The following is a 576,716-nucleotide window of genomic DNA, read 5'->3' on the forward strand; positions in this document are numbered from 1 at the left end:
CGTCATAGTAGTTGCCGGGTCACACTGTAGAATTCATATAACCGTTGGGATTTTGTGTCATTTATCAAAACAAAATGCAGTTATTTAGGTTAAAATACTCACTTCCATAACTTTACTATAAGTTTAGGGCGAACTGGCGATATATCAACTATAAATAATCTCTTCAAATTTGATGAATTCACTATTAAAACAATAGTAACTTTAAAAACAATATCAATAAGACGAAATTTGAAAGAGCATTCCGGACAGCCGAAAAATATGAAAGTGGGCGTGATTGTTTTAGAGCTGGACAGCGTGAATGTGGGAGCGAGATGCACGGCGTCAGCGCGGTTTGATTGACATTCGGGAAAACAACACGAAGTAATTGTAACTTAACATGGCGTATTCGGGTTTTTCAAAAAAATATCTCTGTTCCTAGATAAAAATATATTGTTTTTATAAACGATTTCGGTAGAGTTCGATAAAAGAAATTGAGCTGCATTAAAATGTAGATTTCGACAAAAATGGATATTCGGGAAACAAATCCTATAGCGACGGTATGTCTCACGAAATCCGAACGATACCCTTGCACTGTTCCACAATGCCTTCAGTCGACAGTGGGACTTCAAACTAGCCTGGATATTCCCGCTACCGAATCTAATTCCACAAGTATCGGCACACCTGAACACGGCAAGAGGAAAATATTTACTAGTGGCCCCATGGTGGAAGAAGTGTTTTTGAAGCGCAGACCAACAGCAGAGATCACTGAAACCCCCCCTACCCGATCCCGCACTTAGAGTCATTTATAGTGGACATGGTGTCAAACCGTCCACCTCCATAAGTTCGGGACCTATCACTCCAGTTATGGATAATTTCGGGTGGGCAGAGTTAGTTTCTAGCTGGTCGGTAGAGGACAGATCACTTCTCACTTCCGGCTGGCCAAAATCCACTTTGAAGACCTATAAATCTGCATGGGATAAATGTAAGACATGGTGCATGGCCAACACGATAAGCTATAATACCCCCGAGCCGATTGAAGTGGCTAGATACCTGGGTCACTTATACAATAAGGAAGGTCTTTCATACAACACTATTCTTGTACATAAGTCAGCCATAGCTACGGTTTGCAAACCTATGATCAGTAAAGACATCAGCAGTAACATAGTAGTGCGCCACATGTTAAAAGCCATATCCACCCGCAAGACTAAACCTACAAAACCACCGATTTGGGATCCAAGAATAATCGTAGACTACCTCAAGAAAACAACACCACTAGTATACAACCTATATGAAGTTTCACGCAGAACAGCTATATTATTATTACTCGCATCGGAACGACGGGTTCATGACCTTACCCTACTCAGTGTAGCGGATAATGGCCTAGTCGATAATGGCGACCATATAATTCTATGGCCAGTGCTTGGTTCCAAGACAGACACATCGAGGCACCGCCAATCTGGATGGAAATTAAACGCTTCCAGTTGCCAAAACATCGATCCAGTATTTTGGCTACGAAAACTTATCTGCGTTTCTGCGTTTCCAATGAGAGAAGAGAAGAGGATGGTAAAAGAAGAGAAGAAAGAGATTGGATTCAATCTCTTTGGGTAGCACATAAGAACACAAGGCAAAAAATACGATCAACATCTCAAGGGACTTCAGAGTCAACAAGAATAATAAGAGTTTTAATAGTAGGTAAAACTCCTTTCATTATTCAAGTTTGGTACATCTCTTACGTCTCACTATTGGTGAAATATGTAGGTATGAGGAAATATCTGATAAAACATTTATTTTTATTCTACATACCTACTGTAATTAAAGTTTTAAAATAATTTTAAATTTTTATGTAGATTGGTGTTGCCATTTTCCAAAATAATTTTGCAATTAATAAGTCAGACTGTTTAGAACACGCCTTTAATAGCCATAAAGAAATCAACAGTTTCACCAATATAAGTAATATTTATTATTTGTATCTGTCTCTAATTTCATCTTCATGCGAGTGGTATTACTGGGCTGTGACTCGCATTCCATTTTCGATTGATTTTTTAAATTCAAAACAAATTAAATCACAAGTGAAGTTGGAGGTGTGGTCGAAGAAGATGAGTTCCTCATGTGTAGTGCATTGCTTAGCTTCACACTTTAGTCTTGTTTTTCTCTTATTGACAGCTTAGAAGACCGCCCTTCCGTACTATCACCTTATAGCCCTTTATAGTCCATTGTCTTCATTCCATCTTGAATAACATTACATTACTAGGTTATGCCTGGATGATTCGCTGTGTAGTGACTAGTGAGTGGTGATTGACAGTGTTTTTTTTCAAAATGAGTAGCTGGGCTAGAAGAATGCATCGCAGGGCAGCAACTCTCAGTAATGTGGTCACATCCTGTGGACATCCGAGCACAATTCCTTACCCAAGAAGGCTCGAAAAAGTCAAATTTGGAGTACCATTGCATGAAGTTTGCAAAAACGATATCCCTGGTCCGTTACTCGTAAGTTGTTTTTCTAAGCTTGTAATTTCTCTTTTATATCTGAAATTATCTGCTCAACATTCTCAATATTCAATTTTTATATATTTACCAACTATACAACCAAGTCCATATTGTCTGCTTACTGTTGATCACTCACACAATGCTGCTAATTTATGAATTGAGAGAGCATTAACCTTTTCAACTATATATTTCTAAAACAGACCTTCACTTTAAAAGTTATTATAATTCTTATTTAATTTAGATTTCACTTTGGTACCAATCCTATACTTACCAACAATAATTCATTATAAGTGATAGTACCTACATACTAATGAAGTATTTTCTTATACAATAATTTTGGCAAGTAAATCTTTGTAATAATTATAGTGGGCCTATCCTAATCATACAAATTTTCTTTTTACTTTTGACTTTTTACAGGGAATGGTTGTTAGACATTCCCCAACCCATTAGATGTTTGCTTTGAATCAGACACACATTTATGCCGACACTCACATCTAAACTTGCCTCAACTACCGCACAGCCATAAATCAAACCTTCCAAGAACGTCGATCCGGTGTCGCATATGAAGACCGCATACAACTACCTAGTGACAGTCGCATGTATCCTTCGAAACGTATAGATATTTGGATGCGGCGATCGGCAAGCCGGTATAGGAATGACCAATTCGTAGGTGTTTGTATGTGTCCTGGCGTCTTCGACTTGCAGCCTGACAAGCGTACTACTCGTCGATTGCAATAGTATATGTTTTTTCAAACTAAAAAGTCACATTCGACCAATTTGCGGAGCTCCATTTGGCAACGTGTGTTTTGTGAATAACGATGATGTCACATCGACGTATTCGATACGTTGCAGGCGAGACAAGTTTTGATGTGAGAGCCGGCTAAAAAGAACAAGTGATTTCGCCAGACCCAGTTCGAAACCGCACCTACTGCTTCAGAATCAATCGAGGCTAATACTCTTGAAAAAAATCTTCCGTGACAAAGAACAAGCTCAACACTAAGGAGTCAAATTATTAATGAATGTAATTTCTTCCTACAAAATAACCATTAACTGTTTTTTAAGGTACTGATTTTGAAGTTGAACAAGGAAGCACCGCTAAGAAGAGACGTGTTTCGAGCTCCCGGTCACCAGGGGGCCATGAAGAAGCTCATTCACTTTCTGCAAACTGGCCGCTTAGTCAACGTGGATAACTATTCGGTTTACACCATCGCCAGTGTCTTGAAGAAATTTCTGAGGTTTGAAACTTTTTTGTGGAAATTATTTTGATTTAAAATTATTTTGAACCTTACATTAGGGAGATTTGATTTGATCGTGACACGGCTAAATATCTGCTTTTTGTAATAATTTAATATGGGGATGAAACTTTTATAAACTTACCCTTAGGGTATAACTTTTCGTTTTACAGTTGTTTTTGTTTGTAAAACTTTTATTAACTCAGAAGAGGATGCTGGCTTGGGTCCTGAGTCATAGCATACCTAATTATTTTATCGAAGTTTGGTGCAGCCGATCATGGGATGAATGTGACTGAAAAATGTACACAATCTACATTGCGATAAAAGTGATTATCGCAAATCCGCTTCCATGTCTTTACAGCATTGTCCTCTTCTGTTAATGTGTTTCCAGGTTACAGTATATTGCATGTAGTTGAAATCTGAACTCCACCTGCATATCAATAAGGGGTTGCAAATATTATGTTTTTGATCTATTCTGCTGTGTACTATAATAAGATGGCTGGTTTAAGTTAGTGGCTAATATAATATCTCAATGAGTGGACGTCTGATATGTTAATTAAACGTTTCGGGGCTAAGAAATATGTGCATATTTTTCAGAAAACTTCCTGGTGGCGTATTTGGCCGAGAGGGAGAAATGCAACTCTTCAATGCTGTGGAATTGCCGGAGGAGCAGCAGATTCAGGAAATTCGGCGGTAAATATATTTTACTATTTCGATGGTGGCAAAACATTATTTTCTAATATCGTTGTTGGTCTATCTTGTAAATTTTTTTTATTGAATATCTACAGTAGTATTATCGAATATCTATGCCTTGAACACATAACATGTCTAATTATTTAAAAAATCAATCCACAAAAACCTCCTAAATCATGTCCATACAGCGGAAAAATTTCAAGAGTCATTGCTATTGTATGGAAAGTTTGTGTTTTGAATTTCGAAACCCCATTTAAAACGAAAATTAGACAGTATTCTCAGGATTCTCAATTTTTGCTTCATGTGGTTTACAAGATGAATGTTGATAAATCATTCCTTTCATCGATGATAGGCCTTTGAACCATATAATGTTTACATACATATTCTTAATTATTATTGTCTTGAATTTTTCTTGTGTCAAATTTGTCTAAAAATATCACCTAAATAACATTTTTTTTATACTTGGATTAGTTCCAATAGTGAGAAAATACAGATGGTGTATTTCCATTGTTATTCTTTCTTGTTGATACTGTCAAAAATAATAAATTAGTATTCCATCAGCTTTTACTTTTCTCCATGGTGACAGTCGGTTGTATTGAACAAATGTTTTCGTTAATGAGCATTATGAAAGTTTATTCCGGATACCAAACATCACTATCCATGTTTGTAGTAATATATTATGTAAATATGAAGAAAACCTTTTCAAGAAGACAAAACATAAATATATGAAAGTGAAACTGAGCGAAGACTACCTATTATGACTAATGATAGCTCATTTCAAGTCACTTCACATTACAGTAATTGTATTTGTAATTTCAACATAATTTTAGATTGAGTCAGTTGAATGTCATGTTTTATTAAATATAAAAATATTGCCAAGACAAACCCTGAAACTTGTTTTTGTTATGAATGGAGGGTATTGCTTTGTTAATTACTAAATTACAAAACATGTTTGAGTTGTACCGGAACTAAAACATTCTAATTATAATGCAAATGTTGTCTGTGTAAGGACAACCATATCAATTATTGTATTAAATAGGTTGCCAAATATACATAAATATTCAGATGAACAATTTATGTCATTTGTGTAATATGATTTTGAAACGTCAAAGATGGCAGTTGTAAACATGATTTTAAAGCTGCTATTTTGCAACCAACATACATAATATTAGTTTTGCTATGGCTACCAATTCAACCACACTAAAAATATGTTGAGGAATCGCTATAAGTGTTGCAATAGAAAATGTTCACTTTACCTCTAGTTGTAGTCAAAACTATTTGTTAATAACATATTATTTAAAACGAGTCTCAATCTCATATTCTTCAATTTTTTTTCTTGATATATTGTCAGCAAAATTCACTGAAATAATATTGATTCTACTTAAAATATAATTACCTTAACTATTTAATTGCATCGGCTGGAATAGGTCATTGATGCATTCGAAAAATTTATATACCTATTGAATAAGTCGTGATGAATCAATACGCTTATGACAAACATGCCAAGTTGTATAATATTATATTTTTCAACAAATTGATACATTTTCAAACATTGATATAGCAAGGCTAATTTTCTAGGAGCAAAATGTGATTACAACACGTATTTATAATTTTTTGATCACCTTTGGATAGTAGGTATAATAATTACACAAGCGGTTTAAGTAAATCTGTCACCCTAATTTTTGAGTTGTGTCTGATTGAAGTAGGAATTGTTCTATTGGGCCCGCGACTCGAGGAAACGATTCAAAATGACAATTCACGATGTTAGCATTCCTCATTGAGTTTGCTCGTGTAACTTTCACTCTAGTGAATGGTTTGGCTTGTATATATTTTACGATATATATTAATTGAGTGCATTTGTGAATTGCAGACTTGTGCTGTCTCTTCCCGGCCACACCCAAAGACTGTTGGTACTTCTTTTTGGAACATTCCGTGTGATGGCGTCGAGTGCGGAGCGGGCCGGCACTGGGATGACTGCCGAAGCTCTCGGAGTCTCAGTCGCCCCCTCCTTCTTCCATTCGTGCGTGTCGGATGGCAGGGCGGCCACCATGCAGGACGTACAGCGATTCAAGGTTATTATCATTCATCGCAATACTATGTAGTGTAATCAATCTTATGGTGAAACTTAAATTATCAAATAGCAATGGTTTTAATCAGGGATGAGTTGATTTCTCAGATAATAAAAACAATCTTAGGTACTGAGCTATAGAGATAGTGCTAATGTATATTTTTGAATGAAACGTCTACCTGTCTGGATATCGAAGATGGTACGATTCATTCACATGGCAAATTAGTTATTCAATAAGTTAGCATAAACTTAGTAGAATTCCATTTTACAAAATGATAATATAATTAATTACCTACGTATATTCAATTTAATATATATATATATATATATTTTGCGACTGTTACTGTTATATTAAAAAAATATTTTTTTGGGAAATTTCCTACACAAATGGCCGTTTATATTGGTAACAATTCTATATTTCATGGTGCATACATAGTTTTCTAATAATTATTTAATGAATATAAAAATCTACGATACCAAACAAAATTATCAGTGATAGCATTTTTTTTGTGAAACAATAAAAAAAAGTATGTATCTAGTTTTGGTTGTAGAGTATGCCACCATAACATTTGTGCCTAGGGGACCCGAAGAGACTTATTAGTCGGTTCTTACACCATTATCAAGTTGCGCACAGATCTCAGTATATTGATTGCTTTGATTGACGACAACTGAATGCAAATGACGAAAAAATAAATTACAAACACACTTTATGTTCATTTTGCAACAACATATAAATGTTGTATAGCCAGCCTCTATGAGTCCAGCTCGGCATTTTAGGCTATGTTGAATGATGTGGTGGGAAAAGACAGTTATGTATTGCAAGAGAGAATGTCTCACGTCCGAATTGGTGTAAAGTAAAGCATTCTTACGTCTATTGAAAGAATGTGTTTTGTGATCAGTTTTTTTTTACTAGGGTTCAAAAGAAATAACAATTAAGTTTTGATTATCTTTGGATTAGTTTGGTTTGATTTTATAATAATTAATAATAGATTATGTCGAGTTTATTTTTGTATTCATTTATTTGTTGTTGATTACTGTAACTATTTATGTTATCTGTATTAATTAATAGCCGCTTTACATACAATAATATTATTTAACCTTGTATTGTCGAAAATATTAAATTGTTTCTAGTTCTTTTTCAATCTCCAGATTAGATTGAAAGATTTCTGATAAATAAGCCTTTATCGTGACTTGTATACTATTGTATTGGTAAAGCAGATAATCATTAGCTAGCTGAATAGTTTATCATGCAATGTGTAGTAATTTTGATTCACTGTCAGAGTAATGTCAATTACCTCATTGTAAAGGGGTTCACAAATTATTTTTTATTACCGTCTAATATTGATTTAATCAGTAATTTGTTATCTTTTTTCAAATTTAATATTGCGTTCTTTGTCAATTACCCATTTGCAAGATAACGTATCTAATTATATTATTTTATTTCTATATTTATTCGGAGATAAGAGACTTAGCTGTAAATGTAGTAAAGTCAATAGAACTATTATAATAATCTAGATTCACAAATGCGACACACGTTGAAAATAGCTATGCAGGATTTACAATCAGATATTTAATTTTAAATTTGACATAATCAACTTGGTTACCTGTATCGTTTTAATTCTCAGCTCCTCAACTGTAAAAAGTAGTGTAGCTGCGAATTTCTTTTAATAACCTAAATAAGATAATGTCATTATTTAATATCTTAATTGAAAATACGTACCCCAAGACAAAGTGTATAGACCTACAAAGATGTTTGGGTACTTCAACGGATTTTATTGCAGATGTTCATTAGCCATTTTTCCAATACTTATGGTTCCATCAGATATGAACTCACTGGTCCAAGAGGTAACCGATTTTACCTCTTATCCACGGAGGCTCTGTCGAAGATCATTGAATCAAATTTATAGGCAACGTTATGTTTATAGTTATATTTTCATTCAGGAAAATCAAGAAGCAATGCCGCCTGTCTTCCAAAATATTATTTAAATTAGAGATTCAATCTTTGGTGGTAAATAAGGATGTGAGTGTCATTATTTTAATCTTGAAATGGACGCTATGATAAATATGCAACAACCTAAATATGATGCAAAACAATTACATCAGTTAAATTATTAAAGTATGTAATAGACATATCTGTGTGTTTAAAAAAAATTTCAACAATGACATGATTGTAGCATTTTTTTACACTACATACTAAAGATCTACCATCGTAAGTTGGCAGCCGGTCGAATTTGAAACTAAAATTGTCTATCGAGGATAAATTTGGTACAAATGCCATTTAATTTTACAACATGTTTCTCGAATCATGGATTGCATAATATTTGTACAGAAATCTACTACTAATAAAAAATTATAAATTACCATTTTTTTGTTAGTTATGGTAATATTCTCAATGTCATACTAGCGCCCTCGCTGAAATGCCAATTTATGATGGTAGATCTATACTAAGCCATAACTTTTCATTACTATATGTACCTATGTTCCGCGAATCAGGGATGTAAATCTGTTTATACCTGTATATTGACACAACATTTGGTGTATATATATGTATCAAAATTGTAGAAAAGCAATTGTAATTAATTACTCCACAAGTTTCATTGAAAAGTACTGGGAATTACAACCATAAATTAGCGTAATATAATGTCTTCATCAATACATAATATGCGATATTGTCTACAGAATGCCACTTTGGTATTCAAAATACATTGAATAAACGATACATTTACCATTGCTTCTCAATCTGTATCCTATAAACGTCTTTGTAATAATATCAATAGTTTATTAACTTCGACATTAGGTCATGCAGGAATATTAGATTTTCGGAATAATATAATATTCAAGAGCGAATATTGTCGTTTATATATAAATAACAAAACTACGACAAATATCACCTTATTCTTGTTAGTCCAAGGACACCAGTGGCGAAGGCTTGAGGTAGGCTGTTAAGATCCGCCATAAATAGTGCACATTAAAATTTGTTAGTCATATGTATTTGATATATTGAACTAATACTACAATTTACAGATGGTGTTGGTTAGTTTTTAAAAATGATGCTGGGCATAAGATTATTTCTAGTAGCCATTGTAAATGATGTGAGGGAATTATGCATCCATCTGAAATGTGTCACAAACGCTCAAGCCCTTTTTTGTAATCAGAGTATCATTTGGGGTTATAAAGTAATGAAGTAAAATGAGAGTGATTGTTTTGTATGTTATTAGGACACAAATATATTTTACACTATCCAACTACATGCAGCTATGCTGTGGTTGTTCTTTTTCAATTCTTTTATTAATAATTGATTAGTAAAGTTTGGAAAGCACACTGTGGATGTTTTCCAAATTGAATTACAATGGAGAATACATAAATGAATCGTTAACACGTTAAACCTCTCGATATCAAAACATGATTAAGCGCATTGCAATGAGAGTTAATTTCCCAGAATGGTGGTCACCGACTTGTTATTGGAATATCATTATTGTTGAGCGCTGTACATTCAGCTTTGTGTTTTCTTTTTCAAATAAACAATGGCAGGCGGAAGTCAGTGTAAGTAAACCGACAGATATAATTTTCTTTTTATTAATTTATCTACTACATACCCTCCATTGCCATTGAATCTTAGCCATGCACCACCGTTGATAGTATTCTTACATATTAGTATTTAGCATTATTTGTGTTGTTTTAATTATATATTTTGTGCATATTCCTCCGCTGCCATAGGTATTTCGTAAATCTATACCCTACAATATTTACTTGCACTCTCTAGGCTTATTGTATTATTATATTATGTATAATATTTGAAATCATATACATACGTATGAGCTTTATTTTGTTATGTATTTATCCCTAATTGAAATAAACAAAACAGTAATTTAATTAATATTATCCAATATTCGAAATATACTAATTCTATTATTATAAATAACAAACACTTCATAATGATTAATTATGTATTTTTTAAATTTATCATACTTATTCTACATTTATTGAGGCTGTTGGTTTCAAAGTCAGTAACCTCCATATTCCACCATTTTGAGATAATCGCAAAAAAATGTCAAACACATTAGGAGTGAAAATATAATGTTTTTTTTACGAGCATATTAATAAACAATTAGAACAGCAAAATAAAATTTCCTCAATGCCATTAAAATTAATAATAAATCATGCTTAAAGTTGGTTGTATGCTATAAAAAATTCTGGCTAAACGTCTTTGCAATCAACCTGCGATTTTATTCTATTTAATTATGGAAATATTAGTCAAAACGTATTACAATTTTGGCATTATTGTTATGGCTTGTCATAAAATCAGCTGCGGTGAAATATTGCTTATCTGGCAATGGTAAAATTTTACAAAAAGGTTACGAGGATAACCTATTAAAGTCGGATAGAGATAGTGCCCGAGTACAGGGACACACCAATAATCATAGCAAACAATAAAATGCATATTTTTAATTCAATTGCCTTGTCAAGACATTGCTGTTTTTTTTTTAAATATGTGTACCAAATTCCTAAAGTGAATGCAAAAAAGAACAGAATCTGAATCGAGAAAAATATCAAATAAATTAAAAATGGAGGTTACCAACTTTAAAACTAATGGCCTCAATTATTATATTAAACACGAGACTTGTTTCATCCTTTCTTGTAATATAATGATTATTGTGGAATAAGTATAATGATAAACTAGATTTAAAAAATATATAATTAAAGTGTTTATTTCAATAAAATGTCATTCTATCAGTGAATAAAATTAGTAATACTTATTCTACTATTTGCATTTCTTCTAATAATTATTTTCAACGTGATACTGTGTTATTTGTTTCATTTGGAATGAATTTTCACCAAGTATATTATACCCTAGATTCGTAGACACTTGTTACATAGTGGTGACTTTTATATAAAACAAATGTTTCGTTTATAAATGTTATCCATTATGGTATCTTAGGTTAAATTTATGCATTATGTCTTCCAGATAGTGAGAAATCTTATTATAGTCATTATTTACTGAATGATTAATTGATTTACAATATTATGAAATCATTTTTATTGGCATTTCAAGAAAAGTAATAATGAGTCTTTATTATTATATTAGATTTTTTCTGTCATGAGAATGGCTTACAAATTTGGAAATGGTTCAAAAAAAATTTCTTTCTCTTATTCTTTACAACGGATTTTTATATTATTTCATTAAGCCATTTTAATGGCGTTGTGTTTCATATACCAGGATACTGGAACTGAACCAGGAAAATGGCACATACTGTTGAAAAACTATTAAAATGTGATGTATGCTCATATCAGCGTAAGGTTTAACCATTATAAAACATTTAAAAGATGTACTGGCGAAAATCTATTTTATTGCAATGTATGTCCTACACAAGTAAAAACATATAAAATGATTCATTGAAAGTGAAAATCAGTAACAATTGGAATTAATTTCTGAATATCAAAATTGATTTTCTATATTGAAACAAGCAAAGAGCGAAGTAAAGGGCAAGGTGAGTTTTGGGAAAAAAAATAAATATAGTACAACATCCTAAGATGAAGAACTGTCCTCTGTAGTAATGGACATGTGATCACCATAACTATAAATGATACCATCAAAATAAATTTTAATATATCAATGTACAATACCTAATCATTTATTTACTCTCCTCAAATTAATATTCTTAGTCAATAATATAATAATAGCTAAGATTTAATTTTTTTTGCAATTTCAGTAATATTCAATGTACCTATTGCTTTTATTTTTTGCCAATATCTTTTTTTGCTTTTGTTTCCAATGATTTGCACTGCAAATATGTAACATATTGGTTGTCATTTTTTTGTTTTGTTATTATGAATGCCTGGAGAGTTGTAATACATAATTATGTAGTTACAACGGGATCACGGTAATACCTTTTGTTATAATATTTAGATAATTATTTTATTTAATTAGCCTGCAATACTTAAATCACTTGTGTACTCAAAATATTTGCATGTTGCAGACGTTTGACAATAACATTTTACAGATTCTAGTTTTAAATCTGTAACAGTAGAATACATAGTCTTTAGAAGTACATAATTATATATTAGAATTTTTGGACACACTGCAAGAGTTTAAATTGTATGAGTTTTGTATTTACCCGTAATTTTATATCAGAAGTGAAAATATTTAACAATTTTAATTGTGTGTATTTAGTACTCATGTATCAGTATTCCTACACATCCTTACCATTAGGTGGAGTAAACTAGTTGAAGAATTGGCATCATGTTTTCGACTTATATAAGATATTATATTTAATATAATGAAAACAATTTGAACATCTCAGGTTCGGGGAAAATCTGATGACCATTCTCCCAACGGCATTACTCCACGAACATATTAAATATCATTTAAACAAGTGACTATTTATAAATCTCAGTACCTATTGCCAGCAATACACCGATATACCTAACTTCTCTGACTTCTGTCGGTGTCAGTGAACAAACTACATCTATGCAAAAATAATCAATAGTGCAATTGGCCGTTTAATACATGGCACCTTGCAACTAATTTTTATCATACGTGATGATATGATGAGTCTTATCATATATTGTGCATGGAAAAAAATACAATAGAACGAAAGTAGGTAGGTATGTCAAATGAGAAGTGAAATTCACAATACTGTGTAAAAATTGAGAAACTATACATTGTTATTAAGCAGAGAAAATAATATGTAAATTATATAAATAAAACACGCAAAAGCTTCTTATAAATCCCATTCAAGATCAGGTACCTCGTATTTTTTTTTCTTTTTTTCCGACCATGTCCTATCCTAATAGGATTATATGGGCACAGAGTAGAGGTTTGTATTAACAGATTTTGTTTTTTACGAAATGGATTTTGAGTAATGGATGTCAGCCACTTGCTCAACCTATTAGGTCCGTACCCTGACTCGCACACAAATTGAAAAACAATATATGTACTTGCCAGACCCAGGATTTGAACCTGGGGCCCACGGCGTGATTATGGAATATATAAAACGAATTGATGTGAATGGAAGTGGAGGGGAGTATCGCATGTCAGTGACAGCTTCAAAAAGCTTCCAATTATATGCGAGAAATATCACGCTACAACCAGCAGATTCCAGTAAGATTTTGTATTGCTACTGTGACATGTAGCAATCTCAAATTTTTCATAGTTTTATGGCTAATTCGTCACTCCTGGCAATAGAATATACCAAATTATTTACTTCGCTCTGTTATGTTGCAACATCGGAGCATAGGGCAAGCACAAGGCCATGCACCTTGGTCCATCGTAGCATCACAAATAAATATACTGACATGTTGTGTTTCTTAAGTTTTGCTGTGTGCCAATAATAAACCTTCTCTGCTCATATTTTCAATTGCAATGAGTCAATTTTTAATTATACATTCCTGTTTATTTTTTATCGTTGAAGTCGACTTTATAAATATTGTATAAAAATACAATGACCATGAGTCGGTTGCTGAACTGATACTGAGATGTGTAAATAGATTCAGTTCCCTGTGTGGTTGTCACGTGACAAAACCGTTATCGGTTGTTAATTTTCTGTCTGAACAGGTGGCGACGCGAGTCATGAGGCAGCTGATTGAGCGGTTTGCCCGCGGCGACGTGTTTGGGCGGGACAATTACGAGTACTACGCACGTGTCACTGGCCGCGTCCTGCGAGTGGCCGACGAGTGGATCTGCTCCTTCCGATACCCACCGCCTCCGCGACATCCCAACGATCAGCAGCTCTATGCCAGTAAGATTTCATTGCTATTGCAACATGCTTTATTATTTCTTCCAATGGCCAATCATTATTGTGCTGTTTACCATATTAATTAGAGATGTAGAAGAACACCTATAGAGATGGACTCCAAATATATGAAAGTGTAGCAGAAAAAAGGACCCCAGGTCTAAAATGGCACTTTTGACAAACCTTAAATTGTTTCAGCGATTTTGATAAGGAAACCACAGAAGGTTCCTTCCGGCAGAAGAAGGGTTTCTTCAACATCATTGGTATTAATTCATTTATGTTGGTAAATGTAATGAATAAAGTGAACAATGAAATCAAACACAGTAATCATCACTGATTGATGTTTGTATGAACTGTTGAAACAAATTAAATCAGAGTGATTTTCTCGAAAAACAAAGATACAGTGTAGAAAACTCTCATACCCTGTGCTCTACTGATTGTCAGAAACTGATGGTGGTTATACGTATGAATTTTGGAGAGATCTTCAGAACCGATAGCAGCATAAGCTTAATTACGAAACTGTACAGTGTATGCGATGAGCTGGATATCGTGAAATTTATAGGGTTTCAAAAATACGTGGACACATAAAGGATGGACAATACTTCACCATTGAAGAGGCAAAGCTGGAGAGACTGACGATGCACTGGGAGGGCACGAATCTGGTAACTGGACAGAGTAGAAAAATACAGAGTACAGATTAGATGAAAATCAATTTTGGTGACAACCATTGATTATTGTATGTATGTATATGAGATATGTCGAAAGTTTCTGCATTCTTACTAAATTGTCATTTCACCAAAAATATATATGTACAATGTGTAGACTACAACAGTGAAACCTTGAAATATCAGTATCAAAGTATTGTGGCATCCTTTGGAATGACTTTTTTGGGATATTTAGATTTACGGATTATTAGAGTTGTTCTCGTATATACATTCTCTAACTTTGCGAACAATGTAATTTTCAGGACAGCTATCACTAGAAGCGGAGAAGACTTGGTTGCAGTGCGAATGCAATCGTTGGGGCAAGAAGTTCAAATTAGATGGTGAGTGGTTTTAATTTGCTGATTTAATAGAGTAAGATAGAAGACATGAATAAACTGTACGTAAATAAATAAAATCGACGTGAAACCAGTAAATATTGGTTTGACTGATATACTTAGGGCAAAACCGGGAGTATATGTTGCTGAAATATGTATTTTTTTTGTGCAAAATATAAAGTGTACTGGTTAATATTTTTGGGTAATTTAGTAGAAAAGATGGTTAACTGTGTTTTGTTTAAATGGTGGTAGCCATACTGAGAAGCAAGATGATGGTATAACATTTCATAAGTAAGTTAATAATAGTAAAATTGAGTTTCTACTGTGCGTTATACACAAACGTCTTCATATACCGGACAATACCTTCTGTTTTTAGTGTTACTGCTCTCAGATGTCAAATATCTTCATATTGTGAATCATTTTAGTTACAAGTTGTTTGTATCAAATAGTTTATATTCGTTATCTTAACAAATTATATGTTGCTTCAAGGCTATTTCTGATTTCATTATTTGGTAAGTAAATTCCGTTTGTATATTATGTAAAATTAATGTTTCTGTATGATTTTTTTTCAGTATTAGCAAAAAGCGAAGAGTGTCAATCGATGCCTGCTCTCGTCGAGGGAGCTCTTCCCACCCTGGGGAATCTTGGCTGCATTCCCGAACATACCCTCCTGGACTCCTGCACACGACTGTCTGTTTCCTTGGAGGAAAGCGTTTTTAAGGTTATTTTTATTCTTTATTCGTGCTGCACCGAATTACCCCAACCTGATTTTAGCAATCACTTATTACAATCTAAGACTTTCCATTTAATTACAGATTGACAATTAATTTCATCGGCTAATTTGTAATGAAATCTGTTGTGCAGGTTTCCGTAAGCTCGTCCAGTCAATCATCCCGAGCGGGTTCCAGTCCGCACATGACGTTAGAGGAACTTCGAGCTGTGAACCGTTACGCCGAGAGCACGCGCAGTCTCTCTTATCTGCCACAGGTATATTTGCTTCACTACAAAACTATCTCATTGACGGTTGGTTCTTGACTCTCCGTGGTTGACTTTATGCGATAATCAAATATATTTAGCTAACGTAACCTTTTAAACTGAAGTTTTTGAGAAATACAACTTAACAATAGAATTTAAATGACGTTATATCGAATGTCTATATAAGTTATTTAGAATATTGTTATTTGAAAATGTTTGTTTGTGTGAATCAGGTATTTCTAGCTATGAATTGGGGATGTTTTACTTGGATTTGTATTTGTAGTGAAAACTCAAAAAAATCAGGTTTCAATCTACTTTTTGTAGTCCAGATTCGAACTTGTAGACAATTAATCATTTTGATTAAGTTTTATTGATTCACACAATAATTTTTCTTACCTAGTAGCCATACAATCTTTCTTGAATGTGTTGTATTCTATTCTGCCAATTTTTCCATTAAATATTTATTATAAAACCAGAAGTATAACTAATAATACTTAAGAAAGAATGATTTAGGATAAGAATTAATCATGCATTATGTTTTTAATATCTTCCAATGTAACTAATCAATATTTTGTTCCTAACGTGCATATTTTAGATAGATTAATAAATAACCCTCAGAGACATTTAGTTAGTTAATTTTAAACTTTAATTAAGTACCTACTTAGATTAAATAAATGTTAGATTTTTATACTATCTAGTGAAAATATTATAGTTTTTATACCTATCAAAATAATTTGTGTTTTTTTGCTGACAGGAGGAAATAAATATATCGGAAGCACCTCCGAACAACTGATATCGATCGGTAGATATTTTTTCATTAAATAAAATATAATAGTAAATGTATCCATTCAATCATTGTCGGAGGTTTAATATCTGTAACAGATTGGTCCAATCATAAGGGAAACCCCTCCATTAAATGTTGTGATTCTCCTCCCCCCCATTATTGTTATATTTATTTTTCGTTTTATTTGTACTCTGACTTGACTGTTACATAATATTATAAATATGATAATTTCTGTGACCACAGGGTAACAATGTCGTTAGGTAAAAAACTATTGGTACTTACATATACATACACAGAGAGATCACACATGCATCAAAATTGATTAAGAAATATTTTAATTATTATTAGGGTACCCATACGTTGTCAATATTTTTTAATAGGTTAATTAATTGACCTTAGTTTAAATTAAGTCTCCATCATTTGTTAAAAAACGTGTTTTGAAACACAAAAAGGTTTCTGTTGTCCCAAAACAAAATGACAGATCTTCAGAAAAACATTACATGTTGTTTCATTTTTGACTGGGCGTGTTCGACAATGGTGCTTTAAAATCCAGGATTAAACGTGCAAGAAATAGCTGACATACTCAGTCGATAGTGTAAAGATAACTTCATGAAATTGCGAAGGTATCGAAGTAAGCCAGCAGAAAACGCGTCATACTGCTAATGCTAGATTCTTGCAGCGAAAACAACTCTGGAAAAAATAAAGCGGCTTGACTCCACCATATTCACACGATATTGCTCCGTCAGATTATCAGTATTTGTTTAGTCTATGTAACATTCCCTCTACATTAGGGATGGCAAAAGGTCGTGATTATTGATCGGAAATATGCAATTGATTTGAAAATTATAAAAAAATTGGACTGTGTGTTTTACTTTGAAATGATTGATTACTTATGGGTATTCCTATTATTTAGAAACATCACGACGTCGTGCTTGAATACATATACGTAGTACAAATTAAAATGTTCAAGAATATATTTTGTTAGGGCGCATGATTCTACGGCTAGATGCTATTATGTTATTGTTTCTTTTATTAAACAAAATGCAATCAGTGTATACGTTGCATAAAATATACTTATTACAAAATATATCAAACGTATTGCCTATGTTTAGATAAATTAATTTGTATATCGAATTCTACGAAAAATCCCTGTGACCACAGTTTTCTTAAGTTACAACAATACACCCTGGAAGGTCACAGGTTTTTAAGTGTTATTGTCCTCCCCCTGTTAACGTGGTGCACTTATATAGTATGATTGTTTTATTCTGTTGGCCCACGCCAAAGGTGAGACGCGTGCGTCTGTCTTCACTATCGCCTGCCTTTCGTTGTAACGCACGTGTAATGTCCCTCTCACCGCAATAAATGCAAACGCAAATATATATATTATATAATATTATAATATGGCAGTTATACTTATATATTATCGATTATAGATATAGATGAGTGTGGCTTTACAACATGGCTTTTGTAGGCTGAAATCAAGCACTCTTTGAGCTGAATGAAAAACACCATTTCCTTAACATAACGGAACTACGTAATGTATTCATTTAGCAACAATATTATTAACATTCAATTGAGATACATTCAAATCGTATTGAAAGTTATGATCGAGCCAATTTTTATTACAATCAAAAAATATACATATTTATTATATACACGATTTTTTTTGGAATGGCTTCATTATTTTTACTTTCATTAAGTAGTATAATATTCGGTTTGATGAATGACAAGCAAAAAGTGACTAAATTCACAGCTTGTATTTTACCCTACACTGCATATTTTATATTGTGAATTAATGTATTGAATAAATGAGACAGATGATAATTTACAAATCGGATAAGTGTTAAACATTATTTTTTTGATCATCTGATTACGGTTTTGCCTGCCTAATAAATCGTAACAGTGTTAACAAGAGATAATTGAAATAGTATTTTAAATACTGTGCAAAAATTATTAACATGGGAACGCTTAACAATGAATTGCTGTATGTACACGCATAGTTTTTCATTCTAACATGATACCATTAGATTATCCATTACTTATCGGGCTCATTAAAATTATGGGAAGGTATCATTAATATAAGTACACTATAATGGGCGTAATGAAAAGGAAATATTTGATTTAACGAGCCCAAAAGGAAACCTGCAATTTAAGTAGGTGTGTGCTGGAAGTAAACATACGCTCGTTGAAGCGAATGCAGTCGGTTTGAGGGACAAGTGAGTGAAGTGAAGTGGTTGTTCCGTTTAGGTGCACGAGAGACAGCGGGCTCGAATGAGGACCCGCTCCGAGTGGTTTCTGCAGCCGGCCGCCTCCATGGAGCTGCGACCCGCTTCCGGTACTGCACTACACTCCACCCCCCTCCACGCCCACCCGTCCCATTCCTCAATCCTGTTCCACGACCTGTGCGACGAGGCCGACGCCCGCCCGACCCGACTGAGCCCTATCTCCGTGCCCCCCCTTGTAGCCCCCTCCCCTCCGCCATCGGAGAGCATGCCGCTGTATTTGCTTCTCGCCTGCCTCGAGTTTCTCTTTTGAAACTGAGCACCGGTCCACCCGTCACTACGCATCGCAAAGTATTTTGTTTTAGATGAGACGCGGCCGTGGGTGTGTGCTTGTTTTTTTAAATAATCAAATTCCTCTCCCTATAAGTCATTCTTACCTTGATGTCGTCACTTGTAGGTGGACATTGGTGCAGGATAAAATGGAACAGAGAGGATACATGACATTTTTCAATTGCATTAGTGAATACAGAATTTTAAATTCTCATCTCATTTTTGTAAAATGATATCTGATAAAATGTATATGTGTTAAAATAACTAAAAAAAACATATTTAATAATGAGTGTCATGCCGACAGCTAATATTGGGTAAAAAGTATTAATAGTGTATGAAAAAAAATAAAAATAGATTGTTAGTATCCATCACACTGCCTGGACATAAAATTGATTTCATATAGGTACAGTTATTGTTTCACGTGTAAGCAGAATTTTTGTACGTGCCACAGCTAGCACATGTGTTATAGGTTTGCCACTGCTGTATTACACAGTCTTGCGAGTTCTTTTTTAATTCACATTGTATTTCAATATTAATTCAATTTTATATTTTTAGACCTGACACCTCGTCCGATAATATTTAAAATTATTAAATCTTGTCTTTCAAAAATGATCCTCTCTGTGACAATAATACCTTTTTGAAAATTTAGTGTATTTTATGAAATTTTAAATTGTTGGTAAAAATGAGCACATATTCCATTTTGCCGTCGCATCTCATGTCTAAGAAGCACCCTGGGAGAAGGAAGGCGGCGCCGGTACAGAACGGGAGCCGTTGGCGTGTGTGCCGCAGCGCTGCCGTTGCCACTTAGTGCGTGCGTTTTTATTTTGTTTTGTTTTCTGAAGCAGGCAATGGTGTCGTCGCTTGCCGGGCTGTTAACAAAGTGGTGGTCGGTGGTCTAGCGGAACTCCCTCATCCTCGATCCCTCCATATTGTATTTTTTTAGCGCATCCGTTTATTTGTAGAGCTACTTCTTTTGCCAGCCGCTGAGGTGTTGTTGATCGTTTGTTATATTTTTTGTTTTTGTGTTCTGTTTGCTATCGACAATCTGCACGGCACTTACTATCGTTATTCATCTCATATTGTGCTGCCAAGCAAATAATTCAATTCTATTTCACAGCCTTTGTTCTATTTACTGACTTTATTTCAAGTTCACATTAAAATTACTCAAAATTATAGTAAGCCTATTCTATCATTCATAAAAAAGATGTTTTTAAATTTGTTAAAGATAAGTTCTAACTTCGATATTTATGTAAAAATGAAATATTAAAAAAATTGAATTTTCTCTCTATTGGCATTGTTTTAATGATTTCATTGCCAATTTTCTATCATTTTTGATAGTAAAGAATCATTTCATATCCTAGAATAACGTTTCCCAAATGACTTCCTAAGTGTCTAAGCTTTCCACAAGGGTTGGTAGTTTTTGTAAACATGATTTTAACAAAGGGATTGAAGAAGGTTTGCTAATATATTTTAATCACACTTACAACTGCACTAGACGAAGTGGCCCAGATTATTAATTATATTAGTGTCGACCATTAAATTTACGATAATTTATATATTTTGTATATTTTTTGAATCATATAGCTCGCTTAACAAACATTTCATGGTTATTCAAAATTGCACACCTTACCAACAAAATTAAATGAAGTATGTTTATCACTCCCTGGGAAAAATATAAACATTTTTAATGCAAAAGATGAAATTAATATTTTCATTGTCTTGCTAGATTCAATTTTTTTATCTTAGTTCTGTAGAAAAATAAGGCTCTTTTTCAACACTTGCGGATTTTCTTGAAGACTACGAACATGAACCATCGACTGTGCCGCATTTCATTTGCGTGCTACGCTATAATATTTGAGGTTCTATTATTTTAAAAATCTAAACAATATAAAATAAATTGGGAAACACTATCCTAGAGAATCTTATGGTATTTCAAGTGTCAGTGATTAGTAAATTCAGTTCAATTGATAACACTCATTAAGACTTGTAGGTAATTTACCAAAATCTCAACAATTACGATTTTAAACTCTCTAGAAATGAGTTCAGTGTAGGCATACGTAGAATAGATGTCGTTCTAGCACAGCAAAGCAATCGTATCACAACTTGCACACACACAGTGGCACAAATTTAATGTAGCATGGCATGATGGAGTAATTACGCCTTATTTATTATCACATGGAATACAATATATTGTGGAGGGAACCTGGCTAGATTACAAATCCTATAATAATTATTATGTCATTTATATATTATTATGATGTAACATGAGGTAGTATAAAATATTTTCACAATACTAACGATTAGGTATGTTGATATTCAATATATTAAAACCATCCCGTAGTTTTCTCTCGGATAATAATTTAGCATCTTGCTTCTAACAATACAATACGTTTATATAGTATTATAACAGTTTCAGTCAGTGACATATATATACTATATACCTACACATATTATATCATGTTTTAAAAAAATAAAGAACATCAATTTGACGCCACTTGTTCTTGGTAAAAAATATTTTTTAATTTTCAGATATTTCTTATATCCTTACAAATTATCGTTCACATTTGAAAACATAATTATAAATAAAAAATATTTCAATAACTAAAAAATTCAAAAATATTGAAGCAGTTTTAGTAAACTCTTGTCATATCTATTACAAAATTATATCTGGCGGTTCGTCCATTTTAATTTGTTTTTAATCTGTCTTAATGGGATAATCATACAACAATAATTATATACAAGCCTTGAAATTAGTAAGCGAGTTGAGAATGCTGATAATTGTGCATTTGCATTTTGCTCTAACATTGAATGACATATTATTTCATATTTCAAATATCTTTCAATTTCTTCTGTTCAGCTAAATCGTTTAATGTCTGTTTTGCATAACAATAAAAAAGCTTTTCAAGTCTTCCATTTAATTCATTCAGCCATAAGTTATATTCTCATTTTCTACACAATACTAATGAGAGCTTTTAAAAAAAATATTTATTGTTTTTATAACAAATACTTTATTTAAAAAATATATTTATAGTCGCGACTGCTTTCAGGGTTTTTCTAATAGTCACATTAAACATAATGGTCACAGCTGATTCTCAGTCTGTATTAAAGTGGCCATAAGAATTAGCCTGCTGGTTCAATCTCATTGTGTTTTGTTCAAACATTAGTATTAACTAAAAATTAAATATTCACTAAATTATGTAAAGGATGTCAGGAAACATTTATATTTATTTGTTTGCCTATATTATTTTTATACGATATCCATGTCACTCCAATTTGCATGTTATTGTACATTTAGAGATATGCATCATTCACATAATAGCATTACATACCGTGTATTATAATAACTTATAAGTACATAATCTAACCCTTCGAAAGAACTTTTAAATATATTAATAATTATAGATTTGTTTTTTTTTTTGTATTACTTCAATCATAATTTATTTATGTTATTTTCATAACTTCTGAAAGTAATAATATTCATACTTGTTTACTTACCTAAAATGGATAATGACTACATAAATAAGAGCACTTCTAAAGAACTATTTAATATCATTTTCAAAAATGTCTGCCCCATTTTTGACAGTTAAGTCACTTCGAGACGATCAATAGAAATGGATTCCTTTCACAACATTTAATAAATTAATTGCGCGATTTCATCAGGTGGCGAACGGCGTACGTCACGCCGAAGATCTCATCGCTGTGGCGGTCGCAACGCTTCAGGAGAGGGAGGAGGAGGATCTCGTAGGCTGCGTGCCGCCGCGCCTGGCCCCGCCCTGTCCGCCATCTCGGCCGAGGTGTGGGGAATTCCCCGCGGAGACTCCGAGGAGATGTCGCTCGCTATGCAGCCTCGCTGCGCTGCGCTCGCCGCTTCGCAGTGACCCGACCGGCCTCACGCCCCCGCGTGCGCACTGTCTCACTCGCTGATCCGCGCCCTCTCCCTCTCCGACATATTCCAGCGGGCGGCCCTCACCGTTCCCTTGCTCATCGACAAGTGAAACGGGTAAAACATACTGTCGGTTTCAATCATTATAAACTATAGCGATGTGTATCCGCGACCTATTGAAAGTGCACATTGATAAATGCGGTATGAGGTCATTGACGAAGAGAAAATTTGAGATGCAATATGAATGCATATTGTCGTTTGCAAATCTCGGATCGATATTTTGGAATGATCGATTCGGAGCGGTCACTCCTTATTGTGACCGACGAGTACCCGATCTGTTCCCGGATAAGGGCAGATTTGTCGCAGTCTAAATTGTACGACATGATGAGAAGCGATGCCTAAAACGTTTTAAGAATTTACTTAACGTATATTGTCACAGATTCACAATTTATTGGAATCCAGGTATGTCTTAAATCGATAAAATTGACGTGGAAATTAATCAAGATGTCAGATTTGATGAATGTCTTTTAAATTGGTATAAAAGAGATCATTTCGGCTCTTTGTAAAGACGGATTACTAAAACAAAACCGTTACAAGCTTCGGAAAATATTTTTCTTCCACAAATTCAGTCTGTAAAATTTTCACAATGCATTGGCATTCTATTCTTTTACAATGGATAATAATGACAGTTATTTTTGGTAGCTTTTTTATTATACAGAGCTGGTTGACATTCCTTAGAAAAATTTACCACTCCCATTGTTTGTTATTGTGAAGCATCTATAATATTATGATACTGTGCAACTATTTTTCGAATTTATATTTTCGTATTCATTATAGGAATGTTTGTATCAATGTTAATCGTGTATCACAGTCGCCAATATCACAAGACAGCTAATTCATAATATATATACATTCGCAGCAAATATTATTAAAGTTAATTAAAATATATAATAACAAAAATTAAGATACGTTAAATTACAATACGGAAGAAAGAAGGTTCTGTATTCTTCCTTTGTTGTTATTGAACAATATATGTGTCGCTTTGTCAAAATTCATTCTTTTGCAGATATTTTCCGTTAACTTTTAATTATCCCATCGGTATGACGTTGAACAGATGATAATAATATTATATTCCTTTTTCAAATATTTAATTAAGTTGTTACAAGCAGGGATTAGATTGTATAGAAATTAATACGGAAGGAGTGTAGCAATTAAAAGATATCGTTTGAAAATGTGTAAGACTAGAAATGTATCAGCTATTGAAATCTTTCTTCTACCACAATATCTTCAGCGACTGATGTATTTTATAATTTGTGAACATTTAACTGATAATTATTGCACAATGAATGTTTTAAAAAACACAGTTAAAATAATCAGAAATAACTGATGACGTGGTAAGTTTGAATGAAAATAAATTGTATGTTTTATAAATATGGAAAGTATGCACCTTCCTTTTTTCGGAATGTGTTTTTTTTAATTTTTAAAATTAACGTCGTTTGTCTGTTTGTGTAATTCGATTTTGGCTAGAATATATATATTATTATTATATTGTAACTTGTGATTTTTTCAAATTTATCAAAATGTATGGTACATACATATTACAATATCTTTATAAAATAAAGAGATTTGTCATTTTATTAAAAAAAAAATTACAAATATTTAGAATGCTAGTTGTCTAAGATATTCAGCTTTCTTGCTCATCTTTGATTTTTCATTCCTCACTGCTGTGAGTATAAAATATATTTTATCATCAAAATAAATGATTATACTATAGTTTCGACTGATTATAAATTTAAACTATACATTTTATGAATATTTTCTAATAATTTTTCCTAACAATACATATAAAACGAATCGTTATAAATTTTGAATTAATAATAATTCATTACGTCTAGTTGTGCGGTATTTCTATTGATCTGTCTAGGTATAAATTAATTAGTAAATTTGATTAACCCCAACCCCAATTTAAATTTACTGTGACAAAGTCTCACCTGTAATTTATTATTTATTACAAATTACGCTGTCCTCAATTTTCCCACCAATAAAACAACGATTATTCAATTGAACAAATTATTTTTAGGTATAACTTTTTTTTTTTTTTTTTTTTTTTCGACCATGTCCGATCCTGATAGGATCATATGGGCCTCCACAGAGTGGAGGTTTGTATTGACAGATTTTGTTTTTTTTTTTACGAGAAATGGATGTCAGCCACTTGCTCAACCTATTAGGTCCATACCCTGACACACACAAATTGAAAAACAATTTTTGTACTTGCCAGACCCAGGATTCGAACCTGGGACCCACGGCTTTGTAGTCCAACGCTTATGCCGCGCGGCCACCATAACTTTAACGAATAAATACTATGGTTTCAAAATACAAAAATGTACCCATGTAGCTAGTTTATTAATTTATCATTGACTACGAATATCATACAATATAATGTGTATTGATACACCTAGAGAAATTTGCACTCGGCGTAAGTCGTACACGGAGAATTGTATGCGTGGACAGATTATATTACTGAATTAAAAAATCTATTACCTAAGAAAATTAACATGGATAATGTCGCGAGCAGTTAACATGCAACATCACTGTCAGCGACGTCATGTATGTTTTTTGTCTGTTCCGTGTATGTTTTCAAAACAATATTTTTCAAATTAGTGTCAAAAAAAGTTTCATATTACTTTCAAAGTGATTTATTTTATTCCAAAAATAGCTGGCCTATAATTAAAGTACCTATTTATGTAGTAAAATTTGCCTGGTAGTGAAAAGGTTAATTAAACCCGTTAGTTTCAAAGTCGGTAACCTCCATATTCTGCCATTTTGAGATAATCGCATATAACCATCAAGCATATTATTTAGGAGTAGGAAATAGTGAAATTAAAATAGATGTCCTTAAGGTGACGCATCAGTGAAACGCCAAATAATGTTCAACTGTACGCGCGACGAAAATTTGTACTTGCTTTGCATTCATTGAGAGAACGTGGAGTCGGACGCACGTCACTTTGCTGCGTGATGGCGACGGGCCAATTAATTCTAAAATCGTGTAAAGATGACTAAAAACTTTACCCATTTACTTTAAAAAGCAAACATGTCAATGAATATATTATTATTGATACTAATAGAATAATAAACAGAACATAAAATGGACGTATGTTGGATTTATATGAGAAATAATATTTCGTTTGACAGGCGTCATTTTCACCCGCGACCCGCAATCCGCACATCGCCTAGCAACGATCTTTTTAGACCGTGCCTCAACTAATGCATGGCCTTAACAAAAAATCACATTTAAAATTAGTCGTAAAATAAAAAGAATGGCGGCAAATGAATATAAGCAACTTTGGTATCTGCTTCCGGTTTAATTCTATTTAAATTCTAATGGATTTAAGTTTTGTACTAATGGAATAGTACAAAACTTAAATCCATTAGAATTTAAATTCAAATTCCATCAAGTACCTTCAGTCGGTAGTATTAATAATAATTCTATTTAACTAACCCCACAGAGGTGGATTTGAGTATATTTTACAGAATCATAAATAATCATGAATATAAAAAAAGTAAAAATGGACAATACCGACTTTGAAACTAATAGCCTCAGTTAACCTAGTGAAGGTTAATTACGTTAGTTTCTTTTTATATTTCTTAAATAATGCAACCCTAAAATAAACAAAGAAATGGTAAAAAATATCCTTGGTTTAAAATGTAATTTACCTTTTTTTTCTACGCTCAATTTTCTGATATAAATAAAGTACGCTGTTCTATCTGTAAGTTCTTTGATTTCTAATGTTACTTATCGTGATTAATTTGTAGACGTGCGGAAATGTATGGATCGAGACAATTCATACGACTAATTAAAAAATATTAACAAATTGTTTTGCATCTCAGTGACAAAAATGTAAATCATCTTTCTGATCAATGTAACGAACAAATCTTGTATATTCACCGCTCTTTTATTGAGAAAATATACATACAAATTATTATATAATATTTATTCAATGCACACTTTAATTTTCAACAGTTAAGTTTATCTTTGGAACCGGAACCGAACCCTGATTTTTTACTAAATACATTCATTCGATTTTTCCACTGGGACCCATCCGAACTCGGAGCTGAACCTTAATTAATTTGGAGGTTCTAACAGTTCTGGTCAAAACATCTGGCATTGTATGTATATTTTGTAACATAAATAATGCGTAAAGTGGATGATTTTTAAAACGTTATTTAAATTTAAATTTCTCTATTGTAACAGTGTCCAAATAAATTATAGACTGGTTTGAGTTTAAACCTAGAAAATAAAATAGCTTAATAATTGTAATATATTGTTTAAATTTATTCTTTTATCTAGTGTCATATTAATTTTATTACTAATAGTAATTTTATTGTAATATTAACCAAAGTATTTTTAAAAAGCACAAAATGATAACAAATTTAAATTTAAATGTCTTCTTGCACAATACTGTATGGACATATTATATTTAAACATTCCACAATGGCAGTTGAACACATTGAAATAATTTTATTGTTTTTGTACATCGTAGTTATTAAATAATTTCTAACTGACAATGAAATGATGTCTTTTATTTTTGTGTTCAATTTAATTATTAATTAAGTCTCATCGTAATTATTATATAATGGCCTAATGCAATCATTAGGGGATGACTCCGGAGTTTTGATAGCTTACAAAAATTATAACGCCACTTTTGAGAGAATTTAGCGGAAAAAAAAATTTCATAAAACAAATTACTCATTGAATTAAGTGGATGTTATAATACTCAATAATGTTTTGCACCCGGGGAATAATATTGGCACAACTCGAAAAACTTGTTTTTGCAGGAGAATGAATATTTTATTTGGGTGTTAAATCAGTTTTTTTTTTAAATTCACTTTATAATAGTGTGAAGTCGGCACACTTGAGTCATCTTAATTTGAATGTTATCCACAATAACAATGGCACAATGATCGTTGTGCCACTATTTCTGCTTGAATTCAAGTAAAATGTTATAATATGATAATGACAAAAATGCTTTTAAGGCCACCATTATATTTTTAAGAATCGTGCCGCTATTTGTTTTTTGATAGAAATGATATCTTGGAACATTTCTGCATACTTAACTAAAAAATGACAAATTTGGACTTGTGCCACTATTATTCCCCGAGTGATTAATTGAGATATTTCTGAATGAAAGTTTTATTTAAAAATATATATATTATATATCTAAAAGTTCATAGCTTTTGATAGTTTTGCGCTAAAGTATATTTCAATAATTCTGCCACCCTAAAGTAGAGGACTGTGTCTGTGCCAATTTTATGAATTAAAAAATATAACTAACGGACTTGTTTCATTCAATTCTTTCAAATATTAAAGCAGGTATTTTCTACTAAATTTCTGTAATAGTCCATTTAAAAATAATTAATAAAGGTAATTGAATATAAAGTAATAATATGAATGATGTTACTCTAGATTGAGTGTGAATGGATGCAGTCTACTTTAGCGTGGTGGTAACTTAAAGTAATTGAAAATGAAACAGTTTTGAATAATTAGAGTAATGTATAAGATAATAGCATGTGATTGTTTAAAGCAGGGCAGTAATTAAACTGAACTATTTAAAGGAATAAACCATTCCGAGACCAGTGAAACTTATTTTACTTAGAGAGTTATTATCAATTTTATTAATTGCATGGGAAAAATAAGGTCAGAATTTTGTTTTGACAAACTTGTGCATGAAAAGAAGATTTGAAAATTGTATATTTATTAAAAAGTATGATATTGAATTTATTATGATTATTATTATATATATAAGTTGTGAGGGAAGTAATGACAGTTTTTTTTAAAAATCATTTTATCTGAATCTAGCATAGAATCCATCTGATTATACTCATCTCTACATATTAAATTGTTAAGAGTTTCTAACCAAAAGTTCAAATATATAATAACAAATTATAATAAATACCACAGCATAACAGAAAAATGAATTTGTGAACATCATAATGGATTTAAGTTTTGTACTATTCCATTTGAGTCGTTTTTTGCTGCCCGGATTTCACCTTTCGGCATCTTTATACACCGATGGTACATGCACGCTGACAGTGAATACAGTTAATTCTCGCTTATAAACAAATTTTGAATATTTTTAAATGTTTGTAAAAACCCATTTCTAATAGATAATTAGTTACCTACTTAATATTAATACATTCAGTAAGTGTATTAATTGTGATTACCTGGTTATTCACTTTATTTAGTGGGTAGTAAAGTTTTTATTTAATTTTATTCTATATGCTAGAATTAACTGTATACGTTCAGTGTGAATTTACCATTGGTGAGTGCGCGTAGTGCCTGAAGACGCCAAAAGTCGAAACCCGGATTGCAAAAAGACGATTTCGTAATGCAAATTTTTTAAAATTGCAATTATTTGTTTTTTGGTTCGGATTTTTGATATATCTAATTAACATGAGATGTTTTTGGAACCAATTTGTCAGTAAAGTACGGACAGAATAAAGAGTGTCATTACTCCGTTCATACCCCCAATATTATTATTATGCATTAGTAATATTTTGAATAGCTGGGTTTGGGGCCATTATTTTTACTTTGGTATCGATGCCACATATTGATATTAATAACCTGCCCTCATTGTTAAGACTGTTTTAAAGTTTTTTTTTTCTTTAATTCTATGACGTTGGCTGCTGCTTTAAATTTTTTAATTGTTCAGTATTTGTGAAAAAAATTAAGCATTCCATCTCGAGAGCTATCGGGACGATAGCGAGACAATTGTTTTACTTTTTATGTACTATTTATATAAAATATGTGCAGTTTATTGTTTTAAAGTATGTATGGAATATAAATTATTATTGTGTAATAATTTGAAATCATGTCCGATTCATAACATTTAGTATTTTGTAGTGTTGGTCCTTTGTCGGAAAATTAGGCTTAATAATTATCATACGAGTCGAATTACTGTAAGTATTCTTGTACTGCCATTTCTCATGTGTATTATTGTTTGATTGTATTTTATTTGTACCTTATAGAAAAAGTACTGCATTTAATGCTCCGGCTTGAATTAAACTTTTACGCTTTTTACTAAAGTAATCCCGAAAAAGATAAATTGAGAAAGCCCTAAAAATAAAACAGCAGTTGTCGATTTAGAAAGTAATTTTTTAATATGCCAAGTCGTTCCGCTTTCTTTTTCCCAATTTCTGTAGACTTGGTTTCGTTTTTAATGTAAAATTGAATATTCTTTTGAGATTCAACGGGATTGTGATATTTTGGCGTTAGTTCATGTTTTGATTTAATTGAAAATATATTTTTGTAATACTTTCGTTAAAACTTAGATTATTACGTAATATATTATTAGTTATATATTAGTCGACATCACAAATTATTTAGTATTATCATTACATGATTCTTTGACTCTAAAAATAATTTTGAATAAATGTTAAAATTATTGTATGTATGTATCGTCTGACCAGAGATTTGATGCGAAACGATGCACTTAATTATAATTTAAAATTTACAATTCGAAACTTCTGTTTCTCTTGTAAAATCTTATATAAATTATATGACGTAATAATCATATTAACGCATCTAAGAACGTATTTTAAGCTTTGATGACATGTGACGTAAAATTTTTTTATATTACGATTTATTGTATTGTAATTATTATGACTGGAATGTTTACATTATACGAATAGCTTTTACCAAATTATGGTGCCTGACCATTTGTGTTTAAGGATTTTTTTCACAAACAAATTGATCGTATACATTCAGACCTGCTGTGATATTTCTGGGAGCCACAGACATTGTTAGATATTCCAAGTTCTATAAAATATACTCCACGATTTAAAATATTAAATTTGCTAATTACAAATATTACAAAAATTTTATTTCTCCTGTGTTATATCTAAAATGTCTTGCCTCCCAGTTATTGTTTAGCGGCAGTGTTTTATCCTATTCATGAAGCCTCCTCATACGATGGGATAAATTTCTGATATCTGTCAATGTATTGTGAGAAAAAATGTAATTTAGTCAATAAGGTATTTATCATGTCAAACTAAATCTGTTATTAATTGTCATTTGGAAAAAATGTTATTTTTTGGACACCTACTACACTATGTAATATTTGCAACTGACATCAGTAATTGGCGAATATACTATAATTTATTTTTGAAACATATCTAAATTTTTTAAAAATATATTTGACTTGATTTTAATGTATTTAATCTTCATATCTATACCTACTATATTATTATAGTTACCGATCAAATTTATCCTAATTATATTCATCTGTAGATTTTTTTTTTATACATAATTTTATGTGTAGTATAATTATTAATTATTGTCATTTTAATAACTGACTGATTTTGTCCAGAATGAGCTCATTAGTTATTTTGAATGCTCACAGGGTCTGACTTCTGCCAAGTATAATTTTTATAATTCGCTCTTTGGATATTAGTGTTGGGAGACTGACAAAAAATATAACCAGATTGTCAATAGCAGAATGCCGTGTTGTTTTTTGTCTTTATGGAGCCTAATTTAATTTAATTTAACCTTGTAATCGTGTATCCCAAAGATTTACTTATGAAAATTAAGGAGAGCAAAAATTGCAGGGTAGTCTCACAATTTATTAACTAACAATTTTGTATGTAAAATTATTGTAAATTTACGATCAATATATAAGCTCATTTTTATGGTCGTTTTTATTTTATATTCAATTTAATACAATATGAAGTTTTGTATGTCCGAGAAAATAAAAATACTCTAGTGGTTTACGTAATTCTTCTTATTCTTCTTTTTGGTTCTTTTATTTCTTCAAATTATAAATACATAATAAAATTATAAAACATAGATAGACTTACATGTTAAATTTACATCACAATTTTCGATCCTAGGAAGATCATTAACAGATTTTTGTTTTTACGAGAAATGGGTGTAATTCACTTGCTCAACCTGTTAGGTCCAAACACAAAACATGTGAATTTGCTGGACCCTGGACCCGTGACATTCTAAGCAGACATATTACCGCTTGTTACTGTTTGGCCATAGTGGGCATTAAATACAGACAGACAGTGGGTTATTATATTTTTCGACAGTACAATAATTGATTAAGCTGGAAACATTATATAATGTTTCCTATAATAACATAACAATACACAAATTTTATAATGATCTATAAATTGAAAGAATAAACTAAATTTGTTTCCAAGTGAAACATATTATGGGCCTTCACAAAGTCAACCTTTTAACAATTTTTTTTAGGAGGAATGGTTATTTGAAATTACCCAGTTTCCATTGGGTCCTTGTTTTGGATCAAACGCACATTGATAAACATGTGATTTTTACCAGACTGGCACCCGTGGTACGGCTTCAGAGACCCCACCATGCGCATTGATAAATTTTTGCTTATTGTATTTGATAATAAAATATTAAACACCTAATAATCAGCAACATATTAAATGAAGTATATACCTACATATTATTATGTAAAAGTGTTGATTTTTGGCAAAATAAAAGTTAACATTTAGAGCCTCGCGCACGCATAGTCACTAGAAAATATTATAAATATAAATATTTAATCACTATTTTAGATGAGTTAGCTAGTAGCACCTGATCAATATTATGTTATACATAAATATTATCTATATTTGTTCCTGTAGTCCTATTCTAACAGCTGTGTTTACTGTTTACACTAAATTTAGCACTTGTGTACGCTATTATTTATTCTGTGGTAATATTGTGGTCGTGCGGGTACTAAATTTTATGTTAACAAAAAAACTAGAATCTACTGGTCTTTTTTGTTGTAAATTTTCAATCTCTTACAGTGACAACTCCCGTCCTTTGACAAAAACCTTCATAATGTTAGCATCATTTCCTAAGTAAATGAACTTTTGTAGCATCGTAGAGATTCTGTCTTCTTCTGTCAAGTCGGGATGCAATGAGCTGCCGGCGGGCAATTGGTAATGGTCTATTGGTGAATTCGGACTGTACAGGTCAATTAAGAGGGCGTCGAAGTCTTTGCCTACTTCAAAGTTGCCGATTCTGTCACCCAATGAGAGAGCTGAAAATATAGACAGTATTTTTGATGACGATAATATGTAGACTGCAGAAAATATCCAAATTCAAATCTATTTTACTTATAATGAACATGACAAATTATATATTCAAAGCGTTCATGACATGACATCAAGTAAGTGTTAACAATTTTTCAAATAAAAATATGTTTAGGGTAAAGTGAGTAAATAATCTAATATATAAAAATTAATATTTGTGTGTTTGTTTGTTCGTATTGAATGCGCAGCCACACCGTTCATCCGATTGCAATAAAACTTTGTCAACTTATTGCTTGCACTTGCGGGAAGAGTATAGGCTATACTAATATATAAAAATGAATGTCTGTCTGTCTGTATGTCTGTCTGTCTGTGTGTCTGTCCCGTATGCGTTCCTATACCATTCATCCGATTGCGATGAAATTTTGGTAAGTGGTTATATGCACACCCATGAAGGTTTCTGAATTAAAAAAATCATCATCATCTTCTTCTTCTTCATTCTATTTTCTTTTATTCGTATGGTTCCTATACCATTCATCCGATTGCAATAATATTTTGGTAAATGGTTGTATGCACACCCATTAAGGTTTCTGAATTAGAAAAATTATCATCTTCTTCTTCTTCTTCATTCTATCTTCTTTTATTCGTATGGTTCCTATACCATTCATCCGATTGCGATGAAACCTTCGTCAGTTGTTGTGTTAACACCCGCAAAGGTTTCTGAAATAGTACAACCATCTTCTTCTTCTTCTTTTTCTTCATTCTATCTTCTTTTATTCGTATGGTCCCTATACCATTCATCCGATTGCAATGAAACTTCGTCAGTTGTTGTGGTAACACCCGCAATGGTTTTTGAATTAGTACAACCATCTTCTTCTTCTTCTTCTATTCGTATGCGTTCTAAATCCATTCATCCGATTGCAATAAAATTTTCGTCAGTAATTGTGCCAACACCCGCGAGGTTTCTGAATTAGTACAACCATCTTCTTCTTCTTCTTCATTCTATTTTCTTTTATTCGTATGGTCCTTATACCATTCATCCAATTGCAATGAAATTTTCGTCAGTAATTGTGCCAACACCCGCGAAGGTTTCTGAATTAGTACAACCATCTTCTTCTTCTATTCTATCTTCTTCTATTCGTATGCGTTCCTATACCATTCATCCGATTGCAATGAAAATTTGATCAAGTGTTGTGTTCACGCCCGCAATCTGAATTGATACAACCATTTTCTTTTTCTTCTATTCTATCTTCTTCTATTCGTTCTTATACCATTCATCCAACTGCGATGAAATTTTGACCAGTTGTTGTGCGCAAGCCCGCGAAGGTTTCTGAATTAGTACAACCATCTTCTTCTTCTTCTATTCGTATGCGTTCCTATACCATTCATCCGATTGCAATGAAACTTTGGTGAGTTGTCGTGCGCACGCCTGCAAAGGTTTCTGAATTAGTACAACCATCATCTTATTCTTCTATTCGAATGCGTACTTACACCATTCATCCGATTGCAATGAAACTTTGGTGAGTTGTCGTGCGCATGCTGAATTAGAAAATCATCTTCTACTTCTATTCGTATGCGTTCCTATACCATTCATCCGATTGCAATGACATTTCTATCAAGTGTTGTGCCCTTGGCCGCAAAGGTTTCTGAATTAGTACGATCATCTTTTTCTTCTTCTATTTGTATGCGTTCTTATGCCATTCATCCGATTGTGATAAAATTTTGACCAGTTGTTGTGCGCACGCCCGCGAAGGTTTTTGAATTAGTACAACCATCTTCTTCTATTCGTATGTGTTCCTATTCCATTAATCCGACTGCAATGAAACTTTGGTGAGTTGTCATGTGCATGCCCACGAAGATATCTGAATTAGAAAATCATCTTCTTCTACTATTCGTATGCGTTCCTATACCAATCATCCGATTGCGATGAAACTTTTGTCAGTTGGTGTGCGCACACCTGCGAAGGTTTCTAAATTATTATTATATAAAATACAAAGTTTGTTGTTTGTTTGTTCCATCCAATTTTGATTTTTTTTTTTACTACATATTAATAACATTAATAACGTTTTAATATTTTGGATTCGATTTTAATTTAGTGTTCTTATGTTTGACCTTTACTCCTATTAGAATTATTTTCATATTGCCATATTGTATTACACAGATATTTTAATAATTGCCTCTTATTATTTTTCAAATATCTATGATAAATATAACCACGAAGCGACCCTGTGCGAAGCCGGGTACTTCAGCTAGTATAATAATAAAAGTAAGAAAAATAGAAGTACATGGAAGCACACAGAGTGAACTAGGTTGATAGACCCTATCTTAAAAACTCATAAAACAACGTCCACCTAAATTCACTTCACGTAAATGGAATATATCAATATCCGAAACGATTTCATTAGACATAGTTCTTACCCTCCCAATTGGCATTACTAATGGCAGGTCAGCTCTGCATCTTGCCATTACTACCAAGAATGGCAGAGTTTCCATTTACGCCGTGTATAAGTAATATACCCATCATTATCCAAGAGACTTGTACCCTTGTATTGTGCGCGAACATTTAAACAATAGGTAATTTGGCCCTATTATTATAAAAAGATTGAAAGTATATTACTGGTATCAACCGAGCCTAAATATTTTTAAATAGTGAAAAATGGTTACTAAGACCAATGATTATTTTGTAGCAAACTTCACTGTTATCGCAAGCATTAAAATTAAATTACGTTTACTCAATCAGTCGATTCCATAAATTATATAATATACCTACAGCTAAACCATGAAACTTGAATTTGTAAGAGTGGATGTAACGTTTTATTAATTAGTGCAGGGGGGGGCAAACTGCGGGCCGCATGTGGCCCGCCGGGTATTTTTTTGCGGCCCGCCATCATTAATTGTACTTCTGATTACGAATAACTTTTTTATATTTTTAAAAAAAAATATTGACAATAGATTAAAATTTGAAGAATTTGTTGTTTCGTAAATGTATTATCTCAGTACGTCTTCCTTGCGTCTCGTCTCACACTATGTAACTACTATTTTCTACGTTGAACATCGATTTCAATAGATATTGATAGTGTGCCGACAGAGCTACAACTTGAGATTATTGATCTGCAGTGTAACACTGATTTAAGAGAATTGCATCGTCGTGAAGAGATCTCCAAATTTTACCATGCCCTTAATTCAGACAAATTCGACCAACTTAAAGATTATGCAAGAAAAATGTTCGTTATTTTTGGATCAACCTATATATGGTGTAATATATTATTATTATTATATAACATTTTCGATCATGAACCTCAATAAAAATTCTTTACGATCAAATATCTCCGATGCCCATTTACAAGCAGTTTTGAGAATATCAACTACAAAATTAACACCTGAATTTTAAAAAAATGTTCAAAAATATACAACAGTTTCATTCTTCTCATTATTTTTTTTGTAACGTTTATTTTTCGTGATAATAAATGGTGTATTATCTAAAAATGGTATTTTACATGCGGCCCGCCGCTCATTTTGAATTCTTGAATTTGGCCCTCCATCCAAAAAGTTTGCCCACCCCTGAATTAGTGCATATATTGACCATTTAAAAAATGAAACATTTTACATTAACTTGTACCGGAATAAAATCAACACAGCTATACCTGTGAAAGGATAGACCACATAGGTTATTCTATTTTACATCGATAGGCAGCCAAATAATTGATGTAGTTGACCATAACCATGGTGTGCACCATAATTATTTAGAATATTTGATGAACAATCACAAAAAATTGCATACTTTTATATTTATATATACGCCCACGGTGGCCGCGCGGCATAAGCGTTGGACTATAAAGCCGTAGGTCCCAGGTTCGAATCCTGGGTCTGGCAAGTACACATATTGTTTTTCAATTTGTGTGTGTCAGGGTATGGACCTAATAGGTTGAGCAAGTGGCTGACATCCATTTCTCGTAAAAAACAAAATCTGTCAATACAAACCTCCACTCTGTGGAGGCCCATATGATCCTATCAGGATCGGACATGGTCAAAAAAAAAAAAAAAATTATTTACATAATAACGGTCGCTATCTTGCAATGTGCCAAAGTACAGAATATAATTTTTTCTATGGCTACCAATTCAACCACATTGCTATGCTGTCCGCTTTTAGTTATAGTCAAAAATCTATAGGCCGGACCATTGATTTATCGCTTTTAGCTAAATTGTTTGAAACAATAGTTATTGACATTTTTTGGTAATTGACCATTGGTTAGCCTATTGTTAGTAAGCGGTGACTGACCTATGGAGCTGTTTACAGCCAATGAAGTTTTATAATTACAGGTAAGTCAAAACTGAAAGTGGGTTCTGTTCTTTTTTTGCACAGTAAAAAGTTTCAAATCTTGAGGTGGACATAATTTGAAAATCTCAAAACATAATTATATACACATAATATTAATTATTACCTTCAGCTCCTCCGAGTGTTGCAAGATATAAAGCTTCCTTCCACAAAATGACGAGAGAATCATTCTGGGGTTCGTTCATGATGGCTAGTTGAATTGATACATCCATACATCTTCTCATTGCATCTATTATTGAGGGACAGTCTCCACCAGATACGTCTGTAAAAAAACATCAGATTTCAAAATACGCTAGTGAGATATACACTAATGACAACGACACTAATTCGATGAAATTTCAATAGCTCACTGACAATATAAAATTGAATTGAGTGATAAGCTTAAATTATGTATTTTCCTAAACATTTATACACATCAAAAATCATTAGAGATAAATTTTTTTGGACAAAGCTTCAGTCATAGACAATATTATGAGCAAAGGTTTTAGGCTTCTCCTTTAGAGCCTACCGTATTGCATACGTTGTGAGACAGGTCGAGGTCACTTGAGGAGCCCATACAAAAAATCAGCATTTGCTAAATAATCCTATACAATATATAAAGACAGATGGCTGTATATTATATAAGTATATAAATATATTATATTTACAATACATTCTTACATATACGATGGATGTCGTTGGGAAATAAAATTATTTTTATAGAATAAACAAGTTATTATTTTAAAAATATGTCAATATACAATTAAAAATTATTTTTCTTAAGAAGGTAGGCTTTAAATAATCGCCTAGTATGGAGTCTTCTCCACTGAAATATGCAATATGCTGCGTGACAATTTGACAGATAATATACAAATGTTTTTGTTATCTATATACGATAAATGGTTGTTGCTTTCGCATTTGAAAGAATTATTTCATGATGAAGGTTGCATGCATGGTCAACGACTATTTTTTATAAAAATGTTTTTTAATATAACCTCCATCTTGTGGAGGCTGATGTGGTCCGCTTAGGAGTTAAAATGACAATTTACTTTTCATTTGTTACAAGAAAGAACCGTGCCCGTGCCATTAAAACGATTTATTGAATCATAAATGTCATCAAACCTGTGCCAAGTCCAACAGTGAGGCCTTTATCGATGAGTTCTCTAACGGGACAGATTCCTGAAATGAGCCGCGTGTTGGAGGCGGGACAGTGCGCCACCGACACCCCTCTCTCTTTCAACAATTTCTTTTCAGACTCTTCCAGATGTACTGCATGTGCAACGTAGGACTAGAAAATGTCGTAATAATTTTAATATGTAATACAAATTGAACACTATTGTAACTTATATAAATTAACTAGGAGAAGTGTGTTTCGGTGCTTGACTATTTGCAGATGGATAATATACTGAACTTTGAGAACAGATGCTTATAGTGGATATTGGGTGGGTATAAGAGTAACGAGGAGATAAGATAGTGGACCATGCAGCCTCTTGTTAAATTGAAGGTGAATCAGTGACATTGGACCTGACTAGGCCACATGCTACGGATGCCTCAAGAGTGCGTGAACGGGAGCCTGTCTTTTCTTTAAGCCAACAGGATTCTGGTGTTCTATAAGGCAACTAAATACCATTGAGTGGGTGCTATGTGCTAAGGATATAACCTGAAAAGACAAAAGAAAACTGACGAGCGTCATAGATTGATTCTTGGAGGCGCCGTGTGGTGTCCATACGTTCCAACTAAGGATCGGACATAGACTAAATAAAGTAATATTACCTTGTTTGTGAGCAGGCCTGCTTTATCGTAAACGTCACAGTAAGTCTTCTGCTCAGGATATGTTACGTGGACTGCAGCCACTTCATCTTTATTCTCTGACACATGAGTCTGTAAAGAACCAAACATATAAGAAATGCATAAGGCCATGAAAACAAAATCAAACTTTCAGTTGGTGGTCAAAATTCCAATTATGTATACATTGCCAACAATTTGAATTAAAATTACGAAAGAGTCTCCAACGGTTGCACATTGTTAAGAAATTTCATCATTAATGCTCGAAATTCGAAGATTATGGGTTCAAATCACAACAGATAATACATAGAATTCCGGTATGCTATATTCAATACTCTACATTTTGATGCAGGGTTTTGAATGTGTGAGTGTCCTACGAAAATGAAACACGCATTATGCACGTGCAATAGTGTGTGTAATACACCAATATTAGAAGAGCGTCAATGCATAATCCGAGAGCAGTTGTCAGTATTCGACATATGTCGTATTCTTGACACGTGTTAAAATTTTATCCCGGATTTTTCCTTACTCGGGATCGATTACCTGCTACTCCTTACCCGTTAGGTATTTCAGTTCCCATTATTTCTGAGTTCCCTGGATCAAGTCCCTTTCAGTGAGATTTTTTTTTGTCTACTAGGAATGAAAAATTATTAATCCTTACAGCGCGAACGCCACAGCTGTTGTGTCCTGATTAAGGGGCCATTAGATATAATTAGCATGTTATTTAAATGTGGTAATTAAATGCTCCGCAGTGAATCAGTTAATAATCATTGTTTCGGTTCCCATGTTGGTATCTATCTGGTAGAGTGGCCGTTTCTGTATAAATACGAAATCGTGATTGGTTAAAAAAAAATCAATATCCAGCTATTCCTCGTAAAATTGTCTGGTTATATAACCTCCTGTGGCCCATATACTCTGATTAGGGGCGTAAATGGTAATTTAACTGTTTTATGGGTATGGCAATTTTTTGATGATATGACAATTATTTGAAGAGTATATTATAATATTTAGAGTTATTTACTTGGATTCTGCAATCATACTTCTTAGCCAGGTCAGCCAATAGTTTCATGGTGGTAGCATCACAACTGAGTGCAAAGCGTGGAGTGACAACAGGGACCACTAAATCGTTCTAAAAAAGATAGAATTAATTATTCATTGCAATTTGGATTAGTTTCAGAATGCTTGTCCGCAAATGTATGGGCTTCCAAATGCAACTTTGTCGTAAAACTCATGCTTCATGTAGCTGTCAATCGACAGCTGAATAAAGGAATCACCTAACTTTTCTGTTTAGGTGGCTGTTTTGTGTTATAGCTAAACTTATTTATTTCGTCAATCAGATCTATGTTATAAATAAAAAAAAATCATTTTTATTATTTCAATAAATTTACATTTATATTTATATAAGGAACTAATAGAGAAACTAATAATAATAAAAGATCTAAGTATGTTAAAAAATAATTATGTTATAATAATTTATCTGTTTGGAATAGGTACATATTATTGATCAGTGGCGAAGGGTGGAGGTAGGCTGTTAAGATTCGCTATAAATAGTGCACACTAAACTTTTTTAGTCATATGTATTTGTCTTTATTGAACTAAGACTACAATTTACAGATGGTGTTAGTTAGTTTTTAAAAATCAATTAAACCCTGCCTAAACGAAACCATAATAGTTTTGGTCTAATTTGGGCAATGCGACAAAATTGTGCACACTTTTTTATTCATAAATATTTGTTTTCGTTGGATTAAAAATACATATTGCACATATTGTTGGTTATTTTTTTAAATTCATTAAGCCCTGCCTAAACGAAACTATAATAAATTAAAAATATTCGTCTATTTATATAATATTCAAAGTTATGTATGATTTAATTGCATAATTTTAGATATTTTATAGATATACATGCATTTTTTGACTATTATCTATTATGGCTTGGTTTCTCAGGGTTTAATTGAATTTTAAAAACTAACCAACACTATCTGTAAATTGTAGTCTTATTTCAACGAAAACAAATATCTATGTCTGAAAAAGTTTAATGTGCACTGTTTATGGCGGATCTTAACAGCCTACCTCCACCCTTCGCCACTGTTATTGATAATGAAATGTATTTCAAAGAGATAATATTTAAAGATAAAATAAAACTATGGGCGGTCATTTAAATCAGAGATTGGCAACATTTTTAGACTTATTAGCTAAATTCTACTTTTAGTTTTAAATAATCACTGTTTGTCTCTCTATTAAGGTAACCTTTGTGACTATTTTCCCTCAGCCATGTTAAAAGTTGTAAATTAAATTATTTCTAAAATCATGACTGAAAATGATTGTCCGCAAATGTATGGGAATCTAAGTGAAACTTTGTCGTGAAATTGAAAAATCCGTCAAATTTATTATAGAAATAATTCAGCATAATTAGCATATTTTGTTAGTGGACAGCCGGTTACTGACCCCTGATTTAAATTGTGAGTGATTCATATCTATATGAGGTCAAAATATTATTGAGATAATTCTGCCATAATGACATAACATTTTTATAAGAGAATCGACTTCTTAACTAGACCAAGGCTAAAATTAATGCAGTGTGTGTAAATATAATAATATATACTAACTAATATTATTATTTAAAGGCTAAAAAAAGGTCTAGCATTAAAAGCAATCAGTTCAAAAGAAAAGAAACATTCTCGAAAAACAGTAAAAGAACACATTGACATAATATGCTCCAAACCAATTTGTATAATTTAAGTTATATTGTCAGTACCTACGTAAAATTGGGGTTTCTCTCTCACCTCGGACCAAAATTTTAGTAGCACTTGATGAGAGAGGTTAGACTTGAACCTCACAATGGTAAAGTGAATGTGTGTTTAATGCAGAACAAAAATGCACCATAAAAAAGTCTGTCACTATAACTTTCATTTTGTGGGGGTGTCATTGGGACACCCATATAGTCTACCTCGGAACCACAATGGTAATTTTACCAAACGGCCAAGATCTAAATGATGTTTAAACATTTTTAAAAAAGGAATTAATTTTGTTGGTCAACTCTGGATTTTACATAAACAAGATTATGTTGGATTATGTGTACCAGAAATACACTTATAATGTGACAAATGCAGTCGTTCAAGAAACATGATAGGATTTTTTTTAAATGTGTTTCCATGGTAGCGAGTTGATATGATTTCCTAGAGATTTAAATGATCAAATCATATCTCTTGTTGATATAAAAGCTGTGAAATTTCTAAGGAGAATTTGAAAAAACGTAAGAAGTTATGATTTATGAACATTTATGCATGATAAAAGTATTTACATATATATATTATCTATATGAGAGTAATGACTTTTATAAATAGAAAGGTTGAAACCTCAGAGTAATGATATATAGAGAGCGCCTATTTTTCGGCAAAATGAAGCCGTGTTTCTTGCGTTTAACGCACAGTAGAATCTTGATTTTATTATTATCAACTTAACTATGAAATGTTATACCATCGTGTTGCTTCTCAGTACGGTTACCAAATTTAAACACAACATAGTTAACAATAATATGTTCTACTAAAATAACTAAAAATAATTACCACTAACTTTATATTTAAAAAAAAAAGAATAAATTTCAGCAACACATGCTCGCAGTTTTAAAATGAATTTAATCAGTCTAATCTATTTTTGTTTTCGGTCAGTTTTGAAAAATATTTAATTCAGCCGAATGCTTACTCAATCGCTCTTATGGTTCGTATTTGTTCAGGCCGTGGTTGAAACCTATTTTTTCATATTAGTATTTAAAGCAGTGGTTTTCAAAATGTGCGCCAGGGACTCATTAATACATTGGACGCTAAAGACGCGCCCAGTGCATAACGTTTTTTTTTTTTTAGAATTATTAATAACCATATCCTTGCTTTTTCGTACAAGGTGGTTGTTAGTAATTTTGAACAATCACAAACACCCAGGCTTTGAGAAAAACACAAAAATATTGTGTGTCCTGACCGGGAATCGAACCCAGGAACTCTCGGGTGGAAGGCAAGCGCCTTACGCACTGCACCACGAGAGCCGCCTAGTGCGTAACGATTAAGTGGCCATTCGATATAATTAGCATTTAAATTTAAGCATTAGCTATTTAAATGTGGTAATTAAAAAGTAATTATCTTGTCAGCAGTCAGTTTATTGCGATGCTTGCATGAATCGCACAAGTAAAATCGGTCCGGCTGATATAATAATTTCGGAGTTTTGGAGGTAGGCTGTGGAGATCTGAGAAAAATAATACATGCACTTATTTGTTTTCATTGAACTAAGAATACAAATTGCAGATGGTTATTAAAACCAGATGGAACCCTGCCGAAACCAAACCATAATAGATAAAAAATATTTTTCTATCTATAAAATATAGCATAATTTTAGATATTTAATAGATATAACTATTGTGGTTTGCTTTAGGCTGGGTTTAATTGGATTTTAAAAACTAATCAATACGGTCTGTAATTTGTACACTTAATTCAATGAAAACAAATAAGCATTACTGTCAAAGTTTAGTGTGCACTATTTATGTCGGATCTCCACAGACTATGTCCACTCTTCGCCATTACTAAATACTTATATGAAAGAGAAACTGAAAAAATGTGACTGAGACTAATAACTGAGAGGAACTTCACATTGATATCGCCCACATTTGTCAAAAACTGCAACTATTTCAAAATAATTCTAGATTTTCCTTATGTAATACATATACCGGAACCAAAACATTCAAATAATAATACAAATGCAGCTCTATAACTGCGAAGGAACAGACCACATCAATAACTGTTGTACATAGCATATGCAGCCAAATACAGTGAACTATCACTATTTAGAATAATCGGTGAAGTTAATTGCTCTACCAAACCCGTCCTGCACTATACCCGGTCTTAACCGCACGTATCACGGGTCACTATGTTTACATGTGAAGCATGATAAATTGAGTTTATTTAATATAATTTTATATTATTTAGAATAATCAGATTAACAATCAGTACGCGAACACAGTAACAAAACATCAAAGCAGACGAACTTCTTTCAATGTGCCATTCATTTTTCCTACACTAAAAATAAATAATTACGACATATCTTTTTGTAAAATAATAATTATATTGAATGGCCTAAATTATTCAGTAGTTGATGTAAATTTAATAAAGTAAGGCTTGTCAAAAGTGTGTCAAAAGATATTTTTTCAAAATGTGAAATGATAATGAGATCGCATTAAACTGAAAAAAGGTTTAAATGTACTTACCTATTTTAATATTTTTGCTATAAAATATTAATATTTTAAATATATTTTTATTGGTAGATACTTCTGTTTTTCCATAATATATTTCACGAATATCGGTTCGGTACATTGGGTATTGCAATCCCTAGTGCCAATGGCTAATATTGGGGGTAAATTATATGAAATGCTAAATTATATGAACAACTAACATGTCATGGCTATGAAATCATGTTAGTGGTAGAATTAACATATTTTAAGATGGTTAGCGTCATTTTTTTAACAACAGAATGATTTAGTGATATTAAAAACGGCATAAAACTAACCTTTGGGTAAAACATAGCTATATTGTAAAGGGAGGATTGTATAGTTTTAAATGAAACAATGTCACTCAATTATTAATATGATGAAATTAGTGATGTTTTAATATATGTACCTCTAATTTATTTATCTTCAAGATGAATGTTTCGGTTTCTTTCAGTTCTTTATCCATGTCATTGTAGTAACCGTGTTCGTTGGGGATGTTCATGCTGACTTTTCCTATGAGTGCCCTCTGTCCTAATTCAGCTACGATTCTGCCGAGTATCAAACTGCTTTCCAGATGTAACGAGCCATAGTAACTGGCTGTAGTCGTTCCATTCTTAAGCGTTCTCCTCTGAAATTGTAAAAAATGATAATTAAGACCTGTACAATTCATTGATTTCTAAAGTGGGCACTGCCGCTGGAAGACAAGGAGGCTATAGGCTATTCAAAAGTGGCATAGGATACAAATCAAAGAATTTGAACTATAAATGGAAGGAGCCTAATATGTTATTTCTGTTATGACATTTTAAATTATTTAGCAATCGCATGAAGCATGGTTAAGTTGGTAAACTCCACAAATATTATTAAATATTAACATCGCCCAATTGGCACTCCAATAATTTCCTTACTCATACAATGGCGGCTGTTTTTTATATTCATTGTGATTACTAAAACAAATTTTACAGGTCTTTTCAACTAAATAATAATGCCTAAGTATATTATTATAGGCTGTTTTCTATTCATTGTAATGTATTGTCTTTTTATACGCCCTGCAAATTAGCAAATATAGAAAAGTCCTGATTATTTGTGTGCGGATTATACATGCACGCAACGGTGTATATATAATATAATATACGATATAATAGCTCTTAGGAAAATTCGAACTGATATTAGAAGATCGTTAAAAGATTCCTGCAAACAAACCAAAATCACAGATTTTCTTAATAAATAATGAGTACCTATGAAACATAAGTCAATACCACCTGACCGAGGCATACCTGTTACCCCCACGGTGAAGCTATGCGACCTGGAATACGCCGATGATGCTGTCCTATTCGACAACTCAATCAAGGGCATTCAAGAGACAATCGACAGGTTGCATAACAACTCCTCTCGCGTTGGTTTGAAAATCAACGCGAAGAAAACCAACGTCTTGTGCAATAGCACCTGTCCTGATCCAGATTTCCCTCTGATTAGCGATGGACAAAGCATCGAGAGCGTCGACAGCTTCAAGTATCTGACGGTGCTGCTTTACGGTAGCGAATCATGGCACCTTACGAAGGCTCAGAGCAACCGTATACTGAGCTTCGAAAACAGATGTTTGCGACGAATACCGGGTGTGCGGTGGTATGACTTTAGGAGCAACGAGGAGATAAGAGAACGTACCAAGCAGCCTCTCATCACACTGAAAGTGAAGAGGCGACGTTGGACCTGGCTCGGCCACGTGCTGCGGATGCCAGAAGAGAACTTCAACCTGGCTTGCCTGTTCTTCAAGCCGACCGGATTCCGGCGTCCTGGAAGGCCGCTAAATACAATCTACAGAGTGTATACGGCGGAGCTACGGGATGCTGGTTTGACCTGGAACGAAGCAAGAAGACTGGCGAGCGACAGGGATTCTTGGAGGCGCCGCGTGGTGTCCATATGCTCCAGCTAAGGGGCGGATATGGGCAAAGAAGAAGAAGATGAAACATATTTAAATAATTGTCTGCTTTAAAAATATATATGTAGTATTTTAAAAAGAAAAAAAATCATAGTTCGGATTGTCTGTGTTTTTTGTTTATTCGTGCCGCTTCTCCCCACCATTAGACCGGATAATCGGGAGTCTACTGTAAATATCATTGCAGTAGTGTTACAGTCAGTGGACCAGAGGCTCCATCTCTATAGAAGAAGGGTTTGTTGAATATCCTTGATACAAATAGTATCCAACTGTATGAATCGTTTTATATTTTGAAGTCATGCAGCATAATGAAAGCAAAAGAAAAAACGTCGCATATAGTTAGATGTTTTTCACTAGTACCTATGTGTCATGTTATGTGTTTTTAAGTGGTGATACATTCTGCTTATTTAAGAAAAAATGTTGTATTTTAAATATTTTAGTATTATTAAAATATAATATGACTGTAAATGAACTTAACAATATTTTCAATAATCAAATAAAGTTATTTTATACAACAGTTTGCTAAGAGGTTTATTTTTTATTCTTTACGTTAACTTCAAGTCAGCAACAAAACTTTCCACTGCTTGGTTGTATTACCTAGGTAGGTACTTACTTATTTTAGTGTAAATCTAAATTCTAAATGGTCAACTTTTTTTATAGATAAGAAAGTTATATCTTTTTTTGAAGATAAGAAAAATTATCAGTTCATTTGGACTTTACTTTTAACACATCACGACATTCCCATAAAAAAAGGCAAACATATAAAAAGATTAATTTACAATATTATCTGAGTATGCTTGATGTCATGGAATAAAACAAGTTAATGGTTTCACTAAAACAATATATACGTATCTATCACGTCCAGAAATTTGTACATGCCATATAGTATCGAGATCAAATTCATGTCTAAATAATATACTTAAAAAATATGTAAGAAAAACCACCGGAATACAAGGGAAAGACGGAGGAAAATAAGTAGGTAAGTAAATTAGAAATGCAATCATATAAATATATTTATATAAAATACGGAATGATTCAAAAGCAGGGCTCGAAATGGAACGGAACGCACCGGAGTGTCGTTCCGGTTCGTGAAATTTGTAAAATTATCGCTCCGTCTCGTGGAAAAAATATGTTGACCGTCTGAGCTAGATAGGCCATGGAATAGAAAATCTGACACTTATTTTTATAAAATACACATACGATTTGATAACTATGTAAATATCTTCAGAAAATTTGTCGAGCGCTTCGGTTCGTAAACTTTTCCATTTCGAGCGCTGTTCAAAAGTATATTAGCATGCTCGTAAGTATCAAGTTGTAACTGTCAAATATCTGATAATAGCGTTATTATCACGTATCTGATACAAATTGATATTAAATTACTGTTCATATTGAATCTAATAAAATTGCAACATTACTGTCTGCAATGCTCCACGAAAAACATGTAATTTTTTGATCTTAATGCTATACAGCCATTTCCTTTTGGTAAAAAATCTCACAGAGAACTGTGATACGGCGAAATGTAATATAAGTCCTTTAGTCGCTAAACCCGCTCTGGAGGTTTTTTGAGTTTCGACACGAAAAACTGTTTTGTGCATTTACGATGATGTTAATGCTAGTAGTGATGACGAATGACGATTATATAGCGATTTAAACGTATGCTAAAAATCATGGTTTGAATTGCGACGTCTGATTGGTCGACTATGTAGAGTGGAATTTGTAACCTGTTATTAATCCTAGCTAGAGCGGGTTTGGCGATTCAAGTCAATATTCATTTTGATTTTTTGACAAAACAGGGCGAAATTTAAAACTTGCACCTCGATAGTCTGGTAGACCTATCGATATAGCACATAGGTACGTGCATTCAAAACTAATTTTATTGAAAAATCGCCCAGAGAAGGTTTGGCGACTAAGCGACTCATATTATGTACACTTTACCCGTAACCCGTATATTGCTATGAACATAGGTAAGAAAATAAACTATATATGAATTGAATTTGGAAGTACAGTGGAACCGGAGCGCACTAGGTTGGTGATCCAGGCCTTTTTTTCAGGACAGAATGCGCTCTGTGCTTCTCCAGACAGTTCTCATCAATATTACGTTATATACAATAATCTTGAATCAAGTGAAGGTTAATATGCCGCAAATGCCCGCATGAGATTTTATAACTTTCTTTTTAGACCAAACCAAACCTAACCTAACCTACCCCAACCTAATATAATTTTAGTTTGTGATAATGATGCATCAAAATGTATGAAAATTTCAAATTTTAAATTAACAATTATTGGATCGAAAAGCATCTGCGCCGACAGAAAAAGGTATTTAATATAATTGTCTACATGGAATCAACTGTTTTCGTTAAAAAGCTCATGCGGGCATCTGCGGCACCAGTGAATATAGAAAAATATATTGTTGCTTAGAACATAAAAAGCTATATTCATACCCAGCAGACTGTGCTTAAAAGTGCATAAGCAGTGATTAGGTAGCCCAATTATGGGATTATGGAAAAATGTATTGGCCGTTTTATAGTGTGAAGTTCTCGGTATATATTATCCATTACAATATTAGAAAATGTGCTATAGAAAAAATGGAATGGTAAGTAGTATTTTTAATAACAGTGACCCATTTCATGTCTACTACCACAGAAAAGATTAATAAATAGAATTCAGATAGCCTTATACACCAATACACTACTTTTTGAAGCAGGGTTTTGAATGTGTGAGTGTCCTACGAAAATGAAACACATTATAGACGTGCAACAGTGTGTTGCAAACTTCAAATACACCAATATTGAATGACCGTCAGCGCATAAACCGAGAGCAAATGTCGGAACGAAGGACAAGCTTAGAATGACGTATTCTTGACCCAAGAAGTTTATCCCATATTCTTCGACACTCAAGATCAATTGCCTGTTACTCCACACCCGTTAGGTATTTCAGTTCTCATTAATTCTGTGTCCCCTGGCTACAACACTGGTTGATTGGTTGAGTGAGCATACTGAGTATAAACATTGTGCCATTAAATTATACTTGGAGATCATGAGTATCGGTCACTTCCAAGTTTAGAAAAATGTTTTATGTATGTATGGGCAGTTTTTAATGAGACAATGTAAATAATTGATTTAGCAATTAGTGTTCTTACCACAACTGTTTCATACACTTTGGTGGCGAACTCCGTGTCCACGTAGAGTTTTTCAAGAGGAAACGTATAGGTTGTTAGCCATTCGGGTAGAGGTTTATCGAGTCCCAATCCAAGATTCGGGAATTGCGGCGCATGCAAATGACAGTCGACCAATCCGGGAATAATAATTTGCGAAGATGATATATTTTGCACAACATAATCTGCCAGGTTAAGGGTCTTAGTTATTTCTTGAAGATTCTTCGATCTCCCAACAGATGTTATCTACAAATATAAATATAAATTTATAATGCAATATGACACTATAAAAGAAGTTTATTGTAAAAAATACTTTTACAACGCGACTACCTTTCCAGATTGTACCACTAGATGACCGCTGAAAAGTTCCAACTTTTTATTTGAATTGCAGTGAGCAACATTGCCAACATAAATAACAGCATTTTTGTTCATTTTTCCCGCGCGAAATGAACACCGATTAAATTACATAAAATTCGAAATTATTTAAGAGAATTTGACGCGATAAACGTTATAGGTGTTTAAGACGCGGAATCCAAATAATATGTAAATTTATCTCTGCGATACGACAGCGGACAGAGCAATCGACAGTGAGCCACTTAACTGAATCAGCTGTTTCTGTATGGTATACATTAGCTATGCGTTATATTATTCGTACGATTTATCGCGAAAAACAGCTCACATCGTCACTGACGTCACTGACCAGTTACCATTGACTCGTGTTGCCATCATTTTCTATGTTGAATATAGTACAAAGGCGTAAAAATTATAGTTTTTCTGAAAAAAATATAGTGCAGTAACATTTTTGTCTTGAATCCTTTAAAATGACAGTATTTTGGCATATTTCGATTAAAATTATAGTATTTTACATTTTTCGCGAAATCAAAATTATAGTATTGTACTATAATTATAGTACGGTTGGCAACACTGCATTGACTATAATATGAGGGATATGCGATAAGTCACTATGTACACTAACAATATAATAATATTATGTCGACGTCGATCTGACAATAGTATCTATCTGCAGTTTTGGCGAATTCTGTATAATTGGTGTATTTTGTATAAAATTTGGTGACGGATCGAATGGAAATATTATTGTTCTACGAAAAAATCCTAAAGTGCTCAAATTTGACGCGGATGATAGTGTCCATCTGCATCGACTCATTTATGAGGTATGAGGTGGAATGGTGTCTAGAAACTAAAAAGAAATACTATCTGCATGATTTTTTTAATTATATGACATTAGAATTTCCATAGATCTTCTTTAAATCACTGTTTTAGTACTTACTAATATTAAATCATTTCATTTGAAAAACGGTTTTTTGTAGGTACCCCCTGAAAAATTGACTACCTATATGTCAGATAGATACTATTATCAGATCACCGTCGATGTATTATTTATAATTGGTATTTTTTAAACGAATTCAATTGATTAACATATTGAAAATACTACATTTTTAATTTGATAACGGACCTACCTAACTTTCCGAAACACTAGTACCTAGTACACAATTGTTTTTCAATAATTATATAAAGAAAAATTATTTAATCCAAATAAGTAATGTTTATTCAAAATGCAAATAAGTACATACCTCCCTACAGTCGTATTAAAATATGTCGACGTTCCTGGATCCGAACGATAACCATGATAATAATATACACGGAGGCGCGAAAAGTTTCACACAATTAATGTACCCACAGGTTTGCAGTTTGCAATTTATAAAACGGCCGCTAGATATAAACTAAATAAAACAGTCCTATAAAAGGCTGTTTGCAAACCTGTCTGAAAATATCGAGACTAATTTTATAATAAGTACCTCACTTCTATATTATATTGTGAAGCGCGCTGGCTATCTCGTGAAAAAATGAAATAAAAGGGTCAAATCATAATGTTGAAATTTGAGGAAAATTTGTTTAGGAACGATAATTTTGTTGTTAAACTTGTCTATTTTTTTATTAACTAAATAACTTTAAAAAAAAATGAGTGAATAAATCAATGCAAGGACCACTAATGCATTCACTGATATAAAAAGACGAAGTGAAGGCATTCATGAAATATCAGAGCTTTGGAAATCAAAATTACAAAAAAAAAATAAGTTCCTTCGCCATGTTTCCACTTTTAAATGATTTGTGCGCCAGATACATTGAAGCAAACAAAAATCTATTTACTGAGTTCTTGATTAGTTTGCTAATGCATTTTAGGCGTAGTAACATAAAGTTTGCAAACCACTGATATACACCAATAATTGAATTATTCGATAGGTTGGTAGGTAGGCGCTTTGTCTTTGCATGGCCATTGTTGAATTCTTGGAGATACGTTTCTTATTAATTAAACAATGACTGGGCGTCTTACGTGGGCGACGTCAGAGAAGCGTTGAGCGGCGCGCGCAACTCAAACGTATAACCGTATGTGAAAATGTTCGTAAACAGTCTTTTTGTTTGTTATCCGTTTATATGGTTATACGTTTGATTTGCGCGCGCGAACGCGCGTATCTAAGACGAGCCTTGATATTAATAAATTATTTCGCAATATTATGATATAATAATAGGTACCTATCTGGGTTTCAGAAAATACTTTCATTGTATTATGTGTTGTGCTGCTGTCTTTTTAAATGTTGTTCACTGCAAAATTTAACATTGTGAAACTGGCATATAAAGCCATAAATACATCATCTTCCATGCTCCATGGCCCATAAATATGTTTTTTTTTAAATTATTATTATATTATGTTACTACCTAACAATTAGACTTCAAGCCAAATTTTGATCAAATTATTGTTATGAATGAAAGAGGTATCAAGAAAAATTAATATTTTACGTGGTGTCTTTCAATAAATTAGTAGCAGTGATGTGTTATTTTTAAAAGCTTGCGAAATAGAGAACAACAATTTATGAACAATTGATAGGTACTTCATATTATTATTTTTCAATACGATTATTTATGATTATTCTGACCTTACACTTTATTACACACCGTGAGCGAAATTGATAATTTTTAATAAATTCACCGTGCTATTTGACACGTTCACAACATTTTCACAATTCTTCCTTAATTAAACTAATAATGAATTGTTTAAAGTGTGAAGCGCCTAGTTTCAAAAGCCTCTAAAACGATTTTAGGTAGTTTTGAGAAAAATGAGAAAAAATCATATCTATTATCTGTGAACTTTATGTTTTTATTTTTTAATTCGTTACATTCTAAAGAGTATTTTGGCTTTCCATTTTAGCGTTATTTGAAAAGCACACCCAACTATTTTAGCCGTTTTAGGGGCTTTTGAAACTAGGCGCTTCATATGTGTAGTTACATATTATTTTTCAGACAGAGGCCTCAGACATTTTAGATACCTACCTATGAGCATACAATAAATTTTTATAAATGAATGTTTGATTCATTTTGATTAAATTTTTGGTTTTGTTTCACACTCCACGTCTATGGTTCACATATCGCAAATAAACGGGCATTTTGAGGAAATACATTTTTATAGTCTGGCAGCCCTGTCCCCAAATGTCAAACACATATTTTGACGTAAATGGTCGTAAACGTTTGAATCGTTTAAATTCCGATTAAATCGAATTTATTGTACACGGTACATATTAAACCGACCGAGTGAATTAAATAAGATATCGCGGTCATGTCTGAAGAGGAACTAGAAAGTTTTGAAGTCACGGACTTTGACCTGAACAATGAATTCAATATTAATAGGCCAAGCAGACGTCCCACGAAAGAACAACAAATATACGGTATAACACAAATATTACGTTTCTTTCAATTTAGAAGCATACTTATGAAACTTTATTTATTTTCAACATTGTAGCCTTCACTTTATTCATGAATTTTTATTGGAGAACACAATCTGTACGATAATTAACCGAATAAACATAACCTCACTTTCTATTGGATACAACACACATTTTGAGTCACCAAAATTAATTATATTAACTAGGTATTCATTTTAGGCTTCGTTTGATTTAATGTGATGAATATGTAGTAATAATATATGTAGTGGCCGAATAATAACTATCAAATTCATCTATTGTTTATAAAAATATCAAGTTACTTTGCAGCGATACATTCCCACTGAATGTATTTTCTAGTAAACAACATACAGATCGTCAGCGAAATTAGAGACGGTGTAGTATTACATATAACAATACTTAATTAGTATTACGGCGTATTGAGCTAAGTAAACGTTTCCCATAGTATTTGCTTACAACTATAATAACATAATATCATAGCGCATTATAACATTACTATATTAGTTGAATAATCAGTTTTCTCGTAGTGTCATATTTTATAACAAATAATATTTCATTTCACTATTCGATTTAAAACGCTGATGCTTATACTTAGTCTAATGTAATTGTATACCTATTATATTTTATATTGTGTAAATTTTGTGTTGACGTGTTACTTTGGTATTGTATAAATAAGGGAAAACAATTCAACACAATGTCACTCAAATCAAGTCACTCGACTCAGAGTAATTAGCAAGTAACTATCATTGTATAAATACGCTGCTAAATAAATCTCACCATACGACATCGAAGACTTCGTCATTACTATCATCCTCTACCTACGCATCGAACACCACACACGAGTGACCTCAACAGTGGCGACCAACAGCCGACAGTGGTGAACCCAACGTTCCACGCAACCGCAAATTCAACATTCAAGACAATGCCGAGAGGATATGATGACACCTACAGCCCCGCCGCAACCAGTAACAGCAAACTTATGGAAGAACTGATCGAAACCAGGATGCGGAAACTCACATTATCATTGCACGAGCAAATGACAAGCATCCGGAACGAGATTGCCAGCATCCACAGCCGTGACTCACGCCCACGAGCAAAAAAAAACTACGACCGTCGATTCAATAACCGCTCACGAAGCCGTACACGTTCATCTAGTCGCAACAGAGAAGATACCCAAGGCAAATGCTGGTACCATCATAGGTTCGGAGCAGCTGCACAGAAGTGCAGACAACCCTGCAGCCATCAAGAGGGAAACGCCCCGGGCAATCACTGATAGCGGCCAGCGAATACAGCCCGATGTCAAGCCGCTTATTTGTCACCGACCGCAACATGAAAACGCAATTTCTAGTAGACACAGGTGCCGATCTCTGTGTGTACCCACGTTCTAAGGTTCCAGGACGTCTAACAAAAACGACATACGAACTGTCAGCGGCAAACGGAACAGTAATCGCTACATACGGAAACCTTCCGCTGACATTAAACTTGGGCCTAAGACGAGACTTCACATGGAGGTTCGTCATTGCCGATGTTAGTAAGCCCATCATTGGAATTGACTTTTTAATCCATTTTGGATTGTTAGTCGATGCCAAGAATAGACGTCTGTTGGACCAAACCACTCATCTCACCACTTCCGGAAACCGCAGTACGAGAGAGGTTCTTTCGATCAAAACCGTTTCAGGCAGGTCTGCGTATCACGACCTGTTGCAACAGTTTCCAGACCTCACACGTCCTGATGGCACAGTCAAAACGCCGCATCACACAACGAAACACCATATCGAAACAACACCGGGACCACCAGTGGCTGCTCGCCCAAGACGACTCGCCCCAGATAAATTACAGATTGCGAAGAGGGAGTTTCAGAATATGATGAGACTTGGAATCGCTCGACCATCAAGTAGCAGTTGGGCATCACCGTTACACCTGGTCGCCAAATCGAACGAACAATGGCGTCCATGTGGTGACTACCGAAGTCTGAACGCCAGAACCATACCAGATCGGTATCCGGTACGTCACATCCAAGATTTTGCCCAAGCTCTCCGCGGGAGGAAAGTATTTTCCACCATCGACCTAGTCCGAGCATACAATCAAATCCCAGTCGCTGAAGAAGACATACCGAAGACTGCCATTACGACACCTTTTGGCCTCTTCGAGTTCCCATATATGTCGTTTGGCCTCCAAAACGCAGCGTAAACTTTTCAAAGATTCATCGACGAAGTACTACAAGGCATGGACTTTTGCTATGCCTACATTGACGACATCTTGATCGCTTCAAGCTCAGAAGAGGAACACCTCCAACACCTGAAAACGCTCTTTACACGTTTGCAGGAGTACGGAGTTGTGGTAAACTCAAGGAAATGTGACTTTGGTAACTCCACGGTCAAGTTCCTCGGATATCTCGTATCTGCGGATGGCATCTGTCCACTACCCGACAAGGTGGAAGCCATTCGGGAGTACAGCCGCCCAGAGAATGCCAAGAGCCTACGCCGATTTTTGGGTATTTTGAACTTCTATAGAAGGTTCATACCCAATGCTGCAGGTACTCAAGCACCTCTGCACACACTTCTCCAGGGTAAGGTAAAAGGCAAGCAGCCTATTCCATGGACTCCCGAGACTAACAAAGCATTTGAAGCATGCAAGAACAGTTTGGCTGATGCAACACTGCTAGCTCATCCGAAAAATGACGCACCTCTAGCTATCATCAGTGACGCCTCAGACACAAGTGTTGGCGCAGCACTCCACCAATTGATCGATGATCAATGGGAACCACTCGCGTTTTTCTCCAAGAAACTCAGCCCAGCCGAGCAGAAGTATGGAGCTTACGACCGTGAACTTCTAGCGATCTACATGGCAGTCAAGTATTTCCGACACATGGTAGAAGCCCGATCATTCGTCATATACACGGACCACAAGCCCATCACTTTTGCTTTCAAGCAGAAAGCCGAGAAATGTACTCCACGACAGTTTCGGCATTTAGACTTCATCGGACAATTTTCAACCGACATCCGTCACATCTCTGGCAAGGACAATGTCGTTGCCGACGCTCTTTCCAGAGTAGAAGCGATTTCCGAAAATCCACTCGATTACGCAAGCCTGGCAGCTGATCAACAAACAGATGAAGAGCTAAAGATATTCCTACGCGACGGATCTGCCTTACAACTCAAACAGGTGCAGATTCCGGAAGCTAATGTAGCTATCTTTTGCGACGTGTCTACTGCATATGCAAGACCTTTCATCACCAAGCCGTTCCGAGAAGCTGCATTCAATACAATACACCGACTTTCACATCCTGGCATTACCGCAACCACGAAACTCGCAACACAGCGTTTCGTGTGGCCTTCTATCGAAAAGGACTGCAAGCAATGGGCTCGCAGTTGCATTCAATGCCAGAAAAATAAAGTCACACGCCATGTCTCAGCACCATTAGGCACGTTTGTGCCACCGTCAACTAGATTTGAGCACGTCCACATCGACATCGTCATCCTACCACCGTCGGAGGGATATCGATACTGTTTAACATGTGTAGACCGCTTCACTAGATGGCCAGAAGCCTTCCCGTTGAAAGACCAAGAAGCAGAGACAGTAGCACGAGCATTTTACTCCGGATGGATCACGCGATTTGGAACTCCAGTACGAATTACTACGGACCAAGGAAGACAGTTTGAGTCACAGCTGTTCAGACAACTAAATCGTCTGGCAGGTACAACTCACATTCACACCACCGCATACCATCCCGCAGCAAATGGCATGGTCGAGAGATTACATCGACAAATGAAAGCAGCCATCAAATGCCATCAAAACACGCGTTGGACAGAGACACTGCCCACAGTCTTGATGGGAATCAGGGCAGCTTGGCGAGAAGATCTCAAAACTACCTCAGCCGAGCTGGTCTATGGCAAACCTCTACGGTTACCTGGCGAATTCTTAGGTTCAAAGCAACCCAACGACTGTGAACCAGCTAATTTTGTCAGATATCTCCGACAACATTTTTATGAATTGCAACCCGCCAAAACAACGCACCACGGCAGGAAACAATCATTTATATTCAAAGATTTGGATAAAACCACGCATGTGCTACTCCGAGATGATACTGTCAAAAGACCTTTACAGTCGCCATACACTGGCCCACACGAAGTAATTAGCAGGAATACTCGAACTTACGTCATTCGCGTTCGAGGCAAGGACATTACAGTCACTGTAGACCGCCTTAAACCTGCATACATCATGGCAGAAGAGGACGACAACTCATCAAAAGAGAAACCGACATTGAACGATCCAGTACCAGAAGACATCAGACAGCATGATAACGTTACACGTGCAGGCAGACGTGTACACTTCCCTGATCGTCTAGGCTACTGAAAAACATCCCAAAAGTGCATATTCCATAGTGCTACGGAACATATATCGTTATATCGTTTATACATGAGCGAATCATTTAGGTTAACACGTAATTAAATTCCATTGTTATATCCATTTTTTTTTCAACAACAAAAAACCCACTCAATTATATCATATAGTATCGAAATTAGTAAATTTCTGGAAAGGGGGTATGTAGTGGCCGAATAATAACTATCAAATTCATCTATTGTTTATAAAAATATCAAGTTACTTTGCAGCGATACATTCCCACTGAATGTATTTTCTAGTAAACAACATACAGATCGTCAGCGAAATTAGAGACGGTGTAGTATTACATATAACAATACTTAATTAGTATTACGGCGTATTGAGCTAAGTAAACGTTTCCCATAGTATTTGCTTACAACTATAATAACATAATATCATAGCGCATTATAACATTACTATATTAGTTGAATAATCAGTTTTCTCGTAGTGTCATATTTTATAACAAATAATATTTCATTTCACTATTCGATTTAAAACGCTGATGCTTATACTTAGTCTAATGTAATTGTATACCTATTATATTTTATATTGTGTAAATTTTGTGTTGACGTGTTACTTTGGTATTGTATAAATAAGGGAAAACAATTCAACACAATGTCACTCAAATCAAGTCACTCGACTCAGAGTAATTAGCAAGTAACTATCATTGTATAAATACGCTGCTAAATAAATCTCACCATACGACATCGAAGACTTCGTCATTACTATCATCCTCTACCTACGCATCGAACACCACACACGAGTGACCTCAACAGAGGCGACCAACAGCCAACATATATTTTTATTTCTATTAAATTGAATTAATTTTTCTATATGTGTGGGGGATACTAAAGATTTTGTGGTAATTGTGCCGCAGAGGTGGACACGAGCTTTTATAATTTTATTTTTATGAAAACAGTTTATTCCATCTGGACAATTATAATAAATACCTTTTTCTGTCGGCGCATCGGCTTTTCGATCCAGTAATCGTTAAGTAATTGAAAATTTGAAATTTTCATAAATTTTGATACACCATTATCGCAAACTAAGATTATATGAGGTAATATTAGGTTGGAGTAGGTTAGATTAGGTTAGGTTATTGTCATCTCCCGTCAAAATGCGTTGGTGTGAGATGCATTTTTCTTGCTTGTTTTTCATTTTTTTTTTATCGTCTAGCAAATTTTGGGGACTTAGGAGTGATCAAATGACACACCGGAATTTTTGTCAGAAACGGCGAGGTTTATTACATTAATATTACTATGAGACTACATATTTGTAAAATTATTTTAGAGCCGCGGTATGAACATGTTTACTGTTCGATGATAAAATCGATTCTCTTGTTTTCAAAATGGCTGCTTCGGTGCATGCGCGCCAAGATCGTTGGTCTTTCGATCATGCCGCTGCAATCATTTGGCGCTACGAGTGGTCTCGCATCGCTTTTAAGCGATGATTTTTACGGTAAAAGCATTCAATAAGAATGCGGCGTTGCTGTTATTAAATTTTGGTGCCAAACAAGTACAGCGTTGCCAGTTTATTATTATTTATTTTCGTAATCAACTCCAGATTCACAGAGACATCCCCAAATGGGGACCATTTGGGAGTGTAACATTATGTTAGGTTAGGTTAGGTTTGGTCTAAAACAAAAGTTGTAAAATCTCATGTCCACCTCTGTGGCACATTTACCGATTTTGTTTTTAGTTTTAAAATCTTTTAAGCCTTGCACTCTTTAAACAAACACATTGTACCTACTCCTTAATTAATTTAAACTTTTTAATAATAATTATTCGTACGTTATTGAATTAAAGGCAATAATTAAGAACATAATTTATAATTTATTTCATGATTGCTAAGTTGTAAATCAAATAAAAAAATGTGTACTATTTAAAACATTTCAAAGTGTGATATTGATTGGTTCACATCATACATGGTAATATCATCATACGAAATAATTATTCATGGTAGTTTATCAGTTTTATCATTAGTAGATGTTTATGGGAACACAGACGGGTTCAACTACAGGCTGGGTATTATTGACCAGGTAAAGGATAATGGGAACCACTGCACACGTAAGAATTATTTTATTACGGCTGGCTTAATTTCTGCACGCTTAGACAGAGCCGTGTTTGTTTTATTTATTACTACTAGCTGAGCCAGCTGGCGGTCGCCAGTCTGTCTCGCTAGGTCTTGCAGACGATTTTAATATAATTGTGAAGTATGCATAGATGGCGCCATAGTTTTCTCTTCGGGATGGGTTTTTTATACACATGAGACAGTTTGACGTTTCGCTGATTTGTCATTTTCACGATTTGCAAATCGTACTGCGAATATAAATTTGGACTCATATGCGTAGTCTATTCAGGAGTCTAGCCTTTTTAGGCTGCTATGCCTAGCAGAACAGCTGGCAATCGCCGATTGCTACCACTGACATTTTAATTTGAATACAATATATCGACCCTTAATCGGCAGAACAACGTAAGCGACAATTCATAAATTTTAGAGAAGGTTTTTTTTAAATTATTTCCGTAATTAGTTCCAAAAATGAATTCTGTTAATGTGGTTAATAATAATTGGTTACTGCCTATACGGAAATTATAAAACAATTGCATTAGTGCTTTTAGTTTTCGAGATAGTGGCGGTAACGCTGTTTTGCTTATGTCTACGACACAATATTTTTTCCAGGCATGTCGCTTACGCTATTTGGCGTAGTTGTTTTTATTTATATATTTCATGCCAATTATCATGACAGGACATTAATAATTAAGTATTAAAATAAATAACATAAGTACCCATTTATTTTACGAAAGGGGGCGTTGTTAAATAAATTAAAAATACTTTGACTTTTTAAATTAATATTTTTGCTTGTAGATACTTAACCACATATAGGTAAAATAAAATTAAATGATTGGTATTTTTAAGGTTTCGCTTATATTATTAATATTATTAGGTATTGTTATTTTTCAAAATGAAATAGGTAGATATATACTCGTACATAATTAAATATGGGGACCTACTAATTATGACAAAATAAAATTGTAATCAACTATTCAGTTTTACAAAAAAATTATTGTCCCACATTAATAAAGTAATCGCTGTATTATCCTCATTCACATCTTCCTGATCGGATTCCGGTAAAGTATCTTCCACTGATAATCCATGTGGCAGTTTCATAAACTCATCCGTCATCTCTGAGGGATATTACATTTAACACGGAGACTTTTAAGATCGTTATACTCAATCTCCGATATTGGTGATTTAGCACTATACAGCAAGGGTGGCTGCGCTTAAAGCACCACAGCACTTGATCGGGATGTGATGACATTTTCTAGGTCTAACAGTTTAGTCCTACTGTCACCAGAGTAGGTACAATATTTGGTAAGTTTTTTAAATTATGCCTTTCGTAATTCACCAAATTTAATTTTGAACTTTGAAGGAATGCAAGTAGCAGCGAAATTTTTCCAGTCACGGAATTCTGAATATGACATGATGACCTAGCGTTGGAAATGATGGTGGGTCATTCGGATAGTGCCCAAACTACTCTGAATATAAATGACTCAATTGTCGCATGAATGGAATCGACCGGCATCGTAGTACGACCAGTAAGTCTATTCTATACTTATCGACCGCTAAAGTGATAGATATTATCAAACTTAGGGTAGGTTTGTAAAAAAGTATTAGTACTTATTGCAGCAATTACAACCAACGTATTGTAATTGTTGTGATAAGTGCTGTATTTTAACAGCAGCAAGAGAGGTGCTGTAAAATGTAGCGCTTATTGCAACAATTACAATCAACGTATTGTAATTGTTACAATAAGTGCTAATTCTATGATACAAACCTACCCTAAGTTTGATAATATTTATCACTTTATCACTTTAGCGGTCGATAAATACAGAATAGACCCACTGGTAATAGAAAATATATTTCTATCAATTCAATGAAAGTTGAATTTTTCATAAAATAAGATAGCATCGCCAGTGTTGCCCGGTTCTTATTCTGACCAATCACAGTATAATAAATCCTTGATTTTTTCCGCTTTGTCAGTCCTATCCAAAGATTTGTACATGATTGCGGAGATCTCACTACTGCCATGTTTACCGTCAGTTTCACCCCATAAAAAGCAGTATCCATTATTTGTTCCACTTTCGTAGATACTTTCATTATAGTATGCGTATTTTCGACTATAATATAAATTTATGCTTTCATCGTGGGAGTGTTTAGCACCTTCTCGAGGTCAAAACTTGCGCACAAAAACGTCATTGTGATTTTTACTTTGGGCAGATCATTAAAGAACATCTCCTTGCATTTACCCTTTACGGTAAGGGGACATTTATAAGTATCCGTTTCAATTAGCCGAAGTCTCTCATCACCAGACATACTTGTTACTTTCTCGCAAAAAGAACACTATTATCTTTTTTGGTAGATGAAAACCCAAGTTGAACTTACTTACGTTTCTGAAAACATTCCGAATCACGACATTAGTGGATTCATTCAAAGAATCCAAATTTTCAGTATAAATTTTATATACATTTTTAACATTTCAAAAATCTACAGGAAGATACTATTCTTCGTAGATTATTCCGACAGTAGTGAGATGGAAAGGCGGGTAATTATTGTTTAATAAACTCTATTACCAGGTTTATTTTATCTCAGCCAGTTTTACTGGACGGCGCGAGCTTTGCTCCCAAATCGGTTTTCGCATAACTCACCACCAAATAAACCGTACCGTAGCTTACACTATCAAATAACGTCGGTTACGTTGTTTTGCTCTACTTTATAATGCGATACAAGTTAAAACGCTAAAAGGCACAGACCCTAAAAAAATGTCACGCGAATGAAATCGGGCTCTAATATTTTTGTCACTTACGCGCTAGTTAATATTGAACAGTTCTCAGTTTAAAACGCAATTTACCAAAAAGTGTCGCTTACGTTGTTCTGCCGATTAAGGGTCGATATGTGTAGGTATGTGCAGTTAAATATGATAAATAATTATACATCTCAATCATTCATATAAAGCAATATATTATGTGATTATCATAAATAGCGATCCAATATAACGTGATATTAATCTCCTTCGGGTCCCATTGAGATAACAGAAGAAGGTTAGTAGTGTAAAAAATAAATTTAAACATTGTTTTGTTTCATTGTCTATAAAAAATAAATGTTTGCAGCCATAGAATAATATTTAAAAAATCAAAATTTGAATTAAAAATTAACCTTAAACAATATAGTTTCCCGGTGCGGGACATTCATATTGAGACAAATGTTGATAAAGAATGAAGCAATACATATAATATCTGAGTGGAATAGAACAATTCTGATAAGAATAGGAATTTATAAGACCTAAAGATGTGGAATCAGCTTAAAGAGGCCTTCATCCAGCAGTGGATTGATACAGGTTGATGACGATAAGTAATGATGATATAAATGGGCAGGTATATAAAATCACAAATTAAAAAATATATCAATTTATATAACCAAGTAGAGTAGAATTAGGTTGGGATAACCTTTATCCAGCAGTGGATTGATCTTGGTTGATGATGATAATGACGATATTATGAATGGGTAAATATAATATCAACAATTTTGATAAATATAGCAATCGTTTAACCGCTAGTAGTAGAATCAGGTTGTGGAACCCTTCATCCAGCAGTGGATTGATCCTGGTTGATGATGACGATATGAATATGTAGTTAATAAATATAGAAATTCAATACTGTCAAGAATACAATCAACGTAGAGAGGCCTTCATATCCAGCAGTGGATATTGAGGCTCGTGATAATAATGGCATTATATATAGATAGGTAGATAATAATATTACTGATAAATATAGCAATTCAAATGACAGAAAGGAATAGAATCAGGCTAGGGAGGCCTTTATCCAGCAGTGGATTGGTTCAGGTCGATGTTGATAAGGATGATAGAAATAGGTATAATATCACAAATTCGTTTAACCGCTAGTAGTAGAATCAGGTTGTGGAATCCTTCATCCAGCAGTGGATTGATCCTAGTTGATGATGATGATGATGACGATATGAATATGTAGATAAATATAATATCACCGATTTTGATAAATACAGCAATTCAAATGACAGAAAGGAATAGAATCAGGCTAAGGAGGCCTTTATCCAGCAGTGGATTGGTTAACGTCGATGTTGATAAGGATGATAGAAATAGGTATAATATCACAAATTCGTTTAACCGCTAGTAGTATGTAGAATCAGGTGGCGGAACCCTTCATCCAGCAGTGGATTGATCCTGGTTAATGATGATGATGATAACGATATGAATATGTAGATAAATATAATATCACCGATTTTGATAAATAGAGCAATTCAAATGACAGAAAGGAGTAGAATCAGGCTAGGGAGGCCTTTATCCAGCAGTGGATTGGTTCAGGTCGATGATGATGATGACAATATGAACATGTAGATAAATATAATATCACCGATTTTGATAAATAGAGCAATTCAAATGACAGGAAGGAGTAGAATCAGGCTAGGGAGGCCTTTATCCAGCAGCGGATTGGTTCAGGTCGATGTTGATAAGGATGATAGAAATAGGTATAATATCAGAAATTCGTTTAACCGCTAGTAGTAGAATCAGGTTGCGGAACCCTTCATCCAGCAGTGGATTGATCCTAGTTGATGATGATTTAAATAATATGTATATTATAACACCAATTATTGTTGAATACCTTTTAAATATTTTTGGGTTATAATGAGCTAATTGAATGTATATAAGTTTCATTGGTTCAAAAAAAATTTCATTCAACAGCCGTACAAAAAAAAAAAAAGTGACACCAAATTTTGAAATATTATTTCTTGGTATCGTTAAAACGCCGATATGTCGTGCCCCCACGTTTTAATGAAATGATCTGTTTTAATCGGAATTCGTATAAATGTTATTGTTTATTTGAATAATTATAGTTATGTATGGGTACTTGTTATAAATGTGAGTTATTATATAGTGCTGTGCATTTTTAAATCATTATGAGACGTAAATAATATCACCTGTCGTTTTTTACATAAATAACAAAAAATGACGGATGGTAGTTTTTAAAAGTGATTTTTTTGTGACTGTGTTAAGTTTTATAAAATTGTGCTCGCTTCGAATTATAGTCACTCGAATGCATCCGATAAGTAAATATGTGGTAAGTCAATTGAAATAATGTAGTTTAGTATACATAGCGTGATAAATACGTAGTGTCAAAAGACTTGATTTCCGTCAGAGGTGTAGAAACTTAACTTAAAACAAAGAACTTAATTCATAAAAATTTAAATAAATCAGTTCTAATATGTTTATCGGTTAATCTTATTATGATTAGTTTGTGAAAATTGATTGTATATATCGGTTAAAACGCATTTTAAATTTAAAGCGGCCATCTTTGGTGAGTTGGTTTGAGTGTTGCAAACATTGTGAAAAAATAAATTCCCGATATAATCAGTTGTCAATAAAGTGGCGTGTCGCTGGAAAATGTATCGGGAAATGAACAAAAATCACCGACTTCGGTGGAATTTAACCAAGCGGCTGTCAACTATGGAAAACCGATTTTAAACGATCCGAGAACCGTTTTTTTTTTTGAACCCATCGGACATGACGAATAAGGCACACAATCTATAACTAATCTATCACAAATATGTAGAATATGTTTATTTGGAGGATCTACAAAGAAAAATCGTGATAATATATTGGTATATGCACATATATAATAATACCATCATTATCATCATCAGCTTGGATCAATCCACTGCTAGATAAACACCTCCCCATCCTGATTCCACTCTTTTCAGTCATATTATGACGTATGGTTATATTTATCAGAATTAGTGATATTACATTTTTTCAACATCTTTATATAAATGAAATATTTTTTTTGATACAGTTGCGATGCTGTGGTTTGTTACCATACTTACGTAACAATAATTTCCGTCTTGGATCTGGGTATTTTACTATTCGAGCAGGGCGAGATTTTACTATATTTTGTACTATTTCGGATACTAACCAAAATACGTGTATTATTATACTACCTATTTTATTATACATAATATATATTTTTTTAAATTTGAATGTCATAGGTACCAAATATTGTGAATATAAATCAATGTTTGCCTCATTTTATTTTTAAAAACAAACATACTCTATGCATGATGTATTCATGAAAATTGTATTTTTTACCAGTTTACTTATCTCTTTATAATATTTTGAATGCGGTGTTATGATTTATAGGTGTTTGGGCAGACAGTGATGAGGAAGATGATAGAAAGAGCAATAATAGAAGAAAGGCACGGGTGCGCAAAGAGAAGGACTACACCGTCCCGATTGGTTTTATCTCCGGAGGAATACAACAGTCTGCCAAAGAAAAAGAAGAAACAGGTATAAAATGTCAACTTTATTTAGATTTTTAATCCACAAAGTTTAAAGTTTTACCATATTTGAATTTTTTAATTGATGTGAGTTGTGTGTCCTTTCGTCACTGTTTCACCATAATATTATATTTATGTATACCATACCCTGATGATATAAATCTCGCATAATTAGAATTAAAATCATATTCCATCGAGTATCCTCAGTCAATAATTATACATTTATAATTAAAAAATGACATAACCTAGTTGAGTAAGTACAATTTTGGTTTTATAATTACAGGAGAAAATGAAGACTCAAATCGAGAGGACCCAATACAAGTCGGAAGTTCATCAGAAGAAGAAACTGTAGAAGTGCCCGATGAGAATCTCACAGCAGGATTACGAAGGCGAGGGATGTCCGGGCCGCAAGCCATGCCGACTACAGGCGGAGTTGGTAACTGGGAGAGACACACCAAAGGGATCGGGGCCAAGCTTTTGCTGCAGGTACGAAAAATCATTTTATTGAGTAGTTCTATATACATAATATATATTATCTCTCAGTATAGATGGGATGCCGAGCAGGGCGAACTGTAACATTTACTATCTCTCTGATCCAGTGACCGATTTAGTTGGTACATTTATACCTCTTGGGTACCACTAGACGATTAGATTTTTCCAGTGATTGTTTCTACACCGAGATGCTTTCTGTCCTTTTCATTTATGGTTTTTAGTAAACTTTGCATTCCTGTTTGGCCTTACTTATTATGCCCAGCATGCACCATTTCATACCACACTGGTATTCTAAGTTTCTCTTGTACTGGGGGTCAAGTGGTAAAGTATCTGCTTAGTAAGTCATGGGTCTCGGGTTCAAATCCCAAGTCTGGGAAAATTCACATATTGTTTTTCAATACGTGTTTGAATCCAGAGCATGGACCTAATAAGTTGAGCAAGTGACTAACATCCATTTTTTGTAAAAAAAATGTTTTATGAAACCTCTTCGTGAGGTGGATAAGATCCACACTGGATTGTAGAGCCAATTTAAAAAATATATATGATAGGGGTAGTCGGCTCAGCTTATTAATATTGTGATAATACTAAATTATGTTATTTCAGATGGGTTACCAACCTGGCAAAGGTCTGGGAAAAGCGCTGCAGGGAATATCGGCTCCCGTTACCGCTACTCTAAGAAAAGGACGAGGTGCGATCGGAGCTTATGGTCCGGAGGTAACATATTATTCTTTATTATTTTATTAGAAACATTCTTTTAAATATGTATTCAGAAACACCTTTTTTGCACCTTATGTGACTTGAACCCACAACCACCGCAATCCGAGAGCTGTGGTTTAACAAAATTAAGCTATTAAAGCGATTACTACTCATGACAAAATATCGTAACAATATGTAACTGAGGTATTGTATTCAAATTCTGTTAATATTGACGACCATCTTATGTTATTTTGAATCAATGATCTTATTAATTCATAGATCACATCAGTATATATGTGTCGCTCGATTTCAAAATCAGCCAAGTCCATAATGGATGAATAGGAGAAAAACAGCTTTTTGTTTTCTCAAATACACAGTCACAAGGGTGAAGTTTATATTATTTTGAGTATAGAATATTTAAAATTAATAAGTTCCACATTTTGATAATGCAGAAATGTTAGAAAGCAGTAGTTATTCAGCAATTCACAAAAAAGTCAAAAATACCTAAAGGTGGACATATATGTCTGAATTTTGGTTTTAATTTTCTTATACTAATATTTTTTTAATTAATCTATATTCAACATAAGATTTAACCCTTTCTATGCCTCACGATATTACTATGGCAGTAACTGACAGGCCGCAGATTTTTCAACGACACTCATTGAATTTAGAGCAAAGCTCTTACTAAAATCGCTGTAATACCGTTAATTTGTGGCTTCGTATTTCCTAATTATTCAAATAGATGTCAATGTGTGTTTAATTTTTTAGGTCATGCAAATCGCCAGTGGCTAGTAATTTGAGTTTAAAGTCAGACGAGATAACTCGCGAAATTTGTTGTTTACCTTGCTACCGGTTGTAGCGTGTTGTTCATATTTGTTCCCTAGGCTAGCGATGGCACAACTATTTCTAGGAATATGACAAACTATATATTCAATTTAAAAAATCATTGCTGGTAGATAAATAATATGAAAATTACATATTTATGCAAAAACTATCAAAATTATTTTGAACCATATTGAGATTAAAAAGATAACGTTTAGGTAGTGATTGTGTAAAATGTAATTTCTATGTCATATTTATTTCTGGAGGATCAAGCATCTGGTTGAAAACAGTTTCATTGTTAGTCGGCTCTCCCATCTAAACTCGCCTCGTGTGCCGCACAGCCATAAATCAAACCTTCCAAGAACGGTGATCCAGTGTTGCTTGTGAAGACCACGCACATCTACCTAGCGACAGTCGCGCGTAGCCTTCGGCACGCATTGATATTGTAATGCCGCGATTGGTGAGCCTGTATAGGAATGACCAATTCTTAGGCCTTTGTCTGTGACCTGGCGTCTTTGACTGGGACCCCGAGAAGCATGCAACTTGCCGATTGCAACAGCAGTCAAACAAAACAGCCGCATTCGACCAATCTGCGGAGCTCCATTTGGCAACGTGTGTTTTGTGAATAACGATGACGTCACATCGATGTATTCGACACGTAGGCGAGACGAGTTTTGATGTGAGAGTCGGCTTATGCTTGTAGTTTATTTCTGATGTCAAGTAATTATGTGATTTATTACAGGTGAAGATAAAAAAAGACATGGAGGGGATTATTGGGGTGAAAGGTAATCAAGCTAAGGAGGAAGAGGAGAAGTCTTACCAGTGGAAAAAAAAACAGCAGAAACAGAGATACTTCTACCGAGACGCGGAGGATGTTATCCAAGAGGGAAAACCGATTACATCAGCACATACACAACAAACGTATGTGTTTTATCATTAAGCTCACTACCCTTACAATTAATTACTTATTGCATGAGAAATCACACGATATGGATGTTTAATTTGTTTCGATTTGGCTTTATGGTGGAATAGTTGGTGGCTGTGGGTGTAGGTTCGATTTCTGCGTTTTGTAAAAATCGCATGTAATTTCAATGTGTATTTTATCCAGAGCAAGGACCCAATAGATTGGAGGGGGGGTATGGTTAACAAGCTTTCTTTAATTTTTATTCAAACCGCTGCAAAATTGGGAGGAAATCATACCTTGGACTCCTCGCCCACTTGATTTCTTCTTCAATGAGGGAAGTCAATCTCATAACTTGCATTACAAAATAACAATGTGTTATCATTTTTCTTGTATTCTTCTAGTGGTCTTCTTTCCAAAAATGATTAACGGTAGGTGTTTAGCATTATTTTGATTGATTCATCTGTTTGTAGAGCTGCCTTGGCCAGAGTTCCTGTGATCGATTTACGGGGCCCCGAAAAGCGAGTGCTGAGTGGATATCATGCTTTGAGAGCTGCAGCACCACGCTATGAAGATGTCCCGCGAAGAGAGTGTCCACATCTTGCACTTCCAGAACTGCTCCATAACCTCAATTTATTGGTCGACATGTGCGAACAAGTATGTTATTTTTACAGATTGAGTAATAGGTATTTCACTTGTAATGAATCTACACAAATAACGATTATTTTATTCTTCGTCAAATAGCTTATACAGTAAAACCTCGTTAATACGAATTCCATGGGACCGAAAATCGAAAAAAAATTAGAATTACAGAATATGAAATGTATGGGGGACAAATATAAAAATTTTGAAAAAAAAATTTTTGGATTTTCATTAATTTCGTTTCCGATCATAGATATGCCTACCAAATTTCCCACACAATTATTTCAAATTAAAATCTGTGCAAATACCATGCACCATCGAAGTCACCAAGTATCTAGAATATAGAAAAATGCAAAATATTTTTTATTTTTCCAATTTGTCAACACAATTGTTTGGCATTGGTTCTCTAGTAAAACTATGTACATATATTTTTATATTGTTTTTAACTCATTGAAAGCAATATTCTATAATTCATACAGTACTCTCTCAGTAATCCGCCATCCCAAAAACCAGACAAGTGTCCAATTAAAAGCGGCGGATTATAGTGCATATATACAAAATATGGTAAAAATTAAAACAGGTATTTGGTTTTTTGAGAAATTTGTACTAGCAAATTACGGTTTTATTTATAATCAAAATCAAGTATTTACGAAATTAGAAAGGATTAAGTAATTCCTCCAATGCATAGTTATTAAAAAATTTCCGCATGATTCGTAATTGTATCAGCACAGTCATTTTCTAGGATTTTTTCTAATTGGTAAATCTTCTGTATTATTCATTGAATAATAAAAATTGTAGAAATAACAAAAACTGTTTCGAAACGTTTATAATAATTTATTCCAGGATATAATAGAATGCTCCCGAGATGGCCAGATGGCAGAAGACCGCCAAGTTGCTCTTGATCGGGATAAAAAGGCGCTCGAAGAAACTATTTGTAATGACGAGAACCAGATATTAGCGATGCAAAATATTCTCATTCAAGTGGAAAAACTCAACGCATCCAATTTGACTCTGAGTGATGCTTACACTATCTACAACAATTTGCAGGTATGTGTCATTATATTTGGTCTCTACCGCTTACAAGCTAATGCATGAATACCTACTTTAAATTTTCCCATGACATTTTTTTTCATGGAAAATTTAACGCCGCAAACAATTAAGGGGAAACGCAAACTAAGTTATATTTTAATTCCCTGATTTATTTTACCGTTTATTTGTTTACTTGGCTGCTACATTCTTTAGGAATGGATAAAAAACCATTGGTGTACTCCATTCAATTGGCAGTAAAGTTGAACTTTAAAATAACTAACGGATATTTGTTATTTTACAAATTCGATTTATGTTTTTTTTAAATACGAAAATTAGGTTGACAAGATAACAGTTGAAGCACTCATACATTTCGATATAAAGACAACCTTTTGTTAGTGTTAAAGAGTAAGAGCCGTTTCACACGAGACCCTGATGTCTGGACACTGTATATACATATAAATGAACACGACACACGTGTGTCTCCGTCTGAACGCGCCCACATTTATGTGTAAATGCAGTTTCTGATACACTGGTGTCTTGTGTGAAACGGCTCTTAGAGACATTCAAAATTCGAAAGAAGACACTTCAATCTGTGTTATAAACAGCCTGATCAATAAATAATTATTGTTTCGTAATAATTATAAATTTTCATTAGTTTTTTTGAACAAGCATGTAATTTGTACGCTTGTGTAATGGATATTTCTATGACTTATTAATTAAATTGAGGATTTACTGGCTTATGTACCAATGTGAATTCTTTAGAATGGCGGTTGGTGAGAGATTTGTGTCATGATAATAAGATTGAATTAAACATAATCATTGTCTTGTAGGTATCTTATCCGATAGAATATAGCTGCTTAGGTCTTGGAGCATTTGCAGCATCGAGTAGTGTGCTGAGTTTTCCCATGTTGGCTTCATTCGCCGTGTGGAAACCTTTGTCTGATCCTCAACATCCGTTGCCCATTCTGAACCAGTGGACAACTCTTCTAACTGCGCAGACTTTGCAGGAACTGTTCTGGCAACCGTGGCTTGAGTGCGTCAAGTCAGCTGCAGTGTAAGTTGATTTTAATGTTTGGTTTTTACTGTACTACATATTCCTAATCCTAATAGGTTGAGCAAGTGGCTGACATCCATTTCTCGTAAAAATAAAATCTGTTAATACAAACCTCCACCCTGTGGAGGCCCATATGATCCTATTAGGATCGGACATGGTCAAAAGACAAAAAAGACATATTAAGGAAACGGTAAATGATCCAGGGTTTCTCTTTTCATATTAAGTCATCAATATTGTGTGTTTTACATTTTTATAGTGTTTGGGAAGTGCGCGATCCCGCGCCGATGCGAGAATTGATTCAAGTGTGGTCGGGGATAGCGCCGGCCTGTGAGAGTCGAGCCGTACTGCGCGAAGCTATAGTGCCAAGATTGGCAGCCGCTGCCTCTTGCTGGGACCCCACCGTCGACACCATGCCTCTGCATCACTGGATTCTGCCGTGGCATGAATACGCAGGTTAGCATATTTACATAATATGTACTGTCAAAATTTATTAAAATAGGCACTAATGAAAGTTTGTCAAAAATTATTGTGTTAAATGTGTTTAATGAGTTAAAAATATGATTCAGCTACAGCAATACAAATATGTCGAAATTTGTTGTATATCTAAATTTTCACTAAAATACAGTTCCACGAATGTAATTTCCATATAAAACAGTAATCTTTTACTCGAAATTTAACTTCCACCAATGTTCTAAAAATATTCCATAAATTTAAATAAATAAACACATATAATTTAGAAACACCTCAGAAACAGACTGATTAGAAAAATCTTAAAAAATAATATGATGGCAGACGGGACTCGAACATCCATTGGATTCCGGTCAATGTGCTTTACCAATTAAGCCACCTGCACCCTACCTAATTATGACAAAATTAACTAACAGTTATGCAAAGCACATTGGAATCCGATGGATGTAGGTTTGAGTCCTGTTCCATATTATATTTTTTAATAAGTATGTTTCTAAAGGTGTATTTTGAACAAGAACATAGAGCAAGAGCTAGAGCATTCTGTTCCTGCTCGCCTGGTGTAAACGCCTAGTGAAAAAAATCCATAAAACAAGTTTAAACTAAAAGAGCTAAAATAGTGATTGCTCTGGCTCTCTTCCTGTGTTTTTGTTTGTTTGGTTTAAACTATCATATTTGTTTGTTCGCGAGTGCACAACTTATTCGCGTTTTTGGTTAGAGTGCAACAATACGCAAAAGTGATGCAATATTTAGTAATCGTATAGGTATGTTCAGCCGCGAGCGAAGAACACTTTGGACAGGAAAGAATGCTTGACGCAATTGTGCTCTCGCTCTAGTATGCGTTTAGATCAAACGAACGAGCATCTTAGAGATGCAGCGAATCTCCGTAGAATTCGAAAAAATGCTTGCTTGCTCGACAAAAAGCGTTAACGTCAAGAGAAGTTTGCTGGATTGGGGGAAGAACAAACATTAGCTCGTTTGGTCTAACTAAATGGTGCCTAAGGTGTTTCCAAATTATATATTATGTCCAGTAATATTATTACTTGACAGTTTAGTGCTACAAGAATTTACATACGCGCCTGTCATAGAATTGTTGCTCTATTGATATAGTCTCAAAGAAAACATACATACTTTAAATTTGAATTGATTTTAGTTTTGTACTATTTGAATCATTTTTAGTGACCCGAGTTTTACCTTCGGTATCTTTCCCATTTGTACCCTCAATCGTAAATAAATGGATATCTTTCACAGCTGATCTCCTGGAAGAATCTGTTTATCCTGAGTTGCGATCTCGACTAGTGGCTGCATTATCCGCGTGGCACCCGGCTGATGGATCTGCTCTAGCACTTTTGAGGCCGTGGTCGAGTGCTTGGGCTCTGGCGTTGCCATCTATGGCCCGCTCTCACATTCTTCCCCGCCTCGAGAACTGCATGAGGGCTATGCCGGTCGAGCCTGACTGCGATCCTAGCGGTAAGTGATCCTAATGATTTATCAATATCCGATTCTTATAAATTCCCTGCTAAATTATTTACATTTAGAGTATCTGTTGGTCTTTACAATTGACATTCGAAAATGAATCATGAAATTTGTATGGTTCTTAAGTTTTTCCTACTATGTTTGTATTTATGCCGAGTTTAGGGGAGTCATGTTGCTGTCTATTACTTTTTAGGACCACTGTCCACATGTGAAACCCTATGTTTTAAATGTTATTTCTTTGTAACCCCAGTACGATATAATGCAAACATTTACAAAAGTATTGCATAATGATATACCTACCTACAGTTGCACAAATCTTGAAAACGTTCTATGGAACCCCAGAGTTCCATGGAATACAGTTTGAATATCACAGATCTAGTCAATTATCGTTTTAATAGTCCATCACATGATACAACATGATCAATGACGAGGCAATAAGTTTGGATATTTTGGAAATATATATTCTTTCTTGTTACAGAAACATGGAGCTGGTGTTCATGTTGGCAGGAGTTAGTGGGGGCACGTGCTCTGGCCGGATCGGCGGGAAGAGCCCTCCTTCCTCGGTGGCTTGCTGCTCTCGCCGCATGGCTTAATCGGAGGCCTCCCCATGCTCTGCTTATCGCTCATTACAGCAAATGGAAGGTGAGAATAAATATTTTGGACTTTGGACTAATAAGATTCTTCTCTAGCATTCTTTATCATAAATGTATAACTTGGAGATTAAAACACCCTCAAATCAAATCTATTGGATACCATCTATAGATAAGGGACATGCCTGGAAAGCGAAAGATGTGTTTTTATAGGATTTTTCTGATACGTTCTAGACTTTTTCATGTTGTGTATTTGCAATAAAGAATGCTACATACTTAAAATTTATGCATCTTAGATAAAAGATAACTAGAATTATTAATTATTCACAGTTACAAGGATATTGATGGCCGCGTGGCTTAAGCGTTAGCTTATAGCGTCGTGGGTCCCAGGTTCGAATCCTGGGTCTGACAAGAACACATATTGTTTTTCAATTTGTGTATGAGTCAGAGTATGGATCTAATAGGTTGAGCAAATGGCTGACCCCCTGTGGAGGCCCATATGATCGTATTAGGATCGAACATGGTCAGAAAAAAAAGGATATCATAACACAAAATTACAGTTATTTTAATGTCATGTCATATAAATCAAATTTATCATGACCCTAAAGATGACATCCATCTGTTGCCGGAAATTCGAAACATATTTAATAGTACAGAATCCGTACAGGTTCGTGGATAGAGCAAATCAAAGACATGTAGTCAAAGTCCTCAATCTAAGATTTTGTATGGGATTTTTTCAAACTATTGAATTTCTCATTTCATTAATTTGATTTCTTATCTTCATTTCAGAGCCTGTTCTCGGAAGAACTCCTCAAGGAACCAGAGTACGCAGATACATTCCGTAAAGCGCTTGACATGATGAACAGGTCGATGGACTCTCCCATCGCTCCTCCGCCCCCACCTCCCAGACCTGTCCCGCCTGCCATCACCATGCAAGCCATCTCACAAATCAACTCCAACCAGCAGAAGAGTTTTACGGAGCTTGTGCAGAGTCGCTGCAATGAACATGGAATTGGACTGGTCCCAATTATCGGCCGTAGCAAAGACGGTCGACCGGTCTATAAGATTGGATCCATTTTTCAGTGCTATATTATTAGGAATGTAGTGATGTATTCGTCAGATTTGGGAAGAAATTTTCAACCGATTTCGCTGGACATGCTATTAAAAATCGCAAGCCCATAGATTTAATGGTTTTTTGTTGTGATATATCTATTTTTGTAAATAAATCGTATTTTAATTTTATGATTGTTTTATTTTTTTTTGTTGTCATTATTGACTTCCACCCCACTGCTAAATGTACTCTTTCACTGCCTAATTTTTGTTTGGAGTGGTTGAATTAGCATGACATACGCACAGGTAACTGATCGCGGGGGATACATTTTTTGGACACTGTCCTGATAAAACGAAATTACATAATCAATGTGGGATTTGAAAAAAATAAATGTTATACATAAAATAAAAGTAATGTAACTGAAATAAACTGAAAAAAATAACATTTATTTAGTTCTGCATTGCAAAAACATTGCATTGTGACATATCGGTGTACTTTCGTTTTTTTTGCGCTTGTTACTTTGTAATATGTGAGCGAGCGAGAAAAATGATACGCGCCTGATTCCACCTATTATGACAATTCCTAGCTTGTGGCATATGTCAAAACAAGTGCATGACAAAAAAATATTGTAAATTAACCGCGATATAATGAATTTGCACTCGCCAGGGTCGCAATGAATTTGTATTTTCAATCTCAGCTTTTAATTTAATTTATTTATTGAACAAAAAAAATATTAAAAACTACGTATGCTACGGTGACCATTCAACCTTTATTTTAGAGGACGCTCTGTTGTTTCAGCAGATTTATTTTCCATATTTTTATTCTACTCTTCTCCTAAATTTGTCCTTTATAAATCTCACAGATATTGAAAAAAACATAATAAGATTGAGTCTAAATATATGAAAATGAGGTAAAAAGGGATGTATGGGACCTCTAATTTATACAAATACCCACTTAATTTTTCTTCCATATAACAATGGCACTTAGTCAAATGTGAACTTGCTTCAGCAATTTTTATAGGTAACCATAAAAGTAGAGAAAACAATGCTATATGTTTGCTGATTTCCAGAGAAAAATCTCCCAATATCTGATTCCCAATGTGATTCTATCAATTGTATGCAAATTTTTGGCAAATAAATAAAAAAAAGCATCAAAGTTTGCAAAAAAAACATTGCTAAAACACAGAAAAAAATTCAATAATGCCGATAATCTGGTTACCATAACCATTCTTTCTGTGTTGTTATATCCACTATTAGATGTCAGCAATGGTTTTAGCCATCTTTCCCCCGTCTGTCATTGCTCTGAACAGAGATGGAGTGCTGATCTCAAACCAGTCTCTGAAATTCTTGTGTTATACTGTTTCTTCTGCTTGGACTTACCGAAAATGTTTCCTTGAATGATAACGTAGAGAAGATGATAGGCACCTCTCAGGATGGGGTGGTCGAAGTATGGGAACTCTCCAGTTTTTACTTTTTTGATTATTTCTCCAAGGAAATTCAAATAACCCCTAGATGAGTAAAAACGCTTGTTGTTCAAAACTGATAATGGTAAGTCTATAATATTCATTATTATTAATTAAGTTAATATTTTAAGCACGCTTTGTAGATGTGATTAAGTAACGACTCAGGTAATCACATTATTTATTCTGAAAATTTACTGATTTGCTCATTAATACAATCATATTATTATAAGTAGCTTGGTATAATAATGTATAATATTATGAGAAAGTTGGTAGGTATGTATATTTAATAATTAATGGCTAAACCCCACCACCTAGAAAGTCGTCGAGCCGCCACTGAAGCTAAGTATAAAATGTAATGTGCTTTCCAAGGTTACTCAATTTAGCTTTAAGACTTGTTTATTATTTACATTGTTTTGCTGGATGACACTGCCTACTTCTCCAGAAAGTGCTATCTCATATTCGATATATTTGTTGTTGAATTAGTCTCTTGCAGTCTATAAATTAATAGAATAGTAATAATATTTCCAAATTACGAAGGTTTCCAAAAAAAATATAATATAGTATTCAGATAGAGACGGAATTGGAGATAGTTCATAACTCTTAATTAATATAAACCATTTATGTAAGCAGAAGAGCGATATAACAAAATTATTATTATTTCCATGTTCAGAGGAAGAACACTTATTTGCAGTTTTAAAGCTCACATCTGTATTCAGGGAAATAATATCATGAATCCGAATCAAATCCGAGCCAAAATCTTGATCCCGGGATTTCGGGATTACGATTTGACGATCCCGGGATTGGCATTTTTTTCAATAATTAATATAAAATTTCTAAAAAAAAATGACAAATGCGTTAAAAAACATGGTGGAATCACTTTGTCAAAAGTGCGAAGCATTGTTTTTTCCAATCTTTCTCATTTTTATTAATTTATGTGAAAAAATAAAATGAATTGGCAACACATGGGTAATAAATCAAACTTCATTCAAACTCAGTTTATTTCTAATGTATTTCTATGTAATTAAAAGTATTTTTTCTGTTATACTTTCGTTTTTATTTTATTTTCCATAAAAATTGATAAAAAAGCTCAATCCCGAAAGTTTCGGGATTATGTTTACCAATCCCGGGATTCATAGGTATCGAAAATAGTTTGGGATCCCGGGATTGGAATCCGTAATGAGGACCTCTTAATTATTGTGCTGGCACCAAAACGCTTCGTTCCAATCTTTGAGAACATTCAGTGGAAACAGAAATTTTAAAATTGTCACGGTTCCATCATTTTAAAAATATTTTTATTATTTACATTTTGGCTGTCGTTTTTCTTTAACTGTAACACTACAATCACAGTATCACCCAGATTTGATTTGCGAAAATCAAATGGATGTATTTTGATCTCACGGAAATCGAACCCATAGCCACAAGATGAGAAGTCAGTGCCTTACAATCGGACTACGAGGGCATTTCACCCATGTAGCTATTCCCCGGAACCGAATCCCACTGTTTTTTTTACCCAATATTTCTAATAGCTCTTATTTAAAAAACTACCATTTCATTAAAAAATGCAAATCGTCGTATTCAATCCGAACCCACTTGTAGGTGCCTGAACCCGGTTTTTTGTTACGAACCCTGATATTTACATGATTTTTGGTCTTAACGCAGATCTGTTTATTGCTTTAGCAGTGTCGTGGTTTGCTTAGCTCCGTTCCGGGGATGCCCACACTCGAACCCACGTTCTTATGCTCCACAATCGAGCCAGATACTTGTTTGCAGAGCCACATTACGCAGTCATCAACAATCAGTTGCATTTTGACAATTTCGTCGTTTGTGTGATCTCAAAATTATGCAAAATGTCTAAAATTACGAGCCAAGTGCAAACTTAAATGTTTCCTAAATATATCCATGGCGGCCGGCGGCTTACGCGCCGGCTTATAGTGTCGTGGGTCCCATGTTGGAATCCTGGGTCTGGCAAATATGCATATTGTTTTTCAATTTGTGTTTGGAGTCAGATAATGGATTTAATAGGTTGAGGAAGTGGCTAACACTCATTTCTCGTAAAAAAATCTGTTAATACAAATCGTCGCGATGTGGAGGCCTGTGATCCTATTATGATCGGACATAGCCAAAAGAAAGAAATAATGTAATGTTAAATAACTATTAAATTTAATGTATAATGAACGTATATACCAAAGAATTATTTGAAAAATTGATATAACCACGGAGATCACACATACTTACCTAATATGTCTGATTAAGTACGTGGGATCTCTCTTATTAATTCAAACAATTATGTCTAATAATATAAACGACGACGCTTATTATAGTACCCAATACACTTTTATGGTATTAATGTAGGTATTTCATGTGATTAGCGCGTCATAATGACATACAACTTTTCCTATAAAGTTTACAGGCTTGCTCTCAAGGAAACATACGCCACATTCTCAATTTAGGTGTGTTTTCTCTTCAAAAAAGGTGTAAAATGGCGATGCCATTTCGCTTATAGTGACACTATCTATCATACATACCTATATTTTGTAAAACATTTCGGAAGAATACGGTTGAAAAAGAACAGTTAGTATCCTAACACCCATCATCAAGTTATAAAAATCGACGGTTCTTGTCGGTTTACACGAAGACAGAGGCAAACAAATTTTGAAAATAGCCGATAATATACTGGGTTATTAAATATTATGTTAGGTTTGGTTTTCATTCTTGAATTCATAAATTTTGCCAAAATCGGGTATAAAAATTTGTACGGTTTCCGCTTGGCTTCCAGTAAATCAACCTAACCTGTTAATTTTAAATCATTTCATAGGTACGTACATATATTAATAATACATACATAATTATTGTGCTACCACCTATACGTTGATCTCTATAATAATATTATTATGTCTGCTTTGAAACAAACGAATACCTACAATCAGTAGGTACTAGGTATGAAAACCAAGCACCTATATCGGATGGTTGGCCAATTATTACGTATCACTGCATAGAAAATATATATGGGCTGATATAAGCGAACTAAAACACAGAGCACTTTGCTCGCACCAAATATGACATCAAAAATGTACCTGCTTTTTGTAAAAATCTGCCTACAACGTGATATTGTGATACTTACGGGAAGTCAGAGATGGCCAACGGCGTGATTGAAATATAAAAGTATAGTTTCGCTAATGTCCCCCATGATTCACTCGTAGCTCTACGGTCTTCAAGATACTCGTACCTCGTCGCAGGACAGTTGTTATGTTTCATGATGCTGTATATCGTGCAATTAACTTATTTGATGGCACCATAAAGGTTGATTTATTTTTTATTAACTATATAATGTTTGTGGACGTGTTAAATAGATTAAATTTATAATTGCATATATTATTATCATGTTTCTTGAATATTTAAGTACATATACACATGCTGTCTTTTCTACTCTCTTGTTATATTAGTTGTTATTTGTAATTAAGATATTTTTATAATTTTGTATTTATTATGTATTATGGCGCATTGGCCAATCGCTGTAATGCCGTAATACTCTTTTTCTAAATAAATAAATAAAATAAAATAATATGTGCATCCTCATTCGACGTGTTTTATTACTCAATATCAGACTATGGTTCCATGAATAAACATAACATGAAGAAACAGAACAGTGACAAAACAGAACAGCGGTAAATGGAACTAAGACCTTTCAGGAAAAATATAACAATTTAATATTGAAATTGTCGTATCTTTATATTATTATAGATTTTTAATAACACAGGTTTTCAAGACGCCGTAAAAAAACAAATTACTTATATAATTTCTGCATTCCTAATCGCTGGAAAGCCTCAATTAAACGGGACTCAGCTCGGTGTTGCCGGTAAGCTAGGTATACATCGTCTTAAGTAATATGTTCAAAATACTTGGATGACTAGTTACAACGAAATAATGAGTTTAATAATTCGGTGGAGGTGGAGTTGTGCATGGTTACCAAAATCAAGCAGATAAACTGAGATTTTTATGCTGAATGGCCAACATGCAGTGATTATAATATATATTATAAATTTATATATTATATTTCGTTTATAAACATAACATGGCGATTGACTGAGGGAAATGAAGCGACAATGCGGTTGATCTCTGCTTCGATGCAGGAGCGTGATAAGGTGAAGCAAGGCAGTAAATAAGAATATTATCTATACAATATATTGTAGGGATCACAATTATCTAAGCATTTATGTAATTTTGTATAAGAATCAAATGCGGTCGTATTTTGAATGGGACTTCGTATGCGTGCATTAGCGAAAACTGATTCATATCAATCGTTGCTTACCTACGGTTGCCTTTACGCGTGCATAATATAATATTATGATGACAATATAATTGTGATGTCGTCTTTTACTGGAGGATATCCTGGGCCAGTCGTATCAGAACACCAGTGTATTTGAAAAAGATCCACTTACAAAGGGTTCGTACTGTCATGACTCATGCCCTATGCCCTTCCTTAAATTGTGAATTAGACCATTGAGTTAGACTTACTCATATTATAAATGGCTGAAGTATGCAGCAATTTTACGTTTGATGGTAACTATAAGTTTTCTTGGCTTATTGACTCATCATTGGTAAGGTGATTAGTCCAGAAAAGCGCCCAGAGTCTTCTGATGGTCAGTTTTTAACGTCCAGGATTCAACTCCGCACACTAATACATACATGCATATTAATATGGAATGTGACGACGTACCATCGGTTGGCCAGACTTGTTCAATTTACTATTTTCAGTTCTTGCATCTCAATTCTGATTTTATTTAATCATGGTTTTGGTTCCTATTTTGGGTACCGAATACTTTTTTGATACTTTTCAAATTATCTTATATTTTTTAACATACTTTTCAACTGCTACGTTATGGATACAACGTAGTATAACACTTATTTACACATATTATTATAGAAATGTGTTAGATATATAAATACTCTATTCAAACATATTGTAATAATTTCTGTTATTTTTCGAACTGAAATATTCGTGCATTACGATCTGAAATAGAATAAAATAAAATCATGCAGTGTTTCTGAACAAGATTTCATTAGCCGTTCCTCAATACACGCTATTTCAAACCTGTTGAATTTTATCAGATATGTTAAACATGGCTTGCAGACTTGAACACTGAATGCACTCCGCGAATCGCGACATCCCACGGGATGACGTTGTGATCAACAATTATTATTTCACATAGCACGCAGTTTTTGAAATCAAGATTCATACGTTCTTGATTCAGAGAAGGGTTAACAATATTAAATTTTATGTTAGACGATAATATTATAAAGCTATAATCTTTTGGAATTCTGGATATGACGAGCCGATGAAAAGAAGTTGCTCGACATATTCGAGATGTGGTCCTGACGACGGTTACTGAGGGTGCCCTGGACGAAGTACAGAACCGATAAACCGATACTGCAGAGAGACGGTTGTCTGCGTGTCTGTTGTTATGCTTTCAGTGTTCTTAGAAAGAGAGCAATCCATGGTAACAATTTTAAATAAAAGGCGCGAAAAATAAAAAAAAAAATCGATAGAAAAGCCCTGATAGAAAGGATCTTTTCTATTATTTAAGAAAAAACACAGTGCAAGTCGTAGTTCTTAAAGCAATGTTAATTACCAAAGTAAATTTAAGAAATCCTGCCGAGAATTTCATTCTTATTTTAAATCAAAACCAAATAAGTACATATTCATGCAAATTTGATCTTCAGAAAAATATAAGACCACATAATTTATTTCACGAGTTTATTCCTGTTCTTTTCATTAATCAATATAAACTTTGAAGAAAAATATGCGTTTTAGGCATACTATGTACCTCATGGCCCCCACATTTTGAAGTGGGTCCCCAGGCCAGGATCTTGGGCGGCCCCCCTACCTATCGCTATGGTTAAAGGCTGTCTGACGCTCTCCAGTATTGTTTTTCAAATGGTGTTCGAAGTCAAATAAAATTCAGTGTAAGTTAGCGATTTTTAACACATCGAATTATGGAGTTCTTGAGTATTATTCAATAACGTCCCAACAACCATATTTTTTAAAATGATAATAACTCAAACTAATAACCTTTTTTTGCTATTAGAGCAAATTTAAGATGTGTATTTATCTCATTTATCTGGTTGAGCCGTCACGCCGGGCCCCCCTGAGCCCGAGACCCTAGGCTAGAGCCCTGTCAGCCCCCCCCCCCCCTTGTGGAGGCCATGCTGAGGTTCAGACATTCCCTAATTAATTGGTGAAAAGGGTAGAGAGTGAACGCCGATGAGTGACAAGCTGAAGAGATTAATTAGAAACGCTATAGTAACCGTCACATCACAAGGCTTGTAATGACATTTATTGTTAGATCTAGACTTCCACAGTACCTATTATAGAGTGATAAGGACCCTCAATCATGAGGGTGACGTTGAGGAAGAGAGAATAATTGCGTCGGTTTAACCAGACTTCTTTCCAGAATTCCATGATTCACACGCTAATGCATTCGTAATTCGAGGCTTGGACATATTATATAATTTGAAAACACTTTAGTGTACGGCCTGAGTGGTCAGCGTTTGGCGGGGCGTGAGTGGCGTGCGCAACTCAAATGTATAACAGACAGTGGGGTTAAAAAATTGACTAGAATTTATTTAGATTTAAGCACTTCAAATATAATATATAATATATTATATTATATTATATTATATTATATTATATTACATCTCAAAGGTATGAAATTTTACATCTAATCATCCAAAGAAGATTTACGGTAAGCGAAGCTTTGATGAGAGATAGTCTTGGGTCAAGGATCCAGGAGACTGGTTTGAACTCTGTTCAGTGGATTCAGAGCAGCGGCAGACCGGAGTCCGATAACGGATACGACACACAAGAACAATTATTAATTATTCATTCATTTTTTTGTCTTCAAATATAGTTAGTACAGCTATCTAGTGAGTAATAAGAATATGCCGTAGGTATATTATATATAATTTTCATTGGCATTCTTCGTGTAAATAAGTATCTGGTAAAATATCTGTGTAAGTTGGTAATAAATAAGGTGGCCCTGCATGGAACCGAACTCGAATGCAAATACTTGAAGCGAGTCAGCTACGCCCACTGTGTCAATTCTTTCCCATTTTTGGAGACGAGTTTTAAAGTCGATCGAAGAATATCGAGAGTTATAATGGCCATCGTTATCGGAAGCAATAAATAAAATCGTCGTATAATGCAAGAATATGTTTTGTCAGTGATGGTATCGAGAAAATAAATAATAATATAATAGTTATCTATGCTACAAAATAGGAATATAATAAACCTATCAAAAAATAGCCCCATTTTAATAAATCATATCAATATACTCGTAATATCTTTAATTTAAAAAAATGGAATTATGTTTTATATTTCGAAATATCTAAACGAATTTATCTTCAAACTCTGGAGTTTCTCATGGACACTATTAGGTATATTCAATATAATATACACAATTAAAGACTAGAACCTGTAACCATGGCCCCACAAGGAGGGGGCTGACAGGGCTCTAGCTAGGCTTAGAGGGGGCACGGCGTGGCAAGGTGTCCAGTCAAATGGCAAAAACACATACCAAAATTTTAGGCTAATAATAAATAAAGTCGCCTGCGGCGCTATTTTCTTTAATGATTATTAACATTTAAAAATATGTGTCTATGCGATGTAATTTGATATGATATGATGATTTATATAATTAAATCATAATTCACGCGTAGAATTTTGTTTTATAATTATTTTATGTGTGTTTCCTGATTTAGACGTACAAAATGGCTTTTTATCAAATATAGAGAAGAGTTCCATGTTCTTTGGGTACCACAAAACGAGGTCGCGATCAGTGCTTCATAATATGCTGAGTGACGACAACTAAATTCATAATTATTTAAAAATCGCTAAAAATACATGGAATACCCTTAACCCTGGGGTTCCGTGTAAACCACTTGGGGAACACTACTGTAAAAAATCACACTGTCATTAATCTTAGCGATAGATAGGGGGGGCCGCCATAGATTCAGGCCTGGAGGCCTGCTTCAGGATGTGGGGGCCATGCCTGTAATAATCGGATTCCGGCCAATGTAATTAGTTTATTAATTACGACGGATTTTATGTAGTAGTTATATAACTGAAGCTCTTCTCATTGAATTGATATTGGCGATCGGATTTTGTGGTTTGAATAAATGGTTTGAATTCGAAAACACCCCAGACAACATATATATATATATATATATATATATATACAACAAATCGAATAGGATTCGAGAAGGTTTACTACCCAATTTATAGGTGGGCAGCTTAAATGGTAAAGCTCTCTCCCCGGTATGAATTCGTACTCCATTCGGTCAAATATTTTTTCAAAGGATCATTTTAAAACGTAGGTATTCTGAGGCAGTAACAAATTATGTATAAATATTAATAATTTATTCTTGAAACGGTCTGTGATGATCGCAGAGATAACTAGATAGTTTTTTAGGGTGGAAAACTGAAAAGTTGCTGTGTTGATGGTAGGCGGACGACGATTCTTTGCTGCGAACCGGTTCTTAACTGGAAGTATCCAAATGTAGCTGGGAAGGAACTGGAAGTTACAGGGGGCGATTGGATTATATCGCCCACCAGGACTGCTTTATACTGCAGAGCCACATTGTAAAATAATATCTACTACTTATATAATTGATTATTTAAAAACATATTGAGACCAATCAGTGCATTCATTGTCATGTGAAAACATCGTGCGTGTGTATCTGTGTTTTTATTAAGTAGGTAATATTTTTTTACGATTAATTTAACAACATAAGGTAAAATTTGGTCTACATTATACACCGACAAGCGACAGCGTGAAAATATGCTTTTACTCGAACAAATGTATGACATTGACCATTCGGGATTTTATCGCATTTTTCACGTGATTATGGAAAAGTATAATATATAGAGTAATTAAAAATTAGATATCTACTGTGCATCACGTATTTCTGTTCGGGTTTTAGTTACAGTGAATTTTTTTTAGCGATTTTTTGTATTTTTTAATACATCCACTTGACTTATGGAGTTGCAAAATAATCAAAAATTGCATCGCATAACCGCATACCCATTTATTAAAATGTACGTACAGGACTTTTTCTATTTAGAGTCACAATTCTTTGCTGCAAAATAGAGTTGTCTCTAAAAAGATACGGCGTAAAACTAATCCAGTCCTGAATTTTGATTCTCGCGTCAAGTTTGTCTGCAGGACTGATCTTCAGCTATTACTTACTTTGTTGTGGATTTACATGTTTATAAGGCAAACCGTATTAACGCCTTGTCGTAATCATTCCTACACACCCAATTCATCAGGTGACCACAGGTTATGTGGGACAGAATGCATTTTAAATTAGATTTGTGCTATGAAACCACTCGACAAACCATATTAATACTTGTATTATTTTATTATATAAGTACGTACTAAATAGTACAGTGCCTAGTAAAAAAGCTCGCATAGCTTTCCACTATTGGAGATTAAAACATTATACAAATCCTTGGGAGGATTCGTTTTCAAACGTGTTCATTTTGTTTCTTTCTTTTGACCATGTCCGATCCTAATAATATCATATGGGTCTCCACAGGGTGGAGGTTTGCATTAACAGTTTTTTTTCATTTTTACGAGAAATGGATGTTAGCCACTTGCTCAACCTCTTAGGTCTATACTCTGACTCCAAACAAAAATTGAAAAACAATATGTTTATTTGCCAGACCTGGGACTCACGACATTATATGCCGGCGTGCTAGCCGCTCGGCCAGCGTTTTACGATGCCCTTATTTTATAAATGTTCTATCACGTCACCCAAAAATTGTAAACTTTGAGGAGCCAACATTTCCCCCATCAGAATTAGATGCGAGGCCGTTTTTCTGATTAACGTTATGAGTTACAATAATTATTATATTCATAGCTCTTTACAAGACATTTCTAAATACTGTTGATTGTGAATGGTCGTTCAGAAATGAAGTAGTATCAGTTTAAATTTTGTTGTTATGTTAACAGCCACTGAAACATAATATGAATATATTATTGTGACCATGCATTAGTGCATACAATTAAAATTGTCTGATATTGGAATCAACTGAAAGTCTGCGAAATTATCAAGCTATGTAATGTTAATATTCGATAAACATTTAAATTGATTTAAATGCCATTAAATAATGAAAGCTTTTGTAGAACTAGGTTAGAAATAAACTTTTATTTTCTATTCAGATTTTTAGATTAAAAAAATGATAACTACAAATTAATGGTACATACGTCAGCTATGATTACTGTTATGTTAACGACTGAATTTAGCGATTCTCAACAAAGGCTTCACGTTACATGGAACGATGAGGTTCCACATGTTCATATTGTAGACCTGTGAGAATGCTTAAACTTATCAAAATATATCTACAACATTCCACCGTTCATATTTAGGGCATTGTAGATGTAGCAGTGCAATGGCCTAAATTTGAACGACACAGAGTACAACTGCGTGTTTCGGATATCTTTGAGAATGTCGACGAATTGAAAGGTGGGTAAGACGGAAGAGCTTGGCAAAATTGTAAAGTTCTTTAACAGAATCGGAGTGAGGACCTGATTGGCGGACCCTGTTCTAGATGAGAAGAGGCGATATGACAGCAAGTCACAGTCAAAGACTCGGTAAAATCATAAAAAAATATTCCACCTTTTCATAATTGACTGTAAGAACAATAATTCATATTTTTGTGTGACTGGTTATTAAAAATTACCATTTTCAATATTCACCTTGGTTAGATATTCATTTGATAGTTATTATTGAACAATTGTATTTATACAAAAAAGCATTTTTATCGAAATAAGGTATACTTATAAAATATGAGACATCTGCCTCTGTCGAACCTAATATGACGTATCAACCCGGTAGGTGTTCCCCAAAATTTTCCAAAAAAATAAATAATAATGGTTCCTTGAATCAAATAAGGTTATGAATCACTTTGTCAGATTCTCGCTACTATAGATCTACCATCATAAATTGGCATTTCAGCGAGGGCGCTAGTATGACATTGAGAATATTACCATAACTAACAAAAAAATGGTAATTTATAATTTTTTATTGGTAGTAGATTTCTGTACAAATATTATGCAATCCATAATTCGAGAAACATGTTGTAAAATTAAATGGCATTTGTAACAAATTTACCCTCGACAGACAATTTTAGTTTCAAATTCGACCGGCTGCCAACTTACGATGGTAGATCTTTAGAATACTTATTCACAGGCACTTGTATCCGTATTATAAATCTTGGCCACCCTACGAATGTGTACAGTTTCCTATTAAACCATTAGGAATGAGAATTCGTTTTAGGAGTGGACATGTAATTTATTGTGGCTAGTTCTCATTTTGACAAACAGATACCTTATTATGAACTAGTTCGCTAAAAGTTGGGTGTCCATAAAAATAATAATATTATACATATAATATAATATGCACCATTTTTACAATATCCGTATACAGAAAGATACTGCTGTATGAAAGTTGAAGTTTCGTCGCACTAACAATCTGATATAAGTGCGAAAGCTTTTTGGATTAAATCCAGCTAAGATGTAACAATTTTTTTATTGCTCCAAAGTAACACAAATATCACCCGGAACGATTCCATAAACAAGGCGGTTATCAACAATAATTGTTAACATACGGCACCGCGTCTTACCAGGTTTTAAATGTATCCGATTAGAATCAAGTAAGACGTGTTAACTGTGTTACTCAATATTTGACAGTTCGTGGTTTACCATGGGTCACGTTGATGGCCGTATTAAAAAATATCGCGTCTCACAGCTTAATCCCGGGATAATTTATCTGCCTGAATACGATATCTCATATTTATCACTTTTTTTGAGTAATATAAATGTACCAAATAATCACCCACTGGAGTGTGGAGACGACCTTTTGGATATTAAATCGTACATTATCTTCGGTGGTGTATTGGCAAACCTGGTCGCTGTTTAAAAAAATCAACTCAATCAAATAACGATTATCGATAGACAGAAATTCGATCCAAAGGGATACTAGACATCATCGCGTTTAGTAAAACAGGCAATAAATTTTCAACTCGGAATTGTACTGACTAATCGTCTTTATAAATTTTTACGTTTACTGGGTATGAATATTTCAGCAGGACGTTAAAAATAAGAACGGCATAATTTTCTACATTTACTCAATGTAAATCAGTTCAAAATAATTGTAGAGTGTAAAATAACATAATACTTTTTGAAATTGTTATTATAAATGGCTGCGGTGTTGAATATTCTTTACTTGAAAATGTATCTCTGAGGCGGACGAAACCGGTCCAGATATAAAATAAAAGTGGAATAAGTACGATAAAAACATTTGCGATTTATTAATTTTTTTTTTTGACCATGTCCGATCCTAATAGGATCATATGGGCCTCCACAGAGTAGAGGTTTGTATTAACAGATTTTTTTTACGAGAAATGGATGTCAGCCACTTGCTCAACCTATTAGGTCCATACCCTGACTCACACACAAACTGAAAAACAATATGTATACTTACCAGACCCAGGATTCGAACCTGGGACCCACGGCGTTATAGTCCAAAGCTTAAGCAGCGCGGCCACAGTGGCCGTATTATTAAATTATTAAATTGATAATATAATGCATTTCCACCACGAATTGACAACACCATAAAAGAAAAAAATGCGAGTGATAATAGGTCAGAAGGAGTGCTGGAAAAAAAGTTTTGGCCCCATTGATTGTTTAAAGCTTGAAGGATTTTTTTATAACACTTGATGTAACAAACCTTGAGTTTGACTTTCAAAATATAGTACAGTTTATTAATTACGATATTTTACGCCTTAAATAGATTGTAAGATCATATCAGTGTGTACATTATTGGTTGCGATTTTATTGATTCTGCGTCTGTCGGTTGCGCTTACTTTTCAGCGGGGGCAGACAAGTTCGCGACTCGCACACCTGGGACCAAGAACTTTATTAAATGAGTGATTTGCATTTAGGTATCTTTTTAAAATATTGAAAAATTTCGAATTCGATTTAGCATTCGCAAGTCGCTATTTGCAAGTTTTTGTGTACCTAGTACATTTAATGTAACCGTCGTCGAAAATATCTTCTTCTCGGTCGTTGCTTCATTACTGAATCTTCATGAGTAGGGATTCCAATCTCGGGATCCCGAGCTATTTTCGATACTTATGAATCCCGGGATTGGTAAACATAGTCCCGAAACTTTTGGGATTGATTTTTTTATCAATTTTTATAGAAAATAAAATAAAAACGAAAATATAACAGAAAAAATACTTTTAATAACATATAACTATATAAGAAATAAACTGAGTTTGAATGAAGTTTGATTTAATAAAAATGAGAAAGATTGGAAAAAATAATGCTTCACACTTTTAATTTAATCCTTACAGCGCGAACGACACAGCTGTTGTGTTCTAATTAGGGGGCCATTAGATATAATTATCATGTTATTTAAATGTGGTAATTAAGAAGTAATTAAATGCTCCGCAGTGAATCGGTTTTAATAAAGTGATTCTACCATGATATCATACGTTTTACGACAGTTTCATATTTGGCTGACTAATTAGATTTATGAAGCGGAAAGGCCATACTATAAATTATACTAGATTTATTTTTGACCGATTTTATCAACGTTATTTGTATATTTATAAAAAAAATAATGTTAACTATTGAAAAAAATGCCGAATTGTAATCCCGAAATCCCGGGATCAAGATATTGGCTCGGGATTGGATTCCCTATTCGTGAGCAGTTTCTATTATGCACACAGCTCTTTGTTGATCAGTTCAGTGATCGTGTGTTATTCCTCTTCTACCGTTTACACCGTCATTAATGACCAGTCTCTTCAAACCGTCACCCCCTTCCTACTCCCTCTGAGTAACGTGGTCGAAGAAATAAGAGTTTATCTCGAGCAAATGTTTGACAGTCTGTCTTTAGCCAGGTCTTAAAAGCATAGATTATTTTGTATTCACGGTATTTTTAGTAAAATTTTCCCATGCATAAAGATAATATTATATGGAAAAAACGAGATGAATTTTAACCAACGTTGAAATGTCCTCAATTTTAATTGTCATAAATAATATAACTTACTTATGTAATTACGACGAGAAATCTACTTTAGTTTTATTGTATACAGTCTTTATTATCATCGTCAACTGTGTAGACTTTAGTGGGGCCGGGGCACTTAAGGAAACCTAACCTTCACCTAACCGATTTTTTTTTTTTTTAAAAACGGTACATGTTCAAACACGCGCGTTATCATGATCATACTCCCTACTTCATTTATCGTTTATCAATTTATGGCTACGGCTGTATGTTGTAGTTAAACCACTGGGAAATGCCAATAGAAATGGCGTATTTCAAAAAAATACTACCTTATTCTTAGGCCAATAATTATTATAAAGCAAACATTATTCGTAGGATGTTTATCACATTTGAATGGTAAAAGACATAGCTTATAATCAATATCTTTAGAATTATCTTCAAATGTGTTAATCGTGCTCATTTTTTGCATAATGTAATGCCTAATTTTTGTCAAATTTGGGATCACAAAGATTATAAAATATAATTTTTTATCGTAAATATGTCACTATATAATGTTAAAATTAATTTTAGTAATGGTTTTGTAAATGCGTTTAAAAATTAATATATCTAAAAAATCTTAACACCGCTGCACATGGATGTACTGAAATATGACTATATTCTGAAACATTAGAGCGAGAGGTTTAAAAGAATATTATTTTATGTAATAAAAGTTCTTTATACAGTCATAAAATATTTAAAATAAATATAAAAGATAATAGGGCTTCAAGATTATATAAATAGATTATCTATAACGTTTAAGGAATGTCAATGGTTATGCTCTGAAAATACCAAAAAAGCTCAATTTTGACCTACTCTGAGCATGTAGGCCGTTAACGCGGAGAATTTGCATATGCATAGTGTTATTGCCCAGTAATAACATAAGTACCAAAAATGCATGCATATAAAAATTTACTTTTGAATAATGGAATAACTAGATATATTATATCATTACCTACGTCTATATTATGATATATTGCAATTGATGGAAAGTTGACTATAGAGTCAACTTTTTATGGTAAATTATTTTTTATTCAATGAGTAATATACAAGAATTATATAAATATAGTACTCGTTATTGAATATGGCATATTTATGAAATTTAATTTGAAATTGCCTAATAGGTAAGGAACACATTGTCCAAAATGCGATGGATACTCGTTGAAGTCCCGCTTGGAACAAATATTTAAAAAAAATCAAATTATTTTCGGGTAGGTACTTATTTCAAATAATGTATTTTTATAATTATTTATTAGCTTCAACAATTGTGATGGTGTTGACAGTTTCGACAATCTTCTGCCATTCGTATATTATACTGATATTATAATAGTATATTACATTTTAATTATAACATATCATGATTCATTAAAAACAAAAATATTAAATAATAAAATGACTCACTAATAAAGTCTTTGACTTCCCACGTGGATTGGTATTCTGTTTCTCAATAACACAAATAAGAATATATCTATGGTTACAAATTCGCTGTTGTATCTCAGGTAAGTATTTACATATTAATGCGGTACGTTTAACGTGATTCTTAAATTAATAATTCAATATATTATTAGTAAATGAATTTCATACGTTCCAGGGTACACATTTTCATCGCATAGTCGGAAAAGTGTATAATAGGGTGATGATCAGATTATAATATAATACAAAATTTTAAACCTGAAATGCTAACTGGTCTTTTGCGTGATTCTAATTTGAAATACCAATGACCATAGTATATATCAATTAAATTATACGTGCATACGACCTTGTTTAGGAAAAAGGGCGTAACCCTCACAGAAAAATTTTTACAGGAGGGGCAAAAAACGTTTTTTGAATGATTTTAGTTAAATATTTTTTTAAAAATAGGCACAGACATTGGGTGCATGATGATTGATGATTTTGTGTAATATATAATTAAAGAAGTTATTACAGAAAAATCAATAAATTGAGGGTAAATGCTTTTTTCCTTAAATTAAAACTTAATTAATCTCAAGTAAAACCTGAATTTAGATAATAATTCGGCATTTGCGGCTTACTTCTTTTTTATAGAACGTGTATCTAGTTGTATACATCGTCAATATCTAATAAAAGCGCTTTTCGAAAAATCGAAGGTTACGCCTTTTTTCATAAACACAGTCGAATAATATTAAAAATAATATTATAATATAGTGGTGGTTCCGTTAAATAATGGGAAACATTTTATAAAGCTCAAACAAAATATATTTGAAGGTGTTAAAAGGTATTCTCGCCATTTTGATAACTTCTTTGAATATTATGATGATGGGATTAGGTAAGAACCAGCTTTATAGAAGGAATTTAGACAATCCTAACTGTTGTTTAACCTAAGGTATACTCCTAAATTATTATAAGTGAGAATAAAGTTCATAATAATAAACCAGTCTAGATATTTTTTCGTACATCTTTGGATGGGTTTTCCACCTTGTTATACATAATATTAATGTCAGTTGAATATAAATTTAACATTTCGATGACATTTTTATAATGCAAATTAATTAGAAGATTTATTATTTTAATATAAGTATATTACTTATTCACATAAGATGTGTTATAAAAGAAAGATTGGAAAATTGCAAGAAGATAATTCAGTTATTATTTAAAAATTAAATACTATTTTCCTTTCAAGGTCATGTGATTTCACGTAGTTCACGTAGTAGTTTAAGAGTGATTTTTTTCTTACAAATAATAGTTTTAATCCTTTTGAATTATCAATTCACTCCAAATACCTACCTGCGAATTTGATCCACTCTCTAGATTTGAGGTTACAACCAGTAACACAGAATTAATGGGAACTAGCTTACCCTACTGTGTGTGGTATAACAAGCAACGGATCTAGAGTGTGAAAAAATGTGAGATAAACTTAAACACGTGTTAGAATACGTTATAATCATTAGTTACGCCAGTATGATAATAATACGCATTAAGGTTAATTACGTAAATGTAACGTACAACCAATATTGAGTGCCGTTGGTACGCTTTGTTATATTTGGGTTTTATGTCCTGACGTCATAAAATACCCTGCTTCAAAATATTGGTCCACAGCGATGGCTTTTACGTTTCTATCTATTAATCTATTCTGTGGCCGCGATACATGGATTCAGTGGCAGGTGATAAATTCACTATTAAACTGCGGATGGTTATATGTATTTGTTACATAATTGTAATTATTTTCTTTCTCAGCACTTCATTTCAGGACAAGATTGTTCACGATTGTTAAGTTTCCTTCACTTGTTCATGTCCCTTGCCAATCTTATTCAGTTTATACTGCCGTTCCAAGGAAGAAGGCAGTAACTGACTCTCACACACTTTCGAGATACTTACCTAAATGACATACTTAATGTGTTTTTTCTTCTTCAAAAAAACGGTGATATTTTTTATTAGTAGGATGTTAAAATACAAACAATGTAATAATAAACAAGCAGTAACTGCAATAAATAGGTGCAATGACTGCCTTTTTGCTAAGAAGGGGGGGGGGTATCATTTTAGCAGATGTCCATTTTTTCACTAATGGTTTTAACGGTATTTTAGTAATACTGATTTTAAAGTGAACAGAATATAACTTTCAAAATTACCTAACGGATGGCATTCATAACTCAATTTAGCGAGTTACTGCCTTCTTACTTGGAAAGGCAGTGTAATCCTCCTCTTCCATACAGTCAATCCACCACATTCTTGATCTATCTTTAGATTGTTTCTGTCAGGACAGTAATTTTTAATATCTTTGTCGCTTTTGTCACCCTCAATGACACAGGATCTTGATTTATTTCGAATGTCTTAATTATGTTACTCCAGCTATAACTGGATTTTGCCGTCCATAGAACTGAAGGTATTCAGATACCTTTGAGGCGTCCACAAGTCAGAATACATAATACTTTAAACTTAGTTTTGGTCTATGATTTAATGACAGTCAAGTCACTAAATGAAAATTGAATATACTCAAATATTACCAATATTTAATGCGCGTTTCATTTCCGTGAAAAACTTTAATGCATATAGTACCTATGATACAGATGTAAATTTTCCCAAATATATAGAACTTCCCTTATTTTTGTGTTCCCTGGTAGCTTCATTCACTTGGCCGGACCTTCGTGTAGGTGACCTCCCTCTTCCGCGTCGTCACTTGATATTTCCAATGACGATTAACGTTTCGAAATTATTGTTTTCAATTCTGGCTATGTGGGCAAAGAACTGCAAAAATCTTCGAAGACATATTTTAGACAGCCGATTTATCATGTTTATTTCTATTAGAACCGCAAATGGAGAAGTATTAATATAGATTAATTGTAATTGTTAATTTTATCTCAACTGGTAAATTTGTATTGTAGTAATAATAAGCTGATTTTGTTTAATTCACCAAAGTTGAGCGTTATTTTTATTGTTTGTTGAAAAGTCTCTTATTTTGTTTTGTGGGTGCAATGGTATTATTAAAATAATTATTTTATTGAGTATAAACGGATCTAAAATGGCAAATCCTTATAAGCGTTCTCACTTGCAAAACCGTTTGATCCGGTTAATTTAATTTTAGAAACTTATGGTCAGACATGACTGCTCGATAAAACTTTGTACACAGCTTTATTTAATCAGAGAAATTTGAATAATTTAAAACGATTGGTCTTTGGGCAGTGGTGTATATAATCATACTTCAAGTAATATGGCGGGTATTAGGTACAATAGAGAATGAAAACATAATACAGAAAAATGCAGTGAGATTAAAAATATATTATTTATATTTTATAGCATGACTTTTAGGAAAAGAGATATTATAAATTATAAATATTAGTTGCGTTTCTTTGGTGACTTACTGAAATCACATGCACCCATTTTTTGGAAACATTGACCCAAACAAATACTATAAACCAGAGCTCCAAATTTTTTTCAGGCCCATTGCCTCCTTGTAATGATAAAATTATACAAAATGATAATATAAACTATATTAAACTATAAAAACATCAAATGGAAATGGGTTAGAAATATAGCTCGAAGAAGGTACAATCATTGGACAAATTTAGTCATCCAGTGGTATCCAAGAGGTACAAAACGTCCGCAAGGTAGACCTAGAGGCCGTTGGATCGATGAAATGATAAAGTTCTGCGGAAGTACGTGGCAACGAAACGCATAGGACCGAGATAAGTGGAATCAGCTTGGAGAGGCCTTCATCCAGCAGTTGATAGATCCAGACTGATGATGATGATGATGATGATATTTAATTCCACAACTCTGATTACTAGTCAATAGTTATTTTGGTTGTCACCCTATTTTTATGACTAGGGATTCCAATCACGGGATCCCGGGATCCCGAGCTATTTTCGATACCTATGAATCCCGGGATTGGCAAACATAATCCCGAAGATTTCGGGATTGATTTTTTAATCATTTTTTATGGAAAAACAAAATTGAAACGAAAATATAACAGAAAAAATACTTTTAAAAACAAATAACTAAATTAGAAATAAGCTGAGTTTGAATGAAGTTTGATTTATACCCATATATGTAAGTTGCCGATTCATTTTATTTTTTCACATAAATTAATAAAAATGAGAAAGATTGGAAAAAACAATGCTTCGCACTTTTAACAAAGTAATTCCACCATGATCTCATACGTTTTACGGCAGATTCATATTAGGCTGACTAATTAGATTTATGAAGCGGAAAGGCCATACACCACCATTTGCTTTACTATTTTAAATCTCGCTAACCCATTCATTAAGTCTTTACTGTCAGAAACAGCAATCTCATATTAAATTTACATTATTATTTATATTACAATATTATTTACTCCATTAAACTTATGTATTTTAAGATTGAACGTACACAATATTAACAATAAAAATGTCTTAAATAGTTTAAATTATAATGGATTTATTTTTGACCGATTTTATTAATGTTATTTGTAAATATAAAAAAAATATATTAACTATAGAAAAAATCCCAATCCCGGGACCAGTCCCGGGATCCCGGGATTGTCAAATTGTAATCCCGAAATCCCGGGATCAGAATTTTGGCTCGGGATTGGATTCCCTAATCATGACTAGTGTTGATGATGCAGTGACAACAAAAATAGCTATCGACAGTATATATTATAATATATAGCTATTGAAAATAATTTTGATTGAAAAACATATTTAAACTGCGATGTTTATTCTTATCTTATAAGTAAAACGTAGCACTACTTGACAACACACGAAATGACAAAATATATCAGTGAAAACTTATTGAAATACGATTCTGTTAATATACAGGTAGAAGCTTTGACTATTTCAAGACACATTAATGTCACATATCAATCAGAGAAAAACCGTTTAAATCCGATGTTACTTCATCAAATTAAAGATAATTCCGATGACTCCAAAATACTTGGTTTATATTTTTTGGCTCCTTTGAAAATTCTGGCGTCTTTTAACGTATTCTAACTACGTATTCGTATCTCTACTGTGACTACAGTTTCCATCACACCACTTGCGTCTTCTAGCCCCCAAGGATATAATTGCCTGGGAATCAAATATGAACCCAAAATACGATGACTAAACAGAAATTTAATTTTATTAATTTTATTAGAATTTCCATGTCACGCCACTGCATCGATTTGACTTTTTATTAATCCAGATATGTAGATACGTTCGCCTCATTCAGTTGATTTTATATTATGAGTGGTATTAAAAATAATAATATTAGGTAGGTATTGAGCGTGGGAGGCACCTCGCAACTTGCTTACTGAGAACTGCTGGACAAGTTTGCAACTAAATTTACTTTACCAGTTCTGTACAACAGCCCATGAAATCATAACAGTGCATCTCAATTATTCAATTATGAAATATTTGAAAATAATCATTTAATACCTACCTACTATAACGATGGATGGTGGACATGGTATACGAATGGTAATATGAAAAATTTGTTAAATCTCTGTGAGATGGCGCCACAATTTACAAAATCACTGCTGGTAAATATCATTTTTCAAACGACTTCTGTAAAATTTTCAGTCCGTTTGAAAGCTATCTGAATCATAATATACTTTCGCATTTGCCGGAGCAAAAGAAAAATAACAAATTTCGTAATGTCATAATATAAAAAAACATTTGAAGATGTTAACGGTAGCGCAAAATCGAAGCTTATGTTGAATGTGTTTATCACTTTGTATTCACTACAAATTAAAATTGTTTTACGACAGGCCTTGCGCTCATATGGTAAACTTTATACATATATATGATTTTACAATTATTATTGTCAATACGTTATGATGTACATATAAATTGAGCTGTGGGAAAGGTAGAGTTTATAAAATTCAAAGTTAGAAACGTATTATACGGCGGGGGTGATACATTTTTATGTAAATCCTCAGGAATGCAGTACATAGTAAAAAATTGTAAAAGAATTGATGTCCTGCTTAACAAGGAGCAATATTTTATGTTTAATACCATTCACAAGAAAATAAATCCCGCGGAAATCTGAAAAAAATGCAAAGAAAGCTTAAAAACGATCTGGAAATTTATTTTGGATAGAACAAAATAATACCAAAGTCAAAAGGTTCTTGATTTAGATATTATACGGTTTTTTAGAAATATTCAGACATATATAATTTGGGTGCCATTATATAATGCGCCATAACGGGAAGCGATTACATTTTAAGAAATCGTTAAAAAATATGTTATTACTTTTTTTCGATAAAAATTTTGTAAATCAGAATATTAGGCATCCTGTTTTTTTGTTGGCATTTAAAAATAATGTGTTTATTAACAATTGAAAGCTCGCCGAGTCTTTCCGATATAGAGTCAATCACAGTAATTACATATTATTTTATAAATGCCGCTCATTACTAAAACAAAAAATTTTGTCATTGGTATTTAAAAGTTCTTTAGGTTTAAGGTGTAAATGTCATCATGTAAGCATTTAAAAATGTTTGTGTATGTGTTATTTGGAAACAATTTTTATATTATGTGGTGAATATCAAACATAATTAATAAATTAAAGTCAATAAAACTAAGTTTTTAAAATTGTTACTGCTTAGAGATTAAGCTTTCGTAGCTTTAGAAACACTGATACCAATAAATTGTTATTGACTTACTTTTTTGATGAACTTTTGATTGCTCTGTAGAATTTAAAATTGCTTTATTTTGTAGAATAATAAATTATAAGAGTCGATCGAAGCTGTGAGCGAATCGAATATATTCGGAATACATAGTGGGATGATTGGGACCAAATGTTGACGAGTAAAAAACGATCTCCACGTACGGTAGATTATAAATTATTCTTTAAACTCAACTGAAAAAATAAAATCATTGATGTGCTGCAAACAAAATCCAACAAGTGATATTTTTTTACCACGATGTAACAAAAGCACAGTAAATACGAAAATATTATAATATGACAGTAAAGAAGAATGTGAAATACATTTTTATCAAAGATATTGAAGAAATCTTTCTTCTATAAAGATAACCAATATTTGTTGCATACAAAACGTGTCCCGACGTTAAACTGGACTTTGGTTCTGTGCTTTTCCTATATTTTTTTTCTAGGAAGAATACTCACCATATTTGATTTTTATCTATTTTCATTGCAACGTAATATGTATAAGTTTGTCATTCAGAAAATATTCTATCTATTTGCAGTATATCATTGATTTTTATGATATACTGTAGGTATATGGACAGCAGCGTTTAAAGATCGGGTTCCAGGAGGTAAATTTAAGGGTTCCGCAAAAGATATTAAAAAATATACATTGACGAAAAGTTTTGTTCTATCATGGATATCTAGTGACATAATACAAAGCATGCAATTTAAACCGGTTTAAAAATAATTAATATTAATTTTAAGTGTTTTCATTAATCAATGCATGTCGAAAAATATTACGATGAAATATACATATTATTTTTAAACTCAAAGATAAATTTACAATTAAAAAAAAATTAATAAAGAAGGCTTTACCATAGTTTATATAGTTAATATTATTCAAATGTAGTTATTGTTATTTTCATTCGATATCAAATATACACCAGATTTAAGAATGTTAGATTATTGTTACTGAAGATACAAACATTTTGATAAAACCTTGGAAAATATACATACACACCTACTAGAAAAAGAGACCCACTTGATCGGCCTCATGAATGACCACAAACTGGTAATATATAATATAATATTAATTTACCATAATATAGGATAGATTTTTAACTAAATTAAGATTTTGACGCGTGTATGGTTTTTGACATTTATTAAGGTAATCGGGGTAGCTTATTGGTCAGTTTATCAGTATTAGGCGGTATGTGGTTAGTGAGGTATCGGTCCAATTGTTGAGGTGCAGATAAGTCTAAAATGAATGTGAACAGTACAATTTACGCGCAAAGCTGTAAACATCAGCGCAGCAGTAATATTCATATTATCTCCTTGCAAACAATGCTCTAGATATTTTTGGAGAGTAAAACAAGAGCGGGTATTAATACTGAATCTACCCTATTTTAGAACGTTTTTCTTAGCTCGTATTCTTATTTGTCGGGTGGTTGTTTGTCCGGTACAAATCTTGCAATCGATTTTTAACTAACTTCCCAACTAGCTAGACATTTGAAACTTTTAGAATATATCAGAACACCATGTCAATGCATATTTTAAAATACTTTTATTCTCTTTCTTCTTCCACCCTGTCACGTCCCAACATTGGGGCGTATGGCAAGCACAAGTTGGCGCCACTTCCTTCGGTCCATCGCCAACTCTTTCGCCTCCCGCCATGTCAGACCTGCAGCACGTAGGTCACTCTTGTAGCACCGCTGCAGGGTGAATACCGAGTGAATACAGAGGGAATAGTTTTAGCCATCTTTAAGTAGAATTGATTTCATTTTCAGTTAATTCTGTTTTGTAAGAAAAGTTATTTAGGATGAAATCCGTAAAAAGAAAAAAACTATTATTGGTTGCTAAGTGGCTCCTAGCAACTAAACTATTAATATTAATATATACGTGCGTTACTATGGAAATCAATATGACATTTCAGTATTATTTCTATCAAGTAAAATTTTTTTTGATCGTTTAAGCTAGTCAAGTCAAGTTTATATGATTCAACAGAAAATTTAAAAACGTTGTATATAAAAAGTTCTTTTTATCTTGTAATTATTATAATTAATGCACATAAACCATAAAAATAATTAGAATCAACGTCAAAACGATTATAATACAAATCGGTAAATTATTCCGACTTCAAGAAATGACAATGTTTATTTCCGCGTCCCTCACGCTCTGAAAAATTCAAAGTTCCCCCCAAATTATCATTAGAGTTTAGTTCGTTTCGAAACTTAAAATATTCCTACTTAATAAATAATAATCAAACAAAAATCTATAATACTCGTAATAATTGTAATATTATGTCTCATCGATTTCAGTGATCTGTCAGTTAAGAAATCAAACCACCTCTACGAATAGACAACCTTACTAAATTTTTACCATAATTAATTATTAGCCCTTTATTAATGTACCCACGAGTGAGTACCTACAATGAATCACGGTTACCAAAAAAAATCCTCTAAGGAAACCCAGGGAGGAAAAGGCCAATGGGAAAGCCACGCACACGATGGGGTGATAACATTACAAAAGATGCCAACCAGCTGCTAAAAATCAGGAACTGGAAAAGACGTGCGGAGGACCGTTCTGGCTGGAGGACGGCGGTGGAGGAGGCCAGGGCTCGACTTGAGTTGTAGCGCCATCCAAGAAGAAGATTAATGTACCCACAATGTATTAATAATAATAAATCTAACTCTGCGCAAAGGCATCGAATTTTCCAAAAAATGCCGTGGTTTCTTCACTTTTACTGCTAAAGAATTATGTGATCTAAGCTAAACGCCGCCCCTCTACTGAAATCTCGAAAATGAAACGGTTTAGCATCCCAATACTGGATCTAGCTTGTTTCTACATATCGCACCCCCAGTAAAATACTGTAGTAATCCAGAAAATGGCATTTTGCAGGAGAGCCATTTGAAGTTTCAAATATTCTTTGTAAATACAGGAAAAGTCTGAATGTAAAAATTATTCCTCATTTTTATGGAAAAACATGATCTATTTTCAACTGTTTTCATCATTTTTCTCTAAAACATATACAAATAAAGATATTTGAATATTTCTGAGTTACGACAGTATTTTATTAGGATATTTGAAAATTTCATGGTAAAATTTGAATCAACCCAATATTTTCTATGTAAATTTCTCTACCATCACTCTAATAATTTCAACTAATTTGTTGGGCACTGTAAAGGAAGGTTTTCAAAATATTAAGTTATGGTACAATCTTTAAAGATTTATTGAAAAAAAACAAGAAAAATACAATTATTAGTTCAAAACAACAAAAAAATACTTAATTATTTTATTTAATGGGCAAATAAAATTTCTAGATACGATTTTTAAACATCACTTGGAAGAGAAGCAACAAAATCATGATAAAATTCACGATGTTTAGCATTTCAGAGAGAAAGCAAATCCTTCTTTTTAATTGTCGTTATTTTTGGCCGCTCTTGATATGCTTTGGATGAATCGAGACCATCCATCGGTAACAGTTTACCTATTTTCCATTGACGAACATTCAATTTACTACATTCTTCATGATAACTTGTTTTAAAAAAATAATGTATGGATAGTCTCTGTCTACTTTTATAACTTTAATCTTCTGCCACAAAATTTTTTCTCCATTTTCATCCGTGTTGTAATTTTTACCGATTTCATCTGCTAGTTTTTTCTTGTTGTGAAAATTATTTGTTGTCATGGGTTTAACAATGTATGGTTGTCCTGTTTTATAACTTGTTTGTACAATGGTAATCATTTGGCCGGGCACAAATATTGGTCCACTTTTTAGAGCCCTAGTCTTCTGCTGCTCAATTGTAGAATGGACAATATCGCCTTCATTTTGGGTATGCCCGATGACCAAAAACTTATGAGAGATCGTTTTATTTTTTTGTGAATTCCTGATGGCATATAAATACATTGCAGCAATGTATTTATTTTTATTCTACCCGGCACAATTGTCTCTGTAAAAAATAAAATGCTCAATGTGATGATATTTTTCACATGCAATGTAATCGAGTACACAGCTACCAATTTCATTGGATCTTCATGCAGCTTGACTCTCATCCCACATGTATCAGTTTGCAATATTTTCAGTGATATTATAGACTGTAAGATTGTACATTGCCGACTTTCGTTTATAATAGAAAGTTGACACATTTCCGCAAGGAAGCGGTAAAACAGCCTGCAAATCATATACAGCTACATTAATGACGCTGTTTTGGCCATTAGTTAGGGACTCTGCTACGTCTTTGGTCTTTTCATCCCTTGCCTCTTTTTTCCAGGTTGATGTGTCTCATACTTTTCTTGAAGTTGTTCTTTTTCTTCTGGTGAACAATTATTGTATGGGTCGCATTCAACCCACAAATCTTTTTTAGGCTTAAAGAAGCCAATATTAAATTCGCCATTAAATATGGATGTGTATAATAGTGTTCTTTTCCAAATGGCATATTGCTGTCAGCTTGTTGTTTTTTTTATAACCGATACATTTCAGCAATTGTTAATTTACCATCTAAATACAATCCAGATGTCTGTGCACGCAAATAATGTTACTCGATCACTGGAAAGACTTAATGTGAGTTCTTATATCATTTTTTAAATCATCTTCAATTTTTTTGTGATTGCCATGGTGACCTCTTTGTTCTGGAATTGGCGTTCCGAAAAGAAGATCCCTTGTTTTCCACACAGTGGAGCAGTACCTTTCACTCACCCCAAATGTGTTGATAAAGTATTTTTTGCATACTTCTTGTATTTTACTTCCATTTAATTGAAGTTGATAACAAACATTGTTGCCTCTGCTGCTTCCAGTTTTTTTGTTTGAATACTTTGGAACAATAATATCCATGCAACTAGTGAGAAAATTACGATGTATCTCAAGATCTTACTGTAGTAACAGAGTTACAACAGTATTTTTTTGAAAAATATTGTTTTAGTTTTTTAGAAAGCTTCTTGTAGAATACTGTTGTAACTTAGTTACAACACTATTTTATTATCGATTTAACAGTTTTCGGAAAGTAATGTACTGTATTAAATGCTTTCTCTCTGACAATATTTGAGTTTGAGATATGACAATATATTATTAAAATAGCAAAAAAAATACGAATCCAACCACATCCATAACTCGAAAACGCCGATTTCAGACTTACGACAGTATCTTACTGGGGGTGCGATATATTTTACATTATTAATACGTGTTGAAGAAAGTATTTTATTTGATAATTATAGTATAAGTAATATTTATTTATAATTTAATATTAAATAATCTTAAATAATGCAGTCATTAGTTTTTTTGTATCAAAAAAATAAAATAAAGACAATATATAAAATATGAATGTATTGGTGTTACAAAATTGTAAAACTATCCGAAAGAATTTAAATAATGACTATTTCGTATTCACTATAATAAACATTGCAAGGCTGATCCCATACACAAAGTGCAAATGACAGGTTGATCAAAAAGTAGTTTTATATAATATATAATCAGGGCTTTTTTGTCATGTAACGCGGCGGAACGGCGTTCCGGCACCTTTTTTCATGGTATTTTTAATGTTTCAAACGCAATTAGACGAAAAAATGTTCGCGCTTACATAGTACAAGTTGATTTTCCTGAATCATCTCATATGAAAAGACATATCCTGAAAAACTATCACGTTTGATAATATATGCATTGAATTCCATTATCATTAATCTTCAAGTGAATGTGAACGCCAATTTTCGAAAATGAATCTAATTATTACCCCAATAAGAGCTTCGTTGAAGACCAAAACAGTTTCTGCACTTTTGTTCATCAAACTCGTCGGACCACCTTTGACACTAAGTCAAAGGATCGAAAAGTCTTTTCGATCCTTCAAAATACGTTGATCGGTGGTTACTCAGTGGAAATTACTTAATGTTTGTTGATACACGGAATACCCTTAATTTTACCTCGAACTCCATTTGAAAAACATTATAGAGCGTCACACTGCCTTTAACCTTTGTCATAGGTATGGGGCCCGCTTCAGGATGTAGGAGCTATGGAAACCACTATATTATTCTTTTACGCTAATATAATAATATGATGTTTTTACAACTTTAGTTGTTTGTTTGTTTATTTTTTTATGCGCTTCGTGGTATAGAAAAAGTTGTATTAAATGATATTTGAATATAATTTTCTTTAGTAGGTAAGAAGTTTGGCAAGAAGTGAGTTCCGGCACCTTTTTTTTTAAAATCCCTGTATATAATTATACAGAAGCTTTGACTGTGACCCGCTGTCATAATGCCTTTTCTCCTCTGAGTGAGTGTCCGTTGTTCAGACCATTTTTTCGATTCTCTTAAAATACTTTACAATCTTACCGAGCTCTAAATCTTTCCCGATGCTGGTGCGTTTGAATTCCTCGACGTTCTCAAGCACATCTGCCAGTCGCAGCTCTTATTTGTGTAGTTCAAATTTATGGCATTGTACCACTTTTTGTACATGATATTGTTGCGAACCGTTTCTAGAAAAATTGATATTTTGATTACCTTTAACACTTATTTGTCGAAAGCATTAGTTACACATGTCACGAGAAGTTCACATAGTTAATAATTAATTGAAGAATTTGTGATTTTCCATCATTATTGGTCTGGACCAATCTACTGGTAGATGAATACCATTCCAAGCCTGATTTCTCTCGGTCGTGTACATTGTGTTTCCACATACTTTTGTAGAGATGAACTATTTCGGCGAATCAGTGACCTTCTATCTCTTAGGTACCACTGGATAATTTGTTCAGTTATATGATTATCTAATCTCTTTTGCTACGCTACGTGCTCTCTCGATTTCCATGTTTAGAAAACTCTGTTATACGCCATTGTTTTGTTTGATATCGTATATGATTATACGCACGTAAAAAAGACTTTTATTAGCTCAAACAATAACAAAATTTGGACATTGGATATGTCTACATTAGAGAGTTTTTCAGTTTTTCTACAGATCAGCTTTTTCATCGTAAATAAATAATTCGTGTCAATTATGCACTTTTCCGGGAACTATACTTATAGACGAAACCTGGGTCGAAAAAACAACTCAAATGGAATAGTACAAATATTAAATCCATTAGAATTCAAATTCAATCAAGTACCTTCGGTCGATAGTATTAATATTAACTATACTTATATTTAAATTTCTATAACGTTTTGTATTATCCCGTTTGAGGTTCTGCAATTTTGTTTGCATGCTATAGCTTGTCTGCAATAAAAAAATCATTTCCGGTAAAATATCTCTTACATATTTTTGCCTCAACAACTCAATTATAATCAAACTTTGCTAAAAGATATATTCAGATATAACGTAAGTCTATATGCTCCGCCTGGACTACATGTAATTGAAACTATTAACATGGACTGTCTCTAGTATTCAAGCACGGTAAAAATAGTGCGAACGTTTCGGAAGATAAAATGTAGCACATAACTATTTAGGAGACACGGATCACCCAGTGTCACGCCTTCGCTTAGCAAATATGAGTGGGATTTGGTACCATAATAAGGTAAAGCTGGAACTGACTTTTAATACATAACCATAAATTAGTTTGGCACAGGACTTGGAGTCAAAGACAACGGAATACAAAAGCTCTGTAAACAAAAGTTAATTAATTATGTCAGACGGTGCATATCGAATATCAAAAGCAAACGTAACGATTTGACATTGATGAATCTAAACAAAATCAATTACTGTGAATTTATTGTGATTGTGAATATCTTTTGAATAAATGAAAAATAACTTAGTAAAAATAAGTGTTATAACTAAATAGTATAAAGTGAACTGACATTTGAATGAGAAGACATTCTTTAGATACTTGAAAAATCAGAATATTGTTTTAATTAAAACATGGTTTTAAAATAATTATTATCTATAAGATTTAATGTTAATACTATTGAATATTTATAATCTAAATTCAAAGTGTATAATCGGGTATTAAATGCAATGTAATATTAATTATAGTACTGCTAAAATGTACGTCACAGAATTTCCCGGAAACAGCTAACGGAAACCGGATGTTATTTGAATAATGAAAACATTGATTCGTGTATTATTTGGTGGCTCTTTTTGATTTAATAAATAATAATTTAATGTTGTTGTTATTTTCTTTAAAAAAAATGTTTATTTAAAATACGTAAAATTAGTATTTAAATTGATGATTGTGTAGAATGTGTACTGATGTATTCAAATGTATGAATGAAACAAACACGAAGTTTTGACATATTTGACTGACGATGAGAGTGCCGTTTTAGTCTAATTGGTTGTCAAATGAAATATACAAAGTTAATTTGAAATAGGAAGGTGTTTGCTGTGAGTTTTTTGGACATGTGTCTAGAAATGACACAAAACTGCAGACAATTAGATTCATAAATGATAATAAACGATATGGAACCGTTTTATTGTACGGCTTGAGGTTGAGTGAAAAAAGTGCCTAAAAATGACGAGTCAGTTGACAATAATCTCATACAGGAAATGAGCAAGAGAATCAATTAGGTGGTTTTGGTCTAAAATGATTACTTGAAGTGGTTGACGCACGCGCAGATGAGTGTTGATAAATAATTGTTATTTATTGTGAATGCGCGACATCTGGATCCGATGCATGGAGACATGGAAAATATTCTCTGGGTAAACACGATATTATTTTTACTTATTTATATGACACGTGTATGATATTTATTGTTTTTTTATTGCGGCTAGCGACATTATTCAATGCATTTCATTTCTGGTTAAGTGTGGAAGATTAATAATTATATTATTATGTAGATGTAGGGAGATGACTTGGTGTGATAATTTTATTAGTTTATCATATATCAGGTCAATAATTAAACCTTAAACATATTAAAACATTCGATGAGACGGGTGACAGCCAAAAACACAGTCCAAATGTGACTTCAGTGTTGTTAATCTAGTTAAAATACTCAATCGCTTTTGGACTAAATCTCGGTATGTTGGACTTCCGCACTTTTGAAAGTAATCCTTTTGCTATACCTTCACACAAAAATGACTTAATTGGACATTCATTCTTTCAGCTCTAAAGTATAATTGGACTACCGTCGTTTTAAAAGTAAATAATTTGAAAACAATGTGACATTGGACTCCTAAATCAGCATTGCATTCTTAACTCAAAAACGATAAAAATGTGACTTCCGCACTTTTAGCTCTAAGGTACAGATATTGAAAATCTGGATTCCTATTTGATCTAATGAAATATTATATTGCATGAAATAAAATAGTTTTAATAATGCATAACATTATATTATCATCTAATCTAAGCAGATTGAGAGGCTGAGGTATTAAATTAAAATTAAAAAGTATGTATTTACATATACGTGTACTTACGAAATTACAAATTCGAGACGTTCACAACATGAAATGGAAAAAATAAATAAAAGAAATAGAAACAGTATTAAAAAAATAGTTCAAAAATATAAAGCACCTACATGGAAGTACGCTAAATGTGCTAAGTACACCATATTTTAAGAATTTATAAAACAACGTCCATCTAAACTCATCATCGCGTCAATATCCGATGCGATTTGGTTGAACATAGTTATCGCCCGCCCAATTGGTATTAGCAGGTTAGTTCCGTAGGGAGAACAACTAATGTTACAGATTTCTAAGATAGTCGTCATGGACGCACAGGTTAACACTGCCATGAATCGGAGAGTTAGTTTTTATACGGTGATTAAGTCAGAAAAGTAGGTAACCAAATATTGAATTTTAAGGACTTCAGTAAGTAGGAAAGCATACTTAAGAGAAAATCAGTCTGATAAAGTCATGGATGATATCCATACAGTCTCAAATTTTTTTTCCACAATAAGGAGTACAAATGACATAGGTAAAATTAGGAGTAATTGGCAGTTTTCATATTATCATCATGTACCCATCTATGCGTAAAAAAGGATTACTTTGAAGGCAAAGATATAAACTTTTTCCTAACATAGGATTATAATATTCTATGTGCATAAGGTGTAAATTTTATTGTTATAGCAACGACCCATTTTTCTCTGGCCTGTACTTAGTCATAATATGATAATAAACATATAGGGAATATTGTGGGTAACGTTAGAAGGGCAGAACTTATTTATAGAATTAAAACCAGTTACGTACGTATAATTCGTAACTGCAGATGAGTAATTAAAATCGTTGGAAAATAAATTAGAAACCTGCAATATAATAAAGTGTTAAGAATAAGTGTAATTAATATAATTGCATAAAACTATAAAGGTTTCACACGATGGGAACAGTAAAGTTCATTCAGTCTTAATTCAATTATTTGACATATTACGCGATTGTTTTATATGTATTATCAAACGAAGCGCTGTCTACTTAGTATCCTGGTTTTTAATAATAATAAAAAAATGATATCAGGTCCCAAAATTACACTTTACTAACGAGTTCAGTAATTATACAGGTGGTCAAATGAAAATTTAGGAAGAAACAAATTTGTTGACATTTCAAAGCAAATGCTTTCCCCAACGAAGCTGGGTATAATTATTATTAGCGGATGATACGTGCCTAAATGTACGTACATAATGTTGATGTTATCATTAAGTATTGCCTATTCTTAAGTTCATATTATCATTAACATCGGGCATTGTTTTCACATTCATTATCGGGGTATACCTATACGGTAGTAGAACGTAAATCATCATACGAAGTTGTGCCAGGATCGACCCAGGAGTAATTTCTCACGACCTGTGTTGGCGTGTGCTAGAATAAGCGCGACTCCTATTCTAATTTAATATATTATTATAGGTTAACTTGTAATGACAACATAACTACTCTAATTATCCGGCGAAAGAGGCTGTAAAATTTTAACGCGTGAGAACGCTGATCTAAGTAAACTTTGTCGCCAGTCTCGACAATTAATATACTTGCATGCACAGTGGCAACGTGTAAGATAGTCTATTTGCAATGATCCTATACTTGAGTATCTATGAATAGTGAATAACATTAGAATAGCAGTCGAGTAGTTAAAGCGCGATACTTGAAATGCGTGGGTGCAGATTAGTGCCTTCTCTTACCTCTTGCCGGCCGACTCAGCAAAACACGACCAAAATTAAATACCTACACATTCCTTTCCTTGCATATACCCACTAAAACAAGTTTCATCATAATATTATTTATTTAGTTAGTAAAGACACCTGCAATGTTTCGTTTCTGCGAAGGTTCTTAGCTTAGTAATATGCTTCGACGTTATCATCCATAGTGGAACATGAATACCTTGTCAGACTTTTATCAATATGAATATATTATGTAAAATGTATCAATCAAAGATATTGAAAAATATATTTTTATATAGATCCAGAGATCAGAATTTTTTTGATTTTACAACAATGGTATTTTGATAAAAATGAATCTATAACTGCCCGCAAAATGACAGAACATCGTCAATAGGTAGCCAAATATACAGAAAAATCAATTAGAATATTTATAAATGAACAATCATATAACAGGACAAAAACAGTGGGTATATCATATGCACAACAGCTGTACACAGGGAATACAAAAATAATGGGAAGGGGGTTTCCTTCTGGGTGAGGCTGTAACTAGGTTTAATGCTCGAGTGTGGAGAAATGTGGCATAATATTTGATTGTTCAATAGTTATGTCTGTATCATAAAAGGTCGTCACGTAAACGAAACGCGCATTAAATATTAGTAATATTTGAGGCCTGGCCGTCATTAAGTCATAAACCAACTCTCTCTTCAAATTATTGGTATATGGCGACTGGCTTCACATTTATTTATTATTAATCTATTCTGTTGCTGTACGCATTATATTTTACAGTCCATCAAATTGGAAATGCTTAGATAGATGGGCCATGTACATAGGATCGAAGTGGCATGCATAATAAAAAATTGATACTCGGGAAGCCGGAAAGCAAACTAACATTAGCTCGGTCTTGTATAACATGTAAGAATATCGTCGAGTTAGATTTAAAGACAAGTGTCGCCATGGGTGAAGAAGAAGATATGTTTTTTCTATTTTCTTTCTAATTATTTATATACTTTTGCTAGCATGTCAGTGCAGTTAGAGTACTTATATTATAATATAGACTCTGTGGAAACTTCACTGGTTACAACATTTTTAGTTTATTGTATTTTAATAAGTTTGTATTTATAACAATAAGACCTAAAACCTATCTAAAATAATAAAACATTATAACAATAAAACCTATCTAAAACCTCAACATAACAAAATGAAATAAAAAATAAAACAAAATCATTTCAATAATAAGGCATATAGGTACCTATTTGTATTAAGCACAAAAAATCATCGTATTATTTTGTGTCGATCGGTGATTAAAATAAATATGTAAGTAGGTATAATAAAACACATCGTGGGGGATATTGCTAATTTCTCAATGAGGAATAATATGAAGATAACATATTGTACGCTGTACGACATTATTTTTTTTAAACTCGGAAGTGTGTATAGGTACAATATAATATTGTCAATGTTGAATTTCATTATAATAATATCTACACAAACGAAGACTTTCTGAAAAAAAAAACAATACTAATGAGGAATACTAAAATTACGTTCATGGTTTCAATATACTATAATACTGGGTCCAAAAGAAATTTTTAAGACTCCTTTACTTTCGGCTGTATGGATATTATCCGTGGCTCTATCCGAATGATTTTCTCTCAGGGATGCTTACATACTGTAGCTTAAAATTTAGAAGGGATCTTTATTTAGCTACATATTTTTTCAGACTTATACGCGGCGTAAATGTGAACTCTGCCAATCTTGGTGGTGTTGGCTTGTGTGTCTCTGATAATTACCTTAGGAATCGAGGGCATCCGTTGTTTGTTCTCCCACGGTGCAGAACTAACATGCCATTAGTAATGCCAATTGGGAGGGTAGTAACCATGTTTAATGAAATCGCTTCGGATATTGATATATTCCACTTACGTGAGGGTGAATTTAGGTGGACGTTGTTTTCTAAGTTTTTAAGATAGGGTCTATCAAAGTTCACTCTGTGTGCTTCAATCTACTTTTAATTTGTTACTTATTTTATTACTTATTCTCTGTATTTTTATTTTTAAAAATTATTAACACTTATTTTATGTCATGTCATTAACGCTTTGAATTTATAATTTGTTATGTTCATTATATGTAAAATAAATTTGATTTGATATTTATTAATTATATCAATATTAAGCGGATTCTAAAAATAAGGAAATGGAAACGTTTTAAAATTATCACTAGGTATCATATAAATATAAAATATATATTGGATCATATAAAAATGTTACCAGTGGATTAAAAAAATACACAGATTGATTTTACAATCTAAACTTATGAGTTAAGACAAAAAAATCAATATTAAATAAATTATTCTTTATTCAATGAATAATTCACAAGATATAAGAATGTAACATTTTTTTAACATCATTTGAACTTCTGAGAAATATATAAATATGGAGTTTTATATATTTATCAGAAGTGGTTCAAATTATGTATGTTGTGAATTATTCGTCTAAAAAATAGTTTATTCAATGATCCTGGCACCGGTTAGTAATTAAGGTAATTTAATACCTACTTTGATTTAAAAACAAAAGCCGATTGCCAATAAGCAGTGCACTTTAGAAAGCGCTCCAGAGGGTATTGTAAAAACATTAGTTGACGTCGTCGCAATTAGATATGTCACGTATAGCTTAGTGGTCAGAGTACATTAACGCGAATCTCGGGGGGCGTAGCTTTGAATCTAGCTCGGTGTCAAAAGATTTTTAAAGTATTTATAAATTTCTCAAAAGTATTTTTAAAGTCAATGTTTGTCAAATAAAATTGTATTTTCAAAATATAAATTGGATAAGAATACGATTGTCAGTGAAAATGTTTCCGTGGTCAGAATTATATAAATAATTGTATAATAAATACACAAATTATTCAGGAATTCAGTAAATTTGGCATAGAAGCAAAAACTCAAATTAAAAAAAATTGTTTATAGGGAATAGCAACAAGCTTCTTCTTGGAATTATAATGCAATATTTGTATATTGTGTACACCGGACCAGTAAATAGATTGAGTTTCCTGATCAATGGATCGCGAAGAGAAAGAAGTTGATATTTTCATTAAGCGCATTCGGGCCCAACATGCTTACCCAGCGCCATCTTCAGATATAAAGCCTGAGTATATCTTTTTGCAGAAGCATATTATTTTTCAAACGAGTAGTCCTGCCAATTGGAAGGACATCGACCGCGAATTTGAGAGAAAACTGGACAGGCTTGTTTCCCGTTCACCCCAGAACTTGCACGAGGCAGCAAGCGTTCTAATAAGAAGGATTGAGGAAACTGCAGAACTGACACTCGGCAGAACCACCCGCAAGGCTACCAAATTTGGTTCTGTGGTGGAAACCGAAGTTGGCAAAGTTGCGTAATTTAATGGGGAGGGCTAGAAGGGCACTCCAAATCGCGTACGTAATAGAGTCGGCCGTGGCTTACCACAATTAATGTTTGAAAAACTCTCTAAGGCGGAGACAGCGCAAATGATGATTTACAGTTTTTTTTAAACTAGCATTGAATTTTAGAATTTTGTTTGTACATGTAATGTAAAATAAAACTACAATACTGTATGACTATTACAAGAGTTCGTATTTTTAATATAATATTTTCATAATAAATTCTAAATTTTGTACTATTCCATTTGAGTCATTTCTTGCGGCCCGGGTTGCGCTCTTTCGGCATCTATAGGCACTATGCGCACTCATCAATGGCAAATACACACTGAAAATGAATACAGTTGTTTATATAATATTTTAAAAAGAAGATAAACATCTTATTACATACTAAGTGAAAGTAGGTATAAAAACAAATTTTGAATATTTAAAGTGCTTGTAAAAATCCGTAGTAAATACGAGTACCTTAGATACTATTAATACATTCAGTAGGTAGTAGGATCATTACTCGTAGATAATGGAAGTAGGTGCCGTGTTGGGATTTAATGAAATTAGCTAATGTGAAATGTCACCTGATAAATAAACCTACCTCTAAATAAATAAAGTATAATCTATACTTGGCTAGCTGAAAGCATTAATCACGTCACCATAATATCAGGTTTTAAATTAAAATTTAAAAAATCAGTTTTCGTAACAATTCTGCAGTTTCGGGATGAGAAAGCTATGGCTATATATAATCACTGGCGGCTGCTCTGATACCATGCAAAAAATAGCTCTATATTGTGTATAAATATATTTGTTATTCATTAAATCAGTTTTTCAAAACACCGTGAATCAATAAAGTGCAAATTGATTATTTGTGGTGATTATTAAAAAAACATACTTAATAACTAATTACATTCATTTCCAGTGTTCAAAACGTGAGTTATAGACATTATTTCAACCAAAAAATACTGAATACGTGTTATTTTTTTAAAATGTAAGCATTTTTCAGTGCTCTACCACAGAAAAAAAGAAACCATTGGCCGCCACTGGGTATATATATCCAGATAGATAATACACACCAGAAATTTATTCACAAATTATAGCCAAAATAATGCTTCTACGTGTCTATTGTGTTTATGATTTGATCATGAAACATTGCAAATTTATGAGATGTTGAAATATTGATGCAAGTAGGTATATATTGCATTTTATGAAGAAACTGGAATATTAGGTAAGGTATGATATCTTATAAATGAGTATGTAGCTATATTATACACGTGGGAAGTTCTTGTTTGACGAGATACTTGTATAGGTATCGAAAGAATAATTAATTATACATATCGGTACATGTGAAATTGCTTCGATCAAGAAAGTTGTCTTTGACTATATTATGTGAACGAAAAATCTGCTGTCGAGATATCATTGTTGTTATGATAGTGAAAAGTCGCTCCATTTGACAGATTGAAAAACCCCACGCGCATTTTAAAAATGGAATAATATTACGACGACCGTATTCGCGGCCAGTGCCTTATCTGACAGTTAAAAATTAAATCGTCGTTTTTCTTTCCGTGTGTATTAAATTTGCTACATGTCCTGTGTGTTTTTAGGATGCTATTATTATCAAAAACGATTTATTATACTTAAATCTTTTAACTTAACTTGCCCACAAAGGATATAAAATTCTAGCCTGATAAATCGTAATTGTACAATAAATTAAGTAGGTACATGCGGCCTACATAATAATATTATGTATGTGGCAGCACACTTATTTGATAATTATTATTGTCTTACTACAGTGCGTTTCAATCTTTCAAGTTTTACAGCGCGCTTAATTTACCTAACTATACTATATACTATAATAAACTTATCTAACCGATTTTTTTAACGGTACATGTTCAAACACGCGCGTTAACATTATTTTACTCCCTACTTCAATTATAGTTTGTCAATTTATGGCTACGGCCGTATGTTGTAGCTGAACCACTGGGGAATGCCAAAAGAAATGGCGTATTTCAAAAAAACACTACCTTATTCTTTGGTCAATAACTATTATAAAGCAATCATTATTCGTGGGATTTTTATCACACTTGAATGGTCAAAAACATAGCTTATAACGAGTATCTTTAGAATTATCTTCAAATGTCTTAATCTTATATATATTTTTGAATAATACAATGCCCAATTCTTGTCAAATTTGGGATCACAGAGATTATCAATATAATTTTTTATCGTAAATATTTCACTATAATAATGTCGATATAAATTATACTGATGGTTTTATAAATGCGTTTAAAAATTAATAAATGTAAAAAATCTTAACACCACTGCAGATTTATGTACTGAAATATGACTATATTCTAAAACATTAGAGCAAGAGGTTTAAAAGAATACTATTTTATGTAATAAAAACACTTTATGGAGTCATCAAATGTTTAAAATAAATATAAAGGATGATAAGGCTTCAAAATTATATAAATAGATTATCTACAACGTTTAAGGTATGTTCAGGATCATGCTTTTAAAATAGAACAAAAGTTCCATTTTGACCCACGCTGAGCAAGTCCGCCCTTGTGAAAGTTACTTTATAGACTCACATAATATATGCACAGATTTAAAAAAAAATTACACCATGGAGTTTTTTTCTCTTGAATAATTTTTAAAAATTCGACTGGTGTAAGATAATGCAACTACAAAGTCTTCCATAGAGAAATCACCACATGGACTTTGCATTTTGAAGGACGTTACAGCGTGTAACCAGAACCAAGAAAAATAAGATGGCGTATTGATACTTCATGATGCAAAAATAAATGAATATGGTGCTTAAGAAACCGAGAAATATGTGTATGTCTGCGGCAGTGGCGAAAACTTCATACTAGGCGATTATTTACAGCCTATTTACTTAATACAAATATTTTTTAATTACCTTTTAACGTAGGTATTAAAATATTGACTAAATAAAATTGGCAACAACATCCGTCTATACTCTATTTATAGACATGTATTATAAATTGATTATCAACTTGGTCAACCAGACGGCACATATCAATTCTACTAATACGTAACGAGCTATATTACAAACACAATCTAACAAAGACTTCAACTTATGAGCACCAGAGGCTATAGGTTTAAAAGCCTAACATATTTATAGTGATATGTTTTTGTATATATTCATTATTTATTTCGCATGGGATTTAATGCAAAATGGTCCCTTCGACAAACCGCCGAATTAACAAGATAATAGAATTGTATAACCCGAGTTCAAATCGTAGTTGGGCATTAGATTTACATAATTTTCATGCCTGCTGTTTTTTCAGTAAAATACTGAAGATTAACAAATTGCTGTGGATGTGGCTGGCCTATGACTTTCTATCAGTTACCTATCACAGTCTACATACCTTCAACAGGCACCCTTGGCCACTACTATTTAGCGTATATATAATATTATGTACTGTTGACCAGATGTTGAAAGTAAATAAAATGGTAATTCAGAAGCAAAGTAATTCGGAAGCCAAATTAAACAAGTTTTTTGTTTGATTTTTCCAAACATATACGTTCCTGAAGTTTTCCAAGGTAATATATTTCAATGCAAACGAATTTAAAAAATCTAATATATTCAGACTTATATAAAAATAATAAAATCAAGATTATCTTACTACAAACATCCGTCCATAAAATGATTAAATACGTAGGCATTAAAATTTAAATCATTTTGGTTAAAAAAACATATGAAATATTGGTGAATAAAAATAATTATCGTGACTGAAGATAAATGTTTGATAATAATGTTATAGGTGTGAATTGACTAATTATGTCTATATTGGGAAGAAATGCCTCGTATTATTCATCGGGCGTGGGTGAGATTTACCAAATTCTCATCACAATACTATTCTTTCAGCGGATGTTGAGTTTCCAGAACAGGTAGAGAATTAGAAGTAGGCATAATAAAAAGTGCATACGATTAGTAATAAAATTTTATCATTTGTCGACATTGATTTATTGTTCAATGCATGGCAATATAACTTAAGTTTTAATTGTTTTTGTTTAAGATGTAGGAATGTAGCAATCTTTAATTAATATAATGGTGTTAACTGTCATTTTTTGGTGGAAAAACAAATAAAATAAAATACATTGATTTATTATTCAATGTATGTCAATATAACTTAAATTTGAATTGTTTTTTAAGACTTACGTATGTCCGACCATGTCCGATCCTAATGGGATCATATGGACCTCCACAGAGTAGAGGTTTGTATTAACAGATTTTGTTTTTTACGAGAAATGGATGTCAGCCTCTTGCTCAACCTAATAGGTCCGTACCCTGACTCAGACACAAATTGAAAAACAATATGTGTACTTGCCAGACCCAGGATTCGAACCTGAGACCCACGGCATGATAGTCCAACGCTTAAGCCACGCGGCCACCGTGGGTGTACGTATGTAGCAATCTTTAATTAATATAATGGTGTTAACTGTAATTTTTTGGTGGAAAAACAAATAAAATAAAATACATTGATTTATTATTCAATGTATGACAATATAACTTAAATTTGAATTGTTTTTTAAGACTTACGTATGTCCGACCATGTCCGATCCTAATAGGATCATATGGACCACCACAGAGTAGAGGTTTGTATTAACAGATTTCGTTTTTTACGAGAAATGGATGTCAGCCACTTGCTCAACCTAATAGGTCCATACCCTGACTCAGACACAAATTGAAAAACAATATGTGTACTTGCCAGACCCAGGATTCGAACCTGAGACCCACGGCATGTTAGTCCAACGCTTAAGCCACGCGGCCACCGTGGGTGTACGTATGTAGCAATCTTTAATTAATTTAATGGTGTTAACTGTCATTTTTTGGTGGAGAAACAATTAAAATAAAATACAATATTTGGTAAATTTAATATTATATCAGTGGCGATGGGTGGAAGTAAGCTGTTGACATCCGACATAAATAATCCACACTAAACTTTGTCAGTTATACTAATTTATTTTAATTGAACTAATAATACAAATTGCACATGGAATTGGTTAGTTTTTTTAAAATTCAATTAAACCATGCCTAGATCAAACCAGAATACTACAAATAATTGTAGGTGGTATCTCAACCAAATAAATAAAAAATATTATTATATCTATAAAATATTTATAAATTAATATCTATTATGCTTTGCTCACGGCAGGGTATAATAATTCAATTATTGAATTTTAAAAGCAAAAAAATACCATCTGCAATATCTAAACTTAATTCATTGAAAAGAAATAAATATGACTGACAGTAATATGTGGTGAAATTTAATAGCACTCGTAATAACTATTGTATTGTAAGTATTTATGGGAAAACATTGTAGGTATTAATTTAAATAAAAAAACAACAATACGTAGTGTTCATTCCACATCATATAATAAAAACCAGGATCGGTATAGTTTAGTTGGTGTTTATGCGTGTTCTACAACAAATAATTATAATAATCTGTAAATTTATTAGTATATAAATAATAACGCAATCTCAATGTTATCTGTAAAACGGTTCACGGTGAGTTGTGATACGACGAACTGCTTACGTAAAATTTACATGTAATCATAGTTCGTAATTATGTTGAAGTAAAGATAAGATATTGCTAAATTCCTCATAATTTCGTGCACTGCAATAACTTAAAAAAAACTGATTCGTTAGTCATTTTATGTCGTTCAGGCTATTTTAGAAGCGAACAAGTTAAATCGGTTTTATCACATATGAGAGCAAACAGATTTAGATTTTTTAGTCTAGCTCATGCGCTCTCCCGTAATCTCCGTACTAAACAGAACAACTATTTTGGGCACTAAATATTATTATATCTCCGTGGCTCGTCATCCCACACCGATTTGCTATATTAGGAGATATATCTCGCGGGTTTGGTTACGCATTTCGTAAAAAGGCATGGCATGATTTCATTATGCACGTTGGAAATTAATTTAAATAATTTATTTGATACATCGAATGTATTTTGAACACCATGTCTCCGCTCTATGTCTCACCATTTCAATCAGTAATTATGTGGATTTCGCATAAAATTAGGTAAAAACCGATCTTAGTAAAAAAAATGCGGTTTTATAACCATATAGCTGTTTTCAACTCTAGAGTGTTATTTGAAGAATAACTCAAATATAGTTCCAGATCTGCGTTATCCCCATTTTATTACAACGTTTTTTTTTATTACAACGTTTTTCTTAGCTCGTATTCTTATTTGTCCAGTGGTTGTTTGTCCGGTACAAATCTTGCAATAGATTTTTAACTAACTTTCTGACTAGCTGGACATTTGAAACTTTTAGAATATAATATCAGAACACGATGCTAATGCATTTTTTAGCCATCTTTAAGTAGAATTGATTTCATTTTCAGTTAATTCTGTTTTGTATGAAAAGTTATTTCGGAAGAAATCCGTAAAAAGTAAAACTAATATTGATTGCTAAGTGGGTCCTAGCAACTAAATTATTAATATTAATATTATATACGTGCGTTACTATGGAAATCAATATGACATTTCAATATTATTTCTATCAAGTACAAATTTGTTTGATCGTTTAAGCTAGTCAAGTTTATATGATTCAACAGAAAATTTAAAAACGTTGTATATAAAAAGTTTTTTTTACCTTGGAATTTTTTTTAAAAGGAATAAACTTTGTTTCTTAAAATTATAAAATTAACTGAATATACGAAATTTGAAAACATCTCATGCATATACACACTAGAAAAAATTACGACACCCGATGGGACTTGAACCTGTATCTGCTGAATTCGCGCCAGTATGCTTTACCATCTTATTGAACTCCCACGATTTTAACTTGTAGTTGTTACATGAAATGCTTATCGAATTGCATTATAATCGTCAGGTGTCGTATTTTTCTACATTTTTTTCTGGTGTGTATATGCATGAGATATTTTCAAATTGTGTATATTCAGTATATAGAATGTTACATTTTCAAATACTGTGTCTTATTCATTGAATAAAATAAATATTTTGTTATGAAATTAGCGTTACGGTAATTGTAGCGATTTGAGTTAAATTACGTTATTCTTGGCCTTCCCTACATATTGATTAATAAATAATTACACTAGTATAATAGTTATATGATTTGTGTTTGTATGCAAGTGATTAGGTACATTATGAAGGATAGCAAATTGAGGACATTACAAATGTTGCTAGTAATTTCGTGGAGATGACATTTTTTTTACCTGCGGCGCTGACAACGCGCTCAATATTATAGTAAGTTTTGTATACGTTTACCATGAGTAAGTTTACTGTTGTTCATTTGAATAGTCAACGCCAGAAAGTTGATCCCATTATGACGTAAATCGAATGTTGGCTAAATTGGTAAAAAATATTGGCCGAAATCCGATGCGTGTAGGTTCAATTACAGTACGGCTCCATATTTGTTCAAGATTTTTTCTAATACTCATGTTTCTAAGGTATCTTCAAATTATTTATGCTGAATTGAACTAAGAAGAGATCAATTTGTAAGAATCGAATATCCCTATTAATTTTCCTACAATTAGATGACGAATGAGAATCCGTTTTAAATTTGATTGACTCATAAACCCTTTAATGAACAGCATAGGTTTCTTTGATGAAATTTTGTAGCAGCGCATTGGTACTTACTATATTAAATTTGTTTTCATATTATGTACTCCATTAAATGTGGTGCGAATGAAAAAAAATAGAACTCGTGTACGATAATCGTGCCAAAAAATTATCAGTGCATTATTTTCACTCGTGTGTGTAAAAAATAGTTTTCCTTGACGGAGGCCAAAAGAAAACTGAAAACAGAATATCCGTGGCATATTTTCCGAGTTACGAAGCTTTCTTTTGCATTCAAAAATACGCTCGACTATTATTATAGTCTGGTTACGTGATTTGACTCTATTTTCAATGAAAATTCTAAAAACAACAATTTAATCATCATTCTATAAAAATATCTGTCTGCATAAGCAGTGTCATTTTCCTGTTTTTTAATTAAACATGAAATACTGTCCATAATAAAGTTATCATATACGTTATTGAAGTTATTTGAAGTTATTGCAGTAATTAACGTATATCAAAGAAAACTAAAAAGTGTCACACGGTTGATTTCAAAGAGGGTAAGATTATAAGGAAATTTATTACAACATATTAATAAATGTCACAAAGAAATCTAGCAACACGCAATAATCCAGAGGGTTGAGCGGACCCTTTTTTGAGTTGTCTGCTCCTGGACCTAATACTTGCACCAGCTCCACTCCAGGGCTGCTCCGCTCCGGATACAAATTATGTATACAAATGTTAAAAAAATATAAATGAAGTAGTTTTGAGATATTATTATTCGTCCTTATTGCCGACAGCAAATCGTCTTTCATTATCTGCCTTTTCTGTTTAATGGAGGAGTTAAGGAGGATTAAGTGAGGTTATTTATCACTCGACAGTGTTGCCGTATTTCAAATAATTCCAGTGTTGCAAAGTGTCAAAGTGTCAAAGTGCAAAAATATAATATTTTCATTAGATTTTAGAACGAAAATTTAATAATAAAAAAAACATCTTGAGCAATGGAGCACTACACATTTTCGGTGCTCCGGCTCCGCTTCTACTCCGGGTAAAACCCCATTGTTCCACTGCTCTGTGCTCATGCTCCGAGATCCGCTCCAACGCTCTGCAATAATCTACCGAACTTAAGCTTCATGGTTTTTTTAGTGATATATTTTTTAATGTTGCTACTATGCTATGGATTTCTATATAAGTAGTGCATTTTCTTATTTAAAACATTTTTTATATAATCCGGGTAGTTATACCATACGTTCGAAATCAAAATATTTTTTCACTCCCAACTGTTTCTTTACGTCGTGCTTATTTTGTAAGCTGTACGCTGGGAATATTCAGTATGTATTAAATTTATTGTGGTAAAATCAAAGTTTTTTAGGGAGGACTTTTATAAATTTTAAGCTCTTGGGTATCATTGTATAATTGAATTTTCCCAGCGATTATCTCGTATCATTGTAAAATTGACAATATAATCATATATAAAGAATATACGGTACTGTTCGGTTATCAGGAATACAGCGGAAAACACATTTTGAAAATAGCCGATAAACTGGATTATTTGTTAGGTTAACCTAACCAAACCTAACCTAACCTAACCTAACATAACCCAACCTAACCTAACCCAAACTAATAAACAATCCAGTATATCGGATATTTTCAAAATGTGTTTTCCGCTGTATTCCTGGTAACCGAACAGTACCGAATATACGAATGACTTTTTGTATTTAAATAAAATAGAACAATTATTGAATTGCGTTTCGCTTTGATCTTTGACACAGAGAACAAAAACGCCTCCAAAAACCACCCTACTCATCATTAAAGATTATAATATGTGGGTCCCAGGTTCGAATCCTGGGTCTGGCAAGTAGACATAATGTTTTTCAATTTGTGTGTGTCAGGGTATGGACCTAATAGGTTGCGCTAGTGGCTGACATCCATTTCTCGTAAAAAACAAAATCTGTCAATACAAACCCCTACTCTATGGAGGCCCATATGATCCTATTAGGATCGGACATGGTCGAAAGAAGAAAGAGTATACCTGTTCTCATACGAATTCCATCATTTCATAATACGTAGATGAAAAATTAACCCCTTTTCTTTTATATACAAACAGTGATGTCCCTAGACAAAATGCCGCCACTGGGCACCGTCAAAATGCCGCCCTAGTGTACATTATTTTACAGTATTTTTATCATCCATGCAGTGTCGTTTCTGGTCAGCATGTATGTCGAAGGGTAACGGAAGTAAACTAGACATCGCGAACCCGACAATGGTCCTGGTAAACCTTTTATGTTAATTAATACATTTTGTTTCAAACCAGTGAGAAGGATATTTCCGTTATTACTAAATTTAGGTAAATAGCTATTTCTATATTATATAGTACCAAATGATTTTCCTCGATTTGACGCCCTTCGAGTAACTGCCGCCCCCAAGCGACGCTCAATATGCCTACCCCCACGGGACGTCGCTGTATACAAATGCATATGCTGTTACATGAGAGAACGATGGATAATCATCATAATACTTACTGCAAAATGAGTTCGCAAACTACAATTTGGAATGGTTTTATTAATAGATAGAGAACAGGTTTTTTGCAACCCATTTTTAAACAATGAATCAGTTTACAATTATAACATAATTAAACATCGCGTACCTAGCGAGCATTTTATATAGAACTAGCTGCTTTCGTAGCTACAAGTAATAAAGCAATATAATATATTGAGAAAACAATTTTGTCGCTAATAACCGTTGCCGCCTACTAAATATGTACTGTTCATTTTTTTTTTCTGTCAACGCACTAACAATGTGCGTGCGATTTACATAATAGATTAACAAGATATAAATCTGAAAGCTAGTTACTATGAACTAAGGTTTTGTAGCGGGGTTCGTTTATTGATTTTGGCCATAAAATCCAACGGATACAATGCATGCTGAATGTTATCAAATATTGAATGTGCGTTTCTTGTTACAAACAGTGGTGGCTCGTCGATATGCACTGCGGAACTGCAGCACCCCCAAGCAAATTGAGAAAAAGTTAATATTATAATATATATAAATTGATGTAAATTATATGAAAATATCAATATTATTTAAGCATGTAATAAGCTCACCCGCACACCGATATATCCAATGTCCAATAATATTATCATAGTACGCGGTAAGTATTTGATTTTGCACAGTACCGTTTCCGATAGAATTTGCTCGAGTTGACGAAGAGGGGCGCGAGGAGCGGGGCTCGCCACTGGAAGCTTAATCAGTGCTGCGGGTCAGACAGTCCGATTTCAGTATTTCGCCCATATACGAATATACTTTGCGAGGAATAGCGAGGAAAGAAATATAGCTATAATGATTTATTAACATTGTTAAAAATTATTTCGGCAAGCAATTTATGCAAAGTTCTTTATTTTAATTATTAATATAATTAATATTTAACAATTTATATTTAATTTTGATGTTAATAGTAGAATATAATCCAATTTATTTTTATTTTTAATCAACCGCAGCACCCCCAAATATCTTATCCACGAGGCGCCACTGGTTACAAATGTAACTATTAAAAAAAAATAATATTCTTGAATACGTGTTTAAGTTTATCTCATATTTTTCCTCAGTCGAGATCCGTACCCTGTTATATCACACCCGATAGGGTAAGTCAGTTTCCATAAATTTGGTGTTTCTTGATACGAATGCTGAGTTACAGCGTACTATTACTATAATATTTATCGTTAGGTTTATTTTATTGGCCTATCCATCACCAGTAAACTAAAGAAAGTATACGAATAATACAATGCTTTGAGAGTAGATTCGGTAGAGATGATGAAGCGCCAATTAAAAAAGGTTTGGAATCACTGTCGTAAAAGTACCTAGTATGTAGTTTTTTAATAATCACATTTATTGAAATTAAGGTGCAGCTTATTTTCAACCACATTCATCGTAGTGTATCTATCTGTTTGTACGAGCAAACCCAGATGTTTATCTGGGTTATCTCTAATGATCAAAGTCATTTTTCTTGGGGCCTTTTATTCTTCAGATCCACTTCCATGAGTAAGTCAATGTTTTCGCGATGATAATAAGATGCATATAGATTGCGAAAAATGCTATGATATGTTGTCATACCACTAGATGGAAAGATGGAATTTCAATTGCCATGAAAATGATGCTTGTGTAAATATTAATGTTTTCCATATTTTTATACTGTGTAGAGTCATGTACCCTAAGTTTAATGGAGCGGAAGGCAATTGATGTCTTCGAAATGTGTTACTGGCGCCGAATGATTTGTATGTATTGGACTGATCACAGAATAATTCAGTCAATTATCCAGAGACTCCAGATAAAGAAACGGTTCAAGACAATATGTCTAAGATGCATTCTGCAGTTTTTTTGGACATATTATTCGGTGCGGACTTGATAACCTGGCGAGATTTATCGTTTTGAGTAGCTTCCGAAGAAAGTGAAGCAGATAAAGAGTGTGAAGTGAAGGAGTTCACAGGGGTTAGCCTTTACACTGTCCTGTGAGAAGTAGAGAAAGTATTGGTCGCCCATAAGACGATTGAATTTCAAAGTGGTCACGATCCTAAGTCAAGAAAGAATGACCAAGAAAAGAGTATCTGCAAGCTAGAGGCAATTTAAAATTGGGTATACATTTTTAAACATAGCCGAACGGGCAGTAGTTTAATGCCTCGATTTTAGTAAGGACAATAGGTACTTAAAGCGATTGAGTTAGTATGTTATAAATGTTTACGCCTCGTTTCATCATATTATTTAAAGCGTCGCGACGGCGATTTTTTCAGGGACGCCGAACATTCACTCGCATCAAACTATCGGTCTATTTCACTATTCTACTATCCCACCGTATCTCATGCAACGCAACGTTCAGCCTCTCCTCGTATTGTATTCACATATAGCCCGCCCGTTGGCCGCCGGAGTAAATATAACGCACCGACGGGCCGACATGCCAAATATGGCTGAATCTCGAGTTTCCCGGTCCGTGCCAAAATTTAAATATCCACATAACAACATAATAATAAATGTCGCCGGCGCAATCTTATTGAATCGACGTTGTCGAAAGTAGACAATATTGTTTCGACGTACTTTGCCAAGATTTCAAGAATTTTAGCAGTGGCCATCCATGGTATAATTAAAGAATAAATGATAGTATAAGTCAGGCATATCCAACGTGTCGATCACTGTATGATTTTTTGTCGATAGCATAAGAATTAAAACGTGTAGAGTAGATACATATAATTTCATTGAAATTTTGAAGAGGAAGCGCTAACCATTCCTATTTTATTCCCTTACCAGCTTATAGTGGAAGTGGTCCGCGTGATGTTATCATATCACTTAATTTGTATTGGATAATGGAAAAAAAATGTATTTATTGTTTTTTCTCATGCTTTCGAGAGAAAGAACACTAAATATTTAACAACTATTCCTCGTAAAATTATGTCAACATAATCTCCACTTTGAGATTGCCTACGTTCCCCTTATTAGTAAAAAAATGAATTTACTTATTTATATTTTTTATTCTCAAAATATAATTCGAAGAGTCTATTATTTTTTGTATTAATTTAGTGTTAAATTTATGTACACAATCTCAACAATGCGTACGCACTGTGTTCGATTAACTGCGACTGATTTTTGTCATGTATCATAAATTTCTCAAACAAATCAAGAATATTAATTTCACACTTGCAAATAGCAAAAAATAATGAATTAAATATTTATTTATCTATTCACTAATTAAAAAAAAAATATATATATATACCTATTTTCGATCCAACGTAACCTGTATATTATTTTTCCTGACCAATACTGGGTTGCGACCCACCAAATGGGTAACGCTGTTGTATAATGTAATAAGGTCGTTCACAAAAAACAATTTTTTCAATTTGGAAACGGACTCGTTTATATTCTTTATTTATCTGAATGAACGTAATATAATGCGACTTCTATATTGTGACCGACACCTCAAATGGCTGTATATCGTAAATTAATATTTTACTACTTCTACAAGTAAGTACTACTTCAAGCTACATGGTTGGAAGCACAAGGCGCGCTATTTTCTTTTTCAAGTTTTACGTCCCTTTCCGCAATAACAACTACGTAGTACATAGGTATATAGATTTTATTGCATTATTTAGGTTTTTAGGACATAACCAGGGCTCAAAATGGACCGAAGCGCACCGGAGCACCGTTCCAGTTCGTGGAATCTGTAAAGTTATCGCTGGTTCATCTCGTGGTGAAACTATGTTGACCGTCTGAGCTAGATATGCCATATAACAAAAAATCTAGCACACTTGTGTTTAATAAATACCCATAAAATTTGATAACCATGTTAATATCCCCAGAAAATTTTCGTGCGCTCCGGTTCGTAAACTTTTTCATTTCGAGCGCTGGACATAACCAAACATTGAAAACGGTTGAATGTCGATAACTTTTTCTGTTCGTTCTTCAACAATTTTTCATTGAAATATATTGTTAAGTTTTAAACTTTTATTGGTTATGTGTAAATCCAATACAAATTACATAAATGGCAATGGGAAGCCCTACGGATGGATTGAGTTTTAACATGCTATATAGGAGGCGCGTACACAAGTGGGAAGGTTTCGGATCCAGAACCCCCTCAGAAACGGAAAAATACAAAATATTTAGATACATTAAATATTAATTCTTCTTATTCTTCATCACGGCTTCATGACTGAGGATCATGACCCATATGATTTGGCTGTCGAGCAGGCTATGCATGGGTTGACCCCACTCCTCTGGGCGTTCATGACACACACGTAACACCTATGGATACTGGAAGACCTGTGGTACTCATAAATTGGTGCAACTATCTTAGGCATCCAATGTTTGATTTAATATTCCAATACGACATATCTAAAGAACAAGACAGTGCAAACAACATAAACGAACACTAACGGTCCTCATAATTATTATGACTGCTAAGCCATGCGCATTCGACGACCACCTGTGAATGTGACAGCTCGCAATTACTATTAGGTGTACACAGTGACGTCCCGTAGGGTTAGGAAGATTGAGCGTCGCTTGGATGCGGTAGTTACTCGAAGGACGGCAAATCGAGGAGAGATAGATAACTAAACTTATGAAACGAAAATATCTTTCCATTAAAAATTCAGCTCAATGGTTGGAAACATAATGTATTAATTAACATAAAAGTTTAACAAGACTGTAATTTTTTTGTTGGGTTCGCGATGTCTAGTTTATTTCCGTTGCCCTTCGGCATCCTTGTTGACCAGAAATGATACGAGAAGATTTGCGAATAATTACAGTCTATATTTTGTTAGTAATGTATCCATACAACACATTTCTTAGATATTGGACTCATGGAAGGATGATACAAAATACTGTATAAAGAATGAGACGGCATTTTGGCGCTGCCTAGGGACGGCCTTCTTTCTAGTGACGTCACTGGGTGTACACCTTCAGTTATAGCTGTAGGCCAGGTTTTTGTGTCTGTGCTAATCATGTCCTCTAGTAGTGTGCTTATAATATAAGAAATAGCGCATAAACGCTACTCGCATTCACTCACTTCAATACATACATTATCTCTTGAAAATGATCTCTGCAAGGCCTAAATTCAAGGAAAGAAGAAGGAAAAATACCTGGTGAGAACCCAACAATCTATTAGGATAACTAACAATGCATGTCAACGGATATTGTATTAAGAGAGAGTTAAAAGATATATATATTAATTATTTCTTTACTGGGGTTAACTTTAATGATATTTTTCTGTGAAATATTGATAAGAGATAATTAACATTTTTGCTCATTAACGATGAATATGGGTCTCCACGAAGTTTTTTTAACGACGAACGGGCGCTATTCATCGAACCCATTGGCGTAGTATTTATTTTAAGATCTTTTTTTTTTAATATAAAATGAGTGGATATCAAAATAAATCGTTTTGAATTTGGAGTGGAATAAAGACACATCATATATCGGAAAATACTGCTTACACGTTTAATATAATACAGTTGAACTTGGTTATTACGAGAAAGATAGGACCGACTGAATTTGCTCTTTATGGGAGTTAATTGTTATATCAGAGAATAGGTATTTTGAAATGAGCGGTCACATAACACAAAAAGTCGCAATTCAAACAAAAATACACCATTAGAATTTTTCCCCGAAACAAGCATAGCATTTATAAACTACAAAACAAGTTGTTTATTGTAATGAACGCTGGTAGGTACCTACTGACTTCACAGACCTTGGATTTTTTACATGGAATTTCAACAATATGCTTGGATACTTTTTCAATATTGTCGGCGAAACAACGAATTAGGTAGGTACTTAGACACTTAAATAGTGTCATAAACGTAATCCGATCCCGGCGGCGTCCTATCCAGTCGGATTTCATTGCTTAGGGTCGAAATATTTTTAAACAATCGACACATTAACAGTTTTATGAAAATTTTTGACGATACTTTAGCTCGGTATATCCGATAAGGAGCACGTTATAAGAGCAAATAAATGTATGGAGAAAATCATAAACTAAAATGTGAACGAATGTTTCCTCGTTACATCCGAGATCTCGCTATATCCGTGATCGTTATAACCGAGCTCGACTGTATATGATGGACAAACTAAAAAGTGAAGGCATTTACAATTATTTTATAGGATAATTATTTGGTACATAGTAAACGCGTGATAGCTTATTTTGCAGTTTTTGAAAAGGTAGTGGCGATTCGAAAGATGAGCAACTTATATTGGTCCATCTATAATAAGTAAATGGTGTGAGTAGACTAATCAGAAACACAAATCGAAAAGATTTAGCAGGGAATATTTTGACATCTTAGTAGGATGGTAGATCACCATTTGAAGTGAATCGATAAAACTTATTTTTGTTCAGTATAAAAATAAACAAAATGTTTGGACGACGTGTTGAAAATTGCAAAAGACAATTTCGTTTGTTATGTGATTTGTAAGTATTTACTGAAATCTAAAATCATCTTACAAATTACGCTCGTAGATGATTGATGCCTGCCAAGTTTGAAGGCCAAATAAATATTATTGATAGAAAGACGACACCCAACAAATGAGTTGCTATATAAATATTCGCAGGTAACTAAGTATAATAAAAACGTACCTACCTACCAAATTGATATGTATAGATTGTATTAAATGGTTTACATTACACACATTTTAGTGTATCGCTAAATAATGTGTTGAGTTTATATTCAGAAGTTTTATCAAAAAGCTCGCGGTGATATGGAAAGCTCCCAAATGGTATAATTGTGACAAAATATTGTAAGTTTAGTTGTTTTTGTATAAAATCAATGCACATACAGTCAATCAGAATATTAAAAAAATATATTGATGTATTTTTAAAGCTCAATCGCAATATTTCAGCAAAGAGGTGGCTCTCATGGCGCAGTGCATAAGGCGCTGGACTTCCTATCGGGAGCTCTGGGTTTAATTCCCGGTGAGGACTTAATATATTTATGTGATTTTCTCAAAACCTGGGTGTTTGTGATTGTTCAAAATTACTAAAATTACCGAGTACGAAAAAGCAATGACATGGTTATTAATAATTAAAAAAATCAGCGAGGAGGCCTCCATACATATCAAACATTAGGAATTATTTTATATATTATGTAAGTATCTTTACTGTTAGAAATATATCGTCACTATCGAACAATTAATATATCAATATAATATGTATGATATACTGAACCAATTGTGTACATACATAATTGATATAATTATAATATATATGTACTTATATGTATTTATTTATTACCATATAAAAGAAATTAAATCTTGAACCTTATACTCGTACCATTATTATAAATATCATCGGCTCTAACCAAAGTGGATCTTGGCCACCTCACGTAGATGTATTTCATCAGATTATTTTTACGAAAACTCGGTTGTTACCCACTTACTCAACCGATTAGTTCCATACTCTGGATCCAAAAACACACCGAAAAAATAACACGTGAATTTGCCGGACGCGGGATTTGAATTCGCGACCTATGGTTTCAGAAGCGTATATAGATATAGAAGCTATATCGCCCGTTTATCACGGGTACTTCTATTAATCGCCCACCATGGTATCATATGCACGATAATAATTTTAATAAAATAATAAAAATAATTACAAGAACTTATATGTACGTTTTATAGGAATGTAAACATTTTAGTGTTTAGCTATAAATAATTAGAAAAAATTGCTTAATACAGTCCATAAATTTAAGGTTTGTAAGCAGTGTAAGCACACATAATAGTTGTGGGATTGTTTGTAGATATTCAAGATAAGTACGTCATTTGGGAGTGGAAGTTGTTTTCTGTTTATTGCTTTTTAGCAAAAAATATGTTTGTAGTCTGGTTAAATGGGTGGATGCGACGCCTGATCCATGGCAAGAAGAATAAATATAGTCTTCAGAGTTGAGCGCCGCGACGCCGAATATGGCTGAATCTCGGGTTTCCCGCGCCGTGCCAAATTAAGAATAAGAACTCTCCGGCGGCTGCAAGATGGCGTCCCAATGGCGCCCAACCGCGGGAGAGGTTTAGGTCCACAGTCGAAACGACGCCCTCGCCGTCGAATGTTGCCGGAAGCCGGGGTAAACATACCTGCAATAGACGTTTCCTCGCCGCGGGGAAGTACGACTGACACGCCACGTCATTTCGCGGACTTATACGGAAACTATTCACAGTCATATAAAAGCAAAAAAAACATCAGTGAATAATTAATTGACAGTAATAAATTGATCCTAAATTATTAATAATAACATCAAAACTATATGAATGTAAATGTCACTTTAAAGTCCAGTAAAAACTTATATGAATTTTAAATTTCGTTCCAAATGTAGTGTTGTTTTCAAGCGTCCAGGAATAAGTCAGTCTATATATGGTATTCTGTTTGTCTCTTCGCGCGGATTTTATTTATAACTTCGAAATTGAAACCATTTATCAGTGTCGAGCAACAGTAGTGCAACAAAATAACAAACAGTACTATTAACTTTAAGTGTGTGACAGTTGATTATGCTAAAAGGGGGCGTAAAATAACTGAAAATTAAACAATTTCGTTCTAAATAATATAATAAATAATCATTCGGGAACTTCACTACGGTCAAAAAAGGTCAGTTTTCGAAATTTAAAATCTTTAACAGATTTATATTCTGTGAAAACGCACATATATAAAAAATATCGTGCTGTGCTAAAATAATAAAATTTAATCAGTGTTACGTGGTACGAAATAGGTAATCAGTACAATTTCAAGTGATATAACTTTAAGAAATAAAAATTAACACTTGCTAAGAGGACTTCCTTCCTGCAATACGATCGGCATGTTAGTGGAATTTGGCAAGTTTTCAGATTTTTATAATCTGGTAACATTATACCAATAATTTAATTTTCAAAATTGGAACGCATTTCTAGTTTTGTAAGATAATAAAAACAATAATGTAACATTTTGCGGTGAAGTGAATATTAATTTCATAAATCAACTTACTAATAAGTGTCATGGTGTGTTATTGGTGATGTAAATTGATTTAAAAGTATTTTTGAAGAAGTGAATTGTGTACAGAGCAATTCCAATCATAGCTGGAGCTGTACCAAGAATTTGCGGAAAGCTACATTCGCCGGATGTTGCCAGAATCCGGAGGTAAATTTTACCACATAAATAATAGGGCCATATAAATAATATTGTCTGTCACTTTCTCGTCCCTTTTTATAACTACATATCATTAAAACACAATCACAATCACAATACATCCCTTCTTGATTATGAAAATCAATCAATGTAGTTTGAAATAATATTTATATTTATTTTAAATTTATATTTTATTTATGTTATTTGCTGCTACACATTTATACCAAGCTTGATGAGTTCAATAATTCTGCGGGTTCTGATCTGTCATCTGATTAATGGCGATTTAACTAAATTAAACAGTTAGTTTTTATAAAATATATTCGTAATTGGCAACATGATGCTTAATTTTAGTAAAATATCAATTAAATTAATAACGGCCAATATTTATGCCAATATATTTTTACTAAAGTTTTTTTTAATAGCAGATGTTAACCCATTTATCGGATTTGTCATTTGGTTTTTTTAATACTTAATATGGTTTCAATTCCATCATAGAAATTAATAATGACGTGTGTTTAACAGTCATACCCCGAAATATTATTCCTAGCATGAAACCATAATTATTGATATACCTAAGTCTTTCTGATATTCTATCATGTACCCATATATCAGAGTATCAATTCAATGGATGAATGCAGTTGCTATTAATTCAGATACTTTAACTATAGATAGTCGTAATTCATTATAAATCAAACCAATATTTAAATGATAGATAAAATGACATACATATTATATTCGTGGATATAACACTGAATTAGTCCAAACACACATGTGAATCACCCATGGTGCCACGGTAGAGTGATTAACCTATACCTTGTTAAACAACGGTTGAGCAATTGCTATATAGCCCAATATGTGGAGATACATATTTAGATAGAAAATGTCAGTATTAGAGGAAACATGTTATCAAAACAGGTGAGATATATGAATGCGAATGTTTGCACATTGCACATATATTACCATCTGCAATCCTGCACAAGCAATAAATAAAAGAAAACGGTTTTCATCTAGTACATGGGTCAGCAACATTTTCAGACTTACGGGCCACATTGAACTTTTAGTTTTAGTAACTAAAATAAGATAGGGACTGTAAATAAATTTTCATTATTCCAATCTTTAAAAATATAGAACTAATTAAGTCTATACTTCAGCTGAGGCACGGTCTAAAACGATCGTGACTACGCGACGCGCAAATTGTGCAAACGACGCGAAACTAACAAGACATAACTTTTTATAAAAATTCAACATGCGTCCATTTAATGTTATGTTTATTGTTACTTAAGTAATAATAATAATAATATATTCATTGACATTTTTTGTTTTTAGAGTAAATACGTAACATGTTTTAGTAACAGATTTAAGAATTAATTCCTCCGACGCCATCATCACAAAACAAATTGACGTGCTAACAGGTCGACTATCGCTCTCCGACTGGCAACGCAGCCGAAATTACGTCCCACTACTCCCACCTATTGCTGAAAATTATTTACCGTTTCACTGAAGTATGAGATAGATGAGAATAGTAGATGAAAAAAAAATACAGTTTACATAACCATGTTCAATGATAAGAGGATCATATGAGTCTCCACAAGATGGAGGTTGTGGTACAAGATTTTTTTTACGAGAAATGGATGTTAGCCACTTTACTCTGCATAGAAACACATTAAAAACAACATGTGATTTTGTCAGATCCGGGGTTCGATACCGGCACCAACGATGGTACGAGTACTATGATTTAAGTCAATTATTAGAATTTAAAATGTTCTTCAGTCAACCGAGAATAAAATGTAAATTCATTTTAAAACACATAACTGAAAATGCTTGTTTGCAAATGAATGTAATGTGCCGATAAATTTGTAGTATATTTTCTGACGAATTTTTTCATTATGTATATTGTAATTCCAAAATTGATGTGGAAAAGTGGAAAATCTTGATGTAAATAAAATTATACATTACTTTGATTAATAATATAAAAATATTATTGAAATAATTAGAAATATTATGCATAAAATAGCATGTTATGTTAATATGGTCAACCATTTATGAGCCGCAAAAATGAACGTGTATGTCACATGCGGTCCGTTGGGCGACGGTTGTCGATCACTGGTCGTTGTAAAATAACAAAGAATACTTAGGAATATTGTTGTTTCTGTTGTTGTATTTTCTTGTAATTACGATTCCGTAGTTGAATAATAATTGAAATCCTGTCTACATAATATTTATACGATATTTTTCAATTGCTAAGTGTAAATATTATTAAAAAAGTTAAATTCAGTCAAAGCACACTTGAGTGCGTGGGGACCTCATCTTTAAGTAACTGCTCGTTACCTAATATTTTAATTCATAAAAAACTGCTGATGCTTCACATATAAACGTGTGATCTTGTGATACGCTCGATTATGACCCGAGTGTGGTGCGGGGCCGTTTGGTTTGGTGGGTCCATGTTAGTGCTGTATAAGTATTTGAAGCAAATAATGTTGAACCTCATATAGGTATTTCCAAACTTTTGTAATTCCCTTCTGCCAATATCAGGCATCAGTTTTGAATTCAATTTTTTTCTTTCAGGGTTTGTATAAAAAAGAATTCTTTTAGTTGTGATTTATTAGCAATCACTTTAGATTTCATCTCTATAGAAGAATATTTTCTTCAACATCTTTAATTTGAAGAGTATTTCAATTCAGGCCATGGGAGTTTATAGAGAATGATGGTTCTCGATAGGCGATTGGTTGTGATTTCAGTAGGCGTGGTTTAATGTAGCTACGATTTACCTATTTGCTATCGGAAAAGTGGTTTTATTACAGTGACTTCCATATAAGAACGAATAAAAATTAATAACAGTGACTTGATATATTATTATTCCAAGATTTATTAGAGAAAAACAATTATTATTACTAGGTAATATATTGTAACATTAAATCTTTTAATACTGGTTGACTGATTGATTTTATATCATAATCACTAAGCTTTAAACCAATATTACTGTGGTTCAAAAACTTTAAATGGAACTGCAGTGGCAGTTTTTCTTGATAGTAGGTAATCGTTTAGTAAAAAAGTTCCAAACACTTAATAAAAAATATGCTTATTTTTCAGAATATCAGGTTTTCAAATCTAAACAATCACTGTTGTTAACTATATTAACAATATGATTTCAAATCTGTCTTATTCTACGAATAATTAATAACGCAAAATCCTACATTGTACCAATATAGACGGGGTTTATTTTTGAAAAATAAAAGGCGCTGGAACTCACTTACGCCAAAAACTTTACCTATAGTAAAAACGTCATATATTTGAATAAAAGTATATAGTGATTTCTATTCCCACATCCTGAAGCGGTCCCCCTTCATACCACTAAGGTTAAAGGTAGTGTGATGCTCTATATACTAGTCTGTACTCTATAGTTGCGTTTTTCAAATGGTGTTAGAGGAAAAATTAAAGGAATTCAGTGTATCAACAAACATTAACCAAAAAAAGCAATTACACAACCACATAATTTAAAATGTTAATACGGCCAAAAGAAATTAGCGGCGCAGGCGATTTTTTTTTTTTACGATTAGAGCAAATTTGTGATGTGCGTTATTTCAATTATCTTGTCGATCCCCCAGGCTAAATCCCTGTCACCCCCCTTCCCTTGGCCATGGTGATTTCCAATCTTCAAGTCCAATTTTCATCTGACAAATTGTCTCGATTCCTTTTTTATAATGAGAGTCTATGGTCCTTCACCGAAGCTCTTATTGGGGTAATAATTAGATTCATTTGCGAAAATTCGCGTTCACATTCACTTGAAGAAATGGTAATACAATTCAATGTACATATCAAACGTGATAGTTTTTCATGTATTTTCATATGAGATGGAATTAACTTGTACTATATAATCGCGAATAATGTTTCATCTAATTGCTTTTGAAACATTAAAAATACCGTGAAAAAAGGTTCCGGAACGCCGTTTCACCGTGTTACATTACAAAAAAAGCCCTGAATATACATAGTAATATATATATACTAGAAACAATTATATTCAACATTCTCAGTCACTCGTATTAAATATTTTTTTTATTTCATGAACGATTCATTTATTTGCGTATCAGTTTATTTTTCAAATTTACAATTTGCGTTTACATACTAGTAAAGTTTTCTCTCGCCTTACGTCTACTCACCCCGTCTCACTTTTATATTTATATATATTTTCTTTCACGCGTTACAGGCCGATGTATAAATTAAAACAAATATACCTTGTAATAAGTAAACAAATGCATACAACTGTTGGTTAAGCATTTAAAATATTTTGATACTTTTCCATCTTTTTTCTATTACGTCGCGGATGGAAAACATGTGCGAACATTTTGACAAACAAGCAAGTCAAGTGTGACAATGTTTATAAAAATGTATAAATATTTTATTTAACGATTCTAAAGCTTACAGTTTAGAATTTTTAGTAATTTTTGGGCTTAACGATTTAGAACATAATATACTAAAAACGAAGTGTTATTGAATTTCTAATGGAAGCATCTAGCGATGGAATTGAAAACGTTGATTCTAACACAATTTATATTACTTAAAAAGTTTTTTTTATTTAAGTTTAACTTACAAATACCATAGCATAATAAGCATTAAAAAGAAAAAAAATATATTTTAAAAATTAAACACAAGTTTACAATAACCATTAAATAAAATAAATATTTTTTTTGAATAACTCATAGTTTTAATGTATGCTAAATTTATAAATTATTTAAATTATCGATTTTTCTAAGGTCCATTCTAAGGTTCGATTAAAGTCCATCGAAGATGAATTAACAAGATTAGTTTAATTCTAAAAATGGAAAATGGATTTTAATATAATATATATGTATATATATTATGATTACATTACATATACATTTCTATTCAGTAGGCGAAAATGAAATAAGCAAGACAAATTATAAAAACCCAATTGAAATATAACTATAAAGAATAACATATTCCGAAATAACTATATGAATGAAAAAAAAACGTGCCAATAGCTCTATATATTACCGATCTAGATGTGAATATAATTATTAATGTATCTTCTGAATGTGTCAATGTGAGAAAACCTGAATGTGTCAAATAGATTTATGTAATCAAAAATTAACCGAATATCAAATCATTGTAATAATATTTATAACATTTTTTGTTTCTTATTAATTCCAGTTGGAGGTATGCAGGAGTCATGTTTAGAGAGGCAGGTGTTGGGCACGGGCGCCGTCCTCGAGGGACCAGCTCAGCAGGATCCACCTACTTGGACACCAGAAGACTTCCTGCAGTGAGTATCTCTTTGATCATAGTCAACCGATTCCTCATTAAAGATCTTTGAATTATTAACATCGTAATTAAATTCCCTCGTGAGATTGTGTAAAATTAGTAAATATTAGTTTGTTAATTTATCACCAGTCATATCACTTATTTTATTCCCAATTCTGAAATCGATTAGGGTATGACCTTCTCTACTTATAAATTACAAGACATATCGAATAGATCACAAAATCCGGTATATTAAAAAGAGTGAACCATTTTCCGTATACTCGAATATATATAAGCGCTTATATTTGGTGACTTTTCTCTGGAAAGAATATATAGGTGTATAATATATATTTATACTTATGTAGTAATTTACGTCCACGATGGCCGAGCGGCTTACGTGTCGGTGTATAATATTGCCCCAAGTTCAAATCCTGGGCCTGGCAAATAAATACACATATTGTTTCTTAACATGTGTATGAACCTAATAGATTGAGCAAGTGATAAACATCCAAAACAGTAATTTACGCAAACACACCCTAATACTCCATACAAAATAATGATTCCAAAGAGCGCAGCATTAACAATGTGATTTTAATTTTCAGGTCAACTTTGCACGAAGGCGAAGGCGAAGTGTGTCCTCTGGTCGTCGGACGACAGTCTGGAGCAGACCGATCCCTCATAGATGGTGTCAAGCCTCCCAGAGCAAGACGCCGTCAGCAGTGGAAGTTAAAATTCCACCACCAAGCACTGCCACCAGAATATCTTGACCACTATGAAGCCAGTCTGAGCAAAGCGATGGAGCAGCGAAATCCTTCCCCCGAATGCCCGCCGATGAACCCCCTAGCAGGAGGTCCACCGGCCGAGTCCATTCACACCTGGCTGCAGCGGATAACCAACATTCAGAACGAAATCCAAAGAAACGGAAATGTGACTGAAACACACATACCATCGATACCAGTCCCAGTAAAATCTGCAAGCTCTACTCCTCGACGACGAAGAGCACCAGCGCCGAAGGCTGATGTCAATGATCCACCTACTACTACGAAAATAGTAAATTATAGAGACCTTCCCTATATGGGAGAAATGACATTGAATAATTCTAAGCCTAGAAGAGGCAGAAAGCCAAAGAAGGCGGATATATGCCATTTAATTTACAAGAATTATGGAACTATTTTTCCAGGAACGCCGGGGCATTTAGTAGATGAACGATTAGGAGTTCCTAGTTCAGCTCTACCTGCGACAGAAAAAAGTGTTCAAGTTAAAAAAGAAAAAGTCGAAAAGTTAGATCATAATAATATGGTTGCACCTAATAAACGGCGCACTGATCTTCAGAATAAAATAATTTCCAGTTTATTAGAAAAGCGTTTATCGCAAGAAAATAAAAGAAATAACTGCGATATTAAGCCTGAAAGGAATAAACGTGGAAAAGTTGAAGAAGAAAATGTGGCTGAAGCTGCATCTTTACAAATGAAACCGCCAGCTTGTCCACCTGCATCACCGCAAGAGTTAGAGCCTTTGAATCTCTGTGTGAGAGATTTGAACAATTTAAAAATAAGACTGCTCCGAAAACATGGAAACGTATATACCAAAGCCGACGTTGAAACTAAAATAGAACCAGAAGACGAAGAAGACCGTGAGCCTATCCATAAAATGAATGCTCCAGATTTTATGAGAGCCCTCAGAGATATTCCGTCACCGGCCTGTAGCGAAGCCAGCGTATCAAGCAAACAGGAGCCCGGAGCAGATAGTCCACTACCCGGAGGCTATGTCTATTGGCCAAACGCTGGAGTTTTTGTACATCCGCTCGCCTTGCAATCGCAGTTACTGTATTATCGTGGACTTGCCGCTGGAGATGCCTACACGTTGCCACCACCCGATCGCGAGTCTCCAGAGACTGGATTTCTATCCGCGAGGCAAGAAAGAAGCCCTCCCGTAACTGAAACTGAGTCTCGGTCTAGTCCTGGCGGAAGTTCTTCCAATTCAGTTTCTATTGCCAGCGGCTCTCGAACCAAAAGAGCAGCACCCAAAGTAGCTCCTACTAAACCTCCCGCGAAGAGGAAGCGTTCAGCTATTTTTATCCCACCAGTACCGAGTGAGATAGGCTCAAGCCCTGCAACTGAAGTCAGCATATGCAAGTTTAAGTTCACAGGAGGAGCACGGCCTAGCTTACAAGAAAAGAAAATGTTGTCTGTGGATGCTGGTGGAAATTTTCGTTACTACAGTGGCACAGGTGACAAGGCCAGTAGAGGCTATGAATTCTTTCCTAGAGAAAGTATGCAGCAATCAACGAGTGCAGCGGGGGTTGGGGCGGGTAGGGGAGGAGTTCCTCTTCCACCGCCTTCACCCGCCCCAGCTGCATCACCCCCAGCAGACGCGTCACTTCGGAAGCGAAAGTCCCGGAAGTCACTACAGCGAGAGAAACTCGAACAGACATTCAAAGAGAAAGGATTTCTCATTCAAACACAACAGCTGGAATCTGCTGAAGGAGCGACTTACTGTAAATTTCGGCAACTGAGAAAGTTCACGAGGTATTTGTTCAGGAGTTGGAAGGATTATCTTCCCGGAGCCATACGAGAGGGAGAAGCTCCTGACAGAGCTCCTGCGCCCCCTCCACCTCCACCTCTTCCGCCACCACCAGCTCATGCCGATTGGCCATCGTGATTTATTCAGGCCAATTGATAATGGAATTGTTTACAAAATTTATTCAGCACTTGATTTGTGCTGCTATATGTGCCATATCGTTTTACTGTATCATGTGTTTCTGTTTTTGATTATAAGTAATGCAGTAAATAATATGAAACCAATGTCTAGAATTCTGACAAAAGTTATATCTATAACGTCTGTTTAAATGCCGTACTTGCATTTTATGTGTTTACTTATACCACCGTATGTATCTCTAAAAAGATTTTTGGTAAAAAACATACATAATAATGGGGTGATGTAACTAATCAATGAAATATATCTAAGATTTACTTTTGTGATAAAAACTGTCACTGCTCACATCAGAAATATGAATCATTGTTGTGCCTTAATATTGTGCTGGAAACACAATAGAGGTTATTGAAAATAAGATATTTTTAATTTGTCTGTACATAATATGTAATTTGGGATATTTTTGATTATAAGCTGTAAATAATTTGTAAATAAATACGTTAAAAAATTAAATATAATATCAATAAGTTATATCGAAGTAAATTTGACATGTATTTTCCGAATGATCTTGAATGTAAAATAATAATAAAATTAGTACTTGAATGAATGTATCTAAGGGGTGGTATGCACGCTCGACTGCAGGTTGCTGGTTTTTGCGGTCGATTGCGGTTCGTGTACTTCTTAATGTTTATAATTCATTATTATTGAATTTGACAATTTTTATTGATTACATGATTGGATTGTTATGTCATATTTCAGTTTGTTGTACAAGTCACTCATATTTTAACTATCTAGGTAAATGAATTGGTGACTTTAATGAATGAATTTAAATAAAAACTATATTATTAAACTTTCTCTGTTTAAACAATTTAGTTTATATCATTTGGGACCATATTAAAATATATTAAAGAAATGTTATTTTATATTTTTAACGGTTTTAAAGAAAGTCTTATAATGTTACTTAGGCAATCATCATAAATCACTAATACATTTATTTTAAAATGTATAAATATATTATATAAAGTTATTATTTGCCTGGAAAATTATTCTTCAACTTAACTAAACCCCATCTCTTAAATTTTTTAGTAGATTTGTTTGATCATTTAAGGCGCAAAAGAGATGGGGAGCTACGTGAACTTAGAAAGATTAGAAAGCAATATTGACTTCTCTTACGTTCACTTTGTGACTGTTAACTCCAACTACGGTCTTTTCTATGTTTATAACTCAATAGTATATTACCGGTGTTTAAGGGATTCTGGAAGATTTTCAACATTAACAAATAATATTTTGAAATAATAAATAGCATAAAAACATTTTTTTGAAGAAGGAGCTAAAAAAAGTTCTTTACTTTTTTGTTGAATTGCAAAAACAAAACTATTACCATAATCCGTACTGTACTATTGAAAAAGGTTAAGAAACCTTGGTTTGACTAATAATGAAATTCGGTGAAAAACAAAATATTAACAAGAATTTTTGTAAAGATAATCTAATTATTTTAAAATGTCGATTGATTAATAAAAATAATATAATTATAATTAATTACGTACATATATTTAGTATGTAAATCAATACCAAAGACTTAATTGTATAATGATGTTTAGATTTAAGGAGGTTTTACCTATTATGTAAATGATAAAATCGCCAGTGTGAAGACCTAATTAAGTACATTCTATCATAATTTATTATATTTTAATGAAACGTTTTTTTTAAATTTATATTTTAGTAAATTAAAAATATAGATTCTTTAGGCAAATAAATTCATTCGATAGGTACCTATATTAAATTCACAAATAAGTTTTTCGATTGTCACATCATTATATACATAGTTTGGAAAAAACCAGGGCTCGAAATGGAACGGAACGCACCGGAGCGCCGTTCCGGCTCGTGAAAATTGTAAAAATATTGCTCCGTCTCGTGGGAAAAATATGTTGACCGTCTGAGCTAGATAGGCCATAGAATAGAAAATCTGACACACTTATTTTTATAAAATACACATACGATTTGATGGCTATGTAAATATCTTCAGAAAATTTGTCGTGCGCTCCGGTTCGTAAACTTTTCCATTTCGAGCGCTGGAAAAAACACTTCAGGAACATACATACTAGATTTTTTTTTGATATGATATAAAAATCATGTATGTTCAATAAAGAATGTTATATTAGCAAATCTTGTGAATTACTCGTTGAATAAAAAGATTTACATGATTAACTCTTGATAATGGCGTGACAATTTAAATAGTGATCAGATAAAAACATATTAATTTTTGGAGCTTAATATGATTAACAAAATTCAATTTTACGAGCTAAAAGGTATCTAAATTAGTATGAAGTTAGTTTATGCTAGTAAAAATTGTACTTTGTAAGGTCTTTACACTAGCGGTTTGATAGTATGTGAGTCAGGTCGTTTCGGCCGATTGCCAATCTAACAGCTTTAAGTGTTCAATAAAGAGTGCAATATACTATGTTATTATATTATGTGAAATAAAAATGATTATACAAAATATTGAAAGTCTTTATTTAAAACTAAATAAAATTTATACTCTGTCACATAGATGCGTATTCACTAAATTATACGTAAACAGTTAGTTGTACGTTAACATTATGTCCGTGAACATTTATTCAAACAACATAAATTGTAGGGTTGCTGCCAAAAGTCGATAATTTTGGTATTTAGAGTTAACAACAGAATATGTGTCGATATGTATAGATATGTTTTTTTCAATTAAAAAAATATAAATATGTATGCTAGAAAAAGAAAAAGATGCATATAAAACAAAAAGAAATTAGCATTATATCTAATTTTAGAGGGCATATCAAACTTTCAATTACTCCATTACATGATTTCGAGAATTGTCAACTTTTGGTAGTAACTTCACAGACTGAATAAAAATAGCACTGAATCCAGATGTGTCGTTCTTCGAAACTATATAAAAATTTATGATGTTATTGTATTTCATATAGATAAGAACAGATACTTATTTTTATAATACGTGATAATTGCCGTTAGGTGAAATGCTTTGCGAAGATCGTCATTCGTCTCAATGGTAGTATGCTATTTGAATACATGTTCGGAGCCATAAATATACGCGCAACAGTTTACGTACAATTTTCACGTAACCACGTGACATTCCTGCCAATATTTAAAATATTTGATTATATACTTATCTACTTGCAGTGCCGTTGCCAGATCATTAATAAATATTTTATAAGTAGGCAAATATAAATAATAAGTCATGTACGGTGTTGAACACGATTCTATGCAACTTTTTATGTAAAAGTTGTCAAAGGGTGACTATAAAATTTACTTGAGTACTAGAAAATTGCTATATCTATTAGTTAACACTGCTCATATCTCTATCAGTCAGCTCGTGATTCCGGCCTCTTTAGAGTTTTGGAAGAGGCTTCCCTAAATGATGACAATTTTGGAGGTGTCAGCAAATATAAATCATAAGTCATGTATCTTTAATTACTGTTAGATATTTATGTAAATAATTCGGTCAACCTGATCTGGATGACGTCTTACTAAATTCGTAATCAAAATAAGTCGTCTTTGGTTTATCACCGTGTATTATTCCTCTATCTATCAGAGTTTTGGTATCATTGCAGATGACAAATCAAAAGGTAATTCGTTGACGTGTAGTATCAGGTATTATGTATACGAACGCTGCACTAAGTGTACTAAAAAAATTACCGTAAACCTGACTGTGAACATTGCTCATAGTGAAAAGACAGTATGATAGTTTACTGTATTCGTGGCAAACATAGATACAAAATAGGATATTGGATTTTGTTGAAAGAGCCTTTAGTCATATTTCACGAACTCCTTATTAAGAATTAAAGATTTTATGATGTACTTGGGCATTGATCCTTTCTATAATCTATAGCAGTGCTCCGCAACATTTTCTCACCCACAGCACACCGCGGTACACCACACGTAAAAAAATTAATACACTAAAGCATGGACCCCACATCCTGAAGCGGGACCCAAGGCCAGGATCTTTGGCGGACTCCCTAACTATCGCTAAGGTTAAAGACAATATGATAATCTAAAATACCGTTTATCAAAATAATGGTGATCGATGTAACATTAATGGTATTGATTGTATGTTTGACGACTTTTTGTATTTATTAATACATCCACTTGAATTATTGTCATTTGTCGGGTTAAGAATAATTATTTGTCGAATTATTATATACTAATTATTATTAGAGCAAATTTGTAATTTACATACTATAATACACTTATCTGGTGACCTACAACGCCACACCCCCCTCTGACCCTGGCTCCCTAGCCCTGTCAGCTCCCCCTTGTGGGGACCATGCACCAAAATTACATTAATTTATGTTTTTTTATTTGATAGATAATTAAATATACAAACAACATAACAGGACGAAGAACAAAATGTACATATTTCCATTTATTTTTATTATCAATATAATAACTAATTAATGTTATAACTGAGCTTGTTTCAATGAACGTAACAGTTTTATATATTTTGACTTGATATTTGAAAGAGCCACCCGTTTTCGAAGTTCTCGGTCAAGACCCTTCAAGCAAGTCTGCTTATTATTTCACCTAGATATGTCGTAGAAAATTGGGAGCTGAACTACGATAGCCTTGTCGGAAATCTGAGGATATTCTTTATTAACCGAAATCCAGAAAATAGCCAAATAGCGTCCCGTCGTTTCTCAATTCAACCAATTCCCCTCTAATTTATAGGGAAAGCGCTTCTATAGAATTTTCAGCATTGGTCGCAAAAGGGTTTCGAATCCAGTCGTATTGATTGTATGAAAGTAATAATGAAATTTCTTTTGCAGCAAAGTTACATGATTTTAAGACGGATCCTGGGTCAGACCTAGTAGATCCTTTAGTAAATTTGTAGAAATCCTTGTCTTAACTCCTAATTTGTCAAAGCACGTCAATATATTTTCATTATGACCTTGCATTGTTTTATTAAGTTCATACAGGTGCTCAAATATATTACTAGCCATGTACGCAAATTTGGCTATAATATAAGTATTGTATTAAACAATATTATTTGTGTTTTTTTTTTTTTTGAGCAGTGCACCGCGGCACATCTACCATCGTCTCACGGCACACCGGTTGTGGAGCACTGATATATAGAACCGTCTCATAATATAAGGAAAGTCATATTTCACGAACTCGTTATAAAGAATTAAAGATTTTATGATGTACTTGGGCATTGATCCTTTCTATAATCTATAGGACCGTCTCATAATATAAGGAAAATGGCAGCTCTTCTTTCAATTCAAATATTATGTCAAGTCTGTCCAAACATCAGTTGAGCCAATCGAATATTGAGACTTGGTTTCCACGAGTGTGGAGTGAGGGGAAGAGAAAAAAGAATGTATGTATTCTCTACGTGCTTCATAGTATTTTAGTAATAATAATACACGTACACAGATGGCGCTACTCACAGCCAATAATTATTAATTTAAAAACAATCATTCAACATACCGATATCGCACCCAATGAGGTTGGATAATTTCGTTGTGCTCGTGGAGACGTCCTTACAGGTGAAATCGTAAATTGTCCACATCTAATTTGGGTAAACCTGCATCATAATCTCATTAGCGAAAATCACTCCATACTAATTAGTCGTTATTTAATTGGCTGTATACCATATAATATTATAACTAATACGCCAACCAATGAATGGTTTTTGAACGGTCAGGAATCGTGTATAAAATGATGGATTCTGAATGAGTTGGTAACATGTGATTTGTACGATTATATCATGTCCAAAAGTACGCAATACAATTGGCAGAAGTATATATCGAACACCAATTTCACCGGGCGTTTCTTTATTATTATTATTATTATTATTGTCTTGAAATAAAAATTATAATTATGTCAAATAAATGGCGCCGAAATTCGTACAAATTACCGTTCGGAAAAATACTGGTCTATATAATAAAATATTATGTCATTCGTTCTCAATGTGCTTCAGCTTTTTGTAATGGGTATATATGCTTTCGGCCATAATATTGTCATAACTCACTCATAAGGGTGTTGTGAACAATAATTTACAGTAGATGCGTCAAATTATCAAGTTGTCCCTTAATTTATGTCACTACTGAGTACTGATGAGTAATTATTCCACGGATTGATTTATAAATGAAAAGACATTTTTTGACATGTTATCATGCATTTATTTTGAAACTTCAACTTAAATATAATTTGCATAATTGGAATGAAAATTCGAGGTGATTTTTATAAACATTTTTTTAAATGAATAGCAAGGATTAAGGATACATATTGACAATTTTCAAATGTTAATATTTACAAAAAGATAATAGTATATTTTAATAAAATCACTTTGAGATCATTTTCTAGTGACATTCCTTATGATAATAATCTGTGTAGCATTCTTTATAGTATTATTATAACAGTGATAGAAATATCATTTAGCAACGTTCGCACACCTTTTGGTCCAAAATAATTAAATTATTAATAGGATATCTTAATATCCTATTCTTATTATAAAATAGAAAGAAGGCTATTATTTTAATATACAAGTATAACTTTCAAATAATTTATTTTGCTTTCATTCAATAGAAAATAAAATTATATTTTACTTTGATTTGAAAGGGAGGGATTTAGTAAAGAGGATACATTTCATAACCACCGTAAGAACATATAATTATTCAAAAAAAAAAAATTAATAAAAACAGAAAAATTGTTTATAATATTATACACCAACATAAGATCGAAATAAATATAATTTAGATATAGTGGTTCAAGAACAAATTATGAAATCGATCAGTCAACCAAGCATAACTAAATATTTTTAAAACCACCTCTTCTGAGTAATTTATTATAACAAAAAAAGTTACCTAATTTAGAGCCTTTGAAGAAATTCAAACAAAGTATTTACAGTAAAACCTCGTTATTACAAATACCCATAATTCGAAATTATACGCGGGTAATTCGAATTATTCATTCCATAAAACAATTTTATTATTTGTAACATTCAATTATTAAATTTATACAATCTATAAAATGTTTTCAATATTCTTTTGTTTGTATATTTATTTTAGAATTCTTTTTAATTTAAAATAAGTACACTAACAATTTTTTTATTGTTAAAAAACTGTCAAAAAGACTTTTAGTTTTTAATATATTTTAATGCATTTTTTTTACAAAATTTTGGTCCTTTCGATTTCAAATTAACGAGGTTTTACTATGTCATATACTCAATCAATCAAAGATTCTAAAAATCAGGAAAGAACAGTACCTAATGCTATAATTCAGTTGGGGCTTAGAAGATTTTTAATACCCTTTATACATATTGCAATAATATGCCATTGCGAATCGCTGGTCAAAACTTCGTCATTTTTAAATCGAATTATCTTAAACCTCAATATTAAAATAGTTACCGCATAACATGGCGGCAGATTTATAGGATACAATTTAATATTTTACTGAAATAAAAATCAATATTATATAAAAATATTGCCAACTACAATAATTTTATTATGTGTCGAATATTATATATTATAATCCATGCAAAAACTGTTCAAGTTTGACGAAAACTTAAAAAATGATATTAGTGACATCACTGGCACACAGAGTTTCTATATATTTAACTAATATAAGTATATATATGTTTATAATATCACTGAATGATTTACACATTTTGATTTCAATTTCCCGATCCTCAAGATTACTGCCATTAAATTAGATCACAAACAATAATCAAATTAACTTTAATAGAATGGATATTTAATTTTCTAATTTGTGTGCATATTTTTTATGTATTTAAAAAATTGTGGACTAATTTTTTCTTTGAAAAATGTTTTAATATTAAAGATTATTATCATGCTTAATAGCGATAATTACAATATAATATGATGCCAACACTTTAAGTTGACAGTTAAATCTAGTTATTCAAAAATCGAACCCGTAGTCAAAAACGAGGCTAGAATTCAGTTATTTATTTTACAAGATAATATTCACAAGACAATATGTCGCAGACAGAGTATATTTTTAGTCGACAATTTAATTTTAAGCTATGTTATATATATATGTAATATAATTATATGATCACAGTAGCGTAAATAATGAAGTGAGGCACGAAGGAATAATTTTACAGGGCATCGCTAAGCAATCATTATTGCATTGAATTTTAATACCTACGATAGGTACTTATAAAAATAACATTTTCATAATATAGTAAAGATTATCAAATCAAAAAGTTTATGGCCAATAAATAAATAAATACATTGGGATGTTTCCAATTTGAGTTGCCTAGAGTCATAAGTCACATCATATTCCAAAAATCGAGTTTTGATATAATCGCAAAAAACCACCAGAGCACTGTTTTTTGTAATTAGAAGGAAGGTATAGAATTCCCTTGAATATTAATGATGAGTAAGTCGATTTATATTATTTAAAAAAATATATATATATATATAATACTCATAAGGCTGCAGACACACAGAACACTATGAGAAATAGAGCTCCCTGATTGGTTAGAAAAGCTTTGGCGACAAAACTCATATTATTCAATAAAAAATGTGAGTTATGAGACCAAAAGTCAACGATTTTCAAATGGTTTAAATGTTTAAAATGACCTTTGATAACCAACTATTTTTGTTTATATATATTAATGCATTTATAATCACTTCTCAAAAATGATAAAAATATGAGTTATGACTCTAGGCGACTCATTTTTCCACTGACTATATAATATATAGGTAATAAAAAAATATTATCACACATATCTTACAAAAAAATATATAATGGACAGTAAAAAAGATTATTTCAACTAATTAAAGTAATACAAATAATATTTATTTTCCGTTTGTTAACGAAATATCAATTATATAATTATATGACGTACATGAATAATATTATTTCAAAATATCTACTCGGAAAAATTCTTGAAAAAGATTGGACAAAGAAGCAACTAACTTATATCTTTCACTGTTAGGGTGAGTGCTATATATGCAAATATTATCATAAAATACAGATGGATTGATAGCTAAATTAGCACTAACCTGGGTAGTGAGAAATGTGAGTATGATCTCTTTTGTTGAATTTTCTCCTGGGATTTGTTTTTAATGTATTTTCTGAGATTTTTCAAAATTGTGCATTTTCAATAAAAATCTTACATGGCATTAAACTAATTTAATAATAAATATTATTTAAATTTAATGTATCGCCAATCCGTTAAATTTAAAAAAATAATTATAAGAAAATTACAATCATAAAAAATAAAGAAATTTTACAATCGTCCATAATCAATTTCAATATTATATATTATATTCTATCAATTTTGATATTATTTATATAGGTATATGATAAATTTAATTTTTCACTCGAGTACTGTCATATATATATATATAACAATATACATAACTTCATTACCAAAATTTACAAACAAGTATTTGCCAAATTTGGGAAAAATACTTTTATTAATTAATGTTTTTTCCATGCCAAAAATCTAATACAAAGTGGAAGACTTGTATTAAAAAAAAAGAGTTGATAGGTACATTCCTAGAAATATACATGGGTAGGTACCATACCTGGTAAAAAATAAGCATACCTTGTGTCTCCTAATAGGGTAAGTTTATCAAATACGCCGCTTGTAAATTTTTCGTAACAATAAGTTATAATACCTTTGGATATTAAACATATAATAAATAATATCAACTATAATTATAATAATTTTGTTTTTTACTAGGCCTAATGTTCAGATTTCAGATAGTCATTTTTAAACATCCTTATGAAAAATCAACTTAATAGATAGTATTTTTTAATACAATATCACTTATTGTGCTTTCATGGTGATACAAAATATGATTATGTCATGTAACATTATTTATTTTACAAATACTAAATTTATTATTTTTCATAATATTAACAACACTGTCTACATTATAAAATAACTTAAAAAATAAATTAAAACACATGCCATTTGCGATCAATTTTTTATATTGTTATACAAAAAAAATAATAATAAAATGTATTCTTATAACCAAAATAATTAGTGACGTACAGATAATACTATAGTATAATTTAAAAACAGAATAGTTTCATATTATATGTGATTGATATGTAACTTTTCTATTGTGTTCCAAATTAGTAATGCCCCTGATCTACTGACAAATTAATTAATCTGAGGGTTTTGAGATCTTCGGTAATTTTGGCAGGTAGATTCCACTGAACTGGCTGGAGTTCATTGGTTTGATAATTATTTTATTAGCCGAACAGCCAAAGGTCGAACCTACCGTTAATAAGCTGTTATTAAAACATGCGTAATGCCATTAAACTATTTATTTTATTTAATAATTTGGTAGTCTTTACTCCGCTATTATATTAACCATGAAATAGCACAAATGATAAATAAAATATACCTTATTATATTTTTTTTACTATACACAATTGTCAAATTTAGAGTCTTTTACGTGTTTCGTGATATTCTATTTGTCAGAAGCAGAGCATAAGCAAAACCGACAATCTTTTGGGTTGTCCGTAGATCGTGAGCATAACAATAATTGAAATGATTGACAATGATTGAAAAATAAAATCATTGTTATAATGATTTTATTTTTCGCTGCGAGATAGAAAATAGGTATTAATATTTTTCCTATTTTATAAGACATTTGAGAAGTAAATTCATTTGTAGGTAATAAAATATGCATTCAAGGCCTTATTAAAATTATATATTATTTTAAATAATTAGGAGACAATTGATCCATAAATAGATATTACATGTCATAGACTATTTTGTGTCAAAATACCTTAATTAATACAAACTAGATTATTTATGTCCAAAATATATTTTTACGAAAATTTATAATAGTTTATGAGAAACGCATTAAGAGTTAAATGTTATTATTATTTACATAACTTGATTAGTAATTGTCAACAGTATTAAAGCAATTAATTCATTTTAAATTCATTCATAAAAGAGTAGGTGTCTTATAGATTTTATGACTAATATAATTTTATGAGTAGATTAGCCATCTTCATTGAAATTTCGAACTTAACAATATTTTTTTTTATTATACTTACTAAAATAATACGAGATACATTCTACTAATAATGGGTAATGAATATATCTACTATTGACGCATTTCTATTGCGTATTTTTCTCCGTTTACTTAAACAACACTGTACAACCTTTTTAATGATTTTTATGTACGGCGAAGTTAATTACTACGTACGATTTACAATTAATTGGAACCTATTTAATTGTTCTGTCCGTGTGGTTTATTTAAAGATTTTATAAATATGCTCATATCGAATTAAGAAATAATATACTCTACAAAGTGTCTTATATTATTAGGTAAGTACCTATGGGATTAATTCTTTATTGTATTTACATTTATGACATAATATATTATATTATTTAAATGTCGACAAAACGTTAATGATTCAGATCCATGGTGATTTTTGAGTTGTGAATCTACTGAAAAGTTACACACAGGAAGTAAAATATTATTGATATTAAAATGATATTTGAAAGGTATTAAAAGAAATTAATGATATTAAAAATATTATGATTAAAATATCTATATTTAAAGGATGGTCTGGATGGGAAAAGTATTAGTGCAGTGATTCCCAATCGTTTTTATTTGGCGTCTTGTGTGGATGACAAAAATTATTACGATAAAGGTTAAATTAAAAAAACATATTCTGTAAGGTAGTCAAGAGTAACATACATAGTCAAAAATTAAGCAGACTCAAAATGTCATACCTTATTATTCATAATCTAGTATTTTATGTGAATTTATTGGCTGCTATTAAAAACTTTTAAACGAATATACGCAAAACAATTTTTATAATTCTGATATAAATAACCACAAACTAAGACAATCTGCTGAATCTACTTCCAAAAGTTGTAAATTTTCCCTTAATTTCCTCTCTTACAATATGCCACTTCTTGTCTCACTTCTTCTTTCTCTTATCAACACATGATTCGCCTTCACACACACCGTCACCGATAATAAGTTTAGTAAATAAACGTAAATCAGTGGAGTAGGTTATTTTCGAAAATAAAAAGAGTACCTATTATTAATTATTATATAAACTTCAGATACATGTCTTCCTTTAAAGATGTTTCGTTGAATTTTTTTTGCAGGCTTTTTAGAATTCTCCTGGAACTGGTTGGGAATCACTGTCCTAGATAATACGTGTAAACCTAGTAAGGGAGTTAGTAATGCGAGTGGGATATTATATATAAACAAATGCAAAGGGAATGTTCCTGTACTAAGTTTTATTTAAAAAATCAAGTTTATTTAAATTGTTTAATAAATTGTCAGTAGTTTATTTACCTAAGAGATCGAACAAAGTGTAATAGGCTTTAGAGACATCTAATGAATAACGAGTTAAGTATGCATTTATATAAAATTGTTAATGATTTTTAAAATATTGTTTGGGATAGTTGTATAAATATATTAATGTAGTTTATAATTTAAATAAAGATCTGAATTAAAATTTCCTACAATTAATATCTTATAGGCTCATATATATTGAAAATTCTTATACAAACTACATTACATACCTACTTGTATAACATTTGTGTTAAAATGCAATTTATATTATTTTTAAATGATTTATCAAGTGAATTTTTCAGTAAATTATAATTAATTGCATCTTTTGTAACTCCGTCACTGGATGTCTTAAATACTTGTCACATTTTTTCTTAAATCTTTCATTTTTTGACAATGTCCGATCCTAATATGATCATTTATGTGCCTTCACAGAGTGGAGGTTTGAATTAGCATATTTTGGTTTTTACACTTGCTCAACCTATTAGGTCCATACAACTCCATACACAAATTGAAAAAACAATATGCATATTTTCCAGACCCAGGATTGTAACCTGGGACCCTCGGCATTATAAGCCGACGCGTAAGTCTCTCAGCCATCGTAGGCGTGAATTAAATCATTTTTAATTATATTTTTTGGTAATTATTAAAAAAATACAATATTACTATAATATTGCTTATCCCTAATTGTAATTATAATGGTGATAGAGTTAAAAAATTACTACATTTTTTATATCTTAAGTTTTATTGTAATACACAGTGGGTAATATTCAAGATGTAATGTTTATATATGAAAACGATAGCGTTAACATTACCTTTTATTTTTGTTCCATTTGTATTTTACCGAATTCGTGTATTCAAGAACAAATGCTGAAAATCAGGATTTAGGGATTATAAGTGCTATATCTTCTACTTATAGTCTCTCTACTATTATGACTACCAGTATATCTCAAGTAAAAAAAAAACACTTTTTATGACGAAAAATGAAATTTTGCTTGCCGTGGATTCAAATTTGCTTACGGTTTAGGTTTATGTTATGAATACACCACATAAAGAATTGTAGATACTGTAAACCTGTGATTCATAATGAATGAAGGACTTAATTCATTTTCAGTACAATCGAATTTGAGACAGACTGGTTCTAAGGTACATATTAATTGATAATTGTGTTTGTAAGTTAAGGGGGAGTATGGTGCTACTAGAGTTATCTATTGACAAAATTAGAAAACAAGAAATATAATAAATTTACATTAATACTTTGGACGCGGAAGACGCACACGGCGCGTAATGACCAGGCGGCCGATCGATGTAATTAACGTGCATTTTAAAGGGGGCAATTAAAATCTCATTATCTATTTAGCAGCGAATGATTTTAATTTCAACTTTCAGATTTTTAAAATAAATTTGATGTTTTGTATTTTCATCAATAGATCTCGCTAGTAATCTCTTAGTAATGCATTGATTGATGTCTACTGTTGTATATATGGTGGCTTTTCTAGGAAAAGTTTTATGACAATAGTTTCATAGTGACATTCAGAAAAGGAATGTTTTTAATAACACGTATTTTAAAAATAGTTTATTATTTACATCGCAAGAAGAACACTTGTACATTAGATTCAGCATAATTCTATTTTGTAGTTGGTCTCAAGACTAAGGCAGGTCAACATCAAGCCTATTCTAGAATGTTTTCTAAATTAGAAGCATTACCGGTGATGCCGTCAAATATTGGAGATCAATAGTGATGATCCACCTCATAATAACACTTGCATTCCTGTAAACATATGGCCCCATTAAGAGTATTTTATTGTATTCAACTGCTTAGCATGAGAACAATCCAAAACAAGAATTAATAACTATTAAATTAATCATATTATCTCTAAATTTAATATTGTAATTTTTATATTCATTTGGAAACCGTTCATTTCTACATGCATGCCATCTATGAAATAGTAATTAAAGTTCTGGCTTATACGAAAAAAAACAAAACTAAAAAATAAATCATCTGTGCAGAAATATTATGTATTCAGAATATTTAAAATTGTAGTGTTTTACGATATTATTTTTGATGTATTTTTTAATAATAGTAAAGACCACATTACTTCATATAAATATATTTTGTAGAATATTAGCCATACGTATGATAAAGCGGTAGAGTTGAAAATTCAATTGACAAGGAATTAAAATTTAGACATTATTCTTATTTCGAAATGTAAGTACCATAGCTTATTGAGAGTACATACTTATTTACTGTAGTATTGATAAATTACTATATTTTTTAATAAAGAACACAGAATTTTTTAAAGTCCAAATGATATTTTTCCAAAGCCCATGGTACATAATATATAAATATGAAAATTAATAGAGTAATTACAATTTATTATAATATGTATATTTTATAAAACATTTTGTTTTCTTCTCGATATAGGATAATTTAAGATAATTATGTATCGAGTTTACCTATAAAAAATAATATTTAATAGTGCTTATGTAACTGGTTATCGTTCGGGCTAACCCAAGTACCTAGGTACTCTCCGAGATCTAGAAACAGTGGACAAGTTTGTATAATATCTAGAATCGGTCATTAATGGAAAAAGCGGATGTGAAGCAGACATAAGAAGATGCACACATATTGTGATGAATGCCATGACACGTCTTATCACTGTATGGAAGTACCGATGAATTTCAATTGGCACGGAAATGATGCTTACGCAAATATACGTGTCTCTGTATTTTTGTACAGTGTCGAGTCGTGGACCCTGAGGGAAAGGGAGACACTCTCTGCAGTTTTTTGGACATATTATTCAGCGCGGACCAGATAACCTGAAAAGATTGGTGGTTTTAGGTGGCCTTCAAGGAAAGCGAAGCACTAGAGTGACCAAGGGCAGCGTTCACTCATGCTTTGAGAAAAGCACGGTCCGTGATGGGTGGAAAATCTTAGTAGCTTAACATTTGACTGCATTACCCATCGCTAGGGTTTAAGGCAGTGTGACACTTGACGGTAGCGTTTCTCAAATGCTATTTTAATACACCCACTCGATTAATTATGAAGTATCGATACACAGTTATCAAAAATTGCATTGCATAACTACAAATTTGAAAATGTATTAGAGCAAATTTGTGATGTGTGTTTATCTCACTTATCTGATTCACATGGGGGAGCGGCATAATTAGAACCATAAAATAAAAATAATCCGCAGTCATTACCGAAAGACAAAAGTATAGCGTTCCCTATGTCATTTCCAAGAAAAGATAAACCGCATACGTGGCAGGGAAAGACGCTGCATTTCGTAATTGATACGATGTCGTTTCAAAGAATATTTCGGGTAACAGAAGAAAAAGTGCATCGGTATGATAGTGGCTAGTTGCTGATAGTGGATGACAAAGGAATAAGAAGAACAATAATTATTAACAAGCAATTATTACTATCGAAATGGTGTTTTTCATTTGACCTATTTTGATATGGAATTTATGAAATGGGATTCGATCACAAGATGTAAATAACAGTGGCAAAGGATGGAGGTAGGCTGTTAAGACCTTTCATAAATAGTGCACATTAAACTTTGGTAGTCATGCGAATTTGTTTTTAATGAACTAATACTATAATTTACTGACGATTTTGGTTAGTTTTTAAAAATCAATCAAACCCTGCCTAAACCAAACCATAATAGTGTGGGTATATTTTGGACGAGGCAACAAAATTGTGCACACTTTTTAATTCATACTTATTGGTTTTCGTTGAATTAGACATACATAATACACATGTTGTAGGTTATTTTTTAAAATTCATTAAGCCCTGCCTAAACCATACTATAATAGATAAAAAATATTCTTCTATCTATAAAATATCCAAATTTATGTATGATTTAATAGCATAATTTTAGATATTTTATAGATATACGAGTATTTTTTGACTATTATCTATTATGGGATGACTGTCCCTGAGTTTAATTGAATTTTAAAAACTAACCAAAACCATCTGTAAATTGTATTATTAGTTCAATGAAAACAAATACGTATGACTGACAAAGTTTAGTGTGTACTAATTATGGCGGATCTTAACAGCCTGCCTCCACTCATCGCGACTGGTAAATAATTTAAGTTAAACTGTAACCGTTAAGAGTATGATTGTGAAAATCATCAAGCAAACGTATTCTATTAAAAATTACCTTATAATCTCAATAATAAATATTTTTTTTATAAATATTGTTTCAATGTTCAACAATTACAACAGCAATAGGAACCGAAATTCTTAATTAATTCATCGAGTATCACATTTTAAAAGATTGCAAAATGTTTAAATAGAGTAAAGTATTTAACCTATTATACGCCGCTCATCTAAATAAAACTATCGAAACCTACCAATAAAACGTTCGTATTAGGGATTGCAACACCGAATGAAAATGTCAATAACGGTTTATCGGTATTTATTATTAAATACCGGTATTAATACTGGTATTTTGTACACATTAAAAAAAACAGAAGTAGGTGCTTATGAATAAATATAGCTAATAAAATCTTTTAAAAATATTATTTTATGGCAAAAACCTACATACCTACATTTATTATGTTGACATTTAAAAATATGTATTGATCATATTTGTAGAACTAGTGATTTTTTTACAAATAATTTGAATATATTGATAATTTTAACTAAAGCCCTCAAAAGTTCATCAAGTACAAATAAGTCCCGGCTGCAAGAAAAGCTTCTTAAATTCGACGCTTGTACAGTCACCAATAATTATAGAATAATTGTACATTTTTGTCACGGGTGTTTTCTATTTCGAAATAATATTATGATAATTCATCGCGACAATTATAAAATAAAAATATATTTGATGAAATTTGTTTTATTATTGTTTCACCTCTGTTGGATTCACTCAATATATTTGCATTTTAGCAGCAAATAACTTATAATTCACTTTCAAAAACATAAACTAGTGTGCTTTCTTAATACCGAAAATTCCGGTATTTTGGATTTTTATAACCAGTATTTCGGTATTGATAAATACTGAAATACCGGTTTTGAAATATCAGGATTGCAATCCCTAGTTTAAATAGAGTAAAGTATTTAACCTATTATAAGTCGCTCATCTAAATAAAACTATCGAAACCTACCAACAAAACGTTCGTATAAACTAATTTCTGTTAGTAAAGCCAATCTACGTAAATATAATTTTAATAATAGTAATTATAGAATACTAACTATATTTTCTATTTACAATATTACCCTCTCTTGTTATTAACAACATTGTAATATTATGTTGTATAACAAGAAGAAAGCATTCAATACAATTCTGTCTCGTGCATTACTTGTGATGTTTACAATTTTTATAAAATACCTTACAATTCTGTACGATGCATTATTTACAAATTAAAACAACATAAAGAATCATACAAATTAACTAGGTAATGTTACCCTACAAGAAATTAATTTATTGTTAGTTTATTTATTATATAATACAATATAATTATAATTTAAATAGAAATACGCATAGTGCTATTTTAGAAATTTGTTATAATAATTTTATTATTATAATTTTTACAATCGGTTTCAATAAAATAATTCTTATTATATTAAATTTACAGTGGCAATTCACAATCGCTCAACATGTTCACACGAAGCGTTGTCACTTCACATCGAGTGCTACAATGCTAAACATATTATATTATCAAATCGACTCAAACCAACCCCACCATGGACATCATCAAATCTGAGACATCACAATATTATGATTTGGAAAGTGACAGTACGTAATAAAACTGATGGATCTGCCAATAGTAATAAATATTTAAATAAATACAATATTTAAAAAATGATACGATGTTAGTGACCGGTAGCAGATTAGGACGCTTAGAGGCCTAAGTAGAGGAGCACACTGAAGAAAGTCGTGTGATGCGCGCGCTTGGTTTTTACGCCACGTGCGCATCTCACGGCCACTCGCAGTGTGCTCTGGCCCTTAGGCGCAAACTAATTTTGAGGGATTTTGTCGCTTTTAGGCTTCATATTTCCACGAGTTAATATTGATGAATACTTAATTCTAAACATAGATAAATACAAACCCTTGATGTTTTTGGAGTTTTTGAGGCTCTGGTCTGCCAATTTTTAAAGCGAGCGCCTCCTACGCCTGCGTGATACATTGGCACTATTAGTGACTAAAAACAAGCGTGATAAAGTTCGATCGATGATGTAGTGTGGAATCTATATTCTGCCCAACGAGTCATAACGACTCATATTCATACGAGTCATACGACGACCATCTAGTGAACTAAAAATCTGCCCACCTTTTCACGTATAACATGCTTATTCCCTCGTCTACTGCTTACTACAAATCTTGCATCGATTTTTACCCTTGCGGTACCGTCGTTTCAAACTACATAAAGCACTCAGGCGTGTCAGCCAAAATAAAAGTCGCATTAATTTAAAACAGTAAACGTCAATGAACTGATAACGTATTTCAGCGATAGCAAACTTTTTTATGCGTACACACATTAAAATATGATACAAACTGGTAAAAATCAAATTAAATGCAATATTTGTTGATTTACATGCAGAAGATTTATCCACTTATTTAATGATGCAAATACATTTTAATGCAATATTAATATACAAACAGATTTATAAACTAGAAAAACGCATGCTGGGAAAAACCACAAAAATGTAATGTTTATACAAGTAGAAAGTATGTTGACTCAAAAACTGGTGAAAACCATTTAAATCAGATGATTGTATGTTTAAGACTAAACCACATTCTTTTTTTAAAAAAATAAAATATTTTATAATATTGATTTCTTAATATACAGTTCTTTCGCGTGCCCAAGGTTTGCCACCGCTGACGTATTGGGTTTCATAATGGCAGAATGTGTTCTAGGAAACGATATTCCACCATGTAAGTCCTAGTGTCAAAAAATCTTAGTAGGTATATTATAGTGTTTATCTTCATTTAAAGCAATTATGTAATGCATATTGTTGGGAGATAAACAATATTCTTGATTAATATTTTCAAGTTTTACAGGCAAGAAGGGGTCCCTCTGATTATTCATAACTCTCTTTTTAATTTTACAAAGTATACACTTATTAATATACAATGAAACATGTTATATAAGCATTCAATGCGTTTTATACAAATATATATTTTTATTATGTACTTATGTATGATATTTTTTTTTGAAATTTCTTCTTGTTAATATTTCAATAAATTTTCTTTAAAGTGAATTTTATAAAATAATGAAAAATGTCCCGAATACTGTGGGCTTGTCTAAAGTACGTTTCGACACACGCTATAAAATTATTTACGTAATACAAAAATTAATTCAATGCAGGGCAATACATACGTCGGTGAGTGTTATTATTAAACATATAGTATTTTTGCTTTTGCATAGTAAAATAAATTACTTTATTGACATTTTTGTTGAGTTAAATATGTTTATTTTTCCATCTTATATGTCAAGCATCTCGTGTTCTCCCGTGTGTGTTCTCCTACCAGCAGAAAAAAATTTGTTTAGTTACTTTTAATAATAGATATTTCGAAGTAATTATTCGATTGATAAATATGATATGTTAGTATATAAGATAGAATAGAATAGACTATCAGATTAAATGTAAATATATTTAAAATAATTATATTCAACAAAAAACATAATAAAAACACTAAATTCTTAACTCGGGTCCAAATTTACATTAAATGAATACGTCAGGTTATTGCCAATATTGTTGATTGTGTGGTTGGTCCTGATTTATGTTATACGTATTATCTAAATAATGATTGTTTATACCTGTCTGTTTTATTTTGATTTTATTTCAAAATATTACACAATACAATATTAGACAAAAAGGATATGAATATTAAATTTACAAGTCAAAAATACCTGTACTTTTTGTAAGGTCAAAATCTTGGTCAGATGGTTATTTCATAGCGGAAACACTTGAAATTAATGTGAAACTGTGAATTTGATAACCCTGGGTTGGCTATAATATAATATATATAATGTAATAACCTATCGGGTAATATTCATTTACTATATTGGGCTTTTTGGTTATATTATATTAAGAATCTGAGGATTACACGAGTAAAAGTGACATACAATTAAATAAATAGTAACACAGGATTCAAATATGTACCTACCTAACTACTTTGTTTAAAAAGTTAAAAGCATAAAATTGAATGACGTTCCTTATAGCATTTTTTATAGGTATACATAATATTGTTATTATTTTTCAAAGTAACGTTTGTAATTGAAATGTTTTGGCCTGGTTATAGTAATAATGAATCATTGCAGAAGAAGACCCATTTTAACTTTTAATGTGTTTTATTCAATTTTGATTAAGGATACTTATATTCGTTTAATCCTCATAATTCCCATTTCACAGTATTATCATAAGACTTATATCTGAGAACATGTTTGATAGTTCTGAAACTTAATTGTTATTGGTATCCAACTCATTGTGGAAAATTAGTAATTTCCAGAACAAGTAGAAACCAACTAACATTTTTAGTTAACATTAGAAGAAGATTTAAATATATTTGTTTATCCAAGAAGTCTCTATTATTAAATGTAGTGCTGTTGAAGTAAAACGAATAATGTTCGTATGTCTTTATATAATTTAAATTATTTAAAACTAGTTTAGGTTTTTTTTAATATACTATAAGATGGTAAATTAGGCCATAAATATAATAATAGAAATAGTTTGCACCAAGAAAGGCCAGTGACAGTGAGATTTGAATCCAATTTACACTACTAGATTGAAATATAAAGATATTGGTATTAGATTCATAATGCCACTTGTCAAAATATATACTATATGGAAGTCGGCCATCTTAGAACATAGACAAATATAATATTATAATAATATCATAATGTACAATAATAGTAATATAATCACGTAAAGGTAGTCATATCAACATCTCAGCCTTTGGAGAAGCATCCACGTCGTCGGCTGAGGTTGATTGATCCCGTTGTCATGAAACATGGTTGGCCTTTTGTCAGTCTCCGGGTGAAAATGGAGACGAAAAGCGGCGCTATGGCCCAGGCGGTTCGGTGTCAGCGATAAATGGAAGCGGCTGCTTTAATGACAGTGTGTTCAGGACATATACCAGCTGGTCTAGCTTTTTGTCCATCATGCCAAGCTGGAAATGAAAAAAAAACTGATATATAATAGCTACGTATGTGCAATGATGTTTTTAAAATGTGGGTGTACTGGTTTTTGTAGCAAAGATATATTTATTATATCACTATTTTTTGGCTTCTAATAACCTTCATGAACAATAATGTCTTACTTAGTCAATAAGAAAATTTAATATTGGGCTCCGTCGTCACCAAGAAAAAAAACACTGACTATGTGAAATAAATTCTGTGTGCCAAAGGTAAAGAGAAATTGTGTATCTTCAAAGTTGAAAAATTAGTTAAATGTGTGAAGGAGAAAAATCGGATTGACACCGCTGAATTGGTCAATTTCACACAGAAACACAGAATAAAGAAACAAATACAAACTTGTCCAAAAATCCACATTCTTTTAGCTATTCTAAAATCTATTTTACAACGTTTTTCTTAGCTCGTATTCTTATTTGTCCGGTGGTTCTTTGTCCGGTACAAATCTTGCAATCGTTGTTTAACTAACTTCCCGACTAGCTAGACATTTAAAACTTTTAGAACATATCAGAACACGATGCCAATGCATTTTTTTATTACTTTTAGCCATCTTTACGTATAATTGAATTCATTTTCAGTTAATTATGATTTGTATGAAATGTTATTTCGACATCATTATTGATTGCTAGGGGTCTTGGGGTCCTAGCAACTAAATTACAAATATATACGTGCGTTACTATGGAAATCAATATGCCATGTCAAGTACAATTTTTTTGATCGTTTAAGCTAGTCAAGTCAAGTTTATATGGTACAACAGAATTTAAAAACGTTGTGTATAAAAAGTTCTTTTTATCTTGTAATTATTTGATTTATTTTCCCTTTGATTTTACACACAGAAATATATATATATATATTAGATTCGACTATTCACTATGATCATCGTTAGTTTAAGCAGAAAATAACTAACTCATAGATTTACAAATGATAATATATTTGCAGTCTGCAAATTTGCAAGCTTTGTCAAGCAGATTACATTTAATTGTTTTAATGGACACAGTTAACTCTCTATTTATCGGGAACATATTAACCAGGCGGTGGACTAACTAGGTATTTTTTTGAAAAGCAATTGTCCGAGGAATTAATTTCCTCATCTATCTACCTTATTAAATTGACAGTTAATAAACCTAGCCACAGTAATTAGTATATTTTAATTTTACTATTTTTAAAATATAATAATAATTTTACTTGATATTTGGACCAGTTCCTTTCTCAATTTTTATCAAAAAACTTTGTATTAGTTACCTGCTGCTCAACTCTGTAAAGTCGTGCACCAACTGTCATTGGTTTGGAATTTCCTACTCGGTCGATGCCTGTGAAATAGCTTCCAGGCTTTCCTAGCGTCTGGTCGAGCCTTCGTTGTAGTTCCTGTATCATATAATATATTAATAAACAAAAGAATATCACGGCGTTAACTTCATAATTTTACAGAATTTCCAGTACTTTGTATGATTCAAAACTTTCAACAACTAGAAATCTGTATATACTCTCCCCAAATTATAAATATTCTTTTTGTGATTTTACCGAGGCTTTGACTGCGACTCGCTGTCATATCGCCTCTTCTCTTCTAGAAGGGGATCCGTCGATCTGGTCCTCACTCCTATTCTGTTAAATGACTTTACAATTTTGCCTAGCTCTCCCGTCTTACCCACCGCCAGGACACCTTTCAATTCGTCGACATTCTCATAGATATCCGCAATTCGCAACTGTACTCTGTGAAGTTCATATTATTTAGGGCATTGTAGTGCTATATGTACAATGTCCTCTAAAACATGACATTCATCGCAGAGTTGCGATTCGCTTCTTCCCATGAGGACATCAAATCTTTTGCCCATTGTGTGCCCTGTTCTTAGCCTCAGTATTAACTTAAGCTCATTCCTCGTCAAAGGAGACTCTACAAACCAGGGCACCTCTCGTGGTGATGGTAGAATAGACTTACTCCATTTCCCCTTTTATAATGATGCCCTATGGTGAAAATCTATCCACATACTTTGGCCCATTTTCTTTATAGCCTCATTCCAGTCCAGGTTTTCTGGTATCCATTGATATGGTACCCCGGAATGGCCAGCTTCCTTTGCCAGATCATCCGCCCTTTAATATTACCCTTAAATATTCTTATTCAGTGTTATTCACACTTCCGAATTACCTTTTGGTATCATATTATATTAGCAATGCATAACCCATAGTCTTCCATGCCACAAACTTAATGAAATATGCGAAAAAAATCTTGCATTTGTTAATAATTACTTGATGAATCGTGGTCAAATGAGTTAATTATATCTTGTGTAATGATTGAATGTATTATAATAATATATCTCGTTGAAAAATAATTTTCAAATATTTTCACTTTGAGAATAATCATTAATTAGCCCGCATAGTCAGTGATATTCCGTAGGGGTATGCAGACCATGCGTTGCATGGGGATGGCACATTATTAATGGTGGCGAATACAAATGTTATAACTTTTAAGAGCAGTGGCGGTTTCAGTTTCGTTAGAAAGAATTGATATCTTTGTTTTTAGAATAAACGAAGCATTAAAATCCTGACAGCATAACTATTGTTGTATTTTAATACCCATTTCCATTGTAATACATATTTTAATGGCCATTTATTGCACAGGCAAGATTTTCACAGGGGTAGTACCCAACACCATTAACTGTTTGAGAGTAGATTTTGTGCAAATCTTAGATTATAGAAAAATATAGATAGAGCTATTGCAAGTGTTTGTCCTTCAAAACATGACGAACTTTTTCACGCACATGCCTCGCCCCCTTCACGCTTCCTCCGCGACCCTTTCCTGGGTTATTCGAAAATATGTGTGACAGTGTGCGTGTCGTAGTGTTGCCAGATATCGAATATTTATTCCAATGTTATAATTTTACAAGCGATGTTTTTATAAATTATATTATGGCAACACTGGCGTGTTGGCTATGCACTTGGTAAAACATTACTCACTAAAATTGGCTCATGCGGAGGGCTTGGTGCAAATGCTCGAATTCTCAAAAAATCGTATGTATGTAAATTTAAAGATTATTTGTGTATTTATCTGTCCAAGATAGCCCAAAATAAATAATAAAATAACTAAGTAGGTACATAACCAATTTTAATAACATTTATTATAAAAAATGAACGGGAATGGCATTGTTAGCCTGCTTACGGGCGGCACTTTACCTACGGACGTCATTGCGCCTACTAATTCAAAAGAGGATAATAATATTCTACTACTCTATCACAGGCGCTTCGATATCAATAACGATTTAATGCCAATATAATTTAAATGAAGATAACATGACCACTGTACCTTTATCCTGACCATCATGTTGAGGTGTCCCTGGCTGTACTGTTCGATGACATCTCTGACGTCGTAAGGTTTCCGCGCTTGCTGGAACTTACGTCTCGCCACAAAATATTTGATCTTGCGGATCGCTCGAATGGCGTTGCGATGCGCGTCAGTCAGTCTGAAAATACAAATGAGACATACAGTCTAATCTTAATGACTTAAAATATACTATATTATAAGAATGCCTAGTAATTTCAAATTATGAACTTTTATTAAATATAATATGGTGTAGTTCGCTGTAGCAAGACGGGAAGAATTATTCCTTAACAGTCAATCTGAAAATACAAATGAGACATACAGTCTAATCTTAATGACTTAAAGATACTTTATTATAAGAATGCCTAGTAATTTCAAGTTATTAACTTTTATTATATATAATATTATGGTGTAGTTCACTGTAGCAAGACGGGAAGAATTATTCCTTAAGCAGACGTCTACTATGGTATCTTGCCAAAATATTGTTTAATTTGTTAGGTTTGTCGGTAAAGAAAATAATCACCGAGAGCTTTAAGATATACCGTCCAGAATCAAAGTCCATAGCTTGTTTTAGCTTTTTCGGCCAAAATAAAAATCACAGAGAAATTACGTTCTTTTCTAATTTTTTTTTAAAAAAAAACTCGAATTTTTAAATTCAGTCGGTCGAAAGCTTAGTCTAATAACAATTTATCGAAAATCTCATTGATGATTTCTCGGAAAATTTATTTCTCGACATTCAAGAATGGCCTTTTTTGATTATTTTTCGAGAATTCTCGAGACGATATATCACGATTAGGGATTCCAATCCCGGGATCCCGAACTATTTTCGATACCTATGAATCCCGGGATTGATAATCATAATAACTTTCGGGATTGAGTTTTTTTATCAATTTTTATGGAAAATAAAATAAAAACGAAAATATAACAGAAAAAATACTTTTAATAACATATAAATACATTACAAATAAACTGAGTTTGAATCAAGTTTGATTTATTACCCATGTGTTGCCAATTCATTTTATTTTTTCACATAAATTAATAAAAATGAGAAAGATTGGAAAAAACAGTGCTTTTAACAAAGTGATTCCACCATGTTTTTTTAATGTATTTGTCATTTATTTTAATTTTAATTAAACTTGTATTTGTTATCTTTTCATAAATAAATTAAACTGTTTTACTTTCACATTGTTATTAATTATACATATTACAATATTATTTACTCCAGTAAACATATGTATTTCCAAGATTGAACGTACACAATATTAACAATAAATGTCTTAAATACTCGTAGTATACATTATACTAAATTTATTTTTGACCGATTTTATCAACGTTATTTGTATATATAGAAATTTTATATTAACTATTGAAAAAATTCCAATCCCGGGATCAAGATTTTGGCTCGGGATTGGATTCACTAATCACGATCACAACCTCTAGTCATATATATATTTTCACGCGTTTGTCATTATTAAAAATATTGAATTTGGAATAGGTATACATACTGTAATAGAACAGGGAGAATAAACTGTTGTAAAAAGAAAGCTGCGTGTTGAACACAATAATTTTCCTCATACAACTTTATCTGGTAACTCAAGGGCTCTCGTAATTTTTATTTTTTGCCTTGTAAGATTATAATTGTATTGTTAGTATTGTTAAACAGTATCATGGTGAAGTATTTCTTATTTGTAAAGTCATTTTATTAATTAATAATTGAACTCTATAAATATTAGTAGGTACCTAGTTATATTGTGTATTTGGTGAACATACTTTGTAACTCTTGGTAATTCTTGGTCCATATCACAGTCAATTTCGTCACTCGCCGCTTCGGTAACGGAGGAAGCTTGGCTGACTAATGTCCTCGCAGGTCCTACGCCATCGCCGCGCCGGATGCGATTCGGAGTACCTGTATAAATATATTTAATTTATTAATCAATTCATACACTGTTTTTCTCCTTTTTCTTTGTCGGGAACTTCGACTTGTCCAAACCGCGTGTACCGGTAAAACTGTATTACTTAAGACAAAATAACTTGTTTTAATTTTTTTATTGTAGTATCATCATCACAGTGGCCACTCTTCTCATTTTTAGGCAGAGTGGAATTGCAAAAAAGTACAAAGTTATAAAACGTATACTCCAACAATTAGTTATGGAACTACTTGATATGAGTAGTTTCTTAAAAAAAATAAAAACTTAAATATGTATTCTATGAAGTATCAAAAGTCTCTGTCTTTCTCTTGCCTCACATTGCTTCTGATTGCATGCTTCACCAGCCAAGTTTTGGAGGCACATGTATAAACTGTTTTAGAATAATTATATTAATTTCAATAAATCATTTTTGTTCTCTATGCAAGAAGATTTATTTTTACAAAATTTGTCCCAATATAAGATTGTAAACCAATAATGAAACGATTACTTACCGGACTTTGGTTCTTCCACGTAAAACACAACGTCTCCCTCGGACTCTCTTCTGCCGTCATTAGAATTGGGCTGCTTGTCGTTGCTTGTGGCAGCGCTGGTTCCTCCCGGAGGCTCCATCTTGTTTCTCGACTTCCGTCTCTTGAGGACCGAGGCTTTCTTGGCTACCTGCAATATCAGGGACTGACCCAACAAGCGCCGTTACCACACTCAACACTTAACACAACAACTATTTGCATGGAGGAAAACAGGGTACTAACAGTTAATCTATTGTTAGATGTTCTCATAATTTTTTAACTGAAATTACATTCACTTGAATTGCGGTCAGTATTCTATCTAAACCGACGATTAAAAATTAGCTTCTGTAATGGTTTTTGTAAGATATTATTTCGATAAAAGAATTGAAGAAGACTAGCTGAGAATATTTCAATCTCATTTAAAACTATGCTAGTAGCTAGTAGCTATGAAGTAGTAATTTTAACTATAGGTAATAACTACCCAGCTATGTTATTGCATTCAGAAGTTCGGTGGCATCACTAGGAAAGTTATCATTAGAATGCTTGAACTCTAGAAAGAGTTATTAGTATTTTTTTGGATCACAGATTTTCATTAACAAAAATTTAGTGGTTATCTAAAAATATATATACAATATTAATCGGACTGATATTTATGCGATAGAACTCCATCATAGTAGTTTTTGTTTCAATACCGTTGTATAAAATACATTGCCGACATATTCACAAAATTAAATTTATAATTTTTAACAATCCAAACACAGTAAAAATGCTAAACATAACATAATATTATATTTACTGTCACGTTGCAAAATTATTTCAGATTTTAGCTGTGAAGAAAAATGTGACTCTTTTCCAATACAAGATGAATAAATTAAATCAGATACTTACCTAGAAAAAGAATGCTACGAGTACGCTACAATATTTAAAAGATTTCGCTATGTTGTAAAAATCTAATATAGTTTGCTGACTAATATTAATTGGGAAACCCTGCTTTCAATGCACATACAATGTTTTAATAGTAATTATTGTTCATGATATTTTTCGATATAAAACCATATTCGTAAAATTAAATGAAGGAATGAGTAATTCTAAAATTGAGTGTTACTAAAACTATTTATCAATTCTATACCATAGTTAACTCTAGTTTTTGCATTTTTGACTATTTTATCATAATATAATAATATTTTCCAGTGAAGTAACAAAAAATATAGAAAATATTGATTAGAATCACTTTTAAACCCATTTTAAACGTAACAAGAGACTTGAAATTCGCTTAACAAGTTCTAGTTTGACAATAACATATGAGAACACCTATTTTAGACTTGATAGTTAAAACAATTTTGCTAAACGTATACCAACAACTTTTTAAATAACGAGTATTACAAAATGGAACATGCTCGTACATAATTTTAAAATGAAATGGATCTATAATTTATCTATTCATCCACCAATCAAATCTTAAACATTGGATCTAGCAACAATCTAGCAAAAATGATTTAACACACATGGAATGATTAAATAGGGTTGTCAGATCTCGTTTTGTATGTACATAGTATATACATATATATTATATTTTTTTATCCGTAGTATTTTTTTTTTGAATTGCTTTATAGGAAAAACCTCTATATTGCAAAAGAAAATCTGACAAACCCGCGCGAATTAATGACACCACTATGAATAATTATTAATTTACAGTACATCTAGTTTGCTACAATCAACTTTACAATAATATATGTGATATTTATAAATCAATATTTGCAAAAATAATGCAATTGGGTTCAATATTAATTATTTATTACATTTCATAGAGTTTAATCAAAATAGTTAACATTGATGGGATTATTATTTTTTTGAAAAACCATAGAAAAATAAAACGACTGCATTGAATGCAGGGTTTTATAAAAAAATAAGATTAAAAAAGCTTGATATCTTTGCAAAGGAGATATATTGAGAATTGTATTCGGAGTCGTATGTGAAGATTACACGTAGCGAGGAATGATCGAACACGAATTTATTGAATCATGTAAACGTGGGACGATTTCATTGGATAAGTCATATAATATCAAGGATAGAAGACACCCAACTACCCCAGATGCTCCTCTCCAATACAGGTATCGGAAGACAGGAAAAAAGAAGATCTAAACTGAGGTAGTTAGACTATATAGTAAGATACAGCACTTCTGTAACTAAGGCAGTGCAAACAGTAGTCTGCAGTAGATAGGAAAAAATCAATACATTTCCCGTAGGAAATGGTGACTAAATGGATGAATAGAATGGTTTCCCGCGCATTTTATTTATGATGGATGAATCTAGTATTGCCAACAAAGTAGTAGGATATGGAATCATTCCTGTTCTAATTGATGTACTGTAATATTTCATTCTTATGTACAGCCTTTCGAAGTCAAGATTTATGTATACCACACTCGGTTGTAACGAAAGATTTCATAACCACACCCGAAAACTATTTTGTTGTTATTGATTTAATTAATACTAAAAATTAATGGAAAATCGAGTATAGCAAACATGTTTTTACAAGACAGGCCTAATGACAAAAAACACTATATATAGTCTAACCAAAACTTCATGTACGGTGAGCTGTTGTATACCTATGTGGGATGTAGATATAGCTACTACCAGAACACCTCTTATATTATGTGCAACCACATTTCGTTCAGAAGAGCTGCACTGGACTAGATATTTTGATTATACTATTAATTTATAATACTATGAAACGGCTACATTGGCATCATTTTTTGTGTTAATGATATACATATTTTGTGTCGTTTATGTTTTAAGTAGATAATTGTTTTCATTTGAAATCAAAGTCAACTCATTTTTATCAGTGGAAATATTAGAATATTCCACGGCGTAAACTTTGGTAACTCCTGGTAGAAAATATTGTGTAATATGAAGACTAGTTATTATGTATGGCAGAGTTCACGAAATAATGAAGGGCAAACAATTGGCCGATTTTAATGCTAGGATACGTTTTCTTGTTTTTTTTTTTTTTTTGTTTACATTACGGTTTGCAATATTATTTGAGAATAAATGAAAGAAAAATAATTACTTGCATTTAATTGACTGTAAAATAGAATTATTCAAAATAATGAAACACACCAAAACGTAATAATTAAATGTTATTAAACACAGTGGTCAATATATCTATCGACTGTAGAAAGGAAAAGGGACGTTTTCATTTTTTTCAAAATAGGTTTTATTGGATAATAACGATGTATACGAATAAAATACACGTTGTGTCCAAAGGATTTATGTTGCAAACGCCGATTTATTATCTAAATTTAGCTGGCAATTAAAAAAAAAGGAAGCGAAGTGGGAAAAATGACCTAAACATCATTTTTGATGGTTTTTCTTTAATTAACTGAATAATTAATATCAGATTAGGAATATGAAAACCAAATTATTAATTAAGGTTATGTCTATTTTGTATTTTAACGTTGACCGCAAAACATAAGATAATAATATACATTTTTGTTCCATCTGTAAAATTTGTTTTTTGTGGATTACGCCCTATTTCCTTTCTAGAGTCGCTATTATAATAAAATTATTGGTTTGTGATTTAACGTGACAAAATGTGAAAGATTACAATTCATATACACCTACATCTTATATATTTTGTATTAATTACCACCAAGTGAATACGGAAATTATTGAAATTTATATGACATTTTTACAATCAAATAACATTTTTAATAATACGGATTAGGCTGTCTCTTTTAGAATTTTGAATAAACTAACTTTACAGCCAATTTATGAGTAATATTGCTAGATTTAGCTTGTTATACATTTGTTCAATAATACAGAAACCATAAAATTAACAAAGAAATAGTAAAAAAAAAATCTGGAATTAAAAATATAACATAGTTTTTCGTTTGTGCTCAAATAGTTTATTGTTTGTGGCGGCCATCTTTTTATTACGCATTTTCGAAACATTAATGATTTTCATATTATCAACGCATTCACGCCCCATATACGGCAATGTGTAACTTTTGACAAATTATTTGTTTATGGTTGACTATTTTGTTGTGTTATCACATTTTTAGACAGCAAAAGCACCATATAAACGACACAAAAAAGCTAAACATATCATGCTGAGGTAGGTGGTTTATTGAAAACTTCATTAATTAATGATCATTGCTTTCATATAAACATATTATTTGGGTCTAGGACAATTTGGCGACGGGACAACTGGACGCCACGCAATTCAAAAATAAATAGACGTTAGGTACTTTTTTTTTTTTGACTATGTCCGATCCTGATAGGATCATATGGGCCTCCACAAAGTGGAGGTTTGTATTGACAGATTTTGTTTTTTACGAGAAATGGATGTCAGCTACTCGCTCAACCTATTAGGCCCATACCCTGACATACACAAATTGAAAAACAATATGTGTACTTGCCAGACCCAGGATTCGAACCTGGGACCCACGGCTTTATAGTCCAACGCTTAAGCCACGCGGCCACCGTGGGTGATAAATAGATGATAGTGATGATATGTACTTATGCGAACTTATTTAAACGAATTTAAATATGCACTCGTACAAATGATTTAATCGTACATACATTTGAGTTCCAACGAAAAAAGAGTTTTTTTTATATTATATAAAACCTTAGGCATAGTACTCAACCGCAATAAAAAAACATTATGTTCAGGATAAAATGAATTAAAACTACAAAGTAGTAGATAAAAACTGATTAAAATTCATCGTCTACGCTCTGTTTACGTATCTACGATAGTGCGGCGTCCAATTATCCTGGCGTCCAGTTGTCCCATTCCCTATTATTTTATATAATCGAAAGAGGATTTCTCATTGCGCAAGTATATTAGCAAGCGGCAGGAATTCTTGTAGGCGCCTCGTGACATCTATTTACTCCATGTAATGAGTGGACATGGGTAAACAAAAATAATTAATACTATAATACTACGTACTCTCTCGTATCTGCAAATTTTAATTATACTCAAAAATATTGTTAACTATATTGCAAATAGATCATTAATGTTTTGAAGATTTCAGTAATTATTATATTGTAACATAGTCCATTATTGCATTGAAACTTTCATTTTGAAATACAATCAGTTTATATCAGTGGTCGGCAAATTATTGAGAAAGAAGACTCAAATATGAGTAGCATATATAACTATTTTGATTTCGAGTATATATTTTAAGATAATTTGGCATCATGCAAAAGGATAAAAATCAGAATCGTTGATTAAGGTACTTAACAAAAAAGGGCACATATTATACGATGTAAATTTTTTTGTTAAAAGCTTTAAATGGAAATTGACTGAGCGCAAAGCTCCAAGACAGTGCAATCGCTGAACGATTCGAGAAATGATTCTAGTTACAAAAAAATAATAATTATTCCACAATATTAGTGTAAATTACGGTATTGTTCGTCAACAACGTTTCTTTTTCCTGTCGTATTTTATTTTCAAATTAGAGAAATATGCCGATTTATATTAGCTGAAAACCTCTTTTTATAATTGTATTAATATGTATATCAAAAATAAAACTTGATGATTCAACATTTATTTATATTACTATAAATAATCAGTTTTTGAAGTGGTAAGTTTTTAACAGACTTTTTCGTATAATTTTGGCGGGTTTAAGATGTTATAGAGTATGGTGAAATTAATCTAAATAGTTCAATTATTATTATTAGTGTAAAGCAAGGTTACTGAAATAATCAAATGTATTTTTTGAACAGGGACTGTTAAGTTCCTGCGCGAAAAAAAATCGTTTTCTTGACATTAATTCAAATTGACCATCAATAGTCTGAAAGTTTCAATGAATACTACGTTACAAATACATTAATGGTCTTGTTTCAATTGTTTTCATAGTCTGAAGGATGCCTTGGACATCTTCATACCCTGGAGAGAGGCGTGGTAGCCACGGGAGTTTGGGTGGGCTGCGAAGTGTCTTTGACGTATATCGTCCAAGTAGCCGTGCTGCGGAAGCTCTTGTCAGCCGCATAGCATCTCCACAGACATTGGATCAACATGGCCGCTGCTGGGATCTGGAAATTACGTTCATATCGACATTATTTTTATGCTTGCCAGAATAACAATTATTTCTATATTAGGCGGCCATAGGCGGACAGTTCTCGTAACAGGTTGAACATGCCAGTTAATACGTAATGGCGGCCATACGGTTATCTTTGGTAGATAATCTGCTGCGCCCATAGACGGACACTTTTTGACCTGCCAGATGTGTGCCAGGTTCAAACTGCCAGCGACCCCCTACTCCCGTGTTTTTGTAAAACTGTTGGAATTTTAACTAGCCAAAAGTTTTCGGGTGACGTTAGCTAGCTGTGTCGTAAAGTAGGAGTAACTGGCGCGATTTGGCGGCAAATTTTAACAGTTCTGTCATAATCTTCTAAGTTCGTTCGATAAGAAGTATGTTATTTTTGTTGCGTATTAGTTCTTTTGCTACTCATATTATATAATTACGAATATTGTAAAGTGTCAACTAGGTACCGCACATAATATTTTCCACTACTTAAATACAAACATATGTCTAGGTATCATGGAAACAAACGCCAACAACAATTAGTATACTATGAATAATTTATTCAAAATAAAAGAATCTGGACATATATTTACACAAACAATAAATTGTAATCATAATTAATCTAACAAAATCAATATCGTTCAATATACCCTACTTAAAACTAATTTAACACTAGGTAGGTACCCCTGTGTATGATCTCCGTGAACATAACCTCCACAGTTTTTGACACTTGATCTGCCACAGACAATAACTGTACGTATATGGGCACGTCTGTTGACAGTTCGACAGATTTAAATGGGGTAGTTAAACTGATCGGTGGTGTGGCCACTAACGTACAGTTATTGAACAGTTATTGTCTGTGCCATGTTCAACCTGTTACGAGAACTGTCCGTCTATGGCCGCCTATTGTAGTGATGTACCTATTCAAATGTTCTTATTTACATGCATTATAATATACTATATTATGGCCTATTAACGGAGTCCTTTAAATATTTCAAAAATATTCAAGTCAAGTATTCAAGATATTTGTGTCATTATGATGCCGTATATTTTCTCATCATATTCTTTTTTCTTTTGACCATGTACGATCCTAATAGGATCGTTTGGGGCACCACAGAGTGGAGGTTTTATTAACAGATTTTTTACGAGAAATGGATGTTAGCCACTTGCTCAATCTATTAGGTCCATACTCTGATTTCAAACAGAAATTGAAAAATAATATGTTAATTTTCCAGACGCAGGATTCAAACTTGGGACCCAGGACATTATAGGTCGACACGCTGCAACTCGGCTGTCGTCGGCTTCGCTAAATAGTAATTAGAAAAAATTGTTTGGTAAAACTTTCAAAAGTATTTTGCTATTTGTCATAATATGACGTAATATATTATTTTACAATAATTTATGATATTATTAACTGAAGGTATATTTGTGGGTCAGAAGGTTGTGTGGAACGTCGGGTTCACCACTGTGGGAGTCATGGTATGGTGGATGAAGAAGTCGAGATTTGGTGGTTGCTCCAATGGACGAAGTAGCGAGATTTATTTGCATGGTAAACAGTCGGTACAAGAGTATGTTACAGTAGTTATATTACAATACTTATGATACTGTTCCGAGGTCCGAATCTCTGTAGAATGAGTTGTGAGTAGAATGTTGTACGAGGCGATAAAAAGACTGAGATACTAACAGACCGGGAACTTATATTCGAGTGACATGTCCGATGAATTATGATCCGCTATTTATTGATATCAAAATAATATCTTGAAAATAATATTTTGGAAATAATTATTATAATTGAATCAGTTACTCTATATTGAGTTAACGTCATTGGATATGGCTGACTATGTGGAAAAACGGATATTGTAGAAATTATAATTGTAGTAAGCTATTTACTGAGTTTGCCATAATTGGACACTACAGGAAATATATATTAAGGAATTTGTAATTGCGGTCAGTTATTTAATATCGCCGATCAATATGCTGACATGGATTGAGTTATTTATCCCTATATATTCTTTACTTGTAAACAAATGAAATGTGCATCAATTAGCAAACAAAAAATTACCTGTCTGTTGAAGTGTTTCTGTCTTTGCTTCTGTTGAACTTTCAGAGCAAAACCGGATCCAAGAATACCCTGAAAAAAGTAAATATTTGTTTAACAGTTAGTTCTTATTAAAAAGTCATTTATCTGTCTAGATCTTTTTTAATGTGTGTGTTAGTGAGGTGTTTCCGAATTATATATGTTCGGTAAAGAATGTTATATTTTTGAATATAGTGAATCGTTTAATAAAAAACTAATTAAATTAAAAGCAAGTTCAATTATGTTAATGGGTACTAAAATTTACGGATATCCTGGCACTGGATATTATGAAGGTAAGTACCAATTATTGGTACCTTGATTTAAACCACAAAAATCGTCGAAATTTAGTTAGCCGCATAGTTATTAGTTAATTAGACATGGTACACGTGGCCATAAAAAAATATCCTGATTTAGTGGCGAAGGGTGGAGATAGGCTTAGATTACAAATTACAGATGATGTTACACCCCGCGTAAACCTAGCCATAATAGATAATAGTAAAAAAATATTCATCTATCTGTCATTTAGGAAGGGTTTCATGAATTAAAAATCAAGACTATCTGTATATATGTATTCTTAATTCAACGAAAAGAAATAAGGATGACTGAAAAAGTCTAAACTATTTTTGTCAGATCGCCCATAGCATACATAAATAATTATGGTTTGGTTAGGCAGGGTTTAATTTAATTTTAACAAATAATCGACACCATCTGCAATTAGTGTTCTTAGTTCAATGAAAACAAATAAGACGTATGATTGAAATAGTTTAGTGTGTACTATTTATGTCGAATATTAATAGCTTATCTCCACTCTTCGCCACCTTCCTGAGTTCGAGTTTCGTTCAAGATTTTTTATAGTTTTCTAAAGTGCTTCTGCATTATGTATATTCAATAAAGAATGTTAAATTCTTAAATGTTATGCTTGAATTATTCATATTAGAAAATGATTTATGTTGTTATTTATCGAATATGTATGACAATTTAAAAACCCGAATTTAAAAACGTTTTATTTTAATTTCAACCTCGCCACAAAAAAAGCCTTGTCATTTCTGGCAGAACTCATTTTGAAAACTGACAGCATTGGGGGCCAACAATGTCCCATGCGACCCGATGTTGATATTGCTGACTTTGTTGCTGCACTCCTCATTTGTTATTCATAATTATTATCGCAAACACGAAACATTTGTATGGGATATTAAGAGAATAGAAAACTTAATACGAATATAAACGAAAGCATTAGTTTTGACGGTGGCCCGGAATAGTTTATTGAATAATAGATCGCGTTTAGAATTTTGTGGGACAACACACAACCATAAAAAATGCTCGTGTAGTAGGTACACATCTATCTCTCACCTAGATATTCGGAATCCAGTGGCACAGAAAAATAAATATACCATGAACAATGTATTAAAAAATAAAAATTGAATATACAATACAGTAGAACCAGAGGTTGTTTTATGGGATTGTATATGACGTAATGCCCATATAAGGGAATCTGAAGTAATGTGATAATTTTGACGAATGAAATAATGATGGAGGAGGATGAGGGTTGTAGAAAATATGACAAGCAATAGCGACAGGCGACACTTATGATCTATAGAGATTTTCGATCACGCTCAAACGAACGGAAACATCATGGTCCCGTGTCCGGATTTTTTTACGTGTTGGTACCATTCCCGGGTGATGGGCATGTAGAAATAATTCTTAAAATTTTATTTTTAAAAAAACATTGAAAGGGAAAAACTATTGAAGATACTATAGGCATGGAAAGTTACGACTTTGGTTAGTGACAGGTGAAGAGAACTGATAAATGAAGTCACCCGTTTGTCGCGCTTCTGATAATGAGTATACTGGCCTTCCAAGGTAGAAGGCAGTAACTCGGAAAAAATGTGAAATTGAGTTATGAATGCCATCCGTCGTGAGGTAATTTTGAAAGCTTTATTTTTCTGTATACCGTTCAAATCCTTAGTGAAAAAAATGACATCTGCTAAAATAATACACATTTCTTAGCAAAAATGCAGTCATTGCACCTATTTATTGCAGTTATTGTTTATTTATTATTACTTTGTGTCTATTTTAACATCCTACTAATAAAAATATCACCATACTAAAATTTGTGAAAAAAAAAACATTATGTCATTTATCTCGAAAGTGTGTGAGTCAGTTACTGCCTTCTTCCTTGAAAAAAGTACCCAAGTACCGACGTACAATTATACCATGGCTACAGACGCTTAGAGAAAATATACGAAACTTTAAATAGGTTTTATTTTTCCACCCGATTCCCACTCCCGTCTTTTATACTTCATACATACCTATGAAATAAACTTAATTTTTTACCCTTTATAACAATTTTCGAATATCTACGAGCAATCGTGGAACTTTAAATTCTGCCTTCCCGCAAAAAAACCAGACCTCCCTTTCACAAACATAATAAATGATTGTCACTTCAAGATTGAAGGCCGTTTTTAAATTCGTTATTTAGTGATAAGCTTATCTCGTAATCATGGCCCTCTGGGCCCCCTACCTATCGCTAAGTTTAATGGCATGTGTGACATACACTATAAGCGTTTTCCAAATTGTGTTATAGGTAAAAGTGGCCTTCAGTTTATTTTTAGCGATTTTTTGTAGTTTTAATACATCCAATTGAATTATGGAGTAAAGTTGTCGAGTATCAAAACAAGAAAATCAAAAATTGCATCTTACAACCTCATTTTTTAAATGTTAATACACCCATATAGCGCCGCAGCCACTTTTTTTTTACTATACTAGAGCAAATTTGTGATGCGTGTTTATCTCGTATATCTGATTTACCCGCGACGCTGGGCCCTTAGGCTAGAGCCCTGTCAGCCCTCCCTTGTGGGGGCCATGCTCGTAATATTAGTATAATATATATATATAAGCCAAATAGAATAATATTATATCAACACAATTATTTTAACTTCTATACTTTGCATAAATGAAATCAACAATGTATGGATCGTAAAAAGCGGTCAAAATTCGAAGGCAACAACGAAAAGTTAACAACCCGTCACTGCATTCGAGGGACATTAATTCCGACTGATGTTTGTCTGTTGTGTGTAAATATGGCGATTTAAAAATAGAAACGGGGTGAATTATGAATGTGAAATGGGTAGTCCCCTTTAAGTTTTAGCTGGTGAAGTGACTACCCGTTGAATTTCTAATCTATTGTCTGTATCGCTTTTGGAAATAATGTCAATGTATTTTATTTCAAATACACGATAACACTCGACTTATGACTGAATATATTTCATACACAATAGACAATCTTACATTGAGCTTTTATCAATAGATCTATAATGGCAGAGATACATAATATTAATTTAATTTGTTTCAGTTTCAGTTTTATGCAATGTAGTTGCAATACTTTTAGTTGTCATAATCGATCCGTATATTTTCAAATACTGATAATAAGTCTAAAATTTAATATATTTTTGGCAAACAATTTTCTAATTTAAATATAACTAATTGTCTGCTAACATGAATTTATTTTTCCATAGTATTGTAATTACTATGTTAAACATTACATTAATTACAAAAAAATAATTAACATATATATATAACTTGAAAACACCTAGGTACTAGAAAAAAATCACATTTGAAAAAAATACGATGCCAAACGGGATTTGAACCTGTATATCCACTGGTATCGCGCCAATATGCTTTAACTAATTAAGCTTATGTCTCCTACTTAGTTACGATAATTTAAACTAGTAGGCCCTACAATGTCTTGCAGGTGTGCTAACACTCATATGTGCAAATAGGTACCTACCGGTCGACAGTCCTCACCTATATATACTGAGTGCTGAAGGTGGGGGATTTAACTATATATACAGTATCACACCGCGGTTTTAACACCTATCGTAATATTGTCACAGTAATAATAAGGGTTTGAATAAATTAATATATATTATTAAAATAAAGCTTTTATAACTTACAGCTGGTAATGCAAAGAAAGATATTGCGAAAACGGAGAAACAGGACGCGACAATCTTGCCCATCCACGTCTGAGGAACGGTGTCTCCGTAGCCGATCGTCGTGACTGTGATGACGCCCCACCATAGAGCGTCCGCGTACGAGCCAAAGTCTGTCTTGCCGTTTGGACCTACTGCATCCTTTTCCGCCAGGTAGACGAAGTACGACGAGAAGATCAGGCCCAAGAAGCCGATGTAGAGAGTCGTAATCAGCTCCTTCAAATCGGAAAGCAATTTAATATCGTATTAAATAACATTATGTTGGTACTGTAACACTAGCGCTTATTATACTTTACGGTTAATGGCAGAAAAATCAACATGCTTTCGATTCGAAGGGGGTAAATGTGGTAGCAAATTAGTAATATGTACTTCATTTACAGTTAGATCCAACAAAAAATATTAAGTTTGATACTAATTTACACATTTGACAAAGCATTATACACAGTTTTATGGAATTGATTTTTAAATTATTAAAGGGACTCGAGATTACAACCGAAAAAAATGAAATCTGGGGAAGTTACAATTTGAATCGGATGCTTGTTCTTGTTAGCATGTTTGAAGAAAAGCTGAACCTTCTCCAGGATAACGATGCAAAAGCGCTTTTGTTAGTCACGTTCGTTGGAGCAGAGTGCGTCTTGATCGAAGGGCACGAATTTCAAACAAAAATAAAACCGGCTCTGCTTTGGTGATTCAATCTAGGTTTTAAAATATGACTGATGTTATATTAAGATTGTGACGATGTTTATTATTTTTACATATTGTATATTTATCAAATAACTAAATTTTTACCAACCTGTCTATGTATAAATACAACAGATCCAAGCAGACGCCATGTGCCTCCTTGTCTGTCAACATGAAGCATCCGCAGAATCTGCAGGAAGCGGATTCCTCTGATGGCGCTCGTCGCGAAGACCTGCCCATTCGATCCAACTGACAGGACCACCATTGATGCTACTACTACTATTAAATCTGAAAATAATTTGAAAATTTTAATTGACTTATGTTTTTTATTAAAAAAAAAACATTTGGATACATATAGTTAAATTGATATTTTCTCTACCCACCAGATTTATACATCTGTTATATGAGCATATACTAGGAAGTAACGATCGAAGACATTGTTTAATGTTTAATTAATGTAATATGGTTAAGCCTAGAATGTGAAGAGACGATTTCAGTCGCTGTAAGCGTATCCGGAAATTTGTACCTAAACAGTTCACCGCAGGACACTTATTTGTGCGCCGCAGTACGTGAAACATGAGTTCGTGTTACATTTAATCAAATGACGAGTTCTTCGTTGAACATTTCACCTTGGAGTATATTTGTATGTATGCTACAACATTTGGTGAATTTTATGAGATGTCTTTACTAGGTTAGGTTCGGGTTAATCTAATTGGAACAGTACTATTTGCAAACTATCGCTGCATTTTGTAAGATACGTACAAATGTATTCAACGGTGAAATGTTTAACGAAGAACTCGTCATTTGATAACATGTTATACGAACTCATGTTTCACGTACTGCGGCGCACGAATAAGTGTCCCACGATGAACTGTATACGTACAACTTACATGTAACCCGCCGTAAGACACCGAAATTTTTTAAAAGCTTTTCCCTCGTAGAAACCAAGTCTCAATGGCCGACCGATACAACTGAGAGTCGGACTGTCTTATCGGAGGGAAGAAATCAGGGCACGTAAGTGTCATTAACTATATTATATAGCGTAACTTTAAAAGTAAAAAGTTCGGGGTGATCTATGTTTAGCTACGAATGTTTCCGATTTGGTCTGTGTTTCCCTGATAATTATGTAAGAAGTCGATAGCATCAATTATTGTTTGTTCTTCAAAGGTACGAGTATATAACTAACATACTATTATCAACAATTGTGAGAGCATAGGTATTGCAGTACCGTATATAGTATTTATCGATACCGAAATACTGATTTTCAATATCCAAAATATCGGTATTTTCGAGACGTTTAGTTTTTCAAAAATGAATTTTATGTTATTTCTTCAATACTTTTTAGTTTATTGTCTATTAAATCGGGAGTAAAAACTTTGTGCTGACAAGACGCAATTATTAGACTAAACTGGGCAGGCCATGTCCAGCGCATGCCTGAGTCACGGATACCGAAGAAGATCCTCGAAGGAAACCCAGGAGGGAAAAGGCCAGTGGGAAAGCCACGCACACGATGGGGTGATAATGTTACAAAAGATGCCAACCAGATACTAAAAATCAGGAACTGGAAAAGACGTGCGGAGGACCGTTCCGGCTGGAGGACAGCGGTGGAGGAGGCCAGGGCTCGACTTGAGCTGTAGCGCCATCGAAGAAGAAGAAGACGCAATTATTTCTAGTGCCGAAACTACTCTGTACTTTTAAAGAAAATGATCTGTCAAAATACACCATTAAACAATTAATTAAAAGTAGTGTAGGTACAAAAAAGGCGGACTGACATTTAAAGTGAGTTGCAATATTGCACTGTTCTTTATATTTTAACAACAACCGGCATTGCTACAGATGTTCAATAAGAAATAGCAAAATACCGGTATTAATATTTTCATTCGGTATTGCAATCTCTGGGAGAGCAATATATTTGTTCAATCAAATCGCTTCAGGAACTAATTATATTCAGCTTTAAAGGGATGTTTTATAAATTCTGAGCTGTTTTGCTGTATTAATTATAGTAGAGATCGGCAACATGATACCTTCTACGGTGGTAAAATTCAATAAACATGTGCCAAATGTGGTAAAAAAGAGGCCATTGATATGAAAATAAAATGTAATATTAGCTTATATAATATTTGACCGACGTACAGAAAAAAGTAGTATTTGCATATTTTAAAATTTGTCACGTTTTTAAGCGTTTAATCGGTCAAAAAAATAAATATATGTCTTTGGCGTTATTAAAATGAATTATGTATTTTATAAGGAAAAGGCTACCGACTTCTACATTATATTTAATAACTGTTATAAATACCATATTATATTCTTGCAAAATCATTAGTATGGAAGCAGTAAATGCATCTTACGAGTACAATTTATTAATATTTTATAAACAATATGTGTTATAATATCACAAAGTTAGTTTTAATACTTGCGGATATTCAGTTTAAATAAGCAGCAGTTAATTATTATTACCGTCCATAATGAATAACACTTCTTAATTGCTTTTGAATAATCGTTCTATTATTTTATCAACTGAAAATTAGGTGTTAATTAATATTAATAATTCTGAATATCAAAGGTCAAACGCTGTAGTGGGTAGCGTGTCCATAAATTTTATAATATGAAAATTGGTTATACTCGTACCCCTACATCTGTCAAGAATTTTATTTTATAATGTGAATCAATATTACTAAAAAAAAAACAGACATTGATAAAACTTTTTAGAATTAATTTACTGGGCGCTGTAAGTAAAACCAGTGGATCATATTGTTTAAATAGATAGATATATACAAAAAGCAGTGAGATTAGAAACCCGTTTTCTATAAGGATACTGTATCGTGAATTTGCTAAATCTAATGTAAATTTATTTTTTATTCACTACAAAAGTGATGCATGAAAATAATTGTGCGTCGTAAACTGTTTTGTTGTTAATTCTGGAATATTTTGAGTTATTTATGTCAGCTGTCTCGAAATACAAACCCATCCTCGGAATACTCTACACCTACACTACTATATAGTAAACCAATGCTAAATATTTCGTTCCGCGTCAAAATTCTGATAAATTCAATTAACATTTATTTTACATTATACCTATTTATCATTTTGTGTTAAGGCTATACTTCAGCTGAGGCATGGTCTAAAAAGATCGTGACTAGGCGATGCGCGGATTGTGTAAATGACGCGAGCCGAACGAAATATAATTTGTCATAAAAATTCAACATGCGTCCTTTTTATGTTATGTTTATTATTATATTCGTAATAATAATAATAGTATATTCATTGACATGTTTTCTTTTTCAAGTATATGCGAAACGTTTTTTAGTCATCTTTACACGATTTACGAATATATTCCCCCGACGCCATCACAAAACAAATTGACGTGGAAACAGGTCGACTATCGCTCTCCGAATGGTAACACGGCCGAAATTTCGTTCCACATACAGTTAAAAATTATTTGCCGTTTCACTTATGTACGCTCTTAAGTATTCTCGAATGTCCAGACAATGAACTTGATTTCTCTAATTAAAGGCCTTATGATAATGATGATAAAAAGAATTTTCCGACTCGTTTTCTTCTGGGTATGCTATCAATGCGATCTTTGTCCACTCGAAGAATGATTGCTCTTTTAAAGCATTTTTTTTACTTCTTCGTGGGTTCATTTACAATCCGTATATACTGGCAAATATTAATTTTTATGTTCCCACCAATATTACTCGTAACTCTGCGGTCTTCATGATATCCCATCGCAGGACGGATGTGATATTTCATGATGCTGTGTATCGTGCAATTAACCTATTTGATAGCACTTTAAAGGTTGATTTTTTTAAAACTTTATACTTTTTTCTATTTTATTGTTATATTTGTTGTTACTTGTAATTAAATCATTCTTATATTTTGTTATTATGCATTATGGCGTATTGGTCAATCTCTGTAATACCATTATACTATTATTTCTAAATAAATAAATACATTTATTTACATATAACGATCTTTACAAATTCTAAATTCACTAAATTTACAACATGACACGAAAAACAAAGAAATATAAGCACTATTAGAAAAACAGTGTAAAAAGTGTATAAGGAGTACCTAAATATAAAAAATATGAAGTATGTACGTGAAAGTACGCCAAACGACTGAAGTAGGTACCTAGATGATATTTTAAGAATTTCACCTACATAAAATCATACTCACGTAGGTGAACTTTATCAATATCCGAAGCGATGTGGTTAAACATAGTTTTTTTGTCCGCCGAGGGAAAAACTTTATTCATTGTCAATGTGTATTTATGATTGCGATACAATTGCACAAGTAAGCATAGTACCTGAAGATGCCAAAAGGCGAAACCCGGATTGCAAAAAATGACTTAAGTGGAATATAAAACTCAAAAATACTCTGCATATTTTAAATTCCATTCTTTTTGAATGGGGTTACAAATAATGTATGGCTTATGATCATGTACCTGTTTGGGTGAGATCCTCACTTGGTTTGAATAATCCTCTTGGGATGATAAGCCTCTTAGTCACAATTCGTTAAGCAGAATATTCAAGGAGAACAGGCGGAAGTAACATTTCAGTGGAATATTGCTACTCGTGTAGGCAATAATATTGTATTTGTAGTAGTATTGTAATAAAATTATTGTCATTTTTTTTTTCTGAGGTGGTTATTATGTCAGTATGAGACAAATCAGCTGCAGAACGCAGTCGTCACCGATCATGGAGGTATTAAATAAAAAGAGGGGTAAGGAATCGGTTTTCTCATACAACTGAATGAACCAGGCCAACAATAGCCGAAAACTTCCGAGAAATAGCGACGCGATAAAAAAATTCAGAGCATCACGGAGGATTTACTTTGGTGATTATAACGTACCCATATAATATAATGTTAACGTGGAAAGTTTGCCGTAATTTGATTACCAGCCAGCCCCACCATACTTTTTTACCATACCAGCCTGCTTCACCATACTTTCATATAACATGCCACCCCTAGTTACCGATCATCAACAAACAATAGTGTATTTTAAAACATAGAATTGTAGGGAAATGATGGCATGCCATAAGCAACAAGCATGGACATCATCATTCAAATTCATCTGTATTTGAGTTTGCCAGCGGCGAAGGGTAGAGGTAGGCTGTTAAAATCCGACGTATACAGTGTACGTGTACACTGAACTTTGTCAGAAATACGTATTTGTTTTCAGTGAACTAAGACTACAATGTGTAGATAGTGTTCGTTTATTTATAAAATATTTAAAATAATGCCATTTAGCCATACATCATTTTAGATATTTTATAGATAGAATAATATTTCTTATCGATTATGTTTTGGTGTAGGCAGGGCTTAATGAATTAAAAAAAAATAACCAGCTACATCTGTGACAATGCATTCTTAATTCAACAAAAACAAATAACTATGACTGAAAAGGTGTGCACTATTTTTGTCGGTTCGTCCGTAGCATACCTAAATTATTATGATTTGGTTTAGGCAGGGTTTTATTGAATTTTAAAAACTAACTAGCGCAATCTGTAAATTGTATTTTTATTTCAATGAAAACGTGTAAATATGACTGACATAGTATAGTGTGAACTATTTATGTCGGATCTTAACATCCTATCTTCACCCTTACCCACTGGAGTTTGGACAATAACCAGAGAGAATCTTGATTTTATGGCAATTTTCGACGATATTATGACTCTTATTGCGGTCAAAAGAACGGATTTTATTTATTCAAAATAATTATTTTAGCGTAGTACAAAACATATGTTATAAATTATGATTTTGGATTATTGAGAGTTAAAATCAAACGACCCACCCCGGTAAAGACTAGATCCGACTGTCAATCATTCACCGGTCTTGACGCGCACGTATGGCAGCACAGCTCGTATCTGAGCCTGACTTCTCAGATTTTGGGACCAGGTAAGATTTACATTTCCGATTTTTTATAATTGCTCATTAAAATATTCTAAATAGTGATTGTAAATTGTGAAAAAATAGCTTAGAGTAAAAGATAAATCTCAGAGCACACATGGTGATGTTTGTCACAAAAAAAATGAAATTACGAGTTTCTATAGTCTTTTTGGTCGCATATTATCCTTGTGACATCAGAGATTTTTATGACTGTTTGTGTAAATATTGTAAATTAAATAATTATATTTTGTCGTATTCAATTTAATATGTTAATGTTGCATTCTTGGTTACCATGAGTACATATTTATATACACTTCAGAAACATATATACCACAAAAAAATCTGAAGTGTTCCAAATTATGTATGTTCTTAAAGTTTGTGTATTTTTCATTTATTGGAAAATAGTATAATTTTATTAACCAAATATTAACAAGTGAAAGCACGTTAAAACCGGAATATCTAAATTTTGAGATGTCCTGATGCCGGATATGTATCAAGGCTAGTACCAATAATTGATATTAATAATCTTGGTTAAAAATTACAAAACATGGTAGCCAATATTACCAGATTTTGAAATTATTATACCTCAGTTGCACATTGTTAGGACACATCACCGGATCACGATAATTGTGGGTCCAAACCCAGTTCGGTTAAAATATTTGTTATTTTTTCCTTCTAGTTAGTACGTATATTTCTGAAGCATTCCAAAAGACTTTTTATTTACTCACCTATAATACAAATCGGTTTCCTGATGAAACGAAACCTTCCGCAGCATCCCATGTATTTGGATCTGCATCCCGCAGACCACAGCCGCACCAGGTACTCCACGCCAAAGAACACAACGAGGCATATTTCCTGAAAGAACAATAGATATTTATAGGTATCCAGTAATGAAAATTAACTAATTTTCTAACAGTTATTTTGTTTTCTATCTCGGTTAATACAAAGATGATATAGCGAAAAAAATAATTTAGGGAAATGAACACTAGGTATAATCTAAATTCGGATTCCTAGTATATCTCTCATGCAAAATAGATCAGTGACTTTCAAACCTTTCCGTCTTACGACACCCTTTTTGTCTAAATACTCGTATTTTTCAAGGCACTCTTACTAAATACCAATTAGTGGGGTAGGTGGGTTTGCTGTTTCAGCGTAGTTTCTAAAATATTGTTATCCGTTCGCCTTACCGCCTAAACTATCGTCCGATATTATTTTTACAACATTTTTCTAAGCTCGTATTCTTATTGGCCGGTGGTTTTTTGTCCGGTACAAATCTTGCAATCGATTTTTAACTAACTCCCCGACTAGCTTTAAAACTTTTAGAATACATCAGAATACGATGCCAATGCATTTTTTAATACTTTTAGCCATCTTTAAGTAGAATTGAATTAATTTTCAGTTAGTTCTGTTTTGCATAAAAAGTTATTTCGACACCATTATTGGTTGCTAAGCGGATGGTCCTAGCAACTAAATTATTAATATATACGTGCATTACTATGGATATCAATATAAATGTCAAAATAACATTTCATTATTATTTCTATCAAATACATTTTTTTTGATTGTTTAAGCTAGTCAAGTCAAGTTTATATGATTCAACAGAAAATTTAAAAACGTTGTATATAAAAAGTTCTTTTTATCTTGTAATTATTTAGTCTCAAATTGTACCTAAAGTCATTACATACTTCTAGTAAATTATTTCACTATGATAGATACAAGTAAAGATTTTTTTTAAATTTTGATGTAAGTACATACCTATATAAAAATATTAATCATTAGCACCACAAGTGAATTTTTTTTTGACTGACTGACTGACAGAATCTACCTTAATATATATATTTGCATTCCCCAAACAATCCATTACTTCCTACGCATGCGATATGGCATTGCACCTAGGTACCTTATTAGATTTTGTATACACAATATGACGTGTTTATATAGGCGGCCCTCGTATTGCAGTCAAGTGCATAGCACTGGATTCGATTCCCGATGAGTTTACAATAGATTTATGTAATTTTTTCAAATCCTGGACGTTTGTGATTGTTACACTTATACATTATACTGATTACACTGCTGTTTTACTACACTACTGTCATTGGCACTCATGGCCTGTTGTAGTCTAAAAAAGAATATAATAATATGTATGTATCTACTTATATATATTTTTTAAAATTAAGAAAATATGAATTTCATCTTGAAATTATTTTTGATTTTTGTTATAGTGAGTGAAAGCACTGGAAGTCATAAACCGATGCAATAACTATCATTGTGGTTGTGCATCAGCGCGTTGTATGCTCAGCGAACAGTTTGAATACCACTGCGATATTAGTTTTCGAAACCGCCAAGGTTTTTAAAAGTTTACTTCTTATTATTATGTGAGTTTTTTTATATTGCACTCCATTACCATCGTTATTTCGTTATGTTTGCACGATTGTTTGTGTTATATAGTTATACTGAAATGTGACCAAGTTTTTGGTTTTATGCATTGATATTTATTTATTTGAAAAAGACACGTTGAGTACATAACACATTATTAATTCAGGACGTTCACAACATGACATTTAGAATAAAAATTACAAGTAATCAGTTAGAGAAAAAACAAGGTAGAGAAAAAAAAACAAAGCAAAAATAGTTTTTTACAAAAGAAATAAAATTAAAAAAACAACAATAATTAAAAAAAAAATACAACTTAAACAATAAAATAGAATTAAAAAAACATATAATGGATCGCCAAAAATATCTACATCTCTATAGTACTTAGATTTATATAGATATAGTATTTAGGAAATAAAAGGACCTCATAAACGGTTATGTACATACAAACTGAGTCTACTCAAGTTCAAAGTTAAAGTTTTAAATAGTGTAAGTGGTTGGTAAATGAAAATAATATTGACATATTATTTATTATGTACGATTTAATCGTTTGGTTACTAATGTTACCGATTAATTAAAGAATATAAGGTATTTCAATAAAAAATAAGAAATTTATGTTCGATTCCATTTCAGTATTTTCTCTTGTGTTATGTTAAAATATAGTAAAATAATAACTGTCCAACCGTACACTTTTTCTGAGGGAATATCAGGATCTAATAGGCATTCTTCGCCACTGGAGTATATACGTATTGATGTGTAATATATTTGATTGTATGAAACGAGAAGTCACTCTAAAAATGGTATTATAAATAATTCAGGAAAAGCCAAGGTCAACACAATGATATTATGATTGCAATGTCAGGCTTCATCTCGCAGATAGGGGATGAAACATTCAAGGAAGAGCATTCGAGAAGCGGAGGCGCTTTGGGAAAAGTTTGCTAGCAAAATAGAGAAAGTCACTTGCTATTGTATTTGTACTGTTGAGGAAAATAATATTCTCACAAGGCCTTCTTGTATACAGTCAAGTGGAAATATTGAGATTTATAATACGACAACAGTTTCATTATTTAAATAAGAAACATTCAAATGACAGCTATTCTGGAGCAACGTATCCTAAATGTGTTCCACGAAAAATAAAATAAAAATAGGTATATTAAAAGTTTATAATATTCTAAATATTATAATATTTCGACCGGGTTGCCATAACTGCATAATGAGAATACTAAACTGAGTTTATACTAATTGTAATTCAGTTACAATAAATATGCTAAATAGGATGGACAATAATTCTGTCAGATTGTAATAATAATGGATTGTCAAGCTAATTTATAACTGAATCAATATTCAAAATAGTTATGTGCATAGGTTGATTATGTTGTAGTGGATCATAAATGGAGACGTCGTGGAGGTAATATAAACAGACTTTAAAAATATGGGCTCAACCCATTGCATTCTTGGTCTGGATTTAACATAATTTGAAAACATGTAATGAACTTTTTGCAAGGAATTTGATTAATTATTCTACACACATACAGATATATGAACTGGTTGCTGCACTCTACCGTGTGATACCGATAATTTAAGTAGGTATATAAGGAAGGGCGTATGATTACTGCTTTAATTTCTTCAGTAATTAGGATTGAAACTTTTATAATTATTTGACACGATTTTCAGAATACTTACATCTATTTCTGAAAAGAATAACAATACGTTTTATTTATGAGAATTTGGTTTAATATTTTTTTGGATTTTTTGTTTTATATAAAATAACTGTCTGTAAGGGTAATTATAGAATGCACTATTAATACATTTCAGGTCAGAAAAATGTCTGTTTCCGTTTGTTGGATTATAACTCAAAAACTGCGAGACCAATATTGATGAAATTAGCACAACTTGTAGACTGGAATGCTGGTAAAAATTTCGTGCTCCAAATTTAAAAATACAAATTTCTTCAAAAAAACTTTTTTGTTCATGGTGCTAGCAATCTGAGACTTTTACATACTCATAGTTGGTTTCCTGATGAAGGTGGAAAACCTCGACAACGTCAATTTACTTTTCGAAGTAATTAAGTTTGAACAATTAATTCTTGGTCGGATATATTTTTTATTGTTGGTGTAGGTAATATTACTAATTGTTAACTGGGTGTTAAGATTTCGCCCATGAAGGCCAAGCTGCTTCAGAGTCGGCCTATGGTGTCATGGGTTCCGGCTTCGAATCACGCGTCAGACAAATTAAAATGTTGTTTTGAAATGTGTATCTGAACCCAGAGTATGGACCTAATAGGTTGAGCAAGTGGTTAACAGCTATTTCTTGTAAAAAATATCAATCTCATAATAATCCTCCTGCAAAAAAAAACGTGGGCGTCATCGATTTATTTTTTAAGATATTTGATTTTGAACATTTCATTATGAGATATCTGAAAATTAAATTAAAGAAATAAAATATGAGAAAAATAAACAAAAGCGCTCGCCTGTCAAATATAACATACCAACTATAAATCAGACTCGAACAAAAGCAGGGTACTTCAGCTCGTTAAAAATAAAAATAAACCTCCCCACCAAGTTTAAATTGATACACAGGAAAATAATGAAAAGGATTAAAAATCTATTAAATTAATAATTACTATGTAGTCCACCATTCTGTTTACATACGTTCATGTTTACACATTTTGATATTGAGTAAACAGAATATTAATGAGTAGATTACCTGTGCATGCGTTGGATTATGATACGATGAGTATTAATACTACTCAAATATTGTGCATTATTAACTGTAGATTAACAGGTGATCGTCATCGGAATAAAATAATTGAGAGGCCATGGATTAAACTGTCTGTTTTTAAAAATAAGTTAGTGCAGTTTTCAGATATTATAAAAAGGGGTTCGAACGTGTTATATTAAGCATATTAGTTCCAACATTGGGTTGCATTCCTGTTAATATTTTCAAAGTAAAGTTTGTAATGAGTCATTAAAAAAAAATCTCATTTGCAGAGCATTAAAAACGGTTATGTCGAATTAACGATTTTAAGTTGATTTAGTCCAGGATTGAACCGAAAAGCGGAAAACGGTTATTTTTGTCGGAACGTACATCGATATCGAACCAAAAAAAAAATGGTTCGCTACATGTTCAAACACGCGAGTTAACATGATCTTACTCCCCACTTCAGTTGTCGTAGGTAGGTCCCAAAGAAATCATTTACGATCGTGTGACGCTTTTTGACATAATTCTCATAATTTATAATATATTATTTAAAAAAATTATGGCTACGGCCGTGTGGTGCAGCACAAGCATTGGTTTGGACGGGCTATCATACAAGTACCATACAATGATTTAAATTATGGTAGAAAATATATAAAAATTTATCACTCGGAGCCGAACCAAAACCGGAAAAACCATTTTTTTCGGGTACGAAAACCGCAACTGAACCGATATGTATTTTTTACTTGAACTGGAACGAAAACTGAAACGATAAATAACGGTTTGAAGCCCCGATTTAGCCAACTTGGTTACCACTAATTGTATTCGTTCATTCCTCAGCGTACTACAATTATTGTAATAATCATTACCATTTTAGAGATAAGCGTAATCGTAATTGATAAGATAGTTGATTTTTTTCAAGACTGAACATACTTATACAATATTTAAGAAAGCAGTCTCAAAAGCATACATCGGTACTTAATATAAGAAAAAAACCAACAGATCGTTCGCCTATCGAGACGTAACTATCCTTCTGTGCATCAAATTTGGTAATTATAATTGTAATTCATTACAGTCCCATAAATAAACCATACGTACAAAAGCTTACTTACTTCCGTCACCATGTTCGATCCAAATAGGATGTATTAACAGATTCAGTATACAATAAAAATATTTGATTACGAATAAATGGGTGACATTAACGTCGGTATTGAAATCATTATGTAGATTATTTTTAATTTTCTTTTCATAACATATAATTGAGTTTTGAAAATAAATCTATCAAATGAAATGGTACCGTTTGATGTATCTATAGAGTATAAGGTTCTATAATATACAAATGTTGAAAATGGTATATTATAATATGAATTTTTAAATTTCTAGCAAGTCGTTTTTTAATCATATCATGCAGTTTATATGCATACATTTCATATTTGATGCGCAACCTCGTAAACGAGCGGTGCAAGACTAGTTAATGCGCTCCCCTAAGACATAGATATTTTCAGCGATACACTGTGTATTTTGTTTTTGAAATTTTATTTTATTGTATAATATTATTCATGATTTTTATTTTTATTTTTTCTCATCTCTTGTGAAGGTAATATTTGCTATACATGTACGTATTTTTATTTAGCTTTGTTTGGTTAGAACCAGTCGTTTTTTAAATTTAAATCTCATGTTGTGAACGTTCTAAATTTTTGTCCACAATATTTTTTTAATAAATAAATAAACACATAAGTAGTAGCTAGAGAACTCGCCTATTGTATAAAATGACGCGTTAAAATAAAACGGCTCAGTTTGTTTTTAAATTTGTGTATTTTCACCATTTAGCTGTTTAGCTGATGCGCATTTAGCACATCGATGCTGAAAAAAAATGTCAATAACTAACCATATTAAAAAGTATGTGAAGATATCGTCACACTGTGTATACACGCATTGTTTTGAATGGAAATGGTGCAGTACTTATCTATATTATAAATTCATGGACGCAGTATTAAATTCAGAATCCCTAACTAGATTATATAGTAGATATTATCATATTAAAATAAAACATTTCAAGAACTATCCATATAAAATGTTATACGTAGAGTTTTTTTATATATTCAAAATAATGTTGACATAATAATAATTGCCCGTCTACTTGTTAAGATTCATACAGTCCTAAAAAGGCTTCCAATCATACCAACGTATCAGAAATAATGACTGAAACCCTCATTTGAATTCTATTTACGAGTGGAAATGTCTTACGGTTCAATTGGTCAAATAATGACAAATCCACTTCTCTTAAATATCCTGTCAGGGTGCTTCTATTTTTGGATGTATGACTTAAGTACTATGAAAAAATACAGCACCATGAAGGGAAAGCGATAACTTATTATATTTTTTTTAATAGAATAAAAGATAGGTACTTATTAAATTTTGTAAAAATAAAAAAAACGTAATTTATCACACTCGCACGTGTAACGTACGGGCCTACAAAAAGTGTAGGTTATATTAAAATATATTTTTTTACGAGGAGAGGTTTTTGGTAATTCGCTTAATCAATTGTGTTCTTAATCTGGATAAGAAACACATTGAAAAATAACATGTTTTATTTAAAAAAAATGTTTCAACTCACTATTTGATATTTTACAGAATAATTTTACGAGTAGGTATTACGCTACTAAAACTTTGAAAAATTTAAAATTGCTTTAAAGTTTCTTAAGAAACAAAAAAGGGTTAAGTTATAATTAGGGTTAAAGAGTATAGTTGATTATAACATAATATGTAGAATGTTAATATATGAGTTTTGAAACAAAGTTTTTGTTATTAAGGCCATGCATTAGTTGAGGCACGGTCTAAAAAGATCGTTGCTAGGCGATGTGCAGATTGCGGGTCGCGGGTGCAAAAGACGCCTGTCAAACGAAATATTATTTCTCATATAAATCCAACATACGTCCATTTTATGTTCTGTTTATTATTCTATTAGTAACAATAATAATATATTCATTGACATGTTTTCTTTTTAAAGTAAATGGGTAACGTTTTTAGTCATCTTTACACGATTTTAGAATTAATTGGCCCGTCGCCATCACGCAGAAAAGTGACGTATGTCTGACTCGACGTTCTCTCAATGAATGCGAAGCGAGTACAAAATTTCGTCGCGCGTACAGTTGAAAATTATTTGGCGTTTCACTGATGCGTCACCTTAATTCTACGATACATGCAGCTCTCGTGGTGCAGTGCGTAAGGCGCTTGCCTTCCACCCGGGAGTTCCTGGATTCGATTCCCGGTCAGGACACACAATATTTATGTGTTTTTCTCAAAGCTTGGGTGTTTGTGATTGTTCAAAATTACTAACAACCACCTTGTACGAAAAAGCAAAGACATGGTTATTACTAATTCAAAAAAAAAAAAAAATCTACGATACAATATGTTTCCGATTATGTATTGTTCTGGATTGTTTATAACTTGAAACAACAACAACATACATAATAATTTAAATATATATACAAAAAAACTTTCGATTCAAACTCATATATTTTAAACTTTGACAATCTACTTTAATACAGGTGAATGCATATTTTGTTTATCAGAAGTATTAAATTATTCATATTACTTAGTAACCTAGTACTTGTGAAAGACAACATAATATTACTAAATATTCTGATATCGCTCATGTCTCGCAAATAGAAATATAACGATTTGTCAATTTCCTTTCATCTGTGGTGACAGATTATTAAGTCTTTAGATTTTCTTTAAAAAAAATCAAATGAACCACTGAGATATTATTAGTCCCAGCAGATACAGGTTCAAGTCCCGTCGGATGTCGTATTTTTTTTCTACAAAATGATTTTTTATAGTGTGTATATGCATCCAATATTTTCATATTATGTATATTCAGTATGTTATAATGTTAAATTCTCAAATCTTGCATCTCCTTGAATAAAAGAAATAAAATAAATAAAAAGAAATAAAATTATTAAATTATTAACAAGTCTAAGTACGTTACAAAAACTAAACAATGGAAAAAATGTGACGTCGGTTAGTAATTACGGAATTGACACCTACCTTAATTTAATATACTAAAACCGATAACCAACATTATAACTCATTTTGATAAGAATTTCTTGTAACAATTGCTAGTTAAAATAATCGTAATTCAATAAGATGTCCGTAGCTTAATCGGAAAAGCATACTGGCGCGAACCCAGCAGATACAGGTTTAAGTTCCGTCGCATGTCATGTTTTTTCTACAAAATATTTTTTTCTACAGTGTATATGCATGAGATGTTTTCAAATTATGTATATTCAGAATATAGAATGTTATATTCGTTGAATAAAAGAAATAGTTTATTATCTCAAAATACCCCTCGTAACTTCAATACAATAAGCAAATGCTTGTAGATATCGATTTCAATTGAACTGTGTAGAATTTTAATTCAAATACATTATTTGAGAGTAATTACTCGTCAATATGAATTCTGAAAAAAGTTGATGAATACATAGGAATACACGTAAATACGTGTTAGAGTATATTATGTACATAATAAAGACAAACTTACCATCCAAAATAAGGTTTCGTTGGCAAAGTTGCTGTACTGGTCGATGGTTGATAACACGCTGAATATCAGGCATACCAACACCACCATAAATCTGAGAACAAAAGAAAAATATTTATCAGAACGATATACCTATAGATAAGGTAGACAAAACAAAAATATTATACAATTATAATTTCAGAGCGTTAAATATTCACAATGATTATAATTTCTACTGGTGAAGACTTCGGATTGATTCAGTCTGTCGATTTTTCGACGATTTGTCAACTATGAGGCCATTATGTTGTTTGTCATCTTCATATCTCCGTTCTAGCATATATTGTCTACCACCTTTGTGATAGAGTCAGTGCGTTTTGGGCCAACCCTGTTTGTGACATCAAGAATATTTGATTGCGTATTCTTAAAAATCGTAATTATAGTCATCATCTTTTGTTGCATACTGAAGAAGGTCCCGTTATGACTTTTCGCTGACCTACATCACAGTTTAAATTTAAAACTTTTGCAGCGTGCCTGTTGAAAAATGCCTATACTCATGATAGTTATATTACTCATCGACCATTTTAGCATTTTAATTAACATATTTGCACATTTCCCCTGAAAAAAAAAGGTGAAATTATTTATAATAAGTGTTTGTACGGTGCGGAGTCATGGACCATGCAGGCAAGGGAGCGAAAGGCAATCGACTCTTTCGAGATGTGGTGTTGATGCCAAACGCTACGTATTTCCTGGAAACACCACAAAACCAACCAGTTAATCAAGTTAGATACTCCATATTAAGGAATGCCTTTTGAGACGCATTCTGTAGTTATCTGGATATATTGCTCAGCGCATACCAGATGATCTGGAGATACTGGTGGATTTGGGTAGCATCCAGAGAAGAAAAAGCATAGGAAGAACATCTAGTAAGGATCACTCTGCCCTTGAGAGAAGCAGATAAGCGTGAGAGGTGGAGAGTCTTATGTGGTGAACACATTATCACCAAGTCACGTGAGCGCACGTGCACCCACGGAAAGTTTGCGTTGCGTGAAAAAAGTGTGCAATGTCTTCTTCTTGGTATTTCAAATGTTTGATTGTTGCTCCCATTTAGTAGCACATTTGAACCATAAACGAATATTTTCAGTTAGAAAAGTTCGCCAAAATGCTCCAGAACTACACCAACGTCATCTTAAGCGTATCACGCCACGTCACCAACCTTACGCGTGATTGAATTTTTTCTTCTTCTTCCAGCTCAGAAGATTACTTACTACATTTCAGGGTTTTCATGATCTTCAGCCATGAAGGAATGACCGAGAAGAGATAATGCATAATGAATGTATATGGTATCTATAATAATCATAGCATAGTATAAAATTAAATATCGATATGTACCTATGTTTCATTACAATTAATAGTTATATAAATAATTCAAAAATATAATATATATTATAAAATAAATATGGTGGTAAAGCTCATTGACTTATATCTGATCGAATATACTACGTATAATTTCGAAAAAGTAGTACCAAACAATGCACTTTTATACCCTCGATATCGATGAGTTATTTTGATATATTCACTTACTTTGTCACTTGTGATTTATGATATGAAACTAGACAAAATTTTCAAAAGTAAACAGCGCACGAGCATGAAAACCTCAGGTGTCATAATTACATATTAGTGAAGCGGTCAAGTGAGGACAGGTAACACAATTCTTAAAAGCGAATTTCAGCGGAGCGTAAAGAGATTGTGATTATGAGTGAAAGCGCCAAACGGAATATACAATCTTTGTATGCAGTACCTCCGCAGTGAAATGTTTTTCAGAGAGGATTTGTAAAACGTGGTGGACATTAATTGTGCACGTGCTTTGGATTACTGCCAGAAAATACAACTGTATAAAGATTACGAAATTACTGTTTTCGTAAACGGGATTTTCTTAAAATAAATTCTAAATGATTCTAGCTCTAGAAATTTATTAATAATATGTTTTTCAGGCACCAATTACATAGCTCTCACGACAATCGTCCTTCGAGTCGTGACCGACATTAACTAATCATTCATATTTTAGTGCCTGATGCAATTGCCGATCGATGGTTGGAGATGACAGAATACTGAATACATAATGAAAGAATAATTACTCGCGAGCTTTCAACGTGGGCCGCACGTGGCGTGTCCTGTTTTGATTGTGATATAAAGAAAATTTGACTTTATATTATAATGATTTCAATGTTGCTTGACTTTCTTCATAATTTATTTAAAAACAATAGTAATACAAAATAATAAGCTAAAAATACAATCAGCAGCAGTAAAATTTCATAATATCTAGATATAATTGCTAATATTTTCTATTGGCATTTAAAGTAACAACATTTATAAGGGTATAAGCGGGTATAAGAGAAGACTGTTTAGTGTTGCCACTACGCTGATCAACATATCTTTTTTGGTATATGTACTTATTATTTGTAGCAAGTGAGCGTAAATAACGAACCAATCAAATCAAGCGCGAACATGATCGGGTCGGTAGCTGAGTCATTCCGTGCAATTGTTAATTAAAGTTGAAAATCGTGTATCGTCAGATTTAATTGGGTCTACGAATCTGTTGGTGTAATCAGGCATTTATAATAGTGAAACAATTTTCACCAGACACTTCCGGTGTAAAAAATCGGTACCTACATTACGCTAACTCATTTAGTGCTAACACCGCGACTGGGGCGGTTTGGAGTAATTAGCCATTCGATATAATTAACGTGATATTTAAATGCTTAATTAAAATGTAATTAAAACTTCAGCAGTGATTGTGTTAAACTACGAGAGCCACCACAAATTATCAGATTTTAAAAACCGAGATCAGGTAAATATGAATGGAAGCCTGGAAACATTGAGAAGGGTCTTCGGCCGTATGCGAGAAGGATGATACGTGACAAGGAAGGTGCAACCACGAATTATGTCGTTTTACGCGTGAAAGTATGGTCAGTCTATACTCTATTGGGAAGGCATCTAACTACTTAGAAGGCTTTTCTTCAATATACTAAATATAAATAAAACTGGAGGATAGGGAAATCTAGATTGCGGTGGTCGGACTATATAGAAAAATACACAGTATTTATCGCATAAGGTTGAGGCAGTAGAAAGAGCGTAAGGAAGATATTGGGAGGTAAAAATGTTTCTTGGAACTGGTTGTCAAAACTCACACTGAGTTATAGTATCGATGATGAATAATTTTAGTTATGAGATCAAAATAATTTGAACTATACTTAACTTTACCTAATTACGACGAAATTGACCAGTAATCATGCAACTGAAGTGTTTTTTTTTAAATTTCGTTAATATTGGCTACCGGCATTTATGGTTTGAATCAAGCTACTAATAATAGGTACCCACTGACTTTGATTCGTAATAAGCGCTCAAATCTCTCCAATAAAGATGCAACATTCTTATGAATTGAATAACATAAAACTTATGAATTGTTTGTTGAAATAGTTTTTTTGTTTTTGTTGTTGTTGTTTTTTGACGCAGCAAATGGCACGCATTTAAATCAATAGATCGCAGTCCCACAGTTTCAGAAGCGGTCATTCAGCAACTCGACCACAGCCTAGTTCAATCTGCTTTTAAATATGAAGATTTTCACTAGTTTCCTTTTAGTTCACAATCAGAATTACAGTGTAAAGCGGACTTTCCTTACATAATGCTTTGTTTACAATAAGAGCAACCCCGTAAAGTGACCTGTTTGCGATAGAGCGTAAAATTTTAATGCTTTTCGTGCACACAAACACTGACGATAATAGAAATTTTGATGGGGCTTTCTTTACAAAAGCAAAACAAAACAAATCTTCATGTTCTATACTAGAGCTTTTATTTAGAATTAGTGATTTCTTCAGCTGGTTAGCGGCTGTCTTTGCAAACCGGTTTTTAACTACACGGTAAAGTGAATTATATTACCAACTTAATTGTAATAGACGTCTATGCACCAGTCAAGTTCATTATTGATATTATTCATTGATTATAAAACCGATCGCTTTTTGATTGGCTGCGTTTTAAGTATCTAAAATAAAACATAGTTATTAGAAACAATTGGCACGAATCGTAGACGGATAACAAAATTTCTCACAGAAGCATGCGGCGCATTTGGGTGTCTGAATAGTAATATTCTTCACAAGTGACGTACCACCGTATCTTAAGAGTAAAGTATTCAAACAGTGTGTACTACACCTCCTACTACCAGTGCTAAAGTATGCGAGTGGAACCAGCGCATCTATTCTATACACAAAACTGCTTTCGGCCGCTATCTAGGGTAGGGAAAATATAAATATAAATTAGTTGTAATTATTACAATAAGTGCTATGTTTTAACAGCACCTCTTTTGACAAAGTGAGATAGATAGTTTTGACAGTTCAAATGTCTAACTTGTTGTAATTGTTACAATAAGTGCTAATACTTCGATACAAACCTACCCTAGATAGCTTCCGTAAATGCTGAAAGCAGTCTTGTGTATATAATAGATGCACTGATGAACTAATGTAAGAGAAATCGCAACGTGATATGTTGGGCATAATGCGGAAAGACTACTAAAGAATTCAATGAATAAGGAAGAAGAGTTCGAGATATGATAGAGGTCACCGAGAAGATGACATGTTAAAGGGCAGGACATATCACTATACGAGTAGATAACCGCTAGACAAATGAATGTGATCTAGTAGTATCCAATGGGCACTAAATGATCGCAATGATACCCTTAAATCTGCTGCATAGATGAACTCATAATGTTCGTGGATGTGCGTAGCAGCAAATAACTAGGGACTGAGAAGAGTGAGGCTAACAATGGATCAACCTCGGCTGATGATGATAAACGGATCGCTAGCTAAAACACTAGAGCACTCACTCAGAAAGAGAAGGGTGTGACATATGTATGTTTTGAAGTTTTTCAAAATAATATAAAGAATCTAGCAATATGTAGTCTCAAATTTTATGGGTAAAATTGAATTTTTAAGAAATTTAACAATATTACTGTCACCTCAGGTTAACTATCAATTTCTATGATACGGTGTATTTCATATTACATTTAATATCATTTGGCGGTTAAAAATAAATGTTACAATATTGGTCGCGATGACCTGTTATAAATTATATTTCAAATATAGAAGGGAAAACGCAATTTCCTCGACGGAAATTTAAAATACGACTCAGTCAATGAAAGTTTGCTTTTCTTGGAAAGAGTTTTTTTTGTTCGGTTGAAGTGGATAGAGACAAGTTCTAATATTGGAGAGTTGATTGGTTTTTATGGTATGGTATGAAACATAAAATTAGTATGTACATACTACATACATAAGAGGTACATACTACATTTCACTTAAAAGTTATAGTAACATGTCAACATAAATTATAACTAACGATCTCAGACAATAATTAAATACTCGTCACTTGAACATTATATTAGTCAGTCGATATTAAACCTTTAATCAAGCAGTTCAAAAATGAATCTTTTAATTAATTAGTCGTTCTTTGCATATTCTAATTGTCCGAGAATGACGTAAAACTATTAATTACTAAATTCACATAGATAACTAAATTAATATCATCTAAATATATACGAGTAGGTACATCCTCAAAGTGTAATACAGTGTACAAGTGTATAAAATAAAATAACCATATAAGCAAATCCATCTATTGATCAAATTATGTATCCATAATATGAATATATATATTATAAAAAAATAAACTTAGTAGGTGGTAAACGTTATTCTGTACTCGAAAAAGAAAACATGTCAATGAATATTTATTATTATTATTACTAATATAACAGTAAACATAACACTAGACACCCACGGTGGCCGCGCGGCTTAAGCGTTGGACTATAACGCCGTGGGTCCCAGGTTCGAATCCTGGGTCTGGAAAGTACACATATTGTTTTTCAATTTGTGGGTGTCAGGGTATGGACCTAATAGGTTAAGCAAGTGGCTGACATCCATTTCTAGTAAAAAACAAAATCTGTCAATACAAACCTCTACTCTGTGAAGGTCCATATGATCCTATTAGGATCGGACATGGTCGAAAAAAAGAAAAGGTAATTGAATAACTAAAGATGGTAACCCTTAAATGAATAAACAACTAACAATAAATAATGTTAAATTCCATAAAAAATACTGTGACATGACAAATTCGTGCACGTAAAATACAGATAAAAACGTATAAAGGAATATACAATGAAGACATAGAGTGTATCGGCGCTAATTATTAGCATGCCGTAAATAGATATTGATCTACACTCATTGTTGTCATCCAGGCACTATAATCAATTAACGAGTGACTGTTCAACCGTGTTTGCAAAACGGTTACCTGTACAATACGCTGATCAGTGAGTTACACAAGTATGGCACATCACCTTAGATACGGTCAGCGAATTCTGAAAAAATGACATATTTTGATGAGGGTCAAACAAAAAAACCTGGTTAGCAAAACGCCACGAAGTTACAACTGTGCGTCGGTCAGCATATTGCCAATAGTGATCTACATCAATAATGGCCAGCTTAATTTATCGAATATTCATTTATATAAATAACGAATCATAAATTGATGGAATATCAGATTCAGTTTCAGTATCTCAGTAGCAGTACACTCTATCATCGTGCCTCGGAATGAGCTAATCTCACCGACCTATACTCGATCGTAACATCTCTGAATAAATATATCTCATCGCGAGTAACATGCACTTTTAACTTTGCTCTTGTCATTGTATTTATCAACCAGTCAATAAAGTCGCATCCTTCTGCTCATCTACTATCACAAAGTGGTTCTCGTCACTTTACAATGTAAACCCAAATATATTATAAGTAGATGAAAGTACAATAATTGGTTGTGACCGTGAGTAAAATTAAATTGTGTGCTTTTAATATTTATTCTAAAATGCCGTTTTGTTATGGGCGGCCGACCAACATAATGGTATAAATCTCTTTTTATTCTCGTAAAATTAACAAAAGATCCTTTGTCAAAGACAATTTTTAAAGCCATTTTTTTACTGAGTTAGAATTTAATTTCATTACCAATATTCTTTATTTCGCTCTGTCCGACAATCAAAATTAAATAAGTAATGTATATTATATTTTGATTTTAGTTTTTTATACATAAGTCTTTACTTATGTATACCATTAAGCTGTATAGACACTCTCAACGTACTAGTACAGCTAAAAGCGACAACAATTTAATTATTATATATTTATTTTATGATAAAAAAAGCTTTAAAACATAATATATTTAACATTGAAAAACATATTATAAAAATATTATTTTATAGATTAGAAAAAATCTTTTTGAAAAAAGTAAACCACCCGGCTGGAATCGAACCGGCATCTTTTGGGTCCGCGCATTATCCTCTCTGCTACAAGGCGACGTACTAATTGCGACAAATTTTAACGCGACATAATTTTGAAGCCTTATTATCTTTTATATTTATTTTAAACATTTGATGACTGCATAAAGTATTTTTATTACATAAAATAGTATTCTTTTAAACCTCTCGCTCTAATGTTTTAGAATATAGTCATATTTCAGTACGTCCATGTGAAGTGGTGTTAAGATTTTTTTATATTTATTAATTTTTAAAAGCATTTATAAAACCATTAGTAAAATTTATGTTGACATTATTATAGTGAAATATTTACAATAAAAAATTATATTGATAATCTCTGTGATCCCAAATTTGACAAGAATTAGGCATTTTATTATTCAAATAATGGGCAAGATTTACACATTTAGAGATAATTTTAAAGATACTGATTATAAGCTATGTCTTTGACCATTCAAATGTGATAAACATTCTACGAATAATGTTTGCTTTATAATAATTATTGACCTAAGAATAAGGTAGTATTTTTTTGAAATACACCATTTCTATTGGCATTTCCCAGTGGCTAAGCTACAACATACGGCCGTAACCATACATTAACAAACGATAAATGAAGTTAGGGAGTATGATTATGGTAACGCGTGTGTTTGAACATGTACCGTTAAAAAATAAAATTGGTTAGGTTAGGTTAGGTTAAAAGAATACTATTTTATGTAATAAAAATACTTTATGCAGTCATCAAATGTTTAAAATAAATATAAAAGATAATAAGGCTTCAAAATTATGTAAATAGATTATCTACAACGTTTAAGGAATGTTCAGGATCATGCTTTGAAAATAGCATAAAAGCTCCATTTTGACGTACGCTGAGCATGTGGGCCGTTAATAAAGTTTACCAGCATAAACCAGTGACTTAGCCTAACCCCACAGGAAATAATCCAGATATGTAAAGTCGCACAACCATTGACAGGTTCATTTCTCGATATGAACTTATCGCCAAATTTTGATTTCAATACGTCGATGGATGCAGTCGAAATAATATGCCACGTAGCGTCATCTATCTCGTCTATACCAATGTCATCTATATTAAAAAAATATTTATTGTAGTCCGGTAAAGATCTCCATTGATTGTAGCGCGAGCTTTGGCCTCATTTTTGAAGAAAATAGGGTGTGATGATGCCACCGATTAGACACATGGACGATTGGACGACTATATGCGCCATAAAAATCACGAATTCGTCTATAAGTTGAATCGACAATAGTGTTGTTCAAACTTCTTCAGATTATACTGATCATATCAGTGGCAAAGGGTGGAAGTAGGCTATTAAGATTCGACATAAATAGTGCACACTAAACTTTCTCAGTACTACTTATTTTGTTTTCATTGAACTAAGACTACAATGTGCAGATAGTGTTGGTTAATTCTTAAAATTCAATTGTATCCTGCCTAAATCATACCATAATATCTTTGGTATACTATGGGCGATCCAACAAACATAGTACACACTTTTTCAGTCATACTCATTTGTTTTTGTTGAGTTAACAATACATCTTACAGGTTTTGTTGGTTAGTTTTTAAATTCATTAATCCATGGATAAACCAAACCATATGCTTTATAAATTATCCAAAATTGTGGATGATTTAATGGCATTAATTTAGATATTTTATTTATAGATGTGCGAATACTTTTGACTATTATCTATTATAGCTTAGTTTACGCAGAGTTTAATTGAATTTTAAAAACTATCAAACACTATCTAAACATTGTAGTCTTAGTTCAATGAAACCAAATACATATCAATGACAAAGTTTAGTATACACTATTTATGTCGTATCTTAAGGGGGGACATGCTCGTCGAAGGTCAAAATTGAGTTTTTATTGTATATTCAAACCATGATCCTGGACACTCCTTAAACGTTGTAGATGATCTATTTATATACTTTTGAAGCCTTATTATCCTTTATAGTTATTTTAAACATTTGACGACTGCATGAAGTATTTTTGTTACATAAAATAGTATTCTTTTAAACCTCTCGCTCTAATGTTTTAGAATATAGTCATATTTCGGTACATAACTGTGCAGTGGTGTTAAGATTTTTTACATTTATTAATTTTTAAACGCATTTATAAAACCATTAGCATAATTTATTATGAGATAATTTTTGTAAAATATTCACGATAAAAAATTATATTGATAATCTCTGTGATCCCAAATTTGACAAGAATTAGGCATTTTATTATTCAAAAAATCGGCAAGATTAACACATTTCAAGATGATTCTAAAGATATTTATTATAAGCTATGTCTTTGACCATTCAAGTGTGATAAACATCTTATGAATAATGATTGCTTTATAATAATTATTGACCTAAGAATAAGGTAGTGTTTTTTTGAAATACGCCATTTCTTTTGTCATTCCCCAGTGGTTAAGCTACAACATACGGCCGTAGCTATAAATTGACAAACTATAATTGAAGTAAAGAGTAAAATGATATTGACGCGCGTGTTTGAACATGTACCGTTTAAAAAAAAATAAAAAAAAAATCGGTTAGGTACATGTTCAAACACGCGCGTTAACATAATTTTACTCCCTACTTTAATTATAGTTTGTCATGTTATGGCTACGGCCATATTTTGTAGCTTAACTACTAGGGAATGACAAAAGAAATGGCGTATTTCAAAAAAACACTACCTTATTCTTAGGTCAATAATTATTATAAAGCAATCATTATTCATAAGATTTTTATCACACTTGAATGGTCAAAGACATAGCTTATAATAAATATCTTTAGAATTATCTTCAAATTTGTTAATCTTGCCGATTTTTTGAATAATAAAATGCCTAATTCTTGTCAAATTTGGGATCACAGAGATTATCAAAATAATTTTTTATCGTGAATATTTTACAAAAATTATCTCGTAATAAATTATACTAATGGTTTTATAAATGCGTTTAAAAATTAATAAATGTAAAAAATCTTAACACCACTGCACAGTTATGTACCGAAATATGACTATATTCTAAAACATTAGAGCGAGAGGTTTAAAAGAATACTATTTTATGTAACAAAAATACTTCATGCAGTCATCAAATGTTTAAAATAACTATAAAGGATAATAAAGCTTCAAAATTATATAAATAGATTATCTACATCGTTTAAGGAGTGTCCAGGATCATGGTTTGAAAATACAATAAAAACTCAATTTTGACCTTCGACGAGCATGTCCCCCCTTAATAGTTTACCTCCACTCTTCGCCACTGGATCATACATGTTAAAAAGTTGACAATTAACCATTTCGTAAGTTCAAACTAAGCAAAAAAAAAACACCGATTAGTAATTTTGATTGTTTTAGTCTTATTTCGTGTAATTATTATTATATAATATCTAGCTAAAAAAAATAATTCATATACCTTATAATAATATTGCCACTGTAAAGTAGTAAACCTGATAATTAACTTTGACAAGTTAAATAAATTATCCTCTCTGAAAAATCCTGCAAGCTTTTAAAAAAAACGGGCTTACGTAATATACTCAGATACGTTTTTGAATTTTTTCTTATTCTCTCATGAAATTATGATGAACCGTGAGATTCTTTGAATCAAAAAGAATAGTATACCAAAAAAGGTGAAGCATTTTTATTTTAAATCTTAAGATGCAGAATAGGATTTAGGTATTATTGTACGAAAATAATATTTGATCCTTTTGTTTTCACAAAATCTTAACATGAGGTAACAAAATAGGATTATTATTATATTTTTTGCCGCCAACGATGGTTTTTTTTTCTTAGATTCTATGTTTTCTTTTTCGAATAAAAAATACTTGTTTATTTAAAACAAACATTGTAATAAACTATTTCTTTTTTCAACGAATAAGATAAAAGATTTGAGAATTTACATTCTATATACTGAATATAGATAATTTGTACATAACATAATATCATGAATATACCTACACACTAGAAAAAAATATTATGCAGAAAAAATACGACATCCGACGGCCACGTTAGTCCCGTCGGGTGTCGAATTTTTTTTTCTACAATATGATTTTTTCTAGTGTAAAAACATTGCAAATATAACAAATCAGGTCGTTTCAAACAAGTTAAATAAAAATACATAGTTATCTAATATATAGCAAATACTACTCTCATAAGAGAGAGGAAAAATAAAATAAAAAACAAATGCTATAAAATAAAATAAAATTCAACAAAAACAAAATACACACTGAATCAATGAAAATGTATATTTCTTTGGGTAGCGCATTGACTAGTCTTGCACATATCGTCAATGGTGCCTGATAAGCTTGGCAGAAGGAAACGATTCTGACCTAGAATATGTCATGGCTACGACCACGTAAGTAATTAACGGGTTCATATTAAATAATTTTTTTTAGGACGTCAAGATTGGAAACTATTCTTTTTGATAGCAAAAAAAAATGTCTCAAGTGACCCACAAGATTCAAGAGAGTGAAAAGCAAACATGCATTGAAGAAAAGCAGTTAATATACTTACTGATTAACCTTTAAAATGAAATCAGTAACTGTAAGTTGTAAAATATTACTATTTTTCAGTATATAGCCTAGAATATAAAGAATATAGTAAATAAACATATTGAATTATATTAACATATTATGTTAACCGTAGAAACAACATTTTAACATGTCAAATTATCGAAATATCTTATAGGTTAGGTCATGTTAATTTGTCAGGATATTGATTTTAGGGACGATAAATTAGACACAGGTTAAGTCTATCTGTGGTAGGATACACACTAGCAACTAATGCCCATGACGTCATAAAGGTTAAATGTCACGTCCCAATATAATATATTGTTATTAATAAGATAGGGTTTTTACTAATTAGGTTTTTACTGACAATTCAACTATTCATAATTTGTTTGTTGTATTTTGTCTCTTTTTTTTGTAACCTCTGACTAGATAGGTAGGTAATGGAGTTTTTACCTACTATATTGTATTGATTTACTATACCTATAAGGTAGAGTTAAGAGTTTTCGTTGTCAGTGTGTGTTTGCCTTTGGTGAGTGTACACGACGCCTGAAGATGCCGAAAGGCGAAACCCAGGTCGCGAGAAACGACTTAAATGGAATAGTACAGAGCTTGAATCCATTAGAATTTAAATTCAAATTCCATCATGTACCTTCGGTCGAAAGTATTAATATTAATATTATAATATGAATCATTGCACATAACTGTTAGAATAATTATTAAACTGTCAAAAAGTTGTCCTACACGTCGTCACTATAATAGGTATGCAACTAGGATGGTATGTTATCTATTCGTATAAACTTAATTCAAAATGGTAAGAAGAGAGAAATGTAATCAATTATAAAAAAAACTACAGATATTATCTGTAAAGATATATAATAAAGACTTAAATTTTTAATCGATCAATATGTTTGGTGCAAAAAAAATTAGATTATAAGTGTAAAGCATTACCAATCAATACAAATACAATATTATGCTATAAATACTGTATTCAAAAAGTTTAAATTGAACATTTGAATGTATGTGTTACGATCATAATCTACGAAGGTGCGCCAGGGCAATTCAAGTGGTAAACAGTGGTAAAAACATATATTCTACCCGATATCTGAATAGGATTTAATATTATTATTTGCTACTTTAAATAGAATTTGATTGGAGTTCGGATCTGTCGACGATCGGTAAAGTGGATGCCTGCATAAGCGTTGTATTTTGTTTGTGAAAGCAAAATCGCTGACGCCAAAACGGGTCTTTGAAAAATGGAAACGGAAATTCAGTAAAGGCGGCTATGCCGGAAGTTTTCAATTTTTAAACACCCCACCGATAGCTTTTGTTTTGATTTCATATGTAGAACAGATTGACAAAGGTTTGGTACGATAAAAATAGACAACAATCCAAAATGCGACATTTTTTCCAGTGGAAATAAAATAACGTTAGTACGTGACCAATTCAAGGATCGATGGCCCGATTGTGACTATATAATAATTATTGTAGGAAGCGTTATCGTTTATAGAAAATTAATATACGTCTATCTAAAACCAGTCGTTTTGTGGTAAATAATGTTAAATAAGATAATAAACATTCTGTCCTATGACCATGGCCCCCACATCCTAAAGTGGGCCCCCCGGCCAAGATATTTGGCGGGCCCCCCTACCTATCGCCATTTTTAATGGCATGCGTGACACACAACAAAAGCGTTTTCAAAATGGTGTAAAAAAGTGTAAAAGTAAATAAATTGGGTAAAAGTAAGGGACCTTTACTTTATTTTTAGCGATTTTTTGTAATTTTAATACATCTAAGTAGGAACTTGAATTATGAAGTTGTCGAGTATTAACACATAACAATCAAAAATTGCATCTTATAAACTCATTTTTAAAATGTTACTAACTTCTTTGCGAAAAAGCGCTATTAGAGCAAATTTGTGATATGTGTTTATCTCACATATCTGATCGACCCGTCACGCCGGGCCCCCCTTGAGCCCGGGCCCCTAGGCTAGAGCCCTGTCAGCCCCCCTCCTTGTGGGAGCCATGCCTATGACGTTCATACATAATTTGAAATAGCTTCAGACACCTACAACTTAGAACATCATTGAAGGAGTGGTATAAAAGCGGGTTTAACCTGAATTTGGTTTAAGATTTTTTCAATTATTTTCAATATGAAATGTGTATATTTCTGAGACTGTTCCAAACTATAGATATTCAAAGTGTCATGTTACGTTTTTAAATCAATCTTGAATACTTATGTTAGATTTTTTGAAAAATCTTGTGTTTTAACGGATTGTTTTATATTTGTATAATACATGTTTATTTATTTTGAGATTATGTTGAATTTTGATATTATATAAATACCGATACATACCGTGTTTTGGATGCTTAATTCTGTTTTGCTAAGTTTATACAAAAAGAATATACAAAAAACTATGACGATAAAAAACTGTTATAATTGATGAAGTCATACAGATAGCCAGAATATCTTCTATATACAACCTTCCACTAAATCTTTCACACGTTTTGCAAAAGGTTCTACATATTTTATGGAACCACAACACAATTTAATGTTTAATTGATAACTATTTCGTTCAGCGTATAATTTGAATGGCAGAATAATATTTTCATTTGTTTCGTTCATCTGTCATGTCATTATTTGACTTCAATTTTTTTTTGAAATTAGAACTGCGCAGAAAACCCTTACACATTTCATGCTACACTTTTTTATATATACATCTAAAATTATATATCGCGTTGTTGATGGCAATAGTTAGTATGTCGATTATTTAGGTATTTAGAGTTAACAACGGATTATGTGTAAATATATATAAAAAAAATATGACATAAAACAAACCAAAAATGTCGTTAGAAATAAAAACAGTAATCGATTCTAAAATAAATCCTTTTTTATTAATATATGCGTTGAAGAAAGTGGGGTAAGCATAATCGCAGCGCTCGGAATGGACAGGAACGCACCGAAGCGCCGTTGTGGTTCGTGGAATTCCAAAATATACCGTTCCGGCTCGTGGATTCATTTAAAATTGCGTTGCGGTTCGTTACATTGAGATAATTATATATGAATGTATCTTTTAAAGTTTTTCTCAAAATTAAAAATTAACGAAGTTATGTTATGCCGGGCGTGCAAGGGTTAAAAATAAAAATTATGACATCCCTAAATTTCTTTCAACCTTCTTATTTTGTGTCGATATGTCCATGCCTAAATGCATTGTCTAAATAACAAGAAACAACCAGCTGCAAGCGTAAATTACTTTATTACCCAAAAAAATGTGCCTTGCTGACACTATTTGAAAACTCTTAAAAAATAAAGTATACATTGTTTAATAATTTCTAAAGGATGAAACATTTCAAATCTCAATACAATCTTGCCTTTGACTATTACGCATTGTTAATTTACTTGCCTACTAATTTATTATATTATTTTATTCGGAGTGACAAAAAATATTACTTCGCCATTTATTTTCGGGTGAATGAATTGTGTTTTCGGTGGATAAATTAATACAAAAAAGTTTGATAATTTGACTCGTGCAATTACGCTATAATATTCCTATTAGTTGTCTTTTAAAATATTTTGTATTATTTAAGATATAAATACGTTTCTAAACAAAATTGTTTATATTATTAGTTTGGTGTTTTTTTTGCTACATTCTAGTAAGTTTTGTGTTTTAATTTTAACTGTGTGTTTAACTTGATTTTTTAATAAAAAATTGTTCTCCTAAAAGTTGGTCAAAAATGTCATCAGGCGAAACGTGTTAACCGAAACTATTGAAAAATATTTTGTCGCAGGTAACGTAACGCTGGCCACATACCTACACAATTTGATCATTTAAAAAATGATATTGAGTGGTTATTTATAACAATAATGAAGGTATAATAAAGTAGTAGGTAATTCGTGTAAATCTGCTAAAACCACATTACATTAGGAATTCACTCTAATAACCATTGACGTGGCTACAGATGGTATTCATCTCAACAATTGACTTTTGTTAAAAAAAGTTTATGACGTGTCGTAAACACCTATTTTTACGATGTTTAAAACATTTGTTTTGTTAATTTGTGAATTGCGACTATAGTACAATAAATCTTGTGATATAACTACTACATTCATTCATTTATTTGCCATAGGTCATGATGAGTATACTTTTTTGTAAGTGAATTTTGTTGCTTCTGGTAAGTTTTGTGTTTTAATTTTAACTTTGTGTTGAACATATTTTTTAACAACAATTTGTTCTCTTAAAAGTTGGTTAAAATTCTCAGCAGGCGATAGGAATACCTTTATATCGTCGGTGTATTGTAAAATGGGCGAATTAACCAAAATACTATTTTACAGGAGGAGGATTTTTAACCTTTGACATTTATTTATTAATTACCTGTGGATGAATACTGTCCTTATAATAGGCTTTATAATATAATATTTTAAAAAGTCTATAATGTTAAATTCGCTTTTTATTCGTAACACTAAGTGGACAATCACCCTTACAATTATCGTTTTTAATAAGTACTTTCCTGTGGGATACAAATTCACTATTTTTACATAATTATATTATTACATATTATATACCTACTTATATACTTTTGTCGCTGGTATCCAAACTGATTTAAGATAATTCTGGCCACACGCACAATTTGATAATTTTGTGGATATTTATAAAAATAATGAAGGCTTAATTACGTAGTAGGTACTTCGTGTAAATCTGCTAAAACATTAGGAATTCTTTCCGGTGGACAATACAGTGGCAACATCTGTTCTGTGATTCAATAATTATTATCATCTCAACAACTTGACTCGTGTTAAAAAAATATTTATGATAAGTCGTAAACCCAATTTTCATGCGTGAGAACGAGTTTATGTGAACGTTGTTTTATAAATTATTGGTATAGGTAGGCACTTACTGTTTTTTCTAAAACTATTTCTTTATTTTTTAAACACTAAATACTATTTCTTGATGTTTGATATTCTGTGCTCGTATTTAAATGGAATTTGTAAAATTTTCTATAAGTACGTAAATAAATTTTTAATTTGAATCTATAAGGTACTTATGTGGATATGTTGTTTGTTATGACTAATTAATTACAAACTTATCTATCCCAAATGAGACAGTAATATAAGTTATAATCAGTGACGAGTGGTGGTAGAGGTATCATGCACTGGTTATAGTGGTAGATAAAGTAAGAATAAAGAATAATACAATTTTTGACGGTATACTTTGTTAAAACAAGATTATTTCGCCTGCGGCGCTGACAATCCTTACCAACCTGTCCAATATAGATCCACGTAAGAAGTTTAAAGTTTATTGTTGCATTTTTATATCAAAAGTACGTACGTACGTAAAGAAAGGATTAGCATAAGTACTTAGTTTAGGAAAATTATACAGCGTTCCTGTTCGTGAAATTTTCCATTTCGAGCACTGCATAATCGTGGGTGAAGAATATTCCAGGAACCATTATAATATTTATCTTTATATTACGAAAGGTTAAAGAGTGCCATTTTTAATCCTTTGAAGTGCCATCGACAGTTAAAAGTAATGGTGCTGTCGTTTTAATCGAATTGCAATCGATATAACTGGCTTTAACAGTAAAACGTAAATACCGACAGTAAATGTGACTAAGAATAGTAGAGTTGATAACAGTAGCTCTTACAGCTAGGCATTCTACTGATTAGTTTTGATACCGCATTACTGAGAAAATTATTCTCTTATAAAATCAATATATTCTCAATCCTTATGGAAGATTCAATCATTTGACTAGGCGTAAATACTTTTGAATATAGAATATTAGCTGCCTATTTTCAAACGACGATATTTTGTAAAATGGGGAATAATTTCAAAATGATAAAAAAATATTTAGAGGTAGAGGAGACATGACGTCATTAACAATTAATTATTGTGGATACTTATATACATCCAAGATATTTTATTTCGTAGTAGTAAAAAAATGAAGACAGGGTTTGGTACCAACTTTATAAAGAGACTTTAACTTAAGGGGGGACATGCTCAATGTAGGTCAAAATGGAACTTTTATTGCATTTTCAAACCATGATCCTGGACATTCCTTAAACGTTGTAGATAATCTATTTATACAATTTTGAAGCCTTGTTATCCTTTATATTTATTTTAAACATTTAATGACTGCAAAAAGTATTTTTATTACATAAAATAGTGTTCTTTTAAACCTCTCGCTCTAATGTTTTAGAATATAGTCATATTATTTCAGTACATGAATGTGCAGCGGTGTTAAGATTTTTTAGATTTATTAACTTTTAAACGCATTTATAAAACCATTAGTATAATTTATGACGAGATTATTTTTGCAAAATATTTACGATAAAAAATTATATTGATAATCTCTGTGATCCCAAATTTGACAAGAATTAGGCATTTTATTATTCAAAAAATGGGCAAAATTAACACATTTGAAGATAATTCTAAAGATACTAATTATAAGCTATGTCTTTGACCATTCAAGTGTGATAAACATACTACGAATAATGATTGCTTTATAATAATTATTGACCTAAGAATAAGGAAGTGTTTTTTTGAAATACACCATTTCTTTTGTCATTCCTCAATGGTTAAGCTACAACATACGGCCGTAGCCATAAATTGACAAACTAAAATTGAAGTAGGGAGTAAGATCATGTTAACGCGCGTGTTTAGATTAGATAGCAAATTAGATAGTAGCGCTACGGTGGTGTTTTTCGCAACTAAACCAAATGTGTCAAATTCTCATGCATTGGTCAAAATAGAAGGTCGCGCTCCGGTGGCGTTTACTAACTAAATATGTCAAATGTCATTGATTATATAAAAATATACCAATCAATAACTACAATGATGTTCATATCCATTTACTATGCCCAAAAAAAATCTAGAACTATAATATGATAACGGAAGAATTTTATTAAAAGGTATTTTCGCGATTTGATTCGTGCTTGGGTATCAATCGTGCAATGGTCGATTGTTTGTTTGTGATAGTATGATTTGATAGTTTGTTGAGACTTGTTAGCTAACCTCAAAATGGACATTCAGTTGAATTCAGAATTACAAAACCTAACCTAACCTAATAATAATAATATTATATTATGTCCAATTATAACTAATAAAACCATCCGTATCAGACAGTTTAAGAATTCTATACCCTAGCGAATTCACGCACTCGGTAGATAATTTACCTAATTCATGAATAAGGCAACGGGCTGGACTATTACATGAATTAGGCGAAATTTTTCCCATTTCATGTAATAGTCAATTTCGTACGTTCGGCGTAACATATATAAAGACAATTTAAACAAAGAACAGAGTTGGTCCATTTAAGATATTGGAAATTTTGGCTGTTTTGTTTGAATTACGATAACGCATTTATTTTAAGTTTAGGAGTTTGAAATTTTGTGTAAGCAAAGAAAACATATTTAATAACATAATGCCATCAAAATCTCATGTTTAGTTAAAAGTGAAGTGTCGACATGTTGAAAGCATTTAATGCTGGCTTACACAATCTGACATTTTATTACGATATGTTTGAGTAGCCGTATACTGAGGTTGCACGGAAACATAAACAAAGTAATGACACATTTTTAAATACGGATCAAATATAATGCACTGCCTATGACTGTCTATGCAACCTCGGTGCCTGTGAATATTTTTTCAGCGTGTAATGCTGGCTAATAACATTCGTTGCTAGAACCGACACATACATAATAATTACTAATTATAAAGTACCAATAATTAACATCACGCATTTCAATAATAAAGTGACAATATAATACGTTAGATAAACAATATAAATGCGTATTTATTAAAGAGTCAATAATTATTATCTTGAAAAGAAAACAATATTTTAAAATTTTCACAATTCGATTTTGTATGAAATGGATATAATATTTGAAATAAATAATTAGGTATGGATGATGACCAAATCAAGGGACCATTAGGTGAAGTAGCCTAACAACGGCGGATCCTAGCCTCATCCAGGACTTTCACAACTTAATAGATACACTCTAAGGTCCGTTTCAGACGGGACACCGGTATCGCGCTCGTATATAATATAAGAGGCATTTGTATTCGAATAAAGGGGCCTTTGTATTACGTTTATGAACGCCTCAGAGCTAACGAGTCAATCGTCTGTCAGTCGGTGATTCAGAGATCTGGGGGAATAGTTAATTGGTTGATTAGAATGAGAATATACAAGAAATAAATAATTAACCCATTTTCCGGCCCTGTACGCCGCGTATATCACACATAAAGATGTGTCATCCCTGACGATTTAAATTTATGTATGTGGGTTGTTGATTTAGAGCAAAAGTACTCTGTCGACATAATGAAACGATTTTTTGTTGTTGACATCTTTTGACCTTAGAAACTATGAAAGTACTTGTCACCTCCAGCGCTACTGACATCTTGTATCATTCGCCTTTCAACTTTGTTCATTACGTATGTAAAATTATTCCAAAACACACTTTTGTATGTAAATAGTCTCGTCTCACCTGCTCGAAACACACAAACTTTATGATGTGACAATGCGGTGTTATATTTACATTGTATTTTTGAATACTTACAAATATGTGGCCACATTAGTGACTTTCAGTATAAAATTCAAGAATTGTAGGCGTTTGGTATTAATATGTTATCAAGGTTACTACTGAACGAAATACCTACTAATAGAAAAATAAACGCAGACATGACCTGCTATATTGTCGTATAGATTCTAAATGACCTCAGCTGAGTACTAGTGTTGCCATCTTTTGGTCATCGAATTATAATACGTGGTCCAAAAAAAAAATTATAGTATTTCGGCAAAAAATATAGTACGCGTTGTTATCTATTGAAAATGTATGTTTTTGGTTCTCACACAAAAATAATGGAGAATTTATGAAATTCCGAAACCCTTTTTTATTCCGACCAAAATAATTATGATCGGTTAAATCTAGAAATTTCATTTTAAATCAGAGTCAACGGCCTTTTTTAGCTTTTTCGAGTAACTTTTTTTATCAGTTGGCAAAATTTTCTTCTATTATAAAATTATAGTATTTTGCACAAATTTATATTACGGAAATATCGGCATTTTAGTACTTTTTGCGTGTTTTCTAATGTCGAAATTAAATCTTTAAGATAAAAATATATTTTTCTCTAATATTCAAAATTATAGTATTTTGGATGTACTATATCTTTATAATATCGTACATAGTACGCGGACCAAAATATAGTAGAAATATTATAATAATTATAGTTCGGTTGGCAGCACTGATGGGTACATACATATTGTAAATGCAACATTAAATAGTATTATGTCGTACTGTCAAAAAGACACATCAGCATGGGCGCTATAGTACGTATCTATTAAAGTACATTGGCGCGATACCAGTGGATATACGGGCTCAAATCCCATCGAGCATCGTATTTTTTTCAAATATGATTTTTTCTAGTAGGTATATCCGAGGTGTTTTCAAGTTGTGTATGTTCAATATATTATGGAATGTTACATTTTCAAATCATGTGAATTATTCGTTGAATAAAAGAAATGGATTATTAAATACATTTTGCTATTGAAACTTATTGATATCTACTGAGAGGTAACATATTATATTTGTGACATAATAAGATTAAACCAGAAAGATTTTATATATAATATAAGTGTAATTATTTAAATTTCTTATTTTAACAGTCTGTTATATTTAAAAAAATCTACGTTACGTTTATACTTTATCATAAACTGATCAAAATGTTAAAACAATACGCACGATTAACGGAAATAAAGAAAATATTTAAAAAAACTAACGACCGAACGAATATTTTTTACGAATTCCTTAGAGAAAAATATTTGGCTGACACGAACGACAATAGTATTATAAAAAAACAAAAATCTCGTCAAATAACTTGAGTGACATGACTTTATAAATATGTAAATATACAGTATATATTATGCACAGTAATGATGCTTTTCTCTAATAAAAAAATGGGGCAAGATGTTTAAAGTGGGGTGCAATTCGAAAATAACATACGTGTTATATTATTCATGGTAAACTTTAATAGGTATCAACAGAGAAAACTAAATTAACATTTTAACGAGAATATTTAAATAAAATTATTAGACTGTAAAGTAGAAAATACAGTGTGTTTCAACTTTGAAAGTGAGGTTAAATATGCAGGAAAAGATATTTAGCTTAGGGATTGACTGTGAGCTTAAAAATACTATAATATAATGACTTTAATCACATCTACATATTATATAGAAGTCGCTTTCGAAGTATAAACAAATCAAAAGGTGTAAATTAATGTTATACATACTTTTGAAAATACTGTCTTTGTAAGTGGGTCAGATATGAATATAATATACGTGATAGTACAAATAAAAATATATCATCATGGCCACCGTGAGCGACAAAAGCCGCTCTGGGCTAGATTATATAATATTTCTTTTCTTTTGACGATGTCCGATCCTAATATGATCATATGGGACTCCACAGACTGGGGGTTTGCATACATTTTTTTTTTTACAAGAAATGGATATTAGTAACTTGCTCAGCCTACTAGGTCCATACTCTGACTTCAAACACAAATTAAAAAACAATATGTGTATTTTCCAGACCCAGAATTCGAACCAGGTACCCACGATGTTATAGGCCGATAAATAAGGAGACGAGAGTATGCGTTGTGTTACTCAGCAGATGAAATGGCATAGTTTTGTTAAAACATGTTTTTCAGTGAGTGAACAACTGATGAATTAATGCCGATATGTAGTGGCACCCAAGGGGAACTAAACGATTACAGGGACGCCCTAAAACCTGCTGGATATATGCGGTGTAAAAATCTAGGAAAGGTGGAGGGAACTGAGGAAAGGTCTGCATTCAGCAGTGGATCGACCCTGGCTGATAATGACGATGGTCGAAAGTCAAGTATCATTTTCACATAATGAACGGCTCTAATTGCAATGTACTATTAATAACTAAATAAGGCGCGTTAATTGTATGTTTTCTATAAACTTCGGTAAAGCAAGTTTCAGTTTGATTTAGTGCAATTTAGTAAGCAACAAACAATAACGAACATAGTGCTTACGCATAAAAGAGTTTGTATAAAAATAAGGTTCCACAATCATTTTTACGTGAAGTTAAGCTCTATTTTAAAGCTATTTAAAAAAATCAATAATACATATCGTAAAGGAGTGCATGGTGAATATATCGCAAAAGCTTTATTAGTTCAGATGTGAAAGTACATTGAATAAAATAACAAATAAGCATGGTTTGCATGTGACCTATTAATAAAACAATGAAATTTTTTGAATGGTTTGCTTGCTTAGATATTTGCGTGACAGTTAGACTTTATTTTTATAAAAAAAATACTGACATTCAAACAAAATAATACACAATGTTTGTTTATAATCAGTAAATCAGACGTAGTATAAAAATGTATGTCATTATTTTATCTCTGTAGTATGTATCTACCATAAATAAATAGGGATTCCCAAATTTATAAAAAATATTTCAGAGGTTCGTCCAACTATAAGAAGCTCCAATGTAACCAGTATATATTTGATGTATATGAAAATGCGTAACGTTGGCTACCCAAATAATGACAAAAAAAAGCACACGACTTAAAGTTTTAAATGTTGATAGGTACGAATGCTGAAAAAGATAAGAAATAATAATTACTTTAAAAATGATTTCCTTAATATTTGCGTGCAGATATGTCTCTTACGATAACCTTTGTGAATTAATGTCCACTCTTTAAAATATTCACTTTTAAAGGTTTCAGATTTCAGATATAGAAAAAAAACCGCACGGAACAAGGTCACTTGATTTGATAAGCGAGAATAGATGGGTCAAATGGTAGTAATATCGCTTAACAATCTGTTGTGAATCTTAGCCACCTGTCAAAAGACGATTCTTAACTTAGACTATAGAAACGTAATACCATATTCTTGCTTATCAGTACGGCTACCATATTTAATACAACACACAGAACCATCCTTTCTACCTAAATAACTAAGAATATTTACCACTGACTTTATGTAACACAAAAATAGCAATTTTAGCAACTCGCGCTCGCAAGTTATCGACGCTTAGTTAAGCAACAAACTAAAATTTGGCGGCGACATTATAGCAAATCATCTCACACATTTGTAAACCTTTTATCTTACTCTAGCGCGTGTCGTAGAGATTATAAGGGTGCCGAATACTTTCTCACTCGCACTTAATGCGTCGTTTTTGTTCAGGCCTTGATTCCTAACATATTTTGTTACGATCAACGGATGTTATTAATTTGATCAACCTGTTAGATCCAATGGACTAGTTATGTTCAGGGAATGGACCCGGCCAGATCAGTTTGGAAAGTTTTTGATTCAAAGCCATCTGGGCGAAAGTATGTTGGGAGATCCAAATTGCGGCGGTTACGCCCAAGATGCACAAACAATTGGAATGGATTGAAGGAAGATAGACTGGACTGACAGACTATGACTTGAAGAGATCACGGAATGGTAATTACCTTCATGGTCTTGGTATAAACGTACGGTGAATGTCACATTTTCAGACGCGGGATTTAAAAATTGCGACCCACGGTTCCAGAAGCAAAAAACTCGACTACTAGTCCATTATGGGATGTTTTAATAATAATTATACGATAATTGAGTAATTTTATATTGACAGCCATTTTAGGCTATATAATCATCTTCATAATAATTGTAAGATAAAATGATCATTGTGAAGATGGTTTTATACCCCAAAATAACTGTCAATATAAATAGGTGAAACATAGTAGCAATAACAAACAGATTTGTTTTTTAAAATCATTGTTATGAAGTTAAACCAGGTGAACGGGAAACAAATAATTTATATAGTCGATTCTTTTAAAAAACCTAATAGAAAAAAACATCCATACTTTTTTTTTCGGTAAGTTTCGGAGTTTCGGAGTGTGTTTTTGTCTCTAAGCTATCGATCCGTCTACTTTTCATTGTAAAAAAATCTATATCGGTACATAGGTTTCTAAGGTCTTCCAAAATTATGTTTTTCTATAATAAATAATCTAACACTGAGCCCTACAGAAATAGTCGTAAAAAACATGGATCTTTGCGAAGTCGGTATATTTATTATGTATCTACTTGGTTAATTAAAGTTAAACAAAATTGCGCGTAGAATTTATAAGTTAAGCAAAATTCAAATATTGACTGGTTTTAAAAATCACAGGATAGTTACTGTTACCATTTAATCAGCTATAATTCAAAATTAAATTCATTCAATTGGCAGCTACAATTTTCATGGCTACCCGTTAGAATGGTATAATATGATGAAGGTACGTTTGGATAATATATTAAACTTTGAAATATACGATATTATATTCGTAGCTAGTTTAAATTATTATTATTTTCCAAAGGTAAAAAACGAAAAGACAAACCACAACGGAAGTATAGAGAAATCGTGACTAGCGCATACGATTTATGGACGACCTCTATATATCTTCGTCAAGAAAACCCTTTTACTCTGTTTCACTGGCGGAACCAATGATGTTATCAGTTCTTTGTTTGCGGTTTCAAATGAAAACATTTGTTTCATAATAGCTTCTACAAAATAATAGTATTCTACATATTTACACATAACTACTTTAGTTTAAAATGTTGATCGATAGTGGTTAGTTTTAGATAAATAAATGCAAAGCTGAGGGGGTGAAATGTTTGGAGGCATCCATTCTATAATTTTGCCTCAGAAAAAACCGCTTAAATTTTGAGCAAAGCTAGTGTCAATTTTTAACTTTATAGTAGGGGAACTGTACCGAATACTGGATACTTTTTGTTGAAAAATAATTAAAAATAGTAGTAGACATTATTAAGCATTGAATTTTTGCATACATGTTAGGAATTTAACCTATAATCACATGTTACATTAATCAAAGTGTTAATAAGAGGCGTAGATTTATTATTATTTATTTAAGGCATTTGTAGAATAAAATTGTCAGAAAAAAATGTGTCCCAATATTGGATATCCAGTATTAGGGACATGTGTTCCCTAATACTGGATATCAGTGGCGAAGACTCCATACTAGGCGATTATTTAAAGCCTACCTTCTTAAGAAAAATATTTTTTAATTGCATATTGACATATTTATATACTTAATCACTTCATTATTTTATGTTATATAAAAATAATTTATTTTGCCAACGAGATCGCATATGTAGGAATGTATTACAGTATTACACAGTTTACAAAACAACTGCAAAGGTATTAAAAAAACCACAGCGCGCCGCGCCGTAAATTAAATAATAAATGCCGCGACTTCTCGACGTAAATAAATTTCCGATTATGTTTGGAATAATTCTGATTTTTTTTTGTATGGACTTTACGTCTCGTAACCTCAGCAAGTCTGCTGATTTGTACGAAATGAGGCAAGCTCCTTTCGCAGAGCCTAAAACATTCGCGCATAATATTGTTGTCACGACTGCGCACTTTGTCCAAAATCATTAATAATTAGATAATTAAAAAAATAATTTCAACGGCGTTTAATCGAATATTAATAAATAAGTAAGTATAGATTGTTTTTTAAAATAAAAATAAATTTTATCTAATGATTTTTGATGGGTATACATGTTTTGAAAAATACGTAATTTAAAAACATCGCTCATTTTTATGTCGTCAATGAGTTTTTGAAGTATCATTGAATTAGTGTGTCGTTATCATTTATTAATGTGTGCCTATTCATTAGTAGTAAATATCGTACTATTCTCGTAAGTATACCTGACAAGTGTGCTCTTTTTATCATATCTCCACAGCCTACCTCTTTCCAAAAGTCACCCTTCGCCACTGCTGGATATCCAATATTAGGAAACAACTTTTTCGCAAAAATAAGAAAACATGTTACTATATTTATTTATTTATTTATCGGAGAGAATGTTACGTATACATAATAATGAATAATATGTTGTCTTATAAGAATGATTTGGTGACAAAACAATGAAAATGCTTACTGGATCAGGCATATTTCACAAATGAAGTCAATCACAATCTACCCCAGCACATAACTCGTGAAGCCATTTAAAACAAGCAATGCAGTGTATCCATTTCTCTCTGTCAACGTCATTTGAGTACGAACTGTTACAAAAAATACATTTAACGTCTTCATCATTAGTGTCTTTGTCGCCACTTTCGAGAAAAATCAGTTCTTCGTCTGCACGTTTTCGTTTAGGTTTTTTTTTAATAGTTTTCCCTTTTAGAGGCTTTCTTGTCTATCTTCACCGGAGCTTGTTTTTTTTGTTTATATTTCAAGTTCGTATTTGTATGGTGAACCGGTGATCAAGGTTGATGGTCTCGGTCTGGATCTGCCTGCTGCAGTATGGGATTTGAGTTGAGGCGCTGGACTGATATTTGCAGGGGTAATAAATGAAAGCCGAAAAAGGTCCTGATGGTAATAATTTAGGTGGTGCTACTATTGCTCCTTCGATTTGTTTTTCTCCCAAGCCAACATCAATTGCATCGACCACATCAAGATTGCTCGTGCTCAAATTATATTGGTTTTGAAACTCTTGCACGGCGAAGTCAGAATCCCGAAATAAATATCGGTTCCACGTGCAAAGCCTCTAGCTCTGCGTTGAACGTTGGTTTATGTCCCAACTTTGGGTTTATCAATTGATTAACAGTAATTGTTTTCTTTATAACATATTTTTTTAATGTCGAGCGAGGTACAGCGAACATCTTCGATGCTTTTAGATTGCCCATTTACTTTTTTTTAATGACATTATCATCGTTTTCCATTGCCTCAGCACTCCACTTTTTTCTTTGATTTGGAGACATGCTTAAACTGAAACAAACAGCAACAAAAAAATAAACTTTGTAGACCAAATTAAATCCCCATAATGCTGTATCCCAATACTGGATATCCAATATTAGGACGCACCTAGTATCCAATATTGAGAACCAAGTACGTCTAAATGTAACTGTCATTGTTTTTTTTTTTTGAATACGTTTCCATGCTTATAACATACCCTAAATCGATGCAACATATGTATACTATAGCAACAAAATCATAATAGTACTAATTTAAGACCTTACCTGTGTCAAATCGTATCTAAAAGGCCACTATTTTAAAAACTCTGCTGACGACAAAAATCTGTAAATCACCTCGTGTCACCATTTCTCACAAATACTTCGATATATCTCAGCAAGTCGTGTTATTTACCAAGTAGCAAACGTTATGTAAACTTTTCGCTAGATGAAACTGCTTACTTCTCCAGGAAGTCTGGTATCCAGTATTAGGAACGTATCCCATATTCGGTACAGTTCCCCTATAGAATTTTACAGAAATAGAACGTAGAATACTACAGTCTGGTTCCATGAATGAGACATAATTTTGTATATAATATATTTGTCGCACTGATTTTTATATTGATTTATTTATATTACTTATTTTTCTTTATAATTGTTTCATTTCACTTCTTGAACTTTAACATTGTAATGATCACTCATATTAAGATAATTATACTGAAATCATTGGGTTAAATAAATGCTACTAGACATACTAAACATATTATATATAATGGTGTTCAACGTTAACTAGATGGCTAAAATAAAATTAGGTACCGTGTTTACTTCAAAACGGAATATAATGATGTTTATGACGAATGATTAATCAACGCAATTTTTTCCTAAGTTGCGGTATCGAACCTGCGGCTACATGGTTATATAAGCCGCTACATCGATGTACTCATCAAATACGTGACAGCCAAAAACTTGGACAGGGAGGATTTGAAGTAGATTTGGATCCCCTCATCCAGCAGTGGATCTATTCCGTTTGATGGTGATGAAAAATATTCCCTGAATAATACTACCAACAAACAATTTAATATCTAGATATTTTATAAGTAGGCACCCAAGGTAATGTAAACAGTTACAATACAAAACACAAAAACGCTATTAGTGTTGGCAGTTTGTTGGCGGGCGTATCGTGAATGGAAAAGTTGGGAATACATTTTTGACAAACTGATATGCGGTAGGCAGCGCTACGGAGCTACGAAGATACTACTAAAATTGAATTGTCGGTTGGGTGCTACGGCGCGGCGTAGAGGCCGCCAAAATTTTACAAATAGACATTCAATAATTATATTTTTAGTAATAATTTTAATATCTACCTAACATTTGATGATTTCTGTTAATTATATTTTTTTGTATCTTATATTATTATTAGTTCTATGAATAGTCATATTGATTGATTTCAAAAATCTTTACAGAAACTTTAGAAATTCATTGTAATGTCAAGATAATCCAATTGGCAGTCTATTATGATTATATTCTTATATGTTATGTCAAGTTTTTCAAGGCTCATTTAATTTACAAAAAAATGTCCTTATAAGGATATCTCATAACTTCGTATGCAGTCGATAAAGGTATGAATACATTATCATCACGTTATGTCGTGTCACAATAAGCTGCTGCTATGGAAAAAATGTGTAATGTTGTTTTTATTGGTATATCAGACTATTGCTCTAATCCCGTAGCATATTTTGAACCTTTAAACGAACATTGTCAGTTAGCAAAATCTGCCGAAATGGCCAGAACAACAATGAGGTCACCTCACGCGTATCGCGCTACACCGCTAACTGCATGCATCAATGAACGTTTTTTTATTATGTTCTGCACGCATACACATTTTCGACTCACGCTAAAACGCGTGCTCTTGTTTTTTTGCTCTATGGATTTTCTATTAAATTGTTATCTAAGTCTGGTGTTTACGTCTATTATCTATGGTCTACTGGTTGGATTCTATTCAGAATATTATCTATGTATGCAATATTGCAAGGAATTTTAACGTACGCACACATTGAAACTGTTCAAACCAATTGAAATTACCATGCATAATGAATAATAATTCAAAATACTAATAAATTAGAGTCGACACTTTCCATAATTGAAATTATAGAGATAGTGAGCATTCAAAATATTCTGCAGAATGACGAAATCATAGACTAAATTTGTCGCCGTGCCAGCAAGTGATGTGATCATAACGTAATCGCAGCTTAAGATAAAACAACACTAACAACTCAATCATCCTGTTTACTATACTCTACTCACGGTGTGTGTAAAGGCTCGATGATATTGAGCTACTTTACAAGCTGCTTGTTGGCAAATTTAAAAGCGGGCGAGTCAGCTAGTGCGATTGTGATGATGACACACAAAACTTTACACTCGCTCAGAAGCCACAAGCTAGCGACTATTTTGACAGGACGTAGTTTGTTTTTTTTTACCGGGAGGTCGCCACTATCGCTCTACTGCGCAGACGCAGACCGGCCTACACGCCAGCGAGTAACGTGTAAAAGTAAACCGGCTTTCAACTTTTCTCGGTAAATTGTTTACAATCTGCTTGTTAGCTTGTTCGATGATGACTCTGGGCGAGTTTACGAGCATATTGTAAATTCGCCGACAAGAAGTTTGTAAAGTAGTTTAATGTTATCGAGCCATTATGGAATTAAAGAGATACGAATTTCGGAAAACGGAAAATTAAATTTGTACATTAAAATATGGTCTGTAGGAGTCTTACAAAAATTAACGATAGTTTGCCACTCAATTAAACGGATAAATATACAATTATTATAATCGAAATATTCAGTTAGAAAATAGTTGACAAGCACCAGTTGATATTGGTGAATTGAGGTATCAAAAGTAAATGAAGGTATCTTCCGCTCAACGTGAACTCAACTGTCGAACGGGGTGGCGTCTTTACAGTGGTATGACGTACTTAACTTTAAGCGGGCCACGGTAATAGAAATCTATAAAGAATTTAGTACCTTTCAACGCTTATGATCCAGAAAAATCGAATAATAAAAGTGTTTATATATAGAAAGTTATTTATAAATACAATTTATTATTATGTCTTTTGCATTGTGGACGCTCATCATTGCGCAAGAAGAGCGACAAAACTGTAAGAGGTGGTAGGGTGTATTGGAAGACGATAATGAGATATTGAAAAGAACAAACACACATATTATATATATATATATCTCTCACTTTCACTAATATGTATAGGTAGGGGTAACCAGGAGTCGTGTGGTGTCTGTCATCTGCGCACGATTTACAAAGTTTAAATTTAAATATTGTTAGGTACCTACCATTATTATTTTTGACTGCTTACATAAAGTCTTTTGCATCGTTTTCTCCAATTTGGTGTCGCTTTAACTACGACATATTATTTTCTCTAAAAATGCATGGACACCAATAGTGTATAAATTCAAATATTGCGACAATAACTATTGTAACGTTATAGCACCTGCACACGTGCATGCATTTACTGGCAGAAATAGTGTGTATTTTAAACTCTTCTTCTTCCAAGGCGCTACATCCTGGGGTGGGATTTGGCCTACTCCACAGGCGCTCTCCACTCACTCCGGTCTCTTGCCACACTTATCCAGTTGCCGGGTCTTCCTATATGAAGCCGGTCCACTTCTACGGCGTCAGCCCATCTCCTTCTTGGTCGGCCTCTGGGTCTCTTCCGTTGGGGTAATCACTTCGTCATGATCCTTGGCGCTCTAGCTTCAGGCATTCTCTCCACATGTTCCGCCCATCGTAGTCTTTGGAACTCACAGTATCTTATGATAGTTTGCTGTTCAATCAGTTCTTCCAACTCGTGGTTCATTTTTATTCTGTAGTTCCCATTTTCCAACGTGGGTCCAAAGATTTTTCGGAGTATTTTGCTCTCGAAGACAGCTACTTTATTTTCCTCGTTTTGAGTCAAGCACAAGTCTCACAGCCATAAGTGACCACTGGCCTTATATTTGTTTTATTGTGTATTTTAAACTATCGTGACAATAACTGTTAACATGTAAAAGTCCTGACTGTCTCTCCAATCTCATTCTTCAAGAGTGAGTGAGACGCGATGTTGTCATTTTATGGTACTATTTCGTGCTATTTGACAGGTAGTGAAAATCGGTCAATCTGAAAATTCGTTCGTAGTTCGTTTTTTTGCCAGCACGTTCGCCACTATCATTCTACTGCGCAGGCGCAGATCGAAATAATCCTAGTGTCGCATGAACATTCAGTAGATTCCATTTTTTTTTGATTCATGCATGCAATTTACCCATATATTTTCTTGTTATGGCCGCGATAATACTTATTGTCAACAGTAAATTATTCATGCACGTGTAAACGGTGTATACAAGTGCTGACTGTCTCGCCAATATCATTCTTCAAGAGTACGCGAGACGCGTTGTTGTCATTTTATAGTGATATTTGACTGGTTGTGAAAAAATATGAACTGAAAACAATTTGTGTATTTCGTATTTTTCTGGCAAGTTCGCCACTATCGTTCTACTGTGTAGCTGCAGATAACGTATACATTCTAACTTCTGAACTTTTTTGATCCATGCATGAAATCTTGCAACTTGCATGATAATACGTGTTTACACGTGCATTTTCTTGTTATGGATAATCGATAATACGTACTGGCAGCAATGAATCCAGGCATGTGCAAACGGGGTATTGACAATCGTTATTTTTATTGACTTCATTAGTATTCCTCATTTGATTTATATTATCGTATTTATTCAGTCGCAGTTTATAAAAAAGAGTAACGCCCCGTCTTGCGTAAGCGCGTTCGGCGGTGCGTTGAGCGGCGCGCGCAACTCAAACGTATAACAGTATAAACAAAAAAAGACTTTATCTACGAACATTTTCACACGTAGGTTTGAGTTGCACGCGCCGCTCAACGCTTCGTCGACTTCGAACACGTAAGACGCCCAGTTAAGTTTAGTAATCTATGGTGTATTATCATAAAGTGATTTAATGGTTTTGACTTATGGAATGGTACTATTCGGATAAAATTATCGCTGAAATTCATGGCATTTATTTCCGAACTCAATCAAACGGGTTCGTGTGTTGAATCAATTAGAGAATGTTAATACTAAATTATTTTGTCAATAATAATTATGTATTATTTATTCCAGAGATATTCCTAATCATATTATTTATAGGAGTAATAAAGCTTAAAAAATATTTTCAAAGGAATGAAATCGCACCGAGCACGCACATTTTACAAATGATTGATGACATTTTGATTGTGCTGAAAAAATATAATCGTTCTATTGCTTTATTATATTAAACAAAATGTATTCTCAGAAAAATATGTATATCTGACAGCCAGTATATTATATGTTCATTAAAAAGACTTCCGGGAAAACGCAATATAAGATATTATGTCAGCACTTTGTGTTTTGATTTTAATAATTTCAGATTTCCATTATCAATAGACTCAAAAACTGAATTGACTCTAGTATATATATACTTATATATGTAGCGATCATGCTACTCTGCAATAATTAGTGACACTTTAATATGTAGATTTTGTTATTAAAACAAAACATTAGCAATAATAATTGTCAGCGTTTCTTCAATCATAACTAGACCAGCGGGTCTATTCTATACGCAAAGCTGCTTTCGGCCGCTACAACGGTTAACTAAAGTAAGTTTGTATCCAAGTAGTAGCATATATTGTAACAATTACAATAAGTTGGTGGTAATGGTTGCAATAAGTGATATATTTTAACAACACCTCTCTTGGCTGTGATAAAATTTAGAGCGAGATAGATAGTTTTGACTGTTTAGACGGCTAACTTATTATAACAATTAAAAAACCTCAATATCTATATAATAATATGTAATAAATAGTATCACTTTACCACTTTAGTGGTCGATAGTCGCCTTGTGTATAGAATATACCCGCAGTAGTGTTTGTTTTGATTGAGAATTAAGACAATATAATATGGACAGCATTTAATATAAATAAGAAGAACAATCTATAAACTAACACTCCACTCATCGAGTCCGTCACGAGACGCAGGTACTGATATTATCACGAGTTCTTCACTCGACATAGTACATCCGTTTTTCCACTCGTACTAAATCTCTCAGTGCATTCTTATAGTTAATCTCTTGATCATATCGATCTCATCAATACATCATTACCTTGCGATTATAATCTCACGTCATCATCCTTATTATTGTATTCAGTCTATTTTGTATCAACCAATAAACCCACATCTCAACAACCAAGCAAGAACGACTCTTCATCTACCACCACCTCATCCTACCGCCAAATATACAAAATCTGTACTTTACTACAAAATCTGGACCAGAGTTACAGATATTGTATTTTTACCTGAATATCATTACCAATTATTAGTATTAAATAAGCTACATTAGTTAGAAGATATACAAGCAGCTTGAAGTGGAGGATAATCATTGAGGTCGTCGAGGAAAGATATGACAAAGCCGTGCGTCTTCCATATTATGGAGTTATTGGTACTAACAAGAAGTAAAAATGGCTTAAGCAATCAGACCAAAGCAGTATTACTCCAGATGAGAGGAGATTGTTTGCAAAGCTTGTAATTTCATAAGGTAAATGTAATGAGTGGATAAAGTTATATAACAAGGGAAGCGAACCTTTTTAAAAACTAAGTTCGATCCTATGAAGATCATAATATGGGCCTCCATAGAAGTTGTATTAGCAGATTTTTGTTTTTACGAGAAATGAATATCAGTTAGTTGTTCAACCTAATAGTGTAATATTATTGAAAAACAACATGTGTATTTTCCAGACCCAGGATAGAAACCCGGGACCCATGACATCGTAAGTCGATGGCAAAGTTTAAAAAAATGTAACTTTGAATCGTATCTCAAGGTTTTTGTAGGTTCGATTGGGCGCGTTTCCAAAAATAATTGTGAAGAGAAGTGTTTTCATGTTGAAAAACGACACATTTTTAAAATTTAAAAAAATAAAAAAAACCCCAAAACCAAGTCTATTGTTTTACGTATTCTCCCTCTAAAAGAACTTTAATAGAATACGATCGGTTTCGGTATGAATATAACTTCCATCCTAAATTAAGGCCTACTTAGCATGATTATGTTTGCCTACAATCTTCAGAAGTTCTGCATGGAACTGATGCATATACCAAAAGCTGAATTCAATACAAATAGTACATTTTTTAAAACAAATAATTATTCACACTGAATTATTAAAAGTAATTATAAAATGAAATCATTATAACACGTATACCTATATCGAACAGTTATTTAATATTGTAAGCCGTATATGTCAACTCTAGATAAGGAAGTTTTCTATTTTATCATTATTCGACGCCTCTCTTTTTATTTTCCGCTAACCAATGAGGTCAGTGATCCCCTAATAGTGGCAAACAGTCATAACTGGCCAGTCGTGGTCGTAAGGGATCCATTTAGGAATACAACAGCAGCTTCCGCGAACTAATAACTCTACAAGTATGTGTGTTCGCAATAATATTATTACTGTACCACCCAAATTAGGAAAACATGTTTAGTGTTTATGGGAATAATAATACATTTAGCATTAGTTCAATAGCGGATCCAGAAAGATATGGCCAAGGGGGTAACTATTGTAAACACGTGATTCACACGAAATACATACAGAATAATTACAAGATAAAAAGAACTTTTTATATACAACGTTTCTAAATTTTCTGTTTAAATTATATGAAATGTCATTTTGACATTTCATATTGATTTCCATAGTAACGCACGTATATATTAATAATTTAGTTGCTAGGACCCCAGACCCCTAGCAACCAATAGTAGTGGATTGGATTACGGATTTCTTCCGAAATAACTTTTCATACAAAACAGAATTAACTTAAAATTAATTCAATTCTACTTAAAGATGGCAAACATAGAAATTTCAATCAAGATGAGTTTTGTACATTTGAGTGATCTGTTTGAATACTCAATGAATGTTGAATCACCATATTCATAAGCATCGCGTTATCTATTTGTTAGGTAGGAGTACCTGTCAAGTTGACTGCTGGTTAAATACTAATTATTATTACACTGCATTTTCGCGTGCACTTACTAACATACAATTTCAAAATACTGTCCCTATCGTTATACTAATTTAATATAAATATTGTAATTTATTTTGTAACACCTTTATTTTTTAAATGTTCTTTGAAATCAGTATATTGTATGGTGCATAATTTTCATTAAATATAATTACAAGATAAAAAGAACTTTTTATATACAACGTTTGTAAATTTTCTGTTGAATCATATAAACTTGACTTGACTAGCTTAAACGACCAAAAAAAATGTATTTCATGGAAATAACACTGAAATGTGACACTCATATTGATTTCCATAGTAACGCACGTATATATTAATAATTTCCTAGCAACCAATAATAGTGGATTGGATTACGGATTTCTTCCGAAATAACTTTTCATACAAAACAGAATTAACTTAAAATTGATTCAATTCTACTTAAAGATGGCTAAAAGTATTAAAGAATGCATTGGCACCGTGTTCTGATATATTCTAAAAGTTTCAAATGTCTAGCTAGTCGGGAAGTTAGTTAAAAATCGATTGCAAGATTTGTACTGGATAAACAACCACTGGACAAATAAGAATACGACCTAATAAAAAGGGTCTAGGACGATTTGGCACCGGACAACTGGACGCCACGGAATTTGAAAATAAATAGACGTTAGGTACTTATAGGTACTTTAAAAAAAATATTCAATATTATTATTTATACTTCAATGATTATATTATGATTTAATAGTTGGTAAGAATGTGAATATGCAGACGTAAACAATGATTTAATCGTGCATATATTTAAGTTCTATCGAAAAAAGAGTTTTTTATTTAATATAAAGCCTTAGGCATGGTAATTATCAATCCGCGATAAAGAATACATTATGTTAAGAGTAAAATGAATTCAAACTACTAAGTAGTAGATAGAAACTGATTAAAATACCTCGTCTACACGTGTCTACAACAGTGCGGCGTCCAATTGTCCGGAGGCCAGTCGTCCCATTCCCAATAAAAACGTTGTAAAAAGAGCTTATTTGATCCTTCCTTCATTCGAAATAATCTAAATCATTAAAATATGAAATAATTGTATAATTATATTTATGGTATGTATATTACATTTAAGGTCCCGAAATAGCAGACTTGTCACTTAGACCACCAAGATTCCTTGGCTAAAATTTGGATCAACGCAACTATTTTCAAGTATTTTTTTTTATTTAATTCACGCAAATTCATTCAAATGTTCATATATATTTTTTCCCATAAATTATAAAATACCTAATTCAATTTATGGATATTATTATCTTTAATAATCGGTAACCATGGTAACGGAATAACAAAATTGTCTGAAGATATAACAAAAACATGACTAGTAGAAGTATAAGCTAATTAATATTCTTTCAATTTTATGTGTCGTTATTGGAATAGGTTCAGAGTTTTTTTTTTAAAGTTTTTGTCAAACAAAATATAAAAACATACATATTTTTGAAACATTTCTGAGGAAATATATTATAACCAGATATCGAACCTGCATCTCTCGGGATTTGCGCCCATGGACTATGGCATGTTCAAACATGCACGTTAACATCATTTTACTCCCTACTTAAATTATAGTTTGTCAATTTATGGCTACGGCCGTATGTTGTAGTTTAACTACTGGGGACTAGCCAAAAGAAATGGCGTATTTCAAAAAACACTACCTTATTCTTAGGTCAATAATTATTATAAAGCAATCATTATTCGTAGGATGTTTATCACACTTGATTGGTCAAAGACATAGCTTATGATTAGTATCTTTAGAATTATCTTCAAATGTGTTAATCTTGCCCATTTTTTGAATAATGAAATACATAATTCTTGTCAAATTTGGGATCACAGAGATTGTCAATATAATTTTTTATCGTAAATATGTCACTATAATAATGTCGACATAAATTATACTGATGGTTTTATAAATGCGTTTAAAAATTAATAAATGTAAAAAATCTTAACACCACTGCACATTTATGTACTGAAATATTACTATATTCTAAAACATTAGAGCGAAAGGTTTAAAAGAATACTATTTTATGTAATAAAAATACTTTATGCAGTCATCAAATGTTTAAAATAAATATAAAAGATAATAAGGCTTCAAAATTATATAAATAGATTATCTACGACGTTTAAGGAATGTCCAGGATCATGCTTTGAAAATAGAAAAAAGTTCCATTTTGACCCACGCTGAGCACGTCTGCCCTTAATTGCGACAAATTTTAACTAATGACTCATAATAGTCTCTGAAGCGCTTTACTTTTTTATGTAAGTTCAATAAAATAATTAGAATGGTACATTCTTAAATCTTGTAAAAAATTCGTTGAACAAAAAATAAGTTAATTAAAAATATAAAAACAATGAAGAAATAAAAGCGGTAATCGTATATTTTTACTACCTACCTTTATCGTGATAATATTTAATTATTTCTATAGGTATTTTTTTAATCATTTCTAAATTTAATCGCTGATGTGTTATTAATTTAATTGAAATTATTAAAGAGTTTATAATCAATTATATATTGTATATATCAATAAATCAATAAATCAATCAAAATAAATCAATTATTTATTATAATATTTATTCCAAAACAAATTAATGCTAATTAGATTTAGTACACCAAAAAAATATTATTTGAAATATAAAAATGTTAATTTACGCCGGACAATTATTGGACAAGCTTAAGGCTATACCTCAGTTAAGGCATGGTCTAAAAAGAGCGTGGTTAGGCGATGCGCGGATTGTGCAAATGACGCGTGCCGAATGAAATATAATTTGTTATATAAATCCAACATGCGTCCATTTAATGTTCTGTTTATTGTTATATTTGTAACAATAATAATATATTCATTGACAGATTTTCTTTTTCAAGTAAATGGGTAACGTTTTTTAGTCATCTTTACACAATTTAAGAATTAATACCCCCGTCGCCATCACGAAACAAATTTACGTGTTCACAGCTCGACGTTCGCTCTCCAATTGCCAGCGAGTCCAAAATTTTGTCGCACCTATAGTTGAAAATTATTTGCCGTTTCACTGAAGTACCGTCTTGTATTTCGTAGTTTGATGTGGCTTTTAATATAGTTTTTTCAAAAATAAAGTTGGCCAAGTGAAATTGTCTTTAGGATTATTTTACGGAAACAGGTGTATTTGATCGCTCCAGTGTTGGGCAGACATATAAAATGTGTACTATATTGTATTTTTAATATTAAAGCAAGTATGCTACATACATGAAATTACACGCGTTTCTCTCATAGATGGACGGTTATTATATGTATTAACACTGAAAATAAAAGCTTTAGCATGTAGGCTATTTTTTACAAGGAATATAAGTCTTTTATTATACTTGTAATATATGTAGTGCGTGTTTTATAGCAAATAGTTACAAGCTAATCTCATTTAAAGATATGTAGAAAATTAAAAAGAAAATAATCGTTAGTATGTACTTTTTTACTTCACTTTGAATTGAAAAATAACTGTGGAAGAAATAATAGACAAAATTAACATTATTTTCGCAGAAAATTAATTTTGTAATTATTTTCATTTTATATTAATAAATTCTTCGTGGGAAACTATATTATATAGATAACTTTGAATCACCTCAAAGAAATATATAACTACCTACTAGAAAAAATCTTTTAAAAAATAGACACAAACCCGCTTTTATTAAATTTAACACTGCAACATTCCATGATGCCCAATGACAGTTGTGTATTCAGTAATAGAAACGAAACAATCACAAACACCCAAGTTTTGAGTCACATAAATATATTGTGACCTCACCGAGAAGCTTACGCATCTTACGCATTGGACTACAAGGGAAATTTAATTGCGACTAAGTTAATTATTAGTTTTTACAGTTTTCAAGTGTTTCACAAATTGGTAGTTCAAGTCCCGCTAGGGTCGTATTTTTGTCATTTTTTTTTCTAGCAGTTAAATATTTTTCTGAGGTGTTTTCAAATTATGCATGTCCAATAAAAGATTGTTGCATTCCCAAATATTGTGAATTGTTCGTTGAATGATAAAAAAATGTTTATTATCTTGGCAAAGGCAGTGTGACGCGCTGGAGTAGCGTTTTCCAAATGGTGTACGCTTATATTTTAATATGTACATCCATTTGAATTATGGAGTTGTTGAGTATCGGCACACAGTTAAAAATTACATCGTACAACTAAATATTTTAAATTAATATTATCATTGTAGTAAAATAGCGCCGGCGCAGACGACTTTTTTTTAAAACTATTAGAGCAAATTTGTGATCTATGTTTATTACACGGCTCGCCACGCCAGACCCTTCCTGTGCCCGGGCCCCCAGGCTAGAGCCCTGTCAGCCCCCCCCCTGTGTAGGCCATGACCTCCAGTAACCAAAAGACTTATGACTTTAAAATCGACGGGGGAAAGTTCAGAAGACCTCATCACAAGATTGGTGACCGGTAAAAATCATGACATAGTTTATATACATACGGTCGGGTCTGAAAATAGAATATATTATTTACTTTTATTATTAAAGATTGACGAGGAAGGGATGAAAATATCTCTCCTGCCTTGAAAGCAGAGGGTTGGCGCAGTCCATTTTTTGAGTTGCTTTGCTCCAACTCCGCTCCAGGGTCTGCTCCGCTCCGGGTAAAAAGTTTTAATATGTATTAATTATGTATACACATCTTAAAAATTAAAAAATAAGTAGTTTTGAAATAAAGGTTATTATTCGTCCTTTTAATTATTAATTCTATTTATCGATAGCAAATCGTATTTCATTATCTACCTCATCTGTCAAAAAAGTGAGGTTATTTAATATTTATCACTCGGCAGTGTTGCCGTCCTTCAAATAATTCCAGTGTTGCATTTTAGGACGAAAATGTAATAATAAAAAAGACATCCGGAGCAGTGGAGCACGATAAATTTTCGGTGCTCCGACTCCGCTTATGCTCCGGGTAAAACCCCATTGCTCCACTGCTCCTTGCTTCTGCTTCGAGCTCCGCTCCAATGCTCTACTTATAAATTAATACTATTGGCAGAATAACAATTTGCATTCATTGTAAACCCATTACTCGGTACTGTACTTATATTTAATAAACACCGTTCTCCACCAGACCTCCTACTAATCAAATAGGAGCTAAAGAACTTCTTCCAGGTCTCAACAGTAAATATCAAAATTGAAATTATTAACTTGGAGCTCATATAAATATAATATATTCATTAAACTATGTACTGGTCAGTACCGAAAATAAAATTTCCTAATAATTCTTCAATTACTTTGTGTAGGCATACGAGTCTAAAAATAGATTCCCACTATTTTAGTTTCCATTAATATTTCTCATATGCGTATGTTCATAAAATAAAAAGCTTTCTGCCGCAGTAAATGCTTGAAATTTGTACCAATTATTGAAAATATATGAACGTGCTTGCATGAGCGAATATATCGAGATATCAACGTATGGCGCAGTAGTGGTAATATTTTATTACTAACATTAATGCAACACATAAAAAACTTAACTTTTCCGGTATATAGTTAGAAAGCATTAATGCTAAATAAAGGCGAAGAGTTTTGCTCCAAATAGTAAATTACAGAAACAGGACTATAATAAAATAATATTCTACCTATAAACATATATTAAGAATGCTAGCTTCCTGGCACTACTCCTTATGTGAAAACATTGTGTTATAGTGTAAGCACAGAACAGCTTAATAAATATAATTCTGATATGCTATACCCCTTACACTAAATTTTGAATGTGTGAGTGTCCTACAAAAATGAACCACATATTGAATAAGCGTCAGTGCATAAGCCGAGAGCAGTTGTCAGAACGAAGGATGAGCGTATTCTTGACACGTGTTTCAGTTTATCTCATATTCTTCCACACTCGAGATTGGTCGCCTGTTACTCCATACCCGTTGGGTATTTTAGTTCCTTTGACACCAGTTCATTTGACACCCATGATGACCGCGCGGATTAAGAGTCCACCTATAACGTCGTGGGTCCCAGGTGCAAATCCTGGGTCTGGCAAGTACACATATGTTTTTCAATTTGTGTATGAGTCAGAGTATGAACATAGATTAATCCATTCGCTGCGGATCTTTTAATTAATATGTAATTACCACATTTAAATAACATGCTAATTATATCTAATAACCGTCTGATGGGCAACGCATCCATGACATCTATTTCCCGTAAAAATATTTATTTTTTAATACAAATCTCCACTCTGTGGAGGCCCATATGGTCTTATTAGGATTGGGCATGGTCGGATTTGACAGTATTACTAAACCACACTACATATGATAAGAAATAAATATCTACAATGGATTTGCGTCTATGAAGAAACAAGGATGGGTCATTATGTTAAAACGAAGAAGCACGTTGAAACCTCAGCATTAGTTCTTACGTTACTAAATATTGCTGTTAAAAATAAAACTGGAATATTGTCAGTGGTAGTCTGTCAGTCTGTTGACATTATAATATAAACACATATCTGAAAATATCCCACACAGTTTCAATATATTATATAATAATTATTATTTACTGATGTATTATTAAAATACGTAAAAGTTTGTCAAATTATCCGTATAGCAATGAAAAGGAAAATTGGCCTTTTTAACGATGCATTATGGTGTCATGCATTTCCAGTGAAAATATCAGTTAGTCGCTTGTATTATTGCAAGTTATTTCTTTGTGCAGATGAATTTTATATTAAACAAAGGAAGTAGATAGCGCTGCATGTAAAGTAGGCCTCTAATTAATTACCTTGTTCTTTTTACTACACTACAGGAAAAAAATATGAGAAAAATGTCCCCAAGTATACCATTTTTAGTTACATACCTACATATTATTATAATACATACCTACATATATATTCATAATGATATAATGTATAGTGCAAGAATATAGTTTTTAGCTTTGTTAGAAAACTAATTTCAAAGATGTATTCCCACGAACATAATAATATGAACATTCTCAATGACGTGGAGATTCTATTAACATACCCTTTTCTTCTTCTTTTTTACGAAGAATGATTGTTAGCCATTTGTTTAACCTATACCATTATTCATTACTGAATTAATGGCATAAGCCACCACCATCTTAGATTAATAAAGCCTGAGCATAACTTTTTGCACAAGCAACGAGTGGTCCACTTTTCAGCTGTCAAAATCAGATCCCAGATTGCTTGACATTGATTCGCCCTTTCTCGTTTCAAATTGAATTATAAAAAATTTTCAAATCAAATACCTATATTAACTACCAGTGTTATTAATAAATAACAGTGGTGAAGGGTGACTTTTTGAAAGAGGTAGGCTGTGAGAGTAACCATGCTTGTCAGATATATTTGCGGGAAATAAGAAGATAACCCAATATTACTACTGATGAATAGGTACGCTAAAACGAAGAAATTTCAAAAGCTTAATTGGTTTGTTATAATTAGTTCATAAAAATAAGCAATTAATTTGAATTATTTATGTATTTTCCTAAACATTTATAAACGTAACATACGCTCAAAATATATTACCTATCATCTATGAAAATATCCGTTGTTGTATATATATTATGTTCCATAAAAATTTATAATTTAACCCTTAAAACTAGACATTTAAAAATACTTCTATATTTAAAACACAGACTTAGGTAGGTACACTATCAGATATCTAAATTGTCTAATGAGTGAACTAATCAATAAATAAAAATCACGAAATAAATTATTTTATATTTTTAACAACAATCAATAAAAATTTATAGGATTGAATCCCATAGAAATTATTGTTTAAATTATCTTCTTATTAATTATTTTGAATAAATGTGCTCTTGCAACGTAAGCGCTAACGAAACAACTAGTACATTTGTATGCGGGACGCCAGAAATTTTGAAATAATGAGAAAAAAACTTCATATTGAAAAACCCGTCGATTCACGCGAAAATAATCCTATACAATATGTGAAGCGAAACGCGGTGTGTTCTATTTTTTTTTAAACTTTCGAGAGATGCCATAGATGGTGCTTATTGAAATATGGGAAAAGATCGTAAAATTATGTCAATTATACGATAGATGTCTTTGGGAATATTGAATATATTATTATTTGTGACTATATAAATACGTCAACATGAAAATAAAAATTATTTTTCTTAAGAAGGTAGGATTTAAATAATCGCCTAGTATGGAGTCTTCGCCACTGTTAAATAATATTCATTCCTGTTATTCATCAGCACTGTCAAAGTCAGACTAGTCATTCACACAAAAACCGGTGGTAATATCGATTTCCAAAAAATATGTAGCATTGATCTATGCATTACATTTGTAGAAGGTATGTTAATGCTTATGTATTATTTATCATGTAACTTATCTATTCAAATCAAACCATTCCCTGTGTGAACACAACATACGCGTTAGCATGAGCACTCTATAGAACAATGACAGGCAATGACAGTTCATACATATACAACAACGGGAGGGGCGGAAAAAATAGGACCAGTCGTTGTGAATGTATCGGTTTTCTACTTGCTATGGCATGCGGCATATTTCTTAATTAATAATGCATTGATTTAAAATACAAAAGCTAATTACCTACTATAATGCAATTTAGAAAGGTTTTCAGAGAGAATTGTAAATACACTAGTTAATTTCATAGTAATTAGATAAGATATACATAGGTTAGTTATTGGCAGTGGCAAAGGGTGACTTTTGGAAAGAGGTAAGCTGTGGTGATCTGAGAAAAAGAGCACACTTGTCAGGTATAGTTACGAGAAATAAGAAGATAATACGATATTACTACGCATGAATACACTAATGACAACGACACACTAACTCAATGAAACTTTAAAAACTCACTGACGACAGAAAAGTGGGCGATAAGTTTAAGTTAAATATTTTTTAAACATCAAAAATCATTAAATAAAATTTCTTTTTATTTTTAAAAATAATCTGTATTTATTAATACTTTGGACGCTGAAGACGCGCATGCGCGTAATTGCCAGGCGGCCGATCGATGTAATTAACGTGCATTTTAAAGGGGGCAATTAAAATCTCATTATATAGTTAGCAGCGAATGCGTTAATATACGATTAAACGCCATATAAATATTTTTTTCAAATTATCTAATAATTATTAATTATTTTGGAAAAAGTGCAGACATGGCAACAATTTTATGCACGAAGGTTTTAGGCTCTGCGATAGGAGCCTGCTATGGAATATGTTTCATACAATTCGATAGACAGACTGAGGTTACGTGACGTAAAGTCCATATGAAAAAATATCACCATTCCTTCACACATAATCCAACCTTTATTTACGGCAAGCTGTGGTATATTTTTTTAAACCTTTGCAGTTGTTTTGTAATCTGTATAATACATTCCTACATATACGACTAGGGATTCCAATCCCGGATCCCGAGCTATTTTTGATACCTATGAATCCCGGGATTGGTAAAAATAATCCCGAAGATTTCGGGATTCATTTTTTTTACCAATTTTTATGGAAAATAAAATAAAAACGAAAATATAACAGAAAAAATACTTTTAATAACAAATAACTAAATTAGAAATAAACTGAGTTTGAATGAAGTTTGATTTATACCCATATTATGTAAGTTGCCGATTCATTTTATTTTTTCACATAAATTAATAAAAATGAGAAACATTGGAAAAAAACAATGCTTCGCACTTTTAACAAAGTAATTCCACCATGATCTCATACGTTTTACGGCAGTTTCATATTTTGCTGACTAATTAGATTTATGAAGCGGGAAGGCCTTACAACACGATTTGCTTTACTATTTTAAATCTCGCTAACCCATTCATTAAGTCTTTACTATCAGAAACAGCAATCTCATATTAAATTCACATTATTATTTATATTAAAATACTATTTACTCCATTAAACTTATGTATTTTCAAGATTGAACGTACACAATATTAACAATTAAAATGTCTTAAATAGTATAAATTATACTAGATTTATTTTTGATCGATTTTATTTGTAAATATAAAAAAAATATATTAACTATGGAAAAATGCCAATCCCGGGATTGTCAAATTGTAATCTCGAAATCCCGGGATCAGAATTTTGGCTCGGGATTGGATTCCCTATATACGACATCTATCGTTGGAAAATTACATTATTTTTATAGAACATGATAGATTGTATTATAAATATGTCAATATGCAATTAAAAAATAAAATAAATAATCGCTTTGTATGGAGTCTTCGCCACTGGTTCGTGGGGCATGTGGGCGCGAATAGCAGGGGCGAGAGTTTGAATTCCGCTGGATGTCGCATTTTATACAAAAAGATTTTTTGTAGCGATTATATTAAATTTCTCTGAGGTGTCAAATTATGTAAGTTCTTCACTATTTTAAAACGTTGTCGACGTATAATTTCATAAGAAGCTAATGATAGAACCACTACATAATAATATATTGTGTTGAAAATCTGTCATCGAGTATTTAGTTTAAATAATGTCTATCGAAATTGCGACGAATTATATGGCGTAACGAAAAAGGTTATATTTAGATAACTCAAAATAGACTTGTAATTTCAATATTGGCGTATTGTTTTTGAAGAGCAAGCCTGATTACAAAAGACACTGCACGTACAAGAAAATACATAAAGATTAGATATTTGTGGTGTATTTACAACATTTATCAACATTTAATCGATAACAATGTGGCTGTCATCCGATTCCCAGATCTCAATTACAATATTATTTATTATGGCTATCTTCAATTGAGGCATGGTCTAAAAAGATCGTGGCTAGGAGACGCGCGGATTGTGCAAATGACGCGTGCCGAACGAAATACAATTTGTCATAAAAATGCAACATGCGTCCATTTAATGTTATGTTTTTGTTATATTACTAATAATAAGAGTATATTCAATGAAATGTTTTCTTTTTCAAGTACATAGTAGAGTTTTTTAGTCATCTTTACACGATTTAAGAATATATTCATCCGACACCATGATAAAATAAATCGACGTGCGCATACCTCGACAGTCGGTCTCCGATTGGCGACGATTGCGAAATTTCGTCGCACCTACTGTTGAAAATTATTTGTCGTTTCACTGAAGTACGCTCTTAAGTAAATATTTATTTTTCACGTACAATCAGTTAGTACCTGTATTATATAACATGATATCGTCATGTTATGAGATTGCGGATCTGCAATTTCATAACATTACTAATTAATATTATTTCATTATAATTTCAAAATATTATTTCATTGTGTAAATATGTATAAATAGCGGGTCGGAATCGATTGGACATCTCACTCGATTACAAGTTTCCGTCAAAGACACATCGCACCGAATTACCGTTATATTTGTTATATTGCATCGATTGTACCATTGTAGTTATTTGAAACAGTAAATAAAATCTCGCCTCCTCTCATCACGAATCATCACGAACAACTACTACCGTATCACATCTGAAATACCTATCCTCCGCCGAACCAAAGAATACGACAACTATATAAAGGTTCAACATCTTAAGTGACTTGCAAACTTTTGATTTTATTTTTCAAAGCGGAATTGTGACTACATATTGTGACTACATATGACTTATACAAATTATTGGTAAAAGGGTCGTAATTATATAGCCACCAATTAATAAAAAAATAAGCTAAACAAATTCCACCAATTTTATTTCAAGCAATTAAAACTTATGCATAGATTAGTAAAATTGTATAACTACCTAGTTGGTCCCTATATAATTATATGTAATATTTGAAGATTGCGTGATTCGGTTCTATTGCACAAAATTTATGGACGGGTAATGGAGAAACTTCATTGTTTTTGTTTTATTTTTAATTTCAATGGAAATTAATTGCCAGGATCACGAATGTATTATTTTAATTCGATTCATTATTCACAAGTCATTAGCTTTTCACAGCATGTTTTTTAATTATCATTAACCCTGTTCTGTTTTATACATAACAAGAAGCTAATGAAATCAAACGATCACCTTTGTTATTTAATAGTAAAATAATTGACCTTACCTAACGTCGACTCCATTGGTGTTATAAACGTGATTTTGTAATGTATTTGATTTATTACAACGTTTTTATTAGGCCGTATTCTCATTTGTCCGGTACAAACCTTGCAATCGATTTTTAATTAACTTCCCGACTAGCTAGACATAATATCAAACTTTTAGAATATATCAGAACACGATGCTAATGCATTTTTTTAATACTTTTAGCCATCTTTAAGTAGAATTAAATTCATTTTCAGTTAATTCTGTTTTGTATGAAAAGTTATTTCGGAAGAAATCCGTAATCCAATCCACTATTATTGGTTGCTAGGAAATTAATAATATATACTTGCGTTACTATGGAAAACAATATGAGTGTCACATTTCAGTGTTATTTCCATCAAATACATTTTTTTTGGTCGTTTAAGCTAGTCAAGTCAAGTTTATATGATTCAACAGAAAATTTACAATCGTTGTATATAAAAAGTTCTTTTTATCTTGTAATTATATTTAATGAAAATTATGCACCATATAATATGCTGATATCAAAGAACATTTAAAAAATAAAGGTGTTACTAAATAAATTACAATATTTATATTAAATTAGTATAAAGATAGGGACAGTATTTTTTAAATTGTATGTTAGTAAGTGCACGCGAAAATGCAGTGTAATAATAATTAGTATTTAACCAGCAGTCAACTTGCCAGGTACTCCTACCTAACAAATAGATAACGCGATGCTTATGAATATGGTGATTCAACATTCATTGAGTATTCAAACAGATCACTCAAATGTACAAAACTCATCTTGATTGAATTTTCTATGTTTGTTAGTCGTTTCTTGGCAAAATTTGTGACACCTTGAAAAGCGTAGTTATAAGCAGTTATTTGCAAGGTGAATAGTTGCATTAGTAGCTTATTAAAACAAGAAAGAATATGAGTTAGAATACCACTCAGTGCAATGATTTTATAATTTTACAATTTTTTTTGATGTACTTACTCGTATGGTAGGTATGTTTCAGAAATTTAAAAAAAATATAGTTTTTTGATTTAAATGTTTTATATTCCAGTAAATATATTGAAATTACCTCAGCGATCACGGTTATTATAGGTAAATCATTCTACAGTGGCACCATAGGCGATTCGCGCGTGTATTGAATTGCTTGCGGCAATGCCTATTTCAATGCTAGCAAGCAATACCACTACAACTGCAAGCCACATTTGACGTACCCATGGTGCCACTGTAAAACGATTTACCTATACCCATGCAGTGCTCCGCGCCTACTTTGACTAAAACAGTGAACGATACATCGTTTGAAAGGTACTTGCAAAAAGAAACATTAAAACTGCCAAAATGGCAACCATGGCAAAATCGTAGAAAATTTTGACAACATTTTTTATGATTTTTACACCATCTTCAATAGATTTAATATCTCGAAAACTGCTTCACCACAGCAAATACTCAACTTGTCGGCTTGAAGTTTTACGTATCTACAATAATTGGCGGTGGCTTGAACACTGGTGTGTTTATACAATATTTTAAAATTCTCTCGATTTATGATTATATACCTAGCCAAGATTACGATAACCGATATTAAACGAGGCAAATTTTTTTATGATTTTTACATCACCCTTAAAAGATTTAATATCTCGTAAACTGCCGCACAAAAGCAAATACTCAACTTGTCGGCTTGTTGTTTTATATAAAATTAGCGATGGCTCGAATACTGGTGTAGTTGTTTTTTTAATACTATTTATAAAATTCTCTCGATTTAGGATAATATACCTAGCCAAAATTATGATAACCAGTATTATTGAACAGCGTAAAATTGTACCATTTAAAAAAATATATAATATATTTTCCCAACATCTAGAACGAAATATTACGTTTGAGATTTACGTGCATTAATATTCTTATACATAAAAGTAAAATGTATTATCTTCGACACAAAATATAACGTTTACATGAAAAGCTAATAGCAAAATTTTCCGCCGCAAAGTTCCCGCTATAAGATCAAGTTGGTTCGCTATCCCGCCGACAGAGGCGCCGAGCGTTTCCGGTGCCGCGATTTTCTTCTCAGATGATATCAAAACGCTCAAGTTGACTAGCTTTGAGCGCGTACCTACTTCACGGCAGTCGACACATTAACACATCCGGTTGCCACGGTATTTATTATATTATAAATTACAATCTTAAGAATAATAATCGCGTATATTATTATATAAGCCTAGGTTTTTTTTTCATTGGCACTATAATCCGATGTAGATATTGATCGCCTCACGAAGAGGTAACATTTTTTATTTTTAACACTTTGTGTTAGTTGTTTCTGGCATAAGATAATTATTTACCAATCGTCCATCGTGGATACTGCTAAATATGGTAAAGAATCCTTCTGTGTTTTTCTTATGAAAATCAAAATCAGAGTGCCATTTTTATACAACAAATAATAAGTAAGCTCACTGCCTTTCAGAGTATTAAAAAATCCCTTTAATGCTTTACGTTTGCGTTTAAGCTAATATAGAATATTTTCTTTAACAACTTTGGTTTCATATTTCACGAAAAGATTTAATTTTGAATGTAAAAGATAGTCAACCAGATAACAACAGTTAAACTACTGATAAGCAATAACCTAAAACTTGTTTATTTTATTTATTAAATTGATGAAATACCTACATAATATATAAGAAGTTTTATAATTGTATCAAATGTTATAAGTTTCACATAGTTTTCCTGGAATTTTAATATTTTTTGTTTATTTATTACAAAAATAAACACTTATTTGCTTGACAAAATATGTACGCTTTATTTCTGAAAAGCAACCATTTAAAAACTTATCATACGATTTCAACATTTACAACCTTCAGATTTTGGAATCAAAATGTCAAGTATGGTCCCAGGAATTAAAATTCTAGCAACTAGTCATTGCAACTTACTAAGACTTGAAGCAACCATATGATGAGCTTAGAGATATGATACTGGATTTACTGAGGTAAGACTCTATCTGAAATGAAGATATGAGAGAGCGGATCATGCAATGTCTCGCTACATTTAAAGTCAACAATATATATGGAATAAATCGGCCACATGCCAAGGATGCATCAAGATGCTGTCATCCATTACGGGAAGCTGGCATAATTTGGGAACTAAAATTATAATGGTGAACCGTAGTGCTATGTAGTCATAGATTAATAAATTGTGATGTTTATTTATTTCATTTGGAGAACAATTAATATGGATGAAGAAGATTAAAGGTATTATTGTGGGACAAAATATTAATTATTTATATTAGTAGAATTCGAAATGACAATTAGTATACTTTTACAATTATTAGTTCTATATCAAACAATGCGTATTCGGTGAGAGCTTTTGAAAGCTTGTTTTATTTTATAAAGTAGCCAACAGCCTTTTGAGTTGTTGCAAACTTGCTGCACTTTGTTTCCATTGAATGCCTTTACCAACGAAAGCATCTGTTTCAAAGCAGATTTTCAATTTAAGTTTTCAACTGTAAAGTGAAACAGTTTTCAGATGCATAAATACATTAAATTAAAGATGCTATTTATTCGGAATGAAACGAACAGTAAAATTATATTTCTCAGGAAATATAAAACCATATTCAATTATAAGATAAAAGTATATTTCAATTAGGTAAATTATAAAATTAAACTAAGTATATAATATATTTTAGTCTTTATGTAATAATTAGGGACACCTCAGAAATACACGTGAAAAACTACATTCTTTTCTACATATAGTATTTGATTTTACCGGTTCCTCTCGGGTGCGGATAATTCTATGTTTTCATTGTAATACTTGTAAGTCGTAAAAAACTGAAAACGACTTCCACTGATTTTCCAGGTTATCTATTTTGGATATCAGGTTTCTACTCAAAATCTATTTGATATTAACTGTCTTTCTTCAGAATTTCAAGTAAACAAAAAATACGGCAATCGTCTCTCGTGGTTATCATACAACGCCATAAATATTTTGATATTAGAAATGCCAACTGCCAGTAATTATTCTATTTAATTTGATTTTTTATTGTCAGAGTAATTCGGGTGCTGTTTTCGAGGTCCAAAATATTTGTCGGTTGTTGCAAAACGATATAATCTGTCATTTCCACAAGCAGTTTTAACAGGAACACAAATATTTACTATTTTTAATATTCACTTATATATTACAGCTTTCGTTGTTCACGCTGACCCCATTTAGAATTACACACACTGGAATAATAATATTAAATATTGTACCTACAATTTTATTCTGGTCAAAAGTCTTGGCTCACTGACCTGACTGACCTAGTAACAAATTGACGAGTTTCAAAGAAAACTTTATTACGATGGTTTTGGAATACCGTCTTTGCAAGAAACAGGCAACTTCGTGGTAGACAAAGTATTGCAAAGTTGCCCACACTGCTTTAAACCGTCAAAACGATCGCGGTCAAAGTATTAGGTGTAAATATAAAGTTCTGATGTTTAAATTAGTCAAAAAAGTTGTAATGTTCTACAAGTAAATCATGTACAGTCTATAGTAACACACCGTGGTAACAAAAGGTGCATCCTGGGCATAACAAATTGAATAGTTGGATATGGAAACATAAAATTTATGTAAACAAACAATTTTTTTATTCTTTTTTAACAGTACAGTAGTAGAGGTGAAATGATCATATAAATATATTGTAACATCACTGGGTTGAACCCGGAGTCCCCGACAAATATTATAAAGTACGTGTCATTAATAAAAGTCACTTTTAGTTACGCAATATGATTCTAGGAAAGATATACATTTATATTTTTACTAGGAACAATAATAATTGATAGTTGTACCTAGTAATTGTTACTTTATTTTTCATCATAGGGGGTTTCAAAATCAGTCAGTTTATCGGGCCTCCAAGTAGTTAACCAGCACTTACATTATCAAATTTAAACGATGTTAAATGACGAGCCACAATTCGGAAGTATTTGGTTAGATTTTGATTGGATTCATAGCTTCCCATTCGTATAGCCTTGATTATGGAAGATTCTGTACAATAAAATGAGTCAATTTTATTAGTTTTGAGCTCGATATCTATATTATTTTCCGAATCGTCAAAAAAATAATCAACTTGTTAATACCTATCTGTTTTAATTGCCACAAATTATTATACTACAAAATAAAGAGGAAGAAAAAAACAGTAATCTGGCTAATTTACATTTCTCCGCGTGCCACCACTGCCGTAGCAAGATTCCAGTGGCGCAAAGTGAAGGATAAATTAAACTTTAATTTAATTTACGGAACCGGACAAGTGGATGGATACGCAGGGGTATAAAATGTGAAAGTAAATATTTGTCGACAGCAGAGTGGACAAAAATATTTCATGGCCTCTTTCAGAATACTAAAAGCTCGATCCAAAAACAATTATTTTGAAAATGTTTGAATAAAACAATACCGAAAACAGAATTGGAGTAAACACTTCTGCAAAAGCTTTCAGAGAGGATTATAATACATATGTTAAAACATCTGCTTTCCATGGTTACATGTTATATTATATATTATGGTTTTGATATATGTATATTATTTATTATTATATGGAAAATAAAATTAGCGACCGTATACAACTTCGTTTGCGCGAAATACGGAAATAAGTAGACAGATATACACAATGAAGAAAATTACTGATTGGAATTAGTAACTTCTCGATTTCGATTCACCTGTTCATCAGTTTGAACTGTCTGGGAAAAGTTTCCATTGAGATATCTAAAACCAAGAAGAAAGTCCACTAATTTAGTAATAACAATCTATTATTTAAGCCGTACACGTTTAATCAATGTTTGTCCAGTAGTCTTTGAGATAGAACTGAATGAACAAACAGACATATACTCCAATATTATAGAGGATAATAAAATTTTAAGTGAATATATTTATATAATATTCATAGTAAATTATCATCACCTGTACTTACAACGAACGGTCTCGGATAAGTCGAGTAATTTAGTCGAGTGGCGAGTAATTTAGTAACTAAACAACATGTGTCAACAACAAATTTAGTCGAGTAATTTAGTAAAATCATTTAGTCGACTCAATCCATTTTGTTCTAATTTTTCGTTCGGGTAGCGACCCCCACGACCTCTCACTAAAAATACTAAACTAGCCACGAGACAAGTTTGAACAATGATCTATTCATTTTGACACGTCACCTACTAATGTACTGTATTCGGACACTTTTCAGTTACTAAGTGATTTAGTGGTAACTAAATCACTCGCCACTCGACTAAACTATTCGACTAATCCGAATCGGCCTTTAAACAGAGGGACTCACTTGCTTGCCTCCTATTTAACGTGATACTCGAAAAGGTTACCTACCTGTGACGCAAAATTAGAAACCAATGTTAATAAGTCACTTCAATTATTAGCATAATATACTGATGATATTGATGTCATTACCTGTTCCCCAGAAGCTCTCAAACAGGCATTTATTTTCGTAAAATCATCTACTGCAAACACGAGACTCCGGATAGACGAAAGTAAAATAAAATTCTCCACAGTGCAACAAATGACAGTAACAGCCTTATAATTGGCGGCGATGATTTTGGACCGGTGGATTCATTCTTTCCCTTGTCATAAATACTAATAACACAAGTGATGAAATAAATTGCCGGATCAACCTTGCCAACGGGTACTATCTAAAACCAAAATAAGCTTTAGGAATTTAATATATAACCAGTATTAACGTATAAATCAGAATGCTCGGTACTCAGTAAACAGGTTGAGAGAAATATCGATATCTTTGAAAGGAGAGTATTGAGAAGAATCTTCGGTTAAGGTATAATGAGGAACTGTATATAATACTTTATGGAAGCAAAAAGATCACGAGAGATATGAAAATGCATGAAAACGATAAATAAAAAATAGTTTCGTTATTTCAACCTTATATTTGTAACCTTTTATAAAACATATCTAATAGAAATAGAAGATGAAAATAGTTACTTCTACTTAAACACTGCCTTTTGGGGGGACATGCTCGTCGAAGGTCAAAATTGAGTTTTTATTGTATATTCAAACCATGATCCTGGACACTCCTTAAACGTTGTAGATGATCTATTTATATACTTTTGAAGCCTTATTATCCTTTATAGTTATTTTAAACATTTGATGACTGCATGAAGTATTTTTGTTACATAAAATAGTATTCTTTTAAACCTCTCGCTCTAATGTTTTAGAATATAGTCATATTTCGGTACATAACTGTGCAGTGGTGTTAAAATTTTTTACATTTATTAATTTTTAAACGCATTTATAAAACCATTAGCATAATTTATTACGAGATAATTTTTGTAAAATATTCACGATAAAAAATTATATTGATAATCTCTGTGATCCCAAATTTGACAAGAATTAGGCATTTTATTATTCAAAAAATCGGCAAGATTAACACATTTCAAGACGATTCTAAAGATATGTATTATAAGCTATGTCTTTGACCATTCAAGTGTGATAAACATCTTATGAATAATGATTGCTTTATAATAATTATTGACCTAAGAATAAGGTAGTGTTTTTTTGAAATACGCCATTTCTTTTGTCATTCCCCAGTGGTTAAGCTACAACATACGGCCGTAGCCATAAATTGACAAACTATAATTGAAGTAAAGAGTAAAATGATATTGACGCGCGTGTTTGAACATGTACCGTTTAAAAAAAAATAAAAAAAAATTCGGTTAGGTACATGTTCAAACACGCGCGTTAACATAATTTTACTCCCTACTTTAATTATAGTTTGTCATTTTATGGCTACGGCCGTATGTTGTAGCTTAACTACTAGGGAATGACAAAAGAAATGGCGTATTTCAAAAAAACACTACCTTATTCTTAGGTCAATAATTATTATAAAGCAATCATTCTTCATAAGATGTTTATCACACTTGAATGGTCAAAGACATAGCTTATAATAAATATCTTTAGAATCTTCTTCAAATGTGTTAATCTTGCCGATTTTTTGAATAATAAAATGCCTAATTCTTGTCAAATTTGGGATCACAGAGATTATCAAAATAATTTTTTATCGTGAATATTTTACAAAAATTATCTCGTAATAAATTATACTAATGGTTTTATAAATGCGTTTAAAAATTAATAAATGTAAAAAATCTTAACACCACTGCACAGTTCTGTACCGAAATATGACTATATTCTAAAACATTAGAGCGAGAGGTTTAAAAGAATACTATTTTATGTAACAAAAATACTTCATGCAGTCATCAAATGTTTAAAATAACTATAAAGGATAATAAGGCTTCAAAAGTATATAAATAGATTATCTACAACGTTTAAGGAGTGTCCAGGATCATGGTTTGAAAATACAATAAAAACTCAATTTTGACCTTCGACGAGCATGTCCCCCCTTGCGCTGAAGTCATAGTGCTGTTTATGTGATCTTAATCTTCCAATATAGATTCAAATTATCTCGTATAGTGGCAAAGTTTGATGTGATAATTGTGCTATAGAAAACCACAAGTTCCTACCATCACACGACACATATTAATAATACATACGAAGTAGTCTATAGTCTTGCTTCACTTCAATCCATACCAAGGGATTTTCACCAGCTTAGTCAGTGGTAAGAAGTCTCCTGGATATGACAGCATAAGTCTCAAATTTAATGTTCAATGATCTGAATTTCTCAAGACTAACATACAGAAGACAAATTCTAATAACAAAAACAAATTTTAATATGTTTTTCATTATGGTGAAATCGGCGTTGATAGTTATGAGTGCTCTTAGTGATTTAAAGTACGGTAATCGGTAAAATAAAACTAAAATCGTGTTACATTTATAAAAATGTAAACACCTGCATTGGCGTAGGTATCTACACAGCAGGAAGTAGAATCTCCGTTTAATGTTTTGCTAATTAGCAGATGCGCAACTGAACTAATTTAAAAACGAATCGGACTAACAGAAGTAGATTAATGGATTAAAAAAAAACTAATCCTGGGAAAGAGTGAATAGATAAAAAAATAGCCTTTACGATTTACTTCCCGAGAAATAAACGATTGTAAATTTAATTAAGTATAACGAAAAAAGGAAATTTGATTGGTTATTAGTGGTGTGGGTTCAATTTAATTTAATTAAATATAATTACAAGATTAAAAGAACTTTTTATATACAACGTTTTTAAATTTTCTGTTGAACCATATAAACTTGACTTGACTAGCTTAAACGATAAAAAAAATGTACTTGACATGTCATATTGATTTCCATAGTAACGCACGTATATATTAATAATTTAGTTGCTAGGACCCCAGAAGCAACCAATAATGGTGTCGAAATAACTTTTCATACAAAACAGAATTAACTGAAAATGAATTCAATTCTACTTACAGATGGCTAAAAGAAATAAAAAAAATGCATTGGCATCGTGTTCTGATAATATATTCTAAAAGTTTCAAATGTCTAGCTAGTTGGGAAGTTAGTTAAAAATCGATTGCAAGATTTGTGCCGGACAAAGAACCACCGGACAAATAAGAATACGAGAAAAACGTTGTAAAAAAGGCTGCAATTTATTTTATATTTATACACAAAAATAGTTTCATCTTCATTATCCATTCTTTCATCGGAGATTAGGTATCTATTATCTTACTAGTGTCATTATTCTATTCAATAGCACACAACAGATTTTATATAATTAGTAGCATGGAATCATTCTGTTCCTTAGCCGGAAGATGTACCGTCTTTCTTCACTGAACCTTCGACATATCCAATAATAATCAATAATATCAGAATACTAATTATTACGTGCATCATACGTACCATTTGTGTTAAGTATTCTTGAATATACGAGCATTATTTGAAATTCTCACAGGTCCGTCCATATAATGAAATTGGATTGAGTCCAGAATAGATTTCTTTAAGGACATAATAATATGAATCCATTTATTTTTACTTCTTCGTGGGTTCATTTATTGGGTAGTATTATTTTCATGCTCCCACCAATATCATTCGTAGCTCTGCGGTATGAATTCTATCCCATAATAGAACGGACATGATATCTCATGATGCTGTGTATTAATCTATTTGATGGCACCTTAAATATTGATATATTTTTCTTGAAGTATTAAATTTTTATGAATGTATTATACAAGTAAATTAATTTTATTTATTTAATTTCTTATTAGCTAACAACTTGCTTTCTATGTAGTTATAATATTGTTTTATATTGTGTGCTCATTGGCAGTTTTTTCTATTTCATGTTTCCTTTTCATAATAATTGTATAATCTGTATTTATGTATTCTGACGTATCGACTAACAACTGTAGTGAAATAAGATTGTTTCTAAATAAATAAATATACATGTATTATTGTTTAATGATATAATGAAGGCTAGTAAGTATTTGTTATATTTATTTATGGAGGTTTAGGATAGTATTGCCTAAAATATAACCAAAAATAACCTGTTCACCCATAGATAAAGTAATATACGAATATTTAAAAAAAAAACACAAGTTACTACATTCATTAAAAACATCTGTACAGTATTATAAGTTATAAATAATAATATCGAAGTTGTATCTTCTATAAAATATGCGAAAGATATAACCAAAAAAAATGTTTGATGAAGTGAAATATCATACGATATTCTGAAAGTATCAATTTTTGTATCTCGTTATTCAGAAAAATTTCTGAGATTCAAAGTCTTAGTGGAAAAAGGAAGTCTTGGGCCTAAAATCTAAGAGATTGGGTTAAACGCCATCTACCAATGAAGAAGATATCAGAGAATGAAGAACGGGTTACGAAATATGAATTTATAATTATATTTATATAATAAATTTGTATAGTTATTCTGAGATTGGGTAAAGGGATGTGATATTGGCAAATAAAAAGTGGTTATTAAAAACGAGCTGATCACTGACTGTCCCATATTATAAATTATAATATTATATTATGAGGTGTGTAGCGGGAAAAAACCTCGGGCCTTGTCAGTGTTATTACGACAACGTAATGGTCGAGTCATTCAACTATCGCACAATCGCCGCATCTACAATCAGCATATTCTGCAGATGTGACATACTTTGGTAAGGGTCGACTACCTTGGGCTTGGTTATCGAAATGCCTCGAAGTTGCAACGATGCGGTGGTCAGCAGATTTCCCAATTGCGAACTACATCAACAATGACTCGCAATTTATCGAATATGCATGTATATAAATAGCGAGTCATAGTAAGTTAATGGGTTATCTCAGTCAGATCTCAGATTCAGTTTTAGTATTACACCGCATGGTACTCACTTTCACCGAGCCTCGGACCAGCGCACTCTTTCGACACGCCTCGTCCGAAAGTATTCTCTCACCGTGTCTGGGACTCAACAATCACTTCCATCGAGACTCGGTCCGATAACATCTCTTCTGGATCATTTACTCTTGTATCAACTGTATACCGTCACGCAGCAATAAACTCTCGCCCTTCCATTCATCTAAGCATCCTCCAACCAGTCTCTTTTTATCTTCATACCTGTCATCCCTAAGTGCTTCTCGTCCCTTTACATTTAACAACGAGACCCCCTAAAGTTTATTTATTTATTTAAGAATACAAAACATTGTGGACATAACAAATCTAAATTCAAGACGTACACAACATGAGATTTACATTATAACAAATATTACCCTCACAAGAGAGAAGAAGAGAATATAGAATATAATAATAATAATAACAGAAAAAAAATAATCAAAACATACTTATTAAGTACTTAAAATAATTTAATACAGAAAAATAAAATTTTGAAAACAAAAAACATACAATTTTATACAGTTAAATAAAGTTTTAAAAACAAAATGCAAAGTACATCATTGAAAATGTTTATGTCTTTAGGGAGCGCATTTACTAATCTAGTAGCCTCGTTAATAGTGCCTGATAGGCTTGACACGAGGAAATGTTTCTGATCCAGAATAAATCATAGCTGCGACCACGTAGGTAATTGACGGGCGCATGTAAATTCAAATTCATTAGGACACCAGTGGGTCTATTCTATACTTATCGAACACTAAATTGATAAATAGTATCAAACTTAGGGTAGGTTTGTATCAAAATATTAGCACTTATTGTAACAATTACACGAAGCCGGTTTTTATTGTTGCAATAAGTGCGATATTTTAACAGCAGCAAGATAGGTGCTGTTAAAATATAGCACTTATTGCAACAATAAAAACCGGCTTCGTGTAATTGTTACAATAAGTGCTAATATTTTGATACAAACCTACCCTAAGTTTGATAATATTTTTCACTTTATCACTTTAGCGGTCGATAAGCATAGAATAGACCCACTGGATTGAAAACCATCCCTCGCGCTAACAAGCAAAAGTTGTTTTGTATTGCTAAATTATTTACGCCAATAATATGAACTTATGTTTAAATACAAATACATACGTTATATTATTACACAGTATTAACTTACATAAATATTATAATCCAAATGCCAATGTCGTGTACAAAATATGTATCAAAATTCACCAGGAATATAAATCACGCCACCCACGTTTGCAACAATTTAGCTATTGTACCTATGTGAAAGTGGTTTGATTTTCACACTTCCAAAGTGAAAAATCATTAGTTTTTTTTATAACCCCGCATGCTACTTACAAGTGAAATATTTTCGCGATATTTTCCAAAAGCCAGCCATTATTTTCACGCCAACGCGGGATAAGAAACGTCACGAATAACTTGCCATATAAATAAAATTGTAGGTAATTTTTACTTACTACCTGTTTCCTATTGACATGTTTGAGTGACATCATAGCACATGCGTTTGAAGTATCAGATTGATTAGACCAATTCAATTGAACGATACTAATATGTTACTAGGTTATATATAATATACGAGGCTTGGAAAAATATGAAAAAGCAGTGCCATATTAAAATAGACCAAAATTTTCCTGGTCACACCTCGAATTTTCTCCGCTCTTAATGGCAATGGACCACAAAATAATTACAAGATAAAAAGAACTTTTTATAAACAACGTTTTTAAATTTTCTGTTGAATTATTATGCTCAATATGCTCAAACTTGTACTTGATATGAAGTAAATAAAAACAAACAAACAAACAAAAATATAGAATACTGAAATGTCATTTTGACATTTTATTTTGATTTCCATAGTAACGCACGTATATATTAATAATTTAGTTGCTAGGACCACCCCCTTAGCAACCAATAATAGTCTTTTACTTTTTACGGATTTTTCTGAAATAACTTCTCATACAAAACAGAATTAACCGAAAATGAATTCAATTCTGCTTAAAGATGGCTAAAAGTATTAAAAGAATGCATTGGCATCGTGTTCTGATATATTCTAAAAGTTTCAAATGTTTAGCTAGTCGGGAAGTTAGTTAACAATCGATTGCAAGATTTGTACTGGACACAGTAACCCCCGGACACACAAGAATACGAGCTAATAAAAACGTTGTAATAATAAAATAGTGTATAATGTGGTAAGTACACGCGATAGAAATGAAATCTTTTGATCTTTTTTTCGAACAGTTTTAAGAGTTTTAGTATGTACATAGCATTCACCTGTTTTATACGCGATTTGAATTGTGTCACACTAGAATCTATGGAACATTACGGAAAAAAACATAAAACTCGTTATGATTTCGTTTTGTATATTGGTGGGCAATTGACAATATGTACTTCATTTATAGTCGGATCTGACCAAACACATTTATTTTGATACTGATTTACACATTCGATAAAGCAATATATATACAGTTAAAAATGGGCTTGAGATAACAATCGATTATCCATTGCCCCATAAATAAATCTGGGGAGGTTACATTTTGAATCAAATGCTTTTTAGTACAGTGTAAGGATAATTTTACTGATCCCCTATCGTATATAGAAATGAGAAAGCGCTTATGGTAACCGCTTTATCTGAAGTACAACGCGCCTTGCTACAATGTGCGAATTTTAAACAAAACATAAAATTGACAGTGATTTCGTCAATTAATCACATTTATAACAATACATCGGTTCACATGTCCAATAATACGATGGTAACAGTTAAAACTACCATTATTGATAGTATTTGACGGCGTCTCTGATAACTATCTAAGAAACTGGGAGCATCCGTTGTTTATTATTCTACCAAGGTGCAAAACTAACCTAGCGTTAGTAATAAAAATCGAAAGAGCAATAACTGTGTTAAATCAAGTCGCTCCAGACATTAATATATTCCATTTACGTGAGGGCGAGTTTGTGTGGACATTGTTTTATAAGTAGTTTTTTTTACTCAATGTTTAAAAAATATTAACACTAATTTTATTAATGTTTTATATTATATTGTAAACGCTTTGAAATTTGCAATTTATCATGATCATTATAAATTATGAGAAATAAACAAATTTAAATTTATTTTGGGATACTATTTCGATCATTGTGCGGCTGATTTTGCCATAATGAAGTCGGAAAAACGATAGTTCCGAACATGAAGAAGAATATAATAACTTTTATATTGGTGAGAGGTGTACTTGTATTATTTTATGAGAATAGTGAGATAAGGAATCAAGTAAAAAAAATAAGAAAAACAATAGCGAATTGTAAAAGTCATTGTCATTTGAAAAGATAGCTTCACGACGAAAACTTGACAAAAGTTATTATAAATTAGTTTATCGCAATGATCAGTAACGTCAGAGCCAGTGAGCAGAATTAAAATACCGCCGACTAATAAAAAAATGACGTCACATTCCATTTCCAAATTTATTAAAAATCTTTATTAACTACTAAATTATATTATTTGTTTTCTGATATGTTAATCGAATAAATATAATAAGGACAAGTTTTGAAAAGCTTGACAGCATTATAATATTCAAACAAACCACAGTCACAGTCACAAACCCAAAATCACATTGTCAACAAAAAAACTAGAGTAGCAACAGTAGAGCCCAAATCCATGTCACCGCATTTTAATCAGTTTGTTGTATGGGGGAATATATGCTCAACAGAGCTCATTAGCCCATTCAAAGTCATCGGTTCTTTGAACGAAATTCTCGAACGCTATCCAAACAGTTTTTTTACCTGTCATATGGATAAAAATATCATAATAATGTGACATGATTATGAGCGACGTCAGAATTAGGGATTCCAATCCCGGGATCTCGAGCTATTTTCGATGCCTATGAATCCCGGAATTGGTAAACATAATCCCGAAGATTTCGGGATTGATTTTTTTATCATTTTTTTATGGAAAATAAAATAAAAACGAAAATATAACAGAAAAAATACTTTTAATAACAAATAACTAAATTAGAAATAAGCTGAGTTTGAATGAAGTTTGATTTATACCCATATGCAAGTTGCCGATTCGATTTATTTTTTCACATAAATTAATAAAAATGAGAAAGATTGAAAAAAACAATGCTTTGCACTTTTAACAAAGTAATTCCACCATGATCTCATATGTTTTACGGCAGTTTCATATTTGGCTGACTAATTAGATTTATGAAGCAAAAAGGCCATACACCACGATTTGCTTTACTATTTTAAATCTCGCTAACCCATTCATTAAGTCTTTATTATCAGAAACAGCAATCTAATATAAAATTCACATATTTATTTATATTACAATATTATTTACTCCATTAAACTTATGTATTTTCAAGATTGAACGTATACAATATTAACAATAAAAATGTCTTAATAGTATAAATTATACTAGATTTATTTTTGGCCGATTTTATCAATGTTATTTGTAAATATAAAAAAATTATATTAACTATGGAAAAAATGACAATCCCGGGACCAGTCCCGGGATTGTCTAATTGTAATCCCGAAATCCCGGGATCAGAATTTTGGCTCGGGATTGGATTCCCTAATTGAGACTAATGATCGAATTCATAATATATATATGCAATGTTGGTATATAGCCCCAATGTAGTATGATGTACTCTAATTCACAATACAGGGGAAGGTAAATGGTGTTAGACGTGTATGTAGAAATAGATTCTATTGGATGTAAGTAGTTCAATGTCCAAAGCATTGCGGATCTTTTTAAGATTGGATCAGCATAGGCAGGTTACTGCAAGTTGAATGCCAACCTACTATAGAAGATGACACCGAAAGAAAATAATATAATATATTTGCGGCAGAGTAAAATTTAGGGGTCTAGGACGATTCGGCACCGGGACAATTGGGCGCCACGCAATCGAATCAAATTCGAAAATAAATAGACATTTGTGATTTATAAGTAATTAAAAAAATATATTTAATATTTAAATTGTGATATTTTTATTTAATACTTGGTGAGACTTTAAATATGTATGCGTAAATATTGCCTTAATTGTGCATATTAGTATGTTTAAGTTACAACGAGAAAAGAGTTCTTTTATGTTTATATAAAGTTTCAAGCATTATAATCCTCAATCCACAATAAAAAAACATTATGTTAAGAGTAAAATGAATTAAATCAACTAAGTAGTAGATTTATAAACTAATTAAAACTCGTCTACTATCTGTATAAAATCGTAACGAACGTCTATTTATTTTATTCGACAGTGCGGCGCCCAATTGTTCTGACGTCCAGTTGTACCAGTCCCAAATTTAGAATAAGAAAACTTAAGACGATAAACTATTAGTAATATAGTAATATCTACTGATACCAATTAATGCAATAAATGGCTAAAGCTCCCTTTCTAAAAATCCTGTTATCGGCATAGGAATAAATGTTTAACCCGTAATAATAATATATTAAACTTTTAAACGAAACGATCGAGGAATGCTGACAATGACAAAAAAACAAATTATAATCTAACCTTGTCATCTTTATCATCTTTATTTATTGTATTCTTGAAACGAACAATAAACTCTATCTTTTCTCCGAATATCATCCAAGCAACAACAACTTTATCTCCTCCACCTCATCAACCTCCCCAAAGTGATGACCCCGACGTAATATTAAATTGTATCGAATCAGTGGTTTTAATTAAAATAAAAATTAGTCCTTTGACATAAACAGCTCCATATCACTATTAAAGAAAGTTAAGTATGTAGGTATCGTCCAGGGATGGCGAACCTTTTTAGGTACGCGTGCCAAAATTTTCTTAATAATATTTTTCGACTGTACAACGTGCCAAGTAGTTTTTTATGGCGATTTTTTTAAAGTTTTATAACAAAATAATTAATAATTCTATTAAAAAGGTTTAAAAATTACAATTGAGTTATTGCTATTCTATCTTTCACCGTATTTCTAGCCAAATGCATATCTTTTATTAATTGAATATTTTTTCCTTGTTTCAAATTACTCAAAGTGATCATGGAAGCATTTAAACCACTCTTCTTTATATTATACCTATTCTCCATCACTGAGCGGTTTTCCATTTTTAGAGATTATGTTTGAGGTAAAATAACAAGCAGTTATTATATTTGAATGACTGCCGATAATTAATTTAGTAAGGTTTGTTGATTGTATATTTTTATGTTTAATAGCCCAATCCTACGGACCAACCTATGCAATTGTATGATTACATTAAACGTAATGATTTGCCTGTATTTTTTATACAATGCGATTTGTAATTATTTATGCATGAATTTAATCGTTTCCGTTTTCGGATCGATTGATACCTAAACATATTAGGAAAAATCGAAGAAAATACGCATGACTATGTCATCATTATTTTTTAATATTATAAGTAAGTACTTATTTAAGTACTTATATATTTATTTGTAAAACTTTTTTATAAAAAAGATATTTTTTAAATAGATTTATATAAAATAGTAATATTTTTCTCTTCAAAATGAAACATTCGCATGCCATGCAAAATCATCTCGCGTGCTACTGGTGGCACGGGTGCCATAGGTTCGCCATCCCTGGTATAGTCTATACACGTTTGTAGTATTGGTAAATGAAAGAAATAAAAAGTAATTTTTCTCTTAGTGCAAGAACGTAGTGGTCGCGCGGGGACGGCGCGGCGGCGACTTGCGAAACTCAAACTTATAACCGTGTGTAAAATGTGCGTAGACAGTGTATTTTTTGAAGCATAATACACACAGTTATACGTTTGAGTTTCGCAAGACGCCACCGCGCCGCGCCCGCCAAATAACTACGGCCGAGCACTTACACCAAGTTACAAACGGGCGGCTATAATAATATAGCTATATTATTATATATATATAGGTATAATGGTAACTGTAGAGGGTGTAGTATAAAATTAAACGAAAACTTCTGCAAATAATAATCAGATAGAGATCTAATGTTAAATAATTAATTTTAATGCCCAGACGTTTAATGAGTTAACTTCTCAGACGTTCGATGCACTGTGAATTTGCAAGATATTTTACACCAAGAAGGTACTGCGTAATTATTCTGTGAAATATGTAGACGTACCTATTTACATACTTAGTGCTATTTGGCTTGTCCGTCAAAGAGGTACATTGTTGAGTGGTTGTTATGCTAGTGATAAAAAACGGACACACAGTTCAGTACAGGAGAAAGATCAATTCATTATTATTAATATTAAACATCTTAAATTTCGTTTTTCAATATATTTTTAGATGTGAAAGACCTTACATGGAATTTTACCAGTTTTCTTCCATCCTTTTTTCCCATTACAGCTACGAAATATAAGTTTTAAATATTTTATAAGAAAACAATTCATATATGTGAGTGTACCGATGATTATACATTTGTTTAGTTATTTTCTAAAATGAAAGCTAACGTAATATTTTAAAATAAACTAATTAATAATATTAGCTGTCAGACAATATGTAGGTACATGGTGAATTGTACCAAGATTATGGTTTTCTCACCGGAATAAAAATATGTGCACCAATGCGTACATAAATGATATTTGAATTAAAATAATCGATTTTATCTGTCAATTAAGGATTAGAAGGTCTTAAGTGACGAAAATGTATTTTTGTTAAACATGAAAAGTAAATATAGCGAACGTATACGGCATGTAAGGAAATATCGGATATAAACTTCATCGGGATTCTCAAATGTGTTCATATCAATCGGTAGACAATTCGGTAGCCCACAAATCGAAGTGAATAATATGTAAAAATATCAACAATGTGTCGTTTAAATGAGAAATTAGTGCGTTTTCCAAAATAATATAAGAGATAATTAATCTATAAATAGTTTTATTCCGAAAAATAAAAATAAGTGTTTTCACCCCGTTTGACTCAAGGCCTATTATAGCCAGGCCATGGCACAAAACTGTAAACCTAGATTGTAATGCTAGATTTATTGCTTCTACTTCGAATACAATATGGTAAATTGTTTGAAAAAAATATTGATTGTTGTATACTGAATTAAACTGTAATTATTTGAACGAAATATTAAATCGAAAATCTTCATTTATTGCGAAGAGAATATGTAAGATAACCAACAACTAGCAATACCATAGTAATTTGTAATTCAGTTCCACAGCCTGCATATAGTCGGCATTAATTTGGCCAATCTATTGCTCTGGATAAAATAGACATTGCAGAATATTATGGCATCATAATTTAGCAAGTCTTTAGTTATTGCGTTCTCATGTCATTGACATTTCCAGCTATCTGGAGAAGTCTAGTAATAACTAAACTAACTCATCAGTTAGGTAGTAAAAAATTGTTATAATCAGAATTCTGTCATATAGTTATGCACATATTGTAATATATAAATGCTTACAACGGTCAATCTGTCAACAGTCCTGTAGCCGTAGCATAACCCTTCAATATGAAAACGTACTAAAACTCATGAATTCCTCAGCGCCAGTAAACAGAGTTTGACAGAAAAGCTTTAGTATAACGATATACTACATCAATGGCGATACTTTAGAAGTTGCTTCAGAGCCTCGGGAGAGCCAAACCGATGTAGGTATCAAGAAGCATTCCTTTGTTGGGAGGGCTGAATCAAATAAGGGAATTAAATTAGTTTGGTCTGCTCAAATATAACTTGAATAATTGGATCGGGCCTACATTTTAGAGCGGCGCAATGGGGAAGGGAGGTGGTATTTGAAAAATGTAGACAGAGTTAAAAAATTCGCTCACAAAAATGAACAAAAAAATCTACATCTGGATTTCCATTTTAAAATTAACTCTACAGAATATTTTATTCTCAGAATACAATCGAAATACGACAGGTGATATTTTATACCAATAGTTTTATATACCAGTGGCGAAGAGTAGAGGTAGGCTATTAAGATTCGACATAAATAGTGCACACTAAACTTTGTCAGTCATTCGTATTTGTTTTTATTGAACTAGGACTACAATAATATACAGATGATGTTAGTTAGTTTTAAAAAATAAATTAAGCCCTACCTAAGCCAATGCATAGTTGTTTTGGTATATTTTGGGCGATCCTTCATATTTATTTGTTTTTGTTTAATTAGAAATACATATTACACAATATGTTGTTGGATAATTATTTAAAGTTCATTAAGCCCTGCCTAAGCCAAACTATAATATATATATAAATATTATTCAATCTATGAAATATCCAAAATTAAATATGATTTAATTGAAAAATGTAGATATTTTATAGATATACGAGTATTTTTTGACTATTATCTATTATGGCTTGGTTTTGGCAAGGTTTAAATGAATTTTAAAAACTATCTAACACCATCTGTAAATTGTTGTATTAGTCCAATAAAAACAAATACTACGGATAACAAATACGGATCTACAGCCTATCTCCACCCTTCGCCACTGTTATATACAATATAAGATAGTACCTACGCATAATACAGAATAAGTAATATTTATGTATGTATGTATGTGAAACCTGGTCTGTTGGAATTAGAAATTTAGAGTTGTATGTGACATGGACATGTATATATGTCAGTCATCAAGCATAAATACAGAAAGATGATCAAATGAATAAAGGAAAAACCTTGTAATCGACATAATTAAGTATGTAAAAACCCTTAAAAACACATCGCACAGACTGAGTGGCCATTGGACGTATGTGATAATTTAATGGTATTCTAGGGACATAATACAATGGAGAGGCAGGCGGTATTACGTGTCAGCAAGAAACAAAGTACCAAGAAAAGTTGAGAGAACTTGGAAAGGCCTTCATCCAGCTGTAGATTGAAACAGGCTGACGATACAGTATAACTATACAGTTTTTGGTGAACTTATATTTTACACTTTTCATGTACCTATTTAACTAAAATAAATAATAAAAAATGTTTGCAATGTGTTGCGTTGAATTTTAAATTAATACGAATAAGAAATATTAACGAAATCGACATTAGGTCATTAGGTACCTATAAAAAATGGAATTTCCAATATAATAATGTGAAGTTATGATAAAGTTGCTATGATGAATTATATACGTTTATATGAAACGTCAAAAATATTATAAAATAGTGATGGGACCACTTAGAGCTGTTATGTATTGTAATATTGGTGAAAACGCAATGCGCAAGCGCGATATTGTATCGTCACTGTTCTGGCAGAAGACACTAATTCGAAAACATGACATATTGAGTTAGTTATAAGTACCAAAATGTTCCTTATTTCAAACTTTACCGTCTGGAAACCTTCTTAATAAATAATCAGTCTTTATTTTAAAGTCATCCTTTTTACGATTACTTAATAAATGATAGACCATTTCAAACATTTTAACAACTTAAAAATCAAATTACTCAAAACTAGTATTCTCCAGTTAGTGTGTTCTGCCAGAACAGAGACGGCATGATCTCGCCCGAAGTATGCACGAGCCACGGGTACCAAATTAAAAATTGTTCTTTTAGATTTAGATAGTCGTAGATAACTGTTTTACACACAGAATACACCCGTATTACATTAAGGTTATTTCGGATCTATAAAATATAACAACACGGCGTTATTAGGTGTTACGGAGTTACTTTGTCGGAATAGATCTGCTAAGACCGTTTTAATTGTCCTACTTTATGACATAACTACGTAGTATATAGTTGATGATAATAATAATATCGTTAGTATTATTATATCGATTGTTTCAAATAACGGTTGAACAGGCTCTGGCACTCCTAACGATAATTATTACAATCACTTGTTTCGTGGTTAACCGGGCATCTGATTGTAATCCAATTAATTGCACGAAATCCTTTTATTCCAGTTGCATAACACATGCTGTTGTAGTGGAATATTAATTATTTCGTTTGTGGAATTAAATCATAAATTTATGATAAGAATGCATATAACTGTTTTATGGGCCAACATGACTATTTGTGTATTAAATTCAATTGTGTGATAGCGTTTGTATTGTTTCGAGATAATTGGATGTACACATGTATTTACTTTGATATAAGTACTTGTATATATATTTTGGGGTTATAAATACGATAAGTCCACATATTCTAGACCGGGGGTTGGTCATCTTTATAAATTTATGAGCCACATTCAACTGTTACTTTTATTAATGAACCTTAAAAATAATGCTTAAGGTTGTCGCTGTCTCGCGCTGAGAGTGAAGAAGCGACGTTGGACCTGGTTTGGTCATGATTGTGCTGCGGATGCCAGAAGAGAACTTCAAGGTGGCTTGAATGCGACCAAATACTATATATGGAGTGTATACGGTGCAGCTACAGGATGGATGACCTAGAACTACGCAAGCAGATTGGCAAGCGACAGGGGACATATGAAACAGATTGAAAAAATGTTATTGTAAAAAAATATTATGCAACATACATTGTATATATTCACTTGAAAATCACAGGTGCAAAATTGAGGCATATCAATCAGTCGGGAAGATACTTTATTCTTTCTTAACGCAATTTTAAGTACATACAATATGTATTTATAACTATTTTCTTAAAAATATTACTTAACAATTTTTATTTCCTTTTATTTTAAATTAAAGTAACAATAAAATTGACATATTAAAATTACTGGAGTTTGTAAATTGAACCTTATTACAACGCGGGAAACGTACATTTTCCATCACTTACATCACATCTATATTTTTCTGTTTATTAAGAAGGAATGGAAAAATTATGGAATGATTTTGGCAGACTAAACTTCCGGATAGACTAAACTTTTGCAGTTATTTTATTATTCTCGCACTTTATCCATACGTCAATGTATGAATATTATTAATTAATCATATTGTCAAAATTTAAATACGATGATAAATATGCAATAAAGACAGCATAACACATTTATATTATAGGTAGCATGTTTGGAAAATATACAGAAATATGTGTTGTTCACAATTTTCAATAAAGATTTATTTAACAAAAAATGTATTTAGATACATTGTCTTGTGGCAAAATTTTAACTAATATCCTGCTGGACCAATAATTAGCTTCTGGTGTTAATACCAGACGGTATTGCTGTACGGTAATGGGTCATGGCACCTTACAAAGGTTTGGAGATATACTGAGCTTTGAAAACAGACGTTTACGTCGAATACTCAATAGAAGTGACGGTGAGATAAATGAGCTGACCATACAGCCTCTCGTCACATAGAAAATGAAGAAACGACATTGGATCTACGTGAAAGTACCTCAATACAAAAGACGTATAAAAGAAAATTAAAAGGATAGATTTGTGTTCCATTATAAGCTAGGTTAAATTCAATGTATTTTTAAAAGGATGTTACATGGGAATAGCTATTATATTAAAAGCATACTTACGTATGTTCCAATTTCAAAATTTTAAATAATTTATGCTAAATAAACTGTAGCATTGCCAACTGAACAAAAAGTATAAATTTTCTTGCGAGTTCTTAAGAAAAGAAATATAGTATTATATAGTGAATGACTTGACAGGTTTTCTCACCAATACGTGGGTACACCAGTTACACTATCGATCTCTCAGTCCTGCCTTGGTTAGGTTAGGTTTCACCTTTCATCTTCCATGCGGGTTTAGAAATGTGCTCTCGGATAGACGAGCGTGTCTAAACCTTTTTATATAACGGGTAACATTTGTCGAACTCACCGAAGCTAGAGATAAAACTTTAATTTAATGGAACGAATGAAATTTAAAAATAAAATGTAATACTTGGCGACGACTATTAAACTGATAACTTTAAAACGTAATAAATTTAATGTTAAATGTAGACTTACGAATTATATTAATTTTATGATAGTTGGATAAGCTTAAAACAGTACCTATTTTAATTTCAAAAATCCAACACTTGTCCAATGCTTGGTCGAATTACTTTTATTAATTTATTTAAAAATATGAATTAAATATATAAACAATAAGTAGTAATATAATATTTGTCAAAGGCAACTGTGCATAATACGCGAAGATGCCGAAAGCCAAAACCCATTCTGATATAAATAATTTAAATGAATTGGTACGTCCACAGTTTAATTAGAATTTAAATTTAAATTATAACAAATACTCTCAGTCGATAGTAATAATTTTCTAAATGCAGAGTTGCGATATTACAACGCTCAATGGCAATTCTTAGTGTGGTTTAGTGGTAGCTATATAAAAATTGTACTTTAGTGCATTACAAGTTGACGGCCTGTTTTTGACGTTTTGTTACTATGTATGGCTGTTTTTTGTAAATAACGATGGTTCGGAGTATTAAGATTCCTGTGTATGTATGTATACGTCCCGTATGTCCTTTCTGATTTATTGTTTACTATCTCTGATATTTTTCAATTACTATTTTTTTCAATAAACTATTTATTTTATTCAATGAATAGAACACAAGATTTGAGAAGGTAGCATTCTATATATTGAATACACATAATTTGAAAACATCGCATGCATATATACACTAGAAAAAATAATTTCATAGAAAAAACATGACATGCGACGGGACCTGTATAAGCTAGATTTGCGCCAGTATGCTTTTCCAATTAAGCAACGGGCGTCTTACTAAATAACGACGATTTAAAATAGTAGTTTTAATCTAACATGAAATGCCTATCGATTATTGCGTTATAATGTTTATTATCTGTTTTAGTTTATTAATTTTTTTTCTACAAAATGATTTTGTTCTAATGTCTATATGCATGAGATGTTTTCAAATTATGTATATCTACTATTTTTTTTAATTAATAAGCGATGATATAACTATGAATAAATTATGTCAGCATTAATTTAATGCTGATTAAAAGCTGCAATTAACTAAACTTATAAATCTATACGGTGGGGAAGTTTTTGGTGTGCCCATTTCTAAAATCATGGGTGCTTGCTAAAATTACACATATGGTAAAGATTATATTATACCTATTGTTTTTTTTTTATATATGTTTGATTCATAGCAAGGTCTTAATGGCAGTTTGTCAATGGATAACAGCCATTCCTAGTAAAACGTCTGATTTTTTTGTGTTGATAACTTGGATGCGACTTGAAATTGAAATAAATTACGGATGGATTTCTCAAATTCAATTTATATTTAGATATTTATGGTTGAGAAGCGCCGCTCTACACTGCTCCTTTAAAATGGCTATCGATGAAAAGAAATTGAATAGTTGGAGTTTAGCAGGTGACATTACAAGTGACTCAGCTTTTCTTCAAAGGTAAAATAATCATATTCACATGTATCTATACGAACTAGTATTCGCCGTCTTTCCAAAAAATCAAAGTAAAAAGATTGTAAGCTACGTGGTCAAAAATTTATTTTATATTAGTAAGGTATTTAATCATCATCGAGGTGTTGAAAATATTTTCTGTCCATTTATAGGTATTAGACCTTCAATATTTCATAATCTATATACCAACAAAATTATTCAGTATTGAATAAAGATAAAATATATTAAGAGGGGACATGCTCAGCGTAGGTCAAACTGGAGCTTTTGTTCTATCTTCAAATCATGATCCTGGACATACCGTTAAAAAAAATTAGGTTAGGTACATGTTCAAACACGCGCGTTAACCTCATTTTACTCCCTACTTCAATTATAGTTTGTCAATTTATGGCTACGGCCGTATGTCGTAGCTTAACCACTGAGGAATGCCAAAAGAAATGGCGTATTTCAAAAAAACACTACCTTATTCTTAAGACAATAATTATTATAAAGCAATCATTATTCGTAAGATGTTTATTACACTTGAATGGTCAAAAACATAGCTTATAATAAGTATCTTTAGAATTATCTTCAAATGTGTTAATCTTGCCCATTTTTTGAATAATAAAATGCCTAATTCTTGTCAAATTTGGCATCACAGAGATTATCAATATAATTTTTTATCGTAAATATTTCACTATAGTAATGTCGATATAAATTATACTGATGGTTTTATAAATGCATTTAAAAAATAATAAATGTAAAAAATTTTAACACCACTGCACATTTATGTACTGAAATATGACTATATTCTAAAACATTAGAGCGAGAGGTTTAAAAGAATACTATTGTATGAAATAAAAATACTTTATGCAGTCATCAAATGTTTAAAATAAATATAGAAGATAATAAGGCTTCAAAATTATATAAATAGATTATCTACAACGTTTAAGGTATGTCCAGGATCATGCTTTGAAAATAGAAAAAAAGTTCCATTTTGACCCACGCTGAGCACGTCCGCCCTTAAGATAAGTACAAAAATTCAATAATAAAATTTGGCTGACACCGGACGTCTGTTGCGATTAAGTTAGTAATGTCATTTAACTTAATTACTCCTAAAACAGATTTCCTACTGATTGGGTGAAATTTGAAATACCTCAGTTAAAACGTAGTTACAAGAAATAATTTAATAGAATGATCGACATTAAAAGAGAGAGCACAAGAATAAAACTACTGCTACCGTAAAACTTTATGAGCTGTCTTACAAGTATTCTATTAGAAAAAGTGTGCGGCAAGGCAACACGATGTCACCCAAATTCTTTACCGTTACTCTGGAAGATCTATTCAGGTGACTTGACTGTGATAACAGTAGAATCACCATTAATGGCAAATAAAACTTTGTTGTATTCGCAAAGAACCCAAAAGATCTCTATATAAAAGAAAATTATAAATTACGCGTAGAGTACTGTAGGATGGGAAGGTTATGTTGGGTATAACGCGGAAAGATCTGAAAAAACCCAATTGATAAGGAGGTAGATAAAAATTACGCAATGTGATAGAGATCGCTAATCAGATTAAATGGCAATTATTGCCGGGACATATCACTTGGCGAGTTGACAACCGTTGGAGAAATGCTGTCATACAGTGGTACACAAGGAGTACTAAATGACCCTAAGGATATCTTAAAATTCGTTAGATCATTGAACTCATAAAGTTCGGTGGATGCACGTAGCAGCACACAACCGGAGACCGAGAAGAGTGGAGGAAGCTAGGGAAGGCCTTGATCTAGTAGCAGATCGAATCCGGGTGATGGTGATACTACTGCATAGCTGTCAGCATAAAAATATCAAAATACTTTATTTTATGTCCATTATAATATTGCAGTTCTGTAAGATAAATGCCACTTCATTGCCTCAATGAATTTTATGACTAATTATTTTTTATAGCAGATGATAATATATTATTTAAAAACTGTAATAAGTTTCTACATTCTAGGCAGATACGTATCATTATTAAATATAAATGCTCCCAGCATATTAAACCAACTTGTGAAAGCCAAAAAGTTTGAAAGAAATCCTAAATAGTAGCTAGCTCAGCTTTCATATACGGCAAAGGAATATGTTTAAATATACATATTACTTGAAACGCTATTTTTTAGTTTGCTCACTTTGTGTATTAGTTAGCTAGAGCTTCGTGCAAAAATCCTTACGATGTGTTAGTTGGCGTTATTATGTTTCATTCACGTGTTTTAGTAATGTAAATTATTCCTAAGTATCGACTAAGCTTTATAGTTTACTTATACCGACAGCATTATCCATGCGATACAAAAGAACTGCACTTAGAATTATGAGCTTTTAGAAATTATTGTATAATTTGTTATTTGGATTACGAGAAATGGAAAATCATATTATTAGAATGGTATCTGTTATTACAGTAATAATAAAAATAAGTCCAATTGTCGATGGGGCATAATGGCCTGTTATGTATTTTTGCAGGGTCGTACATTGTTTAAAGGAGATTTTGTTGGCAGAAAATTGTTTATGTTTAAACAGGTACATGGTCTTCATTATAATTGAACATGCTACGGAGCATAGGCTACGATGTATCGAATGACGTAGACATATTTTGCGATGACGTCACGCACTGCTACGTATAACCAATTCAGCTACGGGCTATTTTTCCATATTAATAATGTTTCGAATAATTAACGTGAGTGAATTCAACGAATGCAAATCAATTGGGTGAATTATAAAATAGTATATGAGCAGGAAAAATTAATAGAAAGTTAAAATTTTCAATAATAAAAAATATGATATATTTTGAGTAAGTAATAAGAATCAAATAAAATAACTTCAGACGGCGTTAATAGGTCTATTTAATTATAAAATTTCGAGGAACAATAGCCCAAAGTGGGCACTTTCTTCGTAAAATCATCTTTTCTAGTCTGGTATACCCTTTTTAATCCTCTTCCAATCCATCATTAACTCCACCTTACGGAGCAAGTCATAAACATCGAAAGAAAATAAATTTTTTGTAGTACTTATTCCACTTTTAATCAATAAATTAGGACCGGTTTCGTCCGCCTTAGAGGGACAGTTGAAAATGTCCCAGTGGATAGACCCCGGCTGATGATGATGATGATGATATGTGTCTACATATATATATATATATGTGTGTATTTGTGAATGTGTATATAATTATGTATAATAAAAAAGATTACAACTGAAAAAAATTTCAATAAGATATAGGAAACTACATCACTGTCGTGTATGAGAAGAGAGAAGAAGTAGATATTAATATACTGAAATATAACATATTATATCCTTTCGTTCTATCACAACCGCCCCTGATTGGGGACAAGTTAGTCGTATATTCGACTTACTTTAGTTATAGTCGACCCTTCCGATGATGGATTTATAGATCGAAACAGCTGTCAACGTTAATTACACAAAGTAGAATTAACAAAAATATCTTTAATAAATCATTTCTATTATTCGACGAATATTTAACAAGATTTGAGAATGTAACATTCTTTATTATTGAAAATACATAACTTGAGACATACCTACTAGAAAAAGTATTTTTTTTGATAACATATGACATTCAGTGGGTACAAGTTCAAGTCCCGTAAGGCGTCGTATTTTTCTCAAAAAAGATCTTTTCTAGTAGGTATATATAGATATATAAGAAGTGTTTTAAAATTATGTATAATAAAAATAATATCTTTGTTGTCACATTGTCTGGTATAATATTGAGTAGGGTAACGGAGATAAAAGATTTAGGTGTATTGTATGATGCAAAGTTCACTTTCAATCAGCATATTCTTGACATCAGTACTAGATCTAGCAAAATGCTTGGTTTTGTAATGAGGGTTTCAAAATCATTCGAAAACGTCCGAGTGCTACGTACATTATATGTATCATTTGTGTTGAGTATTCATGAATATGCCAGCATTATTTGGAGTCCTAATAGGTCCATCCACACAATTAAGTTGGATCGAGTCCACAATAGATTTCTTAGATTTCTCTACTTAAGAACATACGGGTTCTTTCCTTATGATAATGACAATAAAATGAATTTCCCGACTCGTTTTCTTCTGGGTATGCTATCAATGCAATCCCTGTCTACCCGAAGAGTGATTGTTCTTTTAAAGCATTTCTTTTTACTTCTTCGTGGGTTCATTTACAATCCGTATATACTGGCAAATATTAATTTTCATGTTCCCACCAATATCACTCGTAGCTCCACGGTCTTCAAGATACCTCGTCGCAGGACAGATGTTATGTTTCATGATGCTGTGTATCGTGCAATTAGCTTATTTGATGGCACCATAAAGGTTGATTTGTTTTTTATTAACTATATAATGTTTGTGGACGTATTAAATAGGCTAAATTTATAATTGTATAAATTATCATATTTCATTAATATTTACACATGCTGTCTTTTTATTGTTATTTGTAATTAAGATATTTTTATACATTTGTATTTATTATATATTATGGCGCATTGGCCAATAGCTGTAATGCCGTAATACTCTTTTTATAAATAAATAAATAAATAAATAAAATTATTATAATGAAGTTCTACCACGTCACAGCCATATAATTTAATACCTACTCGTACTAGTAGTGCATATTTTTTTTTATATATTATTATTCATTATTTCTTGTGTCTTGTTAGTTGTCTTAATAGTCGCGTATCAGTTAACATGTGTTTTTTTTAGTTCTTTTTTTTTTTTTTTTTTAATATATATATTATATTTAATATAATGGTTAATAGTCGTCACCATGTTAGTCACACAAATCATTGAATCGTTATGCTGGATCAAACATACATTAAAAACAACATATTTTTTCCCACACTATAATCCTTATAAAAGCTTGATAGGAATGTAACCCACCTTCATTTTTATTGCAAGTGTAAGTTTCTGAGTGTCCATAATTTCGTAACGTAGAATAGTGCCTGTCGTAGCACGTCATAGCTATTATTGCTAGAAACTTTTCTCAAAATGAAATACCGGAGAATTTTTAGTAGGGCAGACTACCGCATTGCGCCTAAGGAACAACTTAACACTATAAAAGTCAACTGAACTATTGTGAATTATGATCCATTACAACCGGGCATAATTCAAGAATTTTTAAGCCAGACGTGGCAGTAAGAATGCCATCTTACATGAGACGCCTGAGTTATATTTCACGAGATATAAATAAGACTGGACTCGTAAAATGAAAATATCAGTAACGAAAAAGAAAACGTGATGATTGTGAATTAATGTATTATTATACTTATCATTATTTTTATAAGATCTTGTAAGAAATGATTTTTTAGATATATATGCCCGAGGTTACAGGATACAGTTTGGCTAAAGTAAAAGGGGGTCGCAACTCAAAAAAATGTTATCAAATAACGATTCCTGGTATTTAGGTGGTAGGTATACAAATTTTTTTGTTGTATGGATACGATTTAGATGGTTTTTATGGGTTAATTAGAGAAGTGGTTAGACGTGTTATGGATGAAAACATAGAGGATATAAGATAATGCTACTTAGATCTTAATTGAATTCAACAAAAAAATATGATGACTAAAATTGAATATTTATTAATTAATATTATAATAAATTCAATTATCTGGCAGAAAAAATCATTTCACTCTTTTTCAGGTTCATTTATATTGGAATCAAAAACACATTTACACATCATGCTCACCTGATACTGTAAAATATTTCGTGACGAATTCTGGTCTCATATTATTTTCCATCACACAATTTTAGACTACTGCCGACATAGACTGCAAAAAAATCTGTGAAGATACCATTTTCATATGATTGAATAATTGAGACGACTGTTTTCAAATATCGAACGACAAGTACTCGGTCGATAGTTTTTATTTTCTAATCACCTAACGATAAGTACACAGTTCAATATTTTGTAGTAAATGACAATTATTTTGTGTTTCAAGTATAAGTATTTGGTTTTAACGTCAGTTAATTTTTTCCATTGTGTTTTATCAAACAAGAATGTGATGAATAATTAACTATTTCTTTTATTCAAGATTTAAGAATGTACCATTCTGATTATTGAACATACATAATTTTAAAAAACACTTTTGTGTTTGCATCGAACCCTTCATCTCCTGGGTTTACGCTTCGTCGTTAAACCCATGAGATGCAGGGTTCGATTCCCTGCCGGGGTGGGGTGGCTTACTTTTTGCAAAAAGATTTTTTCTATTGGTTATAATATACTCTCTCAGAAAGAGATTTTCAAAATTATGTATGTTCAAGAATGTGATGACTTTAAACATTTTTATTTAGTTATACATTTTTTGTTATTAAGATTTAAATTTTTTTGGAGGGTTTTAGAAATTATTTTAGATATTAGGTCTATGCTTTCAATGGATCTCTTCGCACATAGGTATTAAGGGCAATGGACGGGCGGATGATCTGACAAAGGACGCTGGCTATTCAGGGATGCCATATCAGTGGATACCAGAAAACCTGGACTGGAATGAGGCCATAAAGAAAATGTGCCAAAGCATGTGGATATATTTATACCATAGGACAAGGGGAAATGGAGTAAGCCTATTCTACCATCCCCACGGTTGGTGCCCTGGTTTGTTGAGTCTCCTTTGAAGAGGAACAAATTTAAGCTAATACTGAGGCTAAGAACAGGGCACACAATGGGTAAAAGATATGATGTCCTCATGGGAAGAAGCGATTAAAAAATCTGCGATGAATGTGATGTTTTAGAGAAGACATTGTATATTATAGCAGTAAAATACCCTAAATATGAACGACACAGAGTACAGCTGCCAATTGCAAATATAAATATGTATATGTCGACGAATTGGAAGGCCCTGGTGGTGGGTAAGACGGAAGAGCTTGGCAAAATTGTAAATTTCTTTAACAGAACTAGAGTGTGTGGAGTGATGATAAGAGGCGATATGACAGCGAGTCTCAGTCAAAGCCTCAGTTAAATCATAAAAAAAAAAATAGATAAAATTACATAATTATAGAATATTTAGATAGTTTTTAACAACATAATAATAATATGCGATGTCGACTTATCGGTTTTTGGAAATATGCTGCATAACATACTTGTCGGTTAGGCGAATATAGTGTAAAAAACTACATACACGATTAATTTATAATGCTATGTTATTTATTTATAGTGGTGCCGTATGAAGAAGAAGCCGACACGCGTGACTGGTACGTTATTTAATTAATTTCTCGAGTCATTTTCAGAACATTATTTAAATCATTTTCAGAGCATTATTTAAGTCATTTTCAGAACATGTGTGTTCTTTTCAATTCTCGAGTCATAAATAAGCTTCACTTTGTTCCCCCGGCACGGCACTGCATTATACGCACGATGTTATTCGGAACTAGAATGTACAAATACAGATAAGATATTATTGCCATATTATCAAAACATTAAAGTTATTTTCTAATTCATATACAGAAAATTGTTTGTGTTACAACACTATTTATATTATATTTGCGAATGTCTATATATCTCAAGTGAATAGTTTTATTTCACTAATTTATTGAATAAACTTTTACTACATATATAGACTCATAAATATAATTTTTGCTTAGTAATTCAAATTTTCAACAAAACTGATATTATGTTAACAATACCCTAGACTTCAGATTAAAAAGCGGACTCTTATCTCTTCGAGAGAGAGAGAAATAGAGCTCGGGATATAGCTTTTTGAACGACGGTTGTAGAGTCTTCGATGATCTGTAGCGCAGGCTTAAGTAAGTAAAAATTTCATTCAAGACTCGATGTACACAAGAATTTTGAATTGCAAAGCATTTTTGCTGAAAATAATATAGGATAATAAGTAGGAAAAGAATAAGTAGGAAAATTATCAGAACGAGAAAATCTTAGAAAAAATAGGACTGAGTGGCATTCTAAAACACGTATTTTGCTCTCTAGACAATTATTGCTCTGACCATCAAGCTATCGACTATTCATTTATTACGTGTTTTTATGTTACTTATAACTACTGAGAATGTTTTCAATCCGCATTTTATCTATTTTTAGTCAAGATGTTTACTGAACTGTACTTTGACTTTTATTCAACGAATAATTCACGCATCCGATAAGCATTTATTGTAATTACAACTAACTAATTTCGTCGTAATTAGATAAGATGTCCGTAGCTTAATTGGTATAGCATATTGGCGTGAATCCAGTGGTTACAGGTTGGGCGTCGTAATAAGTTTTTTTTCACGGTAGGTGTTTTAATAATTGTTTAATAAGTATATACGTGACGAGTTTCAAAATTATACATTTTTAACGAAAAGTCTTTATTTTTGAGGAAATTAATGATGTTACACAAATTTTAGATACCGTTTGGTAATAGGCTGTTATAAAATGTATCGATTACATTAAACTAACGTGAGATTTAGACACAATTAAACTTCATCGTATATGACGCGTAAAGCAGTCTGTTTTAAACAGATAACCAACTTACTCTTCATTCAATTATAATTACAACGAAATGTAAGAATATTCTAATATCAGCGGTAAATAATATTATTTTCCTTGATTAAGACGCATACATTAGTATATCAGTTGCAAAGGGTGGATTAAGATCTGACATAAATAGTGCACACTAAACTTTGTCAATCAAACGTTTCCATTGAACTAATACTACAATGTGTAAATCGTGTTTGTTAGTTTTAAAATTCAATTACACCCTGCCAAATCCAAGCCATGGTAGATAATAGTCTAAAAATATTCGTTTATCTATCGAATATCTAAAATTATGCCATTAAACCAAACATGATTTTAGATATTTTATAGATATAAGAATATTATTTGTCAATTATGGTTTAGTTAAGTTAGGTTAGAATTTTAAAAACCTAACCAACATCATCTCTAATATATATTCTTAATTCAAAGAAAACAAATAAGTTTGACTGAAAAAGTGTGCACTGTTTTTTTCGGATCGCCCATAGCATACCTAAGCTATTGTGGTTAGGTTTAGGCAAAGGTTAATTGATATTTAAAAACTAACCAACATTATCTGCACATTGCAAGCTTAGTTTAATGAAAACAAATACTTATGATTGAAGTTTAGAGGGTACTATTTATGTCGGATCTTAAGAGCCTACCTCCACCCTTCGCCGCTGCTGTATATACTACCCTAATTGGGCTTAGTTTCCTTTTGTAATGTTAAAATATAAAATATATAAAAAAAACAGAACCCTAGATTACAGCAATAACATAAAACCTTTTTTTCAAGACATTTTTACAATATATTTTGATTTTAACAGTAAATATGCCTCTTTTGTAAGGGATGACTCGGTTATCATTCAAATTCTAGATAAAAACGTTTTTTCTTAATTAAAATATTTTAGGAGTAAGATAAACATCTTATGTTTGATCGATATATCTACAATTAATTATTATAATTGCACCCATCTCCGCAAAGCCAGTAAGGATGTAAGTGCTATGAAAAGGTCAGATTAGATTATTGTATAACGGATATACACAAATGATGACGATACCCATACGAATTTGGTTTTAATAAACAGTGAGCACACAATATATTAATCTTTAGATTTCAATGGGTTAAACATACCAAGACATAATGGCCTTCTATTGATTCGAGAAAATGTAATTTGAAATATTATAGGTAATGTAATTCGATTTGTATGCCGCCATGGTAAAATGCAAACGTTGGAAATGGGAGGATTTAGATTAGATTACTGCTGGATCAAAATCTGAAGTTGCTGATTTTTTTATAAAGTAACAAAAAATTGGGTCCAGTGAATTATTTCATAATATCATTTAAATATATAAAACACAAAAAATCGTTGTAAGCATAATATTTATAATAAACATACATAACTTGAAAACACTTTAGCACAACAAATCACATTTGAAAAAAACGACGCCCGACGGGGTTTGATATGGCGTAGGTATATCCATCCACTAGTATCGCCCCAATATGCTTTAACCACCGTCCGGTGTCGTATTTTACAACGTTTTTCTTAGCTCGTATTCTTATTTGTGCGGTGGTTTTTTGTCCGGTACAAATCTTGCAATCGATTTTTAACTAACTTCCCGACTAGCTAGACATTTGAAACTTTTAAAATATATCAGAACACAATGCCGATGCATTATTTTAATACTTTTAGCCATCTTTAAGCAGAATTGAATTCATTTTCGGTTAATTCTGTTTTGTATGGAAAGTTATTTCAGAAAAATCCGTAAAAAGTAAAAGACTATTTATTATTGGTTGCTAAGGGGTGGTCCTAGCAAATAAATTATTAATATATACGTGCGTTACTATGAAAATTAAAATGAAATGTCAAAATGAAATTTCAGTATTCTATATTTGTTTGTTTGCTTGTTTTTTATTTACTTCTTATCAAGTACAAGTTTGATCATATTGAGCATAATAATTCAACAGAAAATTTAAAAACGTTGTATATAAAAAGTTCTTTTTATCTTGTAATTATTTTAATGTAATTTTTTCTATTCGGTATATATCTGAGGTATTTTCAATTTATGTATGTTCAATATATAGAATGTTACATTCTCAAATTTTGTGAATTATTCGTTGAATAAAAGAAATGTTATTAATAATCTATAATATGTTTTATTTGATGAATATAGAAACAGTTAAAAATGGTTACAAAATATTATTATATTAATTAAAGTAAATTTTATTTCCATTAAAAATATGTATGTATGTAATTGAGTCTAGACTAGCCTTCCCAACCTTTTCTATATCCCAAACCACCTACAAAAGTAAAATTAATTTTAAAGATAAATAAATAACAGATTGTAAATATTTTTAACTAAACCTCGACCTCGCATTTTTTTTCGCCAATTTCATTTTATAACAAAAGATTATTTAAACTAAAACTAAACACTTTTTTGACTAAGACTATTTTGACAAAGGTATTTTTAACAAAGAAAAAATATGTACGTCTTCGATCTGAAAATAAAATTAAAGTTTTGTTGTCATAGTAAAAATATACCATAATACATTTTGTTTCAAAAGCAATACAATAAAGTTCCAAGGTGAAGGAATATTGAATTATAAAAAATGAAATAGTCGGTGTTGCCAGTTTTCATAAAATATGAGGTATATTACTGACCAATTTTCTTTTAGAAACGCAGCAAAATTTATTGGAAAAATATGCGGTAGAAATAATTTGGTTGTCAAAAATATTTGCGGAAATATGACTATTTTTTATCAATTTTAGTACCATTCAATACAAAGAGTATTCAGTATGTATTTACAATAGCAATCATATCATCACAAACAAAACAAACATTATCACTGACGAGACAAGTGAATTCAAAGACAATCTTTTATTATTTTTGTGTAGTTATTTTTTCAAATAAAATATAACATTTTATCTCTTCTTTAACATTTTTTTAAATTTATTTTACGAAGATTCTAGTGGAGTTCAATATTAGTAGACTGTGACGTTTGAACGTCAATGAGCCGGCAAGCTAGACAATTATACCGAACTGGATAACGGTATTTAGAGAGAGTTGCTGGTGAAAACTAGCATCCAATTCAAGTTTTCATGTTCCATATGAGACGATAATAATTCCACTTACAAAGACTACTCATTTTACATTATTATGATATTGTGTCGCTTAATAATGTATTTACAGGCTCAGTAGGTAGATCTACTATAATTTGTAAGTGCCTGATATATATAAAAAAGAGAGAAATTCAAAGCATTGAAAATTAAAGTCCAACATTAGATAAATAACTCTCACACAGTGGTTCACAACGGTTCCGCAGAACTCTTGAGTTCCACGGGATGTGCTAGGTGTTTTACAAGAGTTCCTAAAAGCCTACGAAAAAGTTTACATTGAAATCTTTTAGCTTATAAAATAGAAAAAAAGATTTAAAGTAGGTAACCTATTTTTACTAATGAATCATTTTGAAATAATAACTTAATTGTATTATATATATATCGTAACATAGCGATTACTGAAGTATTTGATATTTTACTATTTACGGCTACAAGGAGAGAAAGAGTAATTGAAGAATCGAACATTGAGTTGTCAATACTAAGCGTTTTTTTCTGCTATGCATGGAATCTTTTATTTGCGGAAAGGCACTAAAATATGTGCACGCACACTACAGTCATAGTATAGCATTGATTTATTACTATACGTTTAAGAGATGACAATTTTTAACAGGTTGTCAATGTTTGTGGACGTGTTTAAATTTATCCATTTAAAGCTGTGATTTTCAACCTTTTTTGTTTGAAGGAACCCGTGCAAAACTTGAGAAATCTCTTTGTGACCGACAAATAATATTAAGGTAGGGCAATTATAATTATACATGTATACTATAGGACAATTATAAAATATGTTTAGCTATAACCAGTGATATACCGAGACAATGTGTCGAATAGCAGTCATTTAAGTAGACAACACTGACATTTGGTACTGTTTCTACAAGATTATTAGTCTCAAACTGCAGAAAAATTTATTGGGTTAATTATATTAACAAACCATTATCTAAAACTAAAACTATTGGGTTCGTTAATATACTTAACAATAAATAGTATCTCGCAGAATCCCACGAATCGCTGATTTCCCCCTTGGATCCCTTTGACATATCTGCGGAAGCTTTACTTTTGGACATTCCCCGAGCGACCGACATTTCCGATTGCCCGCCCACGCACACCGAGATAAAATCGGCTGTGAAAAGGCTCAAGAACGGAAAGGCACCGGGGGGAGACGGGATTCATCCTGAATTCCTCAAGTACAGCTTGAGCGCAATCCTGCACCCTATGTTTCATCTGATGACAAAGGTGTGGGAAGAAGAGCGCTGCCCAAGGGACTGGGTGAACGGTGAAATCATCACACTTCTTAAAAAAAGTGACCCTCTAAGCTGCGACAATTACCGAGGCATTACGCTACTCAGTGTTCCGGGAAAGATTTTGGCAAACATCATTTTGATGAGAATAAGGGACCCAATAATGCACGTCCTCAGGAAAAACCAAGCCGGGTTTCTACCTGGTCGAGCGTGTGCAGACCAAATCCACAACCTTCGATGTCTTCTCCAGCAGAGCCATGAGTTGAACAGTCCGATGGCCTGCTGTTTTGTGGATTATGAGAAGGCTTTTGACAGTCCGCACCGCCCCTCCCTCTGGATGATACTGGGAGCATACGGGATCCCTCCCAAGATCATTGCCATAATCAAAAGCCTGCACGAGAATAGCGAATGCTGTGTCAGAATTGGAGACACTGTCACGGAATGGTTCGGGGTCACGACCGGAGTCAGACAGGGTTGTGTCCTTGCACCGTTTCTCTTTATCATTCTCTTTGATTTCATACTACGGAAGTCAATACCACCCGACCGAGGCATACCTGTCACCCCCACGGTGAAGCTATGCGACCTGGAATACGCCGATGATGCTGTCCTATTCGACAACTCAATCGAGGGCATTCAAGAGACAATCGACAGGTTGCATAACAACTCCTCTCGCGTTGGTTTGAAAATCAACGCGAAGAAAACCAACGTCTTGTGCAATAGCACCTGTCCTGATCCAGATTTCCCTCTGATTAGCGATGGACAGAGCATCGAGAGCGTCGACAGCTTCAAGTACCTGGGGGTACACATCACGGGAGATGGCATTTTGCAGAAAGAGCTCGCTATCCGAATGGGAATGGCTGGAGCAACATTCAACTCGATGCGAAATGTCTGGGACTCACGATTGTACTCGGTCAAAACCAAATGCCGCCTATTCGACGCTTGCATTCTGACGGTGCTGCTTTACGGTAGCGAATCATGGCACCTAACGAAGGCTCAGAGCAACCGTATACTGAGCTTCGAAAACAGATGTTTGCGACGAATACTGGGTGTGCGGTGGTATGACTTTAGGAGCAACGAGGAGATAAGAGAACGTACCAAGCAGCCTCTCATCACGCTGAAAGTGAAGAGGCGACGTTGGACCTGGCTCGGCCACGTGCTGCGGATGCCAGAAGAGAACTTTAACCTGGCTTGCCTGTTCTTCAAGCCGACCGGATTCCGGCGTCCTGGAAGGCCGCTAAATACAATCTACAGAGTGTATACGGCGGAGCTACGGGATGCTGGTTTGACCTGGAACGAAGCAAGAAGACTGGCGAGCGACAGGGATTCTTGGAGGCGCCGCGTGGTGTCCATATGCTCCAGTTAAGGGGCGGATATGGGCAAAGAAGAAGAAGAGAAGTAAGTAAATAATGATTTTTCACAAAATATTAGATAAATTGTTAGTAGTATTTCTTTTTAAATTTACCTTTCTGAATCTTAATGTATCATCTAGGTAGGAATTTTTCGAGACTTTATATATGTCAGCTGAATGCAGAACTATTCTAACTTACATTTGAAATTTTTGAGGAGACAGTTTTTTGAAACAACTTACTGAAATTATTTATTATATTTATGGATAAATGTATGCATCATATTTTAGTAGGATTATTAATGAAAAAAATGGTGCATACACATACCCATATAAATAATAAATAACTGAAGTAGGCTGTTTCAAAAAACTCTCTCCTCAAAAATTTCAAATGTGAGTTAGAATAGTTCTGCATTCAGCTGATGTAATGCTTTAAGGTGGAATTCCACAAGACAAAAATATTGTGAATAACTGCTGTAGAAACCGTAGTAAATATTATTGTACAATTTGGATTTTGACTAAAAACTTTGAATTGGAAATGATTTAATAACATTGAATACATAGTTAATTAATATAGTATGCAGAGTTGACGTGTAATAGTAATATAGGTAGGTATGTTGAAAGTTCACTTCTATTTGCATCGTAATATTGCTGTAATAATTCAGCCGGTAATGGTTTAGTTTTAAAGATAATGTACAACTTCTTACTTAGAGAGACCTTAGATAAATCACTTCTAACTGTACTGTATAATATATTCTAAGTAAGAAATCCATTTATGGGATACTATCCATTGTCTTTTAAAACTATCCTAGGGGATAGAGTGAACCATTTAGAAGTCGCAAAGATGCGTCAAAGGATATGCGGGTGTATACATAATATCATCCATGATTAGTCTGCGGGCAGGACATTTGACAGCAACTTCAGAATGATTTTAGAATTCATAGCTAACTATAGAGAAGTTAATCAAATAACCCTCAGAGTTAAAGTATGATGTTTGCTAAAAATGAATTTGTAATATAAAATGACTTACTGATAATTTAATGATTATCATTCAGTGTCACATGCATAATATATTTGTACAACTTTTTGAATAACATGAAATTCCAGCGTAGGTTATAAGAATGAAAGAAAAAATTAAATAAAATTTTTGTTTGAATACCTAATGGATGTCCATTAAAAAAAGTTATAAAAAACCATATAACGTATTGTTTTAAAATTGGCAGAATTTTTGTGATACATATATAGTATTTTTGGTAAGAAATTAAAATTTTGTAAACAAAGATACCTAATATTATTATAATAGTCATATACATACACGTGCATATTATATTTACTGCCAGCAATAACGTGCAGATTAAATTTTCGCGCAAGTAGCTTTGGATACACAAAAATGCTGATTGTCCCGCCTCGTCTCGTCTTCACTTGATAAAGTGAAGACGAGACGTGCGTCGCGAGAATGCGTTTATTGCTGTTGTGGATTGCACTATACCATGACATTGACATGAGCTCTATCGCGCATTGTCACATGTCATGCAAGTTTGCAAATTGAAAATATGAATCCGCCAAATACGTTTCATCCTTGCATGCAGTCTTGAAATTTACACGACAATAAGTGTTTTTATTTGGATTTTGTTTTTATGTTCACAATAATACATACTGCCCTGCCGGCAGTAAATCCGCGAATGTGTAAATCGGCTATACCTAACTGTAAACGGAACTTCTCAGAAACATTGTTAAATAAAAGACACTGCCTGGATTGAGATGGTTGTGCGTTCAAATTCAGATTTTTCTAATATATGGAAATGTTTTTGAGGTTACATTATGTATTTATGTAATATTATATATTTATTTCATAAATCTTGTGTATTAATTTATTGAATAAAATATGGTTGATAAAAAATATATTTTGTAATCATTAAAACCCTGCCAGTCTTAGAAGGAATCAATATCAATGATGTAATTTTATGATATTAAAATAAGAGTTTTGTATACATTTTAAATATATATCACAATATTTACCCATTAAACACCAAAGAGATACACTTATTGGTGAATAGGCATGCCCCTGAAATTTAAATGCGATGGAATAAGTAACTAAGCAAATCGAAAAGCATTTCATGTAATTAGTTTAGATCGTTGTAATTTAGTAAGATGCCCGTAGCTTAATTGGAAAAGCATACTGGCGCGAATCCAGCAGATACAGGTTGTAGTCCCGTCGGGTTTCTTATTTTTTCTAGTGTGTATGCGTTAGATGTTTTCAAATTATGTATATTCAATAATATATTAAATAATGTTACATTCTCAAATCTTGTGTCTTATTCGTTGAATAAAAAAAAATAGTTTATTGAATAAATACGTTTGAATGTAGAAATATTAAACCATCATAATAAAAGAAATAATTGCAAGAGCACGATTAAAAATATTACGCAAAATTCTAAGAAATTGGAATTAACGTTATCTGCTTGTGGTAGGTAGGTATATTTATAAAAGAAAAAATGAGACTTTTTAAGGTTAACGGTCGAAAAAAAACAAAGATGAAAAATTTCATGTTTCAATTCCCATTTTTCTCTTAAAAATGTAAGATTTAAATTCACTTAGCGTTGTTTTAATAATTCACTCATTATTTTCAAAAAGACAACTGAAATTTCTTAATTGTTTGAAAAGTTTTTTAATAATACATGCTAATGAAATTAAATTTGGAGCAATTTGAAGTTTGTCAGATTTTCAAGGCAGAAAGTCAAAATATGTTATAATGTGTGTTTTTTTTAATAATACATAATATGTTAGAGAAAAAGTCGATAATCAGTTAAGATACTAGATACCTATGAAGTGAGAGATACGTCGAGAAATGTCACTAGGTTTCTTCATTTTGTTTTATAATTTGTTATATAATTGGAGAAAACTATTATATTGTGCAATGAATAGTACGTATAATTCATATTATTATAATTATTATAAAATATAAATTTAAGAAGCTAATGGTCAAGCAATATATATAATATCATGAATTATGGTATTAAGCCCCCTTAAATATATTAGAATTTGTGGTAGAAAGCATAACGATATTTGATAATGGGATTTAAATAATATTGAAAACTGTTCTAGAATTTAAAGGTATTTAGACATTTTAAGACAAAAAATTCAAGAACGAATAGGGTTCTAAGAAATATTTGATGTATTCAGAAAAAAGAATTTCCTTAATTATTACCATTGTTAATAAACTATTTTTTTTATTCAACGAATATTTCACAAGATTTAAGATCGTTAAATAGTAGCTCAATTTTGGAAGCGCTTCAGTGAGTATTAAAAGGCCAATAGTTGAAATTTGTCGTAATTAAGTATGACTTCTTTAGCATAGTGTACTATGTGCGTGGACGCGATACCCGAGAGATGCAGGTTCGCTTCCTTACGGTTCGGTGTCTTACTTTTTTCAAAAAGATTTTTTCTATTGGTTATAATGTATCTTCTCAGGAGTGTTTTCAAAATTATGTATATATATATATATATCATTATAATTGTGAAAATTTCTGCTGAGAACGTCTATGTCCCAGGTGGAAATCAGGATTAAGCCACGATAATTATATATTCACACTGTAATGTGTAATTGATTTGATTTCGTGCCCTACACACAAATTAATTTATGACCTGCCAATGCACACGTTAATCATTTGCGTTCTAATCAATGGCCCAATTGTTCAAACAACTATATTTGTCGATCACTAATTTCACAGTGGCGTACGTATGTATTACTTCTAATATATGCATGCCGTATTAAAACAATAAAATAAAAACAACTTAAAACTTTTCAGGTTTCATGGCTGAGATATTATATAATTCCTGGTTGACTTTCCTTTCTTACAAAATTGTATTTTTCTGTGTATAAACGATAAAAAAATAATGTTAGTTTTAATTTGTAAAAAAATATTATAATATTATATTATGAGATGGTATAAGTTGCAAATTACCTGTACTGTTTTCGACATGATTCTAGTTAGGAAATTTGTTCTTAGTGTACTTTCCATAATGTGCTAGTTTAGTTCCTTTCGTTAATAAAATTATTTTAACATAATAAGTTACTTGAAAATTCTGTAATATCCATCTGGTGATATATGTATATTATTGGTGAGCAAAATAAGATTTTAGAATAAATAAAATGTATTTATTTATTAAAATTTTAATAATATGTTAATAAAAGTAAATATTATATTTTTATTGCTTAGTAAGACAGCCGGTATTTTGTAAATATCTGTGAATAAAAGTTGATGGATTCAACTGACATTATAGATCATCATATTCATAATATTGTTTGTATACTAATAATATACTTATTTTTTCTTTCTTTCGACCATGTCCGATTCTAATAGGATCATATGGGTTTCCACAGAGTAGAGGTTTGTATTGACAGATTTTGTTTTTTACGAGAAATGGATGTCAGTCACTTGCTCAACCTATTAGGTCCATACCCTGACAGACACCAATTGAAAAACGATATGTGTACTTGCCAGACCCAGGATTCGAACCTGGGACCCATGACATTATATTCCAACGCTTAAGCCACGCGGCCACCGTGGGTGTTACTTATAATACACTTATAATATGTTTTAATGTTTTTTCAGAAATTATACTTATAAAAGAGATGTATGACATTTTTAATAACTCGCCAACATTTCGCTCCTGTATATTAAATACCTCATAATATGTGGTATAATTCATAATATTATGAGATAAAAAATAGTGGTAAATGATATAAGTAGGATATATTTTTAACGTTTTTTGTAAGTCTTAATCTTAAATTAAAATTCGATAAATATATTTATTATTTAATAAAAAAAAATGGTAGATTTTCCATGTTTTTATCACATGATTAATTCTATATGCAACGTATTGAATACGTTGTTTTGTCATGTCTTGTCAACATATTATGATTACATATTTTAATACTGACCTGTTGCGGCAGACGCTTACAGAGGATGCTCTCACATACAATTAATTTAATATCGATTTTATTTGGTGATTGTATTTTTTTATTTGGTCTCTCCACAAGTGAATATACATGATAGGGAAAAATATGTTGTATCAATAACTCATTTTCGTCAAAATCACCACACGAGAGGTATTTAATATACAGGGACGATATTGCGAAAATGGAAACTGCCGTTTTTGTTTCCAGAGCCTTCAAATATTTGTTAATACAACCTACACTCTGCAGAGACCTGTATAATCCTTTTAGAATTAAACATCGTGATGTGCTGTAATGTAATTTATATTACTACCTACATCTATTAACATTATTTCACCAAATTAAATAGCCTTAAAATTATAACAAAGAGGTGATAATATGACAATGGGTCGCAGAAAGCTTCGGTAAAATTATAAAAGATGATACCTCTGCGTAATATATTACTCTTGGTGCCCAATAAGTAATGTGTCGGTTAATAATACTGTGAGATTCAGTGCCCTAGCATATAAGTCTCATTTGAAGATAAATGAGCTTAAGCTGATACTGAGGCTACGAACAGGACACACAATGGGTAAAAGATTTGATGTCTTCATGGGAAGAAGCAATTCGCAGCTCTGCGATGAATATGCTGTATTGGAAGACATTGTACATATAGCAGTACATTACCTTAAATATGAACGACACGGACAATTGGAGCGAGGGGCTGATTGGTAGATCATCTTCCAGATGAAAAGAGGTGACATGACAGCGAGTCTCGGTAAAATCATAAAAAAATGTCAAATCAAATCAAATCAAATTTATTTTAATAACAAATTATAAATTCAAAGCGTTCACGACATGGCATAAAATAAGTGTTAATAATTTTTAAAAACAAAAATACAGAGAATAAGTAATAAAATAAGAAAATAAATAACATAAGTAACAAAATAAAAGTGGATGGAAGCACACAGAGTGAATTTTGATAGACCCTATCTTAAAAACTTATAAAACAACGTCCACCTAAATTCACCCTCACGTAAGTGGAATATATCAATATCCGAAGCGATTTCATTAAACATGGTTACTGCTCTCCCAATTGGCATTACTAATGGCAGGTTAGTTCTGCACCGTGGGAGAACAAACAACGGATGCCCTCGATTCCTAAGGTAATTATCAGAGACACACAAGCCAACACCACCAAGAATGGCAGAGTTCACATTTACGCCGCGTATAAGTCTGAAAAAATTTGTAGCTAAATAAAGATCCCTTCTAAACTTTAAGCTACAGTATGTAAGCATCCCTAAGAGAAAAACAGTCGGATAGAGCCACGGATAATATCCATACAGCCGAAAGTAATGGAGTCTTAAAAATTTATTTTGGACTCTCTCCACCATAAGGCCGTACTTCAACTCATGCGGGGCCCAAACGATAGACCCACTCTCAAGTCTGCTTCAAACTAAGGAGTTATAGAGAATTTTTAGTACCGTAACATCCGAATAAACCCGGGAGTACGCAAGACAAAGCCCAACATATTTAGCGCCTTTTTACAAATGGTATCTATATGTCGTGGGTTTCGAGTTCGAATCTAGGGTCTGGTCCATATTATGATCATCTTAGGTTCAAAGATGGTGTTGCAATGCGTATATTAGATAAATGCAAATTATCTAAATGGTAGTAATTATCAATGTCTGATAAGAGTTTACTTTACCGTTATGTAAATAAGATCACATTTGAAATTCATGAAAACCGTTGATTCAAATTGCCAGAGAAATAAATTGAACCCACGGTCGCCGTGTGCGCCGTACATATTGCGTATAATATGCGGCGCCCCTGTAGGTCACTATAAGAACAAAGGTATCTATAATATTAATAAACTCATAAAGCAGTGCAGAAAAAATGATAACAGTTTAAATGTTTCAACGATGGTAATCAGTGGCGTCGGGTTTGTCGATAAAAATAGAACCCGCAACGGATAATGTCAAAGCGTGAAAGCGATCATACACAATCGTGTTATATTGTGGTGTACTTCTGTTCTGACACGGTATACCTCTTTGTATACCCGTACAAAAGCTGTCACGCTAGTGTTTGCTAAATAAAAAACGATACATAATAAAATATATTTTAGTAGTCCAGTAATGTCCAACTCTTTAGATTCTACACGAGCATGTAAAACGCCGCCGATTCCCGTCTATCGACCATCTCTAATTTTTGCAAATTACACGTCCTTGCTAACGCCTCCCGGGGTGTTCTGACCGCTGTCCGGTTGACGAAAGCATCTTCCCGCGACCAGTAAAACTTTCGTGTTAATTCATGCTAATTAAAAATCAATAGTTCTGTATTTTGATGCACGGTAAGGAAAGAAGTGAACAAATAATCGAAAATATAACAAAGTTTATTATATTTTTTTAAATTTAATGTTTACTGCATTATTAGGTAATTGATAAAAAATAAAATTCACTGGAGAATCTCATTGCGATTTTTTCAATGTTCTCTTTAGACACTAATCCGTATTGTGATGGGTCAATATTGCTATCCCAAAAGTCTCAAAAAGATTAGCACGATCCACGCCAATGAGGAGTTTTTAATATAAAAATTATCATATTTACATAAATGCATTAACGGGAAGTCAAATATTACGGTCATCTAGTAACAGAATACAAAAGATGCATTTTAATACACTTTCCCGAAAATATATAACGGGGGCTTGATGGAAAGAGTGAACTAACGAAAACAAAAATATATACATATAATGAATTATTTTACTTCGTATGAAAACTTATTATATTAATAATATTGCTATATTTATTTCGTTTGCGGGTTACTTTAACTTATTTCTGTAGCATTTATTGGCCAACTGCGAACTGCTGGTTGGCCGTCACTGAAATATCCGGTATGAACATAGAAATGCTAAAAAATCAATCAACCATAAAAGGGATTAAACGTGTCGAGCAAAATTGTGTATGTATAACTTTGCCACAAATCCATTAGCAGTTGTGATAAATTGACATGCAAAGCCGAATTTTTGCGATATATCATATTATTATCAACCACGTTCGCGGTTGAATTTTTCAAACAATAATTTTAATAGTTGATAAATATTGTTACCAACATAATGTATTATTTGGGAGTAATTTACAGATAAAATGTCATGTTATTTTTTTATAAATTTATATTTCGCGCTGTTTGTATTGCCGATTCAACGCTCCCATAGTTAGTTACCGAATCAGTTAGTTAATTTTGACATTTTACAGATTACGATTAATATGAAAATATCCTACTAGCCCTTCATTTGTAATTATTACGTACATATAAGAATTGTGATATAAAAATAAATACGATCAATGGGATCCCAACCGTGTAGAAATTCTTCGTAAAAGAAATCTTAGCTCTCGTCTATTGAAAGGTAGACAGAGGTCTTAAGGTTAAAGTACTTACTTATTATATTATGTTTTTATTTGGATGCAAAACATAATAGTCATTACTAAATAAGATTTTTCTAAATTATTTGATGTATGTGTAGAAAATCTCTTTAAATATAACGTCAGGTAGCCAATATAATATGTACTTATATTTTTATTTTTTATAAACAAATGCATGATAAGATTGCTAACAGTACTAAATTGGCATATAATTAAAGATATTGAAGAAAATCCGTCTTTTGTCAATACAGCGTTTCTATATTTTTTGATTTCTTTTGATCAATTTAATAATTATATAATATCACGACTAATCTCGAAATCTTGGATTTTCAATTCCTGGTTTTGGGAAACCGGCATTGTAAACCAGTGTGTAAGAAAAAAACACTACGGTAACGCAACTGGTTATAATATTATTTAATTTACTAAAATTGTTATAGCAACACTATGGTGTAACAACAAATGCTGTTAATATTCATAAATTATGAAATAATCCACCACAATTAGTGCTTTAAATTTTAACAAGTTTATGGTTGCTTTCAAAAAAGCTTTCGCTACAGACAGCGGTTTATTTGCGACTTTATGCTAATCTGATTCTGAACAGGGTTACCACAAATAAAAGTTCCATTAAAATTTAGAAAAAAGCCACTTGAAATTATATATTCCTCATGGAAAATTTAAATAACGATAAATAGATATATAATTATGTTTTAAAGAATACTCGCAAAGGCTTTAAAACGTAATTGCAAGGTCACAGAACAAGTTATCGGTGACCAAAATATTACACAGTGACTACTTTGGTCGCAAAGTTAGATATTTCATCCTATGGACTTCCGATGACGTTGTAAAATAGTTTTTAGAATTAAGTGTCCTTAAACATAATACATAAATAAACACGTTTTTAATTTTTTTGTTGGGATAAAAATATATTACAGTACTTAATTAGCATAAATGTTTACATTATAAATAATGCACAAAAAAAATTCTTTTATGGATTATGTGAACAATACTTATTTTTTTTATAATATTAGTATGATTACAGTAGTATCAGAGGGTGAAAACCACAGTTATTACTTCATCCTTTGATGCTCTGAGCAGTGATTCCATGTTGAAAATGAATCATTGTTGAAGATTAATTAGTCAAGGAGTCCTTCGAATTTCTTTAAATATGTCTTTAATAATTAATTGCAGCATTTTCATGGTGAATATAAATACTGTTTTTTTTTACCAAATATGTTTTTTTTTTATTTTGGCGTACCTACCATACAGATATTTTCTTTAGTGCTCTTATGTTTTTAAAAAATTATTGCTTTCCAATGACAATTCTTTACAAGTTATGTTGAAGTTTTTTAATATTTGTTGTAACCCTGTTCATGGTAGAATGTTACCGTGTACTTAATTTGCATGTTTTACGGGATTTTGGCAAAGCGATAAAATAAAGGTGGCAGTAAATTTCGGAAGCCACAGGGCCAAATCGGTCTGAGAAGTTAGCGGTCTGAGAGCCGCCTACATTGGAGATAAATGCTGCTCACGGACGTTTTTAAGTGGGCGGTAAGAAAAATTTCGCACGGAAATGCCCAATATGCATGCAGGCCATGCAATATGGTTGCATAATATTGCAGAATTTTAAAAATAGATATGCTAATGTAAGGATTTCTTGCCCTGGAGACGATCGCCGATTGGATTGGTAGGCGAAATAAAAAATATATCCATGACGAGGTAAGTAAATTTGATGGGGGTAGGACCGAAAAAAAGTGGAAAGGATAATAAATGAACTTTCAAATCAAGCAACTTGTTAAAACTTCTAGTCAACCATTCATTTAAATACATATGTAGAACATACATAACTTGAAAACACCTCAGATATATACCCACTAGAAAAATTATATTTGAAAAAAATACGAAACTCGACGGGACTTGAACCCATATAACCATTGGTGTCGCGCCAATCTGTGCATTGACCAATTATGCTACGAGCCACCTATCTAATTATGACAATTTAAAATAGTAGGTCATACATGAAATACTTATCAAATTGCGTTTTTATTTACTATCGGTTTTGTGTATTAAATCAAGGAATATTAATTACCTTAATTACTAACCGACGCCCGGCTATCACCAAGTATTTTAGTTTTAATGTCTACTTGAACTTGCTAACAATTTTTAATAAACCATTTTGAGAATGTAACATTCCATATATTGAATGTTTTCAAGTTATTTATGTTCAATATAATATGGAATTTTACATTCTAAAAATCTTATAAATTATTCATTGAATAAAAGAAAATGGTTTATTATATAATATATATGTATGTAATTAAAAAAATGTAAAAAAATAAAGATACCTTTTTGTGTTACAATGACTTTGAAAGAAAAATATTAAAGTCACTTATACTTTAGACTAGAGTTTAGGGGATTTCTTGTAAATAATTTTAGTACACAGTCATAATGCTACATCCAATAAAAATACGATAAAAATTATATTATCGTTCAAGACTTGTTCCATAAGGTAAAATGAACGTTTTAATAACTAATGTATACACATTATTTAAATTATTTTCAATAAACATTGTCACAGTTAACGGAATTGATCAAGGTCAAATACTGCTGTAAAAGGTTGATAGTAGTCCTCAAAATTATTGAATTATGTAATCTGTGATGCTCAAAGTGAGCGCTATAGCCTCTTTGGGCTATCATGCCTCATTTTTTTTTTTACATATTACTTATGTTTAATTTTATTTATATTAAAGTCGTCAAACATCTCATTTCAGTAGATTATTTTTATTAAAACTTAATTTTATATATGTGTATTGACAAATTTTATAGATTTTTAAAAGGTTATTCTTAAAAATGATCTTGATAAAATAAAGATATTGAACTATAAACCATTTATTTTATTCAACGAATAATTCACAAGACTTTTGAGAAAGTAACACTCCATAATATTGAACATACATAACTTGAAAACACCTCAGAAAACACCCACTAGCCCGCCGAGCATCGTATATTTTCAAATATGATTTTTTTAGTAGGTATATAATATATCTGAGGTGATTTTAAGTTATGTATGTTCAATATTTAACTATATTTAAAAAAAATGAAACTATACTATTATTCAATATGTGAGTGGAGTATTTTATAAAATTATGTAAGTATAGAGATCAGAGTTAAAATTCTCCAACATGATCAGGGACAGTTGGCCAAATATATGATTAATTGTAATTTCTATTACGCACGTTATTCAAGTTGTTAAAATAATAACTGAAATGCAATACTAGAGTAAATCCATATACATATTATTTGATTCGCCCTTAGTTTGTATGTCTTTTTGATCATGTGATATTTTAACTTAATGAATTTATTTTTATTATTTTATTTATTTCAAAGACTAAGACGACCAACAGTAAAAGTCTCAAACAAAAGATGTCATAATATACTGCCCTGGACTATGCAAGGTATAAACTAAAAGGCATGCCAATACGTAGTGGCATATTATTTGATATCGTTTGGTGGGGTCGAATGACATGACATCAAATTTAATTTAATATTGGATTAAAATATTTGACTTTTATTTTGTTTTTGTTTTGCGCAAATAGATATACACAACTCACAGGCGCTATAAATAGAATTGGAAAATTATTGACTGGGAAAGTAAAGCGTGCATTTAATTTTGTGAACACGCCATTGCAGTCGGCCTCAGCTAGCGCTCAATATCACGAACACGATCACATAATATTATTGAACAGGCTGCATTTGAGATCGCCATTTAAAAAAATGGGTCAAATTAAACATGCATTGACTTCCATGAAAGTCAACAAAATAAATAACCTTTTTGGTTGCTACTGATACTAAATTTAATATCTAAAATTTATGCCTTAATTTCCCAACAAAAACCTAATAACAGCAAAACATTATTGAATATACCTACCAAAAAAATGGTAAATTATGGAAGGGGACTGACAAGGTGCTAGTCTGGGGGCCCAGACTAGGCACAAGATGGTAACTACATGTTCTGCCAGTGAGCCGTTTTCAAGAAGGTCACTACAGTGCTTGACACCGTTAGATGACGTCTATAAATAATTATTGTAAACTGTACACAGTCTGTTTTGATCTTAACAATATTTTTTTCCACCCAAGTTGCTGATTATTAGATACTAATCACAGTACTCATAGTAAGTAGCTCAATGTTGAAAGCCTCGATGATCTGATCACATTAACTGCTGACTAGATAATTACTTTTCAATTACCACATTTAAATAGCATGCTAATTATAACGATTGGCCACCTAATCGTTACGCGCTAGGTGCGTCTTTAGAATATTATGTACTTACAGTAATTTTGTCGCCAACTACGTCAAATGAAGACTAATAGAAGAGGAGTTTATAAAATATTATGTTATAAAAGCTCTATAATATAATCTTGTAACTACGACAGTTTTATGAAATATATCTATATAATATATGTATAGTTAGCAGCACTGCTCTAACAATGATGTTACGTTCTTTTGTTTCTTAATTCAAAACTTATACTCTTTTAATAAACCATGTTTTTATTCAACGAATAATTCACAAGATTTGAGAATGTAACATTCTATATATTGAACATACATAACTTGAAAATATCTCAGATATATACTCACCAGAAAAGATCACATTTGAAAAAAATATTAAATATATCCCGTCTTTTATTTCGTAGTTATATTGATTTTTTGCTCGACAAATACACGTAACGATTAATGTAATCTTAGATGTAATAAACTACACTACTTTATTTTATGTTACAACTATATATAATATATCATAGATTGTCTACAAAGTATAGTCAGTAAACTCGATAGTTCAGGCTCGGTACAGGAGAGAACAGAAGATGTTAGCAGGTATTAATCGCTATTGCTTTGTGGATAGCAAACGATCCATATGCCAGTTTGCACTGTAAACATTCATAACCATTCGATTATAAATTCAATGGTGCTAGTTCTCAAAATAAGATACATTTAACCATGTTTGATTGTTGTATACTTCTAGTTAGATTATAAAAAGGATTCTCAACTAATTCTCATTGCGTTCCCATGTCGTTATCAATTTTAAAATTATAAGTTCGAGATTTATATATTTTTTCAAATAGTGTATTTATTATATTTGCAATACTAATAGTACAGTTATTCGGATCGAATCTTATTTTGATAAGGCCACAATGTCCAAGCGGTTACGCTTTAGGATTATAATATCGTGTGTCTCGGGTTCGAGTCCCGAGTATAGAAAATTGTTTTTCAATGTTTTTGGATTCAGAGTATGAATCTAATAAGTTAAGCAAGTGGCTAACATCCATTTCTCGTAAAAATCTGTTAATACAATCTCCACTCCGTGAAGGTCCATATTTTGATCTTCTTAGGATCGAACAAGGTCAACTATATATACATATGTTAAAGCTCGGTTTGATATAAATAAAAAGGATTTCAAGTTATACGATGTTTTTAGAATATTCGAAGTTTTTAAAAATATGTTGAAACTTTGTAGGTAGGTATGCATTATGCAAAAATATAACCATATGATAATATTATGTACTCGTAGTAATAAGTGGGATATTTTAACGAATTCACATATTTAAACATATAAATTTATCTTTGACTTATAACTTATATATATATATATATTAATGTTTTTAGATATGTATTAATTAATTAAACTATTTTTAGTTGTAAATCGTGTTAAATTGCAAGCTTCGTATTTTTCCGTTATATACCTCTTGTAGGCTGAACATTCACACATTTTCTATTATTACATACGCATTAAATACATTGGTAGGTATGCCGTTGCAAGTGGTTTTCTATCCAACCATCTTTATTTCTTTTTCAGTAAATGACTATTAATAAATCCTCATAAAATAGTTAAGGTATGGCTTTGATATAACATGATACATCTGGAATGGAATAAATAATGGAAATAAAATACACAAAGAAAAGTTAGAGAAGCGCTGTAAAACTGTCAAAATTCAAACCCGCAAACTGCTAACAGGGAACTGCATAATGCATTTGCATTTTAGTCTTCGTATAATGCTGTTCAACGAAGCAGGTAGTATGCGACGAGCCAAGAAGTGTGAGTGATTACATCAAAATAATTATCAGAATTCAGTAGGTACAATTATCTATCATTACTCTATGCAAAAACTGTCACGTGCGTATACGAATATTATTGAATTATTATGTTATATGAGGCGTCTAATTACAAAAGCGACACGTCCACAATTCAATATTTTCGGGAAACAACGTTTTTATATTTCAAGCTTCAATTATTTGTTTTAACGTGAGATTATTTTACCATATATACGTGAGATATAGAACCATATGGCAATTTGTTTCAGCCGATAAACTCTTAAATGTAATAAATATAGGCAAAATAAAAATAGACGTAGCGCTATTTGTAACTCACTTTTTAATTTACTCCGCATAAGGCACATATTTCCGTGGCACTGTCATGAGTTACCAGACTAGATACTACAGCATGGGAGACGCCCTTTTCAATATTGAACGGTCCCTTATTGGTTGACTTAAACACGCGCGAAATCAACCAAGCTTTAAATAAGAGGAAACACGGACTTGGCGCTTTTTATAATAAATCGAGACTTCAAATATTTTTTTTCGTAGAGTTATGTCGCGTTTTGGAATTTATAGATCAATACATATTGTGTAAAATTATACAAAGAATACGTGCGTATTTTTTTTTCGATTTTGACCAAATGTGGACTTATCGCTTTTTGGAATTAGACGCCTCATATTACTGATCTGCATATACATTAATCGCCATATTTGATTCAATGATCCGTTTTGTACTTATTTTATTTGATACGATTCATTATGAATCAAGAAATCTCATTGGTTAGGCAGGACTTATCCACCAAATACCAAATGGGTTCAAAAAATTGTCCAGACCAAAAAAAACATAGGCCGGAAGTAAAAGTTGCAAAGCCCACGACTCCGCTGAAAATTAATTGCTAGATTTGGTAATAACAATGATATTTCGGCATCTACGACAGTGAATACCGAAACGGTTGCAGCTTATACAAGTCGAATCTGTCATCGGAATAATTATTTTTAAAATTCGTCAAAATAATAATTGGCGTTTAGTGGATAATGTCGCGGTAAATGGGACAGTACTAAATTTAATAAATGGCACAGTGTTAATATTACATTTCATTTTATACTAAAATTATCAGTGTAGAAGTATTTTTTAAATCTCTGTTGTTTTTATCGATTTTTTAAACATTGTTTTGTTACAAGTTATTAGTGATATTTTTTGTGTTGCGGATTTTAAAAATCGATGTCATTGATCGGTTTGATTGACAGTTTTATTTATTAGCACCTTTACGTAAGGTTTACCCTCTAAAAATAACTATAATCCGAAATAAAATCGAGTTTTATTAATAAAACCTTTATAATATTATAGACGAAATAATAACATTTGGGTTGTAACACCAATTTGTATGCTTTTTTTAGTTACGATTTAATTCAGATGTAACTTTTTTATGTGAAATAAAAAACGAGATACGACTTAAAAATATTTGAATGTTAAACTAACCATAATGCATGTAAGTGAGAAAATTGACGAGTAGAACCAATGCGTCAGAATAAAATTAATAAATTTTATACATAAATAAAAGTACACTTATAAAGTAGTCGACAACCATTTCTTTTTTTCTCTCTTGAAAAAATTTAATAATGATTTTACTTAATATCTTCTTACATAATTCGTACATGCATTACAGTTAGTAGCACACAGAATTATTATATAGATTATATTCTTATCACGGCAATTTGTCTATACCACAAGAAATATAAATATTATCCGACATTTTCGTATTGTCAGTAACTTGTAACAGTTGAAACAGGGAGATAATAATCTTCTGTCTCATTTTTATCGGCACGTGTGTTGAGTTCACTGGACGATCAAATTAGTTGCCGCCCGTCATATTTATAATAATAAACATTCTTCTAAAGTAACTTTTACAATAATGCTATGATAAAATATTGGAGGCCTCGACGGCCAGCCGTGAACTACTTAGCTGCTAATTATCAATGGATTTAATTTAAATTGAAAAATAGTACAATCAAGATTATGGTAAGATCATTAATATTTAAAAATATTTGAAGAACGCACCAATAATAAAAATATAATTTAATATTTGTATACCTTTTTTTGTTGAAGATTGAAAACCTTGGCAAAAACAACAAATGTCCACTTTTTCAATATTAATAAAGATATGTTTTTTTTAAAATCATAAGTCCCTCAAATCAGCTTTCAAAAATCTGGGATTTTATTTAATAAAAACAGCAAAGAACCGGTAGTTCTACACTTTTATCATCAGGCGGCGTTAGTATACATTCCATATTTATTGTTAGTGTCTGAACTGTCAAATATCTTTGATTCGTTCAATCATTGCTTTTTTATAAAGATCGTTTACAATTGTTTTTTTATATTATATTATGAATATGTGAGCATACAGACATCCGAAACACCTCAAATGAGAAAAATTAACAAAACCAAGCAAACGGTAATAAAAATCGCCATCCACATGTCACATTCATTTTTTTTTAAATTTATCTATGTACCTACCTGACCGAAATAAATTTAATAATTATGTTTATTACATCCTTATAGTGCATATAAGATCTTTCCTTGATTCCTCATTATCAAATTTATAAAAATGTTTTTACAACCACGATATTATATTTTTACCCTCTCCTGAAAAATATGAGTTTTATGACATTTGTTGTTTTTATGCCAAGGACTTTGATTACAACCGTAAGCGCCATAGTTTATACACATTGTCCATTTATAACAGCATATTCCCCGATATAATAATATTATCATTCTCTTCACGTAGATAAAACTACATTACCGTCACTAGGAAAAACAAGCTCGAACGTTGATTTAGCCACAAGGGATGAAACCGTTCATACGCAAAATCAATTAGCAGTTGGACAGTGTTGTTTCATTCTACCTGTGGTGATTCAACACAAATGAATCGTCATTTCACGCTTGTAATAATACCTGTTTATTTAAGTTGATTATCCCTTTCGTAAGCTTAAATTATGCGCTGTGATAATATTATCCTCAGAAGATGAAAAAAAATATTACTTTATTAGAAGTTGAGATATGATACTCGTAACATGCCTTTTTAATTGTTTGGGAAAGAAATCTGAGAAGACAATTTTAGATTCTCATAAAAATATATTTTCTACAGAGTTTACGAATTATTCTAGTTAAAATAATCTTTCAATCAAAAACTTAATTTATGACGTATTTTTACTACACGTTAAAGGATTTTTTTAAAAAGATGTTTAGTATTTTTACATATTTATGTGTATCTATTCTATACACAATGCTGCTACTGTGAGCTATTGGCAGCCATCAAGGGTAGTTTATCATTGTTATGTATTGAGGTATTATATATAAGATAGCCGTCTAAAACTGTCTATCTCGCTCTAAAAGTTAACACAGCTAAGAGAAGTGCTGTTAAAACATAGCAATTTTTGACAGTTCAGACGGTTAACTTATAGTAACAATTAACCTCCTCAATACATAAATATGATAAACTACCCTCGATAGCCGCCGATAACAGCCTTGTGTATAGAATAGATGTGATTAAGTAGGAAAAAATAGAGCATAATATCACGAACCGTCAATCCTGGAGACACAGATAGATGGACGCCATAGATAAGTCTTGTACGTTGTCATATATGTATTGGACAGTATGTGGAGCAACCAATGTAATAAACTGTCTGATATAACTTTACGACTGGTTTAAGATTTATGAGATGATATCACAAACTGCAAGAAGAGAGTCATATCATTTTGATAGTGCAGTTTGCTATAATAGAGTCATGTGAAGTCACGTTGAAGATGGGATTTATTGGTGAAAAAGACGCTATCGCAAATTTTATGGTCAACGTATGACTTATATGACGTGTAGGTACATTGTTAGATCTTTTTAAAAATAACTTTTATAATATTTATAGATATTATAATCAGATTAAAAGTAAATATTGGATGTATTCAGTGAATGCATTAGATTTATATTATAGAACTTAATGGGGGCGAATAGTATGGTATGGTTAATTTCATGTTGACCATGATGTGTTAAAAATGAAATAATTGTATATGGGAATAATAATAGTATGTGATTTAACAGAGTTTGTTAATAGCCTCACATAAGTAGTGTGTATAGCTAGAAGAAGAGACAATCTTTGGAAAAAACTGATCAACTAGTAGTATTCGATATGTATGAATTAATATTTCGAAAAGTAAATTTCACGACTGCTACAACGACAAAATCGTAAAGTTTTATGAAACTACGTGTGAATGAAATTAACTTGAAGAGGCTTTCATTCAACAGTGATTGATTTAGGATAGGGTTGGCAAACCCTTTCACGTGCGCTTGTCAAAATTTCTCAAATATTATTTTTCAATTGTCTGACGTACCACAGTTTTTCATAGATAAAAAATGAAAATAAAACGTTGTTCATAATTCTATTGAAAAAGTTTAAAAATTGCAATTGAAGACCTTGGCATAAAAACAGCAAATGTCACAAAACACCCTGTTTTCAGGAGAGGGTAAAAACATAATATCTTGGTTGTCAAAAGGAATTTTATCAATTTGACAATGAGAAATCATAGAGAAACCTTATATGCACTATATGAACGTACAAAAATATTAAATTTATTTCGGTTAAATAGATATTAAAAAAAGAATGAGTGTGACATTTGCTGTTTTTACACAATTTTTGGATCTTTGTTGTTTTTATTGCAAAATTGAAAAGATGGAAATAGTATGACTAAAACTCTAATTTTATTAAATAAAATAAAGAATATATATTTCTGTTATTTTTTAATCATAATACAATATTTAATAAGGTTTGAACATATTATTTACCTATTAACAAACGACTTCAATGTTTCTAAAAAATCAAGAATAAAATATTTAAAAAAAATGTTTTCAATCATGTGCGGGTTAATACTGATTAGCTTCATATTATTATTGATTTAATTTAGTAAAACACATTTCTTAGTACTAATCCACTTTTATTAAATAAATCGGGACCGGTTTCACGAAAAAAGAAAACCGATTAGCTTCGTCTGACACCTTCACTATCAGCAAATAAAACGATGCATTTATTGGGTTTTGTAAATATTTAGCTAATTTTAAAATATCTTTTTTCTTAGCTCCTTTCAATAGAATTAATCTATCATATGTCGTTTTAAATGCAATCGTGACTGGCATTTGATTTTTCTTCACTACATTGAATCTATCCCACAGCCCATAGAAACTGAAATGTTCGCAAAGCACTTTCCCTTACTAGCCTGGTCTATTTTGTACATTATAACTTGAATACGTTGCAAATTTTTACCAAAAATATCAAAGTTTTAACTTATCCATGATAAAATATAAAAACAATCATAAGAAAACGTTATAAAAAGCGGTAATTAAACGAATCAAAGATAATTTGATAGCTCAGACGCTAAATAGTATGGAATGTATACTACATTACTAACGCCGCCTGGTGATAAAAGTGTAGAGCTACTTAACTGGACCTTTGCTGTTTTCATACAAAAATGCCTAGATTATTGCGGTTTTTAGAAAAGTGGCATATTTTTGAGATTTGAAGGACTTATGATTTTAAAAAATATCTGCACAGTTGTATGTAATAATACACAGGGCATTTAGAAATTCAATAAAATGAAAATAGAAAAAGTGGACATTTGCTATTTTTATGCCAAGATCTTCAATTTAGTTCTTTAGATTTTATCTTTTGCCGTATTTTTAGCTGAAGGCATATTATTTTTATTCATTGTAAGTATATTATTATTTTCCTAGTTTTCAAAATTTTCAGTGGGAGCATTTTAACCTCGCTTCTTTCAAATATTCTCCATCACAGAATGATTTTCCATTTTTAGCGATTATGTTTGAAGCAAAATAAAAATCGGTAAATGTGCCACAGATACCGTCATGAGATTTTACGACTTTTTTTAGACCAAACTAAACCTAACCTAACCTACCCTAATATAACCTTACCTAAAGTAACCCAACCTAATATTACCTAAAATAATCTTAGTTTGTGATAACGATGCATCAAAACGCATGAAAATGTCAAATTTTAAATGAACAATTATTGGATCAAAAAGGCTATGCGTCGACAGAAAAAGGTATTTATTATAATTGTTTCCATGGAATAAACTGTTTTCGTAAAAAAATATTATAAAAGCACGTGATGGTATCTGCGGCACAATTACCTAAAAATCATATGTGCACATAACTATCTCAGAATAAAAAATACATACTGCTTTATTGCATTCGTTAATCCTGCCAAATTATTCAGTACACCAACTTTGAAAGTCTCCGCTGGTTCATTTTAATAATTTTTGCTTTTGTTATTTTCACTGGCTACGTTAAATAGAATTTATAAAATAAAATAAAATGCGTGCATTTGTCTTCACTGACACTCGCTACATCGCTACGGTGAACATCAGCTGGATCTAATACTTATTGTAACCAATAATAAACATAGCCTCCAATGATAACAAATTAGTTGGCTACACTGCCATTGACAGCTTATATAAATGACAGTGTTTCCAGCTTAAAAAAATATAAATGTATGAAAAGATTAAATAATATAAATGAAGAATCCGGAAATACTATACTTAAAGAAACGAATTTGTAAATCATTAAATGTGCCATAGGTTTTCCAACCCTGATCTAGGATAATGATGATGATACCTAATTTTGAATTGATTAAGTAATAACGAAGCAGACTATTCTTACAACTACTTTGTTTTAGAGAAAAAAATACAGTACCTAATCATTTTCAAAGTTTTCAAAGTCTAATAAAAATAATGGAAGAAGAATTATCCCAGACTGACAAAAACGTCACTTGCTCTATTTATAAAGAATAACGCGAGAAAATATCGTCACTGTTCTGGCAGAAGACACTTATTCGATAAAATGACATATTGAGTTAGTACCGAAATGTTCCTTATTTCAAACTTTACCGTCTGGAAACCTTCGTAATAAATAAACAGTCTTTATTTTAAAGTCATCCTTTTTACGATTACTTAATAAACTCACATGATAGACCATTATTTCAAACATTTTAACAACTTCAAAGTCAAATTACTCAAAACTAGTATTCTCCAGTTAGTGTGTTCTGCCAGAACAGAGACGATATATCAGTGGTGCACTATCCGCGGCCCGCTATATTTTATTTTTTGTTTATTAATATTTTACTGTTTGAAAGAGAGCAACCAGACAAAAATATTGCAATTAGATACATTGTACTATAGAAATAACCAAACAAATTTATACAACAAAGATCATGGAGTGCATATCAATACCATGCATAAAATGAGTGCAACTTTTCATGCAAAACAGTTGAGTTCTGTGGCACGAATAAAATATATTAAATTGTGATGTAAAAACTACTCCCAAGATATTTTAAAATTAATCTTTAACACTCTAATATATCGGTCAGTCGACACGTACGACCTACACCACGGTGACAAATTTGTGTATTTTAAAAAAGTTCAAAGTAAACGGGTCTTTTTTGTACAAAGAGAAAGAGAGAAAAAATTAGATCGCAAATCTGCTTCGCAGGTGACCGAGTGGATTTATTTTACCTGTGGCAGGTGTGTTTTGTGCGGACGGTATGTTTAATACAAGACACTGCCACTTCAACCTGACGTAATGTATATAAATGGGTAGAAAAATTGTTTAGCATGCAATGCTTAAGAAATCACTAAACTAGATATAATTATAACGAATAAATTTGTGGAGTTAAGACATAGTATAACGCGGAAAAACCGCAAAAGAAACCCATAGATAATAAGACAGGCATGAGAATGCGATATGAGGTTTCCAAGTTTACTGAAATAGCTATATGCCGGACATGTCACTTGGTCAGTGGACAGCTGCTAGACAAAGATAGTGGTGCCAAGGGGCACAGAACCAGTTCACTGGAATACAGGAAAGAAATTAAGTTGTTTTTCGCAGATTGTGTAAAACAAAACATACTGGGTCCCGACAAAACCGCCCGAACATTGCCGCTTAGACACTGCCGCTAAAATAATTTAAAAATGAGACAATTTTAATTTTTACATAATATTATATTTTAGATATGCAAATAAAAAAAAAAACATAAGAATAAATATATGTATATATATATAATAATATTTCAGGTATTCCATTAAGGAAAAGGTATAAGTTGCTGCGTCGGATTAATCAGTACTAAAAGCTGATGATTTTAAGTTATTACTCTACTAACAGCTACAACGGATTAAATCTCAAATTACACTGATTATCGTAAGTAAATTTATATCGATACGTAATTTGAAAAACCAAAAAATTACTTGTTTTATATATTTTTGTATTTTTGCGGGCGGTTTTGCATGGGACAATTTGTCCGGGCGGTATTGATGAGCACTAGTACCGGAGGATTTGGTTTGGTGGCAAAGTATGGGCGATTTTGTCGGGGTGCCATTTTATAGATATAATTTTTGGAACTGTCCGTTATCTATGGTCTGAACCAGGTTTATCATAATTATATTATTTGTCGCACTTATTCTCACAGTTTATTAAATTTATTATCAGGACCGATTTTCTTCACCTTAATGGGATGATAATTAAATACAGAACTTCTCTGTTTAAAAACAGGGCAATATAAATTTACCCATAAAATCATCATAAAATGAATATATCGAATCGAAAAAAAACTTATTACGGGAGCGCTTTCAATTTACTTATTATTATTTTAATATGGATTATAAATAACATGGAAACTGCAAAGCCAAAAATGAATTTTTGTCAATTTGAAACTTGACAAGAGACCACTTTTCAATAATAATTATATTGGGTTCATCAAACGCTTTTTTATTATCTAACTTACCAAAAAAATAAGTATAACTTTACTACGGAACAACTTAGTATTGCTGACACACGTAAAAGATGAAGAAAATTACATTCTAAACAACTTAATACAATAAATTACTAATTTAAAACAGAATGTCCCTAAGCATATCTGGCAAAGCAAATTACATTTTGTAGTTACTTCACTATTTTGCAGTCAGAAATGCCATGATATAAGTGGTTGTAAACATACTATTATACTTGATATACAAAGCTCTACGCAGCTCGCCGTGACGTAGACTGCCGTAGCAGTCCTATAACTTTTCGGCGTAGCTCGTAGCCAGGCGGCCGATTTAAATTTTCTTATTCGCCATTAGACAGTGATATATCGGTTGGAGAGAAAATAATTTTATTCACGCATTTTTACAATTCTAGTGAAACGTACTATATGAAAATAGAGTGTCCATTTTTTTTTTGTTGATAATTTAACCAAATTACATACCTAATACCTACTCTCGTTTATATCGCATTTACAAATAATGAGAGAATGACAAAATTAAAGTCTTAACTCTCACGGTTTTTTTTCAATGCATATTTGATTCAGTTTAACTATATGGGTTGGGTGGATAGCTAACAACTATTCATTACAAAAAAAAGACTGTTATAATCCGTGGGGTTCCTGCCAAAAGTTGGTTAGTCGATAATTTAGGTATTTAGAGTTAACAATGGATTATGTGTCTATATTATAGGTACATGTGTGCTAGAAAAAAAATCAAAGTCATCCGATATAATATAGAACATGTACATAAAGCACAAAGAAATTAGCATTATGCCTGAATTTAGAGGGCATGTCAAACTTTAAATCACAATTACTTATTACTTAAAATTATAATGGTTAAGAGCGTACATAAGTGAAACGGCAAATAATTTTCAACACTATGTGGAACGAAATTTCGGCCGCGTTGCCATTCGGAGAGGGATAGTCGACCTGTTCGCACGTCAATTTCTTTTGTGATGGAGTCGGATGAATATATTCTTAAATCGTGTAAAGATGACTTAAAACGTTCCGCATGTACTTGAAAAAGAAAACATGTCAATGAATATACTATTATTATTACGAATATAATAATAAACATAAAATAAAAAGGACGCATGTTGAATTTTTATGACAAATTATATTTCGTTCGGTTTGCGTCATTTGCACCCGTGACCCGCAATCCGCGTATCGCCTAGTCACGATCCTTTTAGACCATGCCTCAGCTGAGGTATAGCCTTAATAATGTGGAGGCTCATTCAGGAGCAAAAATGTCTTGTAAAAATGTAAAATAATAGAGAAAAGCGTTATATTTAATTAAATATGCTATAAACTAATATATTATGACGTAAAATACTGAAAATAATTACGTTAAAAAGTAATGGTGACCTTTAAAATGTACGAGTAGATAGTACATCAATCAACAAGTTTTGTCACATTCCCCGCCGGATTCTGAGCGCCAATAAAAGCAGACTCCCTTGGCAAATCACGACGACATTTTGTTTAACGACTCCCTACCCCACATCAACGTCATTTTGGAATACTATACCATCAACCCCCTCTACAAGATAAGGCAACATAGGTGTATTAAATTATGGAGTATTTATGTTGCTTCACGTAGATGATTTAAGAAAACTGAGTCAATCAAATTCGAAGATATTGATCAACATCATCATCAAGCATGCGTAATGCCGAGAGGGTCCTGGCTCCATCCAAAAACTATTTCCATCTCTTTCTATTATAGTACTTAACTACAGTTTGATATAATAATAGTATCTAAAAACAATAATTATATTACTATTCTTTTTAACACCATGATAGGTCATTCGGCCCAATAGTAGTGTAATGAAACAGAGTAATTTAGTAGTATATGTGAAATAATCACATCGCTGCCTCAGTACTATTTGTACACTATTTGACAAATACCTGTTAGGAGAACATTGCTGTCAAAGTTTTTGAATACGAATAATAGGGTGATTAGAAAATTTTATAAAGTATTTATATATTATCATACACAATTCTGAAAACACTCATGAGAAAATATAGCCAAGAGAAAAAAATCTTTTTTCGAAAAAAGTAAGACACCCGGCTGGAATCGAACCAGCATCTCTTGGGTTTCGCGCCCTGTGCATTACCACTATGCTACAACTGCCATGCTTAATTGCGACAAACGTTAACTACTGGATTTTTATTAATACCTGCTTATTAGTGCTTTCCAAATTGAGTTACGGTAGGCGATCGATTTTTGTTTTCTAAATTAACGTATTTATTACCTACTTTAATTACTAATCGACGTCACGGATCTCTCCAATATTTTATGTTGCAACTTACTTGAACTTTCTAATAATTTTAATTAACCATTTCCTTTATTTAACGAATAATTCAAAAGATTTAAGAATGTATCGTGCTAATTATTGAACATACGTATTTCTGAACACACTCATGAGAAAATATAGTCAATAGAAAAAAATCTTTTTTCGAAAAAAGTAAGACACCCGGCTGGAATCGAACCAGCGTCTCTTGGGTTTCTATGGGTTTCGAAAAAATATTTTTTCTATTGGCTATATTTTCTCATGATTGTTTTCAGAATTATAGATTATTACAGAATGTTACATTTTTAAATCTTGTGAATTATTCGTTGACTAAAAGAAATAGGTGGTTAATTAAAATTAATTTATCAATTTTTGTAATAAAGTGTAGTATTGCACTCCTTTGATATTTATGTTAATGTCATACAAATTTATTTGAAATTCCGACCATTTCTGATCTTAATAAGATCATAAAGGCCTCCACGAAGTGAAGGTTTGACTATATTAACAGATATTGTTTTTACGAGAAATGAATATCAGCCACTTGCTAAACCTATTAGGTGCATAATCTGACTGATACACAAATTGAAAAAAAATATGTATACTTGCCAGACCCAGGATTTAGGCCGACGCTTAAGCCGCACGGCCATCGTGGGTGACATATTATTATGGTCAAATAAATTTCTACAAAAATAGTGCAGCCTTGCCCATAAACTTCAATTGATTCTTCATATTTTGTAATTCATAAGTCAAAACTGACATTTTGTCAAATAATAGTGTACTCATGTATTGAGGCAGCGACATAAACACCCAGACTTATCACACAAATTTATTGTGACTTCACCTGGAATCGAACTAGGCCCACCCCAATTATAAAACTCTTCTTAAAACCCAATTGACGGTATAAAACGACGAATTGTGATGTCATTGTAAAAGGATTTGTCTATTAAATTTAATGATAACAATCCTGTTCATCCCGCTTGACGCATCTATTTTTACAATGACTTTAACATTAAACACCAATAAAACATTATACCTACTTAAGTATACTATTATATATTTTTTGAATCTAATGTCAGAAGGGGGTTGTGAGTATTATCGAATATTCCTCCTACCCCTTAAACAATAAAATGCTGGCTATCAATCACACGGGCAAATATTAAACGAGCATAAACCACTACCGACTGGCGAGTAATACTCAGTCAGCCGACAAAGCCAACCCTCTGTGATCGGGAAACGTTTGTTAATTCCCTTTGAGCCTTATAACCGTGAAATCAACGGGATTGTTTTGGCTAAACTACTCCCAAACATGATACTACATCACCTCATATGCTTGATAATTAATTAAAGTGTTTGTAATATTTACTATTAATTATGGCTGCTATCCATTTCGGTACTCTAAGTATATTGGCGGCCATTGATAACTACATTTAACCAGCGAATTTTATGACGACCTCATCTGTGTCCTATTAGATTATTCTAAATTGCTCTTATTGGCAGTTCATTGTTATTCACATGATGAACTATGGTATATTATAGCCAGAGCATTTTCCAATAATAATTAATTGAACTGAGCTGCAATTCTTGTACTAGCAGTGGAGGTTAGCATTGTATAATTCTCCCCGAAATGTTGCCGTCGCTGATTGGCCTAAAGATATTATCGCAGTAAAGTAATTTTATTTTCAAAGTTTTGAGATTTGTTAAGATTGCAGAGTAAATGTTCAGATTTCTGAGGCATATTAATTACTATATTTGATGTTTACACATCGCATCCAGTGTTCCGTAATTTGATTTTTGAAAAATGTGACTAAATCAAAAAAAAAAATATGTAATGTTTAAATTACTCCATGGAGTGATCGCGTGGAAATAGTGACAGATACGGATAATATGAAAATCATCATGACGTGCCATCGTTTGCTTGGATGACAGTAATACATGAAATATTTATAATTTTATTTATTTGAAATATGCAAGGAACGAAAGATTTGTTTTCAATAACACAATTAATATTTTTGTTTTAAATTAATTTGAAGTTTCAACCTATAGATACTATTCTAATTTTAACTAAACGCAGAACGTATTTTAGAATATTATTATTTACGATATTATAATAATTTTATCGTGTATATGAGACCTAAGAATTTTAAGTAGGTACCTACCAATATAATTTTATTGCACTACTTTCACGTGTAGTTTTTTTTGATCGACACGTGTAAATAGTATAAATTTAACAACTGCCTCTTGTAATTTTATGACTAAGATTATAAACATTTTTTAGCATAGACCAGTGGTCGGTAAACTACGGCTCGCGAGCCGCATGTAGCACTTTGGCCCCTTGAGTGTGGCTCTAACACAAATGACCACGTACGGATTAAAATAGTGAAAGATAGAACAGTTAAAATGTCTTCGAATATAACCAACCAGCAAGTCGAAGATCTTAAATTGGTTTCAGCTTTATCAATAGCAGTTGACGATTTTTGTTAACAGCACAAATTTGTACGATTTATTTCGTCTACTGGTCTTAAAGAAGAACTTTTAGGATTATTGCCACTCAAAGGTCAAGCACGTGTAGAGGATATTGCAAATGCTGTAATTGAGTGTATGGAAAAACATCATATTCCACTCGATAAAATTATGTCGATTTCAACAGACAGGGCGAACAGTATGACCGGCATAAAAAAAAGGTTTGTTACTGTTTTGAAAGAAAAAAATAATCACCAGATACTTACTTACCATTGCATCAATCGCCAAGAATCGTTTTGTGTGAAGAAATTTGCAAAGTTATGGAATTTGTGATTAAGATTGTCAACTGCATTATAGCTAAAGCTCTTAATCATCGCCAATTTAAAGATTTTTTTAGTTGAAATGGATAGTGAGTACGCAGATCTTCTGCTGCGAGAGGAAACGTTTTAGAATATTTCGCTTCCTTATTAACAGAAATTAAAGTATTTCTCCTTGAGAAAGGTGTTCACTATCCAGAAATAACGGACGATCAGTTGATCCAAAAATTTTATTTCATGATAGGTAGACGTTACGTCTCATCTAAATCAGCATAATCGTAAACTGCAGGGGGAGGAAACATATTTTTTTCGATGTTAGAAGTAGTTTTTTCATTCGAAAACAAAATATCCCCTTTTCTTAAAGATTTTGAAAGAGAATCTTTGCTAACTAAGCCTGCTGAAACATTGCCAAGAAAATCATTCTGATATTGACATTTCCAATTTCAAAACGAATATTTTTAATTAGATGGAAGCTTTTCTCAACAGGTTTCAGGAATTCAGAAACAGCAAAGCGACGTCAGAAAGTAAAAAAAAACCTCTTAATGCTACGGTAACAGAAATAATTTTTTCTCCCCTTAATGTTGACATTAGCAACTTTGAAATGCAACTGCTGGATTAAAAATAAAGAATTATGGAGCTTTAAATTTGAACGTCTCTGTGCTGATATGGACATATTGGAGAAAAACAAATATGAAAATGTTTCACAGCACAAGTAGTCTGCTTTGAAAGACCTGGAGAAAGAAGACATGATGATTTTTAACACCTGAAATAGTATTCCTAACTCATATGATCAGTTGAAAAAACTAGCGTTTGCTGGACTTTCCCTTTCCGGTTGTACATATTCATGCGAACAATCTTTTTCAAGCATGAATCTTATCAAGAGTAATTTGAGAAGTTGTCTTATTGATGAGAACCTGGAATTGTGCCAAAAATTAAAAACAACAACATACAAACCTGACTTCCCCAAACTTTTGAAGGAAATTGATATTCAGTGTTTAACAGTGTACCTACATATATAGTATATAAGAAATATGGCTCTCAAAAGAAATCTCAACCGTTGTACTGTTGATATTTGGCTCTTTTGACTAATGAGTTTGCCGACCACTGACATAGACCAATAAAAATGATCGCGTGAGATTTCAAACAATGTTTATAAATTTTATTATTATACTGCTCCGTGTTAAGCACGCGGGTTAATTATATCGAAAAAGTTTAGCCAAAACGGTGTATGCTATAATTGAGTGAAAATAAGTTATTTATGGGGTTACATCATGGCCCCTACAGGGAGGAGGGGGCTGAGAGGGCTCTAGCCTAGGGGCCCGGCGTAGCGGGTCGACCAGATAAATGAGATAAACACACATTTTAAATTTGCTCTAATAGTAAAAAAGGAGCATGTGGTGCTATTTTATTTCGAGGTTATTACCATCTAATAAGGTTGTGCGATGCTATTTTTGGTTGTTGTGTGTTGATACTCGACAATTCCATAATTCGATGTGTTAAAAAATCGCTAAAAACAAACTGAATTTTATTTGAACTCGAACACCATTTGGAAAACGTCACTGTAGAGCGTCAGACTGCTTTTAAACTTAGCGATAGGTAGGGGGGACCGCTTCAGGATGTGGGGGCCATGGGTTACATTATTTAGGCTGACATCTTCAGCGTCTCAAAAAATGTAGTTATTTCGTGACCCATATAATACGAGTATTATGATAAAACCGATGCGATTATTATTTAAAATTACTCTAAAAAATAATGTTGTGAATTGTCGCTTACACCCTTTTGTTTATATTATTAGATAGCCATCATGCTTGGCTCCATAAATTTAGTATTATATCATGTTTTTTTTTTATTAGAAAATATTTTTTTTATATAATATTAAAAAGTTTTAATACTTTGGTGTCCATACTAGCAAATATTGACACTATTTACTATATAGGTACACTAAAAACAGTTTTTGTGAGTACAACATAATAAAAATAGAATATTATGGATATTGTGTAATGATTAAACCATATATATATATATATATATCATCGTCATCATCAGCCAGGGTCACTCCACTGCTGGATGAAGGCCTCCCCAAGCTTCTTCCAACTCTCTAGGTCCTGTGTCTTTCGCTGCCACGTATTTCCGCCGAACTTTACCAGTTCGTCAATCCAGCGGCTTTTAGGGTGACCCTTAGGTATCACTGGATGACGGCATTTGTCCAGCGGCCGTCCTTTCGGCGAACAATGTGTCCCGCCCATCTCCATTTCAGCTGTTTGGCAATGTCTATTACATCCCGTACTCCTGTCTGCTTCCTAACCCATTCGTTTCTCTTACGGTCCTTTCGCGTGATGCCCAACATACACCTCTCCATGCCTCGCTGTGCGACTTTTAGCCTTTGGACATCTCTCGTGTTGAGGGTTCAGGTCTCGCAGCCATACGTGAGCACGGGTAGCACACATTGGTTGAACACCCTACGCTTATATATAAATAATTATATACTTATATAGTATTTTATAAGGATTATCTACTAGTTACTACCTATTCATTTATGCCCAAATATGTATTGACATAATTACACATAAAAACTTTATTTAATGTAATATTCTTTCTCACGATGAAACATAACAGGTGTTTCCGCCAATACCCGGGATTATCGTTACGTATGGAAAATTTTCATATATCGAAAAAGCGAAATCCCAAAAAACGACACCCGGAAATAAATGCGATTTTAATAATCCTAAATATGGAGGAAGGTATTGTAGGCTTATGTATCCATCGGTTTTATCAAATATTACAACAAAAAATACTTTTTGCCGGTTAGGTTCTGCAAAAGTGGATAGTGCCTATCGATTTTTATACAAAACATACAGAGTGTATTTTTATTACATATCACTCATATCAGAGATATTATTTATTATTATTATTTACCACTTTAGTGTAATCTTTCAATCAGATAAATTATGAAGATCACTTATAGAAAATCCATCTCGGTTAGGCAGTAGAGTTTGGTGGTATGACTCTGAGAATCGTCTGAATTTAATGATATATTAAGTAATAATGGATTCAAGTTTTGTACTATTCTATTTGAGTGGCTTTTTGCGATCCGGGTTTCGCCTTTCGGCATCTTCAGGCACTGTGTATACTCACCAAAGGTAAACACACAATCCATTAGAATTAAATTAAAATTCCATCAAGTACCTTCGGTCGATAGTATTAATAATATATTATGCATTTGAATATATTTGCTATATAATGTTAGATACAAATTAAATCTATATATATAAAAATCTCGTGTCACGGTGTTTGTGGTCGCACTCCTCCGAAACGGCTCGACCGATTTTTATGATTTCTTTAATGTATATTTGTTAGGTATGAGAATAGGTCGTAAAGTATATTTCATACCGCTAGGTGATTAGGGTGTCCTTATCCAGATTTTTTTTTCTATTTTTTTGACATTTTTTTTGTATTTTTTTTATTTGGCATTAAAAAATACCTATAACCCCAAATTATCACCCTCCTACCCCCACCCTCCCATTTTTAATCGCGATTTTAGTATTTTTGTATGAAGAAATTTAACCGTCGTTCGTATTTCAAACAGAACAAAATTATTTATGTTGTTGAATGACAGATGGCGCTACACCCGAGAAGAATTCACGAGAATCGTCGCGTCATTTTTACATTTCATTCGGCATATCACAACGCAGTGCGTGCAAAATTTTGTACGATTTATTTTAATTTATCTATTTGTGTGCCTGTATTACAGTGAATAATGCCAGCAAGACGCAAGGGGGGCCATTTGGGCCGTCGAATGAACAAAACAACAAACATGTGAAATAGTAGAACGGACGAACAAATCCAACAAGATAACGAAAATGTGCGTGTGAGCATGTCGCAATTGCGTGCATCTCAATCACAAGAGGCACGAGCAGAACGAAATTAACTACGACAATTGGAACGGAGACAAGCGCGCCGGTTCATAGTTAACAAATGCAGAGCAAATGACCGACAACGCCAACAAGTACATCGAGCATTTACATCCGCTTCGTTCCTTTGTCTCGCATTCGAGTACGAGCCAGATATTGAATATTCCGCTCATCCGAAAGTGCTGATTATTGCTATGGACAAAGCATGTCCCCATTGTCATGCGCTCAAATTCAAACATGAGTCAGCCGGGATATGTTGCGCATCAGGAAAAGTGCAACTACCAGAAATTGAGACACCAACAGAACCATTGAACGGCATTGAAAAACAATATCGAAGCCACCATTTTGAATGGCAAATTCCGAGCCGGAAATTTTTTGCTGCCACGAATTCTAATGATTCTCACAGACGTGCCAATTGAATTCAAACGCGTTCAATTTACTATTAGATTGGCATTCACAATAACAATCAATAAGTCGCAAGGCCAAACGATGTCTGTTTGCGGCTTAGATTTGGGCACACCATGTTTTTCACACGGATAATTATACGTGGCATGTTCTCGCGTGGGCTAACCATCGAGCTTATTTGTGTTGGCTAAAGACAGACTGACAAAAAATATTGTACACTCAATTGCTCTTCGAAATTAATATTGATTTTCTTTATTTCATTTTCCTACTTTAGGATAAAAAATATATTACTTTTTTTCACTTTACATTTAACTTTTAAGAGATCAAACAATGAATATGTATGTTACTTTAATGAAATACATTGAACTGAGAAAATGAATGGTTGGTGTTTTTTTGTTTTTATCGGCGGTCATCGTCTACAACGCTCCATTCCTCTTTCTGTCATAGATCCCATCCCCACACACTTACAATACATTCGTTATTTTTTATTTAACAACCAAAATATTCACTAGAAATAATTTATATGTCAGAACAACGTTTGCCGGGTCAGCTAGTAAAATATATAATGCACGTGTTGACAAAAGAATTGTTTGAAAAACTACTATAACCACAGGCATCTCGTTTACCAAAATACGGTTTTATTCTCAATTTTAAAATAACGACGTTTATAATAATAGCCATTTATGGTAGGTATTCACATAATATACCCATTGCTATTTCTAGGATAAGAAAAACTACGACATTATAATGGTAAATACACCTTTCCCATGAAGACCGCAGATTGTTCAGATATAGCACGCAAAATACCCAAAATTGTTCATTAAACCGTTATACAGCAACTGGGTGCTCATGTCTTTCACCGCTAAAGACGCGCTAGACGCGTGGCCATTAGATAGTACTTTCACTGCTGATGAGTTAATTACCACATTTAATTATCATGCTAATTACTTCACGCCAGGCGTGTATTTAGCAGTGACCGTGTTGTGGTAATTAACTAGTCAGCAGTGACTGTGTTATGTTGCCTTGACCACTGCTTTTCAATTTTTTTTGCGAAAAAGCGTTTCAGAACAACGGCATGATTCATAAAGAGATAACGTTGAAATCTTGCGAAACACTTTTGGATGGATGTTGAAAAGCTTCGGTCTAGTATTATACCGATCTCAAATGTTACTTACTTAGGGAATAATATGTCAACTGGATTTCTTGTATTAATAATTAGGTACCAATAATTATTCATTTTGATCAATTATTGAACATGTGGTGCATTGGCTATAATATAATGCAATTATACAACATAACAATATTATAGAAATGTGAATGCCAGTCGACTTTGACGGCAGTTTTTGTTTATGACTTAATGACGGGTCATCAAATTAAAAAAAGAAATACGACGTCCCCTGGATTCCTCAAATATTATCAACATTAAATGTGCGTTGTTTTTGCGTGAAAAAAATTAATGAATATTATAATACAGATGTAAATATTTGAAATAACATATTCTTCAACATATGTTTAAGTTTATCTTATATTTATCGACACTCGAGATTTATACCTTCTTAAAATCACTCATAGAAGATAACGTATTTCTAATTATTTTTGTATTACCAAAATGCTACAGCATTTTGAATGTTTGAATGAATGAATGAATGTGTCTTACATCTTTCTTATATGTATAATTTTTGAAAAAAAAGTATTAAAACATGTTATATATTATTAGTATAGAAACAACATTTCAACATACTTTTTTCAGAAATTATACCTATAAGAAAGACATTTTTAAAAACTTGTCTACATATTGCAAAAATGGAGACGGACGCTTTTGTTTCCAGAGCCCTCAATATTATTATATTGGCTATACTGAAAATGTACACAATATTTTTAAATGTGCTCTAGATAGTGAGATATGGCCGCGTATAATGTAATATTTACACCACTTATGACCACGGATGCCTGCGCAGCATGTCCGCCTCAATCACACACGCAAACAGTGCAAACATAAAGGTAGCTATACACACGGGCCAGTTACGAGTATTTGAGTTTCACTCGACGTGATTTATTAGCCCTGGCACATTGCATGGAATCGACTGTTGAGAATTCTGTGCACCCCGTCTATCGCTTTTAGTACCGCCACTGGAAGTAATTAGTATGGCACTGCTTTATATTGAACACTATACTGCCCTTCCAAGGAATAATAAGGCTGTAACTGACTCTCACACTCTGTCGAGATAAATGACATTATGGTTTTTTCAAACTTTTGTACTGTGCATTATTAAAAAAACGGTGACATTTTTTATTAGTAGGAGCTTCAGCTGAGGCATGGTATAAAAAGATCGTGACTACGCGACGCGCAGTTTGTACAAACGACGCGTGCAGAACAAAACAAAATTTGTCATACATATTCAACATGCGTCCATTTAATGTTATGTTTATTGTTATATTAGTAATAATAAAAATATATTCATTGACATATTTTCTTTTTCGAGTAAATGGGTAACATTTTTTAGTCATCTTTACACGATGAATATATTCCTACGACGCCATCACAAAACAAATTGACGTGCACACTGCTCGACTAGCGCTCTCCAATTGGTAACGAGTGCGAAATGTCGTCCCGCCTATTGTTGAAAATTATTGGCCGTTTCACTGATGTATGCTCTTAAAATACAAACAAAGTAATAATAAACAGTTACTAAAAAGCAGTTACTGCAATAAGTAATGACTGCCTTTTTGCTAAGAAATGAGTATCATTTTGGCAGATGTCCGGTATCATAAATGGCACGAAAAGTGAATATTTTGTACGTAAATATAAAATAGTTTTATGGTAATTTTATAATTTGATCATTAGATATCTACCAATTATTACAAACCTGTTAATGGAGGCGTTTGACTTTCAACTACTATAACTAGGGAAAAGACTTAAAATCTTTCGCTTGATGTTAACTATAGACGATTAACACATTTCTGAATTACATACAAACATTATAAAAAATAAATGAATTTCACAAACAATGTAACACGGAGGTTATTATTTTATTAAGGTAATTTGGTCGAAATCACGAACGGATTAGCATAATAATTAACAATGTATTAATTTAGATTAAGCTCTGTGATTTCAGAAAATTTCATTACACCTCAAGTGTTATTATAATATATTATATTATGATATTCATACTGCCTTGATTTGTGTGTTGGTAATAATTGTTTCAACGAACTTCTTATTTACTCGTTTAGTATAAACATTAAATACTACTTTCTACTTTGACTCAAATGGAATTGTACAAAACTTAAATCAATTAGAATTTTGAATTATAATTCCATTGAGTAGGTAGTTCCATTCCCTCAGTACCTCATTAATAATTTACTATTTGTTTATTAAGTATACTATTCATATTATTATATTAACTGGTAAGTATATTTATAAGATTATTGGCAGAGGAATCATTCATATTGACAATAATATTATTACGAAATTGAGATAAAACATGGCGTAGGCACATAATGTTGAATAGGCTGAAAAATTAATGCATTATAATTAAAATGAAATTGGTCAATAATAAATGAATAAATATAATAGTTGTTAGAAAGAACTCATTAAAATGATGAGCTGATATGGTATAAATAGAAAATTGTGATATTATCCGAAAAATACCAAAAAATATGTATACAAATCTATGCAATAATAAACAATCTCTTTCATTAATTTCAAAATTTTGACAAATTGTATGTATTGAATCTGTATTTAATGATGACATATTATATTATCTAGTAACTAATTATCTGCGTAGGTAGGTACCTACAGGTATATTTAAAAATGAATTTTCTATGGTTCTCTATGAATGCTTTTCCAATCATTATCAGCCATCTATTAAAAAAAACATATTGATGCCTATTGCCTACTGAAGCCGATTAAGACGTGTTCATACTTGAAAAAATTGGATGTCGTAAAAATTGGGTCTTTAAACGTTGATTACAATTAAATTCGATGAGAAAATACTCGTAGTATATTGAAGTATTTTATTTATGATTTTAAATGATTTTTATCATGTTTATTATCACTTCAAAAAGTTTTACCGTACGAAATCTTCACTATTCAGTGATATACTAAAAATTAAACAACTAATCTAAATTAGTACTTGTTATTTATTTTATTTTATCTGATCGCTACAGGTGCAAATTTTATTAATATATTAACCTAGAATTTGTAATAAAATACATTATTATAAAAAAATAGTTAAAAAATAATTCGTCCATGATCGAAGACTTAAATGAAATATTTATTAAATACACTAATTTATCGTGAAAAGAAGCATTTTTTAACATAATATTACTACAAACCATATTTAAAATATTTATTCTGTAGGAAGATAATATTTGAATTAGAAATCAGCTGTCAATTTTGTATACTTAACTATTTTTTAATATACTAGCAATTGAAAAGATTAAAGAGTTAAGATAAAAATGCTTTTATGCCAAAAAGCCTAAACACTCACACGCTAAAATGGTAAACAAAGCAAATCCATCCACCAGGATGCTCCAGGAAGACATACAGCCTCTCTTGAAAGGTTTTACCACGTTTTTGGTGGAAGATGTACTTGGCTTTGAACTCTTGGTCAATGGGCAGGTAGATTGGATAGTAAGGGTCGGGTACACCACGCGGAGCAGGTGTCTCTTCCGCTTCTTCGGCGAGATCTTCTGTTAAAGAAAAAATAGAATAAGTGTGAAATTATGATATATATGAAGACTGATAAAGCAGTAACACAGCTGTAAAATTTAAATTGGATAAGCCCCTCAGCAAAATATAACCGATTTAAGGATTGTTATGTTTTGTATCAATTGATAATGATCCATTGCAGCGGACAAAACCGGTCATGATTATTACTAAATTAGTGGAATAACTAAAGCATAGTTATTATTGTTAAATAATTAATTGTGTTTTACAAAATGATACCTACATAATTACGTTTTATTTTAATTATTTTTCCGTAGTTGTCAATGCAATACTAAAGTAAGTCATTAAAAATAACCATTCTGTAGACTGTAAAGTTAATTTAAGTAAAATTATAGTTTGAATTCTATTCAACATATTATTATGCTATAATTTCTACATGTATTATGTAATTTTACAAATTAAACGTCAATTCAACTACTAGTTATAATTATATTCTATTAGCATTCATAAAAACTAATTTCTCACCGGTATCATTTTCATTGTCATCTCCCGTTGCTCTTGGTGGACTTGTTCGTGTCCCTTTGGTGGGTCCTTTCACCGGTTTTGCCAAGCCCTTCTGTGGTTTGACGGGAGTTGGTACTCTTCGATGGTGCGCCTCTTCGTACTTTTGGGCTCCTTTCAGGCGACGAAAAAATGGGAACCTGCTAAAAATAAAGCAAAATATGATTCGTAAAAGCATTATCGTACAAATTAATAGTAGACTAAGTAAATTACCATATTATCTCATAAGCAGATTGACCTCTACATATTATTATAGGTTATAATATTAATAACACAAAAATAGATCCCGCCGTGTGAATATGAAGCATCATAGTCGTATATGCCTGGAAACGTTTCAGGAGCAGTTACCTAAGTCTCAAGTATGTTTTGACAAAGTCAAACATGACTCTACGTTAAGAGTACTCATGGATAAAAGCAATAATAAAACATAAATCAAATGCTAATAGTATACAGCTGCCAAATGATCTAATTGAAGAGATCTTCATCTTTCCAGTTAAAAAAATAATAGAATTGGTATTTGTGGCGTTGATGTCAATAGCTGGTTGGATCGATCAGCAATTCTTCCCTTTTACAAAGGATGTGGTTTGCATACTGTACTTCTCCGAAACATGAACATGTTGGTCGGGTTACAAATACAAACTAATAAATATTTTTTTACGAGAAATTTTTATTATTTATTTACCCAAATCATTGATCCTAGCATATAATCAAATATCCCCGGCCTCGGCTAGGCCCATGACCTAAAACTTCAGATATGTATACTCTACCAATCAGGCTAATGCGGGTGAATTATATATTAATAAACAAAATTATCAATACATTTAGATTATTCTGACATTTTTGAGATACAGCGAATATTACAGCACAAAAATGACGTATGTTACTTTACGTCATTATATACTACATATATTATAATACATTGGCCACTGTCTACGAGTGTATTGTTATCATGTCCGGTGGTTATAATCTTTTACCTCTATCCAACAGATAGACTTCGCGCATTGGTATCCGCGCATTGCACGAATATCAATATATCGACATGTTCAGGGGCTGATTCGATTGATTTAAAACGGTGTTATTAATAATTAATAATGTTTTCGCCAGCATATGGCATCCTAAACTCGATAAACCTACAGAAAAACTTAGTTGAAATTTTAAGTGGCACCGTCCTTCGTTATTTATAATAATTAAAATGTAGGTATTAACGACTTTATTTTGTTTATTATATTTCAGTGAATTTGCACACCTAATAATATTGGTAGGCATTGTCTATTGTTGAAGCTTTGCGGATAAAAGGCGTACATGTGACGTATGCACAGTTAAAAATAAGTACCAAGTAGTTTTAACATAATCATATTATAATATGTGTTTACACGGTTTATGCATGGAACATAGTACACACACGTAATTACTTTGTATGAAAAATTATAACCATTTATTCCTATTCGGATTATATCCCATGGGCATAATGTTATTATTTTCAAAGCATAGTATGTATTTTACTATGTTTTTATTAGCTCGTATTCTTGTTTGTCCCGTACAGATGTTTTATTGTTTGTCCAAGATTTTTAACTAACTTCCCGACTAGCTAGACATTTAAAACTTTTAGAATATATCAGAACACGACGGGAATGATTTTTTTTAATACTTTTAGCCATCTTTAAGCAGAAATGAATTTATTTTCAGTTAATTCTGTTTTATATGTTTCGGAAAAAATTTGTTTAAAGTAATATTTACTACTCACTATTATTGGTTGCTAAGTGGGTCCTAGCAATTAAATTATTAATATATACGATGGAAATCAATATGAAATATCAAAATGACATTTCAGTATTCTATATTTATTAATACATAGAATTGTCAAGTTTATATGATTCAACAGAAAATTTAAAAACGTGGCAGGTATATAAAAAGCTCTTTTCATCTTGTAATTAATTAATATAAACATTATTTAATATCCATAAATATCATATTTTTTGTATAACAGTACTTAATAGAGAATTATATGAAAACAAGACCACATTGAAGAGTTATGTAGAATTTATAATTGCATATGTAACTTTAAAGTCGATTTACTTAAACTTGGTCACAAATGACTTGTGTTCGTTCAATTGTCTGCACTGCAATTATTGTAAGTAGTAGATTTAATATTTACCTCTTATGCTCGTGATCCGCCTGCGCTGGTGGTGTGTCATCGCAGAGCTCGTCTTCACTTCCTCGCAGGAGATGGTCGGCGAACCCTTCGAGGAAGGCGCTCTCATCAGTCTTGCTCTCAAAGACAGAGTCAGGAGTTTGACCAGAAGGATCCACAGGCGGACTAGCAGGACGCTGCAATAAGGATAAACAAAGCTGTTATCGCTGGCGAATGATTGAAGCCTAAACGAGAAGGCGGCGATCGAACCAGACCAGTCCAATGAATTATATTGGAAAAACTCTCGGTTTTCTCTACAGCCAACCCCAAACGGACACGTAGATTACCACCAAATAAACATTAAATATATTAAAAAAAATATTTTGTCTCGACGTCTTCAATAATAAATAACTACTTAATTATTATTATAATTGGGCATCACGCGAAAGGACCGTAAAAGAAATGAATGGGTTAGGAAGCAGACAGTAGAACACGATGTAATAGACGTTGCCAAACAGCTGAAATAGAGATAGGCGGGGCACATTGCTCACCGAAAAGACGGCCACTGGACAAATGCCGCTATCCAGTGGTACCCAAGGGGCACAAAATGGCCACAGGGTCGCCCTAAAAGCCGCCGGATTGACGAACTGGTAAAGTTCGGCGGAAATACGTGGCAGCGAACGGCACAGGATCGAGAGAGTTGGAAGAAGCTTGGGGAGGCCTTCATCCAGCAGTGGATTGACCCCGGAGGTTGATGATGATGATATAATAGTATATGCAATGTTAACGCATATTAAACTGAACTTTCATTATTGAATATGGCAACGTTGTACCAGCTTGAATATCACATAGTTACTACATACTGTCCAAATGTGATATAAAGTGTAAATATAAATTGCTAAGTATGCTCCCATAAAGGAAAATTAACCATATATGTCTGGACCAAACCTGCTTATTTGGTATAATTTATCTCGCGTACATATTAAATCAAACCAATTTTAAATGCAGGCACGCAGAAATCAGTGGAGTGCATAAAGTAGCTATACATACTCGTAACTATATAAACATTTATATTAATACCGGTAATAATATAATAATTATTTTCTTTAAGTTTTGTCATCGCTTTCATTCCGAAAAACACTATCAAACTGATTATTATTTTAAGAGCAATCAATAATTTTATTGTAACTAGTTGGAAATTGTAAAAAAATGTAATATTAGATGTCTGGTATTAGTACATATGGGAAGAAATGTATTACTCATTATTATTTAAATGGATTTTCAATATTTTCTTAGAGATTATTTAATGGTACCATAATTATCTAGATAACGGCAAAAAAGATATATATATATATTACAAATTACACCATATGCGAAATAACGAAATGCGCATGGATTATTGCTGACAGTATGTATTATTGCGGCCATAACAATAAAATGCACATGTAAAGACGTATTCTCGAGCAAGTTGCAAGATTAGATGCATGAATTAAAAAAAGCTTAGCAGCTTCTGAATCTTCACGCGACAGTTGGAACTTGCGCAGTAAAATGATAGTGGCAAACCTGCCGGAAAAAAACTAACTACACCGTATAGAAAATTTTGACGTTTACCAATTTTCACAACCAGTGAAATAGCACCATATAATGACAATAACGCGTCTGACTTACGCTTGAAGAATGGGATTGGTGAAACAGTCAACACTTTTATGTGTAAACAGTTATTATAGTTATAGTTTAATTTACACACTATTGGTGCCAGTAAATCTATGCACGTCTACAGGCGCAATTATGTTCATCTATACTCTACAAGGAAACACATTTGTATTTTATTGGGGATATTTTCGATTTTAGATATTTCTCCATACCGTTAGAATTGGTTCATTCAATGTATCTCTCATATTTGACACGTTTTTTTTATTAAACTTCCACTTTTCGTTACTGTAGTAGCAATATTATAATAGTAATGTGGGAAAAATGTAATTTTGCGCCGCCAAATGTGGCATACTGCTTAAAATAAAATAGATTAGTGAACATTAGAAATAATATAATGTATCAGAATCTCGTTGATCGCAAGTAATATTATTTAATATAATAGGAATGGCCCCCACAAGGGGGGCTGATAGGGCGTTAGCCTTGTGGCCCTAGATTAGGGGGGCCTGGCATGGTAGCTTGACCAGTATAGTGAGATAAAAATTCACCACAAATTTCCTCCAATGGCAAAAAAATCACCTGCGACGCTATTTCACGGGCAGTATTTTATAATTATTTTTAGTGTGTTTCCTGACTAATAAAAATGACTATCCAACATGGCGAATGGTCGCATATTACTTGGCTATCACAAAAAGGGGTCGCAATCAGTGCTTCAATAATACAAGTGAATTTGTTTAGAAATTAAGTAAGTTTATCTCACGGAATACCATTTAGAGAACACTAATGTAGAATATTACACTATTCTTAACCTTATCGATAGGTTGGGAAGCCTGACAAACATTGTGACCTGGAGGCCCGCTTTAGGATGTGGGGGGCATGATAATAGTGGTGTATACTTTCATAAAATGCCATTATATCTTATATCAACACACAGTAGTAAAAATTACAACACGCCACTGGATGAAAAACGCGTTAAACAACTTTGAAATATTTAATACCTTATAAAGGTTAATTTAATTTGCTCAGGTGCAAAAATGACTTGCTGAATTTCACACACTTAAATAGTTCACGGTAAAGTTTGATCGTAGCCCTTATGAAAATAATATAATTATAAAACTTTACGAATCAGATAACCTTACGGCAAGCTGTAACATTGATAATTATTAAAGAATTTGAAATACGGCTAGAAAAATCAAACAGATTTCGGGTCCAAGATATTCTATTGTGGTTAAATTTTATTGTTAGTCATCGAAATTAAAATATTCTAAATAATGATGAAACATACCTGTTTTTTTTAAACTAATATTGGTAATTAACCATTTCTTTTATTCAACGAATAATTCACAAGATTTAAGAATGTACAATTCTAATTATTGAACATACATAATTTTGAAAAACGCTTTCTGAGAAAATATATTATAACCAATAGAAAAAATCTTTTTGAAAAAAGTAAGCCACCCCGGCAGGGAATCGAACCCTGCATCTCCCGGGTTTACGTCCCATCCGCGCATTACCTCTATGCTACGCAGTGACATACTAATTGCGATAAACTTTAACTATTGGCCACTTTTAATACCCACTAATCAGCGCTCTTCTAAATCAAGCTACTTTGGCAATCGATTTTTGTTTATTAAAACCAAAGTAGATACGTATCACTTCAATTACTAACCGACTTCGTGGATTTCTCCAATATTTTTATGATATAACTTACTTGAACTTGATAATAATTTATAAATAACTATTTCTTTTATTCAAAGAATAATTAACAAGATTTAAGAATGTACCATTCTAATTATTGAACATATATATAATTTTGAAAAGCACTTTCTGAGAAAATATATTATAACCAATAGAAAAAATCTTTTTGAAAAAAAAAAAAAAATAATATTGGTAGTTCGTATGTGGCACAAAAAGGTGTGATGCATATTACTCAGTTTTTCTTTTTTATATTTAGGGTTTGTCGGAATATAACAAAATTTCCTTCGACGTCTTTATTACTTGTATAATCATTTTTTGACGGTCGAATTTGAACTGTCAGCATCCTCGGATAATATATATCTATATTCAAACAATATTAATCATACACGCAGTTAGGCAACGTCATTTTGATAATTTATAAATGCATAACGCAATCTAGATTATATTATAAAATTAACACGCCTTATCTTGACAGTATGAGTGCTGTAATAAGGGCGAAAGTGAAGAATTTGGGGCATCTTTGCGAGATTAGCTTAGCTGATAATCTGTAGACTTTATAAAAAAAATTACACGGCCTTTTGATAACTTGTATTTTCTCATATTAAATCGTCATATTAAAATTTATAATAAAGCCATATTTGGTAGAGGAAGGACTAAGTCTTCTATCATTGCGGCCAAGATGAAACCATTTTGGAACAGTGATAGTATCATTTGAAAATAACGATAGCAATGCCGAAATGAGTCGCCTGAAATGCCAAAAGAATCTGACACTATACCACACTAGAAGGCATACTATAGCTGTGTTCCAAATTGATGAGTTCATTCAAAAAAATACATATGTCAATTTTTATAGAAATTGACATTTGAATGCCATCTTGCGGGCGTTTACAATACCTATCTATCCTTGTTTTTCGATATTACAAATATGGCATAGGTCAGAAGATGTAAGTCTGAAAAATCGTTGTTCCTACTAAAACGTCATAATATGTTCCAAAGGTTTCTTCTCTTTCTCGAAAAATCATATTTTTTGACAAATGTCGTTTTTGTAACCAACACGTCAATTATTATTCAATGTTCATTAAATTTAATATATTATATTCAAATACTATATTCGGTAAATTATTCATTTTTATGTTCCGCGTTTTCCTTGAAATATTTATTATGTTTTATGACAGTTTTATATGTTGTTATCGATAGGTCCAGTGACGTCCCGTGGGGGTAGGCAGATTGAGCGTCGCTTGGGGGCGGAAGTTACTCAGAAGGCCGTAGATCGAAGAGAATCATTTTTAATAGCTAAAATTATTTTGTTTACGTTGTACAATAATAGCATAGTAAAAATGGTATGAAAATACTAACTCTGTGTATTGATAAATGGTACAAACCAAATGTGTCAGAAATATCAATCAAATACGACCTCAGACTCTGGTGATTTGGGAGTCTAACTTGATTACCGATATTATATTTATTCGCTTTTTACAACTAAATTTAATTTTGTATGTTTTAGTGGTATATGTTTTGTTAGTAATGTATCGATACAACACATTTCTTAGATATTGGAGTCATGAAAGGACGATAAAAAATATGGGGCGGCATTTTGTCTACGGACGTCACTGGATAGGTATATTCTTTGGTACTTTTGAATTAAAAAAATGCAAAAACAAAAAAAAAATCTTTTTATTCTGAATTATGATTTTATAATTGCATTAGGTATTGTTTTTTAATTGGCGACCTGTCGGCAATTGAATATTTTCAGATTTATGTAAAATGACGTTCCTTTTTCAAACTATCGTTTATAATAGAAATTCATAGTTTAATTTTTTTATTTTTTTTAAATAGTAATACGAGGGTGGGTCAATAATTCCTTAGAAAAAAGCATTAAAACAGTTTTTATTTTTGTATTTTTTTTTATTTCTCAACATAATCTCCTTGGAGCTCAATACACTTGGTTAGACGTTTCTCAATTTTTTTTAAACCGTCAGAAAAATAAGTTTTCGGAAGGTCCTCAAAATAAGCATTTGTCCGATCGATGACTACTTTATTTGAAAAAAAACGTTGTCCACTTAGCCATTTTTTTAAGTTTGGGAAAAGGAAAAAGTCACTGGGGGCTAAATCTGGCGAATACGGTGGGTGGTCGACCAATTCGAACTTCTGTTTAAATTTTCTATTTAAAAACTACAATACAAAATTTAAAGTAGATTTAATGTTGACTTGTGGGTATTTAGTTGCATCGGTGCAGTATAAAATCCACTTAAAATTTGATAGGTTTAAGGCATAAAGTCCACTAAAGAGGACTTGCGGGGCGCTCGCGCATATTCTATGTGAATCATCAAAAATACGAGGGTGGGTCAATAAGTCCTTAGAAAAGCCGACAGGTGGCGCGACTAGTACTGTAAGCGGTTTGTTTTCATGCAGCGGCACTACCGATTCAGTATGCTGCGAAGTTTCAATCAGATTGGTCAGGTTGTTGTGTGTTTCTCGTACATTGAAAAAAAAATTTGCTTGTGGAAAATGGAAAAATGAAAAATGGAGAAAATTGAGTTTAGAGCTGTTATTAAACATTTTAATATAAAAGGGTTAACAGCAAACGAAATAAAAAATGAGTTGGATTTAGTTCACGGCATATCTGCTCCTTCACTTGCAACTATTTATAACTGGTTAAATGAATTTAAACGTGGTCGTACATCAACAAAGGATGAACCACGCTCAGGACGTCCTGTAGAGGTGACTACACCAGAAATGATCAATAAAATCCACGATATGGTGTTAAGTGACCGAAGATTAAAGTTGAGTGAGATAATTGAGGTTACAGGGATCTCAAAAGGTAGCGTCATTTCTATTTTACATGACAAATTGGGCATGAAAAATATTTCTGCAAGATGGGTGCCGCGTTTGCTCACAGTCGACAATAAACGCAATAGGGTGGTGGCCTCTAAAGCCCTGTTGTCGCTCATGCAACGCAATCCGGATGAATTTTTTCGTCGCTTTGTGACTGTAGATGAAACATGGATACACCACTATACTCCCGAGACGAAAAAACAGTCAAAGCAGTGGATTGCGAAAGGCGAACCATGTCCAAAGAAGGCGAAAACCGTAAAATCAGCTGGTAAGGTTATGGCTACTGTATTTTGGGATGCACGTGGAATTATTTTCGTTGACTATTTGGAAAAAGGAAAAACAATATCAGGGGATTATTATGCATCTTTATTGGACCAGCTAAAAAACAAAATTGAAGAAAAACGGCCTCATTTAAACAGGAAAAAAATCCTCTTTCATCAGGACAATGCCCGTGTTCACACATGTTTGCGATCAATGGCTAAAATTGAAGAATTGAAGTTCGAATTGGTCGACCACCCACCGTATTCGCCAGATTTAGCCCACCAGTGACTTTTTCCTTTTCCCAAACTTAAAAAAATGGCTAAGTGGACAACGTTTTTTTTCAAATGAAGAAGTCATCGATCGGACAAATGCTTATTTTGAGGACCTTCCGAAAACTTATTTTTCTGACGGTTTAAAAAAAATTGAGAAACGTCTAACCAAGTGTATTGAGCTCCAAGGAGATTATGTTGAGAAATAAAAAAAAAATACAAAAATAAAAACTGTTTTAATGCTTTTTTCTAAGGAATTATTGACCCACCCTCGTACAACGTAATCAAATACGCCAGCGCACACTGGATTTGACGACGCATTGTGCCCGCGCGCCCCATGATTCATCGTTTTTTGGCTTCTTAGCGATACGAATTAACGAAAATACAACGTAATCCATTCATTGAACACGGCAAGCAAAATTACGCTCCTCGAAGCGTTGGCGATAGACGGGCGAGAAGCCATTATTTAATAACAGTAAACCCATTGTTTAGTTTGCTGCGTGTCCAATATTTCGCTGGTAGAATGATGTCATCGTGAATATTAATTACAAGCCCCGATAAATAATATAATATTTTTATTGCTTTGTTATGAGAGACGCTGATAATAATAATTATTTTGTGCTCCTTGAGCCCCTTATTACATTGGTGAAGGGTAATGCGCGGGTGGGAGGGGGCTTACTCAGTAGTGAGCGCACCGAGCGCTTTTTTGGTGGGCTTTATGCCTAAGGCTTTGCGTGAATGATTTAATTCAATAAAATATCGATTTCTTTTTTAAATACTTACGGGATTATTTTGAACTGGGCTTTGTAGAACACTAAGGACGAGGTCGCCAGGCCGTGACACCCCTGGTACCTAAAAAAAGAAAAAAAATTAAAAAAAATGTTATCATGTTACTAAGTTAGTACCTATATATTTATAAATTAATTAATATAATTGATAAAATCGTAAAAACATTAACACTTGCCCGCGAGGCATTACAAATATAATATATACTGATTAATTGAAAATTATAATGATATCCTGGCAATAATACTTGATTGGATTTTAGTGTAGTATCCCCGGATAGAAAAACTAAACAAAAATACTGTATCGGAAATACTGGGTTGAACTGGTTTATACTGGTAGTGGTTGAATAAACAATTAGGTATTCATAAATATTTTATTAACGTTCACGATGGCAGAGTGGTATCGTAACAGCTACGTTAGTAAGTCCGAATCCCGGGTATGGCAAAATTCACATGTTGTTTTTCATGGTAAATGGGCGATAAAACAAAATCTTTTACAAAACCTCTTCACGAGGTGGCCTCGATCGACACCGGATTGTAGAACTAAATGAGAAAAAAATGTATTACAAAAGATTGAAGAATGCTCAGCTAAAATAAAATTATGCAGTTTTTTTTACTTATATGATTGTAAGTGAATTGAATCTGCGATTAAAAATGGCAACGGTTTTGAACGCGAAAAGCAGCGTTGCCATGCTAATTAAGATTTTCGCATCTATCAATCTATTTTGATATATGCATGGCTTACTTTGTTATTTCGTTTCAAGGTAACGTCGATAATCTATGGATATATGCCTAAATATAGTAGATAATTATTATACTCAATTATTATCAGTAATACAAAATAATTACGACAAATAATGTCGTCGGGGTCATGCCTGTGCTATTTAGGACACCCGCAAAGGGGTAGTGATAGCCGAAGTCATTTCCGACTTCCGGTAACGGATATGACACCTTAAGAAGATATTTTTTTTTATTGATGCATTATACGTTTGTTTTTTCAATAAAAATGCTACAATATTAAATCAGATGTATTATTTATTCAGCTGAATAATACACATATTTAATTTAAAAAGTGCAGGGTACGATAAAACTAAAACTTAAAGAGATCCTGATGTCACCTAGGAATTAAAGTTAGTGCATACCTATTGTTAATATTTTGATTCATAATTTCAAAACGGAATTTTAAATATTATCGGAATTGCAAACTCTACCGCTGACATAATAATTGTATTACGCAGTGTTTTTTTTCTATTATTCAATGAATAATTCACAAGATTAGAGAATGTAACATTTTTAATCTTAATAATTGGTAAAACACATATGATTTTTTTCTAGCAGGTGTTTTCAAATTATGTGTGTTAATCATAAAGCATTTTACATTCTTAAATCTTGTGAATTATTCGTGGAATATTTATTTTATATTAAATTATATTATCAAGTGCAAGTACCTACCTACAAGGAAAAATCGGGACGTCGCTTAGTAGCTAAGGTACTTGATGATTGATACCTTGATTTAAAACACAAAATTGTATGTAGGTATATACACATGTTTTCAAATTATGTATGCTCAATATATTATATGTACTATTATCCAGTGGCAAAGGGTGGAGGTGAGCTGTTAAAATTAGCCATAAATAGTGCACAGTAAACTTTGTCGATCATCAATTGTTTTCATTGAAATAATTTATAGACGGTGCTAGTTAGTTTTTTTTAATTCAATGAAACCCTTCGACAACCAAGCCATAATAAATAATAGTCAAAAAATACTTGACTATCTATACAATATCTAAAATTATGCAATTAAATCATACATAACTTTGGATATTTTGTTGATATAATGTTGTTATCCATTATATTTTTGTTTAGGCAGGGCTTAATGAAGTCAAAAAAGTGAACCAACAATATGTAAGTATTCTTAATCCAACATAAACGAATAAGTATGAATGAAAAAGTGTGCACAATTTTGTCGTGTCGCCCAAAATATACAAAAACTATTATGGTTTGGTTTGGGCAGGGCTTAATTGATTTTTAAAAACTAACGAATACCATCTGTGAATTGTAGTCTTAGTTCAATAAAAACAAATACGTATCTATGACTAACAAAGTTTAATATCACTCTTTATGACGGATCTTAACAGCCTACCTACCAGTGGCAAAGGGTGGAGGTAGGCTTTTAAGATCCGCCATAAATAGTGCATATTAAACTTTTTCAGACAAACATATTTGTTTTCATTGAAATAAGACTACAATTTACAGAAAGTGTAGGTTAGTTTTTAATATTCAATTAAACCCTGAGAACCAAGCCATAATAGATAATAGTCAAAAAATATATGTCTATCTATAAAATATATAAAATTATGCAATTAAATCATACATTGAATATTTTATAGATAGAATAATATTTTTTATTTATTATAGTTTGGTTTAGGCAGGGCTTGCTAACGTGCTAAATGAACTAACAATATGTGTAGTATGTATTTTTAATCCAACGAAAACAAATAACTATGAATGAAAAAGTGTGCACAATTTTGGCGTATCGCCCAAATTAGACCAAAACTATTATGGTTACGTTTAAGCTGGATTTAATTGATTTTTAAAAACTAACCAATACCATCTGTGAATTGTAGTCTTAGTTCAATAAAAACAAATACGTACCTATGACTAACAAAGTTTAATATCACTATTTATGACGGATCTTAACAGCCTACCTACACCTTTTGCTACTGCTATTATCAGTTAAAGTATGAATAACATAATAATATGATTGTAGTGATTAATTTTTTTAAAGTATAATAAGAAATTAATGTGAATCTCAGAAGTCGGAATTGTATAATGAAACATAATAATGTTTCGACTTCAAATTAACTATGTTCTTTCTATTGATTTTTTATTGTATGTGCTCAGTAATTCTTTACAAAAAGGACAATATCCAGTAATAGGTGTCCGTAACTTTATCCATTGATTTTTTTTTTTACAAATAATGAGTTTCTATTCACTTATGCGTATGAATATAAATAAATAATTAGTATGTTATGAAGTTAGTAGGAAGGCAAAACATTGATCAGAATAATGGTTTATCAAATATTTATGTGTTATTAAAAACTTCGGAGTGCCGCGCAACACTAAAGTTTGGAGGTTACACATAATATGTACTAGCAGGAAAATAAATCAATTATATATTTTGTATAATGATATCAGTGATAGCATACCTATGATTCACGGGAAATATTCGTGTTTTGTATGCAATAACATTTTGCTTTAATCTATTATTTAAATAAAAGAAAATCACAGAATACTGTTCTTATTATACAAAAATAGTAATGCCAAATTTATGAAGTTAATAATTAAATGGAGTTTTTATGATTTACTCGTGTAGAGGTTTTGTGTAACCATACAACTGACATGTAATTTTTTATGGTCATTTAGACCATTGACAATGATGCAACGGAAATGACACAGTCGTCAGTCGTCATCGAACTTTACTAGTTGACACGCGCCGCTCGTCCGTGTCTCTTTTTAATATATAAATTAAAAATTATAATTTAAACCTATATACTAAAACTATAATTAATATACTGTATTTCGTAGTGCAGTGTTACCAAACTTTATTGCCATAATATAAACCAAGAAAATACCAACGCGTGTTTCCATTCATCACTGCCCGAAAATATCTCACACACACACACACGATGCAACTATTATAACAATATTACGTAACATCGAGGGTAAGATCACATCTTACAACAGCCCCCCCGATACTCATGTTTAGCCATTCGTTCTATGTTTTGAATCGAAACATAACGCAAACGAAACATAACTACATAATTTTTGATTGCGGCTGCATATTTAATTTATTTTCAAAAACATAGCACAGATAATAAAAATAAATGAATTCAAAAAGGCCTAATACGAAAATAATGTTTCTTTTTCGAGTAAGTTTAAAATTTTAATATAATAAATAAGTGGTGGGTAAAAATAGGCTCGTTGCTCTATAGGCAAAGTTTAAACTAAGTGAGTGGCAAAAAAAGTTTATAATAAAATACGGTGTGAAAACGAAAGGCGGAGGAAATTTCCGGCGCGACTGGAAAATGGCAAAGGTCAACGTGTTTATCATTCGAGGACAGACTTAGATTAAACTGATGAAATAAAAATGGAGGGAAACCCGGTGGAGAAAATGGAATCGATTGTTTAAATTTTAACCACTAGCAGATTAACCTTTCTTTATGTGAACATTCATTGGTATTTGGAATATATATTTAACTAGTAATGAGTAATAAAATTCTCAAGCACACTAAGCATCTACCTGGTAATTTAATAGATGTAATAAAAAGAATACATTTTAAAACTACCACAGAATTTTTAATATGGTTGAATTGGTAGCCATTTCGTAAGCTATCGCATACCAAGATGGCGGCTGTAAATATATCTTTAAGTCACCATCTTTGACATTTTTTGAGGTGTAGTTATTATTTTGTTACGCCAATACGTAAGGTACTGGCTTTTCGCACCAGAGTTTCCGGGTTTTGTTAATACCTGTATAATTCTGTGGCGTATTGGATTGTTAATTTTTTTGTATATATACTGAAAACCCACTGAATTGTAGTCTCTGTATATCTCTGTATAAATATACAGAGATTATCGCTTTACGTGATGGGACAAGGTTGGTACAAAGGCCATACTTACTAAAAATAGCCAATAATTAACTATGTTCATGTCAACCTATTACGTCCATACTCTGACTCTAAACACAAATTGAAAAACAATATGTGTATTTTTCAGATCCAGGATTCGAGCCTGGGACCACGACATTATAAGCCGACAAGTAAGCTGCTCAGCCATCGTGACCATTGGCCTAATGCAATAAGTATAAATAGTGGACATTAACTTTAATTTTCATAAATATGTATTTAAATCACTACATAAGAAACTGGCAAAATCTTACATGGGATGAAATTATTTGTTTAAATTTCTAATTAAATTTTGAATTATAAATAATATTTGAAACAACTGAACGTGTTTTGTTTATTGTAATAGTTTAGGAGTGATACTGGATACTGTAGGTATACATACTAAGGCACATTAGTCACTGCCTCGTTTAACTCCGTCCAACATGCATTCTTTGACACTATGAAAGAGTAACAATCGATAAACTCGTATCCTTTCAAATAAAAATGCTTCTAAATTGGAGGCAGAATGGGTTCCATTTGGGAGCGGATACGGAAAAAATAAATCACAAAATTACACACAGTGGACGATGACGGCCGGGTAATGTTGTCATATTGTGTCATTCGTCATATCAATAGACAACCATCTCTTTAATCCGATTTTATATATAAAAGTGCGGCCACACCGGCAACAAGTCGCGCGACAACTCGTTAAATTTTACGATAATTATCATAATTGCTTAAGAAATTTTACGATAATTATCATGCTTATCGTAAAATTTAACGAGTTGTCGCGCGACTTGTTTTCGGTGTGGACCCGGCATTATATACTCCACAATTAGTGTAGGTTTCTTAATCGTATAAAGAACACTTCCGGGAAGCGCATGATATTAATGCACTTACGGGTGGGTTCATTGTTTTATAAATTTCAAGTTTCTGTTATGAATATAGGTGCCTACTGAAAGTGTTAATTAGATCTGCGCATCTATTCTATACATAATACTGCTTTCGGCCGCTATGGCAGCTATATAGTTATAAGTGTTACAATAAGTGCTATGTTTTATCAGCACTTCTCTTGGCTATGCTAAATTTTAGAGCGAGATAGACAGTTTTGACTATTTAGACGGATAACTTATTGCCTAACCAAACCATAATACTTTGGGTATGCTATTTTTATTTTTTTATTTTATTTATTAAGAGAACAAACAGTTAAATATTGATTACAAAAATTTAAAATATAATAATGAAAAGTTATTCCAACCAGCAATGTTTCCATGTATAAATTAAAATATAGTTAAGCCTAACAAGATAGAGAGTAAGAATAACATAAATATAAAGAAGTTACATAAGAAAATTACATGAGAAGAATGAGGAAGAATAATGAATAAATAATAAAATTAATCAAAAAAAATAAACTATATACAAAAAGTAACATTTAAAAAAATATATAAGTATACATATATATCTATTTATACAAAATTTTGGATATAGCGCGTTTAAATGAAACAGGTGAATTATTAAAAGGATCAACGGTGGAGAAATACATATTGTAATTTAAACAAGAGCGCCGAATAAAAGAGGTCTGTGCATAATTAGAATCGCTACGACTGACATGGTACAATGTTTGGTTTCGAGTAAATCTTGATGGACAATGGAAACCCACCCTTTCTAGTAGGTTTGGCGAGTTGACAAAACCATTAATAATTTTAAAAAGAAAATATTGATTAGATATAGAACGTCGACTTTCCAAAGATGGAACCATAAAAGTTGCAGTGGTCCAAATAGAATTAGATAAATCATAACAGTAGGCTTTAATATTGACGTGCTTACGAAATCGGTTTTGTACCGCTTCGAGACGGTTTATTTGATTTATTTGATACGATTTACACAATTTAAACGATTTATTTGTTTTTGTTTAATTAAGAATACATATTATAGATGGTGTCGGTTAGTTTTTTTTTAAAATTAATTAAGCCCTGCCTAAAAACCAAACCATAATCAATAAAAATATTCTTCAATCTATAAAATATCTAAAATTATGCTATTAAACCATACATAATTTTCGTATCATGTATGGTTTAATGGCATAATTTTAGATATTTCATAGATAAACGAATATTTTTGACTATTATCTACTATAGCTTGGATTACGCTGGGTTTAATTGAATTTGAAAAAATAATAACTATTTCTTATCAGTATTATCACATTGTACTCGTAGTTTGAGTTAAATGACAACAAAAATGGTGGACTGAAAAAGTTTAGTGTGCACTATTCATGTAATATCTTAACAGCCTACCCACACCCTTTGCTACTGCGTGGTAGTGTGAGAGTACCAATGATTATCACTAAGTTCGTGTAAACAAGCCGTAGATTTATACATATAAAGAAAAAGTCAAATCAGGTGGATACTGATAAATTATAAATCATAAAAATGTAAGAAATAATACGTATTGTAAAAATCAAAATATCATTTTAACAATTATGAACGTAACTAGGCAACCATTTCAGTCACTCATTTGACAAACTTTGTAACCTATTTTTTCCTTGTTTACATTATTCAGACCACGTCATTTTAAAATTGTACTAACATTGCAAAATTCCTTCAACTGTTTCCACTGCTGACATATTCCTTTCATACGTCTACTGAGATGTCACCGAGGGAAATATATTTTATGCATTCACATTCTAGGATGAAATTATTGTTGTGACCAAAGTAGTTTATATTATATGACTTCTAATAATGTTACTATATGACGTGTCGATTTTAACGATTATTTTTTCATGTCATCTAGTATTTTGGGTACTGAGTTCGATAACAATATGCAAATACGGGTCAAGAGAGTGACAATGATTGCTCAATACATACGGGATGCCTGGACAGGCGCACACATAAGAGGGAGTGGGGGTGGGGGTGGTTTTTGTCATAACCCCCTACCCCAGAAACGAAAAATATACAAATTATTTAGGTAAATGGAATATTACTTCTTCTTCTGCTTCTACTGAGGATCGTGACGCTAATGATTTGGGTATCAAACAGCCTTTTCAACGGGTTGGCCCTACTCCTCTCGGCATTCGATGACACACAAGGCATGTGGCTACTGGCAAAACCGTGGCACTCATAAATTTGTACAACTATCTGGGGCATCCAATGTTTGCTTTAATATTCCGATGCGGCATGTCCAAAAGATAAGAAATCGCGGACGATACAAATGGACACTAATGATCCTAATATTTATGATGAGACAGCTCGCAAGAAATCGTAGGTGAACACCTTAAGTTATACTCGCAGACCGGACATTTATCGCTGGACCCAAAGTGCAGAGTGTCTGGGTATGGGTAATATACTCGGAAAAGTGGAGTAATCCACGGTTGAAGCGGTGAGGAATGACAATCACAAAAATATATGTAATTTCCCATTCGTCGTGTAAATTACAAGTTTGTATGTAGGTATTTACCATTAGTGGGTGTGCATTGGCAAAGTGCCGAAAGGCGTAGCCCGGATCGCAAAAGATGGCTGTACAAAACTCAAATTAATTAGAATTTAAGTTCAAATTCTATCAAGTATCCTCGGTCAATAGAATTAATTTTCTAAAATATTACAAGTATCGGAGGGTTCATCCCAGGGAACACTAAAAAATATAGGGAATTAACTGGCTTATGATACTGGGTGTGGTATAACAGGCTAAGAATCTCAAGTGTGGAAAAATATGGAATAAACTTAAACATGTGAACTCAGAAATAATAGCAATTGAAATACCTAACGAGTGTGGAGTAACAGGTAACCGATCTTGAGTGTGGAAAAATATAGGATAAACTTAAACACGTGTCAAGAATATACTTATATTTCATTCTGACAACCGCTCTCGGTTTATGCACTCACGCTCGTTCAATATTGGTGTATTTGAAGGTTGCAACACACACTATTGCGCGTTTATAATATGTGGTTCATTTTCGTAGGACACTCACAAATTTAAAACCCTGCATCAAAATGTAGTGTATTGCGGTATAGCCTATTGGAATTCTATTTATTAATATATTCTGTAGCTATTTTAAATAGTTAGCCCAGGGAACTCAGAAATCATGGAAACTGAAATACATAACGGGTAAGGCGATAGCAGGTAACCGTCTCGAGTAAGGAAGAATCCGGGTTAAACTTACACACGTGTCAAGAATACGTTTTACGTCGAATACTGAAAACTGCTCTCGGTTTATGCATTTACGCTCATTTAATGTTGGTGTATTACACACACTATTGCACGTGCATAATGCGTGCTTCATTTTCGTAGGACACTCACACATTCAAAACAGTGCATCAAGATGCGGCGTGTTGAATATAGCCTATCGGTATTCTATTTATTATCTGTTCTGTGAGTTAGCCTGTATCATTATAATATTATGCATTTTAGTTTGTCACGTTAATGTAACGTGGTTTCAATATTTGGTAACAGTCGACGCGGTTTTTTTTCTTGGGTTTTATGGCGGTCAGGCCATAAACTACCCTGCTTCAGAACTTTGGTCCATGGTGATAGCTTTTACATCTCTATTTATTAATCCGTTATGTGGTTAATACCTATCTAGTATTTGTAATAGCTCTGCGAGGCTATTCTCACATATCACATAACTCCTAAAACGTGATAAATGTAATATATGTATCACATTTATCACTTTGTGTACTCTGGCAATTAATTATCTCGAGGAGTTAACCGTCAATCGTTCTATCGTTGAACACTGCCTCTCATAACCATTCTAAGTATTTTAGAGAGGGATAGAGTACGTCAATTACTACAGACTACAGTATAATATTGAGAATTGAGATGCTAAGTGAAACTATTTTGAAAATTAATACTAACTACTTACGTTACAGCCGCCGCCGGCGCTCCACCCACGAGCTGTCAAATGCGTGTTAATTTGTAGTAATGAAAATAACAGAAACGTGTTAACTATTAAGAATAGCTTAGCTGATATAATGACGTTTTGATTAAATTGTCACATCGGAGAAAAGGTAAATCATGATATCGTGTGTCCAAAATCCTCTCCACCTATTTTGCAAGAATGGTGATTACTGCAGGTTTTTGTTATTATTTTTTCTATTATCTATCTACCTATTGTGTAAATAAAAATGTACACAATGTGTAAAAATGCACTCTAATATTGAGACTCTATATATGACTAATTATAAAACCTATTTAAGGATGTACGAACTTATATCTAAATTATTTTTAATTAATAGAAATTTTATGCTGGCGTTGTCTTTCGTGTGTAAAATTAGTTTTATTTCCACAACTAAGAACCAACAAAGTCATCCAAATGGGCAGAAAATCCTTTAAAACCCTCCAATAAATCTTTTTAGAGCCTTGCAAAATGTTCCCCAATATTTTAAGGAACCACTTAGTATAATCATAATATCATCACAAGAATAATCAATACATAACTATTTATCTCAGCGCGTAATGCAAATGACAGAAATATGAAATGTTCTTATTTCAAACTGAAACTTCACAGAAGACCTGTGCATATTTTAGACTTCAATATCTGGAAAAATATAGAATTAAGTATTCTATATAATAATTATGATGAATTATTTTGGTATTATCTCAAGGATATCCACCTATCCAACACATTCGATTCAAATGTTCATCAAGGCTGTGTTATCACATTATCAGCTATGAATATTAAAAAAGGTTCTGTCTAGACCCCTAACTTCTCGACCTTGAATATCGAATCAGCTAATCATGACACGTTGTCCCACTTTCCCTATCGATTTTACATTCGATCGATTCTTTCCTTTGACTGTGAGTAAATGTGGTGTTACACGTAACTAGACTGCATTTGTTTCGCGTCCTTGACGTTTATCTACTGGTCAATTTATTTTGACCTACATATCACATTATAGGCTTTTCAAAAAGAATCTCCTGTTTTTAATACTGTCGGAGTTATATTGAGAATGTATTTAATATTATTTAGGTGTCTACCCATATTGCATTCCTAATTACGAAGTCTATTTAGAAGAATTGTTTATTATTTTACAACGTTTTTATTAGATCGTATTCTTGTTTGTCCGGTGGTTGTTTGTCCAGTACAAATCTTGCAATCGATTTTAAGTTAACTTACCGACTAGCTAGACATTTGAAACTTTTAGAATGTATCAGAACACAATGCCAATGCATTCTTTTAATACTTTTAGCCATCTTTAAGCAGAATTGAATTCATTTTCAGTTAATTCTGTTTCGTATGGAAAGTTATTTCAGAAAAATCCATAAAACGTAAAAGACTATTATTGGTTGCTAAGGGGATGGTCCTAGCAACTAAATTATTAATATATACGTGCGTTACTATGGAAATCAAAATGAAATGTCAAAATGACATTTCAGTATTCTATATTTGTTTGTTTTTTATTTACTTCATATCAAGTAAAAGTTTGAGCATATTGAGCATAATAATTCAACAGAAAATTTTAAAACTTTTTATATAAAAAGTTCTTTTTACCTTGTCATTATTTATTGTTTACTTGGATTGAATATGAGTGTGGTTTTGGAGACAAGATTTGATTTGACATGTTGATTATGTTTTTCGTTATTGTGTTATTATCTTGACCAGTGTTGCTAGTTTTTCTCAAAATTAAACAACGTAACTTATAAATTAGTCATTATGCAGACAATAGTATAATATGGATATGATAGGTCGATAAACAGATATAAAAGGCAATGGCCTGGACATGTTGCTCGGCGAATGGACAACCGCTGGACAAATGCCGTCATACAGTGTTACCTAAGGGGCACAAACTACTACAGGGGTAACATAAAATCCAGTGGATATACGAACTCATAAAGTTTGGAGGATGAACGTGGCAGCAAAGAACTGGGGACCAAAAAGAGTAGAGGAAGCTAAAGAATACTTTCATCGAACATTGTATTGACTCTGCTAATGATGACATAAGTCATAGGTACGATTCAAAATTAATGCAAGTACAAAATAAAGTCATCCTTTAAAAAAAATTGAATGTTACATGTTTTATTTTAGTGGTGCCATGTCTAAAAGACCAGCATGTTACTTTTAAAGTTAATCTGTTGTTTGCGGTATCAAAAAGTGCTAATACTCTAATGCCAGATGCGAATTTTGATAGTTGAATGCCTATTTAAAAAATCTGGATTTGGCAAAAAAAGCTACGTTGGAAACACTGACCGTGAAATGTAAATATACATTAACACATATGACTGCCTCTTTGACAAATTTGATACTTTTGGAGGGATTCATTTTTAATTTATTGTAAGCCTTACCCTTGCTTTTACTTACAAGAATACTTTAACAGGTTAATATTTTTGCTACAAAGAACCTGTATTAAGATGGATAGTTTTTGGTATTGTGGGCTAATACCTCAATAGGTTTTTTTTGTAGAGGTACGTAATAATAGAAAGTAGTAATATTTCAGTACAACACTAAACTAAAACAGGCTTTTAACTTAGAGTAGACATGGTCTATTAGGAGCAGATTCAGCTAAAAGTAAAAAAAAAAAACTAATGTGCAGTTGGAAAAAATCAATAAATTCTGACGTGTGTTAACCTAAACAAATAATTAATTAGTTGTAGAAAGATTATTTCAGTTCGTTTGTGATATCGTAGCGTTAAGCCTTTTTGTTAATTTTTCCAATTATATTTAAATATTCTACGTTTTAAAAAATTACAATGAAGTTTTTACTATTACTGTATGCTGAGCTTAATATTATAACAATTCAATTTTAGAACAACAATAATGTCAATCAAGTTTTGACAAAAAAAAAACTGTAGTCATTTTTAAAAGGACATTCTAGAATAGGGTTTCCCAAACTTTTTCTGCAGTGGAACACTTCGCAAACCCGGAAATTTGAACGGAACTAAGTTTATTTGGTAGGTTATTTATTAGCGTAGCTAACCGTTCTGCCAATTTGGCAACTCTGTCATTAAAGTGACAACACTTGTCAGCCGGTCAGTTAAAAACAATATACCGCATCTTTTTCATACGCACAGTGTGAGAAAAGATGGTCCTTCGCCTATACCTAGATCATGGCCCCCACATATCGAAGCGGGCCCCCTACTTATTACTAAGGTTAAAGGCAACGTGGCGATCCACAGTTTCATATTTCAAATGGTGTTCGAGGTAAAATTAAGGGTATTTTTTTATCGATTTTTTGTATTTTTAATACATCCAATTATATGTTGATATTCACAATTATATCGACAATCATCAAAAATTGTAAGTATGGCAAAACCACATATTATTAAATGTTAGTATGCTTGAAGACATTTTTTTACTATTAGTGCATGTTTGTGATGTGTGTTTATCTCACTTGACTGGTCGATCTGTCACGCCGAGCCCCCCATAAGCCCAGGATTCCAGGCTAGAGGCCTGTCAGCCCCTCCCCCCCCCTTGCGGGAGCCATGACCTATCTAGATACTTGACGTCATAAACATCAGTGGAGATTGATCATCACTCGCATTTCAATATGAAGTAGATTCTTTAATTATTTTAGTTTTACTTATTTTACTTCTACTTAGTAGAAGATCTTTAAATATGTTGCAGTGTATAAAATCTTTCCAAATGGTCGCGTAACACTGGTATTCCGCGGAACATAGTTTGGGAAACCCTGCTCTATAATATATTTTATTATATTACAAAAAAAATATATTTAGAACTATACACAGAGTATGTTATATTTTTGAATTATTAATAAATTTTATGGTTTCAGGTTATCCGAATACCCCCCCGGTTTACCTTATTACATGTGGTGAAATTTGAATAATTAAATAAGCATCTGAGATACGATAGCATGCTGTGATCCCAAGGCCTGACCTGGACAGCAAGGTCTTGGAGAAACCTTCGTTTCCCAGTGGATCGATACGATTTAATGATGATGACACTTTAATTGACAACTTTAACGGAACTATCATAATTGTTTTATCGTCAATCTGTTCCGACGGGAATTCTAATGATACGGAACAAAATTTACATGGAACTGTGTTTTAGTAACTAACTAATCGACTGAATTTTTTGATTTTATTCACAGTAATTGTCTCAGCGTATAATTTTGCGTTATTATGTTGTCAGAAATGTCATTTTTGTTTAAACATAAACTTGATTCCCAACCAGGGTGACGCGAGCCCATGTCGTTTTTGAGAGAATTATTGAAAACTTACAAAGAAGTATAAGTTGCCTAATTACATCTAATTGAAGATTTTTAAATGACGCATTATTAGGTTACAGCTAAGAAATTTGGACTATAAATATAACAGGTCTTATACTTTAATTCTGTTATGACTATGGATTGCAATACCGAATGAAAATGTCAATACCGGTTTTTCGGTATTTATTAAACATTAAAAAAACAGAAGTATGTGCTTATCGATAAATATAGCTATTAAAATATCTTTTAAATATTATTTTATAGCAAAAACCTACATACCCACATTTGTTATGTTGACATTTAAAAATATGTATTCGTCATAATTATTGTAGAACTAGTGATTTTTACAAAAATAATTTGAACGTATTGATAATTTTAACTAAAGCGCTCAAAAGTTCATCAAGTGCAAATAAGTCCGGCTTCAGGAAAAGCTTCTTCTATTCAAAGCTTGTACAGTCATCAATAATTATAGAATAATTGAACATTTTTGTAACTAATGTTTTCTATTTCGAAATAGTATTATGTAAATAATATATTCGATGAAATGTATTTAATTATTTTTTCACTTGTTTGGATTCACTCAATATATCTGCATTTTAGCAGCACATAACTTATAATAATTCATTTTAAAAAATGTAAACGAGTGTGCTTTCTTAATACCGGAAATTCTGGTATTTTGGATTTTTAAAACCGGTATTGCAATCCCTAGTTATGACATTTGAAATTATTTTTCAAACGCATATAGCATGTTTAAATTTGTGGCCTATATTAAAACCCATTGAGTGCGGACCTTTAAATTAATATTTAATTACCACAATTAAATAACATGCTAATTATATATAATGGCTACCCGATGGGCAACGCTACGTTGGACTCAGTGAATGGGAGTTATACACGATTTTACACAATTTTTACATGATTTTTAGTATAATTATTGTATGCTTATCTACTCATCGTGACAGATATTTTTTTAGACGCACCCCAAATTGGAAAATAGATGACATATCAATAGTTCTCTTAAATTTAACCTACAATGCAAAGTCACTCGGAAGTGAACTTAATCAGTGAACTAGTGCTCCTATTTTGCTTTAATTTCATACATCTCTATAGAAGTTTTTTTAAACATATTTTATTACATCTAACTTAATACGGCCTTCTAACATGTTTCCAACCTCTATAATTAGTATCAAAATTGGGTTAAAATCAGATATTACTAGTAAAATCGTCAACCTTCATTAGATGATATTAATATAGCAATTCACCGATATCAAAGTATAGATTTTTGATAATTATAGTAATATCGGCGTATTAAAATACTCTATTGGGAATTCTGAGTATGACGATCGGTTTGTGGTGAAAATAGCGAAATAAAAGTTTGTCGACGTAAATAAATTTGAAACTAGTACTCACATATCAGTGCTTTCGAACCATTTTTGCGTTTTACGACGTACTGAAAAAGTATTTACGTATACTTGCTTATTAATATTTTTCAAAATTATATGTACCTAATATTCATAATTTTTGAACATTATATTTTGAGAACAAAATCTGAGTCGATGTTTAAAAGATGATAGTCATGATTTTAGGTAATACGATAATTTTTAATTCTTGATAGTAAACATCGGTGATAAAGATAGTTCAAAGAGATGTCGACTGCATAATCTGCGAACCAGCTAACTACACTTTTGACCAAAAATGAGATTTTGATGGAATTTTGTTATAAAGTATGTTTGCTTACACAAAATTTCAAACTCTTAAACCTATAAATAAATGTGTTATTGTTCTTCACATAAAACAGCCAACTGCAGGTGCCAAATTTCCAATATCGTAAATGGACTCAACTCCGCTTTTTGTATTTTTTTCTTTATACATAAAAGGGAAGCCAAAATAGAGTATTGATTCATAGTGCAGCTTATTCCGATCGATAGTTTTTATAAGTTTTTTTTTCCTTCCTGAAAAATTTGCCTAAATGGAGTTAACCGGTTTCCGGATTAAGCAGTCGATGTGTGATTATTAATCATAGAAGAGTCTTGGTCGATTATTTTACAACCAAAAGAAACTTGTCGTTTATAGTAAATAAAAAAAACAATTGTGTCTTCTCATTTTGTTATTGTGTGGTCGCAATATTTTAGGATACTTATTGATTAACAAACAAGACAAAATGGCATACTAAATTTAAATTAAAACATTGACTAAATATTATAAAATATATAAACATCATTTTTCAAAGAATATATTTAGAATAAAATTTATTGACTTTATCAGTACTTTGTCCGTTCCGGTACTGGTTGGTATATTATTTCAATTTGATTTTTGACTATTCTCTTAGTAGGCTCGTACATGAAAACTCGACGCAACCGCTCCATGCCAACTAGATCGATATTATCATTTACTGTGGATTCACACATTGTATTATAATAGTCATGGTCCCCACAAAGGGGGGCTGACAGGGCTTTAGCCTGAAGGCCCGGGCTTAGGAAGGGCCCGGCGTGTCGAGTCGACCAGATACACGTATCACAAATTCTCTCTAATAGTTAAAAAAAAGTCGCCTGTGGTGGTATTTTCCTTCTTTAACGTAATTATTTAAAATTGTGTAGTTGTACAATACAATTTGTAATTGTGTATACTCGATAACTCCATAATTCAGATGGATGTATTAAATTAAAATATACAAAAAAAAACACTAAATATTCACAATAATTTTACCGCGTACACCACTTGGAAAACGCTACTGCAAAGCGTCACACTGCCATTATCTTTAGCGATAGGTAGGGGGCCCTCCAAAGATCCTAGCTTGGAGGCCCGCTTCAGGATGTGGGGGTCATGATTATAGTATTGATTAATTTAATGCACTATGTACCTACTTACACAGAGTTGATCTAACCATATTTTCGATAACACAAATCACGGTTGGTGCTTGCATCTAGGTTGGTAGCAATGCGACCCCATTCCTATCGATTTCGCTAGAGTTACCGTGGTTATCGGTTATTAAACGAATGCTATTACGACGATAGTCAACGAGCATAATAACATATCTTTATGACAATGGGTATGTATAATATCTCTATTTGATGGATAAATACAAAAATTTTATCCACGTGCTATTTGTTTGGAATAATCATTAAGTTAAGTTGGTTTGGGTACTTAAGAGCATACATAAGTGAAACGGCAAATAATTTTCAACAGTAGGTGGGACGAAATTTTTCACTCGTCGCCAATCGGAGACCGACAGTCGAGGTGTAAGCATGTCAATTTGTTTTGTGATGGCGTCGGCGGAATATATTCTTAAGTCGTGTAAAGATGACTAAAAAAGTTACCCATTTACTTGAAAAAGAAAACATGTCAATGAATATACACTTATTATGACTAATATAACAATAACATAACATTAAATGAACGCGTGTTCTTTATGACAAATTATATTTTGTTCGGCTCGCGTCATTTGCACAATCCGCGCATCGCCGAGTCACGATCTTTTTTAGAGAATGCCTCAACTGAAGTATAGCCTTAACAATTGAGCAGATAATATAATATATTGACGTTTTTCCATGTGGCAAATCGAGAAAAAATTCTGTAGCATTTTTTGAGTATATATTAAGTTGATATCGCTTATATTTTATGTGTGGGATCGCCTTAATACGATAATAAAATTGAATTGCACCAACCTGTTGGATGTTGCCATAGCTGTGTCGCTGCTTGGGCGCGATTGTGAGGTTCCTGGAGTGGCGGAAGAGCGACTCCTGCTCGTCTCGGTTCATGGCTTCCGTCAGCAGCTGTCGCCAAGCCCCCAATAGGTGGCCCCGCCCTCCCGTGACCTCTCCGTCACCGTCCACATGCGCTGGCACCACATTCGGACCTTCGACAGGCTCCTCAGCCTGCCCAGAAGAACTTCTCCTTCGACGCCTGTGGAACAAGCCTGAAATCGCTGCGAGGGAACTGGACTGTGCACTCTTGTTAAATCAAACGAAACCACTCAGTCAGTCAGTATTATCATAAACAAATGATAACCGATTTGCACTTTAAGTTTAAACCTGTATACTGGTTGGGCAATTTTATCCAAGGTGTAAAACTACCTGTCAATTGGTAAGGTAATAAATAACTGATAAATCACTTTTGTTGTATTGTAGGTATAACTAGCAAAAAAAGAATTACCGATGCTTCGTATTAACCTTTGTTCCACTGAATACTGACATATACTATTTTTTATACCACTTCACGTTTTTTTACAAATGTAACAAACAGCGTTGATGTTTTTTTTTATAATTAAGTATCACTTTTATTAAAAGGTTTAAGGTTTTTAAAGCCTTCTTTTGAATATAAGAAAGGGAAATAAACCAGTTATCACAAGGTGTTTATTATTGGATCGATTAGTTACATAACGAATAAAAATCTGAAAAATTTCACAAATACATGATTGATTGCTTACTCACGATAGTAAAAATACAAAATATATAATATCAAAAAAGATTAAAAACCCTCGAGGATTAATACGTAATACAAGTAGTCATGTCGTTAAGAAAAATAGATTTAAACTACCTGGTATTTTTATCACAAGATTGTTTTAAGATACGCGTTTCTATACTTGATAAAGTTACTTTAACCACTTTATATTTGATAAAGCTCATCATATGAGAGAAACACCTGTCGGAAAACAATATTTATGTAATGGTGAATACCAAGTGATAAACTCATTTTATAAATTAATTTAAAAAAATCATTTTTCTTATAAATATCTAAGCCAAGAATATTTTTTGTTGATTATGGTTTGGTTTGGCAGGGCTTAATGAATTAAAAAAAAACTAACCAACACCATCTGTAATATGTATTCTTAATTCAACGAAAACAAATAAGTATGACTGAAAAAGTGTGCACTATTTTTGTTGGATCGCCCATAGCATACCAAAACTATTATGGTTTGGTTTAATTGAATTTTAAAAACTAACCACCACCATATGCAAATTGTATTCTTAGTTCAATGAAAACACATAAGTATCACTGACAAAAGTTTAGTTTGCACTATATGTTGAATCTTAATAGCCTACCTCAACCTCACGCCACCGTTACCTATATATATTCATTCAAATAACTTAAAATAGTGTGCTGTTATGCTATTTGTATCAAAATAAATACTATCATTCCGAATAGTTTTATCGTTTGTAAAAAATCTAATTAAGTCTCACTAAAATTAGTAATTAAATTTAACGGGTTAAACGAACTGATAAAGTTTGGTGGATGCATGTGGCAGCAAATAACTGGAGACCGAGTGGAAGTAGTATATGGGGAGGCCTTCATCTAGCAGTGAATCGAACTCAGTTGACGATGATGATGATAAATATTTCATAAAAACTATATTATTATGATGTTTATATAAATATAAAAGTTTCGTTCAGTGTGATCATCAAAGTAGTATTCGCATTAGCAAAATGTATACTCGCGGAGTGAGTGATTATAACAGTGACAAGTCCCAATTAAAATAATAACTATAACTGTCTAATCACAAAATAATGACAACTATACCTCCTATGTAAACGGTTTGACTAAATATTTTCTAGGCCTTTTTTCAGTATACCTACTGTATTTTGTTTTCAATGGGTTCTTTTGGTTTTATTGACATTTTAACACTGTATCTAATCAACCAATATGTTTTGCTTGACGTGATACTGTTATATTAAGATGTTTTGCAAATAGAAAAGAAAGATTTACATTAGATATATGCTCCATCAATATATCTCTCCAAAGTCCGTGATAGACTAATGTACATACTCTTACTGCCAAAAGTTGGTAAGTCTCGGCATCATGTTGTGGCTATAATATTACAATTTGAAGTTTGACATTGTCTCTAAAATCAGGCATAACGCTAATTTCTTTGTACTTTATGTGCATGCTATATATATCGGATGACCTTGATTTTTTTATAGTACACAAATTTATAATATATATAAACCTAAATACCTAAATTATTGACATACCAACTGCCAACTCCACAATTTCTATTTAATAATGGCTCTCTGTTGGCCTCTTTCCCGTTTTCTTCTACTACGTGGCTTACACCATATAGGTCTAATATATGGTGCAAAATACCCTAAATATTTTACCCATACTATGTATATCGCTGAAGTTTTTTTATTTTATTTGAATTTATTGATTGATTTACTTAGAATAATATTTTAATAGTTACACAAAGAAATTAATTCTATAATTTTTGAGTTAGCGATAGTGTTCGGATAGTTTGGTAGACAGAAAAAGCTGTCAAATTAATAGCTTATAAATTGAGTACATGTACGTAGGTACTCGTTGTAATGTCAGATTTATTCATAAACTCTCTATCTGATATATTAAAAAAAATAATTATTATACAAATAAGTTAAAGCAACGGACCATCATAAGGTTGGAGACTTTTGAGGTGTTGTTGTATTAGCGTACGGTAACGATTTGTAAGGGCTGTTCACTTAAGGTAGGTACCAATGAGAAAGTTTTAAGAAGGTCAAGAAAACGTATAGCTGTCATTAAGCGCAGAATGTCTGCATACTTCGGTAATATTATCTGCAATGAGAAATATGATTTATTCCAGCCGATAATGCATGGAAAGATAAACGGCAGCAGATGCGTAGGCAAAAGAAGATTCATTTGGTGACAGAATCTTCATAAGTGACTCAATGTCAAAAGCGTTCGTAATCTGACATGACTAGCCCAGGATAGAGAAATGTAATGAAATTTGGTCGCCAATTTTTAATAGACATTTTAAGTGTTTTAATTGTTTAAAAAATAATGCTTATACACGAATATTGGTAAGAAGACGATTGTTGCCTTGTTTCAAATAATTCCAACTAACTCACAATTTGAATTGAAAAAAATATTAGGATTTGATGGTTAATATCAATGACATTAATATGGACGAATCATCTGGAAAAAAAATGACACTCACTTTATTGTCGGGTCTGCTGAATGGCATAATCTGTTCTAACGCCATTACAATAAAGGTGATATTGCTATAAATTCCTGATGCTTTTTGTTTGGTCTGCCGAATGGTTCGGTTCGAACGGGTTCGCTCAAATGAACATTGACATTAGAAACACTTCTCTAACGCCATTACAATAAAGGTCATATTGCTATAAATTCCCGATGCATGATATCGCATAATGGAAATTGCGTGACGTCTACCTATACGTGCGAATGCGCGAATTTACTTGCTAGCTACTGTATTGAGTGCGTCGTCCATTAATAATGTTATTAGTTAATATGATATAAAAATGGTTAATATTTTCACAAATTCTGTGAAAAAAACTAAAATACCTACAACGTTAGCACATTATACCATTAATATTGTAGAATTACAAAAAAAAAAACTTTCAAAACCATTAGCAGTATGATGTTATTTTAACACTACGATAAATAGCGAAATCCCGGCACCCTAATATGCATATTTAACAGACGAAGCTAGGGTTGATAAAAAAGTGAAACGTACCTAAGGGGTGTGAAAAACTTTTTTGTTTGTTAATTCAATAAACAAAATAATACATAAGCATAAAATATTGAACTTTGTTTGCTTAAGTGAGTAGGAATATCAAACACTATTTTATAAGCGCGAAAATCTCTCAAGGATTTATAGAAAATATATATTAGCTTATAACCGAAAAGCCTCAAATTTATTTTCCTTCTACCCGAATTTCCCTCGTGATTTTTTAAAATTTTCTCAAAAGTACGCTTAAGAAAGTTTTCTTAAGATTTACGAAGACAGTAGCTGCCTAGATTTTAAAATAACGTAAAATAACCAACTACGTACGACGTAATATATTAATGAGTGGCATAAGTCCATATAAGTCCATGTCGTTAAAACACTGCCCTGATTACTTTTCGCTTTGAATTCAACAGAGAATAAAAGAACAAATCCCCAACAGATTTTTCTTTGTCTGAAGTTTTCCAACGAGTTTTCCTTTCCTTGCAAGTTATATACTGTGGAAAATTAATATTATGCATGTCTACTAATATTTTAAGTGCTGAATATTCACAACTAACTCAACTGCACCGGTGACCAAGGTGAGTAAATGAGGAGTGATTTTTCAAAAAGACTTATTTCTATTTTTGACCTTGAAACATATTTTGATGGCGTCGTTATTAGACAATAATTAAAAGCGTATTCATGTAACACAAAGATTGGAAAATAAACATAAAAAATAACTCGAAGCACATATTTTATACAAAATGGCTTATTTTCAAAAAGAAAAGAGATAATTCCCAAGACTTACTTATCTTTGAAGACGTAAAATTAAATTCCCAATAAGTTGCCATTATTTTCCCAGTATTGACGATTTTACACCTCTTAAATGTAGTAATAAAATGTAGTGTTTTGTCAATATATACGTCTATTGATTGTATTATTAGTGATAGGGGGTTTTTGCAAATACTAATTTGATTGTTAATAATAAAAGTGCATAATTTATTCATATATTTACTGTCATGGTACATAATTTCCAAATGGTTGCATACAAAAAGGACATATTATTAATAGTTTAAACCAAATGGGCCATTTTTTAATGCTTTTTAAAATTAATGTACAAATAAATAAACTGCACATAAATTAAAAAAAATATTCGATTAAGAATAATATATCCTTGAACTATAATTTTAAAACTAAAACATAGTATTTTCAATTTTGTGGTTATTGAAAACAATTTCAACATGTTAATAAGTTCCGCTGAAAAATCACTAGTCAAATTATCTTAAAAGTCAAATAAATGAAGCGCCTAGTTTCAAATCCCCCTAAAACGATTTTTGAAAATTTTTGAGTTAGATATGTATTTAGATAGATATTTTTGTTATCTATATGATAGCCAAAGATTGAACTTTAAAAAACACCAAAAACTGTCAATACGTATGATCAAAAATTATGGTAAATTTCAAAACCTGCTAAAATGGTTGGGTGTGCTTTTCAAATAACTACCCCTAAAATGGATTAGCCAAAATACTCTTTAGAATGCACGAATTAAATAATAAATACATAAAGTTCACAGATTTGATAGATATGAGTTTTTCTCATTTTTCTCAATACAACTTAAAATCGTTTTAAAGGGTTTTGAAACTGGCGCTTCAAATATGCGATTGTAAATTCTACATAGCTTTTTTCAACTAGCTATTATTACTATTCCACGAAGACATGGTAATATATTAAAATGTATATAATCATTATTTTTTTCATAAAACTATTAAATACTTATATAAATGTCGTTTTACACATACAAATATAATATGTACTGATGTGAAAACTGATCTAATGACCCTTTTTCTTATATGTAATGTATTCATGTCTTTGTCATTTATAGCAGTCCTTGTAGTCCAATGCATAAGAGTATAAAAAGGTATATCAATCATTATTAGTCAGGTCATGGAAATCAATATGTTCTACTCGATAAATGAGCAAAAATGATAATTTTAAAAATCAAAGTAAAAATTATCTGGTACGTAATGGTTCTGAAAATTTCACGAAATTTCTTATATGATATTTAAGTTTTCGTTGTACCAAGGTAAAAAAATCAATTGTAGAATAATTACTATGACGAATTTACTGAGGACCGTCCCAAGAGACTTCAAAAGGCTTCCTCGTCGATAGGAATATTACCATCTGAAAAACTAATAATATAATTCTCGATATAATATTATGGTAGAGTAATAAAAGAATTACCCGACACTTCTTTTATTTTAAATATGTAAGATACTATTTAGCAAGAATTAATTTAGCTTAAAGATATATTTTACATTTTTGCAATTCGTTTAAAATAATTATCAGTGAAATTTCTTAGTTAAAAAAAATTACAAATTTGAGGAAGGTTTTGGCCGTTCTCATGAAATTCAGATTTCTCACAAATAAACACCTCTGCATTTATATAAATATCACTAATGATCTGGCAGGAACTGGCTTCTGATGATCTTATAACCATGAGCTGGCTGTATTATATTATTTTATATGATATATAATTTAAATATTCGATTAGATTTAAGAATGATAAATGTCTGCTAAGACAAAATGTTCTGCCAGTGAGCCGTTTATAAGAACAGGCTACAGGTAAAGGAGAATGTCATCGGTTAGCGAGAAGAAGTAACGATGTGACATCGTCACTTGACGCTAACTCTAGATTACAGGTAAGGGCTGTCGAATCTATCCTCTCGCAGAAGTTAGCCGGTTCTCACATCAAAACTCGACAGTCGCGCATAGCCTTCGAAACGTATATATATTTGAATGCGGTGATCGGCGAGCTGGTATAGGAATGACAATTCAAAGGTGTTTATATGTGTGCCCGAGAAGAATGCAACTTGACGATTGCAACAGCAGATGTTTTTTTCAAACGAAACAGTCGCATTCGACTAATCTGCGGAGCTCCATTTGGCAACGTGTGTTTTGGTAATAACGATGACGTCACACCGACGTATTCGACACGTTTTAGGCGAGACGAGTTATGATGTGAGAGCCGGCTTAAGTAAGTATAATGTGAACTGTACGTATGTTGTCTATAATCGTGTTTTGTAAAATATAAACAGTTATACATATATATTCTTATTCACCTACGATGGCCGCGCGGCTTAAGTGTCGTGGATCCTAGGCTCGAATCCTGAGTCTGGCAAATACACGTATTATTTTTCAATTTGTTTTTGAGTCAGGGTATGGACCTACTAGGTTGAGCAAGCGGCTGACATCCATTTTTCGTACAAACAAAATATGTTACTACAAACCTCCACTCTGTCGAGGCCTATATGATTTTATTAGGTTCGGACATGGTCGGGAAAAAAATCTTATTTATTAGATTCGACCCCTCAATATACCTACTGTGCGAAAATACATTTAAATAAAATCTTTAAAAATATTTTATTAAATGTATCTAAATATTTTCTGCGGAATAAAATAAACACGCTTTAAATATAGTGGTATTACTATTGAAAAAGAAAGTCTCCGTTACGATAAGCGCGAGTTAATGTATCGACCGAGAACGTGCCATAAAATCTACTTAATAAATGGCTGCAGATAATAATATTGTCTACGTTTTTTCCCTTTTCTAAATATAGCGCAAACATAATGGGAACTCAGTAGAGCCCTACTAGTAGAGATGGCAAACGTAAGAGGGATATTTTGTGCTAAATGATCACCAACTCTTGGAAAGCGGTCGACGATCTCACTTACGCTGTGTCTGAGAAAAAGGGTAAAATAATTATTATTAATGATTAGTGAATACTGTATGTCAGTGCTTCCCAATATTTTTGGTATCGCAGCATAGTATTGAAGCTATCATATATTTCAAATTTATATATTATATTATGTATTTTTATTAATAATTATTCCTTGTTAGCATTAAAACAGCAAACTGAACATTGCAAGAAAACCATTAGGCACATTTTATTTTTCTAAAGAAAATATTAAAAATAAAATTCACAATTAATAATAATTATTATCCCGTTTACATGTGCATGCATTTACTGCTAAGAGTACGTATAATCACGGCCATAACAAAAAATGCACTTCTAAACACGTATTATCCTGCAAATTTCAAGATGGCATGCGTGGATTAAAAAAGTTCAGAAGCTTCTGAATTTTCACGCGACAATTGGCCTGTGCAGAACGATAGTGGCAAACCTGTCATACTGTGCAGACTCATTTTGGGGTTAACCGATTTTCACGACCTGTCAAATAGTACCATAAAATGACAACATCGCGTCTCGCTTATTCTTGAAGAATGAGATTGGCGAGACATTTACCACTTTTACGTGTAAACAGTAAAGTTATTGTCGCGATAGTTTAAAATATATACTATTGGTGCAAGTAAATCCATGCACGTGTACAGGCGCTATTACGTTTTGTTTCTTTATGTTCAGCGCATTGACTGATTTTAAGACCCTCGCGATAAAGCACATAAAATGTCACTCTTTCATAGAATCAAATCATGTAACTAAAAATAATATTAATGACTTTTGATTTTGTGTACGAATACGTATCTAAGTGGTTATGTCAAAGGCCCCCTTGATGTTAATTGGAGATATTTTGTTATTGGATAATGTTTTATAGGTATTAAACTTGTTAGAAATACGAATCATTTTAATATTTTGGTATATTTTTCATAATAATTGTATTACTGGTTACAACTGTTTCCAGGCCCCCTTTTACATATTCTGATGAATCGTATGCTTCATTTACGTCAAAGGAAATCACCGTTTTTTATGCCTATATAAATTATTATTTATACATATTCGTTTTAGAGGTGTATTTTTTAGCTTATGTTAATTCGTTGTCCGTATATATTAGAATCAAGGTACCCAAGCATTTATTATGCATTAATAATTGTTTTTAAAAATATTAATGTATAATTAATATGTTTTATTATATTAATATGACTGTGGAAATATGGACATAAAAATGTTTCGGTCCACACTTTCATAAATTAACTATTGATAATACAATTTAATTTTGCTATAAATATCTATATTTTGACGGCTTAAGCATCGGCCTATAATGTCATGGGTCCCAATTTAGAATAATGGGTTAATGGGTAATACTCATATTGTTTTTCAATTTGTGGTTAGAGTCAGAGTATGGACCTAATAGGTTGAGCAACTGGCTAACATCCATTTCTTGTAAAAACAAAAATCAGTTAAGACAAATCGCGAGTGGAGAACTACAAGGTTCTAAGTGTTTGTCCTTGGAGAAACAAAAGTAACAATGAGGCAGCTTAGAATACTACTTCATTGTTGGGTTTGTTTTTTCAAGGACGAACACTTAGAACCTTGCAGTTCTCCACTCGCGAAATCTCTACTCTGTGGAAGCTAATATGATCCTATTTGGATCGGACATGGTTATTAAAATAATCTATACTTATCGATTCCATTTTCAAAAATAAAATTGATAAACTTGTACTATAATGTTGATTATAACTGAAAGAAGTCACATGCTGGATGATAATGTATGAAAGAAATATATTTTAAAACATTCACTCGTCTCCTTTTAAGGAAAAAACGCCTTTTTCTTTAACCCTCATTAGTGTAACTATTCATACGGAAAACGATTCTAGAGGTATTTAAAAAATAGAAGCGCAGATTCACATGTGCCCATTAGATGCATTCATATGAAAATAACGATTTATTAAACATACTGACAAACTAATCATGTTTTTTACACGATGAATAGTGTGCAGTTATGCGCGCACACAAGGCCAAGAACTCCACAGGCCGTGACATTAAATTGTGAATTCCGATTGTAATACTAGTTAGTGCTTAACTTCTAATGTAATGTGGTAATTTGTTTGCAGTAAATGAACACTTTCAATTGCATACTTACAACATTTTTTTTTACAAAATGAAACAATCATGATCACACTATGATCTAAATATTCTAAATATTTTTTTTTTCGTTTCGTGCCGCAGTCTGATTATAGAAGATCTTCAATTTTCACGACTCCTTAATAACGGATAGTTAATTGCGTAATCTACCGATGGTAATCATAGTTATAGGTTGTTAGAAGTTTTGATATTTGACGGCGCACATATTGAATAACACTGGAGTAGAGTATATACATTTAACTTTTCTAATTCTCTGTAAATGTATTTTTTAATATACATATTATATACATATCTAAGTAATTTTTGTTTTAAAAATTCTTTATGAACTTTAATGTTATCTGTAAATATGAAAATACCCTTGTTGATATATCAAAATCTAAACTTTAAAATTTAAAGATTCTACGTGTTTGTGTTTACTACACCTACATAAAGTTTGGAGCATAAATTGATTTAAAACGTGATGACTTTTACCATACCATTGGCATGGTCGTAAGATGGTTCACCCCCTTTGAAATAAATAGTAGAAGGCAGAATGTTTTCAGCATTGTCGATTCTTGGAACTTTTAAAAATTAATTGTTAAACTATTCAGTCGAATTTCGGTATAGAAACACTTTAATTTATTATTACCACGTTTTTCTTAGCTCGTATTCTTGTTTGTCTGGTGGTTGTTTATCCAGTACAAATCGTGCAATTGATTTTTAACTAACTTTCCGACTAGCTAGACATTTGAAACTTTTAGAATATATTATCAGAACACGATGCCAATGCATTCTTTCAATACTTTTAGCCATCTTTAAGTAGAATAGAATTCATTTTCAGTTAATTCTGTTTTGTATGAAAAGTTATTTCGGAAGAAATCCGTAATCTTTTGGTACTGTTCGGTTAAAGCGGATACAGCGGAAAACGCATTTTGAAAATAGCCGATAAACTGGATTATTTGTTAGTTTGGGTTAGTTTAGGTTAGGTTAGGTTGGGTTAGGTTAGGTTAGGTTAGGTTAGGTTAAGTTAGGTTTGGTTAGGTTAACCTAACAAATAATCCAGTTTATCGGCTATTTTCAAAATGCGTTTTCCGCTGTATCCGCTTTAACCGAACAGTACCAAAACCACTATTATTGGTTGCTAAGGAGGTGGTCCTAGCAACTAAATTATTAATATATACGTGCGTTACTATGGAAATAAAAATGACATTTCAGTATTCTATATTTGTTTAGTTTGTTGCAAAGTAGCAAAAAAAATGATTTGTTGACAATTGCCTTATTATATTATAGACACCAAGCTTATATGATTCAACAGAAAATTTAAAAACGTGGTATATAAAAAAGTTATTTTTATCTTGTAATTATTATTATTATTGTTTAAAGCTAATTTTAGAACAATACCATATTTTGATCTCTACCATAATGGCTAGTTGATACGGGAAAATAGTAATACCTATAGACAACATTTTATATATGTAAACAAGAGGTGCTATCAATACTTAAAAGGGTTTTATTTCAATTAATATTTAACAAACTCACCCTTCATATATAAACCACAGCGATTGTAAAAATTCAAAGATTAAATATTCAATAATCTCAATCCTTCGAAATATGTATTGGGGGGAGAAAATCACTTCTATTTTGTTTTCCCTTATCCGAAAAAGCGGTGTACGCTAACCACAAGGAATTCGCCTATAAATTTTGAGGGTTAGTAATTTCCTTAAAATAATATACATAAGTTTGGCCGAAACATTTAGGGTATAATACTTTTGTTTACGTCTATAAATAGCTGGTATAGTAATAATATATAAGTTTCTTTCAAAACAACATTATCGATTATATTAATTTTTTTTCACAAAAAGGGTGGAAATAGTTTGAAGCTTGTCCGTATGCTATGTAGATTGACAGTATTTTGCATTTCAATCATTTGAAGGTCCAAACTATATTATTATTTACAAATAATTGCTTCGTATTGGACATGACCATGCGTTCCGACAACCACATTGGTTATTCATAGACCTCTGTTAAGTTTAAATATGGTGAATTTTCTACTTTTAAAGAACAATCAGACTTTTAAAATGTTTTTTCTCATAGATCTACTATGTCTAATTAAGTATACTGCCAGCATAAGGAAAAATGCAGCTTTTCGACAAAAATCACAAATTGAGTGAGTGTACAGATAATGCTCTACGTAAAATTCCGAACCATTCGACATAAAGTCAAAAACAATATAAGATTTATTTCAGTATAAAATTGTCACATTATTGTTTATCATTTTCTAACCGTATACAGTAATTAATATTCTAAACAACAAGATAGTATAAAGAGATTCATAAGCAAAAACACAGCATCGATTGAAAATATACTGGTTTTTGCTTACATATACCATAAATCAAAAGATTCATTCACATTATTGAATTTAAGTAAAGTTGAAAAAACGTGAATGTCTCATTATATCAAAATGTGACTTTGGCAAATAATTGCCTTTGTGCTTATGTGGGCTTTAAAAAAAATGAACAATAATTGTTCGTAAACATTTGCCACTACACTCATACACAAGCATTTATCTGAAAAATGCAATGTGTTATATTTGAAAATATTTTTATCGAATTAACTGTAGTCTGGACTGTCCACACTGTATAAATTTGCGCGCTTTAATCAAAACAACATTTCACGAGATTACGCATAATTATTACTGATGCAACAAAAATCCTGCAAAAATGGCCACACTTGCTTTTTTATCAGTGTATTTGCAAATGTGTTTTATCCGTAGGCAGCTGACAAAAAACCGTGGCCGTTTGAATACTACTCATTTATACTAACAATTTTACAACGTTTTTTTTAGCTCGTATTCTTATTTGTCCGGTGGTTCTTTGTCCGGTACAAAACTTGCAATCGATTTTTAACTAACTTCCCGACTAGCTAGACATTTTATACTTTTAGAATATATCAGAACACGATGCCAATGCATTTTTTTAATACTTTTAGACATATTTAAGTAGAATTGAATTTATTTTCAATTAATTCTGTTTTGTATGAAAAGTTATTTCGACACGATTATTGGTTGCTAGGGGTCTGGGGTCCAAGTAACTAATTATTAATATAAACGTGCGTTAGAGATCAATATGACAGTATTATTTCTATCAATTACATTTTTTTTCCGTTTAAGCAAGTCAAGTCAAGTTTATATGATTCAACAGAAAATTTTAAAACGTTGTATATAAAATGTTCTTTTTATCTTGTAATTATTTATATTATGTTTATTTGTTTATGGTAGATGTAATGCCAGTTGCCACGTCACCAGACCACTCCATTTTCATTTTCAAATTTTATAAAACACATAATTATTGGCAACTTAGGCTGTCTGTCTTGACATTTAAAATGTAAACCGTTCTCCATCTAAGTCAGTTGATTATTGGATTCACCACGATTCAACCTTTACACAGATTACTTACGTCGCAAATAGGGATTCCAATCCCGGGATCCCGAGCTATTTTCAATACCTATGAATCCCGGGATTGATAAACATAATCCCGGGATTTCGGGATTGATTTTTTTATCAATTTTTATGGAAAATATAACAGAAAAAATACTTTTAATAAAAAATAGCTACATTAGAAATAAACTGAGTTTGAATGAAGTTTGATTTATACCCATATGTAGGTTGCCGATTCATTTTATTTTTTCACATGAATTAATAAAAATGAGAAAGATTGGAAAAAAACAATGTTTCGCACTTTTAACAAAGTAATTCCACCATGATATCATACGTTTTACGGCAGTTTCATATTTGGCTGACTAATTAGATTTATGAAGCGGAAAGGCCATAAGTACGCCATGATTATTTGCTTTACTATTTTAAATCTCGCTAATCCATTAAATATGTCTTTACTATCAGAAACAGCAATCTCATATTAAATTCACATTATTATTTATATTACAATATTATTTACTCAATTAAACTTGTGTATTTCCAAGATTGAACGTATACAATATTAACAATAAATGTCTTAAATAGTATAAATTATACTAGATTTATTTTTGACCGATTTTATCAATGTATTTGTAAATATAAAAATTTTATATTAACAATGGAAAAAAATGTCAATCCCGGGATTGTCAAATTGTAATCCCAAAATCCCGGGATCAGAATTTTGGCTCGGGATTGGATTCCCTAGTCGCAAAGATCGTGAAGCCACGAGGTTATGAGAAAATCTCTTTCTGCCTACGTTAATTTCCAAGAATTGGGGAAGCATGAATATAACTTATCAATAATAAATTACCACGATCGTTGTGAAAGCATCGTACGGTAATATAGCACGACTAGGTTGGATTAGAGCAGAAGTGTAATTTAGTAATTCCAGTGGAAAAGTGAGGAGGCGGTTAGATCACGTGATATTAACATTAGGTCCGATTGTATCGCACGGAATCGATGCAGTGCATTAAATATGCAAAATTTATATGTGGCACATGCCTCCTGGCTGGTTGTTCAACGAATCTACAGTGTACAACTATAACCAACTATTATATTATATATAGGTACATGAATATTAGTATTTACACAGATGTTAGAAAAAACCTTATACAGAGAAGTAGCCTAAATTAATAGAACTTTAGCAAAAAAGTACAGACCTACAAACTTATCTGGATAATGGCCAAAAATGGAACAACGAACCACCATAGGACGCCATATTAAAAAACATCATTCGAATGTCAGATTTTGCCAATTACGAGTCGTGATTGGGTAGTTTTCGACAATGGCTCCCCCATCTCATTCTGCAGATAAGTTTGTAGGTGTGTACCTCTGGTTTACTGATTAAGTTAGCTACAAGTCAGAAACTTTACACTTCTACTATGAGATTTCCCCATAATTTTAAATTAATCCAATTAATTAATAACATACATGATTTAGCATGTGCAGACATTGCTAAAATATTTATAGGATGAGATAACGTATAATTAAATTCATCTTCAATTTAAAATTTCACGCATTTTGCCGTATTAGAGCAGGCATTTAAATATATAATACACGTAAAAAGATACAATCTTGGCAATTTAATATATACATAGACCAATATTTTTTAGATAAATAATCACTTAAAATACAGAGAAATGCGTACATTGGTTATTTTAAAAAAGCAATAAACTTGAAGCCAGAACATGAGCCGCCTTTTTGTTTTCGGTACTGACAGTACTAGAAGAAAATAATGAACTTGTTAATAATACAACCATAATAATAATATGAACAATTATTGATTTTAAAATCTGCCTTCAAAATACATAATATGACATGCGTAAAAGACTCCTTCTATCTAGATTCTAAATTCTTTGGTTATTAAGATGATATTTGTTGACATTATTTATATAATAATGAATCAAAAAGTGCATTGTCCAGAAGCACTACATTTTCATAAATATATTAACTCGTATTCTTTGGGGTACATTGGTATGACCGTGTTATAAACATCCAAGTTTGTGAGCGGACACGTCAGCAAATGCTGTCACTAAGAGACGCTTCACGTGGCTTGGACCATGACATGTTTCTGATGCCGTCAGGGAGTGCAACATTACGTGCACTTATATCAACGTTCTATCAACCTTCACCCCGCAGCAGTACTATAAAAACCATCTAGACGCTGCAGGTCCCGAAAAGTGTCGATGGACCGAGGGAATTGGCGCGACATTTTGCTTCCCCTAGCTCTAATACTGGAGTGTAAGTAATTCACACATGGCCCCCACAAGGGGTGGGCTGACAGGGCTCTAGCCTGGGGGCCCGGTCTCAGGAGGGGCCCGGCGAGGCGAGTCGAACTGGTTTGTGAGATAAACACACATTACAAATTTGCTTTATTAGTAAAAAAAAGTCGCCCGCGGCGCTATTTTTCTTCAATAATATTATTATTTAAAGTTATGTGGTTGTACGATACAATTTTTAATTGTGTATCAATACTCGACATCTCCATCATTCAAATGGATATATTAAAATACTTATAAGTACAATAAAACACTAAACATACTCATTAATTCTACCGCGTACACCATTTGGAAAACGCTACTGTAGAGCGTTAAACTGTCTTTATTCTTAGCGATAGGTAAAGGGGGCCCGCCAAAGATCCTAGCCTGGGGGGCCGCTTCACGATGTGGGGCCCATGAATTCACATAAACGATTACTAGTCAGGACAAATTTTCTACGATTACAAGGCCATTGTTAATAGCCATACTATAGGTATGCAATTATGGCTTTTTAATAGTGAAAAATGTATCTAATATTTTTGGTAAGTAGTGTTCTTTTTGTCTCTATTTAATAAAAATAAATGTGTTTTAAAACTGTGGTTGTCATCGGATTCCCAGATCTCAATTATAATATTATTTATTAAATATTCATTTTCACGTACAATCAGTCGGTATATTATATAATATTATTTCATATTATTATGATTATGAGTTAACGGATCCGTAATTTATTGCATAATCATTTCAACATATTATTCCATAGTGCGCCGGTCAATAAATAGTGGGTCATTTATTGATTGAAAAACACACAGCACCGAATTATCATTATATTTATTATATTGTGTCGATTGTACTCTTGTAATTATTGCCTCCTCCATCATCTCGAACAACTACTACTATCTTTCATCTGCATCACCTATCCACCATAGAAATAATGGAATACCTACAAAACTATTAATTTTATGAAGGCAGTATTAGTATATTGAATATTCTGAAGTTTGTTATATTTTTTGTGAATATCCTGTTATTATTAATTATATTCCTATGTAAAGATATACTGACATACATACGTTTCCGTTCATTCCTCGGTTCAGTACAAATTTATATACACGAAACAATAATGGTAGCTTCGGGCGATGCAAAATACTTATTGGAAATGTGTTTAAACATCATTGAACTTCATACATAGTTAATGAATTCGGCGAACACACAAAACATTTTCTATACTTATTATTAAATTCAACTTCGCAATGATTATTACCTAATAAACAGTGTTGAATGAAATAGCTCTCTGTGCAGAATAACATACAAATTCGCAGAAGTCGATTAAAGATAATTATGTTAGGTATAGATATAGACTATTGCTAAAAAATATAGTTTAAATTATTTGAATAATTTAGAGTTAAGGTTAAGACCGAGGGTTTGCGAACCTTTTTAACCTTTAGTTTCACATAATTTAACTAGTAAGAGACGAGAGTTTAGAAAAAGATTTAAAATCAAATTTAAAGTACTTAAAACATTTATAATGATTTATAACGGGTAGAAACAAAAATAATAGATTAAAATTGAATACATTATTATGAATTGATTATTGCTGATGTCTGTCTTCCAGCCTGATATGACTTATGAGGCAGTATTCAAATTTATTGTCAATATCACCACTTTAAAAGCTAAGGCGGACACACGAAATTGATCAGTCAATCAAGAAAAAAAATCATTCTTTAAGACTCATGGCAAAAAATTATGGTTCGGTGATTATTCCGGATATGAAAACTCCATACACGAAAATTTCGGATACGGAAAATTCCGCACAGAAATTAAATTCAGATTTAAAAATTTTGAATTTCGAACATGTCAAGATCTTATAAGTAGGTAGTTACCTCATTTTTAAATTTGTTGTTGTATTTCATAGTAAGTATTCTTTATGAAGTATTTTAAAAACTTACATACTTACACAGCATATTTAATATGATTTTAATTTTTACTTGATAATCGTAAATTGAGACTGCAATATATTATTGAAAATAAAATGCGTATTGCCTAAATATAGACGATTAAAATATTTGAAAATTTGAAATTCGAACATAGACCTAAATTAAACAACAATTCATGAAACAATTAGTACATACAATATATTTATACCTCTTTAAATACCTACATAATCGGTTTATAAAAATCATTACCTATATATTATTCTATTACAATATTGACACTGAAAGATGTTCCTAATCTTGGGGTCCTCATACAATATTAACAATTAAAGAAATGCGCTCTTTTTGTTTTGTTTTTTTACTAATTGCATCATTATTTGAGTTTAAATTCAAATTCATTTTGTTAACATATAGTGAACATTACAAATTATTAATTCAAGTCGTGCACAGCATAACATTTAGAAGCAAAGAAATATTAATAAAACATATAAAAAAGAAATGATCAGCCTTAAACAGTAGAAAAGTTGAAATACAAAAAAATATAAATTAGATACAAGGAAGTATTACACCGAATGATCTAAGCAGACCCTATTTTAAGAATTTATAAAATAATGCCCACCTATACTCATCCTCACGCAAGTGGTATATGTCAATATAAGTGATTTGGTTGAACCCAATTGGCATTACCAATGGCAGGTTAGTTCTGCACCTTGGGAGTTACCCCATCTCTACCCGATCTGTATTTATATGCAACCGCGATTTGCACACGGCCGTCTTCCATGACGCTATAAACGTGTTAAAATGAAAAGATTTATGTGCCAAACTTTCTTGTCCCGAAACAAAGCTGCACGGGACTGATGTAGCAACCATGCACCTTGGTGCTGAATGAAAGAGTTTAGAAAATAAAAGAAAAATCTTGACTTGTTCTGCCGTCATTTATCAGTGTTGACTAATTAATAATATGAAGATTGTGTTACTTTATTAAAAGAAAAATCTGGAATTCATTATAAATACCACGAACTTATATGGAGTATCAGCTGCTAATATTATTATGCTAATTCTCATTTTTCACCAATGCCATCTGGTAGCTGTACGATGTACAAAAATTTAGCTGTGTCACTTGTATAAATATTTAAATAAATGTTAATGAAAATGTATTTCAAGCACCAACATAAGAGAAAATGTGAGGGTCTATTTTTATGTGTTTTTGTAAATAATACTTTGATAATGTCATAAGACATTGGCAGTTCACGGTCAATATAACACTTAAAAGATACTGACGCAGTAAAAATAATTATCGATGATTAAAATTAAAAATATATTGTAATTTTGATTGAATAAATTCTGAGATCATGAACTTACATATTGATTTAATAAGAAAAGAAAATACATAACTTAGATGCTTAGAGGCAAAAAAGATAAGTGAGGTTATGTCTAGTCTAGACCAAGAAAAGAACATTTTGTCGGCACGTGAACAATATTTTACATCTACTCCAGAATACAAAAAAATGTGAACATTAAATAATAGTATAAAATTTAAAAATAATATTTTAATCTTCATGGTTTTTCTGCGACTTTAGAACAGTTTGTTCAAAATGTTCATTTGTTCATCTAAATCTCATTTCTCTTTATTTCTCTCGAATCTTTAAAACATTGGATGGTAGTATTATAAATCCTTAAATAATAATCAGGTAGGGTCTACTAACTGCTAGATGAAGACCTTTACTACTTCATTCTATTATTTCCCATCCCTAGTTTGTAGCTATCACGTGCATCTACCGAACTGGATGATTTCGCCGTTCGTGAATCGTATAGTGGCCTTTTAGGTAAAACTACACGGCTGTATTTATACAGTGGCTGTCTACTCGCCAAGTGATATATACAGCTCATTGCCATTTCATTAACTTGACAATCTCTACAATATCACGTACTATTATCAAACTTCTTATAAATTTGTGTATTTTGTGGTTTTCTACGTTATGTCCAACATATACCTTCCCATGTCACGTTGTGCTGATCGTAGGTATTGGATTTCTCTTACGTGGTTTTGTTTCACAAGCATACCTGAGTACTTGTAGCATACATTGGTTGAACACTGTATGCTTTAGAAACAGTGGACGGTCACTTTTGAAGATACTATTCAGCCATGCCAGTTTGGCTCTGCGTACAATGGGCATTTGTTATTTGAGATAGACGTACCGAGCTGTTGACCCACCCGATCTGACAGTTCATCGATATTTTGGTATTCGAGACATTTACGTCTAAACCTTCTTTACGGTTTTTATTTAAAAGCTCTTGCATAATGTCCTGGAGGTATTTTTTTTAGTCATTGCCAAGTATGTGAGCGAGAAATCCCATCATACATACATCTCAATCTCAATAGATATTTGTTGTCCAATCATTCATCATCCTTATTTTTAAAAATTGAACAAAAGGTTTTCATAAATAAAGTTGTTTATGTTACTGTAGGCCAGTGATCGCTAAACGGTCGCTCGCGAGCTACCGGTAGCTCGCAGTGGCATTTTCGGTAGCTCGCGTAGGATATTTTATCATATTTATAAATGTGAATGTAATTTGTCGCTTAAAGTGTATCCTCAACTGTAGAATCTGTGTGGCCTTTCGTCCCAACAGAAAAGTATCAAATTTTAGTTCGAATTCCGCTCAAAATCAAGACATTGTTTTATTCTACCTACTTGTGTTTATGAACGTTTTCCACTATGAAGGTGGTTAAAAGTAAATAAAGAAACAGACTCACAGATGTACATCTTGATAATTGCATCAGATGGGAGTTGTGAAATAGTGGAAGAAAGTGAATGCCATTCTTTTCACTAATTATTTTTACTTTTACTCACACTTATTTCAAGATATGTTTCAATTATTATTTTGTTTATTAATAATTAAATAATTAAAGTCCGATGTCCTAATCTAAGCCCGCGCGGCTTAAGCGTCGGCCTGTTGCGTAATCGGACAAAAAAGGATATAAGGACGATGATACAAAATATAAAGAGGGAATATGTATAAGTAGCTCACGAGACAATTTCAATTTCTGAAAGTAGCTCACATCCTTATTGAGTTTGGAGACCACTGCTGTAGTCTGTATAGTAAAATACAGACTTGTGATACACACAACACACGGTTAAAAAATAAAATATTTAAAAATGGAAACCATTTACTGGATAACGTATTCGTTTTATGAATAATACTGGTGGCAACATTCCAGACGTAATGACGTTTCGAGCATCTCTTGACTGACAGCGAAAGTGGCGCCCTCACAAACAATTTTCCAAATGTGAACACAATAATCTTTCTGAATCGATCTTCGTGTGGCGTTCAAATGAAATAAATTATTATTTACTATTATAGGTCTCAATAGTAATTGTTATTGATTAAGTACAGCATTATGATAAAAACACGCACATTGCTTGATAAACGTGCCTACTTATGTCATATTAGAACCGAAGTGAAGTGACCGTAGTTTACATATTCGTAGGTGGTATAAAACACTTAAAAAAACAATATTTGCGTATTATATTGGTGTATTCAAAAATACCAAAATATTGTGTAAACTGTAAACGATACTGTACAAATCAAAAACTGATACTGACAAACTGAGTTTGATAACAAGTGAGATCACAATATATTTAATTACGTGATTTTCTCAAAGCCTGGATGTTTGTGATTTTTTCACTTATATTACTGATTACACTATTGTTCCACTACACTGGGAATTACGCAACGGGAATTAGATTCGATATAAGATTAGATTAAGATATAAGATTAGATAGATACAAACGGGAATTAGATTCTATATAAGTAAACAAAAACGATTTCAAGTTATACAGATTTTTATTTTTTATGTTTAAGTATTTTCGCTTCATTATAGAAAACTTCATAAAGCTAAATTTTAATAAGAAATTAAAATGAAAACATAATATTATGTGGTACTTATTCCATTTGATTTATAGCTGTGCAGCAGACGGGCGAGTTTAGATGTGAGAGCTGGTGTAGACTTATCAGTTTTTGGAAATATAAGCGTTGTTACTTACTTAAATTTTTCCCATACTTTTAGTCATTGAGACATGAGAGAATTTAATATGTACGAATGACAAAAAAGTATGAAAAGGTGTCAAATAATCATGAAAACCGAAATCGTAATTTTAAACTTGAGTCTTTTGGTTAGTCATGATTTCCAAATGGGATTACAGATCCCTGACACGTGTAGTAGGTATATTGTTTCACGTAAAAAAGTGCGGGAAAATTTATCGAGTCAAAAATATGATTGATATGCGATCGCTCATCGGAAAAAAAAACAGATAGCAAATGACACATTCGTATTATTAAATTGCCTGTTTGTGGGATGGGGCTTTGCATGCCAATACAGATGAAATAAGTTCGGAAAATAAAGCTAAAGGATTGCGAAATAATACATATTATTATACGTTATAATACATAGAAAAATTAATCATATATTAGATAGGAATTTTATTTTGAGTGTGCCTGTTGTCATATTTTGGTTACTTTATGATACCTGAAGGGCATGGGAGAAGTGGTACCAATGGTATGGTATAACTATAATTACTGTAACTGGTGTGTTAAAATAAGCAAATAAGTCAAAATTATGTGAAATTGAGTCACGCTTATAGAGGTTTTACCCAACGGACATGTTATTGTCTATGGTCATTTTTAGAGCATAGACAATAACGAGACGGAAACGAACAGTGTTGTCAAAGCAAACTTCAAAAATGTAGACATTACGAGATGTTCGGCCTTATCTTAAAATATCCAAGTTAAATATAAACCTGTACGTGTAAATCATAGATTAATTTACTTTCGTGTTATCCTGCCATGTAATGTCACCAGTTTAATTGTGTTTGATACAAAACAAAATAAATACCCACACGTGTTTCCTTCCTCCACATTGACTGCTGACTAGATAATTACTTTTTAATTACCACATTTAAATAGCATGCTAATTATATCGAATGGCCATCTGTTCGTTACGCGATAGGTGCGTCTTTAGCGTCCAATGACTTAATTGGTACTAATATAATATCGTATCACACACCCAAACGCAACCCTTTGAATATAATACATCAACGGGGGGGGGGGGGAGTAAGATGACATACTCCAAATAACCCCCGATATTTAGTAAAGCCGCGTTGACACGATCCAAGTTGACTTGGACCGAGCGCACTCGTACGAGACAGCTTCATACTAATTACTTATACCCAAGCTAACTTTTTTGAGTAGGATGCGGTCCGAGCAGCTTGGATAGGAGTAATTAGTATGAAGCTATCTCGTACGAGTGCACTCGGTCCAAGTCAACTTGGATCGTACTTGGATCGTGCCAACGCGGCTTAACTAACATAAAATTTTTATTACAAGGATTAACATACTAGGATATTACGTAGTATTTTTCTTCTTTCCTAATATTCCGAATATATCTCTAGATAAACAATACTGTGATGAGTGATGAATGTGATGATGACTTGTGATTATCTCATTTTAAATAATAAAAACAATGTAACGCGAAGTATTTCGCCACTATAGACAATGTCAGAAAAATAATATTCTATGTATACCTTCTTGTTATGGCAATGGACCAAATAAAGGATATGAATGGGTTTTGAAAACAAAATAAACCTAAACAATGACTGCTGAAACGGGATCACCCCAAGGCACTCAGCTGCTCCCACGACAAATCAAGAAACGATAAAAAATATACATAAATCTTTTCAACACAAAGAGTAACTGTGTTACGTTCGTGTAAAGTTCCCATATTGCAACTGACGCTTAGGCCATCCCTCAGTATATGTAAGTCTTAAGCCGCGTGGACACGGTCCAAGTACGATCCAAGTTGACTTGGACCGAGCGCACTCGGATACCTACTCGGACGTAACTCGTAACGTGGCAACCGGTCATCCAAGCGCACTTGGATGACGGCGTCCGATCTAAGTGAACTTGGACCGCGTCGGTACTGTTCTTATATTGTACTCTATAGAAATAAAGTAAAAAAAGTGTATGGTCACCGTAGTTATAGTAAAATTTCCAGGGTATGTTAATATTATTCTAAATATTTAGTTTATTGTAAAGGTGTAGATTACATTCTTATTAAGATCTAAAAATTCGATATGTAATTTATAATCGGGCGCCATTTTGATTGTGTAGATCGATAAAATGGCGCGAAATGTCAAATAAAAGAAAACGTTGTTCCACTACAAAACCAAAAGGTTAGCTAGTTTGCAAGTGGCATGGCTGCCGACTGGCGGCTAAAGGCACGCTAAGCCGACATGAATAAACATGTTTGAAAGGAAAAAAACACATTCCAGCTGAAAACTCACAGTGAGTAGGTACTATAATATAGGTATCTACTATACCAGCAAAACCGAAGCGCAAGGTAGTCAACCTTTTCCACCAATTTTAATGTCAATCGATATTTAGAAAAACTCTCAATTTGATACCTCTTACATATATAAGAAAATGGCGTCTGACAATAATTATTGCTAAATAGGACACTTGCCCATTGAATTCTGGGCCTTCCCGAGCTCATTCGTACAAATTTACGTAATTAAACATATAAATAGCTATACATGTACTTGAAAAATGAACTGTATAATAAATGTATATAATGTGTTTATATGTCATTGTTATCATATTCTATCAAATAGCTGATCGCCAAATATTTTTTTTTAATAAATTATACATAATTTGCAAAATATATAGTTTTAAATAATGAACTCTACTTATATTGCAAAGAAAGTGATTTTGTCAGGCGACATCGACCATCGGACCCAATTGGTCTAACCCGGCAATGACGGTGTTCGGAAATTGAATTTTAGTTCATATAATTAATTATATTAGTAAGATGTTTATATACTTACCTATATCAATGTTAGAATTTTAAACTTATTTCTTTATAATATTATTAATCTACCTGTTTGTAAAAGGGATGTTATTATATTAATTTGATTATCTACTACACGTCCGTTTTATTTATTATAATGGTTAATGTTCTCTCTAAAATATTTGACTAATACTTGGTATTGCTTAGTAAAACTTCAACTGACAAACTTGTTCTCACTGGTATACTAAATTCCATATACCTTGACTCAAGCCGCAATGACTCTCATCTCACCAAGATATGGAAAAATCACAGTATCACAAAAATTACTATAAACTCCTTAAAGCCGCGTTGACACGGTCCAAGTACGGTCCAAGTGTCCAAGGTTCAACCATCCAAGTGACAGCTTCATACTAATTATTCCTATCCAAGCTAACTTGGATGAGTAGGACGCAGTCCAAGTAGCTTGGATGGCACTCGGTCCAAGTGTACTTGGATCGTACTTGGACCGTGTCAACGCGCTTTAAAACATTCATATTTTTAATCTTTCTATACGGCATTGAAACCTGGACTATCAGAGAATCCGATGGAAATAGAATTGATGCATTCAAGGTGTGGTGCCTGGCGGAGAATGCTACAGATCCTATGGACAGCCAGGCGTATAAATGTCTCTGCGTTCTCACACCTACAAGAAAGCGTCTGAATCAACAATAACTGAAGCAACAATATCAGTGTGTGATCGCTTTAGATAGAAGAAGATTATTGGCAACGCTTTTAATTTCATTGATCTTGTGAAATGATTTACATATTTTGTATTTGTCATTAATAAAATCTAGATTATGCTTTATGCACTCGAAAAACTTAATAACGACTAATTGTACTCCAAATTAAGGATGTACATCATAGATGTTTCTAGACTAATCACACGTAACCAAATAATATGTAATTTGTATTATAGTATAGTGGAAAAACTTGACCTTGACATTGTGCAGATTGCGATTTATGCTACTGCACACGAATTAATTTAATTATTGTTATCATTATTATTTCTGATTGCATCGTTTTTGCTCGCTTGGCGTCGATATAACTACGTCATATTTTCTGTCAAAACTATCAAACTTCACACGCTTATATGGTATGTTTATACCTATATATATGATGTGCCAAATTCACTACTCACTTTACGTTCATCACGTAACAATAACGATCTGTTTCCTATTATTATACGATTCGGTGACCTACATACGTGTAATTAACATGAGATATAGGTGAAGCGATTATATCAATGGTATACCATGTGTTATATTCCACTATTATAATTATGTCATCATCTTAATCATCTAATAAATAATATTCTAATATCATCCCGGGACCGTATTTGAAAACCACTTCCTCGGAATGAATAATGGCTCACGTGCCGTAGGTTTTTCAGCAATATAAGCATAACATAGCGGGGAAACGATAAACGAATATACAAAGGAACCTGCATGATAAAAACAGCCTTATTACGCCGGAAAACGAACGTAAAAACTAATTTTTCCATGCATAACTAAATTTTAGTGAAACTTATTTCGCTATATTCGTATAACAATGAGCAGTTAACGGATAACAATGGTATTCTTAAAATATGGTTACTTTTTACACAAAGCAAGTGTCGATTTTAATGGCTTTATATTGATTTTTCAAAAAATATAAAATTATTATAAACTTGCTTTGTTAGTGGATCAGTCCTGGACAAATGCAGTCATACAGTTATAACCAGGGAACCCAGAAATAACTGCCATAAATTGTACTTATTAAATTTTGGATGCGGTAGCAAGAAAGTTTTATCCTAGACTGTGAAGAAATATGAGATAAACTTTAACATGTTTTAAAGAATATGTTATTTTATAATAGTTACATCATATGTATTAAGTCAGTCACTTAACCGAAATGTGCATTCAACATTAGTATATATTTGAGGATATTCCGGAGGCTTTGTATATCAAGAATTTTGTGACCAGGCCTATTCTAACATATCACTTAACATAAAAAAAAGTTAATTATTGTGATTAATATATCACATTTATCACTTTACGTATTCTGGCGGCTAATTATGTAAAAAAGTTAACCGTCTGAACTGTCAAAAGGTGATATCTTTTAACAGCGCTCTCTTGGCCGTGCCATCTTTGAGAAGGAGAAAGAGTATGTCAATTTTACATATTGAGAATTGAGACGCAAGATCTGACTGTTGTGCTGCAATCGCAATGACATGACTAATATAATTGTAGGTTATGTTGATATGTCTGACGTATCAATACAAAATTCTTGTATTTGGCTCATTATCGACTAGATGGCGCTGGTTCCGTTTTGTCTTATCCACTTGGGTTCGGCAGCACGAGCATATCCGAATTTGACCGATATGTCTACCAACCTACATTATCACTGTATTATGAAATATAGATAGCGGCCGATAACTGTTTTGTTTATGTAATCCCTTCCGTGTTAATTTTGACCAATAAAAATAACTGAAACTTGCTAAAGTGATAATCGTTAAGGATAGACTTGCTGACCGTCATTAAGTTATAAGCAAACCCCGGCTTCAAAATGTTGTTCTATGGCAACTATCTTTGTTCTATCTTCTATATATTTTATCTTACAAATCTGTTCTGTGGCGGTAACCAAGAGATACTGAACACCTGTTGTGAATACCATCGAATTGACGATGTTTTCAGAATGCAAACCACATATTCTGGGAATTTCCACGGAAAGGGAAGAAGAGCTGCCCAGGTTAGACCCATCAGACTGTCCGACCTGGTCGATACAACTGCCAATTTTGTTACATTTAGAAAATTTGCAGGGTTATACTAGAACGTGAAGATTTCTTCACTTAGATTTTTGTGCAGTTTTGTATAAGTTTTAAGTTAATTATTAAGCCTTTTAATTTTGCCTCTACGTGATCCTCTCTTACATGGGTATTTTTAACTTAAAGTCATGTAAATTCAGTTAAAACACATTTGGGTCCATGGTGACCTCAGTCATTAAAAAAAATGATGCTTCACTACCAAATGTAGGGTCCCGTGATCCGCCCGATTAAGACCGGGTGTGGTGCGGGGAAGGTGAAGCCATTAATATCAATTAAGATTTTTGAAGCATGGCGGATATACATAACAGAAAAAATCTAGGGATAGAAAAAGTTTTCTTCTAGCAGTGGGTCGAGTAGGCAGCAGCTGATGATTCTATAAGATAGTCAGTAAAAACATTATTTTTGTCATTTTTGGAGTGCAGTATTCAATAATTAAAGATGTTGTCAACTATTTAAAACTATAAAGCTACTACGAGAATGGTAAGTTATACTATAGGTCAGTGGCGAAGGGTGACTTTTGGAAAGAGGTAGGCTGTGGAGATCTGATAAAAAGAGCACACTTGTCAGGTATACTTACGAGAATAGTACAATATTTACTACTAATGAATAGGTACACACTAGTAAATGACAACGACACACTAATTCAATGAAACTTCAAAAACTCATTGACGACATGAGCGATTTGTTTAAATTACGTATTTTTCAAAACATGTATACCCATCAAAAATCATTACATAAAATTTATTTTTATTTATAAAAACAATCTATACTTACTTATTTATTAATATTAGATTAAACGCCGTTGAAATTATTTTTTTAATTATCTAATTATTAATGATTTTGGACAAAGTGCGCAGTCGTGACAACATTATTATGCGCGAATATTTTAGGCTCTGCGATAGGAGCTTACCTTATTTCGTACAAATCAGCAGACTTGCTGAGGTTACGAGACGTAAAGTCCATACGAAGAAAATTCAGAATTATTTCACACATAATCGGAGATTTATTTATGTCGAGACGTCGCGGCGTTTATTATTTATTTACGGTGCGGTGTGGTATATTTTTTAATACCTTTGCAGTTGTTTTGTAAACTGTGTAATACTGTTAATACATTCCTACATATACGACATCTCTCGTTGGCAAAATAAATTATTTTTATATAACATAAAATAATGAAGTGATTAAATATATAAATATGTCAATATGCAATTAAAAAATATTTTTCTTAAGAAGGTAGGCTTTAAATAATCGCCTAGTATGGAGTCTTCACCACTGCTATAGGTAGTACTAATCCGTTCAATGCTACTAAAAGTCAGTTTTTAACTAGGATACTAAACGTCTTATTCGATTACTATACTAGTATACATAATATTACATACTAATAGATGAAGAAATAATTTAGAACTTTTTGCAGTGAATGTTTGATTTTTGTAGTATGGTTGGATTGGTAGATATGTAAAAAATATTATTATCTTTGTTGGCAGTATTGAATGCACTGTGTGAAAATGAAAGCTTGTTGTTGAGGTTTTATTTTGGATACATGTTTATATAGTATGTTCAATTTCTCGTGACTATCCATCTAACTTCTAAGTAATGATGGTTTATTGTATAAAAATCTGTGAATAGCTTTGAATGCGGAGGATAAAAGTATGAAATAAAATACGAGGCAAATCTACTATTATTATACTAACTACCAAGGGAAAAACCCATCCAAGGATGTAGGTACAAAAAATATGTAAATTCTTTTTTATTATTAGACCTTTTACATATACCTACTTTAGGAATGTGGCCCGTTTAAAATAACAAAAAAAGATTCTCCAAAATCTTTCTATAAAGTAGGTCAATTTTTAATCAATTGATAAGGAAAATATATTGCGTATAAATGTTAGCCACTTGATCAACCTGTTAGGCCCATAGTCTGACTCCAAACACAAATTTAAAATAATTAATATGTGTATTTGTCAGACCCTGGATTCGAACCCAAGATATTATAAATTGACATGTTACCGCTCGACCAACGAGGGCCGTGGGAGTGGGGCAAGTAAATATTTTTGTGTATTATCCTATAACTTTATAATACTCGTAATAAACACATTTTTGGATACACTAAAATGTGAATAATATGCTGTCTTATCAAAATGGTTTCAAATTTTGGCTTGTGTAGCCCTAGTTGGGAATTACCACTTTATCATAGTGATAAATTCATAATACTTATATCAGAAAGTAGTTTTCAAATTCGGCCAAATGTACATTTTGACAAAGTGAAAAAATGCGATATTTTCATGTTCTGTTCTACCTATAAGATCTGTGCCTATTAGAAATAAAACAAACACGACGACCTCTTATCACCTCCATAACGTATGTAATTAATCACGGTACTAAAACTTGATTGATACTAAAAATAAACCACTTGGATTTATCCACTTTTGAAAATTAGACCCATATTTAGTAGGTTTTTTAAGCGATTTGATGTTGAATTTACTTCAGAATTCGAATACTGAAAATCACACTGCCATTAAAAAGTAAACTATTTTAAAAATTATATACCTACGTACTCATAGATACGAGATTTGATCATTATTTAGTTTAGACTCTTGACCTTGTGATTCTTCGACCGATATTTTATTACAACGTTTTTCTTAGTTCTTATTCTTATTTGTTCGGTACAAATCTTGCAATCGATTTTTAACTAACTTCCCGACTAGCTAGACATTTGAAACTTTTAGAATATATCAGAACACGATGCCAATGTATTTTTCAATACTTTTAGCCATTTTTAGGTAGAATTGAATTCATTTTCAGTTAATTCTGTTTTGTATGAAAAGTTATTTTGACACCATTATTGGTTGCTAGGGAGTCTGGGGTCCTAGCAACTAAATTATAATATATACGTACGTTAAATGGCATTTCAGTATTATTTCTACCAAGTACATTTTTTTTGATCGTTTAAACTAGTCAAGTCAAGTTTATATGTTTCAACAGAAAATTTTAAAACGTTGTAGGTATATAAAAAGTTCTTTTTATCTTGTATTTATTATCGATAAATTTACACTTTAGCCGAATGAAAAATATTCATTCGATGAATATTCAATTCAAGTATGTATGCGTTTTGCTTCTGCATTCATAATCAATTAATTAATTATTCATTTTATATTATTTATTATCATGACGTATTTTTTGACCTTATCGCGTGACTTATTATTTGAGCAACAGTACAATATTATTTGTACAGCCACTCATTGATAACAACTTGTCAACCAATGCTAGACGTTTTTAATTGGACAACGGGCAAACCAATGCGCCGATTGCCCATTGACTTCAATGCTGTCTTATTGCCATATTATGTTTTATATTAATTATTACAGTACAAGTTATATGTAAATTTGTCTGAAAAAACCAGAGTATGTAGTCGCTAGTATACCTGTGGGTCTATTCTATACTTATCGATCACTAAATTGATAAATAGTATCAAACTTAGGGTAGGTTTGTATCAAAATATTAGCACTTATTGTAACAATTACACGAAGCCGGTTTTTATTGTTGCAATAAGTGCGATATTTTAACAGCAGCAAGATAGGTGCTGTTAAAATATAGCACTTATTGCAACAATAAAAACCGGCTTCGTGTAATTGTTACAATAAGTGCTAATATTTTGATACAAACCTACCCTAAGTTTGATAATATTTTTCACTTTATCACTTTAGCGGTCGATAAGCATAGAATAGACCCACTGGGGTAGATCTAGACTGCAGCAATACTCAACCTGCGGCCCTTTAAGCTTTTATATGCGGCCCGAAACACATTTATTATCAGGAACATGATTTTTAAAAATCTGGCTTTCAAAATTTCGTATATCTTGAGATTCGTTTCGACGCATAAATAGTGACACCCGAAGAGGATTGTCATTATACTCATTATGGTCCACATCAGATCTGGTATTGGTGGTGGTGTTGCTATTGCACACGCTAGATTTATTCCCAAATAACAAATATTTGACAGACAAGAACGCGCGCAAATAATTTTGCTTGTGGCAACACATAAATGTTTGACAGCTCCAGAGTTAAACGCGTCAGTGTTGTGGCTTTGTAATTCTTGACGAACAGATATGTACTTATATTATTATTCTGTTTTAGTTTATAATTTTTAAAATCTCAAAAATGTTTTGTAAAAAGGGGGGGTTTCATGATTTTTTTCGCCACACCTGTAGTGATGGGGCCCGCGTTAATTAACAAATATATGTATTTGGCCCGAAGAAAAAAAAAGTTGAGTATCATTGATCTAGACTCTGGAGTAAAGCTAGGCTGGAGTGCTTTTGGCCGCCTGAATACTGTCTTCAAAAGTGACCTTCCACTGTGCCTAAAGCGCAAAGTGTTCAACCAGTGTATGCTTCCCGTCATCACATATGCGTGTGAGACATGGACCCTAAGTAAAAGAGAGATCCAGAAACTAAGAGTAGCACAACGTGGTATGGAGAGGTGCATGCTGGGTATAACCCGAAAGGACAAAAAGAGGTATGAGTGGATAAGGAAGCAGACAAGGGTTGGCGATAAGGGGGGACATGCTCGTCGAAGGTGAAAATTGAGTTTTTATTGTATTTTCAAACCATGATCCTGGACACTCCTTAAACGTTGTAGATAATCTATTTATATAATTTTGAAGCCTTATTATCCTTTATAGTTATTTTAAACATTTGATGACTGCATAAAGTATTTTTTATACATAAAATAGTATTCTTTTAAACCTCTCGCTCTAATGTTTTAGAATATAGTCATATTTCGGTACATAACTGTGCAGTGGTGTTAAGATTTTTTACATGTATCAATTTTTAAACGCATTTATGAAACCATTAGTATAATTTATGACGAGATAATTTTTGTAAAATATTCACGATAAAAAATTATATTGATAATCTCTGTGATCCCAAATTTGACAAGAATAAGGCATTTTATTATTCAAAAAATCGGCAAGATTAACACATTTGAAGATGATTCTAAAAATACTTATTATAAGCTATGTCTTTGACCATTCAAATGTGATACCATCGCTCGGTAGATTCTTTACAACCTGCTTGCTCGATGATGACACTGGGCGACTTTATAGGCAGATTGTAAATTCGCCTACAAGCAGCTCGTAAAGTAGCTCAATGCCATTGACGCTTTATGAAAAAATTAAATTAAATTGCAAATAACTGCAGGTAAATAAGTACAACTTAAACACAATGTTCAATGTTGCCAACATAAAAATGACTAATTCAGTTATACTTAAAACTTTCTGAAATCAAGTGGCATAATACAAAAACTACAGGTATTTCAATCTCTTGGTATCAATGCTTTTAATGTAAAAAATATTTATGATCTTAATCCGTCTTATTTTATGTCACGTAGTAGGTATGATATTTTAACGTTATTTTTACAATTACATACTTGCTATTTATTAGTCAATGCCTATTTCATTATGACGTTGTACAAAAGGGGTGAAAGATGTTGAAACACTTGAAACGTCATTGAAATCACTTTCCTAGAAACCTTCCTCACAATACTATTATTTTGACATATATTATATTTGGCTAAGCATTCATCATACATCAATAAAATGGCAACTTATTCATGAAGCAAGTTGTTGTAGGTACCTATAGGCATAATATTATACATCTCGGAAATGGGTCAATATATTTGCATAAAATTTTGTTTAGTTTTGATTTGTTGATGATGATTTGTTTTGTAGTTTATGTAATTTCTATTAGATAGTATCAACGTACATAATTTTATGAATGAATGATCCATGTTTAGCATCATACGGAGACACAAAATGAATGTAAAACAAAGTGATAAAAAAAGAAAATTGAGCGAATTGATTAAAATAGAAGTTGGGTAGGAATACAGGCTCGAATGTCAAAATCTTTTTATCAAATTTGATTGCACGATCAAACAATTTAGTAGCAACGTAAATATATAACTAAGGATATTATAAAATGTGTACGAAAATCTTTATCTTTCATATTCATACTATCGACCGAAGGTACTTGATGGAATTTAAATTTAAAATCTAATGGATTTAAGTTTTGTACTATTCCATTAAGGTCGTTTTTGGGTATGTCTTTGGCTTTGATGAGTGTACACGGTGCCTGAAGATGCCGAAAGGCGAAACCTGGGTCGCAAAAAACGACTTTAATGGAATAGTATAAAACTTAAATCCATTAGACTTTATCTTTCAGTTAAAAACTGCACCATTTCATGATGGTGCAAAAAAGAGATAGTTCGATATTTGAAATAAATATTAATGAAACTAAACGTTTCAGTAAAGGAAAGAAAAATTTGGCCAATAATACATAGGTGTCCATTTAGTGTTGACATACATCCTTAGATATCATATTTATTATTATAGGGCACCTATTTACAGTTCCCCCAATGGTTAATAATGCTAAAATCGTCAACATATTAAGCTTGGATCAACCCATTGCTCGATGAAGGCATCTTCAAGCTACTGCGTTACCACGTGCTTTAACAAAAAATAATTGTATCGTTGATTAATCTGTTTTGTACTTTGTAAGTTTATAATTGATCAACAAAAAAATAACGTAAGAATAACACTAACTGTCACAAGCTTACTTTTGGTAAATGTGCCGCAGAGGTGGACATGAGATTTTACAACTTTCTTTTTAGAGCAAACCAAACCTAACCTAACATAACCTAACCTAATCTAACCTACCCCAACCTAATATTACCTCATATAATCTTAGTTTGTGATAATCGTGTATCAAAATGTATGACAATTTCAAATTTTCAATTAACGATTATTGGATAAAGTCGATGCGCCGACAGAAAAATGTATTTATTATTATAATTGTCTACATGAAATAAACTGTTTTCGTAAAAAAAAAAATATAAAAGCTCGTGTCCACCTCTGCGTCACAATTACCTTACTTTTTTATAATCAAATACTATTTTTAATAATTTATACGACATCGAGATAACTACAATAATTTGTATTTGAAAGTTATAAATTATAGATAGATACAAGTTATAACAATACAATACATAAATTAAATTATCAAATTTTATAAGTATTGTTAAGTATAAATTTTCGAGTGTCAAACCTTTGTTTATTGATAGATATCCAAAATGATAAAATATACAGAAGAAATTGCACACACAAAGAAAAACACTAAAATACTTTGATAACATAGAGGTTTTTCACATAATTATAAACACAAAACCACTTGATTAAATTAAAATGAGTTACATTATTGAACACACGGAATAAAATAATTTGAAATTCGAATGTGGAACAGTCAGCCGCGGGAAACATGCGCATCGAGTATTTCGCCGCTGTATATGTATTACATTACGTGTAGCGATCAATTTAAAAAGAAAAGTTTAAATTGTGATAAAACCGCGCGTTACACTACACCCACGCCGTCTGGCTGTCCAGAACCAACTGTTGGATCAGTAAGAATCTAGTTGGTTTGGACAGGACAAAGCCTCGACGAGGGGAATGAATCGACTGGCGGCAAGAGCGACGCGAGGGGGTGCCAGGGTGAGAAAATCGCAGGCTGTCTCGCTTGCCCACAGTCGTAGAGAAAGGTGGCTTTTGAAAAAAATATGAAAATCAAATTTCTCTTGAAAAAAAATACTTATTAATCGTGGATCACTCCAACAGAATGATATCACTTTGGCCACGTTCTATTTATTGTCGCATGAGATAATAATACCTAGTTGCTTAGATCTATATTTGATTTATTTTATTCAACACATAAAATGTATGTCACAACATCATGCACTAACGTATTCCACTGCACAAGGCACTGGTTACTTATATCAGGGGCTCCGGGTTCACCACCCAAAGATACCACATTGCATATTTGTGATTTTCCTAAGCCTAGGTGTTTCTGTGATTATTTTGCTACTGCTACACTACTGTAATTATTCTTTATTCTCTATTATTAAATAAGATGACAGGGAGTCAGAGAGGCATTTATTTTTAGTAAAATCAGCTGCTGTAAACATCGGATTCAGAAAAATGAAATTAAAACAAAATACATGCCATTTCTCCATAGTGAATCAATAAAAATGATAATAGCCTTATCATTGGCAACGATGTTTTTGAAACTGTGGAGTCATTTATTTATTTCGGGTAAAGAATAAATTAAAAGACGAAATAAATTGCCGTTTCAACCTCGCCAATAGGTGCTGTTTTGGTCTCCAAGTAGTTTTTACAAATGGGACACTCAAGGAAAAGAAAAAACAACTCCATATAAAACTCTCTTGCATCCAGTATTAATACTTTGGACGCTGAAGACGCACCTATCGCGTGATGACCAGGCGGCCGATCGATGTAATTAATGTGCATTTTAAAGGTGATAATTAAAAAATCATTACCTAGTCATTATTATCATTATCTAGCTATACCTGAGCTGAGGCATGGTATAAAAAGATCGTAACTATGCGACGCGCGGATTCTGCTAATAACGCGTGCCGAACGGAACATAATTTGTCATAAAAATTCAACATGCGTCCATTTAGTATTATGTTTATTGTTATATTAGTAATAATAATAATAATATATTCATTGACATGTTTGCTTTTTCGAATACTTTTTAGTCATCTTTACACAGTATAAGAATATATACTTACGACGTCATCACAAAAAAACGACGTGCTCCCACCTCGAATGCCGCTCGGCGATTGGCAACGATGCGAAATTTCGTCCCACCTAATTGTTGAAAACTATTTTCCGTTTCACTTATGTATGCTCTTAAGGTAATAACCAGAATGCTAGGCACTCAACAGACAGGATATCTTTGAGAGCAGAGTATTGAGAAGAATCTTTGAGGCTGTTCAAGAAGATTACATTTGAATGTCGAGGTATAGTGAGAAGTTGTACACACTTTATGGGGGCGAAAAGATCATGTAGACTGTAGAGTATGTGAAAGAAAAAAAAGAGTATAAGACTTTGCAGGATAAAAATAAATATGCTATCATAAGATCATATTATATATAGCTGCAATTAAATATAACTCGTATAAAAATAACCACTGTTTTAATGAATTATCATCAATATTAGTCATATTATAATATTAGTCAACGCGGCATAAGCGTTGGACTATAAAGCCGTGGGTCCCAGGTTCGAATCCTGGGTCTGGCAAGTACACATATTGTTTTTCAATTTGTGTGTGTCAGGGTATGGACCTAATAGGTTGAGCAAGTGGCTGACATCCATTTCTCGTAAAAAACAAAATCTGTCAATACAAACCTCCACTCTGTGGAGGCCCATATGATCCTATCAGGATCGGACATGGTCGGAAAAAAATGAATATATTGTAGAGTGCATGGAATATGCCACACTTTTTGACTTCAGGACTTTGTTAGGAGTAGTTAGTAAGTAAACATGCTAAAAGTCTCTACCCCTGGGGTGAGCTAAAGGCGGGAGGGGGGTCGAAAGGTCCCATTTTTTGGTTTTTCGCTTATATCTCGGAAACGGTGCATGTAGAAAAGAATGTTTGAAATAAAAATGAAAGCTAATTAAATTTTCTATATAATTGTTTCTATACATATCTGTCGAATTCCCAACGGTTTCCGAGATGTACGTTATTAAAAAAATCGATAATTTTCAATGATAATTGGCAGCCAATTTGCTCGTTAGCTGCCAACTATCGTTGACAATTATAATCTAACCTAACAAAGTCCTGAAGTCAAAAATTGTGGCATATTCCATGCACTCTACACCCATCTTTTGAGTACTCATTGACTGGACTATACGTGTTTAATTGAACATTTACTAAATAAGAATAATTTCAATGGAAAAATATTTAATAAGATACGATATGCTTCATTATTATAATTATATAAGTAGCTACTTAGGTGGAACATCCATTTACGTATATGCGAAAACAATCTAATAAAAGTGGGGTGTATGTTTGTTTGGGTATATATAGAAAACTACTTAACCAATATTGATAAAACTTGCAGATTATTGGTACTAATTATTATTAGTAAACAAGTTTAATTTCCAATAAGTATTCGCTACCATTAAGTGCACGTACAAATCGAAAATAAATTTAATCAGACGATAATTAATTAGAAAACATCGAAATTTCTTCGCAATCTTAATATTTTTTGCCTATTTGAAGAATTTTGATAAAAATCTGGTGTATTTTATTAAAACTGAAAAGTTAAACGCGTTGTTAAAACATAATAAAATTTAAACTATAATAGCATATTATGCCAGATTCAATTTATGTAAATTAGATGACTACTAAAAATTGTAAAATTTCTCAAGAAAGACGTTAAGTTAGCTACGATTATAGCATCTCAGAAGCTTGAGTATTCAATTTATTTCCCACGCTTTATACTGATAAAAAATGATACAATGGAGTCAGGTGTAATCCTGCATTAATAATTGAATGGCAATATAGTTATCAAACGCTGAAGGATTTCCTACCCTCTTAAATACCAGTAGCTTTTCTAGCAATCGCAATTCTTATTCTCATTGCAGTATCATATTAGTTATGTATTATTATGAAGCTATTACCAGGAAATTTAATGCAACAACAGAGTCATATTTTAATGGTTTGCGTAAAATAACAAAAAAGCTTTCATAGTCATAAAATATTATTTTTAATAATTTATCATTTGAATTATCAAACAAGCTTTCGCCTACTTTCATTTTTTAAATAATGATTATTGCATTATTATTACTAATATAATAATTTAGTTTACTGGGTCTGTAGTAATCAACACGTGAAATTTGGACCCAATACCCTAAAACTTTGTAGCATTTTACCGGTGAGGTGTTTGACTTGAGTTTTTATCGTACTTGGTTGGGTCAATTATGGCGGCCCTAATATTATATAAATCACTTACCTACCTAACATCATTATCCTTACCAGGCATACTATTAATATGCAGTCATTCTTGAACCGTGTTAATGTAAACACATGTAACCTGTAAAGACGTCATTACGTACACTGATTTTGACGGTCAATCACCGTGCACAGATTTACTCAATAGCCAGTTATCGCGCGAGGGTAGTAGTAGGTACTAATGAGTGAAAACCAGACCACGGAGTCAGTCTCATCATCTTCAGCGCCTGGCATCGTTGGTATAACCCCCCCCCCCAGCATCCGAATCATCCCTGTTCTATTACAAGTGTGTTTATTGATATTTTGACTTATTTGAATAAAAAAATGTCCATGACAGAGAGAAGCTCAGTGAACTAACAACAATTTTAATCAATACAAAAAACGAAAACAAGACAAGAAAGTAATAAAGTTTGCCTTTTTGGTGACCAAGGACGGCCCGATAGCCCATCACGTGGCCCATCATCATGGGCCCCATCACAAAAAGTGATAATAACACTGTGTAAATAAGTAATCAAATCAAAACCTTTATATTTTAAAATAAAGCATTGCCACCAGCGAAACTGTAAATTAAAACAATGCTATCAAAAAAGATTATTATTTTATTTAAAGTTGTTGTAAAAAATGTACTGGTATCAATACCAAGTGTTGTACCACAATCATGGCCCCACAAGGGGGGGGGGGCTGACAGGGCTCTAGCCTGGGGGCCCGGCGAGGCAAGTCAACCAGATAAGTGAGGTAAACACATATCACAAATTTGATTTAATAGTAAAAAAATCGCCTGCGGTGCTATTTTCCTTCACCTATATTATTATTTTAAATTATGTGGTTGTACGATTCAATTTTCAATACTCAACATCTCCATAATTCAAATGGATGTATTAAAATATACAATAAAACACTAAATGTACGCATTATTTTTTCCGCGTACACTTTTTGGAAAACGATACTGTAAAGCAGGGGGGGCAAACTTTTTGGATGGAGGGCCAAATTCAAGAATTCAAAATGAGCGGCGGGCCGCAAGTAAAATACCATTTTTAGATATACACTATTTATTATCACGAAAAATAAACATTACAAAAAAAAATGAGAAGAATGAAACTGTTGTGCATTTTTAAACATTTTTTTTAAATTCAGGTGTTAATTTTGTAGTTGACATTCTCAAAACTGCTTGTAAATGGGCATCGGAGATATTTGATCGTAAATAATTTTTATTGAGGTTCATGATCGAAAATGTTTGTTCACATATAGGTTGATCCAAAAATAACGAACAATTTTCTTGCAATAATATTTAAGACGGTTGAATTTGTCTGAATTAAGGGCATTGTAAAATTTGGAGATTTCTTCACGACGATGCAATTCTCTTAAATCAGTGTCACAATGTAGATCAATAATCTCAAGTTGTAGCTCTGTCGGTACACTATCAATATCTATTGAAATCGATGTTCATCGTAGAAAATAGTCATTGCATAGTGTGAGACGAAACGCAAGGAAGACATACTGAGCTAATACATTGCTAATACAATAATTATAAAAAAGTTATTCGTAATCAGAAGTACAATTAATGATGGCGGGCCGCAAAAAACTACCCGGCGAGCCACATGCGGCCCGCGGGCCGCAGTTTGCCCTCCCCTGCTGTAAAGCGTAACACTGCCTTTATCCTTAGCGATGGGTAGGGGGGGGCGACAAAGCTTCTAGCCTGGGGGCCCACTTCACGATGTGGGGCCCATGACCACAATAGTTTGTCTCGATGTATTTATAAATATTTTAAGTACAGTTAAGTGCTGGTCTGAAATAAAAATTTTGAGTAGCTTTTGCAAAATGATGTCATTTATTATATAGTGACTAAGGCAAGGCTTAGTCACCGTTAAAAAACTTGCCCTTGATTCGACCATTTGAAAATGTAATCTCTATCCTATACGCAGGGAGTCATTTTACTAAACAAATAATAACATACGTAGAGAGTTATTATAAAAATAGCTAAAGTATAGATTCGCATGTAATTGCTTATTTCCAGTGATGTTTATTTTTTCTATCCCAAAAATCCGACCAGTAAAATTATTCGGCACGCGACGTTTTTTTGTCAGTCACGCTTATACTATGGATGATTAGTAATTACTTTGCTGTAGTTTTCGGTAATTACAACCTAAATGCGTAAATTAACGGTAATTCCATATACGTATAATTAGTGGTGTTATCTAGCTGCTTCTAGCGAACCGGTTGTTAAATTCCAGATTGCATTTAAGAAAAAGTATGAATAAATCGTCTCTGTTCTGGCAGAACACACTAACTGGAGAGTACTAGTTTTAAGTAATTTGACTTTGAAGTTGTTAAAATGTTTGAAATAATGGTTTATAATGTGAGTTTATTAAATATTCGTAAAAAGGATGACTTTAAAATAAAGACTGTTTATTTATTAAGAAGGTTTCCAGACGGTAAAGTTTGAAATAAGGAGCATTTTGGTACTAACTCAATATTTCATTTTTTCAAATTAGTGTCTTCTGCCAGAACAGTGACGAAATTATAAGTTAGTAATAATTATTATTCGAATAATTCATAAGATTTGAGAATGTAGCATTCCATAATATATTGAACATACATATCTTGAAAAAACCTCAGATATATACCTACATACTAGAAAAAAAACACATTTGAAAAAAATACGATGCACGATGGGATTGCACCCGTATATCCACTGGTATTGCGTCAATATGCTTTAACCAATAATTAAGCTACAGGACAATTTATATATTATTATGAATATCTTATGACGTAAATGTAAAATGAATGACAGTAAACTACCGTTTTTTTCGCCTGCGGTGCTACTTATATGTCTTTATATTAGACCGTGCACTAAGTTGAACATGTAAAAACCCAAAAAGTTTACGTTGTCATCGGCATTTTATTTCATTTACTTTAGTCAAATTTTGTCGCAGTTAATAAATTGCTTTATCCTAAAATAATTGGCGCACGTCGAAAAGATTAAGTTTAGTAACTATTATCATAAATCCATTTGATAATGAATAGTCCAGATAGTACATAGGTACTTACTAATAGAAAGATGGATCTTTTATATATGAAATTGAAACAGAAAAATGTTTACTAATTTTTTTGAACAATAATCGAATTTACTTTTCTGTAATACGTTATAATAATATTTTTCATTAGTAATTAAATAATTTTTTATTTTGTGAATTTCATGTTCTCTACTTTTCTTTTTATGATCATGATATACTTTGTATTTTACTATGTGTTGTGGTACATTGGTAATTACAGTGCTTTAAAGAATAAAGAAAAAAATCAACAACCACGTTATAGATATTTTTAAACGGTGCCAGTATTTTACAAGATACTACTGTTATTTCGCAGTACTTTATTTATTGTTTATACTTAGTATGTTGTAAGGATCTGTACAAATGCTACAGGAACGTATGAGTTTCCAATGGGTTACCGAAGATTTGATCTGCCGAGAGTCACGATGAACCGCGAACCGATTGTTAAATATTGGTGACACCACTGCAGACTGCGTTCATCACAAATTACACGAGCAGTGTTACAGACTCGCCAACTTATCCCTACCACCTGGCCCGATGGAGAAGTTCTGAAACATGATGATTAGCGTGGCTGATCGATTTGAAGACATGAGCTTACCAGTTCGACCACGGATGGTGCACCCTGCTAATACTGTCAGCTTGATGTTTACGTTTATAGTGAAAGATGCCTGACTTTATTTATTATTTCAACAGATAGTATTTAATAGTACAAAGCAAAACTAATATGTTAGTAAATAAAATCAATAATTTCCAATAGTTTTCAATGAAATTGTAAGTAAGAAAACCACAGAACAGATAATAAATAGAATTCCGATAGGTTATATTCAATACGCTACATTTTGATGTAGCATTTTGAGTGTATGAGTGTACTATAAAAATGAAACACGCATTACACACAATGAGCGTCAATACATAGACCGAGAGCAGTTGTCAGTATTCGAAGTATCACGTATTCTTGACACGTGTTTAAGATTATGCCATATTCTTCATTACTCGAGATCGGTTACCTGCTACTCATTACCCGTTAGGTATTTCAGTTCCCATTTTCCCTGAAGAAAACATGATATGATAAAACTGTTTATTATAGCCACTAAATGACTGATAGTTTTAGAATAAATACTTGAAATTCTTAACAGTAGCAACACAACATATGTTATGAACTAATCAAACTAGGAGTAGAGATCGAATTAGTATCTATCGTTGCTGACGATTGTTTACGACGATCGGCTTAAGTCGTTGAGTTTAAACGTGTAATGGGAACATATTTTTTTTATGACGGCGGGCGTATGGAAAATTACGATTAAAATTTTTGTGGATGAAAAATATCAGTACCTACATAAACCGACTATAAAAATTGATTAAAATTTAATGGCACTTTTTACTGCCCATAAAAATGACACATTCGTAGTTTCATAGCTGAAAAGTTTTTTTTGTGAGCCGAAAGACTATTTTTAAAGAGTTTTTAACCATAGAGAAAGATATTATAGTAGTAGAGTACTGCATATTGAAAATAGGTACTAATTGTATATTTGTACAACATATCAATCGATAGGACGTTAAATTTATTACTTAGTGCTTATATAATCAAAAAAATATTTATTTGTTATTTAATAAAACTCTTTTTAAAAGCTTGTTTTAGAGCGTGCTCAAAATAAATTTCTTCGATATCTTTATTTGAAGGTATATAACTATTTTTCTTTTGGTAATTTCTCAAACGAGAATATTTTTCATTTGTTGAAAAAAAATAACTTGTCTTCAATCTCTTGAAGCTCGTACGTCACTTCTGCAGTCTTAAGGAATTTTCCCCTGCTCTCACATGGAATGGTGTCCAATCCTGCGCATTTATTCTATACACAAGACTGCTATCGGCCGCTATCGTCGGTTATAGAGGGTAGTTTATCATATATTTGTATTGAGTTATTATAATAATTGTTACAATAAGTTAGCCGTCTAAACAGTCAAAACTATTTATCTCACTCTAAAAGTGAGCACAACCAAGAGAGGTGCTATTAAAACATAGTACTTATTGTAACAATTAGAACTAATTTATTATAAAAATTATTATACTTCAATACAAAAATATGAAAATCTACCCTCGATAGCCGCTTATAGCAGTATTGGCTATAGGTGTGGAAAAATTGAAATTGTATGCACTCATCAATTAAAAGCTTGGTCCTTGTATCAGGCTTATCAGGCACCAATCGCAAGGGCTACACGGCTAGTCAATGCGTTTCTTAGAGACGTACACATTTTTAGTGATGCGTTGTGTATTTTATTTCATCGTTATTTTTATTTTTTAAATTATTTTTATCAAAACTTTCGATTTGTATATTTATTATAGCTTAATTTACCTGTTTTTTAATCTAAATGTCATATTGTGAACACTTTATTGATAATTTGATTTGTACATGATATACTTATTGTTTTTTTTTTAATTAATAAATATCAATCCAAGTAGTTATCATCGGATTAATCGGTTAATGGTGGCTCATAATATTGAAACATAATAACAGATGTTTTATGCTTATAACACTAATACGAAATGTTTTTATTTCGAGCATACGTAAGTGTGAACGTGCCACAAATAAATCTGCAATATGATATGACTTCCATTTAATTTAATAAGTAACGTTCATATCTCTTTTACAGCATCACATATATTTAATATAGAGAGAAAAATATGGAATATACATATTATTATGTACTCTTTTTAACAAATAGGAAAAAATAACTCAAATTCTTGTTGGTGTCTGAAAGTGAATTTTGAATCATGAAAATTACTAAAATGTATACAATTTTCTATTGTTTCACTATATATATAGAATGCACACAATAATCACGTCGTTTTCATTTACGTATACCTACCTAATACTTTTAATACAGCAGAATTGGTGACGTCCATTTTTATACTAAAGACTGATTTGACAGTGTGCGATATGTGCTACCTACCCAAAACTGTTTTGTCTATTTTTTTACGGCAAAGACAAGTCTGACTAAAAACTGTCTCGACTAGTATAGTCTGCGCTAAACTTTATATAAAATTAGCAATCGAATGTTTAATTACTGAATTTAGTATCAGGTGCGCTTGTTTAGTCCGAATGGAAATGGGATAGTCTGGAATAGCATCCAACTTTAATAGCCAAAATGTAGATTTAATAACAAAAACTTTGCCTGTAATAATTTTGTTGAGAAACAAGGAGGTGTCTAATACTAGGATAGGTAGATATAATTGTGTATGGACCCTCGATCGAACTATGAATATTTTAGTATTCTTTCGAAAATTAATAATTAAGGTTCTAATCTAGATAGGTTGGTGTTGATATACTTCATCATGTATGGTCTACATATTAACAGTGACGGAGACTAGATACTTTACAGTTATTTAGTACTTACCTTTATTTGTAAATAAATATTGTCACAATATCGACTCTTGATTTGACCTTAGTTGAAGTAGATACTTAAAACACATTTTTTGTTCAAAAATTTACATTTTTTTAAAATCAATATAAAGTAAGCACATTAAAACTATGGAATGTTTAAAAATCTCTTAACGATTTTTGAAAAAAATTATTAAGCTCCGTTTTTTTAATTGTAAGTAAAGTTTTCCTTGATTTTAAATAAATATTTGTTTTTTAATGTTTTTAAACATGTATAATATGGAGATTAAAAAAATAAATTATATATAAACTATTTATTTTATTCAACAAATATTTCACAAGATTTAAGAATGTAAGATTCTAAAAATATTGAATATACATAATTTTAAAACATCTCATGCATAATATACCCATTAGAAAAAAAACTGTTTTTAGAAACACATACGACAATCTATGACCAAAGTAAATGTGACTTTGTATTGTAATTTGTAATGTAAAAAGAAATATTTTTATCCAAAATAATCGAGTAAGTTTATTATTAATTTTTTCAAATAATATGTGCCTTTTGCTATTGTTATATGCTGTTATTAAATAGTAGATTCATAGGGTTATGAAACAGAATCCAGCTATATAAACGAGTCATCTTTAATAATCATTAAAGTAATATCAAGAAGTCTTGGAAGATATCTATAACTTTAGTGACCTAGTAGGTTATGTTAGGTTTATCTTCCTCTAACAAGTAGTTTTTGCCAATAGTGGTGAGACTTTTCGAATGTATAGGTAAGCATAATATACAAAGTTAAGTTCGATTACTTGCTACAGTTATGATTTTGCATCTGTTTTCAAAGAGTCTAGGACTGACTTATCCGCAGACCGACAACTTGACCCCGAGAATTCTCCGACCCAGCGAAGTTAACACATTTCGCTTTCAACGATATTTTATTGTGTCTTCTTGAGTATTTTACACGATTATTGGAAAATTTAGAACGATTTTTTTTTCAAAATTGGGAATCAATTGCCAACTCCAATTGAAAGTTTTACTGAATACATTTTATTATTATTTTTTAGTGAAATTAATTGTATAGTGTGCGTATCTATAAAGAATGATTTGAAATAGTGCGAAAATTATATATATCTTATGAATCGATGTACGTATGGCTGTTGTTGACATATTTTATATGATGATGCAATTTAATATTAGAACCAAGGAACTCAGAAATAATGGGAACTGAAATACCTAACGGGAGCGGAATAATAGGCAACCGATCTCGAGTGTGGAAGAATATGGGATAAACTTAAATAGGATATGAAACTTGTCCATCATTCTGAAAACTGCTCTCGGTTTATGCACTGACGCTCATTCAATATTGATATATTTTAAGGTTGCAACACACACAACTGCACGTCTATCATTTTCGTATGACACTCACAAATTCAAAACCCTGCGTCAAAATGGAGTGTACCTATTGGAGTATAGCCCATTGGAATTCTATTTATTAATCTGTTTTGTGATTAGAACTTATAAGAACCCAGCATAAAAAAACAAGAAATTTTGGCATATATTGACCACATCGTGCGGCATCCCAAGAGATAATAATTTCTGCATCTAATTATTCAAGGAAAGATCTCCGGTAAGCGAGGACATGGAAGAAAAATAACATCTTGGCTCAAGAATATCAGAAACTGGTTTGAGCTCGGTACTCCATCCCTTGTCAGATTAACGACAGGCAGGGAAAATGGGCAACCTCATTGCCGATGTCCGATAACGGAATATGGCAAAAAAAGAAAAAGAATAACAAACAAATATATATATATTTATATTTTTAAAAATTGTACAGATTATTGAGGTTTATCTCCCAAACGACCATGGAAAAAAGATATAAACTAACCACATTTTTAATGTGGTGCTAGAGGCGATTTTGACAGTCTTGTGGATGGCCTAACTGCCCTAACTAATAAGCGAATTCATTTCCGATTGAGAGAGTACATCAAACTTTTAACATTTGAAACAGGCTCTCCTCGATTTATCTCCGATAGTCTCTAGTCAATTTGAAGATCGGAGAGGACGATGAAGAGCTACATCCAGATGAACATACCAAATCAAGAGTTTTAATGGTGTCCCACTGGCACAATGGGCAACGTACAACTGAGTACCGAGAGTAGTGGACCGAACCGTGGAGAGAGCTGATATTCCATAACCAGATCACAGTGGCGAAGGGTGGAGGTAGACTCTTAAGATTTGATATAAATAGTGTACACTAAACTTTGCCAATCAAATATATTTGTTTTTATTGCACTAAGACTACAATGTGTTTGTTATTTTTTTTTAAATTCAATTAACCTCTGCCTAATTACTAAGTCATAATAAAAAATGGTCAAAAATATTCGTTTATCTATAAAATATCTAAAATTATGCCATTAAACCATACATAATTATGGATAGAAGAATATTTTTTATTTATGATTTGATAAAGCCAGGTTTTTAAAAAAAATAACTAACACTATCTGTAATACGTATTCTTATTTAAACGAAAACAAAAATATGACTGAAAATGTGTGCCCTATTTTTGTCGGATCGCCCATAGCATACCTAAACTATTACGGTTTGATTTCGCAGAGTTTAATTGAATTTTAAAAACTAATGAGCACCATCTGCAAATTATATTATTAGTTCAATGAAAACAAATTAGTATGACTGACCAAGTTTAATATGCACTATTTAAGTCGAATCTTAACCGCCTACCTCCACCCTTTGCCAGTGCCAGATCATAGCCATATTCCAGTAATTAAGCAGCAACGAAAAATAAGAAGATTTGTGGTATATGCAAAGAGATTGGCAAATCTCTTTGGGTATATGTAATATTTCTAGATTAGGTAAATAAATGACATAATAATTCGACTGTGTTTATGAAAAAGGGCGTAACCCTCGATTTTTCAAAAAGTGCTTTTATTAGATATTAACAATGCATACAACTAAATACACGTTCTGTAAAAAGGAAGTAAGCCGCAATTGCCGATTTATTATCTAAATTCAGGTTTTTATTGAGCTTTAATTAAGTTTTAATTTAAGGAAAAAAGCATTTACCCTCAATTTAAATGATTTTTCTATAATAACTTCTTTAATTATTAATAGATCAAAAAGGTATTACACCAAATCATTAATCATTATACACCCAGTCTGTGCCTATTTTTTTTTTTTGTTAATATTGAATCAAAATCATTAAAAAAACGTTTTTTGCCTCTCCTGTAAATTTTGTTTTGTGTGGGTTACGCCCTTTTTCCTAAACACGGTCGAATGTTAATTTTTACTATTTTTTAAATAACGGCGAACACTCTCCATTCATTCGATTTCCTCGTAGCGTCTACGAAATTTAGAATATTAGGGAGGTAATAATAATAATTACCACCAGGCGGGATAATAGTGCTACGTGATCGATCGCTACGTTCGGAGGTTCGGCGCGAGAATCTACCCCTGGAATGGGGAGGAGGGTATTCCCTCTATATAACATGTTGCGATACTTCAAAATCTCACGCTACACTTGGCTAAGTATCACGGCCAAATTACCCTAGCCATCTCTACCTCCGAGACGTTCATTCATGACTATTTAACCTTCAAATGATCAGGGGAATCGACAGTATGGCTCACGGAAGTTAGAGAAATCGGCAACTGTTTAAATTAAGAACACACTGCTTTTGTTTTTTTCAAAGGGCCTCATGCCCAACGAAGGTCAAAATGGAGATTTTATCATATTTTCAAAGCATTAGCCTGAACGTTGTAGATAATCTATTTATATAATTTTGAAGCCTGATTATCCTTTATATTTATTTTAAATATTCGACTGATGAATATACATGACTATTGATTGATGAATGATTTGATGGTTGATTTACATACATATGGTGGAAAAGTACTTGGTGTAATACAATAATTATGAAAGATAACAACAAAAGAGTGGAGGTATCTGACTTTGAAACCAATAGTCTCAATTAAAACATGAAGATTACACCTAATTAAATTCCTTCAATAGTAGTAAGCTTTTAAAAATTATTGTGTTCTCTATAAGTATTTTTTAATAATGAAGACTTTTTATTTTTAAGTTAATTATCATATTATTCGCTCCTAAATAGAGAATTTGTGTTTCCACGGGGTATAGGTTATATTAAGAAACTTTTTAGGAGGATTAGTTGTTAGCTATTCACCCAATCCATCGAGTCCTTGCAATCGATCAAATACAAATACACATTGAATAAAACAAAATGTACTCATATTACCCGTAACCACACAGTTTAAGTGACGGCCGCTCTTCCAACTAGGCTACCGTGGGTGCTCAAATGCTAAGTTTTTTTTTAATTCAATAAACCGATCAAGTAGAAATTTGGATAATCAACAATAAGTTCAAATTATTACTAAATGCCTTGAATATTGGAAGGTAACCAGAAAGGGAGGTTACAATACCTACCTACTAACCGTTTGCAAGTACTGTAATTTATTTTTCTCTGCTCGGCGCTTTTTGAACGTGTAGTTACTATTGTATGGGAATTGAATAAAATTGTGACGGAGGAAAACATGTAAAACCCATTGTGGTATGTCCCCAGCCTGACGGGCCTCAGGGTGTTAGGTACAATATAGACGGGCGTCGATTGAACATCAAAATAAAACTCTTATTCGTCCGGCAAAAAGGATTTTCATTCACAATAATTCAATGTTATATTACCTACTACATTAATGAAAGTGGAAAAGTTAATTCAACTTGAGATATACGAATATTAAATGTACCTAAGTACTTATCCTTTTTTCACTATAGTATTTTTTTGTATAACACAATGACAATAGAATTTAAAAAAAGAAATATGTTCATCAAATGGGATTTCAACTTATAACCATAGAATCCAATTTTTCTATATTATAGTTTTATCGTTTAAGTCGGTGGTACTCAAACTGTTCGCCACTGCAATCAATACCCGGGGGTGCCGCAAGCAGTTTGACAAATTTATTATTTCCAGACAATTGTAATATAGCAATATATCAGTTTGTGATCGATAATGCCTCCTCCAACGATATAAAATGTTTTCAACAGCATCTAGGTATCTCATCTTTAAAATACATTCATGAAGATAATACGAAGAAGTTTAATTGGATTCAAGATTATTCTATTTCAATTTATTTCAATTTCAATTCATATTGTGGACATTACAAATTATAAGTTTAAGAGGTTCACAATATGACATTTAGGAGCAAAGAAATATAAAACAGTATTACATCAAAAAAGAGATAGATCAGTACAGCGCTCGAAATGGAAAAGATTACGAACCGGAGCGCTCTACAAATTTTCTGAAGATATTTACATAGTCATCAAATCGTATGTGTATTTTATAAAAATAAGTGCCAGATTTTCTATTCTATGGCCTATCTAGCTCAGACGGTCAACATATTTTTTCCACGAGACGGAGCGATAATTTTACAAATTTCACGAGCCGGAACGGCGCTCCGGTGCGTTCCGTTCTATTTCGAGCCCTGGATCAGTATAGAGATAGATAGTATGTTATTAAACAGCAGAAATGTTTAATACAAAAAATATAAATTAGATAGGTACAAGGAAGTACACTGGATGAGTTCTGTACAAAAGACTGCTATCGGTCGCTATTGGCCGCTATCGGCTGTTATCGAGGGTAGTTTATCATATTTATGTATTGAGGCATTATAATTGTTACAATAAGTTAGCCGTCTGAACTGTAAAAACTGTTTATTTCGCTCTAAAAGTTAACGTAGCCAAGAAATTACAATTGCGACTAATTGTTACAATTGCGACTAATTGTTACAATTGTTTTACTATCAACTACCTATGTTACTGGCGTACCAGTGGGTCTATTCTATACACAAGGCGACTATCGACGGCTGAAGCGATACATATTAACACTTTATCATTATTAATGTTAATAATTGTTACAATAAGTGGTACCTAATACTTCGATACAAAAAATGAAAAACTACCCTCGATAGCTGCCGATAGCGGCCTATATCAGTATTGTGTATAGAATAGATGCGCTGATCATTGTCCCTACAAAGGGGGGCTGATAGGGCTCTAGCCTAGGGGTCCGGGCTCAGGAGGGACCCGGCGTGAGGAGTCGACCAGATAAGTGAGATAAACACATATAATAGTGAATATTGTTCTTGAATAATGTTGTTATATAAAATTATATGGTTGTACGCTACAATTTTTAATTGTGAATCGATACTCGACAACTCCATGATTCAAAAGGATGCATAATATACAAAAAAAACACTAAATATACACATTAATTTTACAGCGTACATCATTTGGAAAGACGCAACTGTAGAGCATCACACTTCTTTTATCCTTAGAGATAGGTAGGGGGGGTGTCAAAGATCCTATCCTGGGGGCCCGCTTCAGGATGTGGGAGCCATGGCGTTGATACTATAACCAATTCTCGATGCGAAATAATTATTTATTAGGCTTGCAAACTAATTATTTGGCGTCCATAATAGTTACCGTATCTGCAACGGTCACAGTTACGGCTCACTAATGAGTACCCGGCTTAATATTACGTAAAAATGAAATTTAATATTATTATAATAATATGTCATTATTAACAACTCATTTGTACATAAACTAATAAAATTTAAATTATCTACACCACGCCAGTAAGTAAATAACTGCTAATGCAACATTAATTTCTTTTTAAAAATAAGATACAAATTTCAAAATTGAAATATTCGACGTTGCAAAAACTGTTATGTTATCTCAAATTACTCATTGTGATTTATATATACATCATAATATAATATGGTTTAATAAAATTGTTTGTTTGACGCAATGGTTAGAATAATTGGTGGAGGATGCTACGGTTCTCTCAATACCTTCAACAATGAGGACGACAAAATACAGGAATTACTGATCTGATATTATTCGGAAATTTGAAAGGTATCACGATTATCAGCAGTGACGGAGACGAAAATGAAAATGGTTTGGTTTTAGTGGTAATTAGTTGAGTTCTCAAATTCAATGAAAATCCGAATTTCCAAGTGTATCGCAATACTGGAATATAATATACCAACAATTTAATATTATGACTACGTTAATCATTTTAACAAAACAGACTTTTAAGAAGTTTTAGATACACATAACAATAGTATAAACAGTAAATACAACAATAAATAAAGTACAATGCAATGAAAGTACGCCAAATGAGCTGAGTTGAGCTTATTTTTTTTTGAAACAACGTCCACCTGAACTCATTCTCACACAAGTGGAATACATCAATACCCGAAGCGATTTGGTTGAATATAGATATTTCCTCCCCAATTGGCATTACCAATCGCAGGCTAGTTCTGCACCAAGAAACAACTTTTACAATATTATTTTGGATAAACTCTGCCATCACTCTTGCCAGGAACATGAACAAGGGATTACTGTTGTTCATGTGACGGCTGCACATCTCAAACTATGTGGCATGTCATAAACGACTGCTCTATACTAGAAAAGGAGTGATGGACTCTCAGCATAGAGACTATACAGCATAACCATGAAATCGACCTTCAAAAACCTTACGAAATAATAAACAACAAAACAACACAAGAACACTACACAAAATATTTAACCCTTAAATGCATGATTTTTCCGATTTTGATTAAAAAAATATATTCATATGTAGTTGATTGTCTATAACATGGGAAAAATAATAAGAAAAAATTAAAATTATTTTTTGGACAAATTTTAATATAAAAACCATTTGTATTCATATGAATACACCATGCATTTAGCTCATAAAAGTGAAAGTTTACAACATGAAATAGAAAAATTAAAAGACTTAATTAAAACCTTATAATTATAAATAAAATTCTTATAATTACTGACAAAACAATTTATAATACATTATGGAATAATTTAAAGCAATTTTTTGCTTGATTAAAGCACAATACAATTCCACATTTCTCACAATATACTCTAGATTGTCCTATATAATAGTTATCAAAATACACGATATGATTAATGTTTTTTGAAGCATTTCTTAATAATCTGATGACAGTATTCCCACTTGCTCACAGGCCTGGTTCAGACGGAAGTCTGTTTTTTTGCACAAAAGTTCATCTACACACAACCTCTGCTCCATAGGAATTTTACAGAACATTTGATTTAATTTACCATAAATAGGCCTAATTAATTTATGTAGCCTATCGTGGTTAGAGTCAGTTCTGGGAAGAAGCGTAGCATTTTGGTTCAGCAGAAAGTGACGAATCTTTTCAAATTTATTTATAGGCATTGTTGATTTTATTGGTTAAAACGGATATACATCTGACCAATATCCACCAATATCAACGAGTGCCAGAATATCGAAAGACAGACACGAAAATAATTATACCTATATACTGCCTTATGTCAATACAAGAAACTCCCACGGACTTACTCGGGTCTTTTTCTCGAAAACAAATTCGTTTGAGCAACTATTTCTTCAACTATATCATCGGTAAAAAAATAATTGAAGAGTTGTTAAGGTGTTTTGAGATCTAATGTTTCTTGAAGAAGTGATGTGCTGTCTAAAAAAATAAGCAGGCTTCATCTAGTGTTATATTTTTCCTTTTCCATAATAGTTTAGGGGATTAGTTTTTGAAGGTGGAAGTCTTGAAGTTGAAGGTATTGGTTGATCATAGGACTCATCCATTTGCAATGGTGGGTCGTCATTTGGATCATAAGTGGAAACTTCCGCTTCGTCATCTTGCATCCTCCATCTATCTCTGGTCGAAATTCTGGATCCTCAATACTGTCATCGTCACTGAAGTCCACTCCATCCTCACTGTCAGATAAGTTGTTAGCATACTCTTCAAGTTCTTTGTCAGTTAAAGAGTGTCGACGAGCCATGGTTGATATAAAAAGGCCAAAATATATTCACAAAAATTAGCTTACTGTGTGGTAAATATTACCCGTTAATGCATGGTGTATTCGAATGAATACAGACGTAAATATCACACTATTCTATAAATATACAAAAAAATCTGAAATATTTTATAAAGCTTTGCTTGACTGACCTTCATTCAGTATAAAATGATTTTTTATAGGGCTGGAAGATCTATTATTTCATAGATATAGCACTGCAAACATGGAGAAACGTCACAATCCGATGAAATGTCAGATTGGTGTGGTTAAAGCGTAATAAAAAATAAATTTGTGTCATTTGGCTGTCAAACGTGAAACTAAATGGAAGCATAGACTTTGATAATGATTAAAAGTATTACGTCAACACTAAATCTTGGAAGATTTAGACAATAGATGCCATATTATGCTGTGTATTCGTATGAATACACCATGCATTTAAGGGTTAATTATGGCCATAAAGAAAGTTAAAGATATAAATGTAGGAACATAATTAACCATACACCAATGCAACTAACACTCCCAACCACCTTGTACGAAAAAGCAAGGGCATGGTTATTTATATTAAAAAAAAACGCATCGCGTTTGTACTAAGCCAGAGGTCGGCAAACCGCGGCTCGCGAGTCACATGCGGCTCTTTGCCAAATTACCAATTCCCAATTTTTATAAAAACTTTTGCAAAATTCACAATTTTAATTTTTTATCATTGATTTGTACATTTATTATATTATTTATATACATTATCGCGATAATAATTTTTCCTCCGTGATGGTTGATGCAAAAAGGTATGATTGTTGTTGTTTTAAATCCGCCCATTGTAAAAGTCGACAAATAAAAATTTTTTCCATTTGATTTTGAAACGAGCACTTTTGAAATACAATTTTATAGGTAGATTTAACAATCAAAGAGTTATGGAGCTCCAAAATTGAAGGTCTTGCCACCAAAATTGAAGATTTGGAGAGAGGAAAAGGCTATTTAATTTCACAACACAAGTGGAGCGCTCTAAAAGATCGACATAAGGTAGATACTACGATTTTTAATACATGGAATAGCTTTCCTAACTCATATTCGAGTCTACATAATAGGTATGGGAACAATCATTTTCAAACATGAATAATATAAATAGCATTTAGAGAAGCAAAATAACCGATGAAAATTTGAAGTCGGGCCTGAAATTAAAAACTACAAGTTACATACCAAACATACAGAAACTCTCCAAAGAAATGTAAGGAAGAACATTGTTCTCATTAGTTTTAAGGAATGCGTGAAAATTGTATATAATTCATATTCTGTAAAAATTATATTTATGATTTCAACAATAAAAACAAATTATATTTACGTTAGTTTTATTCGGGAAATCTTCTTCGCTTAATAAATAAATAATTATAAAATGTAATTAATTCATTTAAATACATAAATCATATTTATAAAAATATACGTATGGCTCTCAAATTTTTTTTAACCGTTGTGCCACTCATATTTGGCTCCTTTGGTCCAAAAGTTTGCCGATCCCTGTACTATGTGAACGTTAAAGAGAGAAAACTTATATTATACTATATACAAACATATTTAATATTATTCCTTTTAGTAGTTTTATCATGATTATGTCGACAAATAATTAAAATAATAATTATGGGATAATTTTAAAATATCATACGCGACTGACGGCGGCCCTGCATATTGGTAATGTAATCTACACATCTGTTTTAAAAACAGCTTTTGACTGCAGTGCACGTTTGAAATTTCAGCCGACGCAAAAAAAAACGAAATTAATACTCATTCATCGCATTTTGTATGCAAAAAATAAACACATTAAACCAAAACGTATGTTGTCCTTCGTGAGAATTTTTTAATCTCACGGAGCCAGGAATTTGTTTGCATGCCAATTTTATATATATATATAACATAAATATTACACAGTGCGCATTTTTAAAATTTCGTTATTAAATACAATTTAATTATTTCATTGTAAATAATTGAAATTCAGTTCAATTAATAACTTTACGTCATTGTGGTTTTAAAACTTTTTCGTCTTTTGTAAAGATTTTATAATGGCGCCCTAAAAATATACAATTAATTGGATGCATAATATAAAAAAGATTTTTAGCGCTACAGGTGAATATTTTATCGATTATCTCTCGGAATCTACTCCGAAAGGTTTCATCACTGGCATAAATTAAGTATTTAATTTTCCATCCCCAAACAACGCATAACATCGTACCCACATGGAACGTTATCACAGCCATTTCTCTCAGATGTTGAATCCATGTGAACCTTTAAATATGTAATATTATTTTTCTAAAACTATTTTTAAATCAGTTAGGTACTAAGGTGAGATAAGTGCTGTTCAAAAACAATTTCATGCTAGTGACAAGAAGCATCAGAGGTCAACAAATGGTGTAATTATGATCTGTTAGACTGTTAGAGCGTTGTTTTAAGATTGCTTCCGCAAAGTTTAAGCGTTTAAGTCCGCTTTTGGGTATTGATTGCGGGGCACATTTTGAATAACACTGTTTCATTATGATCATCATCAGTCATCCTTATCCACAGCGATCGTATTCATATTTAGTATCACAAGTATGTGGCTGTCATCGGCAGCTCTATATATCAAATCATTTCGACGCCCTATTCGATTTCTCGACATTACTCTCTTTACTAATTCATTATCATTCATAAAATAATTAATTAATTAATTAAATGAACTGTGTTGCATTATTCGTATAAACTGTATAGATAGAATATAGATTAGCATTGTATCATAATATCTGCTTGTTCATTTGTTGCTAAATGAGAGAGAGTTGTATCCGTTAGATAAGAAGACAAAACTGCTTTTAAAAAATGACGGTGAATGAAACAGCGTTTACGTGCTTCTAAGCAATAAATGAATTTTTTTATAAATAGTACACAAACATAATATTTAAAAAAAAATCATAATTCGTATTGCTAAATCTAATCAATACATTTTTGACACGATTTTTGACACATCGAAAAAAAATGCATTTAAGGGCGGACGTGCTCAGCGTGGGTCAAAATGGAGCTTTTATTCTATTTTCAAAGCACTATCCTGGACATTCCTTAAACGTTGTAGATAATCTATTTATATAATTTTGAAGCCTTATTATCCTTTATATTTATTTTAAACATTTGATGACTGCATAAAGTATTTTTATTACATAAAATAGTATTCTTTTAAACCTCTCGCTCTAATGTTTTAGAATATAGTCATATTTCCATTTCAATTATCATTGATAATAATTTACATTACTTATCGAGTTTTTTTTAAGTATGTTAAAAACTTTAAATAAATTCAAAGATATATTGATATACATAATGTGATAATACCAAAGCTCGATTTAATATAAATAAATATGATTTAAAGTTCAACAGTTTTTTAGAATAATCGATATTTTTTTATTTTTTTATTTACAATGTTTTTTTACAAGGTCTTTCTTAGCTCGTATTCTTATTTGTCCGGTGGTTGTTTGTCCAGTACAAATCTTGCAATCGATTTTTAACTAACTTCCCGACTAGCTAGACATTTGAAACTTTTAGAATATATCAGAACACGATGCCAATGCATTTTTTAGCCATCTTTAAGTAGAATTGAATTCATTTTCAGTTAATTCTGTTTTGTATGAAAAGTTATTTCGACACCATTATTGGTTGCTAAGGGTCTGGGACCTAGCAACTAAATTATTAATATATACGTGCGTTACTATGGAAATCAATATGACATGTCAAAATGACATTTCAGTATTATTTCTATTAAGTACATTTTTTTTGATCGTTTAAGCTAGTCAAGTCAAGTTTATATGATTCAACAGAAAATTTAAAAACGTTGTATGTAAAAACTTCTTTTTATCTTGTAATTATTTTTAATTAAAAACAAAATACAGTAGGTATGTAGTATTTATTCTAATTAGTTAAATAATAATCACGACCGGTTTCATCCACTGTAAATGGACATTGTTAACTGGGGACCCAGTGTGTATCCAATATTATGCAATATGTAATAAGAGGAAACCTTTCGATGAAATAGTAATGAATTACATTAATACATATTATCTAGAATTTTTCATATAATATGTATGTTTTAAGGCCATTTGAAGTTATGTACAATTTATTGTACCTACATTGTATTATGTATTATCAATAAAATAATTTACATTCGTAAAACTCGTGTATCTTCATTACTGAATCATTAAATATATAGGTAAAGTACATAGATCCTGTGAGGGTAGGCGGGTCATGCGTTGCATAATACTGATATATAATAAAGGGCAGCGAATGAAGGAACTAATATAAAATATTACAACTTTTGGGCGCAGTGGTGGTTTTCCATAAAGCAGACAATGCGGATGCTTCATTAGAAGGTATATTGACATTTTAGTTTAAAAAAATAACCGAGGCATTACAAATCCTGACAACATAACTATCAGTGGCGAAGGGTGACTTTTGGAAAGAGGTAGGCTGTGGAAATCTGATAAAAAGAGCACACTTGTCAGGTATACTTACGAGAATAGTACGATATTTACTACTAATGAATAGGTACACACTAGTAAATGACAACGACATACTAATTCAATGAAACTTCAAAAAATTATTGACGACATAAAAATGAGCGATGTGTTTAAATTACGTATTTTTCAAAACATGTATACCCATCAAAAATCATTAGATAAAATTTATTTTTATTTATAAAAACAATCTATACCTACTTATGTATTAATATTCGATTAAACGCCATTGAAATTATTTTTTTAATTATCTAATTATTAATGATTTTGGACAAAGTGCGCAGTCGTGACAACATTATTATGCGCAAATGTTTTAGGCTCTGCGATAGGAGCTTACCTTATTTCGTACAAATCAGCAGACTTGCTGAGGCTACGAGACGTAAAGTCCATACGAAAAAAATTCAGAATTATTTCACACATAATCGGAGATTTATTTACGTCGAGACGTCGCGGCGTTTATTATTTATTTACGGCGCGCTGTGGTATATTTTTTAATACATTTGCAGTTGTTTTATAAACTGTGTAATACTGTAATACATTCCTACATATACGACATCTCTCCTTGGCAAAATAAATAATTTTTATATAACATAAAATAATGAAGTATTAAGTATATAAATATGTCAATATGCAATTAAAAAATATTTTTCTTAAGAAGGTAGGCTTTAAATAATCGCCTAGTATGGAGTCTTCGCCACTGATAACTATTGTTGTGCCTTTTCTAATAACCATTGTAATATGTACGCGGTTTATTGCACAGGCAATTTTTTTCACAAGGTTGCCTCCAAATTTGTAAATAACCATAAACCTTCGCGTACCTAAAACCATCACTATTATTTGATAAAGATTTTGTGGAAATGCTCTAGTTCTCAGTGGATAAAGTATACATATGTCAATTCAAGATTTTTATTATCTGTTTAAGATTGCCGAAAATAAATAATAAAGTAGATAAGTAGATATCTAACCAATTTGCAGACGATTTAAAAGAAAAAAATAAAACAAGACGATATTGGAAGTCTGCTTAAGGGGGGACATGCTCAGCGTAGGTCAAAATGGAGCTTTTGTTCTATTTTCAAAGCATTATCCTGGACATACCTTAAACGTTGTAGCTAATCTATTTACATAATTTTAAAGCCTTATTATCCTTTATATTTATTTTAAACATTTGATGACTGCATAAAGTATTTTTATAAAATAAAATAGTATTCTTTTAAACCTCTCGCTCTAATGTTTTAGAATATAGTCATATTTCGGTACATAACTGTGCAGTGGTGTTAAGATTTTTTACATTTATTAATTTTTAAACGCATTTATAAAACCATTAACATAATTTATGACGAGATAATTTTTGTAAAATATTTACGATAAAAAATTATATTGATAATCTCTGTGATCCCAAATTTGACAAGAATTAGGCATTTTATTATGTAAAAATCGGCAAGATTAACACATTTGAAGATAATTCTAAAGATATTAATTATAAACTATGTCTTTGAGTATCAAGTGTGATAAACATCCTATGAATAATGATTGCTTTATAATAATTATTGACCTAAGAATAAGTTAGTGTTTTTTTGAAATACGCCATTTCTTTTGTCATCCCCAGTGGTTAAGCTACAACATACGGCCGTAGCCATAAATTGACAAACTAAAATTGAAGTAGGGAGTAAGATCATGTTAACGCGCGTGTTTGAATATGTACCTAACCGGAACAAAAATCTTTTTTTTTTTAACTGTACATGTTCAAACACGCGCGTTAACATTCTATTTTATATAATAAAAATACTTTATGCAGTCATCAAATGTTTAAAATAAATATAAAGGATAATAAGGCTTCAAAATTATACAAATAGATTACCTACAACGTTTAAGGTATGTCCAGGATCATGCTTTGAAAATAGAAAAAAAGCTTCATTTTGACCCACGCTGAGCACGTCCACCTTTAAGGGTGGCACTTTGCTTAGGGACGTCACTGGTAAAATATAATGAATGAACATAAATAATTGAAAACCGTATTTGAATTTTAGCCACTGATCAGTGAATACATTACCTGTGGTATTGATAATGAGAATACATATATATTATATTTTTGTTTTTATTTTTAGATCATTGATTATTATTTATGAATTCGCTTTTGATTATGTTTGAATAAATTATGAATGAAATGGATTCTAACGTTAACCATGCAAATGTTAATGTTTCGAATGCTGTCAATACAAACCAATATTTTAATGACATTTTCACCACGATTTTTAATCACTTCAATATTATTTATTGGGTATAAATGTGTATCACTGGAAATCGTTAAAATATCTATATTATATTGTAGAATAGATATGGATTTATTTGAAAATATACTTGTGCATGAAATAATACAACGAATAATAAATATTGTTTATAAATTTCTATAAGATGCTTGCTATATTAATGTTACCCGAGACTCACAGGTGCAATAACAAATTTAATGTCGACTCAGCTTTACATATTTAAAATGAAATCATCACCTCAATACTACAACTATATAACTCGATTTTCACTATTTTTGAGTTAGCTATTGAATATAATTCAACATCTCCTTCTCTACAAAGATAAAACTACATAAGTCAGAAATTAATGGGAACTGTCTTAATTTTGTATTTGAAAATATTAGATAACTTTAAAACCATAAATGCATTAAATAAATAAAATATAATATTATCTACAATATTTTTTCATACACTTGAACACTACTTAATTTTTCCCAATTAGACAAGTACAATTTTCAATTTTTATTTTAAATAATAATTGTAGCCCAAATTTATGATAGGTAGTCAAGTAAACTTTAAATTTCATTTTCCCAACAATGACCAAATCAGAGTTATCTAGCAGTGTTGTAGTATTGAAGGTGATGAAATGATTTCATCAAAATATATCGATTGATATAATTTTCGCTTTCCTCGAATTTATCTACATCGAGTTCGATATTTTTTCATGAGTTTTTTTTAGATTGGCGGGAGAATTGTTTGTTTTTTTATTCCCATGAGGCGGGTCCAATAGACTATACATAGCGTGCCTATTCTTTCATGTAGACGTTGATACATCTCTAAGATAAATAACATCCCACGTACAACACTACAATAAATAAACACAACATAGTTGAAATTTAAAAAAAAAACTAGGTGTCATACTTTTAATAATATACAGTTAGTTATACTCACCGAACCGAATGAATGAATATATTATCAATAAAAGACAAGGAAAGCATTCCCATCAGTATTGTCTCAAGATTGAAATTTTTCGTGAATAATAAACAAATACCTAATCATTAGTCGTCAATACACCCGTACGTAGTAGAAAAGAATCTGGTCTACTGACTAAGTTATCTACAAGCAACTTTGCATTGTAGGTTAATTTGATAAGAACTTTACACATTTGATTGCCAATTTGCAGGACAATCCCCAAGCGTCAATTACATTGAGCTTCTTTACGAGCTGTTTGTTGGCGAATTCGTAATATGCCTGTAAAGTCGCTCAGTGTAATCATCGAACAAGCTAACAAGAACAAGTAAACACTCTACCGAGAAAAATTGAAAGCCGGTCAACTCTACACGCTACACGCCGGCGTGTGGGCCTACTGCGTCTGCGCAGTAGCAACCTCCCGGTAAAAAAAACGAACTACGTTCTGTCAAAATAGTCGCTGGCTTGTGGCTTCTAAGCGAATGGAAAGTTTTGTGTGTAATCATTAAATTGCAGCATCTGAATCGCCCGCTTTTAAATTCGCCAACAAACAGCTCGCAAAGAAGCTCAATGTAATTGACGCTTCAGTAATAAAAACGCACTGTGAAAAAATCCCTCTCCCTCGTCAATTTTATTTAATCAATACATTTATCATTATTTTAAGATAAATACTTACAAATATGTAAAATATAGAGAAATGCGTGGGTATGTAGTATTGGCGAGGGGTAGAGGTGGTAGGCTGTTAAGATTCGACATAAATAGTGCACACTAAACTTTATCAGTAATACTTATTTCTTGTCACTACAATTTGCAAATTTAATGGTGCCGGCTAGTTTTTAAAATTTTTACTGAAAACCTGCCTACGCCAAGCCATTATAGTTTAAGTATGCTATGAGCGATCCGACAAAAATAATGCACACTTTTTTCGTCATACTTATTTGTTTTTGTTGAATTAAGAATACATATTACAAATGGTGTTGGTAAGGTTAGGTTAGGTTAGGTTAGGTTGTTTTTTTTAAATTAATTAAGTCCTGCTTAACCATACCACAATCGATAAAAAATGTTCATCTGTCTATAAATATCTAAAATGATTTATGGTTTAATTACGTAATTTAAATTTTTTTATGGATAGACTATTATCTACTATGGCTTAGATTAGGGAGGGTTTAATTAAATTGAAGAAAAAAAACTGACAAACCTAACCCTTGTAGTTTTAGTTCAATGAAAGCAAATATATTATTTAACTGACAAAGTTTTAACAGCCTTCATCCACCTTTCGCGACTGGTGTGTAGGTTATGTAACCAAAGCAACAGACTTCAAACCGAAATGCGAATCGCCATTTTGTTTTCGGCACTGCCAATAGACGAATAAAATAATAATTTTTTTACAAAACATACAACCATATAATATACAATTATTCGATTCCAAAATCGAACTGGCTTCAAAATTCCTAATACGGAATGCATAAAACACTCATTTTTTCAATAATTAATAGTAGGTATTTTCTTTTCCAAGTTCGTTCCAAATTTCCTGGTGTGTCGGTAAAAAAAAATACAATATAATATACCTAGTAAATACAAGAATAAACTTACAAACTCTCCACAACAAAAACAAAACAATAGAGTGTATTTATAAAATGGTGAATTCATTATATTTTGAATTTAGAATTTGAAACAGGATTTTAATCATAATGTATTCTCAGAATAATAAAATTGTGTACCTAGTTGCAGTCGTAAATATTTAATGCAGAGTGGCTTTTATTTATATTACAGTTATGTTTCATTTCATTCCTGATTATGATAAATATTATATAAAATAAAAATGTTTCGGAAAGATTTTCTGTTTTATTCTAGGGTACTTTAATATTATAAACTACATATTTGATAACAAATTCAATGCTACATCGGTAGCCGAAGCTGTGATATACCCCGTTTACACATGCATGGATGTACTGTGCACAGTAAGAAAATGTATGGGGAAACATGTATTATCCTGCAGTTGGCAAAATTGCGTGCATAAATCAAACAACCAACTATAATACCAACTACATAAAATGACAACATCGCGCCTCGCTTACTCTTGAAGAATGAGATTGGAGAGACAGTCAGCACTTTTACGTGTAAACAGTGTTATTGTCATGACAGTTTAAAATAAGCACAATTGCCGACAGTAATTCCATGCATACAGGCGCTATTTTATATTATGATGCACGTCGCGTACTGTCACGCTGTCACAGCGACAAATTATTTAGCCTATGGTTTCGTCATTTTGCAAAATATTTTGAACGATCACCATCTCTGTAAATTTAATGATGGAGACACTATTCATTATTAGTGGTAAATTCAATTAATTTTATCTATTTCTACTGTCTGTGTGCGTACGTTAAAATTACTTGCGATATTGCATCCATAGAAAATATTTTGAACAAAACCCAACCTGCAGACCATAGATAGTAGACAACATTCTTATGGAAACTACATAGTGCCAACCGCTAAAAACAAAAAAAAAACACGTGATTTTGACATGAGTTGAAAATGTGTGGGCATGTTGAAAATGATAAACGTTCATTGAGTTATGCAGGTGTCGATGCAGCGCGGTACGCGTGAGGTGACCTCATTGTTGTTCTGGTGATTTCCGCAAATGTTGCTAACTGACAATGTTCGTTTAAAGATTCAAAATGTGCTACGGGATGGGATCATTTTAAATACCAAGAATAACGATATTATGCCCTTTTTCCCTTTCTTGAGGGTAGTTTATCATACTATGTTTGTATTTAAGTATTATAATTGTTACAATAAGTTCGCCATCTAAACAGTCAAAACTGTCTATCTCGCTCTAAAATTTAGCACACCCAAGAGAGGCGCTGTTAAAACATACCACTAATTATTGTAACAATTACAACTAACTTATTGTAATTGTTACAATAAATGCTAATACTTCGATACAAAACTACCCTCGATAGCCGCCGATAGTGGCCGATAGTGGCCGATAGCAGTCTTGTGTATATAATAGATGCGCAGTTGTAGGTCCATGTCCCATTTGGTGAATTTATATAGTTTATTTTATAATGGGTATATTTTAAATTAAGAATTCTACATTTTGTACTGCACTGTATTAAAAAAATTATTGAAAAAAAATATTTTAAATAAAAACCAGTTGTTTTGAGAATTTTTGTGTATTTGATAAAGAACTAATGGATTTATCGAATAGCTGTCCTTTAATTATTATTCGTCAAAGAAACCTATTAATACAACCTCCATACTGTGAACCAATATCCCGCTTACGAGCGAACATGGTAATTTACTTCGTTTTTTTTTATTTTTTAAATAATATAATATTCTAGTGTGTTTGGAGTGTTTGCTCTAGTCTAAGCGAAAGTTTGGGAAAGGTTTAACTGTTCTATGTGGAACAGTGACGCAGTAGTTAAACTTTTTAATTTAATTAAGCCTTTAAATATTCATGAGACGGTTTTTAGTGAGCGGAGTGCTTAGTCTCACATATTACGTAGACACTTATTTAAAATTAGACACATTTTTTAATCAATGCATAATACAGAAGATTTAAGAATGCAGCATTCGTTTTATAATACATTTTTGTTAATTGATTTGAGTTACCCCATTTGGATTTGTCCACGGCCGCCTCCCACAACGTTATTCGGTGCTTGCATTCTGACTGTGCTGCTTCACGATCGCGAATCATGGCGCCAACCGTATACTGAGATTGGGGTGGATACCAGGTTTGCAGTAGTATAACTTTAGGAGTAACGAGAAGATAAGAGAAGACATCAAGCAGCCTCTCATCACGCTGAAAGTGAAGAGGTTTCGTTGGACTAGGCTTGGATACGTGTTGAACCAGAATGTTGCCAGAAAAGAACCTGGAAGGCTGCTAAATAATATCTATAGTATATACGGTGAAGCTACGTGATGGTGGTATGATACGGAACGACGGAAGAAGACTGGCTAGCGACAGATATTCATGGAGATGCCGCATGGTGTTCATATGCTCCAAAGAAGGGGCGGATATAGCCGAAGAAGAAGAAGTCGTGGAAGCAACAAAGATGCTAGATACTATATTTGACATTAACTTTAAAATGAAGTACAAAAATCAGTTGGAGAACAAGACAAAATCTAAGTTCATACGAAATAAATGTTATTATTATTTCCGAAACCGTGACCTCAATAGAAGTATATTATTCATTTTAAGAAAAGTTCATTTTCGTTTGACTAGTTTTAAAAGTAGTATGGAAGTTAAATTAATATTACATCGTAGCTGTGGTAGTAAAGTACACCATTGGATAAAAATGCATTTAAACTGGGAAAAACATTAAACATTGTACTCAATATGGCAACGTCATAAAACAATGATAAAAATATTATCATATATCTACATAATATAATATGACAATGTTATATATTACGCATTATATGCACATATGGAACGATGTTAGAATGGTTTTGCTTCCTGGAGTGACACGCACTTTTCAGGATATTATGAATACAATATACACGCAATGAGTGTGTAGAATAGTTGAGAAAAACCTTTTAATTTATAATTCGGTATTATAGTATAATACTAAACCCGTCAAATTTAGAATGATGAATTGGCATAACCGAAGGGTATTTTTAAAAATATTGCGCCGCTTAAAATATATTTTGAAAATATATTTAAAAATGGTGGAGAAAAATTCAAATTACCATCTGATTTCATTGATTTTAAATTTAGACATGTATTTTGTTTTTTATTTTGGTGTTGAATACTAAATTGAAGTTAAAATTGATATATTGAAATTGCAAGCCTATAAAATACGAAGATGGTAACTAAAATTTAAAATCTAAAAATCATCTGAATCGATTTAAATGTGTATAAACTAAATATAATATAGTTTTTGTCGTAGGTATAACAGGTGTTTATGTCGTAAATTTATATATTTGATTTTTTTTTAAAATTTAAAATGGTTGAGAATCAATGATTAAGATAAAAATTTAGATGCAAGCAAGGCAAAGCAAGTCAGAAAAGGTTTTGTCATTCGGTATGTCCACTCCCTTCAAACATATCATAATATTCAGTTTATGGTAAATGAAACACAACTATTACTGGGTAAAATGTAATGTTACCCAGTGTATTTTAATTTAGTCATTATGCTATGCTCTAAAAAAAGGGGTTTGGCAACTAACACTCAATGAGTAGGAGGGTAGTTTTAAAAATGAGTACTTATGAAATTCCACCATAGAAGGTCATCACTAAATACTGGTTCTCGGAAAATTCTTTGCCTATAATTATACATCTGGAAAAGTTGTCGCCGCAACTAGTGAAAAAATATTCTTTTGAGATAATTAGTTACTGTTCGGTTATCAGGAATACAGCGGCAAACACATTTTGAAAATAGCCGATAACCTGGATCATTTTTAGATTAACCTAACCTAACCCAACCTAACCTAAACTAACCCAAACTAACAAATTATCCAGTAAATCGGGTATTTTCAAAATGTGTCTTCCGCTGTATTCCTGATAACCGAACAGTACCGATAATTATTAATATATTGTTATGACGAATTTATAAAAAGCGCTTCTTAACACGGAGGTATTCAATTTAATTCAATTTACTTTTTAACGTATTATGGATATTACAATTTATAACTTTAAGACGTTAAAACATGTATTATTAATAAGGTTCAAATGAATTTGTTGTAGAACAGTTTTAGCTGTGGGCAATACATTAATTGTGTAGGTGTTTTTAATTTATGCGGCGAAAAATTTTCTACATAAGTACCTACCACAAACGCAATTATTTAAAAACTGAAACAAATTTATAATGGAAAAAACATAACCAAAACGACTAAAATACTTTCAATAAGATATCCGGTCTTCCCAGTTTGTACCTATTGTGACACCCCCGTATGGTCCCCATTTGGGGATGTCTTTGTGAATCTGGAGACGCCCGAATCGGTATCAAAGCCAACAAATAATAAAGCGCTGATTACGAAAATAAATAATAATAAAAGAGCCCAGCCGGCAATGCCGTAAATTTTGTTAACCGTTGGAGATTTGCAACGTCGCTTTCTTTTCGACGACGGTTTCGTTGGAAAAAATCACAAGATGGCGCGGAGATCGCGACAAGCAGCAAAATCGCGAACGCGTACATTTCGCCCTCCGTAGAATTAAATTATTAAAAAATGTAACCATATAGTATAATAAACGTAAATAAACTCGCCGCTTCCATCACAATTCCGGTGCCTTAATTATCCACCTTCATCCCAAATACAGACTGTAAAAAAGAAAACAAAACACAAAGTGACAGTTGAGAAATTTTCACTTACCAAAATGGAGGGGAGTGATACTATATATGCCTACTTTTGTACATAATATATATATATATTTTTTTGACCATGTCAGATCTAAATAGGATCATATGGACCTCCACAGAGTAGACTGAGTAGAGGTTTGTATTAACAGATTTTGTTTTTTACGAGAAATGGATGTCAGCCACTTGCTCAACCTATTAGATCCATACCCTGACTCACACACAAATTGAAAAACAATATGTGTACTTGCCAGACCCTGGATTCGAACCTGGGATCCACGGCGTTATATTCCAACGCTTAAGCCGTGCGGCCACCGTGGGCGTTTACACATTTAATAATTTGAATACGTGTATTAATTAAGGCTCTAAGTACCAAAAAAATAAAAACTGACATTTTTATAGAAAAATGTTCTACATACCAACGCCAATAACTTCAAATATAGTCGAAGTGCCTAAAGCAAGTCAAAAAAATACAGCAAAATAATTAAACCTGTCGACATTGTAAGTCCGTTGGCGTGTTTTATTTATAATGGTGTAAGTAGCTCTGCAGTGGTCAACGGCATTCAATATAAAATAGCTGACGATGGTGTGTTGACACTTCGAGTTCTTAATACCTAAAATTATAGAAGCTGCCGTGATTGCTTCACACTGTAAAACTACATTTTTCAAAAGGTCTGCTTCATGAAATTTTACTGCAATGACTCGGTATTTTGTATCTACAGGCAATACTACTTTTTGGTACTTAGAGCCTTATTTAATACACGTATTCATTTATGAAATTAATTATTATTTCATAAAAAGCGTTTCTTAGCTACAAGAGACAAATTATTACATGTTATTATTATTAGTTATTTTTTTAGAGTCATTTTCACATATTCAGGCTCTTTCTTCTATAAATTTTTTTCTTAGAATTCGTTAGAATTATTAAAGTTTTGTGTGTTTGTAGCATAATGTTCAGTTCAATAAAACATACTTGTATTAAACGGTAAAAAAGTACACAAATTACCAGTCGATATTCTGTAAAAAAAATACATTTAACATTTACCTAATAATGATTGAAATATTAAATATTTACATTCGGTTTGTTGGCACAATAATAATATTATCAACAGTACAATACAGAAAATTTACTTAATATAAGTATGTTTTAGGTATCTATCCATCCATCACATAGGTTCCGTCTTCTAGTACGTAATTATTGTTTAGCTGTAGTATGTAAATATCGGTACACTTTGATGGTTACTCCAAATTTTATTATCTTTCCATACAATCAGCATAAAGCTTGGACATTATTATTAATACTTGCTATTTTTTTCGGATATTGATTTTATTATTATTTAAAGAAATGTATAAAAAGTATACATACGTAAAATGGATTTTTTGTTGTTGTGGAGATAAAGAGCTTTTTAGCCAAAACCGTGTTATAAATTTTTGCTTTAGTTTTTAGGTTTTAAAGCTCCGCTCCATGAATGCAATGGTTATAATAATAATTAATGAACTCTCATTCGGTGTAAATATTTTACGGTTTTTATCCTAATATGTATATGTATTTCGATTAATAATACAGTGTTATTAATAATAATGTAATTTATCCACAATTCCTCTCTATGATATATTCCCAATGTCATAAAATAGTCTTATGTTTAATTTATCGACACCCTGAGTTACTATGTACTTATTGTTAAGAATATATTTGATTGAGTGATTTAGACTAGTGTTATTCAACCTTTAACACCAGCGGCCCGGCGGATATATGAGAAATATTTCGCGGACCGATATTAAGCCAGAAATAAAAACAATTTTGTAGAATTTTATTTATTAAATTTTATGTTATAAAATTACAATTTTTGGTTAGTACTACGACAGCTGCTGCTGCTTATTTGTAAGCAAATTTACAGTAGATCTACTGATTTTTTAGTAGAAATGGCAACGCTGATTTAGCCACTGGAATTCCCTAAATCGTGTAGTGGCATAGTCAGTTGAAAACACGGTGAAACCTTTCGCGGACTGGCAATAAATTCTTGCGGACCGACGCCGGTCCGCGGACCAGCGGTTGAAGAACTCTGATTTAGACTATTGCAATATATCAACTCAATATGGTATTATATTAATACTATCGATCGAATGTACTTGATGGAATTTGAATTTAAATTCTAATGGATTTAAGTTTTGTACTATTCTATTTGAGTCGTTTATTGCTTAACTTCATTAATATCCAATGCGTTACCATTGTTCATAGAATTGACGATTTACACCTCTCGAGCGGAGTATTTTTATTGTTTATAAGTACTAATGATCTATTATTAGGTTTTGACTATTTATTATAATATGATTATAGAGTGTATTATTTATTAATAAGATCGGAGTTTTTACTAATTTGGTTTTTTACTAACACTTCAACTATTCATAATTTGTTTGTTGCACTTTTTTTTTATTGACCTGATAGGTAGGTAATGGATTTTTTACCTATTTTATTGTATTGATTTATTACAAGCTAGTGTTCAATGTCAGTGTCTGTTTGCCTTTGATGAGCGTGCACGGCGCCTGAAGATGCCGAAAGGTGAAACCCGGGTCGCAAAAAAGACTCAAATGGAATACTACAAAACTTCAATTCATTAGAATATCAATATTGTATGTTTGATCAACCCCACATTATCCAATCTCATCGTATGTACGATGTTCTCAAAAATAGTTGGCACCTATAAATTTTGTATAAAAAGTAATTTTATGTTTAGGTTATGATCTGTACATACATATTAGCTATCAATCAACACACAATTGCACGAATCAACGTCTCGTTTATAATATATAAAAAGCAGACAGTAAGCCGGAAAAGCATCGAATTGGCGATCTTGAAACCCTAATATGCAAATCTATTTCGGAAGCTTTTATTTCTCCTGTCGTCAACGGAACAAGACTACAATGTAGTAATAATCGTAAAAAAATATGGCCGCTTCTGAAAGTTGCACGCGATTTTCAAAATAATTTTATATTACCTGTACCGGCACACTGTTAATTACGTCACGAATATACTTATATACTAAAATCAGAGATTTATAAAATTTCTATATCATATAATATTACAGGCCTTGCGGGCAGATGCACTTTTTAATTTCTGTATTGATGTAATAAAAAGAATAAAAATAATAAATGGTGACATGTAATGATGATTCATGCCTTTCAGATCCAGTGACTGCAGTCATATAAGATAGGATAAGTATATGTTCAGAATATCAATCCAATGCGACATTTATTTTACCACGGGAAAACTCGGCTACAAATCGCAGTCCTCAGTTCCCAATGAATACGATAAAATATTCATCAGAATCACCACCGCCTTGCGCTACAAAGAATTTTCCAGGGTTTTTGCAAGGCGGTTTCATAGACCCTGTTCGAATTCAAATTAGCAATACCCGATGCGGGTAGAAGAATAGTTTTCAATAAGGCATATTCTCTCAGCCGGCACAATTTTCATTTGACTAGCATCAAGTAGAGTAGTTTTTGTGCCAAAATCCTTAAAGAAACCTCGATATTAAATGCGAGGTATCCATAAAGGCATCTAGGAAAAAAAATATTACAGCCTTATAAGTATTATTACGTATTACAATTTTTAAAAACCTTTTACCAAAATATTTATATATCATTTTTATTCAAAATTTCATACATCCATAACATTTTAAATTATAATTGTTATGAAATTTATATTATTCAATATTAATTAGTTATAGCAGGCATATTCAGGTTTAAATCATTTATTAATAACAATCAGTTTTAAGAGTTTATATTTTCCGAGAGATCATTTTTGAGCCATAAAGTCGCAAATTTCCAGTTTATTATAATTAAACCCCTTTATTATAAATTACATGAGATTTTATAGCAAATTGATGTATTTGTCATTACCGTTTAATGTCAGTAATTAGTATGTAATAAATATATTGACATACCTAGAAAACCCGTTTAATCAAAAAAAGTTTTTCCAGAGTGGATTTTGTGACTAGACAATTGTAATTTTATACGAACAATCATGACATTATTGGTTACGTGTAAGTTGTACGTATGCAATTCATCATGGGACACTTATTCGTGCGCCGCAGTACGTGAAACATGAGTTCGTATAACATTTTATCAAATGACGAGTTCTTCGTTGAACATTTCACTGTGGAATACATTTGTACGTATCTAACAAAATGCGGCGATAGTTTGCAAATAGTACTGTTCCAATTAGATTAAACCTAACCTTACCTAACCTAGTAAGGACATCTCATAAAATTTGTTACTTGTTGTAGCATACGTACAAATATACTCCACGGTGAAATGTTCAACGAAGAACTCGTCATTTGATTAAATGTTACACGAACTAATGTTTCACGTACTGCGGTGCACGAATAAGACAAGTGTCCTGCGGTGAACTGTTTACGTACAAATTTCCGGATACGGACATTATTATATTTATCAAGAGTCGTTATAATAGAAATCGTATTATCAAAAAAACGAAGTTTTTAAAAATATCCATAAATGTGTTGAAAATTTAATTTGAAGGAAATAAAAAAAACTGAAGCTATTATTTTAAGAGTTAATTCGATAATTTTTTTTTATAATATATACAATAGAAAGTGGCATTACTTACTCATATTTATAATAATATAGATAGCTATTGCTATCGCATATTCTGACAGGAAGAGAGTATTCTGGTTTTTCAGTAATCAGTTTTTTCACTCAAAATGTATGTATTAAAAATGTTTAATAGTTGTTTTTATTAACTGATATTCAGTTTTCAAGGATAATATTATTAGTAAAACTTATTAAGTGCTTTAATCAGTGGTAATTTTCTTTGATGTAGATGACGCAATCGGTTTATCAAAATATTTATTAACAAGGAAAGGGGTCAACCATTTCAAACCAGTCATAAAATTAATAAATTATACCAAAAATTCTAAAAAAATGCGTATGTATCATAAATTTCGTCTAAAAAATCACCTGTAACTAATATTAAAAGGGTCCATAACATTACCATACGGACATACATTATTAAGTGTGATCATTGTTATTTTCAATGATAATTGAATTGGGAAGAAATACATTGTTATGTTATTAGGTATGTTGGTAAATGGAATGTATGGTTTTTATTTTATTTTTATCGTGTGGTTTCAAAGTCATGCAGTACCTCGGGCCTCTATATCCCTAAACCCGCCACTGGCTTCAATGATACAAAATGGCATTTCTAACTCGTGGAAAAGTCATGTCGATCTTTTTCCTCAAAATGATTAATGCTTGTTGCTGAGTTTTTTTGCACACATATCGTATGTCCAATTTATACAGAAATTGAGTTAAAATGCTAATCTGCATAATACTCGTATCTTTATGCTGTACAAATATTGTATGTCAATATAGCTTATTTGAGAAAATATTGTTTCATTCAATTATATTATAATATGTCAATTCAAATCATTCAAATTAGATTTGATCAAAACACGTAAAAACTGGTCATGCACCAGATCATTGTTATAATATAATTAATTAAATGTTGTAATCTTTGACAGTCATATAAATGCCATAGGCTTGTGTAAAATGAGTACTAATGATTCCGAAAGGCGAACGCCGTCTAACTAAAACTGATTCCTATAAAAAAGTACAAATTTAAACATTACATTATTACATTATTAAGAAAACACTAGTAATAAAATATTTTTTTTATGTTTCGGTTAAAAAAATGACAAGTCATTATGATAAGTAGGTAAATAACAATATATCAGTAAAAAATCACTTGGAATACCTCTGGTGTAATTATAAAAAAAGTATAATAAATGGGCGCTAATAAAGTGATATAAACATAAAAACTAAATTGTCTTATTAAGTTCACGCGTTTTGATATTTTATTACAGCAATAAAACAATGAAATTAACTGTATAATAATCTATATTCTATATCACGTGTTCTTGGGGTTGAACCTATTTGAGACCGTTCGCAGTTGATAAACGAAACGAAATTTTAAAAATATCAATTTTCTATGACATGATATTATATAACAAATCTGATAATATGAAATTTGAGAATACATAAGGTAAATAAGTATCAAATTAATGTAAGTCGGTGTAAAAGTGAAATTAACAATAAAAAGGAATTTTTTGTTGAATATCATCTTATTTCACTTGGGAAACTTATAATTTCTGATAAAAAAAAATCTCAGGTATTCTGTTTTAATTGTTTTACATGTTCTCTCGTAATACAGTGCGTAATGCAATGGCTTTTCATCTGGGGGCTCCGGGCTCTCGGGGTGAGGTCATACTATATTTATAAGATTTTGTTCATTGGTATTTGTGATTGATTCATTTATCTAAACGATGTTATTGGACCTCGCGTAATGTTGTAGTATTAAAAATAATATACTAATAATAAATAATATAATTTAAAAACACTGTTTCATCAATCAAAAGTTGTTAAATATGGAAGATTCATTACAAATGTACAGTCTTTCCTTGATCATAACCGTTCTCATGGAAGTTAGGACCCTTCGATAATACGTCTATGGTATATTGAAAAGTTATTATTATTATTAAATCTTGATTATCTTGAAGATATTATTTTATATGTCACAGCAAAAAATGACATAAGTAGGTATGAATAAATATAAATATTAAAATATGGTCATTAGCCTGTCTAAGTGTAATATAATTTTAGTAAAAATATTAGATTTCATTTCGAAAGGTCACGATTTCGATCAAGATTATACCCAAAATTAGTTGGCAAACGTAACAGGATGTTGAAGTAAAACGTACGAGCGTATTATCGTGCCTCTCGTTTATGTCTCGATAGCGGATATCCGGTGTTAAAAACCTTTCTAGCTTTAAGGCTGTTTGAAAAAAAAATTGAAGTAAAAATAATATTACATTCTTGTTTTTGGGCACAAGTTGTCATTGAATCATAAGCAGGTTATTATTTTATTTACTTAATTTATTTTATAAAGTACAGGAAATATAAACAGTAACATTAAGGTTATTTAAGTAAACCAAAATATTTCTTATTAATAAAATATCAGTTTATTGAATTATTAGCAAGTGCAAGAAGTGTACGTTATATGAAAAATATGCAGTGATTCTGACAATGGTTAGTAATTTAGGTAATTCAATACTTTGATTTAAAATACAAAAGCCGACTACCAATAAGTAACGCAATTTTGAAAACTATCCAGAGAGTATCTATTGTAAAAATCATTAGTTAACTTTGTAGCAATCAGATGGGTGACCCCCGAGTGGCACAGGTTCAAATCTTGCTGGGTTTTAAAAAGGTATTTTATAGTGGTTACATATTTTTCAGATATCTTTCCAAATTATGTATGTTTCCTATTAAATTTTACTTTATATGCGGTTTGTGAAAATACACGAAAAGCAACTAAAATACTATAATAAATAAACCAGTGCATCTATTTTATACACAAAACTACTTTCGCCGGCTATCGAGGATAGTTTATCATATGTATGTATTGAGGTTTTATAATTGTTACTTCTTCTTCTTTCTCGGCACTACATCCCGGGGCGGGATTTGGTATCCTCTACAATTGTCCTCCACACGCTCCTTTCCCTGGCTGCTCCTCTCCAGTCTCCAGCCCTCCCCATCTTTCTCCAGTCCTTTTCGATACAGTCATCCCACCTCTTCTTTGTTCTGCCCCTAGACCGTTTCCACGGTGGGATCCACTTGGTCATGATTTTTGGCGTCCTGTGCTCAGGCATTCTCTCAATGTGTCCAGCCCACCTTAGTCTTTGGGATCGACAGAATTTCACCACCGTTTCATGTTTTATTAACTCTTCTAACTCGTGGTTCAGATTCAACATGGTTCAATTGTTACAATAGGTGCTATATTTTAACAGTATATACCTCTCTTGGCTGTGTTAACTTTTAAAGCAATATAGACGGTTTTGAGTGTTTTGACGGCTAACTTATTGTAACAATTATAATAATACCTCAATTCATAAATATGATAAACTAACATCGATAGCCGCCTATAGCGGCTTACAGCAGTCTTATATTGTATAGATTAGATACGCAAAGGTGTTAGTTCAGTTCTGATCGTTTTAACCGTATTTTAACACTGTATATATTGTAGTGACATTGAGTTTATAAAAAGGCATTAAAAATATAACATGGATTTTCACTTGGTATTCACCATATTATGAACATATTATTTCTACGATACGTGTTTAACTAATAGATAACGATGCCGGTATTCATCGATACTGAAATACCGGATTTAAAAATTTAAAATACTGGATTTTTTAGTAATAATTAAGAAGTGAAGGCATTGAAAAATAATTTAAAATGATTGAATCATACAACAAAAGTGTAATAACAAAAAAAAAACACCACATATTTATTTTAGACGAAAAACTCTTGACTTTGATTTTGGACAGAATTTTATAACAGCTACAAAATGCTCTCTGTTTATTTCGGTTTTTGTGAGGAATTTTCTTTCTTTTTGTGTGAAAACTTTTGTCGGTACAGAGGAGAAAATAGAGAAGTGTGAGGAAATATTTTTACGAATACCGGTAGTCAATATGAAATACATTAATCTATATTTCTATCACAATCGCATGTGAGTAAAATATGTATTAAGAAAACATTATTTATATATGTGTGAATATCAATTAGTTATAAACCATTTTATAAATTATCATGTATTACCAAAAAAAAATCTTGTTATGCCACAGTATAATATATATATATATATATATATATCATAGTGAATGAAATCGAAGCATCAAAATGTGCAGTTTGTATCAGGCAATAACTAATAGTGACGTCATTTAACATCCTTTGACATTTGGAAAAATGCCCCGGGCTAGGTGAAAAACAAAACTGGCCCACCAATAAAAAGCCTACGGGTAATATTAATTTTCAAAAACTTAATTAGTACTACATGAAAATTAGGTATATATATATGATCATTTAATTGGCTGGAAAATGTAAAAGAAATTGAGTGTTCAGACAAAATTAAAGTATGTAAATTCAGCATTTTGCGATGGAGAGATTTCAAATAGTAGAACGTGCTACTTGTATTTTATTGAACTGTTTATAAATTTATTACAAAACGATCAACCCTCTGAAGCAGCTGACGAAGAAAAAAGTGGGAAAAGTATATACTTATGATCTATAATTTTCTCACATCAAGATGATATGAAATCATAAAATGCAGTAAATTGGCATGTTTTCTTCAACGCGTAGCATAATATTATGAGCTTCCACAGATTATCTAAATTCTAGAGCCTAAGCAAACTTTATAAAAACTTAGTGGATTTAAAATATTATTTATACTAACCCATTTACTGCTTTTTTAATCAATGTGTGTCGTATCCAGCTTGAATCTGTTTTTACTTATTATTTAACCTCTTTTGAATTCAATCTAAATGTTTAGAATCCATATGTTAGTTATGTATATATCTTAGGATTATAATAATATAATCCATATATTAGCGTAATCCACAAGTTCACAGTATGGAAATAACGACTGCTTAATCTACAAACCGGCTAACTTTATTTGGGAAAATTGTTCATGAAGGAGAAAAAACATAATAATTTAACTATCGAGAGGAATTTAACAAATCCAAAAATACACTTTTTAAAATATATTTTTTTTTGCAAATAAGCTGCACTATAAATTAATACACTATTTTAGCTTCCCTTTAATATATTAATAAAAAGCGGAGTTGTTTCGTTTACGATATTGGAAATTTGGCACCTTCAGTTGGCTGTTTTGTTTGAGGAACGATAACGCATTTATTTATAGGTTTAGAACTTTGAAATTTTGATTTAGTATAGAAAATATGGTTTATAACAAAATGCCATCAAAATATCATGTTTTGTCAAAAATGCAGTTGGGTTGTTTGGAGATTAAGCTGTCGATACCAGAAATTCAATGTCAATTAAACACATTATTTGAAGCTGGAAGAAATATTCAGATGAATTTATTGACATGCCAAAAATTAAAACTATATCATATTCCGTTGCAGGGTAATTTATTAACAGTAATAATCTTTTCGTTATAATTCAGAACCATACAATACATTGGTTAAAGACTACGTTTCAGGTATAGTGGGAAATCGGTTTAAATTATTTTATTCTGACATTCAAAAATACTCCATTCCAGCTATGATATATTTCATAATATATTTATTCATTCATTTATCAATTGATACATATTAACGTAATGAATGCCTAAATCTAATATCAAAAATCTTGTAATCGACAGAATTAGGGAGATAAATATTTAATTCGTAATATTATTTTATAACTTTGAAACGGGACAATTGCAGGTAAATCTCTGACTGATAAGAAAATAAATAACTCTACGAATTTTGGCATAACAAAAGAAGTACAGTTACTTTCACCCTAGCGTGACTTAAAGAAAAAGTCAGTTAACAACGAGCCTCGAAACCTAAGTCACTTTTCAGCCAAGTGTATCTACCCGACAATATTTTAAGAATAATTCCTAACCCAGACATAATATTCATCAAGTCAGTGCTACAAAGCAAATTAATAAGATAGATTAGTAAAAGCCATCGACATGGACTAATGTTTTGAAGCAGGTTACTTTATAACGGTCAAGCCATAAAACCCAAGTAAAAAAAACACGCCGACAATCCTCATAATATTGAAAACACGTGACTTACTTTAATACATAATATTACTATGTTACAGACGTAACTATTAAAAATTACATATTATACTTCAAGTTTATCCTATATGTTTTCACACCCGTAGCCTGTTATATCACACCCAGTAGGATAAGTCAATTCCCATTAACCTTGATTTAATATACATAAACCGATATAATATACATAAACGCAATTTGATAAGCATTTCATATACGTACTACTAGTTACAATCGTCGTAATTAAATAGGATCCCCGTAGCTTAATTGAAAAACATACTGGCGCGAATACAGCGGTTACAGGTTTAATTCCCGTCGGGTGTTGATTTTTTTTCTGAAAAAGATTTTGCCTAGTGGATATATGCATGAGATGTTTTCAAATTACGTATGTTCAATTATAATAAAACCAGGGCTCGAAATGGACTGGTGCGCACCGGAGCGCCGTTCCGGTTCGTGAACTCGGTAAAATTATCGCTCCGTCTCGTGGAAAAAATAATTTGACCGTTTGAGCTAGATAGGCTACACAACAAAAAAGCTAACACTTATTTTTATAAAGTACACATAAAATCTGATACCTATGTAAATATCTTCAGAAAATTGTCGAGCGCTCCGGTTTGTAAACTTTTCCAGTTCGAGCGCTGAATGAAACTCAGAATAGTTTGGAATATAACATGTCCATATTTACGAAATATTATATTATTTAAGTTGGTTATGTTGAAATTTTTATTTTGTACCAGTATTATTTTTTGAATTGCACTTCAGAGACTCTCGCGTAGGGGATTTTTCATGGCGTTAATGCTCAAAATAAAGTTTCCCTCAACGATATTATTTACGAGCACATGTATATCAGTGGCGCCGTTTATTAAGGATGCCAATTGAAACCTTTTTGACTTAGTTAGAGACGTAAAATTAAAAACAATAATTAAAAAAATACTAACCTTATCTCTACATATGAGTCGCCTCTCGAGTCATAACTCACATTTTGCAATATTGTTATTTTTGTATGAAATAAGGCATTAATATATATAAAGACAAATTGTTGGCTATCAAAAGCCACTTTAAGCCATGTGAAAATCGTCAAAGTTGACTGTTGGTGTCATAACTCACATTCTACAATGAATAATGTGAGTTATGTCATCAAGGCCTTTTTAACCAATCATGGAATTCTATTTTTCATAGTGTACTGTATCTGCTGCCTTATAAGTATCATATATATTTTTTTAAATAATGTAAATCGACTCACCCACTCACTCATTAAGACAGTACTTCAGTGAAACGGCAAATAATTTTCAACTATAGGTGCGACAAAATTCCGGACTGGCTGGCAATCGGAGAGCGAAATTCGAGCTGTGAACACGTCAATTTGTTTCGTGATGGCGACGGGGGAATTAATTCTTAAATCGTGTAAAAATTACTAAAAAACTTTACCCATTTACTTGAAAAAGAAGACATGTCAATCAATATATTATTATTATTATTAGTAATAGAACAATAAACATAACATTAAATAGGTGCATGTTGACTTTTTATGACAAATTATGTTTTGTTATGCACGCGACATTTGAATAATCTGCGCGTCGCGTAATCACGATTGTTTTAGACCGTGCTCCAGCTGAAGTATAGCCTTAATATTAAAGGGGGTTCAATACGCCTTTTTGTCTAATTATAAAAAAAAATCTCTGCAGTTTTTTGCGATTAGCTCAAAACTAGATTTTTGGAATAAATATATTGTGAGTTATGATTCTAGGCAACTAATATTAACATTACTTGGGAATTGGACAGCAGAGGTATCGGAAAAATAAAATTTTCTTGTCTACGTGACATTCGTAAGTGGCTACACGTCTAAGGCGTCGGTGAGCTGATACGACTATCCCAGAATTGGGTGATGTATCTACTGCAAGTTTGTTGTATAACCTTCTATTGAAAACACGTAGGATCGATCTTCTTGATTGCAGATGACGCAAGATTCGTCAGAAGATTTAAAAGGCTGCTCCAAAATAGTTTGAACTACTGTCCGATAACAAGACCACGTCGATAACCGGAAGTCGCTGTGGTCGCATGTAGAAGACTTCTCAGTGACATACCTGTTATGGTGGCAACGTGTGTTTAAATAATGTATCGACTCTCTTTTTAGGTATGACTCCTTTTCTTCTTCGCAATAAACAACAAGTTTACTAACAATAATTTTAATATTTTTCTTGATCATTTTAGACATATTTTTACTATAAAAAGCATCAAATTACGTAAATTTATAGATCTGTACACCACGGAATCGTAAAATGAAATGATAAATTTAGGGGCATTCCTCATTTGAAAACGGAAGTGCGATTAACTAAATAAGAGGGGCTTGTTATTTCGCAGTTTTAAGACGTGGACAAGAAGTTCTTATTGGACAGTTATTAGTCATGGTATTATTTATATTTAAAAAATGCGTATTAGTGAGAATAATATATTACCCAAAAAATAACAAAATCACTGCAACTATCATACAACGGGCCTATAACACAAGCACTCAAGTATATACTTATGCATACATAAAAAATACAATACTAACATGGTTATATGTCTCAATGTATGTACCAGAAGTGTACAAGTGCATAAGCGCCGTCATGCCTAGTCCAGTACGTAAGGCGCTGGGCTTTCATCCGGAGGCCCCGAATTCGATACAACGCGAGGTCACAATATATTTAAGTACGTAATTTGCTCAAATCTTGGGTGTTTATGATTTTTTCACTTATATTATTGATTATACTACTATCATTGGATCTTGAGACCTGTGTAGTGTAAAAAAAGAATAAATAATACTAAGAAAAAATCTATACACCCGCCACTGAAGTGGTTCAAAAAGTTCACATTATTATGATTCAGTTGATATAAGTACAGTTGAAACTAGAGTATGCAATCATATCCGTTTGTTTGATACCAACATCACTTACAAATAAAAATATTTTTTTATAATTTATGATCAAAGAATCATCCGTCAAAAACATATTATACCAGATTGGCAAAATATATCTTACTTTAAAATATCATAATAATATACTAAATCATCATCCAAACATCTACTCCACTATATGCAATTTTTGTGCAGGTTTTTTTTTTGTCAGTAATTATTTAACGCCAGTACAGGCAATTGAAAATACGTAGTTAACATTTTATCTGTTGTCTCATCCGGAGTTTTATAATTATTCTGTCTTGGGTTGCAAACCCTAGTCCAAGTGTTCTCGACTGGCAGACTATTTGAAAGACCATTTGATTTTTATTCCCACGTATAGAGAACTAGCGTCATTCACGTGAGCAATAAACGCGAAAATCATATAAAACAGCATTCGCGACTTTGTTGCATTTCGTATCGACATTTTGACACTAGTGAGCGATGAAAGCTTTTCATGGTACGGTTATGTATACATTATATTAACCAGTTTTTGACATTCCAAATATCGACGGGCCCCAGAAAAAACGTCATAAGTCTAAGACCATAAATGCTCAGAAAGCGAAAAACTAAAATACTTACCCTATTAAACACATGAAGTGTGTAAGTTTTTCCTATATTATTTGAGTAAATCAGATAGATAATTTTATGATCTATAATCTCATGGAAATTAATTAATTAACAGCTGAGATAATGTCCTAAAATTTGGAATAATTAAATGCACTTGATGTTTTTTTTTAAATATTAGGTTAATTAAAATTATTTTAATATTAAAGCAGAAAACAATATTTTAAAAAAATGGCACAATGATAGTGGAACCCTATGTTATGTAAATAATTAAGAGTTTTGAAGCTGCTATTTTATTTTGGTATATGCGTCTAATTTTGTTTATATTTCGATTTAACTCGACTGCATCTCCAACTTAGAATATTGTGTTATACCCGTTTACACGTGCATGGATTTACTGTTGACAGTATGTATTGTGTTATCGCTGCCATAACAAGAATATGCACATGTAAACACGTATTGACGTTCAAGTTGCAAGATTGCATGTATGGATCAAAAAAGTTCAGCGGCTTCTGAATTTCCACGCGATAGTTGGAACTTACACGACGTATTCGCATGCGTAATTACCTAAAAATTTTCGAAACCTATAAAATAGTACCATACAATGACAACAACGCGTCTCGCTTACATTTGAAGAATGAGATTGGCGAGACAGTCAGCTTTATTACGTGTAAACAAGTATTGTCGCGATAGTTTAATTTATACATTATTGGTGCCAGTAAATCAATGCATGTGTACAGACGCTATAAGTAATTGTTCATGAAGTTTTCAACACATAATTTTTATCGTTAAATATTAATAACGGATGAAGCCGGTGTTGTGGTATATATATGTTTTATTTTATTATAACTTTCAATGCATATTCGATTATATAATTACGTGATCAAACAACCAATTTTAATAAGCAATAAGCTATTTTAACATTATGCAGGCTTTGATTCATTATTTAGATGATATTTTCGCTGAAGTCAGCATAAATCAGGTTAATATGCACACACATGCAACGTTTCTATTCGGATGAAGCCAATTTTCTGAGCACGCTGCTGTTGCAGCAAATATTATTGAATTTCACGGATGATAAAACTCTCCCATTATCGAATAGACCGTCAAACAATACTGAATGGCTCCGTTTGCAATTTCCGATAATATAAAAATTAACTCCCCAATGAAAAATACCAAACGAATACGATTACTAGAATTTTTAAGTGCGATTTTACGAATAACTTACTATAATATAATTAACCATTTTTTTATTTCTATTATATTCCATAATTATTTGAATAAAACATTGCCGGGTAAACCAAATTAGCAGAGTGTTTATAAAGCTTCCATGACAAAACAGAATATGACAAAACAGAACAGTGACAAAACAGAACAAGGATAAATATAACTATCACCTTTCAGAAAAAATATAAATTTAATATTGAGATTATCTTATCTCTATTATCTTGATTGATTTTTAATAGCACAGATTTTCAATACGCCAATATAAATCAAAGTATATACGGTGTTACCGTACAGTACATATAGTGTTGCCGGCAAGCTTAGGATATCTCATCTTAATCAATATAATATGTTCAAAATGATTGGGTGACTAGGTACAACGAAATAATGACCTAACCTAACCTAAATAAATTCCACAAAAATTAATGTTTCATTTTTCCCCAGGCTGTTCTGTTTGTAATAAAATTGTAATTGTAATAAAATTACTATTCGCCCAGAGACCAGAAGGAGCTTTTTCACTACCTAGCAAAGTTTAAAAAAAATCCGTGTACATTGATGCATCTAAAGTCTAAACCGAATGATAAAATAATAATTCAGTCGCACTATTGAGTTTGGTAATTAAAGAAAACATTCTGAAGAGCAACGACTCGATTTCTTTATTGCGTTGAATGCATATTATTATGATCTAGGTACACGTAATGCTGTGATTACATTATGATGCACGTCGCGTACTGTCACACGCTGTCACAGTAAGCTGCCGCTACGGGATAAAACATGTGTAATGTTGTTTTTATTGGTATTTAAAATGTTATCGGACTGATGCTCCAATCACGCAGAAAATTTTGAACATTTAAACGATTATTGTCAGTTAGCAAAATCTACCGAAATCACTAGAACAACAATGAGGTCACCCGCATGACTTACTGAACGTTTTCTTATCATTTTCTACATGCCTACACATTTTCGACTAATGTTTAAATCGCGTGTTTTCTATTTTTAACGATTAGCACTATGGATTTTCTATAAGAATTTTGTCTATTATCTATGGTCTGCAGGTTGGGTTCTCTTCAAAATGGATGAAATTTTAATTTTAACGTACGCATACGTAGAAACTGTTAAAATTAATTGAAATTAGTTTCCACTCTCCATCATTGAATTTAGTGATTTATTGATAGTGATCGTTCAAAATATTATGCAGAATGACATCATCGACTAAATTTATCACCGTGACTGCATGACAGAACGCAACGTGCATCATAATGTATTTGAACCTTTAGACGTAGTCGTTCTTTGTACTGGGTATTCTGTATGCGCACTGCGCAGTATACACAACCAATTTTTTTTATCTTGGTTTTATTATGGATTTGTTTTTGAGTGAAATATTCTATTGGATAAATTCGTCCCAATTACACAGATGTACCTATTTTTTATGAATTGTCTAAAAATAATGAAAGTCAGCTAAAAAAACACTGTTTGAATCGACAATTATGTTTATTTTTACGTGGCACTTTATAACCAATATTATTATTCCTGAAATACCTATTTGTAAAAAAAATACACATTTATGATTATTACATTGTTTAAAATATATTTGAAACATTTTTAGACACTAATGTGTGTTTAGTACATGTAATAAAAATTGCATTAATAAACAGTCAATAAAAACTCACACGCTGAAGTGGTAGACAAAGCACCGCCAGCCCGCTGGTCTCTCGAGGAAGTTGTAAACTTGACCTTGGAAGGTGGCTCGTCCAGCATGACGCCGCTGTTTCCGCACCAGATATCGTCCGGCCGCACCCCACTCGCGAGGCTGTTCGAGTAGTAACGCCGCTGGAAAAATAACATTACGAATCAGGAACACGCACGAAAAGTTATATGGGAGGATTCGTGATGTAATACTATTCTTCCCCCTGCCCATGGCCAGTTTGCATGCCCCCTTTTCAATTTTCTAACGATTTGATTGCGTTATTTGCGTCAAAGAAAATCACCACTGCGTGTCCATGTTCCAAATAAGAAGTGGACATGGAATACGAAGGATAATCTTATGTTCTTTATTATATATTCTTATTATGTCTATGACATTATGATACTTATTTTATTTAAATTTTGAATACAAATACAACTAAACACACAAAGTGCTTTGTACCCATTTGTGCACATTAATTATTGTGGAATTAAATTATCAGCTAGAGATATTATTACTGTCCGAGTGAATCGAGCTAGAAATGATTGATTGCTTTCTTTCTAAGTGCTTATTGGAGGATATACCGATATTATCATATACCCTGTTAATGTTCGGAAAAGTTGCAAAGAAACTTTCAACAAAAAATGAGCTTTTCCTACATCAGACACTCTGGCGACGGAAGCATCACATATTATCCTAGACTCAAACCGCTGTACTCAGTGTAATGATTTTCTGTAAACAGATGTCGGTAAGATCAAGCTATTGTTATTATTATTATTTTCGTAGATAGTGACGATAATATTATAATCAGCTAATAACTAATATTAATTTATCCACGTAACTATGCTCGGTCAGTTTTTTTAAGTAATATAATTTTGCTTTCTCTAAGTTATATATGGAGTATTTATGTGTTTTTTTATACAATACTATAAATATGCTGTTAAAATGTAGCATTCTTTTTAATAAAGATACATACTTATGAAAATCTCTACTGACATATCGTGTAAAAATATTAAATATCGTTTAAGAATAAATATTGGATAGAATGAGATTCGAATACACATATTTTTCTTTCTGTATGCGTCGTAGTGCTTGAAATGAAGTAATTTATTAAATTCAATTAATTTTTAATACTTTTTAAAAGTTTAATTCGAAACGTGGTCTAATCTTGTACTTATGTCACAAATTCTAAGATTACTATTCTATTTGACACATATTTCACACTTTTCCGTATATAACATTCTTAAAGTAACATACTTTACATACGTTTTAATTTTTTCGGTAAATCGACCGCTCCGGTTCGTAAAATTTCCCATCTAGAGCACTGGACTGAGAAGTGATCTTCATGCGAATAATTACTAATAATTACGCTTTACGAGGGATTTAACATTCCGTCAAGATAATAATATGGCACCATCTTTCTAATTTAAATCAAGATATACATACTACGATATTATATAGTATTAGGAGTAAACCATATTATATTTTGATGTCTTTAGCACTTGAATATAGGTGATCAATTTAAAATATCGCTTTTCATTAAGGCTATACTTCACCTGAGGCATGGTCTAAAAAGATCGTGACTAGGCGATGTGCGGATTGCACAAATGACGCGAGCCGAACAAAATATAATTTGTCATAAAAATTCAACATTCGTCCATGTAATGTTTTGTTTATTGTTATATTAGTAATAATAATATTATATTCATTGACATGTTTTCTTTTTCAAGTACATGAGTAACGTTTTTTAGTCATCTTTACACGATTTAAGAATATATTCCTCCGACGCCATCACTACTTACACCTCGACTGTCGGTCTCCGATTGGCGACGAGTGAGAAATTTCGTCCCACCTACTGTTGAAAATTATTTTCTATTTCACTTATGTATGCTCTTAATGTAAGTAAGCAGTAAATAATGATGAATAGAACAGTGTCAGACTGATCATTACTTGTTTGACTCATATTATTAGAAACCGAATGAAAAAGGTGAATAGCTACAAACCATTTCTCAATAAAAGGTCTATGAATATAACGTTCAATCTATTGAGGCCAATGTGTTCCACTTGCTCCACTATACTCCACGCTCCTATGGAGCAACTTTGTGGAATTCGTCAACCGAAATTTTCATAACCTACAGCAGTGGTGCACAACCTATTTGAAATACGGGCCAATTTATCCATTTTCTAATTTTTTACGGGTCGCAGTGGGTACTAGACGCGACAAAAATTTTATTATTTAAAATTTAATAGTTACATATTGGTGATGAAGTAGTTGTTGTAAATAATGAGTAAGGATCAATCTCCGCGCAGCTAGATTCACGTGGAACGACACAAAGTATATGGCGCTGAGCTGACGAAAATTGCAATAACTTGTACGGTTACATGTAAGAGGGCTCGCACATCAGAACTCGCCGCATGTGTCTTACGACGAATTCGTCGATGTGACGTCATCGTAAGCCAAGAAACAAACGTTATCAAATGGAGCTTCGCAGATTGGCCAATGCAACTGCAACTCTGCGACCCTGCGACATTCGTCTAGTTGCATTGGCCAAAGCCTGCATGTCGATGTCCGGCCAATATCGACTCCGCGCATGCACACAGCTGCAGAATCGGGCGAATCGGCCATTTCTCTCCAGACTGTCGCTGCGTTTGGTAGAGCTAGAGCTAGTAGCGCTAGGCAGATGTGCGAGGTTGTGATCGTGCAACATTCGCCGGCAGTCTCGAAGGTTTTAATTTATGGCCGTCAGGCACACAAGGCAAGTTGTGATGTGCGAGCTGGCTAATTTGTACGTAAAATATTTCACCGTAGCAAAGTTCACCGTGAACTTTTTTATCGGAAAGAGATAACCGTATACTATACGGTCTCCAATTTTATTAGATTCAATATGAACATTAATTCAATTTTCATAGCTAATTTTGACAAAATTCATGAATTTTAGAATAAAAACCTAACCTAACCTAAAAAATAATGCAGTATATAGGCTATTTTCAAAATTTGTTTGCTGCTGGCTTAATGGCTGGTGTAATCCGATGAGAACCGTGTTTTATTTAGATATGAATTTTATGTCTGAACTGTACGACCCAAAGAGGTTGGACTTTCGCTGGAGCATTTGCTGCTGACTAGATAATGAATTTTTAATTACCACCTTTAATATGCACGTTAATTACATCGATCAGCCGCCTGGTCATTACGCGCCAGGTGCTTCTTCAGCGTCCAAAGTATTAATATACGGCCATATATTTCCAATACAACATTTCACGGTGTAGTGTGATACGGTGAACTGCATAGGTAAAAGTTTCCGGACACAAACTTGTGCATGTCATAATATAGTCAAGACTGATTCGTACTGGGTGAAGTAAGTATTCATTATAATTCTATAAAAAGTATGTTTGGTACAATCTATTAATTTGATATTATACGGTTAATTTTGCTGAAACTAATATATCAATATAATTGAACCATGAGTAGATTATTTATATTAATTACATGCTATTTATTTAATTTATTATATCATAGGGACTTATTCTAAATTCTAATATGCCAATTTATTCAGTAAATAAGTCCAAACTAAAATAAAATAAACCATGAAACTTTTTGGCAAGTTCGCGACTGCGTGCCTCATGTTGAGAATACCTGTCGCAGACCCCATCTTATTAATTATACAACCAATTAAGTGGCCGAGGATAAATCATTCTGCCCATTTATAAAATGACTAGCAAATAGCTTCACATTTTCAACTGTACATCTAGCTAATTAGGTACCTGGGTACTGTTTCCGCAAGCTGCCGTGACTGCCTGAAAAAGCTCGAAATTAATCAAAATAATACTTTCCCGGAATTTTCAGTGAGACCTACTGCGACAGGTCACTGCAAAATAAACAGAATTAATTTTGCAATCCGCAAAGGCTTTGTGAAATTCAAAAGATGGACACGTGTTGGTGGGATAATTCTTTTGCATCTTTTAGTGGAGCTTGTCGGATGAATACTGATGTTTTAACTAGGGATTGAAAGTCCTGGATAGAATTTTATATCCCAGCATTCCCAGCACATATTTTTCTTTCGCTCTCAGAATTAGACAAAAAATAGTTTAAGTATTTTTCCATTTTTACAGTATGGAGTGTTCAACTAAATTTTAAATTTAGTCCATGTATATTGTATATGAATATTTTTTTTTGACCATGTCCGATCCTAATAGGATCATATGGGCCTCCACAGAGTAGAGGTTTGTATTAACAGATTTTGTTTTTTACGAGAAATGGATGTCAGCCACTTGCTCAACCTATTAGGTCCATACCCTCACACAAAAACAATATGTGTACTTGCCAGACCCAGGATTCAAACTGAGACCCACGGCGTGATAGTCAAACGCTTAAGCCGCACGGCCACCGTGGGTGTACATGTGAATAATAAACGATGATATTTAAAAGATGTAGACAATACTTGTACTTTCTTAAAATGTTTTTTTCTAATAATGTTTTAGTCCGGTGGCATAGCTGCACTTTTGTATTAAAGCACTAACTTTGGGAACCGCTTCAAAATTTACGCAGGAGCCCCTAAATTCCAAGGTGGCGGCGAAAATTTTAATTTTATAATATCCTTCTCTGATTTACTAATTAATTTTCAATTTAAACGTTTATTTTATGGTGTTGAATCGAAATTTAAAGTTATATTTGACATTTAACAACAAAACACTCCATTTCGCAACAAAGACATTTTCAGTAACGTGCTATGTATTTTGTTTTCGAAAATTTATTTTTCTATATAAAATTGCATTTTTTTTACATATTATATTTTCTTCTTCTCTCTTGTAAGAGTAATATTTGTTATAACGTAAATCTCATATTGTGAACGACTTGAATTTAGATTTGTTATATCCATAATATTTCGTTTTCTTAAATAAATAAATAAAAAATTGGTAAGCAACATTACAAAAATAAAATACCTAACCTAGCCACAGTGAAACCGGTATAGTAGTAACCATTGCAATAGCCTGCGGTTTGATTCGACGAATAGCTGAAACTCCTCGGGGAAAAGTATACAAGCTCCAGAATGTCACGGTGTATTCTGTGGATTTAACCTCACCTCATAAAGTGTTGACTATTTCAACCCCTACTTATACATTATAATGTATGCACATCTGGATTACCCACAGAGGATTCATTAATAGACATACACTGTATTTTCATGGACGTTTAAAGCTAGGAAGTTCGTCCAGTGGATATGCAATGAGGAAATTCTTCGCGCCCTATGTTTACTAGTCGCATACTTAGGCATCTTTATTCTCGTTTACAGGGATAAAATAAAGATAGAAACTCGTACATTTTACATGGGTGGCCAACCCACGGCCCGCGGGCCACAATCGGCCCACTGGGTGTCAACTTGTGGCCCGTGGAGTAGTGAGAAAATAAAAATAATATCAAATGCTGCCGCTAGATGTGCTAATTTCGCAAATTGAAATCCGATATTAGCTCAAGATTTTAAAAAGCACCGTGTGCTTTTTGCTGGATTTGCAACGTCATTCTCCATAGACGTGAATTTATTACCGGGAAATTTACAAATAGAATATTGTGAAATATGTTGCGATGAAAAGTTAAAGGAAAAATTCCATCAGGTTGGTTTGGAAGAGTTTTACAAAACATATTTGGATAAGGAGAAATTTCCTGCATTTTACAAACATGTTCTAATGACGACTTCGCTATTTAGAAACACCTACGCGTGTGAACAGCTTTTTAGTCGGATGAAGCATATCAAATCCCGAGTGAGAACACTAATCACTGATGTGCATTTGGAAAACTGTTTGCGTGTAGGAACAACCTCACTCGATATCGATATTGGTGCACTTAGTTCTGCCACACAAAATCAAACTTCTCACTAAAATTTACTATTTTTATTATTTAAAAAAAGTCTAATCTGATAAATATGTTTGATTCTCATTTTTGTTTTATTTTATTAATATATATTTCTTTTTTGTTTTGTATAATAAAAAAAATCAGTTGTGCAGCCTGGTAGGAAATCTCATTTTTAGAATCTGGCCCGGCTGCTGAAAAGGTTGGTCACCCACGATTTAAATAGTTTTAGACTTCCAACAAGATTCCAACGTTTTCAAATCGTATACCTTATTAAATTCATAAATGATTATTTCCCAAAAATGTTGTTACTAACATAACATAAGCTTTAACGCGTAGGTACAAGTCCTAGAATATTAGGCAATGGCTAAGCCAATGCCAGAGAGAAATTACTAATTGTCATTGCTTTTCACATCATTTACTATTGATAGAAGTATTTTTGGAATGCTGTATAATATAATCTACATTTGTATATTTAAATAGATTTGAATGTATTTTTTATAGTTTTGTGAAAAGATTTTCTTATAAAAATATCCGTTTTGGATCAGGCAAATTCAAATATTGTTTTTCAATATTAATTTAGTTCCATAGCATAAATCTAAAAGAATGAGTTAGAAGATCCAAAACTAAGCGTGTACGTAGATGAGATGTTATTAACATAATGGGTTAAGTATTTAATCATAAGAAAACAATTATTATCGTTAGATCAATTTTAATTGCAAATATACTATCAGAAATTCGCTACAGAGTTAATTAAATTACCTCATACTAATTTGACCTATTAAAAGTGCACTTAATTATTTTCAGTTTCGTTAAAATAGGTCATGTGTATATTACTTACTTTACGATAGTATCCAGAGGATAATCGTAAAGTAATATTTTGGGAAAAGTACTGGGTGATATAAAAAAAACACTGAAGAAGGTGCAACGAAAACTGGATCGAACGATATAAATTGTATAGAAGACGCATAAGAATAATTAGTGTCAAAGTATCATTTTTAAACAGATACGTCACCGAAAGTTTCAATTTATTTTCACTTTATATTATTATTAACTTCATTTGGGATCTAGATAATGTTGCCATCGTAATAATACATCGGTAAGACGTGAGAACGTATTATTAGTAGTAATTGTAATTAATTAATCAAAACAGAGCGGTTTGATTTGTATCTGTTATTTGCGCCTTTTAATAAGTTTGCATTCGTATATTATATATTTACATAAAAATGGAACAGTCGTTATTCAGTCAAGCTACCGATTTAAAATAGTCTATTCGATTCATAATGTTACTTCCCCAGGCATGTTCTTTGTTCTGGTAAATGGAGCGTGTTGTAATCTCGAGCCCCTATCAATAAGTTAAAAATTCCATAACCGTGAATAATAATTATCATATAATTAGTGTGCTTTGTCGAATATGTAAATTGAGTCTCGCCAAAGTATTTTTTATCAATTACACACCACTTCACCTCCCTAGAAAGCATCATCAAATAACACGACGAGTTTTCTGCCATTAAGACGTGTTCAATTTCAATTCAATTCAATTGATTTATTTTTAACATATTGTGGATATTACAAATTATAAGTTTAAGACGTTCACAACATGACATTTAGAAACAAAGAAATATAAAACAATATTACATAAAAAAAGAGATAGATCAGTATAATAGTGATAGTAAGTTCTTAAACAGTAGAAATGTGTACATACAAAAGACATAAATTAGATAGGTACAAGGAAGTACACCGGATGAGTTAAGAAGACCCTATTTTAAGAATTTATAAAACAACGTCCACCTAAACTCATCCTCACGTAGGTGGAATATATCAACACCCGAAGCAATTTCGTTGAAAATAGTTATCGCCTTCCCAATTGGCATTACCAGTGGTAGGTTGGCTCTGCACCTTGGGAGAATAAACAACTTATGTTCTCTATTTCTAAAATAGTTATCAGGGACACACAGGTCAATACTGCCCAGAGTGGCAGAGTTATTATTTATACCTCGTATAAGTCGAAAAAAATACGTAGCTCAATAAAGATTTCTTCTAAATTGCAGACTGCAAGTATGTAAGCATGCCTAAGAGAAAGTCAGTTGGATAAAGCCACGGATAGTATCCATACAACCTCAAGTAAAGGAGTTTTAGTGTGCATTTCCTATTGGTGAGTGCACATATTGCTTGTAGATGTCAAAAGGCGAAATCCGGGTCGCAAAAAATTACCCATCAAGTACAATCAGTTGATAGTATTAATTTTATAAATTAGTTCTTTTATTTAAATAATGGAGTGATCCGCGACGTCGGTAAGTAATTAAGGAATTAATTGATACCTTAATTTAAAACACTAAAACCGATACGCAACATTATAACGCAATTCGATAAACATTTCATATAACAACTACTAGTTAAAATCGTCGCAATTTAATAAGATGCCCGTAGCTTAAAAGTGTACTGGCGCGAATCAAGCAGATACTGGTTTAAGTCCCATCGGGTGTCGTATTTCTTTCTACAAAGTGATTTTTTCTAGTGTGTATGCATAAGATGTTTTCATATTATATATATTCAGTATTAATTTTATTACATGTTATAAAATCCCGTCTAATCCTTTGTTTTTCTGTGGCATCATGTGATGATTCGGCATTGCATTTAAAATGTATCAGTCTTGATTCAATACACAAAGTTTAAGGTAAAATATATATATTCTTACTATTAAAATAGTCACCGTATAGGATAAATTAAAACACGTTTGGGATTAGCGTTTATTTTTAAACTTTTCGTATTGTTTGTCGCTTTGTTCAAACACTGTTGTCAAACAAAACATGTTAAAATAAGCTCACATACTTAATAATTCATGTGAAAGTTTTATTTTGTGCGTAAATAATGACGTATTCATATACATATACCCAACACGGAAAACTTTAAAGTATTTATTAACCATGCAACGTGTTTGATAAAAGTGCTGTCGGCATTTAAAACATACGTTGACAGCTTCAAAGTTTGTACTATCCGGCAAAAAAATATTTTATTTTAGTTGTAGAGCCTACTTATATAATATATAATAAATTCTATATATAATAAAAGCTCACTGCGGACTGTGCCGCGGTGAAATGTTTTACGTACAATTTACATGTAATCGGTCACTCAGCTTCACCGTCGGGGTAACAGTTTTATTGTTTAAAAATATAGGGTAACGTTTGGTGATATTTTTATTTATCTTGCTTGATCATCTCTATAATCAGTTCTTTATACTTAAATTTAATTGTCATTTTGTTAACGTCATGAATTCTTCTTTGTTATACAATGTTTTGTTTTTAAATAAATAATCAGCTGATCGATTAATAATACCTACAGTAAATCATTGCATGTTTCTTTTTCACAAAATATTCCTAAAAGTAAATAACCAAAGTAAATTCCAACATAAAGTTTTAATCCATGGCGTGAACGATCTTAAAAATAGTTGTACTTAGTTGAATAATAATTGACAGCCAGTCAGCTAGAAATAAAGCACATTTTGAAGCCGCGACGGGAAGTGATATCGATTGCGGATCAAAAATAAATCTCATTGCGAAAGTTAAACAGATGGCAAGAATTTCAAGCGATTTTGTACTATTTCTGTCAGTCGGACAGTCTGGACTTTGGTATAACGCAGGCATTGTTTTCAAAACTCTTGGCATGGCAAACAGTTATAATAGTTTTATAAAAGCACTTCATAATTTCATTCTACTCGTATTTATACAGTAAGTATGACTATCACACTGGAGCAATTAATTGCCTATTTGAGACGCTTGAAGTTATCAAAAAAATAACACGCCGGCAAGATTGGAATATTAAGTAATTCCTTGATTGTCCAATTTTTAGCAAGGAGCAGCACAACTGGATTTTTTATTACAAATAGCAGACGCCGAGACCTTCCGTGGACAATAGAAAACGAGACCAGAAGAGATTAATTTCTGTACAATAAAAAGAATCAGAATAATACACGGTGATATAACAATGATTCATGTCTTTCAGATCGTGTTATCGCAGTCATATAAGTTAGGATATGTATAAACTCAGAAGATCAGTCATATGCGACATTTATTTTTCGAAGTTCTCAGTTCCCAATGAATAGGTGCGACGAAATATTCATCAGAATCAACACCGCCTTTCGCTAGAATTTCCAGGGTTTTTTCGATATAATTTCATAGGCCCTGGCCGAATTTAAATTAGCAATACCTGACACTAGGTAGGTAGAAAAAATACTTAGAATATCGCATTCATTTATTTGCAATAAAATATTTACTTACTAAAAATCTAATAAAATGATCACATGCATTTTGAAATTAAAAATTCGAAAAACTGTTCTGTTACTTTTCAATGAAATAAGTCACCACTTTATGCAACTCTTAATACTAAGATTGTATTGTATATTTTTATTTTTATAATAAAATTTACTATATCACTAAGACTTTGAATGATTTCTGTGTCATAGATTTGCGCCAAAATAATGGAAAATGTCTATTATCGCATGGAGGGCTTTGTCAAGATAGGTACGTACAGGTAGGGCCGTCATTTTGAAAAAAAGTATCGACAATGGTGTCGCATTGGAAGAAAATCATCAATTTTTTTTTTAAAAATATTATAAGAAATGCAATATTTTCTTAAAAAATAATAATCATACAAAATTAATTATAATATGGTCATGCAGGATTATACAACCTAACCCCATGAAATTTAACGCAAAAAACTATAATTTCGTGCAAAATGTTTTTAAAAAGCATTAGTCTAACCCAGGGGTTCCCAACCTCGTGCCCGCGGGCACCATGGCGCCCGCGGAACGATTCGTATGTGCCCGCAACTATTCTACAGAGACAGAATTTTCACGATATCTTTTCAAGGTATTTTTAAACGATAAAAAGGAAAATTATGATGAACTAGCTGACTCTCGCTGGCTGATTGATTTGGGATTTCTCACAGACATCATGGAAAAATTGAATTCTTTAAATTTGGGGTGCAGGGGAAAGACAAAAACATGATGATAAGCTCTGTAAAGTCATTTAAAGCTAAATTGGATTTGTTGATTGATTCACATCTGCAGATCAATTCTGTCGTGCATTTCCCACATATGAATAAAATGCAAGGTAAGAATGAATTAAACGGGTCATTATTTATTAAGCATCTTCAAGTGTTAAAAAACAATTTGAAGAGAGATTTTTTCAGTTTACAGATATCGAGCCAATTGTTTCCTTCTGTATCAATCCTTTTACTTGCCAAATAAATGTAATGGAAATGGCCGCATGTAGTGTGTTCACTTTAAGACAGAAGAACTAGAGTTAGAAATTTTGGAGCTTAAGAATGATATTTTGCTTAAATCCTTAATATCAGAGGACTTTTGGAATACAGTGGACAGAGAAAAGTTCCCATTTTTGAAAAAAGCGGCATATAAAATTGAATCATTTTTCGGTTCGACATATTTATGCGAATCATTGTTTTCAAACATGAACTTAATAAAATCAAGATATATATCTCGACTCACCGATAAGCATCTTTATGATTGTTTGCTAATAAGATTATCGCCATACTCTCCTAATTATGAGGCACTGGCCAATGATATGCAATGCCAAAGATCACATTGACATCTTGATATTCTATTTTTTTATAAAATGTTTTCTTTGTATTTGTGTTTTTTGTTTACTTTGTTTACGTTTTGTAAATACATTTCTCTGTGTGTATGCAATTTGAATAATAGTTTTATTATTTTGAAACATTTTTGTTTATTATTTATTAATAAATTATGAATATAAGAAAATAAATTATGGGAAAATGAGAAGTTATGGAAGGAGTTTGTCGATTAAAAATTGGTGGTGCCCGCCACCCTACCGATATATTAGAATGTGCTCTAGAGTACAAAAAGGTTGGGAACCCCTGGTCTAACCTTGCATACCCATTTCACGTTACATATTATTTACTTCGTTATGTATTCAAAAATGGTTCATGTTATTGACCACAATGCATGGATTGGATGTTTTAACCCATCGACTAAAAACAACTACTGTCAAATTATTAACTTTAAAACAGTAATGGTATTTATTTATATATATATACTTATATTATTGGGTGGACCAATTATGGTCGTCTTCATCCTACTATGTCTTTTCTACCCTTAACCCATATTAATGTCACCGTCTAGGCGCTCAACTCAATTACGGAGTCATCATAAAGTTAGTTACATCAAGACAACGAGCGCGTCAAGACTTGATACAGTTTGACCATCGTGAACGCGGTAATTTATTTCTCATTATGATCTACATCGAGTAAGCACCTGGCAAGTTGTAATACCGGCTCTTGCGAATTAATCGTAAACGCATACAGGGTGACTTATAAATGATGGTTCAACCATGTTGCATAAAAACTGCCACACGTCACCACGGCAATCATTCAGCCAAGAGTTACTGTTCGACTGCTGCGTTATTTGCCATGATTCAATTAGCCAATCATAAACGCATTAGCCACTAAGTGTCATCATCCATATAAAGAAAGATTCGTGTGAAGGTGTGAGTGCTATACATAACAGTCAGCAACAAGTGTGTACATGCAGGCCCAGGAGTCAAAAGAGCTCCCCAAGAGCCAGGAGTCCGGACCAGATTAAGATCAAAGGTTAGTGCCTGGATACACCCCTACTACCGCTATTCCCCACCAACATCTAAATCCTCAACCTCCCTTCATACCGTCCACAAAAGCGTAGGCAATTATTTTACGTATATAATATTATATTATTTATTAACCACAAACAAAGAAATACTTTTTATTTCACTGAAAATAATGGCTAAAATATTGTTGATGTATTCATTGTCATCATAAATTGCCATATAAATATTCCAATTGTGGTAAAAATATTTATACCGGTATCGGTCAAAAAGTATCAATATTTCTTTGACAGCCCTAGGTACAGGTGCGTGACTGTGAATAATACCACCGTAATAAAGTCACTGTATTTTTATTATAATAAAAAAATAATAATTGATACTTAGTTGACCTGGCTGTACATTTTTAATATCATTAGCTATTGCATTAATCAAGAAGATTGGTTGAAAAATGTTTGTTTGAAAATTCAGATTAAATTAAGTTAATGTGAAACTAGCATGATACCTAAACATCATCTGAAAATAGCTAAAACTAATTTTAATAGAATTCGCTAAACGAACAAGCTATGACAAAAAGTATGTATTAGTTAGTACGTATTTTCAATCGCATTAGAGTAGTAAAACCAAACTCTAGTACGCCAATACATAGTTTGCTTGACAGTGAAACAATTCAACAGATTCGATCACTATGATCTTGCTGCATCTCTAGCTCGCTTAACGGCCCACGTGCTCGTCGTAGGTCAAAATTGAGTTTTTATTGTATTTTCAAACCATGATCCTGGACACTCCTTAAACGTTGTAGATAATCTATTTATATAATTTTGAAGCCTTATTATCCTTTATAGTTATTTTAAACATTTGATGACTGCATAAAGTATTTTTGTTACATAAAATAGTATTCTTTTAAACCTCTCGCTCTAATGTTTTAGAATATAGTCATATTTCGGTACATAACTGTGCAGTGGTGTTAAGATTTTTTACGTTTATTAATTTTTAAACGCATTTATGAAACCATTAGTATAATTTATTACGAGATAATTTTTGTAAAATATTCACGATAAAAAATTATGTTGATAATCTCTGTGATCCCAAATTTGACAATAATTAGGCATTTTATTATTCAAAAAATCGGCAAGATTAACACATTTGAAGATGATTCTAAAGATATTTATTATAAGCTATGTCTTTGACCATTCAAGTGTGATAAACATCTTATGAATAATGATTGCTTTGTAATAATTATTGACCTAAGAATAAGGTAGTGTTTTTTTGAAATACGCCATTTCTTTTGTCATTCCCTAGTGGTTAAGCTACAACATACGGCCGTAGCCATAAATTGACAAACTAAAATTGAAGTAAGGAGTAAAATGATATTGATGCGCGTATTTGAACATGTACCGTTTAAAAAAAAATAAAAAAAAATTTGGTTAAGTACATGTTCAAACACGCGCGTTAACATAATTTTACTCCCTACTTCAATTATAGTTTGTCAATTTATGGCTACGGCCGTATGTTGTAGCTTAACCACTAGGGAATGACAAAAGAAATGGCGTATTTCAAAAAAACACTACCTTATTCTTAGGTCAATAATTATTATAAAGCAATCATTATTCATAAGATGTTTATCACACTTGAATGGTCAAAGACATAGCTTATAATAACTATCTTTAGAATCATCTTCAAATGTGTTAATCTTGCCGATTTTTTGAATAATAAAATGCCTAATTATTGTCAAATTTGGGATCACAGAGATTATCAACATAATTTTTTATCGTGAATATTTTACAAAAATTATCTCGTAATAAATTATACTAATGGTTTCATAAATGCGTTTAAAAATTAATAAACGTAAAAAATCTTAACACCACTGCACAGTTATGTACCGAAATATGACTATATTCTAAAACATTAGAGCAAGAGGTTTAAAAGAATACTATTTTATGTAACAAAAGTACTTTATGCAGTCATCAAATGTTTAAAATAACTATAAAGGATAATAAGGCTTCAAAAGTATATAAATAGATTATCTACAACGTTTAAGGAGTGTCCAGCATCATGGTTTGAAAATACAATAAAAACTCAATTTTGACCTTCGACGAGCATGTCCCCCCACGGAACCGACAATGAAGATGTAAATTTATCACGTTTGGTAATGTCCACTATATGGTGGTCAAACACGAAGGTTCCTTGAAAGAAGTAAAAAAAATAATCTTGAGATGTTTATAGCTCAGCCAAACATCAAAGCGTTTTTGTGTATTCAAATGTTTAGGTATGTGAGAATGTAACCTACAAGTATACAATTATAACACTACATGGTTGAAACTATAATAATGACATCATTATTTTTAGATATTTAATACCTGTCAATATCAAAGTAATGTTCTAATTGAATCTAATAAAATTGGAACATTACCATCTGCAATGCTCCACGAACAACGAATATTATTTTGATTTCAATGCTATACGGGGATCTCTTTCCGGTAAGACAGCTCACGGTGAATTACGCGACGGCGAAATGTAATACCCGCGACAGTTTGGTGGATCAATTGCAGATCCACGAAATGCGGCGTCGTCCTCTGCTACGTTCACTATTGATCTTTCCTTGGATGGAATTTATCAATCTTGAAAATTGTTAGCAATCGAAAACCTCTACGTACGTTTTACCGGCTTTTAAATACTCATTAATACTCGAGTCATTTATTACGGAAATATGATTGAATGACATTACACCTCAAAATGCTATATAAACTACTTATCGCTAGTCATGAAATATGTTTTCTGCCATAAATGCCTTATTGGGCAATGAAAATTCGTCAACATATTATACACTTCGAGGAAAACTTCTGACTTATCGTAAATATCCACCTTTTATTGGTACCTTTAGAGAGAATGAGCCATACAAGGAAGGCAATTGGATTTTATGCGTATTCAAATTTAATTTGTTAATAACTGTTCCATATTATTATTAATCTTAATAGTTACCATGTGCAAAATGAAAAAGGCGATAAGGGTCTGTCCATATATTAATCCTCACGCTCTAGGGGGGAGGCGGTCAGATATACTGTGATGATTGTTGACGAATTTTGCTAGAAAAAAATGACGTCACGTACATAAAAAATATAAAAGGATCTGAAAACACAATATTTGTGATCGAGGATTTGACGTGGAGAAAAAAATTGACGTCACGTACACAAAAAATATAAAATGATCTGAAAACACAATATTGGTGATCGAGGAGATATATACTTAAAAATATTTTTTTCTAGTTTTTTACATTTAAGGGGTGGGGGGTATCAAAAATATGACGTAATATAAACAGGGGGTAAAAGGTTATGGACGAAATATGACGTGCTAAAATCGTGTGACGCCATAATATGTGGACGGAAGTATTAATAATTGAAAAATAGTTGGATATTCCAAATTAACCTTAATGTATACAAAATACGTACCTATATGGACGAGTCTAATCAAATCCTATGAATTACTGAATTCATTCCAGAAACATTATAATTCCCATATAAATTGTTCAAAACTAAATCTTATCTTCCCTTTCCTCGTGCGCACAGCATTATCAATATAATAAACCAGTATTGTTTTACGACGCAGAGATGTAGACATTAACCATCACCGAATCTCAGGAGTTACAGATATTTGAGGGTAGAATCTTGCGAAAGATCTTTGTCCTATCTGTGAGGATCTTTAAAATTATGAATTATAGGCGGTTCTCGTGGTGCAGTGCATAAGGCGTTGACCTTCCATCTAGGAGTTTTGGGTTCGATTCCCGATGAGGACACGATATATTTATGTGATTTTCTCAAAGCCTGGATGCTTGTGATTGTTCAAAATTACTAACAATCACCTTGTACGAAAAAACAAGGACATGGTTATTAATAATTTAAAAAAATAATTATGAGTTTTGACTAGTTCATCAAAACCGAATGCCAGAAATTGGCCAGCCATATAGACCATAGATAATAAAACGCTGATGAAGTATCTCACATTTAGTTGACCAGTTTACTGGTTTGGTGAAGCATTTGTGCAATTTAAGTCTAAGAAAAATATTGTCACATCAGCTTAAATAATTTACCATTAATTATTGTAAATTACCAATAAAAAATGGAATATTATATTCATTGATATTTTGTTTATATTCAGATGAGCGTCATATAATATCGACTGTGTTTAGGAAAAAGGGCGTAACCCTCACAGAACAAATTTTACAGGAGCAAAAAACGTTTTTTTGAATGATTTTAGTTTAATATTTAAAAAAAAAATAAGCACATACATTGGGTGCATGACGATTGATGAATTGGTGTAATATATTTTCGATCTAATAATAATTAAAGAAGTTATTACAAAATATTTATTAAAATTGAGGGTAAATGCTTTTTCCCTTAAATTACAACTTAATTAATCTCAATTAAAACCTGAATTTAGATAATAATTCGGCATTTGGGGGTTACTTCCTTTTTATAGAACGTGTATTTAGTTCAGGGTGGGCAAACTGCGGCCCGCGGGCCGCATGTGGCCCGCCAGGTATTTTTTTGCGGCCCGCCATCATTAATTGTACTTCTGATTACGAATAACTTTTTTATAATTTTTAAAAAAAATTTGACGTTAGATTAAAATTTGAAGAATTTGTTGTTTCGTAAATGTATTATCTCAGTACATCTTCCTTGCGTCTCGTCTTACACTATGTAACCACTATTTTCTACGTTGAACATCGATTTCAATAGATATTGATAGTGTGCCGACAGAGCTACAACTTGATATTATTGATCTGCAGTGTGACACTGATTTAAGAGAATTGCATCGTCGTGAAGAAATCTCCAAATTCTACAATGCCCTTAATTCAGACAAATTCGACCAACTTAAAGATTATGCAAGAAAATAATTCGTTATTTTTGGATCATCCTATATATGTGAACAAACATTTTTGATCGTGAACCTCAATAAAAATTCTTTACGATCAAATATCTCCGATGCCCATTTACAAGCAGTTTTGATAATATCAACTACAAAATTAACACCTGAATTTAAAAAAAGTTCAAAAATGTACTTACAACAGTTTCATTCTTCTCATTATTTTTTTTGTAATGTGTATTATTCGTGATAATAAATAGTGTATAGGTATCTAAAAATGGTATTTTACTTGCGGCCCGCCGCTCATTTTGATTTCTTGAATTTGGCCCTCCATACAAAAAGTTTGCCCCCCCCCCTGATTTAGTTGTATACATTGTTAATATCTAATAAAAGCCCTTTTCGAAAAATCGAGGGTTTTAATCGACGCCCTTTTTCCTAAACACAGTCGATATGTACGAGTATAATCACCAAGTAAGACTTAGTATCGTCTCACAAAAATCAAATACGTGCATTGGGTAATTCGAATAAAGGGTAATAACCAATGACATATTAAATGTCATTGGTAATAACTAGTTAAATAGCATGTGAAGAATTCGTGTTAATTTTTGTATAGCGTAGTAAATAAGAAATTTTCTGAAATTAATGACAACAAAATTAATCACTGATGAAGAAAAAAAGGAGCGACCGGTACAAAGGCATACGTCAAAACTTGATGCATGGCCGCTCTTTGAATGGCCGCCCGTTTCCGCCGAGCATTTACACATAATGGTGCGGCATTCCTGATAACCGAAGTGCAGTAATGTCGTGACTTCAGTGGATTGGTGCCTACAGGAACAATAATTGCGGGTGCTGGGACCATTTAATTTAAGAAAAAGAATAGAATCGAAGAGTTTAGTCTTCCTCAGGATATGGCAACATAAAAAAATAACTTGATTGACTTGGTATGTTTGACAATGGAATGATAATTTTAATTTAACCTTAACTAATCTAATAGTTTGCAGTATTCTTCCGTACACTACATAAAATAATATATCCGAGTACGCAAATAGTTTTCGCAATGATAATTGAGATAAATAACTCACTAAATACTATATAAAATCAACTCAAATACTACTGAAGCGAAAAATTATTGATTAAATGCCTTCGGAAAAATCTTTTGTGAGGAAAATTTGAAAAAAAAAAATTAAATCAGTCTTGCGGAAAGATTATGCACAATGGAGAGATTTCATAAACGGAAATTTTCGACAAAACCGCGTTTTTTTTCAATAGCTTTTTGCAGTCTATTAAAATATTCGGATCCTATAAAGAAGATTTCATGTAAATGCTTGGACAAAAAAAACTTTTGTGGTGGGAATTGCTCAGAGGTATATTTATGATTTATTTTGCCACTAGAATCGATGGTAATAAAACAATTTTAGAATAGAATAATTAAATAATTACAAGATAAAAGGAACTTTTTATATACAACGTTTTTAAATATTCTGTTGAATTATAAGGCTCAATATGCTCAAAATTGTACTTGATACGAAGTAAATAAAAAACAAACAAACAAACAAATATAGAATACTGAAAATGTCACTTTGACATTTCATTTTGATTTCCATTGTAACGCACGTATATATTAATAATTTAGTTGCTAGGACCACCTCCTTAGCAACCAATAATAGTCTTTTACTATTTACGGATTTTTTTGAAATAACTTTTCACAAAAAACAGAATTAACTGAAAATGAATTCAATACTGCTTAAAGATGGCTAAAAGTATTAAAAGAAGGCATTGGCATCGTGTTCTGATATATTCTAAAAGTTTCAAGTGTCCAGCTAGTCGGGAAGTTAGTTAAAAATTGATTGCAAGATTTGTAATGGACAAACAACCACCGGACAAACAAGAATACGAGCTAATAAAAACTGTAATAAAATAATAGCTTATTACAAAAGGTGACCGACAGGTAAAATATTATATTCTTACCTTCTTATAGCCTGACTTAGTATACCGCAGGTTGATACATTTAGTGTACCTATTATGGATATGTGATATTTATTATTAAGTACCTAATTTTATTTTCTATTGACATTTCAATATACTTGCTGGGTGTATTAACAGTAGATATCTAATGTACTACGGTATTTACAAAGACTTAAATTTAAAACACATTTTTTTAATACTTACTTCTTTACCTAGTAAAAGGTTTTCACGTTCTGTTATTGTATTAATTTATTATAGATATGGGAATTAACTGTATCATATCCCAGTGTACATGAAGACACCAAAAGACGAAACCCGGGTCGCAGAAAATGACTTAAATGGAATAGTACAAAATTTAATCAATTAGAATTTAATTTGAATAATTTCATATTATAATATTTAAATAATTTTTAATAGTAAAAGAAAATAAATTGTTTGTTGACAGTTCAGTGGTAATATGGATTTTGGACGCCTCCTTTTCTCTTCTTGTCTATTAAAGGGGGGGTTTAGTGTTTGTGTCTTCCATTCTCCACGTAATATTCACGTGTGAGACGACAGGAAAATCACGGTACAATGTGTATAACTCGTGATTATACCTTCCTTTCTATATAGGATTTTACGAATAAGGTCCCAAATATCCTTCCTTTCATGTATATATCTATACCTTCAATATGACGTCAATATGAGTTGGGTGAAGGTTTTTAGAATTATCTTACTATGCTTTGACAAAAACGTGATCTAAAGTGTTCTCCTTCTAGTATAATTCTTATAATAACTACTTGGTTTATGTAAGTTTTAGGAGTTATGTTTGGTACCAGATATACACAATACAAATTATAAATTTATCGACTTTCTCAAACACGTATCCATTGATAGTGAATGAGAGGTTTGACGTGGTATCAAAATGTGTTTTCATTATTTTATGTTGTTTTCTTTGTTGTGGTAAATGATACTGAAATGAAATATTACTAATCTCATCTGAATTCTATCCGTATAAATCGTGTTTATTAATGAAAAGATTTTCTTCGAACTATAAATCGTTTGAGGATTTGATTTGCTTCGATTTGTTTCTTTAATGAGTAGGAAAATATAATATTGTTTTATAAACTAATCCTTTCTTTCTTCTGCACTTTTTCTGAGAGAAAGGTTTTGCTTTCTTTACTACTTCTCTCCAGCAATTTGAAGCCTTCTCATTTTGATCCAAGTTTATTGAGTTCAGTTGATCTACTAAGCCACCGATTTGGTACATTGCTTTCTGATACTCTCTAATATAAAATAAAAATATTTTACTCTCTATCTGTAGATGTCTCCATACGTAGTTTTTTTTTTCTAATTGCTTACTTACAATCAACATTCAACTATACCGTATTATATTTATTTCCAGTTACTTATCTTAATAAACTAACTAATAACTATAACAAAATTATCAAAGGGGTCAAAGAACAACTCTAAACAGGTTACTTAAAAAAAAATCGAGTTTTATTTCGACCATTCATAAGACAGACAAGTCAAACTTTTATAAAATTAATGAGTACCTAGAAAGGAAAACTTATTTTATGTTCTAAAACACATTTCAAACACGGTAAACAAGTTACTTTAAAATCATTAAAAAAAACTAAAATATTATTCCATAGGTTACCTATTTAAAGACTAAATAATGTATTTTCAATAAATTATTATCATAAAACTATTTCCCGTGAATTTATCCATGTGTACTGTTCACTGTATCGCATTTACCGATACGTTGAACCGGGGCTGTGTAGCAAAACAAAATACATTGTTAGCATTAGTGGTAGGAAAACCTCCATAAAACTTCCTGGGTAATGTAAATTTGATTCCCACAATTGCCCACTTAAAGTCGAAATCTTAATGACAGATCACAAAATCGGTGTTTTGGCTACACTTTAGGTATCGAGGGGATCGAAAGAAATGTTTCACCTTGAGAAAGCATCGCTTTAGGATTGGTTTGTCGAATATCGGTTTTTGTTGAAACCAACCTTTTAATGCAGAATGATTTTTTGTATCTAAATGGACCAGAACCAACCGTTTTTTTAAATTGCTTTGTAATGAATAAGTATAGCATTCATATGCTGTGAAAACAACAATTTAAATACCTCCATGTATTTAAATATAGGATAATGAACTTCGTCTCCTGAACATTTGACATTTGGTCTATTCGACAAACCAATTTTACAGCGACGATAGGGTACATGATGGATATTACGTCTATCGATGATTTTAGACTATTTTTAAAAACTATTTACAGACTATTTAAAAACTTCTGAATCAAGCCTATTTGTATGTGAAAATGATTTGCCAGTGCATTAAAAAAACATAGATTTTACATCAGCGTACCTATTCTATACACAAGACTACTTTCGGCCGCTACGGCAGCTATGTAAGGTAGGTTTGTATCGAAGTATTACTACTTATTGTAACAATTATAATAAGTTAGCCGTCTAAAAAGTCAAAACTGTCTATTTCGCTCTAAAATTTACCACAGCCAAAAGAGGTGCTGTTAAAACATAGCACTTATTGTAAAAAAATACAACTAACTTATTTTATTTATTACAATAAGTGCTAATACTTCGATACAAACATATCCTAAAAAGCTGCCGTAGCGGCCGAAAGCAGTCTTGTGTATATAATAGATGCGCAGGAGCAGATTGTATAAATTATATAATTGGATTAGAATAACGTCTTTTCACCAAGTGAAAATAATTAATTTTAGAATTAAAAATCAATAAATAAAAAGTATGTTGTAATTCAAAAATATTGCCGTGCATAATAAATGACTGAGTTCAGCCCTGTAATTAATCCTTTATAAACCAGTTAGGTAACTCCATCTTCCATCGCATAATTTAATTTGTATTATTTTACCTCGGGTTTTATTTTTAGATAATGATTGTTTTTAAAGACGCAAATTTAAATTAAATAACGAATATCACAAAAGAGTCCCGCCATTTTTAAGACGTTTTATAGCTAACTATACAATTATTTTAACTTGTATAGCTAATATTTGTCGTTTTAGAAAACTTGAGTTTATAAACGAAATATAATATATAAATATTTTTAATATAAGATATAATCACTGCATGTTGGCTATTAGGCGTAAAAACCTCGATTATTGATCTGATTGATTTTGATAATCATGCACAACTTTATTAAACTCGTTATTTCGTTGTACCTAGTCACCCAAGCATTTTGAACATATTAGATTGATTAAGACGAGATATCTGTTTAATTGAGGCTTTCCTGCGATTAAGAATGTAGAAATATATAATTTGATTTTTCACGGCGTATAGAAAACCTGTGTTATTAAAAAATCTACCTATATAACATATTATACAGATACGACAATTTCAATATTAAATGTTATATTTTTCCTGAGACGTCATACTTCTATTTATCTCTGTTCTGTTTTGTCACTGTTATGTTGTTTATTCATGGAACCATTATGACATAGTATCTTGTGTCAGTGTAGCCATGGCAAATATATTGCAGAGTATTGTAAAATGATTTTTAATTAGTTTAATTATTAGTAACATTTGTTCAGATTCACTGTGACACTATATTATTATATCAGTCTCATATCGGTATCGTCGGATTATACTATGTTGTCAAACAGGTACGTAGCAAAGAAAATAAATTGATTTATCGAAATATGTACCTATATTATAATAATATGCCAAAATTCTAAGCGTCACTTTGACGTAATGCTGCGATACCGAGCGACCCGCACACAGAAAATCGATGCGACTACAATTTAATATTATGACAACAAAATTGCTTTCCTTAACTCATATACGGGCGTAATATAAGCATATATATTTGGTGAATTTGTCAATTAAAGATACTAATATTGATGCACAGTATAAAAAAATTTATTATTATAATTACGTCATATTACATTTATCAACCTATTCGATAAAAAATGTTATTTCCATCGTCTGTCATTGACTTTCTTATAATATCCTTAATAATTATCTGCGTGGTCAACATTGTTATATTTCTTCACTTACAACTGTTTTTTTTTTGCGTCGATCTTATGAGATGCAAGTTGCAAATGCTTTTTGATTTCTAAATACACTACTTATACTAAATGGATATGGGCGGGGCACATTGCTCGCCGAAAGGACGGCCGCTGGACAAATGCCGTCATCCACGGCCACAGGGTTGCCCTAAAAGCCGCTGGATTGACGAACTGGTAAAGTTCGGCGTAAATACGTGGCAGCGAACGACACAGGACCGAGAGAGTTAGAAGAAACTAGGGAAGGCCTTCATCCAGCAGTGGATTGACCCCGGCTGATGATGATATACGTATTGAATGACATGTTTTTTTGTCAAAATTATTTTTTTTATATTAAAATTTTATTATATACATAATATTATTATGTATGACGTGTACTCGTATACTTATCTATATAATATTTATTAAATTATTTTATCCTAAATACTTATTATACTCAAAATTTAAGAAAGTTAAATTTATTTTATTGAAAATACATAGTTTCCAAAGCCCTCAAAAACTTATTTATACTAGAAAAATAAAGTTCATCAAGTTGGAGTTAGTAGAATTTGAATATATATCTTCACTGCGCGGGTTAGTGATCATATATATTAAGATTTCAGTTAGAATCCCAATTGGAATCATATATGTTATAACAATGGCGCCAATTTTATTCGAAAGCGTTAAAATACCGCGTCGTTATCAATTTAGTTGCACATTATAATTATTTTTTTCCGAGTCGATTCGATAAAAAAATTTTGACATAAAATACGTAAAGTATAAAGTCACATAGAAAAGTCGATTGTCGTTTTTCAAAATCTTCTATTGCACAAGAATGACTAAGTTGCTGCAAAGTTGTGGTTGCGTCGAGTTTGTACGTGCGAGCCCGCTTAGGTACGCGTCCCGTAGAAATGTCAATACCACTGACGTGTTATCAGATATCATTATCACAACTTACCGCCATTTTGGTTTCATGAAATAATATTTTCACCGCCTAGAAACGCGAGACAGAATTTTCAATAACTTACTATATTCAATACCGGCTGTTACTAATATCAACCTACTTCCCACACCTACAATAAAAATACAGTCAATAAAATATAATACATCTAAATAACACTATTGGAAATTGGCTCTTAAAGATTTTGCAGCACTGGTTTAACCAATTGATAAAAGACTATGTTGGGAAACGTACTCAATAAATATGATATAATTATTATGAAATAGCATTTAGTTGTTCATCACTTTCCGTCAAGATCACCATTTATAAGTTGTTTGGTAAGATGTCCAACTACCAACTAAGTTGAATTTTATATATGGATACATAATTGATTAATAAATACATAACTGTTTTTATGGTTGTTTTATTGTATGCATTTGTACACTGTGTTACATTTTAAGGATGTATATACTTATTAGATGATGGTAATTTAGTTTTCTATGTGAATTAAGGGGGGACATGCTCAGCGTAGGTCAAAATGGAGCTTTTGTTCTATTTTAAAAGCATGATCCTGGACATATCTTAAACGTTGTAGATGATCTATTTATATAATTTTGAAGCCTTATTATCCTTTATATTTATTTTAAACATTTGATGACTGCATAAAGTATTTTTATTACATAAAATAGTATTCTTTTAAACCTCTCGCTCTAATGTTTTAGAATATAGTCATATTTTGGTACATAACTGTGCAGTGGTGTTAAGATTTTTTACATTTATTAATTTTTAAACGCATTTATAAAACCATTAGTATAATTTATGATGAGATAATTTTAGTAAAATATTTACGATAAAACATTACATTGATAATTTCTGTGGTCCCAAATTTGACAAGAATTAGGCATTTTATTATTCAAAAAATCGGCAAGATTAACACATTTGAAGATAATTCTAAAGATATTCATTATAAGCTATGTCTTTGACCATTCAAGTGTGATAAACATCCTACGAATAATAATTGCTTTATAATAATTATTGACCTAAGAATAAGGTAGTATTTTTTTGAAATACGCCATTTCTTTTTTCATCCCCCAGTGGTTAAGCTAAAACATACGGCCGTAGCCATAAATTGACAAACTAAAATTGAAGAAGGGAGTAAAATAATGTTAACGCGCGTGTTTGAACATGTACCTAACCGAAAAAAAAATCTTTTTTTTTTAAACGGTATAACAAAACAAAATAAATATAAAGGATAATAAGGCTTCAAAATTATCCAAATAGATTATCTACAACGTTTAAGGTATGTCCAGGATCATGCTTTGAAAATAGAAAAAAAGCTCCATTTTGACCCACGCTGAGCACGTCCGCCCTTAAGTATTTAATAGTTTTACGTCATTCTCGGACAAACACAGTATACTTGGAATGAATATTCAATTCAGAGATTTTTTTAAACTGCTTGATTGAAAGGTTTGATATCGACTAATTATTATAGCTAATGCAATAAATTCGAGTGACGAGTACTTAATTATCATCTGAGATTGTTAGTTCAATTTTATGTTGATAGATATTACTATAAGCAAACAGTAGTTGCAGTCTAGTAATTTCATTCAACGCGTTTCATGCAACGTATAATTCATAACCCACGTCAGAGAACATAGAATTAATGTGACTCGAAATACCTAACGGGTGTGGAGTAACAAGCAACCGATCTCGAGTGTGGAAGAATATGGGAACTTAAACACATGTTAAGAATACGATTTTCATTAACTATTTCTTTTATTCAACGAATAATTCACAAGATTTAAGAATGCACCATTCTGATTATTGGACATACATAATTTTGTTAACAAAAACCGATTGCCAAAGTAGCTTCATTTGGAAGAACACTGATGAGTAGGTATTAAAGAGGCCAATAGTTAAAATTTGTCGCAATTACTATGTTACTGCGTAGCATAGAGGTAAATGCGACGGACGGGGCGTAAACCCAGGAGATGCAGGGTTCGATTCCCGGCCGGGGTGGTTACTTTAAAAAAAAAAAAAAAAGATTTTTTTCTATTGGTTATAATATATTTTCTCAGAAAGTGTTTTTCAAAATTATGTATGTTCAATACAATTTTTCTTCATTCTGACAACTGCTCTCGGTTTATGTACTAACGCTCATTCAATATTGGTGTATTTGAAGGTTGCAACACAGATTATTGCACGTCTATAATGTGTGGTTCATTTTCGTAGGACACTCACACATTCAAAACGATGCGTTAAAATGTAGCGTTTTGAGCTTAGACTATAGATACATCGTATTGAGGTATAGCATAATATCTAAATTCTATTTATTAATCTGTTAGGTGCCCCATGTATTTAAATAATGATAAATATGCATATGACTCTTAATGATTAGTTGTTAATGTTAATGTTAATGACAAATTTGATATGCATAAGTAATCAATTTAATTTTACAGATTTAATGATATCTTCATGTAGGTTTAATTATATGATTTAACTAAAAGCTTAATGTATTTAAGGTACAAATAGGAAAACGAAAGATAGCTTTTAAAGGCTTCAACTCCTTTGTTAAACACGCAATTAAAATAATTACATAATTGCTTAAATTGTACATACTGTTGATTCTACGCATAATAACACGAATTTTGAACATTTGGGAGTCATCGTACTTTGTCACACGCTAACTTTCTGTAAAATTAAATCGATACCTGTAACGAAATAACAAAAGTGTTTTTACTGAACGACATCGAAGAAGATCTTCTTTACAAAATTGAGTCTAAAAATGTTATGCCCAATGATTCATACACTTGTGATTGTGTAGTTTAAAGTATAAATTACATAATACTAATTATGACGAAAGAAATGAAATAAATATAAGCCAGAAGGTTGCCATAATTTGGCCACATGATGCGGCAACCCAAGAGATATCAACTCTTGCAAATTATCATACAATCCGTTAAGCAAGACCTTGTAATAATAAGAATTTCCTGGCTTAATAATCTCACAGACCAGTGTGAGCTTAATTATTACTCCACCCCTATTTAGAATAGCGACAGACAGGGGAATATCCGGAATCATCGCCGATATCTGATATCGCATATTGCACAATATGTTATATTTTTTTTTACTAAAATATTTATTTTCTTAAGTCGGTACTTCAGTGAAACGGCAAATAATTTTCAACTATAGGTGCGACGAAATTTTGGACTCGCTGGCAATTGTAGAGCGAAAGTCGAGCTGTGAACACGTCAATTTGTTTCGTGGTGGCGACGGGGGTATTAATTCTAAAATCGTGTAAAGATGACTAAAAAACGTTACCTATTTACTTGAAAAAGAAAACATGTCAATGAATATATTATTATTGTTACTAATAGAACAATAAACATATCATTAAATGGACGCATGTTGGATTTATATGACAAATTATATTTCGTTCGGCACGTGACATTTGCGCAATCTGCGCATCGCCTAGCCACGATCTTTTTAGACCATGCCTCAACTGAGGTATAGCCTTGTCCCTCTCTATTCAAATATTTTTGTAATATGGTTGGTTTAAGGTTCAAAACATTCAAACAGTATATCATATATATACAATAGAGCAGATCATATTTAGTATTCAATACAAGTTAGCTATAAACGGTCGGGCGAACTACGAAAACTAGTAAAAGAATCAGACCATTTCGTATTATCTATAAAACTTCTGACAAGGCTTGAGAAGTAAGCTTTGGGCCAATTTAAGAAAACATACTAATTCTTGTAGAAACCCTGTCGGATATGTTTACAATATGGTGTGTTATTTTAAATTATCTAGTCTTAGAACTTGTCTTGTGTGTTTTAAAAACCTATCGACAATTAGACACCGATGTACTTTAATAAATTAACCAGCCGACAGTGGCGATAAGATGGCAGGTTTGAATAATAATTGACCAACGATTCATTAAAAAAAATAATTCCAGAAATAGTCACTCCGCCTAGATTACGTCGCAAGATTGCACCAATAACACGCGAGCCATTTCGCTTTTGTGTTTATGACAGATATAACATTTTGATAAGAACGCCTTTCACGTTTAAAACATGCGCCATTTTGTTCTAGAATAATGTTGCTGTGGGTGTCAAAATTAGTCACAGTAAAAACAATGTGATTAGTGTGACACAATGATTGCAAGGCATTTTTTTTGAGAAAGCTTATATGCCAAATGCGTGTGGGGTAAATATTACATCTAACGTCACCCGTACGATACTATTAAATCTAATCTAAATTATAATCAAAAGTGAATTGAATTACTTATTTATTGGCTAAGTATTTCAGTGGGTCTATTCTATGCTTATCGACCGCTAAAGTGATAAAGTGAAAAATATTATCAAACTTAGGGTAGGTTTGTATCAAAATATTAGCACTTATTGTAACAATTACACGAAGCCGGTTTTTATTGTTGCAATAAGTGCTATATTTTAACAGCACCTATCTTGCTGTTGTTAAAATATCGCACTTATTGCAACAATAAAAACCGGCTTCGTGTAATTGTTACAATAAGTGCTAATATTTTGATACAAACCTACCCTAAGTTTTATACTATTTATCAATTTAGTGTTCGATAAGTATAGAATAGACCCACAGGTAGAATTGTGTTTAATTGGAGGTTTCTAGACATGGTTGCCAACCACAGAAATTAACCATCATTATGCAAAATATGTAATATAATTATATTTTAGACTATAATTTTGGTTTTGTAATATTGACGATACGGAACATATTATACAGTACATCAAAATACTATAATTTTGCATTTTAGTACTGTATAACATCGTTTAAATTAGGAGAATTATAAGACAAATAATATTCGATAATTCTATAAATAGTATTTCAATTATTACGTATGTTTAATAAAATAATTATAAGATAAAAAGAACTTTTTATATACTTACAACGTTTTTAAATTTTCTATTGAATCATATAAACTTGACTTGACTAGCTTAAACGATCAAAACAAATTGTACTTGATAGAAATACTGAATAAATATACTGAAATGTCATTTTGACACTTCATATTGATTTCCATAGTAACGCACGTATATATTAATATTAATAATTTAGTTGCTAATACCCACTTAGCAACCAATAATAGTTTTTTTTATTTTATTTTATTTTTAAAGTATCAACTGTCACTCTGACGTTTAATCGTTTGTTTACGTAAGGAATTGAAAATGGCCGACAATAATAAATTCGCTGCCTAGGCAATGGAACAATTCTAAACTATAATTTTATACTGCATAATCGTCACTATTGCAGTATCATACTGTGGCGTAAAGGTAGTGTGTTCGGCTGATAACCGAACAATCGGTGGTTCGAATCGAATCGAGTGCATTTTTTTCAAACTAATTAAAAATACACTCTGATCTGATTTCCCAAACGCGCCAAAAGAAGTATAACTTCAAAAAATAGCATGCTTTTAGTATGCAGGTCCAATTTTTTTTTCTAAAGGAAAATATCAGTAGACAGTCTAGAAACATTAGTAGAAACTCTCGAGCTAAAAAAGCAGTGGGAAAAATAGTTTTTAGTGGACACAAATGTCCACGATTTTCAATAAAATATTTAGCAAAAAGAAATAAAAATGTCTATCAGACTGAAATAGGGTTTTATATTAAAAATAATTACAAGATAAAAAAAAACTTTTTATATACCACGTTTTTATATTTTCTGTTGAATCATATAAACTTGACAATTCTATGTATTAATAAATACTTTTTTTGTACTTGATAGAAATACTGAATAAATATAGAATAAATATAGAATACTGAAATGTCATTTTGACATTCCATATTGATTTTCATAGTAACTCACGTATATATTAATAATATAGTTGCTAGGACTGGACACACAGGAAAAAATTTGTACTGGACAAACAAGAATACGAGCTAATAAAAACGTGGTAAAATACATTACTTGTGGAAAAAGAAAAAAATGTATAATTTACACATCCAAGTGATTGTTATTTTTATAAGTATAATATCGTATGTCAGTCAATTTATGATTAAAATTAATATAAATAAATACATCTGGGGCACGTTGGCCTTCCTGGATCTATCCAGTTTAAACCATTTGATTAGAACCAGTTCTTTTTTAGTTTAAATTTCACGTTGTGACCGTCCTGAATTCTAATTTGTTGTTATCCACAATGTTGCTTTTAAATAAATAAATATCTCCAAGTGACCTGCTTCGTTCAATTCACCCCAAAAGGTACCTATCAATAGTATTAACATTTTTTTTGATACCCCTATTTACAACACACTCATTTATTATACATATACCAGTTTGTTGTGTAAACCCACACGCATTTCCAGAAATTTAAGACGCATTCCTCGAGATTAATTTATTCGCGGAATGAACACATTGCAGTATAAGTATATTTAGTTTGGATGTAATGTACGTTTACATTAAATAATAATGGGATAATTTGAGTGAATTACGAGCAGTGACGTTCCGTGGGGGTAGGCAAATTGAGCGTCGCTTGGAGGCGGCAGTTACCCGAAGGGCGGCAAATCGAGGATTATCATTTTGTATATATATAAATAGCTACCAAAGCTGAGTACTTAATAACGAAAATATCTTTCCTTTAAAAAAATCAGCTCACCGGTTAGAAACAAAACGTATTAATTGACATAAAAGGTTTAACATGACTGTATTTTTTTGTCGGGTTGGCGATGTCTAGTTTACTTCCGTCGCCCTTCGACGTCCTTGGTGACCAAATACGACACGAGCACTGATGATAAAAATTATTGTATAAAAAAATAGGGCGGCATAATGGTCCAGCACAGGGGCGGCATTTTGTCTGGGGACGTCACTGATTACGAGGAAATATAACTATAGAGACTGCTCAATTAATTGAAAATGTTGGCTAGTTTATAAATAATTAAAGTATATTGGATGTTTGAGTAAACAAAACTTTACAGAATTATAAACTATATGTGTATATAAAATGCGAAGACATAATTTTTCAGTGAGTCGTTTGTGACTCGGTCATAAATAATAATACAAACGATACAACTTTTTTCACGTATATCATAGAGCTGTTGAAACCTTCAATGTGACAAAATTTAAATTTAATATCATAGTTAACGGTCTCACAAAACCAAATCTACCCTGCACCATACCCGATCTTAATCTATCGTATCATGAGACCCTACGTTTCGTGTGAAGCATTTTTTTTTATAACTTGGAATGTCTCAGGTGCAGTACGCGTACTCAAATTAACTGAATTTCTTTTTGTCTTTTTTCTTTTCACCATGTCCAATCCTAATAGGATCATCACACAGAGTGGAGGTTTATATTAACACATTTGAGAGTAGAGTAGAGAACTTATGCATAACTACAATGACCCATAATTCTTTGGAAAAATAATTAAAAATCTGAAGAGGCGTAGTAAAATAAAATAGATTGCGTTAAATATTTTTAAACCCATCTATATACACTGTATGGTAATAAAAAAAACGGAAGATTTGACGACTTTAAAATATTCAAATGGATCTGATGAAAAATCACATGCAATATCAGCAGAAGGCATTACCACAAAATGAAAGGTAGAGATACTGGTGAAACCCCATTTAAACGGGTTGTTTATGTTTAAAGTACGTCTTATCACCTATAAGAAAATATTAGTAAAAAAACGTGTAAATGTGTAGTTGATGTTCATATTGAAGCAATTAGTTCGACCAAATAAGTCAGACGAAAATTGAAATAATTAAAAGTAATAAGAACTTTTGGGGAAATCTATTTTAATGCAATATGTGTCATATCAAAGGAAAATTTATTCCGTTAGGTGAAAAATCTATCGAAATGTTTGAAGGTTGTATTTAAATATTTTTTTGACAATGTAAATCATGAGTAGGTACGGCGTCTAAGACAGACTGTCTATACTCTATGTTTCAAACGACCGAATAAAGAATAAAAATGGATTTCTTAAAACAAAATTAATCTAAAGCCAAAAGATCTATAATATTTGAGACTTTCAAGGTTGTTTTTCATCGTAATAGATTTTTGGGTTTCCACCGCGTGTACTTCTTCCTTCTTTTTTCGACGTTTCGGGCTCGTTGCGGAGGTCATTATCAAGAGATATCTCTGGAAGAAAGAAGTAAACGCGGTGGAAACCCAAAAATCTATTACGACCAAAAGATATAAATTAAAGGACTATCCTCAGTATAAAATAACGGATGTTCACGATAGCCATAACATAAAAATATAATATACTTGTACGTACAGGTACAGTAATATATTATTTTAAAAGTTCTAATACTTCATAATAAATCAAGGACGCTCGTAATAAGTAGGTATGTGAAGAAAGTCCTAAATAGCCTGATTTATTATCGACTTTCGATTGGCAGTCTGCAATTATTATTAGCAGCCTCACAGCAAAAAGCTTCGCCAATAAATAAGTGCCCACCTCCATACCGACTAATCGATTCACATCAAGCCAGCATTTGAACGCCAGAGCTTTTGATACATTTCTCATGTCTACCTCTTTAGGTAGTATTTTGAATTTGGTGTATATTACAATACATTATGTATATCATTCCGAATTCATGTAATCGTCGAATCCGTGTACAATGTACAAATTCGATAAAATCTAAAGTAGGTTTATATTAATATAATACTTTTGCACATTTGAAAAAAATGTAGATATTTAACATATTACGACTAAGGATTCCAATCCCGGGATCCCGAGCTATTTTCGATACCTATGAATCCCGGGATTGATAAACATAATCTCGAAGCTTTCGGGATTGATTTTTTTATCAATTTTTATGGAAATTAAAATAAAACAGAAAAAATACTTTTAATAACAAATAACTACATTAGAAATAAACTGAGTTTGAATGAAGTTTGATTTATACCCATGTGTACGTTGCCGATTCATTTTATTTTTTCACATAAATTAATAAAAATGAGAAAGATTGGAAAATACAATACTTCATACTATTAACAAAGTAATTCCACCATGATCTCATACGTTTTACGGCAGTTTCATATTTGGCTGACTAATTAGATTTATGAAGCGGAAAGATCATAAGTAGGTACACCACGATTTGCTTTACTATTTTAAATCTCGCTAACCCATTTATTCTATATTTATTATAAGTCTTTACTATCAGAAACAGCAATCTCATATTAAATTCACATTATTATTTGTATTACAATATTATATACTCCATTAAACTTATGTATTTCCAAGATTGACCGTATCAATATTAACAATAAATGTCTTAAATAGTATAAATTATACTAGATTTATTTTTGACCAATTTTATCAATGTTATTTGTAAATAAATAAATAGTGCATATTAAACTTTTTTAGTCATACCTACGTATTTGTTTCCATTGAAACAAGACTACAATTTACTGATGGTGTTGGTAAGTTTTTAAAATTCAATTAAACCCTGCGAAAACCAAACGATAATAGAAGATAATAAAAAAAATACTCATATAAATCTATAAGATATCTAAAATTATGCAATTAAATCATACATAACTTTGGATTTTGTATAGATAGAATACTATTTTGTATCTCTCACAGTTCGGTTTAGGCATATATTAATTGAGTACTAAAAGTACTAAAAATTTTTGCGTTATATTCAATTAATCAATAATGAAGTATGTTTTGATTATTATCTCTTATGGCTTGGTTTTCTCATGGTTTAATTAGATTTTAAAAACCATCCAAGACTATTTTTAAATTGTAGTCTTAGTTTAATAAAAAACAAATACGTATGACTAATAAACTTTAATGTGTACTATTTATGGCGGATCTAAAAAGCCTACCTCCACCCTTCGCTACTGTTTTATAATAATTATTGAAAGAAAATAATAATAATTTCATGTCACAACTTTATTATTTAATTTCAAAACAATAAAGTAGAACTTTGAAGATGGCACTCATTATTTTATTAAAAAGTTTGAAGTGTATTAAACACTAAATATTATAACTAGATTAGTATATCTTAATATCTGTTTCAGCGCAAAGAATATAAAAAAAATGAATCAAAGATCAGAAGTAATTATGTATTGTTTTATTATTATTTATTAAAATATTATAATTTGCACGCCCCTGTTTTACAATCTTTTTCGCATACAACCGTGAAAATGCAAATATGAAAGAAATGTTTGAGTCGGCCGCTAGGGTACAATTTTTAACGTGATTTTTATATCTCGAACATTTTATTTTTACTCACCCTACAATAGGGTTCATTTTATTGGCAATGTGTGAATATTTTTAATCGAAAAAAAATCAAATTTATATTTAAATTCATTGGCCCGCCCTACTTCCGCACGTAATTTAAAAATACAAAGCTTGCAATTTGAGACATTTTTTTTTGATAATTTACATTTTAATAAATTAAACAATACGTAGGTATCTCCAAATATTTTCAAAAAACTACGACGCTCATTTTTCCGTGCGTCACGTTCTTTTTCTTTCAAAACGACTTTTCCAGTGGTTATAATATATTTCTCACAGGTATTGAGTGTCTCACACGCTGATGAGTAGGTTTAATAATCAGGATGATATTATATTCTTAAATCTTGTGAATTATTTGTTGAATAAAAGAAATAGTTAATTATAAAGAATGTTACATTCTTAAATCTTGAGAATTATTCATTGAATAAATAAAATTTTAAAACAATTGTTATTTAAGATGACATTGGTGATATAAATTATAAAATAACATTAATTTAAGCTGTTTTTTCATGAAAAAATACGTATCTGTTTGCATGATTATGTCATATGCTACTTTGATGTTATAGATAAATCATCATAAATTGTCCGGTATTCGAATTTAGTACTAAGCTAATCACAGTATAAAAAGTATTGAATGATAAATATGTAAAATATTAGCATGTGGCACCGTCACTCAGCGGACAACTTTTACTGTTAGATCTATAGTTGTATGGATGTTGTTATGGCACAATTATATACCTACTTAATTTATGGGAAATTTTGGTAAAGGTAATTTAATAATTGTATGACTAATTTGAACTGTTTTAATCTTCTGACGAATTGATGGCGACATCAGCGTCAAGGAAAATCGCCGCTATAGCTTGAGTGGTCATCTGATCGTAACCACATACATAAGTGTCAGTATTTATGTGAATACGTTGTGCGATTTCCGTAATATGTTCATCCTATGATTTCCTTCATATTTCCTACATGAACAAGAAAAGAGATTCTGAATATACTGAAAAGATCATAACTCACCTCCACTGGCAGCAGTTAGTGTATCAGGCGCAGTATCTGTGAGTCCAGCCGAACAGGTCTCACTAAGGGGTGACGGATCCGACGGTCTTCCGGGGTTTGCATGGGTACCCCGGCTTCCGGGTAGCAACGATTGAGCCTCTTCCACGACAAGCCTCTCCATAGGGCGGCGGGGACCCACCCCGGGGCCCACTGCTCCACGTTCCAACATGACACCATTCGTAAGGGACCCAATTTTTATACTCACTATCCCATCAATTAGATTAACCCATCGGAGTATCGTTTAGAGATTGCTAATTAAACTTCCTTCATGACACTTTTAAATTCTTTATTGTTCTTTTAATTAAATCGATTCAATTATTTATTAATGAAAAAACACTACTTTTGTCATTTCATTGCCAATAAAGTTATATCTTACTTATATATTGTTTTATACTTATATCACAGTTTTGTAAATTCATATTTACTTAATTCAATTAAGTACTCACTGTTGTTATTGAATATTATTTGTCAATATGTTTATATAATATTACTCTCATCAACAGCTTGATTGAGAGTAGAGGTTCTTTTCTAGTAAATAAGTTCTAGTACATAAAGTAGAATATTGATTTTTATTTATTAAGTAGTTTACTTTTAAAGTAAGTAGCTATGTTTGAAAATATTAATCTTATTGAAAATTTAATGAATTTATGACACATATTATGTAGCGTAGTTTTTTTTTATCCTGAAACAAAAAAAATAATAGTAATTAGTGAAATTTAAATTAATAATATTAAAATATTATCTTAAAGGATTATTAGTAAGATTTGTATGTACTTATAGTTTGTATGTTTAAGAACATTAGTGGTTATATTTTTATTTGCCAATCAATTAAAATACAATTACATAAAAAAGAATTTTAATTTCCTGACATAAATGTTTCTGGGCATGTGCTGGGCAGCGAATAGACTAAAGGTAAAAATATATTATGATCACATCATGTCGTTTTTCTTGGTATTTAAAATGTTATCAGACTGATGCTCCCAATCCCGTAGCGCATTTGAACCTTTAAACGAACATTGTCAGTTAGCAAAATCTGCCGAAATCACCAGAACAACAATAGGTTCACCTCACGCATACCGCGCTGCATCGACAGCCGTATGACTCAATAAACGTTTTTTATAATTTTCTACATGCCTACACATTTTCGACTCATGTCAAAATCGCGTGTTTTTTTGGTTTTTGTTTTTAGTGGTTAGCACAGTGTATTTTCTATTAGAATGTTGTCTATTATATGGTCTGCAGGTTGGGTTATATTCAAAATATTATCTATTGATGCTATATCATAAGTAATTTTAAGGTATGCACACGTAGATACTGTTAAAATTAATTGAAATTAGCATGAATAATGAATAATAATTCAAAATACTAATACATTATAATTGGCACTCTCCATCATTGAATTTATAGAGATAGAGAAACTATCACTGTTCTCAGGGACCCACTAAGGGTGTCTGCCGCTCCCTCAACCCTAAATTAAAAATTATTTTATTTGTAGACATAATATGAAAAAGGTCAAAAAAAATTGAAAAATATTGTAGTGTCATTAAAATATTAATAACATAAATTATAACATATTTTACCTGTGAAATAATAATACTAATCTGTTAATACAAATCTCCACTCTGTGGAGGTCCATATGAACTTATTAGGATCGGATATGGTCGGAAAAAAATAATAATATAACATTCTGAATTATAATTAATCTTTCATGACAAAGAAGCAAATTGCGCCATAGAAAACTATCCGTGAAACAAGCTCGAGGGACTAATTATTGTATTTTCTTGAAATATTGACTGAAATTATAACCATTTATTTCAATATATAACAATCATTTTATCATAATGCATTCGAAGTATGTGCAATAACTAGCACTATCATCGTAGTTTACCAACAGCGTATAGAAGACAAAATAAAAATTAAATCTCTATTGAAAATGTTTAAATAAAACAAATAGAAATCATAATTATATTTAGGTATTTTTATGAACAGCTGCCAGAATTTTATTTGTTTAATCCCACTGAAAGAACATAATTAAGATTTTTTAATACAGTACTGTTTACACACATAGTTTTAAAATCAAGATATTATTTACATTCATATAGTAAATATTTAAAATTCGTCTGGAATGAATAATCTAAGTTTAAAAGATTTATTACTGTAAAAACTTCTTAGACTATTACAAACCAGTAATTAATGCACTGTGTATACAAATCTGAAAATTCCTAATGCATTGCTAATCTGTTTATAAAATCTGCTTCCAATGTAAATAATAAAAATTACACACTGGAGTTATCTTAATTGTATTTTATTAGAGATTATTTTGTATGAGTCTATTGATCAAAATATTTAAAAAAAAAATGGTAGAATACATACAAATATTGGAATTACAATTGCATAACAACACACATGGTAAGATACTGTGTTATTTAATCATAAGGATTTAGAAAAACATATCTATTAAAATATGTAGATTTTTACTTAAGGGGGGACATGCTCGTCGTAGGTCAAAATTGAGTTTTATCGTATTTTCAAACCATGATCCTGGACACTCCTTAAACGTTGTAGATAATCTATTTATATAATTTTGAAGCCTTATTATCCTTTATATTTATTTCAAACATATTTTGATGACTGCATAAAGTATTGTTGTTATAGATCTACCATCATAAATTGGCGTTTCAGCGAGGGCGCTAGTATGACATTGAGAATGTTGCCATAACTAACACAAAATTGGTTATTTATACATTTTTATTGGTAGTAGATTTATGTACAAAAATATTAAAATAAAAAATAAACACAATCAAAATAAAAACGCGTTACTTTCTTTATAATCATGAGGAAGAAATGCATAGTTGGAAAAATCATAAATTGTAAAATATAAAGTAGTATTGTGTATGTATGGAAAAAATATAATAAAAAAGGCGAAAATAAATTAAATTCACTCTAAAGACAGTAAAACAGTATCAAAATCAATGGAATTTTAAATAAAACACGATAACAAACTATAAATTACACAAACAATGTAGAAATTATATAACTACTATTATAATGGTTCAATTCCAGATAGACTATCATCCAATTCTGTGTCACTCTTAGGACCATTTACAGTAAAAATAAAACCAGTCGAGGTCATATTATGGAATTCAAACTTGTAAATGTCAGTTTAATTGATACACTAAATTTCTTTATAAATCCGTTTACATACACAAATAATAAGTAAGTATTCATTTATATTGCTATCCGACATTAATTTTTATTTATATCATAACTTTGAACAAAACTAAAAAAAATAAGAAATAACTTGCGTTGTAATATAAATGCAACTTGGTAACACTGAACAACTGTCATGGCGACTTGCCGTTGTATTCCATTATCGATATAAATAATCATTTCGTTTTGTCCCTTTTCGTCATCGCAGAATTGCCATACTTTTAGAATGATGTCTCTGACATTTCCACGAACTGTTTTAGAACTACTTGCCATTATGCACTATACTTATTTCTTCTGTATTTTCAAAAACAAAATATATACCCCGAATCCTGCACACTGACGTTTCAAAATGTAAACATTTGACTCAGTCTGGAATAAATTTGTCATAACGCCCAATCGCCCGGAATTATTTTCGGATGTCTACATTAATTTCTTCGTGGAGACATAATTCGTTGTTGATTATATTAAAATATAGTTTACTTTAAATACTTACCAAATAATTGGTGCTAAGTAGCTATCGAATAATGTCGAATATTAAAAGGTCACATTCGTTTATTAATAATCTAAAATGCTCTTTATGTTTTCAAATGTACAAACAATAAAAATCTTGCGAGCAAGAAAAATAGCGTACCTACCTAAATTAGCAACAAACACTCATTCGATTATAAAATACTATATCAAATATAAAATTATGTATTAGGTACATTCCTTATTTAAGGAAAAAGGTTTTTTCACTTGTTGATCTCTTTTTTTAATAAGTAGGTATATTTTATTTATCAACACTAAATATAATGTGATTTTGATATTTTGACGCCATGAGAGCTAAATAAACGCAAGCGCAATCCATAATTCGAGAAACATGTTGTAAAATTAAATGGCATTTGTGACAAATTTATCCTCGATAGACAATTTTAGTTTCAAATTCGACCGGCTGCCAATTTACGATGGTAGATCTACACATGTACCTAACCGATTTTTTTTTTAAACGAAACATGTTCAAACACGCGCGTCAATATCATTTTACTCCCTATTTCAATTTTAGTTTGTCAATTTATGGCTACGGCCGTATGTTGTAGCTTAACCACTGGGGAATGACAAAAGAAATGGCGTATTTAAAAAAAAACACTACCTTATTCTTAGGTCAATAATTATTATAAAGCAATCATTATTCATAAAATGTTTATCACACTTGAATGGCCAAAGACATATCTTATAATAAATATCTTTAGAATCATCTTCAAATGTGTTGATCTTGCCGATTTTTTGAATAATAAAATGACTAATTCTTGTCAAATTTGGGATCACAGAGATTATCAATATAATTTTTTATCGTAAATATTTTACTAAAATTATCTCGTCATAAATTATACTAATGGTTTTATAAATGCGATTAAAAAATAATAAATGTAAAAAATCTTAACACCACTGCACATTCATGTACCGAAATATGACTATATTCTAAAACATTAGCGCGAGAGGTTTAAAAGAATACTATTTTATGTAACAAAAATACTTTATGCAGTCATTAAATGTTTAAAATAAATATAAAGGATAATAAGGCTTCAAAATTATATAAATAGATTATCTATAACGTTTAAGGAGTGTCCAGGATCATGGTTTGAAAATACAATAAAAACTCAATTTTGACCTACGACGAGCATGTGGGCCGTTAAGTATTGAACTATTTCGCGAATCCTCAGAAAAAAATACGACAAGACAAGTATGAAAAATTAGTCTAACACGAGAAATGACATTATCATCGTCTTTTCTGCCGAAAAACGTTTGGTTTACCATTGATTCTGAATAATATTTAATAAATTATCACCAGCTGTTTTCAACATACAAAAAATTATATTTTTTCACGTTTAGCTATGCGCTCGGTGTCGCTACCCCTCTCGCCCACCCCTTGCTATGCCACTGTAATCATAATATAATTAATATAAAATACTCATCATAATAATATAAAAAAACTAAGTTATAAGCTATTTAGAGTGGCAGGTGACAGTAAGCCGCACATCTCCAAACAGATTTGATTTACAAAAATGTCACAACAGACTGTAACAAAAAGCTAGCCACTATTTTGCATATAAATGAACACCAACGCACACTATCAGATTTATATTTTTTTCGGCGTCGTTGTCGACCGGAAATTTAACTCGGAAAATAGAAAATATCTCATACGCGAGAACATTTTCAACACTAAGCTTTAAGCTCGCTGATTCTATTATCCTGAAAGCTTCGACTTTATTCGCAGTGTGATAATATTTTTTCTCTTATAGAAATACGTGGGAGTCGTTGTCATAATATCAATCCATAGTTTCGTAAAACTATCTTAAAAATATATTTGTCTTAATACTAGTGGCGAAGGGTGGAAGTATGTTATTAAGATCCTACATAAATAGTGCACACTACACTTTGTCAGTCAAAAGTATTTGTTTTCATTGCTTTATGGCCATCCGCTAACGTGAATACTCAAAAAACGAGACTGAAACTACAGTATCTACCTAATGTATTTCCGATTATTATTATTGACTATTTATTATTGTGAAACCGAAAAGACACGACATGCTAGTCTCTCAGTTTCCAGTTACTCATAAAACAGTGGTACCAATATCAGCAGATTCGACGAAAAATCATATTTTCGTACCAAAATTGGTAGCACTAACAAGTGAAGACATCAAAAGTTAAAGATATGCAAACCGATTTTTAATTTAAAATATGTGGCAGATGTTGAGAAATACTCCTGCCTCTATAATTACAGGCTACCAGAATATTCCCGTAAAGTACGGAAAAAGCTTAGAATGATGTAGGAAAGACAATGTGTATGACAGTTTGAGGTTATGAGTTTATTAGGTTTCAGTAGCACAGTGTGCACTGTCACTGGCCAGTTTATGAGTTCTATCACCAACCAGTTCGTCAAATTTTAGTTTCTGCGTGAGCGGATGGCCTAAGACTACAACGAGTAGACAAAGTTTGCTAGTTCTTAAAATTCAATTAAATCCTGCCTATCCAAGCCATAGTAGATAATAGTCAAAAATATTAGTTTATTTATAAAATATCCAAATTTATGCTAATAAACCATGCATAATTTTAGATATTATATAGATAGAAAAATATTTTTTTATCGATTACAATTTGGTTAGACAGGGCTTTTTGAATTTTAGACTAAGTCTAAGTCTAACACCATTTGTAATGATGTGTATTCTTAATTCGACAAAAACAAATATGAAAAATAAATATGACTGAAAAAGTGTGCACTATTTTTGTTGAATCGCCCATAACATACCTATGCTATTATGATTTGGTTTAGATAGGGTTTAATTAAATTTTTAAAACTAACCAGCACCACGTGAAAATTGTATTCTTAGTTAAATGCAATCAAATAAGTATGACTGACCTTTTAATTACCAAATTTAAATAACACGTTAATTATATCTAATCACCAAGTACTCCAAACGCGCCAGTCGCGGTGTTAGCACTAAATGAGGTAATACCTACTTGAATTAATATAATCTTATCAATTTTCTTCACATTCCAATAATCTTTCTATTCGATAATATTTTCAGACATATCATAAGAATATCATATTATGGGCCTCCATATCTATTATAAACAACAATATCAGTACTACCAAGTTCCATTATAAATAACATCGCACTAGTTTCCTACCAAGGATTCACAAAACAGTCAAACGTCGTAACCCAAAAATAAATCGGTGATATTTTATGAACGTTTTTATCAATAATATTTGGTTCGATAAGTTTTATAGAATGTGACAAAGTGATTTATGTTTTATCATTAAAAATACAAAATACTGATAAAAGTCTGACTTCTAAACAAGAAAAATTCTATATAGTTTATTTATAAGTATATTTTTAAACTAAAAAATAAAATATATCATGGGTTACTGATAAAAGTTGGTAAGTCTCGAAATCATGTTATGGAGTAATTGCAATTTTAAAGTTTGATATGCCCTCTAAAATCATGCATAATGCTAATTTATATGTGGTGTATGTGCATCTTCTATATATCGGTTCACCATGATTTTTTTCCTGGCGTACATATTATGTATAATATAAAGATATGTATAATACGTTATTCTCTAAATACCTAAATTAGCGACTTACCAAATTCTTAGATGAATTTTGATTATTGAAGTGGTATTTCTGCCAATGCTTAGAATATCGAATAATATGGGCGGGGACTATGAGTACCTACTTAAATCAAATAATGCAAAAGGTGCCCACTGCAGATGACAATATTGCAAGATTTAATTTAAAATATAACATTGTAGCTGGTGCATAAAGAGAATTGAAAAAAACATCATTTTGTGTACCTAGTTAACAATGTACGTTTAGATAGACTACGAAATGTGAATGTGGCTATCTTTATCTTGTAAATTCATTGCAATTTTCATGCAAATCTTTCTTGAGATTACGAAAAAACGAGAATAATTTTGAAGGTTAGTGTGAATTAATTCAGATAAAAATATTACCCTACATTGTTTTTATTATTCTGATAATCCCAGCGATTAATTTGCATTAAAATTGTGCAAAACTGGGTCTTGTAAAGCAGTGCTTCCTGACCTTTTTTGAGTCACAGCGTATTGTTCAAAACATTACACGTTTGCAGCACGTTAATAAATACTTACGTACCAACCAGCGGTGTGTTATGATTTTTGCTTGTTGGGATGCTGATAGAAAAATATATTTTACTATTATTTATTTAAAATTTTCTGCTAATCAAAATACCCTCAAAAGGTCACCAAAGAAAAAATCGAATACGGAGTGGTGGTAAAACGACTGCCTGAAAAAAGATCTCGGTAAGTCGTGAATGAAGCGGGACAGAGTTAAGTCAGGAAAGTAACCGATGGAAGAAATATATTTCAAACTATGCCATAACCTGCAAAATAGTTGTAAATCGAAAAAACGAATGTCTTGAACATAGCAATAATACATACTTGTGAATATTTTAACAAAATATAATAGTGGATTTTATATTTATTTTCATTGTATTCATTCTAAAATAAATGATGTCTGAGTAAAGTGCATATTCTATCCTTGAATTTTCAGACGCCATTAACTTCTTATGACAAGCGCCATCTTGAATTTAATAAAATGACTGATTTTAAATGGGATTTTTATCGTCACCCGAGCAACTTTATCGCGGAGTAAAACTTTTATACTTAAATTTATTATTTCAGCGAGTGATACTTTTCTTGTATGTAAAATTGTATTTAATATGGACAGCCCGTGGAGAGCACAATAGAATTAAAGTTGAGAAATAAGCTTCCACAATGTAGAACATATTTTTAAAAATGTTTACTCACTTTAAAATCGTATCATTCTACAATAAAATATATTGGTTTTCAATACAAACAATTACAATCTTCCAAAGCAGAGCTTTCAACAGGCGTGTTAAGAATAATTATTGGGAAGTATGTCGCTTGATATTGTTGCGATTTGCAAAATTCGTTACATTTGTTGCGATGATATTGACATTAAAATTCATCATCATCAGCCGAGGTCAATCCACTGCTAGACGAAGGGCTCACCTTGGTCCCTCCACTCTTTTCGGTCCCAAGTTCTTCGCTGCCACGTACATTTATCGAACTTGGAGAGTTTTTTTACCCCTTGGGTACCGGTTTTCCGCCAATTGAGTTACATATCCAGTCCATCACCATTTCGTCTGCTTAACTATCTCTATCACATCGCGTACTCTTGTCTACTTTCTGACCCATTGGTTTCTTTTGTGGTCGTTCTGTGTTATGTCCAACATGCATCTTTCTACACCACATTGCGCTACTCGCAATTTTTGGATATTTCTTACAACAAGAGTCAATGTTTTACACACATGCGTTAGCATTGGTTGCACATATCGTTTGAACACTTTACGCTTAAGACACAATGGGAGGTCACTTTTGATGATACTATTCAGGCGTCCAAATGCGCCGTCAATTGATATTTGTTGTCCAAGATAGAAGTAGTTGTTGACTCGTCCAATTTGAGTGCCATTGGTGACGATCGCTTTTGGTTCAGTAAAGAAGTTCACCATTATTTTTGTCTTTGAGACATTTATCTTTAAACCTACTTTACGGATTTCATTTGCAAGCTCCTGCATCCTGTTTTCAACATCTTCATGGACATCCACAAAGGCAACGATGTCGTCTGCAAAGTGCAGGTGACTAAAGTATTTTCCGTTAATGGCGATTCCACTGTTCTCCCAGTCAATAGATTTTAGAGTAAATATTACAATTAACTATGAAAACATATAAAGAATAAACAAAAATACGGGTACCTACCCTAATGTAATGACAAATTTTATGAATTTGAATTAAGAATAGTCTTTTTAACAACTATGGTAATACAAAAAGCTATGCAAAATATATCAAAATATAATCAATACACTCGTAATATATTAAGTAGAGAAGCAACGTGACATGTTCGACAGTAAAAATTGTTGTATTTTTTAAAATTCTGATTTCTTGATTAAAATATTTAAATTAAAATATTTTTTTTTAATTTACATACAACGGTATAAGTAGGAAAACTGCATAATACAATTTAAATAATTATAGGTACCTCAATAGTTATCAATATATTATACTTTATATGTTTATTGATTGCTATATCATTAATTAATTAAATAATTTGACGTATGGCGAATACAGTAATACTATAGTGTCTTCTCACTCTATATTTTTATGACAAGACGTGGCAGTTAGAATAATAACATATTAATTACTGCTGTTTTAAATATTAAATAACTGACTCCAGCAAGAGTGAATGATTTCTCTGGCCATTACGGACCTGGGGTTGCTTTGAGGTTCCTGTTCCATTTTGGGGTTCTCAAGATTCTAAATCCAGTGCTTGAGTTCTTAATTAATTAATGGGTTCCTTAGGTTCCATGATCCGATTCAATTACCAACTCTGGTTATTGCCAGACAGATTATAATAAATGTAAAATAATGAATAATTATTTAAGTAAGAGTTCCCTGACGTTTCGTTAAGGTATCTACTGGTTCTCAATCTTTTCCAAATCACAATCTTCTGCCATAATTGCATAAAAAATGTATATTTAATAAAGCACAAAAAAACACATTTAAAATAACCAGAAAAGAAGATTTATGTGTAGATTATGCATCATAATATGTTATCTTACTTTGCTAATGTTTTCATCTGAATTGAAAATCATGACATTTTCTTTCACATAAACATCTTTATTTCATATGTAATAATATCAATCATTACATTTATATTCACTTTACTAGTATGTATTTTTTTGTTTATTGTAAAACATTGTTTTTCAATACATTTCGACGCAAGAAGGGAAAAAAAGCGTAACCCTCAGTTTTTCAAAATAGGTTTTATTACATAAAAACGTTGTACACGACTAAATACACGTTGTTTCTAAAGTATGTAAGCTGCAAATGCCGATTTATTATCCAAATTTAGCTAACAATTAAAAAAAAGAAAGAAGGAAGTGACGTGACGTGGCAAAAACGACTTAACCATCATTTTTGTTGGTTTTTTTTATTAAATTAACTCAATAATTAATATCATCTTAGGGATATAAAAACCAAATTATTAATTATCATGCACTTCAAGGTGATGTCTATTTTGTATGGTAACTTTGACCGAAAACCATAACAAAAACATTTTTGTGCCTCCTGTAAAATTTGATTTGTGTAGATTTCTCCCTTTTTCCTTTCCACAGTCGATTTGAAATCTATTTTTATAGTATCTACTAGTAAAAATATTTTAGATATCTAGGTAGGTATTATTGTACTTTTATTAATTTTATACTGCCACTGTTTGTTCCCATTTTTAGCGGATTCTCCGAATTTCAGCGAACAACGTTAATAGAATAACACGAAATAAATAAATGTAAATATTAAATCCAGCCCAAAAAAAGATCCACATTCGATAATCTATTATTCAAACATCGAAACAGTGATTAAAAAAATATTTTGATATTAAATTTTACGCTACAGTCAATATTTTTTAAAGTTTACTATTTACTTTACAATTGATGGATTGAGAACCCGTGATGTTGACATTAATCTTGATTGTAATATTTCTTTAAGTAGGCAATTCCCATGTAATGATACATTTTACAAACAGAGGCAAAGTATTGAACGCTGAAAGAAAGTTCATTTGCAAAGGTAATATGTACCTTCTCGCATTTATCATTGGCTAGTCTTCACAGAAGTACTTCATAAGGATTGCATGTCAGCAAAACATCAGATAGAGACTATCTATGTATATTCCGATCAGGTCGGCACTAAGTTTGCTGAGGGCTTATCGTCTTGAAAAAGTGGGACTAATTATTTACGATAGTCGCAAATCGCCCCTTGACCCGTCGCCGTGATAGCAAAGATAGATAAAATAAAATGGAAAAAAAAATGATTGATTATCATCATTTATTGAAGTCAACACTTAATTTGATGCCATCAATGGCTTACTAATGGAAGCAGGCATGTGATGAACAAAATAAATGAACCATCTTAAATGAGCCTTCTAATAAAGATCTGGCTTTATTCCTACAAATTTAAATCTTTCGAAAACATAATGATCATGAATTAATTAATTTTTTTATTCAACGAATAATTCTCAAGATTTAAAAATGTAACATTCTATTTAATTTTTGAAAACACTTCTGAGAAAATATATTAAAACCAATAGAAAAAATCTTTTTTGAAAAAAGTAATCAAAAGCAGGAATCGAACCTGCACTAAAATATTTATATAAATTAAAGTAATACATACTTTGATTTAAAATACAAAAGCCGATAGCCAATAGTTGGTCAATTTAGAAAACGCTTCAGAGAGTATTATAAGAGCCTTTAGTTAAAATTTGTCGTAATTAAGTATGGTACCTTTAGCATAGTGCAGTGGTCGGCAAACTCATTAGTCAACAGAGCCAAATATCATTAGTACAACGATTGAGATTTCTTTTGAGAGCCAAATTTCTTAAACCTAAATTATATAAGTAAAGTACACTGTTCATTATCTTAATAAACTTTAGTTAGAGTTTTAAGTCTTAAACTATGGGTACACTGAATAAAACTTGATACGTAATAATGTTATGCATCTCCTTGGAAAGTTTAGGTATCCAAGTCAGGTTTGTATGTTGTTGTTTTTAATTTTAAGCACGATTCCAGATAAGACGACTTCTCATTTACTCTTGATTTCCTCTCTAGAAATCTCTTTACTAACCACAAAACTTGCTATATTAACATTATTAGAAGATTTTATTGAGTAATTAAATATAGAATTTGATTTTTTTTGACTCTTCTAAAGTTCTTCAACTGCTTTCTTTCTTGCAGGATATTTAGTGCGAAATATCTCTACATTTAAATGCGCTATTTTTTCCCGACAAATAATACACGTCGGTAGGTCATTTAAGTTTTGAATAAACGTCTCGGCCCATTCAACTTCACGGTTTTATTTGGTTCTTCTTTGTAGCCATGTCAAATACGGCAGAGAGCATTTGTGGCAGAGCCGCACTCAAGGCCCCAAAGAGCCACATGTGGCTCGCGAGCTGCGGTTTGCCCACCACTGGTATAGTGGTATATGTGCGTGGGCGCGAAACCCGAGAGATGCAGGTTCGATCCTGCGGGGTGTCTTACTTTTTTCAAAAAACATTTATTTTATTAGTTTTAATATATTTTTGTGTTTTCAAAAATTATGTATGTTAAAAACAAATAAGTGGAACATATCAATATCGCCATGAGGCATGGGATATACCCAATTTAACTATCTATATAGTTTTATAAATTATTAATAGGTACGTCGTTAATACGGAATACTCTTGATACTGTTCTGTATTACTATGACTCACAATTCATTAGTGCAATATTTTCTCATGGTAAATAAAAATATTTAATAATATAAAACATAAAATGGTGAGTAACAATATGATACATATAATTTTCCGGGAAAATCATGATGAGCATTTAAAATGTTGCACGGCATATGGTCGTTATATTGAAGATATATCTATATGTTTACTTGTATAGATAAACTTGAATATTATTACCTATACATGTAAAATATTAGCTATGGAAAATCTCACTCAGCCTGATTTTTGTATCTTTATAACCGTGCGACTTAGTATACTATACAAGAGTTATGTTTGAAAAGCAACAACGAATGTATGCTGAATTGTTCGTTTATGTTTTCAGTATTTCATTTCTATTTTTATATTCTGGGTGGTTAATATTATTATATAGCATTACATTTATTTTTTTGTTTTTTACAGTCAATAATTTTATTGGTTAATTTCTTGCCGTCTTCCATTTTGTATTTTGTAATGAGCTGTCAAAACCAAAGTGACCCAGCGTTGCCAAGTTTACTCAAGTTTCAGTAGATCTACTGATAATATGATTTATGATTATAAATTGGACTAAAGGTCACAGTTGCGTATTTTTTTAATGATATATTTGTGAAATTATAACTATATCACGCTTTAAATGCTACTTATCTTTTTTTATCATGTAAAATCTTTGAATTTTGAAAATTTCATACGTCTTTGATAAAAGGTACTATAAACCTTTTATGAAATACTAATATTGTGACACTACTGAAATCAGATTCGGTATAAATAAAAATAATTTGAAGTACTTAATACATTTTTTAAATTAAAATCGACGTTTTTTAAAATACATATAAAAAAAACATTAAAACTACAAATAACTCTAATTCTTTTTCAGTATATTAAAGACAACTTATTTAACTATAATCACAATGTATTGAATATACATAACTTGAAAACACCTCAGATATATACCACCTAGAAAAAATCACATTTGAAAAAAATACGACGCCTGACGGGATTTGAGCCCATATATCCACTGTTATCGCGACAATATGCTTTAACCAACTAAGGTACAGGCTTCCTTTCTAATTACGATAATAAATAGTAGGTCTTACATGAAATCCTTATCAAATTGCGTTATTATTTGACTAGGTATCGGTTTTTTGGGTTTAAATCAAGGAATATTAATTGCCTTAATTACTAACCGACGCCCGGCTCTCGCCAAATATTCAGTTATAACGTCTACTTGAACTTGCTAACAATTTTTAATAAACTATTAATTCTTTTATTCAGCGAATAATTCACAAGATTAAAGAATGTAATATTTCATAAGTATATTGAAAATACATAACTCGAAAACACTTCATACAAATATATACCTATTAAATTAGAAAAAAAACAACTTTGAAAAAAAACGACATTTGTATGTTCAATATAATATAATGTTACATTCTCAAATCTTCTGAATTATTCGTTGCATAAGAAATGGTGAAACATGACTGTAGAATAATATGTATAAATTTATCTTTGACAATTAAATGTTTTTCTTTTTAATGTTTTTAGAAATGTATTTACTAATCTAAATAATTTAAAATATAAATTATCATAAAAATGTCTCAAAAAATGCAGACCTTGTATTTTTCTGCTTGGTTATTTTATTTTATTGGACAAGCACATTGGCTGGAATCTGATGGACGTGGGTACTTGTCGCGCTTGATACCAATATTTTTTCTAATATGTATGTTCCTGAGAAGTCTCGAATTATATAAGATAGACTTCGTTAATATGACACAAACACAAGTTGTTTATAATAAATAATAAACAGGTTCCGGCAGTCTAGTGGTATATATTTAATAATTAATATAATGAACAGACTGTAATAATCAATTTAACTGTTAATTATTACTAATACCGCTCTTTTCCCGATTTAGAAATATACATTATAAAACGTAATAGATTTTTGGCTTTCCCCGCGTGTACTTCTTCTTTCTTTGTCATTGGCTCTCGGATCGCTGCAGAGGTCATTATCAAGAGATGCAACGAGCCCAAAACGTCGAGGAAAGATGGAAGAAGTACACGCGGTGAAAACTCAAGAAGCTATTACGTTAAAAACAACCGTGAAAGTCTCAAATATTATCAATTTAAAAATTGAAAATAGCATTACAATATTGAGCGAACTATACGAAATAGATTATTTTAGAATGTGCAACTATTGTTACCACACTTTTAATTAATACCATTATAACGTTCTATAAGTCCGCGCAGTCATCACACACATACTTTAAATTAAACAATATTACACATTTAACTTGCACACGTATCTGAATATTATTCAATATTCACCACCATTTGTTACAAAGTTGGACTAATCTGAATTTTAAATGAAGTTTATTGGACAATAACACGAAACACCAAACAATTTACGGCCGCACCGCGCCGGAAGGTGACCAAACAGGAACATTTTAAAGATAAAACAACGTGAATTTTCATTATTCTATGCAACCATAACTATATATAATATGTCATCTCCCAACACCGACTATTATAGTCAGGCCGTGACATGACACTGTAAACTACTATGGTAGTGCTAGTTATTGCTCATACTTCGAATACAATATTATGGTGAATTGTTTATACAAATGAAATTGTTGCATATTGAAATATATGGTAGATAATAATTTTAACGAAATATGCAATCGAAAATCTTTACTTATTGCGGTCAGGTTACCGATAACATAATCAATAACTAGCACTATCATCGTAATTCGGTAAAAAGTGCCATGGCTTGAATATACTTAACTTTGGTCATCTGTATTAGAATAAGCATTACTACTATTTTACTTTTGATCTGGTTCCTATAAAATATTTGAAATTAATATTTAAATGACAGTTTTCTAGCCTAGTTGAGCGACCCCATTTTATAATTGCCATGTAACCTGCATCCGCAGCTTAATTTTCTAAAAGTATATTTTAATAGGACGAAAATAATACATTGAAAATCAACACAAAATACATTATTGCATTTGGATCAATTATTATATTTTTCACTTTAGAAGTCGCTGCATATTTACTGTTAATCGTATATCGCACTGGATTTGATTCTAATTTTAAATTAGCAAATAATACATTTATTTTACTTATAACGCAAATGGAAACATCAATGATTAGTATTTATAACAAGAACAGTCAACAAATTATTAACAAGTAAACGAATTGACAACACAGTAAGATTGTGTAGGTGTCAGGTAGTTATGATAATACAACGATCAGTGACTTGCAAAGAAGCTTTACTGAAGTTTTTTTTAAAGGGTTTTAATACATATTTTTCTTCGTGTGACAAAGCTCTAACGATCAAAACAAGATAAGATTCTTTTTCTCAGATAGATAGATATATTATTGTGAAACTTATTTGAATAAATTTTTATGTTTAATAATTAAATTTTACAAGATTTTAACAGCCGTGTCTAAATATCTATGAAATAAAATTAGTATGTATTCGTTTTTTTTCTACTATATCTATATATACAATATCTATGTAATATATTATAGGTTTTTCGGCTTAAGATTTACTTAGAATCCTTATAGCTGATACACAAAGTATTCTTCAAAAGTCGAGCATTTTTTATGCGCTTATGTGTAATAATAATAGTAAAACTATAAACACATCACCTAAAAATGTTATGCTGGCATTAAAAAAAGAACGTCCTCCGATGAATATTAATTGTCGTAGTAAAAAATAACGTTAAGAAAGAGCGATTAATTTAGATTTAAAAATAGAATGAAAACTAATTGTGATATAAGAAACCATATTGTAATAAATTGCATGCATCGTTATTATTTATATTTTTACAGTTATTTTTACAATTATTTTACCAAGTTTTATAAAACGTCATCTTGTTCATTCATATAAAATACGCAACGACAATACAGTAATGAATTCGATATCCTATACCATATACAGTATACCTAGGTACTCTTTCTATTATTTTAATAAAAAGACAAAGCATTTTATAAAGTGCTTCAGAATAATAATTAAGTGGAAGTAAGGTCGTCGTATTCAATCGATGAAATATAAATGCAAATGAATATCTACATTATACGACAGGTATGCCCAATCTATATTTCGAGTAAGCAGTGTTTTTTTTTTACAAAGTACGTATTTCCGGTTATTTAACGTTAATAATGTAAATTATAATTTCCGCTTCACTGTATAACTCGAATATAATATATAATATATTGTTTATATTCATATGGGCCTCCACAGGGTAGAGGTTTGTATTAACAGATTTTGTTTTTACGATAAATGGATGTCGGCCACTTGCTAAACCTATTAGGTCCATACCCTGACTCACACACAAATTGAAAAACAATATGTGTACTTGCCAGACCCAGGATTCGAACCTGAGACCCACGGCGTGAGAGTCCAACGCTTAAGCCGCGCGGCCACCGTGGGTGTTAAATAAACCTGGTAAATCAGGGTAATTTTAAAATGAATTAAACACCTTTTCGCAGCCCGCCTGAATCGGAAACCCTGCAACAACGCACGTCATTGATATATATCGTGGGGTTGCTGCCAAAAGTTGATAAGTCAATAACTTAGGTATTTAGAGTTAGCAACGGATTATGTGTATATATATAAGACACCCACAGTGGCCGCGCGGCTTAAGCGTTGGACTATCACGCCGTGGGACTCAGGTTCGAATCCTGGGTCTGGCAAGTACACATATTGTTTTTCAATTTGTGTGAGAGTCAGGGTATAGACCTAATAGGTTGAGCAAGTGGCTGACATCCATTTCTCGTAAAACACAAAATCTGTTAATACAAACCTCTACTCTGTGGAGGCTCATATGATCCTAATAGGATCGGACATGGTCGGAAAAAAAATATAAATAAAATGTATGCTAGAAAAAATATTTAAGATCATCCGATGTATAGAACATAATTGCACATAAAGTACAAAAAATTAGCATTATGTCTGATTTTAGAGACATTTGGCAGTAGTCCCATGCTATTTGAATATGCGTTATATAAGTATTTACTTGAGCTTTGCCATCTGAAATATTGTCACTGCAGCTAAAGGAGAAGTTCATATGCGCTAAAATCGTGTATAGCTTACTGTCAGTTTTGACTACAGTAAAGTTAACTGTATAATAGCGAATAACACTTCATTGGCTGCACACCATTGTAAAAACAATTTGCCGACTAATAAATAGCACTAATTATCTTATGCAAAGCGTCATAAATCTCACATCAAAATTATAATGCTCGTATCTGATTATATGGGCCTACCTTATATTATACTGTCAATTACATGATCTGGGTATATGCCCAAATGACGGCTGAAAGTAAAGATAATATACTCAAATGTGTCTAATATTCAGAAGGTCGATTATTATTTCGACCTGTTTCAGAAGAGGAGAAATTATTAAGAACCATGCGATATGATATAAAATATTTTATCATGTAGGATTGACAGATGTAATAATAAAAGTCAAACTAGGTAAATATATTGAAATTCTACAGTTAACGCCAGTTACAACAAGAGTTTTAGGAAGTTCTTTCTGGGAAGATTTCATAGAAACGTTGAAGTGAGTTTAAAATAGTTTTAAGATGTTTAAATGATGTAGCGAAATCATTATGGTGTCATATTGTTCATTTAAAGTACGGTCGTATGGTGGAGAGTAGGGAATCCAATCCCGGGATCCCGAATCCCGGGATCCCGGGATCCCGAGCTATTTTCGATACCTATGAATCCCGGGATTGATAAACATAATCCCGGGATTTCGGGATTGATTTTTTTATCAATTTTTATGGAAAATATAACAGAAAAAATACTTTTAATACAAAATAACTACATTAGAAATAAACTGAGTTTGAATGAAGTTTGATGTGTAGGTTGCCGATTCATTTTATTTTTTCACATAGATTATTAAAAATGAGAAAGATTGGTAAAAAAAACAATGCTTCGCACTTTTAACAAAGTAATTCTACCATGATATCATACGTTTTACGGCAGTTTCATATTTGGCTGACTAATTAGATTTATGAAGCGGAAAGGCCATAAGTACGCCATGATTATTTGCTTTACTATTTTAAATCTCGCTGATCTATTCATTATGTCTTTACTATCAGAAATAGCAATCTCATATTAAATTCACATTATTATTTATATTACAATATTATTTACTCCATTAAGCTTGTGTATTTCCAAGATTTAACGTATACAATTTTAACAATATATGTCTTAAATAGTATAAATTATATTAGATTTATTTTTGACCGATTTTATCAATGTTATTTGTAAATATAAAAATTTTATATTAACAATGGAAAAAAATCCCAATCCCGGGACCAGTCCCGGGATCCCGGGATTGTCAAATTGTAATCCCGAAATCCCGGGATCAGAATTTTGGCTCGGGATTGGATTCCCTAGTGGAGAGGGATAAGCAGATTTTTTTTACTTGAGCCTGTATATACTTATACTAACCATTGCTTTTTTCAACTGACTTGTTCTTGGGTATGCTTACATAACAATTTTAGGTAAAAAAAAATTGTTACGTATTTATCCGACTGATATATTATATATGTAGTATAAATAAGAACTTCACCACTTTTGCTAGTTTTTATATGTGTATCTCTAATAATCATCATCGTCTGAAGAGTATCAGTTGTTTGTTCTCCCAATGAGTACTATTAACCTTCTGTTACTATTGACTGAACTACCAATGTGTGTAAAATCTTATCTGCTAAAAATTGTTAAGTATGACCGTTTCTTAGTAAATACTATTTCGTTTATAATTCGTAGATTACGTGAGTTACATATTTAACATAATTACTGAGGTAATATAATATCCTTTAATCTAATAAAAAAAACTTAAATTTAATCAATTTTATTTAGGACTCATTTTATAGAAGATATTGTCAACAATTAAAACATCTAAAATATGTTTATGAGACTTACAGTATCTCCACAATATTATGTTTCATGTCATACTATGAACATATTCAATTTAAACTTTATAATAAATTAACAGAATATTCTGTTAAATGAGATAAAGGTGGTGTGACTATCAGCTATGTTAAATCATATATTACGACTATGTTTACAGTTTATATAATAATATCAAATAGTTACTGATACCAAATATCATAATGCCTAAATCCCCCATCAAAAATCCTCCAATCGACAGAGTTGGGAATATAATGATAATATTATTGTAACTGTAAATGAGTCAAGGCTAGACCAGGATGCACAGCGAAACAAACAAAAAGAAAGTTACCGTTATCTGTTTCTGGGCGGACGAATGGTCGAGAGTAGGTAGTACGAGCAGTCGGTAACCTACCCTTGAGCCTTGAACGTCGCCTTTAAAATAAAATTTGCTACCTTTTTCGGGCCAAAGCGTGCGTTTACAAACGTCGTTAGTTATTAATTGTTACTTTTCAAGCGAAATATACTTAATGTCCCTGAATCAGTGTTTTTAATAAGTGAAAAGTATAAATCAACACCCTACGTAAACCCCTACCCATCATTACATATATTAATGATTTGGTTATGATGGCTGTTTTATGTTAACCGATATTACATGGCTGGATACTTATATTATGGTATATAGGTATGTAGATTGGTCCGTGATCGGTTCGCGGACAAACTCTTGAACTCGGCTGCTGTAAGGCATGTAATCAAAATCAGTTGATAAAACGAACTGATAGCAAAAACTGTGACGTAGAAATAAAGGTGAAAATTCAATATTCCCAACTGATAGCGGGCGAACTTCGTTTTATTAACTTTCTCTTACCACACATTCTAAATACTTAGATGCTGACAACATGAAAGTTAATTAAGGAAAACCTGTTTTCTTAATAATTATTTGACTTTATAATTAGGAAAAACAAGCACCTAATAGTTATTTTGCAATACACCTAGCAACCCTTGGAAAACGGTGAAAATTTTTGTTTGTCGATATTATATTTATTTTTAAATAATCAGATTAGACTACTATGTGAGTGGTTTGTGAATTGCATTTTTTTACATATTATGCTAACTGCATGATAATAGTAATTAAATGTAAAAGAAGTCAAATAAATAGGTAACTACATGTTGTATTTAGCATAACCGCTAGTAGAGTTAGTAATTATTTGAAATAATAATAAAGTAAATACTACAACCAAAAAATTAAATAAATAAATAAATAAGTAGTAAATCCATATATCTAATAACAATCGATGCTCAGCTATTCAGTAATTACTGACACAGACAATATTTTACAGTTATTTATAAAAAATGCCCTTTTATTCATCAAGACATAAAAATAATATTCCAAGAATATTCTGTGGTAAAAAAAAACTAACCAACCAGGGAACACAGAATTGAAATACCTAACAGATGTGGAGTAACAGGCATCCTATCTCGAGTGTAGAAGAATATGGGATAAACTTAAACATGTTTCAAGAATACGTCATTCAATGCTTGTCCTTTGTTCATTCATACAACTGCTCTCGGTTTATGCAGTGACGCTCATTCAATATTGGTGTCTGAAGGTTGCAACACATACTATTGCACGTCTATAATCTGTGTTTCATTTTCGTAGGATACTCACATATTCAAAACCCTGCTTCAAAATGTAGTGTGTTTGGGTTTTAGCCTAACTTAATTTTATTTATTAATCTATTCTGTGTAACCAACTCAATTTACTTCCGTACAGGTACATCCGGTTAAATATAAAAGTAATGTTATATAGTTAATTAACTAGGAATTACAATTAAATTAATCCATACAAATTAATAATATTCAATACGTTTGTAGATATGTATACAGTTATACACCGATAATAAAGAAACACCCGATTGTTTATTCACACTAAAAATACACAGTGATTACAATGTTTAACCAACTATAAATTGAAATTATATTATGATGTACAAGTTTGATATATTACTTAGGTACCTAATTACATTTAAAATTAATCTCAATTATTGCTACAAATAACTGCCTACTTATGTCTGATATGGAAATACATTAATCATTGAAATAATTGAAAAACGATAGCTACATTTTATGTGAAAATCGGTACAGATTAGGGAATCCAATCCCGAGCCAAAATTCTGATCCCGGGATTTCGGGATTACAATTTTACAATCCCGAGATCTCGGGACTGGTCCCGAGATTGGCATTTTTTTCCATTGTTAATATAAAATTTTTATATTTACAAATAACATTGATAAAATCGGTCAAAAATAAATCTAGTATAATTTATACTATTTAACACATTTATTGTTAATATCGTATACGTTCAATCTTGGAAATACATAAGTTTAATGGAGTAAATAATATTGTCATATAAATAATAATGTGAATTCAATATGAGATTGCTGTTTCTGGATAGTAAAGACTTAATGAATGTGTTAGCGAGATTTAAAATAGTAAAGCAAATCATGGTGTACTTATGGCCTTTTTCTTCATAAATCTAATTAGTCAGCCAAATATGAAACTGCCGTAAAACGTATGAGATCATGGTGGAATTACTTTGTTAATAGTGCGAAGCATTGTTTTTTTCCAATTTTTCTCATTTTTATTAATTTATGTGAAAAAATAAAATAAATCGGCAACTTACACATGGGTATAAATTAAACTTCATTCAAACTCAGTTCATTTCTAATGTAGTAATTTGTTATTAAAAGTATTTTTTCTGTTATATTTTCGTTTTTATTCTATTTTCCATAAAAATTGATAAAAATATCAATCCCGAAAGTTTCGGGATTATGTTTATCAATCCCGGGATTCATAGGTATCGAAAATAGCTCGGGATCCCAGAATTCGAATCCCTAATCCCGATCGATATTTAACTATGTAGAGGTATGTCATTGTTTATATTATTATACTTTATTTGACTTCAATTGATATGATATTATATTTTACAAGAATAAATTCTTGATTCTCATACAATATTAATAATAAAATTGGAAATTTATACAAAGTTAAAAACAATAATACAAAATAAACTAAACGACACTCTAAAATTATAGCCTGTATTTATTTCATATTCAGTAATTGTCTCACTGCAGCAAATATTCGATATGACTATCGTTTTCACTACAAAGGAAAAGCGGTTGAAATTTATCACTACGGATAATCAAATTGCCGTTTATTATTTTGACCGCCCGAATTAACAAATCGTTCACAGTGTTCAAAGTTGATCGACAGGAAAAAAAGTTCTGACCAAAAAACAAATAAGCTACATGACTTTTTTTATTTTCAAAAAATAGAGCTTTGGAAAATCGACTGTAGGCAAACAATAATTTCACATTTGTGACTCATAGTTTCCCTGTCATATAAAACTAACTACCCATGGAAAAATCAAACAATAGTAGTTTTTATTGACAATAAATTCATAACATTTGTTTTTATAATAATGTTTATATTTCGAATAAAATAAGAATATAATATCCTGTGCAAAATTGTAGCAAAGCCTCCAACCCGCAATGGAATGATTTTGAGAAACGAAACCTATCTCAAAAAGCTTTTCTGAAAATTTATATGAAACATGAAAGTTATTGATGCGAAAAGTTTTTAGTTTATACAACATCGGTCATTCAGTTGGAGTATAAAAGCATTTCTTTTTTTTTGTTGCTAAGGAAATTCAAATATTTTCAGACATAATTAATTGTTAAATCATTTAATCGACAAACTTTAAAATGATATTAACGTTGCCGGACTCTGGAGAGAGAACATTATTTAGTATCTACTGACCTAACTCATTCTAACCTCCTAAAATATATTAAATCTAAAATGTGAATTATTATGCAATCATTATTTATTATATTGTATAAAATAATTATTAAAATAATTGCGTTGCGGGTGATATTTTTTATGTTTATGGGAAAGGTGATGAAAAATTATTTTTTGATACCTACTAATTTACATCAAGGAACATTATTATAATTAAATGGTTATTATACATATACAGTTATGGAAGTGATTTTTAACTTAATTGCGGGGCTCAAGATAACACGCTCTCTCTCTCTCTCGGCCCATAAAATTCCTCTGGAAGGTCATATTTAAATCAACTTTTTATCTGTGTTAACGAATGGCAATTGACATTTTTAAGCTACCTGCATAAAATTGAAGCGCTTATGTTAGGTACCGCATACGCAGGAAAAAGAGTATCTTGTTAAAAACGCGCCAATTTAAAATAAAATCAATTTGGGTCTGCTTTGGTAAATTACTCACAATAACAATAATGTATTGATTCATATACCAATATATTATTATTATAATGATAACAATAGGCATCCGTCAAAATGCTTTAGAAAATGTGGAAGTTGGCGGATGGAAATTAGGATTTTTAAAAACTGCGATTCTGGCAATATTTTAGAGTATGGACCTAATTGGTTATGTAAGTGGCTGACATCCATTTCTCGTAAAAACAAAATCTGTCAATAGAAACCTTCATCTAGTGGAGGCCCATATGATCCTAATAGGATTGGACATGGTCGAAAGAAGAAAAAGAAGAATATACAAATTAATCGCGTTTTCAGTTACCCTCTGTACACATAAACTTGAAATTCAGTACACTATCACTAGCGGGCAATAATAATGCAATACGTTGTACAATGCGTAAGGCCTTTCATCTGGAGGCTCCGAATTCGATTCCTGGTGAGGTCACAATATATTATTTATGTGGTTTTATCAAAGCCTGTGTATTTGTGATTGTTTCACTTATATTACTGATTACACTACTATTCCACAATACATTACTGTTATTGGACCTCATGGCCTATTGTAGTGTTATAAAGAAAATCTAATATATTATATTTTTACAATTACATACCTATTCAATATATTTTTTAAATAATTATTTTTTTTTAATTCATTATTTTATAATTATTAATTATTGTCACTAACTATTATGGAGTGGATGGTCAAAAAAGCGTACAAATATGGGTGTACATATGCTAGAAAGATAATGTTACGAAAATGAAGGATGAAAAATACCAACAAACTATAAAGTTACCATACAAGGCGTATCAATTTATACATATTCCTAAATTATTTCCAGTAAATGAGACCCTTGTAGAAGAAAAATGTCCTTTGTCAAGAATCTCATTGATTGTTTTAAGAAAGACAAAAAAAAGATGGTCAAAATCATTACCGACATTTGACAACAGATTAGTAAAGAAAGGATAAGAGCAAGTAAGAAGTAAAGACTGAAACATGCAGTTTAAAATCCTAAATTTATATTACGATCAAAATACTTCCTAACTGTGTTTTATTAATCTAATATTGACTCGTTTCTTGGAACAGTATAGGCGAGGGTTTTTTTAGTTCACAGGTGGATGAAATTTTATAGCACGTATCTACTAACTTATGCATTTCTGAGAATCTGATAGGTTTTTCCAGCTGCTATATTAGGCTACTGAAAAATGCAGAAACATGTCGCCGGAGATTTTGTAGCCATATTACACTGGGAGAGCTTCTTGGCGATGATGCAGAAAAAAGAATTGTAATAATATTGCATTACTGAAATTTTCACAGTCTAAAGTTGCATAGAAAATGATAAACGGATTGTCCTTACTTATACATAATATTTCTTTTATTTTGTTAATTGTCAATTCATAGTGGAACTGCATTGTATTATTGTGTGATTTAATAAAACACGCATTTTTTTTGTAGTACTTATACCACTTTAATAAATAAATTTGTACCGGTTCTGTCCGCATTTTCAACTGATAATACACTATTATACATAATATTATTACTCAGAGAAAGAGATGAAGCTATCGTTCTAATTGACTTGAAGTAATTATATGAACACCGACGATTTTCTTTGACGCAAATTACGTAATCGATTCGCCAGTAGATTTAAAGTTTAAAGTAAGGCCTCGAAACAATTATTAAATTTTACTGAAATTAAAAAAAAAATCACTAATACTATTGGAGTCATCAGTGACACATTCAATATTGAATATACATTGATATTTTTACTGGGTACGTTGATAAATGTGATTTATGGGTATTTTTTATTTCGCAGTGGCCCTCCAAATCTATCAATGCCTCGGGCCTCTACGTCCCTAAATCAGCTACTATATATGAAATTTAATACTAGTGTACTGAAAATATTATTATGGTTAGAATGTATGGGTTGCCGTACCCTCAAGTATATTCTGCCATTATTAAAATAATTACTAATACCCCGTTTACACGTACATAGATTTACTGCTGGCAGTACGTATTATTGCGGTCATTACAAAAATGCCCGTGTAAAATTCATATTATCGTGCAAATTGCAAGATTGCATGCCTGAATCAAAAAAAATCAGAAGCCTCTGAACATAGATTAATATACTACTTATATCTTTTGAATTTTCCCGCGACAATTGGTCCGTGTAATATCTGCGCCTGCGCAGTAGAATGATAGTAGTGAATCTGCCGGTAAAAAAACGAACTACACTACGCAGTACACATGAGACAGTTTACAATTATTGCATTCAATTGTAATGACTTTATTTGGATATTTCAAGATAATTAATATTGTCAACTTGGAAATATTTTTTTTTTCGTTTTTTAAAACGTCGTATATTCATTAAATCTTCTCAGTGTTCATAGGTCTTTGTCAATCATATTCGGATTTGGCTGAATTGAATTGCGTCGCCGGTCGTAATACGGCTGTGTACGATAGTATTCTAAAAATGGCCATAAACAATATCAATAATATTGGCTGCCACGTCTTCTTATAACTAATAACACATACCCTACGTTGATATTAAATTCTAGAATTATTAAAAAATATATGCCTATCCATTTTGTTTCACTATACAAAGTTTTTAAGGTCACTCAATAAAATCGTCGAGAATATTTTATTTTACCTCTCTATAAAAAGCCTTTTCTGTATTATATATTATTATATTTAGCTATTTTTCTCTGTTACCGGTTGACATGAATGTAGCGTCCCGGGTCAATCAGTCCGTGGTGGGTCTCGGGATTACATGCACGCTTGCAATGCATACGTTCATAAATTAACATTATAACACATAATCAACTCCAATAAACGAACATCAAAACGGTCACAAAGCATGATGAAGACTATTCCCAATAAGCTCCTTCACGCTAACGTCAGCCCTGAAGGTTACCCAACAGCACCAGTCTCTCCAAATTATCATCGATAAACGATAATATTATATTGAGATAATTGATTAGTATGTCTCAGAAATATTAATAATAATTGTCAATAGCCATCCTTTTTTTTACTCGAGTCCTTAAATGCATCGACTGATTTTTCATATAGTTACTAGAAATACGAAACATTCGCATCACATTTCAAATGCATCAATTGCCTTCCACTTCATTCAGGGCCCATGACTCAATCCACTGCTGGAAGAATGCCTCCAGTGACGTCCCGTGGGGGTTGGTAGATTGAGAATCGCTTGGGGGCGGCAAACCGAGAAGCATCATTAGGTATATATAGAAATAGATACATAAACTTAGTAATAACAGAAATATCTTTCCATTACAAAAATCACCTCACTAGTTGGAAACACAATGTATTAATTAACATAAAATGTTTAACAGGACTGTAATTTTTTTGTCGGATTTGCGATGTCTAGTTTACTTCCGTTATCCTTGGAAGTAATGCCCTTGATGACCAGCAATGATACATGCAGATTTGCGAATTATATTTGAATTATAGGTAGACACATACTTACCTAATTAATTTATCCAAATAATGTTGCACGTCACTCACGAGTTTTCAAAGTTATCATGTTGTGTATTTTTTTATGTACATATCTGAAACCGTGGACTCGTAATATTGTCTATTGAAGTAGAAATGGCATTTCAATTAGATTTAGTGGTATATATTTTGTTAGTAATGTATCCACACATGACACATCACGTTTCGTAAATATTGTTGCCATGAAAGGGTGATAAAAATACTGTATAAAAAAATGAGGCAGCATTCTGGCGCTGCCTAAGGGCGGCATTAGGGCATCCCTGTGATCGTTTAGTGCCTCTTGGGTACCACTGTATGACGGCATTTTCCCAGTGATTGTCCACACGACATGACTAGCCCATTGCTATTTCGCCTGCTTAATGACCTATTGTGATGGAGTCGGATGAATATATTCTTAAATCGTGTAAAGAGGACTTAAAAACGTTCCGCATGTACTTGAAAAAGAAAACATGTCAATGAATATACTATTATTATTACGAATATAATAATAAACATAACATAAAAAGGACCCATGATGAATTTTTATGACAAATTATATTTCATTCTGTTTGCGTCATTTGCACCCGCGACCCACAATCCGCGCATCGCCTAGTTACAATCTTTTTAGAGCATGCCTCAGCTGAGGTATATATAGCCTTAAGATAAAATTTCAGAATCTACGTAAAAAATAACAGGCTCATTTACCTCGCTAATTGGTATTTTTAAAGGCGCCGTGAAAAAATATTTAAACAAAAAAGGCGCCATAATACCAAAATATTTTGAAAACCACACACTAAACCAGTGGTCGGCAACCTTTTGAGAGGCTGGGTAAAAAAAATCAATTTTGAAAAAAATATTTGGTTAGTGGGTAAAAAAGTTTGAAACAATTTTTTAATATTAAAAAAAAACAATTTAATTTTTGTAAAATAAAAATATATTATACATATTATTATACCTACACATATTATAATGCATATATTTGCATTTGTATGTGTAATTACAAATTTATTTTATAAAAACATACATATAATATAATATTTTTATTAGTGGCTTCCTTAGTTTTGAATTTTTTTTGAAAGTATTTCAGCATTTGACAAATACGTAGTTGTCTTAAGTCGAACAAAGGAATCAAAATTCTCTGGTGTTAATCGATTTCGCAGAGTATTTCATTTGAGAAAATGTTTGCTCACAAGAATATGTTGAACCAAATGCTGATAATAGAACAAATGCATTTTTTTAGAATGAAAATTTTTGTGGTAATGATGCCGAACATGATGATATTGCATTCATGTGATCGTTTTCTGTGTTTTTAAGATGCTGGCAAAGATTCTTAAATTTGTTTATAAATACATATTTATAATAATATTATCATATTTTCTTGGTGGGTAACACAAAATTTCGTAGTGGGTAATTCAATTACCCGCGGGTAGTAGGTTGCCGACCACTGCACTAAACTATTATCGAAACTACGAAACAAGCTACAATGCAAATTATCACCATTACTAGATTGGACTAACCAATTAAACAAAGTTTTCCGGAAACTGTCTATATCTATTTATATATTATAATCTATTTTGGTAAATTTATATGAAAGGTAGATTTCACTGTCTGGAATTATCTTTGGTAATAGAATATTGTTATTTCAGCGGAGTTTCGAGGAAAATAAATATACAAAGATGCCGGTTGCATAGACTCTAATGTGCTTTTAGCATAGACAAAGATGGCGCAAACAATCACTTAAGTCTACGTATACAATATACACAAACGATGACGTCAATTTTCCAGCAGCTCAGTGGTGTGTCGAAAAAAGAATAATTAATACAGTCGTAGTTTAATTAAACCTTGCCAAATGCAAACACAGAGAAAAATGCACACACAAAAAAACCAAATGCACACACATTAATAAGTAACTGGTTGTGTTATTTTCTACTGTTTTAATATCTTAATTTATGCATAAATACATCTAAATTAGTAGATATATTCACTTTCCATATAATCATAATTGTAAACAACGATAATTAAAATAAGTTTTTAAAACATTGACCTTATAAAGGAACCAAAACGTAAGACAATGTAAAAAATATATTGAACTCATAATCATAATAAATATGTCGAATAAAAATTAACGTATTTTTTAATACTAAACCCATCGTTAATAGGTTATCATTTTCATTGTGTATTGTATCAGTATATATTATATTTAACATATTATGAAATTGGACATATTTATTCAACCCATAACCCATGGTTTTTTTTAAAAGATTTATATCGAAATTTTGACCATTAGGAATTTTCTATTGGCAGAGGTTTCAGATCTATAACACCATTAAGAAAATCGATAGTTTTTTTTTTTAATAACATAATTTGAAAACAACTCAGATAAATATATAACCAGGCGAAAAAATACGACACCCAGTGGCATTTGAACCCGAGCTTCCTAAAATTTTCACCAATACGCACTAACCACTAAGCTTTGTGTGTCCTATCGAACTGCGATGAAGTTAACTAGTGATTTTTTTACAATTTTCGTCGAAGCGTTTTTTTAGTGGTTTACATTTTTAAATAATTTTAATTATTTGTCGAATAAAATAAAAGTTTAGAAAACCTAAATTATTCAAGCAATAAATACTTTACGGCAACTAGGAACAGCACTCGTATCGATCATCTACACCAGAGCAATTTACGTCCCTTGTATCGTCCTATAGAAGCAGTCCCGTTATTATTCATTCATCACTTTACTCGTTAGATATTCTTGCGTAACTATCCGATTAGTATAATTATAACCAAATTGTTGATAACTTAAATTGGAATAATAAATAGTGTAACATATGGAAAGCTTGTGCTTGGTTTAATAACAAATTATAGACTCGAGATGAGTAGTGCGCCGAGTGACGAACACGAGTGGAGTGACGAGTTATGGATTGTCCTTGCTATTTATACAAATGCAGTTCATACATTACAAAAGATATTGTTGCAAATAAACAAATCATAACAGACCTTACTGATCTAGTTATGATTGAGGGAATGCTGACAATTGCTCCCGCTCCATTGTTTTATTTTGACAAAAAAACATTCATATTAAAGTATGCCATCCTTTTAATCCTGATTGGTATGATTGCTATCATCATCATCAGCCGGGGTCAATCCACTGCTGGATGAAGGCCTCCCCAAGCTTTCTCCAACTCTCTCAACTCAACTTTACCAGTTCGTCAATCCAGCGGCTTTTAGGGCGACCCTGTGGCCGTTTCGTACTCCTTGGGTACCATTGGATGACGGCATTTGTCCAGCGGCCGTCTTTTCGGCGAGCAATGTGTCCTGCCCATCTCCATTTCAGCTGTTTGGCAACGTCTATTACATCGCGTACTCTTGCCTGCTTCCTAACCCATTCGTTTCTCTTACGGTCCTTTCGCGTGATGCCCAACATGCACCTCTCCATGCCTCGCTGTGTGACTCTTAGCCTTTGATTGCTATACTAAATTTAATACCTTCCAGTATTTGAAACACTGTATCGCGAATCTAACTTGAAAATAATGGTCACCGTATTAGTACCGAATGTGTACCGAATTGTAAGTGTAGAGTGCTTTGGAAATGAGCGAAATGTCGTTGATAGTTCGTAAGTACATAAAGTAGCTCACGTTTGCTGTTACAACCTGTCATTTGACTTCTTCATTAATGACATCATGTTTGTTGGTTACCAGGAAACCAATGAATACAAAGCTAAACATACTCTAAAATGTAGCTATTTAAATTGAAGTGCGTAATATAAAATCAGAATAAACTATGATAATCATGGCCATGGTCCCCACAAAGGGGGGGGGGGAGCTGACAGGGCTCCATCCTGGGGGGCCGGCGTGGTGGGTCGACCAATTGTGAGATAAACACACTTAATGAATAGAGAAAGTTGTGCAATAACATTTGAAGTGATTTGATGATTGATATAATTACATAATAATTCACTATATCATTTTACATTATAATTATTTTTAGTGTTTCCTGAATAATAAAAATGGCTATTTATCCAATATCGAAGGGTCGAATCTTATTTGGCTACCACAAGAGGGGGTCGGAACCAGTGGTTCATAATATCATAGATACCGAGTGACAACAACTCAATATTTCAAGGGGGTTTACTTAAAAATATATAAAATCACTTAAATACACGAAATACCATTTGGGGAAAACTACTATAGAACAGCACACAGGCCTTGATCATGGCCTCCAGAAAGAGGAGGATGACATGGCTCTAGACTGGGAGCCCGGGATGGCGGGTTGACCAGTTTAAGTGAGGTAAACATACACTACAAATATGCTCTAATAGTAAAAAAAAAATCTATTTGTAAAGCTATTCCACGGGTAGTATTTTATTTTATAATTATTTTTGTGTTTCCTCACTAATGAAAATTAATATTAATCAAATATGGTAAAGGGTTGTATGTTACTTGACTATCACAAAAAGGGGTCGCGATCGATGCTTCATAATAGTGTGATACCGAGTATTAACAGCTCGTTAAATCAAGTGGATTTATTTAGAACTTTTACCTCGCGGAACTCTGGAGTTCCACGGTATACAATTCGGAGAACACTAATTATTAACAGAACATTACAGCACCCCTTAAATGAAAGGTTGGGGGGGGGGCAAACATCGTGGCCCGGAGGCCTACTTTATTATGTGTGGACCATGATGATAATATATTGCTGCAGAGATAGTTTGGGTACTGCACTGAGCCTCCATATTGAGGAATAGTTTCCTCGCGTGGTAAATGATAAGAGATAAGTATCACCCGTAAAAAATTATGCCTATCGGATTTCCGCAAAAATGCCATAAAAGTAAATGCCATAAAAATAAATGCTTTCAAAGAATTTGCTTTCTTTGTGAAAAATTATTTCTCAAAAACCCACGGGTTGAGATATCAAAAACCCAATAATTTACAAAAAAAGATTGGAATCTAATAGCACGTTTGTGGCCATTTACGCACCGAGTAAAGGTGCAAATTAGAATTATGGGATTTAACTTTCAAATTAAAATGTATTAAGTATTACAAAATCACTACAATTACTAGTCGTTAGTTTGAAACCATATCGGTAGCCAACTATTTTTATCGGTGTTCTAATAATATTATCCAGTACGTTTTTCGAAATCAATATTATTTTCTGATATTTGAATGTAATTTTATGCTATGCTTTAAAATTCAAATATTAATGCACACGTAGAAAGATTATGATGACAGCTTGTATTGAAGTATGTAGTGTAAAGCTAAATTTTATTTATTTATATATAGCTAGTAAACTTTACAAATAACATGACATTTAAATACAAATAAATATTATTAAAACAGTATACAAAACAAAGAAATATATGCAGTATTAGAAAAACAGTATAAAGAGTAAATACAAAAATTATATAATATGAATGAGCTAATTAGATCCTATTTTAAGAATTTATAAAACTACGCCCACCTATGTACATCCTTGCTTAGGTGGAGTATAATATCTACATCCAAAGCGATTTGGTTGAACAGAGTTATTGCCTTCCAATTGGCATCACCAATTACACGTTAACCGGCTCACACATCTAAACTTTCCTCGTCTGCCGTACAGACATAAATTAAATCTTGCAATAACGTCGATCCGGTGTTGCATATAAAGATCGCTCACATCTACATAGAGACAGTCGCACGTAACCTTCGAAACACATAGATATTTAAATGCTGCGATCGGCGAGCTGGTGTAGGAATGACCAATTCGTAAGTCTTCGTATGCGTCTTAGCCTTTTCAACTCGCAGCCCGAAAAGCATGCAACTTGTCGATTGCAATAGTAGATTTTTTTTTCAAACTAAAAAGTCGCATTCACCAATGATTTGAGTTTCCCCACGCCATGTATATGCAGCCGCGGCTTGTGCACGGCTGCCTTCCATGACGCTATAAACGTGTCAGAATAAAAAAATTTTAGTGCCACACTTCCTTGTCCCGAAGCGATGCTGCACGGGACTGATGTAGTAACCATGCACCATAGTGCTTAAAGAAAGAGTTTTAGAAAATAAAAATAATCTTGACTTGCTCTGCCGTCATTTATGTTTAGTGACATGAAGTGTCCTCTGTACCCGTGTACTGAAACTCTGCTGAAACAGAGGAGTCAGAAGTTGAAAGCGATGAATCTAAGGAGGGATCGGAATTATTATGTCCTCCATATGACAAGTCGGCGTGGCCAATCGGGCCCGTGTGTTGACGGACCCTGGCAAACAGCTCCGCTCGGTCGGATCGCATCAACGGGCAGTCCCAGAGGACGTGTTCAGCGTCTTGATGGTTGTGCCCACATGTGCATTCCGGCCTACCAATCTGCAAAGCTCCAAAGTGTGTTTTGTGAATAACGGTGACGTGACATCGAAGTATTCGACACATTGCAGACAAGACGCGAGAAGAGTTTAGATGTGCGAGCCGGATTAGCTCTGCACCTTCGGAGAACAAATAACTGATACTACCGATTTCTAAGATAGTTATCAGGGAGACATATTATGTCAATACTATAAATAATGGCAGATTCCTCATCGTAATGGACGTCACACGTATCAAAATTATCGATGCTCAGTATACAGGCTCAAATATAACAACTGTATACTATACATTATACACGTTTTACATACTTTTGAAATGTATGTACTTCTTTGTGTATTGTAAAAGTTCGTACACTGACAACGATAGAACCGTAGTGTGGGAATATTAATCGTAATAAAACAACTGTGGGGCAAAAACATTTCATAATGAATTTTCGCGGTTATTCGAATGTCTGTATTTTGTAGACTGTATTTAGTATGACGTAGCATAAACAAATAAAAAATATTATATGTCGAGGAGATAGCATACGGTGTGGGGATAGATGAGATAGAACGGGCTTACTAAACATGTGGCGCGCACCAAGTATGTATTATTATATCCAACGCAAATGTAAAAATTACAGAACAGAAAATACGAGTAGGTACTTACTGATTAATAAGATAAAAATGCGAAAGTCAACCGCCATAATATACCAAGAATTTGAATGCCGATTTAGATTATGAAATTCAAAGTTTCTGAAATATTCTCAAATATTACCAATATTGAATGCGTATCCGGAAATTTGTACGTATGCAGTTCGCCGTATCACACTTCACCGTAAAGTGTTGTATCGGAAATATATGGTAGTATATTAAAAACCGTCCAACCTATTTGGGTCGTATAGTACTGAGATAAAAGTCATGTATAAATAAAACACGGTTCTTGTCGGTTTACACTTTATAGAAAGCTAGCAGCAAACAAAATTTTGAAAATAGCCGATATACTGGATTATTTGTTAGGTTAGATTAGGTTTTCATTCTTGAATTCATGAATTTTGCCAAAATCATTAATGAAAATTGAATTAATGTTCAAATTGAATCTAACAAAATTGCAGACCGTATAGTCATCTCTTTCCGATAAGAAAGCTCACGGCGAACTGTGTCACGGTGAAATTTTTTACGTACAATTTACATTAACATATTGAATGAGCGTTATGTTTATCAGACATACAAAAAAAATTAGAATACATTGTTAAGTTCATCGTAAATTTCTTCACACTCGAGAATGAACTCAGAAAGTAACAGTATCACTTACGCTTACGTGTATGTTTCTTGCGGAAAATACTTTTAATATCCATTGCTAATTAAGCTCTGAGTAGACGGAGAGTGGTTCTTGTATTTTTATTAAAACACGATCTTCCAAATGACGGTCCACATTACCTTGGAATTTGGATTTGATACTGGTTTTGAATACGACAATCTGATATTTTCACACATTATGTTTAAATTTACATCTTATATCTGCCATTCAACATTTATGATAGTGGGTGTATTAAAATTATTATAAAAAATCAGGTAATTAATCAAATTTATTAAAAAAAGAAATACACTACCTACCTTTAAAAAATAAATAATTATATTGTCACTAAGCGTATTGCCTGTTTTTAATTTCATTGAGTAGTTTTTTTATATTTTTTTAACTTCTTCCTATCAAAACTTTTGAATGTCAGATACGAGGTGTCAATGTTAGAACAGCGATGTGTAACTTTTTAGAAATAGAACCAGAAAATATGTTTTTTAAGCTGTGAAAATAATTATGTAGGTAGTAATGAAAATATAACGGTACAAGTCTCTTTACTGGAAAGCAGGCGAGGACAGCGGCCATTTTCATAGCCGATTTCGACAAAATTCATGAATTCAAGAACGGTAACTTAGCCTAACGCCCTAACCTAACAAATAATCCAGTACCTATAACGGCTATTTTCAAAATTTGTTTTCCGCTGGTAGATTTGATGGATAAACAGATAAGAACCAATTTAATATATTTTTAAATGTATTAAAATAACAACACGTGCACTATGGTAAATCAACTGTTAAGTAATATAGCTGAGACGAACTGCAATTTGTAACGATTCAATCAAGAATATAATAAAGTATTTTAAATGGGGTGCTCAGTAGTTTTTTTCAATGCTTATAATAACAGCAATGTTGAGAGCCCCTGGTCTAGAGGGATGTGGACGTGCGTCATGACCAACCGGTCATTACGTTCTCTGTCCCACCGGAAAAGTGCTTTGGAAATACTGTTAGCAGTAAGTTCTAACATTATGAAATATTTTATTAAACCGTTGATTTAGTAATGACCGGATGTGTATTCAATAGAGAGTGATAATTGATTATATACATTCTTGATGACATAGTGCTTAATTTTTGGTACAATTGACTTTAATACATTTCAAAGACTATAGATTTAAGGGGTACAGATAATATATAATTAAATATGAATTAGGAACAATATTCATGTCACCATATATATCTACATAGTTAAAAATATGTTAAAATCCGGGTTTGAAATGAACTGCAGTACACCGGAGCACCGTTCCGGTTCATAACATCTTAAGATGATTGCTTTGTCTCGTGGAAATATTAATTTGACCGTTTGAGCTAGATATGCCATATAATAAAAATCGAACACACTTATTTTTATAAAATACACATACAATTAGATAACTATGTTAATATTTTCGTAAAATTATTGAACGCTCCGGTTTGTAAACTTGTCTAATTTGAGAGCCAATTAAAATGGATTTTAATATAATTTGAACATGTTAGCCTTACATTTTACCCCTTACAGCGACCGTTATGAAGTGAAATATTCATATTTTTCAGTGTAATATAATTCTATAAAATAGGCGATCGTTTAAAAACCAAGCTTCATTGACAGAATTTTGTTGGCAGTTGCTTAGAATATTTATAATCGCCTTTTAAACTTTAAATTCGATTAACCAAACTGGGTTACTTACAATGCACTTGAGGTGAATACTTCGCCTATCAGAGGCATTCAGAGGAGAAATATAAAGCTTGCAATTTGTCCAAATTGAATTTCGGTATGTAGAAACTTAATTGAATATAAATAAAAAGGATTTCATATTATACACATTTTTATATTTAACATTTGAGAAAACTTATTAAACTCATTTTTAATATAGAAAATGACCATAAAATATTATGTATTAATATAATGGGATCCATTAACAGATTCACATTTTTAATAAGTATTTATTAACAGTTTAAAATGTATATTATCAAAAAAAACGTCTCGCACGCAAAGGGGGTGTCGGATTCGGATCCCCCCCCCAGAAACAAAAAAAAATCAAAATATTTAGATAAATGGAATATCTTTTCTTCTTCGTCAGGACCTCATGACTGAGGATCGTGGAGTGGACTATTATTTGACTATCAAAAAGCCTTCTTATCGGGTTGGCCCCACTCCTCTTGGCACACTACGACACGCAAGGCCTGTGGCCACTTGAAGAATCGTGGCACTCGTAAGTTGGTGCAACTATCTGGAGCATCTAATGTTTATTTTAACATGCCGATGCGAACGACACAAATGGACACTTAGAATGCTAATAATTACTTTGCACTCTCTTGAATCGCATAGGTCTCTTCTGCTCTTGAAACACTTTTGCCTGTTATCGCGAGATCCCAATCCTGGTGTCATAATGCATTTGAATTTACATGCGCCTGTCAATTACCTACGTGGTCGCAACTATGATTTATTCTGGATCGGAACCGTTTCCTCGTGGCAATACTATCAGGCACCATTAGCGAGGGGTGCAAGACTAGTCAATGCGCTCCCCAAAGACGTAAACACATTCGAATTCGATTTTATATTCGAAATTTTATTTTTCTGTATAAAATTGTATTTAAGTATGTTTTTATTTATTATTATTATTATTATTTCTTCTCTCTTGTGAGGGTCATATTTGTTATAATGTTAATCTCATGTTATGCACGTCTTGAATTTAGATTTGTTATGTCCACGATGTTTTGTTTTCTTAAATAGGTAAATAAATAAATAAATGACCGTTAGGTCACGCACGTGCGATAGCCACTTGTGAATTTAGCTCGCAATAACAGGTAAGTGCTGGGAATAAGTAAGGGAATGTACCTGGAAACTACTGTATTCCGCGGTTTAAGCTTCGAGAAGTTATAAATACCTAGTATGCGAGGTATATGTAGATGTCAGTGGCACCTGTTAGATTTTGTACACCCCGTTCCATCTCACTTCCTTATAAATCTATTATGGATATTTTTTTAATGTGGACATCCCCCTCTCCAAAACATTTTTCTGTATACGCGCCTGAATATATTATGAAAATCGTGTGTGGATAAAATGGGTTATTTAACCATATTCGTCTGAATTAATTCTTTTACGCAAGATATATATTTGTATGGACAGAGGGAGATATCAATGGATGAAACCCTTTATACTGAAACATGTTGTACTTACGATAATTTGACATATTTTGAGGCTTCAATGGGGAGGCAGGCAGTAAAATTTAAGTGTTTTGCTAATGAGACCTTCAGCCGACATTGTAGTCGATATTGTAACGAGACGCTAACATTATATTTTCTAGTTATTTTCGCGTGGAAAGAAAGCTTTTGTAATATTATAGCACCGGTGGCGACGTCTGACTAAACACTAAACGGTAATTTATTGAATAAGCACCTTGACCTAAAAAATAATTTATTTGCGAGAATTTGATAAACGTAATTCTAATTATGAATCTATCTGCGACAATGACATTAATATGGACGAATCATCTGGAAAAGAAAATGACACTCACTTTATTGTCGGGTCTGCCGAATGGGATAATCTGTTCTAACGCCATTACAATAAAGGTGATATTGCTATAAATTCCCGATGCGTGATATCGCATAATGGAAATTGGGTAACGTCTACCTATACATGCGAATGCGCGAATTTACTTGCTAGCTACTGTATTGAGTGCGTCGTCCATTAATAAATAATGTCATTGATCTGCGACTACACAAGTTGTGAAAACAAATATATATTATTGTAAATAAGTACACGGCTGCGAGTAACTAGAGGTGTCAGTAGACATGATAAAATTCAGAAATATCTAATGTAGAAATTTATATTGTTAATATATTAAACATGTCCGTATTTATGAAATATTTAAATTAACCCTAATATACCGAACGAACACTCATGTCATATTGATATTCATGCCATGATAAGGGATATTGTCTAATTTTCTAATCAAAATAATGGAATGGTTATTGATAATATATCACATTATATACTTTTCTGACATTTAAGTTAATGGACCCACCAAATCACAACCTCTCCACACCATACCCGGTCTGAATAGGGCTTATCACGAGACCCTACGTTTGGATGTAAAATCGTTTAGGTGGAGGAGTATTTTCGGAGCGGTGATTTGGCGTGGCCTATGCCCTAGAGCATGTGAGCGGTCGGAATCACAGTCGGAAGAAGATTAACCATACTAGGGAAATGGCCAGAGAGAATGTCTGTACTGAGAATGTCTCAAGAGCAGTTATCCAGGACTGAGATCGACGTGCACTCAAATCTGGTTTTCCTGACTTTTTAATAATAATAATATGTAAATGACAGCTGGAAAGCGAAATGAAAAGTATTACATAATATTTTGAATTGATAATACTATATTATGTTGTTCTGTAAAGTGCTGTCACCAATAATTATTGAGAATATATTATGTCAGGATGAAATCAATCGTAGATTTAAAATAATACATTCTGACAGTAAGTACAAACAAAACTCAATTTATTTCATAAAATACATATTTATTCTTTTTTATAACATTTATAGGCTATAACGCCCAATGAAAGTAATGTAAGTAGTAGTAAAAGTGAAACAGTCATAGAAATTCCTAGTCTTAGAAAATCACGTAAGTAAATATATTATAACCTCATAATGAATCAAAATTATATTGAGCCGAGGTTTCTGTTATGAAGACTCATACGATGAATTGACTCTATACTAACAAGTGCTATATAATCTATATTAAATAGTTTCTATATAAAATCGGCTTTAAAAACTACAATAGCTCTTAGGTACGAATATTATTTATATATATATATTTATTTTTGAAAGCATATCACAATAGCAACGAAACTGGAGTCACAATATACCGATTTAAGAAGCACGCATCTGACAAAGAACGTCTTAAGATCCATCGCAGAAGGCTATCCATCTTTTGTTATCCTCGAGAATAGAGAACGATGCATCAGGAAGACAATGTCTCGTTGTTTCAGTACTCTGCTTTTTATATGTCGTTAAAATGTCGTCTTCAAGTGATGTTTATGGAAGCTACAGTTTTAGCGAATACTACAATATCAGAGTCACATAATATTTTACTACCATATTTTAATTTCAGTATTACATTTTCTGGGTAGATTAAAACATAAGATCCCACATTTTTATATAATATAAGTTACCGACCATAATAATTATGCATGTTTTTTTTTTAATATTAATAACCATGCCCCTCCCCTGCTTTTTCGAACAAGGTGGTTGGGTGGGTTAGTTGCATTGATGTGGGGCTAATTAGGTTCCTCCATTTATATCATTAATTTTCTTTATGGCCAGGATTAAATATTTTATGTAGTGTTATTGTGTTGTTCTATTGCTTAGTACTTTGTGAGGTTTTTGGAGGTCAATTTCATGATTATGCTGTCTACACCGTGTCGTGAGAGTCCATTTTTTTTTTAGTATCGGGCAGTCGTTGATGACATGCCACACAGTTTGAGATGTGTTGCCGTCACATGGACAACAGTCATCATCCCTCAATTTAAATCTTTTTCTTAATTAACAATTTTAACCATTCGTTAATTAATTTTCCCAGTCTCTACTTTTTATTGAAATACACAATAAATTTTAATATCATGTTAAATTATCGGAATCTTAAATCGAACCCGTGACCAACGGTTTTAGAATACTATTAGTTTTGTAAAAATGATTTTATAAAAATATTACATTTGTAGATTGACACCGGAAAAAAACTTTCATATCTCTGACAGGTAGGAAAATTTTCTTTTGAACTCTTAAAAAAATGCACAAAAAGCTCTCAAATCTGACTGATCTAAACAGTTTAAATAAATTTCCGATCGCGAAGAATAAAAATAACACTTTAGGTTTTAGATATACGATTGTGATTTTCCACCCTATTCACAGTATTTTTAGTACTTACCTATTCATTTAATACTAAAATCAGAATTGAATAAAAATGTCCAAACTTTTCCTCTTTTGACTGCTCTAATTCCTTGCTAGATTGTTGAACATAACTCTCTTTGTCAATGTAAATTTTCATTTTAATAATAATAATAGATAGTTATTATAAATTAATTACATGTTAAACGTGAATTTTTTTATGAAATGCTGCTTTAATATCGTTTCCATACTAGCACTTAGCAATAATTATTATCATTATCTATCATAAAACGCCGTGTTTTTTCTATATTTCCGCTTATCAGAAAATCCTAGTACATGCTTTCCGGACATTGGTTTATTTAATTATTTTCATACAGGAATAATTTTCTTGTACTTTACCCACGTATAGTTTTACAATGGTAAACGTAAAATAATTGCTTTATAAATAAAACTGGTTCTGTACGTAAAGCACAGCTGTGTTATATCGTATGCACATAATACAGTTCCCTATATAATTATTCCAATACCTACTCTAATAATACGAGTGTCATATCAACCAACAGATATGCGAATACATACTAAACTATATTTATATTATATTATAGGTATTCATACTTAATACTGACAGATATGTATTTGTGGACGTTGAGAAAAAGACCAGCACACTACACCAGCGTTGCCAATTTAACGTTTTTCTTGCCAGATCTATCATTTTTGATAGGCATCTAGCTTGCAAAAAATGCATCTAGGTTATGGCGTTTTTATTCAACATTAAATTCACAAGATTTACGAATGTAACATTATTTTACTGATCATCAGTGCACGAAATGGAAGATTTTACGAACCGGAGCGAGCGATCGATAATTTTACGAAAATATTCACATAAGTATTTATGTACTTAATGCAATATATAAAATATAACTGCCAAGCTCAGACGGTTAAATGGGGTATGTAACTGTCTTTAAACTTGTGGCATGCAAGATAAGAGCATAATGTTGTTAGTGTTACAGACGAAAATCAAAGTTTTCCTCACATTATAAATATATTTTTTACTTTACGTATCATTTTTTTAAATACCTATATAAAGTAAATTAATATTATTACTTTTAATAATTCACGAACCGGAATGCAATATTTCATTCTTCCACGAGACGGAACGATAATCTCAGGAATTTCACAAACAGGAGCTATGCTCCGGTGCGTTCCAGTCCATTTCGAGCGCTGCGGATCACATATAATTTTAAAGCACATCAGAATGATATAATAAGTATTATGTCTGAGATGTTTTCAAATTAGGTATTTTCAATAAAAAGATGTTACATTCTCAAATATTGCGTGAGTTTATTGTATTATGATTATAGTTTTATTAAAAAAAATATTTTAATAAAATATAATTTGAAATTAGAGAGTATTACAATATACAAGTGATTTTTTATTAAATTTTTATATAACTATCGTAATTATATTTTTAAGAATTTAGAATGAAAAATTTACATACATATCATTAATTAAACTCTTCATATGAAGAATCATTCTCAATCTAAAGTTTTTCCATTGACATGTTAAATACCATTAAGGCATCCAGGAGTAATTTTAACTGGACTTTTTATATTTTTATAATTTAAAATGTTTATTTAAGTTTACCTTTTTTAATGACAACTTACATGTTGTTAATTTTATCTATTTTATTTGCAATTTTTATTATTATTATACTGAATACTTTTTTTACTGTTTTCATTATTTTACATTAGTTTATGGATGTCATTAACATTTATAACAACCTACTATACGTTATTATTTATTATAAGGTGCATGCGCCATTTATTATCAAATAAATAATTAATATTCTGTAAAAATATGAAGTAGGTAGTTAGTCACATTTCACAGTAAGCCGACGATATACATAAATTGTATTGTATATTCTCAGATTAATTGATTTTATTCATTTTAGAAACAGTTGAATTTGATGATGCTGTTTCCTTTTAAATGATAAATGGATATAAAATATTCGATAAATTAACATTGAAATACAGTCATTAATAATATTGAATAACGCGCAGTTTTTGGCATATTATTAGAACGGTAAAATTTACAAAATTAAAACTGTAATAGATTTCATTTATCATAAGGATTCCACTAACGCATTAAACTGTATGTTTAATCACTGGTCTGGAATAATGTAAATAAGTATTCGAATTAGTATATAGGTATCATTTACTTTCGTGTTGTCTTTACATATTAATATCGATAATTATTATAGCAATAAAACTAATTTGTGTACGCTTTTCACAAAAAAAAAAATAGCAGAAAAATTGCCCACGCAAATTTTGATTCATCTGTGGCCTCGAAAAACGTATGGAGTTTTTATCAATTTTATTTAAAAAGTGTCAATTGCAATGTAATTAGTCCAATTGGTTTATTTGCTAAAATTCAATCAGTTCAACGTTAAAGAATCATGCCGTTAGTCACTGTGCATGCTTTGAGCTTTTTCTTGTCGAAATTCATTAAATAGGCCGCTATGAACGCTTATTGTAAAATATAGAAACGAAGACTTAAACTTTATTAAAAGTTATTTTTTTATAAATTGAATCATATGTACGTTTTTTAGTTGACTATATATTATAAATATATATATATATAGATATACATTTTTACAAAATTATTTTGTGAATTTAGTACGATTCTTTTATGTAAAAAGTCATTCATAGCATCAAACAAATTTAAAACAAACATCTGCTTTAAATTAATACCTAATGACGCTACTAAAAAGGTTTTCTTTCGTTCTAAGGTTTCCTTATCCTTCTAATATTTACACTAATATAAAAAGTTATATTAAACAAATAGATTTTTAAAAATCACCAGAATCATTTGATACAAAGTCGTCTACTGGTTTTTCAAACGGCAACCTCGTTTTCCCGCCGTTTCCTCGTTTTTCCTTCAATTTCCGGCTGTAATATGGCGGCAGTTTCACTTCTTTTCGCTATAAAACAAGAATATAAACCCCTAACGGCGCACTTAATGTAACTATGACGTTTCATAAGGAGTTACAATTCTCAATTTCTCAATTCAAAAAATAACCGATCACAATTTTCGTTAAAACCCATCATATGTGACTTGTCATAATAAAATTTAAACGCTAATGAGGTTTGCAGATTTTTTTATCATGTTTGAGATTACGTGCATGCTACTCGTATAACTATTTGTGGGTGCAACAGGTTTCAACGACTCATAGTTTTAATTTTATTATATTTATTTTACATGGAGGCACATAACAAATTATGATTTTAAGGCATTCACAATATGACAAGAAAAACAAATTTATTTATTCTGTGATCATAATCGTACTGATACCAGATTGAAATCTCCCACAGGAGACTACCTCAAAGGGCGGACCGAACCATCATATTTCCCAAAATACCACAGCCTACGTCCACTCTTCGCGGTGATCGCAACCCTCGGCCGAGCAGAACCCGTCTCCTTGAAATTCAAATTCGTCAAAATCCCGCCAAAACAGACGCGGTCTATCAAAAACGGCCGCTCGCGCCGCCACTAGTCAATCCGTCGGTAAAACAGGGAGCTTCCCGACCGACGGATAAAACAGGACGCCGCGAATCTGGCAGTTGGATCTGGATGGGCGCGAAAGCTCTCTCTTGCCTGATACGTCGACCAGCCAGGATCTCTCTTACATCAACCGCCGAACCAACAGCATCAACCGCAAAATCTCTTCTCGCCTTCGCTCGCCTCGGACGCGAAGCCAAGCCAGCATTCCGGATAGCCCGCCAAAAAGACCAGATCTGACATCGGCAGCACGGCAAGCCGCAAGCCCCGACCCTACCTCCCATCGGACAGCGAGTATCGCCTCGGATGCGAAGCCCCAGCAGCCAAGCCCGCGACACCACGTTGCAGCCCGCCAATTACCAACCGACCGCCAACGACGACAATAACCTGTATCTGTAACGACTACCCTGCAATACGATGAAATAAACCAGCCTTGACCAAATACCCCGTGCGTTTCTGTCCCCCACCCCCGCTTTGACCTTGACGTTATCACGGCCTGCCATCTCCGCTTCAGAGCGCCCAGAAGGCCGGTGATAAGTTGACGCCCATAGCGTGGGGCTTGTGGGCAGGATTGTGTCCACCGGAGCCAGCATCGACCCTGAGATACGCCAGCAGAGTGAGTACAACTGTGAACTTCCTCAAGCAGTGACATTTGCGAGTACTCACTCTACCGGGGGAGAAACACACGGCCGGTATTTACAATGTCAAATGGACCTTGTTTCGCGCGTGCAATCGCAACATCGAGACACGCGGCGATACGTTCCTCGCAGCGGAAATGACACACGAGATCGCGCGGAACGTACTCCCGCAAGTTCATTCGATGTGGAAAGCATAGCCAGACATTGCTGGGGGGCCGCGCAAAAAACCGCGTGGTCCCGAAACCTGGAATTCAGCACACCAGTGGCGCCTGACAGAAGCAACAGCCTGGATAGCAAATCAGCATGGACATCGGCTCCATCGCAAGACGTGACAGCAGCATCGTTATGTTCCTCCGACCAGCGGTATCATCCGTCGACCCTGGCCCACGGAGGAATACGTAAGATGTCATGGCCAACGGCGTCGCGACGCTACACGGAGATGCCCCGGCTACCGACGCCGACGCTCTTCGTGACCGACGTCACCCAGCACAGCGAGGTGCCAGCCAACGGCGCTCGTACCTCAAGCCCAGGCGAAACATCTGCCACCAGCGCGGATGTCTCGCCTAGCATAACCACTAGCCTTATCAAGCCTAGCGAGTCTTAACGCACTGGAAGACGACACTCCTCGCAAAGACCCAAGGTCAAGCTTCAGTACCAAACCCCATAACCAGCCGCTTACCATTTGGCACCGGCGTTATCACGGAGTGCCCCGGCGCGACGCCCGGCACCTTCGTGATATACCTTACGGCAGACCGAGGTTGGTCGCCTGGTCTCTGGTTGCCCAACCGGCGGTGACCAGCAGATACATCAGACACCGCCTCAATCGCCGACGGCCCAAGGCTACATCGGATCTGCAACCTGAGGGACCAAGAAGACTGAAGCGGAAGCCAAGATTCCAGGGACACAGCAAGACCCCCAGCATTAATCGACAAACATCCGACGCCAGCGAGGATGTCACGCCCGCCTTAAAACTACGACACCTATGGCCAAACCGCTTCGACGCCTTGGACGTGCGAGAAGACGACGCTCAAGAACTCAAGGTCCCACTTCCAACACCAGACCCCATCACCAGACGTCTATTCTTGGAACCGGCGCTATCACGGAGTGTCCCTGACTGACATGTCTGACACCTCCGCGAAAACCTCACGAGGAAGCTGAGATTGGTGCCCTGGTCTCTAGTCACACAATGGCGGCGACTAGCAGGCGCAACAGGTCCCACCTCACTCTTCGACGGCCCAAGGATGCGATGACCTGGTCGATTCGAGGGAACCACCATGTGGAAGTGGAAACCTCAGCAGTTTTGACACGAAAGAGCCTCAAGCACGCCAAGACCATCGGACGCGTCAAAGCCGCACAAAGGTGAACCGGCCCCCAAGGACAAGCGACGGTAGGCTGATGGAAAAGACGACGGTTCGGTCGTTTCCCGGAGAGGTCGTTTGATACCAGATTGAAATCTCCCACAGGAGACTACCTCAAAGGGCGGACCGAACCATCATATTTCCCAAAATACCACAGCCTACGTCCACTCTTCGCGGTGATCGCAACCCTCGGCCGAGCAGAACCCGTCTCCTTGAAATTCAAATTCGTCAAAATCCCGCCAAAACAGACGCGGTCTATCAAAAACGGCCGCTCGCGCCGCCACTAGTCAATCCGTCGGTAAAACAGGGAGCTTCCCGACCGACGGATAAAACAGGACGCCGCGAATCTGGCAGTTGGATCTGGATGGGCGCGAAAGCTCTCTCTTGCCTGATACGTCGACCAGCCAGGATCTCTCTTACATCAACCGCCGAACCAACAGCATCAACCGCAAAATCTCTTCTCGCCTTCGCTCGCCTCGGACGCGAAGCCAAGCCAGCATTCCGGATAGCCCGCCAAAAAGACCAGATCTGACATCGGCAGCACGCCAAGCCGCAAGCCCCGGCCCTACCTCCCATCGGACAGCGAGCATCGCCTCGGATGCGAAGCCCCAGCAGCCAAGCCCGCGACACCACGTTGCAGCCCGCCAATTACCAACCGACCGCCAACGACGACAATAACCTGTATCTGTAACGACTACCCTGCAATACGATGAAATAAACCAGCCTTGACCAAATACCCCGTGCGTTTCTGTCCCCCACCCCCGCTTTGACCTTGACGTTATCACGGCCTGCCATCTCCGCTTCAGAGCGCCCAGAAGGCCGGTGATAGTACCATATCGATTCAATTAGCAAATACATATCTCACATCTTAAAAACTTTTAACTTTCTCATCATAATATCAATATATATCACAATGAAAATTTAATATCATTTAATTTTGCTCTGATGTGATTAGTGAGATTTATTATTTCGGTGTGGGCAGCGTTGAAATACTCACGCCATAACCAACAATGATATACTAATGGTGGATAAATAGAAGTTGTCAATGCATTGTGTATGAGCGGGATTGAAATATGGTTGCCAAAAACTACATAGATGCATCAATAATGGCTTTATTGTCTGGTTGTGGGTTAGGTAGGGTTTGGCAATACGCGATAGTGTGGGACATGTTTGGTTTTTGGGTTGTTTAGAGTTTGAAATATGCTAGATATTATCTAATACTATTCACAAAGGAAAATTAAAATGAAAATGTATTGTATTTGTCATTTGTGCCAGTGCAATAGTTTTGCGGATTTATTTATCTATACATAAATGGCTTTATTTTTCTGTTATTCGCCAATTACCTGCTTTGTCCTCAAATTTGTTTCCATCTGTGATACTAACATGATTCTTTCTTATTCTCGTAACTCAAATGACTGAATATCATAGTCACTCTGGAATAAGCATTGCGGAATTCTGGAACTCCATTTTATATATTTCCCAGTATATTCCTTTCTAACTCATGTATTTTGATTAGTTGCACAAATTGAGTGAGAATTAAATGATCTTTTATATATGCATGTTTTGTAATATTTATTCTGAATTCAAATCGGGTGGACATATCGTTTGGTTAGTATACTACCTCGAAAGCTTCAAGTCTTCGTGACATCTCTTGGTTAAAGCTTTTGAAGCTCTCTTGAAGCTTTCGAGATGTAGCTGTATAGACGCATCTTCAAAATTTCTTGGACTGACCGGGTGACAAATGTTGAAGTTCTCAATCGAATGGGGAAGGACCGAGAAGGTCTACGTAGTATCAAAACCAGGAAACTACAGTACCTCGGCCACACTATGAGAGGACAAAAGTACAGCGTTCCCAACTTGTCATTCAAGGAAATATCAACGGTAAGCATAGCAGAGGACGGCGCCGCATTTCGTGGCTTAAGAACCTCCGTGATTGGTACAGCTCCACTGAACTGTTCCGGATCGCAGACGACAAAGATAAGATCGCCTTGATGGTGGCCGACCTCCGCGAGGGGATGGCAAAATAAGAAGTATACTACCGCTTGAAAAAATGAGTGGGGCAATTAAACACCCACGGAGCAACTCTTAACGTCCGTTCCATCTACGAGCTAATTGAGCGCGGCAAATGTACGTAGTCTACGAAAGACCTTCATCCATCAGTGTAATAACAAATAGTATATACATACTGAAAAATAACATCACCATTCGTCGTCCCGAATGAAATTTTGCATTGTTACTTAACATGACATTCGAAAGGAAACATTTAATGTGTAACGTTTTACCTGTCGAACTACTGAACGATCAATCACACATCCACAACTGTACAATTTAGTACAATGAGCACTTTGCACCTGTCTCCTTAGAAAATAGTTTGGAAATATGAGAAAATAACTTAGTTATATAATAATATAATAGTTTTCATCGCTATGTCGTTATTGATGCATTAGTCCAGTGATGCGCATAGGGTACCCAGATTTTAAACCAAAACCGGTTAACCGCGTAATCATGCATTTGTAAAATAACCGAAAACTGAGTAATTTTACTCGGTTAACCGAAAAAATTCTTAATAGGTATTTGGATGTAAATATAAAATAGTATTATATAAAAATAAATCTTAACAAATGCGGAACGCCACATTACCAAAAATTAAATATTATCTAGGTGCAAGAAATGAAAATAGAATTTAATATTAATTATATTTTCATTTCTTGTAAAATGGAATTCTACCAAGTAAATGCTAACTCAATTAATAAATTATCTAGGTGCTCAATTAACTAATACAATCTTTTGGAAATATGAGTGGATTTTTCTCAAACCCTAACTATCTAGCTTGGTGTCAATCTCATGTGCTAACTCAAAAAATAAGCCCATTTTTTCTTCACGAGAAAATAAATTCAGATGGTTTTCAATATTTTTTGTCTAATATTATATTCCATCAATTAGATAATAAAAATAGTTATAATAATTTCGACTAATAAATTTTTATAATGTACACATAACAGAATAATAAATACAATTCCATTAGGCTATATCACAGTAGTGTACATTTTAAAATAGGGGTTTGAATGTATAAATGTCCTACAAAAATGAAACACACATTATAGACGCACAATAATATGCATTGCAAACTTAAAATGCACCAATATTAAATGAGCGTTAGTGCATAAACTGATAGCAGTTGTCAGAACAAAGGACAAGTTTATAATGACGTATTCTGGACAAGTGTTTAAGTTTATCCCATAGTCTTCCACAATCGAGATCGGTTGCTTGACACCCGTTAGGTTAGGTTAAGTTATTAATTATATAGTTATATTAATTCTTTGTACCCTGGTACCTAATGTCAGCTATAAAAAATACTATAAAGGCACTGAATGTATATTATAATAAACCATTTCGTATATTCAACGAATAATTCACAAGATTTGAGAATTTAACATTCCATATCGACTGTTTTTAGGAAAAAGGACGTAACCCTCGATTTTTCGAAAAATGCTTTTATTAGATATAACAATGTATACAACTAAATACACGTTCTGTAAAAAGGAAGTTAGCCGCAAATGCCGAATTATTATCGAAATTCAGGTTTTAATTGAGCTTTAAGGGGGGACATGCTCGTCGAAGGTCAAAATTGAGTTTTTATTGTATTTTCAAACCATGATTCTGGACACTCCTTAAACGTTGTAGATAATCTATTTGTATAATTTTGAAGCCTTATTATCCTTTATAGTTATTTTAAACATTTGATGACTGCATAAACTATTTTTGTTACATAAAATAGTATTTTTTTAAACCTCTCGCTCTAATGTTTTAGAATATAGTCATATTTCGGTACATAACTGTGCAGTGGTGTTAAGATTTTTTACATTTATTAATTTTTAAACGCATTTATAAAACCATTAGTATAATTTATTACGAGATAATTTATGTAAAATATTTACGATAAAAAATTATATTGATAATCTCTGTGATCCCAAATTTGACAAGAATTAGGCATTTTATTATTCAAAAAATCGGCAAGATTAAGACATTTGAAGATGATTCTAAAGATACTTATTATAAGCTATGTCTTTGACCATTCAAGTGTGATAAACATCTTATGAATAATGATTGCTTTATAATAATTATTGACCTAAGAATAAGGTAGTGTTTTTTTGAAATACGCCATTTCTTTTGTCATTCCCTACTGGTTAAGCTACAACATACGGCCGTAGCCATAAATTGACAAACTATAATTAAAGTAGGGAGTAAAATTATGTTAACGCGCGTGTTTGAACATGTAGTTAATTGATTTTTTTTTTTTTTTTTTTAACGGTACATGTTCAAACACGCGCGTCAATATCATTTTACTCCCAACTTCAATTATGGTTTGTCAATTTATGGCTACGGCCGTATGTTGTAGCTTAACCACTGGGGAATGCCAAAAGAAATGGCGTATTTCAAAAAAACACTACCTTATTCTTAGGTCAATAATTATTATAAAGCAATCATTATTCATAAGATGTTTATCACACTTGAATGGTCAAAGACATAGCTTATAATAAGTATCTTTAGAATCATCTTCAAATGTCTTAATCTTGCCGATTTTTTGAATAATAAAATGCCTAATTCTTGTCAAATTTGGGATCACAGAGATTATCAATATAATTTTTTATCGTGAATATTTTACAAAAATTATCTCGTAATAAATTATACTAATAGTTTTATAAATGCGTTTAAAAATTAATAAATGTAAAAAATCTTAACACCACTGCACAGTTATGTACCGAAATATGACTATATTCTAAAACATTAGAGCGAGAGGTTTAAAAAAATACTATTTTATGTAACAAAAATAGTTTATGCAGTCATCAAATGTTTAAAATAACTATAAAGGATAATAAGGCTTCAAAATTATACAAATAGATTATCTACAACGTTTAAGGAGTGTCCAGGATCATGGTTTGAAAATACAATAAAAACTCAATTTTGACCTACGACGAGCACGTGGGCCGTTAATTAAGTTTTGATTTAAGGAAAAAAGCATTTACCCTTAATTTTAATGATTTTGTAGTTTTAATAATTTCTTTAATTATCATGAGATCAAAAACTTATTACACAAAATCATCAATCATCTTGCATCCAATGTCTGTGCCTATTTTTTTGTTATTTTTAATATTGAACCAAAATCATTCAAAAAACGTTTTTTGCCTCTCCTGAAAAATTCGTTCTGTTAGAGTTACCCCCTTTTTCCTAAACACAGTCGATATATTGAACATACATAACTTGAAAACATCACATTTAAAACTCAATTTTTTATAGTGGGTATACCTATATTATCTGAGGTCTTGTCAAGTTATGTATGATCAATATATATGAATAGTAATATAACAGCTGGGAAGATGGGTGTGCGCCTAGATCAAACCGAATCAGTTTATTTTTTCAATCTTTATATCGCGTCTATTCTGGCAGAACACACTAACTGGAGAATACTTGTTTTGAGTAATTTGACTTAGAAGTTGTAAAAATGTTTGAAATGGTCTATCATGTGAGTTTATTAAGTAATCGTAAAAAGGATGACTTTAAAATAAAGACTGTGTATTTATTAAGAAGGTTTCCAGACGGTAAAGTTTGAAATAAGGAACATTTTGGTATAACTAACTCAATATGTCATTTTTTCGAATTAGTGTCTTCTGCCAGAACAGTGACGATATTATATTTCTAGTTTTTATTTGCGCATATCACGCGAATAAAGCTTGGGATAGTTAGTTTTTATAACTGCAGTCATTAGTTTGCAGGCGCAGTCATTAATCAATAATAATCAACGTATGGGTTGACTTTTAAAGGTAAAAACGAAATGTGAAAAGACTTTCATTGTGGCATAGATTTTTGCAAGTAAATATCATATGCATTAATAGTAGGCTATAATAACCATAAAATACTTTATAGCACACTGTGCAAACATGCCGGCTGACATTAAAACTGCGACATTCTTGCTATTTAGAAATACGGGCGACCTGACATGAAAATATGGGTTTTAAAGGAAAACTTTAACTTTGTTAAAGGTTTCACACTTTCTTATGCAAAATCAATGAATCCGTTTTGTTGTTTGCAAATAATGGATTCTAAATTTCAAATAAATTTAAAAACAGTTTTAAACAAAGAAAACTCGATTTCACTGGCAAATGAAACTGACCAACCAGGGACGTCATACCAGTAGTAGATCTCAGAAATCTTTAACTGGATTGAGTCCATAAAAAATATACTAAAGCATGACGATAGATCTCTTGATAAAAAGACACGGGATAAGCCATTCTATTTTCCTCATGCCCAGTGCTCTAGTTTGTTAAGTTGCATTAAGCGAAATGAGTTTAAGCTAAACATTGGGGCTAATATCAGGCCATCTAATCGGTAAAAGATTTGATATTCTCATCGGGAAAAGCATATAGCAGTTCTGCGATGAAAGTGATACACATAGTACACATAACTGTACAATGGCGTTGAGAATATCGAGGAAATGAAATGTGCCCTGGCATTTGGAAGGAAGAAAGAACACATTTACTTAAATTGTATATTTTTAAACAGAATTGGAGAAAATGGTTAAACAACAGATCCTTACTCAAAAAATGATAAAAGTCAATGTGCAATCAAAGCCTTTTAAAATTTCAAAGGTGATTTCCATGAAGCCTTATATTGGTCTCTTTACCAGAAAGTATGAAAATCTTTAAAGTATGAATATTTTTAGCAAACCATAATGCAACCAAAAAAGGGATATCAAACCGGTTAGTATTTCAGACCTCTACATATCGAAATTCACCACTTACTTTTCCCTCCACCACCCGCCACGTCTCTACGTCCGTTATGCAGACGTATACCGTGGCGTAACGAACGTTAGGCGCTCTTAAAATTTGTGCCGAAAGTGTCCCAGGAGCAACTTCCCAAGACCTTGGTTGGCATGCACTAGTGTGTGCGAGAGTGGCCGAATTGCAGGATGCCAATCAGATCCTCTGGGAGTGTCCCCATATGTCGGTTGAAAGGGGTGAGCTTCTCAAGTCGGTTCAACCCTCAGTTAGACCGGTCGGCCATTGCAACTTGGTATGTACGAGGGAAAAATTCTAAGCTTTTAAAAAGTTTACGGCATTTTACGGCGAGCGTGGAGGTCTTTTCTCATCGAGAATAATTGGCAGTATATCGAAGTAGAAAAATCCACCTCTGATACTAATACATATTTAGCAATATATATTAGGTAGATATATATTATAAAAAATTCTTATCTGATGTTTACCGGAAAGGCGTACTGACATTATTAATTTATACGATACACAACTTTATTTCAAACGTAATGTAAAATTCAATACATTTCCTATGTTTTTTAGAGTGTGTAAACGAAAAAAACAGTTTGCATTGTCATTTATTAAAGTAGTTTCCACTAAAGGGGTGGGAAAGAGTTGCGTGTCAGAAACCAACATAGCGTGACTAGATCGAAAGTGCCGTCCGTCAGAAAGCTGTTTTTTTTTTGTTAATATTAATCATAAAAGCTTTCTCCGATACGCAAAAAAGACGCTAGCCTTTTAATGTCTCTCACAATAATGAAGTCTAGAAACAAAATCGAAAAGCTATTGTGCGAAATGATACATACTCTATCAAGATTTACGCGAATCCAAGCTTTGTACCTACTGTGTCAGTCGTAGTGATTCTAATTTTACAAAAAACTTCTTTATTCGGCGCTTTTGTTTAAAGTATGATATTTATATCTCCACCGTTAATCCATTCAACAATTCGAATGCTTCATTTTAAAAGTTTATCGCGCCAAAAATATGTTTAATTGACACTAATCAATTTTCAAATGAATGTCTGTCTTTCCTTTTTCATTATTTATTCTCTTTCTGTTCTCTCTTATATAACTTATATGTATAAATTTCAATGATTCTTAACATACATAATATATATTATATATAATAACATAATATATAATATATTTTATCCATACTAATTATAAAATATTATTCAATATTATTGTTCTTATCTAATTTCTTTCTATTTTCTTAAGGGCATGTCACACTTCAAATTGCAATTACCCCATAACATGATTTCGAGACTTACCAACTTTTCCCAGTAACCCCAGGATATGGAAACTTTGCTGGTTGAAATATCTTCTCTCAAAATTTTTATTTACGTATTTATAAATCATCCTAACTGTTTTTTCCCTTAAAATAAAATAAAAAATATTCCCAGTTCAAACAAGTTTAAATTTGTACCTAAACGATTTTTTTTAAACGGTACATGTTCAAACACGCGCGTTAACATCATTTTACTCCCTACTTCAATTATAGTTATGTCAATTTATGGCTACGGCCATATGTTGTAGCTTAACCACTGGGGGATGCCAAAAGAAATGGTGCATTTCAAAAAAACACTACCTTATTCTTAGGTCAATAATTATTATAAAGCAGTCAATATTCGTAGGATGTTTATCACACTTGAATGGTCAAAGACATAGCTTATAATGAATATCTTTAGAATTATCTTCAAATGTGTTAATCTTGCGCATTTTTTGAATAATAAAATGCCCAATTCTTGTAAAATTTGGGATCACAGAAATTATCAATATAATTTTTTATCGTAAATATTTTACTATAATAATGTCAATATAAATTATACTGATGGTTTTATAAATGCGTTTAAAAATTAATAAATGTAAAAAATTTTAACACCACTGCACAGTAATGTACTGAAATAAGACTATATTCTACAACATTAGAGAGAGAGGGTTAAAAGAATACTATTTTATATAATAAAATTACTTTATGCAGTCATCAAATGTTTAAAATAAATATAAAGGATAATAAGGCTTCAAAATTATATAAATAGATTATATACAACGTTTAAGGTATGCCCAGGATCATGCTTTGAAAATAGAACAAAAGCTCCATTTTGACCTACGCTGAGCATGTCCCCCCTTAAGATGACATGCTTAATACTCTAACTCCATATTGTTGTTTTTATTTAATAAAACGCAATTTTTTATAGTACTTATTCCACTTTTAATTAATATATTAGGACCGGTTTCGTCCGCCTCAGTGGGACATTTTCAACTTGAAACTTTTCAGTTTCTTTTCAGTCTTTTCAGCAATATATTATTTTTTCTGTACTATACGGTTATCTTGGATGCAGCTGGATTATTTGTTAGGATAACCTAATCTAACCTAACCTAACCTAAACTAACCCAAACTAACAAATAATCCAGTATATCGACTATTTTCAAAATGTGTTTGCCGCTGTATCCAGGATAACCGTATAGTACCCTTTTTTCTTATTTCATACTGCCTAAGATATATCGCTAATATTATTAATAATATTATTGTTTGTGTTCGATAAATATATGAAAATAATCACCCAAAGTCAAGGGCGTTATATAGGTACCCTAATAATAAAATTCTCACGAGACTCGGAAAAAGACCAAACAGAAAAGCCCGTTGACGGATTATTATTAAAAAATATTGTTTTTATTTTCAGAGGTATAAAAAAATCTCCCAGGTAAAATATCACGGTAAAACAATGAAAAAAGGAAATGATAAATACGCTCGCTTTTAAGCTTTAGCAGTGTCTTCAGAACCAACCTTTACCTTGTCATAAATCATGTTTTTGTGTACTACCTACCACCTATTTTGTATGGGGAGGAACAAAATCGTATGACATCATTGCATGAAACGCATATAATGGCCACAACGTAAGCTGAATACACATATTACCTACATAACTTTATATTATGTTAACATGTCTAGACTTGGCTTGTAGGGAGCATCATTAATTTACGATTAGAAGGTCATTCAAAGTGATGTACAAGTGGTAACATGCCCGAGTTTTAAATTGTAGATCTAGAATATGAATCTCGACTCTGGCTGGCAAAATCACATCTAGTTATTAAATTACTGTTTGTACCGATGGTATGGACCAAGTAGATTACATACATTTTTCGTTAAGAATATGTTAAGATCCTTCTTCGTAAAGCGGCTATGATCCATAACGAGTTATAAAGAAGAGATTTTATTGAATATCTTCGATCTTTGATTTTTAAACTATTTAATTCAAAATATTTATCATTATTTTGGAGCTGGGATAAATATTTATTTGCATGCTTTCTCTTTCAAAAACAAATATAAATTTTTTAAGTCATGTTTTTTGTACTTTCTACTAGGTATTATATTATTACGATCAAATGCGTGAAAAAATCAAACGAAGCTAGTTTTCTTCCCCTGTCATGTTACATATAAGGAACGTTTCTTATAAAGCGATATTTTAAGTGTAAATAGTCCCGGAAAATTGCAATATATATGTCAATTTATTAGACAATCAAACAATAAAATGGGTATACAAATATTTAATTAATATTACTAGGTAAGATGAATTCGGTATAAAAACAGACATTTCAATGTAAACTTTTCTATATTTCGTTTCAAATGGGAAAGAGGTTCGGATAATGCAGGAATTCGAAAAATATTTAAAGATGAAGAACATTCACATTGATTATAATGTTTCTCAAGCGCAATTTTTTTTTTGAGTCGACCACCATTGGGGCGATCTACTTCTGCTAATCGGAGCGATTCACCGGAACAAGCAATTACGTAGATTCGTAATCCACTAAATATGACGTCTTATTCTGCTATGCATGTTGTATACCATTTATTTTAATACTTAATACAATGAATATTCTTCTTCTTGGGCTATTCATCTGATTGTACTGAGAGTATTATAGCATCAATATTATATTTCCACAAAATATTAACATAAAAGAGCGAATACACGACACACATTCTTTCATTTCGTAATATGGTCAGTATATTGGGCATAGATTGCGTGTGTGATAAAACAGTTCAACATAGAAACATAATTTGGCATTTGCATTATACCCCTGGGAGATATATAATATCGGATCAATCCAAACCTCCCGGTCCCTGGTGTGGGCACCCAGTCACTAAATACACGTAAGTATTATGTGTCCAGCTTTCGTTGCGAACACTTTAAAATATTATTAGGGTGGAGTGAAACTGGCTCAAAAAGTTTTTTTTTTCAATTAAGTCTTCTGTGGTGTATTACTCAAGTATGATATATTATGAATGGATAAATGATTAACAATATTTAAATAACTCACAATAACAATAAACTTCAATGATGAAAAAGATAAGTATAACTGTATGCAGGTTTAACCATTACCCGTTTTCTTACCAAGTCGAAAGAGAAGGTTCAAATTCAAATACTGTCATAATACCGTAATTAGAATTGATAAAAATAAAAAGGATTTAAAGTCATGCACATTTTTATTTATGTATAGGTATATACAGATTATTTTTTCCCCAAGGATTGAAATATCATTATATTATATTAAACCCCGCTGCTGAAACTGATTCGATATAAAATAAACGAAGACGACTTCACTGTTGTGAATGAAAATAGAAACAGATAAGTATAAATTGAGATATTGACATATGATTATACCCTCTCGCTCAATCACAACCGTCCGAGATTGGAAAAAGGTTATCCGAATATTCACGTTAGTTATAGTCGACCGTTCAAAAGATGGGTTGATTACTCGAAACAACTGTCAACATTAATAACTCTAACTCAAAATAACTTTGTTTGAAAACCATTAGCCGGTTCGCACATCTAAACTCATCTCGTCTGCAACATGTCGAATACGTTGATGTGACGTTATCGTTATTCACAAAAAAACACGTTAACAAATGGAGCTCCGCACATTGGTGGAATGCGACATTTTAGTTTGAAAAAAAACATCTAGTGTTGCAAGCAACAAGTTGCATGCGAGTCGAAGCCGCCACAGTGTTGCGATCACGCATGGGCACAGACTACGAATCAATTATTTATATATAGATGTCAAGCTGGCCGGTCACTAGTCAGTGTATATGTTGACGTTTCGAGAGGTCACGCGTGACTGCCACTAGGCGGCCTAGGCGCCTATGTGCGCGGTTCAATATGAAACATCGGTACGACGTTCCTAGAAGATTTGATGTATGTGCCGCAGACGATGTCGATTTTAATTTGTGTGAACCTGCTTATAATGGAGTGAAACCGCGTAAACACCAGTTTAATTAAATAATTAATGAAATGTCTTTCTGTATATTGTCCATTTGTTCCGTTGTAATTAAAAAAACTACTGCTTGTAGGTAGAGTATGTTAGTATATTTTTGTGGACTTTAATTTTGAATATGTATACAATACCTCAAAAGAAACTGCTTGAAAATAACGCACACAAAACAATATGACGGGAGTCATGAGTAGAGAATCAAATAATTATTAATAATACGAATCTGTCTATTCTTCATTGTATTTTATTATCTGTCTGCACTTTCCGTATTTTGCATGGACGAAATCGTGAACGATTACTAAGTGGTAATAAAATTAAAACAAAATTCGGAAAAACACATTTTCACTCCACCCTGCTGAGTCATTTTTTACGGATGAGAAATAACTTTTCCTAGTAAACGGCAGCCTAATGACGTATTATTCTGATACAATACGTAGTACGGCGTACGGTAAATTTAGAACGTGACCTGTAAGCGTAGCTTGGTTTAACTGCAAATGATTTGTAGGTAATAGTGAGTAATAGTAGTCCAAAGTTATATTACCTTTGTATTAAACGGTCAATAATAATTGATCGATTTAATGCATTACGATTGTACTAGAATAAACTAAATTCATCTGACATATCGAGAGTTAAGAAACGAGACTGCGTAAGTGACATTTTGTTGAAATTACGTTTTTTGCATTATTGAACACATTGGGTACGTGTCCGGAAATTTGGACGTATGCAGTTCGGCGTATCATACTTCACCGTGAAATGTTGTATCGGAAATATATGGTTGTAATATTAAAGACCGTCCAACCTCATTGGGTCGTATAGTACTGGATTATTTGTTAGTTTAGGTTAAGTTAGGTAAGGTTAGGTTAAGTTAGGTTAGGTTGGGTTAGGTTAAGTTAGGTTAGGCCATTTTAGGTTAGGTTTTCATTCTTGAATTCATGAATTTTGCCAAAATCAAAGATGACCGTATTGTATACTGTTATCTCTTTCCGATAAGAAAGCTCACAGCAAACTGTGCTACGGTGAAATGTAATACGTACAATTGACATGTAACCATATTGATAGTATCGACATTTACCGACGAAAGCTAAGAATTCTTAAAAAAATATTTAGGCACCTAAAAACGTTTCAAACGATATCTTGTACCTATCTATTATGTGAAGTATTCAACTAATGATAACTCGTAAATGCATAACTTTGTTTGCCGCCAGCCACCTGTCACATGCGTGTAAGTAATCCTCATACTACATACATTCACTATAGATGACCGGGCTTCACTTGCCTGACACTGATGTTGGGTCATACATTGCCCAGCAACTGGGCAATAGTTTCACCATTTTTTTGGCAATTGTATCGTAAATCAATCAATCAATTTTTATGCTCATTTACGGGCCCCTTTCGATATTCCATATATCGACCAACCATGCTGTCAGAAAGCATGGGCAATAGATGGAAAGTTTTGACAACGTAGACAACTATTTTCGTATTTTGGGGAACTATTAACGGCAACATAATTGCCGTAAAAAGATGCTTGTTTACGGGCCCCTTAATGGAATATAACGCCCTGTTTTCACTGTGCATTAATAAATTATGACAGATAAATGAAATCTGTCAGATATCTATCAATTATTTACTGGATAATGCCATCGATTGTGAAAATAATGTAATTTTAATAAGATGTAATATTGATGATTCTAAGAATAGCCAAAATATGAAGATGATGAAGTACATATTAACTGAAATATGTGTAGTTTAAAGAGCTGGGAGCCTAAGGTGACATTAGAGTAACGGAAGTGTTAATCGTACATACAATAGTTAACTCACTATAAACTTGCACTTGAAATAAAAGGTATTACGATCAACATTAGTGAAGTACTACTACATACTAAAGTAAAGATAAAAAATACGATTATTTTTATTAAGTACACTGAGAAGCTTGCTTACCTAAGTTCACTCGACTTATACTGGTGTCCACATAGTTTTGGATGTTCGAGTAGAGGTATTTATTAAGTAAGATTAAAGTGTCCCAAACCACTTTTATTTCAAAACTGTTTAAAACTTATACGCTGTCTTAATCAAATTCCAACTTGCGGCTCTATTTAAAAATATTAAACATGAAAAAGAAGGTTGCTTTCTTTATAACGCTTACAGGCAACATCTTTCTTTTTAAATCCGTTTCATATTTTTATAAAAACTTTCAAGCTTTTCAGCGTGTACATAGTATGGAGTATTTCCCAGTGGAATAGAGATATTGTTATCGTATCGGCGACTTGTTTGCAAAATGCACTGAAATTTCACTTGAATGGAGATTTATGTATTTCGTTTCAAGCATCAACAATTCTAACGTTTGAATTTACAACATTTTTGCATATTCACTAGCATTCCCGGGAATATCGCATATTATTCACTAGCACAGTGAGTTTCTAAAGTGTAAGCCGAGACTAACTAATTTCCAGAGAGAAATCTAAATTTCCGACCTTATTTTTTATAAGTGAAATTTATTTAGCGGTGAGCTGTAGTCATAAATAATTTAGTAGAGAAAATTAATTTTCCTCACCATGATACCTAACGAATCTGCGACATCTCGATCTTACTTGCGCAAAACTTGCGCATGTCAGTAAACAAAAGCATATAAATATAATTATTATTTATTTAATTAAAATTATGAATGAACCTATGATACATTCCCAAATGGTCCCCATTTGGGGATGTCTCTGACAATCTGGAGAAGCCCAAATCGGTATCAAACCGACAAATAGTAAGGGTTGATTACGAAAATACATAATAATAAAGCAGGCAATGCTGTAAATTGTGGCTGTTTAAAAATATCTGCAACGTCGCCATTGTCGCCGTTTTAGACAGCACTTTCCGTTGAAAGCGAAACATAAAATAGCGGACAAAACGCGGCAGACTGCCAGACAGTAAACATTGTTAACTCGCGCTACGTATAAAAGAAATTATAAAAATGTAACCATTAGTAGATATTAGCGTAAATAAAACTCATCGTTTCCACCACAATTCCGGTGTGTTATTTGTCCACCTCCAAGTCTCGAATCCAGACGAAAAACCATACAAAAATAAAAGTGACAGCACCTTTTCACTTTCGAAAATGGAGGGAGATGACACCTAGAACTATCAATATTAAAGAGTTTATCATATCCCACTGTTGACACCATATTTCAACGACATCAACGTTTTACATTAACAGTTTATATTGTGTCGTATTTTAGTTACCTCAAAGTGAATTATAAATGTCATTAAATCTGAAGTAATTAAAATACATAGATAAGATCTCTAAGGCCGAGGATAAACATTGAGCCCTCAAGCAGACTCGTCTATTCTGCTTGATCATTCAATCTCCTTCACCGGTCAATCCTTCCTAGCACTTGCAAATCATTTTGTATGCCATCAAGCTACGAAAGTTGCGGTGTTCTCGCACCCCGTTTTACTTCTGGACTATTAAACGTTATACACATTATTGTTTTCAGTTACCAAGTTATTGGATTCTAATAGATCTGATGACGTCAGGCTCATCAAAGATCACGGAGAGTTCATGATTATAGCGACATCATCAGCTGTCGCCCTGACAAATTTGATCAACAATATTTCCCAAGATTCTGCACTCAAAGCTTCTGGGAATCAATAAATTTTCGCGATTTTAATAATGTTCTATAATATTTACGACTTTGATGTTTTTTTTATGATCAAGATAACTTTGTGTGTTACCAACCTTCACACCATCACTTACTAGATCTTTTGGATATATTTTTATGATTGAAAATAATTTGGAGTGAACAAATTGCGTTAGAGTCTGTAGTCGTAATTGGAGCATGCTGTTATTCAACGTAAAATTCCATTAAAAATCATCACAACTAGGATATGGTCATAAATAAAAATTGGGTTGCAATGTTGCAAATATCTTCCGTCCGCACAAATGAGAACATGCCAGGACAATGACGTCACGCGGCTGAAACGAATGAAAAATCAGCTTCTGCAAATGTAACGATGCGACATTTTGGTAGTATACATCCGCCCCATGTCGAGTGATTAGCATAAGCATGTTTTTTTAAAACTAAAATGTCGCATTCGTGTGTGTGCAGAGGTTCATTAAGTTACATGTATTTTATAATATCAACAACATTACATCGATATATTCATCGTGCTAGCTGCAGTTGAGACAAGATAAAATGTGTGATTCGGCTAAAACTATTATAAAATTCACAAGAAAGCACTTGTATCAAAGCATCTGTTCCTTCCACCGAATTTAGTTTGTATGTTAAAAAAGTGGTAAATTCTATAAATACTCTACCATAAAAATAAATCTCTCCCTGCAAGTATGATACACAATTTGAAATTGTTAGAGAAGGTATACTTTCTCCCATTAATGGTAATACGGGCGCTGTGAAATGAAAAGTGTGAAAACGACTGCAATATCACATGGCATTCCATTGTGTATATTTTCGTTTCCTTCATACAAAACGCAGCGTCAAATGGTAAGCAACTTTTCCTTTGACGAGACTTTCAATTCGAAAACGTATGATTTCTGCAGTGACAATAAACCATATGTAATACCTACATAATTAATAATAATATACTTTCATTTTTATAGCAGTACTAATAATATTTCCACTAACAGAAATAATTTCTTTTGATGCTCCTGTTTGAGTTTATTGGGAGCAGTACTGCCAACTGTCATTCACAAAAATATGCCAGATAGAAAATAAATTAGATGGCAAAAAAATGCTATAGTTTCTCAAAATTAAAAATTGACAAGAAATAATCATTTAAAAACTGTAAGGAAAAGATTAAAAAATAAATGTTTTAGAGCTAACAAAAAAGTCATACAAACTACAAAACAATGCAGACACGAAATTTGGTTATCACTTAAATACTGTACGTTAATAATTGAATTAATATTATGTAAAAAAGGCAATTGCGTTAACTTTAAAGAAAATCTTGTACAATGTTCTAGCTTAGCTTATTTATGGTAAATTTGAAGCTGTTTGTAGTATCAAAAAATGCTGGATTTAACGCCAAATGTCAGATGCATATTCAAAAATTCTATATCCGGCAAGACAAATCACCATGTTGGCAACGCTAATTGAGAGACATAGTATCTATAATCTGTTCCGAAGAGTAGAGATATTTTGACGTTGAACTTTTACCTATAAAACAAGTATTAAAAATCCCAACGGGATATTATGGATTTAGAAGCATATTAATATATTATTCTAGATATTTATATAAATGTACATATTTAACACACTTACTTCTACTATGCTAATAAAATATTAGCTTTATAAAAGGACAAAATTGTCCATTACCATTAGAGTAACCATTACTCATTCAATCAATATTATCTACACAAAATGGTTAATGACTCAGCAATGTTTAGATGTCACAAGTCACTAGTATTCAATAACTGGTCTAAAAGCTTTTATCAAACTTACAAAGTAAAACTTTGTATAAGGAGTTTCTATATTACTTTGAAGTAAAATTTTCTATTCTGAATCAGTAAACAATGAAGATTTTTTGATACTTCTTTTGTTTTATTTAATTTTCTTCTTCTTTAATAGAAACTAATTTAATTTCGGATAATATAATAATTATATTGTTTAGTCAGTTTAGTGTAAGGAAGTTAGTGGCAAGCACAATATCAATTACGATTTTTAGACACCTAAACACAATATTAATTATTACCAGCATGTCAGCTGTCTTAGGAACTTTCGCCATTAATAATTTTCAATTATTATTCTATACTACCTACCATTCCTCGTTGAGAGATAATGATACAATTGATTTGGTCATATTCACGTTTTTCAGCCAGTGAGAAATTTTATATTACAAACTATTCTTAATTAACTATTTTTTTTATTCAACGAATAATTCACAAGATTTAAGAATGTTACATTCTAATTATTGAACATACATAATTTTGAAAACAATTCTGAGAAAATATATTATAACCAATAGAAAAAATCTTTTTGAAAAAAATAAGACCGGTAGGAAGTAGGAATCGAACCTGCATATCTCGGGTATCGCGCCCATGCACTTAGACCACTATGCTAAATGCGTCATACTTAATGTAGTGTGTTTTCAAAATTACGTATGTTCTACAAATTATTTGTTTTATTTAACGAATAATACTCAAGAATTATGAATGTAACATTAAAATATTATTAGCAAGTGCAAGTACGTTAAGATAAAAATTTGGAGTTATCCTGATGCTGGCTATTAATCAAGGTAAATTAGTATTATTGGTACCTTGATTCAAGCCACAGAAACCAATCGTCAATAATAATGAAATTTGAGAACCGCTTCAGTTGCATGAATATGAGTTAATTTCATCGTAATTAGGTTAGATGCAGGTGGCCAAACTGGTAAAACATGTTAACTGAAATTCGATTTATGTTCGCGTCCAATCCGGTACAATATTATTTTTTTTCCTTATATACATGTTTCTGAGTGTTTCCAAACAAACTTAATAATAATACAATGATTTTAAATAAAAATGTATATACATGCAAATACTATTAGCACATTGTTTGTATTAGAATATAACTATAGTTTAACTAGATCAGTGACTTACAAGCTTGTTTGTGACATGGCACACTATGAAAATTATATTTTTGCAACACCCTTAAAATGCTTACGTGGTTATATATCTCCTTTTTGCATATTTATAAATGGTAGATCTCTTCCTCATCGTCATCCACATGACTGAGGATTGTGATCATTTTAGAATAGCTATACAGAATTCTGAATCAATTTTGTCCATCATACCCACCTGCAAGCCTCATGATGAATGTTATACATTTTCCAGTGACATCTTTCAGTTGGTCACTTCAACTCATTGTTATTAACTCTATGTTGCTAAGATACACATCAGATTAAAAAAGCACAAACAATATATGTGTTTATAGAAAACTCCAAAGCTTGTTGTTTATTTATTCGTTTTTTTTAAATATGGGTGGTTCACAATAATTATGGATGAAGTCCGTCAAAATGGAAACTGAGATATTTGGACCTAAAGTTAAAACACCTTTTGTAAAATTCAGGAATGTTTTCACTGTAATATACTTACCATATTTTGATAGTATGTGGATCAATTTAAATAAATAGTCGAAGCATAAAGTATATTCATGCTTTATTAATATTAGCAAATACCTACTTCTTTATGCTGCTGAAGGAACTGCCAAAATGGACATGGTTCACATTCAATTTAATGTCTTATCAATACTAATATTGGCATTTATGCGAAAAATTGTAGAGCTACAATAATTGTTACATTAACACACAATATTATAGAAATCTGTTTTATCTAGCCACTGAAATAAAAAGAATCTAATTTTATGAAAATTGGACTTGATCCTTAATTATTGTGAACCACTCATATTTAAATGAAATAAATGTACGCTAAGAACCTACTGTATAGTTAGTAAAGGGTTTTCTTACATTGCTGAATACGTTTGGGCATTATTATTTTTTTTTATTTAGCATTTAACACTGTATCATTTTGAGGATTCCACTAAATAATATTTCATGTATTTCCGTGAAAATAGATTTGTTCGCTCGCTGTTGGTTCCGATAGCAGACAAATTCCACATAACCGCATCTATTGTTCCACAAACAGAGTGGAACTTTGCACCCCGTTCCACTTCTACTAACAAAGCTCTCTGTCAGATCTGCTCCGTACATACGTTCAAAATATGCATTCAACGAGGGCTGCCTAATTAAGCGGGTGGCAAAAATTTACAATTTTGGAAAAAAAAGTACAGTATATTCCGCAGTATGTACATTAATTTGGAATTAGCGATCTAAGACATATCCTTTTTTGGCTAGAGCTATTTTTTATTTAAATTTTCATATCAATCGACTTCTAACAAACATCTTACAAATACATACGTTTTTACAACTTTTAATTTTTCTAAATTAAATATATTCGTTTTTATAAGCTTTTAACATATTATTACCTATCATTAAATATCTGCAAAAATAAAAGTAATTTAATATTTTCATTATCTGCTATAGAATTGGAAGCAAATTGAATGTAAAAGTCTGTTTACTGGAAACCAGGCGGGAACAGCGGCAATTTTTATAGCCAATTTAGGCAAAATTCATGAATTAACGAATGATAACCTAACCTAACCTAATAAATAATCCAGTATATCGGCTATATTCAAAATTTGCTTGCAGCTGGCTTCCACTTAAGTGACTAAACAGACAAGAACCGAATTGAATCCTTATTACAATGCATGTAGAGTTAATTTTTCATGACTTCTATCTACATATTATTTGATCTGTTTATTACGAAAGAATATTATAAATTTGTATAATCAGATTCTTGTAAAATTTATACGGCTTATTATCATTTGATTTTTCATATAATATGTCCATTTATAGATAATACCTCTACAAATAGTCCAAAAGAGCTTTCGTTACACAGCTTGTATTATGTAAACCAGAGCTTAATTACGAGTATATCAACTTAAACTTACGTACTTTATAAAAGGTTTTACTGTTTTATCTAAAGGTTATTATATTACTTATATGAAAAAAAATGCAAAAGAAATCAAATATTTCCCACCGTAATACAAATTTACAAAGCTTTATTAAGTACAGGGGCGACCGACTCCCTTGTGGCGGACATGCTGTTTGAGACGAAAACTTTATACTAGACAACACAGGTGGTGAAGTTATTACGGAAAAGTTATTCTATGTTGGTGTTCAACTTTGTTTCTGTATCCTGATAACTTGGTTTCGTATGAAAATGGCAATTACTAATGATTGTCAGATCTGAACTGTGGTAAAATAATACGTAATAATTACACGAATATATAGGTACTATAGTATTTTTCGGTTCCCGGTTATAGTATTTATTCAGAGTTCACAGAGATTAATCATCCATAATAGAGAATACTTCAAACTGTACACAAAAACAGATTAACAAGATAAGATGACTTGCTCGACCAAATAACCAGATGAACTTGCCAAAGGATTTGTTCAGTTCAGGTAGGTATCACATCACAAACCAAACTTATCACTAGAAATTAATCTCGATAGGTGCTTAGTTTCAAAATATAGGACCCGTATGATCAAAAGGGTCAGCTGACTGGCTGTTGTAAGACTGTGAGAGATACCAATTACAGATTTAACATACAGCTAAATCCTAATCCGTCTACATAGCGCTCGTGGCGTCCAGTCAATGGGTCACGCCATCTATGGGTCTCTTTTCAAAGTCACGCTACTACAATACTTAATATTATGTTTTCGTAATACACATGTTCTTCTTCCTTCTCTTCTCAGTTAGAGCAAATGGATACCACACAGTGCCTCCAAAATTCCTTGTCGTTTACTAGTTTTCTTGAATCTTCTCAGATCATAGCTACACGTAGTTCCGTCATATATACACTCTATAAATGGTATTTAGTGGCATTCACGGACACCAAAATACTTTTTTCTAAAATCAAATTAAAATGAAGGTACGAGTGTATCAGTGGCACACCCAGTATCCGCCGCAAACAGCAGCTGTTCTCAAAGCTCAGTATACGGTTGCTCTGAGCTTTCGTAGGGTGCCGTAAACTCGCTACCTAAAGCAGCACTATGCAAGCGTCGAATGGGTAGTATTTCAATTAAACGGGTTTTAGACATTTTGCATCGAGTGGAACATTGCTCGAGCCATTCCCATTCAAATAGTGCTGTTTACACTCTCGATGTCTTTCACGTTACTAATCAGGGGAAATCTGGATCAAGACAAGTGATACTGCACATAACGTTGGTTTTATTTACGTTAATTTTAAAACTAACGGAAGACCAATCTTCATATAACCTGTCAATTGTCTTTTAAATACCCAAGAATAAATAGGACTGCAATACCATATGTATATTTCAATACTGGTTACTATTTCGGTATTTCTTATTGAATACCGGTTGTTGGGTCACTAGTGTGGTGTCGATGTGTAGCTAGAGGATGATGATAATGAAGTCTACGATGTAACAGGGTGAGATTTATTAGCAGCGTATTGGTACAATAGTATATTATACAATGATAGTTACGAGCTAGGTGCTTCGATTCGAGTGACATCTAGATAAATTATTCTTCGTTATTTATACAATAAAAAGTAACACATTAACATAAAATTCTGGTACATAATCATATTAGACTAATTATAGAATCAGCGTTTTAAATTGAGTAGCGAAATGAAATATTATTTGTTATTACAGTTGTACAAAAATATGATACTATAAAAATGATTATTCGGCATATACACCGTAATGGTATAATGTGCTGTGATATGATGTAATAATACACCGTCTCTAATTTCGCCAACCGACTTGCTGATCTAGCTCAGTTGTTTACTCGAAATCGATTCGCTGGGAATATATTACTGCAGAGTAATTTGAAACCTTTAAACTATAGATATTTGATCGCTATTACTCTGCAGCTACACGGTATCCTTCAAAACATATTATAAAAATATAAGTGCCTATCAATGAATATAGCTATTAAAATATATTTAAAGTACAATTTTACAGCAACCTAAAGTACCTACCTACATTTATTATGTTAACCTTTATAAATATGTATAGAAAATAATATTTTAGAACTGCTAGAATTTTTACAAATAATATGTCCAGCGCATCTATTCTATATACAAGACTGCTTTCGGCCTTTACGGCATCTAACTAGGGTAGGAAAGAATCGAAATATTAACACTTATTGTAACACTTACAATAAGTTAGCCGTCTGAACTGTCAAAACTGTATATCTTACTCTAAAATGTATCACAGTCAAAAGAGGTGCTGTTAAAACATATCACTCATTGTAACAACTACCACTAACTTATTGTAATTGTTACAATAAGTGCTAATACTTGGATACTTTTCTACCCTAGATAGCGGTCGAAAACAGTCTTGTGTATAGAATAGATGCGCTGTTACAGGACAATCTCTATCACATTCAACGTTTTGTTAGATGGTTATATCAATGTTGGATAGTTATAAAATAATTGGAAAAATTTGCCACGAATGTTTTATTTTTCTAAATATATTAATTCATTGCGACAATTTTATTCTATGAATATATTCGAAAGATTTTGTTTTATTGTTATTTAACTTTTGTTGGTGTCAGCCAGTATAGTTGCGTTTTTTTTTTTTTACTATGTCCGATCCTAATAGGATCGCATTATGGGCCTCCACAGAGTAGAGGTTTGTATTGACAGATTTTGTTTTTTACGAGGAATGGATGTCAGCCTCTTGCTCAACCTATTAGGTCCATACCCTGACTCACACACAAACTGAAAAACAATATGTGTACTTGCCAGACCCGGGATTCGAACCTGAGACCCACAGCGTGATAGTCCAACGCTTATGCCGCGCGGCCACCGTGGGTGTCATAGTTGCGTTTAGGCATCATTAATCTTATGCACTAAATTTATACACAATATAGTAGTAAGTAATGAAAAAAAACATTAAATTCTTTTTAGAAAAACGTAAAGGCGTATGCTTTCTTAATAACGAAAATACCGGTATTTTGGATATTTTAAACCGGTATTTCGGTATCGATAAATAATTATTGAATACCGGTATTGCAATCCCTCGACAGGACAACGTTATCAGCGTACTCCAGGTCACACAACGTCACCGTGAAAGCTACAGCTATTTCTTTGTCAGGTCAATGTCTTCTCCAGCAGACCCATGAGTCCGAAACAATCTATATTCTGAAGTGTTCCAAATTAAAAAATACCTAACATATTACCTAATTCATGAGAATATACGATATCTTGGATCGACCATGAGTGGAAAGGGCGGATGCGAAGCGGAAATAAGAAGGCGCACACAGATTGCAAAAAATGCGATGACACGCCTTACCACTATATGGAAGGATCGGGGAATTTGAATTGCAACAAAAATGATGCTTGTGCAAACATTAGTGTTCTCGATATTTCTATACGGAGTCGAGTTGTGGACCCTGAAGGCAAGAGAACGGAAGGCAATTGATGCCTTTGAGATGTGGTGTTGGCGCCGAATGCTTCGCATTTCTTGGACGGAGCACAGGACGAACCAGTCAATCATCCAGAGACTGAAGATAAAGGAACGGCTCTCGACGATATGTCGGAGAAGAATTCTGCAGTTTTTAGGACATATTGTCAGGCGTGGACCGGACAATCTGGAGATACTGGTAGTTTTGGGTAGCCTCTAGGGAAGGCAAAGCAGAGGAAGAGCGTCTGCGCGATGGAGAGACCAAGTGAAAGAGCTGACTGGGGGCACCATCCATTCTGCCCTGAGAGAAGCAGAAGATCGATAAGGATGGAAAGTCTTGGTCGCTCAAAGGATGGAGAAATTTAAATGTGGTCACGATCCTCAGCCATGAGTGCACGACCAAGAAGAGAGATACGATATTTGTGGACTGACCCACTAAAATGGATGAAACAAAACCTAGAAGCCTACTTAGGTCCTTGACCTTCATCTACTATCATATTTATAATAATGTTATCAATATTATTAGTGATATTGAAATCATTGATAACAGGTGAACTTGTTACGTGGAATAGGTTGCTATTTTAGTAGTAAAGGTACCGCCGATAATATTTTATTTGATAACTGTGATATGATAATAGACTCATGAAAGTAGTCTGCAGTAATAAAAATATATTTTTCGCGATATATTAATACACGAGTGATGCTCCGCTGTTAAGGATGTCAAAAAAGAATAGATACTTTTTGACATTTACTTCGATAGTATGGAATCGATATTTTAATTTTAATATCACACATTTTTTAATAGAATATTGATTACACCTATCTATTGATATCTTTTTCTATTGATACGATAATGTTCGTCTCCGGCGATATATTAAGCATTTTAAACATGTTTAGACAGTCTGGAGCAACATTCAACTCGATGCGGAGTGTCTGGGACTATGTATGTATCAGTGGCGAAGGGTGGACGTAGGCTGTTAACATCCGACATAAATTGTGCACATTGAATATTGTTAGTCATTCGTATTTGTTTTTTATTGAACTAAGACTACAATTTACAGATGGTGTTAGTGAGATTTAAAAAATAAATTAAACCATACCCAAACCAAACCATAATCGTTTTGGTATATTTTGGACGATCCAACAAAATTGTACACACTTTTTCATTCATACTTATTTGTTATCGTTGAATTAGAAATACATGTTGGTTAATAATTGAAAATTCTGCCTAAACCAAACTATAATAGATAAAAAATAGGTACTGTTCGGTTATCAGAAATACAGCGGAAAACACATTTTGAAAATAGCCGATAAACTGGATTATTTGTTAGGTTAACCTAACCAAACCTAACTTACCCTAACCTAACCCAACCTAACCTAACCTAAACTAACCCAAACTAACAAATAATCCAGTATATCGGGTATTTTCAAAATGTGTTTTCCGCTGTATTCCTGATAACCGAACAGTACCAAAAAATATTATTCTATCTATGAAATATCCAAAATTATGTATAATTTAATGGCATAATTTTAGATATTTTATAGATAGACGAGTATTTTTTGACTATTATCTATTATGGTTTGGTTTTCGCAGCGTTTAATTGAATTTTAAAAACTAACGATCAACATCTACAATTCTACAATCTGTCTTAGTCTAATGAAAACAAATACGTATGACTCACAAAGTTTAGTGTGCGCTATTTATGACGGACCTTAACAGCCTACCTCCACCCTTCGCTACTGGTATGTATATCAAAACAAATCAAATCAAATTTTATTTATTTTAAATAAAGTATATACATAGCATACAGTGAATATTACAAATTATTAATTTAAGACTTTCACAATTGACAAATATGACATTTGAAAACAAAAACGAAAGATTATTAAAAAGAAATAGATCAGTATTAAGTTATCAAACAGCAGAAAAGTGTAAATATAAAAATTATAAATTAGATATAAGGAAGTTCACCGAATGAGCTAAGCAGACCCTATTTTAAGAATTTTAAAAACAATGCCTACCTGTGGGTCTATTCTATACTTATCGAACACTAAATTGATAAATAGTATCAAACTTAGGGTAGGTTTGTATCAAAATATTAGCACTTATTGTAACAATTACACGAAGCCGGTTTTTATTGTTGCAATAAGTGCGATATTTTAACAGCAGCAAGATAGGTGCTGTTAAAATATAGCACTTATTGCAACAATAAAAACCGGCTTCGTGTAATTGTTACAATAAGTGCTAATATTTTGATACAAACCTACCCTAAGTGTGATAATATTTTTCACTTTATCACTTTAGCGGTCGATAAGCATAGAATAGACCCACTGTACTCATCTTCACTTATGTGGAATATGTCAATATCTGGAGTGATTTGATTGAACAGAGATATTGCCCTCTCAATTTGCATTATCAATGGCAGGTTAGTTCTGCACCTTGGGATAACAAACAACTGATGCTCACGATTTTTAAGATAGTTATCAGGGACACACAGGTCAATACTACCAAGAATGGCAGAATTGTCATTTTCACCGCATATAAGTCGGAAAAAATACGTGGCCAAATATAAAAATATTGCCCAGTCTTTAAACTACAGTATCTAAGCATTTAAGCATACCTAAGAGGAAGCCGGTTGGATAAAGCCACGCATAGTATCCATACAACCTCAAAAAAAAATGATTTCGCTCCACCATAAGGTCGTATTTCAACTGATGAGGGGCTCAAAGAATCGACCCATGGCATGTGGTCCATAAATACTATAGATTAGAAGCATATTCATAAATATACGATCAATTAAAATGTAGTATGTAGTTGCTTATATATTATGAATATTACGTAAATGTGTATAGATTATCATATAGTTAATACTCCGAAATACCACACACCTTAATATCCGCCAAGATTGAGTTATTTAGAAAATCCTAAGTAATATGTAGTAAATAGTAGGTAATAATATTATCCTAATTATTATATAATATATGTAGTTTTCCAACATCATCCCTACAAGCTAAAAATACAACAGGCCGCTGATATATATATATATATATATATATATGTAAAAGCTCTCGCGGACAAGTATCGTTGGTTGATAGCGATAATTTTCATTTTGGATTTATTTGGATACGTTTTCTTTCGATATGACAACCCTATCTAAAAACACTTATTGATTTATTTAAGAACAAAACATTGTGGTCAACTTAAAATGTTCACAACATGACATTTAAATTGAAAAAGAACTTGGTTCTAAAGAAACGAGTTAAATAAAAATACGTCATATCTAGCGATTATTAAATAAATATAAAATGGAGGAGATACGTTATTAATACATTTTTTTATAATGCATGTGAAACTTAAAATTTCATATCTCTTGAATTAATCCAGACAAACACCTCAAAATAGATGCATTGGTCCCAGACAAGGAATCTCCGGTATAAATTTGAGCGCGCTTTCGGATCTTTTAAATTATGGACAAACTTTATATTTTATAGTTAGTATAGAGAGCAAAGGCGAAGGGTGCAGGTAGGCTGTTAAGATTCGATATAAATAGTGCACACAGTCATACGTATTTATTTTCATTGAACTAATACTGCTACGAGTAGATAGTGTTTGTAAGTTTTTTTAAATTCAATTAAACCCTGCATAATCCAAGCCATAGTAGATAGTAATCAAAAAATATTCGTTTATCTATAAAATATTTAAATTTATAACATTAGACTATACATCATTTTAGATGTTTTACAAATAGAACAATATTTTTTATCAATTATGGTTTGGAATAGGCAGAGCTAAGCTAAACTAACCAACACAACCTGTAGTTTTATTATGTATTATTAAATCAACAAAAACAAATAAGCATGACTGAAAAAGTGTGCACTATTTTTGTCGGATTGGCCATACCATACCTAAATTATTATGGTTTGGTTTGGTAGGGTTTAATTGAATTTTAAAAACTAACCGGTACGATCTGCAAATTGTATTCTTAGTTCAATGTGCACTATTTATGTCTAATCTTAACAGCCTACCTCCACCCTTCGCCACTGCTAGATAGAGCCTCTGTAATTATTATTACAATAAACGTTTTTTTAAAGCTTAAAAAAATGTGAGCATACTACTTAATATAAAAAAATATAGACTTTATAGAGTTTTAACGGGGCTATCCATTCGTGAAAATTATTCGCATATCATTTCACAAAAAATGAAAACTGATTGTACCTACATAATGTATTATTACCCATAATAATTTTAATAGAATCGCCATACTTTATCGTCTATATTTTATTATGTTCGTTATAAAAACTTGATATATGCATATTTAGAAATGTCAAACTCAAATGCCAAGGCTTGAAATAATAAAGTCAGCCCCTCGTATGTTATTTCTAGAGAACCTTTAGAATAAATACAGAATATTTTACGTTCAAAATGAACTAACATGTATGATAATATTTTCCAACATGGTAACTGTCAACGGGCCAGCCATTGCCTATTGTAAACTAATTCATATTATAAATATTCATAGTAACGTTTTTTAAATGCTTCAGTCTATAATTATTATTATATAGTAAACATGAATTGTATTGTGACTACCCTATATCGATCACAACTCTCTCTAATAAACCTAAATGTCTATTAAACATATTGTCAATAGCGTAACAGTTATGTAACCCAGTGTTTTCTAACCATCGGTCCGTGGACCCGCACCGGTCCCAGATGCCGGTCCAAAAATAGTTTTTCAACGAACTGTTCACGTGGGAAGAGATTTTCAGCCATTTCAGTAGCATAAACAAAACAGAGCAACTTAATGAATGTCAATGCGACGCTTTTTCTCTCTGAAACAAAAATGAAGTTATAGTTATCTACTAAATTTGATGTAGTAGCAGATTTTGCGCTATTTAATAATTATATAATGATTTTTCAAATTGTAGTAGATCTATTATTAACAACTTATTTACTGATCGGTTTCTAATTATTTCAATTAACAATAGAATATCTATGTTATATTTTTTGTATTTGCAATTAGGCTGATATGTCTGTTATATTAATGATTTAAAAAATAATAGACAAGAAAATACTATCGTCGGTCCCTATTAAAAAAGTCGGATCTGCAAAATGCTATTTTTCAGTACGAGCAATCAAAGATGTTTCATCGTATATCCTTTGTGACCTATTGCTTGCCATAATGAATAAAAATACGGGTTATAGAAACTTTTCTAAGCGTTTATAAAAACATCCGTCTGTCCGGTGAACATAGCAGCAACTGTCAGATCCGACGCATCTTGCTCACCTACGCCCAGCCAACAATGTCGGTTGGTAAGAACCCACATTGTTATTCGGACACTCTCGGTCAATCCGTCATCTTGAGTATCTCGAAATTTTTCAAACAAAAAAAACTCTGATTGTGGTATAAATGTTTAAAGTGTTTAAATAACTTTTACGTAATAATCCGAAAATGACAAAATTTCAGATCCGACTTTTTTAATAGGGAGCGACGCTATATAAAGTAACCATATATCATTGTCATTACTGATGGTCCTGGTGGGTTCGCATTTAGGCATTATAATTCGACGCGTAAGCCGCTCGGCTATCGTGGATCAAAAATTATTAATTGTTATAGTAGTTGTAATTAAAAAAAATATATCCCACATAATTAATACTAAAATTGAATACGCGTTGCAGTTATAAACATGAATGCAGACGTAAATATTGAAAATAGCATACATATTTTTAACACGTGTTTAAATTTATCCCATATTTATCTATACTCGAGAATCACACCCAGAAGATAAAAACTCAGATCCTTTATTTTTGTGTTCCTTGGAATTTATATACATTTCAGAGAATATGATGGATTCTTAATGCATTATCATTTATAACAAGAGTTGTAAAAATATGGAAATGATAAAAAACAATACGCTTTTAAATTTCCATAATATTTGGCTACGCAACCTTGCGACAAAATTCCATTAGATAAGTATAATTGTTACGTTAATCGAAAATCAGATTAGTCTTGCGTGAGTTTATGCCACGTCTGTGAAATGAAATTGAAAAAAATAATTTGATACAACCACCCTGCCTTGCCAGGCAGAATGAGTAAAGTGTGGGGGAAGAGCACGGAAATATGACATTATATTGTGCAAAATACACGTCACAAAGAAAAATGGAGGATGATGGATTTTTGTCGCCGCGGTATATCTCCAAGCGCCATTTCAATGTGCGACTCAATAGCGTAGTGATATACTTTATATCTTTCTATCTACTCATTCATATTGGCCGGATTAAGATAATCCTCGAAAGCGCTTTCACGACTTTCGTGGATGTCATATTTATTCGCGCAGGGCCGGAACGAGGCTACAAAAATGGATTATACCCCATGTTTACTTTATAAATAATGTGTTTGTGCTGTAAACCTTTAATAAACTGTACCTATTACTTAACGAATTTTTAGGAAAGAACCATTTTTTTTTAAATTTTTATTATTAAATTATTTTAACACAATGCTTACGGGCCCTTTTAATTAATTTTGTAATTAACGTGTTAATTTGCATTTGAAAAGTAATAAGCAAAAACACAATTTTGTGCAGCCCGTAAGCTATGGGTTAAAATATAAAACACATCATTTAAGTGTGTATAGGTATAGGTGGTATAATATACTTTACAGTCTCATATAAAGTGTGTTTTCTCATAGATATTTGAAAAACATTTTTATGCACATGAAGTTTTTATATATTTTGAAAGTGAAACAATACTAAATGACTTAATTAGCTGCAATTCGCATTGCAGGAATTTAACAAGCATGACACTTTTGGTGATCTGATATTTTCAGGGCCTCTTTTTGGACTGTTACATGCATTTTTTAACCCACAACAATTTTTTTTTTAATAATGGCCACCCACGATGGTCGGTATTGCATCGGCTGATAATGTCGTCTTGGGTTCGAATCTCTGGTCTGGAAAATTCAAATGTTTTTTTTTTCATTATGCGTTTGTAGTCATGGACCTCATAGGTGGAGTAAGTGGTTAACATCCATTTCACGTAAAAACAAAATACACAGTACAAAATACAAATAACACAGAGTACCAAATATCTATTTCATTAAAAAAAAACTCTTTATACAACCTACCAGTTGCATGGGCGGAATTTCTACCGCAATTCAAAGGAATTGTATATACCTAGCATCGTCCTAATTGAAAACTGAGCCAATTTTTATATTTTACATAAATCTCGAAACGATAATCTAGTAAAAAAATAAATAAAAAAGGTCATGAGTCTTAATTACTCTGAAAGAAAATTTAGTACTTGATTTAATAGGAAAAAACCATCGGGACTAAAAACAGTATTAGGAAAAAAACTTTTTAAAAAAAGCTATCAACTTGGATTGAGAATAAATAAACCGGAAAATATTGTGAAACTGTGTGTACAGAGAGGGAAAAGGAAAAAACAGTTAAATACAAATACAAATTCGAGCTCAATCTGGACGGATTTTTTTGATGAAAAGACATTATTACTACTGTTAAAACAACTAATGACGTTCATAATATTGCACAAATTTTACAAATAATATTGTTTTATTTTTTGGCACGTATACATAAAAAGGTTTACCATCGCTGCATTTAATAATTTTAAAATCACATTAAGCTCTTTTTCGATGTTAAGTGATATGTTAGAATAGCATAATATCAACTGAAGTTTATAGTTGGTTCATCTTTATACTTATATTTACTATTTACTTTATACTATATTTTAGAGAAATATCATCTAAATATTATAATATAAAGAATAAAGCTAGCCCACAAATTAAGTATGAATGAGTTATATTAATTGTTATTCTATATCACACAAAAGCGGCAGAATATTATGTCTGGGGGCTAAATATCTTCCAATAACGCCTCTGTAAAAATTTACTTCCAGTAAATTTGAATAAAATCGATCGGCCCCAATCCGTTCGACTTTATTGTTCTTTTTGTGTATGTTAACTTCCTTCCAGTCTATAATCATTCCCAATCCATACCTCTACATTAACAGATTTTGAAAAATGATTAGCCCTGAATTACAAAATTAACATTTTGTGTTTGTAATAAACGCAGAATATATATAACTATTTCAGTTATTATTATTCCTATCAAAAGATTCTACCATTTTACCTCTATCTTTAAGTATTATACTCACAAAATACAATATCGTTTCAGTTAGTAAAGTTTAAATGAAATGTTGTCCCTAATAATAAGTAAAGAAGCATCAGTTGTTTCATTGTTTATACCTATAAGGTGCAGAACTAACGTGCCAATTGTCATATAAATAGCGGTTTATAACGTACGTCAGATATCGATATATTCCACTTACGTCGTGAGAGTGAGTTTAAATGACCATAATTTTATAAAATCTTATGATATACTTCACTCATTTGGTGTACTTTTTTTCGTAAATATTTTTATCGTATATTATCTCTTTAAATCTTCTTATCTTTTACATTGGAAATATTTATATTAAAAGTGAACGTCTTCAATTCGTTATTTGTAATTACTAAAGAAATATTGATTATTGATTGATGAAGAAGTTATTATCACTCCTGGATTCTCTCAGATTTCATTTCGTTTGATAGAAGACTGTTATTTTTGTGCATATCAGATTTAAGTGAATAATAATATAATCACGCACGTAATATCACCATGTCCGAACCGTCCTTGAAATATACACGTAGATTGCTACTAACTACGATTTGCGGTTGCATCGAGCCTTCGCAATATGCCACGAATCTTACTCTCAGGCCGGTTTCAGACGGGACAGCGGTGTCGCGCTCGTATATAATAAGGAAGCCTTTGTATTCGAATAAAAGGGTCTTTGTATTATGTTTATGAACGCCCCAAGCTAATGAGGCAAAGCGTGTATAGTACACTTTTCCGTCGGCCGCTACTTTCTCAAACTGCCGATACACATGTTTTATGACCGCAGCCAGTTTTATGTTCTAATTTATATCGCAAAATTATGCGTTCACTCATTAGCTCTGGGCGTTCATAAACAGAATACAAAAGCCCCTTTATTCGAATACAAAGGCCTTCTTATTATATACGAGCGCGACACCGGTGTCTCGTCTGAACCGAGGGTTATTATTGTTTTACCTCACTCTCTAACTATATAGACGAATTATTGATACGATGAATCGACATTATAATATGTTTACAATGAATAATGTAAATCATAGAAATAGAAAACTGTGACATTGTTTGAAGCAGGGCTTTCAGTGTCTGATTGTTCCTATTATAGGTAATATCAATAATTGAGTCGTTACTTTCAAATACCGATATGTTCACAATTGTATTATTCAGTATTTGTGATAACGCCCATGCCCACGGTGGCCACGCAGCATAAGCGTTGGACTATCATGCCGTGGGTCCCAGGTTCGCATCCTGGGTCTGGCAAGTACTTACACATATTGTTTTTTAATATGTGTGTGAGTCAAGGTATGGACCTAATAGGTTGAGCAAGTGGCTGACATCCATTTCTCGTAAAAAAAATCTGTTAATACAAATCTCTACTCTGTGGAGGCCCATATGATCCTATTAGGATCGGACATGGTCGGAAAATTTGTGATAAACAACATTTTTGTGTTTCAATATGAAGTGGTTAATCATGGCGTTAGTTTTATTTATCTTGTGTTGTACTTTAAAATTAGAACAATATGCCTATTTGCGTGTAGATATATACTGGGGCCCGCGGGTCATATGCATATTGCGAGCACACAAAAACCGGCCCGCAACCTTTATATTATGTTTTAACCTTTACTGCTGCTAAAAAATATTTACTGAAATACAAACTGAAAAATATTTGTAATACTTATTAGTAAGTACAACAAAAATCCAGAATAACAATGATTTGTTAAGTTTTCATGTGTATGAATATATTTCAAAATATAATCAAACAGTAAAAGTCAATAATAAAATAATTTAAATGAAAATAATATATTATATACTCAAATACAAAAAATTGAGTTTATTAATAAAAAATGTGAAACTGTTGCTTTCCGCTAACGATATTTTGCAGTTGTGGTTCAACTTTACCATTAAAGATTATCAAAAGTGATTTAAGATGTCAAATTTCACTTATAGACAGATTTAGCATATTTCATTTTTGAAAATGTTTTTCAAATTGATATAACTTTTCAAACAAACAAACAAAAAAAAATGGATACTTATCTTTCAAATATATAATTTTTTCAAACTCCGTCAGTGGAACTTTCTTCAAAAATTAAACAGGGACAATTTTGCATACTTATCTTTCAAAATATCATTATACTTACTGCAAATTAATTATTTTTAATTAAAATTCTGGCGCGAGTTTCATGTTTCGAGTCGCAAGTTTCTATTTAGCAGCTAAAATGGTTTTACAAAAATAATATCATTATTGAAATGGCATAAAGATCATAAAATCTGAATTCTAAATTGTTTAAAAACTCGGCACTTTGTACCTCCGCCCCTTTGGGCCCCTCAGACGATGGTTACTTAACCCCTGACGGCTAAAATTATTAAACATGAAACATGCTTTTCCTACTGATTCTCTTGTCAAAATTTGAAAGAAAATTTATTTGCCAAAGTAACCGAATCTAAAGGATTCAAACAATTTAACTTTTCTGAAAATTATCGAATTACAATAATAAAACTAAAGACTAATAGAGGAACAATACGTTGCACAGAATGTAGGCTACTGAAATGTTATCAGCTATGCTACCGAAAGTAAAATGAAAATAATCGACGCGCGTAAGTAATCGGGGCGGGGCGCGGGCTACGCTATAGTTATTCTACGTCTATTTTTCGTAACGCTTTTGCGTCGGAGGCCATGAGTGAAACATGTTCCATGTTAAAAAAAACATACCGAAAGTCAGGTCTTGGTTTCGAAAAAGTTTCACGGTAGCCTTAGGATCAAAATATATTTAAAACCCCTGCATTAGCCCATAAAAATAAGCAAAATAAAAATACATATAGAGGATTTATTTGATTTAGTAATTAATGAGTAAAGTTTATATATGATATTGAGTTTTTAAACATTTTATATGCTTTTGGCGGGTTTTGGAAGTCGTAAATATTGTGTGAAATTACACATAGATATTATTATGTCCATATTTTTTGTTAAATTAAGGGACACACCGTTGAATTATTATCAATTAATACGCATAAATTACAATTATAAATATATGATATCACCAGGTATATCCATGAAGATAGGGAAATGAAAAGGTTAGAACTTGAGTGGTAGCCATTTTTTCCTAATGTATATACATATATTATAAACCAGGACTTTCCTGGAGGTTAAAATTTAAATAAATAGAGATTCCTTTATGAAATCCGCACTATTTACATTCGCCAGTAAGTACCAACATACTAATACTATCTAGGTTTCACAAACAAGAGATTGCACCCCTCGAAGTAGCCCTAGGCAAATTTTATACCACATCAAATGCTCGTGCTTGCGAAATTTAAAGATAATATCGTAGAAAAGATTGTGAGTGAAAAACGGATTCAAATTTTGACTGTATTAATAATTTATAAAACTTATTGTTTTTTCTCTAATATCAAATGTGTTAAATAAACAAAAATAATGATTAAAATGAAAATATAAAAGAAAAATACTCTCCCACTCTAAAATGAATCATAACCTTTTATAGACATACTGCAAATGCGGAAGTTTAATAGTTTTGACAGAAAATTTGTTCTAGTTAGAGCGACATCGAGTGAGATAAAACGATGCAATGGATTTCATGTAAGAGCAATAAGAAATAGTATTGGAAACTGTAATTAAATTTGCCTTGTGTAATTTGTGTACAGTAGAATAAATTGGAATCTGCGCAAGATCTAGGTAAACTAATTATTTCTAACTAGTATAAACGACAAATAAATTAAGTGGTTTACAAGCATAGTGAACCAAGTCCATTCCAGTTATTTTTGAGTAAGGTTCAAACATAAAATTTGAGTGTTACTAATTCTGTTGCAATTCTGAAGTTTTATTTTGAGTTAATTTAAGTTATCGTGTAAGGGAAATCATACCCTTAAAGAATAATAAATACACAAATATTATGTTTGAAATTACCTTACTCAAAAATAACCAGAATGGACGTGATTCACTATAGTATTATTGTAGGCATGTAGGCTGTGAAAACAAGTGTCTATAAATGGATGTATATTTTATGAAATTGTTCGCAGAGTAAAGCTAGGCTGGAGTGCTTTTGGCCACCTGAATAAAGTCTTCAAAAATGACTTCCCACTGTGCCTAAAGTCCATAGTGTTCAAACAGTGTGTGCTTCCCGTAATCACATAGGCGTGTAAAACATGGACCCTAAGTAAAAGAGAGATCCAAAAACTTAGAGTAGCACAGCGTGGTATGGAGAGGTGCATGCTGGACATAACGCGAAAAGACAAAAAGCGGAATGATTGGATAAGGAAACAAAGGGTTGTTGCGATGTAATAGAGTTCGCTAAAAGCGTCAAATGGAAATGGGTTGGTCACATAGCTCTAATAAAGGAGAATCGCTCCACAAATCTAGTCATCCAGTGATACCCAATAGGTACAAAACGTCCGCAAAGTAGACCTGGAGGCCGCTGGATCGAGTTCGTAGCAACGCGACGCACAGGTCCGAGAGAAGTAGAATCAGCTTGGAGAGGCCTTAATCCAGCAATGGACAGATTCAGGCTGATGATGATATATTAAAATAGAACTTTTATATTGCATGAAATTGAAATTTAAGTCTAATAATTTAACAAGCACCAAATAGTTTAGCATTGCACATGTATCTGTAGCCAACTTTAATCTGGGTGTGCGTTGAGATTTATTTTGCAGGGTCATCTCCAAATTATAAACATTAAACTATTCGGAGAATAAAAACTACAATTATTAATAATAGTAGAGGAAAATGAGATATAATGGTCTATTTAAAGGAAACTAGGTACTATCATTTATCAATAAAAAACAAAATGTTTTGTATGATATACGAGTATATTAAAAAATCATAATCGAACAATATGAAATCTACGTATTTTAATGAAATAAATGTTGTATGGTGTAAAAGTACAAGAACTATGTACACCTATACATAATATTGCCCGATATGCTCCGTATAATCACTAATTATTGTGCAGAGGCGTAATCGTGATTTTTGCATGCAAATGAACAATAGGCTCATTATCTGTAATGTTGACATGTCTTGAATTGGTCGTTAGATACCCTCACCACAGTTTATCTACATTATAATTTTCATAAACGTAATCAGATGGAACGAATAATTCACAAGATTTGAGAATGTAACATTCTATAATATTGAACATACATAATTTGAAAACATCTCATGCATTCATCATTAACGCACTTTGATAAGCATTTACATGTAATCAGAAGGACCAAAACGACCATGATAGCTTCATTTTCAGTTCCTGGATTTGCTTCCTATCATTTTGTTTCTGTTATCAGGTCGTATTGAAAATTCGGACATATAACGGTATAATGATATAGCGAATACCTATAATATCTATGGCGAAGGGTGGAGGTAGGCTGTTACGATCTGACATAAATAGTGCACATTAAACTTAGTAAGTCATGCGTATTTGTTTTAATCGAACTAAGACTACGATTTACGGATGGTGGTGGTTGGTTTTAAACAAATCAAATTAACCTTGCTTAAATCAAACCATAATAATTTTAATATATTATGAGCGATCCGACAAAATTATGCACACTTTTTCATTCATACTTATTTGTTTTCGTTGAATTAGAAATACTTATTACACAATATGTTGTTGGTTATTTTTTTTTAATTCATTAAACCCTGACTAAACCAAACTATAATAGATAAAACATATTATTCTATCTATAAAATATCTAAAATTATGTATGATTTAATGGCATAATTTTAGAGATTTTATAGATAGACGAGTATTTTTTGACTATTATCGATTATGGTTTGGTTTCGAAGGGTTTAATTAAAATTTTAAAACTTACCAACAACATCTGTAAATTGTAGTCTTAGTTCAATGAAAACAAATGCGTATGACTGACAGAGTTTAATGTGCACTGTTTATTGCGGATCTTAACAGCCTACTTCTAGCCTTCGCCACTGATTTGGCCATGTCTCTACAATTATGCGCTAATTAGGTAGTTTATGAAAAAAGAAAACATTTAATATTGGCCTCTCAATAATTTTGCATAGCAAATGATAGGTTCGTTCTGCACCTCGATAGAACAAACAATGGAAAGATAATTATCGTGGAAAAGTTCACATACTTTTTCCAAAGATCAATAAAGCTTGTATTGTCTGGCATATAATAATATATATTGTCCGTATAAATTGTTCATAAAAAATATTATTTTTCGAGTTTTATTTTTATAGTTTTATATTATCTATTATTAACTTCATAATACATGAACGACAGTTTACTGACTACTGCCCTTATAGTTAGGCCGCTCAAAATAGTTTCTAACGATATAATAAAGAATCGGACCGTTTGGTACTTTTTGCCTGGTTGGAAAATTTAAATGTTGATTAGCTTATTGTTTATTATGCAGTATAAATATTTATGATATTCTAGCTATTATTTTCAGCGCATTTTATTCGTTATTTATTCCAGGTGGAGCATATAGATTTAAAGTAAAAAGTGTTGTTATAATATTCGTTGTTGTTTGCCAATAAATCGTCGTTTTGAAGTCAATATTTGATAGCTGTTTTGAGTCGATGTCTCTAAAAATTCCAACTCTTGAAGTGCGGACCAGTAATAACACAAACTATTTTTTGAATGCATAACAATTCAAATATGTACCGATAAATGGGGTGAAATTACACCAATGGTATTTTAAAATAATTTGTAAGTAAAGACCGTATTCTTTATGTGGGCGGGCGGGTCCCCCCCCCCACCCCTTCAGCATCTTAACACTGCATTTCCTCTCATTTCCTTCTATTGAAAATTTGCAACAGTCGAACGCGATGACACCGTGCTTTCCGTCCGCGAGCGATATGACGTGAATGCCGGCATAAAGAATACGGACTCTTCCTATTTATTTTTATGTTAAATGTCAGGTCTAGGACCATTCGATGCCAGGACAACTGGGCGCTACGCAATCGAATGAAATTCAAAAATAAATGAACGTTTCTGAATAATAGGTACTTTTGATAAACATATTTACTTCTTCTTCCACGGCGCTACATCCCGGGGTGGGATTTGGCCTCCTCCACAATCGCTCTCCACTCACTCCGGTCTCTCGCCACACTTCTCCAGTTACCAGGTCTTCCTATATGAAGCCAGTCCACTTCTACGGCGTCAGCCCATCTCCTTCTTGGACGGCTTCTGGGTCTCTTCCGTTGGGGTAGCCACTTCGTCATGATCATTGGCGCTCTAACTTCAGGCATTCTCTCCACATGTCCCGCCCATCGTAGTCTTTGGGATTTACAGTATCTTATGATTGTTTGCTACTAAACATATTTACTACTTATATATTATTATATTAGGTGAGAATTCAAATATGCACACGATTTAATTGTGCATATGTTTAAGTTCAAACGAGAAGGGAGTTGTTTTATTTTTATATAAAGCGTCAGCCGTAATAATTATTGTTAATCCGCAATAAAAAACGTTAAGAACAAAATGAATCAAAACTACTAAGTAGTAGATAGAAGCTTATTAAACTTTCTCCTCTAATTTCTGTATGAAATCGTAACGAACGTATATTTATTTCATTAATGAACGTTATTTCATTCGACAGTGCTGCGCCCAATTATTGTCCTAGCGTCTAATTGTCCCAGTGCCTAAATAATCATAACCATCCCGCATGACTTATATTTCAAAGTAATAAGTTTCAAACTTTTCTTCCAATACGACACCGGTGTCAATATTTTCACTTAATGCCGTTTCTAATACTCAGTATTGATACGATTCCTTACGATTAGACGGCTTTACTTATAGGTATATTAAATATAAAGTGCAGTTTAGCAATAGGCGACGGCCACCGACTGGATAATATGCAAACATGAATAATTTCAACGACTATAGAATATCGATCAACCCATGCATTAGTTATAATTCCGATGTCTTTGAACTGCGATATTCTTTCTGGAAAAACCGATAAGTGAATAACATACTAAACACTTAAGGCCAATACTCCACCTAGCATTGGCACCTAGCGGGAAAATACGAAACTTAAAATTTGAGACATTTTTTGACAATTATTATTACATATTATTTTGTGGTGATATTTATTATTAAAATTTATTATATTAAGTTTTCTCTGATACATAGAAAAGATTTTTGATAAATTCATAGTTTCAAGATTTTTTATCTTCTTTTTCTTGGTCGTACACCCATGGCTGAAGATCGTAACCACATTTGAATTCGTTATCCTTTGAGCGACCAAGACTTTACATCCTCTCGATCTTCCGCTTTTCTCAGAGCAGAATGGATGGTGCCCCCCAGTCAGCTCATTTGCTTGGTCGCTCTAGCGCGTAGACGCCCTTCCTCTGCTTCGCCTTCCCTGGAGGCCATTCAAAACTACTAGTCTCTCCAGGTCCACGCCTGACAATATGTCAAAAAAACTGCAGAATTCGTCTCAGACATATTGACGAGAGACGTTCCTTTATCTTCAGTCTCTGGATAATTGACTGGTTCGTCCTGTACTCCGTCCAAGAAATACGAAGCATTCAGCGCCAACATCACTTCGCAAAGGCATCAATTGCCTCCCGTTCCTTTGCCTTCAAGGTCCACGAGTCGACTCCGTATAGAAATATCGAGAACACTAATGTTTGCACAAGCTTCATTTTTGTGGCAATCGAAATTCCCCGACCCTTCCATATCACGGTAAGACGTGTCATCGCACATCATCAAAAATTGTATTAAATATTTTTGTTATCAAATTCTTGATTTATTTTAAAAAGCTAATAATATTCTTAAAAGTATTAAAAAATAAGAAAACTCATCCCTGTGAAAAGGGAATAGAGTAAACAACTTTTATTTTTTTTAAAAGCTGTAGGACTCCTTACAATAAACTCCTTTGTACATAATAATATAACCTCAACCCTGTGGTGTTACATGAACCACGTTGGAGCTAAAATTGTATTTTCATATATAACATAATAATAGCAAGTAACATTTTTTTGTGGATCACGTAATGTGTATAACAGTAAGGTTATAAAAAAATATTTCAAAAAATTAAATGTAGGCGTGCGGAATCTAATTTTTGACGGATATTATTTTTACTGGACACGACTGTGTATCCGATAGCAATTTCTTTTAAAATTCGCAGTATTTTCATTAAAAAGAACGGCAAGGTAATTGAATTTTTCATTCCCATTTATTTCCAAGAAAACGTGTGCTATTTTTCTCAGAAGGCGATAGAAGAAAAAGGGTGTTTTCCTGGAAAATATTCTGCAATTGACTCAGTATTTATGCAGGTTTAACGTTCGCATACTTTAGAACGGCTCAATAATACATCCAACTATAATTATTATGATATATGTAATACAATACTCATTACTCGTTCGTCTATTTAAATCCCAAATTATTACAATAGACTTGCTCTAGGCGCACACACGGAAAAATGCACGTTTTAAAATATTCAAAACATATTTATTATATTGACGCCATATTATTGTGAATTGGTTTAATACTTCTTATATTCAGTTTGAGATGAAAACCTGTATATTATTTCAGTGTTTCATTAACCTATTTTACCAGTGCCCTACTTTTCGGTTATTTCCTTTACAATATTAGTTAATTTTTTTGACATTATCAATCCTTGTGACTGATGCAAACTATTTTATTTTAAAATTATTAATAACCATGTCCTTGCCTTTTCGTACAAGGTGGTTGTTAGTAATTTTGAACGATCACAAACACCCAGGCTTTGAGAAAAACACATTAATATTGTGTCCTGACTGGGAATCGAACCCAGAACTCTCGGGTGGAAGGCAAGCGCCTTACGCTTAATGTTGGTGCTTTAAACGATAAAACTTTAAAAATAGTTAGTAGTATTTTACTAATTATATTATATACTTAACTAATTGAAGACGTTGGCCATTTTGTGCAAGAAAAATATTCGACTTACACAGAATCCAAGCGACATTATAATCGCTACCAAAACCGGTTAAGTTTATTCCAAATAAACATTTTCGACTCTGTTTTATATTGTCTGATTTCGTTCAATCAAAGAATGTCCTCATTTTGTAGAATTGTCATATTTTTTCTGAATTTTTATTTTATGTAGTCAGGATATTTGTCAGACATTTCGATAATGTATTTCTGAGTCAATAAAGTGGGTTACTAAGTAAGCACTCACTGTTCATTTTACACGCACGAGTTCTACAGACATCCTTTATTCATTTTACTTGATTCATTTTCAAAATACATTGTATTTGCTTAATAATTCACAAAGCCCTTTTGTCAAATTGATTTCTGCCACTGAATAATAATATTATTACGCCATATCTTTACAATATGTTGTATGGATATCATACATAAAGAAATGGTATGCATACATCGTTAAATAACGGTACCATTATACTTACGATGCTTATTTACGTCTTTAGTGACTACCAATGGGAAATAGTGAATTATTAGAGACGTAACAGGACAATTCCTAAACGGCTCGCAGCGGTTTGCTAGAATTGGTTAGTTTATAATCCATTACAACTAAAGAGTGCATACCTTAGTGCCAGCACAAAAAATATTACCAAAAAGAAAAAAAAATGTTTTTCCATTCCAAGTATTATAACTTTATAATTCAGTCCATTTCCTTGCACTCTTTTTTAAAAAGCTGCATTTTTACAAAAAACGTTTTATGCTTCTATTGCTATACTATAACGAACGCATTCTATTCCAGTTCTATCGACGTCATTACTTACTTCCAGCATTGGGGCATATTCCAAGCACAAGTTTGCGCCACTTCCCCCAAACTCCCGTACCTCGCGCCATGCCAGATCTGCAGCGCGTATATCGCTATTGTAACACCGATGCAGTGTGAGGGAGGGGCGGCCACGGCGACGGAACCCTCGAAATTGTGCCACAAGACTTCGGAGTGCCGCGGCATAAGGAATATCTCAGAGAAGCGCCTCTCCGTGATTACTTCAATCACCAAGGGCTGCCAGGGCTTGAGAATTGCCGCCGAATTTTAGAGGTACATTGGTACAACTGTGTTGTGTTACAAACACTCGGCTTCGTGAGCGGACACGACGTTATACCATAAGCAAAATAATATATAAATTATTTAATTCATATAAAACAAATAATAATATTACTAAATTAATCTATAATATTTCTGTATTTGAGGACACACAGAATCTGTCCTCATAATAATATAAGTATAATAATGACGATCAAAATAATTTTTCCACACATTTCCTACTGTCAAAACAAACACACCGAAGAACGATTTCTCTTTTAAGTATTTACATTTTACCACGTTTTTATTAGCTCGTATTTTTGTTTGTCCGGTACAGATTTTTTCTTGTGCAGTACAAATTTTTTAACTAACTTCCCAACTAGCTAGACATTTGAAACTTTTATAATATATCAGAACACGACGACAATGCATTCTTTTAATACTTTTGGCCATCTTTAAGCAGAATTGAATTCATTTTCAGTTTCAGTTTTCAGTCATTCTGTTTTGTATGTTTCTATTATTGGTTGCTAAGGGGTCCTAGCAACTAAATTATTAATATATATCTAGCGTTACTATGGAAATCAGTATGAAATGTCAAAATGACATTTTTAACGTGTGTTAAAATGACATTATAATATTTATTCAGTATTTCTATCAAGCAAAATAAAAAGTTTTTATTAATACATAGAATTGTCAAGTTTGTATTATGATTCAATAGAAAATTTAAAAACGTGGTAAGTATATAAAAAGTTCTTTTTATCTTGTAATTATTAGTGTTATTTTTCATATTCTAAGCTTTGTGTTCTTTTTGCTACCTTATTGCATGACTTATGTGATGTTTATTAGTTTAAATAAAATGCAAATTTCGACGTACTGATTACACTTTTATTAAATATAACTGAATGGCTTTCGTCAGCCTCAGAAGAACATTTTCAACGTTTTATTTAAACTAACAGTAACACAATAAAATAAAAATATATGACGTCTTGTTTCATGATGCTGCATATTTTTCGATTTATGTTTGATAGTACTGTAGCTTTCTTATATTATTTTTATTTTTATTTCAAGATTATAATTATATTTTCTTTTTATTGACTTTTTCTATCATTGTTATTTTTTTGTCTACTGCATTTTCTTTTCTTTAATAAAGATAATTCTCTGCATATTATTATATTTTTACTGTCAATCAAAGCATATCGATCAATCGCTATGTCTTATAGCGCCTGTACACGTGCATGGATTTACTTGCACCAATAGTGAGTATTTAAAACTATCGCTATAATAACTACTGTTTACACGTAAATGTGTGTGCTCATTGTCTCGCCAATCTCATTATTCAAGAGTAAGTGAGACGCGATGTTGTAATTTTGTGGTACTATTTTGTCGCTGTAGGATTGGTTTGTCGAATAGACCAAATGTTCAGGAGACGAAAAACAAATTTCATAATCCTATATTTAAATACATTGAGATATTTAAATTGTTATTTTTACAGCATATGAATGATGTATTCATTACCATTACAAAGTAATTTAAAGAAAAGGACGGTTCTAGTCCATTTAGATTCAAAAAAACATTCTGCATTAAAAGGTCGATTTCGACGAAAACGGATATTCGACAAACCAATCTATAGCGACTATTTGACAGTCGTGAAAATCAGTTAACCTCAAAATGAGTCCGGTAAGTTCACCACTATCGTTCTACTGCACAGGCGCAGATATCGAACAACTATCGTATGAAAATTCTGAAGCTTCCGAACTTTTTTGTTTCATGCATGCAATCTTGCTACTTGCACGACAATACAATATGTTTACACGTGCATTTACTTGTTATGGCTGCGATTATACGTAATGTCAGCAGTAAATTCATGCACATGTAAACGGGTTATTACGTGAACTCATTGCGTGCGTCAAACGCAACTATTGGGTTGCCCATTAGGCGTAAAACCCACTTAACGCAGCAAGTGGGGCTCTCGCGCAAAATTTCACAAGTGGCGCGTAAATCATCGAAAATACAACGTAATCAAATACGCCAGCGCACACTGGATTTGACGACGCATTGTGCCCGCGTATCCCATGATTCATTGTTTTTTTGGCTTCTCAGCGATACGAATTAACGAAAATACAACGTAGTCCATTCATTGAACACGGCAAGCAAAATCACGCTCCTCGAAGCGTCGTCGACAGACGGGCGAGAAGCCATTATTTAATAACAGTGAACCCATTGTTTAGTTTGCTGCGTGTCCAATATTTCGCTGGTAGAATGATATCATCGTGAATATTAATTACAAGCCCCGAGAAATAATATAATATTTTTATTGCTTTTTTATGAGAGACGCTGATAATAATAATTATTTTGTGCTTCTTGGGCCCCTTATTACATAGGTGAATGGTAATGCGCGGGTGGGAAGGGGCCTACTCAGTAGTGAGCGCACCGAGCGCTTTTTTGGTTGGCTTTATGCCTTAGATATAATTATCATGTTATTTAAATGTGGTAATAATAAATTAGTAATTGACAGGTCCACAGTGAATAAGTTAATATTGTTTTTCTGAATTCATAAATTGCCTTAAAAGAGATTTAATTACCATTATGTTAAAAATTGAAAAATTTTGTTTCTATAACAGCTGACAGTATCCTTCTAAGCGGGAAAACTGGTCTTGTTCATGATTAAAATTATGAAAATTATGGTTGTTTGTACTGTTAGACTGAGATTGTATGCAATAATTAATACACACAATAATATTTTATTGAATGTTGACAGCATTAAAATATAGTAGGTACCAATGGCAGCATGATTTATTTACAAAATTTTAGTTGAATATCTTTTTTAAAACTTTGACTGGAAATACTATGAGTACGCCTACTTCTAAGTTGTGATAATTGGTTATTGTATTATATCGAGCCGTTTGTTATTGTTTTCATTTTATTAATATGGGGGACATCGTGATGGTAGGAGTGGTTCGCGTACGACTCAATCAATATTAGGATAAATTAGGGTCACCATTCGGCCACCGCTATTGAGGGTGTGTGACTGCGATATGACGTGACTTGGGGTCGCACAGTTGAAAACTTTACCAGTTGATACGTCTCTATAAGAATTATTACCAAAAGACCTACTCGTACAATAATATTCCACGTAATCTGTCGATGGCGTTATATTGTTACATTATGTTGACGCTTCGTAGCTTAATACCTCAAATACATTATCATCACGTTATGTGTTGTCACCTGCCGTCGCCGTAAGCTGCCGCTAAAATAATATTATATAAAGTCGTTTTCTTGGTATTTAAAATATTATCAAACTGATGCTCCCATCCCGTAGCACATTTTGAACCTTAAAACAAACATTGTCAGTTATCAACATCTGCCGAAATCGCCAGAACAACAATGAGCTCACCTCACGTGTATCACGCTGTATCATGAACCGCACTAGTCAATGAACTTTTTTTCTATTTTCTGCAGGCCTACACGTTCACGTCAAAATCGTGTGTTCCGTGTTTTTAGTGGTTTTCTCTGTGGATTTCTATCAAATTATTACTCATGTCTAGTGTTTACGTGTATTATCTTATAGTCTACTGGTTGAGTTCTATTTAAAATATTATCTATGTATTCAGTATCGCAAGTAAACGCAATAACGTAGAAATTGTTAAACTTAATTGAAATTACCAATAATAATTCTAAATACTAATAACTTTCCATAATTGAATTTATAGAGATAGTGATCATTCAAAATATTTTGCGGAATAACGAAAAAATTATCGCCGTGTCAGCATGTGACAGCACGTGAGGTGATCATAATATAATCGCCGCATAACTGTAGGGATCCATAAGTGGAGAGTGTACTTAGAGAAGTACTTCTGAAAAAAACTATATAAGTAACTAAAAAAATAATATATAAAATTATAACAGGAACATTAAATTTCTCGTCTTGAATCTAAACTATAATACTTTTGGCAACGCCGGATTACAGCTAACTGTGGCCTTCCAAGATGAAAAGGCACGGGCCCTGACTTATAATATCCCCATCACATACGACCCCTTTGTAATATCTTCCTTTCGAAAATGGCTAGCCTCTTATCATCCTATAGAATTCTATTAGTATTTATTAAGCATACGTAATATTATAATACTTCTGGTTTACGAGTAGATAATAATATTATGTTGTAACGAAAACTGAATAGGTAGGTACATATCATATAGCTACCTTCACAAGATCATGTAAAAAAATATACTACCTACTTAAACCTTATTTTTGCTCATAGGAAAGAAGTCAACGTATATGCATATAGATTATAATGTTACAGACATGGTCTTGATGCGTTGATCGCGATCGACTGATCGTTTGCGGAATAGATTTTCGTCGATTGCACTATAGGCCCATAAAAATTGAGAGAAAATTGTTCAGAAAAATATAAAAAATGTGTATATTCAGTTGCAATGTAATAATATAATATTATTGAGATTTAAAAACCAGACTATTAACCATTCCTATTTTTATTTACATAACCATCTTACTTGACAGATGTTTTCATTTTAACTCTGAGGAACCCCACGTGACTTAGTCATATCAATTGACTAGTATTGTATCACTGATGAGTGATGACCAACATTTTCTAAAGGGAAGGGTATAAAAAACCACCACGTTGATTTTCAAGGATCTCTGGTATAAATCTTCTATCTATATTCTGAGAAATTTTATGCTGTTTGCGGTGCTAAAAATGTTATATTTAACGCCATACTTCAAATGCAAATTTAAAAAAAACTACATGCTTATTAATTAATGGTAGATCTAAGAATATAAGCGCTATGTTGGCAATGCTGTCATAGGGCCGACGAACTGAATACATTCGGCGGAAACATGTGACAGCAAAAGGAACTACGGGATATTACAACTCTTGTATTGAATATATAATTTGAAATTTTAGATAATTAGCTCACAGTCTAAAATTTTAAATTCTTACAGCTCGCAAAACCATCATAAACAAAAATGAATTTGTATTAAAAGAAAACCTGGCAAGCGTAATAAATTCAAACAATGTCCTTTAACTCTTTCTTACTCTCGCAAAAAGTGACTGAAATACTGACCAGCTTGAAAAACCGGTTTGCCGCTAAAATATATCGTAATAGCACTTCTGTATTTAGACTTTCAAGGTAGAACATTGAAACTCGAAACCCTTTTATACTTTAGTTTAGAGGTTTTTTATTCACAAACTTTGTTCTTACAACTAGGGTTTCCAATACGGGATGCTGATCGATATTTCGTTGTCAAAATTCAAAATGTTAAAATACCGGGATTAGCTTTTATATAAGTGTTTTGTTTTGGCAAAAATAGCATTATAAATAATACGGATTATAATATGGTTTAAATCTTATTACTAGTGACTTATTCATTACTGGGATAATAATAAAACCATCTAGGTATGCCATCTTGCTTATCCGGAAAATTGGACTTAAACAATTTACCGTAAGCTATTTTATCGGAATCTATCATATCGTAGGCATAGTATTGAAATTAAATTCATGTCAAAATAAAACACTTAAAAATACGTATAATACCATCAAAATACAAGGAAAAGACAGAAGAAAATAGATACGTAAATAAATTCATATCATATCGAATATATTATTTATAATAGATTTATAAATGATTCAAAAGTGGGTTAGTAAGTACCTGCTCGTAAAATTCTACATGAAAAATGCATATTTTTTTACTATTTCAATGCTATACGGCCATTTGATTACGGTACGACAGTTCACGGTGTACTGTAATATGAATTATTTAATCGTTTCCACTATATTAACATATTTCTTGACATTTGTCACGCACTTAGCATTTAGTTTATTTTTGTTTAATAGTTTTTTTATTTTCAAAAATAGATTTACGTATTATTATAATTGCGTTAACTTGACTGCATAATATGCATTAAGAAGTCGAATCAATGGGTATTCAACACTACAGCACAGGACAGGCAGACGTGTAGAGATCGTTATATCGTTTTTATTTATTTAGTGCAATTTCGATTTACGGCTTTTTTTTATATGTGGCCAAAAAATACTTTTCTATACTTAGTATATTTTCGACATTAGAAAGAAAATTTGCTCGTAGAAATATTTGTGCTTACTTAATATGTAAATATTATATGCATTAAAATTTGATTAAATAAACAATTTTATTGGATATGGAAATATTAAGATCAATAATGTAAAAAAATAACTAGTCAAATTCAAAGTCCATTCGACAAAATTAATGACACAAAAATGATTTCAAATTTCGAACAATTAATGAACATCCTATTTCAATTGTGTTTTTTAAATAAATCAAATGTAATTTCAACTTTAAAAAGATTAAGATTAAAATGACAGAATAGATATTGTAGGAATTTATAATTTGAAAATAAATTATACAGTATACGTCATCTCACTTTATAGCCAACTTTCCAGGAACGTATCTAGACCGTAAAGCAAGATCTTAATGTGATGGGTTCTGTAGCTTGAAAAAATATTTTACAGGAATTTTGTTAATAAAGATTACAATAAAAAAATCTATCTAAATGTAAATATTTTATAAAAAACTCATGTTGAAAAATGGATAAAATTATATATTTTCATTAATTAACTAATAAATAAATACTTACGTTTATACCTACATAATTGTATTAGATATAATTATTATGTTATTTTTTGAGTGTGTCTACATTTTTTATTATCTTTAATTGATAATATAATTTATTGTAAAAGATGAAACCGGTTATGGAGTAAATAAAAAAATATGGAAATAGTACTAAGATAAAATATACCTAATAAATGGGTAGGTACACAATATAATTAAGGATTTATTTTTACCACGAAATGGAATGTACTAATCTTGGGATCCCGGGATTTAAAAATATGACCGGGATTGTAATCCCTGGTATACACTATATACTTTGATGTCTATATAACATATATAAGATATCTTTCACCAGTGGTTATAATAATATAATAAACTGTCAGTTATTCGGACTAACGGCTAGCCATCTACCACGTGAAAACTCCTGGTTTAATATTTCTATATATATCTATATGTATAAACAACAAATATATTTATAAATAAGATATTATAATACGTTATATTTAAATAGTCAACATAGTATTGTGATTTTATATCTTTATCATGAAATATTTTGTATGTATTTTATTTCCGGTATGATTTAATTTAAATTTGATAAAACAATACACTACAAAATAACTTATTTTGATCACGTAATGTAAACTATTTTTTACGATGGATATTCCACCATTGTCAACAGTGGATACTTAATAATTATGTATTATTTATATTTTTTTTTTAAATAGTCTGGCTCGCGTGTTGTTTGTTTGAATTTTAATTTAATCGCCCGGAAACATAATACACAAAAAGTCTTTATCGCCCTTCGTATCTATCGTCAGTGTCATATAGTAAATTCACCAAATTAGTTAGAAAAATCAATGCATATTTTTGTGGCTTTAGATCCATCCATATTTTATAATCCGTGTTGTTCCTCTTGTCTGCTTTCAGGATCAGATTTACACTTGAAGGGGGCCTGTACTAATACTTAGTGGGGACCCCAAAAAAACGTAATTTGTTATATTTGCACAATCGTAATTTCTATTACGACTATTTATTATAGATGTTAAAATAACAAATGAAATTCAACACAGGACTTCCTCAATATGTATTATTTGATTCTCTCTAAAATTGTATATCTTTGACCATGTATTACCAAATAATAATACGGACCCCTGAATTATAGTCCCTTTAGCTTTTGGGAAAATGCGGCCCTGCCTGCTTTTGTTCCTTTGTATGTTGAGCGAATATCAGATCTGATATCGTGAAAAAAGTCAAAAATATGCATAACCAAAATTCAAATAGGTATGACATTGAGATTCCATTTATTTTAATTAGGCACGCTTCCAGATTAGAGAGATATTAATTAAAACAGAAAGTGTCTATTACCTATTATAATTTATCGTCACCTCAATACTGCGGCTAGATTACTCTGATTTGGTCATTGTTGGGAAAATGAAATTTATACTTTACTTGATAAACATAAATCTAGGTTATAGTTATTATTTAAAATAAAAATGGAAAATTGTGCTTGTCTAATTGGAAACAATTAAATAATGTTCAATTGTATGAATAAATATTGTAGATATATTATCTTATTTATTTAATCCATTTATAGCTTTCAAGTTATCTAATATTTTCAAACACAAAATTAATACAGTTCCCATTGACTTCTGACTTACCTAGTTTTATCATTCTGTAGAGAATGAAATGTATAACCATATTCAATAGGTAGCTATCTCAAAAACAAGAAAAATCAAGTTATCTAGTTATGATATATTTAATATTAAAATTACTTTAAGTAAGGAATATTATGAGCCATACCAAAAATTTAAAATTAGACATGCATCAAATAATTGGATGGTATTTCATTAACAAAAGATCATAATAGCTTTTTTTTACATTGTGTTTATTTCTACTATCTCGATGTCTATATTGAAAATAAATGCATGTGTTACGTCTTGCGTCACATGTCGGTTGTGTTTACTCTAAAAAATATAATATCTCTCTCAAAATATCTGATTCATGAATCACGATAATATGTATTAAAAATTAATACTGAAGTCACTATCTAAATATCTGCTTTTATTTAATAAATTAAAATTTGTTTCAACAATTTCAGTATACTTACGAGAAATTTAGTATTTATTAATTGTATATTAAAACAATACTAATAATATAATATTTATATTGACCTGGAATTTACGTGGTAGAACTCGATTGTAATAGTTTTGTAATAAAAGTTTTCTTCATTCTAATATACTTGAGTAATTGATGTTGATAGTAAGTTGTCAAAATGTAGGTATATTAATAACATATATTTTGAAATTTAACTAAACATTTTGATCAGTTCATTTACCCAAAAAACCTGGCAATATATTAATAATTACTTAAATATCGTGGATTTAACAAAAAAAATGTTTCATAACCACTATGTACACGCTAAAATGTTAAGGAGTAAGTATCTATTAAAAGACACAGTTACATAAAATCAAAAAAAATCCAACTTAACTTTTAATTCACTCATCTTAGATTATCTTTAATAAATTAATATAATTTTATAAGTCAGTCGGTAATTTTTAAAATCCGGAGATAATGTTAAAGGTTTGTGAATGAAATTTTAATTAAATTATATAACTACATATTATAATATATCTAACTAATTAAGGAAAGAATATATTTTTTATTAAGATACTTGATAATAAAATATAATGCAAAGATTATAAACTACCATTTACTTCATAGAGATCCATTGTACAATATGATTACATATATAAATTATATTACATTAAACAGGTTGTTTATACAGTAGGACCTACGTAACTACTTATCGACTAATAAGCCAACCTGTATTATTTTATAAAATATATTGTATTATCATTTTATAACGTGATACTGTCCGTGCTGAATTTTATAGAAAGCTTTTTGGCAAAGTTCACATGGCCAATTCGGCGAAGCATAATCAACAGCTGATATTTATATTAACCTGATATTGTGTTTTTTTTTTAATCGCGGGCGTACACATTTGTTAAAGATAACAATATTTTTTAACATATTAATAAACTCTGGTTTTATTCAGTTGCTTTTTAGGCTATATTATATAAAAGTATGTATAAAAAATAACAAACCATTAAATCCAGTTGAATTTGTTATCAAAAGTACTACTCTCACACTATTTAAAGTTAAAATTAACTGCAAAATTCAAATAACAAACGAGTCACGTTATAATATATTTTCAACACAAACTATTCGAATATTTTTACTGTTTAGACTGTTTTAAAGTTAATAATACAATAACACACATGTGTATATATTATCACAACCACTGAATATTTAAAAAAAGGTAATTTATCGGAAATGATTACACGTTCAAACACTTTTGAGCATAGACAGGTGTCTGGTAACGTCACTGTTTTGTAATATTTACGATATGTATTCCGGGTGAAATGAAACCTGGGGTTATTTATTGTTTTTGTGATATTTTGACGTTTAATAATCGTGGATAGAGAGTCAGTTTGTTGCGTGGCAGACCGAGCCGTGTGTGGTTCGACAACAGACTGATCGCGACTGTGTTTTCACGTAGCATTTTTCCCCTTGCTGCCCAATCCGTCTATAGAGATATACAGAGTACATACGTACTATTGCTCGGTAGTGGGTATCGAAGTGGCTCGTAAAAAGTAGACTCACCTGCCGGTGGATATTGTAACTAACGGGGCAAGAGCGGGAAATCTTTCCGAAGAAAATTCTTTGCTTTGAAATCTTCATGACAGAATGGCCCCTCAGAATATCGTTTTAGATAACCATTTAATTAAAATGATCACGACAATTTGATTTTAAAAGCTTATACATATTATAATAAACAGATTTGTATTATAACTATTTACTAAAACTATTTCAATATAGGTACTAATGTCCTAAAACCCAAATTAATTATACAGTAAACTTATGAAAATTCACCTACATACCTATATACATACCCACTTACTATAATTGAGTAATGTATATTATGAAGAAAATATTTTAAATATATTACAATCTACTGCTGAATGAAGAACTCTCCTATGTGAGTATATTTCTCTCGGCTCTGTGCATTTCGTTTCCACGTATTTCTGAAAAATATAACTACTTCGTCGATTTAGTACCTCCTGGGTACACCAGATGTTTTATATATTTTGGATACCATTTTAAATGAAAACTCTATTACATTACATACACTAAACATGTTTATTATATTATACAATTATTTCATCTCTGTCCTTACGTGTTATATCCAACATGCATCTTTTTATTTCACGTTGTGCTACCTCAAATTCAATTGGACCACGTTATGTATTATAATATAATATAAATTTAACCCAACCTTTGCCTATAACCCACTTTCATATCGCATCTTCTTCTATGAGTGAGAATTCCTTTTTTAAACCGTTCCTCCAATTCTGTTGAAAAAATTTACAATTCTACCAAGCTCTTTCTTCATCCCGATTTCATACCATATAAATCCCTTGACGTTCTCAAAGATATCTGCAACTCGCACGCCTACTTTTTGTCACTCAATTTTAGACCATTGTACCGATATGTGTACAATGTCTTCCTGAGACGAGCTGAGAATCTATGCGAACCAGGCCTGAACAAAAACGATGCATGAGTGCGAGTGAGAAAATATTCGGCACCCTTACAATCTCTGCGACACGTGCTAGAGTAAGATAAAAGGTCTACTAGCTACAAGCCAGTTTCCAAAAGTATCGCCATTAAATCGGGGCAAAACGCTTCACATAGCGTCGACAACTTGCGAGCTCGTGTTGCTAAAATTGATATTTTTTGTGTTAAACATAAAGTCAGTGGTAAATATTTTTGGTTGATTAAGTAGAAAAGATGGTTCTGTGTGTTGTCTTAAAATGTGGTAGCCGTACTGATAAGCAAGAAGATGGTATTACGTTTCATAAGTAAGTTGATACATGTTCGTGATAATTTATTTGTATTTTATTATATATTTTAATACCAGTGACCTAGTGTTTCTTTAAAATAACTTAAATTATAAATATCTTTATCTAATGGTTGCATTTTGACCGCTTAAAAATACTATATAACGTAAAAAAATAGAAAATTATATTTTAATTCTGAGCGTCTAGTGCGAGCACTTTGGGCGAGCACTAGCGAAATGGTCTATGGTCTCGAACATTTTTAGACGAATGCGTTCGCTCGCTCACAAACCAAACGCAAGGCACGCGGCTTCATTTAGCAATGCAACGGGTGGCGTCTAGATGTATCTATAGTCTAAGATGCGAACATTAAAATTGTTCCCATAGTGCGATCTTAACCTAGGTTGGTTATATCACTTTTTGTGCATGTTATGTCAAGTCAATTATTCTTAATTCAAACAAAATACCTAATACTAACTTCAAAATAACGTTGGTATTTAATGTACGCGTACTTAGTTTATATAACAAACATTATCAAGTATGAATACTTCGTGTTATGTGATTATACAAAGGTATTGAAAAAATAGTATGATTTCGCTTTTTATTCAATTTATTTACAGTGTAATCGACCGGAAATATAATACAGAAAAATATCTTTATCAGTATTAATAACGTCCATGTGCTGTGTGTGTAGCGAGTATTAGTTGGTGAAAACAATAAATAGTATTATCAGCTTACTGTGGTTTAGAATATTATTTTAATATATACTGACATCATACTGACACTTTTGGAATATAATTATAAAAACGGTGACACTGTAAAAATTGTAAAATTAAATTAGTTAAGTATATATTTATTGATCTGTTATTGCTACTATAATAAACTAAAATCTGAAGCGTATTTCTGAAAAAAAAAGTTTCCCCTAATGGACTTTAAACGTGATTAGTGTCCAGTAATAACATACAAAAACTGAAAGTCGTCCACGATGTTTCAAGATGGCGGGCGCACCACAGTATTATTTTTGTGTGTTTTTACTATGCACTAACATAATATGCAAAGTCTCCCCATTTAGTGAATTGTTTCCTGGAAAATCCTTATATGACTGGAGTATACACGCAAAGATTTTAAATTTAGTATACAACATAATATTATGCTGGTGTGGTGACAATATATTATATTAAAATTTGCGTGGCATCCGATAGTTCAAATATTAGATAACTATTCAGTGGTCTTTTTTACTTTTTTCAACGATTTTTTTTTTAATAAATCTATTGATCTGAAACCACTACCAATCCTCCTCATGTACGGTTTCCAGATAGATATGTGTGTAGTCGATCGAATTATTAGATATTGGAATATAAATATTTCGTTATTATCATTCATTTTTCACGTATTGTGAAGAAAGGGTAGGGGCTCTGGCGTGAGGCGAAGCCTACTGGTGGGTGGTTGGGCCTCTGAGGGTGGCCAGAGGGACGACCCCATCAGTATTAATCTATAAACGTTTTGAAGCAATACAAATCGATATTACGTATGTCTGTAACGATATCTGTAATGGGCAACCAATTTTTAGAAATACTTATTAATTTCCATGGCATGTTTGTGATGTTAAAAATCCAACCTGTCAACAACGTAAACGTACTGCTGAAAATATCGGTGTTGTGAATCAAAATGTGGATGAAAATCGAGAACAATTAACTAGGTATACGTCGTTCTCAAGAACTTGGACTTTCTTGAAGAAAAAGAAAAAGATTTACATTTGAAGGCGTATAAAATATTCTTAACACAATATATCAACCATGTCCGATCCTAATAGGGTCATATGGGCCTCCACAGAGTAGAGGTTTTTTATTAACAGATTTTGTTTTTACGAGAAATGGATGTCAGCCACTTGCTCAACCTATTAGGCCCATACCCTGACAGACACAAATTGAAAAACAATATATGTACTTTCCAGACCCAGGATTCGAACCTGGGACCCACGGCATTATAGTCCAACGCTTAAGCCACGCGGCACACAATAACACAATAATATAAACCAAATACCATATTTTGGTGCGTCGAAATTTTGTTGTTTGGGGTTTAGAGAAACTTGAAACGAATCTATTATTTCTTCGTTTTTGGTTAAATAGTTTCGTAAATAAGCACAATTGTCGCATTTTTAGTAATAAAAACCCACATGCTATTTTTGAAACACCTTTACATCTACAAATATTAACAGTTTGACGTGGTTTATGATCTGGAGGTGTGATTCAACCGTATTTTTTAAAGACAAAAATGGCAATACAGTACTGATTTTTTTGCGTGAATTACATAGATGATTTTGATCTGGACAATATGTGGTTCCACAAGACGGTACAACATGCCATACAGCTCGTGACACAATCGACTTATTGAGAGTTAAATTAAAAATATTTCTATTATTTGATAACCCTTTACATACGTTTTAATAATTGTATCGAATTACTACAGCTTACCCTATATTTCATTTCAGCATACAAAACCGAAAAATAATTATAATAATATTTTAGCATCATTACATAGTATGGCAATATTTATATATTACAGTGGCGAAGGGTGGAGGTAGGCTGTTAAGATCCGCCATAAATAGTGAACCTTAAACTTAGTCAGTCAAACGTGTATGTTTTTATTGAAATAAGACTACAATTTACAGATGGTATTGGTTAATTTTTAAAAATAAATTAAACCCAGCCTTACCAAACCATAATAGTATTTGTATATTTTAGGCGATACGACAAAATTGTGCACACTTTTTCATTCATACTTATTTGTTTTCGTTGGATTAAGAATACATATTATACATATTGTTTAATCATTTTTTTAATTCATTAAGCCCTGCCTACGCCAAACTATAACAGATAAGAATCATTATTCTATCTATAAAATATCCAAAGTTATGTATGATTTAATTGCATAATTTTTGATATTTTATAGATAGATGAGTATTTTTTGACTATTATCTATTATGGCTTGGTTTTCGCAAGGTTTAATTGAATTTTGAAAACTAACCAATACCATCTGTAAATTGTAGTCATATTTCAATAAAAACATATACGTTTGACTGACAAAGTTTAGTATGCACTATTTATGGCAGATTTTAACAGCCTACCTCCACCCTTCGCCACTGATATATTACCTACTCGTATATCTAATAAGAACTGTTTGAGAATCGTATCTGGGCGGTTTTATGCATTTATAGATAAAGCCACGTTTTACTGTGATGTGTTTAAAATTAATTGTGTTATGTACGAATATACAATCCGACCAATGGTAATTTCATACTAGGGACATATATTGTTAGAATAACGTAACAATATACACTTAAAGAGTATTATATTTAAATTTAAATTCAAATTCCAATTTATTTATTTTACATATGAAAATAACAAATCATACATTTAAAGCGTTCACGACATGACATAAAATAAGTTTTAACAATTTTTCAAATAAAAATACAGAGCAATGTGCGTTAATAAAATAATGAGTAATAAAATAAGAAATAAAATAATAAAAATAATAAAATTAGATGGAAGCCCACAGAGTGAACTAGGTTTATAAACCCTATCTTAAAAACTTATAAAACAACATCCACCTATATTCACTCTCACGTAAGTGGAATATATCAATATCCGAAGCGATTTCATTAAACACCGTTATTGCTCTCCCAATTGAGGTTACTAATGGCAGGTTAGTTCTGCACCATGGGGGAACAAACAACGGATGCCCTCGATTACTAAGATAATTTTATTACCAGAGACACAAGCCAACACCACCAAGAATGGCAGAGTTTCCATTTACGCCACGTATAAGTCGGAAAAAATATACCTTCTAAATTTTAAGCTACAATATGTAAGCATATCTTAAAGAAAGTCAGTCAGATAGAGCGAAGGATTGACGGATAATATCCTTACAACCGAAAGAAAAGGAATCTCAAAAATTTCTTCTGGACCCTCTCCACCATAAGGCCGTACTTCAATTGATGACTATCCAAATACAGTTTTTAATTCAACAATAAATTTAGAATTACAATTAGTGTTTCAGCGTATTACATACTTATTTTATTTTTATCTCTTAAATATACTTTGATAATATCACAATAATTAGATATACCTTCACCTTGAATAGTCCTGTCTCATACCTCGAACAGTGTGGCAGGTACTAAAGAAAAGTATTAAAAAAACTTCAAAAATTTCACTCCATAAGTCCGTCAAATGGAATTCTTCGAATAGGGATATATATATATATATATGATTATTCAATCTTTATAATATGTTTGATCATCGAGCTAGTGAGGATTGGAGTTAATAGGAGTCAGTAAAAAGCGCATATGGAAGAGGCCAAATTCCATCTTGGGATATAACGACAAGGAAGAAGAATCGTACTGACTCCGTGAATTCACTTGTGTTGTTGAAGGTCAGACAATTAATGAAAGAATACGAATATTAAAACTAGTTTTGAAAGTAGATTCAATGGCCGTCACAATTTTATTTTCCCTGCGGCCCTAACGTACTGCCACTTGTTTGTTTATGTATATGCCAGATAGTAATGCACGATGAAATTGCTCGAAGAACAAAGCTGGGATGGAGTGCTTTCGGACGTCTGAATAATATCTTCAAGAGTGACCTACCATTATGTCTTAAGCGTAGGGTGTTCAACCAATGTGTGCTATCCGTGCTCACGTATGGCTGCGAGACGTGGACCCTCAACACGAGAGATGTCCAAAGGCTAAGAGTCACACAGCGAGGCATGGAGAGGTGTATGTTGGGCATCACGCGAAAGGACCATAAGAGAAACGAATGGGTTAGGAAGCAGACAAGAGTACGCGATGTAATAGACGTTGCAGCTGTAATGCAGCTGTAAACAGCTGAAATAGAGATGGGCGGGGCACATTGCTCACCGAAAGGACGGCTGCTGGACAAATGCCGTCATCCAGTGGTACCCAAGGGGTACGAAACGGCCACAGGGTCGCCCTAAAAGCCGCTGGATTGAAGAACTGGTAAAGTTCGGCGGAAATGCGTGGCAGCGAACGACACAGGATCGAGAGAGTTGAAGAAAGCTTGGGGAGGCCTTCATCCAGCAGTGGATTGACCCCGGCTGATGATGATGATGATGATATATTTGAAAGGTTCATTTGGATGTCATGCAGGCAATAAAATATAAAATGTAAAAATTGTTAGAGACTATGGCATTTTAGTATGCTTATAGATGGCACTTTGCATAAGTATACCAGTGCCTATAATTATTTACTATTACCTCTCCAGAGCATAATATATGTCAGCCACTTATGGGTTCCCCGAGGATTTATAAAATGACACAAGGGTTCCAACAAATAATAAACGTTGGGAATCACTGATTCCCAGATATTTCCGGGATGCATTTTTTGGGAATCACTGTACCAGATATTCCCAGGATGCATTTTGTCGATTGATAGAAGATTGAACAAACATTTAATGTATCATAATATCTTTATATCTACATATTTTAATCATAAGATAAACACAAACTTTATTATCAATAAATTGGTATACTTACTTCTAACAAAAATATTGACATGCAATAATGATATGACATACGTACTAATTAGGGATACCGAATACCGAATGAAAATACCAATACCGGTATTCAATAGGAAATACCAAAAATATAGAGAAAAAAACTATCAATCGATATTCTTTATTAATATTGTAGGTATAGCAAAAAAATCTAAATAAGTACCTACATAATATATTATGTTAACTTTTATAAATAAGCAATGCTTATAATATTTATGGTATATAGAAAATAAATTCTGATGTTTGCGAATACCAAGGTAGTATGAAGTTGAAGTACTGGCGCTATCTTCGAATGATCTTTTAATAAATTTATATTATGAAGTGTTTTTAGATGTGTATTTGTCCCACTGGTAATTAATTCTACCTAATGTTTTAGTAGTTTATTGCAATTTTTACACAATTTATTTACTTTTATCCAGTAAGAAGTAAAACCAAACACAATATTGTTCACTTTTTATATTATTTTTGTTATATTTCTCAATTATCGTATAAGTTAGACTTTAGTAGATAAACCTCAAAAAATTAGGCAAATTATTATACCATCATTAAATATGGTCATCATTAAAGCCCTAGCTGAAGTTACTAATAATACAAATAAACAGTATTTAATCGCGAATTCAGATACATCTAAAAATACACCTTACAATTTCTAAAAATCGCGAGTGACTGGCGAAAATATTTAGATAAATTTAAAATCAGGGAAGTATGTACCTACTTATAATATAAATGTATTTCGCAAATTTGCACATGTCATTGCTGGTCACCAAAGACCTCGAATGAATTTGGAAGTAAAACAGACATGTTACCCGAAAGATTTTTTTTTGTTTATTAATATATTATTTGTTTACATACCGAATATAACGGTATTCTGATTTTTAAAACCGGTATTTCGGTATCGAAATATACTGTAATACCGGTATTGCAATCCCTAGCACTAACTGATTTTATGGGTTTTTAGTTATACCTACTACATAAATCTTAAAGAATTTAAATTGGTACGAATTCACCTCAGTAAATAGTAGGTATCGTATCGTAGTGGATGTCTCTTTAATTCCTTTGCATAAATATAGATTAAATATTGTTGTGTGAAATATTCTGTTTGTGAGAATTGTAATGTTTTATTTGAACTGCCGGTTATTTTAAATTGTTAAGTATCTGGGCTTAGTGTATTTGTACAATAATACAATTTATCTAGATAGGTACCTAAATTCAGTTGGTTATAAAAATACCTATCTTTTTGAAATACCTATCTTTTTGAAATACCTATCTTACTAAAAATACATATATTTAGTTGTAACTCTTCATCAGAAAAGTTGTAAAAAAGTCCACATTATTCCATCATAATCAAATAATTTCATTTTATCAAGTTTTCGCACAGAGGCGCACTCGTCATTCCCACTCAACTGGCCGACATCAGTTAGATAAGCTGAAAATCTATAATATTTTAGAATACATTATATAGATTTAGTCGATATAGTGTAGTTAATTTTTTTATTTCGAGTTTGTGACATT

General features: G+C 32.1%; 6 protein-coding genes across 8 annotated transcripts; 3 read left to right on the forward strand and 3 right to left on the reverse strand.

Annotated features, from left to right (window-relative positions):
- Positions 1 to 1,951: 1,951 nt before the first annotated feature.
- Positions 1,952 to 24,207, forward strand: RhoGAP71E (Rho GTPase activating protein at 71E). Of its 2 annotated transcripts, none has more exons than XM_085956564.1 (9): positions 1,952 to 2,463; positions 3,526 to 3,698; positions 4,293 to 4,388; positions 6,259 to 6,460; positions 14,012 to 14,195; positions 15,157 to 15,234; positions 15,801 to 15,949; positions 16,093 to 16,215; positions 19,235 to 19,876. In XM_085956564.1, the coding sequence occupies exons 1-9, from the start codon at positions 2,296 to 2,298 to the stop codon at positions 19,520 to 19,522; spliced, it is 1,461 nt and encodes a 486-aa protein (XP_085812690.1). In that variant the 5' UTR covers positions 1,952 to 2,295; the 3' UTR covers positions 19,523 to 19,876. The 2 variants fall into 2 exon arrangements, with proteins under 2 accessions (XP_085812690.1, XP_085812691.1); XM_085956565.1 differs by lacking the exon at positions 19,235 to 19,876 and adding an exon at positions 23,200 to 24,207 and having other exon boundaries at positions 1,970 to 2,463.
- Positions 24,208 to 32,215: 8,008 nt separating this feature from the next.
- DhpD (guanine deaminase) lies at positions 32,216 to 50,519 on the reverse strand. The gene is made up of 8 exons (XM_085956854.1): positions 50,229 to 50,519; positions 49,884 to 50,144; positions 45,221 to 45,439; positions 40,585 to 40,692; positions 39,552 to 39,659; positions 38,901 to 39,066; positions 37,906 to 38,061; positions 32,216 to 33,474 (listed from the first exon to the last, which is right to left on the reverse strand). Exons 1-8 carry the CDS (start codon positions 50,328 to 50,330, stop codon positions 33,233 to 33,235), a joined length of 1,362 nt encoding a protein of 453 aa, XP_085812980.1. The 5' UTR covers positions 50,331 to 50,519; the 3' UTR covers positions 32,216 to 33,232.
- Positions 50,520 to 53,343: 2,824 nt separating this feature from the next.
- On the forward strand, positions 53,344 to 75,809 carry sip1 (septin interacting protein 1). Its single transcript, XM_085956250.1, has 12 exons — positions 53,344 to 53,638; positions 66,264 to 66,410; positions 66,684 to 66,886; positions 67,496 to 67,606; positions 69,153 to 69,331; positions 69,785 to 69,968; positions 70,797 to 71,000; positions 71,813 to 72,036; positions 72,293 to 72,489; positions 73,753 to 73,971; positions 74,456 to 74,619; positions 75,357 to 75,809. The coding sequence occupies exons 1-12, from the start codon at positions 53,530 to 53,532 to the stop codon at positions 75,747 to 75,749; spliced, it is 2,334 nt and encodes a 777-aa protein (XP_085812376.1). The 5' UTR covers positions 53,344 to 53,529; the 3' UTR covers positions 75,750 to 75,809.
- A 45,635-nt stretch (positions 75,810 to 121,444) lies between these two features.
- LOC147065214 (uncharacterized) lies at positions 121,445 to 141,201 on the forward strand. Of its 2 annotated transcripts, none has more exons than XM_085956759.1 (3): positions 121,445 to 121,743; positions 137,967 to 138,078; positions 138,659 to 141,201. In XM_085956759.1, exons 2-3 carry the CDS (start codon positions 137,975 to 137,977, stop codon positions 140,715 to 140,717), a joined length of 2,163 nt encoding a protein of 720 aa, XP_085812885.1. In that variant the 5' UTR covers positions 121,445 to 121,743; positions 137,967 to 137,974; the 3' UTR covers positions 140,718 to 141,201. The 2 variants fall into 2 exon arrangements, with proteins under 2 accessions (XP_085812885.1, XP_085812884.1); XM_085956758.1 differs by lacking the exon at positions 121,445 to 121,743 and adding an exon at positions 131,721 to 132,809.
- A 20,131-nt stretch (positions 141,202 to 161,332) lies between these two features.
- Positions 161,333 to 468,308, reverse strand: LOC147065215 (potassium voltage-gated channel subfamily KQT member 1-like). The gene is made up of 13 exons (XM_085956690.1): positions 468,101 to 468,308; positions 432,602 to 432,761; positions 196,186 to 196,276; positions 187,301 to 187,427; positions 180,793 to 180,968; positions 179,964 to 180,215; positions 175,996 to 176,064; positions 173,794 to 173,940; positions 167,890 to 168,070; positions 167,241 to 167,376; positions 165,456 to 165,612; positions 163,400 to 163,522; positions 161,333 to 162,135 (listed from the first exon to the last, which is right to left on the reverse strand). The coding sequence occupies exons 1-13, from the start codon at positions 468,306 to 468,308 to the stop codon at positions 162,028 to 162,030; spliced, it is 1,935 nt and encodes a 644-aa protein (XP_085812816.1). The 3' UTR covers positions 161,333 to 162,027.
- Positions 320,290 to 382,776, reverse strand: LOC147065216 (uncharacterized). Its single transcript, XM_085956688.1, has 6 exons — positions 382,450 to 382,776; positions 348,376 to 349,100; positions 330,887 to 330,955; positions 323,415 to 323,587; positions 321,224 to 321,402; positions 320,290 to 320,721 (listed from the first exon to the last, which is right to left on the reverse strand). The coding sequence occupies exons 2-6, from the start codon at positions 348,466 to 348,468 to the stop codon at positions 320,516 to 320,518; spliced, it is 720 nt and encodes a 239-aa protein (XP_085812814.1). The 5' UTR covers positions 348,469 to 349,100; positions 382,450 to 382,776; the 3' UTR covers positions 320,290 to 320,515.
- Positions 468,309 to 576,716: the final 108,408 nt, after the last annotated feature.

The sequence above is a fragment of the Rhyacophila brunnea genome, unplaced genomic scaffold, assembly GCF_057557595.1.
Source record: "Rhyacophila brunnea isolate RB1 unplaced genomic scaffold, BYU_Rbru_1.0 scaffold_6, whole genome shotgun sequence".
NCBI lineage: Eukaryota > Metazoa > Arthropoda > Insecta > Trichoptera > Rhyacophilidae > Rhyacophila > Rhyacophila brunnea.

Excerpts from the sequence above, each read along its gene's own strand:
- RhoGAP71E (XM_085956564.1), top strand. The coding sequence starts at position 2,296 with ATGAGTAGCTGGGCTAGAAGAATGCATCGCAGGGCAGCAACTCTCAGT. Across the intron at positions 4,389-6,258 it reads CAGATTCAGGAAATTCGGCG|ACTTGTGCTGTCTCTTCCCG; the intron begins GTAAATATATTT and ends TGTGAATTGCAG. Across the intron at positions 6,461-14,011 it reads AGGACGTACAGCGATTCAAG|GTGGCGACGCGAGTCATGAG; the intron begins GTTATTATCATT and ends CTGTCTGAACAG.
- DhpD (XM_085956854.1), bottom strand. The coding sequence starts at position 50,330 with ATGAACAAAAATGCTGTTATTTATGTTGGCAATGTTGCTCACTGCAAT. Across the intron at positions 40,693-45,220 it reads TGAAGATAAATAAATTAGAG|AACGATTTAGTGGTCCCTGT; the intron begins GTACATATATTA and ends TATCTTTTTTAG. Across the intron at positions 33,475-37,905 it reads AACACTCGGAGGAGCTGAAG|CTCTCTCATTGGGTGACAGA; the intron begins GTAATAATTAAT and ends CTATATTTTCAG.
- sip1 (XM_085956250.1), top strand. The coding sequence starts at position 53,530 with ATGTCTGAAGAGGAACTAGAAAGTTTTGAAGTCACGGACTTTGACCTG. Across the intron at positions 53,639-66,263 it reads GAAAGAACAACAAATATACG|GTGTTTGGGCAGACAGTGAT; the intron begins GTATAACACAAA and ends TATGATTTATAG. Across the intron at positions 69,969-70,796 it reads TGGTCGACATGTGCGAACAA|GATATAATAGAATGCTCCCG; the intron begins GTATGTTATTTT and ends AATTTATTCCAG.
- LOC147065214 (XM_085956758.1), top strand. Across the intron at positions 138,079-138,658 it reads ACACCAGAAGACTTCCTGCA|GTCAACTTTGCACGAAGGCG; the intron begins GTGAGTATCTCT and ends TTTAATTTTCAG.
- LOC147065216 (XM_085956688.1), bottom strand. The coding sequence starts at position 348,468 with ATGAACCGAGACGAGCAGGAGTCGCTCTTCCGCCACTCCAGGAACCTC. Across the intron at positions 321,403-323,414 it reads GCGGATCACGAGCATAAGAG|CAGGTTCCCATTTTTTCGTC; the intron begins GTAAATATTAAA and ends CTTTATTTTTAG. Across the intron at positions 320,722-321,223 it reads TGACAATGAAAATGATACCG|AAGATCTCGCCGAAGAAGCG; the intron begins GTGAGAAATTAG and ends TTTCTTTAACAG.
- LOC147065215 (XM_085956690.1), bottom strand. The coding sequence starts at position 468,308 with ATGTTGGAACGTGGAGCAGTGGGCCCCGGGGTGGGTCCCCGCCGCCCT. Across the intron at positions 432,762-468,100 it reads ACTAACTGCTGCCAGTGGAG|CGGCGTTACTACTCGAACAG; the intron begins GTGAGTTATGAT and ends TTATTTTTCCAG. Across the intron at positions 180,216-180,792 it reads TTGTATTTATACATAGACAG|GAGCTGATTACGACTCTCTA; the intron begins GTTGGTAAAAAT and ends TCCGATTTGAAG.